This window comes from Sciurus vulgaris (genome assembly GCF_902686455.1).
Source record: "Sciurus vulgaris genome assembly, chromosome: 4".
NCBI classification, from domain to species: Eukaryota; Metazoa; Chordata; class Mammalia; order Rodentia; family Sciuridae; genus Sciurus; species Sciurus vulgaris.
Genome location: NC_136464.1, coordinates 118,890,070 through 119,466,785, shown reverse-complemented (window position 1 = coordinate 119,466,785; position 576,716 = coordinate 118,890,070). Strand labels below are relative to the sequence as shown.

The window sequence follows — 576,716 nt, the reverse complement described above, 5'->3', positions numbered from 1 at the left end:
TGTATAACAGTTCAGAAAAGTGTTATCAACCTGCTTTTGCAGTGATAAAACTAAGATTCAGAGAGGATAGGAAACATTCTCAAGTTCAGACAGCCATTGAGTAGTGGAGCTGTACTTTCAACTTGGGTCTAGATAAGTTTCCAACATCATTCTACGAGTCCTCCTTTACCCACTGAAAGGTAATTAAAGCTTCCTTGACTGTTTTGTAAAGCTAAGTCAACACTAGGGGTGCTTTTCTAAAAAGGAGCATAAAAAGGGACTCACAGATCATGTTCTCTTTCTTGTGAGTAAACCATGGCCAATGAAATATCAAGATCTGTTCCCTACAAATACAAGAATCTCTGCACACTCTGTGCTCCAGTCACTATGCCAAGACCCCACAATGGACAGCAAAGTTGGAATATATATATACCTTCTATATATAGAGAGAGAGAATATAGAGGTTATCCCTTAGAAACACATTCTCTAATACTCAACACACCAACCTGAGACACTAGACTTTGTCTGAAATTGCTTTAAAGAAGAGGAAGCAATGGAAGCTTGCTGAGGTGGTTTCCTGCAAGCCTTCCACTTAGCACCAGCTTAGCTTAGAATCACAGAGCTAGGTGACATGCTGGGAAGAGTACAGGCTGTGCTTCCACAGAACTGAGTTCAACCCCTGGCTCTGCCACTTCTGAGCTGTTTCATACTGGAAATGTCCTCAACCTCTGTGAGCTACTGTTTTCTCAGCTGTGAAATGGGCATAAGAACTAGAAAGTTGTCATAAAAATCAATCAAAATAATTTACATAAAGTACCTGGAAAACAGTAGGCATTTAATAAATAGTATTTTTCATCCTCCATAATAGAAATATTTTCAATAGAGATTATTTACTCAATAGAGAATATTTACTCTCGATGGTATATATAACAGGAACACATAAAATAGATACAGACATGAATTAGAATTCAAACAAAATCTGAAAAATATAATTTTGACTATTTTATAGACAAAAGGATTAGAACACATACAAATACGATAGATTATAAATTATCAAGAACTGCAAAGATAAAAATTCTTAATTTGATAGATATTGAAAGAAAAAATGCTTATTCCAACTTCTTTAATTCTTCAATTATTTGCTTTCATAGATTCACTATAGACACAACAGTTAAAAGACAAAGAAAATTATTTAAAGTCATAACTAGCCTTATTTTCCTCGCTTTTGTAATTTTTTCTGACTTTTTTCCTGATCTTAGGTACTAAAAACATCTATCAAAGATGGAAAGACCACTGAGACAAAAGGATAATTGTTTGCTGTTTTAACTTCAAAGAGCTATCACAGCACAGTAACATCTGTAATCAAACAACAGATGCCTGTTTTTTCACCAATGTCAAATCATCATAAAATACTGAGGAGAAGGGAGGAATCAAATCTTGCAGTCCTCGAAATCTGATATGAAGTCTATAACCAACCCTGAGCAAGATAGGTAGCTTTTACAAGGGGACAAACACACTGTAAGGGAATGAATCAAAGCAAAGGATTAGATAATTGAGGAGGTGACAACACATCAGATCGTGGGTGGCAGAGTGAGGTATGGAACAGGAGTTGCCTGCTCAGTAACACACAAGAAGAGTTACGACATTTATGCATTTTCATTTCTACAGGTGGGAACCTCAAATCATCCATGGGCTAGCCTCTGAGTACCTCTAATCCAAGCCTGCCAAGGATCAGTTGATATACTCCTGATCGTCAGAGATAGACCCAACATATTTTCAGCTATATTTCTTTGGTTCTAACAAGATACATTTTAAGTCTAAATAACCTGTAAATTCAAACCTTATTTTCTACGTTTAAGATATATATCCTTACAGGTTCTATTGTACACATCCATAGATCCAAGAAACAGTATTTGTTCACTTACTCTGTGCCAGGTTGGTGCAAGATAATTTTGTGGTTTCCTGTCTCCTAACAGCTGTGCTCTACTATATGGGCTATTATCTTCATGTAGTTGTTGAGAAATTAATAATCAGAGACAGCAAGTGACTTTCCCAAGGTGATGTATTTTAGAAAGATGTTTCTCCTCCAATTAGGTCTTGTTACACGTGACATGTTGAAGAACTGCAGGTCTAGAATATGCCTACCTTCCACCAGAGCGCAGAGACCCAGAACACAGTGCTTTCTCTCCCCTCCAGGGCTCTGCATAAAGAACTCACACCCAGGAAGTTCTGAACCAAGACTATCAGCTTTGGGTAATATTTTTTCCATTTTATTTCAGATAGTAGATTTGTCCTTTTAAAAGACACCATAAAACGTGATAATTTTCCAACTTTATCTTTTGCTATATTTTACAATGTTTCAAGGTTTTCTTTTCTTAATCTTTAGCAAATAAAATACTAACATATGACCAAAGGTCAAAGAGAACACTGGTACCCCCAAAAAGAACAATGAACCCCAAAATAGATTCTAACCCCTCCCAGCAGATCTCCATTTCAATCTTAAATTATCTTCTTGACCTTAAAGACAATGCTCAGTGGGAGTGAGACACCTACAATCACTGCTCCTCATAACTCGGTTGAGTTATGAATTTCAACTTTCCCGCAAAATAGCAATAAATCCAGACCCAAAGACAGTTTAGGAAAGCTATAGGAAAAGCATAGCGTTCTGATCCCAAAACTTCTCAGCCTTAAAGAATTTAATTGTGTAAAATCTAGGGTCTTGAATTCATAGGACTCTCTGAAATTCACCAAATGTCTCAAAAACTGTGTATTATAGTCTCAGAAGACATTCAGGGAAGCTCAGAATGAGGAGCCCCTCAGTGTGATCTTGTTGTTGCAGCTTTAATCTCAAAGTGGCTGATGAGATTCAGTGTAGGAAGTTGGTTGAGGGAGAACCGACCACTGAAGTGAGCAAGGCAGCACTAACACCCTCCCAGCTAGGAGGACGTAAAGGAAGACCTGGCACATAGACCTCTTCGGGCACTTTCTTGCCTCACCTGAAAAATGCAAGCTCTTCAACTATGTAGAAATCTCATCTTATTAAATTAGGCAGGAAGAAAAAACTGATTGATTTCAGAACAGATCTACCTAATATGAAAGCCTTCTCAAATCATTTCGTTCTGAAAGCCAAGTGGAAGTTGGCTGGAGTTGAGATAGTTCCTTCTGAGTTTGTAGGATGAAGTTGATCACCATTCCATCAGGAAAACAGATTTCAGAACTTCATTTAACAACCCTACAGCATCAGTGGAATTTGAAGATCCCTCTTGAGGGAAAAAAAGCACACTAATAATGATATGACAAGAAAAGTTCTGCTCTACCACTATGTACTGGATGGCCATGGATAAATAGATGAACTAATGAATCGATCTATTTCAACCTCTCCATTTTACTCATAAGATACACAGAAGCTAAGGAATTTGTCTTCATTTTTTTTTCCCCCAGCGGGGTAGGTAGCAGTGGGCAGTACCAGGGATTGAACTCAAGGGCACTCGACCACTGAGTCACATCCCTATCCCTATTTTGTATTTTATTTAGAGACAAGATCTCACTGAGTTGGCTAGCACCTCACTTTTGCTGAGGTTGGTTTTGAACTCTCTATCCTCCTGCCTCAGTCTTCCAAGCCGCTGGGATTACAGGCATGAGCCACCACACCTGGCTTGTCCTGGATTTTTGGCAAACAAAAACTAAAACTCACGATCTCTAGATTTTCCCTTACATCACATTTCAACCTTGTCTGGTTTTTGTTCGTTTGCTTGCTTTGTTTTTAATATTTAGAAAATTTAAGCCTATATCAACTTAACTCAAAGTGCCATAGCACAGAGATTTCCAAACGGGCCTAATTATAGGAATCCCCTGGAATATTTATGAAAAATAAATTTTCCTAAGCCTCTGCCTGGATGCTCTCATTCTGTATCCATCACCAGGACAAGCCTGGGAAGCAGTGGCCTAGCCTCGTCTCTGGAGAGGGTGAGGGTCTCCCTCCCGCACCACAAATAACCCTGGATCAAACCAGAAAGGAGAGGGCGAGGACAGGGGTGTGATGGGTTGGAGGCAGGAATACAGGCTGCTTTGTTTATTGCTGGTTAGTCAGAGGACACTGACGAGTGAGTGAAGGAGGTGATATCGAGGGCAGAAAACACCTGGCAGACACAGCTCTCACCTTTGATTCATTAATTAGATTTGTAGAAAGGCAGCTGCCCAAGAGGTCCTGCAGCTGCTCAGGCTTCACTCCACTTTTTTATGAGAAAGAAACAAATGACCTAAGGGCAGACCGATGTAGGCCTTTTCTTTTGCCAGAAACTCCATTTCAGCACCCTGATCAGTATCCAGCCATTTCTAAGTTCCATATCACTTATGTGGGCATTTTTGCCATATCTGCCATGAATTAGAAAAGATTCAAATATAAATATTTGCTGAATGAATGAATAAATGGAGAGTTCTTTCTTCAACCATTAGTGCTGGTATGAGAGCATTATTTTGACAGTCCTTTTTTGGAATCAATCTCTTTTCTTCCTCAAATATGTATATTATAAACGACATCATTATGGATATTAGGAGAGAAAATGGAACCAATGATGGAATAGGAAGAAATACAGAATTTTGCAAGCACAGATGCTAAAAGCCCTGAGAAAAATAAAACATCGTAAGAGGAAGTAAACTCAACCATTGTGACTGGTCTCTGTTTCAGTGAAGGAAGTAGATGTGAAGCCAGCAAAAGTGCTTAAGAGGGATTTGTCTTTGGTTTTATGTTTTTGTGAACTAAACTCATGTAATCCAGCACTGTAAATTCCATGGACACTGTACAGTTGCTGAATGCAAGTTTCTAAAGATGGAAGTCAACATCAGCCTTGCACACAATACACAGTACATACTGGAAGGATGAATGTGATCTTGAATATCTGATGGATGGGCAAAGACATGTATATAAATATCTTATCTCTATGAGACAGATCATTCTGTCTCTGAATCCTTTGAGAGATTCACAAGGAACCAACAAGGTAGAAGTAAGTCAGTAATCTTTGTTGGCAAGTATATGGGAGAAAAGATACACTGTACATTGCTGGTAGGACTGTAAATTGGTGCAACACTCTGGAAAGCAGTATGGAGATTCCTCAGAAAATTTGAAAGGGAACCACCATTTGACCCAGTTATCCAACTCCTGAGTATATACCCAAAAACACTTTATATCAGCGCACTACAGTGATGCAACCACACCAATGTTTACAGCAGTTCAATTCACAATAGCCAAGCTAGGGAACCAACCTAGGTAGGTCCCCTCCAACAAACAAATGGATAAAGAAAATGTGGTATACATACACAATGGAATATTACTCAGCCATAAAGAAAATGGAAAGTATGGCATTTGCAGGTAAATGAGTGGAACTGGAGACTATCATGCTAAGTGAAATAAACCAATCCCCCAAAACCAAAGGCCAAACGTTCTCTCTGATATGTGAATGGTAACACACAAGAGGGGAGAGGAGGAATAGAAGTTCATTGGTTTAGACAAAGGGGAATGAAGGAAAGGGAGAAGAGATGGGAATAGGGAAGATAATAGAATGAACTGGACATAACTTCCCTGTGTTCATATATGAATACAGGACCAATGTAACTCCACATCAAGTACAACCACAAGAATGGGATCCTAATTAGAATAAGTTATACTCCATATATGTATAGTATGTCAAAACATACTCTACCATCATGTTTATCTAAACAGAACAAAAGTAAAAGAAGTCAGTAATCTTTTCATAAAATTGGCAAGGCATTAAATGTTAATGGAAGACCAATGTGTGCATTCACCGAGGGCTCCAGGACAAAGTGCTACAAACTATAGTCTTAAAGTTCTGCACAATAGAAATCCAAGAGCAAGCTGTCAGCAGAATGAGTTTCTTCTCAGGAATGTGGGGAAGAATAAGTTATCTCTGGTCTTCTGGTGGTTTGCGGGCTGTCTGTGGTATTTCTTGGCTTGGAGTCATATCACCTGATGTCTGCCTTGTGTTCAGATAGTACTTGTGTGTGTGTGTGTGTGTGTGTGTCTCCATAGTTGCCCTTTTTCATAAGGATGCCAATCATATTTGACTAAAATTCACCCTCAGTAACCTCATTTTACCTTGATTATATCTGTAAAAACTCTATCTCAGTCACAGGGAGGTTACGATTCTGGTAAATGAGTGGGGGCAACAAGCTTTAACCCATAGCACCGGTTACCAAAGCCAAGTACCACCAACATGCATATTATCTGCAACAAAATTAAATTAGTATTTAATCTTTCATTGAAGGGGAGAGGATCCAGTAACAAGGAGATAGCAAATGAAAATTTGTATAAATTATCTATTATTACTTAATAGCTCTATAATGTTGCTGAAATTCTCAATAATTGCTATTAGTGAGTATATTTATTAAAAATTTAAGCCAAGTTTTATTGTAAAAATATTTAGAAGATACTTAGTAGCTTTACCTCCAATATTACTTCTCTCTCATTCTTTTTTATATTTAACAACTAAATCATTTCAACACAGTTTTTTTAAATGAGTGAGCCACCATGCTTAGGCTATAAATGCTACATAGAGTATGGCAGAGATTTTGGAAAGATGTCAATCTAAAGTAAATTTAAAGTTTTGACACATGAAAATATAAAATACTCAGAAAATTTACTTACCCAAATAATTAATTTCCTGATGGTGATAAATGAGATGATGTTGTTTATAAAAGTGAATTAACTGAACATATACAAATGATCAAGTTCAGCTCATTTTATGTGAGAACAAGTATTTGTATAAGGAAGGAAGAAAAAAAGACTAAAGTAATGTCCAAGAAAAACTTTTAAGAGCTTAGATATGCTGTATAAGTCACATCCACTGGGAGTCTGATAAACAAGAAGAGGAAAAGATCAAATTCACTGTTATAGTAACAATCATGGTATTTGGCATTTTAGCTCTAAGAAAAAGGCATCCAACATATCCTCTGAGTACGCTAGACTTGAAAAAGAAAATTAAGAGGGCTTAACGTTAAGGCCTACATTCAGAAATTTCAGGGGAAATGCAGTTATGATCACATAGGCTCAGATTCTGAGTGGAAAAATAGACCAGGTAAGAAGAAACCTAAAAATCAAAATTTATTTTGCTGCCCAACAACTATAATTCATCCTGAAGAGGAAGAAAAAAATGTAAATCAATAAGCCTTTGATATAAAACCAAGGACTCATATATTTGAACTAACAACAGAGTTCTATATATGGCCAGATAAAGGAATACAATACAGTATGTCCCCTAATTATCGACCATATTCAATTCAAATTATGTGATTTTTAAATCCCTCTCTCAATTGCATCAAAATATAAGATAAGCCTAGAAACAAATTTAAGCACAAAAAAATATAATCAGAAAGTAATACACAGAAAACTACAAAATGCTTCCCAGCAGTAAAGAAGTATACCAAGACAATGAAGTGATTCAGTGCTGCAACATTATCAATTCTTTCCCAATCTACAAATTTAAGATTTCCCAATTGAAAATGCCAATCAAGTTTCTTGACAAAAATGAATCTAAAGTTCATTTGGAAGAATAAGTTGCCAATATAACAAGGACATTTTCAGAAAGAAAAATTGTGTGGGCATTTGCCCTGGCAAATCTTAAGCATATTTTTGTAAACCCAGAATAATTCCATGAGCTTCACGGACTACAATTACACATCATGACACAATCTAACAAATGTCTGGCCAAATTAGACCACATTTTCAAAAGCATAGAGAGAAGACTAGAATTTATCTAAAGAAGGGGATGCTATCAGTTGGGCTGCTTTCATGTTAGAAATTTGGTCTAGGGGACTTCCAATGCTTCCCCCCCACTCCCGCCCGCCCCTTTAACCTTCCATGAAATCAAAGTGAAATGTAGGCAGATGAAGCTGCTCTTAAGTCTTTTTTTTTTTTTTTTTTTGCGGTGCTGGGGATTGAACCCAGGGCCTTGTGCTATCAAGGCAAGCACTCTACCAACTGAGCTATATCTCCAGCTCTTAAGTCTTTTTAAAATGTTTTTATCAGTGTCTTCGTATGGCCACAGAGGGCTTTAGGGGCGGCCTCAGCAGGGAGGTGGAAGGAGAAATGGGCACATCGTGTTGGCATATCATTAAGGTCATTGTCAGCAGTGCAATGGAGGTCAGGCTGCAGGACACCCACTGGATGGTGATTACCATAGTCCAAGCAAGATGGAGGACGGAGCACAGTAGCAGTGTAGATGGAGAGGACACAAAAAATCAAGGATTATTTAGAAGGTAAAGTTATCTTGACCATCAGTGTCCTATCAAGTAAGCATGAAAGAAAGTTCGAGATAATTCATGTGTATTCAGTTTTAAAAGAACTGGTGATGAAGAATAAAGGAGCGTGGGTTTAGACAGAAAGACAATCAGTTCAGGAGCTAAGACTTTATTTTTAAGGAAAAATCTACATCTGTATATATTTGGTACATCTGTTTTGTGGAATTTATGTCAATTTCTTCTGGTTCCAACTCTTTGATTACATAAGAAATTGAATCCCAGACATCTCTCCTGGCTCACACAATGAGAATAGTGACAAAACCTGGATCAGAACCCAAAAGAAAAAATCCTAGCCCAGCAAGTGACTCGCTGCCCCATCCTACCTTCACCACTGGATGCTAGATCAGTGGTAATAGTGATAGTATTTGATGACATTTTGAAAATAAATTGCATTTTCTCGTGACAAAAATAGGTTAACTTTCATCTTATTCCATCCTCACAACTCCATGAATTTTATTCCCTCCATACAGATGAGAAAACAAAATTTTATAGAAAAAAGCAACTTGTCCAAAGTCACGTAGCTAGTAAGAATTAAACTTGAATCAGACCTTGGAACTCCAAGATATTTTCCCTAATGCTACCCATTATAAGAAAAATGAAATTACACACACACACACACACACACACACACACACACACACACACATTCCATTGGTGCTATTTTTATGAATTTATGTTAAATGTAACAAGAGTCTGTTACAAGATGGTAAAAAATAAACAAAATATACAAGCTTTGTATATCTTTTTAAATCAGAATTTTAAAAACTGCTGACCTAATACACTTACCTTGACATCATAGATTACCTTTAATACTATCCTTGCCCTGATATATTTGACCTCTATCCATAGAAAATGAAACACAACTCTAAGGATTGATTTTTAGATCTCTTTATTCAAAGTAAAAGATGAGCCAAAATCAAATTCCGGTCTGTCCAATATTCATGCTTGCAAGGGCAAGTCTAGCAAGTGTCAACACGGGGGGTGGATTAGCATTATGGAAGATCAGCAGGTGTGGGGAGAAAGGCCATCATCAGTAAGAGGGTGCCACCTGACAATGCAGACAGCTTCAGAGACGCACGCTTCCTAAGGCATACCTAGTCCTCCTTCAGACTGCAGCTGTTTTTAGCAGTATTCCTAGAGTTCACTTCCTAAAATGTAGAAAATTATTTAACTCCAGATTCCAGACAATGTTCTTCCTATCCACAAACCAAAGTCATTTACCAATATGGTAGAAAGAAAAACTGTCTGGAAGCCAAGGAGCCCTGGCTTCTTGTTTCATGTAACAAGGCAAAATGCTTAAGAGCAAAGGTTGACCCAGTTGCCAAGTCTAGCTCCACCACTTACTGGTTATGTGACAGTGACCTTGCTACTGAACTTCTTTATGCCCCAGTTTTCTCATCTATTAAATAAAGATATTAATAGTTGGACCTACCTCATAGAATTATTATCAGGATTAAGTTAATATTTATAAAGCCAAAAAATGTTTGGCACAAAGTAAATGTTGGATAAATGCTTTTCACTGAAGCAAGCTGTGTGAGTTTAGACAAGTCACTTAACTTGTCTGGATCTAGATTACATTCTTTATCTTACCTAAACTCTGCCAAACAAAATCCTGATGAGTCAAATTTTCCGAACTGTCGAGTTACATTTTTTTCTGAATAGCTAGACAAATTTTGGTCCCAACATGTAGATTCCAAGTAACCTATTTGGGGAATGATTAGAAAAGGACTCTGTGATATAGTGAGAAAGGAGAAGTGAAGTAGAAAGAAAAATCAGGATAAAGTCCTTAGAAATAAATTTTTGGAAGACTGAATTATGGAATCATAAGGCTTTGAAGTTTGAACTTTGAAGATAGTTTGATCTTGTCAAATCCAGCTTCTCTCTAACCTGTGTGACCATTGACAGAGTCCTTAACTTCTCTGAACTTCACAATTTCTATCTCTATTATGCTATAGTATCAATGCCTACTTCATGAATACTTGGCAATGAGTTTATTCATGTAAAAGGTAAGACTTGGCACATGGCATCAGTGTAGTAACTAATGTCCTGGTAGTGATTAAAAAATAATGACCATGATGTTTATGAGGAAATTTAGCAATTTTATCACTAACTCTCCTATAGATTCACAAAATCATTATAAACACAAATATTATATTAAATGTAAAGTACGAGGCTTGCCTCAACTTAATCCCTCTTTTTAGTTGTCAGGTTCACATTTAAATTGAATACATATAACACAAAAGTTGAAAAAAATAATATGCCATCACAACTTATCTTTTTCATTTTTAAATACTTTATTAAAATACCCTAAATTTAAAGTTTTCAAATGAAATTTTTGAATAGCCAAAAAACATTAGGAAATTTTATTGTACATTAGAGAAAAGCAGAGCAATATTAATAACTCAATGATGTATGACTGCCCAGCATTAGAATCTAGAGTAAGTCCTATCCAGATGGGACACCATTTCTCCTGATGTCATTATCAGTGTGACGAGTGCAGTTTAAATAGAATTACTAACAATTTTGCAGACTGTGTTTTAGTAGACCAAGTAAATTTTTGAACTGTTTTCAAGGTCGCCTATAAACAGTATATCAAATCCATAAGCACAGTTTAGCAGGAAAAATTAAGATAAGGACTTACTTTGTGTATTTATTTAAGTTTATTAGAACTTCATGAAAGTTCTAATGTTATCTCCTCTTTGTATTTTGTTGCATTACAATTTTTGGCAAAATAAAATAAATACTATTTTTAAATTAAATAATGTACAAAGATAAAAATCATCCAAAAAATGGACACTTAGAAATAACCTATTAATCCTTTGGAAAATATCATAGTAGTTCTCTCTTCAGATACATATACCCAGTTGGGTATGGTGGCGCACAACTGTAAGCTCGGTCACTTGGGAGGCTGAGGCAGGAGGATCGAAAGTTCAAGGCCAGCCTGAACAATAGCAAGACCCTTCTCAAAATAAAAAATGGTCTGGGGATGTAACTCAGTGGTAAAGTGCCCTGGTTTCCATTCCCAGTACTGGAAAGAAAAAATAAATATAAATATAAATAAATATATGTATATCCATATGAATTATGTGCATATGATTTCACATTAATTATATCACACCACATGGAATTCCTTAACATGTTTTTCTCTCAAAAATACGTTGTAGTGCTCTTTTTTTATCTCAGTAAATGTGAACATAAATCATCATTTCCACTGCCATATTGTATTTGTTAGTACATGTTAGCAAAACTTACTTAATTCATCACTGATGAACAATTAAAACATCTTTTAATGCAATTACTTTTGGCAGAATATTATCTTCTCCTTCTAATTAAAAAGGAGGTAAAGAAAATATTTTTTTTTAAAAATCCCATTTACAGCAGTAAGTTTAAACATTTGATATGTTATATGCATAATATATATTTAAAATATTTTTTCATTCCCCAAAATATATAAAGAAATTGAGGATCCTATAATAAGAAAATTATAAATCCTCACTGGACAACAAAAAGAGGATTTGAATAAAATGGAAAGATGTAAAGTTCAATGCCATTAGAAAGTTAAATCTTCCTAAATTGACACTTCAATTTAGGATATGCCCTTTTACAATCCCAGGGGACTTCCTAATGATTTTAAATATGTTCCTAATAATAATAAGCATGCAAGAGTATTCCAGATGCTCCTAGAAAAAAGGAAGAGAAGAAAAGAAAGAGGAAGAGAAGTACAAAGAGGACAAGAGGAGGAAAAAATCAAGAATGAGCAGGAGGCAAATACATTGTGTGATGTTGACTGTGCTGTCCAGTTACTCACAACAGGGAGGTAGGAGCGCAAGAGTACTTGAGGAGATCAGTGAAACAGAGCACACATTCCAGGAAGTGCCTAAATAGTGTGTCACAGGATAGGGGTGTCATTTCAGGTCGAATCCATTCCATAGATAGCATGAGGGCAAACTGCCATTGTTTTCTTAAAATAATCAAAGCAGCTGGTGCATGCCTATAATCTCAGCTGCTCCAGAGACTGAGACAAGAGGATTGCAAGTTCAAAGTCAGCCTCAGCAACTTAGCTAGGACCTAAGCTAAAAAAATTAAAAAACATGTTGGGGATGTGGGCTTTCTGAAGAAACTTCATGCTTGACCATAACTGAGAGTCTCCCCCACCCCTTGCCATACCAACAAATGGTTAAGGGTCATCAACTGCTCTTTATGGTAGAGGGACTGGAAATTGATGGTAGAGTACACTGTATTTCCTTTAGTCTGTGTCCTATATTCAGTAAAAACAAATCAATAAATCCTATGATCTTTTTCAGAAATTCCTGAATTAGGGAACAAATACAGGTCAAACCTACAGTACCTTGAAAGGACAAAATCAAAAACAAGAATGTAAGTCAACAAACATATAGTGACCTGGGTATGCTAATATCAGATAAAGTTCTCTTAATGTAAGACATCTGGAACTCCTGATGACTTAAACAGAATGGTCTGGTTCTGGTCATACAACATTTGCTTCAAACTATTTCTCTATCCCACAAAGAGGAAGTTTCCAGCCACAATATTTAATTAGTACCTAATTAAGAGCATCAACACGACAAGTGATGCAGGTTCTGGCCCCAGTGTTTGTACCTGGATATGGATAAACAATTCTAGTGAGTCTTGGCCGTCTGACAGCTCTCAGCTGCCATTGGCACTATAGAGCCCAGGGAGGTGCTGATGCTGCTTGGCAAGTACACACGAGCAAACATTCAAAGCAGTCGGAGAAGTTCAACCACACCAAGGGAACCCCTGGAGAGAAAATATGGGAGTCGGGGTACAGCAGCAAACCCCCATGTATGTGCTTTCTATTGAACCTAGTCATTCTTCCAGACACCTGAAAGGGTTAAGAAACAACTTCCATACTTAGCTAAGGAATCAGCTCTTCCAAGAGTATCTTTAAGAATATTGTTTGCCCAGGTAGAGTTCATTCTACTGCCAAAAACCAAACACTCATTTAATGCAAGCAAAATCCTCTATGAATCCCAATTATCAAATTGACTTGCCCCTGGGGAGCAATCTGCCTTATGCCCAGCCACTGAGGGAATAAAATCTGTATGATACTTGGAAATAGATCTGAGATTGTTCATTTTTTATTAAATTTAACTGATACAGAAAAATCATTCATGTGCTATTTTAATACAGGTATACATTATGTAATGTTTAAATCAGGTTAAGCATATATCTCCTCAAAAGATTTCTTTCTTCTTTTCTTCCCCCCCCCCCCCCCCCCAGGGATTAAACTCTGGGGCATTCGAACACTGAGCCACATCCCCAACCCTATTTTTTATTTTATTTAGAGACAGGGTCTCAATGAGTTGCTTAACACCTCACTTTCGCTGAGGTTGGCTTTGAACTTGCAATCCTCCTGCCTCAGCCTCCTGAGTTACTGGAATACAGGCGTGTGCCACCACACGTGGCAAAGATTTCTCTTTTTTAAAAAAATTTTTAGTTGTAGATGGACACAATATCTTTATTTCATTTATTTTTTTATGTGGTGCTGAGAATACAACCATGCTAGATGAGCATTCTACCACTGAGCCACAATGCCAGCCCCAAAGGTTTATTTTTTGATGGTAAAAATATTCAAAATTCTTTCTTCTAACTTTTTAAATGTATGATTGTTAATTCTTTTACTAGGCAACTTTTTTTTTAAAAAAAGGAAAAACTCAGTGACTAACTTCTTGTACCTTCATAGGTCCTAACCAATTGTGTGACCTTGGACTAGCCATTGAACTTTTCTGGACTTCAGTGTCTTCACCTTTAAAAAGAGAATTTGCCCAAGTGTTTTCTATGGGCTCTTTCAGTTCTAAAATATGATTTGGTGCTGCGTATTTATATAGCATATTCCTTCTGTAGATTTAAAGATCTCTCAAGAGACTCTCATTAGTATTCTCAATATTGCTGTGAGGCTGGCATGTGGCAAGGTTTATTATCCCCATTTTTTAAAAAAAGACACAATGAGACACTTTGCTGATCCAGCACTCTTGACCAAGTAAGGACTAGAAGTTAGGTGTCCTGATACTAATCAAGAACTCTGTTAAACCACTTTGCTACTAAACTAAATGGAAAGTCTCTGATGAATAAAATATTTTGTGCTCATGGGGGCAAAAATATAGTTTGATCATCTTGTGGAGATGTAATGGTTTAAAACAATGATCTCCAAATTATAACTCATATACTATTCCAGGTGGTTTTCTCAGTTCTCATTGACATATCCCTATGCATATTTTCTTTTTTTGATACAAATATCTAAATGTGAATCTACTAAAGTGGGAGAGTGTTAATGAATGTGTATAGGAAAAGGAAGAAGACTGTCTGAGGTAGTAATCATTAAATTTGCAATGGAAAGTCTACAGAGAATAAAGTGTATGATTCAGATTAATATATAGATATTATAGCTAAAACAAAAGGTTCTATATCAATGTAATGAGATTATCATCCAGGAATTCAGTTTTCAGTAATAGTATGTATTCATCAAGACCATAAAGAGTCTAAGATTTTACCCTACTTATGGCAACCTAACCAGTTAGCCTGCCATAGTTTCATGAATGCTCACAGAAAATATGGTGCTCAGGTCAGAAATTAAGGATGTTATTTCTATTGGTAACAGCAATAGCCAAAGTGTCATTATTTTTGCTTTAGTTTCTTAAGCCCTAATTCCTACAGAGTGATGCTAAAAAAGGGCAGGTGACTATTGCATGTGTAGGATGTTGCATTAGAGAAGGGAGACACTGAGCTTAGAGATCTTGAATCATTTATTGTAATGGAAAGTAAGCATTCTGCTCTTTTCTCCTGAGGGAGACACTATCTCTATCTTCTAAGGCAGTTGACTATATCAACATGCCTAAAAAGATAGTCCAGGATAAAATTAGTCAATGCCTCAGCCTCCAAAAGTGGAGAAACACAAAAGACTCATGGAGAAAAATTCCCAACATTATTGTCCAATTTTTACTTGACTATCTGTGTATCTGATGTACTAAACATTCTTAAGTCCTTAGAGTAGACTATAACAAAATACCTGAGACAAACTAACTCTATAACATAAAGAAGTTTATTTAGCTCATAGTTTTGAAGTTTGACAATCCAAGATGGAGCAGCCTCATTGATTCGGTCCCTGATGGGGACCTCCTAGCATCATGGCAGGAGCATGTGTGGGAACAGAAGATCACATCACCAAGAGGAAACCAGAAAGAAACTAAGGGGTCAGGATCCAGCTCTTGCAAAAGTTCAGGGATCCCACAAGAGCTACCTTAATCTCTTCCAAGGACAGCACCATCGCTGATAATCTCCAATTCGTCTCCACCTCTTAACTCCTCACATCACCAAACTGGAGACCAACCCTCCAACACATGAAATCTTGAGGAACACACCACCTTCAAAGTATAGCACTAATCACAGTAAATCATGTAAAAATGTTGATTACGACCAGAACATTCTCCCCAGCCTGCACTCTTGCTGGATATCTCCTGGTTTCTGTCTCCATCCTAAAAGTTCAGTGAATTTAAAGCAGATAACTAATTTTTTGGTTCACACTTAGAAGCTTTTCTTTCACTTCCCTCCACTTGTTAAAATGGAAGCCATACACTTGCCAGGGGACACGTGCACTGCCTAGTCTCAAGGTAGCAGCTAGTCCTGGAATTGCTCCCCGCTCTCTGTGGGAGCTGGGCTTGCTCTGCTGATATTCCTTGTGTCTCAGCTTTCTTGTCTCTAAAATGAGGGTGTTAACACTATTGCAGAGTCGGGGGAGGATTAAAATAACGCATATATAGAAAGCACTTAAACCAGTGCCTGGCACATAGACATCTAATAAAGGAAATTTCTCCAGTTAATATGGGGAAGTTTTTTTTTTTTTTATCAGCAAACATATTACAGAACACCTTACTTAATTGTAACCCAAATTAACAGTGCTATTGCTAGAAAAGACAATATTAAGGGAAACAGGTAGATAATGAATAGCAACACTTTTTTTTGGAATCCAAATACCATTCCTTGTTTGCTTTCACCAATGGGCAGGGTGTGGGAGAGAGGGGGAGGGATTTACGCTAGCTCACACGTCAAAAAAGAAAACGATTTCAGAACTGTTTGATGTATTAGATGTATCTCATCAATTATTAAATAAGCATTTTCTCCCATGCTCAAGACTTAACGTAAAATCGCTAATTTTGTTTCTTAAAAGATTATGAGATTAAGATTGGTCAGCTGTGACCGTCCCTCTGTACTGAAAAAAGTTCGTTTTCACGGAAATATAAATTGTTATCTTAGTGGACATATGAAGATCTTCAAAGTGGTACAATGAAGAGATTCATACAAACAAATACAGAACAACAAGAAGTAAATAAATGGCAATGACATTTTTTAAATGACATTTTAAAATATTTAAAGGGACTGCAAGAACGATAAGTGCATCTCGTGTGCAACTGTCTTTGAAATTCTAATCTCAGTTCATGCCACTAAATCATCAAGGAAGATTATTTTTAACTTATTATGTAAAGGTTTTAGAAAAAAATCAAGGAGCTCTCTGAGTCTGAAACGTCAAACAGAAAGTTTTTGTACAGTCTGAGTGTACGAAGGTGATATGTGGATGGAACAGAGAGAAATAATTTATCCCACAATTTTCCAAAAGAGTATGAAAAGATTTACAGAATGGAAATGATGTATTTTCCTAAACATCTTTGAGATGCTTTGTAAGTGGAATCTTTTGTGTGGCTAACCACAGTGCAGATTTGACCAATTAACAAAACATCATTGCTGAAACTAGATGTGAACCTGATAACTAGCCCCTCAAGGAAGAACACCAGCATCCCTGTGGTTCCAGAGAGGAGTTTGAACACCAGCCAGAGGAAGGACTCCACCGGCCTGGTGAAAGCCCAGTCGACTCTTTTCCCTCTCTCTATTCCCTTCTTTCCACCTTTATTGCATTTTTCGCTTGTCTTTTCTCTCAAATACACATGTGAACCCCTATGTTTACCTCTCCTAATCTCTTTGTCTAAAATTTCAATTTCCATGGTGGCTTCCCTGCTTCTAAAATATATGTTAATACATATAATCTGAAAGTCCCCCTGAATTTTTTCAAGTCATTGGGCAACACTTTGATTATATAAACATTCCCCTCCTGAGGGGTCAGTGTGAGCTCCCGCTTTCTCGAAAGACAGTGAATTGTTCTTTCAGTAGTACACCGTCCACCTTCCTTTAATCATGTTTTCAAATTTTTATTTTTATAATAGGAAACACAAATGGTGCCATCTCTGCAGTTGGGGAGAAAACGGAAAGATCCAAATTTCTCTCACACTTTAATATGGGTAAGCCATGATCTACTTGTTAAAATTCTTGGATTGCTAATAAAAGTCATAATATACCAAATGGTGGTAATTTGGATGAAACAAGCATATCAATCATTGAGGAATAGGCTCATGGCTCTTTATCTGGGCAGAATCATTAAGTAGAATTTATGATATATAATGTATACTATTAAGCAGCTTCCATTAAACTTGCCTGCCAAACTCATTCTATTCAGAGGCACATTTCTAAGAACAAGACGTATGCAAGAGCGCCACCTATAGTAAAACTTCCACATTTATTTTACAATGCTAAAAAACCCAGGAAATTCTGGATTTTAAAGGACAAACTTAAAAGAAAAATATTCAAGAAATGAGATGCCTGGTTTAATTTATAAGCCCAAAACATCTAGAAAATTTATAAAATTTATTGTAATAAAATATAAATAATCTAAGACTTTTTCTGGGTAAGGGGGGGAAGTTCTCATTTTTGCAGACAATTTGAACACAGGAATAGCATTTCTCACTTAAATAAATGATAATTTCAGGCAAAATTGTTACAATGTTTGCCATTCTTGTAACATTCTCTGTTTTTCTGTATGTTAACTGTGCTTTTAGCAATCTTCTTTCTTTGAAACCTGAAAACAAGAGCCATTTAATATACAATTGCATAAACTTCTGTTTATTGTTTTTAGAAAATGCATCGCCGAAATAATTGACTTCAGCATAAATATAAGCTCAATGGAGAATGCCAAGGAAATGGTAACGAGTACTACTGCTGCGAAATGTCCTTTAGGAGTTGATATCCACAGAAATTTAGTCTTAAATACTTGGTACTTTGACCTAAAAGCTAATTAAGAGGGAGTTGAGCCAAAAAGTGAGATGAATAAAAAGAAAGTTCATTGGTATTGCAGAGATAGTTGCCAGAAACAGCTTACAAATCATGAGTCTATGCAGAGATGAAAAGTCGAGTTTAAATTATTATTCGACTGGGTCCTTAAATCAATGGAGAGCAAAAAAATGATTACAGTGGACCTTTAATTTTCAACTCTAAAAAGTCAACAATGGTAGCATGTTCAATAGTGTTTTACTGCTGGCCGTTAAGAGAGCCCTTGGCTTTTTCATTTCCAAAAACAGTACAGGATTTTCTTGGTATTTTGTTAACATCGGCAACAGTCCATGGATGCTGCAGATCACAGAGGAGGCTGCTCAAGCTCCCTGACCAAGCGGGGTTAGCAGGAAGCCGCCCTGTAGAGGAGGATGCCCTCAGGTAACCCTCATTATCTCACGCTCTGGGCCCTTTGGCTTTTAGTGGGCCCATTGTTCCTTTTGGTGAGTTGGATTTAAGTAGATTCAGTTGCCTATCAAGCAAGATGCCAAACACAGAGCGCTGCACACTGATGTCCTCTGCAGAGCACAAGTAGCCGGGGCGGCAGCCACTTTTCCCACGATGCACTGCGACGGTGCTTCATCTCTGCCCTGGGAGGCCCACTTCTCAGGATGAGAGGATAATTCACTCGCTATAGCCCATTCAATCTTCAGCCTCTCGGCTGACGCTGCCAACAGAAGTGCCAATTAATGCCAATTACAATGGTGACTTTTCTGATATGGGCACCTACTCATATAGGCCATCAAACAGCCATCATATATTAATGACTGTCAGTCATTACCAATATGGGCAAAGTTTGAACTAGTGACCTAGAGGAGAACTGCTCTTTATCCTACTTCCAACTCCCTGAACCGTCCAATTCCCCTCCCCCTTTCTTGGCCAATGTTCTTAATTATAGTTTTGTACCTGAATAATGAATGTGCTACATTTTGACAGTGACAATTGCTGAAACTCTGACAGCAGAAGTGCAGCTCCTGTCTGCCATTTAGCAGTCCCTGTCACAGCCTTCAGGCCAGTGAGGTCCAGTTCAGACCTTCAGGGGGCACTATTATTTCCTTTGTCATTTAATCGGGTGCATTTTTTATTTGTCTTTACTACTCCTAAGAAATAAGGAGAGCATTTTTATGCAGATAAATGTGTCATGGACGTCTATGTAGATGCTGCCAGTAGTCCTTTCTTATCTGCTGATTATCTCCCATAGCCTCATGAGCCAGAAACTCCCCATACAATTAAATCTGCAAATTAATCCAGAAGTTCACCTTTTAGTTTCAAAAAGGAGAGCAAGTTATACACAACCAACATTCCAAATGATGGAAAAGTGTCCAGTTCCTTTAGTAAAACATGTACCTTAAACCTTTCTTTCCTTGAAAATCATCTTAAGCCAATCTGGGATGCAAAGTCTGAAATGACTGGTCACTGCCTGCTGACATATTTTGGAAGTCCCTGAGACTCTTCTCATTTAATTCTCAGGATACACAGCAACCAGCAGTAGTCCATACCATTTGTTTCAAATTTGCATTATTCCTAATTTGAGGGTGGAAGGATTTAGGGGGAAAATGGACTAAACCCCTCACTATACCTTCCTAGAAGCTGGGGAAAAGATCCAGAAATTACCCCACATTTCTCACAAAATAAGTAACCAAATGGTAGATTATTTATGCTTTCTCAACGTAGCACCAAGACAATTTATGAAAAGCATTTTGGCATTTCTCTCATCTCCTCTAAATCCATGTGTTTCAAAAAGAGTAGAATTCCTTCTAAGGGATTTAATTCCAATACATCAATTAAGAGATAAAGTAAACTGCCCTGTTCTCCTAGTAGGTTATGACAAAATTAAGATTAAAACTTTAAAATACTTTTGGGGGGGGAGGTGGGTTCATGTATTGAACTCAGGGACACTAAACCACTGAGCCACATCCCCAGCCCTTTCTATTTTTTATTTTGAGACAGGGCCTTGCAAAGATGCTGACGGCATTTTTTATGTGTTGGGGGAGGGGAGTGGCGGTTTTGAGGCCATTTATGTTTGCAACTCCAGCAAACCTCCTATGTGGGTGCCACATACAAACAACTGTATACAATTGGCAAACTGAAAAGAAAGGATTAGCACATTCTGCCAATAAGAAAGGGGCAGCTGAGGAAGTAGGAGTAGTTTAAGGCAACTGCCCAAAGTAGCATTTTGGGCCTTTATTCAACAAAGGCCATGACTTTTGTGGACATTTAGAGAAGGCAGTTTGGGGTTCCTTACATCAACTCAAAACTGCTGTACAAAATCCTCAGGTAGTCCATAAATCTTTGAGATGTCAAGTCATTCCAAGTTACCATAGAATAAAATGGGACAGGCCACATCCAATACTAAATAAGGTGACAGGAAACACTCTGCTTTCTATTCTTGCTCAGAAATACTGATTCCATAAAGAAAGGAGACTGGGAGGTAACAAATAGAGGACACAGTTCTTCTTGCACATTCCTAGTACATGAATCCCTAAGGGCACCATCCAAGAATGGATGGTGAGATTATTAATACTCTCAATGACCATTCACTGAAGTCAACTGAGAGCTTTACTTACATTATATGCTATTTAGTGCTCATAATAGGTATTAGTATTCATTTACTGGATGAATAAACTGAGGCTTAACAAAATTTAGCAAGTTGCCCAAATATCCCAAGTTCCAGCTGGGATCTGGGCCAGGACTCTCAAACTCCAAATCCAGAAACCCTGCTCCTCAACAAGATCTTTGTTCCCATAGCTTTCTTTGTATATTTGTTTGGGGAGGGTGTTCCTAAATACATAAAGAAGTTCATCCTTGACTCAAGGGAATAACAGGTAGAAGAGAATATGGAAAGACATTTTTTAAAGCATCAATCTTAAGAGAAATTATCAAAAATATGCTAAGATGACTCTGCACCTCAACAGCCTATTTCAAGTGTCCTAAACCTTTCCAACATTAAAAGAAGATTGAGGGCGGAGGACACAGTAAACAGATGACACAAGTCTAGAAAAATAAATAAATAAAAGAAATCTCCCTCTATCCTTACCCTGCTTCTCAAAAGAGTTTCTCCATCAGCTACAGAAGAAATTCCCTCAAAGATACAACAGTTTCTAGGTTTTGAAAAACACATGTTGAACTGTCCCTCCTGTCCTACTAGACAAGCTTAGATATAGTGTTTCCTTTCCATGAAGCATTAAGACTCAAGAATCCATCCAAGTACTACATAAAATTTATCTGAACTATTAAAAAAATAATCCTGGGGATGAATTTATCCTAAAACTTAAAACTCTAACCTTGGATAAGGCAGATCTTCAAAGTTCACAGCACCTTCCCGGTATGAAGATATTCAGGATCAAACACAAGGAAATCACCCCCGGAAGATAAGCAATTCAAAGATCACAGTAAGGAATCTTCTAGAATAAGGGATAATAAAATTGTACAGGGATTGAATGTAAATTCACAAAGGATTGAGGAAATTTTTAAAGTTTGTGATTTCAGGAGATCTGACTTGGAAGAAACGTGCCACACTCAGAGGAATTCACTAATAGAAAATGCACCACTGAAAGGTAGGTATTATTTGTTGGTATGGCTGAAGTCGAACAGTCTGAGTCAGTGGAAGAATTACACAGGATGCAATTTCAAGAATTTCTGACAACTTCTCTGCAGAAATGACTGAGGATATCTTTAAAAAGGACAAAAATGTAAAAAGTCATTCTTAAAGTCAGACAGCAAAATATGTAAAAGAAAGAAAGAAAAAAAAGCATAAGGATGGGGATTTTGTTTTCAAAGAACAGTATGAACTGATGACAATACTGACAATGAGAAAGAACACTAAATTAAGATGTTAAATAAACTAAATTTAGGACAAAAATTAAAGTGTGAGGACTGAGTCGTGTACATGAATCATCTCTTTCCTGCTTCTCATAAGAAAGTTAGCAATTCATCTTCTTTTAAAAGGTTAAAACCCTTCCCCTACTTAACTAATCTTCTCTGAAAGCTTTTTTCTCCTGTGCTTACATTTTTCTTTCTAGATTTGACTATATTTTCCTTTCTCTGACTACATTTGGAATGCTACTATTTCAACTTTCAAACAGTTTGTATGCAAGATGTTGTTTTGTGTAAAGAAGGGGAAAGATTGACAAATCTAAACCAAACAGGGAAGAATTATAAATATTTTGCTTCACTATTGCAGCTTTCTCCATATGCCTCAAATAAAACATTTCCAGTCAAGCTCTACTTCTGCAAAAAGCTTACCAACAAAATCCATCTTTATTTGTATGTAACATGTGTAAATGCAATTAGCTTTTCTAAATGAAACAACTGAAATATGATGTTTATAGAAAGGAACTGGTTTATATATTATATATATATATATAGTGTGTGTGTGTGTGTGTATATATATACATATATATTTTTTTTTCTTTTTTTTTTTTTTTTTGCGAATGAAATCTGAAACTGCACAGGCTATTGACAGACTGATGGCTGGGTTGGTTGCCAGAAGCTGGTTAGGAAGTCAGTATGAAGGTCACTAATTTCATTCTGTTTTATTTCAACAGGACCTTGAAACAAAGAACACAGCCTTAAATAGATGGTGAGGAGGGATGGGTTATTAAACGACTATTTTACTATCCGTTCTGTGTGATTTTTAAGATGCTTTTCACCAGTATATATATTCTAAATTTTATCATGAAAGTAAAATGACTGGGAATAAGGAAAGGAAATAACATTTGTAGCAGTGACAGATTTTCATTTTGCCATGTTCTTTGCATTTTCCTTTCTGTTTCCCCAAATTATTAAAATCTGGAACAAATCTGCTACTGGTTTTGTTGTTGTTTTGTTTTGTTTTGTTTTGTTTTGTTTTTTAATGGATGTCTAGGCTATGGAGGAGGTTTTCTTTGGGGAATTTCTATGCTTTCTCTACTTATTTCAATTGTCTTTCTCAGATACTCTCTTTTGTTAACTTCATTTTTCTCATTAACAATGGAATTACACTAAAGCAACATATTTCCTTACAACAGTTACTTGTAAATTATTTTCAATAAAATTACCTTATTTGGAGAAAGGAAAGAATACTTATATGAAGAATATCATACCTGATATAAGTAAAGGTTAAAAATATTTGTTTCATTTTTGTCTTTTATTAAAGGAAATGACTGAATAAACTCATAAATGGTTTGAATGATGTAGCATGCATGAAATTACTATCCACTGTAGAATTATAGTTGAAAGAGCTTTCCTTTAAATCTAAATACAAAACCCTAGAATTTGTTCTTGTTCTTGTTATGGTTTAGATGTGATGTCCTTCCCTCAAAAGTTCATGTGTGAGACTATGCAAGAAGGTTTGGAGGAGAGAAGTTTTGGAGGCTTAAAGTTTATAGCCTTAACCTAATCAGTGAATTAATCCCTGATGGGATTAACTGAGTGGTAACTGGAGGCAGGTGGGATGTGGCTGGAGGAAGTAGTTTATTGTGGGCATGGCTATGGGGTATATATTATGAATCAGGAGAGTCAAGTCTCTCTCTAGTTTCTGATCACCATGTGAGCTGGTTCCCTCTGCCACACTCTTCCGCCATGTTGCTCCTGTCTCACCTTGAGCCCCAAGGAATGGAGCTAGCTGTCTACAGATTGCAACCTCTGAAACTGTGAGTCCTTAAATAAACTTTTGCTTCTCTGCAGTTGTTCTGGTCAGGTCTTTCAGTCACAGTAGTAAAAAAAAGCTGACTAAAACAGTTCTAAGAAAAATCGCATTTCCCTAACAATTTATTTTAAAATATACATTATATTGCAAACACACACACACTCAAACACACACAGACTTTGGATAAACCTACTAAATAGTACAAAGGGAAATGAACAGGAAAAGTAAATTAGAAAAACAAAGAAAAAGAAATAAAATCTAAAGTGCCCCAACAATAGGTGCAAATTCAAGAAAAAAAAAAATCAAGAATGAGGTATAAATACCAAACGGAACCCCAAAGTCCCATCAGTGTAAAGTTGCTATGCATTCCTTGTTACTTGAATTACCACCAGGCTTGTGTAGTGCTATGAGCCTTCCACCCACCCCCCAGTGGTATGAGGCCCAGGACCAACCTTTCAGAGGCAGTTCACCCACGTTAAGCTCTACAATTATGATCTTCTGTCCCAGGATGGGAAAGAGAGCACATATGTTTCTCCTTTGGCTACAGAAACTCTTCTGTTCCAAAACCACCAATCAGGACGATATTATCTGGAGTTGGGAATGGAATGTGTCCTCCCAAATTTATATGATGAAACCCTAATCCCAATGTGATGGTATTTGAGGTGGGGCCTTTGGAGATCATTAGATCTTGAAGGTAAAACCCTCATAATGGAATTAGTGCCCTTATATGAAGAAACAGAAGAGATCTTGTCTCATATTCTCCATTCGCTCTTAAGAGATCCCAGCAAGAAGACAGTTGTCCAGTTGTCTGCAAGACAGGAAGAGGAACCTCACCTGAACCAAATTCTGCTGGTACCCTTGTCTTAGTTCCAACCTCTAGAACTTCAGGAAATAAAGGCAAGTTGCTAAAGTCACCCAGTCTCTGGTATCTTTCCACCTCTACCCCCTTCCCCAGTACTAGGGATTGAACCCAGGGGTGCTCTACCACTGAGGTGCATCCCCAGTTATATTTGTTTTATGAGACAAAGTCTCACTAAGTTGCTTAGATCCTCACTAAGTTGCTGAGGCTGGCCTCAAACTTGTGATCTCTGTGCCTCAACCTCCAAAATTACTTGGATTACAGGTATGTGCCACCATGCCTAGCCTGATAGTATTCTTGATCTAGTAACCCAAACTAAGACACGTGGTTTGACAAACCAATGATGAGCTAATTTTTCACATACCTACAGTATCCCCCTCTACCAACACTTCTTCAAACACTAGCTGAAACTTCCCTTCTTACAGCAGCAAGACCTATATATACTATGTTTTTTCCCACTAAATGACTAACAGGAAGGTAGTATATACAACATGGATACACTGACAAAGAGATGATTCATGTCCTAGAGGGGACCACATGAGATTTTATCATGCTACTCAGAATAGTGCTCAATAGAAAACATACAGATTGTATATTTTTGAGATTTTCCATTTAATAATTTTAGACTACAGATAACTGATACTATAGAAAATAAAATTGTGAATGAGAGACTACTACACCTTATAGCAATTCCTCTGACATACTCTGCCTCTCTGCTACATAGCAGGCAGACCTAAAGGGCTCTTGGCATCACCCTTGCCATGTAAGAGTATGAGTATATTTCAGTGCCCTTGCCTTTTTTATGCTGATCCCAGTGTAATCTCATACTTTCTCTGCTTCCTCTCTGTCTCCTGTTGTCCTGACTCACCTCTCAAAGCCAAACTACATACCAGCCCAGTCAAGGGGGCTCATGCCTTAGAGGCAGTAGCAGGAAAACAGCTCAGTCAGACCTGTGTGTACAATTTTGACCATCTTACTTCTTCTGGTTCTTATACTCCTAAGACATTTGTGAACCACTTAAAGTAAGGAGAAGCCCTTCTCCATGCCATCTATGGAGTACCAGATCTCTTAGGCTCTCCCCTCCTTCACCCTAAACTTTGTTTGCTTCTAAAATACATTTTCATATGATCATAAGGACACTCCATGATCAGCTTCCCTCATCATCTAATCCTCAAAGGTAGGCACACGTTGTAGCCTTCTATAGGTCTGGGGTACACAAAGTTATTCTTCCTTTTATTTCCTTCCACTAATAAGCTATTAGAGTGCATGCTTTTACAAAGGAATTTCAATCAACTAGTCATACAAATACTCTTTCTTAGAAAAAAAAATGTCCCTATTGTGGGGGGGGGGAGAAATATTATTAAAAAATTTAAAGGATTCCAGTATTAAACAGTTTCTGCCTTCTTTGGAAATTTACACACACACAGGGAACAGTAACAGTGGTAGTGACTGGAATTTATAATCAGGGCTGATAATCTCTTAAACTCTTCATTTGTTGTACATTAACTTCACAAAAGAACATTACAGTGAAACTGCATCTTCATGATTTTAACATATGAGGCATTAGCTTACATATCTTGCTTTTCAGAATTTCTGATTAAATGTTTTAATTTAAATGGAAAATAATATTTAATGTAATATCTAGCCTAAAGTGTCCCTGAAGCTTCAATTGCAAACAATCATAATAAAGAATGTTCTTGTTTAATCTACAAAATAAGTACATTTGATTTTAATTACTTGGATAATGACCAAGCAAGTACATCAGGCACATCCCTTCCAAGAGATAATGAAAGACACAGAGGAGCAAACAATATTCCTGTGAGCAGACCGAACAGACCATCACATTCTCACTCTAAGGATGACTCCACTAATGAAAATCTGTCTTTGCAAATGACTCATCTTCTGAAGACTGTTCTGAAGATGTTGGAAATCAGAAGGATGCATGTGAAAATGAAATTAATCAATATGAAGATGGGGAACAGCAGTCTATCACAGAAGGGCTGTTTGATAATAATGAAATTGAGGAAACAGTCAGTGGTAGAGAAACAAATGAAAGCACAGGAAATGTCAATGATAATAATGAATAAGTAACTAATTCTAGAAATTCAACAGGAAGAGTTAGCAAACAAAGACAAAATATCACACATATAAAAGACAAAGGCATGAAACCAGGATTAGTTTTCCGTTTTCTCCAAATTTTTAAAAATATGAAAACACTGATATGGTAGGAAATTTAGGAGAAATAGGGCTCCAAAATTTCCAGAACTTCACATCAGTAGTGAAGCTACAAATGTGTCCAGATAGCTGAAGCAACAGCACATGGGAGGGCAGCAATGGAAGGTAACTCTAGAAAGTTCTACTGGTTTCCACAAGGCATTTGGAAGTGTCTGTTTGAATCCTCTTGTTTAACATAACTTGACCTTGCCTTTTTATTTTTTTTTTTTTAATCACATTGCTCTAACACCACAGTCCTCTTGAGGTCCCCTTTAGTCTATCACAACTGTATGATGGTTCTGTCTGTCTTCAGCTGCTCTAAGTTCGTTTTTTAAAGTGTAGATGTTTTTTGTCTCCCTTGTGTGTTGCTTATCAACTTCAATTCCTTCACAAATGCCATTATCTATAGTACCATTATCTGTGTGGTGAATTCACACAACCATGTTATGGTACCTGGAAGAATTATGGTTCCCCTGAGTATTTGAAGGGCAAATGCCTTTGGCTTTCCTGTGCACGCTGTCTAGAAGATTCCTTGTTACTGTGCAAATAATCCATTCTCTATACCATAAATATTCCCTTTATTCACTACAGAATTCCATACTCCAAAAGCATTGTTTGAAATCAAGTCGCTTAGCCTGATAAGCGATTATTTGACTCAGTATTATTTAACTCAGTATTGGTGTACCTAATATTTACCTAAATATTTACCTAAATATTAGGTACACCAAACAACAATTCATATTTGCTCATCTTTTCTACTTATTCATAGATGGACTAGGTTTTTGTTTATTTGGTTTGCGTTTTATCTACAAAACTCAACACACTGTGTTTGGATGTTATTTCCTTTTGTCCTATAACTTGTCAGCAAGGTTTTCTCAGACTGGACCATACCCAACCAGCATTTAATAAGTACTGAGTGTTAAAAAGTTCAAGGAAATTACATTGAACTCAATCGATGAAAGAATTGGGTTGGAGAGGAGAGGAATAGGGTAGATAACTATATTACCATGTGCAAATATTACTTTAATTTGATTATTTTAATTCGATTTTTAAAAATACATCAGAGGGGTTATTGAAAATGAGAACTGAAGCATTATAATTGGATTTGGCATTTAGATCATTTGCTAGATTTTCCAGGTCATTTCTGTGAAGTTGTACAAGCATAAAGCAGGAAGCAGTATGTCCAAGTTGAGTGAGAAGTAAAAGGGACAGCATTAGTGGACACTTCTTCCAAGGCATTTGGATCAAGGTAGAGAAGAAAGTTACAACTGATTCGGTCAGCTGGGCACTTCCTGCAGAATGGGAAAGCATTGAGTACATACAAAACCTAAGGGGAAGAGGTGAAACAATATAGTAATATCAAAGAGAGTGCTGGGTCAGTTGATGGAACACCTCCTTTGCACCCTGGGAAGGGTATTGTCTATCTACAAGGAATGAGGCTCTAGCTGTCTTTGAAGAACATAGGGACCAAGAGTGAAGACAAGCTACACAAGTCTGTGTGAGGTGTTCCAGCAACAGAGAAGGCATTAGGACTATAAAGAAAAATCTAACAATCTTCACAAAATAAGTTTGACCAGTAGAGAAACAGTGAATGAAAATTTCAAGCAAAGAAAATAGCAAGCGAAGGGCCCAGTGATATGAAAAAGTACAGGATTTGGGCAATGTATTTAAAAGAAAATAATCTATATGGGAAAATGCTAAAATATGAACCAAAAGATAAACTAAGACCTGAGAATAAAAATCTTGCCTGTTCTTCTAAAGAGTTTGAAATTGATCTTCTATTCATTTATTCTTCAAACATTTTAAGAAGGGGTACTTTCATGTTCCATTTTATTTGACTTTGTATTAGTTTAATGATTACCTTGATCATGCACTAGTACCTAATAAAGTAGTTAAAAGAAAAATAAAAATTAAAGGGTCTATCAAATGCCTATCATTTGTCAAGCATTGGGGGGAAACATACGCAAAACAAAATCTCTGCTTTCCAGAAATAAAAACATGAAAGAAAGATGCTTCTACAAATGACTTGCTTTTGGCCAATCAAATGCAAGTGGAAGTCACATGGGCGTTTAACTCTGGGTGTCCGGTGGTCTGACCTACATTTTCCCTGCAATAGAAATCACAGGAGAACATTTAAACATGGAAGAGTCATAATATCATAGCAGCCTGGCATTTTAGACCATATAAAGTCGTTGCACTTGTATGAGAAAGAACTGATCATGGATTAAGCCACAGAGATGGAGGGTTTGTTAGTGCAACCTAACATCCCACAGATATCCTGACTGATACTCTGGACAACAGCCAAGTCACAGAAGTGACTTGCCCAGTACTAGTGGCATTAAAGTTGTTAAATGCTGCATGGCTTTTCACCAGTTCTGTGGTACACTGGGTTTTTGGCAAACAAAAATTAGAAACTAGGGCTGGGGTTGTGGCTCAGGGGTAGAGCGCTTGCCTAGCACGTATGAAGCACTGAGTTCAATTCTCAGCACCACATATAAATAAATGAATAAAATAAAGGTCTGTTAACATCCAAAAATATTTTTTTAAAAAATTAGAAACTCATATTTTTTCAATTCACAAACCCTCGTTTAATTCATATAGAGGCTTACTTGTTTTCAGTGGTGTAAGCTTCCAAATATGGACAGAACTAACACTATGAGACATCCAGAGAATATACTCAGCCACTATCACATTCCCTCTGGACTTGTTCCTCACAGGTCCCACTGCAAACCACATGCTTTGGAAACTATAGCATGGCTTCTCTTTCATGCAATCCCTACCTCTAATTGATAATATATACTATTTTGTTTCCCTGGAATGTCTTTGACCGGTCATTTTCATATTCAAACCCAGCAGATCACTTTTTATATGTACTCCTTAATATGCATACACACACATTGCACACCTATAAAACACACAAAGCAACCCTTCCCATGAGTAAAAGAATGGGAAAGAAAATAAATGTTATTGGATATCTCACTAGTTGCTTTGATGAGTACTTCATCTGCTTCTCTCTCATGGTATTTAAAACTCTATGCCTCATATACATATATACATCTTCATCAGCTTTGAGTACAGAATCAATGACATTCACAGGGTCCCCAGCCTCAGATCTGGCATGTATCAATAACTTTTTAAATGAGTGAATGCCTGCCTTCAAGTATCTCTTTCATGTCTTCAATGTTTGTTTATATGTAAAACAGTTCTGAAGGGGAAAAAATCTAATTAGAAATTAATACAATTTTTTGCCTCTACTATTATGACTGATTTCTAGTTTACAAACTTATTCCTATACCAGGTTGCAGGATATATTCAAAAAATCTCATCCTGTCCCAAAAGAGGCACAGAGAGCCAGGATCCTACTGCAGAAGGGGCCTTCTTTATGAAGGCATTTAGGGATTTCATCTGTTATACATATCTCATGAGCATGGTTACCTAACTATCATAAAGTAAGACTCACTGTAACCACTGACCAATCAGAAGACACCGGTAAAGTTGTGGGAGGAAGCCCAGAGAAACAGTAAAACAGCTTTAGGCTTCACAGGACACTAATTAATCATTTTGGCTAGAAAGTCCCTCTCCCCATGGAGTATAATGGCTTCCAAGGAAGGTTTGGATGAAATATTTCACCAGATGGATGCAGTACCTACATTAAGACTCCACCACCCACACCCTTATGTATTCATTTATTTCTCCATAAAATATTTGATAGTGTGTTGAGGTGGTAGAGTCTGTATTAACAATGGGCTGAAGAACATGTGGTGGGACAATTCACCTCCAATTTTTCATAGCTGATTATCAGCAAAAATGGATGGCTCATCATTAAATTAAGTCATTAAATAAATATCAAGCAATGCAGAGCAATTCAAACTTAAGATTTCAGTTGTATTCTTTCTGACTAAATGCTGCAGGGTAGCACAAGGACAGTGGCACACTAATTCTGCAAAAATTCAGGGACTATTTTGTACTGCTTTGTTTCCACTTAGAGAAACAACCTATCTGCTTAACCTCAAAACCATATGGGAAAAAAAATCTTTGTAGTACATAGTTCCCATTGGTCTCTGTATTTAAATTACAAATTTCATAGTAAGTGTTGCCATTTATTATGGGACAACACAGGCACCATTACCCCATTGCAGAGATGAGAAAAGTGAGGCTTAGAGAAGTTACCCAAAGTTGACTTGCAATGGACAGAACCAATATTCAAATCTAGCTCTTCTACAACCAAAGCTGAGGCTACTTCTAAAATTATACTTCATTTCATAGCACAGTCCTTCATCAGAGTTTTTGTTTAAGGGTTGTATACATAAGCCAGGTGTGGTGGTACATGCCTGTAATCCCAGTGGCTCGGAAGGCTGATGCAGGAGGATCACAAGTTCAAAGACAGCCTCAGAAAACGCAAGGTGCTAAGAAACTCAGTGAGACCCTGTCTCTAAATAAAATACAAAAAGGGGCTGGGGATGTGGCTCAGTGGTCAAGTGCTGAGTTCAATCCCCAGTACAAAAAAAGTGTTCTATCCATGTATGTAACAAAGACATTGGACTTGGAAAGAAGGCACACAGGGGAAAAACAGATTTCAAGAACTAAATCTTCTGCTAAGAACAGACTATGGTTTTAAAAACTTAGGTCTAAAGTATTAGTTTTGTTTTTACCTAAAAATTAATAATGATCAGCTTTATTTGCAAGGCTTTATAGCAAAGGTTAAAATAAATGTTGATAAATTAAGACTATTAACACCGACCGATAATAGTCTAAACAGCAATTTAGTGGCACTGCCATCGTACACTTTAATGAAATGAAAATTTGAATTGATTGTATAAGGAAAGAATCTCTTGTTTATTTTAATCTTAATATTATGGTTGATAATTTCACCAGCAGTCCTGATGAAAATGTACCTGATATAACAACGCCACAGGAAACTAATGATTATAATGAATCTACTTGTCGCTGAAGTACAAAGACACAGACTCATAAATCTTTTAAAAATTACTAAAAGCAAACAAGTGATCAGGACAAGCAGATCATTATTTTATCATTGTTTGTATGTCTTCTACTTTATATTTATTATCTATTTCCTGGAGAAAATGAGCAAAATACCTTTTAAGTATTTGCATTTAATTTCAGCCTTTACTGTCTAGACTCACACAGCTCTTGAAGACTGAATTTCAGCAGCCTTTGTTTAATTGTCCTTGTGAGATGGCCATTTAACCTTTTCTTTTCCTCTTCTTTAGAATACAATCAGCCGTCCGCTGACAAATATATTAGTACTCCCCTATCAGTACAATGCTTTGCCTACTTTTCGGACTTAACAGCTGGATTATAAATTATTTTTCAAATGAAAAATATACGTAGATTCCCCATGCTCTTAAAAAATATCTTCTGTTCCAAAAATATGTCTAAAAATCAAGATGAGTTTTATTATTTATTTTATTACTTTACTTGGTATTCTATAAATGAAAGGAAATAGTTCAACAAATTACCCAGAGAATTCCATTGTTCTCAACAACTCTGAAGAAAACAAAATGAAACAAAAGCACATGCCAGCGCTCAGGAGGCTGAGGCAGGAGGATCTCAAGTTCAAAGCCAGCCTCAGTAACTTAGAAAGGCCCTAAGCAACTTAGGGAAAACTGTCAAAATAAAAAATAAAAATTTTTAAAAGCACGTTACTCTTAGATAGTTGTAGCCATTTAGACAGTTGCCCCTATTTTAAACCTTCCTTTTTAATTAATGCATAGTCCACTTTTCATGAGCAAAAACTAAATCCATGTATCTGGAGTTCACCTGACTAGAAAGATGAGGTAATTCATCTACTTTTAAATAAAAATCTGAATTTTTTTCTTTGTACCAGGGATTGAACCCAGAGTGCTTAACCACTGAGCCATATCCCCAACCCTTATTTATTTTTCATTTAGAGACAGGGTCTTGCAAAGTTGTTCAGGGCCCCACTAAATTGCTGAGGCTGGCTTTGAACTTTTGATTCTCCTACTTCAGACTTCCAAGCCATTGTGATTACAGGTGTGTACCACGGCACCTGGCTTAAATACAGAATATTTTTAGTATTTGATTATAATATTTACTCTTGTTTTTATAGAATTTAACATTTCCATAATCTTAGACACTATCATATTTTCTATAATATTTATAGGATAAAAAAACGTTAAAATAAACACAGAAGCTTCTCTAGTTAGTTCAACTTTGATCACACTGGAACTAATGAGACTTATTAAGTTGTATTTGTAACACTGCTTAACATGATATGGCATTGTAAAGTTTGAGTTCTGCTCTCAGAAAATTTAGGTTTGAATTCTAGTCACGCCCGTTGTTAGCTGTGTGCATTGATTGAGTCACTTAAACTTTTCGTGCCTCAGTTTTTTAGTCTATACACTGGGAACAGCAGAAGCAATAGTCTTCATAGTTGTGTTGAGAATATTAAAGGAAATAAGATGTGTAAGTGATTCAGCCAGGAATTGAACTTATGAAAAATTCAATACCTATCAATATTGTCATTATTCCTAAAAATGCAGCCCTGTATACACACTGAGGATTCTAAACCAGAGTTAGAGACTACAAAAATTTTCCGAATCTTAGTGGAACAATATAAATGAGGCAGTTAAAATTCTAGTTAATTGGAAAACCCACAGGAAAAAATTCTGAATTAGTGGTTTTCGCAGGATGTTACTTAAGAATTTGAGCCAAAACTTCCATATTCTTATGCAGATCCACAGTTGGATCCTGACCTGATCCCATTATCGGTTGCTATTCATTCTTCCCCTCTCTCCTGTCCCCCAGTACTGGGAATTGAACCCAGGGCCACAGTCATACTAGGCAAAAACTACCCCTGAGCAACACCCAAGCCTATCTATCAATTTATTTATATATTTATTTTTGAAACAGGGTCTCATTCAGTTGCCCAGGCTGGCCCAGAACTTGCAATTCTCCTGCCTCAATCTCCAGAGTCAGTGGGATTACAAGTGTGCACCATCATGCTGGCTGTTCTTTTAATTTTAAAATTTGTTGTTTTAAAAAAAGTTGTTCTGCCTAGATCAACTGTGTCATGGTTTGGATCTGGAATGTTCCTCCAAAAGCTCATGTGTTTAAAGCACAGTACTCAATGTAGCAAGGTGCTAAGGTGGGGCTTTTAATCACTGATTGGATCATGATGATAGTGGGACCTAACTGTAAAAAGCAAGTCACTGGGAACACGTCCTGGAAGGGCTGATCTTTTTCCTGCCTACCCACGGACCTCCCTTCCCAGCTGCCATGAACTGAGCAGCTTTCCTCTACCATGCCCTTCTACCGTGATGCTTCGGCAATGGAGTCAGTCAACCGTGAACTGGGACCTCTGAAACTGTGAGCCAAAATAAGACTTTCCTCCTCTAACTTGTTCTTGTCTGGTAGTTTGCTCACAGCAACAAAAAAACTGACTAATACAAACCAAATGTTCATTTGTGGTATGTGAAAGTTCTTAATACCTGATTCACTGGTTCTCGTTCTCAGGGCTGTGAGTCCTTGGCATGGTATTTAGATGTAACAAGACAGCTGTAATTTCACACTTAAGAATTTATATGTGATAAATACCACCTTATGATATTATTCTTTGGCTAAATAAATATTAACTCCATATAAATGTACTATTTTTGAATATGTACAAATTGTTTTGATGGATAAAATATGCTAATCTTTCTCTTTACAACAGATTGGTCAACAACTTCTATGAATTTAGTAATGTCTCTAGAATCCTTACTTGACTTTCAGCTCCCACTAGGACTAACCCCAATATGGCTCCACTCTGGTCTCTTCCCCATTGTCATTTGTTTCACAATCTGGAGGTTCAGTTTACTCCTCTCAAAAATAGATTATAAATCTAGTCACTCTCAAAATCACTGGGAAGAAAGAATGAGTTGATTATGAAAGTACCTTATAAAAAAAGGAAAATTTACTGAAAGCAGAGATTACTGTTGCAAGGAATTCTGACTTGAAGCAGGAGCAGTTTACATATTCAACAAAAACATATCAAGTCTTATTAGGTCTGTGAAAAATGCTAAGTGGCAAAAATATCAATGAAACATGGTCTCTAGTCTTGAAGGAGCACAAAATCTGTAAACCGGAAATCCTCTGTGGTATGGGCCCAGCCTACATACAAATACTCCCTGTCCTGAGAGCTGTTTCCCATTCACCAAGAGGGCCTGTGCAGACTGGCAATGATGGTGTGACCCTGTTCCCCTTGGACAAAGTGGATTGGACAGGGATAAACATCTGAAGTCAGATGGACTCACCAGACGTGCTTTCACCAGAGATATTGAACCTGAGATTCAGAGACAGCCAGTTAGTCTCTGTCGATGGTTAGAACTGCAACTCATGTAAATTTTGAGTTATCATGTGTCTCAGTAGGAATAGGGAAGCCAGGAAGCTGAGCTGCAGAATAAGAGGAATGAATCTGTCAGGGGAAAAAAGAGGACTGGATTTCTGGTGATTATTACTTATTTTAAGTCTCTGTCTGAGTTTGGATACATTTCCAATTCCCTTTTCTCTCCACCTCAGTAGACTTAAAATAGCATCTTTTTTCCCTAACTGCATCCACCATGGTTTTTGTTACCTCTAAGCAAAACAATAAAAAAATTTTAAATACAATATTCATACAATTGGTACCAATATGACAAAATGACTATTTTAATTTATTCTCTTGAAATATACATGACAGTAGAATGTATTTTGGCGTATTGTACATAAATGGAATACAACTTATTCTAACTAGGATCCCATTCTTGTGGTAGTACTTGATGTGAAGTTACACTGGTCAAATATTCATATATGAACATAGGAAACTTATGTCTGATTCATTCTACTGTGTGTCCTATTCCCATTCCCCCTCCCTGCCCTTCATTCCCCTTTGTCTAATCCACTGAACTCCTATTCTTCCCTCCCTCCACCTTACTATGTGTTAGTGTTCACATATAATAAAGTTATAAAGAACACATTTTGGAAGCTCAGGTGTGACTGCAAAACACTGAGATTGTGACTGCTTAACAGAAGAGATAGGATTTGGGTTGCAATCATTTACGATATTGTTTTAGTCTGTTTTTTGCACCACTGAGACCAAAATACCCTACAAGCACAACTTAGAAGAGGGTAAGTTTATTTAAGGCTCCCTGATTCACAGGTCTCAGTCCATAGACAGTCAACTCCATTGCTCTGGGCCCAAGGTGAGGAAAGCTGCTCTGCTCACGGTGGAGTCAGGAAGCAGAGTGAGGAAGGGAGAGAGAGACAGAGAGAGAGAGAGAGAGAGAGAGAGAGAGAGAGAGAGAGAGAGAGAGAGAGAGAGAGAGAGAAAGGCACCATTGGGAAGATGCATCCTCCCAGGGCACACCCCTAGTGACCCATCTCCTCCAGCCACATTCCACCTTCTTAGTTACCACCTATCAATAGACTGATTTTGAATCAGTTCATTCAAAATAGGATGGATGAATTAGGTTACAGCTCTTATAATGCAGTCATTTTACCTTTGAATATTCCTGCATTAACAGGAACTTTGGGGTTCTTAGATGTGGTGGGGGGGTACATTTTTTGAATGTAGGGGGACATCTACATCCAAACCATAACAATTATCTTCTAGATCCCTTCACCTGCCTGCCAAAGGAGACTTCTCCAGCACTTGTGTTCCACTTCTCCAAGCTACCCTGATACAAAGGAGCAGCTGCCAGCCCCAGTCCTACATGTTCTGTGTCTCATCTACAGCCCAGTTACACCAGGGCAATGGGATAGGTCGCTGAGAGGCTAAAGACAGAGCCCAGAGACAGCATGCGAGACATATGATTTATTGGGGAAAGCTTACAAAAGATCAGTAACTGCTCCCAGAAGAGTTCAGCGACAATAGGTTGTACAGACAGTGCCTCTGTCCTTCAAGATGCTTGGCCAATCACCTCTCCCTCATGGAATTTGTCTGATGACAGCTGCCTAAATGAGTGACACACATTATTTCCACCCACAGCAAGTCCCACTCAAGAGTTTTCCGATATCTGGCTGCAGAAGCAGGGGCACCTTTGGTATTAGCTTTCTTAGTTTGCGTGTATGAACAACATCTCAAGGAGCAACTGTCCTGGTGTACATGCAAGAAAATAGCTATCTGCAGATAACACTGACTTTCCCTGGTTCCCAGTGATCCAGGACTGGTGACTTCAAGGAAACTGATGCAGCACAAAGGCCCCCTTTAAGCCCTGATTCTTGGAATCAAGTTGGAAAGACTTCAGACATGTCTCTCAGAGTAACAGGCATGAGTTTATGAGACGGGATAGAAAAGGGGAAAGGGGAACACTCGGGAGAAATCGGGTCCTTTCAGAGAGAAGAGGACAACGTGCCTCTCCTGCCCTCCAATTTTATTGAGGTTCCAGGGGAGTATCCAGAGAATCCCTCCCAGGTACACCTCGTGACTTTCGAATGACAGCAGTATGACATCAGACTCTCAAGTCCCCACTGCCATGACTACTCTAGGTTATTTTGGCCTATGCCAACTGGTTCTAATGGGAACAGATTTTATGTTTAGGGAAAACTATCCTTATCTGGGAGTGGATCTGTGAAAGAGTCACTAATGTCCTCCATTTCAGAGTAACTTGTGTTCCTTCATCATCTGCATTTTTGACATTTCAGGCCTGCAGATAACAGGTAGTTTGCTGAGGAATGTAACATATTCTGTCCAATTAAGCTAGGCAGGTCTGCAGCTAAATTGCTTCTTGGAAAAGAAAGCATGTGGGGGTCAGCACTGTGGGCCCATTTCATAGAATTATTCCCTTAACCTCATGTTTCCACCACTCATGTCTGTCTGTCCCCTATCGCCAGGACGCACAAAAGAAAGTCAGCAACCTTTAAGATATTATAGATCTGGCCTTTTCAGCCCGGATTTGCTTCCATTGTTCTCTTACTTAGCTAGGCTTTTAGGATCAGAAAGGGGACATTCAGGAGCCTAGGGTATTTTTTTTTTTTTTTTTACCATCCTCTTTTTCTTTAAGGATGAAACACCTGTCAAAATTATTAAGTGAGGGATGCAAGGTTGGTTCAACATCCGGAAATCAATAAATGTCATTCACCATATCAATAGACTTAAAGTCAAGAATCACATGATTATTTCAATAGATGCGGAAAAAGCATTTGATAAAATACAGCACCCCTTCATGCTCAAAACACTAGAAAAAATAGGGATAGTGGGAACATTCCTTAACATTGTAAAGGCCATTTATGCTAAGCCCATGGCTAATATCATTCTAAATGGAGAAAAACTGAAAGCATTCTCCCTAAAAACTGGAACAAGGCAGGGATGCCCTCTTTCACCACTTCTATTCAACATCGTTCTTGAGACTCTAGCCAGAGCAATTAGACAAACCAAAGAAATTAAAGGGATACGAATTGGAAAAGAAGAACTCAAACTATCCCTGTTCGCTGATGACATGATTATATATTTAGAGGAACCTGGAAATTCCACCAGAAAACTCTTAGAACTCATAAGTGAATTCAGTAAAATAGCAGGTTACAAGATCAATGCTCATAAATCCAACGCATTTTTATACATAAGTGATGAATCTTCAGAAAGAGAAATTAGGAAAACTATCCCATTCACAATAGCCTCGAAAAAAATAAAATACTTGGGAATCAATCTCACAAAAGAGGTTAAAGACCTCTACAATGAGAACTACAGAACACTAAAGAAAGAAATTAAAGAAAACCTTAGAAGATGGAAAGATCTTCCATGTTCTTGGATAGGAAGAATTAATATTGTCAAAATGGCCATACTACCTAAAGTGCTATACAAATTCAATGCAATTCCAATTAAAATCCCAATGACGTACCTTACAGAAATAGAGCAAGCAATTATGAAATTCATCTGGAAGAATAAGAAACCAAGAATAGCTAAAGCAATCCTTAGCAGGAAGAGTGAAACAGGGGGTGTTGCAATACCAGATCTTCAGCTCTACTACAAAGCAGTAGTAACCAAAATGGCATGGTATTGGTACCAAAATAGAAAGGTAGATCAATGGTACAGAATAGAGGACACGGACACAAACCCAAATAAATACAATTTTCTCATACTAGACAAAGGAGCCAAAAATATGCAATGGAGAAAAGATAGCCTCTTCAACAAATGGTGCTGGGAGAATTGGAAATCCATATGCAACAGAATGAAACTAAACCCATATCTCTCACCATGCACCAAACTAAACTCAAAATGGATTAAGGACCTCGGAATCAGACCAGAGACCCTGCAGATTATAGAAGAAAAAGTAGGTCCAGATCTTCAACATGTCGGCTTAGGACCAGACTTCCTTAACAGGACTCCCATAGCGCAAGAAATAAAAGCAAGAATCAATAACTGGGATAGATTCAAACTAAAAAGCTTTCTCTCAGCAATGGAAACTATCAGCAATGCAAAGAAAGAGCCTACGGAGTGGGAGAATATCTTTGCCAATCATACTTCAGATAGAGCACTAATTTCCAGAATCTATAAAGAACTCAAAAAACTCTACTCTAAGAATACAAATAATCCAGTCGACAAATGGGCCAAAGAAATGAATAGACACTTCACAGAAGAAGATCTACAAGCAATCAACAAACATATGGAAAAATGCTCAACATCTCTAGTAATAAGAGAAATGCAAATCAAAACCACCCTAAGATTCCATCTCACCCCAATTAGAATGGCGATTATCAAGAATACAAGCAACAACAGGTGTTAGTGAGGATGTGGGGAGAAAGGTACACTCACACATTGCTGGTGGGGCTGCAAATTAGTGCAGCCACTCTGGAAAGCAATGTGGAGATTCCTTAGAAAACTTGGAATGGAACCACCATTTGACCCAGCTATCCCACTCCTTGGCCTATACCCAAAGGACTTAAAATCAGCATACTACAGAGATACAGCCACATCAATGTTCATTGCTGCTCAATTCACAATAGCCAGACTGTGGAACCAACCTAGATGTCCTTCAATTGATGAATGGATAAAGAAACTGGTATATATATACAATGGAATATTACTCAGCCATAAAGAATGATAAAATTATGGCATTTGCAGGCAAATAGATGAAATTGGAGAATATCATGCTAAGTGAGATAAGCCAATCTCAAAAAGCCAAAGGACGAATGATATCGCTAATAAGTGGATGATGACATATAATGGGGGGAGGGTAGGGTTAGTGTTAGGGTTAGAGTTAGGGTTAGGGAGGGGGGCAAGTATGGCGAAAGGAAGGATTGTATAGAGGGAAAAGAGGGGTGGGAGGGGTGGGGGGAAGGGAAAAAATAACAGAATGAATCAAACAACATTACTCTATGTAAATTTATGATTACACAAATGGTATGCCTTTACGCCATGTACAAACAGAGAAACAATATGTATCCCATTTGTTTACAATAAAAAAAATACATTATTAAAAAAAAATTATTAAGTGGACCATACCATCTTGAACTCCAGTACGAATGACATCAAAGCTTTTCAAGCAAGAGAACTTAGGTGTCTAGTTCTGAGTTTCAGTTGCTTGCTCAAAATCACACAGTTTTTAAGAGGTTTGGAACACAAGTATTCTGATTCTTAATACTATGCTTTCTCAATCACTCTGGAGTCATGCAGAGCATGCACCTGAGGAGGTCTGGTGGCCATGGCAACACAGTGGAGGATCTTGCAGGACCTCCTGCCTAAAGCCTGAGTCCAGACTCTTTGGAATGTTGTTCAAAACCCTCCACAGTCTTGTTTCAGTAAAACCCACTACATCAGACTCTGATAGTCCCCAACTTCGCCACCATGTTTGTGCTTCCCATCGCTCTCTCAGGAGTATGGCCTTCAATACACTTGCATCCAACAGGCCTTCTCCAAGTCTCCACAGGCAGATTTCGTCACTCCCTCCTTTGCTTGTCTCTGCTCTTCAGTCATCCCTGTAAGCTAGTAACTAACCATAAGTGGCTACCCACTGGTTAGCTACTAGTTTATAGGGGATTCCTCATAAGATTGTGAGCAAGTGCCAAAGTACCATGTCTGCAGCATCACATCTACCCAGAAAGCAGGTTAGAGCAGAGACAGGCCTAGAGAGAAAGAAATTGGATATAACTTAAGGTGGGGCTTCTCCCATCCAAGTAGCCTGGTGCTTGAAATCACACTCTTAAGGATGTATTGTTTGATTTCTAGCATTCCTTGGTCTTCTATGTATATGAAAATGTTTAAGTAACCTAAGTGGAAACTCATGTGAAATACAGTTCCTCTATGAGAAAAGGAACTAAGCCATGCAAGAAGCAGGTGCAAAAATATGAAGTATAGAAAAGAGAGGAAAGGGCAGAGGAAGGGGCAGCCACAGAGCAAATAGACACTTGGCAGGGCTGAGGAATCATGCATTTAATTGATTAGAAAACCAACAATAGACATCACTATCACTGGTATCACCAGGAGTCCATTTCATTCTCTCAGTTTGCTGAAACTAAAGGTTGAAATGTTATTTCAATTGATTTTTAATACATGACAACTTACATTTCCTTTTGCCGTGTTGCTAATGCCATTGAGAAGGCCCTGGCTATAGAATTAATAAACAAAGTTCAACATAGCTATTTTAGAAAAATGATTTGATAATGTAGTAGAAGTCAGTTCTGTCTCTGGTCAGTTAGCACAAGAGATGCTAAATGCACATCACTTAGTTCTTCAGGGTGAAAAATGCCAAATGTTCTTTTTCACAGTGTCAACATGGAAGGAATGAGGCCTGCAAGATCAAGGAGAAAAGGCAGCTCAATCCTGGTTTTTTGGTTTTTTGGTTTTTTTTTTAATATAATCTGGCTGGGTGCAGTGTTGAATGCCTCTAATCCCAAGTGGCTCAGGAGGTTGAGACAAGAGGATCAAAAGTTGGAGACCAGATTACGCAATTTATCAAGACACTGTCTCAAAATAAAAAATAAAAAGGGCTGGGGATATAGTTCAGTGGTGAAGCACCCCTGGCTTAAATCCTTAGTACCCAAATAGAATAAAATAAAATAAAAAATATATAACCTGGTACATAATTTCAATCACACTGTTTAATCTGCAAGTAGGTGTTTTATCTGCAAAAAAATAGGAAAAATAATCCTGCTCCCCATCAAATAGCAGAAAATATGAAATAACTAGTTCAGTGCATTAAAAAAATAAAAATTGACCAATTCTATGAGAAGAAAGATGAATAAGATAGATCCTTAGTCATAAAATGGACTCATGATGAAAATTATTTTATAAAAAAAGTATAATCATTTTTAATGTCCAATAGAAGACATTTCAAAAACCTTTTTAAAAGCAAATATATTCATGACATATTCATGATTCATAAAATCAAGGTTGGTTTTCATTTTGCCCTTTCTTCTGGAATTCATGCTGTAATTTGTGGTTTTAACAGTTTCAATTAACAGTCTACCAGAATAAATTTCTTTTTATGAATGTAAAAATCTGGTCTCATTACAATAACAACAACAACAATAGTAATAGTGTCAGGAAACAAAATCTGTTCTTTGCTTACATGATCTCATTTAATTCACACAATTAATTTTACAGGGAGGAAACGTGGAGAATTGAAGAATTCAAATATATAACTTGATCAGAGTCACACAATCAAGAGAATCACAAAACTCAAACCCACATCTAACACCTGGGAATGTTCAGCTTTGCCATAGTGTCTCTGGCACTGATGGGCTTTCCTTTGGATCTAGGGTTGTTAGGAAACGCACATCTTAACAGAACGTCTTGGAGCAACATCTAAGAAGCAGGCAGCAGGTGTGTAAGACCACATCAGCTTTCAGTGCACGCCATATTTTTGTGTGTTTGGTTCCTGGGCTGATCACTGAAGCACTTCATGAGCACTGGTACCTATTTCAGGTCTGTGCATTATAAAAGGAGAACTGTTAGTCATGTGCAAATGGAACTTAAAAAGACAAAGTTACAGGTATGCATATCAAACGTTAAAGGGGAAATACACACATATTAATCATCTGTAGAGAATTACAGTCTTCTTCTCTTTTATTATGTTGGCTATCATAATTGATCAGCTATATTGCAATAGTATTTAAATACTGTAACATTCCAGGAATAAGTCCATTTTCTTATTAGGTCCCTCTAATTTCTTATTTCTGCTAGCACACTCCATGTCAGTTCACAACTATACTCTTTACATAACTCTCAAATATTGAGCTGTATGCTAAATAAGTAAAATATTTTAAGATAATGTCCTAAGGGAATAGTATTTCATATTATAACTCAATATGCCCTAAGGTAATTATTCAGATATCAATATGCAAAATAGCAGTATGTTGTAGTACTCTATATTTCTTGCTATTTTGCTTCTTTGTAGCAAGCAATAAATTTAAAGGTGCAAAGAAAAAAAATGAAGGCAAAGTTTGCAGTTGATTTTCTTAACAAGATTGTTTGCCTAGGGAGAGAGAAATTTCACTTGGTCCTTTCCTAATTATTCATGTAAATTAAATTCTACAAGTGAAGAAAATTCATAAAAGTCATACTTACTCATCTGAGAGGGAGATATGGCATATGAATGGGGCCCATAACCTCGGAAGGTGAAATGTAGAAAATATCACAAGCAACTCCCACATTAAGTTAAGTGAACCAAAAAAAAAGGGAGATTCTTGGTGTGAAGGAGACTTCAAGGATATCCTCCCTAATCGCCTCTTAATAGTCTCCAATCTCTGACACAGGAAACAAATCAAGAATTCAGAGAACATGGAATTATTAATCACTTATATTTGATACCAAATGTAAGCACTACTAGACACATTTTACATTTTAAAAACCTCTTAAATATAATGTTGAAAAAGGAAGCAGAGAATGTAATTTAATTCTCTGAGACATCAGTATATGGCACATCCTAGAGAAAGTTAATTGCACATCCTCATGTATTTTTTTAATCCAGTTTTCTCCTCTTAAGCCTAAAATACGCTAGGATTCAATTAAGCAATAAACTACTACAGATTTGGATGATAACATCAATATTCAAAACAAATTTAGATCATTCGGCAAATATTTATTGAATGCTTCTTTGTGCAAGGTGTTGTACTAAACACCACAATAGTTTTTCTTGTTAAGACACAAACAGTAGAATTGCTTCTTTCACAGAAGACTCAAACATTAAATGCAAAATATGCCCACCAATCATGAGACTGTCTTTGTTTGCATCTATTTGGGTTAAAGTTAAAAACTGTGGAGAAAGATAGTGGAATGAGACCGACATCATTACCCTATGTACACGTATGATCACACCAATGGTGTGAATCTACATCGTCCACAACCATAGGAATGAAAAGTCGTACCCATTTGTGTAATCAAAATGCAGTCTGTAAAAATAAGATTTAAAAAAATAAAATACAAACTCTGGAGGAATGATAAACCAGAACTGGTGCCTATTTGAATGTGGAGGATGAAGATGGAAAAAACAAAACTAAGTTAAAGGTAAAAAGCAAGACAGCGGTGGGAATTGGAAGAGTTGTGAGGCCAGAATGAAAATTTAAGCATCACCATGGCGAGCTTGAAGCAAAAGCCAGATGCCAAGGACCAATATATTACAGGCAGCTGAGGGTACACGACCAAAATGAAGGCTTGTTGTTTTCTGTTGTTTTAAAAAATGTGTGCATGCATATAAAATAGCCATCCTAGTGGCCCTAATGGGTATGAAGTAGCATCTCAGTGTGATTTTAATTTATGTTTTCCTGTAAGATATTGTCTTAAAATACACAGTGAGAAAGAAAGTATTCATATTATAACTCAGCGAAGACACAAGTGCTGAATCTAATTGGAAGGACAGTGCCAGTAGTTTCAGGAATGCATTATCCAGTATGATAGGCAAATGTACAGTATGCACATGAAAAGATGCCTAACATCAGTAATCATAGGGAAATGTAAATTAAAACCACCCTGAGATACCACTTCATACCCATTCGGATGGCTATCGTGTGTGTGTGTGTGTGTGTGTGTGTGTGTGTGTGTGTGTGTTTTAAAACAACAGAAAATAACAAATTTGGGAAGGATGGTGCAGTAGCTGTGAGAAACGCTGTGGGGGTCCTCAAAAATGTAAATGTACATATATAATATGATGCAACAATTCTACTACCAGGTATGTTATATACCCAAAAGAACTGAAAGGAGGGACCCAAAAGGTTCTCATAAGCCAATGGTCCTAGCAGCAGCATTCACAAGAGCCACGAGGTCAGAACAACACAAACGTCCACTGATAAATGAATGGATAACCACAATGTGGTGCCTACATATACCCATCAAAAAAAGAATGACATTCTGACATATGCTGATACATGGATAAACCTTGAGGATGTTATACTAAGTGAAATAAACCAGACTCAAAAGGAGAAATAGTACAAAAGTCCACCTAGGAGAAGTACCTAGAATAAGCAAATTCATAGAGACAGAAAGCAGAATAGAGGTTACGGGGGTTAGAGGAGGGGAGAAGGAAGCGACTTTTTAATGAGTAGAGTTTCTGTCTGGGATAAGGAAAATTCTAGAAACCATGGTGGTGGCAGCACAACACTGTGAATGTGCTTAATGCCAAGGGAGTCGTGGGGGTGTGGAAGAAGCACAGACAGCAAAGCTGTGAAATGAGAACTCAGACTACAGGGATGTTGAAGGAGAGTAGAGGGAAAATCTGCACATCGCATGTGAGAGACAGGTAGATTCACCAGCAGGGAAAGTACAAACCGTGCCCTCCAGGCAAGCAAACTATAAATAAAGAGCTTTGTAAACAGTCCATGAGCTTGTCTCCATGGTCTTCTCCAGACAGAATTAATAATTTGTGAGGTCTGCATTTGAGAACCTACAGTTTTTTGGAGAATTTCAATCCTCAGGCCAATTTTATTTATGCATCCATTCAGTTGTCATTTCTTGAAGACTATCTGTATACCAAGTCCAGAGATAGTCATTATATATAAAGCAGATAGCTATCAACAAGGCAAGAGCTTACCAGCATGGCAAGATTCCCTCCTCTTCACACAAATACTGTGGTCTGAATGTGTCCCCTCAAAATCATGTGCTGAAACTGAAATGCCAACACGAGAATGTTAAGAGGTGGACCTTTACGAGGTGATTGAGTCATGAGGACAGAATCCTCATTAGAATAAGATTAGCAAGTCAGGTGGGGTGGCACATGCCTATAATCTCAGCAGCTTGGTTCAGGAGGCTGAGGCAGGAAGATCGCGAGTTCAAAGCCAGCCTCAACCACTTAGCGAGGCCCTAAGAAACTCATCTCAAAATAAAAAACAAAAAAGGGCTGGGGATGTGGCTCAGTGGTTAACTACCCCTGGGTTCAATCCCTAGTACAAAAAAATAGAATTAGTTACTTCATAAAGGAGATGACTAATGGAAGGATGACTAAGTCTGACAACAATTATATTTCAAAACAGCTGAAAGAGAGGATTTTGAAAGTTCCAAACAGAAAAAAAATTATGCCTCAGGTAATGGATATACCAATTATCCTGATCTGAGCATTACACTGTATAAAAGAATCAAAATGTCACCCTGTACCCCATAAATATGTACAATTAGTTTATGTCAATTAAAAATAAAAAGTGTGTGTGTATTATATATATATACTATATATAAAGTATATATATGTATTATATATATACTATGTATAAAGTATATATATATACACTTTATACTATATAAAATATATATATATATATATGTATATGTATATACACTTTTTTAAAGGAAGTGTGAGGCAGCTGTTCATCCCTTCCACCATGTAAGGATACAGAAACAGGGCACATCTGTGAAGCAGAGAGTAGCCCTTGCCAGACACTAGTACCTTGATCTTGGACTTCCAGCCTCTAGAAGTGGGAGCAATAAATTTTTGTTGTTTATAAATTACCCAGCCTAAGGTATTTTGTTATACCAGCCCAAATGGACTGACACAGTCTTTCCCCAAAATACTTAACATGGCCCCTAAACTTCTAAACCTTTTATATTACAATCATGATAAAAGTTCAAAATTCACATGCAACTCAAAGAAACAGCACACTCACTCAAATTTCTCCTGTGTTACAAGTGTCAGGTATCAAGATTCCTGAAGAGAAAAATCATGATTTTACTTTTCACTTTTATCCAAGGATGACAAAACGATTCAATAATGTTTAAAGTATCCAAAATTTAAATTTCTGTGAAATTAACTATGCTCAATATTTTCTATATTGTAACTCCTTTGATCCCTACAACAATCCTATGAGGTAGATATCACAAGTTTTCTAAACATAAAACTCGACACAATAATAAATGGCAGGCAGCTGCTAAAACACGTTTTTTTAAAGAGGCTTCAACAATTTCGTGGACCAGAAAGGGATCATAATCTGAGCTCTGTGGTTTTTGTGAACCACCCATGTTTCCAAAAATCAATTAATTGATTTTTCTTGAAATTTTTCCTTTCGGGGAAAAAAAAAAAAGCAAGGGAATTACACTTTTTTCTTACTTGTCTCCCATATTTGTACCTTTCCTTGAGGTTTTAGTAGTAAACACTGCCTTTAAAATTTGCTTATTTATTAAGTAAACTGTTTCTGAGTACTTCTTACGTATTCGATGAACATCATTTCTTGAGCATCTACTATGTGCCAAGCACTGTATTTGATTATTTGTTAAGAGGGAGTTGAGGGGAGGGGAATGTAATGGAAACAAAAAGAAAAGAAAAAAGCCCAGGGTCCATTCCCCTTCAAGGAATACCCAGTCTAGTATGAGAGATGGTGCATATTTCTGGTTATAATGCAACACAATTTGAGCTGCAATATAGATGGGTACAGGATTATGGGAGTCCAGGGGTAAAATAATTAACATTTCTATGAGCAAGGAATAGTACCAGATACCAGGAGTTTCAAGGATATAAAAGAATATGTTCCTGCCTTCCAAAACTTATAACTCTGAAATTGAATAAAAGATGTACACAAATAATGAAAATATTTCCAGGTGGTAGTGATAAGCACCATAAGTATGGAATAAAAATACAGATTCCTAAGTTTGCCCTCACATCTGGCTAGGAGGGATAAGAATACTGTCCTTTACAAAATACATTCCAAAAGTCAGCACTTGCTGAAGTTTTTATATGCATACTTTTCAAATTTGTGGGATGAGAATTGTCGCAAATTCCAGTGTGACCTCCAACACATTCTAGTGTGATTCTCTTCCTTTAAGTGTGGGAAGTATCTGAAACTTTCATCTAGTCAAAAGAAAAAGGTGGAGATAAGACAACATTTCACTGATGGTGATACACAAGATGGTATTGTCCATCTTGCAAGGAGAGGCTTTCCACCTGGCTGGCTTAGAACAAACCAGAAGCCAGAAGATGTTGCAGGGTGCCTTCAACCTCAGGCCAGTCAGAAATGGAGGCCCTTCCTCCAATAGGCAGGAAGACACTGAATTCTGCCAACAGTCAGGTAAACTTAGAAACTGGAGCCAGGACTGCAGCCTAACCTGATTGCAGCTTTCAGAAGAGATCCTGAAACAGAATTCTGCCAAACCATGTCTGGTCCACAGACACTGAGAGATTAGTTAGTTGTTTTAAGCCAAGAAGTTGGTAGTCACATTGTCATAACAGACAACGAACAGAGATATTATCATTCCCTTTCTTCAAATGGAGAAGTTGAAGTTTTAAGAACATAAAATCCTTAAAGTAAAAATCCAACTTATATCTAGACTCGAACTCATCATAGTGCCTTAGAGACAGCTTCATGGAAAAGCAGACATGTGCACTGAGTTACAAGGTAGGTGGAGACAGAGGAAGGCTATTTCTGTCTGGTGGACTCTGGTAAGTGAAGGTCAGAGGCAAGGGCGTGTTTGACACATTTGATGAGGAGTCGCTCAATTTTACCAGAAGTGAACACACATACGTAACCATAGGTTTTCCAGATTTCCCTGGCCTGGGGAAAAAGGGATGTTATTTATCTTCTGGATGTTAAGCTTGCAGTTCACAAAAAAAGTGTTTCTAAAACAACCCAAAAATGTCTCATGTGTTTTCTATGTGTTCTTTTCTGAGCTGCTGTTTGTAGTCCATACTAAACAGTAATTAAATGAAGAATGGAAGTAAGAAACATCTCAAAGAAAATGTAAAATGAATGCCAACAGACTGAATATAAGAAAACATGAAGAGGGATAAGACAAAGATCACCCAAAATTTCAGCACCAGTGATGAAGAAGGTCAAGAAGAGAATCTGGATTGGAAGAAAGGTTAATGAGATTGAGCTTCCAGCAGGAAATGCATGTAAAACCATACAAGTTAGTGGAATCTCAAACTTGAGCTCACAAAAAGAGGCAAGGGACCCTCCAAAGAAAGGAATAGTCTTCTAAGTAGATAGAGTCATCAAGGAAATAGCTTTTAAGAAAGAAGACTATGAATAATATGAATCTAGATATACATAGAATATACACACATGCATATGCATATGAAGAAGGCAGAGAGAGACAAAGAGAGAGAGAGAGAGTAAGTACCCTATGAAGACATAAGAGAAAGAGATGCAAGATCATGGTAGCTCTAATGGACCAGGCTGTTGTGGCAGATTCAACATCCTGTCCATCCCAGATGATGAGTGTAGAGTTAGACTAATGAATTCCCCTGGAAAAAATATTGATCTAGGGGACACACATTTCCTATATTGACCTGATCATATTGAAGGGAAGAATCTGCATTTCTGAATAAGCAGATTTTCTGGGTATGTCCAAAGCAACATGTAGCAACAATTACTATCAGAAGCCATCTTGCAACTATGAGAGAAAAAAATATGAGAAAAAAGCCAACTAACTCAAAATGGGGGGGGGAGGCCAGAGTTCATGAGAAAGCAATCACAGCTCTGACATGCTGCTGAGCTCCAACCCTCCTCTGGGGGGCTTCATTTGTTTTTTTAATAAAAAGTTATTTTAGATGTTGGTGGACACCTTTATTCATTTGTTTTATACGCAATGCTGAGAATGGATCCCAGTGCCTCACACATGCTAGAAAAGTGCTCCACCGCTGAGCCACAACCCCAGCCCCTGAGTTCCTTATATAATGTGATATGTAGTCTTGTTGTTAAAAATAATTTCCTGAAGAAAGAAAGCTCCCTGCATTATAATTGTTCAACTAAAAGAATTCAAATATTGCAAGAAAGGCAATTTGAGAAAAGAAAATTAAGAGAACTGTATTTAATGTATCCACTATTTACTCTCACTAGCCGACATCTGAAAGAGGATTAATCTGCCTGCCCTCGGCAGGTGACTTGCCTGGGCCTCCTGTGACAAGAGTATACATCCTGCCTTGGACGTGAGTGGACAGTGGGATGTGCGTGGGTGGGGCCTGTGTTATACCTCAGCATTACTTAAACAGCCATGGCAGATTTTCACCAGATTCCTCTTCCTCTCCACCTGGCGAACCTCAGACTGCAGTTACCCTTCACCTGGATTCTGAGTGAGAAGACAGAGAGCCGGCCAGATCTGAGGAGAGAGAGCCACAGATCCTCTGGGAATTGGATGGAGGTGGAGAACACCATGTTAAGTAAAAAAACCTGCCTCAGAAAACCAAGGGTCAAATGTTTTCTCTCACATGTGGAAGCTGGAGTAAAATAAAGGAAAGAAGGCAGGGAGGATTGGCTATATAAAGATATAGGGAAGACCAATGGAGAAGAAGAAGGAGATCAAGAGGAAGAAAGGATGAAAATGTGGAATGAATTTTTTTAAATCATGATATATATATACACACACACACACACACATACCACAGGGAGTCTCACCTTTATAATTAGAAAGAACCAATCAAAAATAAATAAATGAAAGACAGTAGAATGAATCAGACATAACCTATGTTCATATATGAATACACAACCAGTATAACTCCACATCATGTACAACCACAAGAATGGGAAGTTAGATCCCATGTATGTATTAGATGTCAAAATACACTCTACTGTCATGTATATCTGAAAAAATAAACAAAAATATTACAATAAGTAAATAAATAGATGGGAGAAAGGAAGATCAATGGAGTAGAGGAAGGAGAATGGGAGGAGGGAGAAGGGGAAGAAAAAGAGGGAGAACATGAACTGAAATCGAATTCCATGCATGTATGGTTTTGCTGTGATGAACCCAACTACTAGGTATAATTATAATGCTCTAATTTTTAAAAATCATCAAAAAAAAAAAAAAAGAGTGTCAGGGCTAGGGATGTGGTTCAGTGGTAGAGCACTTACCTAGCACATGTGAGGCACTGGGTTTGATCCTCAGCACTGCATAAAAATCAATTAATTAAATAAAGGTATTTTGTCCATCTACAACTAAAAATTATTTTTTAAAAAAACAGTGCCATAAAAGTAGTGGTAAACACAATTGACAGTATGTTATATGAGCAAAAATACAAAAATAACAAAAATGTTGTTTTAAATGACTGATATTTCAGGGTTGTTATTAGCAAAGTTGACTAATGCACCAGTAAAAGATCCATGAAGCTGGGGAGATAGCTCAGTCAGTAGAGTGCTTGCCTTATAAGCACAAGGCCCTGGGTTTGATCCCCAGCACCCAAAAAAAAAAAAAAAGTTCCATGAAAATCTTCAAGGAAACAGTTTTTCTAGATTAGTTAGGCCAAAAAGGCAAATTCCAAGGAATTAAGAAATGAGAGGAGAGGGAGGAGGGGGGAAAGTTCCTCTTCCATGTAAAATGTAGAAAAAATCAGAGCATGTCACTCACCCTAACAATGAGAATGTCTCCACTGGCATTCAAAAGTTGTAACTTTTCTTGATTCCATTAGAGGGGCACAGGGCAAGATAGTCAACTAAACATCATGGTTGACAGGTCCCCTCCATTGAGAGACATGACCCACAAATTGCTTTACATTCAGCAGGTCATGGGAGGAAGGGACAGAAGCCACAGAAGTGGTTGAGAATTAGTAACAAGTCAGTACCACCCCCCCACACCCCCCCACACCCCCACCCCCCGGGACTCCAGTAACAGTGGAAAGAGAAAAGCAAAGCTCAAGAGTCAGGCAAATGCAGAGAATATCTCACGGCTCCACCAAGTTCAGGTCTACACAAATCACACCCTGGGATAATGAGGACACTTGAGAATGGGATTTCCCAGCCATTGATGGTAACTTTTGAATAAGCAGAGAGAATGGGAAAGAAAATGTTCATCAAAGAACAGAAATTGAGGGGAAAAATAAATAAAATGATCAAAAAAGAGTCAAATGCTACAGACTCAAGGATCAGCTTAGGCAAGAACCCACAGCAGGCGACTAAAGGGTCCCTCAAAGATTTAAACCTCATTTCTTTCTTGAGTAAGATATACCAGTAAGGCAGCAAAATCCATTGGCCTGGTACACTTGAACTTTAGCAAGACTTATGACAAAGACTTTCACGATACTCATATATACAGAATCAGCCATGGGAACTGGAATAAGTGGAGAACCAGACCTTCAAGAAATAGAGACTACTGGAGTTTGAAAGAAAGAGTGGTTCCTACTCTAGACTCCAAGGAAGTGACCTTGTACAAGAAAAGGCTACTCAATTAGGGTAAGGAATAGTGTAATCCCTACTGGAATAAGTTTAATAACATTATGAATGCCACTAAATACTTACTAAAGGCCAATTGTGGTGCTAAGCAGCATACATTAGCAATTTAAATCTAATCTGAATAGGAAGGATCCTAGAGAAAAAAGCAGAAGTAGAAAGTTGGGTGTATATTAGAAAGAAGGCCGGATGGCAGGACTAAGTGAGCAACAGGCCAGACTTTATAGGGACTTTCTGTTTGCAGAGATGGGGACAGAAGAGCAATGTGGCTTGAATTGTGATTAATGAAACTGCTTAAAAGATGGTGCAACAACTTTCTTCTACCTAACACATTAAAAATTACACCTCCTTGAAATGTCAGGCTCACTCTAGTTGGCACCCTGGTGAAAATAGATTTATTGGTAGAGACTCTTATAGGGCTTATATAATAGATATTTCTGCAACCCTGTCCTTTAATTACTCTTAATAACATTATTTCTCTTAATAATTTAATTTCTTAGTTAAAATATTTGGTTTTCCTCATACTTCTCAAATTTTCTTTGCTGATCAAACAAGGCAAAATGTCATACAAAGCTAACATTTTCTTATACCTTCTGTTAATCTTATTTCTTTCATTTATACCAATACCACATTTAAACAACAATTTATGTAAACTTTTAAACAGTAAGTGAAGTTGCTGTTACTTGTTGTTTTCAAACATTACAGTAACATAAGCATAGTAATTTTTCCAAAGTCAATGTACAGCAATATGTGCTATTTAAATAACAAATCTGGAATTTGAGGAAGCAATTAAAATTTATAAGAGTAAACAAGCAAGGTTCAAAAGCAACAGAGCCTTTTAAGTTTCTGTGGTTAATACACCCAGATATCAATATAGCCAAATAATCCAAAGTAGCCATATAAATGGAGAACTAACATTATCATGCTAATATACACTGTAACGTGTGTGCATTTTACAAATTTTAGGTTCAAACAGTGTAAAAGCAATGCTGTTTTTATCTCAGCCTATGGAAACAGTTGGTCACCTGGTGAGTCCAAGGAGAGTCTAAAGTTTTCCGTCATTTATAAGCAGTCTCCTGCCTTAAATGTAAAATCATTGGCTTACACAGTGAATCATTATAAATCTCTCACAAGCTTTTAAACCAATCAGTCAAGCTTAGAATGCAGTGATTTGGAGAATCATAGCTCTGAGGCTCTGGGGCCTCACTGTGCAAGGGTAATAAATGTAAATGATTTTGTAACTTGTAGAAACACAGGTTAGTTCGCTCTTTACCTCCCAAAGAGCAACTGGGTTTGACTAAGGAGGTTTACTGTGATCCTAGGGAGAAAAAAAAATCTATTATGTCATTTTCTTTCCTGAATCCTGGGGAAAAGAATAACATAAAAAGCAGTTAATCTGTTAAGCACACAAAGCCTACTTTATAGAAAACTGCCACTCAAAAAGCCTCCACTCTGCCTGTAATTTGTAGCCTACCCAGTGAGAAATGAGCCTTTCTAAAGCAACGTTCTGTAAATGGTGCTATTTACCCAATTTTCCCTGCTTTGGGCAAAGAATCTTCACTACAACAGAGAATGTTCACCTAATGTCATTGCTATTCTCAAAAAAAAAAAAAGAAAAAAGAAAAATCCTCTTGGTACTCTTCAAGAAATAATGTTCCAAATTTGAAAATAAATCTTATGTAGAGTTTGAACGCCTTTTTTTTTTAATTTGAGACCTAATTTCATGAAACAGAAAAAGGATTTACTGAAATGCTAGTGACATTTAAAATGAGAATTACATACAAATGATCATACAGTTAATTTAACTTTAATATATTCAACAAAGGCATAAATGATATAAGGTAAGGTTCTAATTAGACTTATAGTTTATCCCCACTAGAGAACTGGAGGAAACCTCTTAACTCAAAATAGATGATAAAATATACCTCTTTCAGGTCTGGTCTGAATTTGTCATCTTGTGTTATTTTATTTCTCTTGATGGTCTCCTGCCCAAGGTCATTTGTCCATGATCCCTCATGCTGCCAGCAAGGTCATAGTGTCACTGTCAGAACACTTGCTATGTAGTCTTTTCTTCTTTCCTCGATGTTCAAGTTTTGAATAAAAGATCCCTCAACCAGACTTTGTTAAATCCCTTCTGCTCACCACCTCTGCTTTCCTGGGACTCTCTGGGTCCTCCTTTCCCATCCATACTTTTTCTGCATTCTTTGCTTCATGCACAAGAATTAATTTTAATATCCTTTTAGCAGGGTTCAGAAGTGAAGTCCAAACAGCAAGGGGGAAAGAAAAAAAAAAAAAAAAAAAAACAATCTGGGTACCCACAATGGGGAAAAATACAGACAGTGAGAACATGCTACTATAAAGCACTTCCCAACCCACACTCTCTCCTGGCCTCTGCTGTGCTCATCTGGGGTACGCTCCTATTTTACCTTTTTGTACCCAATATCACGTAAGCTAAGCTTACAAACGCCAAATGCTAAAAAATTGAATCTTGTTTTGTTTAAGCAATGATTTCTATTTTACCTGGGAGAGGAACTTCAAAAGAAGGTAGGTCCTGAGTCAGCTGAAAATATACACCATTCTTTCCAATTTATACACTTTCTTTCTTTTTCTTTTCTCTTATTGATTTATTGATTTATTGATTGTTGTTATTTTGGTGGTGGTGGTGCTAGGGATGGAATCCAGGGCCTACAAACACGCTGGGCAAGCACTCTTACCAACTGAGCTACATCCCCAGCCTGATTGATTTGCTTTTAAAACTATAACAGAACTTAACACATTCAAGGTATAGGAAGCTAGCTTGGCATACAGTAAATATTCCTTTCTGTAGAAGAATCAATATCATCTATATCAAAACAAATTTTTTTTGAAAAATTGATGACTGATTAAAAGTGATTATTAATAGAAAACCAACAAAAATAGCAGATATTAACTAAAAATTTGGTTCAAAAATATCTTACTTTAGAAGCAAGGAAATTTCAGAATAAAACACTCTGAGTATAACTTTATATTTTGAACTCATTTTCCTTTTTTCCTCTCTAACATGAACACACATATACCTAAAAATAAAAAATAAATCAGAAACCTTTGAATATTGGTGGAAACCATTTATAGGTATATAAATAGTTGTCAATTCCATTGTTTATTGAAGCCTTTATACCATGAGATGTTTTCTTAAATTATATAAAATAATGACAACATTAAAATTAATAGCATCAATTAACAAAAAATCTATCAACTCTGCTTTCCCAGTGTATTTCAAGAGAAAATGAGCTTAAATAAGAGTTTATGAAGCCGGGCATGGTGGCACACTCCTGTAATCCCAGGAGCTCAGGAGGCTGAGGCAGAAGGATCACAAGTTCAAAACCAGCCTCAGTAATTTACCAAGTTGCTGTCTCAAAATAAAAAGGGCTGGAATGTAGCTCAGTGGTTAAACGCCCTAGAGATTAATCCCTGGTATCAAAAAAAAAAAAAAAAAAAAAAAAGAGCTAATGAAATTCCTGTTGAATATAAGCAATAAAAGGTTGGTTCTATGTTTAAATAATGGGATGAGCTTATCAAAGGCTATCAAATGCCTTTTCCTGGCAATCTTCCCCCAAAATCATTTTTTATTCATTTTTTGGAAATAGAATAATCAATTTTCTGAAAGTAAAAGGCCTGACCAAATGTCCAGCCTCCAAGATCCCTCAGAAGTAGTTCAAATACTGCATTCTTTTTTGTTTTTGTTTTGTATGTGTAGACAAATGAACTTTAGCATTTTTCTCTACAGTCATGTGTCATGTACCACACAGCCACATTTCAGTCAAAAGCAGACCACATTTACAACAGAGTCCCAGAAGAATATAATGGAGCTGAAAAGGTCCAATGGCCTAGTGACAGTGTAGCCAATAAAACAATAGTGCAATGTATGACTCAGGTATTTGTGTTGATGCTGGTATAAACAAACCCACTGCATTACCAGTGGTATGAAAGTACAGCACATAAACTTATGTCCAATACATAATACTTGATGATGATAATAAATGACCATGTTACTGGGTTATGTATTCACTATATGATTCTTTTTATCCTTATTTTAGAGTGTACTCCTTCTACTTACAAAATAATAGTTTGGCCAGGTATGGTGGCTGTAATCCCAGATATTTGTGATGCTGAGACACAAGAATCAAAAGTTTAATGACAACATCAGCAACTTAGTGAAACCCTGATCCCAAAACAAAAGATAAAAAGGACTGGAGGGGATGTGACTCAGTGGTAGGGTACCCCTGGGTTCCATCTCCAATAAGGATCCCCACCTCACCAAATTAGTGTACTGAAAAGTTGCTGTGCTATGCCGGCAGCAGCCACCAACATCTGGTGACTTGACTTCCATGTCTCTTGATTGTATGGTTTTCTCTTGTGCTTGATTTAATCTCATGTTGTTTATCCCATAGTGGCCCTAGGAGCAATAGGCTATTTTATATGCATGCATCAGACACTACCATACATAGGTAGCCTAGGTGCATAGTCAGCTATACCATCCACCTAAGTTTGTCTAAGTATACTCTGAGATGTTCAATCAATGACTTAATTGCTTCAGTTTTCTTTTTCTTTTCTCAGAATGCATCCTCATATCCTCATCATTAAGCAACATGTGACTGTGCTTATATTATTACTAACAGATATATATATATATATATATATATATATGTACTAAACATCTCACTAAGGTTTATATCTATGAATTGAGCTTTACATTTCTTGGTCAAGTTTCCATTATTACATATACTGATTCAGTTACATACTTACAGAGTCAATCTATTAACATTAATTATTATTCATATAAAACTAGAAAATGTGATCTTGAAAAAACTAAGTTTAAATATAATATCACAGAGCCAATATTTCAACAGTAACTTGCAGCAGGTAATAAATAGCTCCCTTTGATCATTGTTTTTAAAGTCTCTTGAACCATGCTTTGATTAGTTCTATTTAATATTTAACATCTGGTTAGTCAATTTCAATCTGCAGGAAATACTGCTGGAAAAATTCTATGCTGACTAAATACATTTATAATACTACAAAGCTGACATGTAATTGATTTTAGTTCCCATAAAAAGATTATGTTAACTTTCCTTAATCTATATATTTGTATTTTGTGCAGTCTTGTGAATTCACACCAGGGATGCTAAATTTTTATTTCCTATCAATATTTTATGTAAAATTGATAGGATTATATTTTAGTCTAAGTACCACTTTCCAATTTCTCCCTTGAAAAGGAAATAACATACTGAAAAATATTACTGCACAGCTATAGCACTAATATGATAGAGTTTTCCCGTCCAGCTATAGGACTTCTAGTCACTGAAAGGTGTACTGCATATGCATAGGCCATCAGAACCCAGACAGGATTTTTTGACTTAAAAAAAATGTAAAAGTCTTTATTTCTCACAACTCTAACATTTTTGTTGTTGTTGTTAGTATCATCTAATTAGGAAATGAAGGATTATAATTAAATAAAGAAATTATAATTTCTCTATAATTAAATAAATTTTTACAAAGATTTATTTAAGTCAGTACTTTGATAATTAGTCATTTAACATTATTTCATCTTATAGCCTATTAAAAATATGTAAGTATGCCAAATTTCACATAAACGACTCTTTCTAAGTAGGCTATGAATTTTATAAGACAAAAATTTTGGTTTTATCTTCATAACATTGACTCAACTGACAGACTTTTCTTTGAATAAGTAAAACATAATTTTAGTCTATTTGGTTTCCTATAACCAGCATGTCAAAATTGGTACGTTTTCCTTTAATTCAGGATTCAAATTCTATTTTCTCTGTGGGAAAGGTGGCTGAAATTAAAATGTGATTTAAAAGTAATAAAGACAGAGGCCAAATCTAGACCCTTTCTCTAGTCTTCTCCATTACCTACCATTAAAATTGTAGCAAGTTGAAAGTCACTAATTATGTAAAGAAAGAATATTTAAAGCAGTATTAAGAGAATAATAAAATTTTCCTTTCCAGATATCACACCAAAGATTGCGAAATCTGGGTGTAATTACAGTAAAGGATATAAAGATCTATGAATTCACTGTGGTTGGCTTCCCAGGTTTCCACAGGTAACTCCACATTTTCTACAGCTTCTGGTATACTCAGGGTTTGATCCGGCACTGAACATGTGCTTGATAACTAAGAAATAAATATTGTACTTAATAAGTGAATATTGATGGATAAAGGGCTATGAAATTTTTTATGTAGCAAGAAATTGTTTTTTAAATACACATAGTAAAAGCTCATTTAAAGGGGGTTAACAAATAATAGTTGCCTACATTCAGCATTTCCTTTCTTCCAATACTCTGTTAATTAAAAACAAAACTAGTTGTTTGCTAAAATAAAATTGCCTTTTTTCAGAAACGACTTCGGCTTCCATTCTGAGTGAAATGGAGGGTTTTGAGTCAAGTGACGACATAACTTGGTAAATGTTTTTTACTGTGGCCACTGTTGAGAATAAACAGAAGGCAAACCTGAAAGTAGAAAGACCAGGTAAATTAAGCCAATCCCAAAAAACCAAAGGCCCAATGTTTTCTCTGATATGTGGATGCTAATTCACAATGCGGGGGAGGGGACAGCTAGGGAAGGATAGAGGTTCTTTGGATTAGGCAGAGGGATGTGAAGAGACCAGAGGGGTCTGGGTGTAGAAAGGACGGTAGAATGAATCAGACATTATTACCCTATTGCATATATGGTTACATGACTGATGTAACTCTACATCATATACAACCAGAAGAATGAGAAGTTATACTCCATTTATGTATGATGTGTCAAAATGCATTCTACTGTTATGTATAACTAATTAGAACAAATTTAAAAATTTTTAAAAAAGACAGGTAAGTGACTGTTGTAATAATATGGAAAAAAGATGGTGGTGACTTGGACCAAGGATAGGTAGAAGGAATTAAAGAGTGGTTTGATCAAGAGTGAATCTTAGCAGGGTGTGGTGGTGCACACCTGTAATTCCAGCTACTCAAAAGCTGAGGCTGGAGAATTCCAAGTTCAAGGCCAGTCTCAGCAATTTAGTAAGACCCTGACCAACTTAGTGAGACCCTGTCTCAAGATTAAAATTAATAAAATAAAAAGGGCTGGGGATGTGACTCAGTGGTTCAGCACCCCTGGGTTCAATATTCAGTACCAAAAAAAGAGTGAACAATAAAATAAATGAAGTTTGGCTGATAAAGACATGTCAATGTAGATTTGTTAAAATTTAACAAATGCCCCACTCTCTTAGGCAATGTTGATAATGGGGAGACTATGGATGTATAGAAGCAGAAGGTATATGGAAAATCCCTGTACCTTCTACCTTCCATTCAGCAGTGCTGTGAACTTAAAACTGTTCTAAAAATTAAAGTCTCTATTTTAAAAAGTCGATTCTGCACATATCCATTGAAGGTAGCACTAAAATATTTGATCAGGGAGAATGACTCCAAGAATTTTGAACAAATGGGAAGGTTGAAACTGAGATTTTCTTAGTTATCAAATAAACTGAGAAGGCACTTGGACAAATGGGTGTGGAGTCCAGGAAACCACCAGTGACTATGAGAACTGGTGAATAGATCTATGAAATATCTCCATCCTCATAATTTTACCAACATGCCAAGGGCAAAGGTCATTCAATACATCCAGGAGACTTACAATTGATTAAAACTTGGAAATTTAAAAGGTTCCTATATTTACCTAAATTATAATGACTCTGTCAATTCAAGTCATAGTTCACAACTGTCACCTAATGTATTTGTGCTCAGGAAACTCATGTGAGCAAATACTTATTTATTTATTTATAAGTGACAAATTTTAAAATTTATGTTTTATTGGGTACATGTTGCCTTAAATATGTATATAGTGTTATATGGTTAAATCAAGCTAACTAACATATGCATTACCTGATACCTTTATCATTTTCTGCAGTAAGAAACACTTAAAATTCTTCACTTTAGAAACAATATAAGAACACAATGAGAGCGGTTACATGGTTATAGTCTTTCTAACATCTTGTGGGATTTTTCTGGAAGTATATAAAATGGCAAATATATTTGTAGTAATTCCTTTCTGTTTGAACAATACTTCTTGAGCATTTGTGATAGGATGATTTCCAGGGGACCTATATATTAAGTAGAAATCTCATAAATTTTGCAAAAATATAAAATACTATGGCTCTCAAGATACCTATAGTCTAAAGGGGAAATACACACAAAATAGGAGATTTTGTTTCAATGGCAGTAGTTTTTAAACTTGAAGGTACTTTAAAAATCTCTGCATCCAAACCCAGAGTTTTTTTTGTTTTGTTTTGTTTTGTTTTTGTAGATCTGGAATGAGGCCTAATATTTTAATGAAATTTCTTATGATTCTAATGAAGATGACCTGTGGCTTTAAACGGTGGGATTAACTTTCAAATGGACTAATGCAAATTTAACCTAATAATTTAAAGCTTTATATGTCTAACCCAGATATCTGGTGGAGGCACCCAATCCCTTGAGATCTGGGTAAAACTGGGTCAAATTCCAAAATCTGGCCCTATGGAATTCTAAAACCCTCTTAAAGATTTCTGTGAATTCTAGGGTGGTAAATTTCCAGTCTTAATACACAATTCTGCCCCTCAGATACCTGCTTTCCATGAAAACTGTTTCTTTTCTGCACAGGTTTTAAAAAGATATGTCTCCTTTACCACTCTGTCCTACACACCCACACACACATGCACGCACACACACATACACACATAGTGATAATAAATAGAATAGATTTTACTGAAGTTCCAGGGAGAAGAATTCAAACAAAGAAAAGCAGACACTATAAAAATAGTATTAACTTTAAATACAGCATTAGGTATTGCATGCCCTACTCTCACCCACAAATCAAAAATTTCACTGACTCTAAGCTTTGCTAGAATTATGTAATATAATATATATAAAACAGAAATGAATAATATTCAAAATCAGCATTTTATGGAAATGTTGAAATATCAGTTCATTCTCTAAAATTATCCTGTATTAAGTTAATAGAAATAAGGGCTACTGTGATTTCTTGGTCTTGAAGAATAAATGACATTTTAGGACCTTTCTATCCTTCTGATTTCATGATTATATGGGTAGTTATTACTGTTTGCTTAGAACTTTTCTCTAAGGCTCCCTAAAACAATGTATTTACATATGATATGAGCTCAGCTCAAAACTTGCAGTAGTAAGCAGTTCATTTAAAATTTTGGTACCTAAGAGACTAAACAGGAAGTCAGAGGAGCCGTATGCTATGGAACTGCTAAATCAACAAAGGATAATTTCAGAAGCTTGTCAGAGAGCTCAGTACATGCAATGCCCATTTCACTCTAATTTACAGTACCCAGAGCATGGGAGAAAAGGTCTCCAGACTCCAATCTGTGATGTGGAAAATACTTCACTCTGATTCAAAAAGCAATATAAAGTTATTCTGTACATAAAAATATAAACACATCAACTACATAATCAAATTCAGTTATACATCAGTGATCTATACCGTGCACTGATGTGTTATTATTCTCCAAGTGATTAGACAGATCAGAAGAAAGAGAGAATCCTTACAAAGAGTTGCTCAGAGGAGCGGAGATTTGAAGCAAGGATGGGCACATATTTTTAAAAAGAAAAAGAGATTAAGAGTGGAAGGGGATGATGCTTTGGTGAAGAATGATAGGGACATTAACCTTATTGAAGCAGCATGCCCACCGGTGTTGTTGACAATGAAGTCGATAGTTTGAATAGATACAAGTGGCTCAGAAGGAACATTATGGGTGTAATTTTAAGCACATGATTGGGAGATGAATGATGATTGTTTTGGAGTTTGGGAAAAATTCAATTCAAATTTGAAAAGAGGAAATTTTAATTTAACAAAGAAAGTTGAATTGTGTTGTAAGACTATGTTGTAAGACTATGGGAAAAGGCAACTCCTCATATAAGTCTGAAGAATGATAAATGAACACAAGATTATTATAGTTGTTCATATAAAAGTAATAGCAAGCATTTACTGAAAGCATAATATATGCCAGGCACAGATATGAGTAGCTTATATGTATGAACTTATCTCCCTTTACAACCTGCTTATGTAGATACCATTATCATACCCATTTTATAGAAAAGGAAGTTGAGGCATGTGGTGGTTAAATTGCACACCACAGTTTACTAGTATGTAAGGGAACTGAGATTTGAACCCAAGCACTCTGACTTTTCAGTTTGGTCTTTTAACTATTGTAACTCATTGGGAGTTCCTAAGGATATAAAGAGAAAGAAAAGAGAGCTAATATACATTCCCAAGCAGAACTATAAGGATTGAAAGGTCAAATAAGAGAAAGGAACTGAAGATGATGCCATAGTTTCCAGTGTAAAGAACAGGAAAGATTGATGGTATGTTTGGTAACTATATAAGTTTTAAAAATGTATTAGTGACACAATAATAGAGAGAGGTGATGATGTATTTGCCAATCAATATATGAACATCATTTCTTTTAATGTAAGAAATTTTCCACATTGAGAAAAAAAATAGATTAGGAGTTGATTATGCTTCTTAGTCGCTATATTTAAAGTATTGGAGCTATTTTTCATGTGGGATAATACTCTGTATTTATGTAACACCTTTCTTCTAAGGAGCTCAAAGCATTTTACCACAACCCATTCCCTTATTCATCCTCATGACATCCCCTTTTAGGAAAGGAAGTGTCAGATCTAATGACCACAATTTTACAGATGGGAACACTAAGACAAATGGATCCAATGACTTGCCAAGATCACAGAAAACCCTGTAACCAGACTCAGTACAGAACTGGTGCCTTTGAAATTCAAAATCATCTCTTCCAATCTCTTCTTGATAATAAATTCAAAGTTGCCTTACCTTGTTGACATTGCTTTATCTATACGTTAGCAAGTTTAGAATCAAGTTATAATCTGTTATTACCTGAGAAGCGTGCATCATGAATTTTGTAATTCCTAAGTCTATAAAATAGTAAAAATCAATGCTTCTTTCTTTCAAAAAATCAAAACTTGCCTTCTCAATTAGGCATTTACTATGCCTGGTTTTAACCATCCAGAAATTTTGCTATGTACATAGCTCTGAAAGTCTTGGCAAAATGCTGTATTTTATTTATAAAGACTTTTCTATTTAGAAGCCCCAAATTATCAATAAATGATGAAAAAAAGTTAGATGATATATACACGGAGAGAAATAACACAACAAGAAACCAAGAGGTCTCTTCGAAGAAAATTAAGTATTATCTCTTCTTAACAAGATGACCAACAAAAACACACTTAAATCTAAGGTCTTCTTTTTTTCCTTAAAAATAATGATACTGTTCTAGGTTCACTAAGATTTCTATTTCATTGTTGATTGACCTCAGTACAAATGCAAAGTAATATTAGTTGATAATCACATACTTAGATGTTCAGATTCTAAAAAGAGAAAGAAAACACGTCAACTTAATTTTTTTTAAAAAAGCTAATAAGTGTATTGACTTTCAGAGTCCTTTCACAGAACCTTACACTGGGTGGCAAGCACAGTACATGGTCCCCAGTGAACTATATCAGCAGGGCAGTCTAAGATCAAAGGCCCAACCACTGGCTCATACAACATAAAGCACCTATGCATGTGATTTTTCCTCTTTAAGTTGCAACAGCTCAGCACTTAAAATGTGTAAAGCCTTTTAGAAGTTTGGCCACGGCCTGGCAGGATATTGCAGTTCCAAAATGAAATGGAAGAGCTCTCTCAACAACAATGTATGAAAAGAACAAAGATGATGAAAAGCAAATGGTGTACAACAATGTAGCTAAAACTATATCAAATCAGATTCATCATTAACCCCAAGTCAAAGGATTATTTAGGGAGCTAAGTCATTTTTCATCTTTATATTGTTTTCTATAACAAGGATAAGACCCTCAAGATAAAAGCCTTATGTTTGCCTATACCGTAGGGCTGCCAATAATATCTATAGGCAATATTCAGGGACAATGGTCAACCATTTTCTCATTAAAATAAAAATGTGCTGGGTGCAGTGGTGCATGCCTGTAATCCCACTGGCTCAGGAGGCTGAGGCAGGAGAATTGCAAGTTCAAAGACAGCCTCAGCAATTTAGCAAGGCCCTAAAGCACCTCAGTGAGACCCCATCTCTAAATAAATTATGAAAAATGGATGGGGATGTGGTTCCGTGGTTAAGCACCTCTGAATTCAATCCCTGGTGGAAAGAGAGAGAGAGAGAGAGAGAGAGAGAGGAAGAGGAAGGAAGGAAGGAAGGAAATATGTGAGTTTTCTGAATGACTCAAATTATTATTATACACTTTGAGTTTTCTAAAATACCAAACTCAATAGTTTTAAAGTTAATGCCAACAAAGAAGAGGTAGTTCTTTGAATAACACAAATTGTCATTTGAACTCACTCGTTTTTTTCCTACAAATACTTGTAAAATACTTGATATATATCAAGCATTGTTGAGAGCTATAGCAATGAACAAAAACAGTCACCACTTTCTTGGTGCTCACACTCCAGAGGCAGAAGATAGAAAATAATTAAAAATGAATTAAATAATTACAATATGTAATATATATATATATGGTGGAGATAATGGCTAAGAAAAATTGCTAAGAAATTAGCATATAATAGAGGATATACACAGGTAATGAACAGGTTGCTTAAATTAGGTCAAATCTTGAAACAACCTAAGGAAAATTTTTTTTAAAAATTGTATTATATCTGGCCCTACTAGAGACTTCGGGAAAATGCAATACAGTTGAAAAAAACACATCTTTCCTGCCACATTGTCAGTTTCTGAGATTTATTTCATATGCAAATGATGAGTATGTATCTTTTCCTTCATTCTATATAAGTGTACCAAGGACTTAATATGTACAAGGCCACACGTTCAGGAGAAAATTCAGATTTCATCTCCAGGGAACTTGTACATACAGGAGAATTACACAAAACAAATTTGAGCTATATAGGTGACTAATGCTACAAGAAAAAAAAAATGTAAAGAATTAAGTACTTGATCTCATCTAAAGGTTCAAGAGAAGCTTCATTGAAAAGTGGAATCTGAAAAAAAAAAAGAAAAGTGGAATCTGGTGGAACCATGGAGGATGAGAGAGATTTAGGCCCAAAGAACATCATGAGCAATGGTGGCTCTGAGAACACCCATGATCCTCAGTGGAACCAGAAGCACAGGAAGTAGCTGCAGATGAGGCTGAAAATAAGTTGAGAACAGATCCTGGATGGAACTAGAATGAACAGATTTGAACTTCATTATGTTGGTAACTGTGATCCACTGAATATTTTTCAAGCCAACAAAAGACAGTAATTCACTTGGATCAGAAAAAAAAATCTCTGACAAGCAAGAAAGAAGGACAATTAAAAAAGGAAAACAGGGAAGTAAAAAGAGTGCCAGTTCTTAGCATTAGTCTCATGGGAAAAGAAAAGGGTTCAAAAGGAGAAAATGGAAATGGGAATTGAAAGCATGGAATAACTTAGATTCACTTTTTTTAACCTGGAAACCAACTGATGAGGAGCATGGAGCAATGGAGGTCTTTTTATACAAGTTTCTTTTCTTTTTAATCTTTCAAAACAGAAGTAGGACAGGTAAACACCCCAAATATTTTCTGGGACCAATTCAAATGAAAAGAACCTGCTTGTAAAGTAAATATAACTTTCTACTTAATAAAGTATATATTGAGATGATAATGGCTTCCCAATATTGGTAGGCTCTGTTTGGGGTTCCCTATATTGGTAGGCTCTGTTGGGATGAAAATATAAAGACTCAAGCCAATTATTCCCCCCCAGAAAAAGATAAGAAACTGCTGAAATCAGTATATGATACAGAGCTTACCTATATAGTAGAAAATGTTATTGGGGGACAAACAATTAATATGAGCTCTTCAGTAATTGGTAGACACCATATTAACCAATCTTAGATTTAATATCTTTGATTTTTTGTTCATGGAAAAGAATGAAGAGTCAAATAACTTGATCAATCTTTCCACCTGCCAGAAAATAACTACTCACAATCAAGAATCATTTTATTTCTAGTTTCAATCTTCAGAAAGAATCAGTACTTCTAACTTCCTATAAGAAGAGTTTTGAAAAAACTAATGATTCTCAATGTCAAAGAGTTCTTCTGCTTAAATTACTCCTGGTGACTTACTGTTTTATATCATTTTAAATAATTCCTCTATCACCTTATTAACTTTCAAATATTTGTAGAATCTTATAATATAGTCCATAGTCATTACTTCCCTAGCTATATATTTATCTACTTAAATCTTTACTTATAAATTAATCCTTTTCTTCTCTTAATCATTGCAATTGCTTTCTTCTGGCCTAATTCCAATTTTTCCTCAAATTATTGGTTCTGAGGTACCTAAAGTCTAATATAGTAGTCTAGGCTTAAATTGTACCTGGTATTTCCTTTTTACTTATTTAATGTACTGTCCATGTGTGTGATTTACTGTATAGCATTGCCCCTATAGACACTTGGCCAGGGACAAATATTCTTCATGTTTTAAAGATCATCATAAAGCTGCCAGGTTTGATAAAGAAAAGACATCCATTTTCATATAATACTTGTCAACTCTTATAATGAGTCTAAAATAATCAACCACATTAATAAAGTAAATTACTTGAATTTTTGTTTTGTTTCACTTCAATCTTCATTTTGGCATCATATTTTTCTTCTTGGCCTTTGTAAAAATTGATTGAACTGGAATATTATATTTCCCAAAGTGTATATCACCTGGTAGAAATGCATATATTCTCAAAATTATTTCATATATTTCTCCTTTCATATTTTATTCTACTATAATTAATATATTCTTCAACTGTTATGTTACTTATTGTCATGGGATAAATAATAATATTGACCCAAGTTTCAAAAAAGTAAATCTGAATCTAATACCAGTGCTGAGATTCTCTGCAAAGATGAAGACAATATTTTCAGAAGGCATGTTTAAAAAAAAAAAGTGGCCTTTATTCAAGGAAAAAAACTACAACATTCTTTTATTATTTTTCTTTTCTATTTTCTCTTACCCCTAGGATTCTCATGTATTTTAATGTACATTTCTAAAATTGCTGACCATTTGATAATAGTGAATTTCAGGCATCAGTAAAGCAATTGGTGAAAGTTCTATAAGGTCTACAAACTAAATAATGGTACTATCTTGACTATATACAATATACTGTATCTAATATCAAGCTGTTCCTGATGGCAGTAGTATACGGTGATTATGCAGTAAAATGTCCTTGTTTTCAAGAAATGCGTCATGAAGTATTTAAAAAGAAAGAGGTATTATGCATACAACTTACTCTCTAATAGTTCTAAATACAATACACAGAGAGACTAAGAGATGGAGAAAGGCAGGGAAAAGGGAATGATTAAGCAAATGTAGTAAAATGTTAACATTTAGGGAATATGGGGGAGGCCATATGAGAAATTTCATACTAGTTTATGCAACTTTTCTGCGACTGTGAGACTATTACTGTTTCAAAATAAAGTTTTAAAAATAGTTTTCATTTCATTTTTAATTTATCATTTATAAAAAGTTTTCATGATTTCTTACCATCTTCTCTATTTGGGCGACTTTATTTTCAAGATTAAATATTTTGTCTTCATTGTCTGAGGTTCTGTCTTCCAAGTGGTCTAGTCTGTTGGTGATGCTTTCCATTGAGTTTTTTATTTGGTTTTTTGTCTCCTTCATTTCAAGGATTTCAGTTTGGTTTTTTGTTTGTTTGTTTGTTTTCTTTTTTGAGAATCTCTATCTCTTTGTTGAAATGATCTTTTGCTTCCTGCAGGTGATCTTTCAGCTTATTGGTATTATCATTCATTGCCTGCATTTGCTCTCTTATCTCATCCTTTGCTTTGCGAATCATCTTAATCATGTATAATCTGAAGTCCTTTTCTGACATTTCTTCTAACATACTGTTATTGGATTCTATTACTGTAGAATCTATATTTGTTTGGATCATTTTCTTCCCTTGTTTTTTCATGTTGTTCATGTATCTTTCCCTCTAGCAGTGCAGATCTGGGGTATTGCAGATTTCCCCCTATAGGCTTAAAGTGGCCCTATAAGTTTCCAAAACCCTTTCTTTAAGGGGAGATCAATATTAGCAGTGCCCAAATCAGACACTATGCAATCCTAGACCAAATAGCCCCTATGGGGACAATAACAAAATTGTCATAATAAACAAAATGAGTTCAAATGTTATCTTCGGGAAAACAAACAGGTTTGCAATAAGGTCTGCAGTTTCTAATGTAGGACAAAGAGGATGCAGAGGGATGTAGAATGTGGCTGTTAATGGGATAAGAAAAGAATATACAGAAGTTCTAAAAAATAGAAAGGGTGAGAGTGTAATCAAAAGAAATCGGATGTTAGCATGCAAAAAAGGGAGAAAGAGACTCTGAGGGAACAGGTAAACAAAAGGAAAAGAAAGCAAGAAAAGTAAAGAAATAAAAACTTAAATTTTTTTTTAAAAAAGGAGAAAGAAGAAAATCTACTGTATAACAGTCATATACTAGTGAAACTTCCCAGCATTCAGTAGCCTGATGCATGACAGGTACCTGACAATGAGCTTCAAGCCTCCAGCAGGCATCTCAGGATGGGATTTGCCCCACCCAAAGATCGGAGCTACAGCTTCCAGGATTATCCAAGATGGCCTCTCTGGCTTCGAAATGTGTTGGCAAATGGGGAGCTGCAGCTCAGGGGTGGATGTGGTCAGCTGGAGGTCCTGGAGGCAGGATGCAGTTGGTTCGGCAGGGGTCCTGGAGGTCCGGTGTGTTTGGTGTAGTTGTGGGATCCTGGAGGCTGGGTGCAATCAGTTGGTCTGGGTTCTCAGTGATAGGGCACAGTCAGAACAGAATCTCCAAGAACTATGGGACATCATGAAAAGACCAAATTTAAGAATTATTGGGATTGAGGAAGGCACAGAGATACAAATCAAAGGAATGAACAACCTATTCAATGAAATAATATCAGAAAATTTCCCAAACCTGAAGAATGAAATGGAAAATCAAATACAAGAGGCTTACAGAACACCAAATGCACAGAATCACAACAAATCCACACCAAGGCACATTATAATGGACATGCCTAACATCCAAAATAAAGATAGGATTTTGAAGGCCAGGAGAGAAAAGCATCAGATTACATATAGGGGGAGACCAATATGGATAGCAGCCGACTTCTCAACCCAGACTTTAAAAGCTAGAAGGGCCTGGACCAACATATTTCAAGCTCTGAAAGAACATGGTTGCCAAACAAGAATCCTATACCCAGCAAAACTAACCTTCAGATTTGAAGATGAAATAAAATCCTTCCACGATAAACAAAAGTTAAAAGAATTTACAAGTAGAAAGCCTGCACTACAGAATGTTCTCAACAAAATATTCCATGAGGAGGAAATGAAAAACAACAATGGAGGTCAGCAAAGGGAGGAACTACTTTAGAGAAAAATCATTCAAAGGAGAAACCAAGCCAACTTAAAAACCAAAATAAGCCAAATGACTGGGAATACAAATCATTTCTCAATAATAACCCTGAACGTTAATGGCCTAAACTCAATCAAAAGACATAGACTGGCAGAATGGATTAAAAAGAAAGACCCAACAATATGCTGCCTGCAAGAGACTCATCTCATAGAAAAAGACATCCACAGACTAAAGGTGAAAGGATGGGAAAAAACCTACCACGCACATGGACCCAGTAAAAAAGCGGGGGTTTCCATCCTTTTATCAGATAAAGTGGACTTCAAGCCAAAGTTAGTCAGAAAGGATAAAGAAGGACATTTCATACTGCTTAAGGGAACCATAAATCAGGAAGACATAATGATAGTAAATATTTATGCCTCAAACAATGGTGCATCCCTGTACATCAAACAAATCCTTCTCAATTTCAAGAATCACACAGACCACAACACAATAATTCTGGGCGACTTTAACACACTGCTGTCACCACTAGAAAGATCTTCCAAACAAAATCCAACCAAAGAAACGATAGAACTCAATAACACAATCAATATCCTAGACTTAATAGACATATATAGAATATTCCGTCCATCAATGAGCGGATACACATTCTTCTCAGCAGCACATGGAAACTTCTCGAAAATAGACCATGTGTAATGCCACAAAGCAGCCCTTAGGAAATGCAAAAAAATAGAGATACTGCCTTGTGTTCTATCAGATCATAATGGACTGAGAGTAGAAATCAATGACAAAATAGAAAAAAGGAAATTACTCCAACACTTGGAGACTAAATAATATGCTATTGAATGAAACATGGATCACAAAAAACATCAGGGAGGAGATTAAAAAAATCTTAGAGTTCAATGAGAATGATGATACAACATATCAAAATCTCTGGGACACTATGAAAGCGGTACTAAGAGGAAAATTCATTGCATGGAGTGCATTCCAGAAAAGAATGGAAAGTCAACAATTGAATGACCTAACATTACAGCTCAAAGCCCTAGAAAAAGAAGAACAGAATAACAGCAAAAGTAGTAGAAGAGAGGAAATAATTAAAATCAGAGCTGAAATCAATGAAATTGACAAAAGAAACTATTCAAAAACTTGACAAAACAAAAAGTTGGTTCTTTGAGAAAGTAAACAAAATAGATAAACCCTTAGCCACACCAACAAAGAGAAGGAGAGAGAAGACTCAAATTACTAAAATACATGATGCAAAAGGAAATATCACAACAGACACCACTGAGATACAGAACATAATGAGAAGCTACTTTGAAAATCTGTATTCCAACAAAATAGAAACTACCAAAGACATTGACAAATTTCTAGAGACATATGCTCCTCCCAGACTGAACCAGGAAGACATACACAATTTAAACAGATCGATATCAAGCAATGAAATAGAAGAAGCCATTAAAAATCTACCATCCAAGAAAAGCCCAGGACCAGATGGATTCTCAGCCGAGGTCTACAAGACCTTCAAAGAAGAACTCATTCCAATACTTCTCAAAGTATTCCAGGAAATAGAAAAGGAAGGTACCCTACCAAACTCATTCTATGAAGCTAATATCACCCTCATACCCAAACCAGGAAAAGACACATCAAGGAAAGAAAATTTTAGACTAATATCCTTGATGAATATAGATGCAAAGATCCTTAACAAAATATTGGCAAACCATATCCAAAAACATATTAAGAAAATTGTGCACCACGATCAAGTGGGGTTCATTCCAGGAATGCAAGGATGGTTCAACATTCGTAAATCAATAAACGTAATCCATCATGTCAATAGACTTAAGAATAAGAATCATATGATTATTTCAATTAACGCAGAAAAAGTGTTTGACAAAATACAACACCCTTCATGTTCAAAACACTAGAAAAAATAGGGATAGTAGGAACATACCTGAATATTGTAAAGGCTATTTATGCTAAGCCCATGGCCAATATCATTCTTAATGGAGAAAAACTGAAACCATTCCCTTTAAAAACGGGAACAAGACAGGGATGTCCTCTTTCACCACTTCTATTCAACATTGTCCTCGAAACTCTAGCCAGAGCAATTAGGCAGACTAAAGAAATTAAAGGGATACGAATAGGAAAAGAGGAACTTAAGCTGTCACTATTTGCAGATGACATGATTCTATATTTAGAGGATCCAAAAACCTCCTCCAGAAAACTTCTAGACCTCATCAATGGATTCAGCAAAATAGCAGGCTATAAAATCAACACACATAAATCTACAGCATTTTTATACGCAAGCAACGAAACAGCTGAAAGGGAAGTGAGGAAAACAACTCCATTTGCAATAGCCTCAAAAAAAATAAAATACTTGGGCATCAATCTAACCAAAGAGGTAAAAGATCTCTACAATGAAAACTACAAAACATTGAAGAAAGAAATTAAGGAAGACCTTAGAAAATGGAAAGATCTCCCATGTTCTTGGATAGGCAGAATTAATATTGTCAAAATGGCCACACTACCAAAAGTGCTATACAGATTCAATGCAATTCCAGTTAAAATCCCAATGACGTACCTCACAGAAATAGAGCAAGCAATCATGAAATTCATCTGGAAGAATAAGAAACCCAGAATAGCTAAAGCAATCCTTAGCAGGAAGAATGAAACAGGGGATATCGCAATACCAGAACTTCAACTATACTACAAAGCAATAGTAACAAAAAACAGCATGGTATTGGCACCAAAATAGACAGGTAGATCAATGGTACAGAATAGAGGACACGGACATGAACCCAAATAAATACAATTTTCTAATACTAGACAAAGGGGCCAAAAATATGCAATGGAGAAAAGATAGCCTCTTCAACAAATGGTACTGGGAAAACTGGAAATTCATATGCAACAGAATGAAACTAAACCCATATCTCTCACCCTGCAAAAACTCAACTCACAATGGATCAAGGACCTTGAAATCAGACCAGAGACTCTGCATCTTATAGAAGAAAAAGTAGGTCCAAATCTTCAACATGTTGGCTTAGGATCAGACTTCCTTAACAGGACTCCCATAGCGCAAGAAATAAAAGCAAGAATCAACAACTGGGATAGATTCAAACTAAAAAGTTTTCTCTCAGCAAAGGAAACTATCAGTAATGCGAAGACAGCCTACAGAGTGGGAGAATATCTTTGCCACTCATACTTCAGATAGAGCGCTAATTTCCAGAATCTATAAAGAACTCAAAAAACTCTACACCAAGAATACAAATAACCCAATCAACAAATGGGCTAAGGAAATGAACAGACACTTCACAGAAGATGTACAAGCAATCAACAGATATATGAAAAAATGTTCCACATCTCTAATAATAAGAGAAATGCAAATCAAAACTACCCTAAGATTTCATCTCACCCCAATTAGAATGGCAATTATCAAGAACATAAGCAACAATAGGTGTTGGCGAGGATGTGGGGGAAAAGGTACACTCATACATTGCTCTTGGGGTTGCAAATTAGTGCAGCCACTCTGGAAAGCAGTATGGAGATTCCTCAGAAAGCTTGGAATGGAACCACCATTTGACCCAGCTATCCCACTCCTTGGCCTATACCCAAAGGACTTAAAATCAGCATACTACAGAGATACAGCCACATCAATGTTCATAGCTGCTCAATTCACCATAGCCAGAGTGTAGAACCAACCTAGATGCCCTTCAGTTGATGAATGGATAAAGAAACTGTGGCATATATATACAATGAAATATTACTCCACCATGAAGAATGATAAAATTATGGTATTTTCAGGCAAATGGATGAAATTGGAGGATATCATGCTAAGTGAGATAAGCCAGTCTCAAAAAACTAAAGGACGAATGATCTCGCTGATAAGCGGATGAGGACATATAAGGGGGGGTAGGAGGGTTAGCGTTAGGGCTAGGGTTAGGTTTAGGGTTAGGGATAAGGAGGGTGGTAAGAATGGAGGAAGGAAGGACTGTATAGAGGGAAAAGAGGGGTGGGAGGGGGAGGGGGAAGGGAAAAAATAACAGAATGAATCAAACAACATTGCCCTATGTAAATTTATGATTTTTTAATACAAAAATGGAAAAAATAATAATAATGTCAAAAAAAAAAAAAGAATGGTGATTATCAAGAATACAAACAACAATAGGTGTTGGAGAGGATGTGGGGATAAAGGTACACCCATACATTGCTGGTGGGGTTGCAAATTAGTGCAGCCACTCTGGAAAGCAGTGTGGAGATTCCTTAGAAAACTTGGAATGGACCCTCCATTTGACCCAGCTATCCCACTCCTTGGCCTATACCCAAAGGACTTAAAATCAGCATACTACAGAGATACAGCCACATCAATGTTCATAGCAGCTCAATTCACAATAGCCAGACTATGGAACCAACCTAGATGTCCTTCAATTGATGAATGGATAAAGAAACTGTGATATATATATATATATATATATATATATATATATATATACACACACACACACACACACACACAATGGAATATTACTCAGCTATAAAGAATAATAAAATTATGGTATTTGCAGGCAAATGGATGAAATTGGAGAATATCATGTTAAGTGAGATAAGCCAATCTCAAAAATCCAAAAGAGGAATGATCTCACTGATAAGTGGATGATGACACTTAATGGAGGGTGGGAGGAAGGCAAGAATGGAGGAAGGAGGGACTGTATAGAGGGAAAAGAGAGGTGGGAGGGGTGGGGGGAAGGAAAAAAATAACAGAATGAATCAAACATCATTACTCTGTGAAAAAAAAACAAGTTTTCATGTACTGTAACACCTTATCAAGTACTTACAGATAACTTTTTTTCTTTTTTCCTAAAAATGGAAACAAACTCAGATAGTGTCCAAACTGGGAATCAAAGGCTTCTAACTTGAGGTACATGATTCTATATACCATTCTAGAGTTCTATAGTTAAAAAATAATTCAAATCTACTGCCTTAAAACATTTTAAGTGTTTTGAGTCATTAAGGAATATTTTCAGAAACAATTGCTCAAATAAATAAACCTAGCCTTATTTCTCTATATCCAAAAGCATTAAAAATTAAACTGTATCAAAAGATTCAGATAACTGTTTACCAGAGTCCTAGTCTAAAGGCCCAACTCTGGGGGTTCCAAATATCAGGTCTGGCCATTCAGTCTAAAAACTAAATAGAAAAGGTAATGGTGGGACGGAAGGGGGCGGAGCTTTGTTGTGGCGGTGAGGAACAGGAAGCCCTGAAGGGTCAAAAGGAATACAAAAGCAAAGACTATTTTCTTTATTTCTTCTTTTTATTTTTCTTCTTCTTTTTTTTTTTAAGAGCAAGCGACCTTTGAGGTGGCGGTTTGGGGTGGGCGCCACCGAGGGGAGGGAGTGTCGCCTCCCGCGCGCTGGTAGGTGAGTGCGGCCTGGGTCCTGGCCAGGCGGCGAAACCTGGACTTCTGCGCTGAGGAGATGGTCCAGGTAGAAGTAGTAGATAGATTGGAGATTGGGAATCTTCTGCATCAGGACATGCATAAGATGGTCAAGATAAGAGAAGGATTGAAGGTAGTATCCTAAGTGGTGCAGACAGAGTGTTTAAAGAGAACAAGGGCCTATCACTTTCCTGCTGTACAGACTGGACTCCATCACTAAAGCTCTTTGAGTACCTGATATTCTCCGTCTGAATTTCTTGGAAGCAAGAGCAGACTGATCGTTTCATTATGGATGGAGGGGATGATGGTAACCTTGTCATCAAAAAGCGGTTTGTGTCTCAGGCAGAACTAGATGAACGGCGCAAAAGGAGGCAAGAAGAATGGGAGAAAGTTGGAAAACCTGAAGATCCAGAAGAGTGTCCAGAGGAGGTTTATGACCCTCGATCTCTGTAGGAAAGGCTACAGGAGCAGAAAGACAGGAAGCAGCAGGAGTATGAGGAGCAGTTCAAATTCAAAAACATGGTAAGAGGCTTAGATGAAGATGAGACTAACTTCCTTGATGAGGTTTCTCGGCAGCAGGAACTAATAGAAAAGCAGAGAAGAGAAGAAGAACTGAAAGAACTAAAGGAATACAGAAGTAATCTCAACAAGGTTGGAATTTCTGCAGAAAACAAGAAGGAAGTGGAGAAGAAACTGACAAATATATAGAAACCAAGAACAAGTTCTCCCAGGCAAAACTGTTGGCAGGCGCTGTGAAGCATAAGAGCTCAGAGAGTAGCAACAGTGTGAAAAGACTGAAACCAGACCCTGACCCAGGTGACAAGAATCAAGAGGCCCCATCCTGCGTGTCTCTTGGAAGCACCTCCCTGAGCGGCCCCTCCATCCACTGCCCTTCCGCCGCCGTCTGCATTGGCATCCTCCCAGGCTTGGGTGCCTACTCCGAGTCCAGCTCAGACAGCGAAGGCACCATCAATGCTACTGGGAAGATCGTCTCCTCCATCTTCCGAACCAACACTTTCCTTGAGGCGCCCTAGCTCCTATCCCTCACCACAGGGAGCTCCTCCCCAGTGTGGTCAGTCCATCCGTTCTGCCTCCAGGCATTACCTCCCTCAAAAAACTCCTTTGTCTCTTTCCTGTGCACACCGTGACAATTTTAACCTAATCTGAAAATGTGCCAGAATCCACTTGTGACCCAAACTGTTTGGTTTCTCCTTCCACTCCAGTGCAGGTGACTTACCTGTCCTGCTGCCTCTTTCTTCTGAAGTAGTGGGGCAGGGGCAGTCCCAGCAGAGGTTCCACTGACAGTGACCTGGGAGGATAGGCACCAGCTGGCTTACAGAGGTCTTGTTACTTTCTCAGTTTTTCTTTTTCCTTTCCCAGTAGCACAAGGAAGCGAGAGCAGTTATTGGACAGGTGTTATTTAAAGCTTTCTGTAGATGAATGTGTTGTTCGGTTCTGCTACATTGTGGAGCATGCTGGGGAAGAGAGCTGACCGGGATGAAACGGAGCACTTCCCTGGAACTAACCCATCCTTGATGTTGTGTGATGAAGTAAAGATTATAAACCATGTCTGCAGGGATATCAGTTCACACCCAGCCTTCACCGTGAAGTTCTTCCTTACTCTTGGCCGTTCCTCTCTGCTCCATCCCATCCAAGTCCTGTAGGAAGGGGCTGGTGATAAGAAAGCTTCCATCTTCTACTCAGACCTTTTCTCTGCCTGGCAAATTATTTTGTGTTTGTTTTTGAAATAAAGGATTTAGTTTAAGATTCTAAACTTTAGAGAAACATGTATAGGCCTTATTTAGTCATGGCCAGAAACCAGGCTGCTCGTAGGTTATGTTAATGAGATGACTTATTTCTAGCAGCTTCTGGCGTCATAAGGTTGCAAAGTAGTGGGACCCACCTGCATATTATGACTGCACTCTACTCCACTGGGGCCCTTCTCTGATGCATTTATCATAGTTATGGCTTTTCACTGTGGAAGCTATTTCTAGCCTAAAGGTGCTGCTCTAGAACTTTCCCTTTATTCTTTGCCCTGCTGCTCTTTTTGTTTCCAAACGGAGCAGCTCCGAGACCACAGCAGCCAAGAACAGAGGGACTGTCCCCCTCTTCATCTCATGGCAGGAGAGGGGCTCGTCTCTTCGGGAGGAAGGGAGAAGAGAGGGCAGGGAAGCCTTAAAAACATGCCGTGGGCTCCTCCGCTTCAGGATTGTGAACCTGTACGGTTCTTCTTTCCCTTCCTTCCCTTGGCTCCTGCCTTGGTTGTTTCAACGTCCCCGGGTGTGAGACAATGAGACACGCAGAACATGTTGACACAGGGATGCCAGCAGGCAGAGGAGCTACTCAGTTTTAACGTGGGCAGAGGCCTCTGGGTCTCGCCCAACCCACTCCCTTTCCCCTTCCAGGGAAGCAGCACTCTGGCACCCATTGGCAGATGGTGGCTTCCCTCCGCCCATAACTGACGCCTTGTGAATTCTGCCTCCTTTTCAGGACCTCTTGGTGCTAATTGTTCCTGACTGTCAGAACGGGCGCGTTAGCTCCTTACTAACAAACAAGACACTTAGGTAAAACTGTGTAGGCAACTTCTGCCTCGGCTTCATTGTTCCTGCGATCGTGCTGCTGTTATTACTGTGTGTACCTGACGCATCCTCACATCGTTTCCAGGAGGCAGGCCAAGGAATCACAGTCACTATCTTTATGTGGTTTGACTTCAGAGGCCATTGCTATACCTCATGGCCTCTGTTGACGTTGGGAGAAGTCGTCAAAGGGTTGCGGAGATTGAAATTGTTCGTTAACTTCAAAGCCAGTAAACCTGTCAGAGAAAAAAAAAAAAAGAAAAGGTAATGGTGAACACCTGGAAAGGCACTTTAATCAATATGGCCATATTGGGAAGGCAAAGGAAGATCAAATGTCTTAATCCTGTCTTCTGAGCCCTGTCAGGATCTTTAGATTTCAATGGAGGAATAATTGGAACCAGGCAAGAGGTATGTATAATGAAGCAATCTCGGTCAAACTGTGGTCTGGATGTGCGTTATCTCACTTTTGGTTCTTCCAGGTGGCTCTGGATAAGTCCTTATACCTTGTGATGGGCGAGGGGGTCTGTCAATCTCCATTTGTTGCTCAGGGTGTTTGTTTATCCAACCTGTGATCCTGGAAGTGGGTAATTTGGATCCCTGTGAGATGATTGCTCCTGCCCAGGGGGCAGTGTCATTATGGGGTCATCTCCACTGTTCCTGGTGTAAGCCAATGATAGAAGACCTCCAACCACCACTCCAGGGGTCAGGAACAGGATGTTGCAAATACTGGCAGTTCAATATCCCTGCAAATCTTGAAAACATCTTAGTTACTCTTATCTCAGTCTTAAAGAGAGGCGCAGCATTAGTGTGAGTAAATTTAGCAATTATAAGCCTTATATTACACTCCTTGAAAGATTAACATGTGATGTGCATATAGCTCAGTTGGTAGAGTGCTTGCCTTGCAAGCACAAGGCTCTGGGTTCTAATCCACTAGCACCACAAAAAAAAAAAAAAAAAAAAAAAAAAAAAAAATATGCGGTGTGCAGAGTTAGCAAAAGTCTGACCCAAGGTTTATGGTAATAAAGGGGACAGATACAAAATGATGGCAGAAATGTTAAGCTTTATTTTGTTTTCATTTACCCATTGGGCATTTTCAGGTTCAAATGCAGTCAGCGCATTTAGCAAGAGCAACTCTTAAATCTCTATTCTGTTACTGCTAGTGTTGAGAACAAGGTGACATCTGTGCAGCCATGTTGTATGAACAAGCCATTTTGGGAACTGGCCCGTAAAACCTCCCCCCAGGAAAGGGCGCACAGGTGCTACCCTCAAGAGCCAATACAGGACAAACAGGACGTACTGGGCCCCCGGGGTTTATCAGGGGCTGTTAAGAGATATCTGTCCAAGAAATGGGCAGCTGCCCAGAAAACTTATCTATCAAGGACAGGGGAGGGGGCCTAGCCCCGACTCATCTCCTGCACAGTTCACCCCCTCCCTCCTCCCTTCTTCCTCCAGGACCATTCAGTTTTGGCGGGACCCAATGAGATTCAAATAAATTGGCAGGACCCAACCAAAAGAGAACAAATGTTTAGCTGTTCCAATGTTAACCAATAACGTACAGGTCTTTGTATGTGAATGATTGGAAATTTCTTAAGTAGAGTGCTTTCTCACCCCTCGGGGCCGCTCCCCACTCCGCCATGGTAGTGGTCTGAGAGGCTGGTTGCGGTCCAGGCTCGAGCTTGCAATAAAACCTTGGCATGTGATTTGCATTGCCGTGTGTGCACTTTGACTCTCTGGGGATCAGTCGATATTGAACCCCGATAATATAAATGTGCTCAGAGCCAGGATACAGTGCCCAGATTCTCCATGAAATGTAATCAAAAAGAAACTTAAGGGAAAAGTGAAATATATCAAATTAAGGGTGTGGAACTTTTCTGATTTCTTTCTGATCCTGAACACAGCTGAATGACACTCTGGTTCCTTGGAAGATCCGGAATTTTCCCTAGAGTGATCTCATCTACTACACACTCTTTAGTTAACTATGAACTCTAGTGGTCTGGAAACATAACCACAGCTGCATACATGTCTCTCTGGGATTCTTTCACATGCTAGAAGAAAATGTATGAATAGGTCTTTTACCCAGACTTATTGATTTCCATATGCCATGCCTTTGTCTCAATAATTCTTTTCATCTTTTTGATTCAGTTTTTTTCTTGAACAATTAACACTTCCTAAACATTCCAAATATTTTTTTTCTTTGTGCTCAGTACACACTGATTTCAATAAAGTCAACCACGTTGGTATTTTACACCCTGTGGGAGCAGAATAAATGATTAGTCTCAATGGAAAATATTTTATTACAAAAAAAATATTTTTCCTCTGTTTAGGAACTTTTACCAGCTAAATAGCTAAAGCTCTTTCCTTTTCCTCTCTGGAAAGATTGACCCTGAACTGACAACAAAACCCTAGGTGGGATATTTAAATCTTAAGTGAGTGGTCAGTTAAGCGCCTGTAGAGGTAAAAGGACAGATAGCATATTTGGTATGCTAATGGAACCTATTTACTTCAAGGAAAGTGACAAAAACATCAATCAAATCAGAAGAGGCTATTAAGGATTGTTAACTCCCTTTCAGATGAGCAATGATTTCCATTGGGATTTAAATAAATATTCATGAAAAGGACCAATGACAGAAATTCCACCAATAATCACACCATAGTAAGGATTCTACAGTTTAAGGAAAGATTTGGCTTTTGATTTCACAGGAGTTTGGGATATTTTTGTTGTGCTCCCACTTTTAAGACACCAAGGAAGAGTGACAAGATTTTTTTAATTCCAAGCCCAAAATACCTTTTTATTTAAATTATGCCCTTGAGTATCTTTGATGCTCAAATAATTGTTATAATATCTTCCACAACTATAAAAACCACACCATTGTTAATGCATTAGTGATTTTCAGAATGAAGTTCAACTAAAAAAAGAAAAAGAAAGAAAATAAAAAGCCCTTAACAGAATGAAACTGACATAACTGTCCTATATTCATATGTATGAATATATGACCAGTGTAACTCCACATCATATACACCACAAAAATGAGAAGTTATATTTCATGTATGTTTGATATGTCAAAATACATTCTACTGTAATGTATAACTAAAAAGAACAAATAAAAAAAATTTAAGGGCTGGGGTTGTGGCTCAATTGTAGAGCACTTGCCTCACATGCATGAGGTACTGGGTTCAACTCTTAACGCTGCATATAAATAAATGAATAAAATAAAGGTACATCAACAACTAAAAAAATAATTTAAAAAATATTTTTAAAGAAAATAAAAAGTCCTGCGAAAGTGTTAAAAAAATTAAGAAAGGAATATAAAGTCATAATTTAAATTAGATGCAAATTATGTGAAGAGCAATTTTTTTATTAAACAGGTCAAGCATTAGGTGACTTTTCTATGGTTGCCACCACCTGATGACAGCTTTATGAAAATACACCCTAAATAAATACCCCTAAATAAAATTCTATTAGAAAAGTCTATTTCAATTTAGTTCGATAAATACCTATTCACCTACTACTTTATCTTTAGGACTAGTTTAGATAATCACAAAAATACAGGACAGAAACTCTATCATAGCACAGGAAGGAGCAAAAGGGAAAAAAATTATATGAAAGGAACCGAAGTTCCGTTTTGGAGATGCTGATTTTGAGGAGATAGTGAAAAAGGAAAATAGAGATTTCAAACTGAAATCCTGAGGCTTGCTTTCCTGAAGTTGGTTATTAACTCATGATAGAATTATATGGTACTTCTCCATTTTGGGTTCTCTACCAAAAAGTAATGTTTCACCCCAAAGAAATCCTCATGAAATTAGTCTTGATAAGATTCATATTCAACTAATTGAGTCCCTTCTAACTGCCAGTCACTGTGGTAGATACTTCCACATACATTATCACATTTAATTCTCACAGCAACTGCGTGAAGTTGTTTATCTAGAAATTCTAATTAATTATATTGTAATGAAAATGCAACTGCCAAATATTAATCAAGTATTCATTGAATTAATTAGACATATATTGTTTGATTTCTAATCCTATACTGCTCCACTGCCCAGATTCCAATTTTCCCTTTAATAGACATTAATAGCACAAAGCAACAAAAAGAGTACTTCAATGTCAAATAATGCACAAGAATAAAATGCCTTAGTGGAAACTGAAATATATTGGGGGATGGAAGACCCAAGTCACAGATTAAGCTCTCATCCTTAGGCAAATCGCTAGATTTTTCTGGAGGCTAAAACTTCCATCTGTCACATGGAATTAATGATTCTTCCCCTCTCTGCCTTTTGGGTTGTTGTATGAGTCAAAGGAGGTATTGGCAAAAAAGTTGTTTTACTTCTGTATAATAACAGAATGCAATTCAAAGAAGAGAGGAAAAGAGGATCTCTTTCCCTGAGTCCTACTTTTCTCATATTCAAAACCTTTCTTCAAGAAGACTTAAAGAATAAAGAGGGATGGGAGGAAAAGGGAACTTTTCAGTTTCCATTACCTTAGAAGATCCTCTGGTCCCCATCAATGTCTAAAACATGTTTCCCTCTTGTGTCCCATGGGTCTATATCCAGATGCATCCCTGCAACTAAAACTATCAGCTTGCTATTCATATGGTGTAGCTCAATCATTGTTAGAACTCTTGACTTTGAATCATGGAAACTCATCAATCATTGAAACTCACCAATGAATTGAAAAGTCCTTTAAAGAAGCAGAAGAGTGTAGATTGAGCATACAAGAGGAGAGTAACAGTAAATGTGAATTGAGGTTACCTGTTGAATCCACTTACTTCAAAACAGAACCCTAACAGAAAATCTATGAAGTCATTTGAAACAAAGCCCGCAAAGAGCTTACCTACCAGTTAATTTTAAATGTCTATATTACTTCAAGTTAACTCAAACCATGGGTTTGAAGTCAATGACCCACCTTCCATTCCTGGAAACTTGTGAAGCACTAGCCAGCAGAAGCTTAGGTTCTATCTTGTTCCTTGGACCTGGTTCCCTTTTTCTGAGCCCTGCTCTTATTTCTTATCTGGAACAATGCCCTTCTGTATATCAGTTCAGTTCGCCTTTATCTTGATGCTGACAAGATAACCTTGGAGAAGACTCAGGCTTTCTATCTGCAATTGCATAACATTGAAGCACAATTATTCTCTCTGAACCATACAGTTACTAATTGTGATTCACTGCTACTTCTCTTCCAATTCAATCAATGAATCTGTGCAGTGTAAGAACTGTAAGTTTTCACCTCACCCTGTGACTCCTTCAGTATAAATGCACATACACAGTTCCTAAAATACCATTGATCTTGGTGTTGCCCAGGCAAGAAAGGTTTGGAGAACTCTACAGCTCTAGGTATGGTAAGGATCATAGGCTCTTGTCTACCACTCAAGTTTTCCATCTGACACTAAGTGCATCCTCTCTTTATATGATCCCTCTGTCTCTTCCTACACTCTCAGAGATGCTTACCCCCAAATGTTGCTTCAGCCTGACCTAGAATCAAGATGAACTATTCCGCCTAATGTGGATTGAACCATATAGACACTCTGTGTACTGGAATTGTGAAGGAGACCTCTTACTTTCCTCAACTGTACATGACCCCTCTTATTGTCACTATATCAAATACTCTTTACGGAGCCACCACCTATGGTGTTATGCACAGATTTTATAAATATTAGATTAAACCACATGAAATTACCATCTGTATCAGTCAAATACAGGCAATTCCCTACAATCATTCTAATATTTTTCATTCGAAATTCTCAACAACCTTAAAAAGTAGACACAATCATTCCCATTTCAGATCTGAGAAGACTAAAACTCAGATCAACAAGCAACCAGGCCACAGTCAGACATCTGGCCAAATGATGGAGTCCAGTTTAAAAAAATTACCAAAGTGCCTTCATCATTTCCACATTCAAAAGGATTTTTGAGTGTAGATGAGGATGAAGAAGAATGTGTGAGAGTAACTATGGATAAAGGATACTAACTAAGAGCCAGGCATGCAGCACATATCTTTAATACCAGGGTTGAGGCAAGAGGATCTTCCAAGTTAGCCTCAGCAACTTAATGAGGCTCTAATTAACTTAGCAAGACCCTGTCTCAAATTAAAATATAAAAAGAGCTGAGGATGTGGCTCAGTGGTTAAGCATCCCTGGGTTCGATCCCTGGTACAAAAAAATATATATATTGACTAAGATTCAATATGAAGATAAAAATAGGTAATATCAGGAGCTCTAAATAACAAGAAGTAACCAAATTTATCCTAAAGAACTAAGTCAGCATACCATAACAACACATGTATACCCATGTTTATAGTAGCACAATTCACAATAGCCAAACTACAGAACCAGACTAGGTACCCATCGAAGGATGAATGGATAAATAAAATGTAGTAATATACTCAAAAGAATTTTATTCAACCATAAAAAAGAATTAAAGTATGTCATTTGCAGGAAAATGGATGTTAAGTGAAATAAGACAAACTCAGAAAGTCAAGGTTATATGTTTTCTCATATGTGAGAGCCAGAAAGGAAAAAGGAAAAGAAAATTGGTGGAATCTCATGAAAATCAAAGGGAGATCAGAAGAGTAGAGGATAGGGATCAGAGGGAGGGAGGAGGGAAGAGAAAGGGGAAATACTGGCAGATGATATTGCTCAAATTATATTGTTATATTGTGTGCCCACATGAATGCACAACAATGAATCCCACCATTATGTACAACTGTAATGCACAATAAAAATATGGTAAAATGAATAAACAATTTTTAAAAGCATAATAACCAATGATCAAAATTATCTTAACAGATTGGCTTTCCAGCACAATTGGTAAGTTAAGATAGCAGAAATGGACAAACATAGAGAGCCTGGGAATGAGACGCGGTGCTGAAGTACCGTTCTGATCCTGAGTTACCATCCCTGACCACCCCTGACCACCCCTAATACAGGACTCGTAAGTGAGCAGTGCACCTTTGGAGCAGGCAGAGAAGGAAAGGATTGGGTAACTTAATTCCATGCTATGGGAGAAAACAGAATTTAAAAGAGGAGTATCAAAGTTAGATAATAGGAAGGACAAATTTCTAATAAAATTTAATAGAAGTGTAATATCTTAGGGATGTCTAAAGTCAGTGAAATGTGGGGCCAGTCTTCCGCTTAAGAGAAAGTGGGACGTTTGACCCAGGCGCTATGCAATGAGGGACACAGGAATCTCTCTCACACACATATCCCATCTAATGATGTCAACCTTCATTCACAGAACTTCATTCATGAGCTTTCTCTTTTCTTCTTCTTCTTTTTTTCTTTCCAACCATATAAGTTAGAGATGTTTTTAAATTGGAAAAGTATCCATAAACTCTAATCTGAACGAAAATAACTATTTTCATATTTTTTCAGATCTCATCTCTGTAATTATGACCATGTGAACATAAAATTCTTATTCAACATTTTACAACTTATCCTTATGCCATTAACCTGTTCTCTTGTTTATAATTATCACTTTAAATGCTATCACTACTTTCAAGCTAGAAATTAGGATTTATTCTAAATACGCACTGAATAGTAGAAAGCACTTTTTGTGGGTTTTTTGTTTTGTTTTGTTTTGTTTTGTTTTGTTTTGTTTTGTTTTTTAAGCTCTGAATTCTAGTAAAGAGAACTGTGGTGGGGTGGACATGAGTGGATTTTGCCTTCCTGGTGTTATTCCCTCTTGTGCAGATCACTGGGGTCAAATAACCCTCTTTCCTTTTGGAATACCAACCAACCCTTACTTTAAGCCATTTGATTCAGGTAGGATGGACCCCAGTGCAGGAGTTGGGTAATGATCAGATTACATGAACTGACCGGAGAGTTACCCCTACTCAGTTTCATGAGTCACAAGCTTGGTTTTGGATTTTTGTTTTGTTTTGTTTTGTTTTTGGTACTGGGGATTGAACCCAGGGGCACTTACCTACTGGGTCATGTCCCCAGCCCGTTTTTCTTTTATTTTGAGACAGGGTCTCTCTAAGTTGCTTAGGACCTCGCTAAGTTGCTGAGGCTGGTTTTGAACTTGCGATCCTCCTGCCTCAGCCTCCAAGTCACTGAGATTACAAGCACAATTTTTAAAGAAAGGTTTTACATACCCTAGATGTGAGGGAGGATGTAGGCCTGAATTACAGAGGGCCACCAAGGCAAGAGCTTCTCTGGACTTTTAATCAACAGAGAAGAGCAAGGGGTACGGGAAAGGAAAAAAGAAAAAGGTCAAGCCATAATAACTGGCCTTTCCTTTTCTTTCTTTCTTTTCTTTTCTTTTTTTTTTTGAGTTCCTGGATGCAGTGGTGCCTGACCAAATATTTGAGCCAATAAATTCCCTTTGAGGTTGAGCCAATTTGAGTTAGACTTCTATTACTTGGAACCAAAAGAGTCTTGAATGATACTGTATCTGTGAAACCAGTCATGATAACACTAGGAAAGAAGGTATCCACATTTTGCAGCCATCTATTTGGGAATATATAATGACTTTCTCTGTAATGTACATATTAACAGAAATAAACTAAACAAAATGGCGTCTAAAACTTGCAACTTTTAAGATACAAAGTTATGTTTTTATGAAGTTAATCTAGTGACTGGAGTGAGCCCGCACAGCCAGCTGAGTCCAAGGTTTAACTACATAATCAAAATCTCACCTTGTTCCAACTCCGGTTTGCTGTGGCCTGGTGGGAGCAGTTCACTCTGCCTTACATCCTGGTGAGGATTATTCTAGTTACTGTAGCTAATTGCAACTCCCAGGACAGGTGGCAGTGGTTGAAGACTCCGCTACTCAGTTGGAAACTTTTATTCATCTGATCCAACACAATTGAGCTAGAAGAATACTAGGTTTCTGGGACCTACCCTCTCAGAAACTTTCCTGAGAACACTTTTCCCAACCAGTCCTTCTCATTCTCTCCCATAGAAGAAAATTATTTTATTTTAGTATTTTGCAATGCTGGGGATCAAACCTAGGACCTCATGCATGCTAAGTAAGCACTCTATCAATGAGCTCATGAAAGAATTTTATTTGAGAAAAAGTAATGGAGAGTGACTCTACCACAGAGTTTTGTTTTGACTGTGTTCCCTTACTCCATAAGAAGCACCATGTTAAACACATACACACACACACACACACTCACACACACAAACACATACACACACACACACATGTATATGTGTGTGTATGTATATATATATAGAATTTGATTTAGTTTAAAACCTATGTTCTACAAGACAGGCCCTATTAATATAGTCATTATTTTAGATGAGGCAATTATGCAATATTCATGGAAATGACCCCAGATGCTTCATTTTGAGTCCCTTGTTTCACACATGAGGACCATGAGCCCTAAGTGGTCAGGAATGACCATATCAGCAAACCAGTAGCACCATCAGGGCTTGAACTCAGCTCCCTGGGCTCTGTTCTCTTTTCTCACCCTTCCACTCACTTTGGCCTTTGGCTTTCTGTCCCACGCACTCAAGTATCTATATAGAATTGGGAAAAAACACTTTTTGATGATCAGAAATAGAAATAAGAATGCCAAGCTTCAATCAATAGGAAGGAAATGGACAAATATGGGGGAACAATTCATGCTGGAGTCAGAAGAGGGAAGATGGAGATAGTGCCTCCTCAGAGGAAGAAAAGAAGAAACTAAACCCTGTCCTTGTTTTCAAAGATCATATTTACAATTTCCCCTTACTGGTATTAAAAAAAAAAAAAAAAGGGGGGGGGGAGAATTCAAGAAATGGTAAGAAATAAAATTCCTACCATTTATTCTCATCATTGAAAGCAGAGATGAAAGTAATGTCAAAGAAATTCACTTTTTCCTGTTTTTTAAGTAACATCCAGTAAGATAGAAAAGAAATTGGTAACCATAAGCAATAGACAAAGAGTAGGTAGGACTGGGTGGAATGCCTAGGCATTGTGGGATGAGGGAGATTCAGAATCATAATAAGAGAAAATGTGGATAATTTACTCACCTAGTGAGGACCAGTGAAGCTTGTCAGTGAAGATGGTACCTGAGGTTCTGTCTGCAGTGACTGACTGGGCTTTCTCTCTGCTCCCCTTCTCCAGTTCATCCTAAGGAAACTCATCAAAAGAAAGCAAATGACCAGGTTCTCCTCTCTCTTGATGTATCACACGAATCAAATCCAAGCACAAATCTCTCTTAAAGAGCTTGGATAAGCACCACGGGGTGCCGAGATATGAAGAACCCCAAGGTGGCTTATTTAACTAGCTAATTGGTAACTGGTAGGAGGTGGGTGATGGCGGGAGTAGGAATGGGCCTGCCTTCTGCATGAATGAATTCAGCACATGGAATTCATGTTCATATTTACATTTATAACTTACAGAATTTCTATGTCATTGACCCCAAGCTGATAAACAAAATTACAAAGTTCATTTTAATTTCACAGACTTGGCCCATCTCATCAGTCTCCCCATTAGGTTTTCATATTAAAAGAAAGAGGAAAAAAATGTGAAAGCATATGTTTATAGCCAAGAATAAATATAAAAATAATAAAGGAAATAAAAAGGGAAAACTAACCTTGGCACAGTTACTTAAATTTTTCCACCTTTCTCATATGGATAGTTTCCAAGTTCCACCATTTCAAAGAAAACACCTCATCGAAGAACACGTAATTGCATGCTGTTTCCATTCTTGAAATGTGGGAAATGAAGCCTTTTCACATTCACATCATCAGCTGTGCCCCAGGAAACCTTTCATTCTTTCCAAATTAGTTTTTGTATCATTAAACCAATCAGCATTAGGTGCTTAGGATTATTTTCTGGAATAAACCCTGAATCATTACCTACATCATATATGTAATAAAAATCAAATAATGACATCATTACATAGCATATGAGCACTGACCCTAAATGACCAGGACCTAACGGAAATCAGGACAATCCTAATAAGAATCAGGCAGAATGCCTAATGAAAATCAAACATCAAGCTTAATAAGAAACAATGTATTTCGCCTCTCTTCAAATTCACTTTTGATTTGCTTTTCATGAGAATCCTGTTTGAAGTAGAACTCCCGCAGGCTAGAAATCTCAGAGTTAACTCCAAGATGAGTAACTCCCAGGTGGTTCTCTGGGCCATTTGATCTGGGACAAGAACCACTCACTCATGCAGTATTTGCCAGGCATTTACCATCACCATAGGTGATGGCTGCTTTTTAGTTCAACATTTACTGAGCACCTAATACAAGCAGGTTGTGGTGCTAGGCTCAGAAACTGAAAGAATAAATAAGAATTGTCCACAGGTTCATTCACTATGTGCCAGGCAATAATAAATAAATGCATTATTTATGAATAATATAATATTTCCAACTGTCCTATGGGGATGTGTATGTTTTACCCCATTTTATAAACACAGTGAATAATCATACAGATTGAGAGACTTACCCTAGGTCATACTGCTAGAGATGGGGGAAGATGGTGAAAAAAAACCAATGTCTCCATCTCAAGTAGAATATTATAGTCAATTGGAGCCGCTTGCAATTGCTTATATTCAATCATATTTTGACTCACAAGTTGACAACTATATCCCTGTGCCCCACCCCCAGAAGAACTTGGATATATTAGAGAAGACATAAACACATAACGGGCAAGTGGCAATCAGTGATGCTCCCTATCACCGTGTGAGTATTCCCAGCTCCCTCCCAACACTCCCAGTCACAATTCTGTGGCCTTATCTCTAAGCCCAAATGTCTTCATCTTCCAACTCCACCTAAAATCCAGCCACAGATACAATAACAAGCAAGCAGATAACATGCTCAATTGTGTCCTCTTTCTTATTCTAAGACTCCAGCTATCCTTGTAGGCATGGTATGGAAAACGAAAAAGATTTGGCAGTCTTTGCTTTGCCACAGGAGATATGAAGAGCCTGGATAAGAGAAGACATGGTATGTATCAAAGGAGACCAAGGCTGAGGACATGGAAGATGACCAATAGAATTTCTGCAGTGTTCTTATACACAAATCACATACAAGCATGAACATAAGACTCATATTTTGTATAACACTTTACAAATCATAAAGAATGAATATAATTTGAACATACATATGCTTTGAAAATACACAAATTATTTTTTTAATGACAAACTTTCTATCTTCTATTGGACATATGATAAGGTTCAAGTTCTCAGAGCACTTCACCTCTACTCTCTGTGTCCCTTGTGCCCTGCTAGTAACCCAACATGTGTGAGCCTGGAGGAAAGATCAAAAACAGTTTCATCTGCAGGACTCTGTACATACATTAAGCATGTAAAAATTGATAAAATCTGTTGAACATAATTAACACAGATAACTAATCTTTTACTTCCAAGATCATCAGCTGGTTTTTGATCCTGAATTTTCCACACATTAATGGCACACAGTAAAAATGTGGTTGCTTGGTTGGTTTATTTAGGTCACTAATAGTATTTGTAACTATAAGAGAGATAACCCCAGTAAGAAATTGTGTCTGTAGCCTTGATGTTTGTAATCAAAAAAGGGCTGAGTTGCAGGAAACAATGTTTTGTCAGTCAACCATTAAAAATATTCCACATCGTATTAGTCCTAGGCAGGGCCCAAACTGACCAACATGAAATACTTCATCTCCTTGGACAACATATCCCGTAAATTATGAAAAGAAAATGGTATTTTATGAGAGCCAGGCAACCTCATTTTCTAGGCAGCACATTTCATTCATATTGCAGTTATTAATAGGTCACTTACAGGATTCATAACTGGTGCCACTGTGTGAAGGTACCCACACATGGACAATCACCGTAGCGAAAAGTAGTATATCTCAGTTCTTTCCAGAGCAGTAACTTTATCAAAACTATTACAAGTGTCCTTTGAACTCCACTCTAATATTTTCTAATTGAATTTTACGTTGTGTTCACCAGAGTTCCTCTAAGACTTTTTTTTTTTTTTTTTTTTTTGAAACTTCCAAAAATCTCCTTTTCACTAGCAGATTTTGCCTACTAAAGTTAGCATTTTCTCTATGGACTACTGCATGAAAAAGTAACTGTACCTTTGCACTCACATCAGCTAGTCTCTTGCATGAGCAAACATATTCAATATTTTTAAAATTAGAATTTGAAGAATACACAGGATGAGATGTCACTATAAAGTGAGCAGGGGCATATAATTAAGGATTAAAATCTAAATCATTACCTCTCAAGCCAGGTAGAACAAGAAGTATGGATGGCTTCCCATCTCCTTAGAGAAATACAGATACAATGTACCAGATAAGGCATTCTGTAGTTTTCATTATAAAGTTAATATTTATCTTACAGCATTGAGTTTATCTTACCAACATATCTCATTCAGAAAAAGAAGAATTTCTTGATTTACTACATTAAAGTAAATATTGCCGTGAGATACGTGTTAAATTTTTAATAAAAACCACCCTATCTCAGTTGGATCAAAGAGAGCAGCTTCAGCTGAGATACAAACAAAACCAAATAAAAACACATAATTCCAAATACTGAGCATCAACACACAGGTTGACCAGCCTGTTCTCGACAATTGCAGTTTTCTATGGCTGTGCATTTCAGAACCTCAACTATATTCATTATGAGCCATAATCTTAGAGCTGAAACGTGCAATTACTGGAGTGTAACACTGACCCACTTGGTAGCATTTCAGAACTGCATACCCCTCACGTCTGAACTATGTCCCCCAAAAGTCACAAAAGTGAAATTCAGTTCAATTGTATTTAAAACATCACCCTTTGCCTTAGATAGATGGTTTTGTTTTGTTTTGTTTTGTTTTGTTTTGTTTTGTGTTGTGTTGTGTTGTGGATTGAACCCAGGGATGCTCTACCACTGAGCGACATCCCCAGCCCTTTTTATATTTTATTTAGAGACAGGGTCTTGCTAAGTTGCTTAGGACCTCCCTAAATTGCTGAGGCTGGCCTCAAACTTGCAATCCTCCTGCCTCATCTTCCCAAGTTGCTGGTATTACAGGTATGTGCCACTCCACCTGTCTTGGGTAGATGTATTTTGAGTGTGGAAGATCTGCTAGCTGATTCGCACCATCTTTATGAACTAATTCCCCAGCGTCCTGCAGGTTAAGTCTCCTGGAATCTCCCCATTCTAGAATAAGCTGAATGAAGAGAGGGCAGAACACAAGACCAAATGGGTACAGTAAAGAAGATTGCTTCAAGCCTTCAGGTTCAAAAGGAATCCTCAAAATTATAGTGTATGAATCCAAGGAACTGCATTAAGACAGTACATCTCCATGGCCTCATGGTCTTTGTGCTACTCTCTATAATGATAGAAAAGCCCAGTGACTGAGGACCAACTACATCCTGACTCCTGTGCATTTTAATCCCAGCTCTGCCACTTAGGAGCTGGGGACCTAGAGGAAGTTTCATAACCTTGCTGTGCCTGGTGGATCCTCTCGTCTATAGAACGGAACTGATGGTCATATCTACTTCCTAGGATTGAGTTGAGGATTAAATTAGTCAGCACTGGCTAAATTCTTGGACAGTCTTAACACATGGTAAGTGGCACTGTGTAGGTATTTGTTAAATAAAGTAAAATGTCATTTTGCCAGCTTCCTTGATTTACATGATCAGAGAAATGGACATAAATTCAAAACTAATTCTTTCACCAACTCTGATTTTTTTCCTCCCTGTTTTAGTCAGCTTTTTCACTGCTGTGGCTGAATGACCCAACCAGCTCAATTATAAAGGAGGAAGAATTTATTTGAGGGCTTGAAATTTCAGAGGTCCTAGTCCATAGAAGGCTGGCTCCATACCTTGGGGCTCGAGGTGAGGCTGAACATCATGGCAGAATAATGTGGCAGAGGGAAGCAGCTCACATTATCAGGAAGCAGAGAGAGAGAGATTTCACTCTCCTGATACAAATATATATACCCCAAAGTCACGCCCCAATTCCCACCTCCTCAAGCCACACCCTATCTGTCTCCAGTTATCACTCAGTTAATCCCATCAGAGACTAATTCACTGACTAGGTTGACTCTCAAAACCCAATCATTTCTCCTCTGAACCTTCTTACATTGTCTCCCATGTGAGCCTTTGGGGAACAACTCACATCCAAACCATAACGCTCCCCCTCCTACCAACACATTAGCCTTCTAATCACAAACAGAGGTATTTTTTTCTTAATAAAAAAGAAAAACTAACATTTAGTAAACACTCTGTATGTGCCAAGCAATTATCTGTTAATTATCTCATTCCATGCTCATAAAATCCAGTGAACTGAGTGCTATTATTATCCCCATTTGATAGATGAAGAAATGGAGGCATTGAAAGATTAAGTAAATTGTCCAAGTTAACATCATGATTATGGAGCAGAACCAAGATTTGAACCCAGTGTTGAGATTTGTTTCATAGAGAAAAAATATATACTACAAAAATACCTAATGAACTCATCTTTTCTAAAAATCGCATTCGAAAATCGCTCCTACAGCAGACAAGCACACTGTATACAAGCTAATGACCAGACAAACTACTCATCCATGTGAATAAACGATTATTGTTTTAAACCACTGAGTTTGGGTGTGACTTCTTTTATAGCAAGCTTATAGCAAAAAAGCTCACTAGCAAATGCTTTTTATATGCTTTTGATCAATGAAACCAAAACCAAATTTGAAAATACTTTTAAATTATGAAACAAAGAATCGTTACAAACCTGAAATATTTTCTTCGAATACACATATACACACACACACACAGTAATTTAGGTCACTTTTTCAAATTCATTGTAAATACATTTTCTTCTAAAAAGTCCTTTTCCCCTTAATACTTGATATCTATTCCCATATTTCAGGTTAATATGTTTTATAATCCATAACAAAATGAAGTTGCAAACTGTACCAAATATCCAGAGTTCCATGAAGTCAAAGAAAGTATTGTTGTAAGACTGCATTGCATGCAAAAGCAGTAATCAAAACAATTAGTTAAACTGGCCAGTAATTTGAGCAGTAGCAACAAGTGTGGTGACACAAGTATCTCCAAAGATACCTCTCTAAAATTTGATGAAGTCCACGAAAAACTTTACCTAAATGATTTCTTTTAGGGATGGTACCATGCAAATAAGCCAAGAAAACAACTTCTCCTCCAGGGGGCAGAGCTGAGCTACCAGAGCACCAGCTGGATTCTACCCAAAGGGAGGGAAAATTTGATTCATTTCTTGGTACATACTTGAAAATAAACTTTCAATTTGGCTAAATATAAGCGCAATCAGAAATATTTTCATAATTCTGTTTTTCCAGATAAAGCCCCACTCAAGCCATTCTATTTTTTCCTTTTCACATTTTGGCCAGCCTTTTTAAATGGATTCACCTTACAAAGACTTTTTGTTTTTTCCTCCAGAACCAATTATGCTCAGATAACAAGGGTAAAGAGGACTTCCTCTTCCACATTTCTGTATCTAAGAGCTTCCAATAAGTGAGCCCATCTAAGTCATAAAAATATTATATCAAGAGTAATCCTGCTATCTGGTGGCAACTCACATAAACAACAGGAGCAGAGGATGGGGTTGAGAGTCAGAGAAGGGGTCTAAATTTGTATTCCATTTCTTGAAAATGTCTGCCTTTCTAATATGATCTAAAAACAAATATACTTTGTTTAAAAACTTATTAACATTAAGGGTAAAGAAAGACACTGAAGCTGGGTGCAGCGGCACATGCCTATAATCCCAGCGGCTTGGGAGGCTGAGGCAGGAGGATCGCAAATTCTAAGCCAGACTCAGCAAAAGCGAGGCCCTAAGCAACTCAGTAAGACCCTGTCTCTAAATAAAATATATATATATATAAATATATATATATAAATATATATATACTTATATATATATTTATATATATAAAAGGACTGGGGATGTAGCTCAGTGGTATGCTCCCCTCGGTTCAATTCCAGTACCAAAAAAAAGAAAAAAAGAAACTGAAAGGATGGGCTACTGCTGAACACTGTGTGCTAGGTACTACCGGGGACTTCGAATTCAATTTAAGAGAAAATTTAGATCACCAAGACTTTCCATCACCAATAAAGAGCAACTCTCTAAAGCAATCCAATTGTCACAAAGATAAACTGGTCAATTTGCCATTGTGAGATAAATTCCTTCTCTGACTTAGAATCATACAAAATGAATTTTAGAGCAGGAAAAGATCTTAAACATCATCTAGGTTGACATTCTCATTTTACAGATGAAAAGACAGAATCCAGGATTAAGTGACTTGTCTAAGACCATGAGACTTGTTAGAATCAGGGAAGGGTCTAGAATCTAAGTTTCTTAACTTGAAGGTGAACAATATTTTTCCCTTTCTCTTCCCTGAAAAATAATGGCAGAATTACTTAAAAGAAATTTCCTGAAAGCCTCACATCTTCACCACAGGGAGTCATTTCTCCAGTTGGAAAAACAGTAGAATGGATATATCAACTGTAAATTTCATCTGTTTCCAAACAAACACAAGAGATTCTTCAACCCAAAAAGCAGACTGCAGCCTGTAATCCCAGCAGTTAGGGAGGCTGAAGCAGGAGAATGGCAAGTTCAAAGTCAGCCTCAGCAACTTAATGAGGCCCTAAACAACTTGGCAAGACCCTGTCTCAAAATAAAATATTTTAAAGAGGGCTAGGGATGTGGCTTAGTGATTAAATGTCCCTAGGTTCAGTTCCTAGTACCCTCCCACACACCAAAAAAAAAAAAAAAAAAAAAAAAAAAAAAAAAAAAAAATCAGGCTGCAGAGCAGAGCTCTAGGGAAAACAACCTATGGATGTCAGTCCCTTCTCTCCCATAGCCAGACACCCTAGTGCAGAACACAGACTCACAAAGAGGGTCTCAAATTGTGGTCCCAAGACCGGCAACATCAGCATCATCTGAGACACTGTTAGAAATGCACGTCTTGGGTCCTTCCCCAGACACACCGAGTGAGAAATTCTGAGTGGAACCCCAAAGACTATGGTTTAACAAGCCCTTCAAGTGATTCTGATGCACACTAAAGTTTAAAAACCATTGATCTAAACAATCAATACACCTGCTGCCTTAATAGATTCCAAGAGGGTCCCAAGTCGGAGTGATTTTATTACATAGAGAAATTCTAGGGGCTTGGCAATCTGACCTAAATTTTGAGCACTAGTACAAAAAAATTCTTGACAGCATTTGTTTCAGTTTGTTAGTGGAAGCCAATACCTACCTTTATTCAAGATCTATAGTGTTTTGTTTTGTTTTGTTTTGTTTTATTCCCCAAAGATAGTGAGTCTTCCTATCAATGAAAGAATAAATAATCCAAGAGGAAGAACGTCCCAAGGGCACCCAGGGCATGGATACCAGTACAAGAGGCATTCCATTTCCTTCTCTTCCTCTCTTTTCTTCCTTCACTGCCTGTAGTTACAACCATCTCTTCAACCACTATTGACTCTTTTGCCTCCACTAAATGCTTATATGGCACCTGTCCCTTCTGTTCCCATAAATGCCACCAGTGCCCTTTTTCTCTTCACTTTTAACTGCCATGACTTCTACTTTTTGACAGCCAATTTGACTATACAGTCACTTAGCTTCAGAGAATCTAGTAATCTCATTACCTAATCAGGTCCATCTAATACAAAAGAGAAAAAACTCAGGCCTTGGAAAATTAAATCAGTTATCCACTGCTCTATAGCTCTTCCAACTATATAAATACAATTATATTTTTCTAAATGTAGATTTCTTGCTTGAATCCATCATTTGAGCCCCTCAAAATCATGTCAAAACTTTTTTTTTTTTTTTCACTGAATAACTCTTCTGCCTAGCTTAGATTTACCGAAAAAAAATTTCTGAGAGTGACTTTTAAATTGCTGAGAGTAACTTTGTAGACAATAGTAAGGACCCTAAAGAAATTCATCCACTTAAGGCCTTCCTTGCGGTCATTATCAAGATATTGGTTGGTTCTAAAGGTCAGATCCAAAAAACAGTTGTTATCATTAAGTCTGTATTTCAATATCTTCACAGAGATATTTCTTCCTTCAGCCTCTAGTATGTGCCATGCACTGAGGATACAGCAGTTAAGAGAAGAGGGTGAACAAGAGAGAGTCAACACAAAACAAATTATAACATGGCATATTACCATAGATACTGAGGGAAAAATGAAGCAGGGGTGGAGAATACAGAGCTCAGGGAAAGACAATTTTAAATAGGTTGGTCAGGAAAGATCATTAAGAAAGGAACATTTTAGCAGGGCGCAGTGGTGCACACCTGTAATTACAGTAGCTCCGGAGGCTGAGGCAGGAAGATCTTGAGTTCAAAGTCAGCCTCAGCAACTTAGCTGAAGCCCTCAGCAACTCAGTGAGACCCTGTCTCTAAATAAAAAATACTAAAAAAGGGCTGGTGATATGGCTCAGTGCCCCTGGTTTCAATCCCCCATACCAAAAAAAAAGGTACATTTTTTCCATCTTTGAAGACTCTTAAGTATTTTGCTGAAATATCAGACATTTGATTCCCAACACTAACTTCTTAGTCTTTGTTGATTTCTAAGGATCACTGAAAACATTTGCTTTTAGGTTGCTGAAAGAAAAAAAAAAAGTTTGTCCATACATTCCAGGATTTTCTAGAAGATAACACCAAACTTATAAGTTTGTCCTTTCCTAAATCTGCCTTTTATAGTCTCAGAATTAGTAATTTCAAATTTCAGAGATAGCAACAAGAAAACACAACTATATACATAACAAAGTAGTTATACACAAAGCTAGGAAGAAATTGTAGTGTCACATCTGCAGAACTATTTGTTTCCCAACACGGAAAAAATACCATGGAAATTACTATTTAGAAAATTTGTTTTGCCCTTCTGTGCCCTTATCTACTTGAAAGAAAAATATCAGTGTTTATTATTATTATTATAGCCAGCTTCACAATCTACTAAGAACTCAGCAATAAAATATGAAATGGCCACATGGATAGAAAAGAAAAATCATGGGAGAAAAACCAGGATGAACGTTTAAAACATCTTTTGCAGAGAACTGTATTCACCTTTTCATCCCAGCCTGAACTAGTAAAGACATAATTTATTTATCCAGAGCACCTCAAGTCAGAAATAGTGTCTGCATTGTCTGGGGGATATCTTTTTATGCTGTTTTATGGCTTGGTTCACACAGGAACAATGAGTTCAAGTAATTTGGCCAAGGTCACATGCTAGGAGTTTCTGGTTTTGTCTCTTTTAAAACTAGAGAATGTAATGGTTTCTCCTTCTTATTATACTCACCAGAATCTTTATATCTTTGCCCAATTTTGTTGGGGGAAAAAAATGAAAATTTTTAATTGCTTTAACTATTTTGGTCATTTTCCTTCTACAGATTTGGCAGTTGCACAAATTGCTTGACATCCAATACAATTAGGCAAAGTAAAATGTCCAGAAAAATAAGACACCGTTGCGTTGTCTCAGGGGAAAAGGAATGTCATGAAAATACTAGTTAAAACAAACTTTTCCTGACATGGTGGTACACACCTATAATTCCAGAAACTCGGAAGACTGAGGCAGATGGATCGCTGAGTTCAAAGCCAGTCAGCAATTTAGCAAGGTCCTGAGCAACTTAGTGCGACCCTGTTTCAAAATAAAAAGTAAAAAAGAGCTGGGGATGTGGCTCAGTGACCAAGTGTCCCTGGGGGTTCAATCCTGGGAGAGAGAGAGAGAGAGAGAGAGAGAGAGAGAGAGAGAGAGAGAGAGAGAGAGAACAAAAAAGCAAACAGGATGTTTGGATGTTTGAATCAGACTTCCCAGGGTTATACACAGAATCAATGACTTACATAGCCTTGTTTAAAGAAGACTTCTAAAAGTTGAGTTACCATCTCTTCTAAATAAGCTACATTAGAGAATGCATAGGCTACTGAGCATGCCTGTGCTATGCAGGCCTTCCTGCAATAGAAAGTTTTATGTTTTATTTTCTTTCTGTTTGGCAATTTTTCAAAATGCTTGCCTCTGATTTTTAATTGTCTCATTACATCAAATTAGGACATTTCTTCTAGTATTAGTTCTCCATCCATGAATTCTCTTCTTTATTTTTCCTCACCACAAACTTTCTTTTTTGCTCAAAATAATATTCCTAGTATAAAAGTTTTGCAGAATAGTTGACAAAAATCTAGAAAATAAAGATAAGTAAAATGAAGAAAGTTTTAATTATATATTATAATAACCATATATAGTCAAGGTAACAGCTTTTGTGTATCTTTCCAATCTTATCCAGGCACATATAGTACTTAGCTATTTTTTAAATCTTATCACTAATTTACTTTTGTATATGTTACATTATTAAAATATAACATACATATGAAACAAAACTGTATAAATCAGTGAATTTTCACAAAGTGAACACACACTGTATCACTTTTGATATGCTTTGGGGCTTCACAATGCATGGGGACCAGATCAGTATGACTGAGTTGAGGCCAGACTTTGCAACAGACTGCTCTGTAGTTTTCTAGTGTTGTGACTTGGAACCAGTTTAACCTTTCTCAGTCTAAGTTAACTCAATCTGATAAGCAGTAATAGCTACCACCATTATGAAGATTCGGTGAGTTCACATAAATAATTTACTTAGAATAATGTGAGACATATACTACACATCCAATAAGGTAAATATTGTCCAGTATTGCACGACATCTGGAGAATCTTTTCTTTCATAATAATTAAACTTTTTCTATATGCATGGAAGTCATATTCTTCCTTTAGGCATTTGGTTAGGTCCCCTAAAATCTTCTCTGATTTCCTCGTAGCAGTTAGCTAAAAGGTAAGCAAGCAAACATTTTCATTTGAAATCAGACTCCCTCACCTGGTACCAAAACTGCAAAACACCCCCCCTCTCTATCTTTACCCTGTCTGTCCAGCATAAATCCCTTTGCTGCCTTCTGTAAACACTCCTGAATCAAGCTATTCACTCTCCTTTAAATACACTTTTTTTTCTACCTCTGGCTTTGTCTTACATCTATCTTCTTGTCTCCTTGAAATGCCCTTTTCTATCTTGCTTTCAGAATTTCCCAAATCCTGAGTAGTTCCTCTCCCCTCTGAACTCATTATCGCCCTCCTGTGAGCAATCATATGTACTACCTTATTAATAATGAAGGAGATACATACATACATACATACATACATACATACATACATAAAGACATACAGACATACACACATACAGACATACACACATACACACATACATATAGAGAGATGGCATTTCACAGCTGACAAGGCACTTTCACGTGCAGGGTCTCTTTTGAGCTGCACAATTATCTGGTGAGATAAATAAAGCTGTGAGTTCTATCTTCATTTTACCATAGGGAAAATAAATTTGTCATGAAAATATATCCTGGCCCCGCCTAAAATGAAAGCCCTCTAGACCAAAAACATTATGCTTCTTTTCCTTTTCTTAATCACAGGAAGAATTTGTTCAACTGGAAACTATGGTGCATGCCTGTAATCCCAGCAACTTGGGAGGCTGAGGCAGGAGGATCACAAATTCAAAGCCAGCCTCAGCAATTTAGCAAAGCCCTAAGTAACTTACAGAGACCTTCTCTCTAAATAAAAAAAAGTAAAAAGGGCTGGGTATTGATTATTATTCAAATCACTGTTCTGAATAAAAATAGCAAACTTTTGAGTAGAGTCTACATATCTCTGTGCTGAACATGTGACTGTCATTTATTTATTTAACAATATACGAGGGTCTGAGGTTGTAACTCAGTGACAGAGCAATTGCCTAGAACATGTGAGGCACTGGGTTTGATCCTCAGCACCACATAAAAAAATTAATAAATAAAATAAAGGTATTATGCCCATGTACAACTAAAAAAGAAAATTAAAAAAAAAAATACATTGAATATTTGCTCTGTCCAGGCATTGTGCTCCTTCTGAAATGCTAAGGCTACCTCTTCTTTTTTTATACCTAAATGTGGGTTCTGTGAAAGAGCACTGGATTACACATCAGAAGACCAATATGTAAGTACTGCCTCTGATAACACATGTGTAGAGTCATATGTTTCTGGACCTCAGTTTTCTTATCTATTATATGAAATTATAATCTCTAATCTGACCGTCTCACAGGATTACTTTTGAAGACCAAATATGAGCTGGGTGTGGTGACACAAGCCTGTAATCTCAGAGACTCCAGAGGCTGAGACAGGAGGATTGCAAGTTTGAGGCCAGCATCAGCAACATAGTGAGACTGTGTCTCAAAATAAAACAGGGCTGGGAAAGTAGCTCAATGATAGGGTATCCCTGGATTCAATGCCCAGTCTCAAAAAAAAAAAAAAAAAAAAAAAAAGTGAGATATGCAAGTACTCCATATGCTTTATGAAAATATAAGCATTGATGTTGTACAATTATTTAGACATGGTTCCTGCCCTTGTCCTACAATCCAGTTAGGAGAAGAAGAAGAAAGGTAAAGAGCAAAACAATTTAATTTATAATATAAAATGGTATGTACTGGCCTGGGGTTGTAGCTCAGTGATAAAGCTCTTGCCTTGCACGTGTGAGGCACTGGGTTCGATCCTCAGCACCACATGAAAAAATTAATGAATAAATAAAGATATTGTGTCCATCTACTACTAAAAAAATTTTTAAATGATATGTGCTAAGTGGCAGAAGGTGCATATATAGAGAAAACAAAAAGTAACAACGTATTTTTAAATTCAGAAGATTAAGACTTTATTCCAAATCTTAGTTTGTTACCTATTTCCTAAATGTTTAAATTGTGAAAATACGAACTCTTCTTGTAGGAATTAATTTTCAACCAGAAATTGGATTACCTAATTTGAGTTAAAAAATATTTCTAATGGTCTGTATTACCATGACAGTACTTCACCCCTTTCATTTCATTCTCCTACACCTGTTCCAATGCAATTGCAAGAGTTATTGCCCCGACTTCTGAGGTAGAAAGAATAGGAGAAAATGTAAGGAAGCTGCTCTTTGATCTCCGTGTGCATCAATTACAGGTAAGAAATCCCCCCACGGTTAGAGCTAAGACAGAATCTCAAAAGCACATGGACTTTTCCTATTAGAAAATATAAACCAAATAGTGACGATTTGTTGTTTAGATTTATTTTCTGAGTAATGTAACTGAAAAAACAACCTAGCATTGAAGGATGTATCATTTTTAATCTCAGCACTTTTAGCTACTGCCAACACCAGATAGAGTATCTTATTGCAATAATTCAAGGATTTCTCTATTAGTTTCTCTAAGCCCTTAAAGCAAATGAAGCTCTTATGATATAAAACACCTCTTTCTCTATTTTTTTTCCCCAGTTCTCAAGCCTAAATGCATTTCAGGGTAGAATTTTAAATGAACTAGATAAATGAAATTCTATCTAACTGTATTAATTTTCGACACTCTTTTTATGATTCTTTATAAAAGAACATAGAAACGAATTGCGGCCCTGGCTGCCACGCAGTAGTGATGAATAGCATGCTACAAATAATATTTTTTTCAAACTTTCGAGAGAACAATTTAGATTTTTAATCTCTTAGGTGGGTTTACAAATATCCTAAGTTGATAATTGGCCAAGGAGAAATGAATGAGGTTTCTTAAAACAAAAGAAAGCTTTCCAATATTAAAGGAAGCATTCTCATACTTTTTCTCCTTACTGTATAACCTTTTGTTCCCATCACAAATATCTACGCATAGTTTTATCTCTGACCTTGAGGGACTGTGTAGCTTTATCGAGGCTTCCTTTTAGATCACAGATGACCTTCAGCTGATATCATTGAGCTCTGACCTGCCTCAGTGATCTGCTCACACAGAATACATATGCTGAGCAGTGCTGGTGTGTGCAGTAGGGGTAAGTGAATTATTTACAAAAATTTGAGTTGACACCTTTTATCAAATGTGGAAAGATGAAGACAAAACAGCTGCTATTGCTGTCGTAAGCAATCTGCTGGTGATTGAATAAAAGTGTCAAGAAAATGGCTGCTTGATGGCCTTTTGTTCTCCCTCATCCAGCTTGATGTTAGTTTGAGCTGTCAGTTAGGAATCACGGCAGTGTGATTTATCAATAGACTGAGTGACCTTCTATTTTAGCTTGTGAGAGAACTAGAAGACAGCACCCTCTACTGCGAACACACAGCACTTCCTCCTAGTGTGCCATTAGCCCGAGCGATTGGTTTGCATTTGCCAAAAGCAACTCACCCTTATGATAATTATGGCTTTTTAAATTTTGTTCTGTTTCAATTGCCGCCACACACTTATTAAAAATTAGTAAAAATCCAAAAAAGAAACTTCAAGCATATTTCCATACCTTCCGGCAAACTAATTTAGCAAATCGGTATTCGAGATAAAATGCTTCCTCCTTGTTAATTAAACTGCAGAATAAGGAAACAATATCTTATATAGCAAACTGAATCTTTAAACAGTGTTTGGATTATATTGCTATGAATAACCCATCTGCATTAACACATTATTTTATAGTCTCTATAGAAAAAAGGATTTGGACCTATTTTTCTGCCATAATGCTGTGGCCTCCTCAGGGAAAAATGTTACTATCAATCAAGGCTTTGTGGATCCTTGAGAGATATGAAGCCACAGTGGACCAGGACCTTAGAGATGACGTTCCTACTACTGTCCTATAGAATATCATGTATGCATTCTTTAAGTAGGGTTTTCTCACTTAATAGACACTTTTTTTGACCCAAAACATAAATAAGATGAATGCAAATTATGAGAAAAATTATATTCTACCTGTTATTGAAAAGGAAATTTTAAGTATATTTAAAAGAATTAAATTTCTTAATTATCTAATTTCCAGCAGCACATATTTTTAGCATTCAGATCAAATTTGTTCAAATTTAAGGCAAATTTTTGTTCTTTTAAAAGTTGTCATATTTGTGCTTTTACAAATTCTTTTTTTTCTAAGATGTTTAATAGTAAGTCTATTAATTGTAACTTCTCATCATGTATTTTTAAATCAGACATGAAAAATCATCCTATAAGTATAATTTTGTTGGCAGTATCCAGGTTTAATTACTTAAAGATATTTTTATGGTTCTCATCTTCCTTTAGTCTCTCTTGAATGTGGTTTTTATAGCACATGTATTAGGGCACAACAGATCAAGACTACACAAAAGATGTGCTTCACTAATTCCCAAAATTTCTACCATACTAAATGCCTTCTCCTCCCCAGATTTCACTTAGGCAATTAAATAGCTCTGTTACTCTCCTATGAATGCTCAGAAGCTCCACAGGCAGATCCACACCTGGGGTTCAGACCTCAGTTCCTTGTCTGAGCTTTGGCTTTTTCTTCTTCACCCTGATATACATACATCCTGTGACTTGTTCATAAAAGCTCTGCAGCAAAGTTGAATAATATGTAAATTTTATGTTGTAATGAATTAGGTCCTAAGATCTTTAAAGGTCAGACACCTGGTATAATACATCACATTTTTTAATATCAACTACAAAATAACTGTAATAAATTTTTCCAACACCACATCCTCACACACTGTTACCCACAAGGAAGCACCAAAGGAAATGTGTCATTTGTCAAAACATGCAGAAAAACTGGCATGTGTACAAGTCACTTTAAAAGTAATGCTCAGATTAGAAATAGCTTTCCAAATGATATTTTGTGGTTAAACAAAGAAAAACACATTAGTGCTTAACTGAAATCATCTCCTGATGTGTTAAAAATAAAAGAGTAGAAACAGCTAATATTCTAGGATATATCATAAAATGGTTTTTAATTAGTTACAGGACAATGTATAATTTAGCAAGGAGTTTTATTTGATTTTCTTTAGAAAAAATCCAAGGGGCATGAAAATTCAACTGCAAATGAATGAGTGAGTGGGATATTATAAAAATGTATAGCTACCTGAGTTACAGAAATTTGATAGCTGCTGTTAAAATAAAGATATTTATTTCTTTTATAATGCTGTTTATAAGCTTCAATTGCAAGTCGCTATTGAACGAGCATGCCTATTAGCAAAAGGAAAAGAGATTTACCTACAAATAAAGCAGATATTTAAAAAATGCAAACCCATCAATATGAGCTCTTACCATCTACTACCCTATTCTCTAATAATATATTTGGTTAACTGAAATCACATGTGAAATAGGCGTATAAGCAGAAATGCCCATTTTTAGAATTTCTAGTGTGGATTCATATGGGTCTCCTATTATTTTTCAAGCTATCAAAGATTTGCCCTTAAAGTACACTTTGTAAGTGGTTATTTTATATGCAGCTTTTGGTTTGGCAGTGAATTTTCAGGTAGGAATTATAACTGCTTTTAAGAAATAACTGAATTGTGTTTATGAGTTTAAATTATTTGTGTTTTAAATTTGAAAATGTTTAGGGAAGGACTGTGACGACTTGAACACCAATTTCATTTTTTTCCAACCTATGCAATAATGGTTTTGTTAGCACATAACATGTGGCATCAGTCAGTAGCCACAAAATGAAGTGGGATTATTGTCCAGATCATTAGGAGTTTCCCCAGGAGTACAGCGATTGAAGCCAGTATAGGTTTAGTATTTGAAAGTTCTAGAAAATCACCATGATCCCACCCTCTTTAGTACCATATAGGTAAAGTTAAACCAAATTATTCATAACCTTTATAGTCAGACCTAAAGACCTTCTAAGACAGGCCGTGGTATGAAATCCTGCTGCAACAAGCAGTTGAAGCCCTGTGCTTTTGCATCCAACAAGTCCACTGTGAAGCTCATTAGACAAAGTGAAGAAAGAAAAGATGGAGAAAGAACTTGCCAGTATTTTAATTAACTTGTTCAAAATGGCCAAAGGACAAAGAAACAACTTAAAGAAAGAAAATATGTAGTAGTCGGAAGAAAGAAATGTAATGTAAATTGACCCAAAAACTATTTTAGACCGTAACACATAAAGGCGTGAAGGTGTAATAAGAACATACTCATATACCACTGGTGCAAGTGTAAATTTCTTTGCCTGGGAAACAGTTTGGTGCAAGGAATCTGGCAAGTGATCTGGTAGTATAGTCCATTCATTCTTTCATGCAACACAGGGTTTTTTGCTTTGTTTGTTTGGTTGGTCGTTTGTTTTTAAGTGTTGAATTTGTGCCTTTCTCTGAGTAGAGGGAGCTCAGTGCAAAAAAAGAAGACCATGGCCTGCCTTTCCCCTTCCTATTCCAGCTCTGAGCATTCTCTGAGAGAACTCACATTAGTCAATTAATCAAGCAAAAATCAAAACAAAATAAATATTAAAAGTTATTCATAGCCTGATGCAGTGGCCCACGCCTGTAATCTCAACCAATCAGGGTGCTGAGGCAGGAGAAATGCATGTTCAAGGCCAGCCTCAACAACTTAGCCAGACCTTGTCTCAAAAATTAAAAATAAATAAAAATGAGCTCAGTGGCGCATGTCTGTAATCCCAGTGGCTCAGGAGGCTGAGGTAGAAGAATCTCGAGTTCAAAGCCAGCCTCAAAAGAGCGAGGAACTAAGCAACTCAGTGAGACCCTGTGTCTAAATAAAATACAAAATAGAGTTGGGGATGTGGTTCAGTGATCAAGTGCCCATGAGTTCAATCCCCGGTACCCCGCCCCATTAATTAATTAATATGTCTTGGGATGTAGCTCAGTGGTAAAGAACCACTGGGTTCAATCCCTGGTATCTAAGAAAAAAGGCTACCTATGAATTATGATAAAGCATACATATGGCCCACAGATATATGGGGGGAAATTGTGCAATATCTCTAATCACTAACCAGGAGAGAACTGCAAATCAAAACCACAATAAGCTATCAATTCTTTCCATTTTAATGGTTATTACCAAAAAGACAAATGATAGTAAGTGCTGGCAAGGATTTGGAGAAAAGAGAAGCTTTGTACACTTTGGTGGAAATGTAAACTAGTACAGACATTACAGAAAACAGTATGGTGGTTCCGTAAGTAATTAAAAATGAATTCCCACATGATCCAGCAATCCCACTATTGAGTATATATCAAAAGGAAATGAAGTCAGCAAGTCAAAGAGATGTTCATTGCAACACTATTCATAATAGATATGAAATAGCTATGAATAGAAGAATGGATAAAGAAAATGTGATGCATGTACACAATGGAATACTATTCAATCATAAAAAGGATGATATTCTGTCATTTGTGACACAAGGGAAGAACCTGGGGGTCATTATGTAAAATAAAATGAGCCTAGTCAGACATGCTGGTGAATGCCTGTAATCCCAGCAACTCAGGAGGCTGAGGCAGGAGGACCATGTATTCAAAGCCCAGCCTCAGCAATTTAGCAAGACCCTAAGCAACTTAGCAAGACCTTGTCTCAAAATAAAATATAAAAAGGGCTGGGGTATGTGATTCAGTGTCTAAGTGCTCTTGGGTTCAATCCCCAGTACAAAAAAAATTAATAAAGAAAAGAAAAGAAAGAAAGAAGCCAGGCAGAGAGAGACAAATTCAGCATGATCTCACCAATTTGTGGAATCTAAAGAAGCTGATATGATAGAAGTTGAGATCCAACTGGTATTCACTAAAGGCTGGAAAGTGTAAGAGGCAGGAGAGGATGAGGGAGACTAGTCAACAGATACAAAACTACAGTTAAGACAAGAGGAGTAAGATCTGGTGTTCTGTTGCCCAGAGGGTGACTATAGTTAACAATATTAAATCATATATTTCGAAGTAACTAGAAGAGAGGATTTTGATTGTCCTCCTCACACACAACACAAAATAATTGAGGTGGTAGATACCCTGATTTGATCATTATATAATGTATACATGTGTCAAAACATCACATTGTACTCCAGAAATGTGTATAATTAGGGTGTGTAAATGAAAAACAGTAAAACTAAAATATACATATTAATAAAATAAGTTTATTAATCAGTTAGTTATACTACCAATATTCAGCAAAAAAGCAGGATTGCAATTTGTATTTACAATTTTGACACGTATGTATATATGTATATAGAAAAAAGAACAGAATTACACGAACATGTCGGCAATAGTTATGGAGCAGGGATCAGTCAACTATAGCCCAAGGATCCAAATCTGACCCAAGATCTATTTTTGTACATACAGTTTTATTGGAAGACAGCCACATCCTTTCACGTAGCTGTTTTTACATTACAATAGAGCTAGGTAGTTGCAACAGTGATTGCCTGGTCTTCAAGTCCAAAATAGTAACTTTTGGTCCTTGACAGAAAAAGTTGTCATGTTGCTAGTCTATAGGTTACAAATGTTTTGTGGGGTGGGGTGTTTGCTTGTTTGTTGCAGTGCTGGTGGTCAAGCACAAAGTCCTCACACACGGTAGGTAAATGCACTACTACTGAGCTACATCCTAGCTCCTGGATTACAGAAATTTTAATTTCCTCCCTATATCTCTGCATTTTCCATCTTCTCAGCAGATTAAAAAAATAAGATCGTTATAGTCGTAAAAATGTAAATAAATTTGTTCTTTTCCATTGTTCTGGGAATGTACTATAGGATGATGAATAACGACAGTAATCAAATCCAATTCCGTCCTCAGCTATGGTTGACTATCTTATAATAGAGATAGGCATGGTGGTACACACCTGTAATTCCAGTGACTTGGGAGCCTGAGGCAGGGGGATTGTGAGTTCAAAACCAGCCTCAGCAATTTAGTGAGACCCTGTCTCCAAATAAAATATAAAAGGCAGCGGGTGCTGGGGTTGTGGCTCAGAGTTTAAGCGCCCCTCGGTTCAATCCCCAGTGCCAAAAAACAAATAAATAAAGTTTATAATAGGGCTTATAAAATTACTTCTCTGTCACAAATATTCGTTGTTACTACTTTTCAGGCAGTGCTCTAAGTACCATAATTTAATTATAAATCCATCCAATCCTCATAATAGTTCTATGAGACAAGAAATACTATCTCCTTCCACAGATGAGGAAACTGAAAAATAAAGGAGTTAAGGAATTTGCCCCAGATCACATGCTCATGCATAGAAGCCAGAATTCAAAATCCAAGCAAGGTATTTGGACACATCTAAGCACAGGGGATCCATGGGTAGACAGCCAGCCAGGGGAGGAACGGCCTTAAGGATTGAGCTTGGAGGCAAGGGGAGGTTTGGTCAAGGGTGGATGAGGAAGAGTTAGAAAAGATAACAAGGAGCCTAATATCTAATTTCTGATCCTGTGCTACAGGCAAAAAGCATTCCCAGACCCTCAGCAGCAATACTCAGGTTGCTTTGTTGAACAGAAGGCACATGATGCAGGATTGGGGTGGAGGTAGCTGATCTCAACTTCCTTGGTGAGAATTCCAAGATGTACTGCATGGTTTCTTCTTCTGGTAGGTCCAGGAAAACTGAAAGTATTCTTGCAGTGGTGGCAGTAGGGCCCCAGATGAGGGTCAAATAAGCAGTGAGACCAGAGGGAAGTAATTGGACAAAAGGAGATATCAGACAAACCTAGAGAATCTTCAGAATAACTGGTGAGTTCTTACTTGACTTTTTTAGGAATCCAGGATTGTATTAATGCTGCTAGCACCCCATTAGCACACTGGAAACTTAGTGACATAACACTCAGGGAGGCCTGTTTTGATGGGCAGAAGTATAGTGTGGAGTAAGGACAGAGTACCCTGGGAGACCGTTGGCATTTGGGCATCTGCATGCAGTTCTGTGCAATTTGAACATGGAATATATGTGGGATGTAGATCAAGTGGGAATCATCAACCTTTTTAGACTGAATCTTTTTCAGGTTGACTCAACAAACTCCATTTCACCTCTCTCTATCTGCTGTCTCCTGTTCCTTCTTTTTATTTTATTTTTATTTACTTTTGGTACCAGAGATTGAACTCAGGGGTGCTTAACTACTGAGCCACATCCTTAGCCCTTTTTAAATTTTTTTTTTTTAATCTTGAGACAAGGTCTCACTAAGTTGCTTAGAGCCTTGCTAAATTGCTGAGACTGGCTTTGAACTTGCGATTCACCTGCCATAGCCTCCCAAGCCACTGGGATTACTGGTGTGAGCCACGGAACCTGTTCCAACTTTCTTTGAGGGGAAAAAAAGTAGAATGTAAGTTCCCTCAGGGCAAGATTTTGGTTTCTGCTAGTCACTATTTTATCCCTGGTTCTTGGCAGATTGTAGGCAGACAAGATACATTGCCAAGAAAAATGAAAATGAAAGGCAACTCAGAGGCTGGGGTTCTAGTTCAGTGGTAGAGCATTTACCTCATGTGTGAGGCACTGGGTTCCATCCTCAGCACCACATAAAAATAAATAAGCAAATAAAGATATTGTGTCCATCTACAACTAAAAAATATTTTAAAACAAAAAAAGTAAAGTCAACTCAGTCTCCTTTTCTTTTGAAAATGAATATCTACTTGCTTGTAAGACTATAGGGAAGCCCAGGAAGATATAAAATTGCTTAGCCTGGCACATGGTCAACAAATGCCAGTTGTTATTATTTATACATAGAAAAAATAAAAGGAACTAGAATTATTTTTTTAGAATACAAAATATTAAGTAGCTAAGCATTTAGGGGTCAGATTACAAAGGGCCTCTGTGTCATACTGAGACGTTTAAATTTTATCTGAAGGCAAGGGGAAACTAAGGAATCTGGCTTCCCCCACCACCTGTCAATCTGCATTTGCCCGCCTCTCCGGTTACAGGAATTTCCGGCCTCCCCATCACCTGTCAGTCTGCGTTCTTCCCACCTCTCACTTTACAGGAATTTCTGGCTTATGCTGCCCCCGTGATCTTCCTGCCTCCCACGTTATGTTCTAAAATGTCATTGGTCCATCAGTCAGTCTGTAAGAATTCTCCTCTGCCATTGGTTCCTCTCAGCCCCGAAATTCCTAAGAGAAACCTTGCACCATGTTCTCTTTCTTTCTTCCCTTTTCCCCGAGCGGATGTGAATCGTCTGCATAAAATAAAAGTTCCTTGTGTGAGACCTGTGTCTGCAGAGCATTTTCTGGGATCTAACGAACCATAACTGCCCCTAACAGAAACTTTAAGAGAGTTTTAAGCAAAGAAGTAAATGACTTAAGTTACACTTTCAGGAGACTTCCTGTAACAATGTGAAGAACAGATTGGAGTGGAATTTTGACAAGTCAGAATGATAGAAAGGTGGTAGCAGATTGGAAAGATATTTGGGAGGTAAAATTGGCAGAAGAAGTTAATTCAAGAAAAAAGCTGAATAAAAGAAAATACAGCATAAGTACTTGAGCTTACTTGAAAAATTCTTGCCAAATTTTTAAATGGTTTACCAAGCAAGCTCCTCCAATCTCCTTTTTTGGGTGTCTTTAAGAATGAGTAGGAGCCATCTTTGTTTGTTAGCCGAAAGCCTGGGCTCAATCCAAAGTTAATCCACACTTTTGATGCCATGATTTCCATATACAATCAAAAAGTAGACACAACAGTATATATAAATAGTGTATTTATAAGGTTTTAATCATATACACATTTTGTTTTTTATATTTTTCCTATATCGTTTTTGTTTACTTAAAGGATTTTTCCTGTTCACTTTTAAATATACTATCATTCTCTGCCTGTGATTTTTTTCCAATCATATTCTCATTATGTACCATCACTTTATGACAATGACACTGCTACATAGTGACTTCATTACTGTAAGGAAACAATATGAGTTTACAGCTGAAAAAAGGTATAATTAAAAGCATAAATTGTGAATGCTGTCAAGACAACAGACATTAACACTGAAACTTAGAACAAAATGTAGGCACAGGTTAGGTTTCTGCTACCTGAAATCATTGTGAACCTTGAGTGTTTTCTCTACAAATAATCCACCCGAAATTTATTTTATCTTTTTAAGCAAAGAAACTAGATAAATCACCCTACATTGCCTCTTTTCGGGGTCTTTTCTTCTCCTGATACATGCCACACTGATATTAAAAGGTGTTATAAGAATGTATTAAAGGCCACTGAAAGTGATTCAGTATACAACAAATGGCTTTTAAAAAATGTTATGAACATATGCACTAACAGAAATCTTTAATCCTATACAGAGTCCAAGGAAGCTTACCTGATATCTAAAAAAGATGATGATGCAACTACCATATTCTAGGTAAAATCACAGCCATATCGGTTCCTTTACTGGGTATAATTTTAGTCCTAGAAATCTTTACCAGTTATGTTTCTGCCTGAACTGATGAGTCCCATAAATAGATTCACAGCAGAGGGTTGTGCTTGGCCACTACATTGGAATATAGTAATGGAAAGCCAAGATTAATTCCAAGGGCTAGAAGAGTTGAGCTCTAAGACTACCTATCACTGAGTGGTTGTCAAATCTATGAAAAGCACACACACATACACCCTGAAAACACGGATATTCCAAAATAACATCCCTCCAAAACACTTCAGTTTGTTCCTGTGTATGTATGTATTTCTGTCTCCATGCCTACATCTACATGAATGTAGACACATGTATAGACAAATATATCTATTTTCTTTAGATTCTTGTATCTCTATCTACAAATATCTATATATAGGTGCATAGATACATAAATATATAAAATAAAACTATGAACTTTGATTCACCAATGCTCCAGGGACTTTCACATATATGATTTTAAAAATGGCATGAAGAGAAAGTACACAAGAGCATGAATTCCAAAATGTATTAGAGTCTTCTCTGCTCTCTGGATTCTAAGAACTGCAATAGGACAATTGTTCTAATATAAAAAAACTTTGGGTCATAAATTTTTTCAAAACTATTTTCCATTATTTTCTTTTTATGTGTATACAGTAAACTCTACTACATATTTCATAACAACAGAAGATTTTTGCAAACAAGAAACTAAGAGGATTAGTTCTACCAAATATAAAGAAATATTTCTCTAACATTGAATAGCAGATTATTTATTCCCACATTCCATTATTTCACCACTAAAGAATCTGCATATGTGATAAACAAGTAGACTCTTTGAAGAGTGATTTGTCATGTTTACCAAAACGGGAGGTCTAATTTCTGTTAAAATATTTTTCAATATTTTTAATGAATTTTAATAAAGGTTTATCAGGAGCTTGTTATGGTGCAGAACTTTTATTAAATTCCGTGATCCATAAAACGTTTTTTTGAATGACACATAGTTTAGTTTTTCATTTAGAGGCTATAAAAGTGTTCACAAAAGTTATGTTGAAAAAAAAAAGTGATTGAAAGTGCTAAAACACTGTACAGAATATAAAATCCTTTCATAGACTTTTTATGACACATGAAACATGAGTCTTAAAGGTTTAATGTTACTGACTTTTATACAAGGCTTTTTAATTCTTGATTCCAGTTATGGTTCTGCAAATGAACTGTGACATTAAAAGGAATCAGGCTGGAACTGCCTGGGCTCACTTTCTAGATGAGCTCCGACTGGCCATGAGAGGTTTGCCCCAGGACCCACCCCGCCCACAACTGATTAACACTCACTTGCTTTCGGGAAACAGAGGAGTGAGCCTGCCTGACAGATTCCCTCCTCCTTAAACTCAGTATTAATGCTGGGGATGGCAATAGATTACTATTAGCAAATATGAACTGTGAAGGATTACTATACCTTCTTCCTTGTTCCTTTCATACTGTACACCACTTACTGCTATAATTGCAATGTCTTGATGAACTACAGAACCAGTATTGCTGTCTGTCCCATTAAAATAATGAATATAAATTCACGTTGGCTCCATCTTTGGGAATTTTGAGTTAACATGTTGACCTGAATTCAATACAGAAGACAATTTCATCATTTTTTGTTCATTTAAAGTATTGGATTAAGCCAAATAAAGTTGACTTTTTTGTAAGACAAAGCAGTTGAAATCTTCACTTTCTTATGACTCACTTTGATTTTTCCAAGATTTGTCTAAAAATTAATGTTTCAAAGCCTCAGTGGTTTGTGGTAAGAGGAAAATAGAGTCATATGTGATGAATCAGATCAATATAAGAAGTCAATTGGGTAATTTAGATTAGACTTCAGAATTATATACTCAGCTTAAGTTATGTTGAGTAGTGCCTCAACACTATACATCATTTTCCAGGTATAGCCACTGTCCTTGCTGGTTATTTTCCTAAGGAATCACACAAAACCTAATTTCCATCTGTTGATATTATGCTATGAAAATCACTTTGAAAAGAGCTTGAGTTTATAGAACAAAAAGAAAAAAAAAAGTATGATATTGAAATTGTATCTACTACACCAACTCTAGACAGAAATATTGGTTCTACAGTTCACCAAGACAACACTGCAATTATAGCAATACATTAAAGAAACAGGATTAAGGGCCAGTAATCTTTCATATTCCACATATACTGGTAGCAATTCATGTGCCCTCCCCCACATTAATCATCAGTGGTACACCCCAAAAGGCTGAAATAAAATATCTGTGCCATATGTAATATTCAAAGCTATCTGTTTGTTTTAATAAAGAATCCCATTCTTATTTCAAAATTATTTTAATATGAAAAAGGCTAGCCACTGAATATCTCAGAATGAGTCATAATATATATCATGCACACAATCAGAAAAAGGATCAAATATAGTAAAAATTTTTACTTCCTTGAATATAGTAAAAATTTCTACTTCCTTTTAATCTTTCAGTTTCTAATACAAAGCATGTGATTCTAATTTAGTAAAGTTATAATATAATTCCTCTGTACACCTTAGTCCTAGATATTTTAAACTAAAAGCTCGCAAATTTTACAATACCTTCAGTGTACTTCAAAAATTATTGGAAGACATATTTTTGATACATTACCATATAGTACATTAAAGACTTATATTTTCATTAACTTACATGATTTTATGTATTATCCATTTGTACCTTAGTTTATTATATGCACTGTCTGTAAGACATTAAAACTGCACTTCAGCTAGAATATTCTGTGTTAAGACTTCATTAAGACAGATTTGCTGTTCTCTTATGTATTCTAAATTAATAAACTTTTACTAAATTGTGGAATGATTTCTACACTATATGATCTTTGAGTATTACTTCCCTGTTACCCGAGAGATGAACAATACAAAATGCAAAATACTTAGTCCACTAAAGCCAGGAGCTAACAAGCAAAAATCCTTCCTGACACTCCAGAAGCCATGAGAAAGTTATCCAGAGGGAGAGAAGATTCTAAAGTCTGTGGGTAGAAATCTAAGCAATCCAGTGGGGGTGGAGGAGCGCCATTCCAAGTTATAAAAATATTAAATATATTTCCATAACCTTCAAACATTGTTAATTCTGAAAGGAAAAAGAATAGGGTAAGGAATTGAAAACATCTAATTCTGGAAAACAAACTTTTTAAATAGGGGATATTTTCTGAAAATTGTATTATAATTTTCTCTTCTTTCAGGATATATGTCTACTGTTTGCTCTGTCACTGAGTAGGATACTAGGAGTAGCACAGTCCTAAGAAGACTAGGGTTACCTCCAGTTGGAGGCAGTAGGGAGATGTGAGCTCTCCATTCCCCATCAGCAGCCAGAGGTGAGACAGTAGAGCCACAAAATGGAAGGACCTGTTTTCCTTGGTCCCTACATGGGGAAGAGCTGCTCAGAAGAATTGCCTATACTGCTGTGGAATTTGCATGAGAAAAAAAATTAATCTTGTGGTGTTAAAATGCTGATATTTCAGATTCGTTCATGTGAAAAGTTAGCTTGACAGTGCTCTGTTGCATAAACTCTTAGTGCCATCCTCATCTTCTCCCTCTTCTTCACTCACCACATAAAATCAGTCCAGATCGGTTATATTTTTAGCCCTCTGTAATTACTATTCTAAGTTCATCTACTAACGTGCTATTATAATACTAAGAACTATGGTAATCACTTCCAAATTTGTGTCCCTGACTTTCAGACTTCTCCTGTCCTCCACTATCCTACACATCAGTCCCCCTCCCCGCCCGCCCCCCCAAATGCCAATTAGGTTGTCCTTCTAAAGCTCAAAACAAACTGGGTCATTCACCTACTCAAAAGCATTCCACAGCTTCCCTTTCGCTCTCACTTTTCCCAACACCTCCTTGGGTACTTACCTAAAAAAACTCATCATCATTTCTTGAACACCCCAAATATTTCATCTCTTCAATTAGTTGTCTACTGTTGCCTCTGACTTAATGGCCCATCTCTCCTTCTCTTTCTTGATTTGGCAAACTCCTATGATAAAGCACTTCCTGGCACACACCTGGTGGCATGAATCACATCTTCTGCTCATGCTCCACAAATCTCTCTGCTACAATAATAGTAATAACTAAGATTTATTGAGAACTTACTTTTTGTAAGGCACTTAAGTACTTTCTACATAGATTGTTCCACTTAATTCTCACAAAAATTCTACGAAATGCCTACTATTATGATGCCCATTCTATAACTGAGGAAAACTAAGGCTCAGGCTGAATAAGCAGACCAGGTTTCTACCCAGCCAGTACATAACAGAGCCAGCATAAAAACTTATTAAAGTTGGCTGGGCACAGTGTCTCCATGTCAGTAATCCCAGCAGCTTGGGAGGCTGAGGCAGGGAGATCACAAGTACAAAACCAGCCTCATCGACTTAGCAAGGCCCTAAGCAACTTAGTGAGATCCTGTTTCAAAATAAAAAATAAAAAGGCTGGGGATGTGGCTCAGTGTTTAAGTGCTCCTGGATTAAATCCCCAATACCAAAAAATAAAAACAATAAATTATTAAAGTTGAACAGTTGAATTCCAGATTTGTTCATTTAACCACTGTGCTTCTTAACCCCCATTCAGATTAAAAATTCCTTGGTCCAACCCACTTCCTTGCATTCTGGCCTCTTCCCCTATCTTTCCTCCTCTGAACCCCTAGTCTTATTAGACAAACACATACTTTGCTTGTTATTCCCTAATCTTGGAAGATTCTTCCTCATTTTATTTGTCCAGGTCACTTTCTCTTGTGCTTCATATGTCGGCCCTAACAACCCCTCTTCTCCATCCCCCATATTGAATGAAGTCCTCCCTCTCAGTTTCCTACATGCATTTCCATTATAACACAGGCTACCCTGTGCCCTAACCACTGGCGAATTTTTCTCTTTCTTTCTCATCACTCACTAAAGAGTTATTTGAGAGCCAACATAACTCTAAATGTCTCTCCATATCACCTATCTAAGTGTCTGGCTTTGTAGCAAGTGGCCAACAAATGTGTTTGAGTGAATGAATGAATAAATGAATGAAGTAGATTTTGTTATTCACATTTTATCATTATTAAAAAGTTGGTCTTCCAAATTGTTAATTTCTTACTTTTGGATGAAGGACATTCTTGTCCCTTCTTAACAACTTCCTAATGAAAGATTCAATTTGTGAGTTATACGATCCCATTCAATATTATATTTCTTAGTTCATTATTTATTTCACTCACATATGAATGAGCTGATATATATTACAGAAAATTAAAGCCCCAAAGTAAGAATTAAAATGACATTTTCTCCTAACCTTTCTATTTCAAAACTTAATCTTAAAATATAATATTTCCAACCTACCATTTCTCCTATAGTTTCACAAAGTGTTTAATAGTCACCCAAGAAAACAATAATAATGATTAAAAAGTATTGAGTTCACTATATGTGACAATATCTGTCTTCATGTCTTACATTAAGTAGTTCACCTGTTCCTCATAACACTTCCATGAAATTGATATTATTATTATCCCCATTTCACAGATAGGAAACTGAGGTACTTTGAGATTAAACAATTTATTTTCACACAGTGAAAATAGGATGCGAAGACTGCTTTCAAGCTCAAAGTCATCTCACATAAGAGTATTTTAAAGGAAGACAATATTTATAGGTTGGTATGTATACTTCCAAACAAACTAATAAGATGAGATCAATGGAAGCAGCCCATATTTTGATGATGACAGAACTATGCGGAGATAAGAGGTTCTCAGATGTTGCCTTCAATCTTAACTGCACATCTTTATGATGGCTTGCTGAACTACCCACTCCTCCAGCATGTGTGTAAAAATGTGAATTTGTAACATGATTCCTATTTTACTCCTTTAATGCCCTTGAGTTCTCATATAGAGGTTCAAAAGGACAAAGAATTAAAATTATTTTTGTTATTTTATTGATCATTTAAAATTATGGTGATTAGTTGATCACACATTACAAACAAATACCACTTCTAATCCCGCCTTTAAAGACCTTATAATCTAGGAGAGGAAAGAACTACAATGTAAGACAGAATAAGGCACAGGCCACAAGAAAGGTACAGATGATAAGAGGAACCAGAAGAGAAAGACAGTATTTCTACTGTCTACTTATAGGTTAAGGCTATAACCCAATCATTTCTCCTCCAGACCTTCTTGCATTGTCTCACACGTGAGCGGTTGGGGACACCTCACATTCAAACCAAAACAGCCTTGCTGGAACTATGCATTTCTAAGTCACTCAGAAAGAGGGAGCCAGTTGAAACCACAAGAGTTAAAGAGATGACCAGTAGAGAAAAGGAGGACAGTGAAATGTGGACATTAAGAGAAAGAAAGCTTTGAAGAAAAGAGCAGGCAAGGAGGATAAGACCACACTGAAAAGTGTAGGGTTATAGAAAACAAAGAGATTGAAAGTTTACACAAGAGTGTCAAATTTTACAAAAACATCTGGGAAAATTATAATGAAAATCAGAGGGAAATGAGGTACTGGCCAGATGATGAGACAGAGGACTGGGCATAATCTGGGATCACTCTGCCAAAACCAGGCCATGTGGTCAACTTTCATACAAAGGAGCAAATAATGAGTGAGTTACAAGAGATTTGCAACTGAACAAAATCAAGGTGAGTGTGACCTTGTATGGCTCAGTCAGTCATCCATACTCCTTTACAGTCCTTGTCCCCAATTCATATCCTTGAAAGGAGATGGAGATCTGGCAACAGGAAAAAATAACATAAAGACCAGAAAGTTGATATGAACTATTAAAAACAGAAAGTTTTAAATTATTTTTATTTCAGCAGGAATTTAACAAGTGATTATTATACATAAAACTGGATGATACTTACAGAATAAAAAGTGGCCTCTGTCATTGGAGGACTCAATATCTAATTACATAATTAGGATGTGTTTTGTAGGACATGGGATGCAGCTCAATGTCAGACATGTATGGCTTAGCATACATGAGACCCTAGGTTCAATCCCTAGTACCCTCAAAAAAATAAGTGTTTATGGTTAGAATAGAAGTTTTAAAATAAATTTCAGCAACTAAATTAATAGAGAAAATGAATCAGATATTTTTTTATCCAAGCAGAATTAAAGCATACACATGAAGGGAAGTTGACCGTATGTCCCTTTAAATGAATAAAGGGTAACTAGCCAGAGAGATGAGATGCAAAGGAATTTTAAAGAATGCATATGCTAGGTTTGCTTGAGGTAGCATGTTCCTGTATTTTCATCAGCAGCAGCAAAAACGGTATGAACATCTACTATCATGAGAGCACTTGATATCTGTGACTTAGGAAGGAATTAATTAATTGAACATTAGATTGCATAGAACCATAAAACAAAGAGAAAGATTTGGGAGTGTCCAGACTTCCATACTTAAATACAATCCTCTATAATGTATTTAAATAGTCTATAAGGCTAGCGGTGACTGTTCATATCACACATTGACTAGGTTTTAGAATGTATCAATGAGTCTCACATCTCCACTGGAAGTTGGAAATAATAACCCCTAAATTAATAGGGCTACCTAATGGGGAAAAAAAATCAGTGATATTAAAATAAACGGAGTCAGCAAAAATGCTTCAAACTTTCCAGACTTATTTTGGCAAAGGGTGAACAAGTAAATTAAATGGTCAGTAAATACATCTGGGATGCAAAGCAGCAATGCAAATAACAATCCATTTTTTATAATTAAAGCTTAGCTAAACTATCATTTGCTCACAATGATAATTTTTTATAGAACGATAAATACCAACAGGGGATTTGTAGAGAAAAAATGCCTTGCAGCATTTTTGAAAAAAATTAATGCATATTCAATATTGATCTTGATTTGTGCATGTTAAACCATGCCTCCTCAAGTAAAATATTCTTGAAGAAGTCAATAACGTGCCATAATTTCATATGACACTAATAAAATAACACAAATGACTATTCATTTTTGTTTACTCGTCTATGACTTAATGGGTGGATAAATTTTGTTAAAAGAAGAAGCAAAAACTTGGTGCATAGTAGGCATATTTATAAAACAATTGTGATTGATTTTTTTTGGTCACTTTCCTAAGAGAGAAAGTGAAACAATCAATCTCTTGGAATTCTTTCCAGAAAAGTGTTTTTATAGCTGTTGATATATGTTATGAATTTCAGAGGACCGTAGCCACATCTATCAGGCACTTTGTTTTGTTCCCTAAGATATAATAGAGTAATGGTGTTGCAAATAAAGTCCAAGGAAGCTAAAAATATGTAAAACAGAGCCATTATAATGACTTTATTTGTAACAGGACTAATTCTATTTGCTCAAAATTGCTGAAATTAGTAACACTAAAGCTGTTTTCATGTACTCAAGGGATGCTAATAAGGGGGAAATAACTGAACAGTGAGATAGCCCAGAAAAGTCTTAGAGTCAAGGAAAAATACAGAGCAAATAAGAGCTATTTTCCATCTAATCCAATTTTGCTGTTCATTCATTATGAGAATGCAATGAATTAAGAATTTAAATTGGCTCAGTACACCAATGAGATTTGCAGGAACTGGTTTGCAGGAGAAAATACACCCATGTATCTTAAGAAAATAAATCTGAACCTGATTCTCTATGGTACCTTTTATTTCCTAATCATCGTTCAAATTCTTAGACACATTAACTCTTCCAAGACACTAGTAATTCCATTTAAGTAAAAACATTAGAGTAACAGTTAAGGTGTCCCATAAGCCCCAAAACTCACAGCCCAAGGGTAGGTCTTGAACAGTGAATTCCTCTGAGGTACACATTCTCTGGAGAAAATATGATTTGACCACTCTGTTAGTTTGACCATGATGTACACAGAACTGAAGTGTTCAACACAGTGTGGTAACTTGGGAAAGGTTGGTAGTCAAAACATAGAAGCAGAATTGGTTTATCTTGTGTAACAATGGGACTTAAAAGCAAAGAGAAGATCAAATCCCTTCTTGCTTCACTGGTATCTCCCAGAGGCAAAGGTATATTATCCAGGTCAGTAAATTAGTTATCCAAACCAGTAAATCTTTCATCACCATAGTAAAAAATTAATTCACAGTGGACCATAGACCTAAATGTGAAATAGTTTTAGTAAACTGTAAGACTTGCAAAAAGAAATTTAGGGAAAAAAAATCTTTGTGACTTCAGATCAGGCAAAGATTTCCTGGATTTAACACCAAAGAAAGTATCATGAGTAAAAGAAAAAAAGTGATAAATTTGGATTTCATCTAAATTATAATTTTTCACTTTTTGAAAGACACTCATAAGAGAAGCTCAAGACAAACCACAGATCTGAAAAAAATATTTGCAAAGCATATATCTGATATTAGTCTCTCTCTATATATATATCTTTATATATCTTAAAATGATAATATGCTCTTAAAATAAAGAGAACAACCAAATTTTTTAAATGAGCAAAAGATTTGAACAGATTCACCAGAAAATATATATCTATCACGAATAAGCACATGAAAATGAGCTAACATTATTAGTAATCAGGGAGACGCAAACTAAAGCCACAGTGACATACCACTACATATTTATTAAAATGACCAGAATTTAAAAGACTGATTGTACCATGTGTTGACAGGCATATGGAGTAACTGGAACTATCAAACCCTGTGGTGAGCATTTTCAGAAAACAGTTTCTGAAAATGTTAAATGACACCTGCCACATGATCCAGTATTTCTAGATATTTGTCCATTTGAAATGAAAGCATGTGTCCATACAAACACTTGTACATGGGCATCCATAGTAGCACTACTTGTAATAACCAAAACTCAAACCAAATGTCCTTTAAGAAATAGCAGTAAATCCATACAATAGAATACTAATCAGTAACAAAAGGATATACTTCTGGTAAACAGTACAACACAGATAAATCTCAAACTAAATATGCTTACTCAGAGAAGCCAGAACTTCCCCTCCAAAAAGTGCCTGCTTGGTTCCATTTATGTAACTCCAGAAAATGCAAACAAATTAATCTGAAGAGATAGAAAATAGAACAGTGATTGCCTGATGGAGTGGGGTGATGTATGGGGGGTACACAACAGGAAGAATTTGAGAATGGATAAGAAGAAATTATAAAAGGAAATGTTTAGGCATAATTAACATGTTCAGTCATTTTGGTGATGGCCTCACAGGTCAAACTTTCTAAATAGTATACTTCAAATATATGTAGCTTATTATATGTCAAGATATCAGGCATACTTCAATAAATCAGTGTTTTAAAAATGAAGGCTTGGGGCTGGGGTTGTAGCTCAGGTTAGAGCACTTGCCTAGTGTGTGTGAGGCAATGGGTTCAATACTCGGCACCACATATAAAATAAAATAAAAATAAAGGTCCATCAACTAAAAAAAAAAATCTAAAAAAAAAAATTAAGGCTTAACCCTTTTTGTCATACTGGAATCTTCTAGATAAAGGAAAATGCAAATAATCAAGTCCAGTCTGTTAGCAGAATCTGAATTTATAATTATAATTCGTATTACTTTTGGGTATCTTTGTGGGTGTGGCATTCCCATCTCTGATCTCACACTTCCAAGAGAATGTTACAGGTCATGTTTGTGCATCTAGGAATCTTAACACTCTCTTCAAAACTAATCTTTATTGTATCTGAACTATCTACCAAGACACTCTAAAGCATGATATACGCTGTTTCATTTAATTGTCAGGATAATGCCATGAGACAGGCATCCCTATTATGCCCACCTTACAATAGAGGAAACTGGGACTCATGGGAATTGTGGGTCAAGGTCACACAGCATGGAATTCCTAGTGTTAGGATTTGAACTCAGAGACTAAAGTGCATGTACCTTGACACTATGCCCCACTGCTTCAATGTGTTACAAAAAGGTGTGGGGATGTAATCACTTATTTTCACTGGGTAAAGGTGGAGAAGAGGAATAATAGTTCCTAAGGCTGCCATAGCATCGTGTCGAAAACTGGGTCAATACAATTGAAATTTATTGCATCATAGATCTGGAGGTTGGAAGTCCCAAACGAAGGTGTGGCAGAGCCACGCTGCTCTGCGCACCGATGGGAGTAGCCTTCCTTGTTCTACCTATTTACTTGTTCTGTTATTCACTGGCAGTCCTTGGCATCCCGCTACTGGTAGGTCTATCGTTCGATCCACACAGTCATCTTCTCCTTGTGTTTCTTCTCATCACCTTGCTTTTATGCAACATCTCTGCCTTTCCAAATTTCCCTTTTTTATAAAGACGCTGGATATAATGGGCTTACCCTAATGATGACCTCATTTTAACTTGATTATCTCAGCAAACACCATATTTCAAAAAAGGTCACACTCTAAGCTACTGGGCATTAAGATTTCAACATTTCTATTTGGAGGATCATAACCCAACTGATAACCAGAAATAACAGCAGAGTTAAGGGATATGGGGAAACTCTAAAATTTGCTTCTAGAACATGAATAAATTCCTGATCTTCATTGCTGGTAAAAATTTATTATGAATTCGTAAAACCATAAGAATGAGTGTGCAATCAACCAGCTATCTGAGAATTCTTAGGAAAAGAATGTATCCTATGCACATTTTTTCACTTCGGTCAAAACCCTAGTTTTCTGGACAATTTTTAAATTTTTACATATTATAAGATTACTAATTGGACATATGGTGACATCACTCTTTTATTCATTCTATAAATACTAATCGAGCCACTTATTATACACCAGGAAAGGTGCTGGCTATTGGGGGTAGATTTGAATTTTCACGGTTCAGAGAAAGGCAAAGTCCAGCAGGTGCGATAACGTGAAGGGCCTCAGCAGAGGTTTGCACAGAATGCTCCTGGCTCCATGTTATGGTTTGGAAGTAAGGTGTCCCCTTAAACTCCTGCATTAGTGCAGAAATATTCAGTGGTAAAAACAATTTGATTTTAAGAGCTGTAACCTAATCAGTCCACGCTCATTTGAATGGACTAACTGGTAGTAACTGTAAGCAGTGCAGTATGACTGGAAGAGGTGGGTCCCTGGAGGTGTGCCCTCAAAGGGTGCATCTTCCCTGCTGTCCCATCCCCCTTCTCTCTCTCTGCTTCCTTGCTACCATGAATGGAGCAGCTTTCCTCCATCACACCCTTCCACCACCTCCTGGCCCAGAGCAATGGTCTGGGCCAACCATGGGCTGAACCTCTGGAACTATGAGCCAAAGTAAACTCTTCCTCCTCTAAGTTGTTCTTGTTGGATATTTTGGTCACAGCAAGGAAAAGCTAACACACTCCAGAAAGAAGCAAAGTACTAAGGAAAGGGAGTGATCATCAAGGAATCATTCTTAAAAGACCAAGAGAAGCTTGCCAGACAACAAATTTGAAAGCAGATTTCCAAATATACAAAGTCAACATGCCCCAAACTGAATGTCTATTCTCTCCCCCAAGCCATCTCCACCTGCATTCTTGCCCAGTGGACAGCATCTCCTGTTTTGTTTTTGTTTGTTTGTTTGTAATTTTTTTGTTGTTTTGTTTTTCGGGGGGGGGGGTTGGTTTGGTAACTAGGAATTGAACTCAAAGGCACTTAAGCATGAGACACGTCCCCAGTCCTTTTTTATATTTTATTTAGAGACAGAGTCTCACTGAGTTGCTTAGGACCTCACTAAGTTGCCAAGGCTGGCTTTCAACTCATGATCCTCCTGCCTCAGCCTCCCAAGCCGCTGGGATTACAGGCATGCACCACCACGTCGGGCAGCAACTCCATCTTTTGCTCAAAGAAGAAAACTTAAGTCATTCTTGACTCCTCACTTTCTCTCATATCTGGCAACTTTTCCTCACCACTGGGTCTAAGCCTCCATCCTCTGTCACCTGCAACTGACTCCTACCTGGTCTAGCCACTTCTGATTTTGCCACTCTCTGCAATCCATTCTCAACACAGCATTCCTCAGTGTCTCTGTGATGGCTCTCCATTTCCCTCAGACTAAAAGCCAAAGTCCTGACGAGATCTAAGGGGCTGTAGAAATCCAGGCCTTCTATCTTCCACACTCCCTCCTGAGGCGAAACATGCTTAGATCACTGCCAATCACTCAGGTCTCCTTGCTGTTCCTAGAACAGGACAGAAATATGCCCATAATAGGGTCTTGGCACTGGCTATTCCTTCAGCTAAAAATTTTTCCTCCAAATATGTACATGGCTAATTTCCTCAAGTTCTCTAAGTCACCTACTCTAAAGACTCTCTATGGAATTGCATCCCACCTTCCCCACCTCACATTCTCAATTCTCTTTTCCCTTCTCTAGCCTTTCGCTCACAACACTCTCCATCTCCTAACTATTCTAAATTATTTATCAGTGATGCTCATTGCTAGTCAGTCTTCCTCTAGTAAAATGTAAGCTCCAGAGGGTAGAGATCTTCACTGATCTATCCCGAGGTGCAGTGACTATTACATAATAAATGTTCACTTTTTTTTTTCCTTTAATGAATGAAAAGCTCATTGAAGTGATAGAAAATGAATTCCATAGGTTGCAAATAGTTGCCACTGGAACATTAGAGGTACGTGGGATAAATTCAGAAGGTAAAATTAGGTTTGTGAATGGTAGTTCCATGTTCTGCAAATGAGTGCCAGCAAATGAACCTACTGTTATGGTTTGTTATGAGGTGTCCCCCCAAAAGTTCATGGGTTATCCAACGCAGGGCTGTTTGGAGATAAGATAATATGAAAGCCACACTCAAATCAATGGATAGATTAATAATTTGAATAGATTACTAGATGGTAACTGTAGACAGGTGGGGCAAGGTTAGAAGAAGTAAGAACCAGAGGTATGCCCTTGTGGATTCTATTTTGTCCCTGGCTTCTTATTCCCTCTCTTTCTGCTTCCTGGTTTCTATGAGCTCAGAAGCGTTCCTCAGCCATATTCTTCTACCATGATGTTCTGCCTCATCTCAGGTCCAAAGCAGTGGAGCCAGCCTACCTTGGACTGAACTTCTAAAACTGTGAGCCCAAAATAAACCTTCCTTCCTCTAAGTTGTTTGTGTCGTGTATTTTGGTCACAATGACTTGACTTAAAAAAAAAAAAAAGAAAAAAAGAAAGAAAGAGAAAGAAAGATGACTAATATACCATCAGTAAAATTTAAACACGAGCATGGTTGTATTTGCACATTAAATCACTCCAATGATGGTGTGAATCAGTTATCCCAACTTTCAGTGTTCATCAAAATAAAATTTTAAAAGATAGTTTTTATGTTTTGATAAACTCATGCCTTCCTGAGTGTAATAGTAATGTATCTGGAAAAGACTAGCTGAGTTTAAATCCGTTTCTACCAATAACTGAAGGCCAGCAAATTACTGCCTCTATTTGCCTTATCTGTAGTTAAATGGGTTGTTTTGAGGATTAAAGAATCTAAATGAATTAAACTACTAGAAAATGCCTGGACATGGTAAGTACTACATAAATTTTTTATACTGCTACTTCTTGTGTGGTGATCATGAGCAAAGTTTTCACTTTCTCAATAGTTTTTTCAAAAGTAACATTAAGTTGATCGGGTCTACAATCCTCTCATAGATTATAGATATTCTAATAGTTTTTAAAAAAGAAAAATTTCAAAGATATTTTATTAAATGGTAAAACTACAATTTCATCCATCCTCCAGTACTTTTGAATTTTCTAAATTGACCAAGCCTTTTACACTTAAATATTTGTGACATTTTCTTATATTTTAAATGAGCAAAACTTAAGACATTATCACTGAAATGAACGAACACTTCAAATAACATGTTCTGTTGTATTTTGCATTTAAACTACTTCTGTCTCATATTTCCACAAATTCCAATCTAGATGAGCAATATTCATTAAAGCACCCACTGCTTGTTTTATTATTTATAGTTTAGATGTCTTTCCATTTGAACAAAGAGGCAGATTGTCTTCTTGTTGAGACACCTGGAAAGTGCGGGAAGTACAAAGGCCATGATTCAAAACTCTGAAATTCAGTCAACAAGCAATTACTTTCGCATGTGATAGGAGACTGTCAGCTTCAAACACAGGACATTCTTTGGGAAGATTAGTCCAAATTACATTTTATTACCTTGGCCCACTTGAATGGCCTAAACTTCATCTACTTCTTATTCTAATGGAATTCCAACTGGGGCATTAATATATTGTTTATGACATGTTTGGAGTTCTTGTGTTATCAGCTCGCATTCATGAGAGAAGCTTCAAACAGTATCAGATAACAGTGAGCTGGATGTTGGATGTTGTACAGCATAGAGGATTTTATCATCTTGTTGAACCAGTGGCAGTGATTAAATTAAACTGTCTGAACAAAGCTTTTGCATGTCAGACTGTTGAATGGCAAAATGAAAGAGTGACACACTTCAAAGATCAGAGAGAGGGAGAGAGGGCTAAAAAAGCACAGGTTTCTAACTTCTTATTTACAACATTCAGAAACAAATCGGAAGTGAAGAACAGTTTTCATTTTACCTCACCTTTAAACTTTGTCAGTGTTATTTCTTCCATTTTTCAATACTCCACGTTCTTTTTCATGTTACATATTTAATTCTACTTGGAACTCTGATGTAATGATGAGACAATTTTAATGGTTTTTACTTCAGTGTTTTCTTTGGGCAAGGAGGTTTTAATTCAAATTTTCTTTTTTTTTTTTCTTCTTTCTTATTGGTACCAGGGATTGAACTCAGGGTTGCTTAACTGCTCAGCCATACTCCCCAACCTGTTATTTATTTTTTTGTTTTGAGACAGGATCTCACTAAGTTGCTGAGGCCAGCTTTGAACTTGCGATTCTCCTGCTTCAGACTCCCAAGCTACTGGGATTACAGACATGTCCCACCACACTTGGCACTATTTTCAATATTTACTCTAATTCTAAACAAGGTATTTTAGAAAGAAAATCCAGAAAGATTAAAACAGTCCCATAATTTGTAATTTGTATTTGAAGAGAAAAACCCAAAGGTCTTTTTCCCCCACTTCAGGAATAAAATGAAAAAGAAATTTGAAATAAACATCTAACATAACTGAACAAAATTAAAATTATTTTTAAAAACTGATATATTGTGGTATTTGAACTCTCTCAGAAGTCTACTAATAGAAAAGTTATCTAAAAAGTATCCAAATCTATCTGGGATATAAACTAATATTTATAGGAATCCACATGTTTCCCATTCATGATATTTTTAAATCAACAAACTGTTCCAACAGTTATTTATTATCTTTGTTAGCAAAAAAAAAAAAAAAAATGGTTCTGTTAGTATTAAGAAAAATGCTATTTCCTCTCAAACAAAATAAAACTGGGAAAAAATCCAGCAAAAGCAAATTGAGTTTTAATGCTGTTTCCATTACAAGGTCTACATAGCTCCAGTTCTAAATTATTAGCTAGATTGGTGGTTTCCTTTTCATTTAAAGACTGTAAGTCAACTATTCAGAAACATTTTAAAAAAGTTAGTCTGTCATAATAATTATAAAAAGGTTTTCAGATGCTATTACCCCTTGTAAATTTATCAACTTTGATTTTTACTTCAATTTCAATTGATATAATTTTGAGAACTATTAAATAATGCCCATTTTTAAATAAAAACTGGTTCTTAACAATGTATCTTCAAAATTTGGTTTTCCATTTTAATTTATCATGAAAGGTGATAGCCTTTTATAGATTCACTGCTCAGTGACATCCACTAACATCCATTTTAAATTACAAAATGTTTTTAATCCAATTCCATTTGAGATATTTAGTGGCAGAAAGAAAATCATAGAAAAAAATTAGGAGGACCATGTCAACCCAAGTTCTTAGAACACTCCTCTACAAAAAAGCACATCAGTGCATATACTTTACAAGTTTACTTAGTTCTTTCTTTAACCAGTAAGTATCCAGAATGAGCTGGGTATAATGTATGAAATAGCAGATAAACAACAGGCAACCATCAGGACTGTACACAAATATAACAAAAGATAAACTTTGAATTAGTAAGGTTAAATATTCCCATTTAGAAATTGGGAAACAGATCACAAAAATTCTTAAATCTACATAATGTAAGTTTGTTTAGAGTTTGTTTATAAACCATATTTTCAAAATGTATGTTTTATTACATAATAAAAGTAATTTTTGGTATTTTCTATTATAGAGAATATTAGTGATTATGTTTACTTACAGTGTTCTCTTATTTTCTATGCATATGAAATCTTTAAAGTTAAAAATGAGAAATATATAATTTAAATAATATAAGTAATAAGTTATATAAACAGTATTCATACTGTAAACATAAAAAATAAACATTTCTATTTCTCCCTGTATTTTTCAAAAGTTATTAATGAATTAGACAAGGAAGTATATATTACCTGGTAAAATAATAATGAGGTTAGAAACCAAATAACAAATTTACACAATCAATCTATTAGCAAAAAATTCTCAAATGATCCCTCAGTAGATCTTATTTCAAATAAGAAAAGCATGATCTGTGCAAACACATGAGCTATCTCCAAAGGAGAGCTTTCTAAACAAAGTTGTAGTCCTAGGTGTATCCATGTACTCCAAAAAAAGGAAATAAAGAAGAGAAAAAAGATATACATTAAATAAGCACCCAGCTGAAGAAGTCAAAGAAAAACAAAAATATCAAAGACTTAATGAACAGACTTTCAGAAATTAATAAAAATAACCAAAAAAAAGAAAACTTTAAAACAATTTGACCCTTAAACTGCTACTTGGAAAAAGTCAACAAAATACATAACCCTTGACAGATTTATTTGAGAAAAAGAGAGGGGGAAATAAAATATGATGCTAAAAATCAGAAAAATTCTATGGGTGAGATTAAATTTTCAAATTGCAAGAAAATACTATAAATACAAAATCCAGAAGCCAAAAAGAAAGAATTATTTATTTAACTATATTAAAATATAAAACTTTTGCTGGCAAAGGTATTCTCAACAAATTTAAAAGATAAATTATAATCTGGGAAAAATACTTACAATGCAAATGAAATACAAAATAAGTAAAACAAAAATAAATCTCAAAATAAATAAATATGCTTACACAGCTTTAAAATAATGCTCTCTCAAGACCCCATTTCAAAATTAAAAATGAAAAGATCTGGGGATATAACTCAGTGGTAAAACTACCCTGGCTTCAATCTCCAATACTGCCCGCCCCCCCAAAAAAAATTATGGCTTTGACCTTACAATTCTGTCTTTAGTAATTCATCTTATAAATTTTTTTGAAAAGATACCATCAGATGGACATTGTAGTTAATTTGTAATATAAAAAAATGAGAAGTTCACTAGTGAAAAATAATCACAGTACAAACGTGATAATACACAGTAATTACAGGAGTTGTAAACAAAGACTATTGTTCAATGAGAAGTTAAGGGGGAAGCAGTTATAGAATAGTATGTAGATCATGATGAAAATTAGGGTTTTGCATACATGAGGTGAGGGAAAGTCACATGGAAAGAAATGGCCACCATTCTGGGTACAATGGTCTCTGGGAATTGGGGTCATGATCACACAGCTTCTGTTTCCCTCCAGAGCAACTTCCTTCTTTCCTTCCTCCCTCCCCTCTTCCTTCCCACCTACCCACCCTCTCTCTTTTCTATTCCTTCCTTCCTTTCTTTTTCTTTTTCTTTCTTTCTTTCTTTCTTTCTTTCTTTTTTCTGATGACACTGGCTGAGGAAATTCTTGCTACTTGTCTGTAGAATGTCCCACTTTTGGATCATTTAACTAGTAGTGTTGTTTAACTAATTTCTCTATTCCCATGCTTTTTATAACTGCAAATAGAGTTTAAAATCTTGATTAGATATTCAGCTGAGACACTTTTCGTAAGATATAAGCAATTTTATCTAAGGAAAAAGATTAATGTTAGGGTATCATGATATTTACTTTCCATGATACATATTCAATATTATTTGGATGTTTGTTATAAACAAGTTTATGTGCAATCTTTTAAAAACTAGACATTTGTACTGATACAGAAGAAATTTAGTGGTATGACAATCACATATTTAAGGAAAATATCAATTGCAAAATACAAAAAAAAATCTTTTTATTAAAGGGTTTTCCATAAATATATGTATGCACATGTGCAAACATATATCCATATAGACATTTATCAAGAAAGAAGAAAAACTGTTAACAAAAGTTCTTTTGAGGGTGGGATTTCTACTTTTCCATACTGTCTCATTTTTATGTCAGTTTGATTTCTAAGTTTTTCTCATGAACATGTGATGTGTTTGTTTAAAAAAGGGGTGAAATTTGTGGTTATGTCATGACACTAATTAATAGATGTTGAAATGGTAACTTCTAACACTGAGGAGAAAGAAAGAACAGCAGAAAAATATGTACAAAAACTCAAAAGCAGCAATGTAAGAAGTAGTAGTCTGGGCTGGGGTTGTGGCTCAGTGGTAGAGCGTTTGCCTGGTATGTGTGAGCCCTGGGTTCAATCCTCAGCACTGCATATAAATGAATAAAATAAAGGTCCATTGACAACTTAAAAAAATATTTAAAGAAAAAGAAGTAGTAGCCTGCTTCTCCAAGTACATACCAAACTATGTTCAATACAAATGATGCTGATTTTTCATAATCATGTATCCTAGAAAATATGTCCTCATTAAGTAGGCAATATTTTGCCGTTTTCATTATAATTGAGTTTGAGGGCAGCAGACAGGGAAATATGTTTGTTCTACAGAACTGTGCTAAACAAATCATAACTATGACCAAATTTCATTAAAATCATAGCAACAACCATGACCTGCTATAATAATTTAAGATACAAAATTATGTGCTAAGTAGTAAAAAACGAGCATGAATATGGTGCTTATTAGTATAATGGGCCCTGGAAGTATGTAAATCAATACATAAAAGTATGTCAAGTTGTAAATTTGACCCTTTTATCCTTAACTTTGTAGTTTTTGTTAAGAAATTCTTGATAAACATCTATGTCAAGCAGAGGTATTCCTATCATTCTAATCAACTGAAGCAGTTCTTGGCCCCTAGACCATTTCATGTAAGCAATCAGTCCTTGAAAGTCAATCCTCAAGTATTTTCATTTTAATCTGGAGTTGTGAGGTCTTGGAAAGAATACATAAATCTGTTTTCTTTCTTTTTTTTTTTTTTTTTCTTTTCTCTCATTGATGTATCTTTCCTTTTTAACAGTGGTGCAAGTATAACTGGGAAAAGAAATCTTCAAAATGAATTCTAAATGATAAGGGAAAAAATCATAAAATTTTGCCTAATTAAAAATGGTCTAGGTTAAAGTAGGGTTGATGACATCAACTAATCATGTGAACATAAGCTTCAGAGACTTCGATAGCTTTCTCTGTCTTCCTGCAGCTTCTTTAGACTCCCTCAACTGAGTGATACTATGTGAATTGAAGTATGAGAATTTTTTAAGTAATCAGAGGAGAAATTCTGTTTTTGTTTTTCATCTGGGGAGCAAACCCAGAGGTCTCACACATGCTAGGCACCACTGAATCCACCACTGAGTTATACCCCCAGCCCCAGAGAAGATATTCTTAATAGTAGAAGTCAATTTTAACACTATACTTAAAGAAAACTTTACATACTCAGCGGGTAAAATTTATTCCACTAAATGCCAAGAAGTCAAAAATATAATCTCTACTTTTGAGGATATCTTTTCTCTCCTAAATGCAGTAATGAAGTAAGCCAATCATTTATTGCTGGCCTTGTTTTGCCACCATTTTGCCCAGGGATTAAATTATAAAAGGGTATAAAAACTCCTACTGTGAAGCTTTCACTATATACAGAAAGTCCTCTGTTGGTTTCTCTTTCCCTTGTACTTCCTATGCAACAAGAAGTTGCATACCAAAGTGACTTTCAATGACTTTGTGCAACTGATACTTAACTTTGGAGTAAAAATGCCTGAACATGAAAAGGAATGAAGTTTTGTTACAATGTGGATGAACCTTGAAAACCTTAAGCCAAGCAAAATAAGCCAGAAACAAAGAACAAGTTATTGTTTGGTTCTACATATGTGAAATATCTACAATAGGCTGATTCAGAGAGACAAAAATAGATTAGAAGTTATGAGGGAGCAGGATCAGGAAAGAATGGAAAGTTACTATGTAAATTCAGTTTGGGATGATGGAGAAGTTTCGGAAATAGTGGGAAGATTATACAATATTGTGATTGTAACTAATGCCGCTAAGTAGTTAAAATGAGATGGGTTCAGTGGCTCATCCCTGTAATCCCAGCAACTCAGGAGTCTGAGATGGGAGGATCCTACTTCAAGGTCAAATTTGCCAATTTAGCAAGACTTTGTCTCAAAAAAATAAAGAGGGCTGGGGATAGTGGTCTACAACTACCCCAGCAACTTGGGTTCAATCCCCAGTACTGCAAAAACAAACAAAGAGAACAACAACAACAACAACAAAATACAAAATCTTGTCATTTCCTGGTTTCAATATTGTACCATGGCTATATAAGATGTAAATATTGGAGAAAAGTGGATAAAACATACCTGGGAACACTTTTGTATTAGTTCATATTCAAATTGCTGCCACAAAATACCACATATTGAGCAGCTAACGAACAACCACTGTTTTTTTCCTCTTCATTCTAGATTTTGGTAGATTTGATGTCTAGGGAGAGCCTATTTTCCGGTTGGTAAATGGTAAATTTTCTCTGTGTCCTCACATGGTGAAAGGGCATGAGGGTCTGTCCCAGGTGTCTTTCATCAAGGCACTATTAGTCCTGCCCTGAGACGGAATTCCTAGAAGTCCCACCTTTTAATTCTTAATCTTAGGAATTAAGATCTCAACTTGAACTTTGAAGGGACACAACCATTCAGACTACAGCAACTCTACATTACTTTGCAACTTCAGGTGACTCTGTAGTTATTTCAAAATAAAAAATTAAGAAAGAAAATCCAGGGAGGCAAGGTCTTCACTGTCTCAGAGTAATTGCCTTTGTTTTCTCCTCCAAGGAATCCAAAGGGAAGATGCAAAGAAGCAGAAATATGAATAAATCGTGGCCCAGGGGGTCCCAGCAAACATTTAGGGTCTTTTAAAATAAGACCTATTTTACCATCCACCATTTGTATCCCATTTTTAGACTGCGGGTGAAATATAGATTAATGCTCTGGGTGAACTTGATTGGCCTAAAGGGGTCTCAAACTCTGCAGCACAAAGACTTCCTGTGACAAAACAAACCATATTGAGACAACTTGCTGCCATGATTTAAGCCTTAGCTTCATGTTCCATGTGCACACTGTCTGAAGAATGTGTAGACCAAGACTTACAAATTTTTATTTATTTGCATAGGTACCAAGCTCTACATTAAACCTTTTGTTCCTCTGAAAAACCACTTTCCTATTAAAAGATATTTGATTTTCCTTTGATCACATTGATCATACCCAAACCTTGTATACCATCCATTTAGTAATATTTACTTTCTTTGAAGTTATAATTTTGTGTGCGGGAGGGAAGTACTGGGGGTTTAACCCAGGGGCATTATACCACTGATCTATACCGCCAGCCTTTTTTTTTTTTTTTTTTTTTTTTTTGCTATGTTGTGATAGGATATTGCTAAGTTGCTGAGGCTGTCCTTGAACTTGAGATCCTCCTGACTCAGTTCTCCAGCCTCTGGAATTTCTGCACATGCTCCACCCATGCCTGGCTTAAAGTTATATAGTTTTATAAGAACTTTAACAATATTTTAATATTGAGGCTGGGGTTGAGTGCTTGCCTCACATGTGTGAGGCACTGGTTTGATTCTCAGCACCACATATAAATAAATGAATAAAGTCCATCAATAACTTAAAAAAAAGTTTTAAAAAATATTTTAATATTAAAAACAAGAAGGAAAAATCTGAGATAACATGAAGAAAGAGGAAGCAGTCACACAGTGAAAAAGAATGAAACTCCAGAAGGGTTCTAAGATGATTTATAAATATGGAAGACTGACAGATTCATCTAGTGATTTCCTAGACTCCATGTGATAGTGCCTTATAAGACCAGAATCTACAGTTAAGAGAATTGCTCCAAACTTATCCAGGCAACAGAGTCACAGATACCAGTATCAGCGTCAGTGAATTAAATAAGCAGTACAATGCAGTCTAACTTCTTTATTCGTTACACTTAGTTTTTGGTTTGTATTTTCTTCAGGAAAAAAAGAAATAAACGGAGGACTAACAATCAGTTTACATAAAAGGAAAAGCAAGGTCCAATATTGTACAAACGAGAACCAGAAAGTGCACAGAGATGGCATTTACCACAATATTTAATGCAGCATTGTTTACAATATAGAAAAATTGGAAGCCACCTCAATGTCCATTAAAGTGTACACAATGGTGTTTGGCAGCTGAGGAATAAGTTAGATATATACTTAATGACATGGAGAGGCTTTTTCCACAGGGCGATCCAAGATGGCAGACTAGAGAGTGAATGCATCTCCAGTCGCTCCAGAACCCAGGATTCAAGAAGGGAAGGCATTGAGAGACTTGGACTAAAATAGAACCACGGGGTAAGTCTCCCCCACCTAGTGAAGCTCAGCTGGGTGGCAGGCCCGGATTCGAGTGGCTTATTAGAGTAGGACAGGGCAGATAGAGTCTCCCCCAGGCAGCTCTGAGCACCCTCGTGGTGGGCTCCTCCCACAGGGCCAGATTCTCCAGCCTTGCGGAGCAGGCCCCCCAGTGAGAATCTTTCTGCACAGAAGCAGCGCAGCCAGCTCCGGCCGCCCCACTGCCAGCTCCGGCCCGGCCCGCCCGCAGGTTGCTTCAGAGACCAGCACTGGGCGCCAGGGACTTCCCCAAGCAGCTCAGCCCCCTCCAGCGGGAAGCGCCTCTCTAGGCTAGCTTCTCAGGGCAGACCGCCCAGTGAGAGCCTGTCTACACAGAGCCAGCTACAAGTCTCCAAGCCAGTGGAGACCTCCGACCTGCAACCAGCCTCTAGGACCAGGGCTGGGCAGCAAGAGACCTCTCCAGGTCTCTCTCCCTGGAACCAGTAGCAGGCTAGGGGCAGTGTTCTTCGGAAGCACTACATTATCAAGTTAATCCAAGACTTCAGGCTACAGAAGGCTGGTAGGTGATACACTGGAAATCTACAGGGACACTATAAGCCAATAGAGGAAATCTACAATATCACAGAGTCCCACTGACATCTGACCAACATGAGAAAACAAGGGAAGAAACTGTCCGAAACAAACCTAGATACTATATCAATAAAACCCAATGATAGCACAGCAGAAGAAATGTCAGAAAGGGAGTTCAGAATGTACATAATTAAAACAATCAGGGAAGCAAACGAGGAGATGAAAGAACAAATGCAGGCATTAAATGAACGCACCAATCAACAGTTAAAAGAGCAAATACGGGAAGCAAAAGAGCATTTCAATAAAGAGTTAGAGATACTGAAAAAAAAAACAAACAGAAATCCTTGAAAAGAAGGAAACAATAAACCAAGTTAAAAACTCCATAGAAAGCATAACCAATAGGATAGATCACCTGGAAGACAGAACCTCAGATATTGAAGACAAAATATTTAATCTTGAAAACAAAGTTGACCAAACAGAAAAGATGGTAAGAAATCATGAACAGAATCTACAAGAATTATGGGATATCATGAAGAGGCCAAATTTAAGAATTACTGGGATTGAGGAAGGCTTAGAGAAACAAACCAAAGGAATAAACAATCTATTCAATGAAATAATATCAGAAAATTTCCCAAATCTGAAGAATGAAAAGGAAATCCAAGTACAAGAGGCTTAAAGGACTCCAAATATACAAAATTACAACAGACCCACACCAAGGCACATTATTATGAAAATACTTAACATACAAAATAAAGACAGAATTTTAAAGGCCATGAGAGAAAACAATCAGATTACATTCAGGAGGAAACCAATAAGAATATCAGCAGATTTTTCAACCTAGACCCTAAAAGCTAGAAGGGCCTGTAACAACATTTACCAAGCCCTGAAAGAAAATGGATGCCAACCAAGAATTTTATATCCAGCAAAACTCACTTTCAGATTTGACGATGAGATAAGATCCTTCCATGATAAACAAAAGCTAAAGGAATTTACAAAAAGAAAGCCAGCATTACAGAACATTTTCAGCAAAATATTCCATGAGGAAGAGATGAAAAACAATGATGTAAATGAGCAATGGGAGGAACTAGCCTAAAGGAATAGCCAAATAAAGGAGAAACCAAATCATGTCAAAAAACAAAAATGAGTCCAATGACTAGGAATACAAATCATATCACAATAATAACCGTGAATGTTAATGGCCTGAACTCATCAATCAAAAGACATAGACTGGCAGATTGGATTAAAAAGAAAAATCCAACAATATGCTGCCTGCAAGAGACTCATCTCATAGAAAGAGATACCCATAGACTAAAGGTGAAAGAATGGGAAAAAACATACCATGCACACGGACACAGCAAAAAAGCTGGAGTATCCATCCTCATTTCAGATAATGTGGACTTCAAGCCAAAACTAGTCAGAAGGGATAAAGAAGGACATTACATACTGCTTAAGGGAAGCATAAATCAGCAAGACATAACAATCATGAATATCTATGCCCCGAAGATTGGCTCATCCATGTACGTCAAACAAATCCTTCTCAATTCCAGAAATCAAATAGATCACAACACAATAATACTAGGTGATTTTAACACACCTCTCTCACCGCTGGATAGATGATCTAAACAAAAATTGAATAAAGAAACCATAGATCTCAATAACACAACAATTTAGACTTAACCGACTTATATAGAATATACCATCCAACAAAGAACGAATACACTTTCTTCTCAGTAGCACATGGATCCTGCTCTAAAATAGACCATGTTTTATGCCACAAAGCTACTGTTAGCAAATACAAGAAGATAGAGATACTACCTTGTACTCTATCAGATCATAATGGACTGAAATTAGAAATAAATGACAGAATAAAAAACAGAAACTTCTCCAATACTTGGAGATTAAATAATACACTATTATACGATGAATGGATAACAGAAGACATCAGGAGGGAAATTAAAAAATTCTTAGAAGTAAACGAGAACAAAGACACATCATATCAAAATCTCTGGGACACTATGAAAGTAGTACTTAGAGGAAGATTTATTTCATGGGGCGCATTCAACAAAAGAAGTAGAAATCAACAAATAAACGACTTAACACTACAGCTCAAAGCCCTAGAAAAAGAAGACCAGACCAACACCAAAAGTAGTAGAAGACAGGAAATAATTAAAATCAGAGCCGAAATCAACGAAATTGAAACAAAAGAAACAATCGGAAAAATTAACAAAATAAATAGTTGGTTCTTTGAAAAAATAAACAAAATTGATAAACCCTTAGCAACACTAACAAAGAGAAAACGAGAGAAAACCCAAATCACTAAAATTCAGAATGAACAAGGAAATATCACAACAGACACGAGTGAAATACAAAACATAATTAGAAGCTATTTTGAAAATCTATATTCCAACAAAACAGAAAACCTCGAAGACATCAACAGGTTTCTAGAGACATATGAATTACATAAACTGAACCAGGAGGACATACACAACTTAAATAAATCAATTTCAAGCAATGCAATAGAAGAGGTCATCAAAAGCCTACCAACAAAGAAAAGTCCGGGACCAGATGGGTTTTCAGCCGAGTTCTACAAAACCTTTAAAGAAGAGCTCATTCCAATACTTCTCAAAGTATTCCATAAAATAGAAGAGGAGAGAACCCTCCCAAACTCATTCTATGAAGCCAATATCACCCTGATACCTAAACCAGACAGAGACACATGGAGGAAAGAAAATTTCAGACCAATATCCTTAATGAACATCGACGCAAAAATTCTCAACAAAATTTTAGCAAATCGCATACAAAAATATATTAAAAAGATAGTGCACCACGATCAAGTGGGTTTTATCCCAGGGATGCAAGGTTGGTTCAACATCCAGAAATCAATAAATGTCATTCACCATATCAACAGACTAAAAGTTAATAATCACATGATTATTTCAATAGATGCAGAAAAAGCATTCGATAAAATACAGCACCCCTTCATGCTCAAAACACTAGAAAAAATTGGGGTAGTGGGATCATTCCTTAACATTGTGAAGGCCATCTACGCTAAGCCCATGGCCAATATCATTCTAAATGGTGAAAAACTGAAAGCATTCCCCCTAAAAACTGGAACAAGGCAGGGATGCCCTCTTTTCACCACTTCTATTCAACATTGTTCTTGAGACTCTGGCCAGAGCAATTAGACAAAACAAAGAAATTAAAGGGATATGAATTGGAAAAGAGGAACTCAAACTATCCCTGTTTGCTGATGACATGATTATATATTTAGAGGAACCTGGAAATTCCACCAGAAAACTCTTAGAACTCATAAGTGAATTCAGTAAAGTAGCAGGTTACAAGATCAATGCTCATAAATCCAATGCATTCTTATTCGTAAGTGATGAATCTTCAGAAAGAGAAATTAGGAAAACTACCCCATTCACAATAGCATCGAAAAAAATAAAATACTTGGGAATCAATCTCACAAAAGAGGTGAAAGACCTCTACAATGAGAACTACAGAACACTAAAGAAAGAAATTAAAGAAAACCTTAGAAGATGGAAAGATCTCCCAAGTTCTTGGATAGGAAGAATTAATATTGTCAAAATGGCCATTCTACCAAAAGTGCTATATAGATTCAATGCAATTCCAATTAAAATCCCAATTATGTACCTTACAGAAATAGAGCAAGCAATCATGAAATTCATCTGGAAGAATAAGCAACCCAGAATAGCTAAAACAATCCTCAGTAGAAAGAGCGAAGCACGGGGTATCCCAATACCAGATCTTCAACTCTACTACAAAGCAATAGTAACAAAAACGGCATGGTATTGGTACCAAAATAGAAAGGTAGATCAATGGTACAGAATAGAGGACACGGACACAAATCCAAATAAATACAATTTTTTCATCCTAGACAAAGGTGCTAAAAATATGCAATGGAGAAAAGATAGCCTCTTCAACAAATGGTGCTGGGAAAACTGGAAAACCATATGCAAGAGAATGAAATTAAACCCCTATCTCACCCTGCACAAAACTCAACTCAATATGGATCAAGGACCTCCGAATCAGACCAGAGACCCTGCATCTTATAGAAGAAAAAGTAGGTCCAAACCTTCAACTTGTTGGCTTAGGAGCAGACTTCCTTAACAGGACTCCCATAGCACAAGAAATAAAAGCAAGAATCAATAACTGGGATAGATTCAAACTAAAAAGCTTTCTCTCAGCAAAGGAAACTATCAGTAATGTGAAGAGAGAGCCTACAGAGTGGGAGAATATCTTTGTCACTCATACTTCAGATAGAGCACTAATTTCCAGAATCTATAAAGAACTCAAAAAACTCTGCAACAAGAATACAAATAATCCAATCAACAAATGGCTAAGGAAATGAACAGACACTTCACAGAAGAAGATCTACAAGCAATCAACAGATATATGAAAAATGTTCAACATCTCTAGTAATAAGAGACATGCAAATCAAAACTACCCTAAGATTCCATCTCACTCCAATTAGAATGGCGATTATCAAGAACACAAGCAACAATAGGTGTTGGCGGGGATGTGGGGAAAAAGATACACTCATACATTGCTGGTGGGGTTGCAAATTAGTGCAGCCACTCTGGAAAGCAGTGTGGAGATTCCTCAGAAAGCTTGGAATGGAACCACCATTTGATCCAGCTATCCCACTCCTTGGCCTATACCCAAAGGACTTAAAATCAGCATACTACAGAGATACAGCCACCTCAATGTTCATAGCTGCTCAATTCACCATAGCCAGAGTGTGGAACCAACCTAGATGCCCTTCAGTCGATGAATGGATAAAGAAACTGGCATATATATACAATGGAATATTACTCCGCCATGAAGAATGATAAAATTATGGCATTTGCAGGCAAATGGATGAAATTGGAGGATATCATGCTAAGTGAGATAAGCCAATCTCAAAAAACTAAAGGACAAATGATCTCGCTGATAAGCAGATGAGGACATATAATGGGGGGTAGGAGGGGTTAGCGTTAGGGCTAGGGTTAGGCTTAGGGTTAGGGATAAGGAGGGTGGTAAGAATGGAGGAAGGAAGGACTGTATAAAGGGAAAAGAGGGGGGGGAGGGGGAAGGGAAAAAATAACAGAATGAATCAAACAACATTGCCCTATGTAAATTTATGATTTTTAATAAAAAAATGACATGGAGAGATTCCCATGGCTTAGTACATAACTAAACACAACTTCCTTAATGATATATGTGATATGGTCCTATTTTTGTAAGAAAAAAAATTGTATGTGCCTGTGTATTCATATAGATATATTTAATTATGATATTAAATAGATACAAGGGTAGAACAATAAGTACCTAGTTAGTTGTTCACATTGATTATCTCTGGGGATTGAAATTAGGGAGTATATTAGCCATCTACCGCTATAAACAAATTACTCCAAACACCAAGACTGGGAAAAGTAAACATTTATTATCTCACAGTTTCTGTGAATCAGAATCCAGGGCACAGCCTAGCTGGATGACTCTACTCAATTTCTCACAGAGAACAACCGAGGGGGTGGCTAGGTCACCTCAAAGCTAAGATGGGGAAGAACCAGCTTTATAAGATCAACTTCCCTATTTGTTTTATTTTCTTTTTAATTGAATATTTATTATACACATTAATGGGGAATCGGGTGATGTTACTATACACTTATACATTGTGTAATGATCAAGTCGGGTCATTCGCGTATCCATCACCTCTCAAGTTCATGCATTCCATAAGGCTGCCTCAGTTCTTTTCCACACGTTCTTCCAACTTCCAGGACATCTCTTCTCCATGTGGACTCTCCATAAGAATAGTGTCAGGGCTTCTTTATAAAAAAAAAAAAAAATTAACTAAAACCTTCATCCTTTTGGAGCAGTTTTAGGTTAACAGCAAAATTTAGAGGAAGAAACAGAAATTTTTTTATATGCCACCACACATGGATATCCCCATTATAAAACATCCCACCAGAGTGGTACATGAGTTACAATAGATGAACCTACATTGACACATCATTATCACCGAAAGTCCATAGTTTATTCATTAGTCCACTCTTGGGTTTGTACATTTTGTGACTTTGAGCAAGTGCATGGCATGTATCTATCAAGACAATATCAGACGGAGTACTTTTACTACCCTAAAAATGCCCAGTGTTCTGCCTATTCACTCCTTCCTCTCCCCTAACTCCTAAAACCACTGATCTCTTTATTGTCACCAGTGTTGTCTTTTTTTTAGAAAGTCACATAGGTGGAAGGATACATTAGGAAGTCTTTCCATATCAGCTTTTTTCCCTCCATAATACAAGTTTTTTTCTACATCTTTTTATGGCTTGATAGCTCATTTCCTTTTAGTGCTAAACAATGTTTCACCACCTCTTTATGCATTCACCCACTGAAGGACATTTTGGTTGCTTCCAAGTTTGGATGATTATGACTAAAGCTGCTATATAAACATCCATGTCCAGGTTTTTGTGTAGACATATGTTTTTAGCTCCTTTGGGTAGATACAAAGGAGTGAGACTGCTGGATTATATGTATAAGTGTGTTTACTTTTGCAAAAAACTGCCAGACTGCATTCCAAATGGTTTGTACACTTTGCATTTATGTGGTCATCTAGTCTTATATACTTACAAGGGAATTTAAAAATATTCGACACTAATTGAAATGTATCTTATGCAAATATTTTGCATAATTCCCAAACAGAATGATAATATCTTTAGTAAGCAGTTTGAGTTACTCCAGGGCAAGTAGCGATGAATGAACATGTAGGAAGCAATGAGTGATATATATGCATAAATCAATTCAGGAGAAGCTTTATAATCATTTAAACTACTATAAGAACATTACAATATTATTAGTGACTATTATTAAGGATACAACAACACACTAAGAAATTTTTGTCTTTCTAAGAATTTAGAAATATTACTGTCTAATCCTCCCTGTGTCTTATCACAAAGTGTGGTAAGAATAATGGTGTCACCAGCTGGACTAGGGAACACTGGAGGTTACTCTTTTTGGGGGGGGGGTTTAATCAATGTAATATTTTATGAAGATACCATTCTTTCAAATTTTCCACAATATTGTTTGCTGAGAGACTAGTCAGTGTGGTGGTTAAGAGCATAAGCTATTCCAGAGACAGATTGCCTGGGTTCAAATTCCAGTCCAGTCATTTACCTTAGGTAAGTTACTTCTCCTTCCGCGTCAGTTTTTTTCTTTCATAACATGGGAATTGTTTGAATAATAGTATATGCCCTCATAAGATTTTCATAAGAATTAAATGATTTAACAACCCCTAAAACTCTTAGAATAATACCTTGCACCTAATAATCACTCAACTGTTGTCAGACATTATTACTTATTTTTTAAGTAATTTCCTTTAACTTATGAGGAAGATTAGCATAAACAGGTTTAACCTGAGAGTAGATTGTTTGCAAATTAGAATGCATCATCCCAAAAGAAAGTATTGCCAGTGGTGGGTAGGAATCCAGAGAAACCCACAAATGTCTCTTTTGCCCATTACGTGGTTGAGATAATGCTGATTACAATTCCAACCCCAGTAGCTCTCTGGGTTTCTCTAAGTTCTGAGGAGTACATCACAAAGTATGGTAAGAATAATGGTGTCACCAGCTGCACTGGGGAACACTAAGGAGATACAGAAAAAATATAGGGGGAAACTATGGAGGTGACAAAGAGGAGGCTGTTGCTTAATGATGGTTTAAGGTCCAAGATTCCAAGGATGTCAACTGCAAGTAAAGATTCCAGATGACAATTATTTTAGCATATTTAATGACTTTTAGATATACTGTACTAAACTGTGTGTCAGCATTATAGTTTTCAAGATAAGCAAAGTAAGTACCAAACGACCCACTGAAAATTATTTTCTTATGGATATGGATAGATAGATCTGCATAAATAAAGGTAGAAATAGTGCATTTTGTCTAAAGGCAACAAAAAAAATCTCGAAACAGTGTTATGAACTGCTTACACAGTTTCCTCTGCCTTTTTCTAACCAAACTTCTTCGAATACAGCCAACTTGATCTCCAGGTCTTATTAAGAAATCACTGGCTACAAAAAAACAACTTTCTAGGTCCCTCCAAGTTAGGAATGTATCCACCTCCATTAAGGCAGTTACATGTGGAATTGGAATGACTTGTTTGTTAGACCTTACTAGTTTTGAGGTCCCCAAGGAGATCAAAACATCCTACTCATCTTGGTATTTGCAGTGCCACATGCCATGCTTTGGGTATAGGAGTTGCTCAATAAACACTGATTAAATGAATGAATGAACTAAAGCAGGGACTTCAGGTAGGTGGAAAGATGATTCTTCAGTCCTTTCTTTTCCTTCTTGTTTTACTTAGCCTTGAAACTGAGTGCCACTCAGATCCTTTGCCCTTTTGGAATAAATTGGAGCAGGGGTCAGGGATGTAGCTCAGTGGTACAGTGATTGCCTAGCATGCATGAGGCCCTGGGTTTGATCTCCTGTACTATCAAATGAGAAAAAAGACAAAGAGGTTCTAATATGAAGTCCAGAGAAAAAGCATACAAGAACCTGACTACTGAAAGCCAGTTCTGATCCAGGCTTTTAAAAAATGCTTGAGCTTTCTAGTTACACAGGCCAGTTGACAGAACCAGGAAATCAAAAGGAGCAAAGCAAAAATCCTGAACTGGGAAAGAGTTGGTGGCCAGTTAAAGTAACCTCTGCATTTTGAGCTAGACAGATGTTATTGACTGAATGTTTGCGTTCCTTAATTTATATATTGAAACCCTAACCCCAATGTGACAGCATTAGGAGGTGGGTCCCTTGGAATATGATTAGGTCATAGGAGTGAAGCCTTCATGAACAGGATTAGCACCTTCATAAAAGACCCCAAACAGCTCTTTCACCTTCAAATATGTGAGGATAAAATTAAGCTAGTGGTCTGCAAGCCCAAAGAAGATACTTACCAGAACTTAGCCACATTGAAACCCTGATCTCAGACCTTGAACAGTGAGAAATAAATTTGTTGTTTATAAGCGACTTGGTCTCTGGTATTCCATTACAGCAGCATGAGCAGACTGACAGCAGATCAAATAAAGGAATGAAAACCCCAACAGCGGACACTCAATTAAAGCTTGCTTTGACAGAGGTGGCAGATATGTCCTCTCCTCCCCTCCTGCCAAACTGACTAGGTGTAAATTGGGAATAGGAAGGAAAGAACTTAACAGCAGAAAGAAAGCCGGGCACTTTGGGTTGAGTCCTCTCCTCGCCTGCTAAGCTGGCCATCTGTGAGACCCGTCTGTGGAAACATGCATGCGAAATGACAGAAAAGCTGTCCACCCCTCGTTGTCATTGTTATTGCTGTTAAAAATAGCTTTAGGTCATCCAGCATATTTATGGAAAGAGTTGGTCTCAGATTAGAGATAAGTAAATACCACTATGTTCCATTTATGGAAATCAGAGCTCAGCAGTTAAATGCCACTGAAAGAGATGATTTTCTAGCTAAATAGAACTAAAGAATTCTTAGCTTTGAAACTTGGATTTTATCAGATGGGAGGAAGTAATGTTGGAGAATGGGGAGATTGAATGTCAAGACTAAGGCCATGTCTACAAAGAGCAAGCGAACAGGTAAAGCAGAGCTGGGTGTATTTTTTGGCCACCATGATGAAGCCGGGCAGAGATCACCCACGTCAACTGGGAGTGCTCTAACTCAGTCTCCCAGAAACAATCCCAAGAGCTCTGCGGCATTCCAGTAACTTTTGTTTTTATCTTAAATGGAGTGTTTTTGGTCTTGCTTTAAAACTTAATAAGGAAAATGACAATTCATTTTAAGAGTTCAGTTAAAATGGCCATATCTTCTCTGGAGGGTTAAAGATTATTTAAATATAGGATTTCTGCATACTGCAGATGCTTTCAAGTAATGACTCCTCACTTAAAATATTCATTATGGTATACACTTTTGCTTTAATTACTGACATTTTCCCCATGTTATGGTATTTTTCTTCAAGTATATAGTTTTATCATCTTTGCCAATTGCCTGATAAGCGAGATTTTGGATTTTGGCTACATTTTGTCTGTCTTTTTTATAGCACAATGTGCATATGGTTCTCACACATAGCATAACAGTAGGAGCAAATGTCCAAAAAATAATAACATGTGCCACCATAATTATGAATTGACCACTTAAACACAAACTATCCCTCCTTCTGGATCCTTCACACATTTGGAATGCAAATTAATCCTCCCACCTTTGATGTCAATCCTTAATTTCTTCCCCAGTCCTCATCATCTTGTTTAGCCTATTTTCTCACTTCCATACATGAGTGCAAAGGAAATTTATACTAAAAGCAAGCATTTATCAACGGTTTCTTGCACTCCCAGGACTGTGCCATTTCTTTTATAGACCATATCTTTTTTCCAGTAACCCTTAAGGTAGCTACTATTACAATCATCTCCATGGAAGACATGAGAACACTGAAGCTCACTGACATTCAGATACCCATTCAAGTTCACACAGGTAAGAGTACTTAGATGATTGTTCAGCAAATACTTTCTTCCTTTCCCACTGTATACAGAGTAGACTTCCCTGAGTTCTTGATATTGAAGTTGACCATATGATCTGCTTGGGTTCACAGAATGTCAACGAAAACGAGAGCAGGGACTTCGAAAGTGCCTCGCAAATTTGATTTGTCTCTTGCATTCTGGTGATTTGGGTATATTGTTGCTGTGGACTGAGTATTTTTATTCCCCCTGCCTGCCAAATTCATATACTGGTTTCTTTAATCCCCAGTGTGATGGGATTTGGAAATGAGGCTTTTGGGAGGTAAATAGGTCATGAGGGTGGAGCCCTTGTGAATGTGATCAGTGCACTTACAAGAGACCCAAGAAAGGTTATCTCTCTCTCCACCATATGAGGATACAGCAAGAAGGTATCCATCTGCCAACTAGGAAGAGGGCCCCTAACAAGAAACAAACTGGCTTGCACCTTGATTTTCAGAATTTCAAACCTTCGGAATTGTGAGAAATAAAATTCTGTTTAAGCCATCCAGTCTATGGTGTTTTGTTTCAGCAGCCCAAGTTGACTTAAGCATTTGTTATGCAGAGTTATTAAGGCAATATAGGTAGTAAGCTATAGAAGTGGGATTCAAACCTCTATCAGATGCCAGGAGAAAACAGTGCTCACTGCTTAGTACTGCCTGTCTGTGAAATGAGCACAACAGGCAATTCAATAAGGAATTGAGCACAAGATGATGTCTCTAAAATTGAGGATTACAGTCTGATTTTAAAAGGCAGAGGGAAGGAAAGTCAAGCCAACAAATGGGGATGCTTTGGGCCTTAGAAGTGCTAAGGGAAAGACCACTTGGAGACTGAAGTCCTCTTCTTCCTCATGCTTTACCCACACCCACAACTCCCTTTCCAACCCCTCTGACCCACCTTTTACCTCTGGGAATTGCAGAGAAGATAGAAAGAATCAGTACATGTGCTGGTCCAAGGAAAGCAAACTGCTCTAGAAAAATCCTGAATTACCTGTTTTACTTATATTTTTCTCATCTTTCATTTAAAGATTATAGAATACTTCTGCATATATTTCCACTGGTTGCAAGCATCCAAAAAAAAAAAAAAAAAAAAAAAAAAACCACTTAAGAGACAGTATTTAAGTGCACTGAGTGCTCAAATATAAGTGGGTTCTTCTGATAGCAATAGCACTTTCTGATGGGCTAAGGATTCAGGAATTCACCATAGTGGTTTTCATTAAAGAGCATTCTTGGATTTTTTTATGGCAAAAGTTATTAGCACTTGTCCTTTGGCAAAATTCCAAGCCAAGCAATTATATCATACCTGTTCATGTTCCTCCCATGATTTCAAATGTCATTCTTCTTGCTTTCTTCCTTGAAACAATGCAATGTTACTGTGAATGCCAAATTCAATTCCAGAAGTCAGTGAGCCATGGTTTCGCTTTTCTTAATACCAGAGCTTTTAGAGATTTAATTAACTAATCATTATAAAGTAATTGTATGAAAGGAAATATGGCATTTGTAACATTGATATTAACTGACTTATAATACTTAAAGTCAGTCCCATCCCTAAGAGAGATAAATTCCAAAACTTCATAGCTCTTTTGCAATCACAATATATATGATTTTATGTAGTTTTTGCTGGAATTGAGGTCCCTCTCTCTAAGCAACACTTATTGCTAAATCCATATTTCAGGTTTACTTGATAAAAGGTAGAACCACTTCAGAGCAAGAATGAGTGAGCTCAGATTTTATTTTACTTTGGCATTCTAAATTTACTAACATCACCCTTTAAACTATGATTTATTTGAACACCTCAAATCGTGCCTTCCTTCAGGTTGAAAATGATTCTCTAATTCATTGTATTAACCAGGATTCTTCAGATAAACAGTGCCAAAAAGGTATGTGGCGGGAGGTGGGGGGGCGGGTTTAGGCAGAGTAAGTGTGTAGAGGAGAGATTTTAAGAAATTGACTCAAGCAGTTATAGGAGTTGGGAGTCTGAGATACTCAAGGCAGACTGGCAGGCTGGAAATTCTGGCAAGAGTTGGTTTTGGAGTCTTCAGTTTGATGACAGTCTGGAGATAGAATTCTTTTCTTTTGGTAGGATCTCAGTCTTTTCTCTTAAATCCTTCAACTGATTGAATGAGGCCTACCTATATTGTGGAGGGTAATCTGCTTTACTCAAAGTCTACTGGTTTAAATATTAATCATTATTTATAAAAACAAAAACCTTCACAGCAACATCTAGATTTGTGTTTAACAAAATAACTGAATACTATAGCCTAGGCAAGTTCTATCATAAAATTAACCATCACTCTCATTAGTCATCAAAACAAGATGAGTATGTTCCAGACATGCACTAGGTAATCAAATGGCACTTCAAAAGAAAAAAATAAAGCTTTTTTTAAATGTATTTTTATCCAAAAATTACCTTCATCAATAGTTAATGCACAGAATGATACCAATACTCTACACAGTCCTCACGAGATGTCACGTGCTATGACCAGTATTTAAGGTGTCCTAAAAGAAGAAGAGGAGGTCCCAGTGAATCAGGAGGTGGAAGCAGGAGGATCACAAGTTCAAGACCAGACTCGGCAACTTAGCAAGGTCCTTATCAACTTAGCAAGTACATGTCTCAAAATACAAAATGGAAATTATAGAGATGTAACTCAATGGTAAAGCTGGGTTTAATCCTCAGTTCCAAAAAAGAATAATAAGGGAGAGAGGAGGAGGAGTTGTTGTGTTTCAGGGTACAGGGGATCCCTCCCAGTAGAGGTTACATTCTCAAGTTTACTTGGGCTACTGAGGTGATACATTGAATAATCACCACAAAGATACCCATGTCTTGATTCCTAGAATCTCTGAATGCATAACTTTACATGGTGCATTATTTATAGCTCTCCAGAGAAACAGAACCAGAGGTTATAGATGTAGATAGATACAGATATAGATATGGGTATGGATATTGATAGATTTACTATGAGGAATCAGCTCATATCATTAACCATCATACAGGGGAAAAAAAATTACAGATGTGATCAAGTTAAGGATCTTGAGATAGGAAGAGATTATCCTGGATTATCTGGATGGACCAAATGAAGCAGAATTGGACTTAAGTTCTTTGAAGATGGAGGAGGCCAAAAGCCACAGAATATAGGTGGCCTCAAGCAACTGGAAAAGATATGAAAACATTCTCTTCCAGGAGTTCCAAAAGTACGCAGCTCACCAGCACCTTGATTTTAGCCCAGTGAGACCCATGTTTGTGAAAACAATGCATTAACAACAGAAAAGGTAGGAAATTTATACTAAATTTCAATGACATCTCTGCATTCTTTTTGAATGGGATTTAGAAATGTATATCATGATTTTAAAGGAGCACTGTATGTCTGCAATTACAAACTAATGTCTTCATGAATTATGTCACTTATGACAGCCATTTAGAAAACCACACACCTAAAAACACCCTTAAAATCATATCTTCAAATTATTTAGTTGCAAAAGGATAAGTTACTATTTCAAAAAATAATGTTACTTATTCATTCACATGGAGAGCCCAAGACACCACAAAAGTACAGGTGATAAAACTGGTTTGATGCTGCCCCAGCTGGCAGCTCCTTTGGTCAGAGAAGCTTTGAGGGAAGGCAGTTTCATCAGAGAGTTGACAGACTTGAAAATGAGAAGCAGAAATAATGAGGAGTGAATGCCCAAGGGCAACTGGACAGTCTGTACCTTATATCAATTTAACCTGTACTGATGCTTGGCTGCAGTGGTCCAGTCTATGGTTGTGGATATCTGTGAAGAATGGGCAGATTATGATTATACCAAGGCAATCTGAAAAACAGAAAAGAGAAGAAAGTAGACCAACATTCTTAGTCTCCCCAACTATATATGTATCTGTAATTATCGTCTTCTCTCTGATTAAGGGCTTCTGTTACTTGATACTGTGGTCTGAATGTTTGTGTCCAACCCCAACCCCAGTTTCATGCATTAAATTCTAAGCCACCAGGTTTTAAAAGATAGTGTCTTTGGGGAGATTAGGTCATGCGGGCTCCACCCTTATAAAGGATATCCTTTGCCTTATAAAATAGACCTGAAGCAACTCTTTCACCGTGGCCACCACCACATGAAAACACAGCAAGAAGTCAGCTCTCAACAGACACTAAGACCTGCCAGTACCTTGATCTTGAAATTTCTGCCTCTGGAACTGTAAGAAATAAATTTCCATTGTTTATAAACCAGCCAATTTGTGGTATTTTGTCACAGCAGCTCGAATGGATGACAGAAAAGCAAGCTTCTTTTTTCTCATGTCCACATCAAAAACCTTTTCTCATTTCCTCCCTGATCCAATGACAGACTGGATATCACGCTCATTCCTCAGAGTTTTCTTCTTTCTTACAACTCCCAGCCTTACCTGCTACCTTTAACCAGTTGATCATCCTCAGCATCCTTCATATCCTGAATCCTTGTTTGAGTCAGCTTTTTCACTACCGTAACAAAAAAGACCTGACAAGAACAAATTGAGGAGGAAAATTTCATTGGGGGCTCACCATTTCAGAGGTCTTAGTTCATAGATGGTCAACTCCATTCTTCAGGGCTTGAGCGTGTGGCAGAGGAACGCAGCTCAGGGCATAATGATCAGGAAGCAGAGAGAGAGAGAGCTTTCCTCACCAGGACAATATATATACCCCAAAGGCATGCCCCCAACGACTCACCTCCTCTAAACCACGCCTACCTGACTACCAGTCAGTTAATCCCTATCAGGGGTTAATTCACTGATCGGGTTAAGGCTTTCATAACCCAATCATTTCACCTGTAAACCTTCTTGCACTGTCTCACACATGAGCTTTGGGGGCAGAGTTATGAGCTAATAACAGGCAGACAGTCTCTAATTCTAATAATTGTTAGAAAAACATTGACAGCTTGTTGAAAATGCAAAGTCCTTATTTATACCCTAAAATTCTGATTTAAGTAGGTATGAACAGGGTTCAGGAAACTGTTTTCAACAAACCCTCTCCTCATCTATCCTCAGGCCCAGACTTCCACCCAGTAAAGAGAGGACTGTGATTTTTTTATGTATGTTCCCAGCCTCAGCTTCTACTGTATGCATCCAAGTTCTATGTCTCTTGGTTTACCTTATATTAAAGCTCTAGATCTACATTTTTTTCATTCTTTTTAGTTGTAGATGGACCAATACCTTTATTTTATTTATTTTTATGTGCTGCTGAGGGTGGAACCCAGTGCCTCACACGCACTAGGTAAACATTCTACCACTGAGCCACAAACCCAGGCCTCAGTCCTACATTCTCAATCAATTATTAACCTCTCCTGTTCCAATTTTTAGAGGTAACTTGGCACAATTATGTGGTTTCAGAGACAAATCCATTGGCTTTCCCCAAAACCAGTTTCCACTCCTGCCTGCCTTAACTTTGTTAATCACCATTTTTCCCAATTGTGTGGGATTAAAAACTTTAGAAAACCTCAGACACTGAGTGTTTATTGATCCAAGTAAATGTTCGTGACTGTTCTCTTTTGCATCCATTACTGGTGGGCTGGGGGAGGGGCTGAATATATTCACCTGATCTTACCAGCTTCCTAACTAGTTTTTACTAGGTATTACTCTCCTGTCAACCCAATGCACGCTGCCAGATTAATCTTCCTTAGAAGCAGTTGAGTTTAGAAAACTTTGATGACTCTTTTTCATCAAATTTCATTCAAACACCTCAGCTGACAATCAGCATCCTCTTCCAAGACCCAAGTTTCTCTCCTACTTGTAACAGCTACATAGCCTCTTCCCAAATGCCCCAAAGGCATAATACCAACACTTTCTCTCTACCATGGGGGTTGAAAATGTGTTTTTCTCTGTTTTGATGCATACAAAAATTTTAATATATATTTTTAATTGTCAATGGACCTTTATTTTATTTATATGCAGTACTGAGGATCAAACTCAGGACCTCATACATGCCAGGCAAGCACTCTACCACTGAGCCACAACCCCAGTCCCAATGCCATTTTAGATTTTTAGAGTATTTATGTGTGTGTCCAAAAGTTGGAAACTATTGTCAAATTTGTCAACCTTTAGTTTTTCTCTCCTTCCTTCTTCCTTCCCTCCCTCCCTCTCTCTTTTCTTTCTTTCTTCCTTCCTATCATCCTTCCTTCCTTCTTTCATTAAACTTTTTTTTTTGTTGGATTGCTTAAGGCTTCTGTGGATCACTCTGAGGTACCCTATCTTGTTTTATGTTATACCTGTACCTTGTCTTTTCTTAGACTTTAGACTTTAAATTCTTTAAAGATGCTATCTTCTTCATGGATGTAATGAATAATGAACACAATAATGAACACCTACTGTTTAAACTATTATTATTGGGTATGCCTTACAAATATTAATTCATTTAATCCTAATTTCATCCCTATGAGGTAGGTACTAATATTAGACCCCTTAAAAGATATGAAGACTAACTTGTCCCAGGTCACACAACTGGTCATACAACTAATAGAACTGGTGGAGCTGGGATTAAAATCTACTCAGTTGGACTCTAGAAAACTAGCTTTAAAACACTGCCCCAAGCTGCTCCCTCTTGTGATATTCAAAGTAATATGCAAGGAAACCAAATTGTTATTTCTGAGCTACACACACTTTCTTAGGTGAACACGTGAGAGTTTAAGAATTTAAGTGGAATGCAAGAGTACTCAAACTGCGACTCAAAGTTATTAGACTCCTAGAAGGTACCAGTCCTCAACACACCTGGTGGCCTGAGAGGGAAATCTCAGGTGATCAATGGGAGAGAGCACAAAATAAGTGGAATCCAAAGCAATGGGCAGTTTTCCACATCATTATAGCAGTATTTTGTAACAATTTCTTTGGCAACTGACAGCAGGCATTTAAATCAGCTATTTCCTCCTCAGAATTCCTCTCCAAAGAATAATAATGGCCTCTGCAACTCTGAAGAAAATGTAGCTCCTACTCGGATACAATCTTATCTGGGAAATTGCCATGGTATTCGTCACAGCTGTCATTGCGCTGAGCCCATTAAAGGTGTGCTGAGTGTGGATCCGCAGGGTTGTGTGCTCTGAGGAGCCCCGCCACACATTCTGGGTGTAAGCAGAAAGACAGACACCATTCAACATGCTGGGAGTAGTCTCCTCAGAGCTGGAGCAGCAAGAGAGCAGCTTTAAAGCAGTTACTTGGGTCATAGTTATATTTATACTGACACTTGCAGTGTGACCAATAGGAAAAGCTGAACACAAGAAAGAGTTGATGCAGGAAGCCCAGACTTTTCTTAATTGAAGAACAAAAGGAGAGTGAAGACCTAGAGTTGGGTGGGACTCTGGACCAGCTATTTCAGTCAAACAGATGCTATAGGCTCTGTACTGCTTACGCAGAGAATATCAGTGGTAGAAATCTAACTCCCTGGTGATGCATGGTTTCAGAAACTAGGGCATAGAGATGGAAAGTGACTGACCAGGGCCCCACCTTTTGCAGACTGCAGGTTTTGAGGTAGCTGCTGTAGGGTCACAAGGACTTTAAAAAACGTGGCTCTGTAAGAGAATGCTCCTGCAAATCCAATGTAATGTTTCTTGATACAAGTACCCCAGATCGGATTCCCTTTTATTTTAAAATTTATTTTGTTTTTAACCCAGTTGCCTTTGCAAAGAAGGAGACATAAAATAGTCTTCTGTCAATATATCAGGGAAGAGAATTTACCCAGAAATTACATGTCCAGGAAACTAATTTACTGCACCATGTGAGTGGATTATTCCTCACAAGTTGATGACTCACCCTGACTTCAAACAAGATCAGATATCTTTGTCATACACAATGCAGAGCTTTCTAAGCCAGAGACCCTGGGATTGGTTATAACTTCATAGAGACAGCAAACTACCTGGAGGTCACTACAAATGTCATTTCCATCTCCACCACTCTCATTCCACCAAAGACCCTCCCTCTGTTCCTTGTGGGCATTACAGCAAGCTCCAGAATTTTGCTTTTGTTTTTGTTTTGTTGGGGAGGAGGTAGTCTGCCAAGGCTAGGAGGAGGGAGGGCTCAGGTAACAACGTCTCCATGACAACGTTATGCAATTTCATCAATTCTTTTACTTCTTTCCATTTGTTCACCTAAATCTTCCTAGTCTATTATGTGCTTATTTTGAGAAAAAAGTCATGTGTCCATTCCTACCACCATCAACTGACTTAGAGCAAAACCTCAAAAACTCAACAAATTTTCATGAATTGCATGAATGAGTAGATTTTACTCCAGCTCATTGCCTCATTTTCTATCCTTTCTTTTTTCTTCTCTTTCACAAATCGCTCATTCTTCAACTTTTTGAAAGTCAGTTCTATCTAAGATAACAAATGCAAATACAATGGCTGAAATAAGAACATTTGAATGTTTTTTTTTATCACTTAATGTCATATTATCAAATTTTACAGGAGTTCCCTAACACATTTTTTTTTTATTAACTCACTTATTAGCCATTTTGTTCTTTGTAGGTCTAGAAAATAATTTTCTCTTTGGTTCTAAATAAACCAGAACAATGGTAAAATTGTCTATGCAACTCAAGTGCCTAGTCAAAAGTTCTAATTACAGATGTTCCTAAAGATTTATTGTTGATAAATAATGCCATAATACAAAAACACAGGGTTAGGCAAATTAGAATTATTAGCATGATAAGAAAAGATATATACATTATTTAACTTTTGTGTTATGTTTACCTAGTGTACATGGTTTTTATTCTCTTTTTTAAAAGTTCATTTTGACTTTTTTCCCATTTTTTCTTTTTAAAAAGTTCAACCAGTGTTGTATCATCATTCTTTTAACTTATATACTATCCTTACCTATAACATACCATAAATAAGAATATCTCAATTGTACACCTGATTTTATCATGTGTAACATGTTTCTGTGTTAATATAAAAGCATATTTAAGTACTACCTCCTATTTAAAGATGTACATTAAAAGAGAACATGGCAGTTTTCTAAAGCCAATGAAATTCCACCCTTTATATCTTAATTGAGATGTGTGGACATATATGTGCTTATATAAACACAAACTAATTTAAAATTTTTCTCTTTAATTTTTAGACTTAATGTGATTAAATTGGTTGTAGAATAATCGGTTGTCTTATAATCATATTCTACTGTTCAAACTGAAATGAAATATACCTCCTTTTATTAAAAAAGTCTGCAGAATTGATTAAATAGATGACAATGTAATTTCCATTCCAAGTGCTTTTTCTGCCATCTAGTGGAAAAATGAAATCTAGGAGGATTCATAATTTACTTTTAAAATTCTATTGTCTCTTAAAATATTTCCCAAAGGCTTACTTGAAATCCTGAGAAACCAAAATAATGTATTCTCCCCTGGATTCTAATTTTATCTGCAGGTGGACCAGATATGGGTTGTCCTATGCATGATCATGCTGCCAAAGGGATTGATTTCATAGGGAAAAATGTAGAGGGTGTTTCTGATATTCTACAAAAATCACCAAAGACATCGACTCCAAGATATTAGTACCCATTCTTTTACATAATCAAATATTTATTCACTGTCAAAGAGAGTAAAATGCTTCAGTCCCCTGCATTCTTTTTGTTCATGTCAATATCCTGGAGGATGAAGGGTTAGACAAGATGAACGATAGAAAAGGTGGGTTCTTGGATTATGTCCAGATCTGTGACCTTCAAACTTTTAAATCTTTAGTTCATACTAAGGCATGCATTGAAGTTGTGACCCAGTGCACACACGTATGCACGTGTTTGTGTGTCCACACACAAAGTTCCAGAAAGCAACAATCTTCATATGAGCAATCACTGTGATATTTTATCTATCTATCTATCTATCTATCTATCTATCTATCTATCTATCTAGGTATACTAGAAATTGAACCCAGGGTTCTTTACCACTGGACTACATCCTCAACACTTTTATTTTTTAATTTGAGTACAGGGTCTTACTAAGTTGTTGAGGCTAGCCTCAAAGTTGGGATCCTCCTGCCTCAGCCTTCAGAGCTGCTGGGTATACAAATATGTAGCACTGTGCCTGGCTCTATCATTATAATATTTTATATCCTATTCTTCTTCATTCTGTTTTATTTCTTTGGTATTTATACTTTAAAATGACTTCAAGTTTTGAAAAACACTAGTAAGAGTCTCCTGAGAAGGCCTAAGTGCTTACTTTTCTACTTAAAAAATATATGATAGTGCCAGGGGTGGTGGTGTGCATCTGTAATTTCAGCTACTCAGCAGGCTGAAGCAGGAGAGCCACAGGTTCAAGGGCAACCTCAGCGACTCAGACTGTCTCAAAACAAAATTTTAAAAGGGATTGGGGATGCAGTTCAGTGATAGGAGTACTTGCCTAACATGAATTGGGTCCTGGATTCAATCACCAGTAACACACACACACTCACACACATACACACACACACACACACACAAATTGATGATCACTCTTTCCATTAGACTGTGAGCAAGGACTATGTCTTTATATCTTTTTATTTGTACTATATTTTCCCCAACAGGTGCCTAATATTTGTGTAAGACACTGATCATAACTTCCTTTCTGACCTTCAGCCTTCTCTCCAGTGCTATGTGTCTTACATTCTGGTTGCTGTTTTATTAACCATTCCCTGGACTCTCCTTTATTTATTAACTTTTTTATCTTTAAAGAATATTCATATCTGTTATGGTGGCACACACCTGTAATCCCAGGGGCTCCGGAGGATAAGGCAGGTGGATTGCGAGTTCAAATCCAGCTTCAGCAACGTAGCAAGGCACTAAGAAACTCAGCAAGATCCTGTCTCTTAAGAAAAAAATATAAAAATAGGTTGGGGATGTGATTCAGTGGTTGAGTAGTTGAGTGGTTGAGTGGTTCAATTCCTGGTACAACAACAACAGCAACAAAAACTCATTTATTTAGTGTTTTTTTCTGGACTGTTTTACTTTTTCTCATCCTTTGAATACAAGCTTCCAATGCAATTCTCTTCCAAGAAACCCCCTTGATCCCCAGTGGCATGAACTTCTACAGCTTGTTGTCCAGTTCTATTCAATGCTAGGCCATCTGTCTCGTATAAGAATATATTTCAGTGTACCTACCAACAATCATTTCTAATATAGACCAGTCAAGTCTTGGATGGCTGTTTTGGAGTATATGCATAAATTTGAGAACTGGGATTCAACGAAACTTTCTAATTTGGATTATCAGTCCACCCCATTAACACTCTTTCTCAGGATCTACTGAGCACTACACACTGCTATAAAAATACCAGAAAGGGTAAAAGCTGATGCACTGAAGGTCTCCTTGGTGGCCCTTCTCCATGTTCACATAATGGTCTGTACTTTCTTCTATTACTATACTTCCTCTTTCCACTGCATACATCTATCTCATGAGCCCCTCAAGGGAAAGAGTCTTATTCATTTGTATACTCAGCAATTAACATACTGTCTACACATAGCAGATGCTCAATAAAAGTGTATTAAATTTAAATACTCATGAAAGATACAAAGGATTGTAAAGTATAAGAAAGGAGTACTAGATGTTATGACCATCTTCAAAGAGTTTATGTGCTATTTAGGGAAAAATTACCTAAATATTCTGACTATAATAACTCATTCTTAATAGACAATACATTTTTGAAGTGTTAATTAAATAAGAACCAATTTCTACTTCCAGAAAAAATGCTAAACATGTAAAGAAATACAAGTAACTGTCTCTATCCACTAGGGAAGTATAATCAAGTGTGAAGCAATAAAAATGTTCACAAATACATTACTCAGTGGGTTCTGTTTCCTGCCAAATGTCTTAGACATACCACTGTAAGGTGGTGTGGTCAGAAAAGGCTTCCCAAAGGAGGAAGATCTTTGTCAAGTACTGTGAAAAGTCTGCGATTTTACCCTATTTGTAAACTGAAAAGTTAATGGCCACATTTTCATAGATGCTGTCAGAGAAAGCCAAGACTCCTGGCTCAGAGAATCTTGACAGCAAGCACCAGGAGCTTCTTGTTAACATTTTTTTCTCTTTGTCTTTGAAGTCTCACAGAAGTGATTAAAAGCAGCCCCTGAGATTTTGCACAGGCCATGGGAACCCCAAGATAAGAAACCCCAATTCTCTAAAGGAAGCTGCTAGGAAAACTGTCCAGTCTTTGTCCTGGGGGAGACACTTTCCTTATTATCCTGGTCAGAAAACAAACCTACCCTACGCTCTGGTATGAAACTCACTCTATTTCAAGGTGGCTTGCTACATAAACATCATTAGAATGATAGCCCAGAACAGAAGTTGACATTGCCCTTTGTTTTGGTCATCTTTTTTGCTGCTGTGACTAAAAGATCTGATAGGAACAACTGTAGAGAAGGAGAGTTTTTGGGGGGCTCACAGTTTCAGAGGTCTTAGTCCATAGAAGACCAGCTCCATTCCTCAGGGCTCAAATTGAGGCAGAACATCATGGCGGAAGAGTGCGGCAGAGGGAAACAGCTCACAGGATGATCAGGAAGCAGAGAGACTCCACTCTCCAGATACATGTACCCCATAGCCATGCCCCCAGTGAACCACTTTCTCTAGCCACACCCCACCTGCCTCCAGTTACTCGTTGATCCCACTAGGGCTTAATTCACTGATTAGATTAAGGATATAACGCAATCATTTCTCCTCCAAACCTTCTTGCTTTGTCTCACGTGTGAGCTTTTGAGGGACACCCTATCTAAATCATAACACCTTTCCTCAGATGGACAGAAATATGAGAGATCCATAGAGAACTTTTCCCCAACAGTCCAAATACAGTTCTTGAAGGTTGAGTATGATTTGGTCAAATAACAGGAAGAGAAAGGATATTCCAAAAAGAAAGAACTTTACATGCTCATGTTTATTTCACATGCTATCTCCCTGGGTCTCAGTTTTTATCTGTAAAATTGAAATACTAATAACTTCTTCACAAGGTTGCTACAAAAATCACGAGGCAACCAACCTGGCGCTTGACATGCAGCAGGTGCTGTTAGCTTTTGTTCCAGTTCCTCTTGCATGTATAGAATGTGACTTTATAGACACAACCTTATCTTTAAAAAAAAGGGGGAATGTGATAGTCACTTAGTTCATTTACAGACTTTTTAAATAAACATCTACTAGATGCCAAGAATCAGGCTATTACTCTGGTTCATGGGGAAATAGAAGAGAAAATTTATCTTGCATCCACCATGTAAATTTATAGAGGATATTCCTTTAAAGTTTTATGGCAATTTCATGTGAGTAGGAAGCTATGGAATTACAGAGATATAAAGAGACTTAAACCTAAAAAGAAAAGAAAAATATATGCCAGTCAACAACTTGTTTTTCAGATCATAGTGAAGAAAAGATACCAATCGCAGCAAGATTTCTTGTGAATGTTATTGCCACCTATTTATGACTGTTTAACCAATCACTTGATAAATATTTATTGCGAATTCAAATCATGTTATGCATATGATAAGTGCTAGAATTTTGAAGATCAAGAGCAGAAATTCTCTTGAGGGCACATTAACCCTAAGAGACAAGGAATTGATTTCTCACAAGTTGGTGGTCAGTGTTCATCCACACACAGTTGGAGAGAAGTGAGAGAGTGGATGTTTGATTTAAAGATGATTTGGATATTGACTTGGGAGACAATCCTAAATTAGGCCTTAAAAATTTTAACTTGTTCTTTAATATGTGAAAGAGGTATAAAATTATTTGCTTTAACATAGGGCTATGTTTATGCCTGAAATATTTTGCAGTAATAAAATAGTAAGTTTTCTGAGAAAAGAGTTATAAAAACCATCTCAACTTTGGTGGTGGGACTTGACAATTTAACCACTGTGCTAAGTCAGATGCACTAGTATAGATACAAAAAGGCAACGCCAGTTAGTTTCTCTGCAAGAATTCTGATAGCAGCATTTTTTCCTATTTTGTTTCCTACAGAGTATTCATCCAGAACCTACCCACTAGGCTGATTTGTGAGGAATGGCACAGCTGGTAGAGCTGCAAGGGGGCTAACCAGGACTGAAAGTGAATTACATTTGAAATGGGAAGAGGACAAGAATGCAAGTCAAACCCAAGAGAGAAGAGCCCCATCTAGTTTCTAATATCCATGGATCACCAGGTGGGCTTTAACTGATGCTAAAAGCTGACCTTATCTTAGAGGGCTTAAGAAAGGGTTGGGTTCAGCAGTCAAGTGATATGAGGGACCTAAAAAGGCTTTCTGTTAACCACTCTCTTCCCCACCCCCATCAGCCTTGGCTGCTTAGCTCGCTGGTTACATTCTTTCAAGTCAAAAGGTATCTCTAGGACTTGCTTTTCCCCAGAGAAGGGCAACGCATCAAGTAGAAACATCCTAGTATAGATTCCTTCATCTGATCTACTTTTGTGAAAGAAAAGAAGAAAGCTTGGCTCCAAAATGCTGGAAGTGAGCCCAGCACGATGGTGCATGCCTGTAGCTCCAGAGACTGAGGCAGGAGGATCACGAGTTCAAAGGCAGCCTCAGCAATTCAGTGAGGCACTTAGCAACTCAGTGAGACCCTGTCTATAAATAAAATATGAAAAAAGGGTCTGGGAATGTGGTTCAGTGGTTAAGCACCCCTGGATTCAATCCTCAGTACCAAAAAAAAAAAAAAAAAAATATATATATATATATATATATATATATATATATATATATATATATATATATATTTAAAGTGAAAGAAGACAAGGCTTAAAATATCCAGGTGAGACGGTATCGTCTCTCTTCTATTTGCCTCCCCAGGAGCTCTCTGATTAACTAGACTAAGTGCTAAAACTCTACACAGATTCCTAAACCTTTCTAAACTGATGAAAATGACAGGGCAGGGATCATAATAAGCCAATACCACCGTCTTTATATCAGTCATTCTAGTGGCTGCTGCCTCAATGGGTCAGTTTCCCATCACCTTTCCCAAAGGCCCCCAAGGTCCTTGCATGACAGCACTTCTATGTATGGGCAGCTCATTAGAGTGTCATTTTTCTGAAGTCAAACACTTTTATCTTTATTCTATACAAAATCTCTCTTTCTGAACTTTGCCTTGATTGATGAAAATCCTTCCCACTTCGATTAGGCAAAGTTGGTGAAAGCAGGAATGGTGTTTATCCTGGGCTTAAATTAAACCTACGGAGTTCTCTCTCCCTGGCTACCCCCTCCCCGCCCACCCCACAACTTTCTATCAGTAGACTTCCAAAGGAAGCTTTCCTTTAGCCAGCTGTTTGCTCCTATTTTACATTATGGTTCTCAGTGTTCAGCAGGAACAAAGATCACTGATATTCCCACTGGGTTTATCAGAAGCAATGAGAACAATGAGCTCTTTTTATGTTGAAACTAGAGATTTAAAATTTATTCATAATCTTTACTTTTTCTCCCAACACATTCTCATTCCCATGGGCTCCTTTCTCTAATTAGCTATGCAAGTCTTGACATTAAAATTTAGCTACATAATAGTCTTCCATTTTCATAAGTGTGGTGTCTTGCTCTTCCTCCTTATACAAACAGTATGTTTATATTTAAACACATCCTTTTTTTCCAAATAAAGAAAAAAAAGCATACAAAATAAGAGCTTCCGAAAACAGATCTGATTTCCACTCGTGAGAAAAAAACTGCATTTTGAATGTCACTTCATAATCATTCAGCCACTGCTGAAATTAAGTTGCTAGGTAAGTCCAGTTCACACAAAATATGAACTTTCCTGAGAAGCAACAGCATTTTGTGCCAACTCTTCCTGTTTCTCTCACAAAAGCGTATAAGACTAACACATTCCTCCTCTCTGATGAAAAGCAAGTCTATTTGATCTTCACAACACTGTTATCTTGATCCTACTGATATGGAATAGACTTGGAGAGAGCAAAAAGAATCCAAGTTTGTGTGACCTCAAAGTCAGAGTCATCTATAAATAATGGGATTAGGGCCAAAAGGAACCCTGGGAATTATTTTCTAACTATAGGATGGGTACCAAAAAAGGCAGTAAATGGGATATTGTAAATAAATGCCATATCGAAGAAATTAATTTCAATGCTTTTATAATCCTTTTGTCAATTTCAACAGGAAAGTTGACTGTTAAATGTCTCTAACCCTTGCTCATCTGCTTTTCTATTAAAAAAATGCACATCTCAATGTTTTTAAAGGTAATATCTAGCAAAAACATTTTATATTTTTCATTGATTATTTTTATAGCTATGGCAAATGATGCTGTTTTCCATTTTAATAGTCAAGTAAATCTTAATTTTCAAAATAAATGTATTTAGATTTTTTTTTAAAAATGTGAGCCTATTTAAAGAAAAATGTTGGGGCTGGGGTTGTGGCTCAGTGATAGAACATTTGCCTAGCACATGTGAGGCACTGGGTTTAATCTCAGCACTACATAAAAATAAATAACATAAAGGTATTGTGTCCATCTACAACTAAAAACAATTTTTTAAAAAAGAGAAATGTTTATAAATAGGGGCTTAACAGATGTGGCAAAACAAAAACAAAAACAAAAAAACCCCTCAACATGAAGATGATGAAGGAAATGTGAATGTTGGGGGTACATGGAGATTCCAGGTGAATACTCACATGACACAGAAGAAATTGGAATCTGAAGAGGCAATTAAATGTCCATGTACAAGTCAAACCCCACTGTTGTCTTTGTTTTTCCTGGAGGTTCGTCAGACATTTTTTTTAACTAACAAACACGAATTAAAAAAACTAGAAATTGTGTTTCCTTCTAGAGCAGTCATGGTTCATTTTCTTCTTGCTGAATAGTGTGTCATTGAGGTGGATGGTATTTTAGGCTAGTTTGACAAACTGAGTATTTAGATTAAGTCAGAGGTAAATGTTATTTTTATAAAACTAGTTTGAGATATTTCAATGGTTAGCAGTCAGCAAATTCAAGTATAAGCCATAACTGTTACAATAAAAAGGCCATTTGCTGGTAGAAGAGCAGGTAGATGTGCCTATAAAACATTTAACAGGTGCAAGTTTTCCAGCATTACCTCTTGAAAGTGTAATTATCAGAACCTCTTTAAAGATTTTTGATGTAACTCCTCAAATATATATATCTGGCAATTTATTACTTTCAGTAGGTAAAGATGATAATGCGGGCCACTTCTGATATAACACGCATGCATTTCCACTCAGCTACTGGGACCCACAAGGTATCTCAAAATTCTGTTCTATTCTAATGGACATAGTCATTTATTAACAGACTTCCTGAGGCTGAGGCTGCTGTTCAGGGCTACAAGATGCACCAACTTTTTTTTTTTTTTTAACGAATACTCCAAGGCTGAATTCCATAAAAAGCGAGACTTGTTAGAACTGGGTTCCCCAAGTATAACACATCTGGAAAATGAATGACCTGTTATTTTCTTATATTGTCCTAGTTAAAAAGGCAATGACATGGATCTGCTAAGATGCTACAAAAATTCACTAGCCCACCATTACCAGCAATAGCATACTCATCAGGAAGAGGGACAACCCTGGAAAAGATGTCCTCAGCCCGTCATTCGGCTTCTTACTCTCAACATCTACTTCCAGAGCTTGAACTACCACTTTGGGCATCTGATTTCCAATATCCTTCCTCTTGTTTTCTTATTTCACTTCTTCATCACATGAGATGGTGATATGTGGTGAGAGCACTTGGGTGTGCAGACTAATCAGCTTACCTGGGTTCCAATGCGGGAGTTACCACATTCCTTAATTAAGGTAGCTGTTTACCACTTTGGGCCTCAGTTTCATTTTTTGCCATGGGCTGATGCTACACTCCTGTAGTTGCTGCAAGTCTAAGGATTCAACAATCAGGTATATTTGTAGCATCAAAACCAGTGCATTGCACGTAGCAAGTTCTCAATGTTAGTCACAATTTTTCAATCACATAGATGCCCTGTCATTCGTTTAGCCAACATGCATTTAATAAACATCATGTGCTTATCTCTGTTCAAGACACTTGAGATACATTAATGAACCAAATCAACAGGCCCCTACCTTTGTGGGGCATTTTTGGGTAGACGGAAAATAATAATCGCTAAGGAAGTTGTACAGTGTTACCAGTACACGCTGTAGGATGAAAAACAGGGAGGTCTTTGGAATGTTGGCCAATATGAGATTTAATGTGTGTGTTAAAATAAAAATCTTTCCAGGAAAATTAATGTCCATTTTCTGTTAAAATCATTCTTTGTTATAGAAAGATTAAAAATGCAGCCACCTTAGTTTCTTTTTGCCCCTATAGACCACTATTAAATCCTGTGGTGTTTGGTAACATCTCTGGGATCTACCCTAATTTAAGCAGTCCGGCCTGGGTTATTGTCATGGCTTCCTAACTAGTCTGTTTTTACTCTCTTCCTGCTCCAACTCATCTTTCCACTTCTGGGTATATGCCCCAAAGAACTGAAAACAGGGAACTGAACAAGTATTTGCACACTAATGTTCATACAGTTTCACTTGCAATATCCTACAGGTAAAAAAACCTAAATGTCCACTGAAGGATAAATAAGCAAAACATGCCACATATATACAATGGGTATATTATATAGACTTAAAAGAAAATTCTGATATATGGCAGAACACGGATGAATCTTGAAATTATGTTGTGTAAAACACAACACAACAAAGGGCAGATATGATTCAACTTACATAAGGTGATTAGAAGAGTAAAAAATTCAGACAGAAAGCAGAAAAATGTTTGCCAGAGGCTAGAGGTAGAAAGGAATGGAGAATTACTGCAAAACAGATAAAAAAAGTTTCAGTTTGGAATGATGACAAAATTTTAGAGATGTTGAGTTGCAAAACAATGTGAACATTCTTAAAGTAACTTAACTGCACAACTTAAAAATAAAGATGGCAAATTTTGTTATTGTTTAGTACAATAAAGTGATTGAGACTGAGAAACTGATTTTTAATTTTAATTAAATGTTTAAAAACTGGTATTTGATTCCATTATTGGAAAATTTAAGCATATTTGAAACATGTATATACATTTCACAACAGTAATGTTCCACTTTGTAAAAAATAGCTTATTTGAGTATAAAAAAATATCATTTCTCACTTATTTGAATTGCCAAATTTGTTTTAAAGCCTGAGGCAATGTTAATATAGGTATCTCCTCTCACTACCAGGGGAAAAAGTATTCCATTTTATACCTCAAGTCTAATTTAAACTGTAAATTACATATCCTGTCTTTAAGTAGTCTTCAATCACACATAATAAGCATCTTAACATTTACAGACTACCTAAAGAAATACAATTGAATTCACAGAAGGCTGTATTAAATCAAAAGCATATGCCAATACCACCAAAATGGTTTTATTTTTGTCATTGTCAACATGTACAGCATTGGAATTGTATCATTTTTGTTTTATTTCTTAAATATTACTTAAGTATGCATTAAAAATATACATTTAAAGCCAGGAGCAGTGACACACACCTAATCCCAACTATCTGGGAGGCTGAGCAAGAGAATCACAAGTTCAAGGTCAGCCAGGGCAATATCACCAGACCCAGTCTCAAATATATAAATAAATAAATAAAGGGTTGGGGATGTGATTTAGTAGAACACACGGGGGTTCAATCCCCATTATCACCAAAAGACATTTAAGAAACATGACACATTAAGAAGGCCTCTGTAAACATAATCCTTTCTCAATATATTTTTCCATTTTGCTTCATATGTAAATAATTTAATCTATAAAATCACAAATAAAACTATAGGAGCTCTTATGGCCTAGAAGTACTTACATGTTTTGGAGTTTGAGAATAAATGTTCTCTTTGATTTATAAATCAGTATTTTCAGTGTTTAGTATCATTCAAATGCTTACCACAGATTCTTATTGTCTCCTAACTTGTTCTGCTAATCGACATTTTCAATTTACTGGTAAAGATTCCATGAATTAAAAGTCATAATGGTCAAGCCAAGATTAATTAAAAAAAAAAAAAAAAAAAAAAAAAAGGCTGGGGAGATAGCTCAGTTGGTAGAGTGCTTGCCTTGCAAGCACAAGGCCCTGAGTTCAACCCCCAGCACTGCAAAAGATAAAAAAAAAAAAAAAAAAAAAAAGGACAGAGAAAGTGCCTATCTAAATTCACTACATCTTATTAAAACCATTCCCGCTTGTATGAACAACAAATAACATTAGTGAAGAATGAATACCATTCATTTAAAAGGTATCTAACAAAATCTAAAATTTAATCAACAGTGAGATTAAATCCATATTAGCCTTGCAAAAAAAATTCCACTAAACTCTGTTACAGGAACAGAACCAATAATACCCTAAATTTTCTAAAATTTATTTTTGAATCATCATTTTGATGAGTTAGAACTTTAAAAGGAAAAATGACACAAATGATTTTAGAAAGGCATACATATAATTCCTGATACATTTCATTAGTTTTTGTTTAATTACTAGAAATCTTTATTCAGAAAATATTATACACTCATTAAAACACACCACCTATCTACTGATTTATTATATATCCACATCATATTTATTGGGTAAGAATTCCAATTACTTTTATGTAATAAAAGTAAAAAGGAATTTTGCATGTTGCCCATCATGTTCACTTTACACATTATTTTTAGGCCTTTATTTATAGAATATAAAACTTAGAAAAACATTCTAAATTAATATTCTTATTAGATGTAAATGACTCAAAGTACAAACGAAACTAAGCTAAGCACTGTTATTACTTTTAAAATCTAAGTTTCTAGAAATTTTATTTTTTAGTCAATACAAAATTATCTAGTTCACACTATTAACTGTCCAGAAACTGTTTAAAAAACTAAACATACTCTGTTAAAGAGCAGATTACAAGAAATGTTTTCTATGCTCCTATTTTAAAAAACAAGATTCTGGTATACATAGGGAATTTAAATACAAATTCATACATGGTGGCTAAAATCCTGTCAACTTTCAGCCTGATACAACATAAATCAACAGTTATTATGCATAAACAATTCAAAATTAAAGTTTATAATGGAAATGTCAACAAGTCATAACTACAACACATCAATACTGATGAGTTCCCACTGTACTTCAACCAGGCACAGCAGATGTGCACATCTGATAGACAGACTGCTTAGAAAATTAAAGCTATCAGAGCTATAAATAAGGAATACATAAATATAAACAGCAATGCCAAAACATTAGGGCCATTAAAAAAAAAAGTGAATAAGATGCGATGCAGACACATTTGATAGTTCTCTCTGTAAGCCACTTTCCACTGATTTATAAAGCTATGGTTTTATAATTCTTTTTAAAAAGAAAATTTTTCTACACTGCTGCATGCAGTAATTTCACTGTACATTCTTGACTACAATGCAATCTTCAAATCCTCTTGAAGAATTTGACATATCTCATCAGGATCTCTCCAGAGAGTCAGCTTGTCATATTTTCAGGAGCCTAGAACAAGAAAGTAACATTCATTATTTAAAAACCATGGAAAAGAGACACCATGGAGATAAATAAATTTGTTAATAGTACACTACACTTTATTTAAGAAACTATTTTCCCATGTAATCAAACCATTTTCATCAGAATAACAGTGTTTTCATTTTTTTTGCTCTATATCAGGACCACTTTTTGAATTCATTGCTAGATTAAGAGAAAACAGTTACATTATCTTAAAGAAAAATTAAGAATGTGAAAAAATAACAGAATGAATCAAACAACATTACTCTATGTAAATTTATGGTTACACAAATGGTATGCCTTTACGCCATGTACAAACGGAGAAACAACATGTATCCCATTTGTTTACAATAAAAAAAAAATGTGTATAAAAATGTACGCTACTTGAAAAATTAACCTATGACATACCTTAGTCTTCATTAATCTCGTTTGTGTTTTATTGTAATGCAAAAAGGAATAATGAACATTTGGATAATCTTGTTTCATCTACACACCCAAAACTATATTTTCCTTCTTGACTCTAAAGAAACCACTAGGTACTCTACCATTCATCAATAAATGGTCTGATATGTATAAAAACAAAGAAACAAACAAAAACATGTACTATTAACAGATCTAAACAAATAATTTCTTTTTTTGTGGTACCAGGGATTCAACCCACAGGTGCTTAACCACTGAGCCACATCCCCAGCCCTTTTTATATTTCACTGTGATATGGGGTCTAAGTTGCTAAGGCTGGCTTTCAACTTGAGATCCTCCTGCTTTAGCCTCCCAAGCTGCTAGGCTCACAGGCATGGCCACCATGCCTGGCTAAAAAAGTAATTTCTGAATGCCAATATGAAAATGTAAAATTTGATTTTAGGAATGTTAGACTTTTAATACATTTCTATTTCTATTTCCTAATTAAAACTGGCTTTAGTTTAGTCTAAGTTCAGAATTCTTTTATGAAAATCCTTTAAAACACTTATTGACTTATGAATAGTAAATAATGCAATGTGAATAAGGCTGAAACCTTTTTGCAAACTATAGTTTAGGCAGCTCTCAGACCTACACTATAATGGCATTTCCCTCCTCTGTATTTACTACTCAAGAGAATTAGAATCTAGTTTAAAATAATTCCATTGTTTTAAAACTCTATTCTTACAGGTTTCTATAATAGCTTTAGCTACATACCTTTAGGCACTGTGTTATCTCCCTAGCCCCATTCTCAGTATCACCTATATTCAGCATTTCCTATTAACAAAGACTTGAAATTATCTATAGAATTCTGGTTTTAATTCAAATATAATTTGTCTTGCCCTATTCCTTTTTTACATTAATTTACTTCCACTATACAGACATCAAAACAATTATTTTTACTGTAAGAAAGCATTGCTGTAGCTTTTATGTTATATAAATGCAGAGCTTTCTATCTGAAAGAACAGCACCCTAGAGATCCATAGTTACCAGACTGAAATTAAATACTCCCCAAATTTACCAAGGATCGGTCCTGGGAAAAGTCAAAATTCAGTAGTCTTCTCTTCTAAACATCCCTTTCTGTGTAAGGGCTTACTCCCTCCCTACCTTGGGGGCATGGGATTTATTTAATCTTTAATTTCTCTCCACTCCAAATTCTACAATGCCAATATCTTCATGAGGCAGACCTTCCCACACAGTGAAAAGACAATACAGATGTACCCTGAGGTATAAAAGTACATACAGGACATCTACAAGAGAAAGGGCAAGGCAGTCAGGTGTAGTAGCCCATGCCTATAAACTGCTGAGGCAGGAGGATCCAAAGTTCCAGGTCTGCCTCAGCAACTAAGCAAGACTATGTTTCAAAATAAAAAATAAAAAGGGCTTTGGGGATGCAGCACAATGGTAGAATGCCCCTGAGTTCAATCCCCAGTATCATGGAGGGAGGGACCAAAAGATGGACAGAGATGGGGACAGAGAAAGGGAATGAGGGAGAGGCAGCAGCAGGAAGGAAGGGAGAGAGAGGAAAGGAGAAGGAGAGAGAAGAGGAAGGGGGTATACGGAGACAGAGTGTCTACAGGAATGTGTCAATAATGGTATAATTCGAAGAATGACTGCACTAAAATAGATGATGCTGCAAAGTGGGTTTTGCCCAGAATTTCTCAAATCACAGTATGTAGATGATTGCTCACACATCAATACTAGTACTGGGAAGATAATATGAAGATTCAGTACCAATAAAGAATCACTCATGAAATAGTTAATTAGCAGTACTATTTTGCTGTTTTGCCTTATTTTACACATATGGTAGTATATATATTGCTATTAAAGAATTTATATAATTGGAGACAGGAGCAAGCTACCTTTAGATGCTATCAATATACAATCTGTAAAAGGCAAAAAAAATCTATAAAATCTATAAAAGACAAAAAAAATCATAAAAATCGTAATATTTTCTATTAGTCCGATCCAGAGAGAAGCAAATGAACAATATACTCTTTTATAATTCAGTGAAATTAAATATATATATATATATATATATATATTTTAAAAGAGCATTATACTTTCTGGAATGATATCAAATACCAATGCTAGTTATTTCTTAGTTGATCTATTTTTGTGTCATTCTTTCGATTTTTCCAATTTAAGTATTTTTTAATTATGACCATGGATGAAGAAAGGAAAATTTTAATTACCATTTCTTTCTAGCTAGAAACGTTTCAGGATCTTAACCTTCTTAGTTTTAATGCTGGTCTACTAGCTTTAGATCATGGGAAAATGCATTTTAGAAGATTGTGTGTAAGGCAGATCAATCTTCTATTCAAATGGTCAACAGTTTTTGATTTTGTAAGTCTTATCTCTTGATTCTGCCTCCCACATCTCACTACAATCTATATGAGAATGCTCAGAGTTGAAAAACCTATGTCAAACAAGTATTCCTGAATCTCCTATACAATGGGTTGTATATTGCCTAAGAAAATACTATGCCAAACACTAATGTGTGTCGCCTGTCTTAGCTGGGTTTATTTGTCATGGGTTCCCTTAAATTTTGGTACAATACAAAAATTACTTCCTATTCTGCTTATTCTCTTTCAAACTGGAGCATAATACAACAAAAATTCATCTTTCAATCCTGGAAGCTCTTTATCAAATAAATATTCCATTAAAATTTCAGAAACATTTTGATGAAAGACTATTAATACTTTTAATTTTTATCAACAGAATTACGAGCAAATACTGAATGAGGAAATGTTCCCACATCACATTCTAATGATTATTTAGCTTCCACGAACCACTTCACCTTTCCTAAATAGCTGGCTCACATACTCATTAGATACCATTGTAGGGAGAAACTTAGTAGTCAAGTAAACAGCTCTGAGGTCAGCCTAACTTAAAATCCTAGCTCAATTACTTAACTCTTAAGTACTTGAGTTAAGTCAATCACTATAGCTTCAGTTTCCTTAGCAGCAAATTACCAATGGCAGTAGTACATATCACTATATGACTAAGAGGAAATAATGCCAAAATAGCCTTGGGTCTAGCATAAGGAAAATACTCATATAAACACTAGCTATTCTTATTATACTATTCAGTTATTTTTCTTTCTGTTATGAAAGCCATAGATATGAGTTAAAAAGATAACCCAGAAAGATGGGTAAGTGACTTGGAAAAATATCTACCCAAAAAAAAAAAAAAAACTGGCCAAAAAACCATTAAAATTGCACTCAACCTCCCTGATACTCAGAAATGCAAATCAAACACCAGAATGAAAAAATCATATATACACCAAAATGACAATAAGCCATGGAAAGATATGAGGCAAGGAAAAGTCATACAGCTAGCGGAAATATAAAGTATTTTTGAAAACTTTGGCATTATAACTATTTATTCAAGTAGAAGAGAGACATAGAATCTAAGACCCAGCAATTTTACTTCAAGATACACTTACAGAAATGTACATATACATGCATCAAGAGACGTGGACTCTTCATGTATAACCACAAGAATGGGATCCTAACAGAATAAGTTATATTCCATGTATGTATAATATGTCAAAATGTACTTTATTGTAATGCATACCTAAAAAGAAAAAATAAAAAAGAGAGAGACATGGACTACAAATACTCAAAGCAGCTTTGAGTGAGAAGAGTCCCACACTAGGAACAACTTAATATCTATTAACAGTAGAAAGAATAAACTGGTGTATTTGTCAAATGAAACATATTTCAAAGAAAAAAGATGTGTTATAGCTACATGCAATATAGATGAACTTCACAATGTTAAATGAAATTACCCAGTAAAAAGATTTTGGTAAGATTCCATTTATTATGGAGCTCAAAAATTTTATTAAAATAAACTAGTGTTTAGAGATCCAAGTTTAGTGAATTAACTTGAATAAAAGTCCTATAAAAGTCAGGATAGCAGTTACTGGAGGGAGAGCATAGAGAGAGAGGTTAGCAATTAAGGGGCACAAGGTGATTTCCAGAGCGCTGAAAGTGACAGTTTTGTGGACATTTTATGATAAATTTTTGCTTTGTATAAATGAGTTTTAGTCACTTTCCATTAGATTTAATAGTCAAAAGGTATTAAAAAGTACAAATATCCAAAAGTTTGGAACTCTTTGGAACATAACAATCTGAAAGATGGGCAAGTTATATGTTCATAGTTCCATTTTCTCAGAGATATATCACTTTGTTGGTGGACCAGTTTTAATGGAGTAACTAAGTTTCACTGTATGTGTTAGTGCTATATGAACATGAAAATAAAATCACCAGAGATTTTAAAGCAGAGACTGTGCAAGCAAGAGGGAACATGATAGTTTTCATGTTCCCAATCTTACCAATAAAAGGTGTTTAGTTTGAATTTGGAAAAAATACAGCTCTGTACGTTCATGGTGGCAACAGTAGCCCTGGTCTCTGAGCTACTCATAACCCTTTCTTGAAGGATAACACATGCTCAAAGTTGAGTCCATGCCCCTCTTTTCTTGAAAAATAACACATCTTCACAGCTAAGAAGCTCTATTGGCCAGTTTCCAGCCTATAGCATTCCAGTAATCACACAGCCTTCCTTCACTTCATTCTTTCCCTTTCACTCCAAACCAACACTGTCTGGGCTGTGGTGGCTCACTGGGTATATATCATATACCTAATCTCTTCACAAAAAGGTTTGCTAGCCATAAAATTGGCCCTGCCTCAGAACATGCTATCCAGACAGGCTAAGAATTTTCCAAATCAAGTGCTGGGTTCTTTTAGCAGTTCTTTCCTCCATTTCTCATTCCTCTCATATTTCATGACAAGCAGCAGAGAGAAATCAGGCTGCACATTTCACACTTTTGCTTGGAAATTTCCTCAGCTAAATGTCCAAGTTCAACACTTGCATATTCTATTCTTCTAATACAGAACATAATTCAGTCAAGTTCTGTCACTTTATAAAAAGGGTCACCTGTCCCTTAGTGTCCAATAAATGTTCCTCTTTGTGTCTGAGACTGCACCAGAAGTGTTTTTAATATTCATACTTTCAGTAACATTCTGTTCCTAATAATTGATGTATTCTCTGGAACTAATGAAGCCTTCTCTATAGTCTCCTCTCTTCTTTCTGAGCATTCACCAGAAGCATCTTCAGTGTTTACAGTTCCACAAAGTTTCTTCAAGGCAATATAAGCTTTTTCTATTAAGTACCTTAAACTTCTGTCTCTATCCATTACTCAATTCCAAAGCCACTTAAACATTTTGAAGTATTTCTTCCAGTAAGTATCCTACGTCCCAGTCTTAAAACCTGTATTAGACTTCTAGGGCTGCAAAACAAAGCACCATGAACTAGTGGCTTAAAACTACAGAAATATACATATATTTACATTTGTTTGTATGTATACATATACATAAATACACACATATATATTACAATTTTGGAGGGTCAGAAGTCCAAAATCAACATGTCAATTGGGTTATGTTCTCTCCAAAAAGGCTCTTTCTAGCTTCTAGTAGCTGTTGATAATCTGTGGCTTTTTTTGACTTATAAATGCATCACTCTGTAATACCTGCCTCCATCAAGAGATGGCCTTCTCCCCACTGTGTCTTCACCATTATATTATCTGTGTCCTCATTTCCCTTAGCAAGTAATGATATTCACTGAAGTTAGGAGCTACCCTAATCATGAACTCATCTTAATTCAGTTATACCTATACGAGAGGATTATTTCCAAATAAGGTCATATTCATCAGTACCCCAGGTTAGGATTTGGACATATCTTTTTGGAGACAGATTTAACTCAAAACATAGAAAAACTCTAAAGAAGAGACTTCTGGGAAAATATGAGAGTAATTTTGTGAACTGAACATATGCTGTAAAGTCCCTGGTCTTCAGAATTTCTCCTGTTGGTGTTGGAAGTTAGTCTAACGTGTATAACTAGGATTTTTCACGTAACAGCATCGTTAATCATTTTCCAAACAAAAGCATCTTCATTTAGAATGAACAAATACATGACTCTCTGACCTTTAGTGCTTCAGTAGCCTTGCGAAGTTCCTTAATAACAGATGATAAAGCTTCTGGGTTAATTCCTTGTTCACAAAGCCGTACACAAATAGACAATGTTTCCATATCTAAGCCAGTATTCAAAATTCTTGAAATCTCAAGCAGAACTACAAAAAGACATAAAGAAAACAAAAAAAAAAAGTTCACAATATTTAAAAATATGCACATAATACTTTTAATTCATATATTCCTATATAATATCAAGGAATTAGCAAAGAATTCCAGAATTTGGAAATCAATATTGATTAAAGATACCTTCCTAGTTTTTAATACTCTTTGATAATGGGACTTAATTAGTCAAATAACATTTCATTCAAGTCATTCATATTAGTCAAATAACCATACTTCATCATTCTATTTTAAGAGATGACTCATGTTTCCCCTATTAAAATAGTATCTGGGGTTGGGGACACGGCTCAGTTGGTAGAGTGCTTGCCTCAGACCTGGGTTCAATTCCTAGCACTGCAAAAAAACAACAACAACAACAACAAAAAAAAAAAAAACAACTGTACACACTGACTTTATTTCATTACAATAAGAATTGCTCAGTCACTAATATACATATTTAAGGATTTCAGAGTACTTAGAAAGTTTTGTAACAATTTGACAGTGTAATCCTAACTGTTGACTCTAACGATAAAAATAAAAGCCTGGTTTTTTTTATTTTTAGCTTTATTCTTCCAGTACTATGTTTTATTGCAGTTTACAAAAGCATCTCTCTTTCATGAGAAGCACTACCACAAAGAACCTAGGCTACCAAAATGATTTTCCAGGAATTTCCTTCCATTACACAATGTATATATAACAATTTCATTAAACTCTAATGTTGGTTATTTTCCAGTGTGTTTAGAATTGTTTAAAGTCAACTGTTAACATGTTATCTATTGTTTCTTTTATCATTTCCCCTTGCATTATGCTTAGAAAGTTACTGCCCATGAAACAATTACATTTACCAGTAGTTTCTTCCATTTCATAAACACTTAAAGATTTAATTCCCTGGCGTTTGGGTAGAAGATAGGACCTAACTTTTCCTTCCAGAAATTAGTCAACTGCTATAATACCATTTATTAAATGATCTATCATTTTATCATTCAACTGAGATGCCACCTTTTATCACACAGTAAATTTCCATACAGATCTGATGCATGTTTGGCTAGTCCCAGAGTCACAAACTTGTTACTAATTTGATATTGCATGTAGGTTTAAGATTCCTGTCACCTTTCAGGTATGTAAGCCCTCTTATTCTCTAGGTGGATTTACAAATTTTTTTTATCAATTGTCAAAACAAATTCCATTTAAATAGTTATTTGAATTCCACGAAAAGTACTTATTACAAGTTTACAGTACTTGTTCACCTACTAATTTAAGTCTAAGTACTGAAAATGTTTATTCATAATGTTCATGATAATGGACCCTGCCCACTTTTTCATATCAGACATTCATTTTCATCTCTAGAAGTTGGAGTCTTTTAAAAATATTGTTAGCAGAGTGAGGTGGTGCACATCTGAAATCCCAGCTTCTCAAAATCAGAGGTAGAAGGATTACAAATTCAAGCCTACCCTGGGAAATTCAGCGAAACCCTGTCTCAAAATGAAATTTTAAGCCAGGTACAGTGGCACATGTCTATAATCCCAATGACTCAGGAGGCTGAAGTAGGATGATCGCAAGTTCAAGGCCAGTTTCAGAAACTTAGCAAGACCCTGTCTCAAACTAAAAAGGACTGGGAATGTACTTCAGTGGTATACCACTCACAGTTCAATCTCCAGTAACAACAGTTTTTAACAAGGACTAGGAAGTAGCTTCAGGGGTAAAGCCTGCTTGCCTAGCATGTACAAGGTCCTGAGTTCAATCCCCACTATTGCAAAATATCTGTCTATCTATATGTCTTCCATGTCTCTATTAATCTTTTGCAACATGGAGGACAGTTCTAATGCTCTTGTTTAATTTTAATATGTTTCATTTCTGTGTTAACTGCATTTTTTCCCCTAGTGAGTCATACTGCCTTGCATATCTGGTAATCTTCAATTAGATGCTGCAAGTTGTAAATTTTCTTGGGTGCTGGATATTTTTCTATTTTCATAAATATCCTTGAGCTTTGTAATCAAAATTATCTGGAAACTATCTGATGCTTTCAGACCCCACTCTTCAGATATGTTAGGCAGAACCAGAGCCCTGGTTAGTGTACAGCAAATTATTCCCCACTACGGAGACAAGACTCTTCCAAGTACTCTTTTCAGTGTCTCAAAAACTGCTTTTATTCTGGCTGATAGAATGGCACTATTCTTACATTCTGTGTGAGCATGGTGTAATGTTTCCTCAAGCTTTCTGGATGGTTCTTTCCCCAACTTTCTGGTGCCTCCCGCCCCACAAAGTACCAAACAAAGTTCTGTTGAATATAAAAGGGGAATTCTTTTCCAGATCTCTGAAATTCCTTTGGGCAGTTCTCTCCTTTCAGGTACTCTGTTCTGCAGTATGGGAAATCCCGGCAAACCCCAGTGGATGCCTGTGTTAGGCTTGAGGCCAGGAATATAAGATGGGTACCACGCTGCAATAGAGGCCTGGAAAACTCTCTGAAAACAATCTGCAATGGACAGCTTACTTCATTTATTTCCCTCAGGGACTACCGTCCTTTGATGCCTAAAGTAGTGTCTTGAAAACCTTTGTTCTCTATGTTTTACCTGAGTTTTGTTCCAGAAAAGTAAATTGTTACTCTGTGGGGGAAAGCTGATGGTCATTCTCATTTTCATTTCTTTAGCTTTGATAGTCCTATTACTAATAGTTTAACCATCTGTTATTTAGTTGCTGTTGTTCTTGTCTTTACTTAAGGCTATATTCTTAATCTGTTTTTGAGACTGAGCCATAATCTCTGTTTCTTAAAGTATAAGCAAGCTGCAAGAATGGTTAGAAATGTGATCTCTAGAGCTAGACTACCTGGGTTCAAATTCTAGCTTTATTACTAGGCAAGTGCATTGATTTTGCCACTGTAGTAAGACTTTATACAATTAGTTAGGATTAAAGGATACATTTAGGATGCAGCTAGGCATACAGTAAAAGTCTAGCTATTACTAGCACTTTTTCATTTTCCATGTTAGTTGTTTTTCATCTCTTAGATCCTTTTTTTAAAAAAACATTTTTAAAGATATTTAAAGACATTTCTTTTTATTTATTTATTTCTATGTGGTACTGAGAATCGAACCCAATGCCTCATACATGCTAGGCAAGTGCTCCACCAGTGAGCCACAACTCCAGCCCCAGGTTCTGTGATTCTTGATTGAAAACTCATCTTTTTTTTTTTATAGGAATTTTTTCTTGTATGTCCTGGGTTGCTGTCATGTTCTCAGATAGTCTCACCCTGCCTCAGCCCTATGGATCAGGCCTTGTAGAAGCATCTTGGCCCTAGATCCAGAAAACAAGTGGGTGGTGCTTCTCAGTCCCTGGCAGAGGCAGATGGTACATTTCTGATTCCAGGTTTACTCAGGCAAGGCAGCATGCTTTCTCAGGTTCTAGTCCCAATCCCCTGCTGTGGTTCCCATCTGCTCCTTTCTTTTGGGGAAAACCTCTCTCATCAATGGAGACTTCCGTTTCTTGTTTTTGAACATGCTTACACTGATAATTATATTATTTATTATTTCCTACCATTTTCATATGCTCGAAGTAGAAAATTTCAGCAAGTGTTTAACTGACATACTGAATCTTCACTTTCTGTGAGTTTTATTTTTGACTGTTTTCACAAATGGATTCTACTTCATCCTTGTATATTCTAAGTGGTTACTTTGGATATATTGGGATTATTACAATTTTTATTTTATAGCCAGTTACTTAACAAAGTCTACTGAAGCTTCAAACAAATTTTCAATTCTCTTACATTTCTGAGTCGGATCATTTCACCTACAAATAATAATTTTACTTCCTTTTTAGTAATAATTTTTCTTTTATCATATGCTATTCTTAAAATTAGTATTTTTTAAAAAATGAAAGCAGGTGTTTCCAATTTTATTAAGAATGCACATAACAACAGCATTAAGGATGGTGCTGGTTTTTTATAGTTATCTGTAATTAACCATGTTAAAAATGTAACATTTTCTTTTGTTAGGATTTTTTTGTATTAAGCAAGCCTGAATTTTATCTGGAGGTACATGTTGCCCCATTTCTCATTTGTTGTTTGCTATAAACATCGTTGAGAAGTAGCCAAGGGAAAAAGTATTGCATTTAGGGCCTTGCATTCTTGACTTACAGATCAAGAATGTGCAGATAGGCTGAGGGCCCCCGGTGAACTGTATCTTCCAAAAGTGACACTGGATTGACTTTCAACGCGAAGTTAAAAAAGGCAATTTAGCTTCCTCCTGGCTCTTTCAAGTCACTTTCCCTTGAAACATGAGGGAACCTCATGTTCAGACAAAGGCCCCTGCTGAGGGCCAACCTGATAGTCAGCATCACCTAAAATGTATGCAAATGAGGAGTTTTTGGGATGACTGTAGACTCAGTCACTGTCTAAATGAAATCTGTGAGACCCTCAGTAAGAACTATCAAGATTAACCTGGTCAACACCTAGAACTGTGAGAGAGAATTTTTGTTTCAAGGGGTGGTTTGTTTTGCACTAACAGATAACCAAAACAGATACTCAGATCCTGTTCCAATTCTACCATTATCATCACCATCATCAACTGTGCCTGAAAATTCTCTTTTTTCCAGTTTGTTTTCTTCACGGTAGACTCCCTACCTATAAATGCTATACTTATTCTTGACTTCATAACATTGTTGATGTTTACCTCTTGTGCCTTTACTCATCCTTTCATATAACTCCATATTGTCTTTTGAATCCACCTCAGTTTTTGTATTTTTTCTTTAAGCTTTGGTTTGTTTTTAAATTGACATTGATCTTTACTTCCTATTGTCACAAGCTGTTTGTAATCATTTACTATTTCCTTAAGGTCTACTGTGTAATATAGTACTGAACGCACATCACACTTTATTCTACAGCTGGAAAGATAATTGTGAAGACAGTTGTGATTCTAGTCCTCACTGACATCATGGTCTAGGAGAGACAGGTATTAAAATAATTGATTTCTAGAGTTTGAATGTGTTTCCCAAAGTCCATGTGTAAGGCACTTGATTTCCAATGCAATAGCATTCAGAGGTAGGACATTTAGGAAGTGATTAAGCCATAAGAGCTCTGCCCTCATGGATTAATGTCATTACTCTAGGAGTGGTTTTGTTATCCCTGGGGAGTGGGTTCCTGATGAAAGGATGAACTTGCCACCGTCCCCCACCCCCTTACCGTCCCCTACCCCCTTGCCCGTACAGTGTGCTCTTGACCTTTCACCTTCCACACAGATGATGCAGCAAGATGGCCCTTGTCAGATGCAGGCCCCTCAACTTTGGACTTTTCAGCCTCTGAAACTACAAGAAATAGATCTCTGCTGTTTACAAATTACCCAGTTTCAGGTATTGTGTTATAACAGCACAAGGCAGGCTAAGACTGATTCCAGTTCTAAGTAAATAATGGAAAATAGCAAAATCCTGTAATGAATTACAAGGGCATCTTGCCAAGTTTGGAAGGACACTGTTTCAGAAAGACCTGTCTAAAGAAGTAATAATCGTAAGACTCCAGGAATGAACAGAAATCAACCAGAGGCAAGCAGAAGAATAAAAAAATGATAGCAAAGAATGCAGCTTATAAATTCACATACCTGAATAGCTTGTGTGAAGGCAATGTTATTAAGGGAGTAAATGGGCTTAAAACAGGAGATAAGGAAGATATGCAAATCCACTAAGAACCCATTAAAGATTTTAGAACTCTGGGAAGTTATTGGAAGACATAAAATGGAAGAGTAACAAGATTAGGTTTGCAATTTCAAGAGATTGGCTGAATATGGAATGACTCCTGAAAAGGACTAGAACATGCGTGATTCAGTCTAGTTATGTTACTGCAATTTTGGTGAAAGACAGGAAAGATTAAGACAAAGTGATTAAAGCTGAGATGAGTGAAGAACTGAAAGGGCTCAGTGAATAGGCGAGGGAGGTGCAAGAAAACCAGATTGACTCCTAGGTTTTTCCCTCAAATGAGCAACTGCATTGATGGTTGTGGGATGGATAATCCATTTATTCCACTGGTACTGCCTTACAGTGCCACTCAAATGACTGTCCTAACTCTTTTCTCTATAATGTATTCTGTAAGCTTACTACCTGATATATAAAACAATACCACACCGAAACCTCAGTGAGGATTAATTGTCAAAAATATAATTACTGGTAGCCAGGCACAGGGGCGCACACCTGTATCTCAGCAGCTCAGGAGTCTGAGGCAAGAGGAACCTAAGTACAAAGACAGCCTCAGCAAATTATCAAGGCACTATCTTAAAAAAAAAAAAAAAAAAAAGGGCTGGGAATGTGACTCAGTGGTTAAGCACTACAGGTTTAATGTTCAGTATCAAAAAAAAGTACATATATATAAACATATACACAATTACTGGTAGTAAAATTAGAGGAACTATTAAATTTAGAGGAACTGAATTGTAAGAAAATTTTTAGAATAAGATTTTTTAAAGTATAAAGCTACCAAGAGAGATTAAAATTTCAAAATGTTCAAAAGTAAAAGAGGCAACTAGGTACACTGAAAACGGGTGGGGGATAGCTGAAAAGGCCAATTTTAAGAGGAAAGTGGAAGACAATGTTAAGGATCTAAGGATGAATAAAGGATCTTTACAACAGATCTTTAATTAAATCGGGGCTGGTATAAACTAGGTTTCTTTCAGAGGAGCTAAGGGAGATATTCAAATACACAAAGAACCTATGAAAAGATTGTAGAACTCCTGGAAGCTATTGGAAGATATAAAATGTGCAGATAAATTATAAGGACTACCTGCTTCCTCCCACTTTTGAAGTATCTTTAATAAAATCATTTCTTTTTACGATTAACATGAAAATTTTTACTGCTGGATTCTGCAACCCTTGCCAATCACTGATATCCATTAATAGTTCAAATTGCTGTAAACTGATTAATATATGAAAAGAAGGAAGAGGGTGGAGAGAAATGCACTAGATCTCGAAGGAAGACACAGTAACTGCTATTGAGGGGAGAAACAGGACTCAAAAAAAAAATCTATCTATCTATCTATGCTGGGGATTGAACCCAGGGATTTGTGCACTCAAGGCAAGCACTCTACCAACTGAGCTACACCCCCAGCCCTGGTCTTTGCTTCTTGATGTTCTTCCTCTCTATATTACATTGATTCTCTTAGCAAAGATCTTGATGATGCAAACTATTCTCTTTTGTGCATAAGCAGTTCCACCAGACATAAAATATCAGTTGCCCATTCAAATGGGATCCAACAGCCATATAAATAAGGACCCTAAGCAGGCAATGTGAGAAAATTAGCTGGAAGGGAGGCCTCACACTCCTGTCCTATTTCAAAGATTCACTGGTTTCCAAGGAAAGATACAAGATTATGTATATACACCAACCCCTTATGTACATAAATTCACTTACAAAACTAATAATCTTTAAGGCACCAACTGCATTGATAGGATGTTAAGAATGAGTCTCATTAAAATAGCAAAGGAGTGGTTAGGAAAAAAAATTAGATGCAAAAGCTCTAATAGTATAAACAATTATTTGAAAAGGAAAGCAGCAGTCAATGCAGACAAATTCAGAAGCCTTTATCAGAAGCTGCCATTTGGAAGGGCTATCTTAGAATTGGAGTCTTCAAAGAAGGAGAAATAGGCAGAATGGCTGACAAACCGAGTGAATATTCTACAGGGTTATCTTCTAACAGAGTTGGAGGCTGACATGGGTAACCCCTGGAAAATGTCAAGACGAACTGTAATTGGCAATATTTACCATTCCTCAAACACATTTAGATGGTTATGAATAAAAAGAGATAGAAAGGATGGCATCTGATTTTTTTTTTTTAAAAGCTGATCGCCTTTGATATGCCTTTACCTGGTTGTATAATAAGTAATATTCACAATCATCCTGGGAGATAGGGTTTTATTTTACAGGGGGAAAACAAAACAGGGTCTAAGATATTTGAGTAGCCTAACCAAGCTCACTCCAGACGTTAATAGTGGCAGAGCAGACATTAAAGGGGAGACAGGGGTTAATTCGAAGACGCTTTTTTTCGTTTATACATGCGTGCAGACTCTATGCCCACATACAACGGGGCGCGAAAACCCGCAACCACACCCACAGCACCTGGGCACCGTCGTCACTTGTCCCCAAAATAACTGGGGCAATTATGATGTTCATTTGCCGAATACTTAAGCAGCACCTACTGAAGTGCCAGGACAAGAAACAGCGGTGACTGAACACCCCTACTCATATCCTAGGGGTTTCCAGTTCTACGGGCTTCCCGGGCGCTCTGCCCAGCTGCGCGCTGGGGCGCCGGCGGGCGCGGGAGGACAGGCGGGTCGCGCGAGACGTGGGATGCAGGGGTGCGGTTCTCGGGGTCGCGGGCGAGCAACCGGCAGACGCGAGGGCCAGAACGTCGAGCGCGCGACAAACTACACAGGAGCTCGGAGGCAACTCTCAAGGGATGGGCCACCAGCTATACGGTTCTGGCGGGTCCCTTCGAGGATCTTCAAAGATGCCGTTCGGAGCTGGAAGAAGATCGCAAGCCCTCCCCGGGCTCCCCAATCCTGGAGGCCTTGGTTCCGGAAAGTGGAAGCAAGGTAAAGGGAAAGCAACTGGCACTCACCGTCCATGGTCTCCCTCACCGCATTCAAATTGGCGGCCGCCGACGCCGACGCCCCGGCGCCGCTGCCACTAGCCATAGCGAAGGCCGAGGGAGGCGGGAGAAGGGCCTGACCCGGAACTGTAGCGCCTTCCTTTCTCCTGGGCAATCACAGCGCGCGTCGGGGCTCACGCCGGGCAGGCTCCGCCCCTCGCGCTCGTCGCCAACGTGAGGCTGCGTTGATTTGAATTTGGAGCCTCGTTACTCAGCGCGGAATGGAGAGCGAGGAGTTGCCTTTCGAATTTACTCCGCCGCCTCGATGCGATTGGCCGGTTCGCGGACAACGGTGCGACGCCATTGGCCAGTCCGTCCCCAACCCCGTGCTCTGGTTGGCCTAAGACAGCGCGGAAGCGGGGAGTTAAAGAGTCTCTGTCGTGGGAGCTGGCCGAGCCCCCTGGGAGCGCCCTGGAGTGGATATCGGGGGGGCCTCCTTTTTGTACACACTTATAGGTACGTTCTTTGTGGCTCCCAGCCTTTCCTCCTGTCTCGAATTGGAGAGCTCATTTCCCAGGCTCCAGACCTGCCTGTCCACGCATCTCTTGGATGAATGGGAGCAGCGAGGGAGTGTGTCGAAGAGAGGGACGCCCAGAGTAATCTACCTTGGGGTTGTGATGACATCCCACTGCTGTTCACCCAAGGAAGCCAGCGGTGTATCAGTCTTTCAGAAGTAGAGTCTTGTTTTCTCTGGTCGTTGCCCGCTTTGACTAGAAGTAATACAGTCGAGCTCACTCTCTAGAGGTGGGGAGTGGGGGGTGGTGAAAGGAAGACGATTGCATAGAGGCCACTAGAGGCAGTTAATTCCCTAGACCCTATCCGTCATACTTCTCTTGCAAGGGCTAATGTGCAAGAAGGGCGCAGATTCCTCGTTTCTTATTTACTTGCTACAAGAAATTGCTTAATAATAACTGCAGTTTGATAAGGGATTGCTGGGGTGTCCGAAGCATGTTCATGCTGTTTAGAGCCATGAGATAATTAATGAAAAACTACAGAAAGAAGTCCTTCAGTCAAAAAAGGATTTGTGCCTATTGTAATATTTAGTTGCCTCAAAGTTGGTCCTGGACTCATTTGGTGTACCATACTACAGAATGATAGAACTAATACCTTACCTCTAAAGATTATTTCAAGGGTTACTTAAGAAAATGTGATTTTTTTTTTTAACCCTAAAATAGCCCAAGAGTGTTAGGTTTGGGGCTAATTTTTTTTGTGAAATATGTGTGTGCTGACCACATTTTAATTGTCAGAATTAATATGTATGATACTTTGTGATTTTAATATGTATACTACTGATTTTTTTTTTTTTTAGTTTGTTTTCTGTGCTATGGGAGATGTCAAAGAATTAAAAATGCAAATAACACCGGAAACTCCAGGAAGGATCCCTGTTTTAAATCCTTTTGAAAGTCCTAGTGATTATTCTAATCTCCATGAACAAACTCTTGCCAGTCCTTCTGTTTTTAAATCCACAAAATTACCAGTAAGTTATTCTTGACTAGTGTTTACAATTATATTTAAATGTAAATAATTACAAATCATGTGTAAATAACTTCTACATGGTAAGAGGAAAATACATTCTGGAACATATAGAGCTGCATTGTGTTTTTTAAATTGTAGTGTTCATTATAATCTAGTGATTAGTCTAATAAGTTAGCTAGACAAATTTTTACTTAGCCTTTGCTTTTTTAAAAAATTTAAAGCAATATTATATATATATCTATACATATACAATGAAGTTTTATTCAGCATAAAGAAGCAAGGGATTTTGTCATTTGCAGGAAAATGAATAGACCTTGAGAACATTTTTGTTAAGTGAAATGAGCCAAACTCACAAAGTCAGGGGTCCTATGTTTTCTCTCATGTAGAAGCTAGAGAGGAGAAAGGAAAAGAAAGGTGATGGGGTTCTTATAAAAATTGAAGGGAGATCAGTAGAGTAGAGGCAAGGGACCAAGGGGAAAGGGGAGGAGAGAGAAAGAGGAAATACTAGGGAATGATATTGGCCAAATTATACTGTTATATTGTGTACACGTGCAGATATGGACAGTGAATCCTACTATTATGTATTGTACCAATAAAAATATGGAAAAAAGTAAAAACTTAAATTAGTTTTTTTTTTTTTTTTTGGTATCCAGGATTGAACCCAGGGGTGCTTAACCATTGAGCCACTCCCTGGCCCTTTAAATTTTTTTTTTTTTTTTTTTTGAGACAGGGCCTAGCTACTTGCTTAGCCTCACTAAGTAACTGAGGCTGGCTTTGAATTTATGATCCTTCTGCCTCAGCCTCCTAAGTCACTGGGATTACAGGCATGTGCCACCGTGCCTGTTTAAATTTGTTTTTAATTGATAACTAAAAATTGTACACATGAAATTTAGATACATGTATAGATTGTGTAATGTTTCAATCAGAATAAACATCCATCTCCTGAAGCATTTACCATGTCTTTATGGCAAAAACAAAGTCTTAGCTTTTTGAAATATAGTACATTATTGTTGTCTATAGTCACCTTACTGTGCAATAGCATATCAGAATTTATTATTCCTATCTTACTAGCATTTGCTTTTTTGCAATTCAAGATATAACATATTAGCATTTTTATTGCATGTGTAGCTAGATACTGTGGTTGATGATATATCAATATCATCAACTAATATTGTTTTAGAGAGTAAACTCTGTCTTCTAATTACCTATTCTAAATTGTTCAGCAAATAAGATTTGAGTGCTGCTTTGTATCAGATACACTGCTTAGCACAGGTGTTACACAGTGTATAAATTAAAATCATTAGGTACAAACCTCCTTCCTCCAGTGCAGAGAACAGCAAACTTTCCTATCAAGGGCTGGACAGGAAATATTTAGGCTTTGCAGGTCATCTACTGTCAAACTACTCTCCTCTACCTTGTATCAAAAAAGCAGCCATAGGCAATGTACAAACAAATAAATACTGTGTTCCAATAAAGCTTTATTATGGGCAGAAAGTTGAATTTCATTTAATTTTTATGTTGTGATGTTTAATATTGTTTTGAGTTTAACCATTTTAACATGTTATTAGCTTCTAGGCTGTGATTAAAAGAAACCAACTCCTATGCTAATGAATAGATTCAATCCAATGAGCAGTTTCAAAGCAGTAAGATATGTGCCATGATTAGTGGTTAGCAACAGGGCAAGGTGAAAGGGAAAATGCTCCTTAGGAGATTAGAGAAGACTTCATTTCTTTAGTTTATTTTTACTGTTATTTGATACCCTGGAAAAGTCGTTTTGCAGTCTGTTAACCTAGTTAGTTACCTAGAAAAACTGCAGACCAAGTGACTGTTTTTGCTACACTTTCATATCAACTTGGGCAGTGAGCATTTGTGTGCTTGAGGAAAGTTACAGTTCAGATGGAGTCATCTCATTAATTTGACCTGTGATTTTTAATTGAATCATTAAAATTTAGTACTCTTGGTCTTAATAAAGTATTGGAATGACTAATTTAATCCTCAAAGTCAAAACAAGACTGTATAGCATCTTGAGTTTTTAGGACTGAGTTTATCTAGAATTATTAGTTCCAAATTAGGATTTGGATAAACTTTTGAATCAGTTGGATAGCTGAATATAGAGAAGTGCTAGTTGGAACTCATAATTTTGAGAATCAACTATTTTGTGAGCTTTTGTATCTGCTTCCATAGTTAGGACTTTACATTTCAGTTCATTCTTAGTGAAAGTAAAGATCTTTGATAACTTTTATTTTTACATGGGCAATGGGGTACTGTTGAGTATTAATTGTGGAGTTTCTATACCTTTGTTACACTACTCTGATTTTTATAGTATTATGTAATTTTTAAAATCACTCACATGGAAGATTTTGATTTAATATGAGTTGATTATCATTTGCTATTTAGTGGTAAAGTCAAATTTTAAATAGAAGCTTTAAAATATTTTTATATTATAGCATTCAGATTAATTTTGAAGGTGACATTCGTTACCATTTTGATGAACCATTTTAGTTTTCTACTACTCATAATCTCACTTTCTTCTGTTAAGACTCCAGGGAAATTTAGGTGGTCTATTGATCAACTAGCTGTAATAAATCCTGTAGAAATAGACCCAGAAGAGATTCATCGTCAAGCTTCATACTTAAGTCATTCTCGGTAAGATTTCCTTTCTTGCACTTAATGTATAACATAATGTTAAGTGAAGAGAGAGAAAAAATTCTAGAGGTTGAATATCTTTGTATATAAAAATATCTGGGAAAAAACATATTGATGTGGATTTTCTTACTATTTAAAATGAGTGAGTTCAAAGAACTGTATCTAGAAAAGAGTCCCAGAATAGGAATCTTTTTACAGATAACCTTCTGTCTCTGCTACGTAGGGTACAGTTCTGCCTCCTCAGCACTAGGTAGAGGGAATGGAATTTTTAAAATTTGCAATTTTCTCCATGATTTTGACTTCTGACTTCTTTTTTAATGTTGGGATAAAGCAGAATTCTGTTTAGTCGTGATATATGTTTGGGGAAACCTAAAATCCCCTTAACAAGTTCAGACCCTTTGAATGGAAAAGTATGCATTAGTAACAGAGATCTTTCTAGAATTAACAATTCACTACAGGGATCTAAATTATATTTTCTTGAGTTTTCATAATACTGGAGCAGTCTTCGTGGATGTGTTGTGAAGGTTTCAAGGCTTCAGACTTGTGCTGCTGAATGATGCCCAAAGTATCGAGAACTTGTGCTTCTTTTGGGGAACAGCTAGTTTTTATTTCAAATAGGTAGTATTATTTATAGTGTGAAGAATTCTTTTATTTTGTAGTCTTTTTTGTTTTTTTGTATATGGGACAAGCCAAATACATGGTATGACCACCTTCTAATCACCTTCTGTCATAAGGTAGTTGTGTTTTTAATCCAAAACAATGGGATCCTTTTTTTTTTTTTTTTTACTCTAATATTCACTCACACAGATATTCACACATGTTGAGATGTTCTTGCAAATGCTTTTTTGGCCTTTTCTACTCAATGCTCTCTGCTTGAATTGATGACTGTTTACTCAAAAATTAATGTGCAACTTACTTTTATAGGAAGTCTATATAGAATGGAGATAAATTTAAAAAGAATTTTAAGTTAAATTTAATACTTTTGAAAGAGGTGAAAAGAATGTCTAAAAGCAAATAAATCACCATTATTAATGAATAATTTCTTGTCTCACATGAATGTACTTTATTATTTGCCTCATCTCTTGAATATAATGAATCATCAACAACTTTACATCTGTCCATCAAGAGAATTTATTGAGCATTCTGAGGCCCTGTAAGAAACACTGAAAAAGCATATTAGGATATTATAAAATATTATTCCTACCCCTAAGAACTAACAATACAATTTAACCAAGGGTGCAGCACATTTCTACATTTATTTATAAATTATGTATTGTTTGGGTAGGTTTATAAAAAGAATCTTGTTGTATTTCAGTAGATAATTTTGTGATATAGGTGGGGGGAAATGTTCCATTTTTAATTTAATTTACTAATGTAATTCAGTGAATACTTATGACTTTTACCAAGGATAGTGAAAATTCTCTAAACACAGCAAGCCAGTTCATTATTAGAAACAAGTAATGACTTCTGGTACCTTTCTTAACTAAAATCAAAATAACTTTTTCAGTTCTTCCCTTCCTGTTCATGATATAGCATGTACAGAAAATGATATTATAAGGCTTATTATTACAATCAAATGAGACTTGTCCACATAGGAAGTGACCAATCCTGAAGGTCTCCTTTCTTTCCCCACTGCAAAGATCAACATTCAGAGCACACATGCTATCTTCATACATCATACCAGTGTTCATACCAGTTGTTTGCTGGTCAGGATACTCTGCCCTATATGACTTCTTAGGACCTTTGATCACCTGGCACTACAGTATTTGGCCACACTCATTTTTATTGCTTTCAGCAATTAGCTGAATATTTTAGGTTCTTGAAGTACCTCTGATGAAGCAGCAAAAAGTTTCTGAATGAGGTAAAGCTAGATTAGAGCTTACTATATACTAAGATTATTATGAACTGTCATTTTGACTTAGTTGTCACCATGATCAGATTAAGAAAACTTGAGTCGTCATCCTCAAAATGGCTGTTATTCAAGCTGGGATATGTAGATTATTGCCATAGTTTATTTTCTCAGAATTCTTGTACTTGATTTAAATTTCTGAAATGTGTGTATTCTTGTAAAGATTTGTTAAACTCAGACTAATGTATACATAAATAATTTCTGAGAGAAAATAATTTAAAACTGTTGTAAAAATGCTTTACCAATTTATGGATGGAGTGCAAGCATTCTTTCCTGGAACCTATTAAAGAAGTGGTCCCACGCGCTAACTGCCAAATCCTTGGCAAGTATATGCCCTGTGCTTGAGACCCAACATTTTATATTAAATCATTTGGCTGAGAAGTTTGTGTTACTGTAATTCCATATTGTATCAAAGTAAAACAAAAGAATTGATTTGAACACAATTTTACATTGTTATTTTATTTCCAAATTCATATTTTTGCCTGTTTATTTAGAATTGTAAGAATGGTAGTTTCTTTTCTTCTATTTCAGAGTAGAAGTTGATCTAAAATAGACCACTATGATAAACTGACTAGAAAAGGAATTTAAACAATTTTTGGATTTCTGTTAAATGAAATACTTAATTGATTTGTGCTGATTAAAGGGCAAACCTTATTCAAATTACTTTGTTGTTGATAGTGACTGAAATTTATTAATGTAAGTCCTTTAAAAGACTTATTATTATTATTATTATTCCATTTGAACTTTGAATGGAAAAGAGGAAGGTAAGGCTAATAACTAAATGCTGAATTTCAGAATATTTCCATTAACTAAATGTTGTAAGATACCAGTTTTTCTTTTAAAATGAGCCTAACATTTATTTGCCCGTTTTCAATGGAGGGAAATTATTTCTTTGAAAGGTTATTGTTTTAAATGTTCAGTAAGCTTAAGTAATGGCCTGGTTATTTTTCTTCTTTATCTCTGTATAGAATAGATAAAGATGTGGAAGACAAAAGACAAAAAGCCATTGAAGAGGTAACTTACAACTGCTACTGATTAAGCCAGTTAAGGATTGATTCTGCATGTGTGTCACCTTTTTTAGAAAGACTTTCTTCAAATCCTTCACTGTCCCATCTTGCTCCCTACCAAGCCTCCCATTCCCTTACCCCAACCATGTTAAGCATCCTTCTGTGCTCTTGTAAGACCAGTGGTTTTCAGCTATCTCCATAACTCTTAGGACTCAAATATAATTGCAATGACAGCTTAGTGCTTCTCTCCCTACATTTTTTGGCAAATGTGCTTCATCATCTTTTCATTTTCAGGACCTAGCACGATTTGTCTTCCTTGTGCCTTCAGAATATTGATTAGCACAAAATTCAGTTTCAAGTTGAAGTTTATTTAAAGAAAATTGAATATTTTCAGGCCGTCAAAGTCTAGATTGGATTGTCTTTTGTTCTTGTTAATGCTTGGTACTTTTAAGACAGAATATATTCCATGAAATAAAGTGACTACTAAATATAAATGAAAGCATTTTAGTTTTTTTATTTTGGGGGGTTTTTTTTCAGTAAAAGTGTTGAAATAAGTTTTTCACCTTTTGCTTTTTTGTTTGCTGAATTCCTTCTCTTAAGGTGTAAGAGTTATCTATTTAGTTCTTTCCTTAGAAAGTCTTTGTATTGTGGCAATATTTCTGATTTTTTTTCTTTTTTCTCTCTATAGCCTCCTTCCCCCGCCTCTATTCCTTAGCTATATTTGCTCTTCTGCACCCCAGGAGACTGGCTATGGCATGTTCACAGGTCAGGTGGTGAACTGGCCCCTTCTCCACTAATTTTTTCTAGTAGAGGTACTGTCCCCTTGTATTTTAGATTATAGACTATTTTTTAGAAAATAATGTTTACTCCTGCAAAACATTCCTTACCTATAACTCCAAAATTTTCAGTGTGAAAATCACTTAATTCCTCCCTGGCTTAATATTTTTAGACTATTCCTAGTTTTCCAATATTTTGGAAAATATGCTTTTTTTAGAAACCTTGAAGTTCTTTTAAAGAGAAACTCAGATGAAACTTAAGGAAATGTATTTAGAGTGAAAATTAGGGTTAGTATATCAGGCACAAATTAATTTCTTTTTAACATACTTTTGAAAATTGAGTAATTATATGTCCATGGTAAAAACAAAAATTTCAAAAACAATGAAAAATATAGAAAGAAAATTAAAAACTCTTGTTCCCCCATCACACTCTGAAGGCAACGGCTATTAACATTTTTTGTGTATAATGTGAGATTACTTTTATATATATAATAACATATATTGTTTAAATGTTTTAGAGGTTCATCCTTTGCATACTATTTTGCATCTTTCTTTTTTGCTTAGTAATTTTTCTTAAATATTTTTGATAATTAGCTCATATAGATTTTTATGTTCTTTTAATAACAACTTAACAGCCTAGATATTATTGATAGATATTTAAGTTGTGTTCATTGCCTTTGTATTGCAGTGTTGTGCAATATAATTCACAAGCATGATTTATCCCTGTATTTTGTTTACTTGAAATGGATTTGCTAACAAGAGGCTTTGTAAATTTTCATTTTTGGTAAATTTTGCCATATTGCCCTTCTAAAAGGTTGTACCAATTTATACACCTGGCACATTATGATATTGCTTACTTTCTTCTTATCTGCAATACTGATAAAACTTTTTAAAAAATTATACTATGAGAATTTTCTTTAAAATGACATCTTGTTATTTGGATTTGGATTTCTTTAGTTTTTAGCAAACTTATGTATCACTTCATAAGTTTGTAGGTCCTTTATATTTCTTTTTTTCTGTGAATTGTCTATGTTATATTCTCTTTTCCCATTCCCTTTGTTTTTACATATTTTTCTCATAGACTCATAGTTTGTTAAGAAAATCAACTCTTTTCATATGTGTAGTGAAATAAAAACAAAATGTTTCTCCCTAAAATATAGGGAAGGGGAAAATGTTGCATTAGAAATGAAAGAAGAAAGCAGTATATACAAATGTTCTTTCTCAATTTGAGTATACTACCTTGTTGGGAAATGTTTAACAACTGGCCTTCTGGTTGTGGAAGGAGTACAATTTATAGTGATTGCTGCTATTTGTAGTGTAAAAACTCTATGACCAAAGCTAACATGAAGCTACAGATGTAATATCACTGAGTGGGAAAAGTGCAGAGGCATAACATTGCATGTAGGAATTCCACCTTATAGATACAAAGTTGTAATTAACCTCAGGAGCATAGATACTGCAAAATGAAGTAAAACAAATTAGCAAGTGATGACATTTGAATATTTTTAATATAACTTACTTATTTAATTGTAAATTTACATGGTTTTGTTCTTTAATATTGACTTTAATGATAGTTATACAAAATTCCTGAAAATTTAATAATCAGATCTTGAGAACCAGTACTAGCTAGCTCCAGTGTTCATACTGGCTTACTTGTGTACCTTTATCTCCATTGATGTCTTCCCTTTTAATTCTCCCTGTTGTAAACTCCACCCCCCAAAAATATTAGAGTAGAAATTTAAAATATTTTCTCTTGACTAATTTCCTTAGCTTAATTTTCATTTTTCAAATTTAATGGTTGATTTGAAATGTTAAGATTTCTCTTTATGTATACTAAATTTCTTCCATTTCACTTTTGATCATTTGTGTTTTTAAATATTAAAAATTTTAAATTACTGTATATTCAGTATATAACATGATTGATGATTATTTGAAAATGACACAGGTACCTTTTCACATTTTAGGGAGAATTTATGCCTAATTGTTTGACTTTAATTTTCCTAGTTTTTCACTAAAGATGTCATCGTACCCTCTCCTTGGACTGATCATGAAGGGAAACAGCTTTCAGAGTATCATTCCAATAAATGTGAGTGTACTAAAAATCATAAAAATTATAAGATTAAAAAAAAATATTGGGGCTGGGATTGTGGCTCAGTGGTAGAGCACTGGGTTCAATTTTCAGCACCACATATAAATAAATGAATAAAATAAAGGTCTATCAACATCTAAAAATTTTTTTTAAAAAATCTTAAACATCATTAAATATAAAGCAACAAAGTACAGTATTAATATATCTGCTTTGGTAAGGAACTTGCTTAAAGTTAAATTTCCAGATAATAGTATTTAAATCCTTTGAGGATAAGGGTCAAAATTTGATGGACATTTACTAGATCCTTTTTTTGGTTTTAGCTCTACTATTCTGAATTTAATTTTTTTCTCCATGACCATTGTGAATATGTTGTAGAGGATACATACATAGAGATAGTTGATTTGGAACATAGAGTTGAATTGTTAATGACTTTAGCAGTGATATTAAAGATTAATATTTTAAAAAAATTTAAAATTGCTTTGTATTTTGCTAATTTGCTGATTTATTATAAATGAAGAGGAAGGATAGAGTCTGAAATAACCTCTAAGACAGTATATTATAGCTAATTATCTGCAAAATTACAATGGAAATTAAAGGACAAACCAGTGATTGTTCAGATATCTCTTTCTCCTGACTGTGGTTGTCTTATATTTGCCCTCACTACCCTTTGGTGACCAAAGTTCAGCTATCACAGGTGTATATGCATACCTCATTGCCTTGAATTTACCCACTCCCCTATATAGGGTATCTTATTTATGATCTCAGTATAACAGAATATGTTACATTCTTTATCAAAAACATAACAGTGATAAGTAAAATGGATTGAGCACTTTCTCTGGCCAGTGAAAGTGCTTTCAGTATTTCCTTACAATTCATATGACGTAGGTACAATTGTTGGCTCCACTTTATAGGTGAGAGAGCCTCATTTTAGAAAGGTTGGAGCACTTGTCCTTGGTTACAGAGATGATAAAAGTGACAGAATCTGGATTCAAAGCCAGGCATTTCAGATCAGATACTGTATTAGCTACTACAAACTAAAGGTAGTGTGCAGTACTGATGGAGACCTGATTATAAACCTATTACTAAAAACCAGAGGGGTCAAATTATTAATTTCTTTGGACTTTAGTTTTATATTTATAAAGTGAAAAGTTTGGATTAGAGTGTTGTCTAATATCATCCCTCCCAATCCTGACATTCTATGTGCAAGGTGATATTTTAAAAGATACTAATTTTTTCCCCCAAATGTAATGTTGGATTATTTTTAATAGATGAATCAGCCTTCTTATGTGATCTTTTTTGTAATATTTCATATTCTGAGAATTGTATTTTAAAGTGATCTTTGATCATGATTGCATAGTGCAGTGGTTAGCAGAATGGGCTCCTGAGTTAGTGTTATGAGACAATTCTCTATGGATCTCACATTTCTACACATCTTGCAAGGAGTGGTATGGGCAGTTATTGTTCCAAAGTATCTTTTCAAGGATGTTTGTATTTTGATTAACTTTTGAAGACAGAGATAATATGTCCCTCCATAGTAGAGGGTAGGTTTATTTTGCTGTCTAGTATAATATTGAGGATGTTTCTCTCTGGAATAGATTTGCTTATAGCCCATTATAAAAGAATGGGATTTCTTAAACTCAAGGTTCCTCAGCTGTAATGAAAACTTACTGTTAACCTTTCGTTTCTGTAACAAAATATCTGAGATAATCAGCTTATAAAAAGGAAAGATTTCCTTTTGTTCACAGTTTTGGAGATTTAAATCCTTGATTGATTGGCCCTATTGTTTTGGGCCTATTGTGTCACAGTGTATGTCATGGTGGGGCACATGATAAAGGAGATCTGTTCCCCTCATGGCCAGGTATGAAAGAGAGGAAAAAGAGGTCCTACTGTCCCCTTCAAAGGCATACTTCCACTGACTGGAAGACCTTTCATTAGGTCCCAACTCTTAAAAAGTTCCTACTGCCTCCTAACATGTCAAGTTTGGGGACCTAGTCTTTAACACATGGGGACTTTGGACAACATCCCAGATCCAAACTTCAGCATTCATTATATGTGCATCATCCATCTAGACTATTCCATATCATCTCCTTGGGTCAAGGGAAACAGATGTGAATATTAAGCTCATGCTGCCTGCTTTGCTGAGAATAAAGTCCTTTGTCTTTGACTCAGAAGCCTTATATCTTCAGCCAGCATCCATGGAACTTTGATATATTAACTTGTTAGCTTGCAAGTATGGTAGAATCTTAGATCCTGTATAGTTGTTGACATAAAGGTAGTCAGTGGCCACTTGTGAGTGTTTACATTTCATTAAATTTCCCAACCAACACTATTTACATTTTAAGTGCTCAGTAGCTGCACTTGGCTATTGGTGACTATTGGACAGTGCAAATATGAAATATTCCTATGATCACAAAAATATTAGAACTTTTATCTGTTAGAACCTCTATCTGTTAAGGACTCACCATTATATATTTTAGGCTTTGCAAAGCACACATTCTCTGTTACAAGCCCTCACATCTAGTGCTCTACTGTTTGTCATACATAAATGAGTGTTAATGTGTTCCAGTGAGTATGTATTTGTAAAAATAGATGACAGGCCAGATTTGTGCCATAGGTCATAATTTGTTGACCCTTCCTCTAGACTTACATTGTGTGGGTTTTAATTGTCTCCACACTAGCTGTGTGACTTTAGACAAGTTACATAGCTTTTCTCTACTTCAGTTTCTTTTATCTATAAAATAATGATACCTCTAAGCTTATGTGCTTAGCACATGATAAATGCTCACTATTAGTAATCTAATGATGGATAAAGAAAAGGGTGAATGGAGGGAACGTGGTCTTGTTGATAACTGTTAAGCTTATTCTGTTATCTTTTACTGTTACCAATATTTTTATATCAAGGTGCTTTGATGTTTTTACTAAAGGACTTGTGAGAATTATATACACGGGCAGGGAATTTCTGAGTTACAGGATATATAGTTATCCAGTTTTGACTGCACAATGCTTGATTGCTCTCATAGTGTCTACAAGATCTGCAAGATCTGCATGGTCAGTACTGCCTAGGTTTCCTATGTACTGACTTCTCTGCCAATATTTGGCATTACCCAGCTTTTGAATTTTGCCTTATATGTTAAGATGGTCTAAATGATTGTTTTAATTTTCATATATTAGTAATTTTTTTTTTTTTTTTTTTTGTGCTGGGTATCGAACTCAGGGCCTTGTGCTTGCGAGGCAAGCACTCTACCAGCTGAGCTATCTCCCCAGCCCTAATTTTTATATGTTAAATGGCCTATTTTATTTTTTCTCCTGAAAAATGTCTTTTTGTAATTATTTGGTCATATTCCTATTAGAGTTGCTATTCTTTTTCCCCCATTAATTTCTAAGATACCTTGTATTTTATAGTTATATTGGTTTTAAACATTTCAAATATCTTCTCCCATTCTCTTCTAGGTATGTATTTTCTTGATTGCTTGGTTGCATTGAAATTTTTATTTTACTATGATCAAATATATCATTTTTTTTCCCCGCATTTGATTGCGGTCTTAAACTGGTTTAAGCCCTTCTGAGGGAAACACTGAGAGAATACTTGCAGTAGAGTGAAAAGTGTTGTGATAATGTTGCTGTGGGTATCTGGCTTCAGAAGGGCAGAGGAGGCTTGTTGGTAAAAGACAGAATTCAAGTTGACACCATAGTTAGGGATGGTGGAAAAAATGTAGAAAGGAAAGAATATGAGGCAGCACCTAAAGATAAGAGAGATACTTTTTTTTTTTTTTTAAGGTACTCAAGTAAATAATGTTTCATTGGTTTACAGACATGTTAGATAAATAAAGTTTTGAAGTGCTTTGCAAACCATTCATATGTTTGGACTTCATCCTAAAACAATTAAAAAGTTTTAGACAGAGGAAAGTCTTTTTTTTCTTTTTTCTTGAGCACACTAGGCAAATATTCTAACACTGAACTACATCCTACCCCCAGAGGAGAGCCTTGTTTACTTAGAGAAGGTCACACTGCTTAATGAAGAAGGCATCAGGATTCATAATTTTATTTTTTAATTTTATCTTTTTACTCATTGTGATAGTATTTAACAGAGGACTTTAAGTCATTGGCCCGCTCACCTACTCCTCATGTATTTAGAATTGTTAAAACCTAATAATCTTAAACTAGAATCTACTGTGGCCTTTTATTTTAAGCTTTCTGGTTTTTTTTTTAAAGTACTGTTTGTTTTACTTTTATTAGTCATTTTTGACATTGCTGATTTTATCTGGTGATTTTAAAGTTATAAAACTTCAGATTTAAAAATATTTTCACACTAATACTTTTTACTCTTATTGTGAAAGAAACTGAGCATAGTATGTGTGTGTGTGTGTATACACACATACAATGGAATACTATTTATTTACCCCTAAAAAATGAAGGAAATTATGTCATCTGCAACAAAATGAAATCATTCTACAGGACATTTTACTAAGTTAAATAAGTCTGGCATAGAAAAACAAATTCCACTTATAGGTAGAATCTATAAACATAAAACTCTCTGGAAAAAGAATGGTGTGTGGGAGAGTGAGGATATTGGGAAGATAGTGATCAAAGAGCATAAACTTTCAGTTAGCTAGAAGGGCTGAGTTATAGTAAGCTATTGCACAGCAGTGTGACTATAGTTAATAATAATGTGTGCTTCAAAAAGCTAAAAGTGGATTTTTAAATATTATCACCACAATGGAAGAAGTAGGTAAGGTGATAGATATGCAACATAGCCTAATATACTCATTCCATAATGTATGCACACATCAAATAGCATACTGTGCACTGTAAAATATATGATTGTTATTTGTCATTTTTTTAAAAATGAAAAAAGTACTACTTGGTTCCCCTTTAGTTGCTATGGTAATCCTTTTATTTTATCCTTCTATCTCCTCAATGTTAAAGAAGTAACCTAACAGAAACATGCCAAAATATATACTTTTAAATACAGATATTTTATTCTTAAAACATTATAAAAACTCCCCAATATGTAATTTTTTTACTCTGGAAAAGTAACTTAAAGTAAATGAATATAAATGTATAGTTTTCCATTTAAAATGTTTTACAGGCATTAACATAAATAGCGACTCTCCAGTTGGAAGAAAGCTGAGTATTCATTCTGAGAAAAGCAATGGTAAGTATGAACACAATCTGAAAAGAAATATTTTCCATAGTAAGCTACATTTGATTTAAACCCAGTTCATGTAGTTACTCTAGAATTTAGATTATTTGGTTTTTGGAAAAGAGCTATAAAGTCTAAAAAGCTAACTTTTAAAGATAAATGTATTCTAACAGTTGCATCCAGCCATGTTTTGGAAATAGTAATATTGTATTTTTTGTTGTTGTTGTTGTTCAAAGCATGTGATTTGATCCATGCTTTTGGAAAGCATTCCTTTGAAAATTTGTTATGGGAAATCTCCCCAAGTATAGACTGGCTTCCTTTTGAATTCAGTGTGCCAACACCATAGCCAGGAGTTCACTTTTACTCTTAACACATTTTCATCACTGGTAGAAAGTGTGGGGAATCTCTCAAAGTAAGGTTGCATGGTATGTAATAGAATGTGCAAATGGAGAAATTCAGTTTGGCTAGAACATCATGGGGAGATGGTTTATTGGGAAGCACATGCTAAATTGTGTGTCATATACTTTCATTGATTTATCCATGTGTGCACTTATTTATTTATCTGCTTGCTTCCAGCTGCTTGTCAGACATTGCTGTCTCTTCCCGTGGATTTTAATTTAGAAAATATATTAGGTAAATACTGTATTGTTTAAACCTTTAATAAATTAAAACGAAGGTTTTGTTTAGTTGTTGTTTAGTAAATGGGAATACACGCCAAAGCTTCTTTCTAAAGAAGTGGGGAAACTATTCTAAATTTCTTTTTCTTGAACGTAGCGTGCATTAACTTTTATATCATAACAAACTTTACTCTAGGCTAAACTATAAACACCTTGTAGATATTAGTATAATATTAATAGTGAAGCACTCCAAAAAGAAGGAATAATGTAAGATTTTAAGTGTCACATATACAATTAAACTTTGCCCTCTTTTAGAAAAAAAAAATTCAAACCTGCTTCTTGCTGCTTTAAAAAAATCAGGTAACGGAAGTACAATTACTCTTCAAAATGACTAGTTTTATCTTTCATTCTGCTATTGTTAAATATAGGTGACTATTTTAGAGCTGATGAATTTGCAGATCAGTCTCCTGGAAACCTCAGTTCTTCGTCTCTCAGAAGAAAGCTTTTTTTAGATGGGAATGGAAGTATCTCTGACTCCTTACCTTCGGCTTCTCCTGGAAGTCCTCATAGCAGTGCTCAAGCCTCACTTGAGGTGTTTTATTCAATAGATTTATCTCCTGAACAGCATAAGAGCCCTGTGCAGACACCAAGTTCGGTAAGAAGTATACTAATAAGTGGATTGTTGACTTGCAGATATACTTGGATCTAGATGCTCAGATTGCACTCAAAAGGCAAATTTGTCTTCTGGGTATTATGCTTCATGAATTTATAAACCCAATTCATATGTTGTCATTATCTTAGCAATGTTTTTAGTCTGACTTTCCAATTTTGTATTTAGAGGTGTATGGGATGACCAAATTTATCATGAGTTTCAAGGAAGCTCAACATAGGTTATTTACAGAATTATGAAAGATTTTACAATGTAACACAACTGGATTGGCATTAATGGAATAAATTTAAAAATTTTTTCATACTTGCTTGGTGCGAAAGGTGATGGTTTGCTTAAACACAATGCATTTAATTGTTTTGACTAACATTCTATTTCAGAATTTTTCTAGTAGTCTTCTTATCTTTGTTACCAAGAGCCTTTTGTTGGTTCTTGTGAATGATTCCTAGTTTACAAATGTTTTCTGACGATGAAGACAAATAGGATGCAGTATGAGTTGAAAAAAAGAACCTTATAAACATACTCATTTATTATTTATATATTTTTTACATAGGAGCAGTTTTCTTCTAGTCCTATTCAGGCTAATGCAAAAAAATACAGTTTGGGAAGCATAACCAGCCCTTCACCTATTTCTTCACCCACTTTCTCACCAATTGCACTTCAGATAGGAAAGACACCACTCTCAGGTATGTCTCAAAATATGTTAAAATTTTTGTACTCTGAATATTTTTTATTGAAGAGGCTCTTTTATCAGAGCTATAAGTGATCATTCTAATGTGTAGAAACTTTGTTTACAAAAGGAACAATTTATTTTCAAAGATTGGAATTCTCAAAGTTCTACTCTACTATTAAATATAGTTACCTGATTAGCAATATTTATATCACTATAAAAGAAAGGTGGCAATTTGAGAGACAAGTTGTTCTCTATATACCTTCTGATCTGTAGTTTTAGATTTTGGTAACCACATTCATATTTTGTAAAGAGGTATATTTGGATAAGGTTTTTAAACTAAATATAATATATAGAAATTTATGTACTTCTCTGAAAAAAAATGATACCACTTTTTAAAAATTTTACATTTTTAGAAAATCTTTTTATAGTAAATAAAATTGGAAAATTGAAAACTTTTGTTAGTAATTTCTTAATGTAAGAACATGGGTATATATATGAATAAACATGAGTATGTTTATATATGTTGTATATTATTTTTTCACAAAGCATTTTATTATTTCACAAAGCTTTTTATTGTTGCAGATATTATTTTATTTTCTTTTTTCTTGCCTTTTGCCTTTTGCCTCTTGCCTTTTGCCTTTCTTAGGCCAGGCAAGTCATTTATTTTTCTTTCAAAAGCATTGTTTTGAAACATTTTATGCATATATCATTTATTGTTGCTTTTCTTTTGCTTTTTGTTTTGTGGTGCTGGGGATTGAACTCACTGCCTCATTCATGTTAGGCAAACACTTTGCCACTGAATTACACCGCAGTCCCATGTGTCATTTGTTCTTAACCATTGGTAACCATTTAAATTGTTTCTAATTTTTCTTTTTTATAGAACTAATGATTATCCTTGTGTATATATTATGTTGGATATATTTATATTGTTAGCTTAAATTCTCAAGTGAAATTATTTGGTCAAACAGGGGTGAATATTTTAAAACTCTTGATGAATTTTGTTCATTTTCTTTATAAAAGGTTGTACCAGTTGAAATTTCCATCAAAAAATGTCTAGGAAAGTTGTTTTTTTCCATCCAGAAATATTGATATTATTCTTTTTGATGTTCATTATTTGAATACATTTCAAAAAGATATCTTACTGCTTTAATTTTTGTATCTTTGTTCATTAAGAATGTTGAACTTTTCCCAAATGTTTCTTGGCCGTTTGTGTTTTGGGAAAGTATTAGTTCAGTCTCTAGTTATTGATGAATAGTTTTTAATTGTCTAAGCATCTATACTTCTTATTATTTGTTTGGTTGAACACTTTTTATATGTAATTTACCATTGGGAAGATTATTTATGTACTTTCGTCTATTTTTTAATCTTTGATTTTTATTAAGCTAATGAGTTATAAAACATTGAGTTTTAAAGCATTTTTACTATTTTGATTGTCATTAGGCTTTTTATTGTTGCAAATATTATTTTCTTTTTTTGCCTTTTGATATTGGTTATGGTATTTTGTATAAAAGCAAATACATTTTTATATATTTAATTTACTAGGTGTGTGTGTTACATTGTTTCTCTCAATGGATTTACTAGGGATCTACTTGAGATGTGTAGGGGTGGTATTATGAATAATTTTGGTATAATAGTGATATGTTCATGGAGAATAATTTTCAGGAAGTAAAATATTGTAAAATAGGGAAAAAGGCAGAGAAACTATTTTTGAGTCTTATCCTGCTTATTGAGACACATTTACGTGTGTTATTAGTTTTAACACTAAAATTTCGCCTTAGTACAACAGAACTCATACAGTAATCCAATTTTTCTGGCACGAAACATGATTAACATTTAGTAATGTTTTTCCAAAAGTTTTCATGTTTTTCTGATGTGATTTTCTTTTAATCTTTTAGATCAAAAGAAGTTTACTTTTCATTCTCCTGATGCTTCATCTGGAACAAATTCTAATGGAATTACTAATCCATGCATCAGAAGTCCTTATATAGATGGCTGCTCACCAATTAAAAATTGGTCTCCTATGAGACTTGAGATGTGTAGAGGTGGTTCTCAGTATCGGACCTCACTGATTAGGATACCTTTTACTCTTGAGACTCACAGTGAAGATGAAGAAGATAATGATAATGTTCCTTCCACAGAAGTCTCATCTCCCATCATTGATGCTGCAGAAATACACCTTCAGCAATTGAATAGTGACAGTTCTACACGTGGCACACATTTAGTTGTGACTGCCATGTCCATTACACAAAATCAGTCCAGTGTTTCTGAGAAGGAATTAGCACTGTTGCAGGACGTTGGAAGTGAGGAGAATGACACTGTGGATATGGTTGATCCTGTAGAGACAGTAGATGAGAACACTTGGATTAAGGAGCCAGTTGATAATGGGAGTTTGCCTATGACTGATTTTGTGAGTGGAATTGCCTTTAGTATTGAACACTCTCAAATGTGTATGTCACCTCTTGCAGAAAGCAGTGTTCTCCCTTGTGAAAACAGTAACATTCAGGTAAGATATTTTAATATTCTATTGTCCTTCATTTACTCCCTTGGTGGTCTTTATCCTTTTTTCCCAAGTTTATAGTGTGAGAAAGCTAATGGGTTAAATGTGAGGACTGTAGCATTTTATACTTAGAAAAAAAATCAGTGCCAAGTGATATCAGGAGGATTAGTTTCTTTTTATTAGAGCTAATTATGCATATCATAGTACATAATTCAGTATGCATTATTATGTGTGTTTCCTATTGGAGTAAGAAAAGATGAGAGCAGAAAAGGAATCAAGCTGCTTTGTGTTTGTAGACTACTAGAGTAAGGCAACCTCTCAGGATTCATCTTTCATGTGAATTTAATGCCAAATTAATGCAATTTCTGGTATAATATTCATGTTCTAAAAATACATAGTGTTTTTTTCTTTAAGTGATTATAGGAGCAAACAGTTTAGAGCATTTTTATGTATAACTTTTTGTAGTTTTTTAAAATGTGATTTATAGCCCACATTTTTCATATAATTGTACACCTCCAATTTTCCAGTATCTGGCAATAGGTAATCCTCATTTATTTGACAGATGTATATATTTCATCCAAAGTATACTTATTTTTGAAAGACATTTGTTCCATTAATTGCATTACTCTGTAATTTTGCAGAGAATATTAAACGATCTTCAAAATAGTCACAAGGACAAATCTTGTCTACCATTTCTTTGTAACCACATCTAACACTTACATAGTCCTTGGTATGTGCCCAACACTACTTTGAATCCATTATGTGTGTTAATGCAGTTAATCTGCACTATAATCTTGTGAAGTAGATGTATTAATACCCCCATTTTACAGATGAGAAAACTGAAAGTAAGAGAGGTTAAGTAAATTTCCTAAAATTTTATAATTAGTAAGTGGTAGAACCAAGATTTGATCCTAACAGCCTGGATTTAGAGTCCATGTTCTTTAATCCAAGTTTATACTGATTCACAATGGTAGATAGTTTTATGTCATATTTCAATGTGCAAGCACTCTTCTAACTTCTTTATATGTATTAATTCATGTAGTTGACACAATAACTCCATAATGCTTTAGTGTTGTCAGTTTTGGCATGCTGAAGTTGAAAACATATGGACAAATTCTAAATGATTTAAAAATAAATATAATCTTTTGCTCATATTTTTATGCCTATGTTGCCTCTCCTGACCTCTAGGTTCCTTACTCAAAAAAGATTACACTAGAATCACTTTTACATATTTTAGATTCTAAAGTTGGTTTCATAAGTAGAAAAAGATATAAACTTAGCCTTAAAGGTATTATTAACTTTTAGTTCCCTCTTCCATTTTTCCCCCTTTCTTTGTTGGCAGAGCATTTATAGAGGAGTTACAAAATGCCCATGTTGAAATGTACCTTAATAAGCATCTAATTCAATTACCCAGTGGCAGCTTATATTCTTCTCTAATTGTAGTCACTACCAAATTGTTGCCTAATTTATGCTTGAGTACCTACAGGGATATTCTATATCATTTCCAAACTTTTCTCACCCTATAGACCACTTCTTATGTTGAACTAAAATGTTCTGTCTGTGATATCAACCAAGTAGTCTCAATTTTATCCTTTGGGTCCTATCATAATGCCTACCTTTTGCGGAGATTTTTGCAATTAAAACAGTTTTCATCTATTGTTGTTTTTCTACCACAGAGGTAGTTTTCAAGCAAAAACAAAACATGTTTTTCCAGAGCCTTTTGACCTACTTCCCTGTGGATTGACTGACTTATGTGCATATGTCAGCTGTCATTCTGGGAATTCCCTTAACTTCCCCCCGTGTTCTGTAGCTTCCTGTTTTGTGCAGCCCATTCTTCTTTTTTCTGATTTACTTCTCATTTTGTTGGAATACATTTTCTGGTAGCTGTCTAAGGAAGAGGACATTTTTTAAGACATTGCCTATCTACTGATGTGTTCATTCTTCCCTTACATTTAAGTTTAGAAATAATTGCCCTTTAGAGTTTGAAAGCACTGTGCTAGTGAGAGATCTATTCAATGCTTAATATTCTGCAGATATCTTTTTCCCCCTGTCTGGACCTGTGTAGGTAAAGCAGTGTTCTGAAATTTCAGTGATTTTGTTTAGTGCGGGTTTCTTTTCATCTACTCTGCTATCACTCAGAATGCCCTTATGGACTGTGAACTTATGATCTTTTCTTGAGAAATAGCTTAGCTTTTTCTCTCATTTTCACTATTCTCTCTGGAACTCCTTTTGATTTTCCAGTTTAAAAAAAAACTTTTGACTATATTTTTATCACTTTTTATTCTTATTTGTACATCTTTAATTTATAAATTTTTTTCTTATTTTCTTTTAGAATCTATGATATGGCAACCAAGGCATTGCATAGTTTGGCATTTGTCTTATTTTCTACCTTTGTTTCCCCTTGTTTTCTTTGTTTCAGTCCCACTGGCTTTTCAGAATTATGAATAACCATGTTCCTTTCTTTGAAAGGGCCTTTATGCATCCCATGAAGAATTTCTTTCTATCTCATTTACCTTTACCTAGTTAACTTTTTATTTTTCGGTTGACGACTTCTTGGTCACTTCCTCAGAAAAAACTTCCTTAATCACAGTGACCACACTAGTCCTCATTATATGTTTTTATAATATCATGTCCAATTTTTCATTCTTCCCATTTATACCATTAATTTAATAATTGTATATATTTTTATCCCTAGTGCTTATACCAAAACTTGGCACATAATAGCCACACATTAAATATTTGTGTAATGAAAACAGGATGAATGTGTAGACAAGTTCAGCCAGAGGGGCTGTATAATGAGAACAGCAGTGAACTAAGATTTGGAGCCTGAGGAAAAATTGAGCAGTTGGATAAAGGAAACAAATCCCCTGAAGTAGTCCAAGAATGAACCAGCGTAAGAGAAGAAAGGGACACAATTAAAGTATAGTGTAATGGAGCATCTTGAACAGGAAAGAATGTCAAAACAAGAGCCTTGGATAGTGGTTGCTAGAATAATAACAAAAGAACTAATAATTGAACAGCCTTAAGGTGGGAAGGTGAAAAGTGAATAGAAGGAATGTTTAAGAAGGTGAAGAAATGAAATCATGTGTGTAGATAACTCTTTGAAAAGACTTACTTTTTAATGGAAAGAAATGATAGAGGCAATCATCAAAGTTCACGATTTTGGCTCTGGGCACAGTGCATACCTGTAATCCCAGCTATTGGGGTGGCTGAGACCAAAGGATCACAAGCTTGGAGGCCATCCAGGGCAACGTAGTGAGACTCTGTCTCATAATAAAATTGAAATGGGGCAGAGGCTGCTGGTAAAGTTCCCCTGAGTTCAATCCCCTGTACTGCCAAAAAAAAAAAGAAGAAGTCCAACATCTTTTTGTAGTTTGGTTTTTCACTTTGTTTTTACTTTAGAGGGGAGAAGCAGAATATTTAAATATAAGAAAAAGAGATGTTTTAAAACTAGGAATTTGGCAGGAATTATTAATAATAGGTATCAGTTATGTGCCCCCTTTTCAAGTACCAGAGACCCTGCCCAGTGTTTTACAGTCAGAATTCAAACCTCATGATACTTTACCGATGCAATATCCTAATATGTAGAATGGTAATCCATTTTATAGATGAGGGAACTGGGGCATGCAAGATGGGATAGAATCTAGAACCCTGGTAGGTTTGGCAGAGGTAATCCTACTTTTATCAGACGGCAGAGATTGGGATGGGCATGGGTGAGAGTGTTTGTAGTTTGGGGGCTAGCATAGCATTAAAGAATATGGGCTTGGAAAAACATGGCAGATTTCAGTTATAGTGCCCTGCTCTGTTAGCTTTATGAATTTCAGAAAGTGACAACTTTTTAAAATTTACTACCTCTTCTTTAAATTGAGGAATAGGATTATAGGATAATAGCATGATTTGTGGTTACATAATGTGACTGAATAGTGCCTGATAGGAGGTAACGGGAGACAAGATCCTCTGAATGGTCACAAGCAAGGAGAGCCCATAGTGATGAACTGCTGAGCCACATTTCAAGAAATGTGATTGTAAAGCACAACTGTTGGCAACTGTGAAGTATTATGTAAAGGTTTTTAATGCTTATGATTTATGTAATAGAAAAACAGATTTTAGGAGCAAGTGAAAGTAGGATGATTGACAACAGATAGAAATTTAAAAGTACCCTAAGAATATGCACTTTTCACACATAGCTAAATTTGAATTAGTGTTTTCTTATTTCCAGGCTTTGGGATCTTAAGGCAGGATCCATTTGACAGTGCATATACCATAACTTTTTCACATTTTTAGTACTTCATTCTTCTCAGCTATAAAGTGGTACTAATGCCCATCTTGATGCCTATGGAAATAACAAGATGACCTGTGTAGTCTGGTTAGTAGTACACAGTAGGCATTGACATTGGTAGTGGTTCTATATGAGAGTTCTGAGGTCAGCCACCATTTGAGTGGGACTCTCATTGATCCTGCTCTTCCTATAGAATGTGACACACTCCCCTTGTGCCTTATTTCCTCATACACTATCGAGTAACTTTTCCCTTGACCAATTCATTTATGTATTAGTATTGAGTTATGAGCCAGTTATTTGGAAGTGATGAATATTAGAACAAAGAGTTATTGGCAGATTCTCTGGAAGCAATCTGATATTTACATTTTTTATCAAATATCTATTGAATGTTAGCAGAACCAGGTGTTTCCCTTGAGATATAATGTTAGATTCTGTTTTACAGACTTGTTGTAATGAAACATGACTCCCAGTAGTGAGCAAATATGCATCCATCCCTGAAAACTAGAACATTTTTCTTAGGATTATAAGTGGTAGAAGGTTACTTTCTAGGCTATTGTAAATGTTCAGAAGGATAACAAAAGTACATTGTCATCCTTCTGCCCCTAATTTGCAAAGCAGGGTTAAGTACTATATGAATTCCTTTTTGGGGTTATTTTGTGTGTTGTTTGGTGCTCAGCATTATGCAAGTAAATGGAGTGTTGTGAATAGAACCTGAGCTTTGGAGCCTCAGATCTTACTACTTCATTACTTCTAATATTGTGAAAATTAAACTAGGATCTTTAACTTTCTCATCTGTAAAGGGATGTTGAAAAGAAATAAAAATAGTATTACATAAGAGTACCATGTTAGACCTGGAATCTTTCTTCAGTAAATGTGTTTCATAAACAGTAGTCCCTCTTATCAGCAGTTTTCCTTTCCATGGTTTCGCTTACCCATAGTCCAGAAATATTAAATGGAAAATTAAAGAAATAAACAATTCATGTTTTAAATTGCATGGCATTCTGAATAGCATGATGACACAAACTTCACATTGTCCCTCATCACCCTGCCCAGGATGTCAGTCATCCTTTTCTCTGGCATGTCCACACTATAAAATACCATTAGTCACTTAGTAGTCATCTCAGGTATCAGATTGATCCTCATGATATTGAAGTGTGTCCTATTCTTATTTTAGTTAATAATGACCCCAAAGTGTGAATAGTGATGATGGCAATTTAGATATGCAAAAGAAAAGCCATAAAGTACTTCCTTGAAGTGAAAAGGAGATAGTACAGTAAGATTTTTGTTATGTACAAGATCTTTTGAGATCATATTCACTTAACTTTTAATGTTGTAATTATTCTATTAATTTCTTATTGTGCCTAACAAACTAAACCTTAGTTATGTACTTGTAGTACCAAAAACATTATATACATGGGATTTGGTACTATCCAGTTTTAGGCATTCACTGAGGATCTTGGATATCCCCCAGATAAAAGGGGATTACTGTATGTACCAAATTAGAGTTTGCTAGAATCTTTATCTTTTGCTCTTCTGGGCCAGAACAGTGTATCTCATAATACAACATTTTTTATTAACATGAAAAATTGAACATGTAGAGCCATTACATGTGATATGATGAACAGTTGCATGAGTATAATGTAAACCACTTTTTAAAAGAAATGTGTATTATTTTGAATACCCTTAAAAGTGACATTCCTTTTAGGTATTCCTTTTAGGCACCTAAACCATTTAAAGACAAGCTTGGAAAGCAATGTTGATTGTAATTCTCATTTTCATTTACTGGATATGATCACAAAGTAACAGTAAAGCATGTTTTTGGTGGCTTATTCACTGATTCTAAAGGAAATTACAAGGTAGATTTCACTGGAAATAAAGTACTACTCTGAAAAACAGTTCTGTGTAGACTACATTTGATGTTTATGTATTTTAAAAGTTTTGTTCTTTGGTCAACAGTAAATATTGTTCACATGTAGTGAATTACAATATATAGTAACTCACTTAGCTTTTAAGTTCTTCAAAGTAAGTTTTATGTAAATTAGATAAGTGAATTAAGAGTTTGCATATTTATTCTTAGGTGTATTCTTTTTCTCTCATTCCTGTCAGATGGATAGTGGTTATAATACACAGACTTGTGGAAGCAACATTATGGATACCATTGGAACAGAAAGTTACTGCAAAGAAAGTGATGCTCAAACCTTTGAAGTCGAGAATAAATCTCAAGTTTTTAATACAAAGGTATGGAGAAAATACATATGGTTGTAAGCTTATTATGGCTATAGGCTGGAAATATTAGCTGTGACTTTTCAACCTCTTTTCCTCCATTCTGTTTAAAGTTAATTACCATCTATGTCCCCATCCTGTCCATTCATTTAATAACAGTGGCAGAAAGTGGTTTTTAAATCTAAATGTTTCAATTTAACTTTCCCCATTATGAAGAGTGTAAGAGAAGAGTATGTAGAAGAGGCAGAACTAGCTCTACTTTAGAACAAGTGAAGTCAGCTCCTTAAAATTAAAGTAGAAGAGGCATAAGATTTTGCCTCCAATGTTGATTTTGCTATCTTTGAAAGACTCTCAAACTAAACAATAGAATTTATCAGAGGGGGAGATAGGACAATTGAGAGATTGCATATCAGGTTACAAACACCTAAGGGCTATTTTCTTAAAAGAAATGTTAAAGATTTGTTTGTTCTGATTATTTTTTTTTATTTTAGATGCGATAAAGTGTTTGTATGAAGGTGGTATACTTTGTTTTTTTTTTTTTTTTTTTTTTTAAAACCCAGGGTTACTTAACCACTGAGGCACATCCCCAGCCCTTTTAAAAATATTTTATTAGAGATAGGGCCTCGCTAAGTTACTGAGACCAGCTTTGAACTTGTGATCCTCCTGCCTCAGCCAGAGCCACTGGGATTACAGGTGTGCACTACCACACCCGGCTAACTGGGCTTTCTTGATATGGTAGTTTTAATTATATATTCATACTTGAAACCAATCATAATTGGCTGACAGGACAATCTATTTTTATATGCCAGTTTATTACAATGCAGTATTAGCATTAGCAATGAACAACTACCCCAACTCTTCAAATGGAATTTAACAGAAAGGCCACCTTACTTTTCTTTTTGTTATTCTGTTATAGTGTCAGAGTAAGTTTCTTCTAAGATTTCAGTTGAACAAAGTTGATTATGATAAATCCATCCAATTTAGGAGCTATAATTGTAGTTATTCACCTCAACGCAAGCAGGCATAAAGATACAGAAGGGGTTAATTTTGATACAGAATGTTGATTTGTCAAAGCACATGTTTACTGTCCCTTTCTGCTAAGGAAATTTGCATTTGGCTTTTAAGAACAGTTCACTTAATAGTTGCATCCTTGAATGATCCTATTTAAACTGAAAACAGGTATTTTCTTTCACAGGAAGACCACACAACACAGAGGTGTTGGATGAAAGCAGCAACTCCGTCTCAGTACAGCAGTATATAAAACACCTCTGTCAGAACCAAAGATTGTTGCTGAATAGCTCCTTGTGTATTTTTATGCACAGGATCAATAATGTGATGGTGATTGGGGAAAAACTGCTTCAAGTAACATTGCTTTTTTTCCTTTCCCTCCATAATGTGAAAAATCAAGGGCTTAATTTAGTGACATAGGAACAACAGAAAAACGCCTAGAACTTCAAGTTGCTGAATTACAAGTTTATTTTTTGTCAATAAATATTTTTGTACTCATCCTGAGTGATGTGTTTAACAATAAAAAATTGTGACAGAGCTGATGACTTGTTCCTATCCTACAGGGTCAACAAACTACTTAAGCCTTATTGACAGCACTAAATTTAGCAGTCATTCAAGATCATGGGACAAATGTTTAAATTGAAGGCACTCTATATTTTTATATAAAAACTTGTGAACACAAATGAGTTTCAGTTACCATCTAGCTGTATAAAATCTTTAGATATAAAGCTTATTGAAGAAGTAAAAGGAAGTTAAATATTGAGTTTTCCTAAATTTTTTATTCTTGAACTGTTTGTTCATTTCTGTGGGGAAGATTCTTAAATCCAATGGCAGCCATTCTAAAACCTTTAAAAAAAAATGTAACTATTGGGAAGGTAGTACTAACAGCATCACAACGTATGTATTGCACTGTCGGGGGCGGGGGGTAAATATACCACCATTCTTAGGGCAAGAACACCCTCTCCAGTTCAAGCTTGGCTAAGGAAAGGATTAGAGCATGGGAGAATCAGAGAAACACTACAATTGGGGGACAGTGGAATTGTTTCACTTAGAATTATGAAGTTTAAAGTTAGCTAAGTATGTCAGTTAATTATAGCTATTTTTAAAAAAATATTCATTTTGGGAACAGATGGGCTTATGTTTATTAATCTTTTGAGAATGTATATTTGTATTTACTAATCATCATTAAAAAACTATCTCATTCAAAAGAGAATAATTATTCATAAGTGGCCCTAAGAAATACGTATATTATTATTGCATCATTTTCTTCCTTATTCTACAAGAGTACTCCATAAAGTGTCAGCATATTGCTAACCTGTAAAGAAAAATTTCCTTCTTATGTCCTGGTTCATAGTCTTCAACATACTAACTGTGAATGCCCATCAAAGCATGAGGCCCACAGTTACAAGATATTGCATTGGGAAGTTGAGTCTAATCACACAGGCTTTAGATTCAATATAAATTTATCTAACAACAACTGCTATACATAAAGAGTTCTGGGCCTTCAGTAGGAGCCTCCCTGGCTACTGTTTTTTAATAGTACAAATCAAGAAACAAAGAGCAAAATAGTGATTATAACCTAGATCAAATCCCTGTCATTACTTGATATAGGTAGACCATGAAGCTCAACTTTTTCATTTGTTAAATGGGGACAGTAGTCCTGTCTCAGAGCTTTTTGAATTTTAAGTGAAATACTGTCATTGCCTCAGATATCAGTGCAACACTGGTCCAGAACCCTCTGTGGATATGAAAATCCATGTATGCTCATGTCTCATAAAATGGCAGTCCACATATAACCCATATACATTGTCCCACATATTTCAGATCATATCTAGATTACTTATAATATCTAATACTGTGTAAATAGTTGTTTTATTGTTATTCTATGGGGAATAATGACAAGAAAAAAGTCTCTAGTGTTCAATACAGATAGTTTATTTTCCCTAAATATTCAACCTGCAGACGTGGAACCCAGATGAAGGCTAACTCTATTCCTTAAAAGCGCCTTAGCATATGTGCCACTAGAGAGACCTTACGAAAAAATAAGCTTTCTGATTATCTTTTGAGCCTAATGCATGAATTAGGCATAAGAAAACAAACTTGAAAAGATAACATATATGTCAGTTATAGCCCTATTCAAAGAAGGCCCCCTTTTGCTCCACTGAAGGTAAACTGTGGCCTGCAGGCAATTTTAAATGGTTGGAGGATGGAAATTAATGAATATGCTTTGTGACACATAAAATTCTATGAAACTAAAGTTTCTGTGTCCATAAGCAAGGCTTTGTTGTAAAACGGTTGTGCTTATTTGTTCACCTATTGTCTATAGCTGCATATGTACTTTAATAGCAGCCAAGTTGAGTGCCACAGTTGTAGTTATAAACCAACAAAGTCTAAAATGTTCTGCCCTAAGTGACCCATTTACTTAAAACACTTCAAGGCTGACTTCCTTCAACTAACTGAAACAAATTCTACCCCAGTGAATTGAAAATTTCCTCAGTAACAGGAAACTGAAAAGATCATTCCACAGTTACCGAGTGCATACATGATTGTAAATATTGTATTATACCCAATTGATTGACCTGATTTATTTGCCAGTCTTTTCAATGAAATGCAGATTCCTTGAAGGCAGAGTTTACATGACTGGTGATGAACCTGGTACACCATTAGTGCTTAAGAAATGGCATAAGCAAAGTAAACTGCTTTAAGGCAACCCTTTCCCAAAATATTCTTAAAAACACCAGTTTAGTCATTAACGGTCTGTGGTTAACAAGGGAAGTAATTAATGTGGCACACCAAATAATACAATCTATTTTATTCCTTTTAATGTTCTTAATACAAGCTCCCTCCTATATAATCTGATACAGATGCAATTTAAAAGCCATTGTTCTTTATAAGCAGATGTAGACATCTGAAGTATCACTTCTGACCTCAAATGACTTATTCTGGGGAGACACTGGAGCTGAAGGTCAAGGATAATGAGCACATATTACCTGGCAACAGAAAACTATTTTCCTAATCAGGTTAAAATGTCCTGTTTCTTGTCTTCCTACCAATTCCCAAACATTCATAGCTGTTCAAGGACCATGAAAATAAAATGCAGGAGGCTTTTTAACACAGTAAGGGAACACTTAAGGTAAATTAGGTAAATTAAAATGGCAAAAGAGATTCCATATCAAACACTGACAGCTTTCAAGACTTAGTAAGGATTGGTCTTTGCTTCTAAAACCAATATTAAATAATCAAAGTACTTATGCAAAATTAATCTGCTCTTCAATGAGCAGATGACTGCTCAATTTAAATGATCTTTACAGATCCCTGAAGTTGCTATCCTGTCACTATTTAAGTGATGGATATGCAATTGAATTTTTCTGCATAAATAGTTCTGTTCAATCTAGAAATGAAGAAGTATAAGACAGACACAGTCAACAGTTCAATAAAAATGCAAATTTCTAAAATTATTAAAATGTACGTAAAGGTAACAAACTATCACACACTTAGGTTTAGAAGTAGTCTTTTTTTTTTTTTGAGGAAACCCGTTTTTGATGGGCTTTTTTTGTTGAATGAATGTAGCTATTTTTCAAATTTCCTCTTCTTTCTCCCTGGTTCATTAAGGTCTGCATTTGAAGGCTCAATAGGAATGCTTATTCCAGGTATCTAAAATAATTCAAAGAAAAAAGGTGATTAGAAGCATAAAATAAGAAATCTCACCATTATCTGACCCCTTTCCCATTGCCACTTAGAATTTTAAAATGCTATGGGGGTGGGAAGAAGGAGCTATAAAGATTTTTATACTCCAAGTATACATACTTTACACACAAAATAAAGTGGTTTAGAAATGAAAATGGTTAATATTGTCTCATTAGCTAAAAAGATTGTCATTTGGACAGTGTTTTGAACTAATGCATGGCTTCCTCATGTCCAATCCATCCTAGCTCCTGTCATCAGTAGAGAGCATCAGAGGCCTCAGGTGTGCTGGAGCAAGAAGAAAGAATAATCCTAAGAATATCTTAAGAAACATTAAGAAAGAATATCAAGTGAAACATTTGATCTTCAAAAATACAGTTTCTAAGACCGCTGCAGAAAAGGATTAGGCAGGAGAACTGAAAAGATCTTTGATTTTGGCACCAAGGACCTCAGGAGAAACTCAGATACCAATGGAAATTAGTGAAACTAGGATTTGCTATGCAAATATTTATACTCCACACTACTTACAGGATTCTCTTTAAATAGAAAAAACTATTTCCCTCTCTGTTACAAACTGTGTACTATTGTTTCATCATAATGCAGAAATTAGCAAGTCTGGGTTCACCTGTGGTTCTACCAGGGCCATTCGGATTTTCTGATGCTGAAGATTAGATGAGTCTAACATGATCTTCACTTTAACTTTATCAAACACGTGGAACACTATGCCTTCTATTTGAAGTGATGGTATCTTTAAAAAAAGAAAAATTTTATCATACTTTATTGTTTCTTATACTTGAGGCTCTTTAATTCTTTATAGTTTATCTTTCATAATAATTTGAAAGTTTAAAAATGACTTCAATATTAATAAACATCTAGGTGTTCAATATGATAAAAGTTACTAATTTAATAATCTCAAATAAATATGACCTACTTATGTGCATACTTCTTCCTTTCACTAAGGTGGTCCCAATGTATATTTATTATAATCTCAGGATTCTTACTCCACTACTTACCAAATTGTTGTTCTAGTAAGGAAACTAAAGTTCTTGGGCACAAATTATTGTTTAAATTTTCTCTCAAGAGCTGTAGTTCTATTAAGTTTAGGGTAACAAAGTATGTGAGATAAGAGACACTAAAAGAAATTAAAAACAATTTTCCCTCTAGGCATAGTGGTTCTTGCCTGTGGGAGATTAAGGCAGGCAGGGGGAATAGCAGGTTCAAGGTCAACTTTAACGACTTAGTGAGATGCTGTCTCCATATAAAAATTAAAAAGGACTAGAAACATAATTCAGTGGTAAACAGCCCTGGGGTTCAATCCCCAATCTCCAGTATCAAAAAAAAAAAAAAAAAACCCTTTCCCTGAGTTATAAGTAGCCATTGCCGTTTATTTATTTACCTGTACACAAAGGGTAAATAAAACTGTACATGCTATAGAATAAAGTCAAGGAAAACATTTCTATGTGAGAAGAGTTGAAAAATATTGGGAGTAATATATTAGTAAGTATATTAAATGTGGATTTTCTGGCACATATTTAGATACAGAATAAATTCTATATTAGAGTACAGAAAATAGTTTCATGCTTTACAGCCACCAATTGTGAACTGCCAAAGAAAGAGGGCCTCCCTCCCCAAGAAAAGAAAACATTAAAATTACTGTACCTCATCATCATAAATAAGATGTGGCTTTGGTTTGTCCTTTTCTTCAAAAAAAACTGTACCTTCTAAACCATACTTTGGAATTAATACCACAATAGCATTCTTTCTTACAAATAGAATATAGGCTTCTTCACTTACTATTCCTTTGCTTTTGAAAAATAACTGTAAGATAACATACAATCTTATTAGAAATTATCTTAAAATATTTTGAAATTCACAAAAATAATTTTGAAATTAAGTACAAAAATGAGCAAAATCTTCTCCTAGCATCACTGACAGAAGGCAAATACCTGGGTATGGAAAGCCACTGACGCGCGTTGAGCATACTGAGCCATTTTGTGCCGGAAATTAAGATTTTTACATATATCGGCAAGTTTGTGTTTATCTGTCAACTCTGGATAAGTACAATCAGCCCCAATAGCCACAGCCAGCAGTCGATGAACAATAATATCTGCATACCTACATATATAAAAAAGTAATAGCCATGGCAAATTAACATTAAAATGTATTTTTTAAATTCAAAATTAACTATATACTACATATTCAACATATATTCATTAATTTCAGGATTCTTATGCTAATTAGCAAAGTACTGTTCTAATAAAGGAAAACAATGTAGGCACAGATTTATTGTCTGTGCTCTCAGAGTTGCAATTATATTAAGTTTAGAGTAGTAGGGAGTGTGTCACATAAGACATACTAGAAGAAACTAAAAGAAAATTTCCTTCCCTGAGCTATATAAGCAAGTCATTTATGTCTTCACCTAGGGTAAAACTTTACATGCTAAGGACAATATAATTTTTTTTTTTTTTTTTGGTACCAGGGATTGCACTTGACCACTGAGCCACACCCCAGCCCTATTTTGTATTTTATTTAGAGGCTCACTGAGTTGCTTAGTGCCTTGATTTTTCTGAGGCTGGTTTTGAACTCACGATCCTCCTGCCTCAGCCTCCCCAGCTGCTGGGATCACAGGTGTTTACCACCACACCTGAGGTGGACAACATAATTCTATAAGAAAAAAATACCTTCTGATGGGAGAAGTAAAATGTGTGTATATTGGGGATGCTAAACCATAGTGATGAAAATCATTATCCATTCCAGAACAGAAGTATACAGCTTGCATCATACAGCGAGTGGCTAATATTCTCAACAGAGTGTTTAGATATGGGAAAGCAGGAGATTCGGCCCGGTCCAAAGATTCAGCCAAAGACTTGGCTGTATCAGTCTTAATATCCAAATTCTGTGAATAGAAGGGGAAAAGCCCAATATGAAACATTTCTTAATTACTAGTACCATGTCTTTAAAATATAAATAGAACAGTTTTTTTTTTTAACAAGATAATCCAGGTTTTAGAAGAACTAAAACTAGCTTTAGTTCTTCTTAGAAGAACTAAAAATAGCTTTATAAGTGGTAATTGTTTTGTGCAACACCAAAGCTTAAAATTTCCTGAATGATATTAAAGATACTAAAGTATCAACACTGAAGAAATTACAAGGGGAAAAAAGATGATGGTAAGAGTATTCTATTATCTCTCAAAGACCAATTTGTTTTTGAATCTCTGGGGGAGTGAAGAAAAAGCAGATCTGGATATATTATGGTATGTTTGGATTTTTCTCTCAGATACTTTCCTTCCATTCAGAGTAGAAATAAAGGTCAAAAACACTGAACTTGTCATTAAACCCAGTTAGCACAATGTTGTGATCTGATGCATTTAGCTGCTTCATTCTACCTTGCGGAGATGAAAAAAAATATTAAAATCTTCCTCTACACAGGTCTTAGGAAGAAATAAAACAGAGAGGAAATCTCTAATTTATGCAATAATTCCTTTGAGCAGAAAAGTTCATTTGTTGGACATGGTGAGGATAAGTACATTCTAAAGGTCTGAAACAAAATGAGAATCCTCCACTATTAAAATAATGTCTGTTATTAAAGCTGTTCCTTCCAATTCTCTTCTACACAGGAACAACAATAATGATCCAAGGAAAACCAATGTAAGCTAGAGTTACCCCAAGGGTAAAGGAAAGCCTACTAACTAGAAGCAGGGTGTATGCAGGCCTGAAAAAGTGGTGCCCCTTTCTATATTTTCCTCTTTTCCATGTATGAAATGAGTAGCCTTTTACTTTAGGAACATGATAAAAAGAGGGCTTAACTTGTTGAAGGGAAAACAAATTACCTGTAAATCTCTAAAGTTAGGCAATTCATAGAGAGACATGGAAGAGCTCTCTCTATATGTCCAGGATACTGCAAATAACTTAGGCTAGAACTTCTAGCATTGGGTTAAGGAGCATTGGGTACTCCTTAAGACACTAGAAGACGTTTATTAATCAGATGTGGAAGTCAATACAGGAAAAAATGAGCAAATCTAAGAGCCCCCCCCCCCATCAAAAGAACTACTGGGGAGATGCAAGATGTCGGACTAGAGGATGACTGCATCTCCAATCGCTCCAGAACTCAGGATTCAAGAAGGGGAGGTACTGAGAGACTCGGACCAACATAGAGCCGTGGGATGAGTCTCCCACCGGGTGAAGCTTTGCCCGGGAGGCAGGCCCGGACAGTGGGCAGCTTCTCGGAGCAGGGCAGGGCAGCGTAAGTCTTCCCCAAGCAGCCCTGCTCCCTCCCACGGTAGGCCCTGTCCACAGCCAGGTTCTCAGAGCAGGCCCGCCCAGTGAGAGCTCTTCCACACAAAGCCAACTCCGAGCCCCAGACCCAGAGGCAGGCCCAGCCCGCAGGGGGCTTCTGAGACGGCGGCAGGACAGGGAGAGGCTTTCCCCTAGCAGCATGGCTCCCTCAGGCAGGGGCAGGCCATGTCTATAGCCAGCTTCTAGGAGCAGGCCCACCCAGTGAGAGAATTGCCACACAGAACCAGCCCCCAGCCCTGGACCCAGTAGCGGGCTAGGGGCAGCTTTCTTCGGAAGCACTGCATTATCAAGTTCCTCCAAGACTTCAGGCTACTGAAGGCTGGGAGGTGATATACTGGAAATCTACAGGGACACTATAAGCCAAAGAGGAAATCTGCGATATCTCAGAGTCCCACTGACATCTAACCAATATGAGAAAACAAGGGAAGAAAATGTCCCAAACAAACCTAGATACTATATCAATAAAACCCAATGACAGCACAGCAGAAGAAATGTCAGAAAGGGAGTTCAGAATGTACATAATTAAACAATCAGGGAAGCAAATGAGGAGATGAAAGAGCAAATGCAGGCATTGAAGGAAGAGATGAAAGAGCAAATGCAGGCATTGAAGGAAGAGATGAAAGAGCAAGTGCAGGCATTAGATGATCACACCAATCAACAGTTAAAAGAGCAAACACGGGAAGCAAAATATCATTTCAATAAAGAGATACTGAAAAACAAACAGAAATCCTTGAAATGAAGGAAACAATAAACCAAGTTAAAAACTCCATAGAAAGCATAACCAATAGAATAGAACACCTGGAAGACAGAACCTCAGACATTGAAGAAAAAAATATTTGATCTTTAAAACAAAGTTGACCAAACAGAGAGGATGGTAAGAAATGAACAAAATCTACAAGAATTATGGGATATCATGAAAAGGCCAAATTTAAGAATTATTGGGATTGAGGAAGGCTTAGAGAAACAAACCAAAGGAATAAACAATCTATTCAATGAAATAATATCAGAAAATTTCCCAAATCTGAAGAATGAAATGGAAAACCAGGTACAAGAGGCTTATAAGACTCCAAATATACAAAATTACAACATACCCACACCAAGGCACATTATTATGAAAATGCCTAACATACAAAATAAAGACAGAATTTTAAAGGCTGCGAGAGAAAAGAATCAAATTACATTCAGGGGGAAACCAGTAAGATTTTTCAATCCATACTCTAAAAGCTAGAAGGGCCTGGAACAACATTTACCAAGCCCTGAGAGAAAACAGATGCCAACCAAGAATCTTATACACAGCAAAACTTACTTTCAGATTTGACGACAAAATAAAATCCTTCCATGCTAAACAAAAGCTAAAAGAATTTACAAAAAGAAAGCCGGCATTACAGAACATTCTCAGCAAAACATTCCATAGGAAGAGATGAAAAACAATGTTGCAAATCAGCAATGGAAAGCACTAGCCTAAAGGAATAGCCAAATAAAGGAGAAACCAAATCATGTCAAAAACAAAAAATGAGTAAAATGACTGGGAATACAAATCATATCACAATAATAACCCTGAATGTTAATGACCCAAACTCATCAATCAAAAGACATAGACTGGCAGATTGGATTAAACACAAAAGTCCAACAATATGCTGCCTGCAAGAGACTCATCTCATAGAAAGAGATACCCACAGACTAAAGGTGAAAGGATGGGAAAAAATATACCATGCACATGGACACAGCAAAAAAGCTGGCGTATCCATCCTCATTTCAGATAATGTGGACCTCAAGCCAAAACTAGTCAGAAGGGATAAAGAAGGACATTACATACTGCTTAAGGGAAGCATAAATCAGCAAGACATAACAATCATGAATATCTATGCCCCGAAGATTGGCTCATCCATGTACGTCAAACAAATCCTTCTCAATTCCAGAAATCAAATAGACCACAACACAATAATACTAGGCGATTTTAACACACCTCTCTCACCACTGGATAGATCTTCCAAACAAAAATTGAATAAAGAAACCATAGATCTCAAAAACACAATCAACAATTTAGACTTAACGGACATATAAAGAATATACCATCCAACAAAGAACGAATGCACTTTCTTCTCAGCAGCACATGGATCCTTCTCTAAAACAGACCATATTTTATGCCACAAAGCTACTGTTAGCAAATACAAGAAGATAGAGATACTACCTTGTATTCTATCAGATCATAATGGATTGAAATTAGAAATAAATGACAGAATAAAAAACAGAAACTTCTCCAATACCTGGAGATTAAATAATATGCTATTATATGATGAATGGATAACAGAAGACATCAGGAGGGAAATTAAAAAATTCTTAGAAGTAAACAAGAACAAAGACACATCATATCAAAATCTCTGGGACACTATGAAAGCAGTACTTAGAGGGAAATTTATTTCATGGAGTGCATTTATAAAAGAAGTAAAACTCAACAAATAAACAACCTAACACTACAGTTCAAAGCCCTAGAAAAAGAAGAGCAAACCAACACCAAAAGTAGTAGAAGACAGGAAATAGTTAAAATCAGAGCTGAAATCAACGAAACTGAAACAAAAGAAACAATCAGAAAAATTAACAAAATAAATAGTTGGTTCTTAGAAAAAAATAAACAAAATTGATAAACCCTTTTAGCCACACTAACAAAGAGAAAGAGAGAGAAAACTCAAATTACTAAAATTTGGAATGAACAAGGAAATATCCCAACAGACACGAGTGAAATACAAAACATAATTAGAAGCTATTTTGAAAATCTATACTCCAAAAAAACAGAAAACCTTGAAGACATCAACAAGTTTCTAGAGACATATGAATTACCTAAATTGGACATACACAACTTAAATAAATCAATTTCAAGCAGTGAAATAGAAGAGGTCATCAAAAGCCTACCAACAAAGAAAAGTCCGGGACCAGATGCGTTCTCAGCTGAGTTCTACAAAACCTTTAAAGAAGAGCTCATTCCAATACTTCTCAAAGTATTCCATGAAATAGAAGAGGAGGAAACCCTCCCAAACTCATTCTATGAAGCCAATATCACACTGATACCTAAACCAGACAAGGACACATCGAGGAAAGAAAATTTCAGACCAATATCCTTAATGAACATTGACACGAAAATTCTCAAAAAAATTTTAGCAAATCACATACAAAAATATATTAAAAAGATAGTGCACCAAGATCAAGTGGGTTTTATCCCAGGGATGCAAGCTTGGTTCAACATCCGGAAATCAATAAATGTCATTCACCATATCAATAGACTTAAAGTTAAAAATCACATGATTATTTCGATAGATGCAGAAAAAGCATTCAATAAGACACAGCATCCCTTCATGCTCAAAACACTAGAAAAAATAGGGATAGTGGGAACATTCCTTAAGATTGTAAAGGCCATCTACGCTAAGCCCATGGCCAATATCATTCTAAATGGTAAAAAACTGAAAGCATTCAGTTCCATTGCCTGGAGCAAGGCAGGGATGCCCTCTTTCACCACTTCTATTCAACATCGTCCTTGAAACTCTAGCCAGAGCAATTAGACAAACCAAAGAAATTAAAGGGATACGAATAGGAAAAGAAGAACTCAAACTATCCCTGTTCGCTGATGACATGATTATATATTTAGAGGAACCCGGAAAGTCCACCAGAAAACTTTTAGAACTCATAAGTGAATTCAGTAAAGTAGCAGATTACAAGATCAATGCTCATAAATCCAATGCATTTTTATACACAAGTGATGAATCTTCAGAAAGAGAAATTAGGAAAACTACCCCATTCACAACAGCCTTGAAAAAAAATAAAATACTTGAGAATCAATCTAACTAAAGAGGTGAAAGACCTTTACAATGAGAACTACAGAACACTAAAGAAAGAAATTAAAGAAAATCTTAGAAGATGGAAAGATCTCCCATGTTCTTGGATAGGCAGAACTAATACTGTCAAAATGGCCATACTACCAAAAGTGCTATACAGATTCAATGCAATTCCAATTAAAATCCCAATGATGTATCTTACAGAAATAGAGCAAGCAATCATGAAATTCATCTGGAAGAATAAGAAACCCAGAATAGCTAAAGCAATCCTCAGCAGAAAGAGCGAAGCAAGGGGTATCGTAATACCAGATCTTCAACTCTACTACAAAGCAATAGGAACAAAAACGGCATTGTATTGGCACCAAAATAGACAGGTAGATCAATGGTACAGAATAGAGGACATGGATACAAACCCAAATAAATACAATTTTCTCATACTAGACAAAGGGGCCAAAAATATGCAATGGAGAAAAGATAGTATCTTCACCAAATGGTGCTGGGAAAACTGGAAATAAATATGCAACAGAATGAAATTAAATCCCTATCTCTCACCCTGCACAAAACTCAACTCAAAATGGATCAAGGACCTCGGAATCAGACTGGAGACCCTGCATCTTACAGAAGAAAAAGTAGGTCCAAATCTTCAACATGTTGGCTTAGGATCAGACTTCATTAACAGGACTCCCTTAGCACAAGAAATAAAAGCAAGAATCAACAACTGGGATAGATTCAAACTAAAAAGCTTTCGCTCAGGCAAGGAAACTATTAGCAATGCGAAGAGAGAGTCTACAGAGTGGGAGAAAATCTTTGCCACTCATACTTCAGATAGAGCACTAATTTCCAGAATATATAAACAACTCAAAAAACTCTACACCAAGAATACAAATAATCCAATCAACAAATGGTCTAAGGAAATGAACAGACACTTCACAGAAGACCTACAAGCACTCAACAGATATATGAAAAAATGTTCAACATCCCCAGTAATAAGAGAAATGCAAATCAAAACTACCCGAAGATTCCATCTCACCCCAGTTAGAATGGCAATTATCAAGAACACAAGCAACAATAGGTGTTGGTGAGGAAGTGGGGAAAAAGGTACACTCATATATTGCTGGAAAGCAGTATGGAGAATCACAGAAAGCTTGGAATGGAACCACCATTTGATCGAGCTATCCCACTCCTTGGCCTATACCCAAAGGACTTAAAATCAGCATACTACAGAGATACAGCCACATCAATGTTCATAGCTGCTCAGTTCACAATAGCCAGATTGTAGAACCAACCTAGATGTTCTTCAATTGATGAATGGATAAAGAAACCGTGGTATATATATATACAATGGAATATTACTCAGTCATAAAGAATGATAAAATTATGGCATTTGCAGGCAAATGGATCAAATTGGAAAATATCATGCTAAGTGAGATGAGCTAATCTCAAAAAACCATAGGACGAATGAGCTTGCTGATAAGCGGATGACGACACATAATGGGGGGTGGTAGGGGTTAGGGTTAGGGTTAGGTTTAGGGTGAGGGTTAGGGAGGGGGGCAAGAATGGAGGAAGGAAGGACTGTATAGAGAGAAAAGAGCAGTGGGAGGGGGTGGGGGGGAAGTAATAGCAGAATGAATCAAACAAATTACCCTATGTAAATGTATGATTACACAAATGGTATGCCTTTATTCCATGTATAGACAGAGAAACAACATGTATCCCATTTGTTTACAATAAAAATTTTAAAAAAGAAAAAAAAATTCTTAAAAAAAAAAGAACTACTGGCATATTTTCACATCAAGAAACAACAAAACTTTTACAGAAATGTGAATTTATACTTTTTCTTTTGCAATGCAGGGATTAAACCCAGGGTCTTGTGCATGCTAGTTAAGTGCTCTCCATCTGAGCTATATTTCCATCCAAAATATAAATTTTTTTGTGCAATGGATAGATGACAACCCAAATACAAATAATTTTTCAAACTATAGAACCTTACCTTGGATTTAGCTGCCTTAACAAGAATTTCATAATTTGATGGAGGTGGAGCAGGATGTTTTCGAAGTAGAGCATGTTCAGAAAATTCTTCATGAATTTTTTTTGCAACAGAGATATTAGCAAGTAACATAAATTCTTCCACCATGGAATTTGTTTCTCTGCCAATGGAAAAAGCATTAAGCAAGGAAAGAGAATCTGACATTTCTATATATCATACTTATTCACAAGTTACCTTTTCTACTAGTAAGATAAAGGAAGCACTTCCTATGTAAACATTCATACATATGCACACGTATAGTTTTATTACCTTATGGCTCTTTCATTTTTCAATTACTATGGTAATATTCTCTTATTATGCATCTACAGAGTGAGTAAATCTAACTTGCCAGAGGAGATTTTACAGATGGCACCAAAGAAAATTGGAACATTACTGACTTTATTAATATATAAACTCTAAAATTTACCTCCTTTTACTGGGTCCAAAGAACCTACCAATAAATCATGAAAATGAAAAGAACGGTTTATGATAGCAAATTTGGGTCCCTATTATGGATTAGACATTGTAGTTCATATATGTATAAATACATGCACACACATATACACCTGCTCTCAGGTTAGAAAATAGAGAATTATAAAACAGTGTTCTTTTGTTAAAGGTCAGTGTTATCAGTATGAAAATCTGAATCTACACAATCTGACTTCAAAACTCTTGACTGAGTTGATATTGCTTTCATTCTATAGTTTTTCTGTTCTTAGCTTGCTTTAATAAATGATCTGCATTGTTTTATATGCAAGTCACTGAACATACATTATTCTTTCATTCATGTTTCCACTATTACATCTAATTTCCTGATAAAATGTCTAAATTATATTAATTTTTTAAATTCAGGAAGATCTCCACTCATAAGGGGACAATCTCTTAGAAATGAGATTTTCCTTCTTGGTAGGAAGAAATGGGTGATATTTTACTTTGGTTCTACTTTTGGCAACCTTTTCCTCAAGAAAGTTTTAGTATTAGACTAATTGTTAGTACTAACATTAGACATATTTCTACAGACATTTTCCCCTAGGGACTTTTAAATTTTAGCTCTATAGCTCTATAGCACATTCAGGTCCTAAGTAAAAAATCTGAGTAATATCAATGTTTACCCCTTCGTCACACTTAGAAAAGCATGTGTGTGTATGTTTAATTTCTGAATTACCTCACGTAAGAGGCATGGAAAGAAGCCTGAATTCTGACTTACCCAAATATATTATTGCTTCCTAAATCTTAACTAAATATGTAACACAACATCAATAACTAATGTCATATGAGGAAGGTACCATTATTAATCATATATTATAGAAAGAAATTAAAGCAATAGAGAGAGGACAAATCACTTGTTGGAAGATGCATGGATAGTAGAAGCAGAAAGTGGGATCCAAACCTAGATGATTAGGCTTCAAAGCCCCTGGTCTTGATCACTATCCTGTCATACCTCAGTATATTTTACATTAAATACTTAAGTAATTAATCATGGCAGATCTTCTTTTATTTACTGTAACTATTACTAGTCAAGTTCTATAATATCATACGTCAAAAACAAACTGAATCAAATTAGAAATATTTCTATTCCATTAATCAAATTAGAAATATTTCTATTCTATTATTTCAGTTTTATGTAAGAAAAACTAAAAAGTGAGGTCACACTTTTCTAAATATTCTGTAAACCAAGAAAAATGTAATTCTAAGTGAAATACATATTTTGAATGTTTTAGTTATTAAAATATATTTTAGACTTAACATTTAAGATCAAAATATTTTATACTGCCCATCAAATACCACTTACCTAAGTTCCTTGGTTTGCAGGTCTATAGGATCATGAGTTTCACTGTCCATGTGGAATCGAACTTCTGGGGAAGAAAGAGTCAAAGCCCTAAATGAAAATTAAAGAGGTAAATTAGTCAAATGAGCCAATAATGGAAACAAAATTCAGAAAGTGACTCCTTTAAAATAGAAAATGACTTTTATCATGTGTGGAAGAGTTGTTTTTCTAAGGGCTTTACAACCATTCTCTAAGTTTTATGTTCTATTTTCATAAATTTTATAGATCTAAAATGAATTTAACAAGAGAACAGCAAAAAAGCAAAATCTGAGTCTCTGTGCTTCTGAGAGTTTGTTTGCTTTGTAGCACTGGGGACTGAACCACCGAGCTACATCCCCAGCTTTTCTGAAATAGGGTCTTGCTAAGTTGCCCAGGCTGGTCTCAAACTTGTGATCTTCCTGCCTCAGCTTCCTGGAGTAGCTGAGATTATGTGTATGTGACACCAGGCCCAGTTGAAGGATCTGAATATCTTCTGTATCCAAACTGTAAGTTTTTACTGGGCTACATAAATTTGCAATCACTTTTACAAATATAGAAAGTGACTAGCAGTATTTTTATTTACTAGAGAAAACAATGTATTAAAGTGGACGATAATGAAGAGGGGGAAAAAAGGACACTGCCATCATAGGTTAGTAATATCAGAAGATGCACCTAGATTAACAAAGGGAGAGGTTGTGATAAACCACAACCACTGATGTTACAAGGAATGATAGCTATTAACATGAGTGTCAGGTGTCAGATAATGTACTATCTTAGGCGCTTTATATGCAAGATTCATTTAATGACTTGGCAAGTTCTCTTTTGAGAAGTAAATTCGCAAGACTACACGAGTCTGATGTTTCTTTACAACTGAAACTATTTCCATCAAGTCAGTTCCAAATCAACCTAAAACTAAAAATTTTAATAAGGCCAGGCAATCTTGGATGGCCAAGGAAAAGGAAAAAAAAAAAAAACATAAGATGAGATGGGGTAAGTTAAGTAGGATTCTTTAGTCCTTCTCTTTTTGACTCCCCTCACCTTTATTAGGAGCACAGAAGAAATATCAGAAAAATATTCTTTTCCATTTTCTTTTTTGCCATACAATACTTAATGAGGTTCTACTTCAGATCTAGTATGTTTAATTAATACATCTTGACCTAAAAAGCAAGGAATACTAATCACATTTTGAATTTTTTCTTCATAGAACACTTGAAATGTTAATTTCTACCCAAGAGTATTAATATTTGAGAGCAGCAAAAGGTGTCTATTTTTTTTTTTCTGTTGTATTTTCAATTCTCCCTAAGAGTGATAAGATTCAACATTAACTTTAACCAGTAGAAAAAAAATGAAAGCTGTTTTTGGAGTTAAAAAATATCATTCCTGAGCCAGGCATAAGAATACAGGTGGGTCTCTAGGCCCAGCTACTTGAGGTAGAAGCTGGAGGATGACTGGAGCTCATGAGTTCAAGACCAGATTGAGCAACACAAAAAGACACTATCTGGTAGGGGAGGGAGAAATTACTCTGATTCTTGAAAAACTGGATTACAAATGCAAATTTATTACATTTCTTACTTTAAAACTGCCAGAACTAATATGACTTCAAATTATGTTTTATTTATTTTGCTTTTATTTACTATTTTTTGTGGTGGTGGGGATGGAATCCAAGGTCTCATTCATGTTAAGCATGAGCTTTACTGTTAACTTACATACCCAGCTCTACTTTGCTTTCAAGATAAACTTCCTAAAAATTATCTTTATACAAACTTCTTTCTGATGACTAGCATACTGGAAGCCTACAGTAAAAACACACACACACACACACACACACACACATATATTTACTGAATAAAATCCAATTATATACCCTTTATTTATCTAAGTGATTGGGTTGAGGAATAGCTTTGCTCTGGAGTTTGATAACTTTCTTTGGGTTTTAGTACATATACAGAATCCTTTAGATTTCCTATTTAAAATGATATGAACACCTGTAATGGCTCTGGAGGCTGAGGCAGGATGATCACAAGTTCAAAGCCAGCCTCAGCAACTTAAGCAAGGCCCTGAGCAACTCAGTAAGATCCTGCCTCAAAAAAAAAAAAAAAAAAAAAAAAAGAAAAGGAAAGAAAAGAAACTAAAAAAAAGGGCTGAGGATATAGCTCAATGGTTAAGCACCCTGGGTTCAATCCCTAGTACAAAAAGAAAAAAAAAGATCATATGTGAAACTCCCAGAAAACTGAGATATGAAGATAAACAGGAATGGCTCAACATAACCCTCTAGAACAAAACTACCCAGTGGAACTTTCTTCACTGATAAAGATGTTCTTTATCCACACTGTTCAAAAATGGTAGTCAGATGTGGCAACTGAACACTGGAAATGTGGATGGTGAGACTAAGAAACTTATAAAATCTACTTAATTTTAATGAACTTAAAAAAAAATTGGGAGGGTGGGGGTACTGGGGATTGAAACTAGGGACAATTTACCATTGAGTTACATCCTCAACCCTAATTTTTACTTTTTATTTTGAGACAGGGCCTCATTAAATTGTTGAGGTTGGCTTTGAATTTGTTATCCTCCTTCCTCAGCCTTCCAAGTTGATGGATTACAGGTGTGCACCACTGTGCTTGGCTGAGCTTAAATAGGCATATTTTTATAAAACTGTACAGATGGAGATTTGCATCATCAACGAAAACATTTGTAGTAATTGCCTTTGACATTATCTTTGATGGGTATGAGAGATCAATATCTGCAAATCTCATGTTCTGGGTTTCCACTGACAGCTATCCTTCAAGAATCAAACTTCTTTTAACTGTTTTCTTCAACAAGCTTGAGTTGATACTTCTTACCTTATACCTTTTGTAGTCAAGCAAATGTCATGATATAATGGCTAAAAGACCCTACTATGCCACTAGCTATCAGATCTTTGGAAAGACTGTAACCATGTAACTTTTAATCATTTTTAAAAAGGGATTTAATTAATCTCTATAATCTCTTCCAACTCTAAAGCACAATGAGGACTTTAGCTATGGTATTTAAACATCTGAAAATCAATGTTCGATCTGAAAATTATTTCTAATTAATATTGAAACAATCCATAGAAGTCTTAAGAAGTTCTTGTTTTCACAGAATTTCTTCAAGATCTTAAACTCAAAGACAATATTTTTGAGCACAACTTCCAAACAAACATCAGTTCAAAAATCAAGCTAAGGGGTTTTCAAGATGGCGGCCTAGAGGGTGGCTGCATTTCGTGTTGCTCCAGGACTCAGGATTCAAGAGAGGAGATATTGGGACGCTTGGGACCAACTCAAAGTAGCCGGGTGACTCTCACCCCCTGGGGGTGCATTCCGGATGGGACGGGGGGTCCCGGAACGCAGGAAACTTTGTGAAGTAGAACTGCCGGCAAGACGCCCCTCCCCCCGCTGGAGCAGTGAACTCGGATAGCTGGGAGCGCCGTAGAAGAGGCCGCTCGGCACAGCGCTGGGACTCGGAGCAGCCACTGGGGCTCCGGCGGCTGCCCGGGGGAGGAGTGGCGGGGAGAACCGTGTGGACTCAGGACACCGGGGCCTGCCCTGAGGAGGAGGAGAGAGGCGTGGCCACTTGGATTCGGAGAGACTGCACCAGAGCTGCAGGCGGTTGCCAGAGGAGAAGCTGCGCAGCGAGCTGCTGTTTGGAATCAGAACGAGGCTTCTGAACCCCGGGGCCTGCCCTGAGGACGAGGAGGAAGAGGAGCGGCCGCTTGGATTCGGGTGACTACACGGGAGCTACAGGCGGTTGCCAGAGAAGGGGCTGCGTGGCGAGCTGTTTGGACTCTGACCACTTCTGAACCCTGGGGCCTGCCCAGAGGAGTAGGAGAAGGAGGAGAAGGAGCGCGGCGGGTCCTTTGGACTCGCAGTGACTGCATTAGCGCTCCAGGCGGCTGCTCAGAGGAGAAGGCGAGTGGTGAGTTGTTTGGTCTTAAAGTGACAGCTCCTGAACACAGGGGGGCTGCCTGGAGGAGAAGCGTGGTGGGACGCTTGGTCTTGAGTGGCCGCACCAGAGCTCCGGGCAGTGCCCAGAGGACCCGTGCAGCGGGTCACGTGGATTCAGAGCCACTCAGAGGGACTGCTCCTGAACACCCGGGGGGTTATCTGGAGAAGGAGGAGGAACGGGGAGGGTCACTTCGACTCGGAGTGATTGATTGCCCCGGGCTACGGGTGGTTGGTGGGAGGAGGAGGCACGAAGTGAGTTTCTTGGACTCCTAGTGACCGCACCGGCGTACTGGGCGGCTGTCTGGAGGAAGAGGCCTGTGGCGGGTCTCTGGGACTCAGAGCGATTGTTCGGGGCCACAGGTGGCTGCTCAGAGGAGGGGCCACGCAGCCAGGCGATTAGGTGCAGAACAGGGTCCCAGGATCTAGGAGGCTTCTGGGTGGAAGAGCCGCACAGAGACAGGCTTAGGGCGGAGCGAAGGTTCCAGGCCTATGGGCAAATTCTCTGAGGAGGGGCAGCCTAAGGAGATTCATCTGCGAAGGGTGAGGCTCCCAGGCCCAGGAGGTAGGGCCGGGCCCCTGGAAACTTTGCAGAGGAAGGCAGCCCAGCCCAGGCAGTAGCTGTAAATTGAGGGGAACCTCTAGGAGGAAACTGACCAGCGAGACCTCCCCACTGGGTGAGTCTTCCCTTCCTGGTGAGGTTTCCCCACAAGGACGGTAAAACCAGAGACACAGGCCCAAACAGGCCTTGCCTCAGCCCACAGCCTAGGTCCCCTTTGGATGACCATTGGTCAACAAGTGGAGGCACCTCTGCCCACTAGCAGGGAATATACCCCACCTGAAGGCCACCACTCCGAGAGAGGCAGCTTCCGTGTGGAGCACCGCATTATCAACTTCCTCCAAGACTTCAGCCTACTGAAGGCTAAGAGGGGATATATATAGAAATCTTCAGGGACATTGTAAATCAACAGAGGAAATCTGCAATATCTCAGCGGTCCACTGATATCTGAACAATATGAGAAAACAAGGAAAGAAAATGCTGCAAACAAATCTAGATGTTACATCAATAAAACCCAATGACAGCATGGCAGAAGAAATGACAGAAAAGGAGTTCAGAATGTACATAATTAATATGATCAGAGAAGCAAACGATGAGATGAAAGAGCAAATGCAAGCATTGAATGATCGCACCAATCGACAGTTAAAAGAGCAAATACAGAAAGCAAAAGATCATTTCAATAAAGAGTTAGAGATATTGAAAAAAAAACAAACAGAAATCCTTGACATGAAGGAAACAATAAACCAAATTAAGAACTCCATAGAAAGCATATCCAATAGGATAGAACACCTGGAAGACAGAACCTCAGACATTGAAGACAAAATATTTAACCTTGAAAACAAAGTTGAACAAACAGAGAAGATGGTAAGAAATCATGAACAGAATCTACAAGAACTATGGGATATCATGAAAAGGCCAAATTTAAGAATTATTGGGATTGAGGAAGGCCTAGAGAAACAAGCCAAAGGAATGAACAACCTATTCAATGAAATAATATCAGAAAATTTCCCAAATCTGAAGAATGAAATGGAAAATCAAGTTCAAGAGGCTTACAGGACTCCAAATACACAGAATTACAACAGACCCACACCAAGGCACATTATAATGAAAATACCTAACATACAAAATAAAGACAGAATTTTAAAGGCTGTGAGAGAAAAGAACCAAATTACATTCAGGGGGAAACCAATACACATATCAGCAGACTTTTCAATCCAGACCCTAAAAGCTAGAAGGTCCTGGAACAACATTTTTCAAGCCCTGAAAGAAAATGGATGCCAACCAAGAATCTTATACCCAGCAAAACTTACCTTCAAATTTGACGATGAAATAAAATCCTTCCATGATAAACAAAAGCTAAAAGAATTTACAAAAAGAAAGCCAGCATTACAGAACATTCTCAACAAAATATTCCATGAGGAAGAGATGAAAAACAAAGAAGCAAATCAGCAAAGGGAGGAATTATCCTAAAGGAATTGTCAAATAAAGGAGGAAACAAGTTGTGTCAAACAAATAAATAAACAAAATTTTAAAAATGAACCAAATGACCGGGAAACCAAATCATTTCTCTATAATAACCCTGAATGTTAATGGCCTGAATTCATCAATCAAAAGACATAGACTGGCAGACTGGATTAAAAAGAAAGATCCAACAATATGTTGCCTGCAAGAGACTCACCTCATAGAAAAAGATACCCATAGATTAAAGGTGAAAGGATGGGGAAAAACATACCATGCACATAGACTCAGCAAAAAAGCTGGAGTATCCATCCTCATTGCCGATAATGTGGACTTCAAGCCAAAGTTAGTCAGAAGGGATAAAGAAGGTCATTTCATACTGCTTAAGGGAAGCATAAATCAGCAAGATATAACAATCATAAACATCTATGCCCCAAACAGTGGCTCATCTATGTATGTCAAACAAATCCTTCTCAATTTCAGAAACCAAATAGACCACAACACAATAATACTAGGTGATTTTAACACGCCGCTCTCACCACTGGACAGATCTTCCAGACAAAAATTGAACAAAGAAACCATAGATCTCAACAACACAATCAATAATTTAGACTTAACGGACATTTATAGAATATTCCATCCAACCAAGAGTGAATACACTTTCTTCTCAGCAGCACATGGATCCTTCTCTAAAATAGACCATATATTATGCCACAAAGCTAATGTTAGCAAATACAAGAAGATACAGACACTAGCATGTATTCTATCAGATCATAATGGATTGAAGTTAGAAATAAATGAAAGAGTAAAACACAGAAACTATTCCAACATCTGGAGATTAAACAATATGCTATTATATGATGAATGGATAACAGAAGATATTAGCAAGGAAATTAAAAAATTCTTAGAGGTAAATGAGAACAAAGAAACATCATATCAAAATGTCTGGGACACTATGAAAGCAGTACTTAGAGGGAAATTTATTTCATGGAGCGCATTTAATAAAAGAAGTAAAACTCAACAAATAAACAACCTAACACTACAGCTCAAAGCCTTAGAAAAAGAAGAACAGAACAGCACCAAAAGTAGTAGAAGACAGGAAATAGTTAAACTCAGAGCTGAAATCAATGAAATTGAAACAAAAGAAACAATACAAAAAATTGACAAAATAAATAGTTGGTTCTTCGAAAAAATAAACAAAATTGATAAACCTTTAGCCACACTAACAAAGAGAAGACGAGAGAAAACCCAAATCACTAAAATTCGGAATGAACAAGGAAATATCACAACAGACAGGATGGAAATACAAAACATAATTAGAAGCTATTTTCAAAATCTATACTCCAACAAAATAGAAAATTTCGAAGACATCAACAGGTTTCTAGAGACATATGAATTGCCTAAACTGAATGAGGAGGACATAAACAATTTAAATAGACCAATTTCAAGTACTGAAATAGAAGAAGTCATCAAAAGCCTACCAACAAAGAAAAGTCCGGGACCAGATGGGTTCTCAGCCGAGTTCTACAAAACCTTTAAAGAAGAGCTCATTCCAATACTAATCAAAGTATTCCATAAAATAGAAGAGGAGGGAACCCTCCCAAACTCATTCTATGAAGCCAATATCACACTGATACCTAAACCAGACAGAGACTCATCAAGGAAAGAAAATTTCAGACCAATATCCTTAATGAACATCGACGCAAAAATTCTCAACAAAATTTTAGCAAATCGCATACAAAAACATATTAAAAAGATAGTGCACCATGATCAAGTGGGTTTCATCCCAGGGATGCAAGGTTGGTTCAACATCAGGAAATCAATAAACGTAATTCACCATATTAATAGACTTAAAGTCAAGAATCACATGATTAGTTCAATAGATGCAGAAAAAGCATTTGATAAAATACAGCACCCCTTCATGCTCAAAACACTAGAAAAAATAGGGATAGTGGGAACATTCTTTAACATTGTAAAGGCCATTTATGCTAAGCCCATGGCTAATATCATTCTAAATGGTGAAAAACTGAAAGCATTCCCCCTAAAAACTGGAACAAGGCAGGGATGCCCTCTTTCACCACTTCTATTCAACATCGTTCTTGAGACTCTGGCCAGAGCAATTAGACAAACCAAAGAAATTAAAGGGATACGAATTGGAAAAGAAGAACTCAAACTATCCCTGTTCGCTGATGACATGATTATATATTTAGAGGAACCTGGAAATTCCACCAGAAAACTCTTAGAACTCATAAGTGATTTCAGTAAAGTAGCAGGTTACAAGATCAATGCCCATAAATCCAACGCATTTTTATACATAAGTGATGAATCTTCAGAAAGAGAAATTAGGAAAACTACCCCATTCACAATAGCCTCGAAAAAAATAAAATACTTGGGAATCAATCTCACAAAAGAGGTGAAAGACCTCTACAATGAGAACTATACAACACTAAAGAAAGAAATTAAAGAACACCTTAGAAGATGGAAAGATCTTCCATGTTCTTGGATAGGAAGAATTAATATTGTCAAAATGGCCATACTACCTAAAGTGCTATACAAATTCAATGCAATTCCAATTAAAATCCCAATTGTGTATCTTACAGAAATAGAGCAAGCAATTATGAAATTCATCTGGAAGAATAAGAAACCCAGAATAGCTAAAGCAATCCTTAGCAGGAAGAGTGAAACAGGGGGTATTGCAATACCAGATCTTCAACTCTACTACAAAGCAATAGTAACAAAAACGGCATGGTATTGGTACCAAAATAGAAAGGTAGATCAATGGTACAGAATAGAGGACACGGACACAAACCCAAATAAATACAATTTTCTCATACTAGACAAAGGGGCCAAAAATATGCAATGGAGAAAAGATAGCCTCTTCAACAAATGGTGCTGGGAGAATTGGAAATCCATATGCAACAGAATGAAACTAAACCCATATCTCTCACCATGCACCAAACTAAACTCAAAATGGATTAAGGACCTCGGAATCAGACCAGACACCCTGCAGATTATAGAAGAAAAAGTAGGTCCAGATCTTCACCTTGGTGGTCTAGGACCAGACTTCCTTAACAGGACTCCCATAGCACAAGAAATAAAAGCTAGAATCAACCACTGGGATAGATTCAAACTAAAAAGCTTTCTCTCAGCAAAGGAAACTATCAGCAATGCGAAGAAAGAGCCTACAGAGTGGGAGAATATCTTTGCCAATCATACTTCAGATAGAGCACTAATCTCCAGAATCTATAAAGAACTCAAAAAACTCTACTCCAAGAATTCAAATAGTCCAGTCAACAAATGGGCTAAGGAAATGAATAGACACTTCACAGAAGAAGATCTACAAGCAATCAACAAACATATGGAAAAATGCTCAACATCTCTAGTAATAAGAGAAATGCAAATCAAAACCACCCTAAGATTTCATCTCACCCCAATTAGAATGGCGATTATCAAGAATACGAGCAACAACAGGTGTTGGAGAGGATGTGGGGAGAAAGGTACACTCATACACTGCTGGTGGGGCTGCAAATTAGTGCAGCCACTATGGAAAGCAGTGTGGAGATTCCTTAGAAAACTTGGAATGGAACCACCATTTGACCCAGCTATCCCACTCCTTGGCCTATACCCAAAGGACTTAAAATCTGCATACTACAGAAATACAGCCACATCAATGTTCATAGCTGCTCAATTCACAATAGCCAGACTGTGGAACCAACCTAGATGCCCTTCAATTGATGAGTGGATAAAGAAACTGTGGTATATATATACTATGGAATATTACTCAGCCATAAAGAATGATAAAATTATGACATTTGCAGGCAAATGGATGAAATTGGAGAATATCATGCTAAGTGAGATAAGCCAATCTCAAAAAGCCAAAGGACGAATGATATCGCTAATAAGTGGAGGATGACACATAATGGGGGGGAGGGAAGGGTTAGAGTTAGGGTTAGGGAGGGGGGCAAGTATGGAGGAAGGAACTACTGTATAGAGGGTAAAGAGGGGTGGGAGGGGTGGGGGGAAGGGAAAAAATAACAATGAATCAAACAACATTGCTCTATGTAAATTTATGATTACACAAATGGTATGCCTTTACGCCATGTACAAACAGAGAAACAACATGTATCCCATTTGTTTACAATAAAAAAAAAAAAAAAAAAATCAAGCTAACACTTAAAAGGTAACTAGAAGAAATGGAATGACTCTACCAAATCTCTATTCAGTCTATTAAATAGTTCATCACTGAGCATCATAAAAATCTTTAGAGACCAAATGTTATCTTAATACCATTAAGAATGAATTAAGAAACAGTTTGATATTTTTGAAACATACCCGTTTTCAATTCTTCTTTTTTTCAGAATTTTAGCTAATTTATTTAGTCCACGGAGACTAATGGTAATATCATCATTCATGGTTGCTGAATCAATTCTCATCTGAGCTTCAGCATATGTAAGAGAAGCCTAAAAAAGAAACCTCATTTAATACAATTCTTAAAAATGATAAAAACTGGTTTACTATTTAAATCATATTATTTTGTCTCATATTTAAACTAACAGGAAAAAATAAATCACAGTTAATATTTATGCTTTATATCTATGATTTCTGGTTAACTCTTATTTGAGGCATTACACAGCATAAGCAAGGTTTTATTAAAACAAAGTAAAATGGTAGCATTGTTAATAAATTGTTTAAACTTTACTTCATACTTCAATTGGTACATATTTAGGTAATGCTACAATAAAACAAAAACAGGTTAGATTATTCACTGTAATCCTTTCCAGATGTTCATTACCCACTGACTGGCAAATAATTAACAAGGCTGTAAGAGTCTAGACATCATATTTTATAAGAAATGTAAAATACTAAAATTAAGTACCTGAAAATGGAACAAATCATAGTAGGAAAAATTTTAATGATAGATAATCCAAATGTACAAATGGCTACTCTTGTTTTATTTCCTTCCTGATGAAATGCTAATCTTTCTTTAGCTTATTAAAAAAAAATTGCTTCATAAGTAAAAATTAGAAACTACATAAGAAGGTCAAAAACCAATTTATCTTGTAAGGGCTGAGTTCCCCTTCTAAAAAATGTTTTGTATATTTTCTAAATTTATAGTATAATTTTGTTACATTGATCAAGTCTAGGAGAATTATTAATTTTTTGTAATTTAAAAATAAAAATCTAGGAAAGCTTAAATAATTTACACGTCTCTATTTTTCAGTCTAACACTGTCTTTTTTCCAACCACTAATTTTTAGAACCAAAAAGAATGATATTAAATGGAAAGAAAAAAGGTAAGTTTGGAAAACAGATCATTAGAAGGAAATGAGTTTGGCAAACATTGGGGGTCTATCTGGGACAAAATGAGGAAGAATAGAATAGAATCTGGGGGAAGTACAAAAAGAAAAAAAACGTAAAGAATGAGGATAATCTGGCTCCATCTGTCTGAACATGATCTCAGGCCAGTTGTATCAGAATACAAGTATAATATATAACATCACTTCTATGAGAAAATGTGTATACGATGATGATGTCCATGCTATTTTTCAAAACGCTAACCATTTTTAAATAGGGACAACTTTAATTCCTAGGGCCCCTGATTAAGGACATAAAATCATGTATATAGTGTTCTCAAGTATGGCTTTATGTTTCTGGTATAAGACAACTTCTGCAAAAACTAATTTTTGAATAACATCAATAATTAAGCAAATAAATGGAAAAAAAAACTAGATTTTGCAACAACACTGAAAAAATTTTAACTTTTTAAGTCTTTTCCAAAACAATCTAGGAAACCTGTAAAAGTATCAAAGATTTGAAACATTAGAGGGGAGCAGTTAAACTAACCTTTGAATTAATTACACTTTTGGTAAATCTTGTTTTTAAGATTTCAGCATTGTGATTCATTTCCCAAATACATGAAAATGCCAGCCTATGGAAGCAGATAGACAGTATTTGTTAATGGGAGTCAATTAAAATAGTATATAAATTTTTATGAAAAAAAATTCATAAATACCTGTCAACATTACACCTTAAGGAACATAAGTTAGAGCTAAGCAACTCTGGAACCATGTCAATCCTCTGTAAAAGATATAAATAGATTCTCACATTACACAGTTTTTTATTTTGGGCTCTATTATCAATCAACATTAAGAGAACAAGAGAAAAAAGGAGGGCTCTGGTCTTTTCTCCTAGAATTGAGAAAATGTCAAATGAAAAGGCTATTTGTAGAAAAGGACCTGTACAAAATTGTTTCAGTAGGCAAGTAATGAAAAAAAACTGGACCTCAAGTCTGTAGATCTAAGTTTAAGTCCTGTACACTAGCCATATAGCTGACCTGTGAAAGTTTGAAGTCTTTGGTCTTTATAAATTGGAACTTATACAGAGTAGACACAAGCCCTACCAGCTCTGTGACTGACAATGCTTAACAACAAACTACACAGTGTTTTACAAACACTCACAGAGAGAGAGAGAGAGAGAGAGAGAGAGAGAGAGAGAGAGAGAGAGAGAGAGAGAGAGAGAGAGAGAGAGGAGGAGGGGGAGGGAGGGAGATATTAAATTTTTATGGAAAAAAGCTATGCAGAGGACTTCAACCATGAATGTAGACTATGTTTAATCTTGCCCTCACTTTCACAATTGTTCTTTAAGTTTACCAGAACCATACTTGATGAATAAATGCTACACAACAATTTATATCAACTACATCTGCTTGTTATTTGGACCACTGAATAGCAAAACATTGCAATGTTTTCAGTAATTTAGGCCTCCTTATTCCATGTATTTCCTATAGCTAAGTCACATACTATTTCAAACTGATTTTTCAGGAATCTGAAAGTGCCTATGAGTATTACCTTTTCACAAAGATACACAGTTGTTCCTCTTCTGGCTGATTCTTGATCTAAGGCATTTCCTGGCCTAATAAAATGGCTAACATCAGCAATATGAACACCAACCTTCAAAAGATAAAAATAAAAAGATGCCAATATGTATTATTAATAGAGGAGAGTTTGAATGAGAAGAAACTTAGCAAAAGGGAAAAAGAACTCAGTCATATCTACCATTTCAACTTCTGACACATGCCCATTAATTTCTGCAGCTATAACTTCATAAGAGTAATTCACAAATTCTGAGTCCAAAGAATTATATTTAGTTAAGAATGTTACTACTATTACAATATGAATACCTCCAAGTTTCCATTTTTGAGTTCTCTGCAATGTAGAGCATCATCTATATCAGTACATCCTGGTGGGTCCACACTACACACACACAGATGCCTCAGGTCTTCTCGGTTTTTCATATCCTAGAATATACCACATTATAAATTAAATAAATAAATAAATAAATAAATAATTCCATAGTATAAATGCAATACAACCCTTGTAAAATCAGTATTAAAGTATTAACAATAACTTAGCTTTAATTTCTTGATGACAATCATGCATGATTTCTAACCAAGGATTTCTCTGCTTCTAAAAAATATGACATATACTACTGTCTGCCTCCTAGAAATAGGTTACCTTTTAGTCAAAAAAACCCAAATGATTTGTGCTGCAACTAAATATGGTAGAGGAGGGACCATGGTTTTTAAAATACATGTAGAAATATTTTAAAATATTTAAAAATACATGTAGAAATTAAAAATAGTGAGGATAATATGTAACGTCACAATGAATTCTTTCAACTTACTTTTTCAGTAATGCTCCAGGGCATCTTTGGCAGAAAGCTAAGAACAGCCTGTGAAAAGGGCTGATGAGGAACATCATGCTCAAGTAACAAAACTTCTGTTTCCGTCTCCTTCTCTCCAACATCACCTAAGTTTTTTACAAAGTGTCCCTAAAACCAAAAGATGTTATTAGAAAGGCCTATTTTACTGCTATTTTGCATTTTTTATCATATTAAATTCTTCAGTACTTTACATATCATCTCAGTATCTAATGTTCCTGTAGTAACCTCTTAAAAATGAAATTTTGGCAAATTAAAGTTGAAAATGACAAGGCTTTTCCATTGATTTATAGAGACTTCATGAGGGCCCAGTTTTTATATCAGAGAATGTGTTTCCTATTTATTTACAAGTTTAAAATATGCTTCAAAAACAAGTTTCTAAATTTCATTAGAATCTATTTAGGACCCAAACACTTTTTTTTATATATTCCAATCACTAAAAGTTGTTTGGCAATTTGAATAAAAGTAACTACATGATTTATACTGGAATTTCATAAAATTAATCTTGATATCAGAAATGCTTACCAGGTTAACATATTAAAATATTCCTAAATTTCTATCCTATATAAAAATAGATTCTATTTTCATGACAAGCAACAATATTATTCACAAATTGTTGATTATATATCCTACGATAAAATTACAACTTTGAGCTTACATTTGGATATCTGGAATTTCTGGGCCAGCCATCAATAGCAACAATAATTCTCCGTCCTTCTAATGTAGAAGCCTGTCTTGTTTCTATCCGAATTCGAGGGATTCTCCTATCAGCAGGTGTGAAGAGATGTCTTCTAGACTAGAGAAAATTATGGAAAATGTTTTTTTTGTTTGCAGTGCTAGGAATCAACCCCAGAAATGTTGTGTATGATAAGCAAGCACTCTCTCCACTGAGATACACCCCAAGCCCCAGAAAAAAGATTTTATATCAACACCCACACTCTGGGAATAGGGACAAAGGGAAGTCTTTAAGTCCTACTAAATGTTTATAATATTTTAGCAGTTAACATTTTTTTAACAGTTACTTACCTCCTTGATATCAGACTTGGAAAGCATGCCACAATATGGTCTCCAATTCCTTTTTATTATTCCTACAACTCTACCTGTAGGCTTTAACATTTTTTCATTTACAGCAGTCTTAAGCTGAGATATAAAAATGAAAATCTTCAGTTATTTTTCCTCTAGATATAATGAGATAATTTTTCTTCAAAATTAGCATAGGTACATGGATGCTAATACATTCAGGTAGTAAGTAAATTATGTCATAAAACTGCAGAATCTTTATGCTTCAAAATTCTAGATGGAGCATGTATGCCAAACCAAACTACAAAAACTGTTCTGTGATAATAAAGCTCTACAGAAATGGACAATATAAAAAAACTGAATAATTATATCAAAACTTAACTTTTCAGTTTTTAATATGAGAATTTACTGACCAAAACAAGTCTAGGAGATATACACTAGGATTTTAGAACTCGTTCATACTAATTAGCTAGGTTATATGGCTATGAAGAACAGTTTGTGTTGAACTCATTAATTCACTAAAAATGATGCGTCATTAAAGGTTCTTTCACATCCAAAATAAAAACTCAAATAAGTAATGTCTACAATTTTGAATAGGTATTCTTCTGGTATTTCACCTCTAACACACTCCAAAGGCCTGAATTCAGCAACAACAATATTATAGTGAGACTCCAAAGAACTTACTATAATTGATAAAAAAAGAACTACAAATGTTATGTTTTTCCAATTGTATTATTCTTATAAATTATAAAATGGAAAATAAATAGGTCATATCAAGTAGATATAGCTCCTAAGAAATAGCTGAACATATTCTACTCCTAATAAATATGGTAGGGTACTAGAGATAGAATAATTAAATAGGCATGAACACAAAAGGCTCAGAAGTACATTATGCTGATGGAATTTGAACATTACATACGGCATTCAGAAAATTTTAAATTTTTATTTACTTAAACCTCACTACTTAAACCTTTAGATCACATACTTGAATGTCAAGGATTCCTAGTTTTATACTAATTCAACAGTCTTGGTATTTAAGTCCATCTGAGTAAATTAAGACATTAAAATGAATTATATGCTTCAAAACACAAAAATTAACAATATTATATATGACATTTATTAAACTTACACAACTATAATTTCATTCAATAATTCTGAAAACAATGAAACTTGTTTAACTTCCTCCAAAGCTGATATGTTAAATAATAGTACAAACTTATACAAAAAAACTAAAATCTTCTTTGTTTCATACCATGCATTCTCTCTCCTCTTCTTTCTCCACATCATCTTCATTTTGCCCTTCATCTTGTAAAACAACAGAAGATGGTGCCACCCACTGACTCTTAGGAAAAAGCTCAACAGCTACAATATCTTCGTGAACAGCTCGATTTAAATGTTTAAGTCCTTGTAAGATTATCTGGTTTAAGACAACAAATGGCAAATGCTCAGATATCCTTAATGGCAAAAATGGAAAGGTATTTAATATGTTCTAAATATCTCTATGCAAATATTTTTTATAATGTTCCTTTATTCCATACCTTTAATTTTTACATATTAAGTAGAAAAAACACAGCTCAGAAAATAAGGGCTGTGTTCATGACTCCAACATAACTTATAACAGTATCAAAAGATTTAGGGCTATTTCTTAAACTCTCTAAATCTCAGGGTCCTTACTGGTAAAATTAAAAAAGAATACTTTTCAACAGTTTTGTTGAAGATTAAATGAAATGTTACATGCAAAGAGAAGAGTATCTGACAGTGAACACTCTAATAAATGGCTGACATTTGCTATAAGTGTGTGAAGCACTCTATATGTTTATACAAATAGAATTTATCATAACTGGTCATAATAAATAATATAGAAGTATCACATTTTTATTATTTGATGGACTAGCTTATTATTCTCTTAAAAGTAGATTGTTTTCTTCAATAATTAATTTCCTAAAGAAATGACTAATTGTATTAGTATTTATGACTTTCTTCAGCTGATGAACTGGGAAGGCAAATTTGAATTCTCATACAAAATTTCAAATACTATACAATAAGACAATGAACAAAAAAGTATTTCAATATATAAGGAATTTACACTTGCCTCTTTATTTTCTTCAGTGTCTCCATGAATCCATACAGTAGCTTCTAAGTAATTTTCTCTGCTAGCTCTAAATGTTCCTTGAAGGTATATACCAGATTTTATGCCTTGTTGAAGCTTACTTAGGGGAAGATGCTCTGAAAATATAATTTTCCCACTTTCTATTTCTTTCTGTGAAATAAGCAAATCAAAAATTGAACTTAAGTTTTCTGCTTGTTTAATATACAACTGTCATTAATATCAGTAACTAAAGGAAAATCCACACTGTGGTATATACAACTTATGGTTTAGATGAGACGTCCCCAAAACTCCTGTGTTAATGCAGGAATGTTCAGAGGTAAAGTAATTGAGTTGTCAGAGCTATAATGTAATCAGTCCCACCTCCTTTGAATAGACTGATAGACTGGTGGTACCTGTGGGCAGGTGGCCATGGCTAGAGAGGTGGGTCAGTGAGGGTGTGCCCTAACAGGGCTGTCTGCCTTGCAGCCTGTCTCCCCTTTTGTCTTTACCCTTCTTTGCTTCCTGGCTGTTACAAAGTGAGCAGTTTTCTTACAATGTGCCCTCTGGCTGTGACATCCTGCTTCACCTTGGGCCCACAGCAGTGGAGCTGGCAGTATATGAACTGAGACTTCTGAAACTATGAACCCCAAATAAACTTTTCCTCCTCTACGTTGTTCTTACTGTGTATTTTGGTCACAGTGACAAAAAGCTGACTAACACATAATTCTATGAATTTGAGAACATAATACAGTGTTTTAGACCACTGCTATCCAAAACAACTTTTTGTGATAAAGGGAATATTCCTTTTGTGATGTTTAATATAGTAGCCACTAGGCACTATTTCTCTTGAGCAGCTGAAAGATGGACAGTACCACTTAGAAACTAAATTTTTAAAGCTGAATTAAATTTAAGCACCCACATGCAACTAGTAGCTATATATTAAGGCAATCCTAAACCTATATTCCAACAATCAAGTCTAGGTTTTATCTTTTCACTTCCTTTTATTTTCATAAAGTAGCTGATTAAAGACAAGCAGGAATGAGAGGACTGTTGTAAAGACTGGATGTATGAGCCAGGCACAGTGACAGACCCATGTAATTCCCATAAAAGACACCTTAAAAATTACTGACGTTCAGAATAATTTGTAGGTCCTCATTATTTGGTCATTCCCCTTCTGTTTCACTTCTTCTTATGACATTCCTCCCTCTTCTTTTGAGATTTTTGCTATCTGCATTGTCTACCACTTCTATATAAATAACCACTACATATACAATCATCTATGGGCACCATTCATTTGTTCATTAAAAAAAAAAATTAAAGCCCCCATGTACAGGCCCATTTTATTGTCAATTAATTTAGGAACTGCATTTCAATGAGCCTATTACAATCACTCTTATTATTTATACCCCAATAAACAATTTTATTCAAATTCCAGCTTATGAATTTTTAAATTTGGTAACTATAAGCCTCATATCTCAAGGAGACTATTTTAATATTTTCACTATTCAAAACAGAACAAACTGGCCAGGCACGGTGGCGCATACTTATAATACCAGAGGCTTGGGGGGCTGAGGCAGGAGGATCACAAGTTCAAAGCCAGCCTCAGCAAAAGTGAGGTGCTAACCAACTCAGTGAGACCTTGTCTTTAAATAAAATATAAAATAGGGCTGGGGATGTGCCCAGTGGTTGAGTGCCCCGGAATTCAATTGCCGGTACCCCCGCTCCCCTCAAAAAACAAACAAACAAACAAACAAACAAAAAAAAAAAAACCCACAACAAACTGAAACATACCCCTTCTTCAGACAAACAAGCAAGACGATCTATGAGTTCAGGATTAGCAGTGAGGCTCTTTACATATTCTTCACCTGAAAATTAAGTTGACATCGTTCTTAATAGATGCAAGTCTTTTTTTCCTTAGATATGAAAGACCATGAAAAATCTTATTTGTGAAAGTAACAGTCAATTTGAAAATAAAAATGAATCTTCTGATGTGGTCCTGTCTCAGATGCATGAGTAGACCCAGCATATCTGTAACTTTTTATTGCCAAGTCAAATGCAAACGGTAAGGGAAAAATTAACAGCCAATGAGCACTACAACCGGCTTAGCTTAAAAAACTGTGAGAAATTTAAAAATGCAAAAAAAAAATCACATGAAATTATATAGGATCATGAAAATATTAAACAGTCAAGTGAACATCTGACCATAGGCCTGATCATAACTATTACATGCACTTACAAGCATGCAGTAATAGCTTCTATATTTAGACTTACATGTGAAAGCTGGTATTCCTTCTTCAACAGCTTTCTCTTTGTTTTTCCTGTCATTGGTTATAAAGATAACTTGTAGTTGATTTTCTGCTGACATTTTCTTCAAATGTTCATTGTACCATTTTGCTGCTACTCGAATGGCTCTGTCATTTCTATCATTAGCATTTTCTCCCTGTTCTTGTTCTACATAGGTTTCTCTAAATGTAAAGAAAAGGGAAAATGAAATAAAGAAAATAAACAGGAACAAAGATATAAAAACCCTGAGGACATAAATGTTCAACAACCACTAAAGTGAAAAGTCAATAGTATATCTATTTCACCTGAATATAGACTTATGCTTCAGAGAGTAAATAGGATCCTTAAAGGTATGATTTTAAGACAACAATTTGCTTGGAGTAGAAGAAAATCATACAATTAAAAAGGCTCATTTCAGGGCCGGAGGCGGCGCCTGAGAGCCAGTGGCTGCGGTGGTCTGGAAGTTGCGCACCATCCTCCCAGTCTCCTTGGGTACCGCTGGACGCGGGCCTCAGGGCAGTGCAAGGTAGGATGGACCGTAGCTGACAGGACAGCGTCCCGAGGCAGCGCGTTCCCTCCAGGCCGCCGTAGGCGCGGAGCCTGTGGTCACGTGGCCCAGGGCTTCGCCATGGCTGCCCCAAGGCCACTGTCCCGCTTCTGGGAGTGGGGGAAGAACATCGTCTGCGTAGGGAGATACTATGCGGACCACGTCCAGGAGATGCGCAGCGCGCTGCCCAGCGAGCCCGTGCTCTTCCTGAAGCCGTCCACCGCGTACGTGCCTGCCTACTGCCGCAAGCTGCACCACGAGGTGGAACTGGGTGTGCTCCTGGGCCGCCGCAGCCGCGCAGTCCCTAAGGCCGCCGCCATGGACTACGTGGCCGGCTATGCCCTGTGCCTGGACATGACCGCCAGGGCTGTGCAGGACGAGTGCAAAAAGAAGGGGCTGCCCTGGACTCTGGCCAAGGGCTTCACAGCCTCCTGCCCGGTCAGCGCCTTCGTGCCCAAAGAGAAGATCCCTGATCCTCACGCCCTGAAGCTGTGGCTCAAGGTCAACGGGGAGCTCAGGCAGGAAGGCCAGATGTCCTCCATGATCTTTTCCATCCCGTACATCATCAGCTACGTTACTAAGATAATGACCTTGGAAGAAGGAGATCTTATCTTGACCGGGACACCCAAGGGAGTTGGGCCAGTTAAAGAAAATGATGAGATCGAGGCTGGCATAGATGGGATGGTCAGTATGAGGGTTAAGGTGGAAAGGTCAGAATATTAAGTATACAGAGCGCCTTAACTTCGTGTCAGGAGAGAACGGAGCAAGACGGAAACAAGTAAAGGTACTTCTAAAGAATGAATTGGGTTGCTAAGCCTCAATCAAGAAAGATGGACTCTTAGGTGAAAAACATGATCTGGATAAACTGGGACAGAATTACAAACAACCAAAATAAAGTGATGCTTTCCAAGGGGAGAATGTATTGAACCAAACCTTCAGAGGTCTGTTTCCTAAAACTGAACTGAATTAAGACTTTTCAGTGAGTCTTTCTGGGATCAGTAGTTCAAGACTTAAAATCTGCAAAGGACACCGAAGTCATGTTCCAAGTGTTTCTCAAACTTTCTTGAACTTGATAGTCATCTGGAGGCATGACTGGCCCATTCCAGACTAGCTGAATCAATTAATGGAATTAATCTCCAGGGAAGCGGTTTATAGACCACTCTGATTCTTAACAGGGAAACATGAAAAATCCTACTTCACGTAATCAGTTAACTTAGTTTTATTAGTTAATGACCAGTCGATGAAGACTGCTCCTGTTTTCTTTGGGTATCTATTACTGGCCTGTAGATTCTGAGTTTGGGAGATAGTTTTAAAATTAATGTTTTCCAAATAAATGTGCTGTATTTTGTGTGGCCTAAAAAAAAAAAAAAAAAAAAGGCTCATTTCAATTTTATTTTACAAAATGAAAAATTCAAGACCAGAATTAATAGTTTCAAGTTGGGATACTGAATAAACTAATAAAACTTTGCAGATCTGATGAGACTTTATTCAAAGTCTCAAGGATTAACAGCAATTCTGAACACAACAAATAGTATGACGATGATTTATGGTCATGTAATTCCATGGGTATTAAATATAAAATCCATGTAAATTATCCACAGTAAACACTCAATAAATGTTCAAGACTACCTAAAGACTAAAAGAGCAGACAGAGATATTATTGCATTTTTTAAGTCTATCCACTCTGAACTCCCACGTATGTGAACACACTTATCTAATTCTTTAAATCTGTTCTACAAAGCCAGATTGAAGCATAACAACAAAATTCAGTACAACAGTCTTTAGTGTTTAAAGATAATAGATTCAGGGTTGGGATATAGCTCAGTTTGTAGAGTACTTGCCTGTCAAGCACAAGGCCCTGGGTTCAGTCCCCAGTACCCCCAAAAAACAATAAATAGATTCAACTTTAGAACTTTAGACTTATTTATATTGGTAATTAATAGAATTATTTTATTCCCACCATGTACATGCATGCTAGTGCTTTAATCTTACCAATGAGAGATATGGTCATAAATCTGAATTTCATTTTAATCAGACTTGAGTAATAAAATCTCAGATATAATTTGCCTAGTGTCCTAAGAGTCTCACCATCAACCTCAGCAATGTCAAGGTCTATTCATAGCACTTGAGCTAACAAAATTGCTGACTTTTGGTTAGAAACCTGATGCATATGCTCCACAAATACTTGTTTTTTTGGTATTGAAAAACAAATGATGTTTCTGTTTCGGGATTTCGAGGAAGTGCAAGGAACACGAAGTCTGTAAGTGCTTTAGTGATATCCTTTATGAGAGCAATATTTAATTTGGAGATATAAGAGAAATTAGATTTTTCAAAGTTTTGCATAATCTGATGGATTCTGTTACTACAATCTATATTCTAATGCAGTGGTTCTCTATCAGGGGTTGCATTTGTCTCCCCAGGGGACATTTGGCAATGTTTGAAGACATTATGAGTTGTTACAACTTGTTGGTGGTAGGGGGACTGCTATTAGCAACTAGTGAGTAGAAGCAAAGGAGCTGCACCTTACAATGTATAAGACAGCTGTATCACAATAAAATATTATTCAGTCCAAAATGTTAGTAGTATCAAGGCTAAGAAACTGTGATGAACCTATTAAAGTATTTCCTTAACAAACTCATATTTTATCATCCTATGTTGGTTATTCACACAATATGGTATTCCAGGAACCTATGCAAATCTCATCTTCCAAGAGTCTACTGTTCAACTCAGGCTAAAACCAAATTGAAATGAACACACTGGAAGTAAAAGTAACTATTACTGCCTAAGAGTCAGTATATTCTAGTTCTAGGCTTGAACTCACCAATGCTCATGTGATCTCAGTGAGATCCATTTAGCATTATCTTCCACGCAGCTGTGTAAGACCCAAACAGCACATAAAACCATCATTAACCTTTGACAATGTCAAAAATTACTAACAGGAATATTCTATCACATTTAGCTAATCATACGGGTTTTGTGATATTTAATATATTTTTCTCTTACCTATGATGCTCATTAGTGAATGTATAAAAATGCTTCTCCTGGTTATTGGTCACATCCCGGATTCTTTTATATACTGGAGCACTTCGATTTCTCACTTCTTGGAGAACCGTTTGTAGTACAATTACATTCCTGATGGCAGGGTCCTCGAGAACATCAATCTTTAAAAAATAAAAGTGTTAATTCTTCCTATATTCATTTATAAATTGTTTCAGTCAAAATATAAACTCCTGTCAGTTTAAAAACACTAACTATACATTAAGCCAAGGAATTCTTTTGCTTTAAAAAATGTGACAAGTCACTCAACCCTTCAGGACTATTTGAGAAGAGCGCACGAGAACAGACCATTCACAAAACTTCGTAGAAGTAAGGCTATCAATAAAGAAATACGTCGGCCCACACAGTTTTTGTTCGTAGGCACTTACAAGCTGCCTGGGGGTCGCAAGCTGGAGGCCTCAGAAGCCCAGGTCCCCGGCTTCCGGGCACTTATAATCTAAGGTAGAAGAGACACCAGGAGTTAGAAAATTAACGTGTCTAAAATGACTCCAAAACCGAAAAAAAGGAAAATAAATAAATAAAAATAAGGAAAAGAATCACGGCCTGGGAAAAAAGAAGCGTGGGTCCCGAAGGGGCTTGCCTTTCCTAAGTATGAGATACTGCCAAAGACCCACCTCCCTGAGCCTCAGTTTCCCTATTGCCACGCCCCCTTGTTCTGGGAAGGCGAGTGATACACGTTTTGCGCGCCAGTCGACGCACCTGATGCAGTAACACGTTGGTGTCAGGCAGCAAATAGTGCGGCCGCGGCCAGAGGCTGCTTGCTGGGTCCTGGGGCCGTGGCTCCAAAGCCGGCCCCCCGTGAGCCCCACCGCAAGCCGTGCACCCCGGCGCTCCGCAGCCTATGTCATCCCGCAGGTAGTGCTCGCGAACAATCTTCATAACGCCGCCCGCTCGGGTCTTTTTCAAGAACGTCTTGGATTTAAGCATCTTGCCTCGCGACGTAGAATCCCGACCCGCGCAGAATCCCGGCCTCAGTAGTACTCTTCCGGCGAAAAAAGCTTCGAGCCTGGAGCCCTGTCGCACAACTATACCGCACCCAGAGTTCGCCGCTTCCCGCTGCGGCATATTAGTGCGCACCTCGCGCGGGAAAACTCCGAGACTGACGTTAGTCGGCTCTCTGACGCCTGCGAGGATTGGACGAGAACTGGCAGCTGCAGAGGCCGCTTCCGCCCGTTGCCTGGGCGGGGCTTGCTGCGGGACTCCAGCTCCCAACCTGCCTCGCTTCCCGCGCCCAGTGTACCCGACTGCTGGGCTTCCGGTGGCGTGGGCTAGATCACGCAGCCACTTCTTCCGTCCTCCTCGGCGCGCGGAGGTGGTTGTCTTGGTTACGGCGCCTAACGGTCTCGGGTCCTGGGATTCCGTGTTGAGGGGTTGCGTCTTGAGCTGCTGACTGAGAACGCTTTCGGTTCCTTGAAGAGTGGGGGGTGGTGGCGGGTCCACCAATGGATGTGGAGTAATTGAAGCTTTTGAGGTAACTTGCAGTTATCCGTTTTCCTTTCTTTCCCATGCGGGTAAGGAATTCTCCGAGACTGCTAAGCTTGGGGTTTACTCTTCACGCCAAATATCAGGGCAGTCTCAGGCTCTGAGCCTTTGTAGTGCAGGAGAGGATTTGCCTTTGATTTCACCTTTCTTTATCCTCTTCCCTTTAAAGAGGAGGAGGGAGGCCGACCTTACTGTAGTTATTACTGTTTCCCCTCCACATACCTCGTTTCTAATCATACGACTTAGAAAAACTGAAATATACGACATTATAAGTAATTTATTATATCGTGTAGTATTTACACAGGAAGTTGCTGAAAATTCTTGCGAAAAGATAAGACGTTCTACTTAGATTCCAGTTCTACGATATATATATATTTTTTTCTCTTCTACGCTTGTTTTCATTCTGGGATCTAACTCGTGTATTTAAAATATTTTTTTTTCTCATTGTTTACCCATTTGAAATTCTTTAGTCTTGCCTAGTTACCTGTAGAGTAAAATCTGAACGCATTTAAGGCAGCAGTCTTGATGTTTTAAGTGTGTGGCGGGTAGGGGCGAGGCACTGTTCAAATTTTACCACTGTCTTCTTATGCTGTTTTACACTTCTTCCACCTCTATACCCACCTAAATGCCTGCATGATTTCCCTTTTATACGACCCCTGTCCAAACTCTTGGAGATCTTAAGTCCTGTCTCTGTATAACCTTACCCTGACCTACTCAGAAGTGATTCTATTAGGGGACAGTTCCTCTTACATTTGAGCTTGTGTTGCATTTATTGGGTGCATTCTTGGGTGTTAATGGACTTCATTTTGTACATTTCTTTGTTTCCTCAAAATAGGATTCCTGCCACGGGATTTTTTTTTTTTTTAATTCATCAAAGGGCTGAATTCACAGTTGGATTTAATGAATATGTATTTGATTTTAGCAGTAATTTACTGTAGTAACCAGTCTTAAATTTGGGGTCCTCCAAATTGCCTATTTATTTGGGGGGAATTCTTAGTATTTCATTAATGCGCTCTACTTTCTATTAATGTTTTGGTATATTTAAATTCTTACTTGTTTTTAATCTTCAGAAGATTGAATTAGAAAAGAAAACTGGCCCATAATAAAAGATGTCTCGAAAAATTCCAAAGGAGCTCAAAAAAATGAATATCTCCAGTTCTCTAGAATCTGAAGATATTAGTTTAGAAACAACAATTCCTACAGATGATATTTCCTCATCAGAAGAGCGAGAGGGTAAAGTCAAAATCACCAGGCAGCTAATTGAACGCAAAGAACTACTTCATAATATTCAGTTACTGAAAATAGAACTATCCCAGAAAAATATGATGATTGACAATTTGAAAGTGGATTATCTTACAAAGGTAAGACCAGGTGTAAATTTTGTTATTTACATGCTTTGTTTTCTTTAAACTGCATATAAATAAGAAAATTTATTTATGTTTTATGAACTTAAAATGATACACTTACAATCCTCGTCCAGGACAGCCGTTTAATACTTTGAGTATTGAATGATGGGATGATTTAAATGTGAGCATAGATGAATTACTTCTGTAGGCTACATTTTTTAAATTAGCATGTGTAAGTTTTCTTAGGTATAATTTCTACCCAAGTTTTCTTCTTCGCTCACCCTGATGTGAATAGTTGGATAGGGAGAATCAAAATCATGATTATAATATTGAATCTGTATTGTCTTTGTCCTAGAAATTTGAATTCTTTGTTCTCTTTCTTTTGCTAGTTACTGAGTCATTCTAGGAGTCATAAACTCAGGTACCATAGTCTTTAGTAAGTGTTGTTTGAGATGCAAATATGAATGTTCTAGTCCTTGGTTTTTGGCCCTTTGTGCTTATTTACAGATACAAACTTGTTTATGTAAGACCTTGTAAAGTTTTCACTAGCTCTAGGAAGTGTACATTGATTCCAGAAAGACAGGAGACAGTTCTTTACTGTTACTACTTCTAAGAAAATCTTTTCTTTACAATGGTAGACCCTCCACCTTTGCTCTGATCCCAGCTCTTTCCACTCTCCCATTTTGTTGTTTCATATATACCTTCCCTTATTAAGTCAGTCTTCCGTTTTAGTTCATATCTTTCTATACTAACATATTTTAGTGTCCTGTCAGTAGAAATACTTGTTGACCATACCTCTAGTAAACCAAGGTGTACAAAACCTTAAAATCTTGAAAAAGTAGAGAAGTAATTTAGGAAAGTTTTTTTTAATTAATATTTTAAATTTAATATTGAACATTTACTAAGTGTTTATTTTGTACACAAACACTTTATAAGAGCTTTTCATGTGTTGTTTCATTTAAGCCTCACAAAAACCCTTTGAGATATAGATCCTTTTGAGGGGAGAGGAGTCTTCCTTGACCCATCTTATTAATGAGTCAACAAAGTAAGTTAGATTACTACTGTTACTTAGTGTCTTATAACTTTTGAGATACTATAATAAAATACCAAAGGTGTGGTAGTTTACAAACAATAGGAATTTGTTTTGCACAATTTGGGAAACTGAAAAGTTCAAATTTAGGGTGTCCAGTATGATTAGGTTCTGTCCCTTTTCTGGGTTGCATACTTGCTGTGTCCTCACATGGCAGAAGGGTGAGCTAGTTTTCTGAGGTATCTTATAAGGGCACTAATCCCTCATGGAACTCCATCCATATAACCTAATCACCCTTCCCCCAAAGACTATACATACTATCACAGTAGAGGTTAGGTTTGAATATATGAATTTGGGGATCAGACACTAATACCTACTAAGCACACAATAAGTATTAGCTGTTGTTATCAACTAAAATAGTATTCTCATTTTTTTGCCCCTTCTATGTAATATATATATTTAAATATATATGACTGAACCTCATTTTCTCTTGATGAAACAAAGCCACACAGAGTGGTTAATACATACCTAAGGCCATTCAGATGGAAGTGGTGGAGCTAGGTAAGATTTAAATCCTAGGAAGTCTAAAGCCAATGCTCCACTAAAGTCAATCTCCAAACACTTTATTTTAGATACCCTATGCAGTTGCCTATCCTACACTAGGTTCCTTAGTACATTATCAGTGCAGCCGGTGGTTTCCTATCCTTATTAGTTTACTCCTTTTTCTTTTACTTCAGATAGATTCCTACAATGCTATTGGCTATATATCCCTCTCAAGATTTCCTTTAATGCAACTCATTGAAAAATCCTAAGTTAATATTCCATTTATTAATCCATGCAGTCAACAAACATTTCATTAAGTAACAATTATACACCAAATCCACAACTACATTTTGTTTGGTCAGCTTTTTTATTTGTTTTCAATTTATATTGTACTTGGATGTAAATAGCTTCTCTTGTTTTTTGTTTTTTTGATTTTTTTGTTGGTTTGTTTTTCTTTGTGTTTTGGGGGAGTTTTTTGTTTGTTTTTTGATATTGGGGATTGAACCCAGGGGCACTCAACCCCTGAGCCACATCCCCATCTCTTTTTTATGTTTTATTTTGAGACAGGGTCTCGCTAAGTTACTGAGGCTGTCTTAGAACTTGTGATCATCCTGCCTCAGCCTCCCGAGCCACTAGGATTACAAGCATGGGCCACTGTGCCCAACTACTGCTCTTGTTTTTTTACATATTACATTCTAGAAATAGTGACTAATTCATGAAAGACTGTCTGGTTAACAGCCAAAATTTTAGGTATGTATAATTTGGGATTCAGTCCCATCCTTATCAGTTTCCTCAGGCAAATTCTTTAACTTTTTCATTCCTTGATGTCCTGTAAAATTACAATGGTATTTACGTCATGGAATTTTCTTGAGGAGTAAATCAATCAATGTATGTAAGCTGTTAGACATCTTGGTATATGATAAAAACATATTTATATATTATAAGTGCAAATAATATACTTATCTGTAGCTTCAGTTATTGGGCACTATATTAATATTCTTGTGCCCCATAGTACATAGTATAGTTTTTTGTGGTAGTTTTCTAGTTGGACTACAAATGTAGGAAACTAAGTCATATTACTAAATGTATGACACATAATAGTCACTAATCATAACAAGGCCATTATTTTTAGAATATATTTATTTTTATTTCAGTAGCCCACCCCATGTAACCATTTTAATCTTTATCCTTTTGTTTACATGTATTCTTGAGAACAGGTTTTTTTATTGTTATTTTATTTTGTTTTATATCTCATTTCTTTTTTCTATCCAGCTAATTTATTTATTTAGTTTACTTTGCAAATCAAACCCAGAGCCTTGTGCATTCTAGATAAGCACTTTACCTCTGAGCCACACCCCATCTGAATTACTGTATGTTCATCTACTTCCTTGCTTCCAACTCTTAACAGAATTCTTTGTGTGTATCCACCAGTCCATTCATCCACTTCCACAGTGTGAGACACACAGATTGCCTCCAACTTTTTGCTACCTCAGTCCAGGATTATCGTTCTTTAGATATTTCTCTGTATCTTTAACATTCCTTTGACAAAATGTGAATATACTTAGTTTAATGAGATATACTGGCATATTCTATATTCTGTACTCTCAGTTTTTTGCCTGTTGTTTGAATACTAGGATTGTTCTGCTTGGAGACCCCTTAGTAAAATAATTGCTGCCAAATATATCAAGAAATATCATATTTTAGAAAAATTTATTGTATTTCAAATCTAAGCCACCTCAATTGTAAGATAGACCATCACATGTGTCACTAAGGTTAAAAACTGCCAGTTGAACTTCTGTGCCATAAATTATATATAAGATGCATTCTAATTTCAGAGATGTTAAAATGTGAGAAAGTGAAAGTCTAGAATCTAGGAAAAATGATATTTTTAGCCAGTCATTCAAAAACATTTTTTCCTTTACTAGATATTGCTACATAATAATGATTCAAGGGAGGGTAGATTTCTGCTGAGTATAATTTAATATTGCTGTTAACATTTAAATGGCCTGGTTTTAAGTTACAGAGTGTCCTTTCATTAGAAGCATTCAAGTAGTCAGGAATAGTTAAGTGTCATGAATGTTATAGCTATTTCTGCTGTGGAAAAAGATGGAACCAGCTATTCCAGGATTTGAGGTATTATGTTCAACAGTTACTACCAGAGAATTGGAAAATAGTGGCTGGTAGTAAAAGCACAGAAACTGTGGCCTAAGCAAGATAAGGATTTGTTTCTTGTCATTACAGGATCTGAAAATAAGTAATTTAGACCTGATATGATTACTCTTTGACATCATTAGGAACCCAAGTCCTTTTAATCTTCTGCTCAGCTATTTTTAGCATGTGATATTGTACCACAAAATCTTAAGATGGTTTATCTGCCTCTAGTGTTGTGTGCATGTTACAGGTAGTAATGAGGAAAGTAGTGATGGGGAAAGAGGGCATGTGCCAAATGGATCAGTCTTCTCTAAAGAGCATTCCCAGAAGTTCAAGCCAGTTACCTCTGTTGACTAGAACTATATAGCATTGACCACCCCTACCTGCAAGGGATGGGAAGCTAGCAAGTGTAAGTTTCTAATTGGACATTGTGTTAACTAATAAAAATCCAGAACTAGTGACAAAGAAATTGGTTGACAAGGATCAGATCAAGAAGGACTACTATATTAACCACAGAATTTGGAATTTTTTATAAAGGCAGGATCCTCTGAAGGATTTAAAAATATGAAAGTAATTTTTTAACTTTTTTATTAGAGCATTATATTAATACTTGATGTTTGGGTTCCTGTGATATAATTTACATACAAGTAATATGATTTCAGTTCCCATTCCTTCTCCCCTCCTTTCTCCCCCTTTTTCTATTCTATTGATCTTCCTTTCACACTTTTTATATATTGTATTTATTTAATATTTGGGGGGAGGTGGGGTGTGTACTGGGATTTAACTCAGGGACACTCAACCACTGAGCCACATCCCCAGCCCTGTTTTATATTTTGTTTAGAGACAGGGTCTCACTGAATTGCTTAGCACCTCACTTTTTCTGAGCCTGGCTTTGAACTTGTGATCCTCATACCTCAGCCTCCTGCAATTTAGGGAAAGTAAAATTTTGACATCATTTTAAAAAGGTAATATAAAGGAAGATAGATGGAAAAGTTGGTAAAACCATAGGCAGGGAAACCAGCGAAGAATTACAATAACCCAGGCAAGCATATCAAACAGAATGCATATTATTTATTTATTTATTTTTACTTTGGAGGCTAGGGAGATTCAGCAAGTAAAGAATTAGATAAGGTCAGCCATTCATTTTGTTTTGAATGTTTATTGCATCACCCTTTTCCTAGTTAATTGAAGATGTGTAATAGTCAGATAAATTGATCTGGAATACAAATGCTGGATCTGGCCTGGAAAAAAGTATATGGGAAAGGCACCAGAATGAATTCCCGGTTGTCAAAGAGCTAGCTACTCAGCGAGCTTGGGTTAAGGGGGAAAAGATAGTCTTATGATAGTCTAACAGAAAGCCATGTGTGAGTCTACAGTTTCAAACCATAGTATGAGCAGACTTTGCAGTTTGTAGACACAAACCATTACAAAGAAATCCTCTATCCATTTTTATTGTGTTCCTTTAAATGCTTTCTAAAATAATTTTTTTTTCAAACTGAAGGTTTTTCTGTATGATAAATTTGAAAATTGAACGCCTTATTCTCTTTTTTAAGATTGAAGAATTGGAGGAGAAACTTAATGATGCACTTCACCAGAAGCAGCTACTAAGTTTGAGATTAGACAACCAGTTGACTTTTCAACAGAAGGATGCCAGGTAAAAAAAAGTTTTAAAAGAAACAATATCTATTTAGTAACTAAAAGTAATCTTATTTCTTGTTTGCACATGTTATCATAAGCCAAAACAGAAATTTTAAATAAGAAATATTAGTAATTTTCACATCAACAACAAAATATATGTTATTTGACACAACAATACAAAAAACTAGAAAAAGTCAAAATTCAACATTTCATTCAGTTAACATTGATCAATTGTAAGTGAAACATAAAAGAAAAAGGCGGCTAGCTAAAGAATCACCCCTTAACTAACTGTCTAGATTAAATTTTCTTCATTTACTCTATAAAACATGTTGATTGATTGTCATGGCCTATTAGACTCCTGGCTTAAAGAAGTTTCTTATTTCTGCATACTTTCTCCAGTTCACATGTGTGTTTATCAAGTTTTCATTGTTGCTCTAAAATATACCTGTGCCAATTATGCTCATATAATTTAATTCAAAGTTATATAAACAATTAAATATGGATACAAAAAGATGTTATCTTTGTAAAAACTATAATAAATTCATTGGAAATAGTCAATAAAAGTAACAAAAATCAAATTAAGTAAAAGTAAGACAGGTTAAAGATTGGGGGCAAAAAAAAATCAAATCTATGAAAAGTTTCTCAGATTTCTCTAAATATCTTAAGGTTTCCTACTTTTGTAAAGAAATTGAACTTGGAAATCATACACAATGATTTATGTAGGAATGAAAGCATACATTTGTATTCAAAACATCTGGACCCTTTGTAAAAATTGTGACAAATGAATATTTTAATTAGAAGTGTGTAAAGTAGGTATCTTTCTTTTTTAAAAAATTCACTATTTAACTGATTTCCTAAAAAGCATTGTGACCAGTTATTAGCTGCTATCACATTAGATCAGGGAACTCAGACCTCAGCATACATCAGAAATACCTGGAGGGTTTGGTTAAAAAAGATTACTGGGTTTAGCCCTCAGAGATTCTGATTTGGGTTGGGTCTGAGAATTTGCATTTCAGAGAGATTCCCAGGTGATGATGGTGCTATTGGGACAATACATTGTTAGACTTTTTTCAGATTGAGTGATGCTGAAAGGGCATCGGTTGCAATGGTGTTTAATAAGTAGTTGGATTCTGAATACATTTTGAAGGTAGAACTGACAGAATGTCCAAAAGAGTCAAGAATTGCACCAATATTTTTAGCCTGTATAAATGAAAAGATGAAGTTGCTGTGAGTTCTGATGGAAGAAGCCATAGTGGAATGGGTTTGTGAGTAGAGTCAGAGTTCAATTAGGTGCATGTTAAGTTAAAGTTGTCTTGTTAGAAATTCATGTGGAGGTATATGAAAAGTCTGGTCTGCAAGGACAAATGTAGGAGTCATTAGGATATAACCTGCATTTGAGTCATGAGGCTAAATGAATTCCCAGAGGGAGTGACTATAGACAGAGGTCTAAGTGCTCCAATAGTAAGACAAAGGAGACTGAGAAGATGCCATAGTAAAATGGGAGAAACATGAAGAGGGTGTTGTGTTTTGGGGGCCAGGGAAAGAAAGTATATCAAGGAAGATCACATGTGTCAACTGCTATTGTTAGATCATGGATGAAAAGAACTAAGAATTGATCATTGCCAGTCTGTCATTGAGATTTAAGTAAAGGGTAAAAACCAAATTGGCATGGGTTTAAGAGGTAAAGAATTGGACAACTTAGACAATATCGATAACTTTTGAGTAAGTTTGCTCCCAAGAGGGAGCAAATAAAGGGAAAAGTGAAATGGGGTCAAGTTTTGTTTTTGTTTATTTGTTTTAAGATTAGAAAAATAATAACATGTTTGTTAATAGGAGCAATATAATAGGGAGGAGGAAAATCAGATTGTTTTTTCTTGCTTTAAAATCTTTGGGTAGACAAAAATAAGAACAACTTCTCTGCATGTTCTTTGAGAATGGAGGGTATGTACAGATTAATCTCATTGGTTGAATGAATACTTTATGGTTGTTCATTGTTGCCGTCTTAAAAGAGATATTCCTGAAGTTCCAGGATACAAGATAAGTAAAAATTATTTTAATAAGGAAAATCCAAAGCCGATGTAAAAGACTTAAAATTTAAGCAGAGGAAATGTATAATTTTATAATTTGCATTTTTAGAATTATTCTTTAACAATATCAGTTCTCTAATAGTTTATGTGGCTAGACATTTACTAATTAGTATGAAATTGTCATTTCATGTGTAACTCATTAAGTAAATACACTTTTAGCTGGAAACGAGAACACTGTTGGTCATCAGGGCTCAATGTGGCATGCCTGTAATCCTGGCAACTTGGGAGACTGAGCCAGGAAGGCCCTAAGCTACTTAGCAAGACCCTGTTTCAAAATAAAAGACAAAAAGGGGTAAGAATGGCAATGTAGCTCAGTGGTAAAGAGCCACTGCATCAATCCTCAGTACCAAAAAAAAAAAAAAAGGAGAGAGAGAGAGAATACTGTTGGGTTTCTCATTTCCTAATTTTATGTTATAATAGAGAACTTTGAGAAAGTCAAACTTCAAAGATTCTTTAAAGCTTGCTATAAATTCTCTCTTAATGTAGAAAATATCAAGAACTAATGAAACAAGAAATGGAAACCATTTTATTGAGGCAGAAGCAACTAGAAGAGACAAATCTTCAGCTAAGAGAGAAAGCTGGAGATATTCGTCGAAACCTACGTGACTTTGAGTTGACAGAAGAGCAATACATGAAACTAAAAGCTTTTCCTGAAGATCAGCTTTCCATTCCTGAATATGTATCTGTAAGTGTCTTGTGTCACTCGAGTTTGCTGTGTATGTAGTATTCATTACTTTTGAAGCACCCAACTGATTAATTATATTAGGGTCCTGATCTGAAAATGGTGATTGGTGTTCAGATCATCAAATTTTAAAGGTTCTTGACCATTGAACTCCAAAGGCAAGCAATAAATAGGGTTCTGAAGTTATGGGCTATTTAGTCCACAGAAATGAATTATTTTATCATAAGTGATGGTTTATAATGTTCTCAAAATGAAAAATTATGGAGGTGAGCCACAGATTAGTTGTTGCCCAGAGTTCGTTAGGGATAGTGGGAGAGAGTGGAGTTGGCGTGGTTATAAAGGTGAAGAATAAGGAAGAACTTTGTGGTGACAGAGTAATTCACACTCTTCGTTGCAGTGTGGGTCATATAACCCTATGATTAGAATTAGTCTATGATAGTGATCTCAAATTGTTTGGTGTCAACATCCCTTTATCAATATTTGCCATATTAAAAATCAAACCTGAGAAATATTTTTATACACAAGAATATAGAACCAGGTAGCACATGCCTATAGTCCCACCTACCTGGAAGACTAAGGCAGGAAGATTGCTTAAGTCCAGGAATTCAAGGCCATCCTGGGCAACATAATGCGGTCCTTGTCCCAAAAAAAAGTGTGTGTGTTCCTGTGTGTGTGTGTGTGTATATGCACACAACACATTCCATCCGGCTGTATAAGCCGTGTTTTCATATATTGAGGTGTTTCAGATTATATACCTGTATAACAAATCCTCACTACTCTCTCCCAACTTGCTAAGTGGATTCTTAGATAGAACCTTTTAGATAGAACACTTTGCTGAGTTAGGGCAGACAGATTCTTCTGAGAAAGTTAGGAGTGGAAGTAATGGTATCAAAAATACCTCCAGATTCATCCTAATTATCCCTTGCACAGTAGTGGAGGCAGTAAACAGAACTTTGCCAAGGACCTGGAATAGGAGCAAAGGATACCCCTGGGCATGTGGTTTAGTGGTAAAGTGCTTTCTAGCATGTGTGAGGCCTTAGGTTCAATCCCCAGCACCACTAAAAAATAATAATAATAAACTTTTATCTTTTCATCAAATATTTATTGTTTATCATATATTTATATTTAGGCATTGCGTTAGAGGTAGAGTAATATACAAACAAGACAAAAATTCCTACTTTCTTGGAGCTTATGTTCTAGTGCAATGATGCAAACAGTAACTTAAAAATTAAATCTGTGGAATTACCATAAGCACTATGGAGAGAAAAAAGGAACAGGAGTGAAGAACAGGGAGTGCTGCCATGTCAGGGTGCTATTTTAAATTATGGTAAGAGAACCAGGAAAGGCTTTACTGATAAGGTAATATCAAGACCTGAAAAGAGACAAGGCATGAACCATGCATTTATGTTTAGGAAGAACTGTTTTAGCAGAGGAAACTTCAAGAGCAAGGCCGTTTTGAACACTTGATGTGTTTAGAAAATTTATAAGCAGAAAGAGTGGAGTGAGCAGTAGGAAGAGTAAGTAGTAAATAGAGAACAAATAGAAGAAAGAGCTGTCAGTGGTGGGGAGTTACAGATACCTGTTTTTTCAAGTAAGTGAACATTAGACTTAAAAGTTTAATAAATACAATTAATGACTGTCTTTCAATTTTGTAGGTGTTTCCTTTTATTACTGATAATTTGATTTGCTACTGAACCTTACCCCTGGAGAATAACATTCCAAGACCCCCACTGAGTGTCTGAAACCTTGAATAGTACTGATCTCTTTACCAAGTATACAGTTTTTTTCTTTTAAATACATACCTATAGTAAAATTTAATTTTACTATAAAGATGTAAGAGATTGATAACAATAACTAATAATAAAATTGGATAAAGATGTAAGAGATTGATAACAATAACTAATAATAAAATTGAATAATTATGGTAGTATATTTTATAGAATTATTTAAATTTATGATTATTTCTGTAATTTTTCATGTAATATTTTCAGAACAGTTGATGGTAGTAAATGGTAGCTAAATGAAACTACAGTGAAATTATAGATGAGGGTAAACTACTGTATTGTAAACAAGCAGATTTTAATTGTAATTTGAAAAAACTGCTAATTAATTTAAAGTTTTATTTTGTTTTTTAAGATTCGCTTCTATGAACTAGTAAATCCATTAAGAAAAGAAATTTGTGAGCTACAGGTGAAAAAGAATGACCTATCAGAGGAATTAAGTACAAATAAAGGCCAACTGAAGCAACTGACAGAGGTTTGTATGGTTTTGATTATGTGTGAAAGAAGTGTGAGAACTTTTTCTATAAGGAGCTTGTCAAGATTTGTGGTAATGTAAAAGTTGGTCATAGAAAAAATAAAACTAGGGAATACTGACTTCTCTGGTTCTTCATAAGTAGTAAGAACTAGGTTAAACTGGAAGCAGTCAACTTAGAAATTGAGAAATATATGATATTGATAGGTAATCCATAGTTTAGCATTTTGTTGTCACTCATTTTCATAATCAAGTACCTTTAAAATCCTAATTATGGAGCATATCTGAAAATTGCTGTGTAATTACTCAAATGAGGTGTATGCACACAAGAGTTTATTTAATAATTTAAGTTTTCTATTTTTGATGTTAACTATGTCTGAAAATGTTGGCAAGAAACAAGAAAGGTAGATAGGATATGTGGGGAATCTTTTCTTGGTGCTATAAGTAAGAAACAAAAGAGGATGTTTAGCTGTTTACTAGGGTGACTTGTAAGTTCTGATTTTCCTAGTACAGTCCTCATTAGACTTGATGTATAAGTATTAATAGCAACCAATTCATTTTCAGTAGTCTCCCAATCTAGTTGATAAATTATATGGTCATCATACTTAGCTGTTTATTTATAGGAGAGTGAACTAATCATTAACTTGATTATAACTTTGATCAAATGTCCCAAAATACCATCATGTTAATATAGTTTGCTGAGAAAAAGAAAATTTGCAACTGTAGACTTATGATTAATATGTGATATATTTTTATTCCGTAGTAAAACAAGTTTCTATACTTTTCAGACTCAAAGGTCAGTAATGGGTTTATATCTCAGATTTTAGTTTGGCTTACCCTTGGCTTGCACCTTTAGTATGTTATTGATAAGAAAGCATAGATAATCAGTGTGGTTTGACTCATAAGGTTCTTAGGTGTTTTGATGCATTAATAACTTTTGAACATAGAAATTTTTTTTTTTAATGTTGTGCTGGGGATTGAACAAAGTGAAGTCTGTTTTTGCAGACAGTCATGCAGAAGTATGGCTAGAAGACAAAAAGGTATGATATGATGATAATAACTAGGCAGGAACATAGCAAGGTTTGTTTGTTCAGATTCTTCTTGACTTTCTATGTGACATTCCTTCTCTTTATAGGGAGGAACACTTATCACATGAGGATCTTCAAGGGAAGAGCAAGAGAGGTGGTCAGAGAATGACCTTCCTAGGTTTAATGGCCTGCTTCAGGGGAAAAGGAATGAGGGGACTTTCAGTTTCTATGGCCTACTTTGGAAGAGAGGGCAGTGGAGGGTCAAAGAAACCTTCTTGCTTCTGAGTTTTTCTCAATTTCCTTCAGTTTAGACTACTCAGTAGCACATTTGGGGATATCAAGTTCTGAGCTTTGACAGGGGAATAAATACTTTATTTTGTAGTGAGCAAATTGAAATGTACTCTAGTAAAAGAGAGCACTCATTGATTCTAAGCTCTTTTGAATTGGACAAGAAAAAGGAAAAGGAAGTATTACTTTGTTCAGCAGACAGTAAGATACATTTCCATGCAGTTAGTGACTGTATTCTCTATAAAGTTACTGACTTTTAGTAAGACTTTAACCAAAATTTTCACATTACGTTATTTGTGATCTCTTCATACAGTAATTAAGCAAATATTTTAGTCTTCAACTTACATTTATTTACGTTTTTTAATTTTTAAAGGAAATGATGTGAGTCCTACAAATGACTTTATATGACTTTAAGGTTCAATAAAATGAAAATTTTGATAAAAAATACTATTTGGTATTCACACAATAATTTTAAGGGGCTTCAAGGGTGAACCTGAAACCGCAGCACATGTATAATTGTTATCGGATCAAGTACTTAGAATAGGTCTACCTGCTTGAGAACTGATAAATTGCCTGCTGACCATAGAAACGAAGGACCCTAAGAACTACAAACTGAACCAATCCTCTCTTTACTGAACTTACATAATGTGTGAGGATTAGGATCAGTGAATACTTAGGCAAGTATAAACCCATGGGAGAATGTCAATAAAGAATTCTGTAAATGAACATGTTGTAATATGTCACTTGAGTGAGAACTATACATGTGAACAGAAAAGAAATAAGGAATGAAATAATGTAAACAAAAAGCCTCGACAAGGTTTAAATTTTAGCGTAAAAAATGGACAGACTCCTTTATTATGGTAAGACACAACATAAACTTAACCATTTTAGCTATTTTGAAATGTACAGTTCAGTAATGTTAGGTGAGATTCACATTTTTAGGCAACAGATCTCTAGAACTTTTTCATCTTGCAACACTGAAATTTCATACCCATTAGACACTATTTCTTCTCCCCTCCCCACTAGCCCTTGGTAACCACTTCTGCTTTCTGGTTCTATGATTTCTACTACTTCAGATACTTAATGTAGGTGAAATATCATGTAAATGGAATTCTGCTTATAAGTAGGATCATACAAGATTGATAACGTATGTTGTGACTGGCTTGTTTCACTTAGCATTCTGCTTTTTTAAGGTGCATAATATTACACTATGTATATACCGCATTATCTTTTTATCTGTCAAATCTGGGTTTATTATACGTCTTAGAAAAAATTGACAGTCTTTTTAAGAATTGTTATCCTGAGTTCTCAGGGAATTGCTTTCTCTTTAGTGACTGAAGGATGAGAGTCAAAAGTAAAAATAGAAAGAAACTCAATGAAGATGGCTATATTCTTTAGAGATAATTGGTGAGTCCAATCTTAGTCAGTATTTAACATTTTAGACATTATGTTGAGGAAGAACAAAGTAAAATCTCATTTGCAGATGGTATATTTTCTGAGCAGTGGAATATCAAACCCACAAGGAAGATTGCAGAAGTAGACAGATTATGACTTATGTGTCTTGTTTTCCATAATTTCTCAAATTGCCATGTTCAAAAAAATGAATCACCTGTCCCAGAGTGTGTACTTTTTTTTCAATAGATTTTGGCTAAATACTTAAGCATGGAATTTTTTGCTTCTTGACTTTCCACTTGGTTGTTTTTATAGTTTTTATTTCTTGGCCATTTATTTATTGTAAATGTAATTTCCTTTATACCATTGAGAATAATTCAAGTTGCTGCTTTAAAATCCTGCCTCCTAATTCCAACATCTGGTTGCCTCTGTTGTTTGTCTTTTCTTTTAAAAGTGTATCACATGTTCCTGTTTCTTCACATGCCAAGTAACTTTAAACTTTTTATTTATGTCATAGAATAAATTTAAATGATAACATTGTGACTATTATACTATGGAGACTGAATTTTGTGTTCCTCTAGACAGTTCTGATGTTTTTGTTGTAGAAACAAATTAGTTTGTACTCAAACAGCACACTTTGTTTCCTGGGGAGCAATGCAAATTTAAGTTCAAATTTTCCAGCTTTAATAGGGCTGTGTGGAGTCTGTATATACATGTGTTCTTCAGAGGGCAGCCAGAGATTTAGGCAGAAATTATCCACAGAATTCAGTTTCCTTTCTCTGGTTGTCTGTAGAATTCCTTCCTCACTTCAGAGCAGCTGCTGTTGCCCCAGACTGTCTTCTGGTTCTCCATTTTAAAAAGACTAAGGATATTCCATTGCACCTTTATCTATCCAGCAGGGCATAGAATAGGCTTCCCCACACAGAATAAACACCATTAAAAAACTAACAGAACAACTAGGAAACTCACCAGGTATTGTTCTTTTCCACTTTTATAGGGACTCTCACAGTCTGGCTAATTTTGATCAGGGCGATTGAGCCCTTGGGTGTTTGATAGTTTGTCCAGAATTTATAGATGATTTTGTGGCCGGATTGGTCAGATGGGAGCTTATGTAACCATTACCTAAAGCAGAATCACCACTTACTTGCAAGTGGAGAAAGAAAATGCAGTCTATGCATGTAGAATATTTGACATTTCCTTAAAAAGAATCTTAGCTTCTTTGAAGACTATCTTTCTTAACATGTTAGGTTTTTATTGACATGAATGAGAGCATGTTAGATAATATAAAAGAAAATAATTAGAAACAAATTAAAAACATTATCAGACCTTGGACAAAATTTGCAGTTTTTAAAGTACTGTTTGTAACTTTGGTTGGTTGTACTTTTCAGCAATCACTAATTATTAATTTTTGATAAAATTATAAATTTCAAAGTGTAGAAACTAAAATCTGATAATTGGGGAGTTGAGTTTACTATCTGAGGATACATAAAAATTAGGGCGTGTCAAATGAATACCAACAGCTAAGAAAAATGTGATTGAAGATCATAAAATTACAGTACAGTAAGGTATTTACTCAAAAGAGGACAAATTAAGGACAAGTATATGAAGGTACCACTATTTATAGATCAGGTAGTAAACAAATGGAAACTTAGAAAGCAGCAACCAGCAAATGTAGATGTCTCAAACATTACAATAATAATGACAACTCCACAGTGATTTACTAAAAGAAACTGTTTTGAGAATGGCAGTTAGGAAAACTTTCTTATCCAAACTTAAAACTTACCTTATCCAAAATGTTCTTAAGTTTTTACCACTTGGTGGCAGTATACATCCATCTACTTTTTAAAAAAGCATTTTTGGGGATTCCTGGGAAATCCTGTTTTTAACCTGTAAGTCAAAGCATTATATTAACCTTATTTTCATTTGTGTTTGTTTCATATCAGCTTCCTACAACTAATCAACCACTATTTTTTCCTTAGTAAACTTAAGTAGATCTACTGAGGAAAAGAATTATAATTATAAAAGCAAAAGCTTTTTTTCCATAATATATATTCAGATCAAAGGTACCTCAATCGATTGATTTCAAAATTATGTCTACCAAAAGCACTCAGAGATGTTAAAGTCACACAGTTGCACAGTTAATTTGACTGTGATTTTAAATCATAAAATCTGCCACTTCATGGCAAGCATGAGGTGAAAACTGTTGTAGAAATTTAATAGAATATAATTCTTGACCTTTAAAAAAGAAATAACTTGTGCTAATTTTAGCAGATTTCTGGAATTTTCTTTTGTATTTTTTCTAGATCTTTAGTTATTTGGAAATAATATCTGATACACCAGAAAATAGGGCTTACCTTTTACTTAAGTATGGAATTTATAAGTGTCAATGATATGTAACTGTAGCACATTTTGAGCTGTATTATACATATGAACTTGTGTATAATACTTAAGGTGTGTGCGCTTATAGACATTTTTTATTTTTTATTGCTTTTCTTTATAGTAGGTTGAAATTTTTGTCCATCCCATGCATCTAAGCTCTGGGGTGCTGCTTTGTTATCAAAGAGTTAATTCAGTGTGCTTCTTTTGTTACAAAGAAAGCAGTGTTAATAATATTATGTGAGATATTGAGTCTTAATAAAGCTATTAAGTTTCATGAGGAAATGGTGAAATATTTCTCTCTTTTGAGAACTTTGGTAACTAGGAAGCAAAAAGTGTTTTGGTCAACATAACTTCCTTGTTTAGAAACATAGTTATATTTCTTGAGAAAAATTCTGCAAGATTATCTGGAGGCTCAGCGTAAGTATTCATATGTAAATAATCCAGTTAGTTTTATTTGTATGAAAATAAGGTTTTTCATTAATGATAAATACTTGTTATTCTGGTTCTTGTGTTTCAGGATGTATGAATTGTTTTCTGAAATTTCTTTTTATTCTGCCAAACCAACGATTTATAAGTACAAGTTTATAATGTTACCCTTCAATTATAATTATCCTAGAATGTTGAACAAATTTATTAGAAAACAATAATTTGCTTGCCTCTTATAGTAAATAAGCATGCTTAAAATTTAAACTCAGACACCTTGTATTAGTCAGCTTTTCATCACAGTAACCAAAATACCCAACAGAAACAACCTAAAGGATAAAAAGTTTATTGTGGGCTCACAGTTTTGGAGGTCTTAGAGCGTGGGCAGCCAACTTTATTGTGCTGGATCTGAGGTGAGGCGGGAGCATCATGGCAGAAAGGCCTGGGGGAGGAAAGCTGTTTAGCTCATGGTAGCCAGGAAGCAGAGAGAGAAAAAAGACAGGAGAGAGAGAGAAAGAAGCTAGGAAGACAACATCTAATCAGTTCTCAACAGTATGTCCCTAGTGACCCACCTCCAATCACATCCTATCTGCTTATACTAGTTCTTTTAAATTTTCAATCTATGAAATGGGTCAGTCCACTTATCCAGTTATTTCACCTCAATATTTCTGCATGAACACAGGGGCTTTTGGGTGACATCTCATATCCAAACCACAACATACCTCATGGTTTTTGATTTGGGGCTTAGATGGAACTAAGAATATCTAGCTTTTGATAAACAATTCAGAATTCTAATGTGGCAGATACATGGACCATGAACACACTTTTAAAATGAAAAAGTTTATTTTTTATTTACCTATTAATTATGGTTAAAAAATAATCTTTGAATTCTGAATTAAACTTCATGGTTTTAACCTTGTGTTTTAATACTGCTCCTTGACTTCAGCATAAAAGTAATATATTTTAATGTATTGAGCATATCCAAGAATATATTCAATCAAATGTTACATTTCTTGCTTACACCTCTAAATCCTACCTGTTGCTCTGTACAATCTAGTGGATTTTTATAGTAATGTAAATGACTTGTAGATAAAAAGTGCACGAGGGAAAAAAAAGTTCATGGAAAAGTTTTGAAAACAATTTTAAATATGGCATCGGGAAGAAGCTTCATTTAGCTGATTGTTTTATATATGTTAGATGAGGAAAGAACATTTCAAAGAATATGACTTCATTTTCTACTGCATTTATTATCTTAAGTAATTTAAAAGATTTTTAATTTCATGGACAGGTTTCGAGGGATTTATTAAATCTTGAGATGAAATTTTGAATCAAGTAACCAAGAGGGTGCATCATATTATGGAAGGAGAAACCAACTCATAAGGGACCTTTCCAATACCTTGGCTTAAATCCAGAGATATAATAACCACTTCATTCTCTTGATCTACATAGTATGTCTCAATTCAAAATCTGCATATTTTTGAGTGTCTAAGATTTCTTTTGGGTATTTTTAGTTTTATGATTTAATTTCTTTTGTGATTTACTTTGTAAAGTGACATAATGTATGAATGTTAAGATTAATAAATGTATATGCTATGTGTTTGGGGTTAATCATTTTAATAGATTACTGTCACTATGATGTCACTTTCCGTATTTACATTTAATTTTTTAATGGTATCACACCATAAATAATAATTTAAAAAATAGGAATTTATATGTAAAATAGACATTTCAGCCGAATTAGGGCTTATTGCTATACTGCATCACTGTATGTATGTATAGAGGTTTCATAGTTTAAATAGAGAGAAAAATGGGCCCATATTGAGTACTAATACTACTGGGTATGGCCATGCCAAACTTAGGCTCAAAATGAAATAAACTCAACTTGTTTTAACATTTTTAACTCTAATTATATACCCCATATAGACTGCATAGAATAACATTTCTAAGGTTGAATAGAATAACATTTCTAAGGTTGGACTATACAGTCAGTTTAGACCACTGAATAAGAATAATTCTTGCTGTTTTAGTTGAAAGAAGGAAAAAAAGGGATTCTAGATGATGACAATATTAATGAATTTCTTTTTTCCTTTTTTTCCTCCTGATTCCAGTTATCTGATTTCTGGCAGGCATCTGGGTCTGAATAAAGTCTTGGCTTTGGAAAAGGTAGTGTTCAAATGATATATTGCTACATAACAAATCACCTTTAGTATCTTAAAATAATTTATTATTTATCACAGCTCTGAAGGTTGATAGGTTTAGCTGAGTGTTTCTCACCTGACTGATGCTTGGGTCATGTGTCATCCGAAGTCTTTAGTTTGGAGAGAAGGTAGAATGACTGCCAAATCACTCCCTTCCCGTTTGGGTCTGTAAGGGACGATTTAACTGGCCTCCTCCATAGCATGCTTTCAAGAAACTCAGACTAAACTCAAGGCTGTTTGAGACCTAACTTCAAAATACCAGTACATTATATCTGTCACATTTTGTTTGCCAAGCAAATCATTAAGTGAAATATTTTCTACTTCTCAGTCAGGGAATAGCTTGCATACAAAAGGAAGAAATTCTTGGAGGCCATGTGAGGGATAGAAAATCCCAGCATTTGGAATTTTCTTCCCAGGCCTGAGTGAGAGAACCTGGAGACATTGTGAGAGAATGCTGTGCAGAAGCGCAACAGATTGTTGGCAGAGCTTGGCCTGTGAAATATATGACTCTCTCTCCCATTCATTCTTCATGCTTAATAAGATGGATTAAGTTTTCTTTGCCTCCAGAAAGCTGAGGAACATACCAAAGTGTTCCATTTAAAGAAAGAGTTTTTCTTATTGACCTTCAAGCAAACTCACCTCTTTCTGTAAGAAATATGCTTACGGCAAATTTATAAGGATATATTGAAAAAAGGATAGACTAAGAATTATAGGAAAAAAGAGCAGGAAGGTATTATTAAGACCAGATAAGGTAGATCTGACATAAAAAACCCAAGCAGGTTAATAAAGCACATTAATAATAAAAGATGATTTTGTAGTCAAACTTCTACATAGCAAATGACAGTAATTGTAAAATAAAAATTTTGGAAAAACAAGGGAATGTGACGAAATGCAATAATGTTTAGGAAACTCAATATGCTTTTTTGAGAATTGGATAGATATAATGGACAAAAAAATACATAAATAATAGAAGAACTAGTTTTATCAGTAATACGGATGCAGCTGCTATATATAGAGCCTAACTTCCTTGACTAGAGAAGTTTTTTAAATGTCAATAAAGAATTTTCAAAACAGTCATGCATGTTCTCAGTTATATGGTAATGTGATAAATTTTTTAAGTACAGGTTTTATAGTTTGTTTTTGTTATAATTTAGTAAAACCAGAGGAAAAAAATAAAAGGTGAAGGGAATTAAACTTGGTAGTTAAGGAGCACATATTTTGGATCAAAGAGGAAATAAAAAGTGAAACAAAAAAGCAATGAAAATATTTTATATCAAAATTCTGAAAGCTGTGTCAGGAAAATCTTTAAAATGCCTTTATTATTAAATAGAGAGGCAAAGTAAATTAATGTATTACTCATCTTAAAAAAGTAGAAAAAAATAGAAGTAAGCTGTTTGGAATGAATGGACATTAATGAAGAGAATATGCATCTCTGTAATAAGCAGCTTGAAAACCAAAAGTGAAGTGAGGCAACAAAATGTAACTTACTAAATTGACAAAAGTGAAGAATTTGAATAGAAGTATTATTAAGGTGGACAAAGATGTACAATGATAAAGTTCCCACCAGATTCATTGATAGATTTGCCTAGAAAGACAGGTGATTCCAGTGTATTATACTCCACCAGACTAATGAAAAAAGATGAAGTTCTAAGAAAGACAAAAGGAAAGCAAAAAAACCAAAAAATAACTATAGGCCAGTTTTACTTATTACTATTGATGCAAATAATCAAATTATTTACAAATACTATTGTATCAAAAGACTAATACTTAGATGATACAAAGTATATTTCAGGACAGAAAGAATAATTCATTAGATCAGCAAGTTACAGAATAGCCTTGTGAACATGTCAGTAGATGCAACAGTATTCTACGCTAAGCTCTTATATATTTTTTCATATGAGCCCATTATCTTCCTTGTGAAAGAAATATTTTTTCCATGGCCATTTCGATTAAGGAAGGTAATAGACTTATATGAAAACTATAAACTCTTAGTGTTGAACATGAAAATATTTTGTATTAGAGTCAAGGCTATATAAAACAGCATATTTCCATTAGTAATATACTAATCAAATGCAGTTAAATTTTATTCTAGTATTTTTCTTGTTAATTTGGGGAGGGAAAGTTGGAGGGAAGAAATATAGTTCAGGTTTGGATGTTTTAATATATATGAAAAAATAAATGCCCCAGAATGCCACAAAAAAGAAGATGCAGGTGGAGTAAGGAGAGAAGTGCTAGATCAACCAAGAACTCACTATAAACTTCAAAATTTATATAGTCAGTTAAAAGTGGTGTTGGCATAAATCAGACAAACAGCAATGGAACAAGATATAGAAATAGATCTATACCGCAATAGTGGTAGTTCAGTTTAGTTGAAAAGAATTATGGGTCTTAGCACAAGTAGATCTTAATCTGTTAGTTTATCCTCACAGTTTATATGACACATAAATTTATTCCTTGTGGGTTTAAAATTTAGAAGAAAATTATGCAATTACTTGAACAATCCCAGAGGTTTTTAACTTATGCTTCACAGATCTTCAGGGAGTAGCCGAAGGAAATTATTGTCACTTCTAACTAAAATTTAGCATTTCCTTCATTTATAAAATATAGACATAAAACAGTAAGATTACCAGTTCCTGTGAATGGCAACATTTGAATTCTGATATCTTAATATCACAGTGTAGTTATTGCAGATATCTTCAGAGATTATGCTTCTGCTACTTCAATATTATTGCTGTTATTAGACTTTAGACCCTTCCCTAAGTCTTGACTTTAACGCATTTGTAAAGAAGGGCATACATTTTCAAAATATTTTGATAGTTTTAATTCAGTATAACTTGTTTCCTTTTTAATTTTACATATTTTAACTTAATTTTTAGAAATAATCTCAAAAGGGTTTCACCAGCATCATCAGATTGCCAGTGGGCCCATGGCATAAAAGAATTTTTTTTAAAAATTCTCAATTTAGGTGATTATAATAGTGCTTCTCAAACTGTAGTATGAATCAATGAATCATCTTGGGATCTTGTTAAACTGAAGTCTGATGCATTTTTCTGGGGTGGCAATCTAAGATCATTTATCTTTAATAATGCTGCCAGGTAGGATAGTGCTCCCCCAACCTAGTCTAGTCCATGAACCACAGTGAGTAGCGAAGTTCTAGAACTGAGCTGTCCATTAGAGAAGACACAACTAAATGTTATTATTTGAATTTAAATTAATTAAGATATAGTGTTTCAGTCTCACTAGGTGGTTAATACAGATAATATTAGATGATTCAGATATAGAACATTTTCATCATTATGAAAAATTTTATAGGATAGCACTGTTATGGGTAAAGACTATAAATAGACATTTCATAAGAAGTACAAATTCAAATGACCAGATGTTCAAACTTGCCAACATTTGGGGAAATAAAATTTTAGTAACCATGAGAGCTGAGGTTGCAAAAAGAAAAAACTCTTAATATGTATGCAGATATAATTTAAAAGATACATATTACTGGAGGAAATATGAATAATTGCAGCCTTTTGGACAGATGCCTAGCAACATTGATCGAAATGAAAAATAAGCATTCTTCAACACAGATTCCCCATAATTGTGACTATGTTCCATAGAGTAAAGTACCACTATGAGGCTATTTATACTAGGAGGTTTACTATAGCATTATTTCTGGCAGCCAATTATGGAAAGTCAGGTAGCAGAAGGGAGAGGGAGGGACTGGAAACAAATACCCATCATACAACAAGTAAATGGTTGCATAAACCATGGTACAGTCCTCACCATAGAATATTGTGCAGCCATCAACCTGAATAAATTAGAAAATATCTATTTGTTTAGGTTTCCCATAAGATATTGTTGAATGAGAAAGCCTGGATGCAAAAACCCAAGTATTCCATTTTGTTGTTGAGGGGTGGAAATGACCCTCTGCCTGTATGTGTGAGTGTGTATGTGTGTGAGAATATGGACATGAAGAAGAATAGGGAAAGATGTGTTACTTGATATGAGCTGCCTTGGGATGAGGGTAAAAGGAAGAGCGAGAGAAAGGAGATTCTTAGAAAGTTCTACTCTGAATCTCAGTGTGTATTATAATTCCAGTATGTGTGTATATATATTCATTTGTTCATATAATTATCCATATTTTTTGAAATATAAAGTTACGGCAATTTACAAGTAAAATATAACTTTCTTGCTATAGATGAGTCCTCTTTTATTGCACCATACATCCCCTTTTGCTTCAAGAACAAAAGCAAATTTATTTTCACTTGACTCTAATTGGTGAATCAACTTAATTCTTTTATCCTTTTTATGCTTGTTAATATTTCAGCAATTATCTCAACCACTCAAGAGGCATGGAAGGCCATACTTTTCTTACATTGATACATTTAAAGTTTTTGGTTAAAAGGTAATATTTTAAAGATAATTTGTTAACTTGGTCTCTCAAACATTGGGACTTAAATTTGTTCAATCATATTTGAGTCAGTATCTATTGAAAAATCAATTCTTCAAATTTGTTTCAGTAGTTTCTAAAAATAAAATATTGACTATATAAATTGTCTCTTATTACATCATCATAATGTTTTGTAATGGTAGAATCTGCTAGATCCATGAGCTAGGGGTTATGTCTTAACACCAACAGTGGGTTAGCAGAATAACAGACTCATAATAATAAATGAGCCATTGTATTAGTCAATTTACTCACTTTGCAGAGACAGCAGTTAAATCCAGAAAAAATGACTTGCTACAGTAGGAAGTAGCAGATACAGAAGTAGAAGTTATATCTCTCATTCCAATCTAGTGTCTGCCACACTTGATGAAAGTTCCCCTTTCCATCTAAATTATGATTTTTTTCCTTTAAAAGACAAACTCTTAAATTCACAGTTATTCAGACATAATTGAAAAATTACCATGTAATATATCAAAGTTTTCTTTTTTCTTTTTAACTTATGGCAGGCTTTTAATACTTGTTTTGTCTATCTTCAGAAGACACAATTTTAAAAAATAGTAATGCATTTCTTGAGGAGTTTAACAAAGAGTAGGCTCTGGCAGCAAAACAGATTTTGTTGTTATGTAAATGGACAGTCTGTAACAATTAAAGTTTAATTAGGTTTCTTGTTCAGTGTTGGTTGCTTGGATTAGATTATTGATAATGTGAAACAACTAACTAAGCCATTCACCGAATGGCTCTCCAAATAGGCTGCTTCTGATTTGAATCACTGATATTAAGGTGAATGTCATAATATCATGTTTCCATTTCTTTAGTTGCCCTGTCTCCTTGTAGTCAGATTACTCCATTTATCAAAGTTTTATTTTGACTAGTAAGTTAACACTTTCTTAGTCTACAAGGTATAAGACAAAAGATTTAAATGATGCTTAGAAATTCATCATATCCAAAGTAATTGCTTTTTGTTTACACAGCAGCTGATTGTTTAAAATGTGCCTATTTAATTCCATATTTGAACACTTAACTACTTCTTGTAGAAACATTTATATTCCTTGTTAACTTTTTAGAATATGTATTTAAGGAATAATATTTGTTTTAAAGGAGGAGCTCAAAACTTTGACTTAGGTACATGTCATATTTGAACACATAAAATTTATAATTAGAGTTCTTTTAATATCCTGAATTTGAGAGAGAGAATATTAACATCTGATCAACAGTTTTACAATTTCCACAGAACAGATTTAATTAAAAAAAAAAAAAAGAAAAAATAGAAACTTGAAATAAAAGAATGAACAAGATATTATTTCAAAAACCTAAATTGTAGCTCTACCTCTTGGCTGGCTCTGGAATCTTGGGCAAATCAATCAACCCTTCTAGGCCTTAATGTTGTTATCTTAAAAATAGGAAGATTGTAGTAAATTATCTTCAGTGTATCTTTCATCTCTGAAAGTCCATGTATCTAAAATGGTTAGCTACTACTGTTCGGAAACAAGAGAAATGGGGAAAAAATTGCCTCACGTTATAAAATGAAAGGTCTTATAGTTGGTAACTTAGCCAAAATACTTTATAAGCTGAGATTTTCAGTTCTCTTACGTCAATGGTTAAATAGTAGACACAAGTACAGAGTACAAAGGAATTTCTTCACCATCCCCTGCCTGTCCCCCTTTCCATTCCTGCCTGTCCCCCTTTCCATTCCTTACACATGCGTCCCTGTAGTTTCTGACCAGTTAACATTTTCCCCATTGAAGCCTCTTGGTTTTGTTTTTTAATATGTTTAAATGTAAGATACATAAGTAAATTGCAGTTGCTTGATGGATTTTTACAAAGCACACCCATCTAATTAACAACCACTCAGGTCAAGAAATAGAAGCCCCCTCATTCTGTCTTTCTTAACATCTTTAGAAAAATTCTACATGTATGTTGCATAGAATGCTATTTCAGCTGTGGTATTTTATTTGCAAATATAGGATCATCTTTATTTTCAATTGGAAAATAATTTGTTAAGTATAAACATTTCCTATACCTTGAGTATAGTTATTATTTTTTTTTTTGAATGTTAAAAGTGAAATTTTATTCTACCAAGTTGGTGGGCTGTACCATACATGTACATTTGATTCTACATAGGTAAACGTGGTTTTCCTCATTTTGTTTTTGGTGGGAAAATCCTTTTGGAAGTTAGTCTCTGCCAGCTGCACACAGTGTGTTCCTCCATCAACAGGCTATCTCTTGCAGTAATAGATTTTCTAAGACCATTGCTGGTAGATTAAGAACTAGGCAGTGGTGCACACCTGTAATCCCAGCAACATGGAAGCTGAAGCAGAAAGATTCCAAGTTCAAGGCCAACCTCAGTAACTTTTTTTTTTTTTTTCTACTTAACTGGTTTTTTTTTTATTAATTTTTTAAATTTTATTTTATTGTAAACAAATGGGATACATGTTGTTTCTCTGTTTGTACATGGCATAAAGGCATACCATTTGTGTAATCATAAATTTACATAGAGTAATGTTGTTTGATTCATTCTGTTATTTTTTCCCTTCCCCCCACCCCTCCCACCCCTCTTTTCCTTCTATACAGAGCTTCCTTCCTTCATACTTGCCCCCCTCCCTAACCCTAACTCTAACCCTAACACTAACCCTTCCCTCCCCCCATTATGTGTCATCATCCACTTATTAGCGGTATCATTCTTCCTTTGGCTTTTTGAGATTGGCTTATCTCACTTAGCATGATACTCTCCAAATTCATCCATTTCCCTGCAAATGCCATAATTTTATCATTCTTTATGGCTGAGTAATATTCCATTGTATATATATACCACAGCTTCTTTATCCACTCATCAATTGAAGGGCATCTAGGTTGGTTCCACAGTCTGGCTATTGTGAATTGAGCAGCTATGAACATTGATGTGGCTGTATCTCTGTAGTATGCTGATTTTAAGTCCTTTCGGTATAGGCCAAGGAGTGGGATAGCTGGGTCAAATGGAGGGTCCATTCCAAGTTTTCTAAGGAATCTCCACACTGCTTTCCAGAGTGGCTGCACTAATTTGCAGTCCCACCAGCAATGTATGGGTGTACCTTTCTCCCCACATCCTCGCCAACACCTGTTGTTGCTCGTATTCTTGATAATCGCCATTCTAATTGGGGTGAGATGGAATCTTAGGGTGGTTTTGATTTGCATTTCTCTTATTACTAGAGATGTTGAGCATTTTTCCATATGTTTGTTGATTGCTTGTAGATCTTCTTCTGTGAAGTGTCTATTCATTTCCTTAGCCCATTTGTCGACTGGATTATTTGAATTCTTGGAGTAGAGTTTTTTGAGTTCTTTATAGATTCTGGAGATTAGTGCTCTATCTGAAGTATGATTGGCAAAGATATTCTCCCACTCTGTAGGCTCTTTCTTCGCATTGCTGATAGTTTCCTTTGCTGAGAGAAAGCTTTTTAGTTTGAATCTATCCCAGTTATTGATTCTTCCTTTTATTTCTTGTGCTATGGGAGTCCTGTTAAGGAAGTCTGGTCCTAAGCCAACATGTTGAAGATCTGGACCTACTTTTTCTTCTATAATCTGCAGGGTCTCTGGTCTGATTCCGAGGTCCTTAATCCATTTTGAGTTGAGTTTGGTGCATGGTGAGAGATATGGGTTTAGTTTCATTCTGTTGCATATGGATTTCCAATTCTCCCAGCACCATTTGTTGAAGAGGCTATCTTTTCTCCATTGCATATTTTTGGCCCCTTTGTCTAGTATGAGAAAATTGTATTTATTTGGGTTTGTGTCCGTGTGCTCTATTCTGTACCATTGATCTACCTTTCTATTTTGGTACCAATACCATGCTGTTTTTGTTACTATTGCTTTGTAGTAGAGTTGAAGATTTGGTATTGCAATACCCCCTGTTTCACTCTTCCTGCTAAGGATTGCTTTAGCTATTCTGGATTTCTTATTCTTCCAGATGAATTTCATAATTGCTTGCTCTATTTCCGTAAGGTACGTCATTAGGATTTTAATTGGAATTGCATTGAATTTGTATAGCACTTTAGGTAGTATGGCCATTTTGACAATATTAATTCTTCCTATCCAAGAACATGGAAGATCTTTCCATCTTCTAAGGTGTTCTTTAATTTCTTTCTTTAGTATTGTATAGTTCTCATTGTAGAGGTCTTTCACCTCTTTAGTTAGATTGATTCCCAAGTATTTTATTTTTTTCGATGCTATCATGAATGGGATAGTTTTCCTAATTTCTCTTTCTGAAGATTCATCACTTGTGTATAAAAATGCGTTGGATTTATGAGCATTGATCTTGTAACCTGCTACTTTACTGAATTCACTTAAGAGTTCTAAGAGTTTTCTGGTGGACTTTCCGGGTTCCTCTAAATATATAATCATGTCATCAGCGAACAGGGATAGTTTGAGTTCTTCTTTTCCAATTCGTATCCCTTTAATTTCTTTGGTTTGTCTAATTGCTCTGGCTAGAGTCTCAAGAACGATGTTGAATAGAAGTGGTGAAAGAGGGCATCCCTGCCTTGTTCCAGTTTTTAGGGGGAATACTTTCAGTTTTTCATCATTTAGAATGATATTGGCCATGGTAGCGTAAATGGCCTTTACAATGTTAAGGGATGTTCCCACTATCCCCTATTTTTTCTAGTGTTTTGAGCATGAAGGGGTGCTGTATTTTATCAAAGTCTTTTTCTGCATCTATTAAAATAATCATGTGATTCTTGACTTTAAGTCTATTGATATGGTGAATGACATTTATTGATTTCCTGATGTTGAACCAAGCTTGCATCCCTGGGATGAAACCCACTTGATCATGATGCACTATCTTTTTAATGTTTTTGTATGCGATTTGCTAAAATTTTGTTGAGAATTTTTGTGTCGATGTTCATTAAGGATATTGGTCTGAAATTTTCTTTCCCTGATGAGTCTCTGTCTGGTTTAGGTATCAGTGTGATATTGGCTTCATAGAATGAGTTTGGGAGGGTTCCCTCCTCTTCTATTTTATGGAATACTTTGAGAACTATTGGAATGAGCTCTTCTTTAAAGGTTTTGTAGAACTCGGCTGAGAACCCATCTGGTCCCGGACTTTTCTTTGTTGGTAGGCTTTTGATGACTTCTTCTATTTCAGTACTTGAAATTGGTCTATTTAAATTGTGTATGTCCTCCTCGTTCAGTTTAGGCAATTCATATGTCTCTAGAAACTTGTTGATGTCTTCAAGGTTTTCTGTTTTGTTGGAGTATAGATTTTCAAAATAGCTTCTAATTATGTTTTGTATTTCAATCCTGTCTGTTGTGATATTTCCTTGTTCATTCCGAATTTTAGTGATTTGGGTTTTCTCTCGTCTTCTCTTTGTTAGTGTGGCTAAAGGTTTATCAATTTTGTTTATTTTTTCAAAGAACCAGCTATTTATTTTGTCAATTTTTTGTATTGTTTCTTTTGTTTCAATTTCATTGATTTCAGCTCTGAGTTTAACTATTTCCTGTCTTCTACTACTTTTGGTGTTTGTCTGTTCTTCTTTTTCTAGGGCTTTGAGCTGTAGTGTTAGGTCGTTTATTTTTTGAGTTTTACTTCTTTTATTAAATGCGCCCCATGAAATAAATTTCCCTCTAAGTACTGCTTTCATAGTGTCCCAGACATTTTGATATGATGTTTCTTTGTTCTCATTTACCTCTAAGAATTTTTTAATTTCCTTGCTAATATCTTCTGTTATCCATTCATCATATAATAGCATATTGTTTAATCTCCAGATGTTGGAATAGTTTCTGTGTTTTACTCTTTCATTTATTTCTAACTTCAATCCATTATGATCTGATAGAATACATGCTAGTGTCTCTATCTTCTTCTATTTGCTAACATTAGCTTTGTGGCATAATATATGGTCTATTTTAGAGAAGGATCCATGTGCTCCTGAGAAGAAAGTGTATTCACTCTTGGTTGGATGGTATATTCTATAAATGTCTGTTAAGTCTAAATTATTGATTGTGTTATTGAGATCTATGGTTTCTTTGTTCAATTTTTGTCTGGAAGATCTGTCCAGTGGTGAGAGCGGCGTGTTAAAATCACCTAGTATTATTGTGTTGTGGTCTATTTGGTTTCTGAAATTGAGAAGGATTTGTTTGACATACATGGATGAGCCACTGTTTGGGGCATAGATGTTTATGATTGTTATATCTTGCTGATTTATGCTTCCTTTAAGCAGTATGAAATGACCTTCTTTATCCCTTCTGACTAACTTTGGCTTGAAGTCCACATTATCTGAAATGAGGATATATACTCCAGCTTTTTTGCTGAGTCCATGTGCATGGTATGTTTTTCCCCATCCTTTCACCTTTAGTCTATGGGTATCTTTTTCTATGAGGTGAGTCTCTTGCAGGCCACATATTGTTGGATCTTTCTTTTGAATCCAATCTGCCAGTCTATGTCTTTTGATTGATGAATTCAGGCCATTAACATTCAGGGTTATTATTGAGATATGATTTGGTTTCCCGGTCATTTGGTTCATTTTTAAAATTTTATTTATTTGTTTGTTTGACACAACTTGGTTCGTCCTTTATTTGACAATTCCTTTAGGATAATTCCTCCCTTTGCTGATTTGCTTCTTTGTTTTTCATCTCTTCCTCATGGAATATTTTGCTGAGAATGTTCTGTAATGCTGGCTTCCTTTTTGTAAATTCTTTTAGCTTTTGTTTATCATGGAAGGATTTTATTTCATCGTCAGATTTGAAGGTAAGTTTTGCTGGGTATAAGATTCTTGGTTGGCATCCATTTTCTTTCAGGGCTTGAAAAATGTTGTTCCAGGCCCTTCTAGCTTTTAGGGTCTGGATTGAAAAATCTGCTGAAATCCGTATTGGTTTCCCCCTGAATGTAATTTGGTTCTTTTCTCTCACAGCCTTTAAAATTCTGTCTTTATTTTGTATGTTAGGCATTTTCATTATATTGTGCCTTAGTGTGGGTCTGTGGTAATTTTGTGTATTTGGAGTCCTATAAGGCTCTTGAACTTGATTTTCCATTTCATTCAGATTTGGGAAATTTTCTGATATTATTTCATTGAATAGATTGTTCATTCCTTTGGTTTGTTTCTCTAAGCCTTCCTCAATCCCACTAATTCTTAAATTTGGCCTTTTCATTATATCCCATAGTTCTTGTAGATTCTGTTCATGATTTCTTACCATCTTCTCTGTTTGTTCGACTTTGTTTTCAAGGTTAAATATTTTGTCTTCAATGTCTTCCAAGTGTTCTATCCTACTGGATATGCTTTCTATGGAGTTCTTAATTTGGTTTATTGTTTCCTTCATGTCAAGGATTTCTGTTTGGTTTTTTTTCAATACCTCTAACTCTTTATCGAAATGATCTTTTGCTTCCTGTATTTGCTCTTTTAACTGTCGATTGGTACGATCATTCAATGCCTGCATTTGCTCTTTCATCTCATCATTTGCTTCTCTGATCATTTTAATTATGTACAATCTGCACTCCTTTTCTGTCATTTCTTCTGCCATGCTGTCATTGGGTTTTATTGATGTAACATCTAGATTTGTTTGCAGCATTTTCTTTCCTTGTTTTCTCATATTGTTCAGGTATCAGTGGACCGCTGAGATATTGCAGATGTCCTTTATTGACTTACAATGTCCCTGAAGATTTCTATATATATCCCCTCTTAGCCTTCAGTAGGCTGAAGTCTTGGAGGAAGTTGATAATGCGGTGCTCCACAAGGAATCTGCCTCTCTCGGAGTGGTGGCCTTCAGGTGGGGTATATTCCCTGCTAGTGGGCAGAGGTGCCTCCACTTGTTGACCAATGGTCATCCAAAGGGGAACTAGGCTGCGGGCTGAGGCAAGGCCTGTTTGGGCCTGTGTCTCTGGTTTTACCGTCCTTATGGGGAAACCTCACCCGGCAAGGAAGACTCACCCGGTGGGGAGGTCTCGCTGGTCAGTTCCCTCCTAGAGGTTCCCCTCAATTTACAGCTACCGCCTGGGCTGGGCTGCCTTCCTCTGCAAAGTTCCCAGGGGCCCGGCCCTACCTCCTGGGCCTGGGAGCCTCACCCTTCGCAGATGAATCTCCTTAGGCTGCCCCTCCTCAGAGAATCTACCTGCAGGCCTGGAACCTTCGCTCTGCCCCTAAGCCTGTCTCTGTGCGGCTCTTCCACCAAGAAGCCTCCTAGATCCTGGGACCCTGCTCTTCACCTAATCACCTGGCTATGCAGCCCCTCCTCTGAGCAGCCACCTGGGGCCCCGTACAATCGCTCTGAGTCCCAGAGACCTGCCACATGCCTCTTCCTCCAGACAGCCGCCCAGTATTCTGGTGCGGTCACTAGGAGTCCAAGCAACTCACTGCGTGCCTTATCCTCCCACCAACCACCCGTAGCCCGGGGCAATCAATCACTCCGAGTCAAAATGACCCTCCCTGTTCCTCCTCCTCCTCCAGGTAACCCTCCGGGTGTTCAGGAGCGGTCACTCTGAGTGGCTCTGAATCCACGTGACCCGCTGCATGCGTCCTCTGGGCAGCCGCCCGGAGCTCTGGTGTGGCCACTGGAGACCAAGCGACCCACCGCGCTTCTCCAGGCAGCCCCCCTGTGTTCAGGAGCGGTCGCTTTAAGTCCAAACAACTCACCACTCGCCTTCTCTGAGCAGCCGCCTGGAGCTCCAGTGCAGTCACTGCGAGTCCAAATGCCCCGCCGCGCTCCTCCTCCTCCTCCTCCTACTCCTCCAGGCAGCCCCGGTGTTCAGAAGTGGTCAGAGTCCAAACAGCTCGCCACGCAGCCCCTCCTCTGGCAACCGCCTGTAGCTCTGGTGCAGTCACTCCGAATCCAAGCAGCTCCACTCCTCCTCCTCCTCCTCCTTGTCCTCAGGGCAGGCCCCGGTGTTCAGAAGCGTCGCTCTAAGTCCAAACAGCTCGCCGCGCAGCTTCTCCTCTGGCAACTGCCTGTAGCTCTGGTAGTCACTCCGAATCCAAGCGGCCACGCTCCTCCTCCTCCTCCTCAGGGCAGGCCCCGGTGTTCTGAGAGAGTATAGTTATTTTAAATGTTAATGCTTTTAACATTAATTTATTCTGCAAACATTTCCAGTGTAATGACTGTTCAGGTTATTAGGTATATGGAGATAAGAGAGGTCTTTAAGGAGTTCAGAATCATATGTGGATATATTAGGGAAGGGGAAGGTTATAGGCAAAACAATGCCAATATAGTAGTAGATTTACTATTTTCAGGCTAGATGTAGCCTGCCTTATTTCATTTAGAAGACAGTAAAGGTGACAATATGCCTAGCACTTCAAAATCATTTCCATTTATTACATGTAGAAAGCTGACAATTGAAATCTTCTCAATGACTTGGACTATTTTTTTCCCCGTGTAATATTTTTCCTTTTAACAAAAGGAAATTGAGGCTTACCTGCTAACCCACTTACTTTTATGCAGAAATTTTTGGTTAGAAGGATTTGGTGAATGAAAATTTTATGTGTCTGATTCTTTATGTTTGAAAAGATTACATTTGTTGCCTCTCTTGTTTTAGTCTATATAATGTCCTATTTTTGCTTCCCCTTTTCCACAGACATTAATCACAGATCTTATATTTAATAGGCAGGGTGCTAGATTATAGAAAACTTTCTAAAAAACTGTGTGTTGTCGGAGGCAAGTAATATCAGCTCCTCTTACATGCAATACATTTTCTGACAGAGGTGAAAACCAGGTGCTATAAGAAAGATAAGTTGGACATCTAACTCAGAATTGAGACTTACTCTTCCAACAGAAGTTGATGCTGAGCTCAGGTCAGGGAAGAATACTGATGGTAATCCAAAACAGTCTTTTCTCTTGTTTTTAGTGTTATCCACAAAGTTCTACACAGTCATGTGGTTTTGTCTCTATTTAAGGGAAAATGCTATTTTTTCCTGTTTTCCATTGCTATGCCTTATTCTATTTTAGTTTGTAATAGTAAATGAAGCAGATTTTATTTTTTTCAAAACAGAATAGTAATCATTTTTATTTTCAGTTGAAAAGTCCTGAAGAAACTATTGGTAGAAAATATATATTCCTATACTGAACTTCTGCTTATATTTTTTATATGGTGTTTAAAGAAAGTTTTTATGTGCGTGTGTATATAGTACATGATGTATGTACAGACATATGCAGACATTTATTTTATATGTTGACAGACACCACATATTTCCCATGGAACTGCTGTCTGCACCAGTTCATATTCCATATATTTCAAGGTCAGATGCTAATATTCTCTTTAGATATTTTCACTTTTAGATCTTTGTACTTCCACCCTCACAAAATCTCTGCTTCTTTGGGCATTCATGTCATCTGGATGCTCTACCTTATACCCTTCCTCTTTGTAGACCACTGGGACATTCTCTTAATGTAATGGAAGTCTTGCTCTAAGTTTAGTCCTCCTTTTCACTTCAGCTGCTGCCCGTGTTCCTTCTGTGATTCATCTACAACCCTGAAATTGTATTTTCTCATCTCTGGCTATTACCTCTTCTGTACTTTAACATTGTCTTATTGCAGACATTCTATTCCTTGTTACCAGAGCTGATTTACTTCTTTGAAGTTATTAATTCATTTTGGTCCACTGAACATACTGCTTTCTGTATTTCCATGTTTCTCAATCATCTGCTTCCACCTCATCTTTAATGAAATTTCTGATCCATATGATTTATCAGTCTCTCTTTTTACAATATTTTTCTAGTTGTTGAGGGAACCTTTATTTGATTCATTTCTTTATATGCAGTGCTGAGAATCGAATCTAGGGCCTCACATGTGGGGCAAGTGCTCTACCACTGAGCCACAACCTCAGCCCCTATCAGTCTATTTCTAAATCTGTCTTCCTCCCTCTCCATTGTGTTAGCACTCTTAAGCCTTTGTTTTACCATCATCTTTTAATTCCTCCCAACTTCCTTTTTATCACACCAACCTGAGAAAAACTCAACTCTCCCTTTTTTAACAGAACACTCCTGGGGAAAAAACCACATAAGGATAAGCGCTAGAAGTTGTTACCATCTTCAGATGGGCTTACACAATTATACTGTAACTCTTCTCTAGTTCTCTTGTTTTCTTCAGAAATTAATGTAGGCATTCACCACCCTGCTCACATTTCCTGCTTTTTATTTCCTTCTCACTATCAGCAGATAACTTGGTCTTTCATTTCACAGAGAAAATAGAAGTCCTCAGATGAGAAATGCCACAATTTCCTACCACCAAACCTACAAACTTACTTCCATGAATACTTATTCCAGTTTGTTTGTTCTTGCTGCTTGTGATGCCTCTTGTCCTCAAAAAGTAAAAAAGAAAAAAATCATGTGCCTTTGGAAACTAGGTGGATAACATAAATAAGCATTAGGGGAAGGAATATACTGTGACCTACAGCAAATTGATTAAAACTACTAAAAAAAAATTCAGGTTTTTAATATTCTATATGAGGTGGGAAAATGTCTCCTATGACAAGGGTAGCTGCTGATCCCATCCCCTGAAGCCAGTTTGGGCCTTTACGCTCCAGAATATGCCTCTTTTCTCCAAAAATAAGCACTTCTTTTGCTGTTAGTTCTTTGCCATCAATATTTGAAGACCCTCAATATTTAAAAATCTTCATTAGCCCTATTTTCTTTACTGTACTTTCTCCACTTTTACTGTTAAACTGTAGAAAGTTGCTTACAGTTTGGGTGTTTGACAAGCTTAGAGTCTTCACTCCACTATTTATCTGATGTTTGACTCTCCAAGCCTCAGTTTCCTTACGTATAGAAATGAAGATAGGGCTTGAATTGTGGCTCAATAGCAGAGAACTTGCCTAGCATGTGTTAGGCACTGGGTTTGATTCTCGGTACCACTTGTAAATCAATAAAATAAAGGTCCATTGACAAATAAAATTTTTTTAAATTAAAAAATGAGGATAATATGTATATACAGTCATAAAGTATTGAGGTAATGCACATAATATAACACAAAATAAAAAGATACTGAGTATTCAGATTGATTTGTTTTAGTCTCTGGCACTCGACGTTCTACCCTTGATACTTAAAGGTTTTTTGTCTGTTTTCTCAGTGGTTTCTCAGTGGTACTCAATACTGTTGACTGTGTTATCTCCTCAGAACACTTCTACTATTGTTCCTGATATACTTCAGGCTTACCCTTTGCTTTTATGAATGCCCCTGTAGGTTCCCTGGGTTCTTTGTTTTTTGCCCATCCTTTAAGTGTTTAATATTCCTCATGTTTATATTCTCTTGGATTCTGTAATGATCTTTGTGCACTTATTAAAAAGTTGAACTATCAATTGGGTTGTCATCTCTCTGGAAGCCAAAACAAGGAAAAAGCATTTTAACCATATAACTTATAGTTATGAACATTTACTACGTATTTTGCATTTTTATGAGCACTTTACATGTATTACATTATATAATCTTTAGAAGAACTCTGTGAGGTAAATACTGAAACAGATAGGTAAACTAACCTGTCCAAAGTCATCCTTCAGGTAATTCAGTTCTAAACAATTTCATTATTGAGCTTGTTTTCCTAGCCATAACACTATACTGTCTTCCACCATGATTGGTAGTGTTTAGAATTGTAGAGTATCCTTTAGAACTAAAGCTTCTCTAGGACTTAGATCTGAGACGAGGTATGTGATGATCCCTTGGGAAGTGGTATAGTATCCTTAGCTGTATTCCTATAATAAATACAATAGTTGCCTTCTATTCTCATAGAAAATTCACTGTAGGAGAATATAATACTAAATCAGAACAAAACACACTATATACAGTTATTCCATAATTATATCTCTCAAACAGCACTTTGATAGAAATTCAGAATTAAATTTTTTAAAAATATTTTTTAGTTGTAGTTGGACACAATACCTTTATTTTATTTACCTATTTTTATGTGGTGTTGAGGATCAAATCCAGTGCTTCGTGAGTGCTAGGCAAGCACTCTACCACTGAGCCACAACTCCCGCCCCAAGAAGTTAAAATTTTAAAGTTATGTTTAATAGTTTCAAGAGAGAGAAAAAAAAAACCTGTTACTTATCTTTGAATTTATAGTACCTAGCCCAGAACCAGTCATATACCAATAATTCAGCTAGTATTTGTGGAGTGAATATGATCATACTTAGCTGGTCAGCTATTAAGAAGGAATGGCTTAGGTCAGGATGTATTTAACATGCCAGGTTCTGAGGGTGGAGATGATTGATTGCAAGATCTGATTCAGTCTCTGTGTCCTGCTTTCCCTCCAAGTTTCCAAATTCATTTATTCCTCAAACTACTCCAAAGGAATTACTTTATTCGTTTTTTTTTTTATTGTAAACAGATGGGATACATGTTGTTTCTCTGTTTGTACATGGAGTAAGGCATACCATTTGTGTAATCAAATTTACATAGGGTAATGTTGTTTGAATCATTCTGTTATTTTTCCTTTCCCCCCACCCCTCCCACCCCTCTTTTGCATCTATACAGTCCTTCTTTCCATTCTTGCCACCCTCCCTAACCCTCATCCTAAGTCTAACCCTAACCCTAACACTAACCCCTCCCACCCCCCATTATGTGTCATCATCCGCTTATCAGTGAGCTCATTCGTCCTTTGGTTTTTTGAGATTGGCTTATCTCACTTAGCATGATATTCTCCAATTTGATCCATTGCCTGCAAATGCCATAATTTTATCATTCTTTATGGCTGAGTAATATTCCATTGTATATATATATATATGCCACAGTTTCTTTATCCATTCATCAATTGAAGGACATCTAGGTTGGTTCCACAATCTGGCTATTGTGAATTGAGCAGCTGTGAACATTGATGTGGCTGTATCTCTGTAGTATGCTGATTTTAAGTCCTTTGGGTATAGGCCAAGGAGTGGGATAGCTGGGTCAAATGGTGGTTCTAGTCCAAGCTTTCTGAGGAATCTCCACACTGCTTTCCAGAGTGGCTGCACTAATTTGCAACCCCACCAGCAACGTATGAGTGTACCTTTTTCCCCACATCCTCGCCAACACCTATTGTTGCTTGTGTTCTTGATAATTGCCATTCTAACTGGGGTGAGATGGAATCTTAGGGTAGTTTTGATTTGCATTTCTCTTATTACTAGGGATGTTGAACATTTTTTCATATATCTATTTATTGCTTGTAGATCTTCTGTGAAGTGTCTGTTCATTTTCTTAGCCCATTTGTTGATTGGATTATTTGTATTCTTGGTGTAGAGTTTTTGTGAGTTCTTTATATATTCTGGAAATTAGTGCTGTATCTGAAATATGAGTGGCAAAGGTATTCTTCCACTCTGTAGGCTCTCTCTTCACATTACTGATAGTTTCCTTCGCTGACAGAAAGCTTTTTAGTTTGAATCTATCCCAGTTGTTGATTCTTGCTTTTATTTCTTGTGCTATGGGAGTACTGTTAAGGAAGTCTGATCCTAAGCCGACATGTTGAAGATTTGGACCTACTTTTTCTTCTACAAGATACAGTGTCTCTGGTCTGATTCTGAGGTCCTTGATCCATTTTGAGTTGAGTTTTGTGCAGGGTGAGAGATAGGGGTTTAGTTTCATTTTGCTTCATTATGGATTTCCAGTTTTCCCAGCCCCATTTGTTGAAGAGGCTATCTTTTCTCCATTACATATTTTTGGCACCTTTGTCTAGTATGAGAAAATTGTATTTATTTGGGTTTGTGTCCATGTCCTCTATTCTGTACTATTGATTTACCTGTCTATTTTGGTACCAATACCATGCCGTTTTTGTTCCTATTCCTTTGTAGTATAGTTGAAGTTATGGTATTGCGATACCCACTGCTTCACTCTTCCTGCTAAGGATTGCTTTAGCTATTCTGGGTTTCTTATTCTTCCAGATGAATTTCATAATTTCTTGCTCTATTTCTGTAAGATACATCATTGGGATTTTAATTGGAATTGCATTGAATCTGTATAGCACTTTTGGTAGTATGGCCATTTTGACAGTATTAATTCTGCCTATCCAAGAATATGGGAGGTCTTTCCATCTTCTAAGATTTTCTTTAATTTCTTTCTTTAGTGTTCTGTAGTTCTCATTGTAAAGGTCTTTCACCTCTTTAGTTAGATTGATTCCCAAGTATTTTATTTTTTTTCGAGGCTGTTGTGAATGGGGTAGTTTTCCTAACTTCTCTTTCTGAAGATTCATCACTTATGTATAAAAATGCATTGGATTTATGAGCATTGATCTTGTAACCTGCTACTTTACTGAATTCACTTATGAGTTCTAAAAGTTTTCTGGTGGACTTTCCGGGTTCCTCTAAATATATAATCATGTCATCAGCGAACAGGGATAGTTTGAGTTCTTCTTTTCCTATTCGTATCCCTTTAATTTCTTTGGTCTGTCTAATTGCTCTGGCTAGAGTTTCAAGGACGATGTTGAATAGAAGTGGTGAAAGAGGGCATCCCTGCCTTGTTCCAGTTTTTAGGGGGAATGCTTTCAGTTTTTCATCATTTAGAATGATATTGGCCATGGGCTTAGCGTAGATGGCCTTCACAATGTTAAGGAATGTTCGCACTACCCCGATTTTTTCTATGGTTTTGAGCATGAAGGGATGCTATATTTTTTCGAATGCTTTTTCTGCATCTATCGAAATAATCATGTGATTCTTAACTTTAAGTCTGTTGATATGGTGAATGACATTTATTGATCTCCGGATGTTGAACCAACCTTGTATCCCTGGGATAAAACCCACTTGATCTTGGTGCACTATCTTTTTAATATATTTTTGTATGCAATTTGCTAAAAATTTTTTTGAGGATTTTTGTGTCAATGTTCATTAAGAATATTGGTCTGAAATTTTCTTTCCTCGATGTGTCCCTGTCTGGTTTAGGTATCAGGGTGATATTGGCTTCATAGAATGAGTTTGGGAGGGTTCCCTCCTCTTCTATTTCATGGAATACTTTGAGGAGTATTGGAATGAGCTCTTCTTTAAAGGTTTTGTAGAACTCGGCTGAAAACCCATCTGGTCCCGGACTTTTCTTTGTTGGTAGGCTTTTGATGACCTCTTCTATTTCACTGCTTGAAATTGATTTATTTAAATTGTGTATGTCCTCCTGGTTCAGTTTAGGTAATTCATATGTCTCTAGAAACTTGTTGATGTCTTCAAGGTTTTCTGTTTTGTTGGAGTATAGATTTTCAAAATAGCTTCTAATTATGTTTTCTATTTCACTGGTGTCTGTGGTGATATTTCCTTGTTCGTTCCGAATTTTAGTAATTTGAGTTTTCTCCCTCTTTCTCTTTGTTAGTGTGGCTAAGGGTTTAATCAATTTTGTTTTTTCAAAGAACCAACTCTTTATTTTGTTAATTTTTTTGATTGTTTCTTTTGTTTCAATTCCGTTGATTTCAGCTCTGATTTTAACTATTTTCTGTCTTCTACTACTTTTGGTGTTGGTCTGCTCTTCTTTTTCTAGGGCTTTGAGCTGTAGTGTTAAGTCGTTTATTTGTTGATTTCTACTTCTTTTGTTGAAATAAATCTTCCTCTAAGTACTACTTTCATAGTGTCCCAGAGATTTTGATATGATGTGTCTTTCTTCTCGTTTACTTCTAAGAATTTTTTAATTTCCCTCCTGATGTCTTCTGTTATCCATTCATCATATAATAGCGTATTATTTAATCTCCAGGTATTGGAGAAGTTTCTGTTTTTTATTCTGTCATTTATTTCTAATTTCAATCCATTATGATCTGATAGAATACAAGATAGTATCTCTGTCTTCTTGTATTTGCTAACAGTAGCTTTGTGGCATAAAATATGGTCTGTTTTGGAGAAGGATCCATGTGCTGCTGAGAAGAAAGTGTAGTTGTTCTTTGTTGGATGGTATATTCTATATATGTCCGTTAATTCTAAATTGTTGATTGTGTTATTGAGATCTATGGTTTCTTTATTCAATTTTTGTTTGGAAAATCTATCCAGTGGTGAGAGAGGTGTGTTAAAATCACCTAGTATTATTGTGTTGTGGTCTATTTGATTTCTGGAATTGAGAATGATTTGTTTGACGTACATGGATGAGCCAGTGTTCGGGGCATAGATATTTATGATTGTTATGTCTTGTTGATTTATGCTTCCCCTAAGCAGTATGTAATGTCCTTCTTTATCCCTTCTGACTAGTTTTGGCTTGAGGTCCACATTATCTGAAATGAGGATGGATACTCCAGCTTTTTTGCTGTGTCCATGTGCGTGGTATGTTTTTCGTCATCCTTTCACCTTTAGTCTGTGGGTATCTCTTTCTATGAGATGGGTCTCTTGCAGGCAGCATATTGTTGGACTTTTGTGTTTAATCCAATCTGCCAGTCTATGTCTTTTGATTGATGAGTTTGGGTCATTAACATTCAGGGTTATTATTGTGATATGATTTGTATTCCCAGTCATTGGACTCATTTTTGTTTTTTGACATGATTTGGTTTCTCCTTTATTTGGCTATTCCTTTAGGCTAGTTCTTCCCGTTGCTGATTTGCATCATTGTTTTTCATCTCTTCCTCATGGAATATTTTGCTGAGAATGTTCTTTAATGCCAGCTTTCTTTTTGTAAATTCTTTTAGCTTTTGTTTATCATGGAAGGATTTTATTTTGTTGTCAAATTTGAAAGTAAGTTTTACTGGGTATAAGATTCTTGGTTGGCAACCTTTTTCCTTCAGGGCTTGGTAAATGTTGCTCCAGACCCTTCTAGCTTTTAGAGTATGGATTGAAAAATCTGCTGATAATCTTATTGGTTTCCCCCTGAATGTAATTTGATTCTTTTCTCGCAGCCTTTAAAATTCTGTCTCTATTTTCTATGTTAGGCATTTTCATAATAATGTGCCTTGGTGTGGGTCTGTTGTAATTTTGTATATTTGGAGTCCTCTAAGCTTCTTGTACCTGGTTTTCCATTTCATTCTTCAGATTTGGGATATTTTCTGATATTATTTCATTGAATAGATTGTTCATTCCTTTGGTTTGTTTCTCTAAGCCTTCCTCAATCCCAATAATTCTTAAATTTGGCCTCTTCATGATATCCCATAATTCTTGTAGATTCTGTTCATGATTTCTTACCATCCTCTCTGTTTGGTCAACTTTGTTTTCAAGATTAAATATTTTTTCTTCAATGTCTGAGGTTCTGTCTTCCAGGTGTTCTATCCTATTGGTTATGCTTTCTATGGAATTTTTAACTTGGTTTATTGTTTCCTTCATTTCAAGAATTTCTGTTTGTTTTTCAGTATCTCTACCTCTTTATTGAAATGATATTTTGCTTCCCATATTTGCTCTTTTAACTGTTGATTGGTGTGATCGTTTAATGCCTGCATTTGCTCTTTCATCTCCTTGTTTGCTTCCCTGATTGTTTTAATTGTGTACATTCTGAACTCCCTTTCTGACATTTCTTCTGCTGTGCTGTCATTGGGTTTTATTGATATAGTATCTAGGTTTGTTTGGGACATTTTCTTCCCTTGTTTTCTCATATTGGTCAGATATCAGTGGGACTCTGAGATATTGCAGATTTCCTCTTTGGCTTATAGTGTCCCTGTAGATTTCCAGTATATCACCTCCCAGCCTTCAGTAGCCTGAAGTCTTGGAGGAACTTGATAATGCAGTGCTTCCGAAGAAAGCTGCCCCCAGCCCGCTACTGAGTCTAGGGCTGGGGGCTGGTTCTGTGTGACAATTCTCTCACTGGGCGGGCCTGCTCCTAGAAGCTGGCTATAGACAGGGCCTGCCCTGGCCTGAGGGAGCCAGGCTGCTAGGGGAAAGCCTCTCCCTGTCCTGCCTTGGTCCCAGATGCCGCCTGTAGGCTGGGGCCCGCCGCTGGTTCCAGGGCTTGGGGTTGGCTCTGTGCGGAAAAGGTCTCACTGGGCGGCCTGCTACTAGAAGCTGGCTGTGAGTCGAGCCTGCCACCAGAGGGAGCAGGGCTGCTTGGGGAAGTCTCTGGTTGCCCTGCCCTGCTCCGAGAAGCCACGTATGGGCCGGGGCCCACTGCTGGGTTCAGGGCTTGGGGTTGGTTCTGTGTGGAAAAGCTCTCACTGGGCGGGCCTCTTCCTAGAAGCTGGCTGTGGATCGAGCCTGCCACTGGCGAAAGCAGGGCTGCTTTGGGAAGACTCTAGCTGCCCTGCCCTGCTCCGAGAAGTTGCCCCTGTCCGGGCTGCCGCCCGGGCCGAGCCTCACCTGGTGGGAGACACTCACCCAATGGCTCTATGTTGGTCTGAGTCTCTCAATACCTCCCCTTCTTGAATCCTGGGTTTTGGAGCAACAGGAGATGCAGTCACCCTCTAGTCTGCCATCTTGGATCCTCCTCACTTTATTCTTTATATATCAGGTACTGTGTAAAATGATGGAGACCCACTGGTGAGCTTGACAGTCCTTGTCCTTATGATGTTTTAATTCTAGTGAGATACAAAGAAAACTAATCTGATGGTACAGTAAGAACAGTAAGAATGGTTCTTTTAAGGAAGCAAAGATAGTGGCAACAAATTAGAGGAAGCATAGTACACTCAAAGAAGTTGAATTGGAGAATGAAGTGTGACTGTGGGGAATGGTGAGCAGGTCAGATTGTCCAGGACTTGTGATGTACTTTAAGATTTTCACTTCTACCTCTCTCCTCATATCTCAGTGAATATGTGCTACTGGTATAGTGATAGTACAGGGAACGTGAATATAAAGATGCTTTCCAAGGTCACACAATTTTTTTTCCTGTATATCACAATTTAATATCATGATTAATCTCTTCATTAACTTTTTTATTGTAGATATTTACAGTCATATGACTCTCTCTAAATTGTGTACTCCTGGAGAACAAGGATCGTGTCTTATTCATTTCTTTATCACTGGCATTTAATAGTAACTCAATAAATGTTGAAAAGAGTTATTTGACATTAGTAAAGTAACAACATAGTTGTCATATTATTTGAAAAACAATTTAGGTTTTAAACAAACGAGCTTACAAACAACTGTGAATTTAATATTACCTGTCTTTGGGGGAAAATTACTAAGTGGTGTAGAAAAATTCGGGATATTTTAGTTTATTATGAGAATATTCACAGCTTAACAGAAGGATTCAATACAGAATTTGTCAACTATGTTTAGTTGGAAATGTTTCTTTAATTTATAGGCACATGAAGAAGATCGAAGAAACTACTCTGAACTTCAAATTCGATGTCAACGTTTGGCCTTAGAATTAGCAGACACGAAGAAGTTAATTCAGCAAGGTGACTACCGTCAAGAGAATTATGATAAAGTCAAGAGGTAAATAATTAAGATGGCTTCAATAGTTGTTCTCAATTTTGACACAAATCACAGTCACTTGAATTCTCACTATCAGCATTGGTAATTGTATTTTGTTTGTCATACAAAAGCATGTTCTATTTTTATTTGTTCTTTTTATTTTGTTTAGAAGTTCCTGCTGTCTTTTAAAATGAAAAATAAGATGGGAACCCCACAAAATCCCACATGTATAAAGATTTTTTAAATGTTATTTAATAACCATTTTTATGTAATAAAATTAAATTCTTCAGTTTCCTCCCACCTACCTATTTGGAAGTGTTTTTGAGCTGTTCCTTTGTAACAAAAAACACTCACTCTTTAAAAAAAAATATTCTGAGAACATGTTTCCCAAATACTTTGCTACTAAGTAAATATGGCAAATATCTTCCTTTAACTGCAATATACTTTTCTATTGTTTGTACAGTAATAAACCACTCTTTATCTGTATGTTCCTAGGTAAATCTCTCTTCATTCTGAGTCTTAAGTTTTGTCATCTGTGAGGTGGTGCTAATATATATAACTGTATTATGTAAATTAAACTCAAAGGTGTAAAGTTTTAAAATATATATATCATGTACATGTATTTGGAGTGACTTTGTCCTAATTGTTCACTGTTATATCTATTGGCACCTTAAATAATTCTTGAATTATAATGGTCACTTACTATTTTGTTAAATGAATGGATGGATGCTTGAAGCTGTATAATTTAAGTTATAAATTATTTAATATCACAAGTGACTTTGCAAAGATTTAGCTCTTTAACATTGGCATTTCTAGTCCCACTGTGACTGACTTATGGTATTTATTATTGTTATTGTTATTATTATTAGTCTTGCTATGCCAAAATATGGTAATTTTTGGAGCTTCAAATCTATGAGATCTACACTTGGTGACCTTCTGAATAAAGCTGGATTTCAAAAGAAGCATTATATTTTATTTTTTACTAGGTTTTTTTTTAATTGGTGCATCATAGATATAAATAGTATAAGAGATGCATTTTTAAAATGAAGTAGATTGCAATGGTCAGATAATACTTTGGGTTGGTATTTTGATGCCCTGTCTTCCACTATAAATCTGTAGCAATCATAGATAAAATATAAAAAGACAAAACTAACAAGTATAGTTATCAGAATAATCCAGAGGGACCATGAATGAAGGATAAATGAAACAAGATGAGTCATGAGTTGATCCTTATTGGATGATGGGAGTGTGGATGTTCATTATATCATGTCTATTTTTATATATGTTTTCATTTTCTATAATAAAAACCTAGGAAAGAAAAATATAGCCTTGATCAAAAAGCATGATAAGCATTTTCATGTGCTAGAAATGGAACAGAAAAAGAAACGAGGGATTCAAACTGAACTTTTTGGTTCACTCAGTAAAGTGGTTAAAAGAAAATGGACAGAGGGATATGCCCTTGATAATTCCATGTGGCAGTTAAAAATCATTAAATTACACCTGAATGTATCTTTTTATTATTCTTTTAGCAGTTCCTCTCCTTCTGGCATAGCATACTGTTCCCAGTTTTATGTTGTCATTGCTTCAGCCCTTTCTCTAAGGCGTCCTCATTTCTTTCAGTGGGTGATGCTATTTAGAGATTAAGATTTGGGTGCTGTGGTCATTACCACATGGGTCATAGTTTCTTGAACCTTTTAGTAGGCTAAGGCAGTAGAGGGAGGAAGCTTAATAGGCATGGGTAAGATTATATTGATGCTTCTAGTTTCAATTCAATACCTCTTTAAACAGTAACTGGTTTAAAGAGATTCCAGTTGGCTAAGTATAATACAGTACAACCTGAATATAAAAGTGAATATAGACAATAATGAATTATAATCCATTAATAGAACAGGAATCCATGAGGGTATGCCAATAATAAATAAATAAGGAAAGAGAATATGCAGAGTAGAATGCCAACTAGTAAGTGTGTATGCCTATTAGGATGACCATTTTGTAGCCTTATTAATATTTGATTGATAATCATCAATGGAATCTAAAACCTTTGGATAAATTTATGTTAGGGAACAGGATCTGTATACAATCTAAATGAGTTATTAAAGAGCTGGTGAAAAAAAAAAAATTCTTTTAATGGCTCTCTCCATGCAGTGCCTGGAGGTCAGTGAAGTGCACGGCACTACTTCTGACTGCAGAGGAGTAGTTGCATTAGCAAATCAATTTTTCTGCTCATTTTTAAAGATGCCTGTTGTAGATTTTGATCCAATTCTTAGATTTAGTGTTCTGAGGAGAGAGCTAGCCTGAAAATAGTAGTTAGAATATCTGCATAATTATAAGCAGTTTGTAAATGAAATGGTTATAGGAGTGTCTGCTTACATATGTGCTGTGCAATCTGAGTGATAAATTATGAGGAACTTTTTGACCCTAATTGAACTGAAAGCCTAGGAGCTATACAAGTTCTTTAAAAGTTTTGGCTTCAAGTTAAGATTCAAGATGATTAATGAAAAAAATACCAAAGTATACCTTAAGAAAATTTTATTATTTTCTTGATGGTGTAGGTTTCATATTTATTTTAAGTTTAATAAATTGATATTTATCTGAACAAGTTTTTGAACAGAGGCTCTTCTAAATTGAAAATATTGTACATAGTTCATAAAGTAGCACCAGCCTGAATGTGTCTGTTCAGTTTCCTGAAGATGCTCACTCTAGGGGGTGATTGGGGATATTGCTCAGTAGAGCAGTTGCCTAGTGTGCCCAGGACCCTGGGTTTGATACTCAGCAGCACTGTAAACAATAATAATAATAATAATGATGATGATGATGATGATAATTATATGTGTATTTGCATTTTATTTTAATAGTGAACGTGATATGCTGGAACAGGAAGTATTTGAGTTCAGGAGAAAACATGAAATACTTGAAGCCTCTCACATAACTCAAGCTAAAGAAAGAAGTGAATTATCAAAAGAGGTAAACTTATAAATAGAATCACTTATATTTTATTGTATAATATTAGTGGAAAATAGCCTGGGGTAAAATTATAAGAGAGACAGTTTTCCTTTTTGATGTAGTTGCCAGAAAAAATAGACTTTTAATAGCTCTTTTTGGATAGACAATTGCAAGGTAAGAATTAGCCCTTTTTGAAAGAAGAGTTTTTATGTGGTGAGAGAAAGCATGATGAAAGAAATGAATAGAATCAACCTGGAAGAGTAAGGCTGCATTTCTCTGGACATTGTCTCTATATACCCATAGGTGGCCACCTTACAGCAGACAGTTACTTTACTACAAAAGGATAAAGAGTATCTCAATCGCCAAAACATGGAGTTGAGTGTGCGCTGTGCCCATGAAGAGGATCGCCTTGAAAGACTTCAGTGTCAACTTGAAGAAACCAAAAAGGCTAGAGAAGAGATGTATGAAAAATATGTAACATCCAGGCAAGAATTACATTATTTTCCACAACAAATAGATATAAATTAGCACCATCTTTTGTGGGAGAACTCCCAGTTTTGAGGAAGATGTATACTTTTTAAAAAAATCTATAGAACAATATTAAGATAATGTTCTATTTTGTTTCCTTATATTCTTTCCTAGTTGATTTTTTTAAAAACATTGTGACTTTCCCCATAACACCAAAAAATTATTTCTTTTAGATAAAGAGATAAATACTAAAACTGTCTTATGACATAATCTTTTAAATTCCCTGTAACTAAGATTTCTTATAAGTATATTTTGAATGAAAGTGTATCTCTTCCTGTACCATTTTGAAGAAAATCCAAGTATGCTGATGATTTCCTGACTGTGAAACATAAAAGAATGAGGGGGCACTGTTGCATGTTATTTTATGTACCAAGACCTGGAATCACACTCCCTGCATTTCATTCCTGCTTCCTCTCTTCCTATAGATGTATATAAGCTACTAGAGATTCTTTAAACTAATAGCCCTTATAATTCTTGAGCTATTTATTTTTATCAGTGCATCAAATAAAGTTAAAATTTTAATTTTTAACAGTCACATGTTCATAATTTCTTCCTAGGATTAGTACTTTTTTCCATCAGTTTCTGCTGGACGTTACCCTATGTAATATTTTGACATTCCTGAAAAATCATCTTGTGTATGGTTGTTATGTATAAAAAGAAACAATTTATAAAGTCAGAGTTATTTTGGTTTTGTATTTTTGTTAACATTATTTTTGCCTTCATATGTACCACACCAGATTATTATTTTTAAATGAAGGCTCATTCTGTATGCCTTCAGTTTTCAAACTTCATCCATATGCATTAAAAACTATTAGTAAAATATTTTTGAAGATGAGTAAGTATCCAACAGGACTTACTCACGTAGTAAGTATACCTCTGAAGCAGTATGTTTGACAGGTTGTGTTCTTACGTGCAACTGATTTGGAATAGCATTTTGGAGAATTATAAAACTTTATATCTAAAATTAATACATTTTCCAATCATGGTATATAGAGCATATATGTATCTTGGTGTATCAAGAGATTTAAATCTTATTGGACAAAAGCCTATTTATTTCATGAAAGAAATTCATAGATACTACTTTTGATTCCTTGCAGAGACCATTATAAAATGGAATATGAAAATAAACTACAGGATGAGCTAGAACAAATCAGACTGAAAACTAATCAAGAAATTGAACAGCTTCGAAGTGCTTCTAGGGAAATGTATGAACGAGAAAACAGGTAAAAGAAAACAAAACTGGTGTAATATTTTATTTGTCTATGGAGGTTATAGAAGTTTTATCAAAATTAAATACCATTTCTGTAAGACATGTCTTTTTTTAATGCCTAAAGAAAACTTGTCATAAATTAAAATATAAATAAAATTGGAATATTAAAATTCTAAAAATCTTTGATAACTAGCTTAGTATAGGGTTACCAGACTTTAGACCTTTTTACTCTGATATTCCTATTATCTCAATTTTTTACCCAAGGTTGGGTTTATTTCAAAATTGTAAAGACATATATGTTATTTTTTCTTATACATAAGCAATTTTAGGCTTACAGTAAAACGTTTCTCCTTTTTAAAGTTAAAAAAAATGCCTTAAAAGCAGACATTTTGCCAGGTGCGGTGGCACATGCCTATAATCCCAGCAATTCAGGATGCTGAGATAGGAGGATTATGAGTTCAAAGCTAGCCTCAGCAATGGTGAGGTACTAAGCAATTCAGTGAGACCCCTGTCTAAATAAAACACAAAATAGGACTGGGGATGTGGCTCAGTGGTAAAGTTCCCCTGAGTTCAATCCCCAGTACCAAAAACAAACAAACAAAAAGGCAGACATTTTTAAAAAGCCAGATAAGCTGAATATATCTCACAGCACAGATTTCTTCTTTAAATATTCACATTTCGGGCTGGGGAGATAGCTCAGCTGGTAGAGTGCTTGCCTCGCAAGCACAAGGCCTTGAGTTTGATCCCCAGTACTGCAAAATAGATAGATAGATAGATAGATAGATAGATAGATAGATAAATAGATAAATAAAATTCACATTTCAAAAACTGGTTTGAAAACATTAAAAAACTGGCTAAACTTATTTATAATTGGCAATGACTAAAATCACCTTATCTTTGAAAGAGCATGTAAATGACACGGTAAATTTAAAGCTACGTGCATTTAACAATCAAGTGTATGGTTTTAGCAGTCCCCTAAAGGGTCTTAAGTTGTTGCGGCAGTTGTCACTGAAATGATCACTGTACCAGGAACAGCTTACTTCACTAATAGTGGACTATTGACATCCCAATGTTCTTTTCCACAGGTAGTTCCTGATTTTCAGATTAAGAGAGAAGAGCAGCATAGCAGCATTTAAACATCCCTTGCATATGGGGTGTACCACAGACTATACAGGTCATTGACAAGAACCACAATATGCAGAATAGTAAGGCCAGTTCCTTCTTATGCCACCAAAGATAGCACACAGAGTGAATACAAAGTACAGAAGCATAGTGACTGTTGCAAATAGTCTTGTTGTTTCAAACATTTTCTTCAGCTGCTTCATGGATCCCATTAAAAAGAATGTATTGGCTAATGCAGCAAGATTTCCAAGTGTAAAACATTGTAAAAAAGCTTTATGCCACTAGGAAGCCACCAGTCCAGTTCCCAGGATAGGGGGAAAAAAAAAAAAATGCCAGCTACAAAGCATATGATAAATCATTTTATTTTAGTGTTGAACCTAAGAGAGGAGGCATCCAGGACCTGCATGGTCAGGCCCTATTCCTTATAGTTTTGGCCACTCAGGACCTGCCACAGCTTCTCCACAAACTGCATCACTAGCCACTCCATAATCTCTTTGTACTAGGGTAACTTGTGTTTTGCCTTTCCCTCAGTTCAGATTAAGGACAGGGATCAAAAGGAAATTAGAGCCGGAAATAGTGGCACACACCTATAATCCTAGTGGCTGGAGAAGATAAGGCAGGAGGATCATGAGTTCAAAGCCAACCTCAGCAATTTAGTGAGGCCCAGTCTCAAAATAAAATATAAAAAAGGGCTGGGGATGTGGCTCAGTGATAAGGGAACCCTGGGCTCAATCCCTGATACCAAAAAAGAAAGAAATTAGAGGGTACTAAGTCATACCAGTACTTCTTATAGCATACCAATAATTTCTCCTAAAAACGTAATTTAACTGCTGGTCCTAAAAAATGTTGTTAGATAATCTTGAAGAAATATTTTTATTCACGCAGTTATTTTGGGACCAGTGCATATGTACTGGTTCTCCTAGTTAGTGATTATCAACTTTAGGGAAAAATTAATGCTACTTATTTCAGTGGCAGGGTTTTTTATTTTTTTAGTTGCACAGAGTTTATTTTGACATATTTATACAAACATGGAGTATATCAAATTCTAATTAGGATCCAATTGTGGTTGTACATTATGTGGAGATTCAGTATGGTATATTTATTTACTATTTAGTCTTTTTTTAATGCATGACAGTAGAATGTTTTTCATATGGCATATTTATATCTGTACATAAGAAAGTTAAGTCAGATTCATTCCACTGTCTTTCCTATTCCTATCCTTCCTCTCTTCCCTTCATTCCCTTGTCTAACCCAATGAACTTTTATTCTTCCCCTCCCAACCCCTTGTTGTGTGTTAGCATTGACATATCAGAGAGAACATTTGATCTTTGGCTTTTGGGATTGACTTATTTCACCTCATATAATAGTCTCCAGATCTGTTCTTGTATTAGCAAATGTCATGAAGTCATTCTTTTTTGTGGCTGAATAACATTCCATTGTGTGTGTGTGTGTGTGTATACATTTTCTTTATTCATTTGTTGAAGAGCACCTAGGTTCCACAATCTAGCAATTGTGAATTGAGCTACTATAAACATTGATGTGACTGTGTCATTATAGTGTGCTGATTTTAAGTTACCAAGGAGTGGGATAACTGAAGCAAATAGTGGTTCCATTCCAAGTTTTCTGAGGACTGTCCATACTTTCTGCTTTCCAGAATGATTGCATCAGTTTGCAGTCCCATCAGCAATGTATGTGTGTACTCTTTTCCCCACATCCTCACCAACATTGATTGTTGCCATTCCGACTGGAAATCTCAGTGTAGTTCTAATTTGCATTTCTCTTAATTGCTATATATTTGTTGACGGTATTTATTTTTCATGTATTTGTTGACCATATTTTTTCTGTGAAGTGTCTCTTTAGTTCCTTTGCCCATTTATTGATTGCGTTATTTGTTTTTAGTGTTAAGTTTTTTGAATTCTTTATATATCCAATGCAGTTGATTTTATATACCAACTTTACAGTTAATGTGGCTTTTGAAAGTTTATATTTTAATGGGAAAAATTTTTTGGAGTGTCCTTCATTGTCATTCTAGTTTATTGGCACTTCTTTGTGGGATATTTTGATTGTTGTCAGGAATACTTTAAATCAGACTTAAATAATCTTTAATTAGCATGTACATTCCATTTTCACTAGGAATATAGTAGTAGGACATTTGGGGTTTCGGTCTCTTCATTCCAGAGGGAAAAGCTACCCTATGCTATAATATTTATAAGATGACCTGTACTATAAAAACTACATACATAGAATTATCCTTTTGGGTGTTAAGTGGCAAAGATTTTTTTTTTTTTCATTACTGTTAAATTGTTATTTTAATATAGCTTTGGGGGAGAATTATTTAAGATAATGCTGAAATCTTTTTAAGTAGTATGATTTCACTCTTGGGTTTCTTTTGTGAAAATGATTATGGTGATAAGGGACTAAATATACAATTTATAATAGAACTTTTTAAAGATATTTACTTGGTACTTATGAGTTAAATGAAAAATCAAATCATTATTTTCCTCATAAATTTAGTATGCATAGATTATTATCTACCTGTTAGATCTTTTTCTACAGGTTTATATAGAATTATATGCCCAAGGAAATTAATACAGACTTTAACTACTGAAGACAAAAGTAATCATGCCCTTGCTGCCTGCAACAGATATTTAGTGCCTAGTCTCTTTTGCCCCTTCTCTCTAGTTCTTTCTCTCATTTGGTTAAGAGTTATGATATAGTCATAATTTAGGATTTTATTTACAATGAAAATAGCAAAGAATGTTTTATTATAAAAATTCTGAATGATCATTGATTGCCATATTACCAATAATCACATTAAGTATATGCTTTGACCACCAGCAAAGCAAGGATAAGGAAATATATATATATCTATATAAGGAAATATATATATTTTATATATAAAATATATCACATTAAATTTTTTAAAAGTAATGTTTTTATTTTTGTAAAAATAGAAATACTTCTGGGTGTCCTTACACTTAGTTTATATTTTAGTGTTTGAATTTTTAATTACTAGGCAGAGCTCCATAATCCTTTGTGAGTAAGCCATCTGAAGTTCTAAGCTAACCTTCATGTTTTTAATCCTAAGAATATATTTTTCAAAGTAGTTCAAAGAAATTTTAGACCACTGTGTAAATAACATTATTTTTTTTGTTTAGTTACTATGTCATGATTGTTTTCTTTTTTGATCTTGCATGTATATATAAAATATAATAGATGTTCAGAAAAAATTTTAAATATACACTTAATAATAACTATAATTAAATCACTTTACCTACCATCCAAATCAGGAGGTAGAAAATGCAGTACAACAGGAATGTTCTTGAGTTCCTTCCTGCTTCACTCCTACCTTCCATAAGGACAAATACTTTTCTGACTTTTTTGTTATGTTTTGGTATTGTGGTGATTGAACCCAGAGGTGCTTAACCACTGAGCCATATCCCCTACCCTTTTTATATTTCATTTTGAGGCAGGGTCTCACTAAGTTGCTTAGTTTCACTAGGTTGCTGAGACTGGCCTTGAACTTGCGATCCTCTTACCTCAGCCTCTCAAGTTGTTGGTGTTACAGGCGTGTTCCCCCATGCCTGGCTCTGACTTTTATGCTAATGATTTCCTCGATTTTCTTTAGAATTTTTTCATTTGTGTTATCAGTAAATAAGCATTTAAACATTTCTGTACAATATCATTTAGTTTTTCACATTATGTTAGTATCATATAAATGGAAACATGCTGTCTATATATATTTTTTTGACTTATTCACATACCCTTATAATTTTAAGATTCATTTGCTTTTGTACTTAATTGTCTCTTTATGTTCAAAACAATGCTATGACATTTTAATGAGTGTCCTTGCTTAGGGCAGAAGGGTCATCAGGAGATTGGAGAGAAATGCATACAGATCAATTTAATAATTTCAAGGCAATTCTTAATATTTTGCAAAAATTTGCTTGGTCCCAGCCATATATTAGGAAAGAAGCATCCTATACCTTGTGCCCACACTCTCTTAGTGTTCAAAATGCAGACCCAATGCTTAGTTTTTATGCTAAGCTTTAAAATGTTAGAAAGCATTATGTTTACTCTCTCATGTAATTCACAAAGCAACAAAATTTTCTTATATAGCAAACATTGATTGAGGCCTCTATATGCAGTTATGTACGAAGTGCCATAGATAAAAGTGATGACGCTTACCTTTACAAAGCTGGTGGTCTCATGGAGGATAAATGCAGAGAATAAATTATTATAGGTATGATTGATAATGGAGAGTATGACTGGATAAAGATTGGTATCCCTTGTGCATCTAACGAAGCCTTGGTAGGAAACACAAAAGACTTCCTGGAGGACGCCTGTGTAATGACCAAGAGTAAGACTAGAAATTAAGGAAAGGAGAGGGAATGCAAGACCAGCATATATCAAAACCTTGGGGCAAAACAAAATGAAAATTTTTTAACAAACTGAAAATAATATATTATGGTTGAAGCATAAATTGAAAGGCAGGAAGTTATAAGAGATGAAACAGAAGGGGGAAATAGAGATCCAAATGATGCATGTGTAAGACCTGTGACAAACAATGGGAAGATTTTAAGAAAAGGCATGATATGTTCTTGTTTTTTATCAAAAGATTACTGCTATATGGAGAATTAGATAGGAAGGACATAAGATGTAGGTAAAGAGGCTACTTTTAGAAGTTGTTTCTATTATCAAGATGAGAGGTGATGATGGAACTGAATAATTAGTAGCAGAGATGGGCCATATTAGAAAAATGTTTAGGAAATAGACCCAGTAAGACTCAGTGACTAGATTGGATTGGGCAGATAAGAAGTTGCTAAGGATGCCATGTTTCTGGATTGGGTAGCTGCATGGATGGTGAATATAGTTTTTAAAATATTAAAAAATACAAGGTTTTAGTAGGAAAGCATAATTTAGTTTCTTTGGAGTGCCTGTAGGATATGGTGATGAAAGATATGATTCATGTTCAACATATTTTAATAATTAGGGAAATGCAAATCAAAGCTGCACTGAAATTTTATCTTACTCCAGCCATCAAGAATGCAACCAATAATAAGGACTGGAGAGGTGTGGAGAAAAAGGAACACTTTTACATTGTTGGTAGGATTGCAAATTAGTACAACCACTATGTAAATCATAGAGGCGTGTGTGTGTGTGTGTGTGTGTGTGTGTGTGTGTGTGTGTGTGTGTGTGTGTGTTTATAGCAGCACAATTCATAATAGCCAAACTATGGAACCAACCTAGGTGTCCATCAAGGGATGAATGGATAAAGAAAATGTGGTATACATACACAATGGAGTTTTATTCATCCATAAAGAAGAACAAAATTTGCAGGAAGATGGATGAAACTTGAGAACATTATGTTAAACAAAATAAGTTAAAGTTAAAGGTCATATGTTTTCTCTCATATGTGGAAGCTAGAGAGTAAAAAGGAAAAGAAAGGTAGGGAGAGTCCAGAGGAAAAGGATGGGAATGAGAAAAGGATTAGGGAAAATACCGGAGAATTATGTTGGCCAAATTGTTGTATTGTGCATATGTATGAATGTTTAACAACAAATCCCATTATTATGTACAATTATAATGAATCAATAAAAAATATTGAAAAAATGATTCTGAATTCATTAGGTGAAAGATCTGGATATAAGAGACACCAAGGAGATTGTGAGTTCAAAGCCAGCTTCAGCAAAAGCAAGACGCTAAGCAACTCAGTGAGACCCTGTCTCTAAATAGAATACAAAATAGAGCTGGGGATGTGGCTCAGTGGTCAAGTGCCCCTGAGTTCAATCCCCAGTACTGCCCCCTAAAGAGAGAGAAAGAGAGAGAGAGACTGACCAGTAGTATAGGTAATATTATTTCTCTTTTACAATAAGTACTGTTAGTTCTGTGGTTCAGTTCTCTTGTGGATTTTATGGACTTTTGTTGGCTGATCTAACCTTAAAGTTCAGAGGATCATTTCTATGCTAAAATGCATGGTTATTCCTAATTATTTAGCCACATAAACTTTGCTGTGCAATCATTTTGAGAATTTCTTAATTTTTTAGTCATTGTTCTTTAAAAAAAAGTTTTTAAAAATATATGGTGGGCTGGGGAGATAGCTCAGCTGGTAGAACACTTGCCTCGCAAGCACAAGGCCCTGAGTTCGATCCCCAGTACCGCAAAAAAAAAAAAAAAAAAAAGTATGGTATCAGAACATACATCTACATATATTAGCCCCTTTTCTACAAGACGGTTAGTAGAGGTAGCTTGGTAAAGCTGTGATAGAATAGCCAACAGAGCCATTTCTGGAAGCAGATTTTCTTGTCTCCATGGTTGTTCTGTTCCCCAATATACAACAGAATACCATTTAACTAGCCGATCCCTAAGTTTGGGGCTGCCCTGGATTCCCCAGCCAGCCACAGGACATAGAATGAATCCCACAGATGTTGATTCTCACAAGGACAGTTGCCACCAGGTGGTGCCAAACTGCAATCTGAGCCTTTGCCAACAGTTAGTTGTACAAGCTTGCCTTTATAATTTTAAACTTAGTAATCTAACTTGATATTTTATGTAGCAGAATCTTTATGGATCATAATTTCTTCATTATGGCAGATTTGAACTGTAGTAGAATTTGCATCCCACTAGTCCTTCCATGTGGTAGATATAAATTTTAATTATTTATTCTGATATCTTAGAGCTTAAAATGTTAAGGAAAGGTTTTTAGTATTCATTGTTACAAAACAATTCAGAACAAGTTTACATGTTTAGTTCGTGTGCATATCTAGGTAAATTAATCTCTTGCTTTGAACTTAGATATATAATTGTATCAATTATTTGTATTGCTGTTTCAATATGAATTAGAATAGAGAAAGTACTTACACTTCAGTATTTGTATTTAGTTCCTCACCTCTGCCTCATTAAATATTTTTAGAAGAAAGTAAAAAGATTAGAAAATATGCTTTACCTTAGTTTGTTTTCTATGCCTTTTATTTTGTATTCATGAATGTGAAAAAAATAGATGGAACTCACGTCATCTAATTTTGGTATCTGATCTTGTAGTCATTCCAATAGTTTTTGAAACTAAGTGGTTGAAAGAAGAGGAAGTGTGTAGAAGATAGACTTTAAGAGATACGCAAGGAGAAACTTGGGTATTGGATATATCAAAAACACCATAGGTGGAATTATAATGTATATGTCTACTGTCGCTCAATCTGTAAGTTTGGTTTCTTATCTTTTTCTGTACTTTCTAGTTATTTTTAAATGCTAGTGTGAGGCTGAAGATTAGCTTAGAGGGTAGAGTACTTGCCTAGCATGCTTAAGGACCTGGGTTTGATCACCAGTACTACCAAAAAAGTAAAAGTAAATAAATAAAGTGCCAGTTTGGAGCTATGGGAAATAATGAGTAAAACTCACTCTGATGATGAGATTTGTTATATAAATAACTTCTTGCTTAGTAGGTATTTCGTGACAGAAATGTTATATACCCTCTTCACATTTGGAAATAAGACATTATTCCCTGAGTGGCAGCATAATATGAAAGAGATTTGAAACAAAGGACTAAACTTAAATACTGGCTCTACTACTTATTAACTGAGTGGATAAGTCATTTAATGTTCCCAAAGTTTAATTTCCTCTTTTGAAAATTAATATTAATAATTCACATGGTGAAGGTGAATATTATTAATACTTCACAAGGTGGCCTTGAGATCTAAATTAGATATACATGTGAAAACTGCATTATCAATTATGAAATGATATATAAATATAGGTATTTTGATTTTTTTGCCTGTGTGTGATAAAGTAAAATATTTTATCTATTGTGTCAATAATTTAAATACGAAGATGATTATGTAAAAGTTGACTGATAACATGGAATTATTACCATAATGAGGGTCTGCTTGTCATTTTTGTCAAAATTTCTGCATAAATGGCTAATTTATTTGTTCCCTAATTAGTACTATGAGACGATAATATAACAAGGAATAAATTCATCTGATTTTAAGTTTTTCCAGGAAGTAAAACTATCTTTATCAAAGGTATTCTCATTATTATAAACACAGAAATATTCTGAGTTATACTGTAAAAAGGATATGGATGAAAGCCAGGCGTAGGCACATGCCTGTAGTCCGAACGACTGGGAAGCCTGAGGCAGAAAGACAGCAAGTTCGAGGTTAGCCTCAGCAATTCAGAGAGACCCTGTCTCAATATGAAAAGGATTTGTCTGGGGGTTTGTCTCAGTGGTTAAAGCACCCCTGGATTTAATCCCTATTACAAAAAAAGATAAGGATGAATTTGTTAGAGGTATTCATTATGCTTTGATGCTATACTAAATCTAGAAATTCAAATCGCTTTACAATTGTTTGAAAGAGAGGAGGCAGTAGAGAAAAGGAGATTGAAAAGATGCTTTTAAGTGTAACAGTTAGTACTGTATTGCTTCAATGATTATATTTCCCACCCTATCAGTAAAAACCATCTTGACCTCAATTTATTATCTCCCCAAAGTACTCAACAAGTAATTTTTATGACATGAACTTGAATTTTCTGTAGAATCTTGGAGTAATGGTAAATAACTTTGTATCTTGAATCTAGGTTTATTTAGAAGGATTAAATATATGTAATGCTTAGAGTAGGTGAACTGGAACTAGTTTACAGAGGTTCCATTCACCATTCTAAAACAAACAAAGTTCTTTGTTTTATCTTACCAAATAGCTGTATAATTTTTTAATTCTCTATGAAAACACTCAAAAATATTCTGCTTTATCTTTTCAGTTTTATTTTTCTTTTACAGATAATTCTTTTAGTATCATCTCAAATAATTGCAAATGGATTTTTATTGTTGGCCATCTTTTATTAACTATATTCTTTATGCCAATAGGTGATTACTACATGGGTTCACTATTTAATAACATTTAAGTATTCCAAGGTGTATGGGGTGTTCCAGATATGAAGCCAAGTAAGTTCAGGTTGTGCAAGAGTTTAGATTCACTTCATTGTGTAGTTCACTGGGCAGTGAGAGAGTCTGAGAAAGTAAGATTGTGCCACATTTTTAAAGGCCCAGTTGTCATTAGGGAATTCCCAGAGACTTACAGGAGCGTGACAATTTGCTCCTGTTTTAGATTGAGTGAATTATTGTTGAAGAGGGCCTCATGGAGGGAGGTTGCTTAGGAGCTGTTGCAGAGTTTAGGTGAAGATGAGAAGTGGAAAGAGAATAAAAGTTGAGTTTAAAGAATATTTGAATGGTAGAATTGATTGGACTCAGTGAGTCCTAAAAGCAAACCATCAGCAGAGTCCAGCTTTGTTACTTTGGTAGTCTCAGAGTGACAATGGGTGATAAGTCACTGCCATTAGCTTCAGGTTGCAGACAAGATTTAGAAAGGAGGATAATGATTCATTCCTAATCATTTACTGATGGGGCAACTCTGACCAAGTTTATTACTAGAGTTATTTATCCGATGTGCCCCATATAGAATTCCCTACAGTCCTTAGGGTGCCTGAAAGGACCATGAGCCCTTTTAGCAGTCTTCTCTATTTCCCCAGGGTGCTATTAAATAGATTGTCATTTTCCTTTTATACAGAAAGTCTTAGGAAACATTGCTATAATTATTGTTCTCTAAATGAATACCTTTATATCTCTAATTAGATTTTCATATTTAGATAACATACTAACAGTAGCTCCTATTGAGTACTTAATGTTCATCAAGCATTGTCCTCAACACTTTTTATATGCATTATAAAGAGAATTTAACAAAACAAATTTTATAGGATATAGGGATTAGTATCCCCATTTTACAAATGAGGAAAGTGAGACACAGAGGAAGTGTAATTTACCTATGTAAGTGTTTTGTTGATAAAAGTAGATAATGCCTGACTCTACAGTTCAGTGAAGACTGCTATTTAACTGGTCAGGATTATGAAAATTGACCAAAGTTTTTTTTTTTTTTTTTTTTTTTTTTTTTTTTTTTTTTTTTAAGTCAAAACTAAATTTTGCTGGGGTTGTAGCTCAGTGGTAGAGTAATTTGCATGAATCACTAGAAGTTCTTTTTCCTTTTAAACATTTTAAATTGATACAATTATATGATAGTGGGATTCATTGTGATATAGTTGTACCTGCTTATAACATAGTTTTTGTTTTCAGATATACATGACTTAGTGTGTATTTTGACATATTATGCATACATAGGGTGCAATCCATTACAATTTTGATCCCATTCTTATGGATGAACATGACGTGGAGTTACACTGGTCATTATTCATATATGAGCATGGGAAAGTTATGTCCAAGTCATTCTACTGTCTCTCCTATTCCCATCCTCCCTCCCTTCCCTTCATTCGCCTTTCTTTAATTCAGTGAACTTCTCTACTTTTTCTCTTTTCCCTCCCTTGTTAGGGGTTGGCATCTACATATCAGAGAGAACATTTGACCTTTGGTTTTTTTAGGACTAGTTTATTTCACTTAGCTTGATATCCTCCCATTTCATCCATTTACTGGCAAATGTTATAATTTCATTTCTTCTTTATAACTGAGTGATATGTCACTGTGCTCAGTTTCATTCCTTAGTATTTCGCCTTTACTTCTCTTCCTCCCCTCCCCCTGGCCCTCTTCCTTAACTCTGCTGGTCTCATTTCTAATTTTTCTCTCTAGCTTCCACAAATGAGAGAAAACATATATCCCTTGACTTTCTGAAGCTGACTTATTTCACTTTACATAATGGTCTAGATCATTAGACTTTAGAAAGCATTTACAATTGTAGAAATTAGTAAAGAAGACTTTTTAAATGTAAAATGGTATGATTGTTTTAATAGGGTCTACCTCCTTGACATTCTTTTGACTAGACCTCATCCCTCCTCTTCTGCTCAAATACTTAACTCCGGAAATCCTCCCCTTTGTCTCCTATATTGTCAGTTTTCTTCCTCCCAGCTAGTTCACAGCTATGTACAAACCTATGTTTTTTCCCATCTTTAAAAGCATTTCTTATCTCCAGTTCCTCTTTGAGATACTGTCCTATTTTCTGGCCTATTTTTTATAACCAATTTCCTACAGTTTCATATATTCATTCTTTCTTGCCATTTAAAAAAGATCATCTACCAATCTTTTGCCACCTTCATCACTCCAGCAAAGCTATCGAAATCTTTCTTATCAAAGACCGTAAGACCTTCATTGCCAAAACCCAGTTGTCATATTCTCATTTCTCATCACCTTTAACCTAGTAGCATCAGTGAACACAGTTGACTATTTTTTGCTCCTAGGAACACATTCATTCTCTCTTGCCCCCTGCTGCCAATATTGGGAATTGAACCTTTGAACTATTTCCCCAGCCCATTTTATTTTACTTTATTTTGAAACAAGTTGCTAAGTTGCCAAGGTTGGCCTCAAACTTAGAATTGTCTGCCTCCATCTTCTTGAGTAGCTAGGTTTACAGGCATGTGCCACGAAACGTGGCTCACATTCTTTTCTTTAATTGCCTTCCAGGATATTACACCATTGTTTTTTCCCCCTTCTCGATCCCTTTGCTCATTCTTCCTCATCTCCATCACATATTTTGCTGCTACTTCCATGTCATTTCCACTTGATTATCTAATAGGCATCATAAATTTAATGTCTAGAAGAAAACTTCCTGTTCTACTTTCTTTCCTCCTTCACCTTTAGTCTTACCCAGATCAGTTAAAGATAACTTCACTTGTTCACACCAAAAACACAAAGCCATCTTCAGCTCCCTCATTTTTATATTCCATATTCTATTAAGTAGCAAATTATTTTGATGTATCTTCAAAATTTATGATCTCTTACCATCTCACAGACAGTATTATGTTGGTCCAAGCCACCATTATCTTATCTCTTGCCTAAATTACTGCAGTAGTCTCAAGTGGTCCCCAGCTTCCTTCCTTACCCACTTCAGTCTATTCTCAGCACTTTTTTACTTAAATCACTCCTCTACTCAAATAAAAAAAGCTCCCATCTCAGTAAATTTCAATTATAATTGCCCTTGATACTGTCTGATATGTGCTGTTATCCCTTCCTCATTTTATTACTCTGTTCTTGTCACTTTCTCAGTCACACTGGCTTCCTTTTCCTTTACCTGCAGACATGTTCCTACCTCAGTTTCTTTATTCACAATTCCACTGCTTACCCATCCAACTCATAGATGATAACCCTAAAGCCCTGTTCCCTAACATTCAAATGTCAACCACTCTATATGGTCCTTTTCTTACCACCCTATTAAAAATTGGGGATTCCCTCTTCCCCCTCTAGTCCCTTCTTTGCTATATTTTTTCCCAGAGAAATTATTACCAACTAACATACTATATATTTATTTACTTTTGCTTTCTTTCCTACTAGAATGTAACTTCTATGAGAGTAGGCATTTTCATCTATTGTTCAGTGTTAAATTTCCATGTACTAGTGCCTAGTACATAGTATGTGCTCAATATATATTTATCAAATAAAAGAATGAATCAATACATTTTTTTTTATTTAGAAATCAGTTGGGTATTATTCTATCAGCTACTTTGTTTTTTAATTTTTTTTAGTTGGTGGACCTTTATTTTATTCATTTATTTTTATGTGGTGCTGAGAATTGAACCCAGTGCCTCACACATGCTAGGCAAGCACTCTACCACTGAGCCACAACCCCAGCCCACCTATTAGGTACTTTTAAACCTCAACACATTAATGGATTTTTAAATAAGTGTTTTATATTTTGTTATGTGAATTTTTCACACAGACACATACACATATTCCTTTAACCATAATGTGGATTATGTAATGATCTATTTTAAAGCAAATTTTCACCTGTGTAAAATGAAAGGCTTTGCTCAAATATCAACTGTCTCAGTGCATTTGTGCTGCTTTACAGAAAATCTGAGATGGGTAATTTATAATGAAACAAGAATTTATTGGCTTACTATACTGGAGGCTAGGAAATGCACAGCTTCTTTCAAATTTATTAAATGAAGTTTACACTTTGTTCAAGTTGTTTTATGTGCTGTTCACATCACTTTTTCAATCACCTATGTTAATTACTTGACAGTGATAAAATTGTCCATTTGCAGTTTTGTTTTATGCCATCTTTTTTGTTTGGTTTGTTTTTGTACTGGAGATTGAACAGGATGGAGTGGGGAGAGCTGAGTTACATCCCAGCCCTTTATATTCACTTTATTAACCAAAAATATTCTACATGAAGGCAGAAAGAGAATAATAGATTGCTTAGTTGTACCTGCTGAGCTCTTCTGACAACTATGTTTTCCTTACTGTTTTATTCTTGGTAAAGTTCAAGTTCTAAGGCATACATTAGTGATTTTATTTAGACTAAAGCATGCACATGGCATTGCCAAACTCTGATTTGTTCCTCTTAGAATTTCAGAAGTTGTTTAATTTTTGATTATTCTTCTAACATTTTTCTTACCACTTTTCAGATGTAAATTTAGATTTGGCTTATTAGTACTATAAAATTTATCTTATGTAATAATGAGAAAATAGGTTATCCCATACATTAGTCTTTTATTTATATTTTGTACCAAGGTTTTATTTTAAGAAGTGACACTTTTTATATAAACATATGTATATTAAATTACCTGTACAAATTTCAGATATTTCATATGAAATATGTCTATTTGTTATGATGTTAAATAGTAAATATTATATAATGTATTACATAATAAATAGTAAATGTTCTTAAGAAAGGCACACAGTAGCATTCAGCATACACTGGAGCCATAGTTTACTTCACTGTGTGACCTGAGACAGATATTATATATGAAATATGCCTACCTATTATAATATTAAAACCTTTTATTTAGAGTAATGATTAAGATTTAAATTTCTGATTCAAATGTTCTTATTTAACCATATCTCCTAGTTTGTCCAGGAACCTTGTGGTTTATGCTTGTTTCTTTGTCATAATTAACAGCCCCCACTTTTGCTTTAAAAAACTACCCCATGTTAAAAAATACATAATTTGGACACTAATTGTAGTACTAAGATGCTCACATTCCTTTTGCATTTTACATATGATTAAAATTTTGTTTCCCTTTTCTTCCATCTTTCCTTGCAATATACCTTGCACATAGAAACATACAGCAAAAGGATATGTAAGTGTTATAAGAGATGGAGTTAGTAAGAAACAACATGAAAGAATTATGTCACATATAGTTTGGGGAATCAGGTATTAACCTCATAAAAGTATTTTTAGGGATGACATATAGCCAGACCTCTGTATCTGCATCCACATCTACTGGTTCAACCAACTCCAGAAATATTTTTGAAACACATGTGCAGACTTTTTCTTGTTATCATTATTTCCTAATCAATACAGTATAACAATTATTTATATAGCATTACATCTTATTAAGCATTCTAAGTAATTTACAAATAATTTTAAGTATATGGAAAGATATGCATAGGTTGTATGTAAATACTATACCATTTTATATAAGCATTATATTATATTGAGCATCCTTGGATTTTGGTATCCACAGGGTCAGGAACCAATCTCCTGCAAATACTGAAGGACTTGGTATTTTTGTATTTTTAGACATTTGTCATATGCCCAGTTGGTCAGCTCCCCAACATCTTTGTCTGTTGTTTATAATTATATTTGGTTGTACACTCAGATTGGACTTTTAAAAAATATTTCAGATTTCTCTTTTAAGGAATATTTGAATTCCTGCTATTTCTCTGTAAGTATATTTCCTTTACATTTTCTAATCCTTTTATCATTTAGAATGGATTATTTATTAGTTATATGGAAGTTAGTGTTTTATCTATGGCAGGCATACAGTCCATCTAGTGTTTTTATTGTTTTATCAAACCAGTGTAATTTTGAAAAAGCATATTATATACCATGGGCCATGAAAGCATATGTATAATATATTCATAATTCTTTTAAGGCCAATTTTAATTTGACATCTATGCTATGAGGTAGTCATGTGATAATAAATCTCATAATGTCAGAATTTCCTAAGGAGAAAGTATTTCTGATACAGAGGAATTCTTAACAGAGGCACACAGTAGGATTCAGAGCACAGACTCTTGAGCCAGACTCTTTAGGTTCGCCTTTGGGTTCCATAGCTTACCTCACTGTGTCACCTTAAGCCAGTGCTTAACCGCTTGGTGTTTTAGTCTTCTCATTTGTATAACAGAAGTAATAGTATAACTTACAGTTTGTGAGAATGTTATGACAATTAAGCAAGTCATGTGTGAAGTGCCTAAAACAGTTTCTGACATATGGTAAACAGTCTGTGTTTACTATTACTGTTATTGTTAGAATAAGAAAGCATTCAATTTATCTCCCTCAGACTTAATTCGAAATATGTCAGTTGATAATAAAAGAAAAATAAAAGTATGCAGGTTGTGGAGTAGATATGGATTTACACAGAAGTCTTACCCATAAACACCTATTAGAGGACCTTTGTTAGAGTGTTAGAGAACCTCTTGTAGAAGCCTTTGCTTCTAAAACTCCTCTTTTTTTTTTTTTTTTTTTTTTTTTTGGTTTTCTCTTTCTTATTGCCTTACCTATTTATCCTCTAAGGTTTAATTGTACTTGCCACTTTTTTGAAATGTTTCTCTTATTCCCTTATCTTTCTTATTCCAGTTTAAAAAAATCTACTCCTCTCTGTGACCTTAGATTTTGCTTATGCCTTAACATAGCATTATAGTTAGTTGAATGATAAGGATTGTGGCATGGTGAATGTATTAGTATCCTTAATATCTCTTCCTATAAACCCTAATGGTAGCTTCTGTATTTTTTTTCTTTCCCTGTGACTCAGTGCTATTTCTAATGATCATGGTTAATTGCTTAGTTGTCATAACACTCTCACAAACTGTAAGTTATACTATTACTTCTGTTTTATACAAATGAGAAGACTAAAACACCAAGCGGTTAAGCACTGGCTTAAGGTGACACAGTGAGGTAAGCTATGGAACCCAAATGATCCTTCTTTTACAAGATAGGAAATATATATAGTTAGGAACTGAAGCATCTCCATCTACCAAGTAAGCTTTTATGTTTAATTAGTACTATAAATGTGACCTACTTGGGATTCTACTGCTGAAATAACTTAGAATAATGAAGCTTGTTTGAAAAATGAAAATTGAAACCAATTTGTGGTAATTTGCTGACTAAAATATTTAGATCATCTAGGAAGGAAAAATACATAAATGTTTTGTATACTTTGAGAATTTCAGTCTCTCTAAAATTAATTTTTCATGTTTCATTTGGTTTGATAATAGAATATTTTCAAAGGTTGCTGCAATCAGAATGACATCAGAAAATAATGATATGCCATTTCCATGCCATTTTATAATAGCTGCTTTTTAAAATTTTTATTTTTTAATCTTTTTTTTTTCCCCTCTTTTGGTACTAGGGATTGATCCCCAGGGTACTTTACCACTGAGCTACATCCCTAGTCCTTTTTATTTTTTATTTTGAGACGGGTCTTGCTAAATTGCTAAGGGTCTTCTTGAGTTGGCGAGGCTGAGTTGGCGAGGCTGGCCTGTCTCAACTTGAGATCTTCCTTACCTCACCCTCCTGAGTCACTGAGATTGTAGTCATGCAACGTCACACCTGGCTATAATAGCTACTTTAGATTGTATTTCCACTTATATAATAGCATACAAAAGTAAGTTTTTCTTTTTAATGAGTTGCCTGTACTATAGTTTTTAAGCTATTCGTTTCTTACTCATAAACTGTTTTATTGATGAATTTGTAATGATTGACGTGTTTTTTTAAAATATTTTTTAGTTGTAGATGGACACAATACCTTTATTTTATTTGTATGTGATGCTGAGGATCGAACCCAGTGCCTCACACATGCTAGGCAAGAACTCTACCACTGAGCACAACCCCAGTCCACGATTGACATGTTTTAAATTTGTTGTTAACATCACAAAGCAAAAGACTACTGGCTTAGCCAGTATGACCACTAAGCATTTCTGTCCAATATTTATCAGATAGGTTTATTCAGACATGGGCTTTCGTTCTCTACCAAAATTCTCTGTGAAGAGTAAAAAAATAAAATCTAGTTATCTAATCCAGTTCTTCATGGGAGATAGATAGGGTGGGTGTGGTGTAAAAAGCATGGACTTTGGAGTAATAAAGCCAAGGTCAGACTATGGCCCTGTAACATTTAGGCTGTGTGATTCAAGGCTAGGCATATAAGCTTTCTAATCTTCGGTTTACTAAACCATATAAAATAGGTTAGAAAAGAGATTTGTAGGTATTAAGTGAACAAAATCATTTGTGTTACTTTACATATTATAACTCTGTTAGGAAAGGAGTTTTTTTTTGTTGTTTTTGGTTTTTTTTTTCTTTGAAGTACATGACCTGAAAGGAGCTTACTGTTGGAATTTTTTCTTGATCCAAAATTTCATCTGAATTAAAACACAAATAGAATTTGATCTTTGAAGGCTCATACCTGACTGTATATCTCCAAATTACTCACTTTTGTTACCTTTTGGATACTCCTTAACTGTCACTAAATGTAATCTTGCTGTCAATTTCAGTTCCTATTCTCATCACCACTAGAAGGAGATGACTTATCTAATACCCTGGCCTCCTATTCCTTGATTCTTATGTGAACATTGACCCTCATCGCAGCTCTGCTTCATTTAACCACTCCAGTGGTCATACCCTTTCTTGTCATCAACTGAAGCTCTGCCATAGAAAGTACCATTCTGTCTCTAAATCATCATTCTCCAACAGCAAACCTCTAATCTTCCAACTTGCATGTACAACTGCTTCCACTTAATCTGTCATCTTATCACCAGTCCTTGTTCCTTCTACTTTTTTCTAATTTCTCAGCCTTTCTGTGTTCCCTTCTCCTTCCTTCCTAACTGAGATTTCAAGGTCCATTGTTTCAGCCGTTCTCTTCCCTGTGTAACAAAACTTCATTCCCATTTTAATTCTTGTGATCTCCATGACTGTATTTTTCACTAAAAATGATTTATAGAACGTTAATTAACTTCACAAAACCTCAGTTTTCTTGTGGATAATTTATTAGTAATTACACCTACCTTGTTAGATTATATTAAGGATTAAGTGAGTTACAGTATGTACAAACTGTTCAGGCTACACTCAACCCATGTGAATGAAGAACAGTAGTGGAGAAACTTTTCAAATTGTGTGGACTTTCATGGCTTCTCACTGATACTCTCTATGAATAATTAAAAACTGAATTTTAATAATCTAGTTCTGACAATGTATTTATACCTCATGGTTTAATACTTCTAGAAATTCACCAAGCAGATTCATGTAGTATACACTTGGGGTCACTAGCCTCTAATGGTCCTTATGATTGTGAACTAGTCCAACTCTGAGCAGACAACTTTATGACTATTTAAAAGAAGATATTTATTCATTTGAAATAACCAAAATGTATTTTTAAATTTTAGACATCTTCGAGAAGCAAGGGATAATGCTATGGCTGAAAAGGACCGAGCAGTGATGGCTGAAAAGGATGCATTAGAAAAGCATGATCAGCTCTTAGACAGGTAAGCATCGTGAAAATGGAGATGTTAAAGCTCTTCAATATTTGTTCCTCTTACTTTTTCTTTTTGAAAATATATTTTTCAAATATATATATAGAAGTATAATTTTCAATTGAAGTATAATTTACATGCGTTTTTACAATATGTAATTATTACATTAATCTAAAACTTGATAATAGAACAGTTCATCACTCCAGAGAGTTCCTTTGTACTCTTTTCAGCCCACTTTATCCATTACCCCTCAAGACGCAACCACTTTGTAATTTCTTTCGTTTTTGATACCGGGGATTGAACTCAAGAGCACTTGACCACATCCCCAGCCCTATTTTGTATTTTATTTAGAGACAGGGTCTCACTGAGCTGTTTAGCACCTCACTTTTTCTGAGGCTGGCTTCTAACCTGAGTTCCTCCTGTAGAAATCACTTTATAATTTCTTTCACCACAATTCAGTTTTGTTCTTGGACTAAAAGTAAATAGAATCTTGCAGTATATACTCTTTTGTGTCTGGCTTCTTTGATTTAATGTTATATGTTTTCATTCTTTTTGTTATTGTATCATTGGTTCAGTCCTTATTGCAAATTGTGAACATACCAGTTTTATTTTTACCTGTAAGTGGATATTGCAGTTGTTCCTAGTTTGTAGCTACCATAAAAAAGCTGCTGTGAATGTTCTCATACAACATATTTTTGTGAGTATATTTTTCTTTCTCTTGGATAAATACCTAGAATTGGAATTGCTACTCACAGGTGAAGTAAATGTTTTACTTTAAAAGAACCTATGAAACTTAACTCTGAAGTGGTGGGACCATTATGCACTTTTAGTTCATTTTTCAAATTTCGTATGTAAAATATATGTGTGTCATAGAGAGGGCAAGAGAGAATTATATGGTTTTAATTTAGCAACATAACATTTTTTTTTCAGAAATGAATGTATTTGTGAAAATGTAGGTCACTTTTTTCTATTTGATGGGAGAATTTTGGATCCTAGAGAATATTTATTTACTGTTTTTTTTTTTTCCCTTTCTACTTATTTTTATTGGTACATTATAGTTGTATATATGATGATGGGATTTGTTGTTACATATTTATACATGGACACAGTCTTAACAATAATTTGGCCAATATCATTTGGCAGCACTTCCCCTCCCTCCCAGCATATTTATTTTTAATAGGTTTATTAAAAGAAAAATAGCCTGCTGGATGCCATAGCACATGCCTATAATCCCAGCATCTCTGGTGGCTGAGACAGAATGATCTCAAGTTGGAAGCCAGCCTCACCAACTTAGCAAAACACCTATCTCAACAAACAAAATGACTGGAGAGTGATGTAGTGATGTAGCAATAAAGCACCTCTGGGTTCAATCCCTAGTACAAAACAAAAAAAAAAAAAGGAAAATCACTGATTCGCATTAAGCTAAATATTATTACCTCAAACTACATGTAGCCAACAAAGTGGCTTACTTTCTTTTTTTTTTCTGACTTTTTGGGTGGGGAGGGGAACAGGTCCTGGGAATATAACCCAGGGTCAATTTACCATGGAGCTATATCCCCAGTCCTTTTTATTTTTTATTTTGAGACAGAGCCTGGCTAAGTTGTTGAGGCTGGCTTTAAACTTGCAATCTTCCTATCTCAGCCTCCTGAGCCACTGGGATTATAGGTGTGCACTTTTTCTAACCTTTTTATTTTGAAATAATTTCAAACATAAAAATTGCTAAAATAATACAGGATGTTTCTATATGCCTTTCACATACTGATAAACTTCTGAAATGAAGCTCAATGTTTCTTTTAATTGTCTTTTTGAGATATAATCTCACTATGTTGCCCAGTTAAAAACTCCTGTGTTTAAGCAGTCTTCCTCATTCTCCCAAGTAGCAGGGACTGAAGGCAGGTACCACTGTGTCTGGTGATTTAAACAATATATAAAGCTAAAATTTGAGCTGGGGTATAGCTCAGTGATGGAACACTTGCCTAACATGCATGAGGCCCTGAGTTTGATTCCCAGCCCACAAAAAGAATAACCAAAAAATAGCACATATTTAACAAATTTGGTATAAAACAGAGAAGATTAACAAATAAATTGAATAACAGAATGAGGATCTTTTCAGGCAGAATTAGTGAGCTGAATGACTTTTAATACAAATAAATGTAAGAATATACACTTGGGTCTAAAAACCTACAGTGGTTTTATAGAATTAGCAGTGAAATGTGAAAATGACTTGGAAAGTTTCAATAGGGAAATATTATCCTGGAGTAATAGACATTAAATGTAGAATGTGGTCAGCAATTTCCTTATCTACAGCATTATGCTGAAATCTGGGCACCCAATTTTTAAACTAGAAAATCTTGAGAGGAAATTGACCAAAACTGTGGAAAGATTTAAAGATGTCCTCTTAGTGCTGGATTATAACTCTAGAAGATTCATATTCAGAAGAGCTGCTTTTCTTACTTGGCAACACCTAAAGTAGTAGAACAGAGAGTGAAGAAAAACTTTCCAGTAGGATTTTTCAAAATGTCTAGCATCTAATATATTCTCTATCAGTAGAAGTGTTCAGGTATAAACTGGCCAGGCATTCAGTGGGAACATGCTTGGAATGAAGCATCAAATGGGAGCTGAAGGAATTTGAAGGCCCTTTTGTTCGGATACCATCTGCTATAGCAGCTTAGAAGAGCTAATACACTGGTTAAATTACCATGCATCAGGAATGATGAACCTAGCTAATTTTGGTATTCTTTAAAAGATACAACTTTTCCTGTCTTTTTTTCAGAACACCTAGAAGTTAGGGTTATTATTTGAAAAGGACACTATATATGGGCAGAGGATGTAGCTCAGTGGTAGAGTCAGCTTAGCATGTGCAAGACCCTAGGTTCAATCCCCAGCATAGCAAAATAAATAATAAATGTGTATGTATATAGTATGTGACTATGTATATATATATATGTATGTATTTAGTTCATTGAAATTCTTTTGAGTGAGGAGTGCCTATAAGTAATAAAGAGAAGTGTAAGGAAGCAGTGTACCATTTTCAAACATAAATGAAATGGCTTTTTACTCAAGGATTTTTAATTTTCTACAAGGTAAAGGACTTTTCTTAGGTCTATAAAAGACCTGTGTATGCCCCAATACCTAAATCAACAATTTCTCTAATGTTAAGAACAAATACCAAGCTTTCCTGAACATGAACTGAACATTACTAGCTACTAGCTTTTGTTCTGTTGAGTTGAATCCCTGGGTATGGTATGAGAATTCTTTTCTACCAAAAAAGAGTAAATTTTAAAATTCAGTCAATGTGAACAGTAGAATAAGTTGAGTACACTGTTACATCTGGGAACCTACATGAGAGCCCTGTATTTGAATCTACAGTATAAGCTTGCAATTCAAAATTAATTTTAATAGTAAATTTTTTTAGTTATACATTTTAAAATCTGTATCCTGAATTTTGGCCTGTGTTTTGAAATAATTTTTAGTCTATAATTCTTTTAATGAATATTGCTTAAAGTTATATTTTCAGTGCCCCCAATTTCTCTGGTAATGGTAGGATTTTTGTCCTGATTTTTTTGCTGGTAGAAGATAGAAGTGAAAGGAGAGTGAGTGAAGTGACTTTTATGTCATACTAAGCTAGTGTAAAAGTTGGCATAGAAAACAACTGTCCTGTATTTCCATTTAGTGCTTTACCCCCAAGAAAACAATTTCAATGTGCTATTATTCTGCCATTTTCATATTTCTGTATACATTTATCTTATCTTTTAATCTGCTGCTGCCATCTTTAGCAAGCAAGGACATGTCTGATTTGCAAGATAAATTTAATGATGAAGGATATTGAGATTTTAAATAAAAGCTATATAGCATCATATCCAAACTTTGTTTTACTTAATAAAAAAATTCTGATAATTTATCCATAATATGCTAGTTTTCATGGTTATGTAAAATGATTCACATCATATTTGTTTTGAATACAGAAATTCCTAAGTCTTAATCATGTATGTTACTTTTTTTAAGTTTATGAAAGAATAAACAGTACATTGATACTTTTTAAATGAAATTTTTTAATATCTGAAATTTTTTGTTTGATATTTTCATTAATGGGTCACTCTAATGAGTTTATAAAATTTGTCTTGGTTACTTGCTTTCTCTTATTCCTGTTCTCACATAGATTTGCTTTGTTTATATTGAAGTAGTCTAGACTCATTTTTCTGAAGTTTTCTCTTGGCTTCTAAACTGCTACTCCATTTGACACATATCACTTGGATAGGTTTATATCTTAAGCTGGGATTCATTTAACTTCCTAAGTTACCACAAGTGATTGTTTCTTTCCCAATAAGACTTAAGAATTAGTAGTAATATAGTGAACGTGAAAGCATTAAGAAATTTGGTGCTGAGATGAAAAATATCTGTTCCTTTTCAGTCTGGACATAGACTGGAAGGAACTGATAAGAAACTCCCTTATTCAGATCATGGTGTAGGGGGTTTATTATTTATTTTTTATTTTTATGCCACCTCTCCTTTTTCTTCATTAAACATTTGAAATCCCTTGTGCCAGAAATGTTGGCCCCAGAAACCCTTTACCCATCCACGAATGACTTATGTATAACTGGGCATAAGTGGCACTAGTTTGAAAGTGATATACCTCTTCTCCTCCAACTCTAAGAATATATTTTGAAAAATCAAAATACACACACACACACACACACACACAAAGGAGTTTGATATTATTTACCTTCTGTCAGTCTTTTTTTTCTTAAAGAATTGAAAGGAATCTGCATCAGGAAATATTTACTCTGTATCAGGGGAATTAATGATGGATGTCAGTGTTGCTTTGAATGTCTTGAATTCTAAAAGTATAATGCAGGGGAATTAATGATGGATGTCAGTGTTGCTTTGAATGTCTTGAATTCTAAAGTATAATGCAGAGAATATGGACTACAGTTATCTTCATATTTTGTTTTATACATAGAATAATTGGTGTAGAAAAATGCTGTTTCTATACTATTTGATGTAAAACTTCTCAGTCCTGAGTAACTGTATTACTCACTCTCAATAGATGAATTTACTCTTTACTCTTATAAAATGAAGCCTGTACCCCAACATTTTATCTTGAGCTCTCTCTATATCTTTAACTTATTTCAAATAATTTCATAGTACACAAAAGTTATAAAAATGCTACAAACAACTCCTGTATCTTTTATCTAGATTCAGTTCTTTTCAACATTTTGTTACATTTGTTTTATCATTGTTACACTCTCCTCCCTTCACCACATCCTTTTTCTCTTCCTTTCTGCAAACACATGCAAAAATGTGCACACATGTTCACTCATACACAATTTTTTCCAAATAATTTAAGAATAGGTTGCATGCATCCTGTACCCTTACCTTTTCAGAATATTTGTCTTTTATATAACTGCATTATACTTTTTGAATTCAACACAAACCAATAATATCTTTCATTTTTGTCAGATTTCCCAATAGTATTTTTTCTTTTTTCCTTTGAGATATGAGGATTGAACCCAGGGCCTCACACTTGTCAGGCAAGGGCTCTACCACTGAGCTACATCCCAACCCAATAATATCCTTTTTATAATAATTTTTTTCTGGCACAGAATCCAGTTTAGAATCATGCATTTCTTTAGTCTTCACGTCTCTTTAGTCTTCTTTAACATGACACATGCCTTTACTTTTTCTTTTCTTGTTTGTTTCCATGACATTTGGTTCTTTTTCTTTTAATTTTATATGTATTATCTTTCTGGGATTTTACCTGCTACTCAACTTCAATGGTTACTGAAAAATCTAAACCAAAAAATGTTTTAAAACGCAAACTATACCTTTCCTTGTGTCTTGTAAACTCAGATTTATTGCTGCATGGCAAATAGTTTTGTCTGAATATTTTTCTGAAACTGTAAATTCAGAATTTCCAAAGCATTCTCCCATAACAATTGATTTAATTTGACTTTATTTGTTTAAATTCCTCTGCCATTTTAAAACCATTTCCACTTGAATTTTCAGAATAATACTTTTTCCTTTTATATATAATCATTTGTCAAATTTCATGCATTCTACCCCTATGATATCTCCAAAATTCTGTTTACTCCTTCTGTCATCATCCTGGATCAGCCTCTCATTGCTTCTTGACTGGTGTGGTGTAATTGTGTACAGTATCCTCTTAATTGTTCCATCTGTCTCTCTCAGTTTTAATCATCTTGCTCGTACCTGTTCTTTTTTTCAGTTTTATATTCTAGCATCATCATTTGCTGAGGAATTTGACCATGACAACTGGTGATTCACAACTGCTTTTTTCCCCTCACCTTCCTTATTTATTCAGCCAACAAATATTTTTTGATACCTACCATGTTTCAGGTGTATTGCTAAGGTAATGAATACTAAAGGATATATTAGTAAATAAACTGCAGGTCACCCCTGCTGAGGGTTGTGGGAGACTGAAAGTGAACAATTAAACTTTTAATTATATATTTTGATGATTGCTTTAAACTAGGTTGTGTACAAACAAATAATGGCTGGGGCAGGATAGGCTAGTCAAGAAATTTGCCTCTGACACTTAAGATAAACTCATGCCATGTTAATTTTAATTTCCAAGTATATATAATCATTTCTCTTCTTAATCCCAGGTGCCACAGCTTTAGTCAAGCCTTTATTTTCTGTTGCTTGAATTATTATAATAGTCTCTAAACTTCTCCTTGATTTTAGTGTAGTTCCTGTATTTTCATCATCATTCTGTAGAAATAACTGAGAACTCCGATCATGTCACTCAACTGAGTGGGAAATAGACTGCACAGCTTAGCATTTAAAGTCATTTACAGTGCTTTCCATCTTTCAAGACTTTTTTTTTTTTTTTTTTGTCTGTTTCCCATATAGTCTACACAAGTTGCTCTCTTACCATTCTGTGTCTGGTGCTTTCCGTTCACACCCTTAATTGTGTTTTTTTTGCTAGGAAAAATCTTTTCTTTTGCTCGCATATCTGACCATTGATCTGCTAGATAGGTGCCCATTCTTTTATTAAGACTGAACTTGGTGATCACATACATCTTCCTTGACCTTAGCATTCCTTTGGAAATACTTAAAGGTCCTCTCTGTTTTCTAGCATTATATTATAATTATGTGCTTATTTACAAGTCTCTCCCTCTGATGTATTAGTTCTTTGAAGTCAGAGACTTCCCCAGCTTTGCTTCTCTAAGCCCTCTAGTCATTGTCTTTTGGTATAGGACATTCTCAATAAATATTTATCAGTTTTATTTCACTGAAATTTTCTACTTTGATTGTGACTTAGAATTTTCCATTGTGAAGACAATTTGACGGCTAAAAAGAATACTCAAGAATGTTAGACTCTTTCTCATTTTTTCACACAAATGATTCTAAATCTAGATGAATTTTGGTCACCTGGAGATTTTGTTTTGTTTCAGAAGACATATTCCACTCCCACACTACCTCACCACTCCTAGTAAAGGATATCTGCAGAGGGTGCCCTGGAATTTGTACTTCTGCAAAGCTCTCCCAATTTTCCCTTGTGTGTCCTTTCCTCAATTATGCATTTAGGAATTAGTGTATAACAACAGTTTCGAAAAACACTTTGTAAACTGTAAGTAATGCTGGTTATTATTATCTATCTTTTGTCTCCTTGGATCCCTACCAGCAATCCTCAGCAAAGAAGTAAGCTGTTTCTCAAAGGCTTTAATGCCTTAGTACCCTAAAGTTAGAAAGAACTTTAGGAAGTGATAGCAGAAAAATGTCAGTTGTCTTGTTCAAACATTGTTTATCAGAAAAAGGGCCAGAAATCTGGAAATATAAACGATGTCCTTATTCTCTGAAATGTTGACAAAGAAATGATTCCAGAAACTAAATATCAGAAAACTTAAATGCAACCTACCAAGAACCTTCTAAAATATATTATTAAATAGATAAGCACTTATTTTTAAAAAAAGGTTAAAAAAAGGCATATTAGTTAACTATAAAACTTAACCAACTACATTTACTTCTCTTTTTGAGATATTTACTAGAACCTCTAGAGGAAAATGCCAATTATGGAAGGAATCCCAATTGAAGAAAAACATTGATTGGAAAAAAAAAAACATATTTTCCATAATTTGGCTACTGTGAATTGCACTGCTATAAACATTGGTATGCGTGCTTTTAGTTCTTTATTTTGCTGATTATAGTTCTTTTGGATGAATACCACCAAAGAGTGGGATAGCTAGGTCATATGGTGGTTCCATCCTAGTCTTTTGAGGAAACCTCCATGCTGCTTTCCAAAGTGGTTGTGTCAATTTGCAGTCTCACAAGTAATGTGTACGTATACTTTTATCCTCACATCCTTGCCAATATTTATTTGTATTCTTGATGATTGCCATTGTAAATGAAGTGAAGTGAAATCTCACTGTAGTATTGATTTGCATTTCCCCAGTTGCTAAGAATGTTGAAACATTTTCTCATGTTTGTTGGCCATTTGCATTTCTTCTTTTGAGGAATGTCTTAAGTTTAGTTATTTGCCCATTTATTGAGTGTTTGGTTTTTTTTTTTATATATATTAAGTTTTCTTAGTTCTTTATATATTCTGGCTATTAAAACTCCTGGTGGAAGAGTACCTTGCAAAAATTTCTCCTATTCTGCATACTCTCTTATATTCTTAATTGTTTCCTTGCTGTGCGACTCTTTTTAATTTGATGACATCCCACTTACTGATTCTTGATTTATTTCTTGAATTTTAAGAGTTTTATTAAAGAAGTGGTACCTATGTCAATATGTTGGAGTGTTAATTCCATGTTTTCTTCTAGTTGTACAGTATTTCTAGTCTAATTCCTAGGTCTTTGATCCACTTAGAATTGATTTTGTCAGGGTGAGAGAGATCCAGTTTCATTCTTCTAAATAGGTATTCCAGTTTTCCCAGCACCATTTGTTAAAGACTGTCTTTTGTCCAGCATATGTTTTTGGCATCTTTGTCACCATTATCAAATGACTGTACCTGCATGGATTTCCCACTGTGTCTTCTAGTCTTTTCCATTGGTCTTCATGTCTGTTTTTTTTACCAGTACCATGCCGTTTTTGTTACTGTAGCTCTGTAGTGTAATTTGATATCAGATATTGTGATGCCTCTGGAATCACTCTTTTTTTTTTTATTAAAAATCATAAATTTACATAGGGCAATGTTTCTTTGATTCATTCTGTTATTTTTTCCCTTCCCCCCCACCCCTCCCACCCCTCTTTTCCCTCTATACAGTCCCTCCTTCCTCCATTCTTACCACCCTCCTTATCCCTAACCCCAAACCTAACCCTAAACCTAACCCTAACCCTAACGCTAACCCCTTCTACACTCCATTATATGTCCTCATCCGCTTCTCAGCGAGATCATTCGTCCTTTAGTTTTTTGACATTGGCTTATCTCACTTAGCATGATATCCTCCAATTTCATCCATTTGCCTGCAAATGCCATATTTATCATTCTTCATGGCAGAGTAATATTCCATTGTATATATATGCCACAGTTTATCCATTCATCAACTGAAGGGCATCTAGGTTGGTTCCACAATCTGGCTATGGTGAATTGAGCAGCTGTGAACATTGATGTGGCTGTATCTCTGTAGAATGCTGATTTTAAGTCCTTTGGTATAGGCCAAGGAGTGGGATAGCTGGGTCAAATGGTGGTTCCATTTCAAGCTTCTGAGGAATCTCCATACTGCTTTCCAGAGTGGCTGCACTAATTTGCAACCCCACCAGCAATGTATGAGTGTACCTTTTTCCCCACATCCTCGCAACACCTATTGTTGCTTGTGTTGTTGATAATCGCCATTCTAATTGGGGGTGAGATGAAAATCTTAGGGTAGTTTTGATTTGCATTTCTCTTATTACTAGGGATGTTGAATATTTTTTCATATATCTGTTGATTGCTTGTAGATCTTCTGTGAAGTGTCTGTTCATTTCATTAGCCCATTTGTGATTGGATTATTTGTATTCTGGTGTACAGTTTTTTGAGTTCTTTATAGATTCGGGATATTAGCGCTCTATCTGAAGTATGAGTGGCAAAGATATTCTCCCACTCTGTAGGCTCTCTCTTCACATTGCTGATAGTTTCCTTTGCTGACAGAAAGCTTTTTAGTTTGAATCTATCCCAGTTGTTGATTCTTGCTTTTATTTCTTGTGCTATGGGAGTACTGTTAAGGAAGTCTGATCCTAAGCCAACAAGTTGAAGGTTTGGACCTAATTTTTCTTCTATAAGATACAGTGTCTCTGGTCTGATTCTGAGGTCCTTGATCCATTTTGAGTTGAGTTTTGTGCAGGGTGAGAGATAGGGTTATTTTCATTTTGCTTCATTATGGATTTCCAGTTTCTCCCAGCCCCATTTGTTGAGAGGCTATCTTTTCTCCATTGCATATTTTTTCACTTTTGTCTAGTATGAGAAAATTGTATTTATTTGGGTTTGTGTCCATGTCCTCTATTCTGTACGATTGATTTACCTGTCTATTTTGGTACCAATACCATGCCGTTTTTGTTCCTATTCCTTTGTAGTATAATTGAAGTTATGGTATTGCGATACCCACTGCTTCACTCTTCCTGCTAAGGATTGCTTTAGCTATTCTGGGTTTTTATTCTTCCAGATGAATTTCATAATGCTTGCTGTATTTCTGTAAGGTACATCATTGGGATTTTAATTGGAATTGCATTGAATCTGTATAGCACTTTTGGTAGTATGGCCATTTTGACAGTATTAATTCTGCCTATCCAAGAACATGGGAGATCTTTCCATCTTCTAAGGTTTCTTTAATTTCGTTCTTTAGTGTTCTGTAGTTCTCATTGTAGAGGTCTTTCACCTCTTTAGTTAGGTTGATTCCAAGTATTTTATTTTTTTCGAGGGCTATTGTGAATGGGGTAGTTTTCCTAATTTCTCTTTCTGAAGATTCATCACTTATGTATAAAAATGAGTTGGATTTATGAGCATTGATCTTATAACCTGCTACTTTACTGAATTCACTTATGAGTTCTAAGAGTTTTCTGGTGGAATTTCCATGTTCCTCTAAATATATAATCATGTCATCAGTGAACAGGAATAGTTTGAGTTCTTCTTTTCCTAATTCATATCCCTTTAATTTCTTTGGTCTGTCTAATTGCTCTGGCTAGAGTTTCAAGGACGATGTTGAATAGAAGTGGTGAAAGAGGGCATCCCTGCCTTGTTCCAGTTTTTGGGGGGGAATGCTTTCAGTTTTTCACCATTTAGAATGATATTGGCCATGGGCTTTAGCGTAGATGGCCTTCACAATGTTAAGGAATGTTCGCACTACCCCGATTTTTTCTATGGTTTTGAGCATGAAGGGGTGCTATATTTTTTCGAATGCTTTTTCTGCATCTATTGAAATAATCATGTGATTCTTAACTTTTAAGTCTGTTGATATGGTGGAATGACATTTATGATTTCCGGATGTTGAACCAACCTTGTATCCCTGGGATAAAACCCACTTGATCTTGGTGCACTATCTTTTTAATATATTTTTTGTATGTGATTTGCTAAAATTTTGTTGAGAATTTTTGTGTCAATGTTCATTAAGGATATTGGTCTGAAATTTTCTTTCCTCAAAGTGTCTTTGTCTGCTTTAGTATCAGGGTGATATTGGCTTCATAGAATGAGTTTGGGGGGGTTCCCTCCTCTTCTATTTCATGGAATACTTTGAGAAGTATTGGAATGAGCTCTTCTTTAAAGGTTTTGTAGAACTCAGCTGAGAACCCATCTGGTCCCGGACTTTTCTTTGTTGGTAGGCTTTTGATGACCTCTTCTGTTTCATTGCTTGAAATTGATTTATTTAAGTTGCGTATGTCCTCCTGGTTCAGTTTAGGTAATTCATATGTCTCTAGAAACTTGTTGATGTCTTCAAGGTTTTCTGTTTTGTTGGAGTATAGATTTTCAAACTAGCTTCTAATTATGTTTTCTATTTCACTGGTGTCTGTGGTGATATTTCCTTGTTCGTTCTGAATTTTAGTAATTTGAGTTTTCTCCCTCTTTCTCTTTGTTAGTGTGGCTAAGGGTTTATCAATTTTGTTTACTTTTTCAAAGAACCAACTCTTTATTTTGTTAATTTTCTGATTGTTTCTTTTGTTTCAATTTCGTTGATTTCAGCTCTGATTTTAACTATTTCCTGTCTTCTTCTACTTTTGGTGTTGGTCTGCTCTTCTTTTTCTAGGGCTTTGAGCTGTAGTGTTAAGTTGTTTATTTGTTGATTTCTACTTCTTTTGTTGAATGTGCCCATGAAATAAATCTTCCTCTAAGTACTGCTTTCATAGTGTCCCAGAGATTTTGATATGATGTGTCTTTGTTCTCATTTACTTCTAAGAATTTTTTAATTTCCCTCCTGATGTCTTCTGTTATCCATTCATTGTATAATAGTGTATTATTTAATCTCCAAGTATTGGAGAAGTTTCTGTTTTTTATTCTGTCATTTATTTCTAATTTCAATCCATTATGATCTGATAGAATACAAGGTAGTATCTCTATCTTCTTGTATTTGCTAACTGTAGCTTTGTGGCATAAAACATGGTCTATTTTAGAGAAGGATCCATGTGCTGCTGAGAAGAAAGTGTAGTTGTTTTTTGTTGGATAGTATATTCTATATAAGTCGGTTAAGTCTAAATTGTTGATTGTGTTATTGAGATCTATGGTTTCTTTATTCAATTTTTGTTTGGACGATCTATCCAGCGGTGAGAGAGATGTGTTAAAATCGCCTAGTATTATTGTGTTGTGATCTATTTGATTTCTGGAATTGAGAATAATTTGTTTGACGTACATACGTACATGGGTGAGCCAATGTTCGGGGCATAGGTATTCATGATTGTTATGTCTTGCTGATTTATGCTTCCCTTAAGCAATATGTAATGTCCTTCTTTATCCCTTCTGACTAGTTTTGGCTTGAGGTCCACATTATCTGAAATGAGGATGGATACTCCAGCTTTTTCGCTGTGTCCGTGTGCATGGTATTTTTTTTCCCATATTTTCACCTTTAGTCTGTGGGTGTCTCTTTCTATGAGATGAGTCTCTTGCAGGCAGCACATTGTTGGATTTTTCTTTTTAATCCAAACTGCCAGTCTATGTCTTTTGATTGATGAGTTCAGGCCATAAACATTCAGCGTTATTATTGTGATATGATTTGTATTCCCAGTCATTTGACTCATTTTTGTTTTTTGACATGATTTGGTTTCTCCTTTATTTGACTATTCCTTTAGGCTAGTTCCTCCCGTTGCTGATTTGCATCATTGTTTTTCATCTCTTCCTCATGGAATACTTTGCTGAGAATGTTCTTTAATGCTGGCTTTCTTTTTGTAAATTCCTTTAGCTTTTGTTTATCATGGAAGGTTCTTATTTCATCGTCAACTGAAAGTAAGTTTTGCTGGGTATAAGATTCTTGGTTGGCATCCATTTTCTTTCAGGGCTTGGTAAATGTTGTTCCAGGCCCTTCTAGCTTTTATAGTATGGATTGAAAAATCTGCTGATATCTGTATTGGTTTCCCCCTGAATGTAATTTGATTCTTTTCTCTTGCAGCCTTTAAAATTCTGTCTTTATTTTGCATGTTAGGTATTTTCATAATAATGTGCCTTGATGTGGGTCTGTTGTAATTTTGTATATTTGGAGTCCTATAAGCCTCTTGTACTTGGTTTTCCATTTCATTCTTCAGATTTGGGAAATTTTCTGATATTATTTCATTGAATAGATTGTTCATTCCTTTGGTTTGTTTCTCTAAGCCTTCCTCAATCCCAATAATTCTTAAATTTGGCCTTTGCATGATATCCTATAATTCTTGTAGATTCTGTTCATGATTTCTTACCATCCTCTCTGTTTGGTCAACTTTGTTTTCAAGATTAAATATTTTGTCTTCAGTATCTGAGGTTCTGTCTTCCAGGTGTTCTATCCTATTGGTTATGCTTTCTATGGAATTTTTTAACTTGGTTTATTGTTTCCTTCATTTCAAGATTTCTGTTTGGTTTTTTTTCAGTATCTCTAACTCTTTATTGAATGATCTCTTGCTTCCCATATTTGCTCTTTTAAACTGTTGATTGGGGCGATCATTTAATGCCTGCATTTGCTCTTTCATGTCCTCCTTCAATGCCTGCATTTGCTCTTTCATCTCCTCATTTGCTTCCCTGATTGTTTTAATTATGTACATTCTGATTTCCCTTTCTGGCATTTCATCTGCTGTGCTGTCATTGAGTTTTATTGATATAGTATCTAGGTTTGTTTGGGACATTTTCTTCCATTGTTTTTTCATATTGGTCAGATGTCAGTGGGACTCTGTGATATTGCAGATTTCCTCTATTTGCTTATTGTGTCCCTGTAGATTTCTAGTGTATCACCTCCCAGCCTACAGTAGCCTGAAATCTTGGAGTAACTTGATAATGCAGTACTTCCGAAGAAAGCTTTCCTTAGCCCGCTACTGGTTCCAGGGCTTGGAGCTGGCTCTGTGTGGAAAGGCTCTCACTGGGGGGCCTGCTCCGAGAAGCTGGCCTTGTGGGAGGAGCCCACCGCTGGAGTGCCCAGGGCTGCCTGGAGAAGAGTCTAGCTGCCCTGCCCTACTCTAATAAGCCGCCCGAATCCGGGCCTGCCGCCCGGGCCAAGCTTCACCAGGTGGGGGAGACTCACCCCGTGATTCTATTTTAGTCCGAGTCTCTCAATGCCTCCCCTTCTTGAATCCTGGGTTCTGGAGCAACTGGAGATGCAGTCACCCTCTATTCCGCCATCTTGGATCGCCCTGTGGAAAAAGCCTGCGGCCAGAGGGGGGCAGGGCTGCCTGGAGAGGTCTCTGGCTGCCCTGCCCTGGTCCCAGAGGCTGCTTGCGGGTTGGAGGTCTCTGCTGGCTTGGGGACGTGTGGCTGGCTCTGTGTTGAAAGGCTCTCACTGGGCGGTCTGCTCCGAGAAGCTATCCTGGAAAGGCACTTCCCGCCGGAGGGAGCCAGACTGCTTGGGGAAGTCCCTGGCTGCCCTTGGAATCACTCTTATTGTACAGTATTTCTTTGGCTATCCTTGGTCTTTTATTATTCCAAATGAATTTTAGTACTGTTTTTTTTCCAAGTTGTATGAGGAATGTCATTGGTATTTCGATGGGGATCATATTGAATCTGTAGATTACTTTTAGTATTATGGTCATTGATTGACAGTATTAATTCTGCTTATCCCAGAGCATAGTAAGTCTTTCCATCTTCTAAGGTCTTCTTTGTTTCTTCAGTGTTTTATAATTTTCATTGTAAAGGTCTTTTACCTTCTTAGATTTATTCCCAAGTTTATTTGTTGGTTGGTTGGTTTGGTTTGGTTTTTTTAAGGTATTGTGAATGAAATTGTTTTCCTGATTTTTTTTTCTCAGATTCATTACTGGAATATAGGAAAGCCATTGACTTTTGTATGTTGATCTAGAATCCTGTTACTTTGCCGAACTTGTTTATCAGCTGAGTCTTCTTGTGGGGTTTATCAGCTAAGTCTTCTAGTGGGGTTTTTTGGGTCTTCTAAGTATAGGGTCATGTCATCAACAACAGATAATTTAACTTTTTAGTATGCCTTTAATATCCTTCTCTTACCTTATTTCGCTGTCTAGAATTTAAAGAACTGTAATGAAAGAAAAATATAGTATATATCAACAGTGGAGTTTTACTAAGTTTTACTAAGCCATAAAGAAGAATGAAATTATGTCATTTGCTGGCAAATGGATGGAGCTGTAGAACATCCTGCTAAGTGAAATAAGCCAACTCAGAAAGTCAGAGGTTGAAAGTTTTCTCTCATATACAGAAGAAAGAGAGATAGGAAGGAATTTTTAAAAAGAGATGGAAGGAATCTTACAAAAATAGAAGAGATAATAACATTAGAGTAGAAGGGGATAGGGAGGGAAGAGAGGAGGGCATGAGGAAATACTGGGGAACAACATTACCAAATTATGATATGTCTGTGTGAATATACCACAATAAATTATATATACATATATATGATATAATATACTGATTGAAATTTAAAATAATCATCATAGAAAATAAATCAGTAGAGTAGAACAAGCAGATCCAGGGGAGAGCACAGGGGTAAGAAAGGTAAGGTACTGAGTAATGAAATTGATCAAATTATGTTATATGCATATATGAATAGGGCATAATTAATCCCGCTATAATATATATATATATATATTATATATAATTACACTGGTGTATAATTATAACACACCAGTAAAATTTTTTAAAGATTAAAAATATCTTTGTTGACACATGGGAAAATGTGAAATAACACTATAATTAAATGAAAAATTTAAATCAAATTAAATATCAATTTCCAAAGAACTTTGAACAGTAGATGAACTTGAAAGATACTACTAGTTAAATGTTTTCAGGCTTTTTACTTGATTTTTTAAAATCACTCATTAGTTAAATCAAATTTGTTAAATCTCAATTTCACAGTGATCTCATTGCATAATGAGAGTAGTTCTTTTCAAATTTTTACACTTTTAGTAAACTTCCATTAAATAAACCAAGCACCTTAAACCTTTTATATACCTCATTTTGAGAGTCTCTCCTCCCATTGTCAGTAATTAACAAAAGAATAACTATAAGTTAGCTGGTTTTTGCATAACATCGTAAGCTAGGAAACTCTGATCTGTGGTTTGTGAAAGAATTTTTCTTTTGCAAATACTGAAATGCTAAGTTTAGTTAATGGGAGACTTCTAGAACTGAAGATTTTGTAAAAACATGTTTATGACATTCTCCATGCCCATGTAATATGGACAAAAGTAATAAAATGTGGAAGAAATTCTTATCTCCATTGTACACTCAGGAAAGCCCCAATATAACATCATAAATTTCAAGGAAATTGGTCATGATACAATGTAGTCAATATCAAAATGAAGAAAATAGAGAACGTGAGGTCTGCAATTCAAGTGAGTAGTGTGGTAGGGTAATTAGCGTGTAGAAGTAATTCTTAAGAGCTCTACCTGTATACTCTAAGATAGTACTCTCAGATAGAACTTTCTGCAATGAAAGATATTCTGCTTGTGGCCTGTCCCATACCTTAGCCACATCTTACCCCTCAGGTATTTTGGGTGCAAAATGAAAGCTTAACTAGAGCTGCCACCTTCAAAGATTAGTAAATGGCACAGGGGATATAGCTCAGTGGTATAGCATCTGCCTAACGTGTGAGGCTGGGATTTAATCCCCAGCACTGCAAATAAATAAATAAATAAATAATCATAATAATAAAGATTAGTAAATAATTGATGGGGGAGGAGAGATATCAGAGAAAAGTCTTGAGAAATAATCGTAATAATAAAGATTAGTAAATAATTGGTGGAAGAGGAGAGTTATCAGAAAAGTCTGAGAGCTAAGTAAACTTTTTTTTTTAAATCAAAGGAGACAGCAGAAAAGCTGCAAAAGATGAGAGCATTTTGAAAATTTTTCTAGGAATCCAAAAAATTTTAGGTTTTAACCTATTTATGACAAAGAAAATTTAAGCACACCATCTGTGAAACCAGTGGTATGACAATAGAACAAGATGGGGAAAACTGATAATGTTCAAAGAAATTACCTTTAGAAGTGATAGTATAACTTAAAAGGGAATGAAAGAGTAGTAGTGGGACCAGTGTAGGAGTATTACAGAAAACTAAAAGGATAACTGTAGGGGAGGCGTGTCAGTTTATAAAGCAGAAAAAAAGATTTTTTTTAAAAAGACAAAATGATGAAAACAATTACAGGTCATAAACATGGAGGCTAGATAACAGTCACATGCAGAAAATTGCTGTGCTAAGGGAAGAAAATAATAAAATGAAATAAGAAAAGTATATCTAGAGATACAGTAGAAGAAAACTTTTTCTAAAATATGAAACCTGCAATTTAGAAGTTCCATATTCTGGATGGTAGGGAGAGGATGGAATATAGCAATTTTGTAAATCCAAGTGAAATACAACATGAATAAAGTCTGAGCATTAGAAGCATCTGAGCTATATAAGTTATTTACTGAGAAATAAATAAATCTATTTGAGCTCAAGTTTTTCCTCCGTAATTATACTTTATTCATTCAGCAATTTTTATTAACCATCTGCTTTGTGCCAACCACTGTTTCTAGATTTAGAATTTAGGGTTTAGCAAAATGAAAGGATCTTTGTCTTAATAGAACTCAGGTTCTAATGGTATAAATAAAAATATATATAAATAAAAGTTGAATAAGCTATTTTTAGCTTACAAATATTTTAATTACATATATTTGAAGATATAAAACAGCGTGATTCAGAAAGTTTGCCATCTAAGTGATGAGAAGAGATCAGTCATGTGAGAACCCCTGAAGCTTTTAACCCATGTGACCTTCCTGAAAAACCTACTTGAAATTGTAACTTCACCAACCAAAGGAAAAAAAAATCAAAGAACTTATAAATAGAAACATCAAGGTATAAAAGAATTGGCAGTGAACAGTTAGTATGAAAATAAATCTTTATTGTTTCATTTTGATCATAAAATATTATAATCATTATAATCATAATTCTTAAAGGGCAAATTGCAACATAAAATAACAGAAGTAGAAGCAAAAGAACAACAATTTGTAACTAAAATTAGGGAATTGATGGTATGAGGAAATAGTTTTAATATATAATTACAATATATAATTTCAAATTTCATGAGAGAATCAATAGTTTTATCTAGAAATACATGTTTAAGCATACCACTTAAAGTCATTAATGGAAATATTAAAAAAGAAAAAAGCAGGCACTGACATAACAAAAGATAGATTACAAAGCAATACCAAAGAAACAAAAAACGAAGATGGATGAAGAGTGAACATATATTTTCAGATGTTGAAAATGTGATGTACTCATTATGAATATAGGAAAAGAAGTAAAATTTAAGTAATAAATGAAACTATATTCATTCCACATCAATAAGCAACTCATGATATTTAAAACCAAAAAAGTTGAAAAGGCAAAAATAGCGCAGGATATAAAACTATTCTACAATTGTTTGTTAAAGATTGTTTTAAAGTTATAATTTAGAACTGGTGTGGTAGTACACACCTATAATTCCAACTACTCTGAAGGCACAACAGCAGGACACTGAGTTCAAGACCAGGCTAGGCAGGCATCATTAGGGAGACCCTGTCTCAAATAAGAGGAATAATTCAAAACCTTGCGAATTCCTTTTTTTTTTTTTTTTTTTTTTTATAATGGAGATTGAACCCAGATGTTCTTTACCAGTAAGCTATATCCCAGCCCCTTTTATTTTTTTATTTTTGTAAACAGGGTCTCAGTAAGTTGTTTAGGGCTTCCCTAAATTGCTGAGGCTGGTCTTGAACATATGATCCTTCTGCCTCAGCCTTGCGAGTTGCCTCTGGGATTACAAGGTGTGCAGCACTACATCCAGCAAGAATCTTTCTCTAGTGACAGTGTATACAAAATAAAGATATAATCAAGAGGCATTATGTGCGAGCTGTAGCTACCAGTTGTAGAGTGCTTGCAACAGGTATAAGGCCTTGGGTTTGATCCCTAGCACTGTCCATCATCCCCACCAAAAAATGATGGCATTGTGTCAAATTCCAAGAAGAAAAGTGCTTATTGTCCCACTTTGGAATACAGAGCCACACAACTCTGTTGATGCCAAAGGTGCTGATGGTTGCATATTAAAAACATGGTTTGGGGGTAGAGATAGTATTTAGATAACATCCTAGACAGAAGGAGCGCTGAAGAGACTTCAGTGAACTGTTTACTCTCAGTACACAGTTAATGAAGCAAGAAAACAAAACTCAGAAAATGTCAACAACCTGTTTACAGGTTGTTAATTCATAAGTACTTACTAATTAAATTCAGGTTAAAGCCAAATTAAACTTGTGATTACAGATCATATTTAAGTGTGTGGGTTATTAGCATAAGAAGAATGTGTTGATAGTAAGACCATGGTTTCTGGGTTGTTCCCCTTGTAAGGGGATGGGGGCATTTCCCAATCTTTTCTAAATCTAACCAGCTGCCTTAAAAATGTGTAATTTTGAGTCATAAGTCGGGAAGGGTAGGTTGAATCAACATAAATATGAAAGTACTACAAAAAAAACTCAAGTACGTGCTCTTCTGATCGCTTATCAGTAACATCATGTTTGTAAAATGAAGGAAAACACGTGATTATATGTGCATGCTTTTATGGATGTTTCTTAGAAATATAGAATCATAGTTGTTTATTATGCATGTGAACTGGACGAGAGAGAGAGAGAGAGAGAAATATGTGTTTGTGTGTGTGTGTGTGTGTGTGTGTGCATATGTTTATATAGCTTTCTTTATAGGCTCCTGTTCTACTGCTTTGGGGGGGATTGTAGATTTACATTTGGTAAATATACTCATATCCCAAAAAAGATGTATAAAAATTTGGAATGCCAACTAACTAAATCAACTCATAAAAAACTAAAGTTAAAAGTAAGATATTTTCCACGATTATTTTAAAATATGATATTTACTGGAAGGAAAGTCCAGAGAATTACCACAGATGAAGTGTGAGTGTATTTCTCCCACTTGTAAATGAGCTCTTATTTCCTACAGTGTATATTCTGGTCCACAATGAGTCATTTTCAACATGTTTCAATTTAACTCCTAATACATTTTTAAACTTGGCAGGCATATTTAGATGAACATTACTTCCAGTTTTAGAGACTGCTTCTAAATTATACCTCAGTCTTGTAGTCATCATGAAAAGTTCTTTCAGTAAAAAGGAAACAGGATTGATTGGAAGTATATGCTTTAGAGAAGAAAAAAGTTACCATTTTTAAATTTTGTTACTACATAAATCCTGTTAACATTATCTAAAAAAATCATAGTTGTCCTGGGAATGTAATTCAGAGGTAGAACACTTGCCTGGCATACCTAAGCCCTGGATTCCATTCTTAGCCCTGCAAAAAAAGTTTTTTAAAAAGAGAACAAAACATTTAAAAAACAAACAAAAAAAAAATGTTGTAATTGTGAGGTCCTTTCTAATAAAAGAAGAAAAGATAGAATGTATCATGTATAATAAATAAATTAAACTCTTATCATACCTAACACCATTTAAGTGTTCTATGTGTATTAATTTTTGTAACCCTGGCATAGTAGGTAGTAGTTTATTTTCCATAAACCATTCAGGCTTCATTTCAGTTACAAAGCATAGAGCCTGACAGTTCTGGACATAGAGCAAAAAGCTAATGGCCATATAGAGAATTTTTATATATTTCCAATACTCAACATATAATTCAATAATTACCATTCATAAATTTGTGCAATCTTATGAATCTTCTGACACGTTTCATTTGGCCCACCTACTTACTTGTACTTTTTAAGCAGTTTTTATTTTTGTTACTGTTGACTTTTGCACTATGCCTTATTATTTTTAACACTTCAAAAGTTCACAAAATTTTACAGTTGGACAAAAACTAAAAGATCATTGAAAACATTCCACTCATTTTGCAAATGAGGAAACAAGTCTAAATAGGTTTACTTGTCTTCAGTTATACTGTTATTAGAAGCAGAACTGGAATTAAACATCTGTTCTTTTTGTTTCCGTCCTAGTTGCTGATTCTGCCACACCATTATGTCATACTTGTGTAAACAGTTTATGAAGCATAATATGCATGTTGAACAATATAATAGGTACATATTTTGCTCCGAAACACACATTGAAAACAAGAAAATTCAAAATGATGTTGTATTAATCTGTATGGTTGCCATAATAAATTACCATGAACTTTGTAGTTTAAAACAACAAAGATGTATTCTCTCACAGTTCTGGAGGCCAGATGTCCAAAACCAAGGTGTTGGCATGGACCTATCCCTCCAGAGACTCTAAGGGCAATCCTTTCTTAACTCCTCCAGCTTCTGGGGGCTCCAAATCTTCCTTGACTTCCTTGGTTTGTGGTTATATTTTCGTTCTAGTCTCTGCCTTTGTCTTCACATTGACTTCTCCTGTGTCCTCAAAAAAAGGATATATGTTTAAAAAAAAAAAAAAAAAAGGTATGTTACATTTATATCCACTCAAATAATCTTTTCACAAGATGCTTTACTTAATCAAATCTGCAAAAACTTTTTTTCCTAATAAAGACAGTGTTCATATGTTCTGGGAATTAGGACATGGACAGATCCCTTGGGGTCCACTATTCACCTCACTGCATGTACTTTTTAAGTCACATGACGTATTTATTTGGGTCCTTCAATAGGAGTAACATTTTATTTTTAAATTGTTATTCTGTACCATATGATTTATGGCATATATTTATTATGAATTACAAATCATTCTGCATGACAATAGCATTCTTTGAGAGCATCATGACAGTGACATTAGAGTTAAAGAAACAGAATTGGGTATTTATTTTACAGATACATTATAAAAATCTAGCTTTGAGGTAAGCTATACTAACTTAATTTAGACTAATTGTGGTTCAATTACATTTTGCTGTACTATGTTTGGGATCCATTCGATAAGATTTTGAATGCTTTAATAAGCTCTTTCATGTTTTATTTTTGCTATACTTATTCATTTCGTTGAACAAAATCATCTGATTAGGTGAGATTTAAAGTAAGATATGTCTTGTTTGTGTTCTCTTTTCAGTACCATAAAGGTACAGCAGTCTCTGATTGATAAAACTATTTCATGCAGATGAATATAACCTTTACTGTTACAAAACTTTCTGAAGAAAGAGGTGTCTTTCCTCAATCTACTATATATTCTTATTGTTAGCAATTAATACAATTGGACTTTTCCTTGTACCTTTGTGTTTTAAGAAAACACATCCATGTGTTTTTAAGTTGATATGTTTTTTTAAAACTTCAAGGCAATGTGTTTTCATTTTACAAATGAAAAGTCTGTCTATATTATTTACAAAAAGTAGAAAATGAGTTCATGCATCCTTGGACATTAAAGTTTTCATGACATTGACATACTTATTATTAGAACTCAAATGTTTTTCTTTTAATTCATTTGGTCCCAAATGTGAGTTTCTGTTAGCTAAATGTAGATTTTCCATTAGATAAATCATAGATTTTTCTGAATATAATGACATCAATCATGTCTAAAATTCTTTTTGTCCAAAATCATGGAGTCAACTAGTTGACTCCAGGCAAGTGTGCACTCAGATCATTTGAGTCAGATAGACTGTTCGTATGTAAACCCATAAAGGAATTCATCATATACTTGTAAATCACAATGAAATGTTAGCTTTGAAATAGTTTATTGAAGTAATTTGTAGGGAAGTGAAGATATGATAAATAGCCTCTTATTATTTATCAGAATAGAATGTTCTGTACCTTGGTGCCACAAAACCTGTTTATTCTTATTCATCATCTTTTACCATTGGTTAAAGTATGTACTTGATACTAGAAGTAAGTAAACAGATTTTGTTGGAATGAAAAATGTATGTTGTGAAATTCATTTGTATATTGTAAACAGAATTTTTGAGCCCAAAGAAATAGCATTTACAAAACATCAATTGGATTGTTTAACGAAAGCACTAATCTCTAATTTCTGTAAAACTATGAACTGAATGCTTTTAATGGAAATCAATTTGTCAGCCAGTGTTCTATATTGCTAGCTACCATGTAATTCAACTTGGTCAATTATATCAAATAATTCCTGTTTTTATAATAGAAACTATTTCTTTACCATCACTATAGCCCACTTAAATATTCAGCATTCCACTTATAAGAAATTCGTTAGTTTTGATTGCCTTTCTACATTCTTAAATACTAGTTTTATTTTCACAAATCTTAAGCAATACTACTTTACAAAGTATAAGTATACTTATAACTTGTAACTTAAAAGTAGTATACTACCTTTACAAAGTATAAGTTATACCAAATCATATGCATCTTTAGTGACAAAGAGCATTACAGCAGTGTTGAATGAAATGGCTCAAATGTTTCATAAGCTTTCAATGAAAGAATGGCTATATACTATTCTTGCATAGTATTATGAAAAGCTGAATTATGAAAAATTTTCTTTTTATGAATATTGTTTTTAAAAATTATAATTTATAAATTTTTTTTGTACTGGGGATAAAACCTGAGGGCACTTTACCATTGAGCTACATTCCCACTTCTTTTTATTTTTAGTTTGAGATGGGGTTTAATTAGATTGCTGAGAGTCCAAGTTGCTTGGGGCCTCACTAAGTTGCTAAGGCTGACCTTGAACTTGCAGTCCTTTTGCCTCAGCCTCCCAAGTTGCTGCAATTACCACTGTGTGACCGTAAATTAATGAATGAATTTTTAATTGCAGATACCACTTATCATGTCTAAAATCTTTAATAATATTAAAATCTTATCTAATAAATGTTACAAATTTTTTCTACCTAGATTTCCATATAGAAAAATTCATTTTCTATTACCATTTTATAACAGAACCTAATGGAAATTAATCACCATGACTGCCTTTCCTTTGTGAGAACTGAGTAGTCATACCGTATAGCCCAATTCCCTTAATGCATTAATGTGTAATGAACCTAAGGTTTCTTTCCTGTCAATTCTAAATGTTTAACATTGCTTGCCTTGTTTTCTTTTATTTTAAATGAGAGCCAACATTATGAACTCTGTACTTTACTGAGTACATCAAAAGGCAAAAGAGAAACATATTTCTCCCCATGATTTCAGAGGAGAATGTGGAGAAAAATATGTTTGTTATGCTCAGATTTCTCTTCCTTGGAGTATGGGCTATGGAAAGAGCAATAGAGAGCTAAAACCTCTCTCTAAACTTTTCCAAGCTGTGAATCTGAAGGAACCTATAGTGATCTATGACTGTCCCTATCTATTTTAAAGGATTATTTAAGGACAATCTTTTAGGGAAGTTAGTATATGAAACAAGCATTTGAAGTGTGAATTTTGACCTGTAGATATCAGAAAAGGGCATTTGCAAAACTTCATAAGTCCAAACAGAAGGAACAAAATTAAAGGATCATCACAAAATAACAGATAAGTCATGGGATTTTTTTGTACCTTGATATCAGATAAGGATAGACAGTTTCATTTTGTGATAGTCCTGAATATCTGAATAAATAGTTTATATTCCTTCAGTGAGCAGTGAAAGGTATGACCTGAGGAAAACCACATTCTAGAAAATTAACTGGTCAGTAGTTGCATGTATGTATATTCAGGGTAATTCATGATGACCTAAATAGAAGTGCTGAGAGTCCAGGTGATTGGTAACAATGGACTGAATTGGATGATGTCATAGGGAATAGAAATTAAAAGACTCATTTTAGAAATACAGCTGGGGGTATTGGTCAATAATACAGATTTTTTCATTCTTCTATCAACACCTGCCTTCCCCAAAGAAAAGAAATTTCTAATATATTTGATCATATTCCAATATGTGTGATCATATTCGAAATAGTGTCTGGGCCACATTTCTGGTTAAAAGACCAAATCATGAGTACATCTTCCCCTTCCCTTCCCCTTTTCCTAGGACTGGTAGAAACAGAATTGGAGCTCACATACATGTCTTTTCAGTTCCTTTTTTCTTTTTTTTTTTTTTTTTTTTTAGTTTATACAGTTAATGTAGTCTCCAACAACCAACCAGTGTTAAGATAGGATAGGGCCTTAAAACAGCCTTTCTTAAACCTGTTATATTCTTCAACCATTCTACCAGAAAACTGAGAATTGGAATTTCCTACAAGACCAGCTGATAACAGTCATAATTTTATTTTTGCTGCTATTTCCATTTGTTTGTTGGTTTGTTTGTTTGTTTTTAAGAACCTATGGTGTGGGCTCAGTTGGTACAGTGCTCACCTCGCAAGCACAAAGCCCTGGGTTCAATCCCCAGTACCACAAAGGAAAAAAAAAAAAAAAAAACCAGTGGTGAGGGATGCTTATTTTGATAGAGCATTTATTGGATTCCTCCAAGTATCATCAGCACTCAAACCCACTATCATGATTTACAGGTGGATTCTACAACCTGCATACATTAGAGGCAATATAATTTTGTGGTTAAAAATACTGCCTGGGTTATAACTAGCTCTGTTGTTCTAGGTACACAACTCCCAGTTAACCTTTATGGCTTAATTTTTTTGTTTGTAAAGTGTAATAATAGTCACTCAGAATTGTGAGGGTTAGATGGGTGATTTAGATAGTTTGTTACATAACTGTTAACTGTTAGCTCTTATGGTTATTTATTATAGGATGTAATAACTGACTAGACATGAAACTAGCTTATAGAGTTATCAGTGATTCCCACAAAATTGTCTAGGTAGTTGAGATGACAGTGATTTTATTATTAGAAATAGGTCTTTGAGAGGGCTGGGGAGATAGCTCAGTCAGCAGAGTGCTTGCGTTACAAGCACAAGTCCCTGGGTTCTATCCCCAGCACCACAAAAAAAAAAAAAAAAAAAAAAAAGAAATAGGTCTTTGAGAAAAATGGAAGTGATTTGTAGGCAAATTAAAGTTATAGTTTCAATTTAGGACTTTTTCTTGAATGCAGAATCTCTGTTCTTCTGTAGAAATATAGTAGACAAATGGGAATAGGGATTTCATGCCTCCGAAAAGGCCCAGACCTAGAGATAAAGATTTGGGACAATGCTGAAACCTGTAGTAGGAACTCTAAAATTTGAGAAGGGATTTAATAAGTTCTGAAAATTTATAATGGTTCAGTACTCTGCTAATTTGTGGGGGGTGCATGTGCAGGGATTGAACCCAGGGGCACTTAACCACTGAGCCACATTCCCAACCCTTTTGGAGTTTTATTTCGAGACAGGATCTTACTAAGTTGCTTAGGGCCTCAGTAAGTTTCTGAGGCTGGCTTCGAACTGCCTCAACCTCCCAAGCTGCTGGTGTTACAGGTGTGCACCATCATGCCTGATTGTGCTAAAGGTCTGAGGAGGGGTTTTTTTTTTTTTTTATTTTCCTTGTTTAATTTTAGTCTTCATCTTTGTTTTTCATCTTCTGCTTTTTTTATGTGAGGAAATTAAGATTCTCAGGGAGGTTGTTTTCTTAAAGTGCTGTGGCAGTAATCTACAAATAAGCTACTGAAACAAATAAGTGACTTTAGCAAGATTGCAGATACAAAGTAATTATGAAAAAGTAATTGTATTTTTGTATATTAGCACTACAGAGTTTCAAATTGGATATTAGGTTGGGGATGTAACTCTGGTAGAGCATTTGCCTAACGTGAATAAGGCCCTGAATAAGGCCTTAATCTCCAGCACCACACACAAAAGAAGAAAATTAAATTTTTAAAAATACTGTTCCTAATAGTATAAAACATTAAATATTAGGATATAAAATTTAAAATATAAAGTAAGTATAAGACCTGTATAGTGAAAGCTAGTAAATATTTCTAAGGAAATGTAAGACTTAAATAAATGGAGAGATACATCATGTTCATATATTTAAACATTTACTATTGCTAAAGTGTCCCTTGTCCTCAAAATGATTTATACATTCAAGGCAATCCTGATTGAGACTCAAAGGCTTTTTTGGTAGAAATTGACAAGCTAACTTAAATTTACATAGAAATTCACAGGACAAGAATATTCAAAACAATTTTGAAAAGAAGGATGGAGGTACCAGCATAATTCAGTGAGAAAATGATAGTTTTTTTCAACAAACCACGCTGTAGGATTTTGATATCCATCGGCAAGAAATTTTAACTCAGCCTTTATCTCACACATGCAAGAGTTAATTTGTAATCAGCCATACGTCTGAATGTGAGAACTAAAACTAGGTATTAAAAAAAGCTATAAGATTAACCTTGCATTAATCAGAGATTATATAATTAGAACATAAAGAACATTCAGTTCTTTGATAGGCAGAATTAGTATTGTCAACATGGCCATACTACCAAAAGTGCTGTACAAATTCAATGCAATTCCAATTAAAATCCCAATGAAATAGAGAAAGAAATCATGAAATTCATCTGGAAGAATGGAGACCCAGAGTAGCCAAAGTAATCCTGAGCAGGAAGAGTGAAGCAGGTGATGTCACAATACCAGACCTTCAGCTATACTACCGAGCAATAGTATCAAGAACAGCATGGTATTGGCATCAAAATAGGCTGGTAGACCAGTGGTACAGAATAGAGGACACAGAGACAAACCCACATACAGTTTCTCATACTAGACAAAGGTGCCAAAAACTCACAATGGAGAAAAGATAGTCTCTTCAACAAATGGTGCTGGGAAAACTGGAAACCCATAATGAAGCAAAATGAAACTAAACCCCTATCTCTCACCCTGCACAAAACTCAACTCAAAATGGATCAAGAACCTAGGAATTAAATCAGAGACCCTGCACCTAATAGAAGAAAAAGTAGGTCCAAGTCTTCATCATATTGACTCAGGGCCACACTTCCTTAATAAGACTCCCAAAGCACAAGAAATAAAAGGCAGAATTCAATAATTGGGATAGATTCAAACTCAAAAGCTTTTTCTCAGCAAAGGAAACAATCAACAATGTGAAGAGAGAACCTACAGAGTGGGAGAAAATCTTTGCCACACACACTTCAGATAGAGAGCACTAATCTCCAGAATCTATTAAGAACTCAAAAAACTTTACACCAAGAATACAAATAACCCAATCAACAAATGAGCTAAGGAAATGAACAGACACGTCACAGAAGAAGATGTACAAGCAATCAACAGATATATGAAAAAATGTTCCACATCTCTAGTAATAAGAGAAATGCAAATCAAAACTACCCTAAGATTTCATCTCACCCCAATTAGAATGTCTATTATCAAGAATACAAGCAGCAATAGGTGTTGGTGAGGATGTGGGGAAAAAGGTACACTCATATGTTGCTGGTGGGGTTGCAAATTAGTGCAGCCACTCTGGAAAGCAATATGGAGATTGCTTAAAAAAACTTAGAATGGAACCACCATTTGATCCAGCTGTTCCACTCCTTGTCCTATACCCAAAGGACTTAAAATCGGCATACTACAGTGACACAGCCACATCAGTGTTTATAGCAGCTCAATTCACAATAGCTAGATTGTGGAACCAACCTAGATGCCCTTCAAGAGATGAATGGATAAAGAAACTGTGGTGTATATATACACAATGGAATATTATTCAGCCATAAAAAAGAATAAAATTATGACATTTTCAGGTAAATGGATGGAGTTGGAGAATATCATGCTAAGTGAAATAAGCCAGTCCCCCAAAACCAAAGGCCAAATGATTTCTCTAATAAATGGTTAATAATACATAACGGGGGTGGGAAGAGGTAAGGGAAGAATGGAAGAAGGATGTTGTGTAGATGGAAATGAGGGTGGGGAGGGGGCAGGGGAAGGAAAGATAATAGAATGAGACAAACATCATTACCCTATGTACGTGTATGTAGATACAAATGGTATGACTCTACTTCTTATACAACCAGGGAAACGATAGTTTTCTCCACTTGTGTACAAAGAATCAAAATAAAAATTGAAAAAGAAGAACATTCACTACTAAGAAAAACTTGTTAAACTGTACATCATCAAAATAAGAAATTTTTGCCCTTTGATGAGAAAAGAAAAAGAAAAGCCACAGATTTGGAAAAAATATTTGCAAAAACATGTATCTAGAACTCTTGCAATTTAAGAAGGTCAGCTTCTTTATTTCAAATGTTTAAGCTGGGTGTGGTGGCATATGCCGGCAATCCCAGTGACTCAGGAGGTTGAGACAGAAGGATCTCAAGTTCAAGACCAGCCTCAGCAATTTAGCAAGACCCTGTCTCAAAGTGAAAAATAAAAAGGGCTGGGGAGGTAGTTCAGTGGTGAAGCTCCCCTTAGTTCAGTTCCCAGTACTGCAAAACTAACATGAAATGTTTATAAATGGCCAAAAGATTTGAATAGACACCTCACTAAAAAAGAAATACAAAAGATCAATAAGCATAAGAAAAGATACTTGGCATCATTAATCATAAAGAAAATGAAAATTATAACTGCAATTAAATACCACTACAGCCTACTCGAATGGCTAGATTTTAAGTGATAGTACGAACTGTGGTAAGGTTGTTGATTAATTGGAACAGGATAAAGTAAATGTAGAACTATAGTTTTTTTGGAAAAGAATTTAGTAAGAGGAGGTAATTGACTGCAAAGCAGCAACAGAGTTTTAAGGGTGGAAATGTTGTATATTGTGATGTGTAGTCATGATCACATGACTGTAAACATCTGTCAAAACTCATGTAGAAGCTGGGTGTGATTGTGACAGCTGTAATCACTGCTACTCAGGAGGCTAAGGAAGGAGGATCACAAGTTCGACAAGACCAGGCAATTTAGTGATACCCGGTCTCAAAATAAAATGAAAAAGGGCTGGGGATATAATTCAGTAGTAGAGCACTTACCTAGCATGTTCAATCCCTAGTACAAGAAGAAAAAAAAAATAACCTAATATAGACTTGCACACTTAAAAGTTTGTGAATTTGTGTGTAAATTGTATCTCAATAAAGCTAGATTTTTAAGTCTTTATTTTTTAGAACAGTCTTTGTTTTTGAAAGGAAGGTACAGAGACTTCCCGCACAATCTCTACCTCCACACATACAGCATTGTCAGCATCCATCACCAAAGTGGTGTGTTTGTTATAGTCTATGAACTTTGCTGACATAGCATTATTACTCAAAGTTCATAGTTTACATTAGGGTTCACTGTTGGTCCAATCACTTTTTAATTTCTTCACTTCATCCTTGGTCTGCGATTGCTCGTGGGGTTGCACATTCTCTACTTGGGCATGTCCATGAGGACATGTATCCACCATTATAGTATCATAAAATTTTTTTGCAGGACATAATTTCATTTTTCTTGAAGGCTGAATAAAATTCCATCATGTATATATATCACATTTTCTCTATCCATTCATCCACTGATGGACACCTAGACAGGTTCCATAGTTTGGCTATTTTGAATTGTGCTGCTATAAATACTGATATTCATGTATCACTGTATGTAGTATGATGACTTTAATTCTTCAGGATAAATTCCAAGAAGTGGTATCGAACCACCAGAACCTCCATATCGATTTCCATAGTGGTTATACTAATTTACAGTCCCACCACCATTGTAAAAGAGTTCCTTTTTCTCCATGCCCTCTCCAGCAATTATTATTATTTGTATTCTTGATGACTGCCATTCTGATTGGTGTGAAATGAATTCTCAGTATAGTTTTTGTTTTGCAGTTCCCTAATTGCTAATGATGTTGAACATTTTTTCACATTTGTTGACCATTTGTACTTCTTTAGAGAAGTGTCTGTTTAATTCATTTGCCCATTTATTAATTGGGTTATTTAATTTTTTGGTGTAGTTTTTTGAGCTCTTTATATATTCTGGCTATTAATCCTCTGTCAGAAGAGTAGCTAGCAAAGATTTTTCTCCCATTCCGTAAGTCCTCTCTTCACATTCCTGTTTCCTTTGCTGTGCAAAAGTTTCTTTTAATTTAATGCTGTCCCATTTATTAACCGTTGGCATTATTTTCTGAACTTTAGGGGTCCTCTTGAGAAAGTCATTGCCTGTGCCTAAAAGCTGAAGTGTTAACCATAAGTTTTCTTCTAGGAGTTGCATGGTTTCTGGTCTAATTTCTAGGTATTTGATCCATTTGAGTTCATTTTTTGTGCAGGGTGAGAAATAAGAGTCTAGTTTCTTATTTTTTATTTTGAAACAGGGTCTTGATAAGTTGGTTAGGGACTTGGTAAGTTTCTAAAGCTGGCCTTGAACTTGAGATCCTCCTGCCTCAGCTTCTTGAGATCACTGGGATTACAGGTATGCACCACTGTGCCTGACTACTTTCCTCTTTTTTTAACTGCGCTGATTTCTCTTCTGATTTGTAGTGTGTCTTTTCTAGTGCTCACATTGAATTTACTTTACTATTTTGGTTGTTTTTTTTAGTTTTTGAAGTTAGACTCTTAGATGATTGGTTTCAGAGCTTTCTTTTTTTCTAATATATGACTTCAGTACTATAAACTTTCCTATAAGCATTATTTTGGCTACATCCCACAGATTTTCATAAGTTTTATTTTTCTTTAATTTAAAATATTTATTTTGTTTAATAATTTATTTTGTTTTTTTCTTTGGTTAATATATAGAAGTGCATTCTTTAAACTCCATGTATTTTGGAATTTTCTGTTTTGTTTTTGTTTCTTTTATTGATTCCTATTTTAATTCTAGTGTGGCTTGAGAGCAGGCAATATGTGATTTTTATTCTTTTAAATTTGTTGTGTCTATGGCCCCAACAGAAAATGTATATTCTAGTAATGTTGGATAGATGACATTTATATCTAGTTGATTGGCAGTGGTGGTGGTGAATTCAGCTATGTCCTTAATGATTTTCTGCTTGTTGGATATGGCCATTTCTGATACAGGGGCACTGAATTCTCTATGTGTTGGATTCATCTCTTCCTTACAGCTTTATTAGTATTTCCTCATAAATTTCAATGATCCATTGGTGGGAATATGAATGTTAAGGACTTTTGTATCTTCTTAGAGAATTGATTATTATATAATTCCCCTCTTTATTTAATAACTTTTTTGTGATTTAACATATGTTCTGCTTGAAAGTATACTATAGCTATTCTCACTTAAATTAATGTTATCATGCTATATTTTCCTCCATCTATTTACTTTTAATCTGTATGTGTCTTGGGCTGATGGGATGTAGCTCAGTGGTACTCTTTGCTTAGCACTTATAAGACCCTAGGTTAATTCCAGCACCACAAAAAGACCAAAAAAAATTTTTTTAATGGATTTATATATGTCTTTATGTTTAAAGTGATTTTCTTGTGGACAACATATACTTGGGTCTTGGTTTTCCAGTCCTCTTGACAATCTGTCTTTTTTGTGTGTGTGTGTGGTGCTGGGATGGAACCCAGGGCCTTGTGCATTCGAGGCAAGCACTCTACCAACTGAGCTACATCCCCAGCCCAACAATCTGTCTTTTAAGTGTTATATTTAGAACATTAATTTTCAAAGTGATTATTGATATAGTTATGTTAATATCTACCATAATTGTTAATTTTCCTTTTGTCCTTATTTTTAGTTATTTTTGTTTTTCATTCCTTTTTGGCTGGAACTTTGTAGGAACTTTTTTTTTTTTTTTTGGCTGGACATTAAACCTAGAGCCTCATGTATGTTAAGCATGATCTCTACCACTGAGTTATATCCCCAACTTCTCTTTTGTGGTTTTCTTTTTTCTTTTTTAAAATTTTTTTTAGTTGTCAGAGGACCTTTATTTTAATTATTTATATGTGGTGCTGAGAATCAAATCCAGTGTTTCATACATGTTAGGCAAGCACTCTACCGCTAAGCTACAGCTCCAGCCCCATCTTTTGTGGTTTTAATTGGCACTTTATATAATATCATTTTCTCTCCTTTCTTAGTATACCAGTCATATTTCTTTAATTTTTTTACTTAGTTTTTTATTTTTTATTTCTTTAATTTTTTTATTTAGTTTTTTTAGTGATTGCCTTAGAGTTTGTAATAGACATTTACAGCTAATCCTAATTCATTTTCAAATAATGTTTTACCACTTCACTGGTAGTGCAAACACCTTACAAAAACAAACCTACTTTCTCCCTCCAGTTCCTTATATCATCGCTATCATTCATTTTACTTATACATAAGCATACATAATTGTTTTAGTCAGCTTTTTCACTGCTGTGATAGAAGACATGACAAGAAAAATTTTATGAGGAAACATTTATTTTGGGGCTCATGGTTTCAAAGTTCTTAGCTCCATTCCTTGGGGCTCCAGGTGAGGCAGAACATCATGGTGGAATAATGTGACAGAGGAAAGCTGTTCAGGACATGACTACCAAGAAGCAGAGCAAGAGCTCTCCCCACCACAACAAAATATAAAACCCAAATGCACACCCCCAATGATCCACCTTCACTAGCCACACCTACTGTCTTTCAGTTACCATTCAGTTAACCCTATCAGGGGACTGTCACTGTTTGGGTTAAGGCTCTCATAATCCAATAATTTCACCTGTAAACCTTCTTGCATTGTCTCAAACATGAGCATTTGGGGGACACTTTACATCTAAACCATGACAATAATCAAGTATGTTGTTGCGGTTATTATTTTGAACAAATTGTTATCTGTTAGATCTGGTAAGAATAAGAAAATCAAAGGTTTTCCTTTTACCTTCATTCATTTCTTTTGCACAGGTTTTTTTTAATTTGATCTGAGTTTTTTACCCTTATCATCTTTTTCCTCTAAAGAACTTATTTTATCATTTCTTGTAAGATAAGTCTACAGACAACAAATTATCGATTTTTATTTGCCTAAGAAAATGTGTTTCACTTTTGAAGGATGATTTCACAGGGTGTAGAATTCTAGGTTGTAGAGGGATTTTTCTCAACAGTTTATAAATATTTTATTGCAGAGTTGTCTTCTTTGCATGGTTTCTGGGTAGTCAACTATAATTCTTATCTTTACCCCTTTCTAGGTAATTTTTTTTCCTCAGGCTTATTTTGATTTTTTTTTTTTTTCATTTTCTGTTTGTACTTTTGAGTTTCTATAGTTTGTAAATATCATGCCCTAGGTTTAGGGTTAGTATGTGAGTATGTGCGTGTGTGTGTGTGTGTGTGTGTGTGTATGTGTGTGTGTGTTTGGTATTTCTTGCCTTCTTTCTTTCTTTTCTCCTTTTGATAGTTCGATTGCATGAATTTTTTGTAGTTGTCCCATAGCCATAGTTATTGGATATTCTCTTCTGTTTGATTGCTTGTTTGTTTTTCCAGTCTTTTTTTTTTTTTTTTTTTTTTTTTTTTTGCATTGCTGGTGATTGAACCCAGGGCCTTGTGCTTGAAAGGCAAGCACTCTACCAACTGAGCTATATCTCCAGCCCTCCAGTCTTTTTTCTTTGCTTTTCAGCTATGGACATTTATATTAAAATATCCTCAGAGATTCTTTCCTCATCTGTGTCCAGTGTGCTGATAACTCCATCAAAGATATTATTTATTTTATGCTATATTTTGTCCCTAGCATTTTTTTTCAGTTCTTAGGATTTCTGTCTTTCTGCTTTTATTGCCCATCTATTCTTGTATACTGTATACTACATCTTGTATACTGTATAGTTTATAAATTAGAGCCCTCAGAATATTAACCATAGTTATTTTTAAATCTCAATTTGACAGTTCTTGCCTTTGTGCCATATCTGAATCTGGTTCTGATGCTTGCTCTGTCTCTTTAAACTGTGTTTTTTTGGCATTCAGTATGTCTTAGAAGTTTTTCTTGAAACCCAGATGATGTAGGTAGGTAAAAGGAACTGCTATAAATGGGCCTTTGATAATATGGTAGTAAGGTGGTTGGGGAGGGAAATTATTCTATAGACACATGATTAGGCCTCAGTCTTTTAGTGACCTAGAATTTGAATTTCACACATACATCTCAGTCTCTTCCCCCTTAGGTTTGATAGGATGGCTAGAGTGGGCTTTGGTATGTCCTTTCTCTCAGGTCAGTTGAGCTCTGACTAAGTCCTAAATAAGGTTAGTCTTTGGTAAGCTTAACACACCCTGTTAAGAAAAACAGAATTACACTAGTGTATTTCAAAAATGCCTCCCCCTCCACCCCACATCCACTTGCTGAACTGTGTACTGTGAGAACCTGATAAAGTTCCAGGAAGTAACACACACAAAAGTGAATGGGGGACATGCAGCAGGATACTGGGTGTCTCTGCATTTTTTATCTTTCATATGTGTTGTTTTGGTCAGTTTTTTTGCTGTGACCAAAATAACTGACAAGAGCAGTTTTAAGGAGGAAACGTTTATTTGGGAGTTCTTGGTTTCAGAAGTCTTAGTCCATAGATGGCCAACTTCATTCCTTGGGAACTGAGGCAAGCTGAACATCATAGCAGAGGAGTGTAGTGGAGGAAAAGTGGCTCAAGACGTCACCAGGAAGGAGAGAGAAAGAGCTAAACTCAACTCAAAAAATATATACCCCAAAGTCATGTCCCCCAGTGATCTACCTCCTTTAGCCCTGCCTATGGTTACCACCAAGTTAATGCCTGTCCAAGGACTAATGTGCTGATTAGTTTAAACCTTATAACCCAATCATTTCATCTCTAAACTTTCTTTCATTATCTCACACATGAGCTTTTGGGGGACATCTAATTTAAACCATAACATCTGTCTACCCTGAGCTTCTAGCAATTTATCAGTTATAGTTAGATTTCTTTATCTCAGCACTGATTCCCCAGTGGAGCTTTCTCCATGTTGTTTTCTGCCCTGGCATATTTGAGATTTTTCTGTGTATGCCCATCTGTCCAAATTTGGGAGCAGTTTGCCCTGTGTCCTAACTTCTCCTATGAATCTAAGAGTTGTGGATTTTTCAGTTTATTCAGCTTTTTACTTGTTAGGCTGGAGTGGTGAGTTCCAAACTTCTTACAAGGCATACCAGACACTGGAAGTCACTATTGGACTTTTATTAAGTGAAGGAAAAAAATGTATTGACAATCGATGAGTAATCATACCAATATTCAAATGTTTCTATGCTTTTATGGCAGGCAGAAGAGTCCGTCAAGAAATCGAAACATAATGTCTCTATTTTGAGATTATTTGTGGGAATAAAAACAAGCTTATAAGATTGATTTGTGAAGATGCAGATATAGCAACTAAACAAATGAGAAAGGGAGAAAGCATTAGCTTTAGGTTGAGTTTCTTTTTTCTTCATTTTTCTTGTTTTCTCTCTCTTCTTTCTGAGAGAGCACAAAATAGTAAATGTGTGAACAGAGAAGGGATGCTTTGAAAGCGAAAGTTTGAAAATGTAATCAAGAAGTGATAATTGAGGGAGTTAAAGCATTTGAGTATCAAGAGATAAAGCAGAGAACTTCAAACTCTTTCAAACTCTCAGTTAGGAATGTAGGAAGAGATAAAATTAGTATAAAGAGGTTTTGAGATGGAGAGGCAGGAATTGAAAGAAATCTTGTTGGCTAGATCCTTAGTAAAAAAGAAGCCATCAAATGATATAGGTTCCTTAGATGAAGAGTGATCTGAGTGACATGAGAATCTTAATAAAAGAAGGCAGTTTTTAGAATGACCATGTGGAGAATAGTAGTGTAATAGATTTGAATAAAATTATTCCAAGTACCAGTAAGAACCAGTTCATACGCTTGGTCTTCATGTTGTTATTAATTCAAATCAGAGGTTGACAAACTATGCCTTGCAGACCATATCCAGCCTACCATTTGTTTGATAGGCTGAAAGCTAACAATGGCTTCTCTATTTTTTATTACTGGAAAAAAAAAAGAAATATTTCATGACACATGAAAATTATGTGAAAATGCAAATGTTAATGCATATAAAGTTTTACTGAAACAGTTACACCGATTTACTTATGTATCGTCTATCTTTCCTGCTGCATCTGCTTAGTTTAGTTATGTCACAGCTGAGACTTTGTAGCCCTTAAAGCCTAAAAAGAAGTTTGCAATCTTTGATCTAAAGCACCCAAGCCAGTTTTTCAGCAGCAGTGGCAGTGATCATTGTCCATCTCCTCCTCTAAGACCATTTGCCAGTCTGTTGGATGGTTACAAATGGTGGATTACCGTTTGTAATGCTTCCTGAATGTGAGCACTTCTTTCTCTTGCATCTTTTTAGCTAAGTAATAGAAAATTACAACTTTGAACTTGTCGTTCTGTTTCTTGGTAAGGCTAAGATGTTATATTCCACTAACTAGAAGAAAAATCAAGCTCTGTGCTTCCACAGTGTCTGTATTTTAAATAATTAAAACACCTCACAGCCCATTAGGAAGAAAAAGATAGAAAATGATGAGACTTCTTGGCCAAACTGAACTTTGGAATTGTGTGGTCAGGAAAACATATAAATTCCATGGAGGATTTTTTGTTTTGTTTTTTATAAAAGGCTTTGACAAACTTGAATATTTGATTTTATTTAATAGACCTCTACATAGTGCTTACTATGTCAGCATAGTATTAAGAATTTTTCCAGTATTAACTCATTTAATTTTTTCAATAACCTAATAAGCTTATCAGTATTATCACTCATATGTTATAAAGATAGAGACATACAGGTAGAAAAAAGGCAGATGTGGGATTTGAACTCAACACAATATGACTTCAGAATCCTTGCTTAATATAGTTACATGTAGCTATTTTAAACCACCAGACGTAGAATACTTCAATCTCATGAACCTTCAAAATTACTTGAGGCACTTTTTGAATCATCTCTTGTTTTCCGAAACATAATCATCCTCACTGCTTTTTTATTTATTTATTTTTTTTACTATTTGAATCCATTGGTGATAGTGTTACTGAATTTTCATCTTTAGCCACTTAACCATTCAAATAAAATATTTCCTATTGGTATGTTTGTGATCTCTAAAATATGTCTACTTATGTTTCCTTACAAAATGATCTTTAAAACCTATTTTCACTATAGTTGTGAGGTTTTCTCCCAGAATAATTACTTTATCTTTGTTAGGTATCTTTGCTTTCATTTTTACAGATTGCTTTAAATCAATAATATCAGCCAAAAAAAAAAAAAATCAGTAAAGTTTGCATTGTTTATAGTCTTTGCAACAAATGTGTCTTGTCTACACAGAGACCTTTTGAAATAGAGTGAATTCTCAATGGGAGAGAATTTATAAGGACTCGAATAGAGTGACATACCCTTTTTTTCTTAAAGATAATTTGGGGGAAAGGCCTTTTGTGTATGTACTTGTATATTTATGTATTTACTGTAAGCATTGGTAAAGCATGGAGCCATCTTTGTCCAAAACAAGAACTGTTCTCTGTTCTCTAGTCTAGCCTTCCATACCACTCTATAGTGTCCTGAACCTTTGACCTCTTACCCAGATCAAAGGTTTTCCTCATCTCATGGAAAGCCTTTGTGTGATTTGTTTTTGTGGAGTTCCTGTGCCTGTTTTCTTCTTTGTTCACCTTTCAGTCAAGTACATGTCACTACTGTCTTCCTACTTTTATTGTCTCTGTCTACACTCCGTCTTGCTGGAGATTGGGTGTATTTAAAGTTTTCTTTCTAGAATACAAGCTTTTATACAACAGGAGCTCAGAAATTTTGAGGTAGACCTGAGTGCAAATTCCAACTTCTATACTTATTTGGACAAGTTATTGATTTTTCTGAGTTTCAGTATCTTTATCTCTAAAAAAGAGAATAACCCTAATTTTTTTGTGTTAGAGGTTGGAGAGGAATGTGTGTGTGTAAAATTGAAACAGGCACTCAGATGTTAGCTCTTTTCCTTTGTATTAGTTCTCTACACATGCTGACAGGCGTCATGCAATTCAAGTTTCCCTAGTAAATGCCTTTAGGGTTCAACTGTTTTTTTCCCCCAAGCCTTTCACAACCCACTTGGGTCATGATTATAATAGCAAGTGAGAACAGGAATAGAAGGCAGAGCAATAGTTAATATACCAAATTTCTACCATCCTAAAGAGGAGGAGCAGGCTGGGGAGATAGCTCAGTTGGTAGAGAGCACAAGGCTCTGAGTTCAATCCCCAGCACCGCAAAAAAAAAAAAAAAAAAAAAAAAACCAGTAGGAGCAACCCTTTCTGGGCAGTAGAACATAGGAAAAGTGTAGGAGAAAAAGTGAAGCCCAAGCAGATATTTAAGAAAAGGCATTTCTTCAAAATAATGAAGTGTAGAATGTTAAAATATGTAATTTTTCCAGTCAATTAATGTTTTTTAGCTTCTCTGATTATATCAGGTGTTTTATTGTAGCTTCTCTGATTATATCAAGTGTTTTATTATTTCTTTTTTATTCTTAAGTGTTTATAGCCACCAGTAGATGGTTAAATAGACACCTAGGGATACAGAAATTTTCTAAAACCTTATAAGCTTTCTCATTTGTTGAATAACTGTAAAATATAATGTGGTCATAATTTAATGTGTTTACTGAATGCTAACTGGCATAATATCATATTTAATATCTACTTGTTTGAAAATCAAGGTGGTAGTTTACAGAAAAACTAAGTAGTTATTAGTTAGCCTATTAAGTCTACCAATAAGTCTAATGAGAAAAATTAAGAGATGGGCAAGTAGACCTAACAAAGTGATTTTGTTTTTCTCATTACATAATATCATCATGTTATATTTTTCTTCTTCACTTCTGTTTCATGTGTCCTCATGATAGACTTCATTACATTCTTGCGGATAGGCTAGTGAGTCATACTTAGATTCCTCAACTGTGTGTAAATTTTGCAATAATTTTAACTCATTGTAGAACTTATGCCCTGTCATATCATACTAACCTTGATCTGTCTTTTGCATTTGTTTTTAAAATGGTTTTAGAATGTTGTCATGTCTCCTTCTACCACCTTAATCATTATCCAAACTGCACATTTTTAGAAACTTTAATCTTTCTTGTAGCTCAGTCATACCTAACCTATAATCATTTTGGTTTCTCCTTTCTTCTTTCCCTGTAATTTGTTTTCATCTTATACTGGCACCTAAACCTGGAAATAATAATCTTAACTCACTGTTTTTGTCATACTTCAGAAGAGATTGCCCCTTATCAGATTAGTTTTTGATAGTTTAATGTTTTCTATCCTGACTTGAACTTTTTTTAGCAATTTAAATTTAATAATGCCTGACAGTCTCATGGTTAATATGCACTCGTTCATTTAGTAATAATCTATTAAGAATGTCTAAATGTACCAGCTAATATACCAGCTAATATATTAGATGTGAGGAATTCAAAGATGGATTAGACAAGAGTTCCATAGTCAAGTAACTTATATTTTAATTGTACAATAATACACTGTTGTGAGCATTTTACTTGCCTTAGCTTATTTAGTCCCCCAAAACTCTCAGTATGATTTTTTTTTAACCTGGAGATTTTGATTTATTAGGTCTAATACAGATAGCCATAGCCATCTTGGATTCTTAGAAATCCACAACTGGTTCTGCTGGGTCTCCCTGGTAGTACTAAATAAAATCAAGCTCAGGAGTCATTCTTACCCTTATAAAAGGAAAAACGTCTTGCTAATAATGCATCTCTACTACCAAACCATCTGGGTTTGAAGACTCAGAACTTCCTAGATCCTCATTCAGAAGTTTCCTAGAGTTCTCATGGGATTCTTTAGCCCATTTCCAGAACACTGATTTGTACAAATTAAGATTTATAGGGCTTGCCTGATATCAGAAAGTTACTTAGATCAATGACTTTTAAATTCCATTTTCTTTTTACAGTACTTTGTATGTTAACTGTAGTAATTGGTATCCTTTCTTTGAGCTATATATTATGGAGAAATAGGAAAACCCATGATTTTCCTCCATCTTAATGCTGTTAATACTTTAGCTTATTCTTCATAAAAGCATCCTCCAAAAAAGTGTTTTTTCTAATGACTGTTTAGATTGTGAAATATTCTGAGATTTTTTTGTTAAATGTAGCTCAACACTCAGATATACATTGAAAGCAGCATGAAATAGCTTTTTTGTTCTTAAGCACTGATGTAATAAATACTCTTGGTTCAAAGGATGATTCAAGCTGAATTTTAAGTGTTTGTTGTCATGTTGCCACAAAAGGAAAAACACTATTACAAAATGTTTTTACTCTAATTTTATCTCATGCATGCTTTGATTTAAGGCAACATTCTTTTCATTGTATTTGTTTCACTTAAGTACTTTTATCTCCACATACCTGTAGAACCTATTTTTCCCCTTCATAAGATGGCAAAATATTACTCATGTTGTTTATCTTATTAATGTCCTTACTTGTTTTATTTGATCATGATAGGATAGATGCATTGAATTACTCTAAATGCATGCTTGAAATTCTTATAAATCCATGGTACAGTTGTTAAACATACTCAGCGTATTTAACTCAGCAAAAAAAGATCTCTCACATTCATTTAAGAATTAGTTTGTAAGCCAAAAATGACAGATGTAGTATTACAGCTGAAAAGTGAACTGGTTGAAGAAATCATCTAAATGGCAGAAACATTTGGACAAATACCCAAATGCCTTTTAAATTCCTTCCTCATGTCCTACAGTAATCATTGTTGCAACACTGATGGTGGTTTTATAAGTTTTCCGGTGCTTGCTTTTCAGTTTGGAAAATTTTATAACTGAAAATGGACGATCAGGATTATTAGAATTCTGTTTCTCTCTAAATTTGTATGCATATTTTTGAACTTCTATAACTAATCTCCTAATTTTCATTGAAAATTATTTTTATTCAACATCTAGATATGTATTTTAAAATGCTTAATTGATATAAGTAAAAAGTGAACAAAAACTTGGTGGAATAATAGATAGCATTAATGCACAAAAGTAAACTGTGAGATAACATTTTCTATTTTTAATAGCAATATCAAAAGCAACTTCAGATATATTCTCTAATAAATGATAATTATTTTTAGCATGTTTTCTATTTTGAAAACTTTCATATTTGCAACATGCTTCTGTGAGTAATTTCTCTCATTGCACAAAGTCATTGTTGCTTAAAGAACACAAATATCCCATTAGGAAGGCATATAATAATACATGTAGAGGGCTAGAGGTATTGCACTCTGGTAGAGCTTACCTAGCATGGGTAGGTATCCTGGGTGCCATCCCGAGCACTGGGGGAAAAATTTCCCTTTGGAGTACAGAATGTAGTTCAGTGGTAAGAGTGTGTGCTTAGTGTGCAGGAAGCCCTGCGTTCAATTTCCAGCACCAAAAAAAAAAAAAAAAAATTTAAATCATATATATGTATGTATATATATATATAACAACTCCAAGTTGGTATGTAATCTGAATAACAGGAGATTCTAATCTATTCTTGCCAAGTGGTATATTAATTGATATAATTAAAGAAAAAACTGTCTTATTTTAAATAGTAAAGACATGGTGATACAAGTGTTATTTTCAAATATCTAGATTTTCACAAATCTGCCTTTCAAAATTGTTGTAAGTTGCAGCATTCATTTATATAAATATGTGTATAAAATTTATATATGTTAAAATGCAGAAAACTAAATATACTTGTGTATATTTTGCTTTTTTAAAAGTTTAGAAACTGCAGTTGAGATGTTGCAGAGCAGGGGTACTTATTTCCAGATTATGAAACCTTTGAAATGTTTTTAGGATATTTTAAAAATTAACCAGCCAAAGACTTATATTAGATATTGATAATGTAATGTTAAATACTTCATAGTGTATTTGGCTAATAACACTTGATTTGAGAACTAAGTTGCATCTCAACCAAAATAATTTAAATGGAAATTACTTAATTTTCATTTTTTAAAATCTATATCAAAATATTTTGAGTCGCTTTAATAGAATTAATGTAAGTTAAACCAAGTGATGTAAAAACAACTAAATTTTCCTCTCACCTCCCTTTTCCTAGGTGTATTTACCTATAAAATATATTATTTCTTCAACATGTATACTTCTTTTCATTTTACATTACCATAAATACCTTTAAGCAGTTATAGCTGTATCCATGATTCATATCTAAATATGTATGTAAATAATGAATTAGTTTTCTATTTTGAAAAAAAAAAATCAGTATATTTAGAAAAAAAAGCTGGGGCACAGTAGCATACTTCTGTAGTCAAAACTATTTGGGACACAATAGCCTCGAAAAAAATAAAATACTTGGGAATCAATCTCACAAAAGAGGTGAAAGACCTCTACAATGAGAACTATACAACACTAAAGAAAGAAATTAAAGAACACCTTAGAAGATGGAAAGATCTTCCATGTTCTTGGATAGGAAGAATTAATATTGTCAAAATGGCCATACTACCTAAAGTGCTATACAAATTCAATGCAATTCCAATTAAAATCCCAATTGTGTACCTTACAGAAATAGAGCAAGCAATTATGAAATTCATCTGGAAGAATAAGAAACCCAGAATAGCTAAAGCAATCCTTAGCAGGAAGAGTGAAACAGGGGGTATTGCAATACCAGATCTTCAACTCTACTACAAAGCAATAGTAACAAAAACGGCATGGTATTGGTACCAAAATAGAAAGGTAGATCAATGGTACAGAATAGAGGACACGGACACAAACCCAAATAAATACAATTTTCTCATACTAGACAAAGGGGCCAAAAATATGCAATGGAGAAAAGATAGCCTCTTCAACAAATGGTGCTGGGAGAATTGGAAATCCATATGCAACAGAATGAAACTAAACCCATATCTCTCACCATGCACCAAACTAAACTCAAAATGGATTAAGGACCTCGGAATCAGACCAGAGACCCTGCAGATTATAGAAGAAAAAGTAGGTCCAAATCTTCACCTTGTTGGTCTAGGACCAGACTTCCTTAACAGGACTCCCATAGCACAAGAAATAAAAGCTAGAATCAACCACTGGGATAGATTCAAACTAAAAAGCTTTCTCTCAGCAAAGGAAACTATCAGCAATGCGAAGAAAGAGCCTACAGAGTGGGAGAATATCTTTGCCAATCATACTTCAGATAGAGCACTAATCTCCAGAATCTATAAAGAACTCAAAAAACTCTACTCCAAGAATTCAAATAATCCAGTCGACAAATGGGCTAAGGAAATGAATAGACACTTCACAGAAGAAGATCTACAAGCAATCAACAAACATATGGAAAAATGCTCAACATCTCTAGTAATAAGAGAAATGCAAATCAAAACCACCCTAAGATTCCATCTCACCCCAATTAGAATGGCGATTATCAAGAATACGAGCAACAACAGGTGTTGGCGAGGATGTGGGGAGAAAGGTACACTCATACACTGCTGGTGGGGCTGCAAATTAGTGCAGCCACTCTGGAAAGCAGTGTGGAGATTCCTTAGAAAACTTGGAATGGAACCACCATTTGACCCAGCTATCCCACTCCTTGGCCTATACCCAAAGGACTTAAAATCTGCATACTACAGAGATACAGCCACATCAATGTTCATAGCTGCTCAATTCACAATAGCCAGACTGTGGAACCAACCTAGATGCCCTTCAATTGATGAGTGGATAAAGAAACTGTGGTATATATATACAATGGAATATTACTCAGCCATAAAGAATGATAAAATTATGACATTTGCAGGCAAATGGATGAAATTGGAGAATATCATGCTAAGTGAGATAGGCCGATCTCAAAAAGCCAAAGGACGAATGATATCGCTGATAAGTGGAGGATGACACATAATGGGGGGGAGGGAAGGGTTAGAGTTAGGGTTAGGGAGGGGGGCAAGTATGGAGGAAGGAACTACTGTATAGAGGGTAAAGAGGGGTGGGAGGGGTGGGGGGAAGGGAAAAATAACAGAATGAATCAAACAACATTGCTCTATGTAAATTTATGATTACACAAATGGTATGCCTTTACGCCATGTACAAACAGAGAAACAACATGTATCCCATTTGTTTACAATAAAAAAAAAAAAAAAAAAACTATTTGAGAGACTGAGGTGAGAGGATCACTTGAGCCCACATGATTGAGGCCAGACTGGGACAATGTAGTGAGATCCCATCATTTAAAAAAAAAAAAAAAATATATATATATATATATATATATATGGAAAGAAGTGAGAATATTCTCCACCAGCAGCAGCACTTTAGGGGCCCATAAACTTTTTCCAGCAGTGCTAGTATTGCTCAATACAGTTACTTTACAGCCCAGTCCTTGGAGCAACTTTTCATTATAACACCCTTCTTCCTTCACAGATGTATTTTGTTTTTGGAAATTCAAACTTTGTTCAGAGTAAACCCCAGTGTACTGAATGGGTGAATAAACTAGGTGTTACTACTTTATGAAATAAGAAATTGGGGAGAGGCTAAATATCTAACAATAGAAGAATTATTAAGAATAGAAAATTATGAAGCAAAAAAATAGTATTTATGAAGAAATGTTAGTAACGAGAAAATTTTTAATTATATCAGAAGGAAAAGAGGGTAGAAAATTCCTTATGATGGTATTATTCATATATATAATGTTCTTAGAGTAAACATTTTTATCGGTTGTAATTTTAAATATTGGTGAGGATATTGAGAAACGCTTCTAGTAACATTTACATTGATGTAGCCATTCGGCAGTAAAACTGGGTAGTATGAATCTTTAAACTCTTCTGACCCAGCAATTCTGCTCCATGATGAAAACATTTGTTTGTGCACAGGAGGCAATTATCAGAATGATCTCTGAAGCACTGTATGTAATCGAAGCATTTTGAGACTCTAAATGTTTATCACTTTAGAATTAGACGAATTGGAATTAATCTGGTGACTGTGTTCATAGTTACAGACTATAGTCAGAAAAATGTAAAAAAATGAGAAGAGTGAGGCATGAAATTATTCCAAAACATTGAGTGGAAAAAGGAAGTTACAGAAAAAAAAATAAAGTATATGTGATATGATGCTATCTGCTTAAAAAAGAAAAAGGAGACTGATATATCATGTCTGATACAAATTCATGTTATTTTGGTGGGGGGATTAAAAGATACATAAAAAACTGCTAACAATAGTAATCTCTGAAAGGAGAAATGGAGTTGAAAGGGATGTTAAAGAGGTCTGTATTCTTTATTTGTATTGTTCAAAGGTTTTGCATAAGAATGGATTCAATAAGTTAGAGAATTGAAAATAAATTTGGAAATATTTATTGTGCGGAGAAATAGGAGAAGGAAACAAATGAAAATATAAACAGATATTGTCTTTAAGAGCAAGATTGAATTCTCAGTTTAGGGATGTCAGTTTCTGCTCTTGTCAACTCCACTTTCCTGTAGCTAAAGCCACCAATGTCTTCCTGCCTGGAAATTTGAGCCTATCTATTTCAGTGTACTCCTTTCAAGTGTATAAAGTTTATCAGCATCCTCTTGGTTGGGAAATTTAGAATTAAATATCCTGCTTACACAAAGGATTTATTGGTCCACCCATGGGTACTTGCTCCCGTGTATTCTTCTAAGCCACACTATTCTATTGACTGATCTCTGTGTTTCAATGAAGTATTGAAAGTATCTTTCAAAACTTTCTGTCCAGTTAGTCTACCTAATATCTGACTATTAAAAACGCTTCTCTGAACCCTTACCAGTGTGAGAGATCCAGTCACTTTGTTTAGCTTCTTTTACCAATCCACCTTGTGGTGAGATCGTATTCCTGTACTCTTTATCTACACAGTTATCCTTGCCTCAACTGCTTCAAGGTTTTACTTCCAAACCAAAGAAGATCTTAAATTTCTTAATAGAAGGACTACTAGTCCTGGTTCTGGGGCTAACATGAACCTCATCACTGAACACAATACTCTTTTGGGTATTTTGTCTTATACTGTGTGTCTACAAAATGAGATTAGATAACTGGGTTCAGAATAAATGTCCAGTTTAACATGGCGAAAGCCATGAATATTTTGTGGACGAAATTCAAAGATCAGTTGTTTCTCACTGGAAGTAAAACTGAGATTAAATAAAAAGTTAATATTGGGCAAAATGTGGATTGTTCCTTATTACTCAGTGTTAACCTTATTGAAAGAATGGGGAATAAACCGTGTACTTATGTGGTTTAATATAAGAGCGTAATGAGTAAAAACTTCCTTGTGGTCTATAAGTAAAGACTGCCCATATAAATATTCTTGTGAAAACTTGTTATTTGATGTTTTATCCAATGCTTTTATTCTCATAAATTCTCCCATTTCTGAGAATCCAGTGTTATGTTCATGTTTCTCCTGTGGTTGTTTCTCCACATCACAGGACATGCCATATCATTTGTAGTTCAATTCTTTAAGCCTAAGGGCATTTCTTATGGGTTAACTTCTTTGTAGGTTCTTGTACAATTGCCAATATCCCCCTTTTTTTCTCCTTGTACTTCCAGCCCCCAAATTTCATTTGCAGTGAATATTTATTTAGAGCAAACAGTTCATTCTAGGATGTTCTGTTTTTTAATGTAGTGTATGATATACAGGTGCATCTTATGAAAACTAAAAACCTATTTGCAAATACAACATAAAGACAACTGTAGCCAGAATTCAGGCTCTGGATGAGATAATTGTGAGAATAAGTGATTCTGACTGTACTTCAACCTCATGAGAAATTTGACCTCTTAAGGTTACTATGCTGAATTAGAATGTCTAACATAAAGTTGTTAATGTGTGAATAATATTGACTTAGTTCAAATAAGGTTCAAATTGAGAGGATGAGTTGAGAAGTCTGAGTCAACAAAGTAAAATGTGACAAGTTAACTTAGCAAAACAAGTTAGGTGGGAGTTACCTGAAACTGTCAGGCTGAGCTATTTGCATCAATCAGTTCCTCACTGCTGGAGCTACTTTTGTAGCTCTAGTGTTTGTTCAACGTTTTCACAGTTCAGTTTATCAAATTAAAATAATTAAAATTATTTCAAAGTCATACTAATTTCAGGCAGATTCCTTCACTTTATAAGCAACATGAGAATAGATTAATCCCATTAAAATTATTTGTTCTTATGGAAGCTTTGAATATATTACACTTAGTATACTCAAATTTCTAGGAGAAAATTATTGTCATCTTCTAGAAAAGTTGACTAACTTTTGTTAATATTGTCTGCTGTTTATGTAATGAAGGATATTAGTGCTAAAACCTGTCTTTACCTTTTTGGAGTTGGCATTGATATCAAAAGTACCTACTGTGTTCTAAATCCACTAAAAGGTAAAATTTGTTGTTAATCTTTTCAACACAAATTATTTTAAAGGTCAACATCACATTCCAAATGACTTACCCAGAATTTATTAATGTGATGTTTGTGTGTCCCATAGTTTAGCATATAGGAAGATATTGATTTTACATGTTTTTTTGCACTTATCTTTATAATTTTCCCTGAGGAGTTCAGGGACATTTTCAGGTCAGTAAAATTTCAAATTAATAATTTTTTTAGTAAAACATTCTTTTAACCACTTCACATCCTTAGAATGGTTATAATTTAAAAAGCAGACATGGTAAGTATTGATAAGGATGTAGAGAAATTAGCACCTTCATTGTTTCTGGTGAAAATGTAAAATAGTGCAACAAAGGAATGTAAAATGGTACAACAACATTGGAAAACAGTTTGGTAGTTCCTCAAAAAGTTAACAGATTTGAGAAAAATGACAGATTAAAGAAACTCACAATATGATAGCAGCTTTCCAGGACTGTTAGAACAAGGCTGAGAGAAAATGCCATTAGGCAATTCGGAGAGCCAATAGCTAGGTGAAAACCAAAAATATCAGTTTCTAGAATGGAAAGAGAATTAATAAAAGGAATAAATAGATGGTGGTAGTGCTTGGCATGCTTTGGCTCAGTGAGTCGGGGGAAGCTCCCCTCCAACAAGCCAGAAGAAATTCTCCCACTGAGTTTAAGATAAACAGGCACTGCTGTCCAATAAATTCACAATCTGAGCAGAAAATGAGATACTGGAGAGTCTCAGAACTCTTATCTCAGAGATAGAAAAAGTCTAGAAAAAGTATTCTGAGTGGGAGACTAGAAAACCCTGAAGTTTACATTTGCTTTTTCGTTCATTCTGGTTCTCTTTCCCTCCCTCCCTCCTACCCTCCCTCCCTCATCTTTTTCTTCCCCTGCTCTGTCTTGCTTTTTGTATATCCAAGACCAAAGAGCTACTTAGGCTTTACTTTTCATTGGATTGGTGGGTGTCCATGCCATGAGTCAGTCCAGGCACAGGAGATGGATCCAGGGCCAGTTGGAAAGTGATGTGGGTCTCCATGAAGGGTTGAAGGATAGACATGCATCCCACCCCGCCTGCCTTAGCATACAGACTGAAGCTCCCAGAAGGAAATGTGCAGTGCAGTCCATATCAGTCTATAGGTAGCATGGATGAATCAGAAAATGTCCCCCCTAGTAGTCTGCCAGGGAAGGAGAGAGCAGAGCTTAGCATATAGACTCCCTTAGCAAGTTTGGCCAGTTTGGATAGCTGAGACCTAACAAAGAACACAGTATTGGTGTCACACAAATGTCCTCATAGCTGGAAAAAGAAAGGTCTCCATTTTTTAAAACTCAGCAAGACCATTATTGCATTAACTGCTTGACTCATGTAAACTGATTCCAGTGTCTCTCCACTTTTTTTTATTGTTCTAATTTTACGTATTTTGTCAATTAATTGAATACTCTTACCGTCTCTCTCATCTCCATTCCCTTTTCTTCGCTCACCCTTTTTTCTCTCCTCATTTTATCTTATCTCCCCTCTTCTACCTTTTTCTTTCTTTTTTCTTATATCTTCTACTTCATTTTTTATCCCTGCTTCCAATTTAATTTAGTACACTATCGTGCAGGTTTAATCTTTTTAACCTATTCTGTATTATTTCTCACCTACTTTTCTCTTTAGTTAATATAGTTGTGGAGATCATTACTAATAATTTTTATAGCACATGTTGATATATGGTTTGTTCTTTTATATTTTTTATTTTTAGTTGTAGATGGACATAACACCTTTATTTCATTTATTTTTATGTGGTGCTGAGGATTGAACCAAGTGCCTTGCAAGTACTCTACCACTGAGCTACTGTGCTAGCCCGTGTGGTTTGTTCTTAAACTACTGCTGTTAATGGTAGTAACTCTCTCCTCTCAGAGTGGTATTGGTGATTGAACTTAACCCTTTGATCATGTTTATCATATTTCAACACATAAGATAGAGCTCTAATGCAGGTACTTATTATGGAGAGAAAACTACTCACTAAAGGATTTCCACAATGAAAAGTAAGAAGAACCCATCTCATCAAATAGACAACTGGTTATCCATATGTAGAAGAACAAAACTAGACCCTTATCTCTCACCCTGCACAAAAATCAATTCAAAAATGAATCAAAAATCTAGGAATTAAACCAGAAACTACGCAACTCCTAGAAGAAAATGTAGGTTCAATAGTCCAACATATAGGCATAGGCAACAACTTTCTCAATAGGAATCTTAAAGCTCAGGAGATAATACCATGAACTGATAAATGGGATGGCATCAAATTGAAAAGCTTCTGTATAGCAAAGACAATTAAGAATGTGAAGAGAGAGCCTATGGAATGAGAGAAAATCTTTGCTAGCTACTCTTCTGACAGGATTAATTGCCGGAATATATAAAGAACTCAAAAAACTTAACACCAAAAAACCTTTTAACAAGTGGCCAACAAATATGTGAAAAAATGTTCAAAATTGTTAGCAATTAGGAATTTGCTAATCAAACCTACCCTGAGATTTCATCTCATTTCAGTTAGAATACCAGCAATCAAGACTATAAATAATAAATGTTGGAGAGGATGTGGAGAAAAAGGAACACTTGTTTACAGTATTGGTGGGATTGTAAATTAGTACAACCACTGTGGAAATTAATATGGAGGTTCCTCAAAAGATGAGGAGTGGAACCACCACAGGACCCAGCTATGCCACTCCTTGGTGTATATCCTAAAGAATTAAACTCAGCATACTCTAGGGACATGCATATCCAGATTTATAGCAGCAAAATACACAATAGCCAAACTATAGAACTAATCTAGATGTCCATTAGTGGATGAATGGATAAAGAAAATGTGGTATATATACACAAATATACAATAGAGTTTTATTCAGCCATAAAGATGAATGAAATTATGTCATCTGCAGGAAAACGGATGGAACTTAAAACCACATGTTAAGTGAAATAAGCCAAACTCAGAAGGTTGGCATTCATATATTTTCTCTCATTGGAAGCTGAAGAGGAAAAAGGAAAAGAAAGGTGTTGTGGGGGTTGGAGGCAGGTCTCGTGAAAATTGAAGGAACATTAGTAAAGGAAGGGGGACCAGGGAGAAGGAAGATGGGAGGGAAAGGGGAAATACTGGGGAATGATACTGGTCAAATTATTTTGTTATGTTGTGTGCATGTATGAATATGTAAGAACAAATTTCACCATTATGTACAACTATACTACAGGAATTTAAAAATATGGAAAAATACATAGGACCTCAGAAAAACAAGGCAACAGACCTAGAAGATGCCTCCAAGTTTATAACTGTCCACCACCCCCAAATAATTGAATCCACAAAATTTAAAGTGGATGAAATTTGGACAAAGAGTTTTAAAAGCTGATTGTTAAAATGATCAATGAACTAAGAGAAAATACAGGAGGTAAAAGAGCATTTCAATAAAGAGAGATTCTGAAAAAGAACCAAACAGGAATCCCGGAAATGAAAAACTCAATGGATCAAAAAAAATTTTTCTATTAAAAACCTTGCCAATTTGACCCAGCTATTCCACTCCTTGGACTGTACCCAAAGGACTTAAAATCAGCATACTACAGAGATGCAGCCACAACAATGTTCATAACTGCTCAATTCATAATAGTCAGATTGTGGAACCAACCTCGATGCCCTTCAATTGATGAATGGATAAAGAAACTGTGATATATATATATCACAGTTATATATATATATATAACAGTTATATATATATATATATATACACACACACACACACACAATGGAATATTGCTCAGCCATAAAGAATAATAAAATTATGGCATTTGCAGGCAAATGGATGAAATTAGAGAATATCATGCTAAGTGAGTTAAGTCAATCTCAAAAAACCAAAGGACGAATGATCTCGCTGATAAGCGGATGATAACACATAATGGGGGGTGGGAGGGGGACAAGAATGGAGGAAGGAGGAACTATACAGAGGGAAAAGAGGGGTGGGAGAGGTGGGGGGGGGAGAAAAAAAGAACAATGAATCAAAAACTATTACCCTATGTAAACGTATGATTACACAAATGGTATGCCTCTACTTCATGTACAACCAGAGAAACAAAATGTATCCCATTTGTTTACAATAAAAATAAATTTTAAAAAATTAAAGGGAACAGCTATTTTTCATAAATAAATTGATTCAATTAGTAAAAAAAAAAAATCCTTGCCAATAGATAACATCACATGAACAACAGAATTACAAACCTTCCTTGAAGAGAAGGTATATAAATCTGAACATTCAGTTAGCAATAAATAAAAAATAAGAAACAATGATCAGAATATATAACAACTCTGGGACAATAAGAGACCAAACTTAAGAATAGTTGGCATTGTGGGAGGAATAGAAATAATAGAAAATATTTCCAAACCTTGGGAACAAGACCAGCATCTAGATACAGGAGGCATTTAGAACCCCAAATCAATAAAATCAAAAAAGAACCTCTTCATGACACATTATAATTAAAATTTCAATTATACAGTACTAAGAAAGAATTTGGAAAGCCCTCAAGAGAATATCAGGACACATTTAGATATAAGTCAGGAAAGCCCTCAAGAGAATAATATCAGGACACAATTAGATGTAAATCAATGAGAGTAGCATCTGATTTCTTAAGAGAGAGCCTAAAGTCCAGGAGGGCTTTGAACAATGTTTCAAGCCCTAAAAGAAAAAAACTGCTAACAAAGATTGCTATGTACAGCAAAACTATTGCTCAGAAACAAAGAGGAAAGAAAATCCTTCCAATATAAGCATAAACTAAAGAACAAAGAAGTTAAAAAACAGAAAACACCAGAGCTCAGGAAAGGATGAATCCAATTAGAAGAGTAGTTCTGCAAATGACAATTAGGACTAAATTAAATAGAAGTAGATCAAAATGCAGGTAATAACATTTCTTTACAATAACAATATAAATGTTATCAGTTCTTCAATTAAAAGACTTGGCCTGGCAGATTGGATTAAAAATTGGACCAAACTAACTAACTGTATGTTGTTTGCAAGAGACACACCACTTAGGCATAGATATCCACAGTCTGAAAGTAAAAGGATGAAAAATGATATTCCATGCAGATGGAGCCTGAAAGAAGCAGGAGTAGCTACCCTTATATCTGACAAAGTAGACTTCAAGCCAAAATTAATCCCAAAAGACAAAGAAGGTCATTTCAAACTGGTAAAGAGAGCAATCCAATAACAAGATTTAATGATAGTAAATATTTTTCCCCAAACTTCATCGTACCTAATTACTTAAAACAAACACTACTCAACACAAAGGCTCAAGTAGACCTTCAATACTGTAATACTGGGTGATTGCAACATCCTCTCTCACGATGTAGAGGTGATCCAGACATAAAATCAAAGACACTTCAGATGTAAAAAGCACTCAAATGGACCTAATGGACATTCATAGAATATTTCATCCAACAGCATCCGAATTCATTTTCTTCTCAGCTACTCATGGGACTTTCTCCAAAATAGAACATATTTTAGGTCACAAAACAAGTCTTAGCAAATACATATATTTGCTAAAATTTATATATGACTATATAATTTTATATGAATGTATTTACTTGCATATCAGATTATAATGAAACTAGAAATCAACAGCAACAAAACTACATAAACACATAGATTGAACATTACTTTTGAATGACAAATCAGTCATAGAATAAATCAGGAGAGAAATTTTAAAGTTCTTAAGAGTCAAATGAGAATAGAAGTACAACATAGCAGAATCTGGGAACTTATCTCAACATCATAAAATTGATAGCTTTGAGTACCTACACTAAAAATTTTTTTAAATAAAAGAAAGATCCCAAATAAACCTAATGATTCATCTCAGGGACATAGAAAAACAAGAACAAACCAACAACAAAATGAATAGAAAGAAGGGAATAATTAAGATGAGAGATGAAATTAATAGAGAATAAAAAATTACAGAGGATCATTGTAACAAAGTTGATTCTTTGAAAAGATAAAAAAGATTGATAAATCCTGAGCCAAACTAACCAAAAGAAAGACCCAAACTAATAAAACAGAGATAAACCAAACTAACCAAAAGAAAGACCTACACTAATGAAATTAGAGATGAAAGACGAGATATCACCACAGATATCAGTGAAATCCAGAAGACCATTAGGAACTTTTGAAAATTTACATTCCAATAAACTGGAAATATAGAAGAAATGGGCAAATTTCTAGACATGTATAACCTACCAAAATTGAACCAAGGTATATAGAAAACCTAAACAGACCAATAACAAGCAGTGAGATTGAAGCAGTCATAATAAATTCTTCAACAAAGAAAAGCCCAGGACCAGATGTATTCTCAGCTAAATTCTGCCAGACATTTAAGGGAGAGGTAATACCAATACTTCTCAAATTATTTCTTGAAATAGGAAAGGGGAAGCACTTCCAAATTCATTTGATGAAGACAGTATTACACTGATAGCAAAAAACAGATAAGGATACATTAAGAAAAATGTACACTATATCCCTAATGGACATAGATGTAAAAGTACTTAATAAAAGGTTAGCAAATCATATCCAAAAACTTATTAAGAAAATTATGACCAAGTTGGTTTCATTCCAGGGTTGCAAGAATGATTCAGTATATGCAAATAAATAAATGTAATTCACCATGTAAATAGAACTAGGGTCAGAAAGCACATGGTCATCTTAATAGATGCAAAAAATCCTTCTACAATTTAACACCCATTTATGATAAAAACACTGGGATAGAAGGAACTTATCTCAACATCATAAATGCTATATATGATAAACTCAAAGCCAACATCATTTGAATGTGGAAAACCATTCATCTAAATCAGGAAAAAGATACTTCATCTCAATCCAGTTAGAGTGGTAATCATCAAGAATAATAATAAAAGCTGGTGAGAATGTAGGGTAAAAGGAACACTTACACATTCTTGGTAGGATTGTAAATTAATACAACCACTATGGAAAGCCATATGGAGATTCCTCAAAATACTAGGAATGGACCCAGCGATACCTCTCAGTATGTATTCAGAAGAACTAAAGTCAGCATCCTGTAGCAATACATGCATATCCATGTTTATAACAGCACAATTCATAGTAGCCAAGTCATGGAACAACCTATAGGGGTCCCTGTCAATGGATGAATGAAAAAAGAAAATGTAGATATATACACAATGTAATTTTACTTGGCCATGAAGAATGAAATTATGTCATTTGCAGGAAAATGGATGGAACTGGAGAATCACGTTAAGTGAAATAAGACTCAGCCAAGGATCATGTTTTCTCTCATATGTGAAAGCTAGAAAGAAAAAAGGCAGATCTCATGAAATGGAAGGGAGATAAGAGCATGGGAATCATGGGGACAGGAGGGAAGAGAGAAGGCAAGTACTGGAGAATTAAATTGACCAAAATTATGCTAGCTACATGTCCAAATATATCATTATGAATTCCACAATTATATATCATAATGAATCAACAAATACCTTAAGGCTAATAGTTCTAATTTAAGATTCATATAATATAGCAATCCTGTACCTGGGTATATAACCAAGAGAATGAAAGCGCATTTACACAAAAATCTGTACAAAAAAATGTTCATAGTAGCATTATTTATTCCTAATAGCTTGAAAAGTAGAAACAAGTCAGATGTCCATCACACAGTTGAGTGGACAAACAAAATGAGTATATCCATGCAATGGCATATTATTTAGTCACAAAAAGGAATGATTGGTATTGCAACATGAACAGACCTTGAAAACATCATAAGGACACATATGATTTCATTTATATGAAATATCTATAGTAAGCAAATCTGGAGATAGCACAGCTGGTAGAGTGCTTGCCTTGCAAGCACAAGGCCCTGGGTTTGATCCCCAGCACCGCAAAAAAAAAAAAAAAGTAAGCAAATCTGTATAAACAGGTAGTAAATTAGTGGTTGCCAGGCCTAGGAGCAAAGGAGAATAGGGAGTGACTGCTAATAGATATGAAGTTGTTTTTAGGTGATAAAAATGTTTTTTAGATACTTGGGATGTATAACTTTATGAATATACTAAAAACTACTGAACTGTACATTTTGAAAGGGGAATTTTATAGTATATGAATTATTACAAAAAAATTTTAAATCAGTTTTTGATTTTCCAAAGTAAAAGATATTTTAATGAAATTGTAGGAAGTTCTTTTTTTATAGTTAATGCCAGAACTTTCCAGAAAAATTAAACACCAAAGCTGACATTCTCCTTAAAGCCTTGCTATCTGTTAATTAATGTGTAATATGCATTGTATGCGACTTACTCAATCTGAATGTGAGTTACTTTTACCAATGGTAAGAGTGCCAAGAATGAAGTGGCTGATAGCAGATATCTGGCACTTATATTCTACAGTTACACGTTGTTGCTGTCACTGTAGTAAAATGACCCATGAAAAGCATTTTAAGATTTATCTTAGAAATATCAGTTACAAAAACCTTTTAATAGTGGAGTCAAATATAAAACTGGATTTCAAAAACAATCTAAAACTTACTAGCAGCTTGCTCCTTTTAAAGAAATTACTTGACATCTGTGAGCCTCAGGTTCCTCATGTACAAAATCCATATAGGACTAGTGTGGATTAAATGAGATACCATGAATAAAATGGATTATGTTCTTTGGTTCCCTGTCCTGTACGTATTCTCTTTTTTTCTACAAGAGTATACCTCCTCTGCCTTACACACACACACACACACACACAATTGGATCTCTTTCTATATGTTCCCATTGAACCTGGAGATCGCCCTAATGAAACACTTGATGTACTCTATTGAATGTTTATTTGCTTGCCTTCCCCAGGAAACTGTTAGTTATTTAAGATAAAAACATTTTTAGCTAATGTATTCCCATTACCTCACATAGAACTAGCTCAATAAATATCCAAATAAATGAGTGTCAGTAACATATACACCATTATACTGGGTTCATAATAGCTCCCTAAAAAGATATAATGTATCTTGTGTTTTACTTTCTGTTAGAACACAGTCAACCTGAAGTATTTTCAAATTTACTCTATGTGGTGATTTATATGTTAAGTGGAATATTTTTGTTACAAGTTACACCAATGAAATGAAGAGAATGTTCCTTATCTGTTTTGCAGTATATTATTAGTAGTTCTATATTTACCTTCACAATTTGTACATTATGCTGTCTTATAATATCTAAATAGGCATATTTAAAATTTTATTTTACAAGTGTTTCAAAAATTTTACTTTAAGTGCTTGTTTATGCCATTTTTCTTCATCTGACATTATTGAGACTTAAGAGTGAAATAGAAAGCTTGAAAACAAAGCTGTGGATTTAAGAAGGCCTATGAAAAGCATAGAAAATAAATCATTTTAAGCATCATAACTGAAACTTGCTCTATTTTTATCTTAATGTCTTATAAAATAATAATGATAAACTAATTTTTTGTATGAAAGGAACAAAAAGAGTAGAATGAGGAAGTTAATCCTTATGTTCTCTGAACTTATGTATTTCCATACATATACCTATCTAAATTTAAAAGCCTTGCTGAATAAATATAAATTATTCACTGCATAATATGAGGGTATGGACAAAGTAGAAGTAAGGTTTATGTTTGTATGAATCATCAGGAATGCTTATTTTAGAGACTTATAACCACTCTACTTCTTTCAGGTACAGAGAACTACAACTTAGTACAGAAAGCAAAGTAACAGAATTTCTCCATCAAAGTAAATTGAAGTCTTTTGAAAGTGAGCGTGTTCAACTTCTACATGAGGAAACTGCAAGAAATCTCACACAGTGTCAGATGGAATGTGAAAAATATCAGAAAAAATTGGAGGTACTTGTATACAATTTTCTTTCAACATTAAATTGTATCCAAGCTCCCTAAGTACAGAGTTTATATAGAGCTTTATGTTTCCTGGAGGACCTCCTATGTCCTTAAAAAAAAAAAAAAAAAAAAAAAAAAGTGTGTGTACGTATAAATGTGTATACACACACATTTCAGAACAATGTACATCAAAAAAGTACTGGAAGTATTAGAAAACAAATTAGGGAAATATCTCATTCACAACAGTGACCCAAAACATACAACTACTTTTAATAAGAAAAATGAAATCTGTATCAAGAAAACTATAGAGCTTCACTGACATTTATAAGAAGAAATACTATTTTTATATAAAGGAATATTTAGTATTATATATTTTCCAGTTTTCATCAAATGATATTATGTATTTATTTCTAATCAGATACTAGCATTTTTTTTAACCCAACAAAGTTAGTTGCACGGTACAACTGAAAGGAAAATAAAATAGTGTTTTTAAAGATTTTTTTCAAATCATAAGGAAACATACTTTACATTTAAAATACATTCTGAAGAAAGAATGATCTATGAATGATATAAAATACAAAACCCCAAAAATATATTTATATAAGTTTAATTTTTTTTTATAGTAATAGTCAAATCAGTGGGGGAAATATGTATTGGATAATAAATGGTGCTTTGGTAATCATTTGAGTACCAAATGTTGGTATTGTTGGGTCTGTACTTCATACCATAAACCAAAATAAAAGTCAGATAAATTACTGAGCTGAATGTAAATATGGAATTACAAACTGTTAGAAGTAATTATAGATAAAATTTTGCCTTCTATCAGTTTGGGAATTAATCTCATATTCTGTTGATTAAAGGAAAGAAAAAATATTGGAAAAATAGAACTTGTATGTTAAAGAAACAATAGCATTATAGGCAAAGTGGAAACTGAAAAATACTACTTGTAGTATTATGATAAAGGACCTATTCCATTTTAAAAGATCTCTTATGAAGTGAATATGTCTTCCTATTCTAGATATATAGGTGGAAAAAAGAAATGCACCTTTTCCAACCTAAATTCTTACTGTTAATAAATAGATGAAAATGTATGTATTCTCACTGAAAATTCAAGAAATATAAATTTAATTTATTTTTACCTTTTTATAGATGTATGTGTTGTTTTTAATATGCTGGCAAAAGTGCCCACAAGTGGGAAATCTCATGTAGTAACAAAATGGAATAGCCCTTCTAGAGGACAATATGGTAATCTGTGTATATGGTCTTAAAATATTGATTCAGTAATTTCAGTTAAAGGAATTTTACTAAGGAAATAATGAGATGCTTATAAAGATTTATATTAATGATATACATCACTATGTTATTATAGTAAAAAATGTAAATAACAAATATTCAACAGTAGATAATCAGTTTAAAGTACTACATTTTGAATTATGTATTTTGTCTATTATATGATTATATGCAGTCATGTTCTTGACTGTTTTAGATTTGAGGAAAAATTTAAAAAGTTGAATAAGAGATGCAATTAGGTCATTAGCATGATCTTGACTGTGGGTGCATGTTTAGTAACAACCCTAAATGTACATATAAAAAAGATTTGAACGAAAATATATTTTCTTAATTTGCCCCACTAGACAATAAATTCCATGATGACAGACTGAACCTTTTTTAAAATGATCAGTATTCCCAGGTCTGGCACATAGTTAATTGGATTGATAGTACTTAGTACTTTCTAACTGGGTGTCTGTTGGGCAGTAGGCACTGTATTAGGCATTGTTGTACACACAGCTTTTAATGAGAAATTATTTGCATAAAATGAATGGTTTCAAACAGGGTTTTGTTTGGGGGGGAGGGTTGTTTGTTATGATGTTGGGGTTGAACCCAGAAACACTACCTCTGAGCTATATCCCAACCCTTTTTATTTTTTATTTTAAGCCAGGATCTCACTAAATAACCAAGGCTGGCCTCAAATTTGTGATCCTCCTTCCTCAACCTCCAGAGTAGCTAGGATTACAGTTACATCACTGCACCTAGTCTTGAACAGGACTTTGAATAGAACTTTCTATAATGATGGAAATGTTCTCTGTGCTATTCAGTTCAGTAGCTACTGGTCACCTGAGGGCATTTAGCACTTGAAATGTGTCTAGTGCAACTGACAACCTAAATTTATTTTTAGCTTAATTAAATTAAATCTAAATTTGATTATCCACAAATGACTAGTGACTATAGTTTTGGAGCGCATGCTCTAGAAAACTAACATGATCACTTATGCCCTTATTGTTGGGCAGTGTTGAGGTTTTTTAACTACTTTTCTCTTGAGTTTTATACTAAAGAAAAATGGAAACTCTTTTCTGTCCTGATAAAATTTCCTTTAGCAGTATTGGGTAGTAGTTAGACCTGTCAACTTTCAGGTCAACAGAGCTAAGAACTAAGATTTGAATCCAAATTAGTGACTGCTTTTTAGATAAATTATTCATTTCATTTGAGCCTCAGTTTTTTCATTAACCAAATGGGTCTTTTGAGCACAAATAAATCACCCATTTATTCTTAACATGTATTAGAAGTTCTCAAAATATTCTCCTTTGATGCTATAGAATTTTTACTTTGGTCGTGTTAGGAAATGTTAAGTAAATGAAAAGTATCCCTTCCCAAAAGATGAATATTTATAAAATGATAAAGGAACTTTTTATTTTTTTACTTTTCAGATCTTTCAGTCATGTGCTATCTAAACCCAATTATAACCTAATTATCTAAAACTAAATTATAATGTAAAGCATTGCATAGTAGGATAAATATCATAAAATAAAACCATTTGAAAAATCTGCAAATATGTGTCATATGTACATATTACACTTACATATACATATATATTCAAATATCAAAATTACTCCTTTTTAACTTTTTATTTATCCTCACAAAACTACTTTAAAAGATCTAAAATGAGTATATTGTTTTTGAACAACAATATGGCATTGCTCATTTATAAAAATATGTCTTAAGTATGTAAAAAGTATCTATCATCACAGATATTCATTGTGGTATTATTTATAATAGCAAAGAACTAAAAACTCTATAATCCCATTATTGAAGAATGGTTACTTAAAAAATGTGTGTGATTAACATTTTAAGATCAGTTGATATTTTAAGACCACAGAGTAACATGTAAAATACGCTTTTACATGTTCCTTTACACAACTATGTATATTAGATTTTTAAAAAACGTCTGGGGGTATTTTGAAGAAATGTACCATAAACTTAATAGTAGTTGTAATTGATTAATAAATAGACCATGCTGGGTGGAATGGGGCATGCCTGTAATCCCAGCAGCTCAGGAGGCTGAGGCAGGAGGATCACAAGTTCAAAGCCAGCCTCAGCAACTTAGTGAGGCCCTAAAGCAGCTTAGGGAGACCCTATCTCAAAATAAAAAATAGAAAACTTTGGAGATATAGCTTAGTGACTGAGCACCCCTGGGTTCAATCCTCTGTACCAAAAAATAACAGTAATAAAATAATAAATTAAATAGACCATTGGTAGGTTTTGTTTTATTTCTGCTTTTTTGTTCATAGGAAAGTTAAATTATTTAAGGACTGCACAACTAATTGGAGCTTACATTTGATCAGACTGACTTTCATATCTCACACTTTTAACCACTACACTATTAAAATAAAAGAAAAAAATGTTTATTACAATAATCCCTGAATGATTACACTTTTGAATAGTGTTTTGATTAGTAAAACTAAATTTAACAAGGTAAAGGTTCTCAGCACTGGGCATGGCTGGGCATGGAGGTTCACACCTATAATCCCAGCTACTGGGGAGGCTGAGGCAGGAAAATCAAAAGCTGGAGGCCAGCTCAACAACTTAATGAGACCCTGTCTCAAAATAATAAACAAAAAGGGCTAGCTCAGTGGTAGAGTACCCTGGGTTCAATCCCCAGTACTATAGGGTGGGGATGGAGGTGGTGGATGAAAGGTCTCAGAAAATAAAACCTTATTGGAAAACACAAAAATGGTCATTGAATATGTGTGTGTGTGTGTGTGTGTGTGTGTGTGTGTATTTGAAAAATAATAAGCAAAAGTTATAGATGGTATCTTCTAAAGCAAATCGGTGTTCAGCTTTAACTTTTTCATATACCCTTCTCAGGAAATTCCTGCCATCATTAATCTTTCGCAGCTGATTCTCCCACTCATTTTCAGTTAGTCTCTCAATTTAGCTCTTATTTGTATATTTGTCTTTTGCAAGTTTCATTTTCCATGGTTTAATTTTCATGATTCCTAGCAAAATTACCTTTTCTTTTCCATTTCACACTGAATCACTATGTTTAAGAAAGTTTCTTGGAACTGGAGTGGGGAGGATGGATGAAAACAATTGAAAAGTACAGAAGCACTACTCTTTTGGTACTTCTGGAAATAAAAATGTTTCACAAAACAATAATTTATCACACCAATAATACTCAGGATACACAGTGCTGATGTTTTCCAAACAATTGTCTTATGTTGTCTTTAACTGGTTGCAAACCAAACCTCCTAAAGGTTCCCACTTATAGTTTGAAGACCAATGTCCACTTAGTCTGTGGATACAGGTAACTAGTAATTTTTATATTCATTTGTTTAAAAGTCTTATATGGAAAAGCATCTTCATAAAAAATGTTACTATTATAAAAATTCTGGTTTGGGGGTAGTTACTTTACATTTTCTGCCTCTGTTAAACTGAGGTCTTGAAATGACAGGGACTCTTCATTTATCATTGTGTCACCAGTGCCCAACACAGTGCTTCCCCGCTTGTTAAGTATTTAACAAATGAAAGAATGGTTTAACTAAGGCTAATATAGTACCATATTTTAAATCTTTTTAATTCTGGAAAGTATTTGTTTCTGATACAATTCTTATTTATAATGAAGTTTGATATAATTTTATGAAAGTTAAAAATTAAGGACTTTTCTATGACTTTTACTCAATATTCTCATTGATTTGTAACTTGGGGATGATTTATTTTATTTTTGCTTTAGTCATTAATTGGCAATAGCTCCCAAAATACCAGTCTCTTTTTGAAGCAGTTTTTGACACATTATATATTATCATTCAGTTAATACATCTATTATTTAAAGGAAGGAAACTTTCACTGTGTGAACTTGATACTTAATGGTGTCCTAAAAGTAATTTACCTATTTTATATCTCCATGTTTAAAACGCATGTTTTTTCTCTAAAGGATCTTTATATAATACCCTTCCATGGATCCAATAATCAGGTTTTTCTTTTGCTTTTCAGAAGCAATAACAAATTTATTCCTAGGAGTCACTCAGATAAGTTCATAGTAAAAGGGAATTCTTTACCATGGAGTACTAGAGATGCTAGGAGTTTCCCCTTAATCAGACACCTCTGAGGTTCTCTCCTCCATGCTAGGAAAAGAAGATTGTAGGTTATGTTTCTCAGTTTATTGCTTTTTAAATCTCTTCTTCAAATAATACTTTGTGGAATAGCCCATCTTTGATTATCTCTTTAGATAGTCTAGTTGTGCAATTTCTCCCTGTGTGATTTTCATTTTGTTTTTTTGTTTTTTGGTTTTTTTTTGGAGTGAGAGGAGTGGAGTACAGATGAAAAAATATCAGTTAGGTTAGGAATAGTCATTTATTCACCCTCTCTTTTAACAGTAGAATTAATAAGGTTATCAACCACTAGATTATTTATAAATTATACTCTAATGAATTCCATGAAAGCCCAAGTTGTTCTACTAAGCAATGCTTTTTTATAATAAATTACAAAGTTTCTAGAAATCACAGTTCCAGCCAGGAAGAATAAAGAAAAAATAATGCTAAAACAGTGAATTTTTGTTTTTCTGACCCAAACACACTAAAAATGATCCTAATAATATTATTCCCATATTATTTCTTATTCACCCTCCAAAGGAATGTATTTGGAAGATGGGGGATAAAGGGTTTTTTTGCTTTTGAGGGAAGTTTTGATGAAAATTGAAGGAGATGACATGGAATGAGTTAAGGAACATTAAACTCTAGTTTTTGCTTATTAAGAAATGTAAATAGATTTTCTTTATCTTCTGTATCTTGTCCTTTTTCCACATCACAGAAAGCATATATTCATATACAGTTGTTAAGGTGAACTTCATGTCATTAGAGAAGGTAGGTTGTGTTCAGAAGGGTTAATTATAGAAAATTCAGGGTAATTAAATCAGTGGAGCTCTATTTCCATAAGCTGTTTAATACGAAGTTCTCATAATTATATTTCTTATGGTAATAGCAGTATTTTTCAACATTTACATGTTCTAGGCACTCTGCTAAGCAGAGTAAATTTATCATCTCATTTAATCCTTCAAAAAGTGTTATGTGGTAAAGAGAGAGTAACTAATTGCCTAAGATCACAGTATTAAAACGATACTGAAATCCAAGTCTTTCTGGCTCCAAACTATACTCTTAACCATAAGGTTCTTTTGCCTCCAATGCAATAGCATGTTACTCATGCTGTGTTAGAAAGCAGGTATAGTAACACTCCATAATTTAGTCAGTTACTAGTAAGTAAACGTTCTAGATAATGGGAATTTAAGCATTAAAACTGTGCGTTGTCACTGGAAGCATCGTCTTTTTTTCAGCTAATTCACTGTTATGATCATAGTGATTCCTTCAGTGAGTAAATATTGAAGAATGTAGATTCTTTTGACCGTATACAAAACTACCAATTTCCATGCCTTTTGCATCTCTTTTTTATACTTTTTTTAATTCTTTCTTTCTTTACAAAGGCATTTTATGATACTGCTCCAAGCAGTACTTCACATTTCCCTTTTTGATTTGTTGCTTTGAATTTCTGACTGTTCAGGAAACCCAAAATGTTATTAAAACCATGGAAAGGGTAGATTAAATAAGCTCTGATGGAAAACTGTAAGACTCATTATGAGTATATTATTTTTACACACAGTTTTGTAAGCTTTCTTCAAGTGCCTGTAATTGCTGATAAATGACTTCTAGGTAAGTTTGATATTGTTGTAGTTTTTTAATTCTAAGAAAGCAAATGCTAATCTTACTCCTGTAACCATTTGTAAGTTTTAAATTCATTTTTTATTCAGCTTATATAAGTATTAAGTATGTCATAATTTTCAGTTTAAAACAACTGATTTACTTTAGAAATAAATATATTTTATTTCCTCATTAGGCATCTCAATTGAGGTACTTTCTGTTAATATTTAGATAATTAAAAAGAGAAAATATTTTTGTGTCATATTTCTATGAACCTATTTCTTAATTCTGTGAACCTTTGTAATTTTTTTCTTCTACTATTAGGTTTTAACTAAAGAATTTTATAGTCTCCAAGCCTCTTCTGAAAAACGCATTACTGAACTTCAAGCACAGAATTCTGAGCATCAGGCAAGGCTAGACATTTATGAGAAATTGGAAAAAGAGCTTGATGAAATAATAATGCAAACAGCAGAAAGTAAGTCTCCCTGCATCTCCCCCCATCACACAGTCTTTTTTCTGGCAACAGAATACCTGACGTCATTTCTAGAATACTTTGGTATATATTTCCTTAAAATATAATTGGTGACCATATTTTAAAGAATACTTCAGATTTTAAATATTAGTTCATGTTAATTTTCAATAGTTGAAATTAAAAATAGGTTAAATATGATAGATTCAGTCAACAATTAAATATTTCCATTTAACAAGAAGTAGGGATATACGAGAATTAATAAATGAGATTGTATCAAACTAAAAAGCTTCTTCTCAGCAAAGGAAACAATCAAGAACATGAAGAGCCTACAGAATGGGAAAAAGTCTTTGCCAACTGCACCTCAGAAAGAACATTAATCTCCAGGATATATAAAGAACTTAAAAAAATTAACACCAAAGAAGCAATTAACCTGATCAATAAATGGGCATAGGAACTGAACAGACACTTCACAGAAGTAGTACAGTCAACCAACAAAATTATGAAAAAATGTTCAACATCTCTAGCAATTAGAGAAATGCAAATCAAAACTACACTGAGATTCCATCTTACTCCAACCAGAATGGCAATTATCAAGAATACAAGCAACAATAAACTTTGGCAAAAATGTGGGGAGAAAGGTACACTCATCCTTTGCTGGTGGGAATGCAAATTGAAGCAGTGTGGAGATTTCTCAGAAAACTAGGAATGGAACCACCATTTGACCCAGTTATCCTACTCTTCAGCATATACCTAAAGGACTTAAAATCAGCATTCTACAGTGATGCAGCCACATCAATGTTCATAGCAGCTCAATTCACAATAGCTAAGCTATGGAACCAACCTAGGTGCCCGTCAATAGATGAATGGATAAAGAAAAAGTGGTACATAGACATAATGGAATATTACTCAGCCTTAAAGAAGAATGAAATGATGGTATTTGCTGGTAAGTGGGTGGAACTGGAGGCTATCATGCTAAGTGAAATAAGCCAGTCTCAAAAAACAAAGGCTGGAATATTTTCTGATATGTGGATGCTGACTCACAATAGGCAGAGTCAGGGAGGGGAGTGGAGTTTCACTGGATTGGAAGGGGGAGGAATGGAAATGGGAAAGAGTAGAATGAATTGGACATAACTTTTCTATGTTCATATATGAATACACGACCAGTCATAAGAATGGGAAGTTATACTCCGTATATTTAAGATATGTCAAAATAATTCTACTGTCATATATAATTAAAAAGAACAAATTTTTAAAAAGAAAAAAAAGTAGGGATATAGAATTCATGTAAAAAATTCTTGCCTCATAAGGGTTCCTAGTCTAGTCTACTGGGAAAAACAAACATATTAATAAATAATCAAAGTGGCAAAATAGTTGCTATGTACAAGTGATATTCAGTTCTTTATAGAAAAACACAAGAGATCATGAGTTAATTTCTCTGGAGGTAAGGAATATTTAAGAGGGGAGGTGATACCTGAATGAATCTTGAAGGACAAATGGAAATTTGTTGGATACGCTGTGTTATTTCACATTTAATTTCTATTTTTCCTTTTTACCCCCTCCAATAATATTGCTTCCTGCTTATCCCTAATTTTAAAGAATATTTTAAATTAATATTTAAGTACTTCCTGTGATGTTTGCTACTGTGTTTTATTTGTGTTTAAAAGTCAGAAATAACTGGGAATCTTATGAAGGTGGATTTAAATGTCAATTGGACTTGAAATTGCAGTAAGGTAATATTGTAATTACTTGGAGCACATTTTCATTTAAGGATTGTATTATATTTCAGAAAAAGTTTAATTCTTATCGTTGCCTTTTTTTCCATTTCCATGGTCAGTATCTGATTACCGCAATAGATTCCAAATTTGTCTTCCATTTCTACACTTGAACCAAAGTCATCTTTAAAAATACAGATTTGATCATGTAATATACTTGCTTTAATGCATCTCTGTGTCTTTATTAAAACAGCATAAATTTCTTAGTATATGACTTTTTATGATTTTACTCTTGATTAATTTGTAGTTTTCATGTTTTCCCATTCACTTCCATGTCATATTACTATTTTAAAAGTTCCATATTTTTCCTTAACTCTATTACTTTGCATATATTCCTTTGTCTAAAGAAATTAGTAACAGAAGGGAACTTCTTCAACATAATAAAGCCCAGCTCCAAAACACCTATAGCTAGCCAGCTGTGGTGGTGCACACCTTTAATCTCAGCAACTCAGAAAGCTGCGGCAACAGGATCACAAATTTGAGTCTAGCCTGGCCAATTTAGCAAGACCCAGTCTCAGATTTTTTTAAGGGTTAAGGGATATGGCTCAGTGGTAGAGTATCCTGGGTATTTAATACTTTCCCATTAAAGGACCGAACAAAGCAAGGGATTCTGTTTTCATGAAAAGTTAAATGCTGTATGTGATTTCCTGTGTAATAAGGTAAGAAATATCAGGTCTGTAGATGTAGGTCAGCAGTAGAGCACTTGCCTAGTATGTGCAAGGAAGGCAAAAAATAAATTAAAAAAACAAAATACATACAAACATATATATGTGTGTATATATAAACCTGTGTTTCTGTGTATATATACACGTATATTCTAATTTTTATGTATAAAGATTATATAAAGATTAGGGATATTTATAATTTTACACATGGAAGAGATAGGAAAAGACTACTTTCAGATTACAAAACAATTAAAACTGATAAATTTAGCAAAATATAAGTTACACGAAACTTATAAGCAAACAATTGGAAAAGTTTGTTTTATATAGAAAGCAATTCCATTTATAGTAGTGTCAAAATACACAAAATACTTCAGAATAAATTTGACCAGAAAAACAACTACATGAAATATTGCTAAGAGGGATTAAATACCTTCACAATCAAGACATGCTATAAATTTGATTTTGTTCCCATAATAATGGCAGCAGTCTCTGGTATTCTTTAATTTTTAATTTTTAACTTTAAAATTAAAAATTTTGCTAAGTTATTTAGAGCCTAAGTTGCTGAGACTGGCCTCAAACTAGCAATCCTTCTGCCTAAACCTCTTGAGTCACTGGGATTACAGGCATGTGCCACTGCACTCAGCCCTTGGGTATTCATTTCTTCATTGTCTTTTGAAAAGAAATTCTTTGTTTTGATTTGTTCTGTTATGTTTTGGGTACTAGGAATTGAACCCAGGGTTAACCAGTGAGCCACATCCCCAGCCCTTGTTTGTATTTTATTTAGAGAGAGTGTTTCTCACTAAGTTGCTTAGGGCCTGACTTCGAACTCAAGATCCTCCTGTCTCAACCTCCTGAATAGCTAGATTGTAGGCATGTGCCACTGCTCCCAGCTAAGAGCAGTTCTTAATTTTGATGTGTACTATATCACGTTTCTTTTATGGCAATTGCTTTCAGGGCTTTGTCTAAAAAATCTTTACCTGGGCTGGGGATATAACTCAGTTGGTAGAGTGCTTGCCTCGCAAGCACAAGGCCCTGGGTTCAAATCCCCAGCACCGAGAAAAAAAAAATCTTTACCTGCCCCAAATTTATAATTTTAAATATTATATTTAGGCTTCCTTTCAAAGTAATAACATTGGTGCCCTAAGGTTCATTTCCATAACATGACCAAATTTTTAGCGACCTTTATTGAAACTTTCCTTTCTTCAGTTCACTGCTTTGTTGCCTTTGTTAAAAAAAACAAATAATCATTTACATATGAATCTGTTTTGACTTCTGTAGTCTGCTTCATTGTTGTATTTGTCTTTATGCCAATACTGTATACTACTAGCTTGAGGCTGAGGTGTGATATTAAGTACTGAAGTCAGGCAGTGTAAGTCTTCCAACTTCATCTTTTTTCCAAGTTTGCTTTGGCTATCCTTGGTCCTTTATATTTCCATATAAATAAAATACCAAAGATGTCTATGCCCCCATCTCTAGAAACTGTAAATATTTTACCTTATATGGCAAAAGTCTTTGTTGTTGTGATTAATGACCCTGACACGAGATTATCCTAGAAACAATAGCCGGATGAGCCCAGTGTAATCACAAGGGTCTTTATAAAAGTAAAGGTGGATAAGGGGAGGTTTGGGGGTAGAAAAATTGATCTAATTATGTTATACACATGTATGAATATGAAACAATGAAAACCTATTGTGAAGGTAATGTGCACCAGTTTTTTTAAAAAGTAAAAAAAAAAAAAGCATGGGGATGATATGGTGACGAAAGCACAATTCAGAGAGAGTCGAAAGATGCCACACTGTTGGCCTTGAAAGTGGAGAAAAAACTGCTAAAAAGGCATCAAAGCAATCTCTAGAAACTGGAAAAGACAAGGAATGGGTTCTCCCTGAGACCCTCCACCCAGAACCAGCTCTATCAACACTTGTCTTTCAGCTCACTGAGATAGGCTTCTGACCTCTAGATTTGTAAGATAATCAATTTGTATGGCTTTAAGCTACAAAGTCTGCTAATGTTATAGCAGCAATAGGAAAGTAATATACCAGAACTCATGCAAATCAATGATTAAAAATAAATAGCCCAATTTAAAACGTGGGCAAAAGGTTTTAACAAACACTGCATAAAGAATTATATGACTGGCCAAGTAGCACAATAAGATATTTAACAATTTTATTCATGAGGGAAATTCAATTTAAAATCTGATGAGATATCATTAGAAATTTACCAGAATGGCTAAAATTAGAAAGATTGGCTACGTAAAATATTGGTGGGAATTTGGAGCAGTTGGCAGGTTTTATAGAAATAACCAATCTATACAATGATCCATCAATTCTATCCTAATTATTTACCCAAAAGAAAGCCTATATTTATAAAAAGATTTCTAGTAGAATATTCATAGGAGCTTTATTCATAATAATCAAACACTGGCAACAACCCAGGTGTTTATCACAGAAAAATGTTTAAACAAACCATCATGTATTCATACAATAGAACTATTCTATGAAAAGAAATCAACAGTTGATTCACTCAACAACATGGCTGAACCCAAAAAACTTTTATACTTAATCTAAGGCTTTGCCATAAATTTCATACTATCCGATTCAATTTATGTGAAGTTCTAGAAGAGGTAAGATCAATCTGTGGTGAAAAATTCAGAATAGTATCGTCTCTAGGGATGGTTGTCACCAAGAATTAACTGGGGATTTAGACATGAGGGAATATTCCAGCTTTTCTAATGTTCTGAATATATTAACAGGATTTGTGTTACTCACGTGTATATATTTCAAAACTTTTTTACGTTTTAAAATCCATTGAATAGTAGATTTAAGATTTGTACCTTTTACCATATATAATTTTATTTTTTAAAGACTATAAATAAATATTGAACCATTAATGATGAGTTGCATGTTGAATTGTTGAGGGATGAAGTATGCAGACATCTGCAACTTTGAAATGCATTCAAAAAAATTCAGTAAATTCATGGATAGATACAGAGATGGATGGATATATGATAAACAAATGTAGTACAAATGTATAATTTACAGTCTACATGTTATGGTTATATGCTACAATTCTTTTAATTTTTCCATATGTCTAAATGTTTCCTAAAATCTTTAGAAAAATGTTAAAATAAATCTTTTGCTATGATAATTAGGTTATTCTTTTATCAGTTTACATTAGAAATCAGAATATCCTAACATTCTAAAGAATACTTGTTAATTAAACAAAATATAAAATGTGTTGACCAGGCATGGTTTCACACAGCTGTAATCCCAGCAATTTAAGGGACTAAGGCAGGAAGATCACAAGTTTAAGACCAACCTGGGCAATTTAGCAAGGCCCTGTCTCAAAATTAAAATAAAAAGGACTGGAGATGTAGTTTAGTGGTAAAGCATCTTCAATACCAATAAATAAATAAATAATAAAATATGCAAGCATATTCTTTTTTAGTACTAAAATGTGTACAGTTTTCTAAGATTTACCATCTAAATCAGCTAATTTCAGCAAACATGAGGTCTTTATTAGGATGTAATCATAAAAATTATAGTATCCTATTTACACTTTTTAGTTGTTGATGAATCGTTTTACTTATTTGTATAAGATGCTGAGAATTGAACCCAGTGCTTCACACATGATAGGCAAGTGCTTTACCACTGAGCTACAATTCCAGCCCCCCTAATTGCACTTTTATTACTTTCTGTAATCAGATATTTATTATTTGGATATTTGAGGAGCTTGGTTTTCAAAAATCTTTATCAAATTGTTGAAAGTATAAATATTGCCTGAAAGCTAAATAAATTCAATTTTTTTTAATAAATAACCAGATTTTTCATTGTCAGATTCAGGGACCTGCTACCCATCCTCATCCTGCTTGTAACCTTTTTCTGCATGTGTTAAACTTTTTTTTTAAATTTGTTCTTTTTAGTTATACATGACAGTAGAGTCTATTTTGACATATTTGTACAAACATGGAGCATATCTTATTCTAATTAGGATCCCAGTCTTGTGGATGCTGAGATTCACTGTGGTGTATTCATATATGTACATACGAAAGGTATGTCAAATTCATTCCACTGTCTTACCTATTCCTATCAAATACAAGTAACAATCAATGTTGACAAGGATGTAGGGGAAAAGGTACACTTGTATATTTGCTGGTCAGGCTGCAAATTGGTACAACCACTATGGAAAGCAGTATGGAGATTCCTCAAAAAACTAGAAATAGAACAACCATTTGACCCAGTTATCACACTCCTCAGTATATACCCCAAATCAGCATACTACAGTGACACAGCCTCATCAGTGTTTATAGCAGCACAATTCACAGTAGCTAAGCCATGGAATCAACCTAGGTGCCCTTCAATAGATGAATAAAGAAAATGCGGCATATATACATAATGGAATATTACTCAGCCATAAAAAAGAATGACTAGCATTTGCTGGTAAAATGGAAGGATCTGGAGACTGTCATGCTAAGTGAAATAAATAAGCCAATCCCTTAAAACCAAATGGTGGATGGTCTCTTTGATATATGGATGCTGACACACAACAAGCGGGGGAGGAGAAGAATAAAAGTTCCTGCTTTGAACCTTGCAAGACATTTGTTAAATTTCTCAGAACTCTCCTCTTTGCTTCTTGAATCACTATCACTTTTGTTGTCCCTTCTCCCTAACTCGGCCAGTACTTAACTGTACATGATTCTCCAGGGTTTTTCTCTTATCCTCTTCAGTTCTTACTTTACGTACCTATTTCCTTAACTTTAACTGCTGTTTATAAGCTAGTGATTCCCACTGGTTTCTGTGAAGTTCCTATAGTCATTGAAAATACACTATTTATTTGCATTTCTTCTTCCCTTCCTGAAACTTACTTTGTTTGTATTCTTGATCTTTTAATAAGGTTCAATTTTTCTCTAATCACCCAAAACTAGCTCTCAACAACCTTGATTTTTTTCCCTTGTTCTGTCTAGAGTGCCTCATCTTACCTTCACACCGACTCAAGTTGTCTAGAATGGAAATTCCTTTCTTCATTGCTATTATGGACTGTCTCCACTGGAGTGTTACTATAATTTGTTATGAATTCTCTGTCACCGATCTAAGCAATCCTCTCCCCTATCATTGGATTTTTAAATTTTTGTATTTATTTTCATACAGTACTGGGGATTGAACCCAGGACCTTGAGCATGCTAGGTGGAATTTTTTTTTTTTTCTGTAGTATCAGCATCAGTAACAAAAATCCATTGTTCATGTCATCTTCCTATATTGATTATTGACTATAAAATAAAATTCAGTCTCCTTAACCTAGCAAATAATATTGTAGTTTTCTGTTCACTGTTGGAACTAAGCATTTTTCTACTATCAGTGCTTTTCAGATTAACTCCAGCCATTTTTCTCATGATTTCTAAAACAACATACTTCACAAGTCCAGGCCTTTGCAAATACAATTCCTTCCTGTGCCTTGGCAAATATGTCTTCCCATACCTTCCTAATGACTTCTAGTATGGGAAACAGTGGTACTCAGAAAGAGTTCTGTGCTTCTAAGACATGCTGTTCAGATCTCTTTAGTAGTGTTCCTCACGTTGTTTAGTGCATTGTTTTTATAATTAAATTCCTGCTATAGTAGTTACCCTGTGAATAATTAATCCATTAATTATAAAACTCAAATTTAGAATGTCCATACATATCTAATGTGGATTTTTAAGTTATTAACTAAATCTCTCCCCTCTGAATTTGCAGCCATTTAAGAGAGGGAAGTCAGATATGTATCTGAATGCTAGTCTAGTTCTGATGTAGTTGAATTGGAGCTCATCCTGGATCTCGAGCTATCTGATAGCTGGTAACAATGTTATGGATAGCATATATCATCTCTTCCACGTGTTCTTCCCAACTAATAATCCTATCTCTGAAAGCTGATCCTGATTTGCCATGAAAAGAACAAAATTAAAGGAAAACATTTATGAATACTTCTAAAATCTTTACAGTGCTACAGAAGGTCCAGTCAGCAATTATGTGCACAACATATTGTGAATGATGCAAATAGTCAAGCTTCACTTATGATATGATATTTGGTTTCGTTTAAAATCTGAAATATTCCTGAATTTAGAGTCCTCATTTTAAACAGTAAATTGATCATTGTTGATAATTTTAAACATTTTTCTAATTCTTTGCTTTAATTCAAGCTAGTGAAACCTCAGTTTTTGTAATCATCAATGAAATTTTTTAAACCTTAACTTGCAGTAAAATTCATCGAACTGAATTTTTTTTGCCCATAAAATGTTAACCTGTTAGTTGAAAAAAAGTTTTTTTAGGATGTGGTGTGACAGTGGCAGAATTTACATATAAATTATTTTCTCTGAACTTCTTTGAGTTACAAATTTCAGTCCATTAGTACATGCTTAGGAATACACATTTTATTCAAAGTATCCTACCTAAGTGTATAATTTTGCTATTGTAAGTTAAGATTAAGCTGTTATTTTGAGAAAATAATCTTTCCTAATTAATCGTCTTTTATCAAGAGAATTAACAAATTGATATCATTGTTATATTTTATAGCATATATTTCTGTAAAAAGCCTTTGAATTCTTCAGAGTAATACATTTGTGTTGTGCTTTATAACAAGCTTAACATGTCATATGAGACAATTCCTGAATGCCTTCTAAAAAGTAAGTCAAACAAATCCAAACAGGGTATTCTTTAAGAAATATGCTTCTACTTGCAAATGGGCTGTTTGAGATACACATTAGCCCCTTTTAATGTTCTTTTGCTCCCTAGTTCATTAATCCTCTTTTATTTTCACTTCTGCCATGGTTTTTAAGGGGAAAAAATATTTCACATCACAAACTTCAATATTTTTCAGTTGAAAATGAAGATGAGGCTGAAAGGATTCTTTTTTCCTATGGCTATGGTGCTAATGTTCCTACAACAGCCAAAAGACGACTAAAGCAAAGGTAAAATCAATATATATTTATCTTACTTATCTACTCAAGCTAAATGTAATTACATTGTGCATTTTGATAATGTGCTCAGTTGAATGACAAAGTAACTTTGTTCTTAGTATACATAAATATTAAATTGCTCATGAAAAACAGTAATTATCATGCATTTCATGTATATTTAAGTGAGTTTAATGGTTGGTATAATAGAGGTATACATTAGGATTTTCAGAATTAAATTCAGTGATAAGAATGTCATTTTTATCTTATTTTTAAATGAATTTCAGATAATACAAATGCAATAATATTCAGGTTTGAACTAATTATACTTTCCCTTTTTCCTTTCTTTTTTTTTTTTATTCACATGCCTACATTCCTTGACATATATTTTAGAGAAATAGAGTGATATAGTGGTAGCATATATACTGTGACTAGAACTATAAAATAAAAGACTTCTTGAAAACCAAGAAAATTTTTAGAAGATCCACTAGTTATCTGGTGAGATAACTTCAAAGGACACTTCAAAGGACACTAACAGAAAATTGTTACCTTCATTAAACAGTTTTCTAGTTGACCTACCTGATTTTTTTTTTCCTAACTCCACTTTCTCTAAATTCATACTGCTTTCCAAAAACATCTCACAGTTCCATTTGCTGCCACATCAAATCTGAATATTTCAGTGAGACTTCCAAGCCCCTCCATAATGTGGCCCCACCTCACCATCTTTATTTACCTCTCTACACAAAATGAGAGTAGGTACATCTCTCTGCCTTGTAAACATCAATTCTCTCTATACTACAGGAAAGCATTTCATTTATCTCATTAGCTATCATTTTCCATGGAATTTTCCCCGCTAGGTGGAAAGTTCTTCAAGGTCAGCAACTGCATCTTTTTCTTGTTCTCAGTCTCTGTCTAGCTCAGTGCAGGTACCTAGTAAGGGACTAGTTTCTTCATCTGCATATTTGGGAATTCAAAGCTTCTTGTTTATCTCTTATTTTTATATAAATTTATTTAGACATTTAGAGACATTACAAAAAAAGAAAAACAATCCATATTACTTCTGATACTTCTGTAGGAAGTTTGAAGTGATAACACAAAGAATGAAATGTCTTCATGGTTGTCTAAAGTGACATAGGGTATAGAACATTATAGGAAGTAACAAAAGGATGCTTAGAACTTTTGTCTTATACTGGTTAAACTGAATATTTACCAAATTTATTTCAGGGGTAGGCGAATAATTTGTAGCTAGAATGGTTGATTTTTTCTGGTGAAGATTCAGGTATTTGTAAATTATGTATAATTTGAAATTGGTAGTAGTCCTGTTCCTTTCTGATCCCTCCAGTGGCCACTATGAATGAACTAAGATATTTTTAAATTTTAAGTATGATTCTGCCTTTCAGTCCATTGTTGCCTAATGAAGAATAGAAGTATAGTTTCATGGTAAGAGAGTTCTTGATAATCAGGAAATCATAGGTAAAATACTGAAAATTGGGAGTTTAATGGAAAAATTCCATTTTCTGCTCTATTTTAACATACGAATCCTTCAAAAGAATGTTTATTACAAGAAAAAAAGAATTTTGCTTTTGTAAGCCTGCTTTCCTTAGCCCCAAATACTTAGTCCCTCTGAAACTGAAATCAATTATTGCTGCGATAGCTTACTGTATTTTAAAGAATTTCCAAAAACAGTAGTTGATTTCTTAATATTAAAAGATTTAAAGAACCACAACTGATTCATATTCCAAATAATCTTAACTGTCCAAATATTTCCAAAGATTTTATCACCGAGCTATCTATGTGCCTTGAACAAGTGCCTAATGGGTGTGCTATTAATATATCCTGCCAGCTGGTGCCAGGCATTCTTCTCATGGTGAGCCAGAGGGTTATTTTGAGGAAGTGTTTCTCAGGTCATCTAAACTGAGGGAAGGGAAAGTAAAGATATCCAGAGGGCATTTATACATTCCTATATCCATTATTGAGTGACTACTGTATGCACAAAATTGACTAGTGGCACAAAAGATCCCACTTTAGGGTCTGATACATTTCCAAAGTTCAAAAGGCACATATGTGATTTTGTAAGGGATATCTGCAAAGAAGGCAGTGACTTTGTGCTCACTCTAAGTTTGTTAAAGACTAAAGCAAGACAGCCTTTGAGTGAATCCATACTTCATATTTGAAATTAAAGCAATGAACACTTAAGGTGAATTATATAGGATGACTCAGAACAGTAACTGAAGTATTTGCATAATAAAGTTTTCATTGTATATCAGCCTAGACCAAAATATATCAAAATTTCAATGGAACTTAACTTCCTAACTACTACACAATATGTTCATCCATACTAAATTTGATTTTAAAGTTTCATATTCATCATACAGAATTACGTAGTTTAGGGCAACACTTAATAGGAAGGAGGTTTCTGATTCTAAATATGTTTATTTTTAAAATTAGGAGAATTGTTAGTAATCCCACCACCCAAAAATACCACTTACAAGTTAGAAATTTATACATACACTTTCTTACATGTTTAGGATAGTGTGTATAATTTTCTAGTTTAACCTTTTTTTTTTTTTTTTTTTTTTTTTTTTTTGATATTAGGGATTGAATCCAGGGGCAAACTAACACTGAGTGATGTTCCCCAGCCCTTTTTATTTTTTTATTTTTCTGAAACAGGGTCTTGCTAAGTTGCCTAGCTGACCGCCAACTTGCAATCCTTTGCTTTACTTTCTTGAGAAGCTAGGATTATAGGTATGCACCACTATGCCCAGCTAATTCTAGCATTTTATCCTGAACATGTATTTGTCAATGAATTTTTTTTTTTTTTTTTTGGCACCAGGGATTGAACCCAGGGGTGCTTTTCCCCAGGTATTTTTGTTTATTTCTTTCTTTCTTTTTTTTTTTTTTGAAACAGTCTTGCTAAGTTGCTTAGGGCCTGATGTTCCTCCTGCCTCATCCTCCCAAGTCATTAGGATTAGAGGTATATGCTACCACACCCTTGTTAATAAATATTCTTCAAGAAAGATCACTTTTAATGATTATTCAAAACTTTAAATTTTAGAACTTCTGTTTTTAAGTAGAATTCTGGTTAAGTGCCATATTACTATTAATAAATTAGACAGCCAGTGAACATTTTCATAAGTTTCCTCTTGCTACCCAAAGAATAATATGAAATTAAAATGAGAAAATGGATGTGAAGTTCACTACATAATTCCTGACAAAGTAGATGTTCAGTAAATGTTAATTGGTTATATCACGTAATATGTTCTTAAAGTACATGGTTTATTTCAGAGGAAAAGTTAGGGTTCAAAAACCTTTCACTGGGCACAATTTGAGCATTCATTTAAAATGATTTTCTTTTAAAATTTTAATGAGGGTTCTTGAAATATATGAAACATGAATGCAAAACTAATTTTAAGATTCACTTTCTTTAATATCAATTTTTAAGATATAATGCCAACTTTCTATAAAGTGGTAGTATAATCAGTTTTTCTAAATTTGAAAAAGTAACTCCCAGGCATTGTGGCACACACCTGTAATCCCTGATTCTCTGGAGGCTGAGGCAGAATCACAAATTCAAAACCAGTTTGGACAATGTATAGAGACCTTGTCTCAAAACACACACACACACACACAGAAAACAATAAACAAATTCCCCCAAATTTCTCTTAAACACATTATCATGACTCAATAGTAAAACTCATGTTTTAAAGTTTATAGGGATACAAACAAAAAAAAAATTGTGTTAAATTCCTTCTGGAACATAGTTGTGAAAAATTAAAAGGGCTTATACAATTACAGTAGATTAAAATAAAATGGGCTCTTCTTGACTAAACTTGGAAATCTGAAGTAATGTTTTTGTTTCAATAGTGACTATTTTGAAAATAGCAAACAAAATTTTCTGGTTGTGTGTTTTGATTGTGCTGCCACACTAAATGGGTGACTTCCAGGCACTAATGTGATCTTACTGTGTGCCTCTGTGTTGTGGCTGATCTAAATGTTTAGGGACTTTTCTCAAAGTTTTTAAACCATTCAGATTATAAGATACACTGCATACTATGGATCTTTCATTTTAGTTTCTACCTAGTTCTATAAAGAACTTTGTGTTGAAACTCTCACAGCATACTGATCTTCACAATAAAGGAAAAAAGTGCCGGAGAAACTGACGTTTTTAGGCATACTGGAAGTTTGTTTTCCTCGTCTTAATTGAGTTCTACTATCCACATTGCTCTATGATATTGTTATAAACTTACATGTAGTAATGGGAAGTACTGGCTGCCATTGACAGGTCTCAGAAATAATCTATTTGGAATTCAAGAAGTGTTGAAAAAGCTTAAAAGATAACCCTTAAGGGAATAATTTTACAAGTAACCAATAAAAATTTTGGTTTAATATTTAGACATGAAACTATACACTTGTGATGTTAATTTCTAGTTGATGTCCAACTTAATCTTGGCATAGGTAAAAATCACACAGCATTTAATACTATTACAAAGAAGTATTATGTTATACCTACTTTAATGTCCCAGTAAATAGTCTGGTGGAAGTATTGCTTTCTTGAGAAGTTCATTGCATTCTAAATCAAAAAATAACCTTTAGCAATAGTCATTTTCCCTATTTGTGGTTACTCTTTATATAGAACTTGTAAAGGACTTACTCTTGTTTTCATTGTGTATACATTGTGTTTTGGAGACATAAACTCAATTGTAGTTGAACAATTCTTCATTTGTCTCACTTTGAATTTCACTTCCCACTGTTAATATCCCAGATTTCTGTACAGGATCCACCTATATCAAATCACTCACTAAAGCAGTATGCCACATTTAAAGATTAACAGGTTGAAGAGGTCAGTTGGTATGTGTCATTTGTCTTCTTCCCTTATTAACTTTATGTACTTCATTTATTGCTAATTCGATGCCTCAATGTACTTTAATGTTAAGGTTCTGCAACCTTGGAATATGGTTTCTAGCACTATATTCACTAGGACAAAATTCCACCTACAGCAGAGTCCATCAGGGAGTGTTGAAGTGTCCACTCTGTTCAGCTCTGTTGTTAGGCACTTCAAGGAATAAGACCCCTGCCATAATATGAGTTCTGTTAATGGAAAAAAGATTAACACACATGAAAAAATATCAAGAAATACTTCAATATATGTAAGTTGGCTGTACCATGTGCCAAACTATGTCAATCAGAGGAATAGAGATGATGTTAGAAGTGGAGGAAATGGAACTTGAAGGAAACCTTTCAGGAAAAGTTGGGCTCATAAATAGTGGAAGACCTGATCTTCAGATTGGAGTACCTACAGCAGAGGGAACATACAGAACATTTATGGGAGATTAAATAGAGTGGACATTAAATGGAAAATAAAATTGGTTCTGGTGATATGATAGAGAACCTTGACATTTTTAAGTAATTTATATGTAGATTAGAATTTACCATGTGAGTATGAAAGTGGGTAGGAAAAGGATATAAATATCAATTAATTGAGTAAAAAATACAAATGACTGACAAACATTTCCATGTAAGGAAAATTAATTTAAAACAGTATTCTACTGTTTATTTAAAAGGTTAGCAAAACTTTTTAAGATTAATGAATACCCAGTATTGGTTAGAGTATAAAGAAACAGAAAATCTCATAAAGTTAATTCGCTCAATAATTAATTACTGCCAGATGCAGTGGCACATACCTATAATCCCAGTTATGCAGGAGGATCACAAGTTCAAGGCCAGCCTGGGCAATGTAAGTGAGACCTTCTCTCAAAATTTAAAAAAAAAAAAAAAAAAAGGGACCGGAGATATAATTCAGTGGTAGAGCACCCCCCCACCGGTTCAATCCCCAGTACTACAAAAATATATAGGTACGTAATATACATACACTATACATCTTAGCTTTTCATAGTTCAGAGTTAATATTGTACTATTTCATGTAAAATGTGGAAACCTTGCAAACATACAACTTCTTTTACCATCTCCCTGCCTCTTTTTCTTTTTTTTTTTTTTTTTGGTAGTGCTGGGGATCAAACCTAGGGCCTCATGCTTGCTACTGACTGAGCTATCTCCCCAGCCCTCCCTGCTTTTATTTTTAATGGTTGTCAAATGTATAACATCAATGTTAGAAACCCACAAGATGTTGTTATCATTTTTTATTTCACAAAGAAGGCTTAAAGAAATTAGCAGGAAAAAATAACATTAGTTATACTTAAATTGGTTGCGCTTAATTATATTTTAGTTATATCTTAATGAAATTTTTTTTTTATTGTAAACAAATGGGATACATGTTGTTTCTCTGCACATGGCATAAAGGCATACCATTTGTGTAATCATAAATTTACATAGGGTAATGTTGTTTGATTCATTCTGTTATTTTTTCCCTTCCCCCCATATATTTTAATGAAATTTAATACAGTTATATTCTTAATAATCTAAGTATAATAATTTCTAACCTTTTAATGAAAGATCTTGCTATTTTTATTCTTGTCCTTTTCTCTTTTTCTTCCTTTTGGGGGCATGCCACATTAATAGGCTAAATGGGGCTTTTAGGGAAACCTGAGAATTTGAATACCAATTTTGATATATCCATAAGAAAATATATTCTATTATTCTTACTAGTGACTTAGATGTGAATTTTTTAAACATAGTCCCTTTATATTGGATACTAATGGTACCTTCCACATGCTCACCATGATGCATCATAAATGACATCAATATTAAAATAATAGTCACAGTTCTTCCTGTCAGCATCAGTTCCTAGAAATTTTTCTCATTGAAATTGTACTATAAGCTACTTAAAAAAAAAAAAAAAAAAAAACAGAACTGTAGAGCACATTTATAAGCAACTTCAAGACATCACAAGATACCTTTCTTCCTTTGAATTGATTTCCTCACTTAGAATCCCCTAACCAAAATCAGGAAAAATCTTATTAGAAGAAGGTACTCCTAGTGTTAGGGCTTACACTCTACCATACAAAGAATTTCCTAAGTCAGTAGTTTATGTCATGTATTTTTCATTAGTAAGTAATATCACCATATTTTCATAAGAACATTATTTAATTGCAAGATTAAACAAAAAGCACCCAAACCAAATGAGCAATTTTGTATTACTAAATTTGAGGTCTTCAAGCCATTATCTTCTTCAGAATATTTGTAATAGGTGACCTTTGCATCTCATTATTTCTTTTATCTCTTTGTATAAAATACAAATTTTTATTTGCATAAAATCCCATCTTATCCATAACTGTATTTCTATATAATTGTATTTGATTGGGTTCATTACTCTATACTGAATGTTAAACAGATTTGGCCTGTGCCTTTAACATGTTTGTTAGAAATTACTACGTACAAAAGACCCTGATGCTAGGCTCTGTGGAAGACAGAACTTATACCTAACATATATGAAGGATGAGAAGGATAGAGACAATGAAAATGTGAATTAAGATAACTCCAAGGTTTTTAAATTAGCCCAACAAAAAACTGCTAGTGATATCAAATACTGATGCTTGCAAACATGTACTAGAATCAACAGATTTAAAATGTAAATATAATGCAAAATTAGCATTGACTTATTTGTAGAGATCTTATTTTATAGTCAAATTAGAACTTGTCTGGTACATTTACTTTGGGTTATGAAAAACAGGATACCTACCCATAAACTATAATGTCTTTAAAAATCTATTTTAAAATAGAAAGAAACAGCAGTTTAATGGCTCCCCAAGCTGGTGGGGGTTGAGGGCAGGAAGCACTTAATGGGGAAAAAGGGGGATTAACTGTTAATGGGTACAAAGTTTCTTTGGGGGGTAATGCAGATGTTCTAAAATTAGGTTATAGTGATAGTTGCACAACTCTATGCTAAAAACTATTGATTTATACATTTTAAATAAGTATGCTTTATTGTATATTAGTCTCATTTTTAAAAAGCCAAAAATGAGAACTATATGTCTTTTCCATCTCTAACTTCAGCTGATGGTTAAGGCACAATGTGCCAGTTGAACAGATAGATAGTACCTTAGGTCTAAACAAAGTAAACAATTCACTATATAAACTTCTGTCAGAACTCATCATTTTTATTTGTTTTTAGAAATATATCAGAGTGATATTTAGTGTGGTTTGCAGAGGTTTGTCTGCTTTCCTTTGTCTGATGTTAGGAAATGTCAAATATATGATAGAATTGTTTCTATCCTGTAATTTTACTTAGAGAAAAGATACCTTGACATTGTAAAATATCTTGTCTTCTTGTATTCCATGGATTCTACAATTCATAGAGTAATAAATTAACTAACATAGAACTTGAAAATGTAATAAATATAGAAACTTTAAGTTATTGGAAATACAGAGAGGTCTTTGGGATCGACATGTCTTAACATCAGTAGTAGTACTTTAAAGAATTATGTATTTTCCCCCATAGTTAAAAGGAATGAAGCATTCTTTTCTTTTCTTTTTTTAAAATAACTTTATTTTTTATTTTTTTTTCTTAAGATTGTTTCTTAATAGTGGATTTGGAACATTTTACATTTAATTTTAAATACAGAAAGAATAATAAGTTGTGATAATGCAGATCATCAGAGGGATGATTTCTTTACCTTTACCATAGACATTTTTTAAGCTTTATACATCTTTTTCTTCTGTACTTTGAATAGAAAACCTATTCGATTGTAAAATACATTATGTTATCTGAGGTAAACACTGATGCTTTTCAAAGTGCCAGCTCATTATTATTCATAATATTTCAACTAATTTCCTGATCTGTTTGTAATTGGGAAATTTTTATAAAAATGGGGAAAAGCTATCTTGTGGTCTTTTCAAGCAAGTGTCTTCATTTTATAGCAAGAGCTAGAAACCATTACTGCAGTAATCAATATATCACAGTTAGATTATGGAGATTTTGATCGACTTTCAGAATTCTGAGTTGTTGGGGTCTTGTTCTTCCATTGGTTTAATATTTGATCCCATATTTTTTCTCTTAATAATTAAGTATTATAAGGAAACAATAAGTTTTCTAGCACACAAAAACATTTTGAATATTTTAGATACCATTCCACTTTACAAAGCATTAATTTTCTCATTTCATTCACCTAGTGTCCACTTGGCAAGAAGAGTTCTTCAGTTAGAAAAACAAAACTCGTTGATTTTAAAAGACCTTGGACATCAAAAGGACCAAGTAACAAAGCTTTCACAAGAGGTAAATAACTTAAACAAAAGAAACATGTATAAAGAAACCCAGTATTCATTTTAATTCTTTATAACTCCTTTGTTTATCTTCTGAGCAGTTTTAAAATAAACTGCTAATACAAAAAGATTTCACAATTTATGAAACTAACTGAAAGTTAAGGCCCTATAAAATAACTTATGATGTATGGCAAAACTAAGAACAAAAAGGAGATTAAAGTGCCCAGACTAAGTATAAATGTAGACTAGACAGGCAAAGCTTTGATTTCTGAAAAGTCAACTGGCAAAACAAGTTTAGCAAATTTTGGTGACATTTTAAGTTTTCCACTCAGTTTTTAAGAAGATTTGCTCTTTATTTCTGTGTTAAAAAAAAAAAAAAAAAAAAAAAAATTTTTTATCTATTATTAAACACACTGAACTTTGTTTACACTTTAAAAACCAGGTTCATGTCTGCCATTTGCTTTAGCATTGTATTGTTATTTAAAGAATATTTAGACAGGTCACATATCATTTTAATAGCTATTTTATTATTTTTAGTTAACATCTAATTAGTTTTTTCTGTGCTTTTGAAATTCAAGTCATAAAACAAAACCAAAGTTGCCACCTCACTAATGTTCCTTTTATTTTCTGATCTTCAACATAACCAGTTTTTTAGGCTAATATTTTAAAACTTAAAGAGCTTTATTTACTCGTATTAGGGGAATTTTAAAGATAGATTAAATGCTATTGATATATACTAAGTAATCTTTGGTTGGTTTTTTTCTTGTTATTGTTGTTGGTTTTTGTACTGGGAATTGAACTCAGGGACTTTTACCCACTGAGCCATATCCTTAGCCCTTTTTTATATTTTGTTTAGAGACAGGGTCTTGCTGAGTTGCTTAGGATCTCTTTAAGTTGCTGAGGCTGACTTTGAATTCCCAATCCTCCTGCCTCAGCCTCTTGAGCCCCTGGAATTACAGGCATGTGCTACCATGCCCACCCTAGCCCCTTTTTTTCTTTTTTTAAATTCTTTATTTTGATTCATGGTCTCACTGAGTTACTAAGGGCCTCATTAAGTTACAGAGACTGGCTTTGAACTTGCCATAATCCTGCCTCAGCCTCCCAAATTGCTGGAATTACAGGCATATTCTTTGTTTTCATAAGGGTGTGTTCATCTTTACCCTTTATAGCATCTTCTATTAAAGTACACTTAATACAACAACATTAAGAGAATCTCTGTCCTAAAATTTCAAAAGCAATATATAAATATTTCATATTGCTCCAATGCCTGGCAAAGAATTAATGATCAGAGTAGATGCAGTAGTGTGCTGATAAATGCTAACAACCAGCTTTCCAAGAGGGGTGTGAGGGAGGACTGTTATTTGTAGCATTTACTCATATTTGTGATATGACTTACTATAAGCTCCCAACATGTTACCGAACAGAGATGAGAACAGAAATGCTCAGCAGCACCCTTTTATATAACGTTTGTACCACATAGATAAAACATATATATATATATAAACTCAAAAATAGATGATATTAAAATAATTTAAAATGTAGCCAGGAGTAGTGGCATACAACTCTAATCCCAGCAACACATGGGAGGTGAGGTAGGAAATCACAAATTTGAGGCTAGCCTCAGCAACTTAGCAAGGCCCTGTCTCAAAGTGAAAAGAATTAGGCTGGGGATATAGCTTCAGTTGGTAGAGTGCTTGCCTCATAAGTACAAGGTCCTGGGTTCAATCCCCAGCACTGAAAAAAAAAAAAAAAAAGTAAAAAGAATTGATATAGCTTAGTGGTAAAGCACCCCCTGTGGTCAATCCCCAGTATGAGGAAAAGAAAAACGAAAAATTGATGAATTTTGAGTACTTGTTCCCTTTGTTTTTAATAAAATTGATTCTATTATAAATATAAACTGCTTAATTTTTAATTATGGTTGAATTTAACAACCAGCTCACCAAAGTCCTAAAAATTTACCAGTTATCTTTTATAAGATGCTACAGCCCAACTTCAGCACATCAGTGGGTAAAAGCAGAAAAGGATAGATAAATAAATGAATAAACAAAGAAACAGATGAAACCTGGTACTGTGGCACACACAGGCAATCCTGGCTACTCAGAGGCTGAGGCAGGAGGATCACAAGTTTAAGGCAATTTAGTGAGACTTTGTCTTAAAAAATAAAGACTGTGAATTTAGCTCTGTGGTAGATGTTCCTGGGTATCCCCAGTACTGGAAAAAAAAAAAAAAAAAAAGATGAAAAAGACACAGAGGATACCTTTGTTTACTAATATAGATAATTTATCAAAATACTTTTTTAAAAAAGTATTATTATATATTATAATAACTTATATCACCTACTTTTATAAAATAAAATATTAAAATACTTCAGCTAATTAAAATGAGAATTTCTTACATCATTACCCTGTGTACATGTATGACTACATGAATGGTGTGGATCTACATCATGTACAACCATAGAAATGAAAAGTTGTACCCCATTTGTATACAATGAATCAAAATGCAGTCTGTAAAAATAAAAAAAAAAATTTTAAATAAAATGAGAATTTCTAAATATGCATATGCTCATATATAAATTGTTGGGGAAAAATATAAGAAATTAAGTGCTCTCATAATTTAGTACAAAGCAGCTCTTGTTTGTCCAGAATGGGGATTGAACCCAAGGCACTGTACCACTGAGCCAAGTCACCACCCCTTTTTTAATTTTGAGACAGTGTCTTACTAAATTGTCCAGACTGATCGCAAACTTGTGATTCTCCTGCCTCAGCCTCAGAGTAGCTGGGATTGCAGGCATGCACCACCAGGCCCAGTTTATATGAAGCAATTTCAAAATCTGTGCCTTTTTGAGGAAAAGGCTTTAATACTGAAATATTTATGATGTGGGATGGTATGATGTCTTAAAATATTCCATGAGAATAAGAGGATAAAATAAAAATCACAAAATGTTGCTAATGTTTAAAGCTGGCTGACTTTTACATATAGCTTCATTATTTATTTCTGTGTTTTTGTGTAATTTTGAATTTTTTTTTCATTACATATTTAGAGAATCAGTAACTGCATATCAAAGGATTTTTACACTGACGGAAGTATGTAATTTTTCCCTTAACATTGAAAACAAAAATGTTTGGAATATTCCATGGATTTTAATTCTTTTTTTTTCCTGGCTCACAAAAATATCGTATTGTTTAAATTAAAAGTATTTATATAAACTAACTGAAAGAGGATAATATCTGGATCACTTACTATCATAAAATTTTCATGGTGGATGGTTAAAAAATAGAGAAGGAAATTCTCAGGATCTGTGTGCTTTGGTTAAATATTTAAGGTTAAATATTTAAACCAGCTTAGAGTTTTTGAGACTAATACAAGGATGAAACTCATAACTAATGCTAGAATTACCACTGATTTATTTACTGTTAGAATTTCTGAGATTATACATGAATGAATTGCCAAAATGACAATGCTAAGTAATAATCAAAATGAGGAATAAAAAGAAAACATTCTTTTTTAGTAGCCTTTATTGAAGTATAATTAACATACACTAAATTGCACATATATGAAGTACACAAGATAACTGTGACATATACTTGGATATATATCCCTGTGAAATTGTCGCCAAAGTGAACATAACAAATACATAGATTTCTAACAAAACTGTCCCTCAGAATCCTTCCCTCCCAACTTTCTTCATCCTAGTCCCCAAGCAACCACTGATTAGTTTTCCTGTAGATTATTTATTTCCTAGACTGTTACGTAAAAGGAATCATATGGTATGCATGTACTTTTTTTTAACCTGTCTTCTTTCACTGTAGGTAATTATTTTAAGATTCATCCATAGTTCATTGCTTTCCATTGCTGAATAACATTCTGTTGTGTGGATATACCAGTTTGTTTATTTATTTATTTAAATTTTTTTTTAGTTGTTGATGGACCTTTATTTTATTTATTTATATGTGGTCTTGAGAATTGAACCCATGCTAGGCTAGCACTCTACCACTGAGCCACAACACCAGCCCCTATTTATTTTTTATTATCAGCATTTGGGTCGTTTCCAGCCTATAAACCTGATATAAGCATTCATGGTCAAGTCTTTGAATGAAGGTATGCTTTAGTTTTTCATGGGTAAATAACTAAGAGAGGAATAGCTGGATCATATGATCAATGTTAAGAAGCTACCAAGCCAGGCATAATGATGCATACCTGTAATCCCAGAAACTCAGGAGCCTGAGGCAGGAGGATCAGAAGTTCAAAGCCAGCCTCAGCAACTTAGCAAGGCCCTGGGTAACTTAGTGAAACCCTTTCTCAAAATAAAAAGGGTTAGGTAGTCCTAGTACCAAAAAAAGAAAGAAGGAAGGAACAAACTGCCAAATTGCCTTTTTCCAAAATATTAGTACCATTTTACATTTCCACTACTAGTATGGTGTATAGTGGTATCTTGTTGTGAGGTTTTTGTTTTTTGTGGTTGGTTGTTTGTTGTTGGTGGTGGTGTTTTGGTGTTTTTGTTGTTTTTTTTTTGTTTTGTTTTGTTTTGTTTTTGATGGTTGTTGCTTGGTTTGGGGCTGAGGATCAAATTCAGGGCTTAGGCACATCTTACCAAGTGCTTTTCCACTGAGCTATTCTCCCAGTCCCCTGTACTTTTTAATTTGCATTGTCCCAGTGACTAATGATATTGAGCATCTTTTCATTTGAGGTTCTTTCCACTTCATTTATGTTCTCAGGAGAAGTATCTGTTCACATTTTTTGTCCACTTTTTTATGTCGCTCTTTTATTGAGTTTTGACCATTTTTTATATATTCTAGATGCAAGTTCTTTGTCATATACACAATTTACACTCTGTAGCTTTGTCTTTGAATCTCTTCAGAATGTCTTTCAGCTGCCCCTGCAAGGTGGCACACACCAGTAATTTCAGCAACTTGAGAAGCTGAGGCAAGTGGAGCACAAATTCAAAGCCAAACTTAGCAACTTGGTGAGAACCTTTCTCAAAATAACAAATAAAAAGGGCTGGGGATGTGACTTAGTGGTTAAGCACCCCCAAGTTCAATCCCTGGTACAAAAAATTTTTTTAAAAAATATCTTTTGGCTAGGCATGGTGATACATGTCTATAATCCAGTGACTTAAGAGGCTGAAGCCGGAAGATGACAAACCAAAAAAAAAAAAAAAAAAAGTATTTTCTGGGCTAAGGCTCAGTGGGAAAGAGCTTACCAGGCATGCATGAGGCCCTGGGATAGACACACACACACACACACACACACACACACAAGTCACATCACCAAAATGTCTTTTGAAGAGATGTTTTTTTTATCAAGTTCAGTCTGTCACTTCATTCCTTTATGAATTGTGTTTTTGGTGTTGGATATAAAATATCTTTTCCTAATCCAGGGTCACAAGCATTTTTTTGTGTGTGTGTTTTTCTTCTAGATTATTTTTTATAGTTTTAGGTCTGTGATTCATTTTAAGTTAATTTTTATGTAGAGTAGAAGGTGTACCTTGAAATTCACATATTTATATATTGAAACCAAGCTGTTCTGCTTGTTGAACCTCGGTCATTTATATGTGAGTCTATTTCTACACTGTTTTCTTCCAGTTATCTAGTTGTCTGTCTTACTGTCAATACTGCACCATCTTGATTACTAACTTTATACTATGTTAAAATCAAATGTATTGGTTCTCCAACTCTATTCATTTTCAAAGATTTTTGGCTGTACTATGTTCTTTGTATTTTTATATAAATTATTTAATTGTTGATTTCTACCAAAAAATAGCTGATTGTGATTTTTGTGATGGCATTGAATTTATAGATGAAATGAGAAAAATTGACATCCTAATATTGAACATTCTGACCTATGAACACAGTATCTCTATACTTAATTAGGTCTTTCATTTCCATTAATACTGTTGCTTTTCAGTTTTCAATGTAAATGGTTCATATCTTTTGATTAGTGGTAGTAGGGTGTATGTTTTTCTATACTATTTGTTATTAGTCTAACTAAATATGACTTTTTTTTGATACCAAGGATTGAACCCAGGGACACTTAACCACTGAGCCACATACCCAGCCCATTTTGTATTTTATTTAGAGACAGGGTCTTGCTGGGTTGCTCAGGACCTCACTGAGTTGCTGAGGCTGGCTTTAAGCTCGAGATCCTCCTGCCTCAGCCTCCCAAGCCACTGGGATTACAGGCATGCACCACCACACCTGGCTTAAACGTGATTTTTAATTGGAGTTTCTATAGAACATTTACACTTAATATGTTTATTGTTGTGGTTATATTTGAGTCTGTCATCTTACTTATTTTCATTTATTCCATCCTTCATTACCTTTTTTCCCCCTGCCGCCTTTTGTATTAATTGAATATTCTTTATGCATCCCATTTCTTTATCTTCCCATTTTTTTTTCTTATTGCCTGTGACCCTTTGTTTTGTCATTACAGTGGTTGCTTTAGATAACCTATATATAGCTTCATGGACTTTGTGCTTTCATTGTCATGTATTTTGCTTATACATTTGTAAAACCCATAGTACCTGGCAATTATTCTCAAATAATTGATAATCCTATAAAGAGATATTAGTATGAAGAAAGGTATTACATTTAATAAAAGTTACCATATCTGGCATTTTATTCCTTTGTGTAAATCCTTATTTCAATCTGAGATCATATTCCTTCTGGTTGATGCATTTGTTTCAACAATTCTTATAGAAGCAGGTGTGCTGGTGTTGAATTCTTTCTGCTTCTGTACATTGCAAAAAGTCATTTTTTTCTGGGGGTGGAGACTTTGGTTTTACCTCTTATTGTTCTTGACAAAAGTCAAGAATCTAATATGCTATCTTTCTCTGTGGATTATTCTGAATCTTTCATGTAAAAGAAATCATGCATTATATAGCCTTTCATGTGTAGCATGTTTCCCTTAACAATGTTTTCAGTATGCATTTATGTTGTACATCATTTTATATTCCCACCAGTCATATCAAGGTTTTCATATTCTTGCCAATGCTTATTAGTTTTTTTTTCAATGTATCAAATGTAAAATGGTATTTCATTGTGATTTTGTTATACATTCTCTAATGACTAATGATATTCAACATCCCTTGAGTACTTCTTGGATGTTTGGGTATATTCTTTAGAAAAATATTTGTCTTAGTCTGTTTTCTCCTGCTATAATGGAGTACCATAGGATAGGTAAATTATAAACAATAGAAGTTTTTTTTGCTAATGGTTCTGGAGGTTAGGAAGACCAAAATCAAGTGACCATTTCTGGTGACAATCTTCTTGCTGCACAATGATGTGACAGAAGGCATCACCTGGTAAGAGAGCTTTCAAGGAAAACAGAGAAGAAAAGGGGGCCAAACTTAGCCCTCTGATATCTATCTGCAACATAATTATTATCACTTTTGTGATAATGGCCTTTATCCACTCACGAGGGTAGTGCCTCCATGACCTAATCATCTCTTAAAGGCTCTGCCTGTAATGAGGTAACAGTGACAGTTAAATGTCAACATGGGTTTTAGAGACATTTAACCATAACAGTATCTCTTCAAGTCTTTGACCACTATTTAATTGCATTGTTTTGTTTTTGTTGTTGCTGTTGAGTGAGTTCTTTATATATTCTGGTTCTAGACCTTTTTCAGATATGTGATTTACAAATACTTTCTATCAGCCCATTTGTTATCTTTCACTTTCTTTTTAATATCCTTCGATGTACACATTTTTAAAATTTTGATGATGTCAATTTATCTTTTTTTTTTTTTTTCCTATGTGTCTTATGCTTTACCTTTGTTTTTAAATTTATTTTCCGTAGTGCTACATGCCTATAACCTCAGCTACTCAGGAGACTGGAGGCAGGAGGATTGCAAGTTCAAGGCTAGCCTCAACAGCTTAGCAAGATCCTTTCTTATGTTAAAAAATAAGAAGGGGTGTGGTAGAACACCCCTGGATTCAATCCCCAGAACTACAAAAAATAAAATACATTTCTTTTCTGAGGCAATGTTCACATAGCATAACACTAACATTTTAGTGAATCATTTAGAATTTATTCACCATGTTGTACAACAACCACCTCATCTAGTTCCAAAACACTTTTGTCACCTCACAATAAAAGTTTCTACCCATGAATAGTAGTTATTCCCTACTCACATATGCCTCCAGCCTCTGACAATCACCAAATCTACTTTGTTTCTATGGATTTACCAATTCTGAATATTTCATGTAAGTGGAATCATACAATATATGACATTCGAGTCTCATTTCTTTCACTGAGCATACTATTTTCAAGATTCATCCACATTGTAGTGTGTATACAGCACTTCATTCATTTTTATGGCTGTAAGTAATATTTGATTGCATTTTATTATAAGTTGTTTATTCATTCATTGATGAACATTTTGATTGTTTTAACTTTTTCACTATTATGAATAGTGCTGCTATGAACACGTAAATGCAAACATGTTTGAGTACTTATTTTCAGTTCTTTTAAATGTATTCTTAGGAATGGAGTTTCTAGGTTCACCTATGTTTATGGAAAGGTATTTCCTCTGGGTAAACAATTTAAGATTGGGGGTGAGTACAGTCATTTACCTAGTATGTGAGACCCTAGGTTTGATCCTCACCACCCCCCATTTGAGGGCAAATTTGAGGTTGATTTATCTATTTCAAAGATGTTTCTTATTCTCTTCTAATTTGTGTTATCTCTCCCAATATATTGTACACTGCTAACAGCCTTACCTTTCTTCCTCTCTGGTAATGTGTATTATGTCTTTAGCTACTGTTAAGATTTTCCTTTTAAGCCAAGTGCCGTAACACATTCCTATAATCCCAACAACTCAGGAGGTTGAGGCAGGAAGATCACAAGTTCAAGGCCAGCCTCAACAACTTAATAAGACCCTGTATCAAAATTTAAAAGGAACTGGTGATGCTGCTCAGTGGTAAAGCATCCCTGGGTTCAATCCCCACTACAGAAATAAGTAATTTTCCTTTTGTCATTAGTTTTAGGCAATTATATTGTTGCTTTCTATAAGTTTCCTTCATGTTTCATGTACTTGTTTTGCTAAATGTTAATCAAATTTATTCCTTCATTTATTTTTGTCTTCTTTCTTTCCTTTGGAGACTCCAATGAGACATAATAGGCTGCTTAAAGTTTTCTGTCCCACAACAGAGTTAAGTGATTTTCATTTTTTTTCCTGCCCTTCCTTTTGCATAATTTCTCTTACTATGTCATGTCCACTAGTGTTTTCCAATAAATAATCTGCAGTTAATCCAATCTGGCATGTTCTAAATCTCAGATATTATGATTTCCATTTCTGGAAGTTCAATTTGAATCTTTTATGTATTTTCTAGATTTCTACTTATTCTCAAACATTATTTTCTTGAATATAAGAAATACAGTTCCAATAATTTTGATATTCTTGTTTACTAATTCTGTTATTGTGTCACTTCTTGGTTGGTTTCAACTAAGTTGATATATCTCATTATGATCGTATTGCCCTGCTTCTTTGCATGCCTAGTAATATTTTTACTGGATGCCAGAAATTGCAAATTTTACCTTGGTGCTAAATATTTTAGTATTCCTATAAGTTTTTAATTGACTTTTATGAAAGATGGTTGTTTCTTGGAAATAATTTGGTTCTTTGAGGTCTTGCTTTTAAATTTCTATAGACAAAGAGAGGTCATCTTCAGGCTAATTTTTCTTCTATTAATATGACAAAACCCTGAACCAGGAGGACATACACAGTTTAAATAGATCAATTTCAAGTAATGAAATAGAAGAAGTCATCAAAAGCCTACAAACAAAGAAAAGTCTGGGATCAGATGGGTTCTCAGCCAAGTTCTACAAAACTTTTAAAGAAGAGCTCATTCCAATCCTTCTCAAAGTATTCTATGAAATAGAAGAGGAGGAAACCCTCCCAAACTTCTTCTATGAAGCCAATATCACCCTGATACCTAAAGCAGACAAAGACACTTTGAGGAAAGAAAATGTCAGGCCAATATCCTTAATGAACATCGATGCAAAAATTCTCAACAAAATTTTAGCAAATCACATACAAAAATATATTAAAAAGATAGTGCACCATGATCAAGTGGGTTTTATCCCAGGGATGCAAGATTGGTTCAACATCCAGAAATCAATAAATGTCATTCACCGTATCAACAGACTTAAAGTCAAGAATCAAATGATTATTTAGATAGATGCAGAAGAAGCATTTGATAAAATACAACATCCCTTCACGCTCAAAACACTAGAAAAAATAGGGATAGTGGGAACATTCCTTAACATTATAAAGGCCATCTATGCTAAGCCCATGATCAATATCATTCTAAATGGTGAAAAACTGAAAGCATTCCCCCTAAAAACTGGAACAAGGCAGGGATGCCCTCTTTCACCACTTCTATTCAACATCGTCCTTGAAACTCTAGCCAGAGCAATTAGACAGACCAAAGAAATTAAAGGGATACGAATAGGAAAAGAAGAACTCAAACTATCCCTATTTGCTGATGACTTGATTATATATTTAGAGGAACCAGGAAATTCCACCAGAAAGCTTTTAGAACTCATAAGTGAATTCAGTAAAGTAGCAAGTTATAAGATCAATGCTCATAAATCCAATGCATTTTTATACATAAGTGATGAATCTTCAGAAAGAGAAGTTAGGAAAACGACCCCATTCACAATAGCCTCGAAAAAAATAAAATACTTGGGAATCAACCTAATTAAAGAGGTGAAAGACCTCTACAATGAGAACTACAGAACACTGAAGAAAGAAATTAAAGAAAACCTTAGAAGATGGAAAGATCTCCCATGTTCTTGGATAGGCAGAATTAATATTGTCAAAATGGCCATACTACCAAAAGTGCTATACAGATTCAATGCAATTCCAATTAAAATCCCAATGATGTACCTTACAGAAATAGAGCCTGCAATCATGAAATTCATCTGGAAGAATAAGAAACCCAGAATAGCTAAAGCAATCCTTAGCAGGAAGAGTGAAGCAGTGGGTATCGCAATACCATAACTTCAACTATACTACAAAGGAATAGTAACGAAAACGGCATGGTATTGGTACCAAAATAGACAGGTAAATCAATGGTACAGAATAGAGGACATGGACACAAACCCAAATAAATACAATTTTCTCATATTAGACAAAGGTGCCAAAAATATGCAATGGAGAAAAGATAGCCTCTTCAACAAATGGGGCTGGGAAAACTGGAAATCCATAATGAAGCAAAATGAAACTAAACCCCTATCTCTCACCCTGCACAAAACTCAACTCAAAATGGATCAAGGACCTCAGAATCAGACCAGAGACACTGTATCTTGTAGAAGAAAAAGTAGGTCCAAATCTTCAACATGTCGGCTTAGGATCAGACTTCCTTAACAGTACTCCCATAGCACAAGAAATAAAAGCAAGAATCAACAACTGGGATAGATTCAAACTAAAAAGCTTTCTGTCAGCGAAGGAAACTATCAGTAATGTGAAGAGAGAGCCTACAGAGTGGGAGAATATCTTTGCCACTCATACTTCAGATAGAGCGCTAATTTCCAGACTATAAAGAACTCAAAAAACTCTACACCAAGATACAAATAATCCAATCAACAAATGGGCTAAGGAAATGAACAGATACTTCACAGATCTATAAGCAATCAACAGATATATGAAAAAATATTCAACATCTCTAGTAATAAGAGAAATACAAATCAAAACTACCCTAAGATTCCATCTCACCCCAATTAGAATGGCAATTATCAAGAATACAAGCAACAATAGGTGTTGGAGAGGATGTGGGGAAACAGGTACACTCATACATTGCTGGTGGGGTTGCACATTAGTGCAGCCACTCTGGAAAGCAGTATGGAGATTCCTCAGAAAGCTTGGAATGGAACCACCATTTGACCCAGCTGTCCCACTCCTTGGCCTATACCTAAAGGACTTAAAATCAGCATACTACAGAGATGCAGCCACATCAATGTTCATAACTGCTCAATTCACAGTAGCCAGATTGTGGAACCAACCTAGATGTCCTTCAGTTGATGAATGGATAAAGGAACTGTGGTGTATATGTGTATATATATATATATATATATATACACACATACATAACATACACACACACAATGGAATATTACTCAGTCATAAAGAATGATAAAATTATGGCATTTGCAGGCAAATGGATGAAATTGGAGAATATCGTGCTAAGTGAGATAAGCCAATCTCAAAAAACCAAAGGACAAATGATCGCACTGATAAGCGGATGATGACACATAATGGGAGGTGGGAGGGGGGCAAGAATGGAGGAAGGAAGGACTGTATAGAGGGAAAAAGGTGGGGGGAAAGGAAAAAATAACAGAATGAATCAAACACCATTACCCTATATAGATGTATGATTACACAAATGGTATGCCTTTACTTCATGTACAGAGAAACAACATATATCCCATTTGTTTACAATAAAAATAAATTCTAAAAAATTTTTAAAAATATGATAAAACCCTCATGAGTATTCCATGTCCTATAAATTATGAGGGTTTCTTCTTTGGCTGGTGAGACTAGACATTATTCCTGGCTGATGTTAGCTGCAGAGACAGTTCTTGCTGATCTTGTCAGTGGTTCTGTCTCTGGTCTCTTGGTAGTTTCTTCATATCCATGCACTGTTCACTGCCAAATAAATACTTAGAGGGATTGTCTGCAGGTTCTCAGAGCTCTTTTTCTATACAGCCTTCTTGTTTTAAATACTCTGCCACATGAATTGTAGCTGCTTTGGATTTTGCTTCTAGCAATAGCTGCTTAACTCAGGAAATTTGGCATACTCCGTCTTAAATTCCCCTTTCCTATGCCACACCATAGAAACTTTCTAGGAAATAAACTGGGGTAATCATAGAGTTCACCTGGTTTATTTCTTGTGTCCCAGGAATCAGTATCCTTTATTGATTGATGTCCAGTAATTTTACACCATTGTTTCATTAGTTGGTAGAGCCTTAAGGAGAAAAAAGTAAATGAGAGAGAGAGAGAGCACGAGAGACAGAGCACGTACACACACGTGTTGTATAAATCTCCACACTAATCTCAGGAATCCACTACATTAGTAAAGAATGGAGTGTAAATGGGTGATGTGCTAAACAGAGTAAAACCCAGAATTCTACAACATGCCACATTACCACCAACAAGAATTGGCCTTCCTTAGCTTCCTTGACCCTTGATGCTTGTTCTTTTCCTTTCTAGTTATACAATAAATATTTATCAAACTCACAGTATATTCAACCATTAATGACAAAATAGGCTTAGTCTTGTGCTAACATGTACAACCTGTTCTAAAGGCCTTATCTCCTACTATTTGCTTAGATAATTATCTATCATAGCTAATTTAATTTTGGAAAGTGTATCTAGAAAATGGGATTTGTACAATCCTCATTGACCACATGGCACTATCTAATTGCCTGGAATCTTGTACCTGGAAGGCATTTAGTAGGATTCAGGTAATAATTTGCTATAAAACTTTGCATTGCTAGATTTGAAATTATTTTAAAGAGATTCGAAGATATATAGAATATGTTGATCTACATGTACTAACTGTGTTAGTCAGCTTTTCATCACAATGATGAAAAACCTGAGAAGAACTAGTTAAAGGAGGAAAGATTTATTTTTGGCTCATGGTTTCAGTCCATGGTCACCTAACTCCATTGCTTTAGGCCTGCAGCATGGCAAGAGGAAACTGCTCACCTCGTGACAGCCAGAAAGCAGAAAGAACATGGCCAGGGACAAAAAATATCCTTCAAGTCATGTCTCCAGTGACCTACCTCCTCCATCTGGGCCCTACCACTCATTCAGCCCATTCAGCTGTACTCATCAGTGGGTCAGTTCATTGATGAAGTCAGAGCCTTAATGATCCAGTCCCCTCCCCAAAAACCCCATCTCTGAATACCGAACCTTCAACCCGTGAAACTTTGGGAACATTACAGATCCAAACCACATATTGACTAAAACTCAGTTATACTATATTGATAAATTTTCACAGGAAAAAAACATTGCAGAATAATATGTATTATTTCTCTATTTCAGTTTTAATATATTTGTGTGTTTGTATGAGTGTGCATGTTTGTACATGTGTATGTACAGGGATGGGATTGTGTTCCTTTTTAAACACAGAAAAAATTTGAATTGCTTGTCAGTCTTTTTGTGAAGAGCAAGTGGAGGAAAAATTCTGAAAATATGTCATGGCAAAAGGACACAAATAGTACTAGTTATGTCCTGTAAATATAAAACAAACTTTATTGGGATAAACTTACAGACCAAGAAGAGCATATGCCATCCTCCCAAATTCTCTTCTTATAGAAAAGTAGACAAGTTTGATATAGATGGTCTGGATGCACCCCTGCAAGGACTCTAAAAGAGGGGCTCTATCCCATAACATTCCACATATTTAAAAAGGAAGAGGACAGGGAGCATTGGGGGAACTGTGTAACAATGAAAGAGAGAGCCTCAGGAGCTTAGTAGTTCAGATTAGCCTGTCTAGAGGAATAGAAAATAGTCTCCAGGACCATCCATATTTGTCTTAACAGCAAACAGTGGTTACCGCTAGGATCATGGGTGGGGTAGAAAGGAACAACTGATTTTTACCTGAGGCATTTTTTAATTGCCTTAATTTATTTCAGCTCTTATGTATTACTTAGTAACATATAAAAATCTATAAAGATTTTTTTAAAGGTATAGATTTGGTGATCAACACACTATTTAAGTCATAGTAAGTATAAACTAAGTGTTGATTCTTCAGATGTGGATCGAAACCAACCATCAAACTTAGGCAGCAATATAAAGATTATGAAAATAAGTAGGAGAAAACTATTTTAAAGTATACCTATAAACAAATTTACATTGTAGCAATGTTCTTTATTGCCCAGAATTTCATTGCCAATGAAGTATATGTATGCATATACATGGGTACCCACGCATACCTACATAAGTATGCTCATGATACATGCATGGAGTATTTAGATGTTGATTACCCACTGTGGAGGAAGCACTGAAATTCAAGGATGATTATGAGATGAACTTCCGTTCACATTCCCTCTATGCTGTTTGAATTACTTACTTGGTACAAGAAGCTTTCACTCCGTCCCTCCCTTCCTGACTCATCTCCTTCTGTGCATTTCATTATCCAGACAAAGCATATTAAAAGAATGTAGAAGTGTTCCAGAATGTCAGAAAAGGAATTTCCTATAGGAAAATTCAGAAGCATCTAAAATCAAAATATGCGCTTGAAAGCTATTTAACTGAGAAGTAAACAGAAGGGTGTCTAATGTATGCAGAAGAGCATTTCTGCTTGGTAAGAGTCTTTGCAATACTTGCCAACAAGTTTTAGTAAATACCAGTAACATTGGGATACATTTCTACATACAAAGTAATATAAGTACCTGGAGGAATAAAACATTTGCCTCTCTGTCCTTTGGGTTATCTAACTCACTCCTCTGCCTCTAAAAACTTCTAAGAGTATTCTGCAGCATCCCCTAGAAAGCAAGCTCTCGTGAAAGGGTTCCTGGGTACTTGTACAACCCTGTCTCAGCTTGCTTGCTTCCTTGCTTGCTTGCTCATTTATTTATTCAGTCTAGGCCTTGCTATGTTGTGTAAGCTGGACTACCTCCCATGTCCCTGGGGTTACTGGAATGGACCACCACGCTTTCCTCACCTCAGCATTTTGGGAGGCAGGGTATAGTCAGGTTACTAGAGATTGAACCCAAGGTTGTTTAATCATTGAGCTACAGCCTCAGTCCTTATTTTTGAGAGAAGGTCTTGCTAAGTTGCTGAGGCTGGCCTCAAACTTGTGATCCTCCTGTCCTAGCCTCCTGAGTTGCTAAAATTTCAGACATGCACCATTACACTGGTTCACCTTGGCATTTTAAAGGGGGAGATTGATGAATCTACCAAATAGCCCTAAAAGAATGAAATCTCATTAAACATCAAAGTCAACCTTCCCACAGTGTTTTCAAAACTCCATTGATATGGGGGAGGATCATTATTTTATATACCCAGTGAAAAATCATAGGATGCTATAATTAAACTATGATATAATGCTTTATTATCTCTTTTAAACATTTTATACAGATCTTCTGTTTGGACTATAGGTGATGATTTTTATCATATATTGCACAGCTGTTTTTCTGTATTTTTTTTTCCTAACACAAACTTTCTCTTTCCAAATCACATTGTAATTTTTTTAGACATTTTAAAGGACAAGTAGACTTAAGCTATGAAGGACTCACCATATTCAAAACTCATTTGAAATAACTGAATAATTGAGACCAAAATTGTTCATGGCATAGAAGAGAGGAAAATAGTATTGTTTATGGTGTCTTTTGCCCCCCAAATATGCTTATAATAGAAAGAACTTAATAAATAACAATGGCTTTTATTTTACCAATAAAATACAAGAGTTTTAAAAAATATTTAGGTGAAGAGCTTCATTGCCTGAATTTTTTTTAATTTAGCAAATGAAGGTTACTTCATCAGTCCAAAAAAAGTCTTTTTCCTAACCAACTCTCCTCTGTGCTGTCATTCGTGACTTATTTTAAATGTCTATTACCTACCAGATGGTGTCCACAGTATTTGCATAGCATAGAAAGCTAGGTGGATGCTCACCTACTTCTCATCCTCATCTTCTGTCATATTCCCTTCCTCTAAGTCTTCACTTATAGTCTCCTAGGCCCCAAATAATATGTCCTTTGCTTCTGCTGCACCACTTAGTTATCCTGCTACTTATCGGTCTCCTTTGTTCACTTATTTTTGTTTATTTCTTCCCCTCCCACACACACACCCAGGGTACTATGCATTGAACCCAGGGATGTTTTACTACTGAGCTACGTCCCTGGCCTTTTTAGTATTTTATTTCGAGACAGGGTCTCGTTAAGCTACTGAGGCTAGTCTCAAACTTGCAATCCTCCTGCTTCAGCCTCCCAAGTTGCTGGGATTATAGATGTGCACCACCACGTCCAGCTTCACTTCTTTTTCTTTAATTGTTCAGTACATGTCAACTTGCCCCAGGATTCAATCTTGTTAGTGTTCTCTTCTTACTGTTGTGTTATTTCATCTTCTTCCATGGCCTCAGCTGTCATCTACAAAATACCTTGTTGTAGCCTTTTTTTTTTTTTTTTTTTGGTAAGATTTGTATGTGGTAAGTTCATGTGTAATCAAAGAATATAAAAGAAGTATTTAGCAAAGATCGAGTCCTTCATACAGTCTTCTGAAAATGTTGTAATCTGTCTCCTCTATTTATACTGATTTTGTACAGTCTCCTGTCATCTTTCACTAGATCATTTTATAATCACTTGATGGGCATTACTCTATTTTTTTCAACTGTATTTTACTTTTTGTTGCTGTTGTTCTAATTGGTTATACATGACAGTAGAATGCATTTTGACACATCCATTTACCATGACAAATTCCATTCTTCTTTAAGGCTGAGTAATATTCCATTATGTATATGTACCACATTTTCTTTATCCATTCTTCTCTTGAAGAGCACCTAGGTTGGTTTCATAGTTTAGGTATTGTGAATTGGGTTGCTATAAACATTGATGCGGCTGCATCACTGTAATATGCTGATTTTTAAGTCCTTTGGGTCTAGGCCAAGGAGTGGGATAGCTGGGTCAAATGGTGGTTCCATTCCAACTTTTCTGAGGAATCTCCATACTGCTTTCCTTAGTGGTTGCACCAATTTGCAGTCTCACCAGCAATTTTCCCCACATTCTTGTCAACACTTACTATTAAATATATATATGTATTTGGTACTGGAGATTGAACCCAAGGGCACTTTACTACTGAGTTACATACCCAGCCCATTATTTATCCTCTTTAAGACTCAATTTTATAACCTGAAAAGTAGAATTAATAATACTGTGTTACATGTTTGTACTAAGAATTAGGGATATTCCAATCTAAGATAAGCATTTAGCACACTAACTGGCATATATTAATTACTCAGTAAATGTAGACTGTTCCTTACTTCTGTCCAATATTTCATTATTTTTCTGTTGATAGCCATTGTATTGATAAAATAAATATAGTATTTTCTTAATAAACCTGGCAGTTTTTTAATAAAATAGTATTTCCACAACTGGAAAAAATAATGTTTATTGGTTAGTACCATTTACAAATTGAATAATCTTTATACTCTGATCGTCTAAATTAGCATGTGTGTGTGACTAAGACTCAGAGAATCCCACTATTTTTATTCTTTGTCTGAAGAAATGTTTAGCTCTCATCTTCACAAAAAGGTACCCCTCTAATTCCATACCAATTGCTTTTTAAAAATAAATCTTGTTTTAAACTTCATCATGTTTTTTAAAGGTCTCATATCCATTTAACATTTTTATTACCCAGTAATGTAGACATATTCTTTTCTTTATGTTTATGTCTGTGTGTGTATGGATGTGTTTGTATGTGCTGCGTGAGATTGAACCCAGGGCCTCATGCATGCTAGAAAAGCGCTCTACCACAGAACCAGACGTATTCTTAAGGAATGCTAATACAAAGAATACATACTTATAACATGGAATTATGACTGTGAAGCATAATTTGTCACATTTCTTCATTATATTCATGCATACACACATAGATGTGCCCTTAATCCATATTGTTAATTTGGGGCAGTAGGGCAGAGGGATTCCTATCTCTTTACATTTTGTACTTTCTTAATACTGCTTTCTTTTCTGTCTTTGAGAAGCAGTAACAAATATTGACTAATAAGAACACAATTCTGCAGCTAGACTCACTAGGTTTAAATCTTGGTTCTAACAGTTACCAGATAGCTAGTAATACTTGGATAAGTTGCCTCAGTGTTCTTTGTAAAGTGCTTACTAAATTCCAAATAAAACAAGTTTCACCAAGATATTTTCTGATCACATAAATAAAGTAATTTTTATTTTTTAAGATAGATTGATTTGTTACTTCTAAGTAGGGAAAAAATAGAAAAGCAAAACAGACAAGGAAAAAAAAACAGTTTTAAAACAGGCAAAGATAATCTGAAAAGCTATTTACTATTTGATCTCAATTATGTGATGTTATGGAAAAGGTAAAACTATGGAGATGGTGCCAACTTGCCAAAAGTTAGGGGGAAAGTAATGGTAAATATGTAGAGCACAGGGCATTTTTAAGGCACTGACACTATTCTGTATGTTGTAATAAAGGTGATATGTGCCATTATGTATTTGTCTAACCCCATAGAATATACACCATCAAGAATGAACCCCAACTTTGAGTACAATTTAGGTGATAATGATGTGTCAATTTACAAAGGCTTACTTTTTGCTCAGTTTTGCTATGAACCTTAAACTGTTCCATAAAGCAAAATCTTATCTGGGCACAGTGTGTGCACCTATAGTTCTAGGTACTCAAGAGGCTGAAGCAGGAGGATCACTTGAGCCTAGGAGTTCAAGGTCAGCCTGAGGGCAACACAGCAAGATTCTTCAGAAAATCCATTTTTAAAAAGAGGCTAAGAAGGATGAGGTGGCAAGTGGAATCTGAGGACCAAGGATTGAAAACAAAAGAAAGAAAAGGAAAGGCCTAAGTGATTCATTTTCAGTTTAGGCATTCATAACTACCTTTTGTCACTTGTGTAGTTCGACAGTTCTGCAGCTAGTTTTCTCCAATACCCTCTAGAAAGTACCTTTTCTAGAGAAAAATTATAACTTTATGTCTTACCAGAGTTTACCTAAGTTACTTTGTACTTTTAAGGAATTTGGAGACTTAGTTTCTCTGTATGTCTGCACATTTAATGTAGTACTTCATCTCTCAAAAGCTTAGCATTCTCAAATATTCTGTAGATGTACAAGACATAACTAGATATAAGTGGCTGATTAAATTGGTGATATATGGTAAGATTTCATGAAGAAGACTTAAAGTGAAGAGGTCATTGAAACAAACAAGATTCATGCAGATTGTATAACATAATCAGAACACAGTACCAGAAATGCCTTTTAACAAATACAAATTATTAGTGGGCATGATGGTATGTGCCTGTAATCCCAGTGACTTGGGAGGCTAAGACAGGATCACAAGTTCAAGGTAGCCTGGGCAACCTAGGGGACCCTGTCTTAATATTTAAAAATGTAAAGTGCTAAGGATGTACCTCAGAACCCTAAAAAATAAAACAGTTCAAATTATTATTAACTATTATCACTGTCTCTTATTTTTTGAGGCTATTCTGATATGGATTATATAAAAAGTAACTTTCATTTTAATAATAATGAACATGTATTTATCTACCACATGAGTGGCTACCTTGTTACATAGATAAAACATTCACTGTCCTTGTTGTAACCACTCTGTGTCTAACCTTACCAAATGCTAAAATCAATAATTCTTTGCTATGATTAATTCTGGAAAAAATTCAATTACCATGAATCCAGAACTATAAGTTAGAATTTGTTCTTTCAACCTTGCTTTTATAAAAAGGTTCAAATACTAGGTCGTGTGTGTGTGTGTGTGTGTGTGTGTGTAAAAGAGAGAGAGAGAAATATCAAATACCAACCACCATTGAAGTGGAGAAAACAGTGACATTTAAAATTATTTTCTGTTCATATATCAAATAAGGCAATTGTTTAATCTTTTTACCTAACTGGTTGTGCCTTGATAACTCATAAGTGATTATAAATTTTTTCATTAAGAGCTATTTGCAATTATTCAAATTCTTCACACCCATACCCCAAAATCAGTATTGCTATACAGTTGAATAACTTTAAAATGATTTTCTCACCAGGTAGAATGGTATTTGCCTATAATCCCAGTGATTTGGGAGACTGAGGCAGGAGAATCCCAAGTTCAAAGCCAACCTCAGCAACTTAACAAGATCCTAAGCAATTTTTAGCAAGATCCTGTCTCAAAATAAAAAATAAAAAGGGCTAGGGATGCAACTCATTGTTAAAGTGCCCCGGGTTCAATCTCCAGTACCATAAAGTAAAATAAAAAATAAATAAAATTAATTTCTCATGGTAGCTTTATAAGAGCAAAACTTCTAAAACTTGAACTCAGAAATTCTGTTCTCACAATCTCCTGTCTTTCCAGCCCTCCCAGGCCTTTCATTCCCATTAAATCTGTATTTTGTTTGGACTCATTATGAGTCACAGACTCATAAACTCTTTGTGTTTTTCCAATCTATCAAGCCTGCCCTTGTTCCGCTTTTCTTCCTATCTCTCTTAGACCTTATCAGCCATCTGAATACTACAGTTTGCAAGCACTCTAGATTGCTTTGTTGCCAGTGCATCCATCAGGCATTTCTTGACAATCCCTACCTTTCGCATAGTATCTCACAATCTGGTAGATACCCTATAAATATTTAATGAAAGGAAGGAAAGAGAAAAAAAAACGAGAATCTTTTGGTTTTACTGTAACATCCTGAAAAAATCTTGTGGAAATCTGTTACTTTTGCTGCTTGGAAGCATTACAAAACCATGGTGCTGAACATCAACCAGGCCCTCGCTACTGTTGCCCAGTGTTTTTATTTTTCTGTTTCTATGCTGTCTCCCATCATTTGCATTGTAGATCTCATCCACTCCCCAAAACCATCAATTTTGTCATCTCCTTACTTTCCTTATCACAGCTGTGTTATCTAAACTGATCTTCCTGGAACCCTTCTTACAAAGGATTTTTTCAGTATCTTTACTTATTATTTTCCCCTCTTTATCCCCTAATCAAGTATTATGTGTGTGTGTGTGTGTGTGTGTGTGTGTGTGTGTGTGTGTGTGTGTGTGTTTTCAAATATCTCTTCTGCAGTCATCCATGCTTTTCCTTGTGGTCACTAATAACTTCCTAATTGCCAGTGTTCTCGATGTCCATCCAGTTTGAGCTACCTGTGACATGCACATTATATGTATTCTGGAAATCTTATCCCTTTTTGTTTTACAACACTATTCTCCTGGCTCTTGTGTAACCCAGATGGCTCTTAAGTCTACTTAACTGTCTTCATGTTCATTTAACCCTTAAATATAGGTGTCCTCACACATCTATACTTTGCTCTATTCTTGCACCTCAGCAGTGATTCTAAAATGTTTATGAGTGTAAAAATCAACCAAAGTTCTTGTTTAAAATGTAGGTTTCTAGCCAAGCACAGTGGAAATCCCAGGTACTCAGGAGACTGACAGGAGGATCACAAGATTGAGGCCAGCCTCAGCCACATGGCAGAATCCTGTCTCAAAATTAGAAGTAAACAGGTCTGGGGATGCAACTTGGTGATAGAGTACCCTGGGTCAATCCATCCCTACTATTGCCAAAAAAAAAAAAAAAAAGGTAGGTTTCTAGATGCTGCCCTCAGATTGTGATTAGTAGATATAGAAAGAAGCACAGGAATTTGTTTCCTTTTTTGTGGCAGGGGGCAGCAGGATTGAACCCAGGGGCCTCACACTTGCTAGGCAAGCACTGTAAAGCACTGTACTACTGAGCTACATCCCTACCCCAGGAATCTGCATCTGTAAACTCTACATAAAAGTGATGCTCAGTACATTTTGAAATAATTATACTCTGTATTACCCTCTATTTCAGTGACTTCTTATCTCTTCCATGCTGGTTACTCTTAAATATTTTAGCATCCTCCTCTTATGAGTTTCTCTTCTTACCTAATTCATACTTTGAGAATCCCAGGACCAGAAGTAGGGGTGATAATCAACTAGCATGCACTTGCCTTTTGTTTTTAAAATAATAAAAGACTTGCAGAAACATAAACAGCTGCTGTCCTAAGTGCCAGAGTATCATTCTACCACCACAATTCTGTCTATACTGGCCCCTTTTCCTGTTTCCTGAGATCACAGTCCAGCAACCAAGAGGTTACACCTAGCACAGTGGAGTTTCTCCAGGATTTATTTATTTATTTACTTATGTATTGGTGCTGGGGATTGAACCCAGGGCACTCTACACTGAGCCATATCTCCAAGCCCTTTTTATTTTTTGAGACGGGTGTCACTAAGTTGTCCTGTCTGGCCTCAAATTTGTGATCCTAGTGTCTCAGCCTCCTGAGTTGCTGGGATTACAGGGGTGCACCAGTTTGAACTGTATGAGCTACATCTTACCCTCATTAAAGATGATGATATCAGGTTGGGTATGGTGGTGCACACCTGTAATCACAGCAGCTCTGGAGGCTGAGGCAGGAGGTTTGCAAATTCAAAGCCAGCCTTAGCAATTTAGCAAGGCCCTAACACATTAGCAAGACCTTGACTCAAAATTTTATTTGTTTGTGTTTTTTTTGGGTTTTGGTTTTTTTTTTTTTTTTTTTTTTTTTTTTTTTGGTACTGGGGATCGAACTCAAGGGCTTTGTACTTGCAAGGCAAGCACTCTACCAGCTGAGCTATCTCCCCAGCCCTCAAAATTTTAAAAATATAAAAAGGCTGGGGATGTTGCTCAGTGCTTAAGCGCCTCTGGGTTCAATCCCCTGGTACCAAAAGAAAAGGTGATAGTGTCATTAGCCATATTGGAACATGAAAGAAACTGCTTTTAATAGTTTAGATGGTAATATCAGAATGTAAAATGGTGTACCTACAAAAATAGTTGGGTGGAATGGCCTAGAACAAGATCACTAGAGCTGTGTTCTCAAAATTTGGCTGATTATCAGAATAGAGATCCAGTCCTGAGAAACTCTTGACTTAGTTAGGACTAGGGTGGAGACTCAGAAATCATTGTTTTTCAACATTTTCCCAACTGATGGAGAACACAGAGTAGTAGTATCAAAGTGTTGCCTCATATTGAACACTCAGCAAGCATTTCACATTCATAGTGTGCTCACCACGATTAAGCAAGGGTGTGTAGGTGGATTAGTATGATCTACCTCTACTACTAGAATATATTACTTATGTATATGTTTTATACACAGAAATCAACTCAGTGTTAAATTCCTTCAACAGGAATGCATTTTATCCCCAGCAAGAAAGACCCACATTTCCAAGGGTTTCTGTGAAAGTAAACTCCAGGTTTAAGAAATATGTAAAACAAAATGTAGTCACCTTTAGATATTTTTTAAATTATAAGAGAAAAATCATTTGATTATTATCTAAGCATAATTTAAATTAGTATTTGCATCAAAATATATAATTATGTTTTAATCAGGTGCTGCTTTCCTCTGAATCATATATATGTGATTAAAACAAAGGAGGAATAACAATTCTATAAAATGTTGTGTTGTGGGTTTAATCCTGAGTCATTTATTACCTACGTGATTCCTGAGTCATTAATTACTAATGCTTTCCTATAAGGAACAGATTACTAACAATAGGCAAAGTGAGTGATTGCAAAACTTTTTGAATACTAATTATTGTATTTACAGAAAAACTTTATTTTTAGTTTGGAGGGTTTTGTTTGGTTTTTGTTTTTTGTTTTTTGGTACTGGAAATTGAACCCCCGGTGCTTTATACCAGACCACATTTCATTTTATTTTTTACTTTGAAACAGGGTTAAATATACTAAGTTGCTGAGGCTGGCCTTGAACTTGGAATCCTACCTCAGTCTCCTGATTGCTGGGTTTATAGGCATATGCCACCATACCTGGCTTGTTATAGAAAAGACTTTGTAAGATTATGTTGGAGGAATTGAATGAAATTCTGTTAAGTTCTGTTTATTTCAAAAATAGAAATTATCACTTTTCATTGAGAGACATGTTCTCTTTTCCTGAGTATGAAAAACCATGGAGGACAGAAGGAGAAAGGGAGACATGGAGGATTTTAAAAGCCTACAAACAGGTTTATAAAGAAATACACCCTTAAGACTGACAACACTTTTGTTTTTGTTATCCAGAGAGCAAGGAAGTCCTAGCTTGTATATTAGATACCTTCAAAGTAAGGCTTTAAGCCCTTAATTTTGTTTATAATATTTAAGCCAAATATATGTAATTGCTATCATGAAAAAGTGAATTAAAATATATAAGACAGACTGCTTTTATGAGATGTTGTTTGTGTAACTGAAATTGGATGTTTTAAACAGCTCATTCTAAACTAAAGTTAACTACAGTCTGTAAATGCTCTTAGTCCTTCCTGCCACCCTTACCCCCCACTCCACCCCACATGCACACATGGACTATTCTGTACTTTGAAACACAAAGCAACTTGTCAGTTCAGTTTATTCAGTTAGGGTCAGTTCTGTGAAAACAGAGTCAAGGCAATTGTTTGATTTAATTGACTAGAGAAACTGGTTATACAGGTTAGTAGAACTTAGTCCAACTGCATATTTGAAGTTCATAAAGTAACTTAATAGAATAATAAGATTCCAGGGACATTGTAGTAGATTTTAAAGAATGATTACCAAAGCAAAGAAAAATACACTAAAATCCAAGTTATAGAAAATGTTTTGTGGACTTTTTTTTTTCTTTATGGGTCTGCTTTGACTCTAATGAATAGTGTCCAAAAAATAGAAATCCTTCTGTATGTTTTTCATCTCCTTTTCTTTGAGGAATTCTTTTCTGGACTATAGTTAACATAACCACAAGAAAATTATCTAATAATTTTCTAATATAATTTAGATAAATAATTTAAATCCTTTGATGAAATAGTTCGCTAACTCTAAGCAGACATTCTTTAGTCAGTCTTCTCTTGGCCTCACCTCCCTCTTTTCCCTCCTAGGCCTCATGGTTTTCAGTGTAAAGATGTTCTAACTTCTGTCATTGATTCTTTCCACCTCCCTCTGTCTCTTCCATAACCCATCTCCCTATTTCCTGTTTTATCTCCTGGGCTAATCACTTACTGTTTTATTAAAATGAGTAGAGAACCAAAAAATTGAAATGCTAAAATAAATTAAATCTTTAAGACTTAATTTTTTAGACATATATAGATTTCATAAGTATAGTTGATTTGAGGAGGAAAAACACACATTATTTCTTGTTCCAGAAGAACAGCAAATCTTCAACCTCAGTTTAACTTGTTGATAATTAGAAAGGAAAGGGGGAATTTTAAACATACATAAAAGTCTACAAATTTATTATCAAAGATCATCTCAAAGTTAGAATAGTTAGGAATGTTATAATATTGTTCTCATTAATAAAATATGCCCCTCCCTCTCCCCTCATCTTACAGTAAATGTACACAAATTTTGTCATGATTGTTCAGTTTTTCATATTCAACTTTAGAATACCTTTTTCAAGGGGCTAGACATGGAGATACATGCTTGTAATCCCAGCTACTTGAGAGACTGAGGCAGAAGGATCACTTTAGCCTAGGAATCTGAAATCAGCCTGGGCAACATAGGAAGATCCTGTCTCGGGGTGGGGTGGGGGCTCACTGTGTACCGAAATAGGAGCCTGGTGACATTGAGACACCATGTTAATGGGATTTTGGGTTTTGGGTGCTTTTGTGTTTTTTTTTTTCATGGTGCTAGGGATTAAACCCAGGGCCTCAAGCATCCTAGGCAAGTGCTCTACCACTGAGCTACAACAACCCCAACCCAATGTTCTTTAGTTCTTTTAGTGACATATATTTTACATTCGCTTAAGGAAAAAGGAAAAACAAAAAATGAGCAAAACCAAAACAAAACAACAACAATAATAACAAAAAAAAAAAAAAACACTAAGTTGAATAGTATGTAAGCTAATAAAATTCTTTAGGGAAGAACCTTGTAGTTATATGTTAAGAGGGTTAAGTAGTCATACCCTTTATCATAATATATATTCTGTTCAAAAAAAATTGAACAAAAGAAAATATTAATTTAAGGAAAAAAATTCTATAATAGGGGAAAGAGTTGTTATAGCATTATCTATACCAGTCAGACAGTGATAATATGTTATATATGTGTTACTGTAAGCAACATAATTAAACTGCGATACATGGGCTTGCTAGATAGTTTTATAACCATTAAAAATTTATTAAATTCAAGTTTTTTCACCAACCTGGAAAAATTACCTGATAAAGGTTATATGATTCTGGGGAATGAAATTGACCAAATTATGTACTGTGCATGCTTCACAGTATATTCTACTATTATGTATAGCTATAAAGTACCAATTAAATTAAGTTGGGTAGGGTGGCACACGCCTGTAATCCCAGTGGCTCAGAAGGCTGAGGCAAGAGGATCAAAAGTTAGAAGCTGGGCTGGGGAGATAGCTCAGTTGGTAGAGTGCTTGCCTTGCAAGCACAAGGCCCTGGGTTCAATCCCCAGCACCGCAAAAAAAAAAAAAAAAAAAGTTAGAAGCCAGCCTCAGCAACCTAGTGAGACCCTAACCAACTTAGTGAGACCCTATCTCAGAGTAAAGAGGATTGGGGATGTGGCTCACTGGTTAAGCACCCTTGGGCCAATTAAAAATATGAAAAAAACAACAAAAAAAAAAGGTCAGCAGTTCAGGAGACTGAAACAGGAAGATCACAAGTTCAAGGTCAGCCTCAGCAATTTAGCAAGGCCCTAAGCAGCTTGGGAGACCCTGTCTCAAAATAAAATATTAAAAGAGCTGTGGATGTAGCTCAGTGGTTAAGTACCCCTGAGTTCAATCCCCAGTACCATTTTTTTTTTTTTAATTTTAAAAAGACAAAAAGGGCAGGGGATGTAACTCAATAGTAAAGTGCACCTGGACTCAATCCCCAGCATCCCCCAGCAATTACTTTTTAAAAAGTAATTTTTTAGTTATGTGATTTTGATTTTTAAAAAATCACATAATTAAAAAAGGTTATATGAGAAAACATAATATGAGATTGTACATAGTATACTAGAAATGAATTGGAAAAGTGAACTAAGAAAACAATTTAATTTACAGATAACATCAGTAAGAATTAAATACTTAGGAATAAATTTAACCAAATAGGCAAAAGATTCTCATGTTTATGGATTGGAGACTTCTTATTGTTGAAAGGAAAATACCACCCAAAATAATCTACAAATTAAGCATAAACTATCAAAATCCCAATGGAGTTTTTGTACAAAAATATGAAAACCCAGCTGGACATTGTGGTGCATACCTGTAATCCCATCAATTTAGGAAGCTGAGGTAGGAAGAACACAAGTTTAAGGTCAGACTCAGCAACTTAGTGAGACCGTCTCAATAAAATGAAAGGGGCTAGGGATGTAATTCAGTGGTAATGCCCCTCTGAGTTCAATCCCCAGTACTGCCAAAAAAAGAAAAAAAATTATTTGGAATTTTAAGGGACTTCCAATAGCCAAAACAGTCTTGAAAAGGAAAATAAAATAAAATAAAAAGTTGGAGAGCTCATTTCCAAATATCAAAACTCACTGCAAAGTTATAGTAATCAAATTGGGTGCTGCCGTTAGGAGGATAGACACATAAACCAATGGAACAGAAAAGAGAACCAGAAGTAAATACATATGCATTTGTCAGTGACTTTTTACAAAGTTCCCAAGACCCTTTAGTACAGAAAGGACAGTTTTCTCAACAAATGGAGCAGGTAAAACTAAGTATCTACATTAAAAAGAATGAAGCTGGACCCTGATCTTATGCCATACACAAAAACTAAAAATAAATCAAAGACCTAAATTTGAAAGCAAAGCTATAAAACTTTCATAGAAGAAAACATCAGAAAAAATCTTTATCATCTTATATTTGGTGATCACTTCATCAAAAAGACAGACAAAAGAAACAGAAACAGATAAATTTGACTTGCATTAAATCTTAATGCTTAGAAGGACAGAATCAGGAAAGTGTAAAGACAGTGCACAAAATGGGAGAAAATATTTGCAAATTTTGTATCTGATAAGTTTATTATTCAGAATACTCCTATAAGTAGCTGGGCGTGTTGGCAAATGCCTATAATCCCAGCAGCTCAGGAGGCTGAGGCAGTAGGATCGCAAATTCAAAGTCAACCTCAGCAACTTGGCCAGGTCCTAAGAATTTGGCAAGACCCTATCTCAAAATAAAAAATAAAACAGGCAGGGGATGTGGCTCAGTGGTTAAGCACCCTTGGGTTCAATCCCTAGTACAAAAAAAAAAAAAGGTTTAGTGTACTACATTTGTGCAAGGACACTGTGAATTAATTTAGCTTATCTGATTTCTAAAGTTTAATGAAACTTGTGTTTCTTTAGCTTGACAGAGCCAATTCGCTATTAAACCAGACTCAACAACCTTACAGATACCTCATTGAATCAGTACGTCAGAGAGATTCCAAGATTGATTCACTGATGAAGTGTATAGCACAACTTGAGAAAGATGTCAGGTAAACCATCTACAAATTTTTTCTTTGAATAATAAGGACATTTGTAAACATAATGGTGCTATAGATGATTTTGGATTATAAATTATAAAAACAAATTCAAAAGATGAAGGCAGTCTTAAATGAAAATTCAGCTTGTCTTGGGAAAACTTGGTCACATCACATCAGGTATTCATATTCCACCTGATGAAATTTTAGCAAGGAAATAACAGTGCTGTGCTTACTAACAAAACACTCCACCCTTTCTAGGGACACAACAGCTGTCCTGTGCTTGTTTTCCTATAGTTGTCTGATGGGATATGGGTTGACCAAAATGACTGTAACTAGATGCCATTTATGGAGTTAAAATGGCTTTTTAAATGGATAATGTGTACACATTTACTTATATTCATGTTGACTTTGCCAAGGAATTTTTAGGCTTTTCTTCCCCTGACCCTTTACATGGAGTAACCTATGAATTACATCCATGTAAATAAATGAATTCCTTTCACTTCCCTAGTGTGAAATTTGTTTGCTTATTGAGACCTTATCTGAAAGATTTGCTCCATTTATTAGTCATTCAAATTCTTTGCCTTCATCTATATGATAATTTTAAAATACCTTCATCTATATGATAATTTTAAAAACAGAAATAAAAGAATAATGCTGTGCATTAAGAAAATGGCACATGCCTGTAATCCCAGCAGTTCAAGAGACTGAGGCAAGAGGATGGAGAGTTCAAAGCCAACCTCAGCAAATTAGCAAGTCCTTAAGCAACTCAGCAAGACCCTGTCTCTAAATAAAATATGAAAAAGGGTTGGGGATGTGACTCAGTGGTAAAGTGCCCCGGGTTCAATCCCCAGTACCAAAAAAAAAAAAAGATTTTTAACTCAGGAATGTTTAGCTAGTTGTCTTGGTCATTAAATTTTAAGGTTAGCACAATAATTCAAGTTCTTCTGGATAAATTATTAACCCATCATAAGTGTGGAAGCAAATCATTAAATAGGAATTGATATTGTTGAATTAAAAAATTGGAAAACAGTAAGGAGAAAATAGTTATTAAATCCATGTTTCCTAAGGCATACAACCAAAAAAATTTAACTATTCATAATTAACTCCAAAGTGTGGGTGTTCTTTTTGATAAATCAGAATGATTATTATCTCTGATTTTTACCCCACCAAAATATTCAGTCCAGAAATATACTCCTGTTCTTAATTTGTGATACTGTGGTAAAATAATTTAAAGTCACTTTTATGCTTTAAACCTCAAAATATCCCAGGTACTCGAGAGGCTGAGGCAGGAGGACTTCAAGTTTGAGACCAGATTGGGCAACTTAGAGATCCTCTTTCGAAATAAAAAAAAAAAAAAAAAAAGCAATGGAGATGTAGCTCAGCGGTAGAGTGACCCTGGTTCAATCCCCAGTATAATAATAATAATAATAAATGACAATAATTAATTAATTATGCTATAAGCACCTATTGGGGACAATGGAAATTTCTTTCATCATCTACTCAGCAATGTGGTTTTCTTAGGGAAACTGAGGAAGAAACCCCAAATAGAATTTCTTCTTATGTTGTATATTTATTATATTTGAAACTATTTGTAATATTCTTATTTTACCTTTATAATCATTGAGAGGATATATGTAAAGAGCTGGAAAAATTGCCTCTTGTACAGATACCTTCATATAAATTTATTTGAATACTTATTAAGAATGAAGATGGCTAAAAATGTTTAATATACAGAAAAATAACTATAAGAGAAAATTAGAAAGAGGAACATTGTCAACCCTAGAGAAATTAAGCAACTTGCCCTCTCAGAATATATAGCTCTGCGGTAGAGCCAAAATTTAAATCTGTGTCTGTCTGATTTCTAATTCTGTATTCTGAACCATTCTGTTACACTGCCTCCCAATGCTCTATTCTGAATAATGGATGTTTTTCATTAACTAATATAATTAAGAAAGAAAAGCAAAAAAAATAGTATAAAATAGGGTTTTGAAAAAAAGTAGGACTTTGTGCTGGTAATTATAGAAGGTAGACAGATATGTGGGGGATTATTATATTTTCTCTTTTCAAATACTCTATAATAAATGTCTTTTTTAAAAAAAGAAAAGATTTTAGCAAGTATGAGGCTTGCCTCTGCAATTTAGTGAGGCCCTCAGCAACTTAGCAAGCCCCGTCTCAAAAAAATATGAAAAGGGACTGGGAATGTAGCTCAGTGGTAGCCCCTGGGTTAAATCCAAAAGAAAAAATTTCAAAAGGGAAGGCAGGCTTTATAGACTGGTTGCATGAATTCAAATCTTGCCCAATACTTAGTTTTGGATTGAGATAAGTAAATAAAACTTTCTAAACTTCCATTGTCGTATGGGACTTTCTGCAGTAATAAAAAATACTCTGAATCTGCACTGTCCACTATCGATACCACTGTCCACTAGACATTTGCCACATGTGCCTGGTGTTCATTTGAAATGAAGGTAGTATTACTGAGGGACTAAATTTTTTTTAATCAAATTAATTTTAATTTTAGTTGCCTCTGTGGCTAATGGCTGTGGTATTGAACAGCACAGCCAGCCAGTTTCCACATCTATGAATGAAAAAGTACCTAATTCATATTGTTAAAAGTACCTAATTCATATTGCTGTGTTCTGAGAATTATAGTATGTGATTTTTATAATAGATGTAGTATAATGCCTAAATATTATAAATATTCAGTAAACATTTGCTTTTATTAGTATTTATCTTACCTTTAAAAATTGTGTATATTGAGCCAAGTGCAGGGGTGCACCTCTATAATCGCAGCTTTTCCAGAGGCTGAGACAGGAGGGTCCCAAATTTGAGGCCAATCTGGGCAACTTAGAGAGACCCTGTCTCAAAAGAAAAAAAGGGCTGGGGATGTAGAGGTCAGTGGTAAAGCACTTCTAGCATGTGCAAGGCACTGGATCCAGTCCCTAGCACCATAAAAGAGAGAGAAATAATATTTCTCAAAATATATTGAATTTGGTCAAAAATCAAGACTTCCTTATTAATAGCAACTGTAATCATTAAAGTTATGCCAGTTACAGAATTAACTATCAAATGTTTTTGGCTAAACATCTGAGTCTTTTAACACTGTTTTATAAATTTATCATATCATAATGTCTTAGATCTTGAACAGATTTTCACAGGTTATGAAATCTTGCTCTCAATTGAAGAACTATCTTCTTATTTGAAAAAGTAAAGTGCTTCCAATCATATAATTGTGGCATTTGAGAGGCAACTATAGTTGTACCCTGGTTACATGAATGAAGTGATGTGATATGATGCTGGCATAAAGTTTCAGCTTAATCAACAAGTTGAATCTAGTAAGATGGATCACTATACCCACAATTCTATAAACCCTCAGTTCTTCACCCTACTTTGAGCCAATGGCATTTCAAGTCCTATAATAGAATTATCCTGGGTTTTGAATACATATCAACCTGGCTTCTTCTCTCCTAGTAAATGTATCTATAAAGTATAGATTCTAATGTGAACATCAAAGGATAGTTGTGAAAATTAAACACACTAACACATGTAAAGCTTCTAACCAGGGCCTACCAGGTGGCACACCTGTAATCTCAGCAACTTAGGAGGCTGAAGCAGGAAGGTTGCCAGTCTCAGCAACTTAGCAAGGCCCTGTCTCAACATAAAAAACACAAAGGCCTGGGGATATATCTCAGTGATAAAGCATCCCTGGATTTTCCCAGTTAAAAAAAAAAAAAAGCTTCTTGCACATGGGAGACATTCAGTAAATGTAACTTCCATTCCCCTTTTCCTTTACTAAATCAAAAATTTAAACATTAGATGGTTCATCCAGAAATATTACTAAATTATTATGTTCCTTGGAAATGGCTGTTCTTTTTTTGTTGGGTATTGATTTTAATTTTAAAGAATATTTATATCAATCAATTATTAAAAATGTTTTTCTAGCTTATAAATAAGAATTGTTTTAAAGAACAAAATAATTTTGTTTTACTTGGAAAATTAAATGATACCACTATACCACACTCACCCCTTCCAAATCTAGCTATTTATACAATATATTCAATTTCTAGAAAAGTTAGAGCAAATATTACAGTGAAATAAAATCACTACAAATGTGTTAAAAGTTTATATTTGAGATGTCACTGCTAACTGCTTAAAATCCTCTATCACTAAGGTAAATTATTACCAACCTATTAACTCTCCTCTACCAAGTTGCAAAAGAAAGCCTGGGCAATATAGTTTTTTCTCTACTAAAGAACCAAAGGGCCACGCATGGTGGCACATGCCTATAATCCCAATGGCTTGGGAGCATGAGGCAGGAGAGTGGCAAGTTCAAAGCCAGCCTTAGCAGCCGAAGGCACTAAGCAATCAGTGAGACCCTGTCTCTAAATAAAATACAAAATAGGGTTGGGGATGTGGCTCAGTGGTCTCTGAGTTCAATCCCCAGTACAAAAACAAGAACCAAAGGAAGCATTGAAAGAGAATAATTAGCATAAATTTTCTTTCCCTGGTATCAGACTCAGTTTATTCTTAACTAGTAATTAAAGAAGAAAAAGAATACATTGTCAACTTCTCTTACGTGGCTAAACCAGAGTATATTGATCCAGGAAGTTAAGGAACAGTGTATCAGGAATATGTTTTCATATAGCAGGTGAAACAGAGCCATAAACATGAACTTCTAAGTAATAATTAACAGTGAATTTAACAATTATGGCTGTAATATACCGTTCAAGATAGATGTGCTTGTAAGGAGATTTGTTTTGTAGTTGCTTTATGAGTCACGCATACAAGCTTTGTATTTTTAAAGTAAGTTTCCATGGTTATGAAATATGTCTTACAACGACTAAGCTTTCTTTTGAGTATTTATATACATACTAGCAGAACAGCGAATATGATAATGTTAAGTTTTAAAGACCCACATGTTGAAGGTAGTCTCTTATGCCTCAAGTATAATGAAGAATAGACTGAAAATATACATCCAGATATTCTAATCACAGAAAAGTTGTTCATGGAGTTTGTGATATGTTTTTGTGTCTTTCAGATGTAACACAGTTGCTCTGTAAAACAGTTTATCTGCCTGCCTTTTATTTCATGTTGTGTGGTTTGCTATTTAATTATAGAATATTTACTTTATTCTTGAAAAAGTTAAACACAACATATAAAACATTTCTAAAGAATTATCCAGCAAAATCCTTTAATTACTTCAACTGTTCATTCCCTTTACACTACTTTTTATTTAATGGGCATGTTGGCATTTGAGACTATGTTATGTATGCACTGCACATAATAGGCTATGTTTATATATTGTGTATTTGTATGTGCTTATATATGAACACACACACTTTTCTGTCCCTTGAAAATTCCTAGTCCTATTTACTGAATTTTACTTTAATTTTGAAGGATATTTCATATTCAAAGTGATTCCAGCTAGAGAAAGATTAGAATTTTAGAGTTTAAGAAACATTTGATCCTTACCCTGCTTTGGGGACTGTGGCAGTTTCCTTTGTACCATTTTATTCTTTCAACTCCTCAAGCCCAGTAGGATCTCTGGCGCCTAACTCCGAAAGTCAGTTTGTTTTTCTGCTCAGCTACTTACCTTTATTGGCATTTAATTACTGTTTTCCTCTGATGCCTGTTTTTCATCTAAATTAGTAATACTGTATAGCATTTATGTTGAATTTTATGAGTTCAACACTTTATATAATCATACATTAGATAATTCACATATCCTTCTGGCACATCTGAATATATCTACTACTACAGATGTGAAAGCTGAGGTTCAGTGGAGCAGCGTGTGTTGTGCTTTCTACCACACAGTTGAGTCAAAAGGCCCAGTTGGAAACACAAGTCAGAATTGCATCTAGTCTTTTCTTCTAAAGGATACTCCAAGATGCTTCCTGGGAAAGTTCTCAGTTACTAGGAAGGAGGAATTTGTATGCTTTTCCTTCTTAAATCCTTGAAATTACCAGTTCTTTCTAGAATGTGTGCTACTCTTCCTTGTATTAAAAAAACTTTGGGGGCTGAGAATGTAGCTCAGTGGTAGAGTGCTTGCCTAGCATGCATGAGGCCCTGAGTTCAATCCTCAGTACCACTTTTAAAAAAAAGAAAACAACTTCTGCTTGATACTTTAAAAACTGGCAGCTTTCCATTTTCTTAAAGTATAACATAAAGATGTCTTACCTATTTAGCAAAATAATTCTCATTAATTTTACCCTGGTAAATTTTGTCTGAACATTTGAGGAGTTATGTTACTATACTTTATTATTGCTTTTCTTAATTCTTGTGGTAGTACTGATTGAGTAAATTTATTCTGGTAACATTAGAAGAATATTTAATTGTTCTAATTTCTGTATGTTGAATAGTAAGACTACCAACAATAGAAAGCAGGTCCCACATAATTCTCTTTTAAAATATTAATACGTCCTTATAATTAGGCTCATAGATAGCTTCTTACCCTCTTCTGTCAGAAAAGTGGTCATGTCAAGGGAAAATTCACGATGCAGCCTTAGAAATTAAAGATTAAACTAAGAATTTAGAGACAAAAATTATTTTCCAAAGTGTATCACAGACTAATTCATTTACCTAACTCAGTGGTAATTTAGTGTATGGTAAATTATCAAATACTACTTTTAGTTTTAAGTATAAATATTTTAATTTGACTTCTAATATTTTGTATGTTAATGTTTTGCCCTTGTGTATTCTCTTTTTACCTTTTTTTAAGTCCTGCTTTCTCTTTTTACATTTCAGGAATAAGTAGTCAACTTTTAAACACTGATTTTATGCTCATGGTAGGCAAGAAAGTATTCTTAGAAAGCACCTCATTTTCATTGTTTGAGTCTTCTGCCTGGTACCATGGCACTCACCTAAAACCCTACCAACTTGGGAGGCCAAGGCAGAAGGATCACAAGTTCAAAACCAGCCTTAGCAACTCAGTAATGCCCTAAGTAACTGAGCAAGACCCTGTCTCAAAATAAAAACAAGGGCTGGGGATATAGCTCAGTTGGTAGAGTGCTTGCCTTGCAAGCACAAGGCCCTGGGTTCAATCCCCAGTACCGCAAAAAAAAATTAAAAAAATAAAAATAAAAACAATGCCGGGCACCTGTAATCCCAGTGAAGTGGGAGGTTGAGGCAGGAGGATCTTGAGTTCAAAGCCAGCCTCAGCAAAAGCAAGGTACAAAGCAACTCAATGAGACCCTGTCTCTAAATAAAATGCAAAATATGGCTGAGGATGTGGCTCAGTGGTCAAGTGCTCCTGATTTCAATCCCTGGTACCAAAAATAAAATAAAAATAAATAGGAGCTAGGCAATCCTGATACCAAAAAAAAAAACAGTCTTTGGACTTAGTTATTTTCTAAATTAATCATTAAATTAAACATTAAAATGACAGGTTTGATTTTTTATTGACTACAAATTGAATTTATATTTTAAGTCAAACCATCCTGAAGTCAAATTTAGTTTATCTATAAGATTCGTAAAAAAAAAATAAAAAAAAACAAAAAAAAACCAAAAAAAAAGATTCGTGTTTACTATTTTTGCTGTTTACTATTTGCTAACTAAATTTACACCGACATGATCACTTTTTAAAACTTTGGGTTGTTTCTTTTTTCCAGCAACTTAAATAAAGAAAAGTCAGCTTTACTACAGATGAAGAATCAAATGGCATTAGATTTAGAACAACTTCTGAATCATCGTGAGGTACTTTTTCCATTTTGTAATAATTTTTACCATTTTAAGCATTTTCAGAATCCATATTGGGTTAGGATTATTGACTCGCATTTGACTCTGCTCATTAATAACTTCTCACGTTTGCATCTCACTGTGACCTGGCCCTTTTCATTCAACTTATGATATCCTTTATTCTTAGTGTCGATTCTTATTTCTGGAATTCCCTTTCTCTTGTTGACCAGTATTGATTTGTTCATATCTCTATCACTGAATTTCCACATTATTTATTCATTATCTGTTTTATCTCTTTTTGCCATGAGACAATAGATTTCTTTAGTGTGCTTCTGTCTTATATAGCAGTGTACACCCAGTACCTAATATACAATATTTGTATTGAGTTTTAAAGTTCATGTACTTCTTTTATTTTTTTTTCATTTGTTCCTTGCCAGAAATATTTTTAAAGTAATTATAATTCCCATTTTATAGGAGGAAAAATGCCTTTAAGTGGCTTGCCAAAAGCTAGTTAGTACTCAAGACAGGAGTCCAGTTTTTTTTTTTTTTTTAAAGTCTTGTTTATTAAGGTGTAATATACAAATGTAAGATTCACCCGTTTTAGCAGACATTTCTGGGTTTTGTTGACAAGTGTATAGTCCGTAACTGCTACCACAGTCAATATATGGAATAATTCCACCATCCCAGAAAGTCCCTCAGGCACTTTGTAGTTGATCCCTTTCCTTAATCCCTTGCCTCAACAGCCACTAACTAATCTATTTCCTACAGTTTTACCTTTCATAGGACATCATAAAAATGAAAATTATCAATATGTAGCCTTTTGAGTCTGACTTTTTTCAATTACTGAATGATAGTTCATTTTATAGATTTATCACAGTTTGTTAATCTGTTCACCAGTTGATATTTATGTCATTTCCATTTTCAGACATCTACAAGTAAAATAATATATAGTATATTAATAGTATAATTATTTATTATATTAATATTTCAGTGTAATATGTTATGAAATTATAAATAAAGTAGCTTTAATTTAATTTATAAATAAACAGTTGTATGTAGATTTTTGTGTAAATCTTAAGTTTCCATTTCTCTGGGTACACAACGTAAAACACAAACTGGATAAATGGTAATTGAAGTGCATATTTATAATGAACTGCCAGACTTTTCCAAAATGAGTGTATTTTTGTTTGGCTTTGTAATAGGTGATTGAAACCAGAGGTTCTTAACCACAGAGCCACATCTTCCACCCTTTTAATTTTTTAAATAGAGACAGGATCTCACTAAGTTGCTTAGGACCTTGCTAAGTGGCTGAGGCTGACCTTGAACTTGTTATCTTCCTCCTGCCTCAACCTCCCAGGTTGCTGGCATTATAGGAATGTGCCACCATACCCTGCAAAATGAGTATACTTTTGCATTTCCACTTGAAATGAATGAGAGTTCTAGTAACTAAGATCCTAGCCAACATTTGGTATTGTTAAACCTAATTTTTTAGTCCAAAGCACTTTTTTCCACCAGACTATCCAATCACTGCCTCATTTTAGCCATCTTTTATTATTTTGGTATCCTAAAAGAGAAAGATATGTTCAAGGCAGATCACTGACTCCTGAGTATCCTAAAAACATTATTTCCTAGTCTGGAAAAGCTATAGCAGCCATTTGGGAAGAAGTTACTAGAAAAATATTATTGAGAAAGATGCACTAGGGACTAATATTACTGGAAGCAGTATCTTAGAAATGGTGTCAGAGGAATTGAAGGATTTTCTCAGTCTTAGAAACGACTTCTCTAGTAAGTTCTTGTTTGTTTGTTTGTTTGTTTTGTACTGGGGATTGAACCCAGGGGTGCTTTGCCACTGAACTATATCCCCAGTCTTTTTTGTTTTTTTTTTTTCTTTTCACTTATTCCTAGAATTCTGCCTTGAAATAATTGTTTTTCTGCTGTGAAAGTCTGATGCATTCATTATGTGGAATTTTCACGTTTTTGAAGTTGAATATTTACAGAGTGTAATAACTACTGATGTCTAGTCAGTCATATCAACAACATTTTTTTCCATAAAGCTGCATAACAAGTATTTTTTTTCACAGTGGAAGTTCTCATTTGATTTTAAAGAAATGTGCTAGACACAGCATATAAGCAATTTTAGTTCATATATTTTATATGTCATACTTGAAATCACTTGGAATAAGTCCAAATAACAACTGAATAACAACTGAAAAGTTTCACTTGGTGAGTTGAGATGAAAATATCTTAAAGCATGAAGATTAAATACTAGCAAAACAAAACTACTCATATGCATTTCATGCTACTGCAAGGCATCAATGAAATTTGTATGGGTACATACATAATTAAATAATTATCAGGTAATTTCTATGTATTTGACAGTGCATCTTCACTTGGGAATTATAGTTTAATAATCTAATGTTGGGCTTTCATAATACCAACTATCTAAAGCAAAGCAATGTTTTTTTTTTTTTCTTTTCAAAGCAAAGTAAAAATTAAAGCTTAGTAAAGAAAATCAGACCCAAGTTTGTTATCTTTTTCTAAGAACCATTAAATACCAACATGCATAGTATGTTAAGATGCAAAGATCTATGCAGGCTGGTCATATGGAAAGATCACTGCTGGTGACCCCAGGAAATGCTTGTTCATTCACTTGAGCATTTACCCCATGAAACAAAGGGTCTACACAGGATTGGTTTATTCATTTCATGAATAGTGATTTATTCACTTATGAATATTTATCATTTTGGAGTTCATGTGCTCAGAATAGCTAATAGATAAGGGTCAGATAAGAATAACTGAGGACCCAGTGGCATATACCTGTAATTCCAGTGACTCTGGAAGCTGAGGAAGGAGGATTGCTAGTTCAAGGCCAGCCTCAGCAACTTAGTAGAACCCTGTCTCAGAATAAAATTTAAAAGAATTGGGAATGTGGCTCAGTGGTAGAGCACCCCTGGGTTTAATCCCCAGTATCACAAATAAATAAATAAATGATTTTTTTTACATATGCACTAGGGATAAAACCTGGGTCTCAAGCATGCTGGGCAAATATTCTACTACTGAACTATACCCCTAACCCCTCTTACCCTTGATAAATGTTTTTTTGTAAGTGAAAATCATTACTAGGGTGAAGTAAGCAAGGCATCAAAGGGCACAAGATGTTAAGGAGGTGCCATTCTCAGAGTGATGCCCAGTGCAGGGTCAGCACCCGAGAGCCACTCCCTCCTGACAGTTTGCACCCAAGGCTTCTGGTTTGCATCACACTAATCAGGGGCCTGAAAAAATTATCTAATATAAGTCATAGTTTTAATCACTAAAATGTCCACAATTTAAATTAGCAATTTAAAGTTTCTCATTTCATTAGAGAGCTCTAGTTTAATTTTCAACAGTTACTTAGTTATGATGAGGCCATACATGTTTGTGTAATGTGAATGAGATCACTTACACAGTTAAATGAAAAAAGATAACAAATAAGACAACTTTTTTCCTTTTTTTTTTTTTTTTTTTTTTTTTAAACCCAGGGGCATTCACCGCTGAGCCACATCCCAGCCCTTTTTTATATTTTATTTAGAGACAGAGCTTTCCTAAGTTGCTTAGAGCCTCACTAAGTTTCTGGGGCTGGCTTTCAACCTTCAGTCTCCTGCCTTAGCCTCCCAAGCCCCTGGGATTACAGGCATATGCCATGTGCCCGACCAAGTAAGACAATTCTAAGTGGACAAGTCTAAAACATTTGGAACCTGTCCACAAAAAGTTTTTATTTCTATATTAGCATTAGCTCAAAAATATTGACTTAAAAGATCTCTTCTCATGCTAAGAGTGCAGTTGTATTCTAAAGATTTCCAAAAATGTGTATTGGCTTCCAGTGCTCTTTAAGTTTTTAGTGTTTTTACATTCAGGAAGTAGTTGTGTATATTTGTAATTATGAGTTACGTGTTAGGTGATTTTTGTCTCAACTTTTCTTTAGAGAAAATGTCTAATATTATATTGTGTTTTCTAATAATTTTAATGACATAAAAATAGAAAGAGTATGTATGAAAAATAACATATTTTAGGTTGTCTTTTGGAGTACGAAGTTCAGCTGGTTTCAACATGGTAGGTTAAAGGATTTGCACAACAAGCCAGGTGGTGGTGCACACCTGTAATCCCAGCAGTTTGGGAGGCTAAGGCAGGAGGATCATGAGTTCAAAGCCTGCCTCAGCAATTCAGCAAGGCCCTGAGCAACTCAGCCATAAAATAAAATATAAAAAATGGCTGGGGATGTGGTTCAGTGGTTAAGGGTCTTGGTTTCAATCCCTGGACTCGCCCCCCCCACCCCAAAAAGAAGGATTTGTTCTACTAAATACTAATTTAAAATTTCTATCATAAATTGAATTGAGCTCTCTATTCTAAATTCAAAGGGTTTTGGAGGGAATGTTGGGGGTTTTGTTGTTTGGTTTGGGTTTTGTTTTGAGATCTATATTGCCCAGGCTGATCTCAAACTCATGAGCTCAAGTGATCCTTCCACCTCAGCCACTGTGTAATTGGGACTACAGATGTTAAGCCACTGTGCCCAGGTTAAATTCTCCAGGTGTTGTCCCCTTATTCAGTGAAACCACAAATCAGAGTGGGAAAAGCTGGGTGGTGACTCCATGTAGAGCACCTGCCTAGCATGCAAGAGGTTCCATCCTGAGCACCACCAATAAAAAAAGAAATTCTCTGTCTCAGATATTCTGCCTGGGGATAAAAGACAAGATCTCTCTCTTCATAAAATTCCTTCCATTAATGCACAATTTATCATCATGCCTTCAATTTTTACAGAAAGAAGATCAAAACCAAGTCTGGTGTGATTTTTCTGTTTTGTAAAAGTAATTAAGGCAGTCTACTAAATACTTCCACATATATTATCTAATTTAATCTTTACTGCAGTCCACTGGTAAATACCACTATCCCCACGGTTATAGATGAAACTGATGCTGATAAGAGTTAAATGATTCAACTGTCATGATTACATACTGTCAAAATTAGAAGTAAATCCTTTTTTTTTTTTTTTTTTCTGGGAGGGGGAGAGTCTTTCTCCTTAGTCCTGTTTAGACATCAGATTTCAGGATAAATTATTGCTTGCATGAGTTCCAGGAAAGCTTTTGCCTCTGTAGATGAAGTTATATCTTCATTTTTGTCAGAAAATGAAAACTTTATAATTTAATGTGCTTCCTTTTTGTCTTATTTGCCAGAAAATGCAGAACTGAGTGTCTTATCCAGGTGTTATCACCTGTTTTTTCCCATTTTACTTTTGATTCCTTAGAATAACTTTTTCTGTTTCCTTCAGGTAGTCATATCTATTTTATATTTAAACATCTTCACTTGTACTGAGTAAAACCTTGTGTAAATAAATAGATGTAAATAAACTATTGGCCTTAAATAATCAGGTTAAAAAAAAAAAGAGGTAAACGGAAAAACATCAACTCATGATCTCTTAGTAAATAGTGAGGATTGAAAAATGACTTAAAAGGTTTTGAGTATAAGAAATGTATTCTCTTAGAGTGGAATCTTTCTTGAGTTTATTTCTCAGGAGTCTTCATTAATTACCTTTAGTTTCATCCACTTATCTTTGCCTTAAATTACATAAGATTTCCTGATCCCCTGTGGAAATTCTAATTCTGCTTTTTTTGGGAGGGGCAGTTGTTTGTGGTGCTGGGGATGGAATTCAGGCCTCACCCATACTTCCATGCTTCCCAAGTGCTCTACCACTGAGCTATACTGAGCTATACTCCTAATCCTTAACACTGCTTTTCTTTGTATTTTTGGCCATATTTTCTCAGAAATAAGTTTTTGTTGTTGTTGAACCCAGGAGCACTTAACCACTGAGCCATATCTGTACCCCTTTTCATTTTTTACTTTGAGATAAGGTCTCACTAAGTTGCTTAGGGCCTTACTAAGTTGCTGATGCTGGTCTCAAACTTGCAATCCTCCTGCCTCAGCTACCTGAGTTGCTGGGATTATAGGCATGTGCTGCCACCATGCCCTGCTCTTAATAGAGTTCTAAAAGCCAAAAGAAAAGGAAGAGATCCACAGCAAATGGATGGGTTTTAGCTTTAGACCAAAGTATCACCTTTCTCCATGTGGAAGAGTAGAAGAATTGTGTGAGGATAAGAGTAAATTTGTAGGTTTGTTAGTATGTTAGTCAGCTTTCCAACACTATAACAAATATCTGAAATAATCAAGTAATAAAGAGAAAAGGTTTATTTTGACCTGTGGTTTTAGAAGTTTCAGAACATGATTGACCCTCTTGCTTCTGGGCATATCAAAAGGCATCATATCATGGTGAGAGCACATGGCAAAGCAAAACTTCCCACCTCATAGCTGGAAAGAGAAAGAGGCTGGGATCCCACTATCCTCTTTAAGGACATGCCCCCAGTGACCTGAAGACCTGGCCTAAGCCCTACCTGAATTGTGTCTACCATCTCTCAGTAGTGCCAAGCTGCACACCAAGCCTTTAACACATGGACTTTTGGAAAACACTTATCCAGATTCTAGCAGGTGGTAATAATTTAAGGAGTTTCCATTTAATGGATGTTTTCTAATGGAAAGAGGCATGAACAGGTCAGAATTTTGTTTTTTGGGTTTTTTTTTTTGTTGTTGTTGTTGTTTTTTTTAATAGAGAACAGAACAAGAGTATTTGTTACTGTTATTTGCTATGTGGTGGTGGTAGTGATGGTGGTTTTTTTGTTCTATGGGGTTTTTTTTTCCCTTACAGTGCTGGGGATTGAACTCAGGGTCTCATGCATGCTAGTCAGGTACTCTGCCACTGAGCTGCATCCCCAGCAGGGTCAGAGTTTTTGAGGAACCAAGAATTTTGAAAGAGTTATCTAATGAATGAGTGAAAGAATTCCCACATTGAGAAGTCATATATTTATAGTGGTACCATTCTGTCATTTTTCTTTAGCACCACTGAGCAGCCATGGAGAAGATGGACAAATGGATTGATTCCATTCTACCTTCTACTCTGTGTCCTTAAATTGTAAGGCTAGGGTTACCTTTATATTTCTTGTATCACCCACATTTTTTAAATACTGTGGAAAAAGCTAGCAATCAGACAGACAAGACTTGGTTCATATCCCATCTCTGCTGCTTGATAGCTATGGATTCTTGGAGTAATAATTTCATCTCTTTAAAAACTATTTTGCTGGGAGCTATGGCATACACCTATAATCCCAACAGTTCAGGAGGCTGAGACAGGAGGATTGCAAGTTCAAAGCCAGCCTTAGTAAAAGCCAGGTGCTAAGCAACTCAGTGAGACCCTGTCTCTAAATAAAATACAAAACAGTGCTGAGGATGTGGCTCAGTGGTTGAGTGCTGCTGAGTTCAATCCCTGGTAAAACATACCCCCCCCCCCAAAAAAAAAACCTGTTTCCACATCTGTAAATAAAGACAATATCTACTTTGAAGAGTTGTGTGAGGATTAAATAATGTAATTAAGCTTCTGGTATGTAACAGTAACTCAACAAATGGATCCCCTTTCATCTTTTCCTTCCATTCAAAGATTAGTTATCAATTCTTCAAAGCCCTCCCTAACTCAAAATTAAGAAAGCCTGGCATGGTGGCACATGCCTATAATCCCAACAACTTGGGAAGCTGAGGCAGGAGGATTGCAAGTTCACGTCCACTCTCAGCAATTTAGCAGGGCCTAAACTTAGCAAGACCCTGTCTCCAAATAAAAAATACTAAGGGTTGGGGATCCATATCACTGGTAAAGCATCCTTGAGTTCAGTCCCCAGTATCAAAAAGGTGGGGGGAGCATTTTATACCTCATACCTAATGCCTATTAATATTTCTGTTAATGTGCATATCAGTGTACATCACAATTATGCATCTGTTTTCCCAATAGAGTGACAAATTTCTCCTTGTATCTTAGCCTTTAGTACAATATTTAGCACACAAGAACTCATTTGAATGTTAAATTATGGTCCTTTCCAGTGATCAGTAATAATTGCAGACTGTCAAATTGAAAGCTTTAAAACCTGCCATTTACTATGTCCTCATTCCCTTCCCTTAAAAAAATGTTTCACTCTGATAACTAATACCATTTTTGCTGGACAAAGCACAAAGCTGTCCTACACCCAAGAACAATTTCAAAGAACTGTCTGAAAGTAGCCAATAGGAAGTCATGTTTGGAATGTTTGTCTAGAATAGAACTGCCCCTAAACCTCAGGACATGATAATTGTAGCCACAGCAACCCATAGCTTATTTAGCCTCCAGGGAATAATATATATTCGTGGAATAGAAGACAGTTGTTTCAGGCTGAGGGTAGCTCAGTGGTAGAGAGCTTGCCTTCCATGCATGAGGCCCTGAGTTCAATCCCAGGACCACAAAAAAGAAAAAGAAAAAAAAAAAGACATTTGTTTCTAAGACTTCAGATATCTGCAGTTCCCTTATTCAGTATTTTTGCCAATAACATCTGCCAGGGCTCATGTCATTTCAGTTAGTATTTAACCAGAATTAGTCAACCACTTCTTACTAAGTTCCTAGAATGTACAGGACCCCGTGCTTGCCTGACTGTTGGACTGACTCCCATTATCCTAGATAACTTGCTTCTACAGCAGTCTATGACACTTAACGAAAGAAAACAAACCCTGCAGTCAGCCAGGTTTCTTAAAAATGAAGTCACAGTATAATTATCATTCTTTTATGGTATGTTTATGTTCCCGGATACTAACTCATATGTTCTTTGTGATTTCTCGGAAGATTTCAGGGACATTTCAGCATCTCAAGTGCCCCTTAGGCAATCTACTTCATAAAGAGTTCCAACAAATTGCATATTTCTATATGTGTGTCACTCTTTTGGGTTCATACTTAACTGTTTTGAAATTTTCTTAAGAATACCTTTTTAATGTTTTTCTTTTATACCTATGTAGTTAAATTTTACAGTCCACCTGACTTTAAAAGAAAAACCACAGAAAGGATAAGTTAATTTTTTTCCTTAAAATAAAATTTTTTTAATATTCATAAATTTCTCATCAATAGTGGTACTCTTTAATGTTTAATGTTTTTAATGTTTTTCTTGTTTACCTATGTAGTTAAATTTTACAGTCCACCTGACTTTAAAAGAAAAACCACAGAAAGGATAAGTTAATTTTTTTCCTTAAAATAAAATTTTTTTAATATTCATAAATTTCTCATCAATAGTGGTACTCTTTAATGTTTAATGTTTTTAATGTTTTTCTTGTTTACCTATGTAGTTAAATTTTACAGTCCACCTGACTTTAAAAGAAAAACCACAGAAAGGATAAGTTAATTTTTTTCCTTAAAATAAAATTTTTTTAATATTCATAAATTTCTCATCAATAGTGGTACTCTTTAAGTTAAATCTTTTTCTTTTTTTTTTTTTTTTTTTTAGCTGGGGGGGTGTAACTTAGTCGAAGAGCACATTCCTAGCATGTGTGAGGCTCTGGGTTTAATCCCATGTACCAAAAAAATTTCAAATAAATAATATTTTTTCAACTTCCTGGATATAAGTTCATATTTTATTTTTATTTATTTGTGGTACTGAAGATTGAACCCAGGGTCACTCCACCACTAAGCAACATTACCCACCCCTTTTTATTTTTTTATTTTGAGACAGGGTCTCACTAAATTGCCAAGGCTGTCATTGAACTAGTGATCCTCCTGTTTCAGGCTCTGGAGTTGCTAGGATTACAATCTTAAATCACCACACCTAGTATGAGTATTTTAAAGAAACCTAAAGCACACATACATAGTGTAAGTCGTATTTTCCCTATGAAGTTTTAGAAAGCTTAGTTTTTCCATATAAGAATATGTGAATTCAAGTCTGAGAAAATTCAGGGAATAAAAAGATCTTAAATTTGTATAACTTCTTTCTACCAAATGGTCTAAAATGCTTTCAAATCAATTATGTTATACCACCCTACTCAGGGAACAGTTACACATTGCTTTCACCCAAATGTACTTGGGAATAAGGAATCGGAGGAAGTAAAGGGTTTATATTATCCCTTCACACTAAGCAAAGTGACTTTTTGCTAATATTTAAGAGGATTTGGCTTTTCTCAAAAAATAGGTACTTCACAGTAAATTGCAAATAACGACACTTCATATTTTTTATCTTTATAATCCTGTTTGTATTTATTTATTTCACTTATTGTTCACAAGAATCCTATGATGGCCAAGTGCGTTGGTATATTTCTGTAATCCCAGCTACTTGGTAGACTAAGGCAGGAGGATCAAAAGTTCAAGGCCAGCCTGGGAAATCTGTTTGTTTGTCTGTTTAAAGAGCACAACTTGTATATTTTAAATGGACAAAAAATTAGTATCATTTGCAGTATCTTAAGATTAAATTGCCTCTGAATGGGAGCTTCCTTTGCAGTTACTTTGAGGTCTACAAGACATATCTAGAAAACTTCCTACTATGGAGTGCTGGGTACAGTGGCTCACACCTATTATCCCTGTAACTCAGGAGGCTGAGACAGGAGGATTGCAAGTTTGAGGCCAGCCTCAGCATTTTAGCAAGATCCTAAGCAACTTGGTGAGACCCTCTCAAAATAAAAAATTAAAAGAACTGGGGATATGGCTCAGAGGTTAAACATCTATGGATTCATTCAATCCCCAGCACCAGAAAAGAGAAAATTTACTACTGTGGAAAATGAAATCAAATGGGGGTGGAGGAAAGGGCCTGTGGTTGATTAATTGCTGTAATACTGTCCTTCTGGTGGCTGAAGAAGTTTCATATTTTCTTTAGACATCATTAAGCACTGCAACTCTTGCTATATAAATTCTTTCATTTTGCTAGCACTGATATGGCTCTTGGGTCCACTACTTCATGAGAACTATTAACTCCATTCATATTAATTTTTGTTACAAATCTTACAAAGGGAATGCTTCTGGGTGTTTAGGTCCACATTCTATTTTAAGGCTATATATTCGGTTTTTATAAATTGTCCAAGCCCGTGGTTGCCGCCATCTTGCATCACTGTCACTCAAAGGCTGGCCCCTTCTTTCCAGCCTGAGCAAAAAAAGAGTCCTGTGATGGTCTTGTACCCATTTCACAGAAGTAGCAACCCACTCTCAGTTGTCCATTATGTGATATGTTAATCTCCTCAGATTTTAATTGCACAGAAGACACTTGAATTTCTCTCACATTGTATTCCATAGATCATGGAATTTATACAGATTTGTGCAGAACATAGTAGAGTTAGGTCAGAATTGTTTTGGTTTCTGTAAGTATTTTGGCTTCTTCTTTAATTTTTTCGCCATTTTAAAAATTACAAATATCCTTGCTGTATCCTGCAAGTAAAGGTCTGTGTTATATGAAGTAATATAATATCTCATCATAAAAATATTTTATCTCTGCATATGTACCCTTTTAATTTTTTATATCATATTTTCACATCTAGTATGTGTCATAAAGACCTGTCATTTCTAGTTGTTGTTTTTTAAGAATGAAATGTGTATTTTTACCACTTCATTTTAGAAGTTTGTAGTACATTTTCTTTTAATAGAAATATACTTCTCTGGAGCAAGGCATGTTATAATCCCAGCAACTTGGGGACTGAGTCAGGAGGATCGCAAGTTTGAGGCCAGCCTCAGCAACTTAAGCAAGGCCCTAAGCAAATTAGTGAGACCCTGTCTCAAAAAATTTTTGTAAAAAGGACTGGAATGTAGTTTAGTGGTAAAATACCCCTTGATTCAATTCCCAGTACAAAAAAAAAATGGTATACTTCTGTTTTTTATCAGTAAGGAACAAGTAAACAACCTCTTGCTATCATTTCTAACCCGTCTTATGACTCTTAGAATAGTAGCAGCTTATAACTAACCAAACAATTCTAGGGCATAAGGACACACAAACACATGCACATGCACACAGACCTTCAAAACTATGAGATAAGTGTCTGGAAATGTGTAGTGGTCAGGAACAAAAACATGAGCAACCTGAGATAATTATGGTCATAATTGTTAGGGACCATATTGGCAGTATTTTGATATAAACTTACCAGCTGGTTGATCCTGTATCAGGAAGCTAAGACCAAGAGGAAAATGCCAAGAATACAACATGGAGAGAGCATAGGCCAGCCACACTCTGCAGATTAGCTCTCAAAGTGGAGGGTAGGAATTAGAGACCAAAGTTGACACTAAAATCTGAACAAAATATGCATCAAAACCTATCAGATTATATTAAAACTATATAGCATGAATAACAGATGAATACTATTGTAGAAGGAAAAGCAGTAACCTTGGTCAAAAAGCCAGGCATTATGGGACATGAGTGCCAGAAGGCAAAGAGGGGCATATAGTCAGAAATCCCTTTTGGTAATGAGATGAGGTTAAGGGTCTAGGCAAAAAAACAGAACAGAATCTAATTCCAACACTTCTGTTCTAAGTCAACAATGGCAGTAGATCTCAACTCAGGAGTCTACGTCAGTGTATTAATACCAGCTTCCTCTACCTGCCTCCCTGTTGAGGTTGACCCTAAGATCATATCCAGACTCAGGAAAGAATGTTTCACGTGGTTTATTATGTCCCCGAGGCTACGACAGCACAGTTGTCTCTGTTTGCTATCATTCTTGTAAACTCTGGAGCTCTCACTAAGCTTTCCATCAGAAGGGTATAGCTCCAAAAGTGTTTGTCATCTCATCTCAGATACATTAGAATAGGAGTAGGTAGACCTTGTCCTGTTCTACCTTAGCCAGGACCTCTTTCTTTATTCTGTTCTAGACCCAAAACTTTCAGTGCTCGGAAACAATCTAGGACAACGATCAGGATAATGAAAGAATTCTTTTCAGTCATAAGAGAGATGAATGAACTGGAGATGTTTAGAGAAGATAAGGCTTAAAAACAGATAAGAAATTCAAAAGAAGCAATAAGAGCACTTGTTACACCTGTCTTCAAACACTGGGATTAAAACTGTAGGAGACACCTTCCATTTTGTTTTGTTTCGTTTTCAGTTTGGGTCTCCCTTTGTTTTTGTTGTTTGGTAAGGGAAAGCTGCGTTGGTAGCTAATTTATTTTTCAAACCTGAGTTCTGTGGCTGTATGGTCTGAAGAGATGTGTAGTTTTTTTACATTGACACGTAGGGTACATATTTATGGGTACAATATGGTAATTCAATACTGTGTGCTCAGAGAGGATTTTTAAGTTGTGTGTACAAGTTAGGTTAAATGACTTGAAGATCCCTTCCAGACCTGAATTAGGTGCAGCAAAGACCTTGATAGAAGGCAGCTGCATTGTTGTGTAGATGACAGCTTCGAACCCAGAAAGACCTGCATTTGAATGCTAGTTTCACTTCTTAGAACATGAACTTAGTAAATGAACTTGGCTAAATTTTCTGAGCTTTCTAAGCCTGCTTCCTCATCTACAAAATTGAAATAATATCCATCTCTTGGTATTTGAGTGAAAATTAAGTTATTTCATAAAATATTTAGCATAAACTCTAGCACACTGTAAATACTCAGTGAGTGTTAGTTCCTGTCCCCTGTCTTCCTCCCTCAGACCTAAATCTTTATACACTTCCCCTGAAGCTAAGAGACAATGGTAGGTGAGGTTAGCCCATAAATGAGATCAAGCACTTAGATGAGGAGCTGTGGAAACAGCAGTTTGCAGTTGCACATGTTGATACCATTCTCTTGAGTTATTAATACAAAAATGTTGTTTGCATTAATAACTGGAAAAAAAACTTGAGTACTTAGACTATGGAATGGATGGCTCTGAATAAAATACATATTTTACAGTGGCGCACACCTATGAGAGACTGAGGCAGTAGGATCCCCAAATTCAAGGACAGCCTGGACAATTTAGCAAGACCCTGTCTCAAAAATGGGCAGGGAATGTGTCTCAGTAGTACTGGGATTCAGTCCCAGTACTGGAAAAATAAAAATAAAAGTAAATAAATGGATAAGCGCTTTTTTTTTTTCCTGTGCTAGGGATTGAACCCAGGGTCTCACCCATGCTAGGCAAGAGCTCTATCACTGAGCTACATTCCCATATTTTTAAAATTGGGGGGATTTTTATTCCTGTTGTTTTGTTTTTGGTACTGGAGATTGAATCCAGGGACGCTTTATAACAACTATATCCCCAGTCCTTTTTGTTTTGAGATAGCTAATTTACTGAGGGCCTTGCTAAATTGCTGAGGCTGGCCTCAAACTTGGGATCATCCTGTCTCAGCCTTCCCTGTTGCTAAGATTATAAGCATGCACCACCACACCTGGCTACCTTTTTTTTTTTTTTTAATGTGTACCTGTTCAAAATCCCTCCTGAGCCCTGCTCAGTGGTTCATGCCTGTAATCCCAGCAACTCAGGAGAATGAGGCAAGAGATTCTCAAGTTTAAGGCCAGATTCTGCAATGTAGCAAAACCCTCAGCAATGTAGCAAGAAGCTGTGTCAAAATAAAAAGGACAGGGATGTAGCTCAAAGGTAAAGCACTTCTGGGTTCAATCCCTAGTACACCCTCAAACGCCCTAAAAAATTCCTGTTGCCATTATTTACAAGTATAATGTTCTGAGGTCTGAAATATACTTTTAACTATTTCATGGGAGCAGGACACACAGGTACATACTTGTAATCCTAGCAATTTCCAGAGGCTAAGGCAGGAGAATCACAAGTTCAAGACTATAAACAATTTAGCAAGGCCCTGTCTCAAAATGAAAAGGTCTGGGGATGTAGCTCAGGGGTAAAGTGGCCCTGAGTTCAGACCCCAGGTCAAAAATAAATGTATTTCATGGGGGGGGGGGGGGGGGGATCTGATAAGGAAACAAATAAAGCAGTTTGGCAAAACAATCCTGGCAGTTCCTCAAACAATTAAACATAGAAGTATGTATGTTTTACTCTTAGTTACATGCCCAAGAGAAATTAAAACATGTCCACAAAAAAATCCATACATGAATATCTACAGCAGCATTATTCCTAATAGTCAAAGGTAGAAACAACCCACCAACTGATGAACAGATAAAAGGTAATATTTCAGTTCAACTGAATATTAGGGAGTGATATACCGCTACATGCTACAACATACACACACATGACGTGTGCACATGCGCACCTTGGAAACATGCCAAGTGAAAGAAGCCAGTCACAAGAGACCACATATTATATAATTACATTCATATGAAATATCTAAAACAGGGAAACCTGTTTAGAGGCAGAATAGATTAGCAGTTGTACAAAATAGAGGGTTAGGAACATGGCAGGATAGAGAGTAATCGCTAAAGCAATCAGGGTTTCTTTTTAAGATAATGAAAATATTTTAAAATTGGCCATACTGTTGGTTGTACATGTCTGTGAATGCAGATGCTCCTTGACTTACAGTAGAAAATCCATTTAAGCTGAACGGTGGTGCGTGCCTGTAATCCCAGCAACTTAGTGAGACCCTGTCTCAAAATAAAAAATAAAAAGTGATATGACTCAGTGGTTAAGCACCCCGGTTCAATCCCCTGTACCAAAAAAGAAAGAAAGAAAGAAAGAAAAAAATCCATTTAATAAACCTAACTTACCAAAAATTATAACTTAGCTTAACCTACCTTAAATGTGCTCAGAACACTTATATCAGCCTATGCTTTGAGCAAAATTATCTAACATATTGTATATTAAAGTGTCAAATATCGGTTATAATTTATTTAATATTGTACTGAAAGTAAGAAACAGAATGGTTGTATGGGTACTCACCTGACACATTTTTTAATACATTGGGCCTGAAGAATTTATTGTCATGGCAATTGTATGGCTGACTGGAACTTAGGCCCAGTATTACAAAAGAGTATTGGACCACATATCACTAGCCTAAGAAAAGGTCAAAATTCAGAATTTGAAAATACAAAGTCCAGTTTCTACTGAATTCCATTACCATTAAGTGAGAAAATCCTGTTGTAAATTGGGGACTGTCTAAAAGATCACTGGATATTTTAAATGGGTGAACTATCTGGTATGTGAGTTCTAGCTCAATAAAGCTTTTTTTTTTTTTTTTGTACTGGGAATTAAAGATTGAACCCAGGGGCACTTTACCAGTGAGCTACATCCTCAGCCCTTTTTATTTTTTATTTTGATACAAGGTCTCACTAAGTAGCTGAGGGCCTCACCAAGTTGTTGAAGCTAGCCTAGTACCTGCAATCCTGGCTCAGCCTCCTGAGTTACTGGGATTACAGGCCTGCATCACCATGCCCAGCTTAATAAAGCTTTTTTAAAAATTGTATTGACAAAATGATGATAATTGTTGAAGTTAGAGGGTGATAGTAACTGGGCATTCAATATGCTATTCCGTCCACATTCTGTGTCTTTGAAATTATCCATAATAAACTAGGTGTGGTGGCACACACCTGTAATCACAGTCTCTGAGGGCTGAAATAGGAGGACTATAAGTTCACAACCCACCTTGGCAATTTAGCAAAGCCCTGACTCAAAATAAAAAATTTTAAAAATACCGGAGATGTAGTTCAGTGGTAGGGCACCCTGGGTTCAATTCCTAGTACCAAAAGGGACAAGAAAAAAAATTTCCATAATGAAATGCTTTTTTAAGGTAACCTTTTAGATGAAGTTTATCCAAAATGTGTGTGTGTGTGTATACTTGGCTTAAAACAAGATTGGTTTTTACCTTGTGTTATTGTAAACAAGAGATGTTTAGAATTTTCCAATTTATTTGTCATGATTCGTTGTTATCCCTACATAAAAGCACTTCCATTTAACCTCCAGTGGAGCACATAGTTCGCATTATACTTGTCAGAGCTATTTTCATCAAGAAATGCTATCTATGTGTCCTCTTGCCAACATCTTTGCAGAGTTTACAACTTTGAGCAATTTATTGGCATCAACTATGCAATAGTGTTAAGCAGCTGCTCTGCAGTTGAGCTGTTTTAATATGCCACCACTTTCTTCAAATAGTTAATATTAAATGACCAAGATATGTGCTTTGGAATTCAAGGAAGCACTTTCTCTCTCTCATAGAGATTGTACAGTAACCATCATCATTATCATTGTCATCATCATCAAGAAATGTCATAAGAATGTCCTTTCCTTTAACTCTTCCATTTGATAATGAGTTATTTCTGCAATATCATGTCTCTACTTGGTTTTAATTTTATCCTGGGTTTCCCATTGTATGATCAGACACAGTTCTTCATTGTTAATTTTAATGCATGGTTCATTCATTCATGTAGTTAGGATCTTTTTCTTGTGTATGTGATATACTAGAAAAACAGCACATACTATTAACATTTTTTTTGGTTTTTTTTTTGTTTTGTTTTGTTTTTTTGGTACTAGGGATTAAACCCAAAACCTTGCACGAATGAGGAAAGTGCTAAACCACTGAGCTATATCCCCAGCCCTATTATCTTTTAAAATTAGTATAGATTGGTAGAATATTTTCCTAGCATGTGCAAGGAATTGGGTTCAGTCCTCAGCACTACCAATAAAATTAATATAAATAATATAAAGTCATAACAGATTATGATAAATTAGGCTGTGTTATAGAATAATATCTAAGTGGTAAAGGAAAAAAGATGGGGGCAAGGCAGTTTTCCAATATTTGAATTTTTACACTGACCAATTAGTGTTTCTATAATTTTAAAATATAGGAGTTCTTAAAAATATTTTGGAAATGACTTTCTAAACTGATGTGGCATCTGTCAGAAATAGGCTAGAATGGGACAGAATTAAGGGACCCCAGGTAGGAGTTTTTAACCTAATGTGAACTAGAACCCTCCACATTCTCTCATTTGGGAGAGTGAGTCTGCTTTCTGCCTGAAGTGCCTAGAGTAAAGCCCATTAGACAGAGTGTCTTGTCAACTATATTTAGAGGAATTGTACTTAACCGTGTCATTTAGAGGAATGGCCTGTGGCAGCAGAAAGAAAACATGTTATCTGTTTCTTCATTCATAAACTAGAACACAACAAAATTGATAGCACAAAAGAAAAAAATCAGAATAAACAGAATTCCCCACAGGGGAAAAGTGTCTGGAGCAGAAGAGATCTTACAAAGTATTTTAATTTATTCAAAAAGATATGAGAAAGTAATATTTCCATAAGAATCAGTGAACAACATTTATGATATTTTCTAAAAATCGCTAAAATCAATGACACAGTTATTATAAGTAAAAATGCCATTAGAGCCAGGCTTGGTGGTGCACACCTGCAAACCCAGCAACTGGGGAATCTGAGGCAGAAGGATCACAAGTTCAAAGTCAGCCTCAGTATCTTAGGGAGGCCCTAAGCAAATTAGCATGACCCCATCTTAAAATAAATTAAGAGGGCTGGGGATATAGCTTAGTAGTAAAGTTCTGCCAGGTTCAATCCCCAGTTCAAAAAAAAAAAAAAAAAATGCCATTAGAAAGATATAAAATTCAAGGAATCCATACCAACTCAGTCTCACACACCTAAAGTTCCTCCCAGTGACTTGGGAGGCTGAGACAGGAGGATCAGAAGTTTGAGGGCAACCTCTGCAAATAAGCAAGGCCTTCAGCAAGAGCCTGTCTCAAAAAAATTTTTAAAAAGGGATGGGAGTGACTGAGGATAGAGCACAGTAGTAAAGCACCTCTGGGTTCAATCCTCATTACAAAAAAAAAAAAAAGAAGAAAGAAAGAAAAAGAAATAGTAGTCAAGGAACCCTCCTAAACTTAGAAGAAGGTAAAAAGATGGAAATAAACATGAAAAAAAGTAAATGAAAAAGAAGATTGCTGAGCAAAAAAAACAAGGAAATAAAATTCAGATGCATCATAGTTCTCAGAAATTTATTTTAGAAAACCAAGAGGTAATACTGTCAACACACAATAATCTCCATAATACTTTCATAAAATTAATCAAGTGTATGCTATCAAATAATAAAGTGAGAGGGAGAAAGGTTGTAAGAAATTATAGAACTTGCCAAGATGTACAATAAAAACTTTTTTCAGAATAATGACTGCACATTAATTTTAAAAACAGTCAGTAGAAAATTGATCCCATTAAACAGTATGATTAAGAAACTAGGCAAGCTGGGGTTGTGGCTCAGTGGTAGAGCAATTGCCTGGCATGCGTGAGGTTCTGGATTTGATCCTCAGCACTACATAAAAATAAAGAAAGAAAGAAGCTAGGCAGGTATAAAGGGGAAAAAGGAAAAGAAGCAGCTAAATAATCTTAGGTAATTAGAAAATATTGATTGTTTTCATCTGTGGAAAAAGAAAAAGGCAGAAACTCCAAGCAGAAGTCTGTAACAAAGTCAAGGTATAAACAGAAACTTCAATAAATGGCATGATTTTAAGTAAATGATGAGTACAAGAAAAAGAATCCAGTTGAACTTGACATTCTTATTTGAACATCATAGTTCCTTTTCTTCATCTAATCACATACTACTCTGCAGTAAACGGTATTTACAAATCATTGGACACTTCTACAAATAAATGTATAGACTAATCAGCAAACAACAGTTATAGAAGGGAAAAAGCAGAATCAAAGGGAAATGAGGGGCTGGGGTTGTGGCCCAGTGATGGAGCACTTGCCTCATACATGTACGTGTGAGGCAATGGGTTCGAACCTCAGCACCACATAGGATGAATAGGTAAAATAAAAGTATTGTGTCCATCTACAACTAAAAAAATATTTTTTAAAAAAAGGGAAATGAAAAGGTAGGAAGATGAGACCAGGCACGCTAGCTCACTCCTGTAATCCTAGTGACTTGGAAGGCTGGGGTAGGAGAATCCCAAGTTCAAAGCCAGCCTCAGCAACATAGTAAGGCCTTAAGCAACTTAGCAAGACCCTGTCTCAAAAAATAAGAAGGGCAGGGAATGTGAGTCAATTCCCAGTACCAAATAAAACAAACAAAAAAATAATAATAATAAATAAATAAAACAAAGAAAAAGAAGAAAAGGCAGGGAAATGAAATACAAAACTCAACTTGAAGCAGAGCAGAATGGTAAATAGAAGAGGGAGCCAGCAACCAGTAGACAGACCAAAGGATAAAACCTAGCAGGTTAGGAACAATCCAGAAAAATGTCAAGATGACTTCATCTAATCAAAAGTTTCTGTTTTGTATGACAAATACATTTTCTAATTCTTGCATGTTGTGTTGGTTTACTTACTGTGTTTTGTCAGTTTATGATTGACCAATCTCATGAATAGTGATTTTCTTGTAATAGTAACATTAATTAGGAAAGGATAATTTGTGGCCAAAACATTCATAAAAGATACATTAAAATACTCCCATGGCTAAGAAGACTAAACATTATGAAGAAGTCAGTTCTTCCTAATTTTTTTTTAATTTGGCATAATCTAATTCCTATTTCCAGGAATATATCTAGAAAAATGCCTGTCATTAAACACTAAAACAGTGTGACATGGGTGCATAGATAAACCATTGAAACAGAGTTTAAAGTCTAGAAATAAATCGTATACTTATGGAAGTTTAGCACATGATAAAGATAGCATCAGTGGAGGAAAAAAATGATCTCCAGTATACTATGTTGTTATAGGATAGTCATCATGGGAGGAAATGTGTTGGATCCATACATAAAAATAAGGAAAACATGGAGAATGTCATAAAAGAATATTGACATGTTGAGCTACATTATAATCAAAAGTTTTGCATAGTGAAAAAAAAAAGAACACATGAACTAAAACAATTGCCACTCAACCATACAGGGCTAATTTCCCTTTAATATAACAACAGCTCCTTGAAATGTGTAAAAAAATGACCATTCACCCAGTAGAAAAATGGGCCATGGAGATCAACAGAAAAGGAAATATCCTTAAATATGTGGAAAGCTGCTGAACTTCACAATAGAAGAAATGCAAAATAAACATACCTAAATACTTGTCATTTCTGGCAAAAATCCAAAAAGGTAACACAAGCATACATTTTATCAATTAACAAACTGAAGCTCATTGAACCAGAGAAGACTGCCTAAGTTTAGCAGTGAATAATAGCATCAAGAATAGATGTGGGGCTGGGGATATAGCTCAGTCGGTAGAGTGCTTGCCTGTCAAGTACAAGGCCCTGGGTTCAATCCCCAGCACCACAAAAAAAAAAAAAAAAAAAAAAAAAAAAAAAAAAGAATAGATGTGTCTTTGACTTCTAGACTAATACTAAAATATTTCCACTATATGTGCTTGACTCTCTGTGTGCTCAGTGTATGATGGTATTAATAGGTACTATTTAATGTTAAAGTGGCATTTTCTTTGTTCAAATTTACCATTGATATAAAAGGGATCATCATATAAGCCAAACACAGTAAAACTTAGAATGGTTCTAAATGTTATTTTGGTATCCACTCTAGCTATATGATCCTAATAGGAATTTTACAGAATCTTCTTATTTTTAAAGTGTTTTTTACCTGAATTTCAGAAACCATAATACTATTAATACTATCAGATGAACAAAAATACTGCTGTGATCCTAAAACTCCAAATTGGGGATATCCTATTCTCAATAAGGCAAAAATATGAATCTCCCTTCTAATCTCCTGACTGGCATCAGGGGTGATCTGTGGTGGCACACACCTGTAATCTTAGTGACTTGGGAGGCTCAGGCAGTAGGATCACAAGTTTGAGACCATCCTCAGCAACTTGGTGGTAACAAGACCCTGTCTCAAAAATTTAAAAGGACTGGGGATGTGGCTCAGTGGTTAAGTACCCCTGAGTTCAATCTCTGGTATCAAAAAATAGGTGATCTGCATCCTACACCTGCTCTTTTGCCAGCCACAGAAGAAAGCCTAGGACACTTGAGGGCAAAGCCCTCTGCCTCCCACACTCTCAACTCCTTCCCTCTCTCTTATCTCCATCCCTCCTCCCCTCCCCTAGCCAATATAATAGACTAACCTCTTCTTTACTGTATTTATCTCTAAAATGCTGGTACATTGTACTGAAGGTAATTTTTTTTTCCAGTTATTTTATTTCATGTTAAGACAAAAAAGTTATGGCTAGTAGAAAGATGTTGTTTCAGATAGAAAGTTCATTTGCAAGGTGGTGATGGGGGTTTCATGAAAATAAAAGGGAGACCAATAGAGAAAGGGAACCAAAGGGACAGATGAAGGGGAGAGAAAGAGGTGGGGAAAAAAATGAAAGTTCCTCATTTCGTAGGCTGGGAGACCTCATCTGCCCCTTCCCTTCTGATTATCTTGGTGAATAGAACAGGAGCTAAAATGTACAAAAACACTAGATGTGATTAACACCAACTCAGTATATAACTTCACTATAGAGGAGAACATAAATAATATAATCTTGGAAGAAAAAAAAAGACCCATAAGGCCCAAACAATAATATATGAGTTTGGTGATTTCTGAAGCTGTACATATTCTCATGTGTTTTGAACAAGCCAGCCCAGGCTGCTGAAAGGAGAAAGGATTCTGGCACCATTTCTTCCAGCTCCTCTCCTGGCCCTAAAATCTATTAAGGTTATGTGGCTTAAACTCAGCAGCTCTGTTTTAAAATACCCACTCAAGCTAGATGGTTCTAAATAGAACTAATGACAGCCAGAAAAGAAAGGCCTGTAGGAACTTGCTCTGACACAGAGCTGATGTCTATAAACAGATTAGTAGTAGAGAACAGAGTATCTTTCTGTTGCCGTAAGTTTTGTGTCTTGGCATGAAGATGAAATAAAATAATAGGAAAAAATTACCTAGTATACAGCCTACTCTGCAGATAAATAAGGTAAAGAAGAGTTTAGTCTGTCATCTCTCCATATATTTGTGTTTGATCAATCAGTTTAGTAATTAAATAAATATTGTGCTACTGTTTATTAAGAGGGGAAATAAAGCATAGAATAGACTTGCAATAAGGAATGAGTAAAAATTCTGATCTGAGTTCTTCAAGAAGTTTAACATAATTAACCTTTCCCTCAGTGGAGGATTGAAGGGCCTGGGGGATGGCTCAGTAGTATAGTCCTTGCCCAGCATATGTGAAGATCTGGGTTCATTCCCCAGCACCACAAAAAAGAAACAGAAACCATTTATCATTTGTAAAAGGATAAGGGGATAAAATGGCTGAACAAATCCTGAAGTACTTTATTAAACTTACTGTTTGAACTGGAGATTAATAGCCAAGGGAAAAAAAACTATTTGGGTTCTTTTTTTCCTACCATCTTCATATAAGACTTCATAAGGACTGGTATAGTTTAAAGGGAGAAAAAAAATATTAAGCATCTAAATAAACTAACAACAAATGTGTAAAAAACTATGCCACACCAATTACCTCACAATCTCTGGGTGTGAGACATAGGCATCAAGGGGAGTTGCTGACGCTCCACAGGTGATTCCAATATGCAAAGTAATTTGAGAACCATTAGAGTATAGTTGTCATACTAAAAGTAATGTCAAATTTATGATGGTAAGATTCATGTGTGTGATTATTGTACATTAATATTTTGTTGTTTTTACAACTTTCCTCATTTATGTAGTATAATTGCTTCAAATATTTCTTCTACTTCAAGAAAAGTAAGTAAATATTTTAACATCAATCATTATTTGTCCCTCTGCCAAAATCATACTTGTCATTTTCTTGTTTTCATATATCAACAGGAATTAGCAGCAATGAAACAGATTCTCATTAATATGCGTAGTAAACATTCTGAAAACAACTTACTTCTTACTAAAACAGAATCAAAAAATCTGACAGAAAATCAGACATCAAAGACTTTGAATTTGCCTAAAGAACATGAAGACAATATATTTATACCCAAGCCAACACTCTTTGTAAGTACAATTAAAAGTACTTCTAATTTCATCTCTGATTTTCACTAAATATATTTTAAATTTTTTCCTCTCATTCATATTGTTTTTAAACTAACTTTAATAGTTTTATGGAAGGGCCTTGAAAGATCTGAATTTGTTCCTTTTTTTCAGTGTGTATCTTATCTCTCTTACTGATGATAGTTGGATTTTGTTTCTAGTTAACATATTGAACTTGCCCAGAAATTATCCTAAATGTGGCACTGTCTTTCCCCCGCCTCCAGGGACTAATTATAGGGGAATCAGAAATGCATTGTCTATAATGTTGTAATTTACATAAGAATAAAAGGGGGGAAGAATAAAAGGAATGAAAAATAGCACCTGTTCCCTCCCTCTTATTTATAAAATAAATAATGTTTTGTTCTGAGTCCCCATGAAGTATAAAACCAATCATATTAACATAAACTGAAATGCATTGTTAGGTAGAAATGTATGTGCACAGAAACTAGTCAAAGAAAAGTAAATAAGGAAATTTTGTATTAAAAAATTAGATTAAGAAATATTAAATTATATACTTTAACAAATAATAAAAATAGAGATTAAAAGGCAACAGAATCAAAATAGTAACATTATTAAAATATTTTACTTCTTTGTGGCTTCTCAATCATGGCTTCATTTCTCAGAAGAAAAGTGATTTTTTTACCTTCTGTACATAAAGAATCAAAGCCAGAAAGATTTTCTCTGATACTCTGATCCAGTGAGTCTCCAGAATCTTAATTTTTTAAAAATTCCCTGGATGATTATAATAAGAAGTCAAATATGGGAACTTCTGATCTAATGCATTTCATTATATGTGCAGATAATGCTCCTCAAGATCATGATTGTATAATTCAACCTCCCTTTTTATTTTTTTAACAAATGATAGAAAGTTGCAATCTCAATCAAATAAAGAACAGTTGTAAGGATACATATGGCAATAAAGGAGACTGAGCTGACAGGTAAGAGAAAGCAGGAAGCCTCCACTGCCTGGATACAAGGCAGCTCCTGGGATTTCAGCAGCCCTGTCCCTGAATCTTTGCTTCTGCAGTACATTAGCTTCTCTTTGTTTCTTTCCTGGTTTCTGTTTACTCATAGTTTCCACTTCCTCATTGACTTGCTCATGGCCTTTGTCTTGAGACATCTTTCTGTGCATCCTTTCCATCTCTGCTGTCTTAGAACCTAGATTTCACTGCATTTTCCAAGACACAGCTCACCCTCATGGATGGTACCCTCTTTTTTGGCAAGACTTCCTAAAATCATTAGTCTATAGAATGACTGCTCTTACTGGTGAACAGAGGTCACACTGTACCAAATTTAACTGCTTAGTGCCATTTTTTTAGGGGGACTATGGCTGAGTTTTCCTCAGAAGTGGGCTGAGTATGGTGAGACTGTGCCATCTGTTATATCTACAGGAAGAAGGCAGAGTGAATGCATGAACAATGGGAAAATAAGCTCTGATGAAAACCACAAGATAGTCAAATATTTAAGACCTATCAGAATTCTCTCAGCCAGGTGTGATGTGCATACCTGCAATCAGTCCCTACAACTCTGGAGGTTGAGACAGGACAGTTCCAAGTTTGAGGCCAGCCTGGGCAACTTAGGGAGACTCAATATCAAAATAAAAGTTAGAGGACTGGGGAGGCAATTCAGTGGTAAAGCACCCCTGGGTTCAATCCCTAGTACCAGGGGGGAAAAAATCTCTCATCTGCTTTTCTGACCCTCCTCTATTCCAAGCAATAACCACATCTTCTGAACCTGCTTTTCTACATTTCTGACTTTAACTTAACTTGGTAACCTGTTTGTGATTTCCTAAAATCCTGAGTGCAGCCAGTACATAAATAAGATTAAGTTTTCCCAGTACCTCAAAATCAGGTTATGCAGTGAGGATAAAACCAAGAGTCACTATATAAAGTATGAATTGGGTTGTTTTCATTTCTTTTTTTTTGCTTATCTACATTTTCTATTTTGTTTTCTGATAAAGTTTATTATTGTTAAATAAGGGAACATGTTCAAAGAGGTTACAAGTTTAGCTGCCCTCATGAAAACTGAGAGGTGATATTGTAGACCTATCAAATAAAGATCATGTGCTAATGCAAAATTAGTAAGGAGACCAAGTGGTGGCACACACCTATAATCCCAGCACCTAAGGAGGCTGACGCAGGAGGATCATGAGTTCAAGGCCAGCCTCAGCAACTAGTGAGGCCCTAAGCAGCTTAGTGAGACCCTATCCCAATATTTTTTTTAAAAGGTGGGGGGAGTGGGGGATAAGGATGTGAATCAGTGGTAAAGTGCCCCTGGGTTCTATCTCCAGGGCCCAAAAAAAATTAGTAATGAGATTTATATAATTTATACACTCTTAGCCTGTTTTTATCTATAAATTAGAAGAAAATTACTTGAAATTCATTCTGGAATTTATATTCTAGTATTCTATAATTCACTTTAGGCAAAAATATTTTTTTTTTCAGTCAGTGTTGGGGATTTAACCCAGGACCTCACATATGCTTAGGCAAACCCTCTACCACTGAGCTATACCACCAGCCATGTTTTTTATTTTGAGAGTCATTAAGTTGCCTAGGCTGGTCTTGAACTGCCTATCCCCTGGCCTCAGCCTCCTGAGTAGCTGTGATTATTGGCATGCCCCACTACACCTATCTTTTCAATATTTTCAGTTTTACCTGACAATACTTATATTTTATGAACTTGTTAATCAGGAATTTATTGTGCAAGTACTTGAAATAAGATCTAATAATTTCATAATCTTATGGTTTTGTAACTAAAATGGAAACATTTCTAATTTACTTCCAGATTCTTTGGCTAATATTTGTTGTTGGTATTTTTTTCAATTTGTTATTTTTAGTTACACATGACAGTAGAGTCTATTTTGACATATTTTTACAGACATGAAATATATCTTTTTCTAATTAGGATCCTAATCTTGTGGATGTACGTGATGTTGAGATTCACTGTGAATTATTCATATACATACATAGGAAAGTTATGTCAAATTCATTCCACTATCTTGTTGGTATTTTAACTGATATTAAATTCAAGGATGAATGAATGAACCAGGCACAGTGGCACATACCTGTAATCCCAGCAGCTCCAGGAGGCTGAGGCAGGACAATGTTGAGTTCAAAGCCAGCCTCAGCAATTTAGCAAGGCCCTAAGCAACTCAGTGAGACCCTGTTTCTAAATAAAATATTTAAAAGGTCTGTGGATGTAACTCAGTGGTTAAGTGTCCCTGGGCAGTACCCCCCCCCACCCCTGCCAAAATCAGATGAATGCATGTATGCATTTTTTTGGGGGGAAGGGGGTGTACCAGGGATTGAACCCAGGGGCGCTTAACCACTGACCTACATCCCCAGCCCTTTTTATGCTTTATTTTTTGAGACAGGGTATTGCTGAATTCCTCAGGGTCTTGCTAAGTTGCTGAGGCTGGTTTTGAACTTGCAAACCTCCTGCCTCAGCCTCCCAAATCACTGGGATTACAGGCATGCACCAGGGCACCCAGCAAATGCATGCATATTTATCCATTGAAAATACGAGGGAATCTCACACAAAACTACCGTTAACTGGGCAGTGGCATTGGAGCAGAGTTATCATAAAGGAGAGCGAAATAAGGGCTTGACATTTTTATTTCTTTTTATATTCTTATGAATATTTTGCAGAATACATGTGATATTTATTTATATATGAAGACAAGTCCAAAAGGTGCATTTTATAGAAAAACTATGATCATTGAAATCACATGTGACAGAGTTGTTGTTTAGGCATTTAGTGCACCAACATAGACTAGATTGAACTACATAATATAAGTACCTTCAGGACGGAAGTTCTGATCCATTTGTGTTCTACAGCACATGAACAAGGCAGGTACTCAATAAATATTTGCTGAGGATTTAAAAAAAAAAAAAAAAAAAAGCAGTTACTTATCTCTCTCATTTGACTATCTTCTTAGCTTTAAACTTTTTGCTGGGTGGGGATGTTAAACTCAGCTATAGGGAAGTAAAAGTAGCAACTTCCAAGACAATAGTGAAGACTACTTCTGCCACCAGCAAAACCACTTCAGTCGCTCTCATTCACAAACACCCAGTTCATTCCCACCTAATCATCTGCTTTCTCTCTCAAGATAGCTCTTAGCTATGCTAGGCTTTTTGTGTAGCCTTTCCTTCCTGGAAAAACCTGGAGCTGTTCTAATCCCCTTTAGAGTGACTTTCCCTTTTCCTTCCCAAACACAGTGTAAACATTCCTAAACATCTTTCACTAGTTTTCTGCTGCCATCTTATTCCAAAATGTCATTTATACTTAGGATTTGCATTATTGTCACTGTTTTCTTAATACCTCAGCCATCCTTCCCTAACAACCATCCTTAGTCTTTTCTCCAAGTGAAGTAGGGAAGAATAGTTACTTTAGATTAGGCAGAGGGGAGTGAAGGGAGGAGAGGGGGCCTGGGGGTAGGAAGGATAGTAGAATGAATCAGACATTATTACCCTGTGTACATATATAACTGTATGACTGGTGGGATTCAAAATCATGTATAACCAGAAGAATGAGAAATTATACTCCATTATATATGATGTTAAAGTACATTCTACTGTCATGTATAACTAAAACATAAAAAAAAAGCCTTGGACTCCAAGTAGGATAGGGAACAGCTGACAGTGCAGCCCCAGTATACAGTGTATGAAAGTGAATTACAGTGAGTTGGTAATGGAGTACAGGTCTCGGCTTGGTCTCATATAAATTTATGTGATTTATATGAACCACACGTTTCTCTAGAAGGCTGCATGTAGTCATCTGGAAGGAAGAAAATATTCAGGTAAGTACAATTCAGTTCAACAGGTGTGTACTGACTGATATAAGAATCTATACTAGGTATGATAGAATATTTGATCATTAGATAGGGTCTGCTTTAAAGATGCTGCTGCTTGCTGGGCAGGGTGGTGCATGCTTGTAACCCCAGTGACTCAGGAGGCTGAGGCCTGAGGGGGACCCCATCTCAAAATAGAATAAAAATGCTAGGGAGGCTGGGCTCGGTGGCACATGCCTGTAATCCCAGCAGCTTGGGAGGCTGAGGCAGCCACAGCAACTTAGTGAGGCCCTAAGCAACTTAGCAAGACCCTGTCTCTAAATAAAATATAAAAAGGGGTGGGGATGTGGCTCAGTGGTTAAGAGCCCCTGGACTCAATCACTGGTACAAAAAAAAAAAAGTTTAAAAAAAGGTTAGGGATGTAGCTCATGGGTAGAGTGCCCCTGGGTTCAATCCCCACTACTGCAACAACAACAAAAATTAAAATAAATTTTAAAAATGCTGTTCCTCTGCAGTCAAGGATAGGAAACATGTAACAATAGTAGTAAATGAAATTGGATAGCCTACTTTATAGGAAATATAAATTGTTTATGAAAATTGAAAGAAACAATAGATAATATGATGTTGGTGGACTCAGACTGTCTTATCAGAAAGAAAGAATTTGAGCTAGGCTTTGAAGAATGTATAGTATTTTGTCAGATGAAGATAAGAATTGGAAATTCCAAAGGCAAAGATAATACAACTTTTACAAAATATTTTCTGACTTGTGATCCTGTTATTTAGGAACAGGATGTCTAGTGTGTCTCTTCTATATCTAGACTTTTTTCATTTCTTACTTCATTACATCTGTCTGATTTTAGTCATTTCACCACTCATTAACACTTTCCCTTAGGACAAAAGGAAAATAAAAATAGATATGTTATAAATAGAGTAGTCAAATTAATAGAGACATAAGGTAAAATGGTGGTTGCCAAGGACTGAAGGCAATGGGGATACTGTTTAATGGAAATAGCTTCAGTTATGCAAGATGAAAAAGTTCTATGGATGGTTAATAACTGTAAATGTACTCATTGCCTCTAATCTATACATTTAAAAATGGTTAAGATGGGGCTGGGGCTCAGTAATAAGAGTGTTTGCCTGGTGTGGGAAAGATTCAGATTCAATCCCTAGATTGGGAGGTGGAAGAGGTACAGTTAAGATGGTGTATTTTATGTGATGTTTATTTTAAATCACATTTTTTTTTTTATTTTAGGTATTGTAGAGTGGTTATAAAAACAGTTTTGTTTTGGTTTTCTTGATACTGAAGATTGAACCCAAGGGTACTTAACCACTGAGCCACATCCCCAGCCCTGTTTATTTTGAGACAGGGTTGCACTAAGTTGCTTAGGGCCTCACTAAGTTGCTGAGCCTGGCTTTGAACTTGTGATCCTCCTGCCTCAACTTCTCAAGCCACTGGGATTACAGGCATGTGCCACCATGCCTAGCTCATTATTTGTTTGTTATTTCCGCATTCGCACTGTGCTGGGGACTCAAACCCAGGCCTCCAGCATGGGAGGCAGGCATTCTACGTGATGGGCTATATCGCCAGCACTCATTATTTGTTAATAAAGAAAAGTTTATGCTGGCTGTGGTGGTGGACACCTGTAATTCCAGCAACTGAGGAGGCTGAGGCAAGAGGATTACAAGTTCAAAGCCAGTCAGGGCAACTTAAGACCCTGCCTCAAAATAAAAAATAAAAAGGGCTGGTGATGCAGCTCAGTGGTAGAGTGCTCCTGAGTTCAATCCCCAGTACTGCAAAAAGAAAAAGTTGATAATTTCATCAAAAATAGAATTTAGTAGTTACTTATAACATACTAATATAATGAGTACAATTGGATGTATTAAGTGACACAGGGGCTGCCTGGAGTGGTATTGTTTCTTACTTCAGAATAAATGACCTTTGCTGATAGATTAAAGGTGCTCTAGCCACCCCAGGCACTGGGGACTGAGGGAACCAATAGCTCAATGTAACTATAACACTTTCTTTTCACATTTGTGTTAGGAACCTATGGAATCTAGACTATTTGTTTGGAACCTAGACTCATCTGACCAAAATTATGACCAGACCTCAAGATACCTCTGTGCACATTGACATTTTTAAAATATTGTTTTCATTTTTTAGTATCAGGAATACTAATTGTAACCTCTTCCTAATGTAATTTAGCTGGCAAACTGTTACAAATAAGGGGCTTCTTTTTAATTTTTATTTTATTTCTTTTTGGTACCAGGGATTGAACCCAGGGGCACTCAACCGCTAAGCCACATCCTCAGCCCTTTTTATTTTTTATTTTGAGACAGGGTCTTGCCAAGTTGCTTAGGGCCTCACTGTTTCTGAGGCTGGTCTTGAACTTTTGATCCTCCTGCCTCAGCCTCCAGAGCCCCTGGGATTACAGGCATTCACCACTGTGCCTGGCCCACTAGGCTTATTTCATCTCCTTTTATCAATGATCATTCTTTCTAATTTTAACAAATTTTCTCAATATGTTATAACCCCAAGTTATATATTAATGTTTTAGTTGACTACTTCTGCATGATGCAAAGGTACCTATCTTATCAGTTAATTGTCTCCAAAAATCACTTTGTAACAGTGAATTACTCCTGGTAGGTTTCTGGTTAATGCTGTCATTTGTTTCTACAACAGTTTTCTGAACACTTTGCTAAATCTGGAATATAATTTACTTTGGGACCTGTTAACACACCATAACAATTCAAGGTTGTTATTAATTCTGTTTCTCTATAAAATTATAAACATAATTAACTTAAACCAGCACATCAAAATAAAAGCAACATTCTCATTATAAAAGATTATCTTTAAATAATTTATATGCCTAATATAAAATATTAAAATATGTATATGAAAACAGCTTAATCTAAAAGAGTATATGAGAGTCATATTTAAAATAAGAACCCTTCTCACTTAAAATTAGTTTGTTAATAACTGAGGGGCATATTGAATTTTGTTACTTATAAAACACCATTCATGGTTATGAAGGGTAAGTAACTTTATTAAAGTGGAAGAATAAAAGAAATACTACTGTTCAAATGGTTAAAGGAATGGAATTAACCATGTATAATGGCATATACCTGTAATCCCAAAGATTTGAGAGGCTGACGTAGGAAGATTACAGATTTGAGACCAGGGGTTCTCAGCAATTTAGTAAGGCCTTAGGCAACCTAGTGAGACCCTGTCTCAAAATGAAAAAATAAAAAGGTCTGGGGATGAACTCAGTTATAAAAGAACCAATGGGTTCAATCCGTAGTACCAAAAAAACCAAAAAAGTAGAATTATCAAAAAAAAAAAGCAATTAATTTTATATCCAAATTATTTTATCAAATAATAATAACATACAGGAAAACATGACAAATTGTAGGAAGAAAAATAAAACAGGAAGGGGGATGGAGAAGGGAGGTGGGTATAGCCTCCCTGAGAAGGCGATTCTTAAGTAAAAACCTGAAGGAATAAGAGCACAGCTCAAGGTTTTTGAGCAGCTACATTTTTTTAGATCCTATCATCATCTTATAATATTGAGGAAGCTTTAAAATAGCAGTATAATAGGTAGAAATAGATTCTGATGAAAATCTGTTTTGTTATTAATAAATTAACTGGGGACAGTGGCACACACCTATAATCCCAACTACTGTGAAGGCTGAGACAGGAGGATCATAAATTCCAGACCAGTCTAGGTAATTTATCATAACCCTGTCTCAAAATTAAAAATAAAAAGGGCTGGAGATATAGCTCAGAGGTAGACTATTTAACAGCTTTAGCAAATTATTCAGTCTCTTGGATAAAGACCTGGAGATAAGCATTTCAGGACTAGTTTCTGGCCCTATAAGTCAGAGACCTAGGTTTCTGTTTTTCTCTTCAGAATCCTTGGAGTGTGGCTTCTACTTTTTAAATCACAGTATAGATGTTGTAGGCTCAGCCATCACATCTGAATTCTAAGCAGGAAGCAAGAAAAGAGATTGACCACCCCATCTCCCTTTCTAAAGAAGTTTTTCCATAAATCCTGCCCAACATCTCAACTTATATTCCATTGGCCAGAACTTGGTCATATGACCCATCCTAGCAGCAAGGAGAATAATATGTCATTTTTAACTAGATGGGCCCATTTCTCTCCTAAAAAACATCTGTTTTTAGATTCTGTTATTAAGAAGAGAGAAATAAGCCAGGTTCAGTGGCACATGCCTATAATCCCAGCTGCTTGGGAGGATCACAAGTTCAAAGCCAGCCTCAGCAACTTTGTGAGATCCTAAGCAACTCAGCAAGACCCTGTCTCTAAATAAAAATATAAAGAGCTGGGGATGTGGCTCAATGGTTAAGCATCCCTGGGTTCAAACCCTGGTACCCACCCCATAAAAAATAAAGAAGGGGGTATAGGACTAGGATGCATTTCAGAGATGAGGCCTTGAGTTTGATCCCCAACACCACAAAAAATAAAATGAAAACAGTAAAGGTTTGGGATGTAGCTCTGTGATGGAGCACTTGCCTACCATATGCAAGTCTCTGGATTCATTCCCTAGCATTATACAAAAAAAGTTACAACCAGCTCCTAATAGTGCCAAATTGGGGACTAAACTCTAATACATGGGCCTCTGAGGGACATTCCAAATTCAAACTATAGCACAAGCTAACTAAGAAAAGGAGGACAAAAATCACCCTCAGAAATGAAAAGGGAGCATTACTAAACTATCCCATAGACATTTTCAAAGACAATAAAGGAATAATTTGAACAACTCTATAACCACAATTTTTTTAATACTAGGAATTAAACCAGAGATTCTCTACCACTGAACTATATCCCCAGCCCTTTTTATTTTTTATTTTGAAACAGGGTCTCACTGTGTTGCTCAGGCTGGCCTTGAACTTGGAATTCTCCTGCCTCAGCCTCCCAAGTCACTGGGATTATAGGCATGTGCCAGCACACCAAGTTTGTGACCACAAATTTGATGAACCAACTCCTTGAAAGACACAGTCTGCTACAAGTCACACAGGAAGAAATAGACAAACTGAATGATCCCATTTCTATTAAAGAAGTTGTATGGATTTATAACCTTTCAAAGTAATGCCAGACCCAAATGGGTTCCCTGTTGAATTCATTTAAGGAAGAAATTATACCAAATGATGGAAACAAAGGGAATATGTTTCCCACCGCATTTTACCAGGCCAGCAAGAGCTTTATAACTATAACAAGATAAAGATATTACAGCAGAAGGGAAACTACAGACCAGGGCCAGGATGTAGCTCAGTGGTAGAGCTACTTGGTAGACCTAGTATCTATAAGGCCCTGGGCTCAATTCCCAGCACCACAAAAGGGAAAAAAACAAAAGAAAACTAAAGAAACTACAGACCAGTGGGTGTAGTAAGGCCTTGAGTTTGATCCCCAGAACCATAAATTAATTAATTAAAGTAAAAATTTTTGCCTAGAAAACCACAGACCAATACCTCTCATGAACATAAAGCTAAAAATTCTTTGTGGATTTTTAAGGGCAGTGAAATTATTTTGTGTGATACTTAAGGCACGTATACCTTTGTTAGTTGTGACCAAAACGCCTGATAAGAACAGCGGAAAAGTTTATTTCAGGCTTGCAGTTTCATAGGTTCAGTCCGTGGTTAGCGAACTCCATTACTCTGGACCTGAGGTGAGGTAGAACATCCTCCTGGAACGACCTGGTGGGTGAAAACTGCTAAGCTCATGGCAGCACTGAAACAAAGAGAGAGGAGCCAGGCTCCAAATATAATCCCCAAGTAAACACCCCCAGTGACCTACCTGCCTGTAGTTACCACCCGATAATCCATTCAGTTAATCCATCAAATAGATTAATTCACTGATTAGGTTATAGCTCTCAGTCTAATTTCTCCACATCTGAACATTTCTGAATTGCCTAATGTGAGCTTTTGGGAAGATATTTCATATGTGAACCATAACAGTGTCTTAAGACATTTGTCCAAACCCATAGAATGCCCAACACCAAAAGTGAACCCTAATGTAAACTATGGACTTTGAATGATAATGATGTATCAGTGTAGGTTCCTCACTTGTAAGGATGTACTACTATGATGAAGGATGTTAATAATGAGGAGGCTAAGCATGTTTGGGGCATGGAATATATAGCAGATCTCTTTAACTTCCCCTCAATTTTGCTGTGCACCAAAAACTGTTCTAAACAATTGCCTTTAAAAAAAAATGCTCAGGCTGGAGATGTAGCTCAGTTGGTAGAGTGCTTGCCTCATAAAGCCCTGGGTTCAATCCCCATCATTGCAAAAAAAAAAAAAAAAATATATATATATATTATATATTTACTTCAGAAGAACATATACTAAAATTGGAATGATACAGAGAAAATTAGCATTGCCCCTATGATCATGCACAAATTTGTGAAACATTCCATATTTCTAAAAGAAATAAAACACTGGTGAACTAACAGACATTTCTGGCCAAATGGTAGTTTTTAATCACCAGTTAATAAACTAGACTTCTGGGGCTCAGTTTAGCTCCATGGAAAGAAGAGAGAAAAGGAGAAAGGAAACAAACGAGCATTCTACCTCATACTTTTGTGTCCTTTAGATTTGGTTAGGGTGGGTCACCTATGAATTCTCTTGTAAGATAGGCCTTTCCCAAGTGATTTTCTTATTTTTGCCAGGGAAGTTTCTCTGACGTTTGATGCCAAAGCCATTGAACTTTCTTTTAAAGAAAGAACTGCTGAAATGTCTTGATTGCATTTTACAAAGATAAGCTTGAAAGAATTATGAACAGTGAATTGAACAAGTTAGAGTCTCAATCAGAATAGGAAGCTCTTGCAGGAATCAAGCCAGAAATGATAGAAGCCCAACATAAGCCAGTGAGATCAAGAGAGAAGAGATCAAGATCAAGATCAAGAGTAAAGATACTTTAATTACAGGACTAGTTAGAATAGATATAGAAGAGGGATCTGATATTTCTGATTTAGATTAATGTATTTGTGACTTTAATTGGAGATCTGAGGAGAGAAGAAGGTGGCTTATATTGGTGGTAATCCACACTAGCTAATACTACGAATAAGGTCAGGCGGGGCTGATCACTGATGTCACTTTCAACATTTTGTGCATTCTCTATGACATCCTAAACAATATTTTTAAAATATGAACAAAGGAAGGTGTGGTAGCACACACCTGTAACCCCACCGGCACAGGAGGCTGAGGTAGGAGGACTGCAAGTTCAACGCCAGCCTCAGCAACTTAGTGAGACCCTAAGCAACTTGGTGTGATCCTGTCTCAAAATTTAAAGGGCTGAGGATGTGGCTTAGTGGTACAGCACCTCTGGGGTCAATCCCCAGTACCAAAAAAAAAAAAAAGTATGAAAAGAATATGAGTTGCCATACTATATGTCTATTTGAGAATATGGTTCTTTGTACTTTTAAGCAGATATAAGTGATAAAGAAGTAAACTGCATATTTAATAAAGCAAATTATATGAAATAGGATATTTTAATTGGAATCACTGCCTTAAAGGAATTCTGAATGCTTTATTCCTTAACAGCTCACTACTTTTTTCTCCCCCCCCCCCTTTTTTTTTTTTGTCATTGTTATTGTTGGTTTTTTGTGGTTTTTTTTGTTTTGTTTTTTGTTTTTTTGTTTTTTGTTTTTTGTTACCAGGGATTGAACCCAGATGCACTTAATGCCTCAGCTATATCCCTTGTCCGTTTTTGATTTTTAATATTTTATTTTGAGACAGGGTCTTTCCAAGTTGCTTAGGGCCTCGGCTAAGTTGTTGAGGCTGGCTTTGAACTTGGGATCCTCCTGCCTCTGCCCCCTGAGCCACTGCAATTACTAGCATGTGCCACCATGCCTGGCCTGCTTTTTTCTTACTTCTGTACAGCCTGTACAGCCTGTTTGTTTTTATACTGAAATGATTAAGCAATAAACCCAAGAAGTACTTTAGTAAGTACTTAATAATTCAAGATTTAAAACATGATAGTTGGAGTATAGTAATTCTTCAGTAAATATCAATTGACTGAATGAATACTCATGTCTATATAAAGGAGACAACTAGAAAGTTGTGTCCTTACTAGATTTTTTTTTTTTTTCAGTGCTAGAGATTGAACCCAAGGCCTCATGCATGGTGGGCAAGAATTCTACCAACTGAGCCACATCCCCAACCCTGTAGAATATATTGTTTGAACCAAAAAACTTCTATTTGTAGGTTTTTTTTTTTTTTTTCTTTTTGCTAACCAGGAATGATTGAACCCAGTGGTGCCTAACCACTGAACCCCAGTCCTTTTTAATTTTTTTTATTTTGAGACAGGGTCTTGCTAAGTTGCTTAGGGCCTCGCTGAGTTGCTGTGGCTGGCTTTGAACTTGGGATCCTCCTGCCTCAGTCTCTGATGTTTAGCTTTCTTACAGATCTACCAGGTAGGGTTATTTCTGACAAAGGACAAAACTTTTGTCCTTAAGTGTCTTTCTGAACCAAGAAAAGCAGTTCTGTAGTTGACATAAAAAGGCCCCAATGTGTATAGGTAATTAGTTCTCTAAATCGCCTTTCTTGTCCTCCTTGTAAGCATTTTGTTTCATTTTCTTTTTCTTCTTTTTAGACTAAAAAGGAAGCACCTGAATGGTCTAAGAAACAGAAGATGAAGACCTAGTGTTTTCCACTGCTGGGGACCAAACCCAAGCCTTCATGCTAGGCAAGTGCTCTACCACTGAGCCAAATCTGCCTCCAAAACCTGAGGATGTTTTGGATTGGATATGCTGGATATATCATTATTTACTCCTGAAGTTCTTTTTATGATGAGAAAGAAGTTCATCTTAATAATATACTTAGCATTTTTTAAATAAGTAATTTAATGTTTACTCAAACTAATGTTATATTAACAAATTTCAGCATAATCAAAATATATAAAGTGAAAACAATAATATGCTTTATATTTGATTTTATCTATTTTGTTACAAAATAAACATATCCTATGATTTAGATTTTGGAACTTTCATAAATGTTCAGTGTGTGACTTATAAATATTTTGGTGATTAAATTTTCCAGACTACATAAATTTTTTAAAAATATTTTTTAGTTGATGAGTCTTTTATCTGATTTATTTATTTATATGTGGTGCTGATAATTGAACCCAGTGCCTCACACATGCTAGGCAAGCACTCTACCACTGAGCCACAACCCCAGCCCAGACTCCATAAATTTATCATAACCCAAATACAAAGACACCTTGTGTTTTTTAAAGCTAAGAATCATTTGCAAAGTCTACTTCACAAGCACTTCAAATTCTTATAATGGTGTTCAAAAACCATGTAGGTGGATATGAACTGCTGCTTCTCCTTTGGGCTTAGTATTTTTTTTTTCATGTATCTTATTATCATCAACCAATCAAATGTGACAGAAAGTCTGCTATTCTGTTGGTGAGGTAAAAGTGTGCTGAAAATCTATTGTAACATCAGTCGTAACATTGCTGCTCCAGATGTGATATTGACCAATTTGATGTCTGTTCAGTGAGAAAAGAAATCAATATGATTTTTTGTCTTGTCATAAAATGTTTCATTTCTCATTGATATAATTTAAAAGAAGGGGGGGTACCACAAAAAATAAACCAATAAATAAAAGGAGGGAGGCAAAAGGGAAAAAAAAGAAAAACATAATTATTTTCTTTGTGGTGCTAAAGATTGAACCAAGGCTTTAAGCATGTTAGGCAAGTATGTTCTACTACTGAGCTATATGCCCACCATATAATTTTATATAAATAGTTCTGTTAAAAGACAAAATGATAACACATTTAAAGATCTTGTATTTTTTGTTGTTGTTGTTTTTCTTTTTTTTTCTTTTTGCACTATATATTAAACCCAAGACCTTATGCATACTAGGTAAGGACTCTACCATTGAGCTACATCCCCAACCCTAGTTTAAATATCTTAATTGCCTTTATTTGTTATGTGGAACACTTCATTCCATATAAATATTCCAAAAAGCAGAGCAGAAGATATTGCTTTTTTTTTTTTTTTTTTTTTTATTGTAAACAAATGGGATACATGTTGTTTCTCTGTTTGTACATGGCGTAAAGGCATACCATTTGTGTAATCATAAATTTACATAGAGTAATGTTGTTTGATTCATTCTGTTATTTTTTCCCTTCCCCCCAAGATATTGCTTTTAAGCTAAAAAAGGACTAAAGAAAGCAGAAACAAAGAACAAAAACTGGATTTGCCTTTTGTTTCAGTTACTTTCTGCCCTGGGAGTGTAGCTCAGTGGTGGAGTACCTATTTAGCAAGCACAAGGCCCTGGGTTTAATCCACAGTGCCTAATAATAACAACAAAACAACAAATAACTGGTTGATTAACATCAAGTCACTCTTTTTCCTGTAAGGATTAACACAGAGGCAAGTTTATTATCATGGACATTGAAACTGACCCCTTAGGGAAATTTTGTTTTTATCTCTCCTGATTTCTTGGAATGGTAGATAACAACTTGGTTTCAGTTGATGACCTGAAACTTTTGTATGTGTGACTGTATTTTGTTTTTTAGTCTGGTCTTTAGGGCCTTAGCTTAGTCCAAAACCATGACCTCCTGTACTTTTTATTCAACATACATATCCAATTTTCTCAAGTACTGTTAGCATTTTAGGCTGGATAATTCTCTCTCAGGTGGGAGTAGGAGGCTTTCCCTCAAATTTGTGTTATGTTTAACATCTCCCTGGCCTTCTCCACAGAAGCCAGTAGTACTCTAACCGCAATCACAGTTTTGATAGATCAAAAAATGTCCTCAGGGGCTGGGAATGTAGCTCAGTTGGCCCTGGGTTCAATCACAAGCACCTCAAAAAAAAAAAAAAAAAAAAAAGGAAAAAAAAAAAAAAAATGTCCTTGAACCGGACTTGGGGGTGTGTGCTTGCAATACCAGCAACTTGGGAGGCTGAACCTGGAGGATCTCTAGTTTAAAGCCAGCCTCAGAAAGTTAGTGAGGCCCTGTCTCTAAATAAAATACAAAAAAGGGCTGGGGATTTGTGTAATAATAATTAAGTGCCCCTGAGTTTAATCCCTGGTACCAAAAAAAAAAAAAGTTCTTTACTGACATTTGTATTGCTTCACCCTCAGCTATTATGCATCTCCTCACTCCTTAATCCTTACCTTATCCTCTCCTGGCCACATTTTTTGGGGGAGGGGGTGGGACTGGGGATTGAACCCAGGGGCACTCAACCACCAAGCCACTGACCCAGCCCTTTTTTGTAGTTTATTTAGAGATAGGTTCTCACTAAGTTATTTAAGGCCTCGCTAAGTTGCTGAGGCTGGCTTTGAATTCACAATCCTCCTGCCTTAGCCTCCCCCAGCTGCTGGGATTACAGGTGTGAGCTATCACGCCAGCCTATGTCATTTTTTCTTATTTTAAAAATAAGTCAAAACTACTGAGGAGGCTGATCACAAGTTTGAGGCCAGCCTGAGGGCCTTAGCAAGACCCCATCTCAAAATTTTAAAAATGGGCTGGGGTGCTAGGGAGTAGCTCAATGGTAGAATGTCCCAGGGTTCAATCCTCTGTAGCACAAAAAAGCAAAAGAAAAAAATTGTAAAAACAAAATTAACACTGAGTGCGGTGGCACAAACCTGTAATCCCAGTGATTGGAAGACTGAGGCAGGAGGCTCGCAAGTTGCGGGACAGCCTCAATAATTTAGTGAGAGCCTGTCACAAAAAATAAAAAGGGCTAGAGATGTAGCTCATTTGTAAAGTGCCCCTAGATTCAATCCCTAATACCAAAAAAATGGTTTTTTTCTTGGTGTTTTATGAAATACTGCCTAAATGAAAGAACAATAGCTACCATCATAAAGCCCATTCCACCTAGTTGTTGTTTCATGTTTCCTACTACTTTATTTGTCATAGTACTTCTGCCAAATAAGCATTATCTTCATTTTTTACATAAAAAAAAAAGATACTCAAGTAGTTTATTATCCCAAGATCAGACACATAATAAATAGAAGTGGATTTGAGCTGAGTGTTCCTAATTCCAATGGCCGTGCTCTTTCCAGTGCAGGACCCCTCATGCTCCGTTACCTATCCCTGCCACTACCTGCAGTGGGATGGAAAGAATGGGGTGAGGGTATCCTAATCTGTCGGCTCTTCTTGGGTGCAGGGTGACCTAATGGGGCTCCAGCATAGTTGCATTTTTGTTAGAAAAGTTCATGGATATCAAATCTATTCCTAAAGATTTAATGTTGCAAACACTTTCTAAGAGTTTTTCTAGATTAATAGGATAGAGTTGAGTCTTCAAAATCAACTAAATAGCAGATATTAATTTTATTGATTCATCCATTCTTTTAACATGAAAAAACTAAAATTTGTATGACATTGAGACTGAATTGTCTTCTTCCCTTCCTTAAAGCTCTCTTAAAAATAACTCTATAAAATCTCAAACCCCAAAGGAAGGAGTTTATTCTCAATATTAAAATTTCTAAAAAGAACTATCATCTAGTGACCCAGAGTACTCCAAATTCACTTTTTATATTGAACAAGCAGTTTTTGGATGATCATCCATCAGGAGTTTTATAGCAAGATTTCCACATAAACTTTGTATTTATTTTTCAGGGCTGGGGGTGGGACCCAGGGCCTCCTAGGCATGCACTTATCCACTGAGCTCCACCCCCAGCCCGTCCAATGTCAAGTGTTTAAGGAACCAGGTTTCTTTTTATGCTAACATTCTAAGATGGACAGAAAGGTTACTATATAGTCCTTGTTTACAGCTTTATGGGAAGCTTCTGTGGGTATCTTTAAGAAAACCCACTTAATTCTTTGAAAAAGATTTTCTTTTTTTTTTTCCTTTTCTTGTAATAAAGACTGAACCCAAGACACTTTACCATTGAAGGACATCCCTAGCCCCTTTTATGTTTTATTTTGAGACAGCATCTTGCTACGTGGCTGAGTGTCTTGCTAACTTGCCCAGGCTGGCCTCAAACTTGTGATCCTCCTGCCTCAGCTTCCCAAGCCACTGGAATTTCCTTTCTTTTTTTTTTTTTTTTTTTTTTGTGGTGCTAGGGATTTGAACCAAGGGCCTTGTGGTTACAAGGCAAGCACTCTACCAACTGAGCTATATACCCAGCCCTTATGCCACTAGGATTAACAGGTATACATCACTATTCCTGGCTTCACATTTGTTTAAAAAAAAAAAAAAAAAATTAGTAAAACTTTTTTTGTTAAGTTTTTTGTAAAAAGTTTTGTTAAGAAAAAAAAAAAAAAAATACTACTGAGCAGGTAGCAGTGCACTCCATCCAGCCACTTGAAAGGCTGAGGCAAGAAGACCACGTGAGCCCAGGAGTACAAGGCCAGCCCAGGCAGCATAGTAAGACCTGTTCAGAAAAAAAAAAAAAAAAAAAAAAAATTTAAGAAAAGGAGGAAAAAAATGCTGCTTCTATCTGACATGACTTCATGTGAAGATGAATTCCTTGCCTAATAAAGGATAAAAAATTGGGTTATTCTAACTTTTCACTGATATTGAAAAGCCTAATGATATACACAAAAGAAAGTTTATTTTAATATTACTCATTTTTAATAAATAATGTAAGTGCTTTGAAGAAAGACTTCCTCAGGAATAGAAGTCAGGCAACACTAGCCAACTAGCTACTAGAGTTCTCATGTAATACCATTTATTTTGGTTGTCCAGTTCTCAGCTTTCACAGGTTCAGAGGTTTTGGGTTTTGTTTTGTTTTTCTTTTTTAAGTACCAAGGATTGAACTTAGGGGCACTCAACCACTGAGTCACATTCCCAGCCCTATTCTGTATTTTATTTAGAGACAGGGTCTCACTGAGTTGCTTAGCACCTCACTATTGCTGAGGCTGGCTTTGAACTTGCCACCCTCCTGCCTTAGGCTCCCAAGCCGCTGGGATTATAGGCATGCGCCACCACACCCAGCCAGAGGTTTAATTTTATTAATGCAATAAACGTGACATCTTTTGGGATTATGCCCACATTTACTGGTATATCACATCATGATATTAACATATTACTTTTTTTTTTTTTTTTTTTTTAATTTTGGGGATGGAACCCAGGATCTTGAACATGCTGGGCTGCTGCTCTCCTCTGAGCCATACTCCCAGCATAAGACTTTTAAGAAAAATGGAAAACTACTCTGCAGAAAATGACTTCACAGGATCAGCACACCTGGCCCCTTCTCTCCCTGTTTCTGTCCACATTCATCATTTTCCACTGCTTCCTCTTCTACCTGACCATAAAAATAATAATTTTTCAGAATTTTTCCCCCTTTAGCCCTTTCCTCTTTCTATTCTGCACGTATTCTGTAGTTAATTTCTACTCTGTGGTTTCAACTACTACTTGCCAATAGTCACAAATATATATCTCTGGTCTACATGGTTCCTTTTAACACCTTTCTACTTGGCATTTCTACATGCATGTCCCATTGTGACCTCACACGTAACATTTACAAAGCAGAACTTGCCAAGTTTCTCCTCCAGTGTTTCCATTTTCAGTAAATGGTATCACCTACCTGGGTCATTCCAAATCTTTCCCTCATTAACCGCCAGCATTCAATCACCAAGCCCTCTTGATCTGCTTCATAAAGATTTCCATTTATTTATGTTACTTTTGATAATGAATACCTCCAAATATACAGTACGGTAGAGAAGACATCTTGGAATGACAGATACATGCACTTTGTGGTGATGGCTTCATAGGTGTGTACGTCAATATTAATTAAATTGTACCTTGTATGTGTATGTATGTGTGTATGCGCATGTGTGAGATGCAGTTTGGATGTGAGGCGTCCCCCAAAAGCTCACATGTGAGACAATGCAAGAAGGTTCAGAGGAGAAATTATTAGGTTTCGAGAGCCTTGAAATAATCCATGGTTTAATCCCTGATGAGATTAACTGAGTGGTAACTGGAGGCAGGTGGGGTGTGGCTGGAGGAGTCAGGTCTTGAGAGCAGGGCTTTGGGGTATATATTGGGCCAGGGGAGTCTGTCTGTCTCTCTCTCTCTCTCTCTCTCTCTCTCTCTCTCTCTCTCTCTCTCTCTCTCTCTCTCTCTCTCTTTCTCTCTCTCTCTGCTTTCTGATCATCATGTGAGCTGCTTCCCTCTGCCACACTCTTCTACCATGATGTTCAGACTTCCTTGAGCCCTGAGGAATGGAGCTGGCTGTATATGGACTGAGAACTCTGAAACCGTGAGCCCTTAAATAAACTTTTCCTCCCCTACAATTGTTCTGGTTGTGTTGTTTAGTCACAGCAGTGAAAAAGTTGACTAAAACTGTGTGTGTGTTGCTGGGGGTCAAACGCAGGGCCTTGTGTGCTAGGCAAGCGCTCTACAACACAACTGCATTCCCAGCCTCCAAACTGCCTTTTTGAAATGAGCAGTTAATTGTACATCAGTTGTATCTCAATGGTGTTTTGAAAAGAAGAAAGAAATTGAGTTAGGACAGGGCAATCTAGCAAATCCTGACAAAATAAATAATTTGGGCAGCAAACTCCAATGAATGCTAAAGTAATTAGATAAAAGGATAATAGGAAAATTTATTTATTTATTTATTTATTTATTTATCTTTATGGTACTGGGGATTGAACCCAGGGGTGCTCCACCACTGAGCTACATCTCCATCCCCTTTTTTGCTTTGAACTTGAGATCTTACTGCCTCAGCCTCCTGTGTCACCAGGATTCAAGTGTGCACTATCATGCCTGGCATTTATAAGGAATTTTGTGTCAGTCCATAATGACCTATCTTTGCTAATAAACATTAGCATCACTAAAATGGGAAATGATGTGCCTCCCGATGTGATACAACATTTTGTTTTTTTGCGGTGCTGGGGATTGAACCCAGGGTCTCATGCTTGTGGGGCAAGCACTTTACCAACTGAGCTATATCCCCAGCCTGACGTGATATAATGTTAAGTATAAAGCACCACCTATGAACTATCCTTGCCAAAAAAGAAAAAAAAAATCATATCAAAATTTCAGATCTAGCTTCCAATATTCAGGCTAAACAAGAAATGAAAATCAAATTAAGCTAAAGGAAACCCTAGGGCACTATAATCCCAGGGACTCGGGAGGCTGAGGCAGGAGCATCTCAAGTTAGAGGCCAGCCTGGGCAATAGTGAGACCGGGTTTCAAAATAAAATGAAAAGAGATAAGAACTGTAGCTCAGTGGTAGAGTGCCCCAGGGTTCAATCCCCAGTACTGCAAAATAAATAAATAAATAGATACATACACCCTGAAGAAGCAATTAACTAAATCCAGAACCTGGAACATTCAGGACCCAGAATGTTGATTACTTCTTTGATTTTATTTTTTATGTATTTATTTACTTATTTTGGTACCAGGGATTGAACCCTGAGGCACTTAATCACTGAACCACATCTCCAGCCTGTTTGTATATTTTTATTTTTGAGAAAGGAAGGGGCTGGAACCCCAATATCCCCTTCAAGGGCAAACTGCCTCCCCACATAGTGAATTAACTTCCTTCCACTAGGTCCATCTCTTAAAGCTTCCACAGTCTCCTAACTGTGCCACAGTCTAGCAACCAGGCCTTTAACACATGCCTGTGGGGGACACTTAAAATCGTGCCATAACAATCTTCTAACTGATCTCCATAATCGCAACATGCCTCCCTTCAAATCATTCTCTAAGACCATGATAGTTTTTCTATACTGATTTTATATTTAGAATTTAAGCTACAGTTGTACAAGATATTCAGATGACAAAAACTTAAAAAATAGAACAAAATGCAGTTGAGGTCCAGTTATAAGCAAAGAGCGTAATATGTTTAAATAAATATAATTTTTAAAAATTTTGTTTGTACTGGGGATTGAACCCAGGGTCACTCTACCACTGAGTTATACCATCAGCCCTGTTTATTTTTTTATTTAGAGACAGGGTCTAATTAAGTTGCTCAGGCTGGCCTGCCTCAGCCTCCCAAGTAGCTGGGATTACAGGCATGTGCCACCTTACCCAGATCCTCTTTGGCACTTTTTTGTCTATTTTTGGCTTTTTTGAATTGAACCCAAGGCCTCATTCATGCTAAGCAAGCACTCTAACACTGAGTTACCCCAACCCTTCCTTAGCACTTTTTTTTTTAACATATAGGAATAAATGTTAAAATGAAATGAAATACATCTCCTCCTCATGCCCTCCATTCCATTTCTTATGGTCTAAAGAAATAAAAATCTGAACATTTTTTTTTTTTTTTTTTTTTTTTTAGGCAGATCTCACTGTGTTGCCCAGGTTGGTATCCAGCTCCTGGGTTCAAGGATTCAAAGATCCTTCTGCCTCAGCTTCCTGTGTGCTAGAATGACAGAGGTGTACCACTATACCCAGCCTAAATATTTTAAAATTCTAAAATGTTTGCATGGCACAGTGGCACAAACCTGTCATCCCAGCAACTTAGGACACAGAGGCATGAGGCCTGCAAGTTCAAAGCCAGCCTGGCCAGCTTAATGAGACCATGGTTCAAAATAAAAACTCAAAGATGGGCTGCAGATATAAGTCCGTGGTAGAGTGCCCCAAATTCAATCCCCAGCAACACACACACACACACAGTCAAAATGCTTGAATGCTAAAAAATTATTCTAATATGAATTCAGAATTGGAATGAAAACTAACTTTTCTAGTCCTTCCCAATAAAAGTATCACTGTACAGTCTTCATTTTATAGAAGATATATTAGATCCAAGAGAAGTGGCACAAATCTGTAATCCCCCACTACTCTGAGAGGCTGAGGCAGGAGGATCACAAATTTGAGGCCAGCCTTAACACTGTCTCTAAATAATTGTTTTAAATAAGAGGGATGTAGCTCAATGACTGAGCATTTGCCTACTGTGCAAGAGGTCCTGGCTTCCAGAAAGAGAAAAAGAGAGAAAACTGGGACACTCTCAGAAGAAAGGACGTAGTATTCATTCTTCCCATGATACTTATTTTGTGTTGACATTTCTTATCTGCTGAACATTAGAGGAAAACGCATTGAATACAAAAAGCAGTAGAGTAAGCCCAGCACGTGTTCCAAAATGTTTAACAACCAGCTCCCAAAAGATCCTTATTTTCATAGTGAGACCCAGATTTTCATGGGGAGTCAGAAGAAATATTCCTAAGGTGGCCAGCAGCAAGCCGCCAAAGTGGAGCTGGGAGCACACGCACACCCAACTCCACCGTGCTACACTCCAGTCTTCCAGGCTCCCACTGCTGCCCGCGTTTCAAACCCAAACTCCTTTTGAGCCACTGGACATTCCTCAGGGCCGCGGATGGGGCTCAGTGGTGAAGCCCTGCACGAAGCCCTGGATTTGATCTTCTAGTTCTTTCTTTGCTCCCATTTCTATTTTTTTAAATTTTTACAGACTGCATTTGGATCCATTGCACACAAATGGGGTACATCCTTTCATTTCTGTGGTTGTGCACCATGTAGATTCACACCGTGGGTGCGATCACACATGTACATAGGGTAGCGATGTCTGTCATCCCACCATTTTTCCTACCCCCGCCCTCTCATTTCCCTCCCGTGAGAGAAGAATGGAGGAGCTTCCAGTTCTTCAGGCCCTTCCACAGGTTGCCTTCTGTGCCCAGAGGACTGCCGGCATCCTCCCTCCCGCTTCCTCGCCTGCTGCAGGTCTCAGGTTGCCGGTCTACACACAAAGCAAGAACCCAGACAGCGACAGAAGATTATTTCTTTTTTTAAATTGATTTTTAGTTGCAGATGGACACAATACCTTTATTTTATTTATTTATTTGTATGGGCGCTGAGGATGGAGCCCAGTGCCTCATGCGTGCTAGGCGAGTGCTCTGCCACTGAGCTACAACCCCAGACCTATTTCCTATTATAGTTCATGGTCAAAAACAAGCTTTTAAAACTACTACATTAGACAATACTAGGATATGCACTGCCATGCCAACTTTGATTTTATAGGGTTCAGGCTGACAGTACCCCCCACCCTGCAATCACCACATTGTCTTGCCTGGGTTTCTTTCTGTTATCATGTTACATTGTAGCCCTAGCCTGGGAGCCTGGGAGACTTCCTTCCAGGTCACTTGGCATATCTGTTCTCATCCAGGAAATGATGATTGTACAGTGTCACTCACAGTCCCCTCCAATTCACACACAAACAGTATCTTCAAGCCTCATACCAGTTACACAAATTATATTGACATTTATAATTTGTAATGTATTTGTAATGTGATTTTGAAGTCACTGTTCAGATTTCTAATGCTTTGACATCTCTTTAAAAAGAAAGTACTTGAGCCAGGTGTGGTGGCACATGCCTGTTAATCCCAGCAGCTCAGGAGGCTGAGGCAGGAGGATTGTGAGTTCAAAGCCAGCCTCAGCAGTCTAGTGACCCTGTCTCTAAATAAATATAAAGGGGCTGGGGATGTGGCTCAGTGGTTAAGTGTCCCTGGGTTCAATCCTTGGTACTGAAAAAAATTAATTAATTAAATACATTTGTGATGCAAAGTCATTTTAATCACCTTATTGGCATTATCTTTAAGTAATATGATTTATTGATATCACCGATATTTATTTTCATTGACATAATTTTCAGGAAAGCACTATGAAATTCTCCAAGGCCAGTACTCATGGTCTTCTCTCTTCTCTCCTGTATCCCTCTATCATCTCTATGTCTTTTTCCCCTCCCTCTCTTTGCCTTTCTTATTTTTCAAAATCTTTTTTATTTTCCTTAACTCATAGATACTTTAATCAGAATGAATAATGAATCTGTTTTGCTTCTTAATGGGATAATGTCTGATATTTTGTATCAGGTTATTTATTGGATACATATTATCTATATTTAATCATGCTTTATTCTTTTTTTGACCAAGAGGATACTGGAGTTAAATTAACCCAGGCGTGCTTAACCACTGAGCCATAGCCTCCCAGACCTTTCTCTTTTTCATCTTGAGACAGGATCTCACTAAGTTGCTGAGGCTGGCCTTGAACTTGTTATCATCCTGCCTGGAGTTACTGGGATTACAAGCATGCACACCACAGAGCCCAGTGCTTTATCCACTCTTTAACAACTCTAGAACAATTAAAATATTGACTGACAATCTGAAATTAACTCCTATCGCCTTACCTTTCTAAGTTCAAAGTATATGTAATTTCCTGAATACCATCTGTTTGTGTTTTATTAAGCAAGTTGTTAATGTGATGTGGCAAACATGTTGCAAACATATCACTAAACATTTGAAATTATGCTAAGGCTGGGACTGGAGTTGTAGGTACAGCACATACTTCACACACAGAAGCTATGGGTTTGATCACACACACACACACACGCACAGGCACAGGCACACACACACCAAAAACATGCACTCTAAAATACACGTAGACATTCTGAACTATTGAAGACTTATATTGCCATTTAAGACTTCAATCAGAGCTGGGCACAGTCTGTGTTCCCAGCTACTCAGGAGGCTGAGGCAAGAGAATTAAAAGTTTGAGGCCACCTGGGCAATTTAGTAAGACACTGTCTCAAAATAAAAAATAAAAGGAGCTGAAGATGTAGCTCAGTGTTAGAGCATACAGGGTTCCATTCCCAGTACAAAGAAAAACCAAAAACCAAACCAAACAAAACAAAAAAACCCTGTAATTGTGAATCTTCTGCCTCTTTTACTTTCAGTTCCTTTTATTTAATTCTGGTATGATCATCTTGCTTTACAATTACTAGTATGATTGGATCATTATCATTGCCAATTACTAGAACAATTCCAGGAATGTACTATTACTCTATAAAATGTTGCCTTACCTGTTCCTTTCTTACGTCTAACATTTTCTAAAAATCTGTCTTTGTAGGGCTGGGGATGTATCTCAGTGGTAGAGTGATTACCTAAGTATATCCAAGGCCCTGGGTTCGACCCTCAGAACTCAAAAGTGAATAGATAGTAATAATAATATATTTATGTATACCTAAACAGATATTCTTCTTCCTCTCCTTTTGTGCATGTGTGGGGCAGTGGTAATAAGGATTGAGCTCAAAGGTGCTCTACTGTTGAACTATATTTCCAGCCCCTTTTTAAAAACATTTTTCAGGGTGAGGGGGGTGGGGTGGAAAGATAGTAGAATGAAACAGACAGTATTACCCTATGTATATGTATGTATGATTACATGAATGGTGTGAATCTACATTGTGTACAATCATAGAAATGAAAAGTTGTACCCCATTTGTGTACAATGAATCAAAATGCAGTCTGTAAAAATAAAAAAGATTTTAATAAAATTTTTTTTTTCAATTTCGATAATCTCCTCAGGTTGCCCAGGCTGGCCTTGAACTTGGGATCCTTCTATGTCAGGTTCCAGAGTCACTGGGATTATGGGTATGCACTACTGTGCCCAGCTAGATGTATACATTAAAAAAGTTTATATATACTGGCTATCACAGTGTCACACGTCTGTGATCCCAGTAGTTCCAGAGGCTGAAGCAGGAGGATGGCAAGTTCAAAGCCAGCCTTAGCAATTTATCGAGGCCTGCCTCAAAAAAATAAAAAAGTGCTGGGGATGTGCCTCAGTGATTGAGCACTGCTGAGCTCACTCCCAGGTACCAAAAAAAGTTTACATATACAGACATAGTCAAACTGCTTTCACCAGAAGCTAGAACAAAGCTCTGATCCTAGGGACCCAGAATAAATGATGAAAACATTTATTTAATTCCCATTACCTTTAGTGTCAGAAAGACAAAAGACTATGTCCATTAAATCAAATTCTAAGAGCGCAAAGAACACGTCTGTTGTAGTCACTGTTGGTATCCTTGGCACGTAGAACAACAAATATTCAATGTAGGATGAATCATTGAATGGGTATAAGCAGGAACTGCAGTCAGATCTGCTCACAGCGTAGCATGCCAGCAAGTCCTTGGTTCCATCCCCAGTGTGCCAAAAAAAGAGAAAGAAAGAAAAATGGAGCAATGAATTGGTGTGTCCACCCACTTAGCCAAAATCAGTTAGATGACAAAATACACCAGAAAATACTTTTCATATGGGACCTTTAGTCACAGGTACTTTATATACCTGTTGTTTCAAAAAAAGTGAAATAAAATGTGGTATGTGATTATTTTAGCAAATATTCATGCAGATTGAACTTTTTTAAAAATTGGTTTTACTTTTGGTCTTAGAGGATTGAGGTAAATGGTTTTGGCAGAAGTATACAGAATGTTGGTATAATTTTCTTTGATATCATAGATCAGTTTTTGTTGTTATTTTTATTTTTAAAAAATTTATTATTATTTTTAATTATTTTTACAGACTGCATTTTGATTCATTGTACACAAATGGGGTACATCATTTCGTTTCTATGGTTGTACACGATGTAGATTCATGCCATTTGTGTAATCATACATGTACATAGGGTAATGATGTCTGTCTCATTCCACCATTTTTCATACCCCCCCCCCTCATTTCCTTCTACCTGTTATTATTATTTTGGTACTGTGGCTTGAACCCAGGGACACTTTGCCACTGAGCTACATCCCCATCTCTTTTTATTTATTTATTTATTTATTTTTATTTTGAGATGGGGTCTCACTATGCTGCTTAGGGCTTCACTAAATTGGTGAGGCTGGCCTTGAACTTCAGACCGCCCCCCCCCCATTCCCCTACCTCAGCTTCCTGAGTAGCTGGTATTACAAGCGTGCACTCCTGCCTACCAGGTAATTTATTCAATCTGTAGATGTGTAATTGCTTAGATTTATGAAATTTATGCCTCAGCCCCTCCCATCACTCTGTATTTCATTTGTTTGTATTTACTTTCCAGCAACATCTAAAATCCTCCTATGTTAATTTTTTTTATTTGCCCATTGCCTGTCTCTCCTAAATGGAATATTTGTTTCACAACTGCAGACAATCTTATCTATGGCACTGCTATAACACCAGCACCCAGTGCAGTGCCTGGCACAGACCAGTTAGCTCCCCCTGCCAAAAAAAAAAAAAAATCTTTTTTTTGTTCAATGATATGAAGAAAGAAAAAAAAAACATATAGGAAAGTGACATTTGCTTTCTGATATTTTTCATATTAAATCTTTATTGAAAACGAATTTTTATATCTAATGAGAAAAACTTTTCTCTTACATTACCCAGAAAAAGCAAGATCACTTTCCATATCCTGGTTGCTAGACACCTAAATATATTTGTGTTTTAAAATCATATTTTCTCTGATTTCAAAAAAAGAAGCATGTTGAACGGGGTGCAATGGCACACACCTGTAATCTCAGCAACTCTGAGGCAGGAGGATTGCAAGTTCAAAGCCAGCCTCAACAACTTGTTGAGGTCCTAAGCAATTCAGCAAGACCCTGTTTCTAAAGAAAATATATAAAAGGGCTGGGGATGTGGCTCAGTGGTTAAGCCCCTCTGGGTTCGATCCTCAGTACCAAAAAAAAAAAAAAAAAAAAAATTAAAAAAGGCTTGCTTTCTATCCAAAATTTAGTCTGACTGTACTTACACATTTGACCTTACATTATAGAGATCCACGCGCGGGCGCCAGAGAATCAAGGGAGAATATGGACAGAGAAATGCAGAGCGCCCAAACGACATGCAAGCTTACTACGTTTGAGGAAGGGAAGGAGGGCACAGTGCAAAGAGAGGAACTTCCTTTATTCTCACTGATCCCTAACAATATACCTCCTGCCCCAAACATCCCAAGGGTGCCCCCTCCACCTCTCATTGAACCTCAAGCCCTTGTCTCTCACCCTTCCTGGTTAAGTGCTCCTCTCCCTTCAGCCCCTTAGAGAAAGTCATTCCTCAAGGTCCAATCTTGAGTCCCATGTTTTCTTTCTCCATTTCTCTACTCTTCCTTGAGCATACGCCTCCATTCTCAGCATTCATCTTCCTGTTTTCCACGAGGGCAAAAGTTTTCCAAATAGTCCTACCCTTCCCACCTCCTGATTATCTGACTTCTTGTAAGGAACCGTGCTTGGATTGTTCTTTCTCCCCGCCCTACCCGCACTGACCCACCAGGTACTGGGGATGGGGCGCTCCACAACTGAGCCACGTCCCCAGCCTTTTTAATTTTATTTTGATCTATGTGCTCGCTAAGTCGCTGAGACTGACCTGGAACGTGTGATCCCCCTGCCTCTGCCTCCCCAGCTGCTGGGATTACAGACAGGTGCTGCAAGCCCAAGACTTACTGAAAGTCTTAACCATCACCTTCTGACTGGGTGGGTGAGTCTAGGACATGTGGGGGAGGGGCTCATCAAGGTCCCTTTGACCTTCACACTCAACTGTGTGTTTGCCTACCACTTTTGTTTTCCTTATCCACGTGTTCAGGCCCTGCCTGGAAAGGGATGGTATTTATTGAGTCTCTCATCTCCACAACACTAAGCACCATCCTTATTTTTTCTTTTTTTTTGGTAGGGGGGATGGAACCCGGGGTGCTTAACCACTGAGTCACATCCCCACCCCCCTTTACTTTTTTATTTTGAGACAGGATCTCACTAAATTTCTTAGAGCCTCACTAAGTTGCAGAGGCTGGATTTGACTTGGGATCCTCCTGCCTCAGCCTTCCAAGTGTGCACTACCAGTCTGCTTTTTTTTTTTTTTTTTAATGGGATCGGTGTACTCATTCCTGGATATACCTTTTCACCTTTCCTCTTCCTAAGGTATTTTTCTGATCCTTGTTTAAACATACAGAAATTGTTCCTCCCATGAGTCAGTGAAGACTAATTTATTTAACCAGAAAGTTCTCTCATCACTTTGGGGAAAAAAAGGTATCAGTAAGTTCTAACAGTGAAACCATTTGTTTTCAATTTTGTTCTTTAATTTACAAGTAATAGCTGGGTGAGGTGGCACATGTCTATAATTCCAGCTATTTAGGAGGCTGGGACAGGAGGATTGAAAGGTGGAGGCTAACCTCAGTCACTTACAGAGACCCTGTCAAAAAAATAAATAAGGGTTAGGAATGTAGCTCATGGTAGAGCGGCTCTGTGTTCAATTCCCTGTACCAGAAAAGGAAAAGGAAAAAAAAAAAAAAAAAAGTGCCAAATGATGAGAAGTATTTTCCAGAGGAGAGGATGAAAGAAACAAATCCATTGATTGTTCTCATCCACTCTCATGCATGACTTTCAAATCTTCCTCTGCTGCCCTGGCAATCACTGAAGTCTTTTTTCTGTCTCCAATTCCATGTTACCAATTGTCTACGGAATGTTTCCTCTTAATATTTTTTCATTGCCCTACATATTTTTTAATTCTTTAAATGTTTATGTTGACATAATTTCAGGTTAACAGAAAAGTTGCAAGAATAATACAAAATATTCTCGGTTACCTTTCACCCAGATTCTCCAAATGTCGGTGTCTTATCTCATTTGCTTTATCCTTTTCCCTGTCTCCTGTTTGCTTGTTTTTCCTGAACCTTTTGAGAATAATCTGCAGATATGACTTCCCTTTATTGCTAAATGTTTTGATGAGCATTTCCTAAGACTAAGGATACTCATTTACATAAGCACAGTACAATGATCAAAATCAGGAAAATTAACATTGGTACAATACTATTATCTAATCAAGAGGTTATTTAGATTTTACCAATTGTTCCAATAATGCCCTCTACTGCAGAAGAAAGTCCCAGATCATTCATTGCATCCAATTGTCATGGCTCTTAAATCTTTAATCTACAATAGTTCTTCAATCTTTCTTTGTCTTTTATGACATTGGTATTTTCAGAATACATGTCAGTTATTTTGTGGACCCTCAGTTACATATTCCTTTGATCCTTTATTGGTATTCATTTGTCTTTTGGGGTGATGACGAATAACAGCACATAAGTAATACATTTTTTGTTTTCATCTTCCAGTTTCATATTCCAGCACCATCTCTTGGTAGACTTGGTCACTTAACTTCTCTGAGCCTTCATTTTTCATCTTTAAAACTAGGATAATTACCCCTACCTAACAGGTTATGAAAAGGATGAAAGGAAGTGACATATTTAAAAGGAATTTACCTACTGCGTGGCACAAAGTCATTTGCTTTTCATGTGCTTTGGTTTCTCAACTCTTCACCACAGGGTCACCCTTACATAAATGCATTCTACTTAGCCCAAGAGTCTCTGAAAATGGGATTCTAGAACTGCATGAGACTCATCTAAATAATTGACAGCCTCATCAGATTATTCACTGCTATTGAATCTGTAGTCAATTAAGATTTCTAAAGCTTTTTCTGCATGACCTTTTTGCTATTATTATTAATATTGCCATCATTATTATTACTATGCTACTAGTACTTGTTGATCTGACCACTATTATGTATGGGGCACAGGATGAAGTACCTCCCAGACTGACCTCTTTATAATTCCCCCTAGTCTGTAGGACAATTATCTGCATTTTCAAAATGAGAATACTGATTCAGAGCAGTTAAGTCACAGGGCTTATATAAATAAGAGATTTGGAATACAATTTCAACTTGACTTTTTAGAACATAGAAAGTAAATATACTTTTTTATCTCTTAAGTATCATTTTTCATTTCTGCTCACCATTCTAGCCTATCGGAAATGTTATGATTCCTGATTTTGCCCTCCTGGCATTAGCTTATCCTCTCAGTTTGAATTTTGTGTGTCTCCTATGTCTTCTTCAAAATCATTGATAAAATATGGATCGAGCCAGGCATAGTGGCAAACACCTGTAATTTCAGCTATTTGAGAGGCTGAGGTAAGAGGATCACAAGTCATGGTCAGCCTGGGCAATTTTGGAAGACTCCCATCTCAAAATTAAAAAAAAAAATGAGAAAGGGCTGGGATACAATTCAGTGGTGGTGTGCCCCTGGGTTTAATCCCCACTACAAAACAAAGGCAATAAGTAAATAAGTAAATAAATAAATAAATAAAGCCCTATGCAATTTAGCAAGACCCTGACTCAAAACATAAAGCATTTAAAAGGCTGGGGAATGTGGCTCAGTGGTTAAGTGCCCCTGAATTCAATCTCTCAGTACCCCCCCCCCCAAAAAAAAAAAAAAATCAGTAATCAGTTTTGAAAAGATTCTGGGATCTTTTTATTTTTTTTTTTTTTGCAGTACTGGGGATTGAACTCAGGGCCTTGTGCTTGGCAAGCACTCTACCAGCTGAGCTATCTCCCCAGCCCTTTAAGATCTTTATAGAGGTGAATTCAGACAGACAATAGTGAGTGGCTTCCAAAATTCTGGTCTTTTCTTTTCCTTCCTTTCTTTCTCTTTTCTTTTCTTTTTCTTTTTTTTTTTTTTTTTAACCAGGGATTGAATCCAGGGGTACTTTACCAGTGAGCTACACTCCCAGCCCTTTTTAAAAAAAATTTAAAAATTTTTTGTAGTTGTAGATGGACAGAATGCCTTTATTTTCTTCTTTATTGTTAGAATGCCTTTATTTTCTTTATTGTTATGTGGTGCTAAGGATCAAATCCAGTGCCTCACTCATGCTAGGCAAGTGCTCTGCCACTGAGCTACAGCCCCAGCCCCAAGCCCTTTTTATTTTATTTTTTTTATTTTGAGACAGGGTCTCACTGCTAAGTTTCTAAGGGCCTCACTAAATTGCTGGGGCTGGTCTCAAACTTGGCCATCTTCCTGCTTCAGCCTCCCGAGTTGCTGGGATTTACAGGCACTGCCCCCTCCCCTTACTTTTTTTCTTTTGGCACTGGGGGGTTGAATCCCAGAGCTGCCTCCCACTGAGCTACAGCCCCTAGTTGTTTTTGTGTTGAAAGAAGGTCTTGCTGAATTGCCCAGACTGGCCTCAAATTTGCTATATCCTCTTTGCCTCAGCTTCCGGCATTGTTGGGAATACAGGCTCTCTTCACTGTGCCCAACCCATCTACCATTGATTAAGCTCACTGTGCTAACTACATTATTTGACTTTTGCCAGAATCCGTGCAGTAGATATTCTGTTTTACAGATGAGAATACTGAGGCACAGAGAGATTTAAAGTCTTAGGGTTACGAAAACACTTAGATTCTAAGTGGTGGAGCTACTAGATATATAAACTCAAAGTGGCAATTTTTTGTAAACTCCCTATGCTCGCATTTATTTTAGGATACTCTGCTGTCATTAACTGTTCAATTATACCAAATGGTATAGACTAAAAAGTAGATTTACTTAGTTATCTTGGGTTCCCTCTACTCAACCAGAATACAGCAATTCCCAAAGTGTTTTCAAAGGAACACTAATTCCCCCACTAGCCTGGGGACAAAGCAGTTCCACCATCAAATGTTTGACATACATTACATACTCCTGGATTCTCTCGAAGATTCAAAGAGATCTGAGAAGCCCTTTAGGAAAGAAACTTGTTTAACTTTCTTCAACCACAGAGCCAGTTTCATGAAGGTGTAAAAAGGTGTTAAAGTTTTTTTTTTTTTTTCTTTTTACTCTTTAGCACTCCAGGATGTTTATCCAGAGATACCATGAGGTTTAAAAACATATTCTAATTTAAATACACACACCTTATAATTGGATAGTACTTTAGTATTTACAACAAAACACAACTTCCTCTTTTTCCAAGTTGTCATTTGGATGTGCTGGTATTCTTATTCCACATTTGCAAAGGTCTAGAGTTGTTAGGAATTTTCTCAATGCCTTGCAGCTACAGAAGTTCAAACTGAAACTCAAATTCAGATTTTTCTCAAACCAGTCAGTTTTTTTTGTTGTTGTTGTTGTTTTATGTTGATAGACCTTTATTTATTTATTATTTATTTATTTATCTATTCATTTATTTATATGCGGTGCTAGGGATGGAACCCAGTGCCTCACACATGCTAGGCAAGCTCTCTACCACTAAGCACAACCCCAGCCCCCAGTCAGTTCTTTTTACTTACCTAATGTCTTTGTTTTTCTGCCTTTGATCATTTTTTAAAAAGCCTGCTGATGTTTTCAGAGCAAGCAACTTTGAGAAATGGATGAGAGTATATGAAAAATATAACATGACCTTTATATTACAACAGTTTGGATCCAAGAAGCCACAGTTAGAACTTTTTCCCTTTTAAAAATTGTTCCTTGACATCAGCAGTTTGGGGTTTGCAGCGGAAAACAGGGTACACCCTCTGAGGGTTGAGCCCTGTGGGAAACTGATCTGATCCTGAAAACAGCAAATTAGCCCACAGCTATACCTGTTTACACAGTCAATGTGTGTTTGTACTGTTTGAAGATACTTCAAAAATAACAATTGTAAAAGAGATTACTGCTTTGATCAGAGAATCTGAATCTCCTTTGTTTGACCATGAATAATTGGTCTTTGTAATGTTAATGCTTCTTTTAAGGAATATCAGATCTGCAAATGCACCTTAATTACAGGCAGGCAGTTTGGAGGGAATTTGTGACAGCATTTTACGGAAGGTCTTTTTTAGTTCCCCTTTAAATCTAATTGTAGTAGAAAGATTATTTTAGGCCAAGCAGGAAAAAGCTATAATTATTAGTGTTTTCAATAATGTTCACATAAGATCAGAAAAGTTATCTTATTGAAAAATAGAATTTAAAGCTTAAAAATGGTTTATTTTTCCCATTAGGCACAGAACCAAAGGTAAAGTCCTCACTGAGATGGTCTTACTAACCTGTCAACTATAACTATGCGAGCAGCTCAAAAATCTGTTTCCAGAAATCTGGGGCTTCATGAATGGAATCCACTATTTAAACAGTCATCCAGTTCCAAATCTTCCCCTTTTTTGTAGGGGTGGGGTGCTGTGAATAGAACCCATAGTCAAATTTATGTTAGGTATACACTGTGCCACTGAACTATATGGCCAGCCCCTGATTCCCAAAACTTGTTTTTAAATTTGAAATCATCCAATCAGAGTATATGGGTACAGTAGTCCCTCTTATTGTCATTTTGTGGTATTAGCCTGTTTTTTTTGGTTGTTGCCGTAGGAAGATACATGTTAGCATAGAATGTTAGATGTTGCTGAAGATGTGAGGAAACGGGATTGCTAAACAGCAGCTAGGGTGATTTAGGTTAGATATGAGGAAGAATTTCTCAACAGGAGAGTGAAATCTCCTCTGTGAGCTGCTTTGAAAGTTGCATATTTTATGAAATGGTGTGTGGCAAAGCCCGGGTGCAGAGCCAGGCCTCTTTTGTTGTTGTTTTGTTTTTCTTGTACCAGGGATGGAACCCAAAGGTGCTCTACCACTGAGCTCCATCCCCAGCTATTTTTATTTTTTAATTTAGAGACAGGATCTCACTAAACAGCTGAGGCTGGCCTCTAATTTGTGATCCTCCTGTCTCAGCCTCTCCTGTTGCTGGGATTACTGGCATGTGCCACCAACCCCAAGCTCTGTAGCCAGGCCTCTTCTGGAAGGGGAAGGGGGAAAGTTTCAAATGATTGCATCTGTTACTGTACATGGTCGGAAGTCTCTGAATGGGATCTTCGCCTTCCCTGATGCCAATGACTACTATTCAGCATTTAGACCTGTTACTACTACCTTCTACACCTGAGAGGATTCTTTCCAATGTCACATTAGCATTTAAACTCATCATTCAAAAGCTATGAAGAGAGCCAAGCAGCCCGCATATGAGGGAAAATCTGTCTCTGAGGTTTAAGCCATCTGAGTTTGCACATTCCAAGTCACTTCGTATTTTAGTTTTTTTGTTTCCTAATTATGGCAGCAATTAGCTCTGCAGCATTGCATTCATTCCAAACAGCAGGGATGGAGAACAATGATCTTATTTACCCTAAACTGGAGAGAGTGTACCTAGCTTTGTTCCCTCCACAGCTTAATCTCAATGCTCTGCGAGGTGTCCCTCCCACACAATAGAGTGTGACTGAACTTCTCCCAAAGGCTCTCCCTCACCTAGTTGATTCAGTTGTCATCAAAAACCTCGGCAAGGTCAAGAAAAAACAGGTAATTGGCCTTTACAAACTTAATAAGGTGGTACATTTTACTTACATTCATTTAAAAGATAGAACTCTTGGATATGTGAATACTTTGTAAAAGAAGTTAGTTTAATCTGTTAAAATGATCACAGGGAAAATAATAAAACTCCTTTGGATTATTCTCAACAATTAATGGAATAGAAAGGTGCTGTTGTAAATAGCTCAGTAATGGGGAAAAAGCAAATTATCAAATGGACAAGTTATTTACGTTTGAAATAAACTGCATCTCAACACTGGGAAAATTGGGTTACAGGCAATTTTGCATTACAACATGAACATGTCATTAGTTTTAATTTTCCACAACAAAGATTTTAGGGTAATTTGCTTTCATTAGAAGAGTTTCTCTTCTACAACATTATCATTCAACACCTCTCTCATCACCATTAAAAGTCACTTTTTTTCCTTTTTTTTTCCCCCCTTAATTTGTAAGAATAACCTTGGTATTTTTTTTAAGGATGTAAATATTTGGCAAAAGTTTTTATTGCACGCAGCAAGAACCAAGACAGTACTGCAAACGTATCAAAACTGTAGAGCAGCACCAAACACCTCAATACCGTGAAGGTATCCTACCCTCATTGGACATGCCTTAGTGTTTTAGGGTGCTAAGTGTACACAGTATACTTCTCTACTGTAAAAATGTAGGTTACTATAGAGGAAGAACAATAATCAGTTATATATTAACCATAAAAGGTCATTTCTTGTAGCAAATGCAAGGTCTATTGATCAAGTAATGTTTGTCAGTAGAACGAGATCCATTACTAAATGAAACTTGTGAAGGGGATCATTGTCTAGCAGGGTATCAAGACATGTGCCAATCATCCACGTGTTTAGGATGATTTCAGTATCATCCATCTTTATTCTTAATGTAATCTCCTGACTTTTCAGCTAATCAATCCCTGAAGTTACATTCCTTAGTTAACTTAGTATGCTGCACATCTGAACAATGATTAATCAATCACCTAATGTTAACTACGAGATAAGAAAAATATTAAAAGAAAATGAATGACGTATTCACTTGTATTACAAAATTGTCTGTGAACTCGTTTCCCAGCATGAGCTGTGGTTTATTTTCAAACTTAAATAAGTTTCCTATGTTAACCTTATCTTCCGGGTACTTCCTGCAAACTTCATATATTATGCAATCGAGTCCATAAATATAGGTAGAAGTTAACCTGAATGACTGAAACGGAGTTAACCACACACATGTAGTTAAAGCTTTATCACCATTTCTGTCATAAACCTCTCCCTTTTCTTTAAGAGATTGACCAAGCCGTCATAAAAATGTATTATTGCCTGTATCTTTGCGAAACACAAGTTCCTAAGAGGTGACTTGCCTTCTTAAACCTACTGGATTTGGGCTTAGAGTCCCTGAACAAGACAACATGGATGCTGCTAGATGTCAGGATGTCAGTGTGTTTGTGTACTGAGTGTCACAGTGTTGAGGAGACACTAGTATTAGTGACTCCCTCCTCATTTTTCAAAATTCTGAAACATTAACACAGTATAACTCCAGGGATGGCATATCATTAGAGGCATACACTTCAACACAGTTAGCTACTTCACCAAATAAGTAAGGGAAAGTGCAAAATAGTGCTGTCTGAGGGGAAATGATTATTGTTCATCAAATATTTGTAATAGGAGGGAGAGAGATTTTCTATAGACATAATCAGCCAAATACAATTGGACAGGAAAATTAAAAGGGTCAGATCCCCTAACTTGACCTTATAAAAACTTCTGCTGCAGGCATCACGCTGACAATTCTGATGGCTTATGTTTAGAAGTTACTGGTAGCAGCATTACATCTTGTGGTACGTATGCAGTGTATTAAGAAACTAAGCCAGGTACAGTGGCCAGAAGACTGAGGCAGGGGTATCTCAAGTTTGAGGTCAGTCTCAGCAATTTAGCCAGACAATTTAGTAAGACCCTGTCCCAATTGCTCAGTGGTAAAGCAACCCTGGGCTCAATCCCCAGAATAGAAAAAGAACAGAAAAGAAACTTAAGTCATTGTGAGTTTCTAACATTTCTTCAATGAGTAGACCCAAGGACTATCTTTCAAGGATGATCTCCCTCCAGAAATATATATTTTTTTATTTTTTGCAGGATTGGGGATTGAACTCAAAGGGGTACTGTACCATTGAGCTACACCCCTAGTCCTTTAAAAAATTTTAAATTTATTTTGAGACAGGATCCTGCTGCACTGACCAGGCTGGCCTTGAATGTATGGTCTTCCTGCCTCAGCCTCCCCAGTTGCTGAGGTTATGGGTATTTCCCACCACTCCTGAGATTATCTTCTATTACCTCTCACTTTCTACATTCCTATTTGTGGAAGTCTGAGGGTTGTGCAGTAGAAGATTACCAAGTTAAACAAACAAACAACAAAACCAAAACCAAAATATCCCATGAGTCCCAATTCTCTGGTGCCCTTCTTAGAGATTTCTTCCATCACGAAGTCCTCCAGGACTACCCTGCCTAGATAATGCTCTGCTTTCTGGGTTTCCTAGTATTTTATACCTAAACTTTTAACAATTCAGTTCCTTTCAAATTCACAGTACTCTTTTAACGGTTTATATCACTTAGTAGGTACTCTGTAAATGTTTATTGAATAGTGGGTTTCTTTTTCTTCTAAAATCTAAAGGGTTCTGTCAAAATGAATGAATCCTCTGGTTCTTTCCAATTCTATGAATCCCAGTTTATCTCCCTAGTACAGGCAGCAAATTGTGAAGCTAGGCTAATTTGTGTATGAAATTGCCAGTGGGTAATAATACGACTTAGATCCTGGCTGGGGTGTAGCTCAGCGATAGAGTGCCACTTAGCATAGGCAATGCCCTAAGTTTGAGCCCTACCAGAAACCTCTCCCCACCAAAAAAAAAAAAAAAAAAAAGGAGAAAAATAACATCTTAGTTACTGAGTTACTGTCTTGGGACATAGGTAGCAACCCCTTTCTCTGTCTGCCATTCTCTCCAATCTCTCTCCTGCCCCAGAGGTGAAGTGCTAATGACTGTGCTTGCCATTCTGTTTGCCAGGTATGTCACCTACAACATTTACATAGATGGCCCCATGAAATGTGCTTTACTGACTGACATTTTTTTTTTAACTTATTGGGCATTGAGAGATTTTCTCATATTAGTTAAGGTATAGCTACTTCATTTTGTTAAAATTGCTGGTTAGTGTTCCATGATGTGGATATACTAAAATTACTGTTGTCAGATATTGATATGGTTGCAGATTTTTCATTATCATAAATAGTGCTGCAATGAACATCCTGGTAACTCCATCTTTGTGCACCTTTAAGTAATTCTAAAAAATTACTTCCTAAGAGTAGAATTTCAAAGTGGGTGAAAATTTTACATATTGATAGATTCTTTAGGTTGCCCTCTGTACAGATATGTATTTTATAAGGTCCACACAAGGTTTTATTTTTATTAACATGAGACATCTAGTTTCCCCACAGTCTCACTGAATCTCTTATTTTTGCATATCAGTTGAAGGTATAAGCATTTTAATTTGCATTTCCCTGATACTAGGGAGGATGGGAATGTTTTCATATGTTTATTGGTCACTTGTTTTTCTTCTTTCATAAATTATTTATTTACCACCATTGTCTAATTTTTTATTGTGTTTTCTTCTTTTTTTTGAGATGGGGATTTATTATTTTAATTGTCACATAACAATTGTCTATATTAACTGAGACATTCTCTCTTTCTTCTCTCTCTGATATTGGGAATTGAACCCAGGAGCATCTTACCACTGAGCTATATCCCCAGTCCTTTTTAATTTTTTATTTTGAGACAAGATCTCACTAACTTTTTGATCATCTCATTAGCTGCTGAGGCTGGCCTTGAATTTGTGGTCCTTCTGCCCCAGCGCCTCAAGTTGCTGGGATTGCAGTTGGCACTGGCACAATATTTGATATTGGGATATAACCCAGGGACTATGGCTTTAACACAGCAATTCATTGGTCCAGTTCTTAATATTACACCTGCTTTTACATATTTGCCTTTTGAAAAGGTGTATTTTACAAAGATATAAAAATAGATTGAACCCTCAGGTATTGATCGCCCAGCTTCAGCCACTATTAATCCTTGTCCAGTCTTGTTTCATTCATATCTTCATTCTGTGCTGGTGTCTCTGGGTTATTTTGAAGCAAATCTCAAACGTCACACTACTTTACACTTAAATATTTCCTAATGCTTTCAAAAGACGTCATTGCAATAAGGTCCTTACTGATGTTTTAGCTTAAAGCTCTGGGGACTTGTGTGTGCACAGAGATTCAGACCTGAATTCTCCATACTTACCATTCTTCATGGAGGAGACTGAACTGGGGAAGCAAAGAGGAAAGCTACATGGAAGTATAACAAAAATAAATGGGTAAGTGTGGAGATGACAGTGGCGATACCCAAGCCATCAGGGTCCACATGACAGAGAAATAATGGGAACATGAAGGTAGAGGAAAGGGGTGTGTTTTAACTGAGATGTACTTGCCTTTGTGGGTTAGCGATGGCTTCTCTTTGGCTGAACTCTCCAGTCCTCTACAAATACAAATCTGTGAGGAGGAGTCCTACACAGCAGGACCTCATTTTCTGAAGTAAATCAAACAGTTCCTCAACTTTTATTTTTCTTATTTTTTTCCCTTCGTCACTTATTTGTTTATACATACTAGGGTTTGAACCCAGAGGTGCTTTACCACTGACCCACATCCCTGACTCCCTCCCTTTTTTATTTAAATTTTTTATTCTGAGACAGGGTCTTGCTGAATTGCTTAGGGCCTCGCCAAATTGCTGACGCTGGCCTCAAACCTGTGATCCCCCTGTCTCAGCCTCTCAAGTTGCTGGAATTGCAAGTGCAAGCCACCGAACTAAAGTCCTTTATAAAGAAAAAGTTCCCTTGAATCTACTTTGTGCACAACTATAGAAATGAAACGTTGTACCCTGTTTGTGTACAATGAATCAAAATGCAGTCTGTAAAAAGAAAAAAAAATTTTTTAAAAAAGGAAAAATGGAAAAAGAAAAGTTCCTGAGCAATTCTTAATCCTTTATAAATTTACATATTGGAAAACTGCAGGTCAGTTTTTTGCAGAATGTTCATCAATTTGGGTTTCTCTAATCTTTTCCCATGATTAGATTCAGGTTATGCATTTTTGGTATAAATACAATACAAATGATGTTATGTCCTTCTTGGTTCATATCAGGAAACACATCATGTCCATTCTTCTTATTAATGGGTGATGTTGATCTTCATCATTTAAGTAAGGGAGTTTCTGTCAGGATTTTCCTTTGATAAGTTACCTTTTCCCATTATAATAAATAACCTCATTTGTAGGGAAAGACATTGAATCTGTGTAAATAGCCTATTCCTCTTCAGATGTCACTCAGTTGTTTCTAGTGATTTACTGAATCCATTAACACTATGATGGTTGCAAAATGGTGATTTTTCTAACTCTAGTATTTCATTTGCACTTTAAAAGATGTATTAGTTCATTTTCTGCTGATATAACAAAATACCTAAGCTGGGTACTTCATTAAGAAAAGAAGGAACTGCAGTCATGTACTTGTTAGGCCCTAGGTTCAGTCTCCAGCATCGCAACAAGCAAAAAAAGATTTAGCCCACAGTTCTAGAGGCCCAAGAATATGGCACCAATGTCTCCTTGGCTCTGGTGAGGACCTACTGGCTACATCACAACATGGCTGAGAGAAAAAGGAAGACAGGTGGCAGAACATAGACACAGGAAACTAGAGAGATTCAGGGGCCTGACTCTCTTTTTAAAAAACAACCAACTCTTTTGGAAATTAACTAGGGTCCCTAAAGAATTAAATTAACCCCTTCTCAGAGTAGTACCTCCAATGACCTAACTACTTTTCATTAGGCTCCACCTCTTAAAGTTGCACCACCTTCCAACACTAAAGGACCAAGCTACCAGCACATGAGTCCTTGGGGGATACAATGAAACTGTATCCAAGCCATAGTAGATGGTATTCTATCGTGTGTGTGTGTGTGTGTGTGTGTGTGTGTGTGTGTGTGTGTGATGATGATGATGCAGGGGAGTGAACCCTGTGTCCTTGTTCATGCTAGGCAAGTGCTCTACCACTAAGCTGCACCACCGGCCCAAACTTTTTTGGGGGGAGGAGGGTACCCAGGATTGAACTCAGATGTACTTGACCACTGAACCACATCCCCATCCCCAGTTTGCATTTTTTATTTAGAGACAGGGTCTCACTGAGTTGCTTAGTGCCTCACTTTTGCTGAGGCTGGCTTTGAACTCAAGATCCTCCTGTCTCAGCTTCCTGAGCCACTGGGACCAAACTTTATTTTTAGTCTTATTATTTACATCTATTTTTAATAAAATTGAGTTCATGGAACACTGATTGCTTATTTTGTGTGGAAGAGTGTGCTAGGAAGCATCATGAGAGACACAAAGACCATTTGTTCCCTACAGAGACCTGATTTGTTGGTGAGATGACATAAGTCACATTGTAGAAAGTGCTTCATTGGGGTTACAAGCTAATGCAAAGGATAGCACAGTCATTCTCACTAGAGAATATATAGTGAACTTGGGAGAAAGGTGAGATTTTAGCTTGTCCTTGTGTCTTGTTGAGTAATCCCCCTCTTATCTGTGGGGGATACATTCCAATACTCCCAGTGGCTGCCTGATAATACCACAAGTGAGATATGCTATGTTTTTCCCTATGCACAAATACCTCTGATATAGTTTAATTTATAACTTAGGTTCACTAAGATCAATAATTTTTTAAAAAATTTTTTAGTTGTTGATGGACCTTTATTTGATTGATTGATTGATTTATATGTGGTGCTGAGACTTGAACCCAGTGCCTCATGTGTGCTAGGCAAGTGCTCTACCCAGCCCAATAATAATAATTTGTAATAAAATAGATCAATTATAACAATACACTGTAATGAAAATGATGTGAAGGTGGTCTTTCGATCTTGAACTATTTTTAAATTGTGCTTTTAATGGAAATGCTTGACAAGGCTTTATATTGTCATATCCAAATTGCCTGCACTTTGGAACTACTATTAAGTAAAATAAAGATTACCTGAACACAAACAATGTGATACTGAGACAGTAGATCTTATACCAAGACAGCTACTTAGTGACTAATGGGTGGGTAAGGTATCCAGCATGAATACCCTGGAAAAAGAAATGATTTGCATCCCAGGAAGGACTGGGCTGGATTATGCAAGATTTCCTCATGCTACTGAGAATAGAGTGTAAAATTTATAAGTTTTTTTTTTTTTTTTTTTTTTTTAATTTTCCACTTAATATCTTTGAGTCATAATTAACCATAGGTAACAAACAGCAGAAAAGTGAATAAGGGGGTCTATAAGTGGTCAATGAAAGGCTTTATAGTTGGAGAAAACAGCAAGAGTTTCTGGAAAATACACTCTATGGATAGAGCCTGAGGTTCCTGGGGAAAGAGGAGGAGAGGGATGATGAGATGTAACTTGGAAGGGTCAGCACAAGGTCTCAAGCTGAGACGTTTGGTCTTAATTCCACTCATTGACAGAAGCAATGAAACATATTTGATAAAGGGGGTTACACTTCTCAGGTAATGCTGAGGGCAGGGTTGTACCTTATTTGTCTTTGTATTCTTTCTTTCCTCTGTTGTCTCTCTCTTTCTTCCTTTCTTTTTGGTACTGGGGATTGGACTCAGGGGTGCTTAATCACTGAGTGTCATTCCCAGCCCTTTTTATATTTTATCTAGAGACTTGTTGAGGCTGGCTTTGAACTTGCGATCCTCCTGCCTCAGCCTCCTGAGCTGCTGGGATTACAGATGCAGACCCACAGGGCCAGGCTCATCTTTGTATTTTCAAGACCTGTGCTATATTTTGGATTTTTTTTTTTTTTAATTTTTAGTTGTAGTTGGAAACAATATCTTTATTTTATTTATTTATTTTTATGTGGTGCTGAGAATCAAACCCAGTGCCTCACACATGCAAGCACTCCACCACTGAGCTACAACCCCAGCCCCTATATTTTGGATCTTGAATGTTCCCCCAAAGTCCACGTGTGTTGAAGTTTTGGTCCCCAGCCTGGGCACAGTTAGGAGGTGGTGGAACCTCCAGGAGGCAGGGCCTAGTAGAGGGAAGTTAGATAATGGGGGGCATGCCATCGAAGGGGATCCTGGGACCTCAGTCCCTCCTCTTCCTCTCTCTTAGCTCCCTAGCCCCCAGGAGGTAAGCAGTCCTCCTCTACCTCATGCTACTGCCACAGTGTACTGTGCCACCACAGGCCCAAAGCAACAGGGACTGAAACCACTGAAACCATGAGCCACAATAAACAAAAGAAACCTTTTCTCCTTTATTTTTCATATTTATTTTTTCAGTATGGGGATTCAACACAGGGTCTCCAAGGCCCCTCTTTTCCTGTTTCTAGAATTTTATTTTGAGATAGGGTCTCACTAATTGACAGGCCTCAATCTTTTTATTCTCCTGCTTCAGTCTCCTGAGAAGCTGGGATTATAGGTGAGGACCACCATGCCAGGCTTTTGCCTCCACTTAAGTTGATCGTCTTCAGGTGTTTTGTTACAGTAAAGGAAAGCTGGCTGACACAGCCTATAACAGTGCTTAGCACATATAGAGGGTATTCGATAAATGTTTCCAGGCACCAATGTGTCAGATCATTTAGAATAAAGACTGGAAAATGTGTGTTTTGAATTAAGGTCAGGATGGTGACAATGGGTCCTCGAAAACTTGTTCTCTATTGAATTTTTTATAGAAAATGTTTTAAATATCAAGATATTAGACCACTACCACCACCACCATCACCCCCATTTGAATTTTTTAATTCTCAATAACTAAGTATAGGAATTATCTTTGAACAACTTTGGGTGCTGGGAAGGAGAAGGCGGCTCTTAGAAGATTATATGGACATTCCATTAGAAAATATTTCATACCACATTTTTGTGAATATTTTAGAATTTAACATAAGCAACTCCTTAAAGATGCATATAGACTTTAACTAGCTTTAGCATCAATTCATTTTGTCAGAACACTGTATTTAACATGAGCAACAAAGCAAGAAAACAAAATGAGATGCTCAAAATAACTCAGTAAAAATCACTGTAGAGGAAGTCTTGCTGACCACTGAGGAAATGAATGAAAACATATTTATATGTATATTTTGAATATTCCCTAGGTTGTTCCTTTCTAACTTCAAACTCCCTTTGTAATATCTCTTCAACTTCTATATTCTGCAATAAATCCTAAAAATCTAGCAGCTTTGTTATAAAGTTTACATGTTTTCCCAGCATAGGATGCTGGCAAGTTGTGGCTATCCTTGCTGGTTCCAAGTGGAAAATCGTTTGATCATCATCAACAATTCCAACGGACTCTTAACTGTAAAAAGGTAATACTCATTTTTCATTAAAAATATTTATTCTGATTATAAATGTAATACCTAGCAATTGTATAAAATTTAGCAATACTGAAAAGTACAAAGGAACAAACAACTACTCATAATTTAACAATCCAGTGATAGCCACCAAAATATGTTCGTTTTGTGTTTTCTTTATCTTTGTGGGTGCATGTTTGTAAAACCTCTTTCACTTCATATATCATGTATTTTTTTCTCATGTCATTAAATATCTCTTAATAATACAATTTTTGGCAGCAGAACAGTAGCCATAGTCTGTATTAACTACTCCCCTATTGTTGGATACCTAGATTATTTCCAATTTTATATATTAAAATATATTTATACATTTCCTAGAAGGAGAATTATTTCTCATTTTGAAGATAATTTTTATCTTTAGCCTTCTTTATACTCGTTGGTTGTCTTCCATGAAAGTTGTACAAGTTGACAGAACCAACAATAATGTATAGAATTAAGGCGTAAAGAACTGGCATTGGAGGTAGCACTGCTTTCACACATTTCATTTATAAATCAGTGCTTGAAAGGATATTTCCTTGTGACCCAGGCACAGTTCATTTGGGTATTCACTGCCTTCACCTACTGCCTACTGCCATTACTGTTAGTCATAACAGGAACAGCGATTGGTTCAAGACATTGCTCATTATGATGCTGATGATGTGTCCTCCCCAACGTTCTAAAAGATTGTCTGATGTAACTGCTCAGTACAGGATTTTTCCTTGAACCTTTCCGATCATGTTGAGAGTCAGAATTCAAATTCTGTACAGTTTAAGCTACGGTATGCCTGGCCTATAACTTGGCTCAGGGCATCTGAATTTATGTCAATTTTGTCTGCTTATTTTACTAACGAGGTGGAAAAAGCAATCCCAGTGCCCCCAAAAGGTAAAACTACTGGTTTTGTATATTACTAGAGTTTTAAAATTGGGTTAGATAAATTATGGTACCTTTAGGAATAAGTGTACAGTGAGAGCTTTATAAAATATTTCACATTGGAATACAAAGTTAAATATAAAACTTACTTCTTAAGAACTAAGGGTAGCAGACAGTACAAAAGTAGTATATAAAGTTGTTTTCTTATTTAGATCTCATTTTAGTTTATTCAACATTGAAGTGTATTAAACATTTAAATTACATGTTACATTTTGATCACAAAATAAATGAAAAGAGCAGCTTTTCTCCCATCTTCATCTTCTGAATCAAAATGGTTTGAATTCTGACTAATCTCAATTGAAGCTCCTATTTATTGTGTTATTTTCTCAATGACTTGTTTGATTGTGGCTTCTAGTGGTTTGTTTTGTTTTGGTACCTGGGATTGAACCCAGAGGCACTTAACCACTAAGCCACTTTCCCAGTTCTTTTTATTTTTTTATTTTGAGATTGAGTTTCGCTCAGTGCTTAGGGCCTCGCTAATTTGCTGAGGCTGGCTTTGAACTTGCCATCCTCCTGCCTCGGCCTCCTGAGTTTCTGGGATTACCAGCATGTGCCACCATAACTGGTCTTGAGTGTTTGTTATTGATGAAAAAATAAAAAAGATTAAAGGTGTAAAATGTTTTAGAGGGCAATAATTATCTTCTACGTTTCCCCTGATTCAGATTCTTACAAGGAATGACAGTCAAGGAATATAATATTCACTTTTAGTTTCTGAGAAGAGTGTACTTCCTTATCAAAAATTGCTTTGGTTTGTTTCTGTGGCCCTGTATCACTGAATAATTTGATTCTACGTACAGAAATGGAATTTTCTGTGCATATTCTCCCCCAGTGAATGAAATTTAGTAGGTTGTCATATTCTTGATCTCTTAACTTCAAGCTCTCTCTGATGTTTTTGACAAACAACTCACTATAGAAAATTCTTTTGCGGTGTCTTTGTGTGAACATTGTCCTGGTGCTAGTTTCAAGCTTGCCTCATCTCATCATTCAGAAGCTACTTATCTATTTTTTTCCACTGCCTCCTTCAAGTCCCCCCCCCACCCCGCCCCCATGGCTGGATGCCTGTCCAGCCCCCACACATTCAGGCACATTTATTCCCGTAAAGATAGTGACACTTATGGTTTATTCTAAGACTAAATCTGTGTTGCCCAGTGAGTGACTAAGGACTTAAGCATGCACACTGCTTCTTCGCTTACCCTCCTACCTAACTTAACTACTCAACGTTTTTATTTCTTTCCCTCAGAATCCCCTCTTTTGGCACAGTTCAGTTAACACACTACTGCCAGGCCACTAATTGATTTCTGAAACCTGACATTTGTTTTTTGTTTTCTCCCATCTTCTCTAATGGTACAGCACTACTAAGCAGGAAGGAATGCAAAGAACTAGAAAGTTCAAAGTAATTGAGGATCTGTCCATTCACACTGTCTGGCTTTACGCCAATGGAGAACCTGGAACATTTGAAAAATATTTATCAAGTTTTAACCCTTTTTGCTAAGTTGGTGAAAAGGGTTTGCAGCTGTAGCATTTAGAAGCTTGGTTGAACATGTTCTTTATATGTCCAGAACCGCATGGCAAATGTCTTAGAAAAGGATTACTTTCCAATTTCCGTACTATTGTACAGGGCTAAGCTGGTCATTTTCTGTGAGATTGCAGAACTGGGTATTTCAGAGAAACCATTACTTAAAAGGAGCAACTCTATTTCATGAATCTTTATGCCAGAAATGAAATTTAAATGAATGCTACTGTATTTGAGCAAAAAAAAACACATTTCAATTTTTAAAACTTTTAAATGCATTAGCTTTGCAAACCCAACCACAACCAGGTTCATACGTATATTCATTAAGAAAAGTGGAAATGTGAAAAAATTAACAAGACTATAAAATATGGTTATTAAAAGCTTATCAAAGAGTCAAGTGGGTTTTTTGTTTTGTAATTGAAAGCTTTTGTGAATGAGAGTGTGCTAAAAAATGGCATGAAATTTAGAATTATTCCTAGTAAAATAGTGGATCTTATTGTAGTAAAAACTTGAGTGGAAATAACAGGCCACTAAAGTACTGGTAAAAAGAAACACAAGGGGAAAAGTCTAGGTAGATTTAAAATTAAAATATAGATAGATATCTAGTTGAAGTAACTCTTAGATTTAGCTTCAAGTTAAAAGAGCACCAAATTCTATTAAGAATTGTCTATGTCACATGATCAGATTTGATCATACTATCATCATAACTGATATACTATCAGTATTAACTAAAATTTTTCAAAGATCAATTTTTAAAGTTACATTAAGTTCCTTATCAATTCTATAACCTGTTTTAAACAATTTAATTACATGACTGGGTTTAATATTAGAGGAAAATAGGGCAGCTTTTTAAAGATGAAGGTAGACAACATGAGATTGCTTAGAAAAAAATTTGCAAAAACACTTACCAAATAATACTTTGGTAGCACGAAAGTAATCATCAGCCATTCTCTGAAAGCAGCGATCACTGTTATAAAGATGAATCATGTGCAAACAGGAAGGGAAGGAAAAGAAGAGAAAAAAATTTAGTTTACAGATAATTTTATCTTTTCCAAAATAAGTACACCTAATACCAATATGCTTATTAATTTATCTGCATATTGAAAATGGATCCATATCTTTGATAGAGACACTCTGAAGTGAACTTTTTCCTAAGAACTTTTGAAAAAGCTGTTTTTACTGTGAAGTGGTGAGTAGGCTGTTGTATTTGTACAATTCTCTAATGGTATAGTGTGCTGTCAACATATGTACATATGTACTAATATTACAGGCATTTTTATTGCAGTTTATTGTTCCGGCTTCCCAATAAGCCAGATAAAATCATGTACTAGAACATTAAGGATTAAGGGAAGTGGTTTCCTTTGGTGAATGCTGGCAAAAATTCACCCTCCTGTTATAACAACGTAGTAAATGGACGGGGTAGTATATTTGACTATTACTTTCCTACAAATTTGGATTCGCAGTTTTCAGGGCTGCTGCGTGTCTAACGTTTGAGGCTTCTTTGGTTGTCTTTTCGTAGGAAAAGGTGCCACGGTATTAGGTAAATTTACTGTTTCAGTTCTGTAAATATTAAATTCCATTCCCCCCCCCCCGACATACAGTGCTAGCAAAAATAAGCCAAAGATGTAATGTCTATTTAAACACACATTTGAGCTAGTTGTTAGCGCTTAAATTAGAGTCCAGGCTTTGGCTAGAATCAACATAGTTTAAATATTAAAAACCTCAAAATTCATATGGCCCACCCCCGCTTGCTCTCCACACAGGAATACGAGGAGGTAGAAATGTGTGTGAAAACTACTTCCAGCTATTTAAATACTGAAGTGGGAGCGGGTGGGGGGGGGGAGCATTGTATGCAAGGTCTTTAAAAAATGCTTGCCACTAAACCTTTTATTCAGGACATACCGAATTTGCTTTGCTAAATAGATACCTTCACGAGTAAAGATACATAGAGACAAGAGCTGTTTAAAAATTTATCATACCGCCCCTAGTTTTCTGTTAAAGAAAAGTACATTTTGTATATTTAAAAATACACGCTCGTTAAATAAGTCACTGAAAAGCTTAGCGCCCCCACCTAGCTGCTTTCTGGATTTCAGCTTTTGAGTTTCAGGTCCTTGCACAACACCTAAGACGTGCAATACTCTTTTTCTCCCTAATCCTGGCAGAGAACAGTCCGTAGAGATCTCCCTCCGCGTCTCCACCCTAATTCCCCCTCTTCCTAGATTCCACCCGCTCCTCTCCTTCCCTCCGCCCCCAGCTCCGCCAGCTCAATCTGTCAGAGAAGTTGTGTACAAACTGCGCGGCCGCCCTGCGCGCGAAGCTCGTGGCCGGAGGGGTGCGGTCGGTTCGGTGGAGGCGGGGCCCTGGGTGAATTTCTCTCTTTTCATAGGCTGGTCGCTCCGGCCCGGTTGGCGACGCGGCCTCAGGATTCGCGGCAGCGCTGTCAGTCAGGTCGAAGGGCCCCGCCTACCCAGAGTTGGGTGAAATAGAGGCGGGCGTCAAGTGTCAGTAGTCGCGGGGCAGGTACGCGCGCTCGCAGCTCGCTCGTGGAGATCGGCGGTGGCGGGAGCCGGCTCCAGCGAGTGAGAGAGCGCGGTGGGGCGGGGCGGGAGAAAGTGGCTGCCTGGAGGACATTGGCGTTTACGCGTGGCAGAGCGGAAGAGTTTTGCTTTTCGTGTGCGCCTTCGAAAACTGCGCCTGCTGTTGACGGAGGGGTCTGCCCGGAACCTCCCCTCCTCCGCCCGCGGCCCCGCGCCGAGCTCGCCGGCCTGAGCCAACGTGGGCAAGGTGGGAAACGCGCCTAACCCGCGTACCGCATCCGGAGCCGCCCCCCGAGTGCCCATGGCTACGCGGGTGCTGACCATGAGCGCCCGCCTGGGACCTGTGCCCCAACCGCCGGCTCCGCAGGACGAGCCCGTGTTCGCGCAGCTCAAGCCGGTGCTGGGCGCCGCGAACCCAGCCCGCGATACGGCGCTCTTTCCGGGCGAGGAGCTGAAGCACCCGCACCACCACCCACAGGCGCAGCCAGCGCCCGCGCAGCCCCCGCAGCCGGCGCCGCCTCCTGCCGCCGGTCCGCGGCTGCCCCCCGAGGAGCTGGTCCAGGTAGGAAGAGCCGCTCCCCTCCCTCCGCCTCCTTCCCGGGGCTCGGGCGTGTCCCGCCGCTGCGACGCGCGGGCGACAGGGGCCGCTCCAGGCTGGGGCGTGCGTCGGGGCGCACCAGAGGCTAGTGCTGGGGTGGGCAGCCCCTTCCTGCCCTTGTAGCCTGGGCACAGCATTTCGTAGAGTGCATGGGGGACCTGTGAGAGGGGAGTCCGAGATGAATCTCCCCCGGCGGGTCAGCTTGGAAGAGGTTAAAGAGGGAATTGGGTGCTCACGCGCAGTGTTGTTTTTCTTACGTGTGGAGGATGAAACCTTGTACCTCACGCTCCACTTTACTTAAATTACTCCTTCACCTTTACCCCTCCCTCCCGATGCCGTGGCCTTGGAGGTCCACCTCCCCTCCTTGTCTGGGGTTAAGTGGAAACGCAGTTTGGGGTGCTGGGGAAAGATTCCTCGGGGTTTCAAACCTTGGGGCTCACTCCTCTTGCTTTAGGAGCGGTTGTGGAGTGGCTAAGTTTGGAAAATAAGAGGACAACTAAGGTTGTATTGGAGCGCGTATTTTTCCCGAAAAAGAAAGAAAAAAAGCCGGGGGTGTTGTTTTCTCCTTGTGCGCGTAAATTTCCTCCCGGAGCCGCGTTGAAAGCTGGCAGTTGGCTTTTACACTTGCCCAGCAGCCGAATTAGAGCAACCGCCTGTTTCTTTCGCCCACGCACGGAGTCATATAGCCCAGAAAAAACTTCCCGGGACTTTTAGCTTGTCCCAAGGAAAAAAAAATTGGAAACATACCCACATGCAAACAGCTGGAAGAGCTAAAATCAGAAACCACTAACCGCCACGGGAGCGCAGTGCACGAAAGGGGTTAGTTCGGTTTATTTCAAGACACTTCGTTTAATAGCCCCTTGGTATAGTGTGTATTTGCTACCCAGCGCCTTGTCTACTGGGGGGGGGGGGCGGTGGTCAGTGTCGCCGTGATTCGAGAGGACAGTGGCATTTGTTAAAGATGTGATTCACATGACCACGCGTTAATTTTTATTTTTAAATCGGGTCTATCCGGGAAATCCCGTTCTCATCCACACCGTATGATCCGAATGATCTGAGGTTCAACATGAAATACTTTTGAAATTTAGTAGCAAAATATGACTGGGTTATTTATCCCTTAAGGTGCCGTGGTTAATAGCTATATGAGCCATTCCACCTAATTGGGTTTTGTTTTTCTTTCGAAATTTCCTTTTCAGTGTTAAAAATTAAAAAAAAAATTAAGCTTATGTTAAACTAGGGGAGAAGATATTGAGGCGATTTGTCTTTGGGGGGAGAAATCATCGATTGAGAACTCTTTGGTTATTGGTTATTTCAATTTGGCTTTTTTTTTTTTTTTTTTTCCCTTGGGAGACACCGAGGGGATAAGGGATGACTGAGCTTTTTTTACAGAGTAGGGGGGAATGTAGCATTGGCCCACTGAGAAGGACATGATAAATGTTTTGCTGATGACTGTGCTACGACACAGCAGCTTCTCTCCACCCACGGGCTTCTTAGCACTAGTCTACCAAGGGAGTGATTTTCCCTTAGGTAATTAAAGATCTGTTTTAGATAGGGATATGAATAGGAACATTTCATTATCATATTAACCAATTACCGAATCTGCTGATTAAAATCAACGTTTAGATCAAATGTTGAAGGTGAAATCGTTTTGTGTCAGTGGATACTACGTTTTGCTTAAAAGATTGTATTTTAAGTTTCCCTTGAACAATACACACAAAAGGCACTGAAATAGCCAACGAATGTTTTATATTAGATATTTTGGAAATGTCTAGTCAAGCAAAAAAGTTTTTTGCAGTGTTGTTTTAAGGGCTTGCATAGTTTTTTGTTGTTTAAATAAAACATGTTAAATTTAACTAGAATGGACAGAATTGAGGTAGCTTGACAGTGCTTTGATACAGTACTTTAATTGTAAACTGATGGGCAGGGAATCACAGGGGTGATACTATTGCATCTGAAAGGAATGTATTTTGTTTTCTTTTTTTCCTTTTTTACTTGATTTGCCTCTTTCACTTTTTTGTCTTTTTTTTTTTTTCTGAGCGATTTTACTAAAGACATACAGATTTGTAAGCTTTGGTGTAAGCCAATAATTACACAATTGGCAAAATAAACCTGATATATTTATAAGCGATACTTATACTTGTATACTTAAACTAGTAGTAGGAGTTTGCCCTATTGCCTTATAGAGGAATCTTTGTGTGTGGGGGGGGTTTGGGGGACAGTAGTAAGCACCATTTTGGCCCTTCCTGAGGCGAATCAGGTAGATTACGCATGTTTGTTTCTTTTCTTTTTTAGACAAGATGTGAAATGGAGAAGTATCTGACACCTCAGCTTCCTCCCGTTCCAATTATTCCAGAACATAAAAAGTATAGACGAGACAGTGCCTCAGTCGTAGACCAGTTCTTCACTGACAGTGAAGGGTTACCTTACAGCATCAACATGAACGTCTTCCTCCCTGACATCACTCACCTGAGAACTGGCCTCTACAAATCTCAGAGACCGTGTGTAACACACATCAAGACAGAACCTGTTACCATTTTCAGCCACCAGAGTGAAACGACTGCCCCTCCTCCTCCGGCCCCGACCCAGGCCCTCCCTGAGTTCACCAGTATATTCAGCTCCCACCAGACCTCAGCTCCAGAGGTGAACAATATTTTCATCAAACAAGAACTTACTACACCAGATCTTCATCTTTCTGTCCCTCCCCAGCAGGGCCACCTGTACCAGCTACTGAATACACCGGATCTAGACATGCCCAGTTCTACAAACCAGACAGCAGTAATGGACACCCTTAATGTTTCTATGTCAGCCGCCATGGCAGGCCTTAACACACACACCTCTGCTGTTCCGCAGACTGCAATGAAACAATTCCAGGGCATGCCCCCTTGCACATACACAATGCCAAGTCAGTTTCTTCCACAACAGGCCACTTACTTTCCCCCGTCACCACCAAGCTCAGAGCCTGGAAGTCCCGATAGACAAGCAGAGATGCTCCAGAATTTAACCCCACCTCCATCCTATGCTGCTACAATTGCTTCCAAACTGGCAATTCACAATCCAAATTTACCTGCCACTCTACCAGTTAATACGCAAAATATCCAACCTGTCAGATACAATAGAAGGAGTAACCCCGATTTGGAGAAACGCCGCATCCACTACTGCGATTATCCTGGTATGTGGTCTTACCTGGCTGAAGCATTGAGAGTGTGTGTGTGTGTGTATGCGTGTGCGCTTTTGGGCTTTAAATTTATGTGGGAAAGTTTTACTTGACAGTTAAGAAAAAGATCATTTACATTTGTTCTTTTCATATTCTGTTTCTGTGCTTTACCCTGGTATGTAGCCAGGTAGTTGTCTATTACATATTTTATTTTATTATTTATTCACTTAGTTTTGCAGTACTAAGGATTGAACCCAGGGGCGCTCTACCACTGAGTCACATCCCCAGCCCTTTTTATTTTTTTATTTTGAGACAGGGTTTTGCTAAGTTACCAAGGCTGACCTCAAACTTGGGATCCTCCTGCCTCAGCCTCCCAAATTGCGGGGATTACAAGCATGTTTCACTGTGCCCAGCTTTTATTTTCTGTATTAAAAAAAAAAAATTGGCTACAACAGCCTGGTAAAAAAAGTTACCTTGTACTTTTTTATATTCGATTTTAAATAAAATTTGAATTTTATTTAGGGTTACTTTAAGATAATAAATTATAGTATTAGATTCTAAATTAACTTCCCTGTAAAGTGAAGGGTAGGGGAAAATAACATGTGGGCTTATAGGTGCCTAACCTGCTACTGGTACAAGACTGTACACGGGATACCTTTAAGGATGGTTCTGATAGCATGTGTTCATTCTTGAATGAGGTGCATGGCCCAAAGTATAAATTGATGAATGTATCTCCCAAGTTGCTGGTGTAAGCTAGTTTATGATTAATAATGGGGCATAATTTATTGACTGTGGTACATGATATGGCATGACATGCTAAATGAAAAAAAAAAAAAAAAAAAAAAAGAAATGTAGGAGTACAGAAAATTACAGTCATCTTGGATAATGGTTTAGCATTGTCAGCTCCACATCCATTAAAATTTTTTTAAAAACATACTATAGTAGCTATTAAATCACTAAAATATGTATTGCTAGTAAAAAGTACCTACTGGAATATAAACACAAATTTTCCATTTGTCACTTGGCTCATTTGCCTGTGTTCTTTCCTGCTAAAGTGATACCAAAAAAAAAAAATCACTTTGTTCCTTTAATGAGGTAGTTGGGGGTGCTTTTTGAGATTTAAAACTGAAGCTTCAAATATTTCATCTAGCACAAGAGATTTCTTCTTTCAAGGCAGATTTTAAATACTGAATCATCAAATGTAACGATTTCAAAAGGTCTCCAGAATGACAAGCTATTCTTCCTCTGCTCCTTTATTTTAGGTTGCACAAAAGTTTATACAAAGTCTTCTCATTTAAAAGCTCACCTGAGGACTCATACTGGTATGTAATTTTCTTGTTAATTCTTTAAGTTGTGTAAATAGTGTAAGTGGTATTCATCCTTTTAAAAGCCAACACGTGTTTGATCTCTTCTTTCTTCTGTCAACTTTTATTTTTTAATGGCCTACCTTTTCAGCACTAACTTGGCTCAAAATTCAGTTCCATGAGAATGTCTGGTTCCAGGAAAGCTGATGCTCCCTCACAGAGGCCTTGCCCTGTCACCTCACATAGAATTAATTACCCAAAAACGTAAACAACAATGTTTACTAATGGATTTTAAAATGTTTAATGGCAGTGCTATTCTTGTCTTGAAAGAAAGAAATTTCTCCCGTGGCAAATTAGTTTGCTTTAAATAAAGCCCTTTTAAACATTAAAAACTTTGCCGTTTAGCATGTATAGCATTGCTGCTTAATACATTACCTTTAGTTTCTCTGTTAACTTAAAATATTTGTGTTTAGCATGTTTGCTGTGCTTGATGAAAGATAGGCCTGAAGTTGCAGAGTTTTAAATATGGTTGGTCAGAAGTAGAGTTATGGTTTAAAGTTATTCTATACCCTACCCACCATCCTGACATTTGATATGTTTGAGAGACATCATCTTTATTCTAGCTTACACTTCATCCTCATTTAAAACATGCTTTTAAGGTTGGCCCCTTTAGTTTTCTAAGTTTTTGTTTTGTTAAATCTATAGCAATAACTTTAAGGAGCTTTTTAATTAAAAAATTTTATATCAGGACACAATTTAAGATGAAGCTAGGTGGCATACTTTATTAAAGGGCTTCATGTACCCATAATATTTTCAAATATATGGATGGTTACTATTTGTAATTTTCTTTAAAGAATAGCCCTAAAGGAAAGAACTCTTATATAAAGTGATTATACTTTTTTCCTCAATAAATACAGCCTTACCTAAAAGTTCAAAGAATAAGTTTTGCTAATAAAAGCAGTGACCTAGCAAAATGTATTATTCCATCATTGCTATGGAAACCAAAGTATTCAACAGTTCCTTTGAATGGGTTGTTGGATTAGTGTGAGGACTTGAATCTCCCCAGGCTAGATGTTACTATGGAAATTGAGTTTTGATAAATGAAGTAGTTATCTCTAACTGCTGCATTAAAAAGTAAAAGCCTTTGAACAAAGGTCAATGCTGAGATACAGCCCTGAGAGAAATATGTTGCAAACAGTTTGTATGCATGTTATGGAAGTATTGCTTGATATCTCAGTGATAAAAAACTAGTTATTAAAATCCAAATAGTATTGGTGACAATGTAGTAGATACCAGGACTTTTTGAGAAATTGCTTTTAAAAAAAGAAATGACATCTGCATTTATCTATGAAATAAATGAGTTGTTTTGGCCCAAGGTTTTAAAATGTAGACAAATTGATTATATAAAAGGAAAACTCCTTCGTAAGCAACCCAAGGTGAAAATTATGTTTACAGTTAAGCACCCACAGAAGAATTAAGCACATAAAAAGATGTCAACCTAAATTCTTCAAAATACAGATGACAAGTGCCAGAAAAATATTCAGTACAGAATAAAATATCCTTTTACAGACTAGATGCTCTGTTAAGGAAACATTTAACGTAGAGTTTACCTGACGTTTTGATTAAGAGGTGGTGGAAATAACTTAGAAACATTTGAACTGTTGCTTTTTTTCTCTTGGAAGTCCTTGAAGCTGGAGATAGGAAGGAGGGAATACATTTTCATGAGGTTAAAGTCTCCTAATAAAAGTAGAATATAATCGCATATAACAATGTAATCAACTGCTTATTGCAGGGATGTAGTCAGACCATATCTAAATAGCCTTTCAACCCCTGTCAGGGTTTAGTGCTCTGAATGCTTGTACCTGGGATTCTGGAACTTGACCTGCTGGCAAAGAAATTTAATAGTGGGTTGTCTTAACAATGCTTGTCCTAATAAAAACAAACTAAAAAGAGGACCTAGGCCTAGTTTGGGTCCCATGCATCAACTTTTTCACCTGATCATAAACATTGTGGCCTTCAGCATCTAATGAGTAAGACCCTGTAATCCAGTTTAATAAAGTTTTGTTTGATAGTCTTTCAAATGCCTTGGGGAGGGTTTTACCAGACTAGTTCATCTGGCTAAACCCGTTCTTGGGTAATCATAGAGCATTGAGGTTGTTTTCTCCTCATTTCTGTTTCTAGACAATGCCTTTTAAAATTACCTGTGCTCTCTCATTGCATCCTCCCCACCCAACCAGTTGTTTTTCAGTGAATATATCTGGAGCCAGCCGAGGCTTGTGTTTTTTCTTTTCTTTTTCTTTTGCCTTTAAGGCCCCCAGGTACAAGAAACAGGTTTTTGTTTTTTGTTTTTGTTTTTCCCCTAAATAACTTCCCTCATTTAATAGTTTCGTAGTTTTTCTTTCTATGCCCCTCACTTCTGCTTGGGCAATTTATTAGGGAACTTTAAAAAACCGTATGGTAATGTTAGTCTGTATTTGACATAATAGAAATGACTGTTTAAATAGTTGCTGTTTTGCAGGCAGAATGCAAAGTACCCTAGCATTTCTTTGGAAAAATAATGGTAATGGCTTTAAAATGTCAAGTTACTGTATGTTTTTTAAATGATTTAAGCAATTAAAACAATCGGCATCTGAATTCTGTTTAGTTACTTATTTTGGAGTTTTAGATTATAAATGATTCTTTAACTTGGGTTGCAAATTGAACCTGAGCAAAGAGTCTTTCCAAAACAGATTTTTTTTTTCCCCTAATTTGGGCTGAAAGAGTAAAAGATAAACCTGTTTCTTGAATAACAAATATTGTAACTTTCAAGTCTTCTAAAGTTCATGCACTTTGATTTCTTTATTAGGAAAGCATACTTAAATAATACAAAGTTCCATCTTATTTGTATGGTCAAACAAAATACCTGAAATATAAATTGCCTTTATTCTATGGAACCATTACATTTCGTTCGTTTCCATACATACATAAGACAGCATACTAACAGGCTTATAGAGGCATTCTTTGTGTGAGTAAGTAGGTGTTTGTGTATGTATACATGGTTATCATGCTTCTGGTTAGAAATAGTTATGACTGCTTCTAGGCAACAATGTCAACAAGTAGTATGTGTCCCAATCTAAATATTTGTACTTTTAACAGCATTTAAATGAACATTCTGCAGAAATTTGTATGCCTTGTGATATATACAAGGGGCTATTGCCGTCATTCCAAATTTGCTCACAAGCACCTTAAAAAAAAGATTGACCTATCAGTCAGCCCTATTAAATCACTATGGCTGATAAACTGTCTCATGCAAACAACTTGTAGTTTGGGGTGTTTTTTTGTTGTTGTTTTGTTTTGGTGCTAGAGATTGAACCAGGGACCTTACGCATGCTATGGAAGCCCCCTAGCCACTGAGCTGCCCCAGTCCCTTTTCTTTAATTTCATAATGAAATTTAAGATTCCTTTCAGCCTCAGCTTTCTGGTATAGGGAAAAAGATTAGCAATTGTACAGAGAAAAGTCTTTCAGATACACATACACCCTTAGCTGAAGCATCTCATAGACCAGGTTCCACAGGTTGACAGAGGAAAATGACCATTTAACACACTCTCAAAAAAGAAAATGGAAACATATAAATAGCATAGGAACACGAAATGGACTTTAAGCAAAGTCCTGTATTCAAGATTCTCTGTTTAAGAAAAAATTTCCACATTAGGTCTTGAAAGGATCTTTAGCCCAAACCTCCTTGTAAAGGTGGTCGATTCCTATGTTCTCCCTTGCTTTACTTTTCTTTCTTCCTTCCTTTCGCTCTCCCTCTCTTGTACTGGGGATTGAATCCAGGGGTGCTTTACCACTGAGCCACATCCCCAGCCCTTTTTGTTTTTTTTTCTTTTGAGACAGGGTTTCACTGAGTTGCTTAAGACTGGGTCAGTTCTCCTTTCTCAGCCTCCTGGGTTACTGGGATTACATTCACCACTGTGCCCAGCTATTTCTTAATGGTATTTATAAGTAAGACATTATTGTATATGTTTTCAATAATCTAGACTTGAAGTTTAGTTTTTGTTTCTTGTGGAGTAGTAAGTCTTTAGATATAAATTTCTGGAATAGTACTTGGCATCGTATGACTATATTGGGTATACGTTTGATTTTAAAACATAGGTAATGTTGACAACAGGTGTTTTCAATACAAGCACTACTCCATTGAAAGGACCATTATATTCTGAACATAAATTACTTTTTTTTGGTGGAAAAGGAGTGAAAAGTTAAAAAAAAAAAAAAGTAGAAAGGGTTTCATTTCAGATCTTAATGGGTGGAGAACACACAATTTGGATCCAAAATAGATCAGTATGAGATGCTTAATCTCTTTCATTGGGAAAAATAGTTTACAGGATGAGATTAGTGGCCAGTGATTTTTTTTTTTTTTTTTTTTTTAAAGTCTAATAGCTCTGCAAGAAAAAGCATCATCACATTTTTAGCCTTTAGTGTTAGGTATTACTAGTCCAATATTCCTTAAATTATTTTTAAGATTTTATTTTCATTTGCAACTTTGAAATTTATTTTTCTGTATTGACAATTTCTGCTTATGTTAAAGGAAAAAAAAAAAAAGTTGTGCCTTAAGAGACTTGCTGGTTCAGACCCTGAAGAGGTATTTATGAGCTTGAAAGCTTAGAAACAATTTCTTTTCAGTGACTCACTGGGAAGATTAAACTTTGCTTCTAGGACTTGTTCTTTCATCTGAAAAACATTTACATAGGAAGTTGATTAAACATTGTTTCGAGATGATAAAGCTTATCAAAGGTTAAGAAGAATAATTTGATTCAGCAAACATTTGACCGATTTTTGTAGAGAATCCAAAGACGACTAATCTCTTCTTTTACCCTTTTGTTTTTAAAGGAGTGAGAGAAGATAGTTCATAAGTAGATTAAATAGAATTCTGAAATGGAGATAGAAACAACCAGCTGTGGTGGTGAAAGAATGTAGAGCTGTGTTTTTGTTGTTAGTGGTGGGATTTCTGTTTCTGTTTTTTAGTAATAATTTGATCACCCAAGAATTTTGCTTTGGCAGGTATTTTTAGTTCTATAGAATGTAGTAGCTGTTTACTTGATGACCTACATCTTTTCTGGTTGTAGAAACAAAGTAATGTCCTACTTGAGTAGAAGTATCTCTGGCAGCATTCCTGTTAGGACAGCCTGTATTATTTACTTTAAAGGATCTCTAACAACTCCAATTAGTTACTATTTTAAAAGTACATAGTAGGTAACTTTTCTTAAAAACATCTATGTAGAAGAATACATTAACTTGGCTACTTTTTATTATAAAAAGGCACACTTTTAAAAGCAGGGAGGAATCCACTGGTCAGGGATAACTGTTAACTGCAAATATAGGAAAAATGAAAGTACAGGTTTATTTTCTATTCAGGTTGAAAAAAAGAAAAAAGGTAAAAATATTTCATAGACACTTTTTTTAAGTTAATTTAGGCTCTTATTACAAAGACTGTGAATCTGAATATTGTGGGTTTTTTTTTCTGTTTCTGGTTTTTTTTTTTTTTTTTTTTTTTTTTTTAAAAAAAAGTTTTATTGCTTTACTAGCAAAGGAGAAACATAAGGGTCTCCTGTCCCAAAGGCTGAGATCTGCCCATCAGCAAGGAATAGGGGACTTTTAAAGAGGTGATTGAAAGGCTGCATTCCACCTGTTCTCTGTTGGAGTTGCAATTCACTTGTTAATTTGGGATATAGTCATTTTTGAGATCTTCTGGTACCATCCTCAAGGTCCTATTTCCCTTGAGATGGGGGCAGGTGTGAGTGTTGTCTTTTTGTCAGGAGGCTCAAGAATTGGTATTTCATTTCAGTAAACCTATATAAATGTCAAGAGGTGTTCTTCCTTGTATTTGTTGAGGACCTGGAGAAGTAGCAGTAGTTTAGGAGCCGGGAGACTGATCCTGCTTGACAAGGTCTATGGATGGCAGGAGAGAGTGGTCCGTACAATTCCTTTTGCTCTGCTGCCCAGGCTGGCCTCAGCCTCCTGAGTAGCTAGGGGTCCCTGTGTATACCATCTCATTCACTGTCTGGCCATATCCCTTCTCCCTGCCCCTATAAGAGGACACCCCCTTGCTTTCCTTGACCAGCACTAGGGACCTCGGAACTTATTAATTTCCCTCAGGTCTAGTTCAATTCCGTAAAAGAAAATTTTACATAGACTTTACCCTGTATAGCTTCAGGATGGGTAAATGTTTTCTCCTGAAGAGACTCAAGCACAATTCTCACCTAAATATACATTTAGTCAGATTACCCTTGGTCCCAGGCCAGGGCAAAGCCCAGCTTTCTCTAATTTTGTTAAAAAAATAAAATAAAATTAGAGAAAAACTAACAGCCTCACCCTATGGTCTCCTATACCTTCCCCCTTTTTCATTATGAAAATAACTTCTGGCCAGAGTTTGGCCAAACACAGGATTGTTTTAGAGATGCATTAGGAAAACTGTGGCGTCACAGCAGAAGTAGGTCTCTGCCTCTGCAGAGTTTAAAAAGCTTGCTGAGAAGGCAGAACACAGCTATTCGAAGCCTTCGTGAAGCAATATAAGAGCAAGTGCAAATCAGTGATTCAAGAAAGAAAAAAAAAATTTTGATGCTGGGGATTAAACCCAGGGCTCTGTGTGTGTTAAGCACACACTACCACTGGGCTACATTCACAGCCAAGTTCAAAATAAATTTAATTGACTGAGATACATACAAGTGGAATGATTTCTCATGAGCTGTCAGATGTCTTCTAGAAGGGGTAAGATGAATTGGATTTTAAAGTGATAAACTCTGATTAAAAAAAGGGAATTTTTTGATATCCTGTTTGTTTCCTTGAAGTGGGCCCATTGCTGAAGGGCACTAAATCAATTAGATGCATCTAAAACGAACCTTTCTGTGTTTCAAGTGTAGATCTGCAGTGAGGTCTAATAAAATTTTTAAGTAGAAAATTACATATAGATATATAAAAATATGAGTTAGTGAACTAAAACCATCCTAATTAATCAGTTTTCTCAGCTATCAAAATGTATTTTCCCATGAATTTTTTTTCACTGTTTTCTGTTTTTTCCCTTTTGATTATTAAAAGCGAATCCTATACAGAGCCTGTTTCAGAGTCTCAATTCCCTAAGTCTGTGATGATGGGCAAAAAAATCTATTAAGTTTTTTGAGGCCAGAGATCATGTCCTATTTGTGTGTGTGTGTGTGTGTGTGTGTGTGTGTGTGTGTGTGTGTTTTACAAGGCATTTAGTATAGGCCATACTTTCTTTAATAAATATCGTCTTTTATTCTAATGGTTTTTAGCTTTTATCTTTATCAACTTATTGATTAAATTTTTAATCATCAGGAAGGAAACATGTTCAAATTAGCTATAGCAAACTTTTAAAAGTTACCTATCGAAACTGTTCTAAGAGAAATTATTTCCTTCCGTGATTTTTTTTTTCTTTTGTTAAAGGAACCTATGTAGAACAGTCTAGAGAAAGGCCTTAGTATGGGTCTATTGAATATGTTCAGCAGAGCAGAGAAACCTCCCATTCCATTGTGGTAGGTTCAAAAGTCATTTTTTTTTTTTTTTTTAATCTGTTCATCAGAGGAAAAAAAAATAGATACTGTTTTAGTTTCTTGCTGAAGACTTTTTGAATACTTCACAAACATTCTGCTAAACCACTGAAATTCACCTAGTCAGGGAAAGAGGAATACTCATTAGTAATGTTTGGGCATTGCCGATACCATGCTGGAACAGTTTTTAGGACCCGAAAGGCACAGAAAGGTGGGTCTTCACAGAGGTCTGGCCCTGTCAGGGTGTGCCTGGGCTTCAGATCATTTGAGTTTAAGGGCTGGTGGAAGTCCATTAAGCTATTCCTTACTCTTCATGAGTGGTTTCGGAATCTAAATAAATTTGAACAATATGTATATATTTCTTACATCATTCAAAGAGAGCATATTAGTGTTTGCTAATGGAAGATTTAAGTGGGACATTAAGGAAAAGTGGCAGGCCAGAATTCTTAATGTGGAGTTCTTCAGCTTGCTTCTAACTCCTGGGATTATTGTGAGGATTAAGTGAGGCGGTGAGAACCTACCTGTGGAGGATGTGCTCAGTGGACGGTTGTATCTTCTCCCTCCTCCTTTTGCCGGTAAAGATTCTGCTTAACATTTTAGTAAAATACCTCTATGACTTTATCAGTATGGATAGTCTGCATGTTTAACTTGGACATTTTTTTCAAAGATGAGCGATTCTTAGCAAACTGTTCCTATAATTTTAAAGTAGAATAAGAAAATGCATACTTTGAGATAAAGTTGAAGATTGTTTTCCATGTTGTACAAATTTGTCACTTTTTTTCTTTGCCTTTGGAAAGTTTCACATTAACAGCAGGAGAACTTAAAAATACAGTTGATGTTGAAAGAGCTTAACTAAATATTTTAAATTGGTGGTATTGGAAAGAGATTCTGTAAAAATCCAATTAAACTTTTGAAAGCTCTATCCTGTTGAAATATAACTTGAAGGAAGTCAGTTTGGTTTCCCAGAAGTACTGTGCATAGTGTTTCTGGCTGAGGAAGAAAGACTTGAGTCTGCTGTTTGGCCAGAAATTGGGTACCAGCTTCCTCTACGATGTTTTGCTTGAACAGTGTTGACACTTGAACAAATCCCATAGAAACTGCCCCAAGTGGGGAATAGTTATCCTTGCTTTTATAGTAAGCCTTGGCCCCAGTAACTACTGTTCCAGACACTGGTAGTATTCTTGGCTGGATAACCTATAGATGTGCATAAATTGAGAGCAAAACCCCAAATGTTTTAGGAACTTTAAGGGCTACTGTATTTTGACCAATCAGTAAGGTAAACTTTAAAAAATGTTGGTGCAGTTTATTGCTTTGTAGCCAATAAAAATAGTGAACAAAAAGAGTCTAGTGTCCCTTGTTTCTTAAGTAAACTAAATTCAGTTCTCCTGCTATTTAGTTATTAAATTCAAAAGACTAGAATGATTTCTTTTAAAATTAGAACTCTGTAGGAAGTTTTTCCCTTGCATTAGACATCAGAAATATTTTTGTTTAACTAGTATGTTTATTTCTGTGATTTGTTTCATGAGGAACAAAACCAAACACTTCTGTGCAAAGTTGTTTCTTCTGTTTGATTTATATCCACAAACAAGATAGTGCATGTACCACTGGTACTAAAATGCTTCTACATATCAAACAGCTTATATGTGAATGTCAGTGAAAGAAGAGCAAATATGTTGCTTAAAAGTTTTGAATGTATTTGCTTAAATTTCCAGTTGGAATTTGCTGTGAGATACTGGGGAATGATATTGGCCAAATTATATTTTTATACTGTATACAAGTATGAATATGTGTAATATAACACACCAATTTAAAAGGGGGGGGGGGTGAAAGAATTTACTATGAGAAACGGCATCCAGAATTGAGATGGTGTATTTTTTAAATGGGATGATAGGAACCAAGAAGGGAATTAAATATAAATAAGTGTACATTAGGTCAGAGCCAGAAGAGAGGGGAGAGGAAAAGCAACTGCAGATGCATACTACAGGAAGCCAAGGAGAAATCTCATGGGAAATAATTGGGACCCATTTCATGTGGCCAATTCTGGTCCTTCTTCATCCTGTAGAATTTTATTTAATAATCAGTGGTCATTAGAACAGTTAAAATACATTAACCTCACAAGCTGTAGAGAAACCTCAACAGATGTGACAATTTTCTTCTTTTTTTGGTACTAGGAATTGAACCCAGAGGTATTTTACCTCTGAGTAACATCCCCATTCCTTCTTTTAATTTTTTTTTTTTTTTTTTTTTTTTAATTTTTGAGATAGGGTCTCCCTACGTTGCTTAGGGGCTCACTAAGCTGCTGAGGCTGGCCTTGAACTTTTAATCCTTCCACCTCAGCCTCCCTAGTTGCTGGGATTATAGGCGTTGGCTGGACAATGTCTTAAAATTTAGATTTAAGATTAAAATTTAGATTCAGTTGGGTAATCCTACAAACTTCCTGAATATGATACTGCTAAATTAGGCAGGAAGGTTGCTGAGTGTTCAAAGCAACTTTTAGATTTTTTCCTTTTCAGAAGCAAACATTTTTTTTAAAGGGAAAAGGTGCCCAAATAAAGTATGCCAGCAGTACTTTAATATGCACATTGTCTCATTAACACTCATAGGAAATTTTAACATCCCAAAGCATAAATTAGGAATCTCTAGTTAATGCTTAGTCAAAGAGTAAACTTTGAGATTTATATGTATACATCAATTTAAATAAGATTAATTCTAAGATAGTGAATTAAGATTGCCTTATAAGCTGGGTGTGGTGGAGCACACTTGTAATCCCAGTGATTTAGGAGACTGAAGCAAGAGGGTCTCAAGTTCAAAGTCAGCCTCAGCAATTTAGGGAAGATGCTGTTTCAAATAAAAAATAAAACTGATTGAGGATGTAGCTCAGTGGTAAAGCTCCCCTGAAATCAATCCCCAGTATCAAAAGCAAAGAAAATATGGCATTATACATAGTTTTGAAAGGTAAGCAACTAGCAAACTTGGGAGAACATTTTGAATATACAAGTTGCAGGTGGGGGGCGGGGCTGAGGCATCAATTCACTATTCCAGTGGAGAGCTGTGAAAACAGAAGATTGGATCAGGGACTTGAATCACTTATGGAAGCTCCCATGAGGCCATGCATTTTTGTTTTGCATATTGTTGTATCCCTAGCATCAGGACAGTGACCGGAATATAAGACACTTGGCATGTTGTTTATGGAATGGATTTTGGTAACTTTCTTGGTGCAAAGAAAAATTAACAAATTTTTTCTTAATGAAGAGTTAAATGCACATCAGCAAATGTTAGGATTGTTATGGTTATTTCATGGCTGGAGCCTTTATCAGTGTGAACTTATCAGTACCTGACTTGGGGGGGTCTGGATAAATTTATTAAATATCAGTTGCATGAAGACTTAAAATCATTCAACTTTAAAAATGTTTTAACTTTGTTACCCTTAAGTATGGAAAAAGTGGGGGGGGGGGGGCTGTGAATGTGTGTGCTAGTGGGAATCTAAGGAGATTTTGGTTAGGATGCCTCAATAGTCCATTATGGAGGCCATGGGCTATGTGCTGAAAGCTTCCATCAGCCTAATTCAGACATTAAAGACCGGTTTCAAGCAAAGGAATTGTGGTACAAGAAATTAATCTTGAAGGTGATTTGAATGGCTTCCTCTTGAGTTGCTCTAAAATTCCTCTTCCCTCACCATTTTGTGGCCAGTAATTTAATTTGGGTTAGTTTGCATAGAAACCATGTTTGCACAGTGATAAGACCTTTCAGGCTCAATCTAATCACTTCATGGATTTTTATGTGCAAGAGTTCATAGAAATATGGACACTGATGCATTTTGCATGTGGCTAAATTTGGCCTCCTTTAGTTTTCCAAGAGCAGGCAAAATACTTCTTTCTGCATATAATCACAGGTTAAGTTTCATTCTGGGAGTTGACTTTGCTGGACTGCTTTGAGGGACTGTAATATTTATTTAGTTCATAATGGAATTCATGAACCTTTCTTCCTGTGCTTGGTCCATGGTTTAAAAAAAGAAAAATCCTTCTCAGGTGTCATCCACGATTGTCCTCCGAGCAGGCCACCTCACCCTCTTTGTTGGTTGTCACAGGTGAAAAGCCGTACAAGTGCACCTGGGAGGGCTGCGACTGGAGGTTCGCGAGGTCGGACGAGCTGACCCGCCACTACCGGAAGCACACGGGCGCCAAGCCGTTCCAGTGTGGGGTGTGCAACCGCAGCTTCTCACGCTCGGACCACCTGGCCCTGCACATGAAGAGGCACCAGAACTGAGCCGCCGTGCGACGCTCTCCGCCGCCGCAGTCCGTTTGGCAACCTTTTAAAACTACAAACTTTACTATTCATATAAAAAAAAAAGGAAAGAAAAGAAAAGAAAAAAGAAAGAAAAGAAAAAAAAAAAACTGGAAATGTATATTTTGTATATTTGAGAAAACAGGGAATACATTGTATTAATACCAAAGTGTTTGGTCATTTTAAGAATCTGGAATGCTTGCTGTAATGTACGGGGCTTTACTCAAGCAGAGCTCATCTCATGACAGGCAGCCACATTTCGACGTGGGCGGGGGCGGGGGTGGAGCGGGTGTGCGGGTGTTTTTACCTGGGCACCGGGGTTTGACGTGACAGTGGTTAGAGAACAAATCACTTGGCAGGTACCGGGAAGAAGGATGGCTTGTATGTCAAGATTTTACTTGACGGACATCGTTTTTGTCATTATTAGGTAATCCCTTAGAGGTACACGCTGGACCTGGCAATTCACAAATAGCCATTGAACAAATGTGTGTTTTTTTTTTTTTTTTTTTTTTTTTTTTTAAATGAGTTGCCTATATTTGCTATTCAAAATTTTGTAAATATGCAAATCAGCTTTATAGGTTTATTACAAGTTTTTTAGGATTCTTTTGGGGAAAAATCATACTTCTTTTGAAAATAACCATAAATACATTTACAGTTAGAATTTGTGATAAGATACCTCTCAAAACATTACCAAATTCATTTCTTAGGGGGAAGGAATAATCATTAAAATGAACTTTTAGAAAAAGCAAATTTCATGCACTGATTAAAATAGGATTGTTTATTTTAAATATGAAAGATGTTTTTTATGAATTGTAAACTGAAGAGCTTAAAGATAGTTACAATATACAAAAGTTAAATCTCTTACAATAAGCTAAACAGTATCATTTTTTAAAGGAAGGACTTAATGCAGTTTTCACATGACGGTGTTGAATTTATGATGCAGTTTTCACGTATGGAAACGTTGAATTTCATGACGATGTTGAATTTATGATGCAGTTTTCACATATGGAAACGTTGACTTTATGATGCAGTTTTCATATACCAAGGTGTTTGCTTGTGCAGTTCTGTTGGTTAAATGACAGTTTATGTGGATTTTGCATGTAATATACAGTGAGACACAGTAATTTTATCTAAATTACAGTGCAGTTTAGTTAATCTGTTGTTAATACTGACTCAGTGTCTGCCTTTAAATATCAATGATATGTTGAAAACTTAAGGAAGCAAGTGCTACATATATGCAATATAAAATAGTAATGTGATGCTGATGCTGTTAACCAAAGGGCAGAATAATAAGCAAAATGCCAAAAGGGGTCTTAATTGAAATGAAAATTTAATTTTGTTTTTAAAATATTGTTTATCTTTATTTATTTTGTGGTAATATAGTAAGTTTTTTTAGAAGACAATTTTCATAACTTGATAAGTTATAGTTTTGTTTGTTAGAAAAGTTGCTCTTAACGTGTAAATAGATGACAAACGTTGTAAATAATTTTGTAAGAGGCTTCAAAATGTTTATACGTGGAGACATACGTGAAAAGCATAAATCAGTTGCTGTTTTGCTTCTTTTTCCCTCTTATTTTTGTATTGTGGTCATTTCCTATGCAAATAATGGAGCAAACAGCTGTATAGTTGTAGAATTTTTTGAGAGAATGAAATGTTTATATATTAACGACAATTTTTTTTGGAAAATAAAAAGTGCCTAAAAGATTCATTTTGTGCTTTTTTTCTTTACCTGCTGTAGGAAGGATAATTAGTAAATTCCATTCCTAATACTCATTATTTGAAAGGGTCTGATCAGGGCAGTTAATGAAATACCAATTCTGAGGTATTTTTAGAAAAACCCCATCGAGGCCTGGAGTAGTGTTGCACACCTATGATCCTAGCAACTCGGGCTGTGGCAGTAGGATCCCAAGTTCAAGGCCAGTCTAAGCAACTTGGCAAGTGAGGCCCTATGCAACTTAGCAAGACTCTGTCTTAAAAAATAAAAAAGGCTTGGCAGTGGAACTCAGTGGTAAAGCATCCCTGGGTTCAATCCCCCATACCAAAAAAATGAAAAACTACACTGAACCAATATCTACCTTGATGTAGAGAGGGATTTATTTTAAAATATAATTAGAAATCCAAAGGGAGTCAAGTTTCATGAATACTTATCTGACCACCTCACATAATGCACTAACCCTTGCAACATCATTAGTTGAAAACCCCATAGGGTAAGCTTGCATGTGTTAGTTTGGAGATTTTATGATTGGGAGCAAACAAAAGTTGTTTTAGCTTTATCCTTTTTAAAAAACAGGTTGTTAAAAATGATTTTTTCCCCCTTTATCCCTTCCCTTTTCCTTTCTTTGGTGCTGGAGATCAAACCCAGGGCCTCCTGCATGCTAAGCAGGCACTCTACCTCCACCCCAGTCCAGTGGCAATGAAAGGAACTGGGCCACCTTAGAGAAATGGCTGATTGTATATGCGGTGGGAAATAGACAAGACATCCTAGAACATCTTACAATGCGAGAAAGTAAGGAATTGATTAAAAAGAACAACCTAAAATGGTAGGACTACATCAGAGCAATAAAAGACTGAATTATAACTCAAGGTATAAAATATCCCTGTGTCTATACTGATACAAGTGATTGAACAGGAAACAAGTCTGCAGAATAACTGCAAATCCCTTTTGTTCCATCCTCCAGGAGTGCAGCCTAGCTCCTTACTTAGTCTGTAAGTGTCATGTGCACGTACTGATTTCCTTCCATAGAGTGCTGTTTGGAAAGGAGGGAAGGAGGAATAACTTTACAGTGGAGAAATCTGCCAACACTGCCTCAGCCAGGTGATCAAGGTCCACATCAACAGTGATAAGTCACTGATAATATGTACCCTTGATATGATGTGGTGAAAATAGAACTTTGCCTCTATGGTCTTCCTCTTCAGAACACATAAGCTCAGTGTAATCATGAGAGGCATTCTACAAAATGCCTGATTGTTACTCAGAACTGTCAGGGTCATGAAAAATAAAAACCTGAAGCTATTACTGTCAAGGGAAGCTTAAGGAGACACAATGACTAAATGTAATACAGCAGTAAAGAAAAACAGGAAACCTGAATACAGTATAGGATTTAGTTATGTATCAATACTGATTCAATCATTGTGACAAATATATCACACTAATGCACACTGTTAATGGGGAAGCTGAGGGTGGAGTTAGAGGAATTTTTCTTTGCAATAATTCTGCAATCAAACATATATTTGATAATGGGAATTGAAACCAAGGGTGCTTAACCATTGAGCTACAAACCCAGTTTTTTATTTTTTATTTTTATTTTGAAACAGTCTTAAAGTTGGTGAGGCTGGCCTCAAACTTTAGATCCTCTTACCTCAGCCTCCTGAGTTGCTGGGATTACAGGTGTTCATTATAGCATCTGACATAATTCTGTAAATCTTAGGTTTCTCAAACAACTTTTTTTTTTTTTTTTAAGTAATTTAGCAGTCTCAATAAATGACGGGGAGGGATCCTTTATCTCAGAGCTATAGTGAAAATTGCAGTTATGTATACTTATTATTTGACTCCCTTTTCAAGTAATAATCTAACTGAAGACTAGTGCTGTTTGTTCCCTATGAACTTGTCATTCTTTCATGGGAGAAAAATATTATAATTCATTTGGCTTAAATTTACTTCCTGAAACAAATTTAAAGGTGAGGCTTAGGCCTCTTTTGTGGGGATATTGGGTACTGAACCCCAGATCTTGCATATTGTATGCCAGCGCTCTACCACTGAGCTATGTACATATTCCCTGCCCTTTTTCTTTTTATTATGAGAATCTTGGTAAGTTGTCCATGCTGACCTTGAACTTGTGATCCTCCTGCCTCAGCCTTCTGAGTAACTGGAATTACAGGTATGCACTATCTGGTGTGAACCAGAACTTCAAGTGTTTTTTCTTTTTTGGTACTGGGTATTAAGGGCACTTAACCACTGAGCCCACATCCCCAGCCCTTTTTATTTTTTTATCTAGAGACGGGGTCTCCTTGAGTTGCTTAGGGCCTTGCTAAGTTGCTGAGGCTAGCTTTGAACTTGAGATCATCCTGCCTCAGCCTTCCAAGCCTTTGGGTTACAGGTGTGTGCCACCATGCCCGGCCTCAAGTTTCTTCAAGTAAGGATAACTTCATATGTTCAGAAAGATGAATCATGGATAGTTCGGTATTGATTATAACTGACAACTGTGTGAATCAATATTTCTTGTGAGTACAAACCTTCCCTCTTGACTTGGTTCCCAGTATTTTATTGGATTCAGTTAGTTCCAATTTACCCCAAATACCAGTTTACCCCAAATTTCAAAGCACAGCTGTTTTCAGGTATCTTTTCTGGACTATTTTCCCCCAACCCAACCCCTCTGTATGCTGCCCTTTTTTCTCCTCTCTTGCCAGCTACCTGTTCGAATTCTTGTCTACTAAAAACTCAGTTCAGAGAGAACTTCGGTCTTCATTGGCCACGCTCATCGGAACATTTTTGCTTTTGGAGACATATGACACTTTAGTATTTAAAATATTTTTACAATTTTTGTTGGAAATCCTATGTTTTTCTTCCTCAGATTGTCAATATCTTGGAAGAAGCCATTACCATTTCCTAGGTAGAATCTCCCCTTCTTGGGTCGCGTTTGTATTGCTGCTTTTACTGGTTAATAAAGGACATGTCAGAATTACATTCTGCTGCTGTGTGAATTGGCTTAAGTAAGGCACTGCAGCAATTGAATAAATCTGTTTGCTAAATTCCCCTCTTTGCCTTTCACAGCTGATACAGCCTTGGCATTGGAGTTTTGATAAGGTGTGTGAATGTGGAACTGGGATTATAATACAAGCAAACAGGTAATGAATGCCCTGTGTATTTTTAAGGGATGTTAGTTTGAAAGACAACTGTGCTTAGCAGACATTTCAAAGCTGTAAGTAACTTAATTGCTGATCATTGTTATGTCCACTAAATGATTATCTGGGTTCAAACATATTCTGACTGTTTCCTTGTAAACAAGCCACAGCAATTAAACAAAACTTGAGCAATACACCAGGTTCCAATTGGCCAGAAAGCAATAATGAGACTTGACTTCAAATAAGTCATGTTTTGAATGTTAACTATCTTCAGTTCATTTTTAGTTTCCCCACCAGCAGGTTGTCTTGTTTTGCTTCATGTTGTCATTTCATTCTATATCACAGCTTACTTTAGTGCATTGCTTCATGACATCCAATTAGAGAATCCTTAGAGAAGCAAGAACTGACCTGCCTACATAAATATGTTCTTCAAAATCTAGCTAGATTCCTTTTCCTATCCACTGTGAAGCTCACCAGATCTTTTTGGCTTAACTCATGGACTGTAACATAACAAAGAAGGGCTTTCTTCTCCATTACTAAATCTAGCCTCTACTTTGAAGGTAAACAGATTGCATCTTTGTTAGATTCTTTGCTGCAGTATGAAACTAATCAATAGGAGACTTATTTTTAAATTACTCATACCAGAGTTATAGGTGACCAACTCTATTAATTCAACTAGTGTTTGAACAGTGACTATTTTTAAAAAGGCATAATAATTATGTGACAGCTAAGTATTATTGAAGAGTTTATTACATGAAACTCAAGAGTTTTCATTTTTCTTTGTAAACCAGCAATATTTATTTTATCTATCCCTCTCAGCACTTGTCTCACTCCAAGAAAGTATTTGGGTTGTAGAAATGGTGATCCCCGCCCCCGCCCCGTACTGGGGATTGAACCCAGGGGTGCTTTAACTCTGAGCTATATCCCCAATTCTTTTTATTTTTTATTTTGAGACAGGGTCTTACTAAGTTGCTTAGGACCTTGCAAAATTGCCGAGGTTGTCCTCAAACTTGCAATCCTCCTGCTTTGGCTTCCCAAATTGCAGGGATTATAGGAGTATGCTACCACACCAAGTGAAGTGGTCAGGTTCTTGAATAGGAAGGTAAAAGCTTAATGCTATTTGGGAGCTAATGACATTAGCTTTCTCTGTATATATATGCATATGATATGTATATTTTTTATATGGTCGCATAATTGCATTCTGCTTGTTGGATCCTGGTGGATAGCTCAATTTTTGTGTAATGGTCTATAAAGAAACAACATATACGCATGATATATAAATGTAGGTAGACAGTATACACATGTATGTTGAATGGTAAATTGAGAAGCTCATATAGACTTTTTTTAAGTAAAGATGCTAGATTTTACATATGTAATTTTGTAGCCTCCTAAAATCCTACTGAAATGGAGGGCTCATAGTGAGACAATGTGACAAAGCATAGATGTGAAATGATTGGGATAGGAGAGTCTTGACCTAATCATTAATCCCGTATAGGGATTAAATGGAAGGTAGCTAGTAGGCAGGTAGGTGTGGCTGGAGGAGGTAGGTTACGGGGGGTGTGCCTTTTGGGTATATATTTTGTCCTTGTTGAGCAGAGTTCTCTTTATGCTTCCTGGTGCCATGTTGCCAGCTCCTTTCCCCCTCCACATCCTCTCACCATGATGTTCTGCCTTACCTGGAGCCCTGAGCAATGCAACCGGCTATTTATGGACTGAGACCTCTTTAACAGTGAACACCCAAATAAACTTTTCCTCTTCTCATTATTCTCATCAGGTCTTTTGGTTACAGCAGTGAAAAGGCTTTCTTTTTTTTTTTTTTTTTTGAAGGGCATGATAGTTTATTTTAAAAAATTGTACCACACTGATCATGATGACCAGCATACACATGATAATGGCTTTTCTCTTGGGTATCAACATTGCAGTATTTTGGTATACCGAAATGTTTCAATAGGACCAAGAACGTTAAGAGAATAAAGATCTTAGATGAAAATGGACACTAATAACTCTGGTATTCTAACTCACAGAATTAATTTAAACCCCCTATGAATCAGTGACATAATGTTATCTAGTTATGAGGAACAAAAGTTCTCTTAGAAGTAGGCAGCATGAACTTATACTTTTTTTGTACTTTAATCTTCAGTTTTTATAATTTAAGCTATGTCCACCCTGGCTAAAGTACAATCATACAAAGATACCTCAGATAACTTCCATGCTAACATTGCACAAGTTTAGTGATTTTTACTTAAAAATAAAAAAAATCAAACCACCATCAAAATAAAGAGGCAAATATATGTGACTTTCAAATCATTTGAAAAGCATAGTAGCTTATTTGTCCAATACAGACTTAAATGCTATAACTTCCAAACTTCTGCAATAAAATTAATTTATATATATATATATTTATATATGGGTTTTGTTTATAAGAACTGTATTTTTCAATCAACAAGAGAAAGTTACTTTTTAGAGAACAACGTATTTGTTGGCATTTCCACATATCTGTAGTAGACAAAGCCACATGATGTTAAATCTGGCTCTAAGTATTCTAAAGTACAAAATTTTGACCAAAGATCAAAATTATGATAATCTGATCTTAAAAATCCAACCCATATGAGACTACTTCTGAGACAGTAAATGTGCTGTTGAGTAACTATTCCATTAACCTTTTCTTCTTATGCCTTTCTGCAAACCGACTTTTTTAAAAATCATGTGACTCACCACTATTTCATACTGATTTCTTTACTTCCATGTTATCCTTTCAGTACCGGGATTTCTGAGGCAGCATTAAGTTTGATTTCATAAAAACAGTAGATACTTTAACCTTTCAGTGACAGTTTTAAAATGTGTAAACTCAAGAATCACATTATTTAGCTCAGCAACTATAAAAACATTTGAGATTCTGGCATTTCCAACCAGAATCTCTTTGTGCTTTTTAAATTAAGCTGCTTTTGAATCTTTTTGGTATTTATCAGCCATTTGTATTTCCCTTATAATAAAATACATTTAAAATAGTTTTTAAGGTTAAATGTCTGGGGGTGGGAGTTTTAATCAATACTTTTTTTTTTTTTTTAGCACAGTATACATCAGTAATTTTTTTCCTTCAGTATTGGAATAGTAGAAATTATTTCTGGTCCCTCTTTAGATCAACCAACACCACTTTTATCACGTATAACACTGAAATTTACAGACATCCCTGAAAAGTTTTTGATTAAGTAAACGAGTGAATCACAGTGGAGTCTCAATCAGTTAACAGTGTAGATCCATTTAAAAACAAACGAACAAACAAAAAACAAAAAAACTGAATATTAAAGAAAACCTTCAAGATAAAAAAAACAAAACAAAACAACAACAACAAAAAAAGAAAACCCTCCCAGGAACTGAAACCAAGTGGAAAAGGCTTTCTTTAGGCAGCTTCTTCATCCACGGTCTGGACCTCTGGAAAAAGCAGAGGAGAAATACCAATGAACTTATGGAAGCTGGAAAAAACTAGGTTTAAGCGGCAACAATTTGAGTTGAACTGAAAACAACTAACTTCTAAATTAGTAGTAGAGAAAGACAAGAATTAACCTAATTCTAACCCCTCAAATCCTGAAAGATCTCAGGAAGTTTTCACATCAAACACTTCTGGAATTGGAACTAAATTGAGATTGTTCCCTTTTCCATCATGTGAGGACACAGTGAAGTTAGCATTTTACAAATTGAGGAAAGGTCCTAACCAGATACCAAATCTGCCGAGCCTTCATCTTAGATTTCCACTCTCCAGTATTGTGAAAAATGAATTTCTGTTGTTAAAAAGCCACCCAGTCTATTGAACAGTATTTTTTGTTATGTAGCTGAAAATGGATTAAAGTCTCCCATCCCTCCATTACAGCAAAATGGTTTCTTAACTCTCTCAACACATTGCTGATATCTCTACCATTGCAATTAATTTACTCAACCTAGTACTTAGTGATTTACATGACTTGCCAACTTCCTTAAATGAAGGTTCAACAATGTATTAATTGTAGCCAGGCACAGTGGCACATGCCTATAGTCCCAGTGACTCAGGAGGCTGAGGCAGGAGGATCACAAGTTTGAGGACAGCCTCAGCAACTCAGTGAGGCCCTAAGCAACTTAGTGAGACATTGTCTCAAAATAAAAAATAAAAAGAACTGGGGATGTAACTCAGTGGCAAGGCATCCCTGGGTTCAATCCCCAGTTACCGTTACCCCTGCCGCAATTGTGTTCCTTCACTGCCCAATGACTCATAGGGCACAATTTAAAAAAAATAGATTGTACCCTCCACCAATCGAGGACACAGTTAGAAGGCGTCATCTGTGAACTAGTATGTGAGCCCTCAGATGTCAAATCTGCCAGTGTCTTAATCTTGAACTTTCTAGTCTCCAGAATTATTCAACAGCTTCTTTGATAAAACAACCGATTTCCAAGTCACTATGTGCTCGCTGGCAAGGATAGAATTGGACTCCCTTTTGACAGATGGTAATGATGGCAATGTCCAGCTCCTCATCACTGTGAAACGTCCAAAGACATGCCACAGAGCCAAGTGATGACTCCTCTTCCTGTGTGAAGCTCTAGAAGACCTTCAACATTTTCAAGCTTCAATATAATATTTCCTCCAAGTGAATTCCTTAAATGTTTTTCCCATGAGACACCTGCAGAAAAAGGGCCCATGGTTGAATGAGGGTCTGCCAAATTAGCAGAAAAGAACCAAAATTAATTTCAGAAAATTCCTTAAAACTAAAGGATATGGATTTCAAGATTGAAAGGCTCTCAGTACTCTCTACACCAGAGTAAAATAGATCCATATCAGCAGGAAATTTCAAATCCTGGGCCCACTAAAAATTTCCTACACTCACCAGAAAAGCAGTCACACAGAAAAGGAGGTGAATTGCTTCAGACTTTTCATCAGTAACACTGGAATATAAAAGACAGTGGAGAAATGCTTTTAGTATTCTGAAGAAAAATGATTTTTAAATCTAGGATTTTGTACCCAACCACACAGTCAGTTGAGTGTGAAAAAGAGAATAAGATTTCTTTTGGACAAAAAAAAAAAAAAAAATGTTTACCTTTTTAAAAGGGCAGGCGTGGTGGCAAATGTCTCTAATACCAGTAGCTCAGGAGGCTGAGGCAGGAGGATTTCGAGTGCAAAGCCAGCCTCAGCAATTTAATGAGGCCCTAAGCAACTCAGCAAGACCCTACTCTGTGGAATAGTGGAGGTACCAGGGTCAGTCTACAAAATAGCATTCAAGGTCACCTATGAAATCTTTAAGATTTCTAAAGAACTCAACCTATAACTCACTAAGAACTCAACCTAGGCCTAATGTGTACAAGGACAGGGTTTCACCACAGAGCTACATCCCCAGCCCTTAATTTTTTATTTTTGTTTTTTGAGACAGGGTTTCACTAAGTTTCCCAGGCTACTCTTACCTTGCTATCCTCCAGAGAAGCTGGGATTATAGGCCTGCACCACCAGGTCCTCACAACTTTGAAATCTTTTGGTTAAATTAATATACCTTTCTGAGTATATTCATTTCTTATGAGTTTGAAAGGAACAAGATTTTTTTAAATTATAGTGTTTTTTTTTTTTTTCTTCTTCAATCCTAACATGAGCAAAGAGAATAATATATTTTGTGGTTACACAGGAAATTTTATCTAAGAAATCAGAAATATCTTTACAAATATTACATGGTAAAATAGTACCACATGGTGAATTAGATTAGCATTTTATACCCATAGCCACCTGGGGAAACATCTGCATGAAGGCCCTAAACCCAGAGCCACTTTCTGTGTGGCTGAAGGAATGTGGAAATTTTATTTCCTCTTATTTTTTCATACTGGGGATTGAATCTAGGGGCACTTATACCACCGAACTATATCTCCAACTTTTTTAATTTTTTATTTTGAGAGAGGGTTCCCCTCAGTTGCCCAGGCCAGCCTTGAATTTGCCATCTTATTGCCTTAGACTCCGGAGTCACTGGAATTACTGTCATGGGACACCAGGATCCTGCTGAGACCCTGCTCAATTGTATTGAAGCAAAAAAGCATGCTCAATTGTATTGAAAAAAAAAAAAAAAGTCCTTTTGATTAAAAAGCTTGTTTTGAAAGTTAAGGTTTAAAATAAAGATTATGGCTTTCACAAAAATAAAACTATCATCTGGGAATGTTGCTCAGTGGTAGAACATTTGCCTACCCAGCACCACAAAAAAAAAAAAAAAAAAGGAACCTAAGGTAATTAAAATTTCATATTCTTGGGGGAATGTACTTCATTTGTCTGTTTTATAAGGTGTTAGGGTGTGAAGTAGCATGCCACGTCGGCCATTTTGTCCAAGTCTTAGATACCTGTTTAAAGATGGCAAAGCCCTGGTACGGTGGTATACACCAGTAACCCCAGCAACTAAAGGAGCCTGAGACAGGAGGATTGCTAGTTTGGGGCCAGTCTCAGTAATTTAGGAGCCCCTAGGCAGCTTAGTGAGACCATCTCAAAATAAAATAAATAAATAAATAAATAAGACCTGGGATGTAGCTCAGTGGTAAAGTACCCTGGGTTTAATCCCCAGCACCAAAAATAAAGAATAAAAATGTATGGATGCCAATGGTGCAGATCCATACACATGTCTGCGAGATTAGAAGTTCTTTATTTCTCCAGAGACGTTTTTCCTTCCCTCCCTCTCTCAAAAATAATGCAAAAAAAAAAAAAAAAAAAAAAACCAAAACCCAACAAAAAACCAAAAACCAAAAATAAGAAACAAAAACCTACAACTATCTCAAATAACTTTCTCTCAAATGTAGAAGGCTTTGTAAATGTAAGTGAGCTGAAAATATTACTGATTTGTGTTTGAATTTCAATTGCTTCTGGGTTCTAGAATCACTTGTACTTACACGACTGGCAAATCTTTGAACTATAAAAACAAGCGATTTAGACAGAGTAAGTGATGAAAATCCTTTTCTTTCTCACCTCCTACAGGGCTCATAAGAGGTGCTGGAAAATCAAAGATGTGATAGAATTACAGTACCAAATTACACTTATTATTATTGTAATAGGAGTTGGAAGATACTTTTCCAATTTCATAAATTTTGCACAAAAAATGGAAGTTTTATAATTGCCTGGATGTGGTGGTACCACACCTGTAATCCCCGCAACTCAGGAAGTTGAGGCAGGAGAATTGCAAGTTCAAAGCCAGCCTCAGTGACATAGTGAAACCCTATTTCAAAATAAAAAATTAAAAGGGCTGGGGATGTGGCGCAGTGGTTAAGCACTCCTGGGTTCAATCCCCAGTGCCAAAGAAACAAGAAGAAAGAGGAGGAGGAGAGGAACAGGGGGAGGAGATGAGGAGGGGGGAAGAGAGGAAAAAAGAAGGAGAAGGAGGAGGAGGAGGAGAAGAAGAAGAGGAGGAGGAGGAGGAGGAGGAGGAAATAGTAGTTGTTTTATAATTGTACCATTCTTGACATACACGCAGGATCAAGATGTCTTGGATGCTGTCTTGGTTGTTGTAAAAACATCCACCAAGTGAGCTTAGTATTATAAAATTGAAAGGGTGAATGGAACTTCACAGACTAGGCTCCTTAAGGTTTACTTATCAGAACATGAAATATTTCTTTGTTGAAGATGTGTTAGGTTTCCTGCCTTGACAATGTGATTGCTATGAAATTACTGGCAGTGCTAATGTTTTGACCCAAAGTGAAACAAATGGAGTTTGTTTCATGTTTTGTTTTGTGCTTTTTTTTTTTTTTTTTTAAACTGCTTATAATCCTGGAATGGCATCAAATAAGCCAGTTCTAAAGGACTAAAAATTAAAGATAATAAAAAGTTAAGCCAGTTACTTGAGGGTAAGAAGAAGGAACTGAATCTTGTAATTTGTTAGATATAAAGGCTCAGATCTTCTAGGCATTTTACTAAGAATATTTTCCTTCAAGAAAATTAGAGATATTTTACCAATGCTATTTTTCTTGCTAATTTCTTTAAATTTTCTGAGCGTGTATGGCAAAGATGGTAACATTATCTTGTGGGATTTCTTACATAGGTGTAGTACATTTGACAACCATAACCCAAAGCAGGGAGTTGGTGGAAGGACGCGAATGGTCACATTTTATATGAAGTAGTACAATAATAACTCTAGACTGAAAAGTTAAAGATATAGTTTGTTTATTTATTTAGAACTGGGGATTGAACCCAGGGCACTCTATCACTGAGCTACAGTTCTAATCCTTTTAATTATTTTTTTGAGACAATCTTCTAGTCTTGGAGGATGACCTTGAACATAGGATTCTCTTACCTCAGCCTCCTGAATCACTGGGATTACAGGCGTATGCCACCATGCCAGCTTGGAGGTAAATTTTGGATGTAGCTATTATTAATAATCTGACCTTGACTCAGTGACAATTGTACCTTACAAGGGTCTTATTCCCTGGTCCATGTGGGTCAGTGAATAGGAAGAGCTGAGCCAAAAAGAGCAGAACACTTGAGAAACTGGCATCTTCATGTCAGATCTTTTTGGACTGGAGGTTAATGAAGAGCCGGGGCTAGTGTCTTTTTGAAAAAAATCCACAGCCTGTGTTCCATAATTATATCTCTATAAGTACTTTATGAGGCATAGTCAACATACCATGACTACATGCAACAATGTAATCAAAGATAACTGAATGTCAGGCCTTCTCTCAGTTACTTGGCCAGTTCAAGGCCAGCTTTGGCAATTTTAGGGAGACCCTATCTCAAAATTTAAAAATGTGCTAAGGGCTGGGGATGTAGCTCAGTGGTAGAGCACTTGCCTAGCATGAGTAAGGACCTGGATTCTATTCCTAGTACCATAACAAACAAACAAAAACAACATAATACATAGTGGCCAATAAGAGTTGTTGAAATTAACACGAAGAGACCATTTTTGGAAAAACAGTAGTCAAAATGAATATGGGTCAAAATGAAAAATACTGACCAAAATGAAGTGAGGTGATTAGATACAATCTTGTAAGTTTAGGGGTCACAACCAAGGTGTTTGAAATTCAGGGAATTTTTCAGACATAACTAACACCTACTGTGCTACTAGTTCCTATTGTAGGTCCTTTAACATATATCACTTGCCTTCCAATAAATCTATATTATGCTTATTATTATACCAATTTTATAAATGAGGAAACGAACGCTCAGGAAGGTGAAGAAGGTTGTTTTTCCTCAGAAATGTAGCTAGTAAGAGAGAAAGTCAGGTGTTCTGATTTCAACTCTGACTCTTTCTACAACAGCACACCTGTTTCTAGGGTCAGGGGACTCCAAGACCTAGACAACCCATCAGAGTCGAGGAATTGAGGAGACTGAACGTGAAGGCGGCTTTCAGCTCATCTGAAGGCTCTGGGCTCTCTTTGGGGTGGAATCAGTTGCAGGTGAGGCCCCGCTGGACTCACTAGCATAGCAGGGGAGCCCTGATAAGAGAGTGGTAAGTGCAGTGATCTGTTTGGAGAGAGATATGCAGATTCCGACTGTCCCTTGAGGAATATGGAGGACCAGCTGCCCCAAGAGGAACGTGACCCCAGAACTTGGTAAGGCCTCAAGGAAGTATTTTGTCCTCTTGAAAAAGCAAAAGAGGAACAGAGTGACAAGGACATTCCTGATGTTTAAACTTAGAGAAAAGGCGAGAATAAAGGGACAGCAGGTAATTTTCCTCGCCTTTCATCTTGATACCTGCCACAGGCCTCTCCTCCATGAGACTTCCTGGGGCAGGAAATGGTGACATCACCCTGTGTTTGTCCGCATGCCCTTGTTCTGAGTCATCAGGATTGCTGGCAGATTTATCCCAAGATTTCCAAGTAGATGATTTACTCCCCTTTTGGGGGCTTGAAATTGTGCTGAGTAACTCACACTCAATGAAGACTAACTGCCAGACTTCATTCAGTTTGAAATTCCCTCTTGGAATGTCATTCAGGGTCCTTGTAGTCGTGTCTTCTGATTTTGATTAACATTATCCTATATTTACTAATTCTTCATTGGGGTGGGGAGGTTATAAGAATAGTGGAATGAATTACAATTAATTTTAACCATTTCCTCGTTGTTGGACATGAACACCATCTCCAGTTACTTGCTATTACAGTGTCATAGGAAATGTCTTTATGTATAAATGCATAAGTGTGGGTTCGAGTGTGTTTGTATAATGGATCACTAGATGTAAATCTGATGGGTCAAGGGATATAAACATTTTTGGGTCTTTTTATTTTTTTCCCTTCATTATTATTATTTTGGTTTGGTGCATCCCTCTCATGAGGAATATTGGTTTCCTCATATATCTGTGTATATATATATATATATATTTTTTTTTTTGTTGTTGTTGTTGTTGTTGTTGTTTTGTTTTGTTTTTGTTTTGGGTACTAGGGAGTGAACCCAGGGGCTCTTAACCACTGAGGCACATCCCCAGCCCTTTTTCTGTTTTATTTAGAGACAGGGCTCCTTGAGTTGCTTAAGGCCCTGCTAAGTTGCTGAGACTACCTTTGAACTTGTGATCCTCCTGTCTGAGCGTGCCGAACTGCTGGGTTTGTGGGCACATGCCACTGCCTTTGGTGAGGATTTTAGTTGTATAGATTTAAAACGTTTTAGGGCAAATTCTCAAACAAATATAAAAGTAGAACACTATCATGAACACTCACACACTCTATTCAGTTTTAACAATGATCCACTCACTTTCAACTTCACCCGCTCCTGGCTTTTACTTCCACCCTCTCTCTTCTCTGCCCTTGATTATTTGAAAGCAAATCTCAGACCTCCTATTCTCTCATTTGTACCTATTTTAGTAGGTATCACCTAAAGAATTATTAAATATAATCACAACACAATATCATTTTTGTGCTTCAAAATGACGAACTTAATTCCATCCAGATATACTATTAAAGTTGAACAAGTTTTCCAAAATTGTTCTTAAGCCTGGCACGGTGGCACACACCTGTAATTCCAGCAGCTTGGGAGGCTGAGGCAGGAGGATCCCAGGTTCAAAGCCAGCCATAGCAACATAGCCAGGCCCTAGGTAATCCAGTGAGGCCCTCTTTAAATTCCCAATACCAAAAAGAAAGGTACTTATTTATTTAATCTTCCACCAACAGTGCTGCTCTTGGAAGAAGAATTCTGGAGAGAAAGGCAAAGTAGAAGGAAGGAACCTATTCTGCCGATGTTGAAACGTAAAGACCAAGAAATGGCAGTGAGGCAATAGAGGACACTGACCCCACCAGTCGGCTACGAGCGTGCCTACATTTAAACCCCCAAGTACAGTCTTGAATAACAGACAACATCAAAAGGCAGCTGTGCTTTTCTCAGAATAAAACAGCTGAGCTAAACAACCAAAACCAAACAGCCGCACTGCCTTTGGACTTAGTGTCACATTAAAATTAGATGTTTTTTCTTTGCCCAGACTTACTTTCTATTTTTTTTTTTTTTTTTGGCAGAGAAAGAATTGAAAAGTTTCATTTCATCTATAAATATTATGTTCAAATCATATTTACACACAGCCCGAAGTAAAATGTTAGTTATTATGGAAATCTCATGGAAAGCATTTTCACTTATAAGCAGAGACCCTCTATTCTTGACATTATTCAATGCTGCTTAATTATTTAGAATTTGCCTATGTACAGTGAACATCACTTATGATCCAGAAGTGGAAGTTTAGTTGCAAATTTTCAGGTATCAAATTGTTAAATAATGTGAATGTTTTTCATTGAATTATAGCAACTTAAGATTTTTTTTTTTTTTTTTTTTTGTACTGGGGATTGTACCCAGGGGTGCTCTACCACTGAGCTATAGCCCCAGTACTTTTTATTTTATTCTAGACAGGATTTCACTAAATTGCCAAGGCTAGCCTCAATACTTGCAGTCCTCCTGCCTCAGCCTCCTGATTACAGGTGTGTGCCACAACTTTCAGCTTAAAATTGATAATCGGTATTTATTTATTTTTGGTACCAGGGATTGAACCCAGGGGTGCTTAACCACTGAGCTACATCCCCAGTTTATTTTGAGAAGGGTCTCACTAAGTCGCTTAGTGCTTCGCTAATTTGCTGAGGCTGGCTTTGAATTTGCGATCCTCTTACCTCAGCTGTTGGGGTTATAGGCATGGACCATGTGCCCGGTTTAAAATAGATTTTTAAACAGATATTATTGCTTTGTTTTTTAATAGAAAAGCTAATAACTTTTTGGGAGGGGGGCTTAGGGGATTGAACCCAGGGGCAGTTTATCACTGAACTACATCCCTAGTCCTTTGTATTTTTGATTGAGACAGCGTCTCATTAAGTTGTCTCACAAAGTTGCTGAAGCTGGCCTCCAACTTGAGATCCTTCTGCCTCAGGCTTGTGAGTTGCTGGGATTATAGTGCATGCACCTGGTTAGAAAAGTTAGTAAGTATTTTATAATCTAAACCAAATTAAACAATACAGGCAAAGAACAAAATAATGCCTAGTCTTATTTCTTCCTTACAATAAACCTTCCTATGATTTCACCACTTACTTTTCAGATAGTAGCCCAGTACTCTGTGCTAGGTGCCACTCAGAGGAAAGCACCATTCTTGTTCTGCCACACATGAATCCATTGTGCAAACTCAGGATTACTCTCTAATCTGCTTTGCTTCCTACAAATGTCATGATAATTTCCCCATGTCATTAAATATCTTTAACAATATAATTAACATACTTTCATAAATGGGTTTTAACCTTTCCCCCACTCTATATGGGTACGTTTGGGCTTGTGAGAACATACATTGAGAGCAGATAAGAGAACAATTTGAAACCAAAGCTTCTCACATTCTCTGGGATGAAGGACCATTTCTTAAAATTTCCAACTTCTTATGAACTAATAATTTTTTAAAAAATATAAGAAAAACGTTATGCTTGAAACATTTAAAATAAAATATTAAATATTTCACAAAAAAAATGAAATAAAGCCATGCAAAGTACCAATCCAATCCTTTTATTTTTATTATTAGAGTGAATGCATATAAAATCATCCTGTGAAATTCTGCATAAGTTTTGAAGTGCTTATTATTATTAAATGTTATTAATGTTCTAATTTAATTTTATTATTATAATTTTTTGTGGTATAGGGGATTGAACCCAGGGACACTTAACCACTGAATCACATCCCCAATTCTTTTTAATAATTTATTTAGACACAGGGTCTTGCTAAGTTGCTTAGGGCCTCACTAAGTTTCTGAGGCTGGCCTTGAACTTGTGATCCTCCTGCCTCAGCCTCCGGAGCCCCTGGGATTACAGGCAGACGCCACTGAGTCTGACTGTTATTAATATTTTTATTGATATTGTCCCAAGTCAGTGACAGTCACATGGACCACACTTGATCATATCATTTCAGACTTAACTGAGATATTAGATATGTTTTTCTCTTCGTAAGCAGAGAAAGGTTATAAAATTAGCTTAATTTTCTATTTTGAGATTGAAGCCAACTCTCAGCTTCCTTACCCAAGAAGGCCCAGAAGAGCTTCTGGAACGAGTCTCAGGGATGGTCACAAGTGTGTTGCTCCTCGAAGTCCTCTCATCAATGACCTTGATTGCACATTCATGAAACAGTGTGTACAGGAAAACAGTCTTTCCACCTCTCCTCCACCACAGGCTCCTTCAAGAGTGGTTCATAGATCCTGTTTTCACTGAGATTAATTCTTTCAAGCATCTTATTACTGTATAATTGACATATGATAAACTACATATATATATATATATATATATATACAGCCTGCAATTTGATGGGCTTATATATAAGTATATAGATATACGTGTGTGTGTATATATATATGTATGTATGTATATATATCCATGAAACCATCTCCACATTCAGGATAGTGAACATACCCATCACTCCAAATTGTCCTTATAATTCCATCCTCAGCTGCTCCTATCCCCTCCCCTCTCCTAGGCAACCACTGAGCTGTTTTCTATCAGTATACTTTACTTTTCTTCTTTTTAAGAATGTTTTTTTGCAACCGGGCATGGTGGTGCACACCTGTAATCCCAGTGACTTGGGAGACTGAGGCAGGACCATCACAAGTTCAAGGCCAGCCTCAGCAATTCAGTGAGACCCTGTCTCAAAAAAAAAAAAAAAAACAAAAAAAACAAAAAAACCCCAAAGGGCTGGGGATGTGGCTCAGTGGTAAAATGCCCCTGGGTTCAATCCTCAGTACAAAAAAAGAAAAAACTTAAAAAACTAATCACCAAATAGATACAGTGATGCATACCTGTAATCACAGCTACTATTCAGGAGACTAAAGCAGGAGGATCACAAGTTGCAGAGGTCAGTCTCCATAACTTAACAAAAAAGTCTGTCGCCAAATCAAAAGGGCTGGAGACGTAGCTGAGTGGTTGAGCACGCCTGGGTTCAGTCCAACCTTTCGATCCTCCTGTCTTAGCCTCCTGAGTTCCTGGATTACAGGCATGTGCCACTATGCAAGACTGATGATTGGATTTTAAAAGTTGTAACAGACCTCAAGTGGCTTAACCACTTCTGGTGAGAAGCCCAGTTCCAGAAATAAAAAAACAAAAAAATTCAGTAGATGGTGGAATAAAGTCTTCCCTCCCCTCATTAATCACAGATGAGGGAACCGCCAGGGCAGCTTTTTTTTTTTTAACTGAAGAGGGACATATCTAATCAGTTTCAAGGACAGGGACTACAACCCCAACCCTCATCAGCTATCTCATATTATTGGTTTTAACCTTGGGAGATAAGAGAACATAGAAAATTTACCTGCTTAAAGCAGCAGTTTAGAAGTCAGAGCTCCTATAAGTACTGTGTGCATTTAGTTGATATGATTGAGAATGAGTGTAGAATAAGCCACCGTATTCGTCTGCTAGGGTTCCTTAACAAAGTCCTGCTGCTGGCTTAAACGACAGAAATTGCTTGCCTCGTGGTTCTAGAGGGTTAAGGTTTTGGCAGAGTTTGTCTCTTCTGAGGTCTCTCTCCTCGGCTTGTCGAGGGCCATCTTCACATTCCCGTGGTCTTCCCGAGGTCAGTCTGCCCTTGTCTTTATTTGTTTTGGAGCCCAGGATCTTGCACAGGCTATGCAAGTTCTCTACCTCTGAGGGACAACCTCTAGCCCTCTCCTCTTCTAAGAACATTGGTCACAGTGGATTGGGACTCACCCCAATGATCTCATTTGACCTTAATTATCCCTTTAAAGATCCTATCTCCAGTGCAATCCTGTGATCCCAGCTATCTGAGAGGCTGAGGCAGGAGGATGGCAAGTTTGAGGCCAGCCTCAGCAACTTAGTGAAACCCCTTCTCAAAAAAATAAAAAGGGCTGGAGAAGGAGCTCAGTGGTAGAGCACCCCTGGGTTCAATTCTCCACTCACATTCTGAAGGACTGGGAGTCAGGGCTTCAATACAAGAATATTGGGAACAGCTCAGCCCATAACAGCCACCTGTTAAATACTAGGAGGAATCCAGTCAGCACCAGTATAAAGTCAAAGTCAGGAAGCTTCCTGAAACACCCCCAAAATAAGCAACCCAGGTGACATTAGTGAGCAAGTAATCTGTACAACAATGAAGAACATTCTTTTGGTAAGGTGTTCTTTTGTACTTGTCCTTGAAAGGCCCCTGCTCTTCCCTGGCACCTGGAACAGCAGAGTATGTGAGCTCCTTTCTGGAATTAACAAATCACCTTTGTCTGGATTAGGGTTTCTACTGACCTACTGGACAGGACAGTTCTTCGTTGAGGGCCTGTTCTGTGCATTGTAGGATGTTTAGTGACATTCCTGGCCTCTGCTCGCTGGGGGCTAGTATCACCTCTCGAGTTTTTGCAATCAAAACGTCTATAGATATTGTCAAGTGTTCCCTGGAGGGAAAATTGACCCCGATTGAGAACTCTTGTTCTACATATTATTTTCCTAGTTTCCAAAAGTGTGTAACAGCCTATGGACAATAATAGGGGTTGGGAGGTGGGGAAGACTGATGATATTAAATGTGAAGTAGGAATTTCTATTTTGGGTTTGACATATGCCATTTTAGAGGCTTTTTTATGTCCCTTCTGGTCTTTCACTGTTGGTGCCTTCACTATTTATTGGACTCTCCCCAAATCTTGGGTATATGAAGATTATCCAGATTCACTTTCTATCCTGGACATTTCTTATTGTGTGATGTCCTCCTTAGGACCTATCCCTCTGGGTCAGTTTCTAAAACCACTAAAGTCAGAAATAATTATTGATGCTAATGTATTAAAAGCTGTTAAGAATTGCTCAAATTTTCAGATCATATTTGCCCTTTAAAAATGGGTAGTTCGACTGGGCATGGTAGTACATACCTATAAATCCCAGCAACTCAGGAGGTTGACGTAGAAGGATGTCAAGTTCAAAACCAGCCTCTGCAAATTAGCAGGTTCCTAAGCAATTTAGCGAGACCTTGTGTCAAAATAAAAAGGGAATGTGGCTTGATGGTTAAGCAACCCTGGGTTCAATCCCTGGTACCACCCCCCCCCAAAAAAAAGGCGGGGTACAGTTCTTTGGTAACTCTTGAAAGAATGGGCATTTAACCACTGAGTCACATCCCCAGCTCTTTTTTATTTTTCATTTTGAGACAGGGCCTATGGCTAAATTGCCAAGGTAGGCCTTGAACTTGTGATCCTCCTGCCTCAGCCTTCTGAGCCACTGGGGTTATAGGATGTGCTACTGTGTCTGGCCACTCAGAGTTTCTTTAAGAGAATTCAAGTAGAGATGAGATGTTAAATTCTTGTAGCATGTGGATTCTTCTCTCTAGTGGTTCACATTCCATGGCATTGGCCATAGGCTACCTCACCAATGTGTAAACTGGCCTAGAAAGAACCTGTTTGTGAATTATAAGCCCTTCCTCCTTTTGTTGGTGATGAGCATTGAAGAAGATCAGCAGCACCTTGCCACATGTAGAATGGAGATGATAATAGGACCTGTCTTCTAGGATTATTGTGTGGATTCAGAGATGATCCATAGAACACCCTTAGAACAGCACGTGGCACTGAGGAAAGACTCAATAATGTTAGCTGTCACTATTTTTTCATCAAATATATACTTAATTCTGGCTTTGAACACGCACCGCGTAGAGGGATTTGCAGAGTCAAAGGTAGATCAATTATGGATATCATATCAGAGAAACAAACTCAGTAGTAATATTAATAGCTACCATTTGTGGAACACCTCCTGTGTATGCTTCTGAGCTCTTTTTGTCAGCTTCTATGCTAGGTGCCTTATATTTCTCCTTTTAACTGTCCCTCATAAACACCTTGCAGCAGAGCGTGGTGGTATATGCCTATAATCCCACTGACTCAGGAGGCTGAGGCAAGAGGATTGTGAGTTCAAAGTCAGCCTCAGCAAAAGTGAGGCCCTAATAAACTTAGTGAGACCCTGTCTCTAAATAAAATATAAAAAAGAACTGGGGATGTGACTCAGTGGTTAAACACCCCTGGGTTCAATCCGCGCTACCAAAAAAGAAAAATCCCACCTTGCAAATAGGTCTTATAAGTCTTACTCATTCCATTTTATAGATGAGGAAATTGACACTCACTGCGGTAACTAGCATAAATCTTCTCTTAAGTCATGGGTGTGAGATTGACCCCAGACCTTCTCCCTTCTCTGTGAGTTTATGGTAGTGGGTACATGCATCAAGAAGTGTCCTGTCCCTCCCCTCACCCAAAAAAAAGGAAATAGAAAAAAATATATATACTGCTATGGAGACAATGCCATGTGCCTTAGGAGAGAAGCTGACACATTACAGGGATTAGAGTAGGAAGAGACTTTTCCCTTGGGGGTTTTAGGGAAAACCCGTAGGATAGGTTTCATTTGGGCTAAATTTGCATGTGTGGAATGGGTGGAGGTTGGGGTGGGTGGGAACATTCCTGGATATAAGAACATGAGCAAAACCACACAATAGGAAATTGTGGCTTTTAAATGAGGAACATGAGGGAGTTTAGTGTGAGTAGGTTTTGCTTGAACGATTGCCCCTTGTTCTCCCTCTAACTTGCCTCTGTCTCATCCTCCTGCTGACTTGGTCCCCAGACCTTCCTGCATCTGTATGTTCCTCCCCATGCGCAAGAGTCTTCAGTGTCTCCTAATCACCAATACAGATTGGGTATCCCTGATTTGAAAATCCAAACTCTGCAACTTTTTGAATACTGACATGGAAAATTCTACACCTTGAAATGGTTTCCTGTGTCTCCTCTCAACTGCCCAGTCCCATCCCTTTGTATTTTCTCTCTCTTTCTTTTTTTTTTTTTTTTTGGTACCGGGGATTGAGCCCAGGGGCACTTAACCACTGAGCCACATCCCCAGCCCTTTTTAATATTTTATTTAGAGACAGATCTCATTAAGTTTCTTAGGGCCTCGCTAAATAGCTGAAGCTGGCCTTGAATTTGTGGTCCTCCTGCCTCAGCCTCCCAGCCGCTTGGATCACAAGCACGTGCCATCGGGTCTGGCTCCTTCTTCTGTGGTATGTGCCACAATACTGAACCTCCCAGGCTACGATTGGCAGGACCCTTCGTGTTCCCTCACACATGATATTTTTCCTTCTCTTTTCTCATCTACCTGGAAAACTCCAACTCATTCTTTGGTTTCAGCTCTAAAATTGATTTTCTCAAAGACTCCTCAGATATCCTGGCTCCACCGCACCCCATAACACTTGACTCTTTAATGGAGTATATGATCCTTAAGTGACTATTTCCTTTTAATGATTATATTCCTTACATGTTTTTCCATGTTTTACTGTTTTGAGGACAAAACTGTGCTTTATTTTCTCTATGTCCTTAAGGTTTAATATGTTGTAAGAATCTAATAAATCCTTGTTGTCCATCCTTTTCCTCCTTCACCCCTCCATACCAGGGACTGAACCCAGGGATGCTTAATTACTGAGCCACACCCCCAGCCCTTTTTAGTTTTTTATTTTGAGACAGGGTCTCACTAAGTTACTTAGGGCTTCACTGAGTTGTGGATGCTGGCCTTAAACTTGAGAGCCTCCTGCTTCAGCCTCCCAGACTCTCTGGGATTACAGGAATGCACCACCACACCCAGTTTGAATATCTCTCAAGTAACTGAATGAATGAAAGAATATGGAGATTATATTGGCAAGGGATATTGAAGCTAGATCTTTGGCAAATATAAGTAGTTTGATTCTTTTTATTTATTTTTAATTTTTTTGTGGTACTTGGGATAGAATTTAGGGGTGCTTTACCATGGAACTAAATCCCTAGCATTTTTTCCTTTCGATTTTGAGATAGGATCTTTCTAAACCCAGGCCAGCCTCAAATATGCTACCTTCCTGCCTCCATCCTCAGCCTCCCAAGTTACTGGGATTGCAGGTGTGCACCCTGGCGCCCAGCTCTTCTTTGTCGTGTATCCCTGTACTAGGGAGTCGGAGAACATTTTGCAGCAAGGCCAGTTAATCTTGGATTAGTTTGTAAAACTTGCAGGAAGGGTCAGAGTCAGGGAAACCAGGAGGCTAGAGTGAAAATATGGGAGAAAGGTAGGAAGACCTGAACTGGGAGTGTCAGAAGCCCCACTTCACTTACTCCTTTAACCAACAGAAATGCTATTGGACAACTATGCTTCTCACTTGTCAAAGTGTGTTTTTATTTTTTCCAAAATCCTGGAATTTAAATAGAAAATTCCTAAATGTTTCATTTGTCCCGTTCTTCTGTTAAACGAGATTGACCGTTGACCTGACAAATTTTAATTGCTTATGGCTGATATCAGGGGTTTTCACTGAGTGGTGTACCTTTGGGGCAGGGACTGTCATGGGGAGCTTTGGGCCTCAGCACCTTGAAGAGAACTTGGCAGATGGGTGCTCATCAAATGTGCCTTTGGATTTTGTCAGGTTTGATTTAATGGTTGTGCTGTAAGTGCTTCTGTGTTCCTAAGCCTTGTCTTGTTAGCCTCTCTACTTGATCAGATTAAACCTCTTTTCTGGTGCTTATGTTGCGATGGTGCTGTTTCTCCAGCCTGCACAGGCCTCTTTGTCTCACCAAAGCATATTGCATATTTTCTTTTTTCTTCCTCCTCCTCTTCTCTCTTCTCCTTCTCCTCCTCTTCCTACTTCTTCAAAGAGGAAATTTATTTTGGGTTCATGGTTGCAGAGGTTCAGTCCAAGGTCAGCTAACTCCATTGCTCTGGCCTGAGGTGAGGCAGAACATCATGGCAGAAGGGGAGGAAAGCTGCTCATCCATCCCTTGGCAGTCAGGAAGCGGGGAACCGGGGGAAGAGCCATATTATTTATTCCTTAAAATTTAGATTTTCCCAGCTGAGTTCAACTCTCTACCTTCTCATACTTGCTTCTGACCACCCTACCAAAAAACCACTTTAATTTAGTAGCCAAGAGTTAGAGCTGCATGGGTGGGTGCACTGGCACATGCCTGTAATCCCAGTGGCTCTGGCGGCTGAGGCAAGAGAATCCCAGCCTCAGCAATTAAGTGACACCCTCAGCAACTTAGTGAAAGCTTGTCTTGAAATAAAAATAAATTAAAAAAGTCTGGGGATATAGCTCAGTGGTAGAGTGCTCCTGGGTTCAATCCTCAGTACCCAAAATGCTAAACAAAACAAAACAAAAGAAAAACAAACAAAAAAACCCACCCACCCAACCAACCAACCAAAGAAAAAGCCCCCAAATCAAACAGTTAAAGTTCCGAAGTTCCCTAAAACCTGCTTACTGGCAGGTTGTAAGATCCTCGGAGGAAAAGTCTTGGCTTCTTAAATGAATCTTGCCCTAGGTTCCTGGTTCTGAAAGCTGGCAGGGTGTCATTATCAGGGCACTAGGTAAACATGGACACTCCTGCCATCGCCCCATCCTCACTGACTTGGAGTTTGGGGTGTGTGGGGGTCCAAGGCATCTGGGAGGAGATTTCGGAATTTGAATTTTAACAAGCATTCTTAGTGATTCTGAAACCCAGACAGGTAATCAGAACTCGTGGTGTAAATCCTTCAGACAGTAAGCAAAGGGACAGAGAAGGATCCGTGGAGCTGTGGTGGAGATTGGGTGGTGGGGGGAGGTCGTAGCCTCCGTGTGACTCCACCCTTTAGTGTTATCTATGCAGTTTTGGTCTTATATCTACAGCCTACCTTTGTCTTAATGCCTTTCATGATTAGCTCACAGATTGGTTCTAGAGGCCTGGGATTTGCTAGTTAGTTTGTATCAAAAGCAGGAATTTCCATGAAAATAAACACACCTGAATTATCTTACAATCCTGGAATTGTTGGGAATCTTAGTGGTCACTTAGCGGGGTGTGCACGATTTTGAGACTTAGATATCCAAAGGACAAGCAATGCCATCAAGATTAGCAATGCTCAGTCAGAAGGTTACAGGGGGACAGGTCTGGGGCTCTGCCTACAGGAGATCATAAGGGGATCATGTGGAATAGAGAGAGCACAGGAGGGAAGCAGGAATGTGGGGAAGAACACAGGGACTCTGGGACTCCCCAGACATTTGCAAATCATCTACTGGGAGGTTGATCTGTGCTAACCACAGTCCTGCCCTCAAAGGGCTCTCAATCTAGGCGAATGATAGTGTAACAATAGAGGCCGACTCCAGAGGAATGTCTGAAGATTGCTGAAATATTTCTACCCCCACCAATAGCCATCTCCAATGGTCCATTTTTTTTATAGCTTACGATATAACTACAAATTAAATAAGCTAATCAGAAACATTCATATTCACTTATATTTAGAATTTTTAAGCTTGAATGTTAATTAGAGTACTGCTAGTAAAACAGTTATTAGTTTCTGGGAATCTCTGGACCAGAATCAAGAAGTGACTGTCAAGAATATAATCAAGAAACAGAACTGGGCACAGTGGCACACACCTCTAATCTCAGCTAGTTGGGAGTCTGAGGCAGGAAGATGGGAAGTTTGAGGCCAGCCTGGGCAATTCGGTGAGACTCTCTAAAAAAAAAAAAAAAAGGCTGGGGATATAGTTCAGCATAGAGTGCTTGCCTAGCCTAGAATTTAGGAAGCTCTGGGTTCAATCCCCAATACCAAAAAAGAAAAGAAAACCTTTTATAATGTTTTAGGAAAAGAAATCTCATGTGAGCTGATTTGATCAGTACATATCATAGATAGGCAGTGAAATATCACATTACACTGAATACATTCATTCAATTACTACATGTTAATAAAGATTTTAAATTAAGAGGAGAGAAAAATATTATTCACCTTGATTTGACCTTCATGTGGTGCATACATGTGTCAAGTTATGATGCTGTGCCCCCCAAATTTGTACCACTGAAATAAAAAATTAGTTAAAATAGAATTGCTTACATGAGACACAGAAGAGGGATGTGTCTCCTCTTAAAAAAATCACCTAGAACTAAAATGAAAAATCAGATTTTTCTTTGCTATTCTATTTTGAATCACTGTCTTTAATTTTTAATTTTTTTTGGCACTGCAGATTTAACTCAGTGGTGCTTTACTACTGAGTTATATCCCCAGTTTTATTTATTTTTTAATTTTTTTTTTATCTTGAGACAGGATCTCACTAAGTTGTGGAGGCTGGCCTTGGACTTGCCATACTTCTGCCTCGGCCTCCCAAATTGCTGGGATTACAGGGGTGTGCTACCACGTCTGACACAAACTTTCTTTTGTGTTTCTTTAAAGATGTAAGTATTTCTTTTTGGGATGATGTGACAATTATGACACTGCTTTTATCTCCCTCTCCCAATTTCACCTCTGATCTTAAGGCTGTTGTTGGGTACTATGGGCCAAAAATGTTTTATTGCTGTGATATAAAATTCCAACTATGTGGTTGTAGGTTTTAAGATGTCTCGGGGTGAACTTGGTAGAACTAAAAAATTAAGAAACAGATTGAAGGTGCATCAGTTGGCATCAGGATAGGAAATGTGTGGAGAAAGGAAGAAGGAATTAGTGTGTGAGAAAGAAAAAAATTATTCTAAACACAGAAATAGTGCAATTACAATCTAGTAGGCAGTATGGCTTGGAAGAAAATAAGCAGGAAGTTATTTTACCCATTAGCAAGGGGACAAAGCATATTTTCACCTTTTAATAAAGAACCCCCGAATCAAGAGTGATATAGGAAATTTCAACGATACAGAGATATTATTATACTTTTATAATCCCCTCTTGTAGATTATCTTATAATGATCATTAGATTGAGAATAAGTCAACTTTGCATAGCTGATGATAAATTTCATTCTGATGACATCCAATCCTTAACATTACTGTATTTCAGTTAAATGAAATACCAAGTATATACTTTACTTCAAATAAAAATGTTAAAATGGTCCTTTTTTCCCCAAGAAAATGCAATGGAATCTTAAATTGTTTTACATAGCTTTTCATTTCGAGCAACGAAGTTGAATCTGTGCTACACAGATTTAGTTATTAATAGATATTTTATAATTCAGCTTTCTTCACTGAAATCAGTGCTTCCTTTTAATTGCTTTCTGCTCCTGATGCAAGCAAGACACACACTACACATTCAAAAAGAATGTCTACTGAAGAAATACTGTGTCTGGATATGTATAATCGAGTTCATAATTTTGATGTGTTACAGAAAAGAATTCAAAAATTGATCAAAAAATCCATAGTCATTACTAACCATAATTTTTTTCTAAGTATCAGGAGAATATTTTCTGGACAGATTTTCTCCAATAAAATCAAGATCTAAATTCAATCTACTTATTGAGAGTGCAGGCCCAACACTTAAATCGTAGGAGGATATGTTTATAATTCAGAATTCACTCCAAGTGGACTTTCAGCCCTGGGAGCTAAATAATAGCCTCGATTCTTCCACTCCTTTCCCTGCTGCCAGGATGAGTCACCTGGACTCGACAGTGTGGCTGGGTTGCCATGGGCGAACTTGTGAGCTTGGACTCTTTTGCATGCAAAAGATAGTACCCGTGACTGTACATATTGAAAATTCAATTGCAGGTGTATTTGCAAATTGGATTTTGAGGGGGAAGTTTAAGCAAATCCTTTTGAAAGTGAATCCCTCCAAGGAGTGAGTAATAAAGAAACAAGAAGAAAGGTGACAATCAAAAACCTATTAAAATCTAGTTTCCAGAGAAGAAACTGACTGTCTAATGACATTTATGCTTTCATAGCTAGGCATTTAACAGTCATTTTGTGTCAGTTGCTTCCTTTATAAATGCCACGTGGCAAATTGTTCAGTTCCTTGTATTTTTGAGACCTAATCTTGAACATCCTTAAATGCTTGAAATGAGCTGATGATGTAGGAAAAAGAAAAAGGTAATATTCTCTGTCCGTCTGAATTTCTCTGCAAGAACTTGCACCATGGCCTCAAGCACCAATGCATAAAGTCCATAGATGCCATTTATCTGATTTATTCATGACATTTATTTTTTATTTTTTGTAGTGGGGGGCACTCTCCTGCTGAACCACAACTCTAGCCCTTTTTATTTTGAAACAGCATCTTAATAATAAGTTGCTTAGGGCCTCATTAAGTTGCTGAGGCTGGCTTCGAATTCACAATCCTCCTGCCTCAGCCTCCTGAACCTCTGGGGTTACAGTTGTGTCCCATCGTGCCTGGTTTATGCCATTCATTCATTTATTCAGTTCTCAAAATGATGGCTAAGAAAAGGCCAAATTAACCAGCTGTTTAAAAACCTTAGGATTTGCAACAGCAATGGAGTTGAGTCTAACGAAAGACATTATTCTCACCTGATTCATCACGGATACTTTTAGTTCATGTTCCTATGTGCCTACCTAATTTTTTTTACTTTTGTTAAGCAAAAAAGTGGTTCCTCCCCCACCCAAATTTTTACCCTAACTGCTCAATTTTGTCCTGGGCTCTATATACAACTGCTGTCATCCTTAGGGATAAGCAAGAGAAGGTAGAGGAGGAGATGAGGCATCGGGTGCAGTAGAAACGGAGATCTTGCATTTTGGTCAGACTGTAAATGTTTTGTGTTAAGTTAATATATGATTAGGTTTCTGCTGATACCTGTCAGCTCTTCAGTTGACTGGTTATTTGAGGGACCTGAATGAATGCCAGCTCAGGATCCAAGTATCTTTCTTCCCTTCTATGGTAAATAATGTCATTCTAATTGGGAAAACATGAACTTATCAAGTTTTAGCATACCAGTTAATTTATCAAATAATTTTGGAGTGGTCTAGTATGAGTATATTTAAAAAGTAGAATAGGGATTATATTTGGTCTCTGTTGGCTTCTAGGAATATATTACCTAAGTCTGTTAAAAGTAAATGCTATATAGAGAAAACTTTTCTAAAAGCAAAACTTGATGTTTGCAAAACTTATGGGCTCATGGGTTTCTGATTGGGAGTGTACACACAGACCCTTCCTATGTAAATACATACATTCTAAATTTACCTGCACGCTTTAAGCAGCTCTTAACATCATATGACAAGGAGAACATTTGCTAATCAGAAAAATTACAACCTATTCATACTTATTGTTTGATTATTTCTTTGCTGACCTCTGAGGGCCCATTGTTGATTGAATTAGTTATAGTAACTTGTATTTATTTTAGCAACTAGCTATTATGAATGCAAACTCTTCTTATCGGCAGATGATTGATAGGCACATTAACAAGTTGTTCAACAGGTTGCTTGGTTTGAAGAAATGCTTAAATTCTGATAGATTACCTTTTTAATGTTTTTTTCTTTTTTAATCAGTAAAGAGTAGCCCAGATAAGCCCAGAATAACAAAAATGTAATTTTCAAAGTAGAATTTTTTCTTTTCTGTACTGGGAATTGAACTGAGGGGTAATTCACCAGTCTTTTTTAGTTTTTATTTTGAGACAGGGTATTGCTAAGTTGCTGAGGGGCTCCCTGAATTGCCGAGGCTGGCCTTGAATTTAGGATCCTCCTACCTCAACCTCCTGAGTTGCTGGGATTATAGGTGTGCTCCATTATACCTGGCTATGTTGTCATTTCTTTAAATTTGATTCTGCTAAAAGAAGTAGATTCTATCACTATTCCTTTATAGATTTAAATGTATTTGGATACACTGAAGAATGTTCTGAAAGAATTTGCTTTCCCAGTGCAGCCTGGAGAAGGTAGGCTATCAGGACTACTGTTAAGTATCTGAAGGAGAGGTGTCTATTGGTACTAATCATCTGGACTTCCTGCCCTTATTTTTGTTTTGTTTTGTTGCTCTATGAGGCCTTCATCTTGTCAAGGCTCTTGGGCACTTAATATAAGTGAGCCCCACAAATGCCTAATATCTTTTCCACTGGCATCAATATTGGTTTGATTCCTTTTTAAAAATGGAAACAGCACAACAGAGTAAGGTAAATTGCCCAAGCTCTCTGATAGGTGCGTGAAAGGGTTAAACTTGTCTTTTTTTTTTTTTTTTTTTTTTTTAATATTTTTTAGTTGTAGATGGATGCAATACCTTTATTTTATTTGTTTATTTTTATGTGGTGCTGAGGATCGAACCCAGTGCCTCACGTGCTAGGCAAGCGCTCTACAACTGAGCCACAACCCCAGCCCCTAAACTTGTCTTGAATCTTGCTTTCAGGATGCAGACTTAGCAGAGTTCCTCAATCAGATTGACTGTCATCTTGTTTCATTATAACATTTCTTCCTGAGTACACAGGCATTATGACAGGTACAGAGAAAGGTCTAAATATGGACAATGAGTAAGTCAGAAACACATGACTGAAATTTTCTTCTTGACGCTGAATAATGTTGCTAGAAAATTCTCTTGCATGATGTCTCAGCTTCTAAAAGGTGTCTAATGGTATATCAGAGCATTTAAAGGGATCTCAATTTCTGATGATAATTTTTTATTTAGAATTGTACCAATTTATACAAATTTTATGAAGGCAAATACCAAGAAATTACAATTAAATGTAGGATGATTTTGAAATAAAAATTACCAAAGGAGTACAGGGATTGATGACATCAAGCTTCTGAACTTAAAATCTACCTTAAGTCTCCTGGGTCCTGCTCTGGACACTAATGGGCCTTTTATCTGTTGGCATATTCATGGATGATGTGGACGGTGACAAAATGGCAGAGTGTCTAATTATTAATCAAGTCACAGGCTCCTATCTCTCTCCCCCTCCTCCCCCTGTTTCCTTGGAGACACAGTTCCTTGTCAATTTTTTTGAATTACATTAATATTAAACTATGACTTTGAATCAGGAAGAACGCAAAGTATCTGAAGAGTAATATTTATATCTTCCAGGTGACATTTGCATCACATGGATAAACGTTTAAAATGTTCTTGAGATCATGGAAAAATAAGGAAACAGAGTTCAAAAATAAAGTATAGAACTTGTTAGACTAGTTTCTGTTTAAAACTTGGTGGATTACACTTCTTTGTTTTAAACCATTAGAACAGCAACGATTCAATATCAAATTCCTTAAAGAGTCCCTAGTTCCTGCTGGAAAGTTTTGATGAAAGCTTTGTATTTATTGAATTGTTCTACCCACACATCTTTCCTTTTAAGATGTTGTTTTCCCCATGTCTGCTATTTTATTACATGACAGTTACTGAAAGGTTAGATGTCACTGACTTTCCCAAGGTATATTTTTATATATCATAAATCAAAAAAAAAATTTTTTTTTTAAACACATCACAAGGAGTGTGGTCTGTTCAAAGTGGGCGTCAGGAGACCTGAGTTCTATTTCCGACCCTGACATATGACTTTGGGTAAGTCAATGAATTCATGTGTGTCTCAGTCTCCCTAGCTACATAATGGGGGTAATAATATCTCTCTTCTACCTACTTCACAGGGTGTTTTTCTTACAGGATTAATTAGTTAATGTTTGCAAACCACTCTGAACTCCTTTGATAAAATACAAAGAACTATTATTTATGACAATAATAATAGTGTCTTGAACCTATAGGTTTCCTTTCATCCAAAGATCCTAAAGTACTTTACCACTGGGATTGTAAATTTATAGAAGATTACTGTGTGGTGGTTGGTTCTCCTTGAAGAAACAAATGGTAACAAGCAGTCTGGGTTTTCACTAGAGAGTAATTAAAACTCCTACCAAGATTTTGCATCATTTGCATAAGCTTCCCAAGACAGAAGAGCAGTTCCCAAAGGGAATTGGGAGGAGCTGAGTTGGGCTCCTTCCTTAATTCTCATTACTATAGATTTTGGAATAGCAATGTTTCAACCCCCAAATCTATTCGCTGAGAATTGGTTAAAGTTTGGGAAGATGCCAAGCACTGTGGTGTACACCTATAATCCCAGTGGCTTGGGAGGCTGAGGCAGGAAGATGGCAATTCAAAGCCAGCCTCTGCAACTTAGTGAGGCCCTAAGCAACTTAATGAGACCCTGCCTCATAATAAAAATAAATGAATAAAAAAAAAGGACTGGGGGTGTGGCTTAATGGTTAAGTGTCCCTGGGTTTAATCCCTGGCACCAAAAAAAGAAATAAAAAATTTAAAAAAAAAGAACTTGGGAAAATTTAGACAATAGGTAAAATAGGTTTAACTGAAATATACAAGTAACAAAGGCAGGTTACCTGCAGATCTTTCAGGTGTAGTGTGGATCATGTGTAAGTCCTGTGATCTCTCCTTGGAAGTCTGGTTAGACTAACTTTCAGTTAATTGGCAGGGATGAGTTAAGTGCCTACCTCATGTGCACGTCCACAGTCATTAAGAAGAAAAGTGTACGATGTGGTCCCTGCCCTCAAGTTGTTTACAACTTGTTTGAAGAGATGAAACTTGGGCTGGGTGCAGTGGTGTAGGCCTGTAATCCAGCAGCTTGTGAGGCTGAGACAGGAGGATGGAGAGGTCAAATCCAGTCTCAGCAACGAGACACTTAGCAACTCAGTGAGAACCTGTCTCTTAAGTAAATACAAAATGGGGCTGGGAATGTGGCTCAGTGGTCGAGTGCCCCTGAGTTCAATCCCCAGTATCAAAAAGAAAAAAAAAAAAAAAAAAAAAAAAAAAAAAAAAAAAAAAAAAGAAAAGAAAAAGAAACTTGAATACAGGAAACAATTAGTGAAGTAAGGAAGACAGCATATAATTAAAGGCTAACCTGTGTGGAACAGACCACAGGACATTGAAATAGGGGAGTGGTCATTATGGATCAGCAGAGATCAGGAAAGCACCAATGAGGTATATTTATGGGAGTGTGTTTTTTGCAGGACTAATGAGTGCAAGGGACAGTGTGCTTATGCTGGGAGATGGGGCAGAGAGGGAAACTCTTCCCAGGGGTTTGGTGGTCAGGCAGGGAGGAGAAAACTGCCATGGTATGGAGAACTTTCTAAAGTGGGCAGAGGAGTTTGGATTTGATTTAATTTTTTTTTTTTTTTTTTTTTTTTTTTTTAAGTCTTAAGAACCCAGGGACCTGATGAAAGCAGCATTTTTGAATCATTTTTTGGCAACAGAATGCAGGAATCACTGGAGCAGGGAAGAGACCTAAAGCCAGGAGGTTGGCTGGAACTGGGTACAGTAATCCAGAGGGGGTGGAACTCTATGGAGAAGAGTTATAATGGAAATGGAGATAAATGAGTTAAAATTGGGCTTTTTAATGAGTGTTTGCCACACGGTAGCCATGCATCTTATTCTCACAGCAACCCGGGTGCTACTAATATTAACACATGGGAGCACCGATTTCCTGCTGTGGAATCTGTGGCCAAGGCAGCTGAACAATGTAGCAAAAGTCACAGAGATGGTTTGCGTTAGAACCGAGGTCTAGGCCTGGTATGAATCCTGAACCACTATTTAGATTTGAGATTAATATGAGAAACATGGACATTTTGATCAAAGAATAGTCTTCCCGTCTAGTTAGGGAAATGCTGGGTTTCCCAGAGTTAAAGCATGTTATTTCCCCCCTTTTATTCTTGCAGGACGTCCCAGCGCCCCCATCCTCAAGCTGGGAACCAGTAGGAGAATTCAGTCTGAAGAGCATGTCTCCACATTGGCGGGGTGCAGAAAACCTATGGGAAATGCTGGCTTGGCATCTTCCTCATGGCCTTGGGAAGCTCCAGGGCTAGGAATGTTAGGGAACCATCCAGACTGGGAGTGGGGGTGTTCCAATTGCCACTAGAGACCCAGAAGTTAGGATTAGGGTTAAAACAAAAGCAGGCAATGAGAAAGGCAGACGGGGAAGCTACACTAGGTTTATGGATGTGGGAATTTAAAGCGGGAAGGCTTAGGTCACTGGCAAATTAGTTACAAAGAGAACCTAGCACCAGGATGTCCATTCCCCCTGGACCTGAGGCTGGATGCTCCCCTGCCTCGTCTGGTTGGACTCTGCCGGGTCAAGCTGGTCTCTATTTCAGTTTTCATGATGTTTTGGATGTGGGTTTCAAAGAGGTAAGTAGTTTTTCCAGGTTGACAAGGTGTTAAGGCCTAGTGCGCATGCCTGTAATCCCAGCTACTAGGGTGGGGGTTGTTGTGGGGCGTTGAGGCAGGAGGATCTTAAGTTCAGGGCCTCCCTGTCTGGGCAATTTAGCCAGACCCTGTCTGAAAAGAAAAAAAAAGAAAACCCACAAAATAGTTGGGGCCGGGATGGTGCTTCATGGTGGAATACTTGCTTACCATGTACAAGGTCCTGATCCCAGAAGAACAAAAACAAAGGTGTTAAAGTTAGGCCACAGGCTAGAAGAAATTTGGTTGAGATCCTGGAATCTCAGTACTGTAAAATTTAATATTGGCTCAAGATGTAATTGGGAATAGTTCTAAATAGAAAAGACGAAAGAGGAATCCTTGTTACCCATGTCTGAGTTTTTGAAAGGGAAAAGGTTAGAATAAACTGGAGCTGGGTTTAAAACCTAGGATACCTTAAACATTGGCTTACTCTAAAACTACTACACATGATCCGTGGTCCCAGTCATTTCTAAAGCTTGCAATTTGACTTATGAATCTACACACTGATTACGTTTTGGATACATTTGGCAGCCAAAGTAGAGCAGGAAATCATTATTGGATAAAAAGGGCCACACAGGAGGAAGTTTTTATTGGCAAATATCAACTTACGTATTCACAGAATCCTATCATCATAGTACTGGAAGGACTTACCCCCTGCCTCACCAAAGGCCCTGTCTAAAAGGTGTCCAAAGAGATAACAATCTCTTTTCTTTTAAAGACGTGCCCCTCTTCCAGCTCTTTCAAATGTATTCTAACCTCCAGCACTGCTATCTTATTAGTTTAAATCCATTTTTGGGTTATCTCCTCTGTGAACATGGAAAACAGTTATCATCTTTTCTACTAAAGCCCTTCTTATTCTAGAAGGCTGTAATTACATTTCCCTCAATTTTCTCAGCTTTAGATGGAATAATATACATGTGTGTATCTGACATTTGTTGACACCTTGGGATGTGCCAGGCACTGAGACTGTCACATAAATTATCTTATTTAGTTCCTACAAAGGCCTGTGACTCAAGCATTTTTAACCCCGTTAGAAAGGTAAGGGAATTGACACATGAGGTTCAAGGTTGATAATACCTCTTAAATACTTGGTAAATAAAAGTGCCAGAATTGAAAAACTGCTCCCTGCCTCTCCCCCTGGTCCTGTACTGGGGACAAGAACCCAGGTCCAGCCCTTTTTGATTTTTGATTTTTGAGATAGGGTCTCACTAATTTACTGAGGCTAGCCTCAAATATGTGATCCTCCTGCCTTAGACTCCTAAGTAGTTAGGGTTGAAAAACTGCCATTCTTAATGAGAATGTATGCATTGGATTTTTCAACCCTTTGAGTCAACTCCTTCAACTTTCCTTTTTTTCTCTGATCCTTTTGTTGTTCTAGGCCTAGATGTCCCCAAGCATCTCTTGTAAAAATCTAATTTTGACTCAAGATGAAACTGAGAATAGTTCTAATTAGAAAAGAAGGAAGAGGCCATACTTTCTTTGTCTCGTTGAGGTCTTGTTCTTTTTAGCAACTCATTTTAAAATATACATATGTTAATGTGTATGAATATTATAATATTTCCATGATCTAGTTTGTTTGTGATACTGGGGATGGAACCCAGGGCCTCATATCTAAGCAAGTACGTTACTACTGAGCTATGTCCCAAGCCCTTTTTATTTTAGTTTGAAACAAGGTCTTCCTAAATTGCTCAGGCTGTCCTTGAACTTCTGATCCTCCTGCCTCAGCCTAGTGAATAGCTGGGATTACAGGAGTGTATACCACACCCAATATATGATATAACTTTTCCTCACTTTCTCTCTATTGAAAATAGCTTTTTTTTTGTTTTGTTTTTGAGGTGCTGGGGATCAAACCCAGGGCCTTGTGCTTGCAAGGCAAGCACTCTACTGACTGAGCTATCTCCCTAGCCCCAAATAGAAGCTCTTGACAAGTTGGAATCATAACTGTTTAGTCAAAACACTGTGCTCTGAGCAGTGATTATTTTATGGTCTGAGCAAAAAATGTTCATTAAGAGGAAGATGGAGACTTCCGAGGTCAGAATCTCTTTCCTGTGTGTTCTGGAAGTCTTGTGTACAAACACAGTCAAGTGTTACACAGGAAAAGGTGGGGGAGTTGGGTTCAGAAGACTTGGGTTGAATTCCTGACTCTAAATTTTATTACCTGTTTAACCCAGGAAAGTTACTGTAATTTTCTGAGTACCTCCTCCTTCTTCATAAAATGGGAATGATATTACTAATCTTATAGGGTTTTTTTAGGAGGATTAGAAAATGCAATTAGGTGAGTACTTTGCCCTGAGCTGGGTACAAGGTAGCTGTTATAATTACAGTTTTTATAATTATGCTAATTCTATTCTTGCGTGTCTCTCAAGAAGTCACTCTCTTACCATATAAATTCTTCAGGAGCAGAGATTGTCCTTCATTTTAATTTTCATTTTCTTCCACTCCAAGCCTGCCACAGAGTAGCCTCTAGTAAGGTTTTTTTCCTTTTTTTTTTTTAAAGAGATGATCTCGCTGTATTGCCCAGATTGGCCTGGAACTTCTGAGCTCAAGTGATCCTCCTGCCTCAGACTCCCGAGTAACTGGAATTATAGGCATAAGCCACTGTGCCCAACTAATGATTTAAAAATATTTTAATGACTACGCAGGAAAGAACTCTATTGAGGGATCCATCTTGGAGGACTCTGTTAAAGATTCCCTAAAGCTGCCAGGTGTGGTGACACACACCTGTAATCCCAGTGGCTCGGGAGGCTGAGACAGGAGGATCCCGAGTTCCAAGCCAGTCTCAGCAAAAGCAAGGTGCTAAGCAATTCAGTGAGACCTGTCTCTAAATAAAATACAAAATAGGGCTGGGGAATGTGGCTCAGTGGTCGAGCGTCCCTGAGTTCAAGCTCCGGTACCCCCCCAAAAAAGACTCTTTAAAGCTGAACATGGGGCTGGTGGTATAGCTCTGTGGTAGAGTGCTTGCGTGGCATGGGTGAGGCCTTGGGTTCAATCCCCAGTACCACCAAACAAACAGAAAACCAAACTGAAGATGCAGGGTTTTATAAACTGTATTTTGTGCCAGGCCCTAACATCCCCTATTCATTATAAAATGCGCTCAAGTAAATATTCAATAAGTTACCTGAGAATCATGGTGATAGCATTTTCATTTCTAGTATTTTGCTCAGCTCATTTTCAAAAATATAGATTTCATTTTCTACAATGTCTTGTTCTTGCTTATGGATTCTCTTTTTTCTTTAGATCTTTACACATTTGAGACCAACATTATTATTATTATTTTTGTACTATATTTTTGTATTTGTAATTTTGTACTGTATTTTGTATTATTTTTGTACTGTATTTTGTATTTTGTGGCTCAACCCCTGAGCTACATCCCCAGCCCTTGCTGAATCTTGTTCAGTTGCTTAGGGCCTCACTAAGTTGCCGAGGCTGGCTTTGAACTTGCGATACTCCTGCCTCAGCCTCCTGAGCTGCTGGGATTATAGGCATGGGCCTCTGTGCCCAGTAAAACACATTTTAAAGCCCCTTTCAAATTGTTTGTCCCTAGGTCTTCTACTGTGAAACCTTCCTTTATTTGGATTTGGAGCATTTGTCTCATGAGGGATTTTGGTTTTCTCTTGTGTTTTATATATTATATATATGTATATTTGGCACCAGGGATTGAAACCAGGGGTGCTTAACCACTGAGTCACATCCCCAGCACTTTTATTTTTTATTTTAAGACAGAGTCTCACTAAGTTGCTTAGAGTCTTACTAAACTGAGGAGGCCAGTCTCAAACTTGCAATCCTCCTGCCTCAGCCTCCAGAGTTGCTGGGATTACAGGTATGGGCCACTGTGCCTGGTGAGGACTTGAGTTTTCTTAAGAGAGTACACTAAATGGATTGGGTGATGATATGTTCTCCCCCTCAAGAATACAAATGAAGTTCATCGGTAGATATATTTGTTGGGATTCATTTATAATTTGCAGAAGCTTTCATGGTGTTTGTAATACAGAAGAGATAAATGTATTTAGTGTTCCATTCAGACACAGAACACACTGTGCTGCATTTTCCAGCACTTAGGCACCTCCTCAGATTTTGTGGAATTCCTGGAAGGTGATGACAAGTGCTTTGATGTGCTAGCTGATTCTTATAATAGACTCGGATCCAAGGGATGGGAGATATTGGTGTTTCAGGACATCAAGGAATTTATGGTCTAGGAGAGACACCCAAGGCAATGACAAGAGTACAAGTCAACAAAGTACTGTCCTAGGGGTAAGTATAAAGAGCTATAGGAACCCAGGTGGTTGTATGTGCCTGTAATCCCAATGACTCAGGAGGCCGAGGCAGGAGGATCCCAATTTAAAAGCTGACCTCAGCAATTTAGCAAGGCCCTAAGCAACTTAGGGAGACTGTCTCAAAATAAAAAGTAAAGCTGACTGGGGATGTGGTTTGCTGATTAAGCACATGTGGGTTCAATTCCCAGTATCAAAAAACACCAAAAAAAAAAAAAAAAAAAAAAAAAAAGAAGAAGAATTGGGGATGTAGCTCAGCGGTAAAGCATTCCTAGGTTCAATCCCCAGTACCAAAAGAAAAAAAAAGAGAGAGAGAAAGAGAGAACCATGTGTACAAATACATACAAGAGGAATGAATTCCGTAAAGTGGAAGAAAATAAAAATAAGGGAAAAGTAGAGAGAAGGTGACCCAGCAAGGCTGTGTCTCAGGGCAGAGTGCTTCCCTAGCGTGCACACGCTCCCGGGTTCAATCCTCGGTACCACCAAGAAACAGACAACTGTTGCTGATAGCTCGGTCCTTGTCCCCATGTCAATCCAATATCGAGGGCACTTTTTTTTTTTTAATTTATTTTTATTGTAAACAAATGGGATACATGTTGTTTCTATTTGTACATGAAGTAGAGGCATACCATTTGTGTAATCATACATTTACACAGGGTAATGGTGTTTGATTCATTGTGTTATTTTTTCCCTTCCCCCGACCCCTCCCACCCCTCTCTTCCCTCTATACAGTTCCTCCTTCCTCCATTCTTGCCTCCCTCCCACCCCCCATTATGTGTCATCATCCACTTATCAGCGAGATCATTTGTCCTTTGGTTTTTTGAGATTGGCTTATCTCACTTAGCATGATATTCTCCAATTTCATCCATTTGCCTGCAAATTCCATAATTTTATTATTTTTTATGGCTGAGTAATATTCCATTGTATATATATGCCACAGTTTCTTTATCCATTCATCAATTGAAGGACATCCAGGTTGGTTCCACAATCTGGCTATTGTGAATTGAGCAGCTATGAACATTGAAGTGGCTGCATCACTGTAGTATGCTAATTTTAAGTCCTTTGTATAGGCTAAGGAGTGGGATAGCTGGGTCAAATGGTGGTGCCATTCCAAGCTTTCTGAGGAATCTCCACACTGCTTTCCAGAGTGGCTGCACTAATTTGCAACCCCACCAGCAATGTATGAGTGTACCTTTTTCCCCACATCCTCTCCAACACCTACTGAGAACATGGTTTTGAGAAAAAGGAGAAAGAAGGTTTATTGCTTTGCTAGCAAAGAACAGGGGACTCCTGTTCCAGAGGCTGTAAAGTCTGCCCATCAGCAGGAACAGGGGACTTTTAAAGAGGTGAATCAGAGAAAATGAGATTAGGGAGGAGAGATCAGGGAAAAGATGATCAGGAAGAAGGTCAGGGAAAAGGTTGGGATAAAGAAAAATACATGTGAGTTTCAAAGTGAGGAGGGATCTAGTCAAAGCACCAAGTGAACCCCATTACAACACCAGTTGACTTAATCGCTCTTGGGATGAATGTCAATAGGAAGATGAGGTTGGATGGCATTTGTAGTCGAAGGGACAGCTTAAACAGGAATAGATGTGACGGCCATAATTTTTGGATGCAAGACATAAAGCATTTCTTTATTCTAAACAAAATCATACCTGGATCAGGAACCTTATCTATCTCTCATCAGGAAATACAATGTGTCATTTCTTTTGGGTAGGGACACAAGTGGGTAACATATACAGCTAGCAAGTCTTGGGTATTAAGGTTATCACTGAGATGTTCCTTGTTAAAGCCCCTGGGGTTAACATCAAGGATTCTCTTCTAAGGGAGTAGAGGTTTTTATGGAGGTCGGCAGATTTCATGTAACTGGACTGGCATTGCGTGGTTCTGCATGCAAATTTTTATGTCATGCCCCTATTTTCCTTTTGGCACTTGATCTCCAACCTACATTGTGCCTAGGCATCTCAAACTTGGTTCAGCCTCTGGAGAACAAGCCTCTTGCCTCTCCTGATGTTGGAGAGGGGCAGCTTCCTGATTCAGAGGGTTTGGACAAGGTTTGGGATCAATTCTCTTTATGCAGACATAGCCAAGGTCTTTCTTTTCAGCAACTCTCCCACCCCTCACCATTTTGAGTGTCTGTGCTTCTAGCATGCACATACGAAAGTCAGCGTGCTGGTTTCTAGTTAATGTTCATCTCCCCCTCCAGCAGGCTCTGAGGTTTTACATTCTCCCAGGCCCCAGAGCAAACTAATTGCTGCTTCCCATAAGTTTTCTACATTCTACTGTTTGGGGCTATAGATATATATCAATTTCCACTGATGGGTAAGTTTTTATTGCTTCTTGTTATTCTTGTTGATTTTTGGATGGTATCTAAAGACAGGATTACTCCGCCATCTTTGAAATATGGTCTTCAAGTTAAAATGTTCTTTTTACTATTTGCTAATTTTCTGACATTTCCCAGTTTGTGATACTTTTCCCCCTCACATGAGACTTGCCTTTTCTTTGTACTAAAGATGAGAGTTCACCCTCATATGCTCTAATTTTGGTTATTAGAGCCACTGATCCTTATGGTTTAAAAAATTAAATATCCTGTAAGTCTTATTAGAAAAATTAGTTGTCACCAGTCTGCCATGTCTCTTTCCTCTGCATTTCCCAGTTCTCTAGAAACATCCTTTATCAATCCTTTTTTTTTTTTTTTCCTTATTTTTGGTACTGGGGATTGAATCCAAGTGCACTTAACCACTGAGCCACATCCCCAGCTCTTTTTTAATTTTTAATTTTGGGACAGAGTCTTGCTAAGTGCTTAGGGTCCTGCTAAGTTTCTGAGACTGGCTTTGAACTTGTCATCCTCCTGCCTCAACCTCCTAAGCAGCTAGGATTACAGGCATGTGCCACTAAGCCTGGCTTCTACCAAACTTTTAGTTGCTATTTTTGGTAATTATACCCATATCACTAAATAACTATTACTTAGTATACTTTATCTAGATTATATACTTTATCTAAGATTTTATCTACTCACTTCTCTGTGGATGATGAGAATTTAGATCTCTTTTGCCAATGATTCTCACACACACATGCTGTCCTCTCCTCTGTCCCATATAAATTTATGATAATTTGATTTAATCCTCAGCATTTAGTAGATTATGACTTATAGCTATGTGAATGTTATTTTCACCTGTGCTATTGTTTTCCCTTTCTTGAACCATTTTGAAAAATTTTGTGAAGTACCTAATTGTCTTGTTCTTTATTCTTTACTTTGCTTTTCTTTTCTGCTATTTTTTCTTTAATCATCCCTGAGCTTCCCTCTGAACGCATCCAAATCCATCCAGTGTTCTATCAGCTTCATCTTCAAGGGTAGTCTCTATTGAAACCTTTGGATTCTAGTCTGAAGTATTTTCTGTCCATGGTGCACAACTGCCAACCTGAGCTGCTTCCTGTTTCTGGAACTCCCTAGGCCCCTCCTAGTGCGTTGCACTAGGGTTTGGATGTTGTGTCTTCCTGTCTCTTGGTTTCCCCTGTGTTCCTGTGTAATACCCCTTCCAGAAGCTTCCTGCGTAGAGCTGTGTAGCAGATAAACTCCTAAGCAGTCTGCAAGACTTTAAGTGCGCTCATATTTCATTCACATTTCTCTGGGCTTTTAGTATAAGCTCTCTGCTCCCTACTGTGCCTGGTGCCCCCAGTCCACAGAGCCTGTACTTTTCCCATCAAGAGGAGAAACCATCATTCCTCTGCTAGGAAGTGCCGAGATAGAGGGAAGCATTTGCTTGGTTTAAGGGGTGTGGGGGAGAATGCAAGGGGGGTTTGGTTTCTTTTAAACAGACTTGCCACCAATTCTGTTTTGCCCTTATCGTCACAACTGCTTCCAGAGGCAGAAGGTCTGCCACCTTCTTAACCCTCCTTTACTTTTGCAGAGCTGGGATGAAACCCCGGGTTTCATGTGCCCATGCTAGATATGAGCTCTGCCTCTGAGCCACACCCTGGACCTGTGCCAATTTTGAAGATAGAAAGAAGTAGTCTGGCACTTGCCTAGCATATACAAGTTCTTGGGTTTGATCCTAGTAACACACACACATCGTGTGTGTGTGTGTATATATATATATATATATATATAGTGCATGGTTGAGAAAAGGGTTAATTGCCGGAGGATGATGTTGGCTATAAATCAATCAATTACCCGTAAATTTATCTAATCAATAAGCACACAAGAACCAATACTTTTTTCAAATGAGAGGGGAAATGACAGATGGGGCCATACCAGATCTGGCCTCTAACAACATGGAGTAGCCCGCATCTCCTTTATTTATAGTCACGCAGGTAAAGAGGCTGGGACTGGAGGGGGCTTCTTCTGTGATGAACAGGATGGGGTGGAGTTAGGGGAGCCAGTTTGCTCAGGGAAACTATCTTATAACCAGATGATGAACCACGCCCACACAGGGCCACATACCACCAGTGTTGTGGGACAGTCCTCCATGGCTGCCAGTTCCTGGGAGTCAGGTCTCAGTGTCCCATGGCTCAACCAAGTCTGATTCTGCTAAATAAGGATGATTTCATGTGCACACACACACATACATACACACACACACATACATATACATATATACATATTATACATATAATTTTTTTCCCTTTATGTAGAGTAAAACAAACTGGTTATTGCTAGATTCCCTCAACTCCTGATTGTAGCATTTGGCTTTTTTGGACTACTTTCTTTATTAGCATATGTCCTTTTTACTTTCCAATATTTATTTTACTTTATTTTGTGGTACTAGAGATTGAACCCAGGGGAGTTACATTCCCAGCCCTTTTTATTTTTAAATTTTGACACAGGGTCTCAATAAATTTCTGAGGTTCCCACCAAGTTGCTGAGGGTCCCGCTGAGGCTGATCTTAAACTTGTGATCCTCCTGCCTCAGCCCCTCAAATCACTGGGATTACAGATGTGTGCCACTGTACCTGGCTTCCAACATCAATTTTAGAATTATTATTATCATTATTGCTATTGTCTCTTCTCCCATTCTTTTTGCTTTTGGAAGTGATAGTCTGAATGAAAGTCTCTTTACTGTAATTTAGTGAGTTTCAGGAGAGGGGAATAAGCATATCTGTTTAGTCCACCATCTTTCACTACAAAGCCTCCTAAATTCATTCTCTAGTTTCTACTTCTGACTATTGTCCCTAGTGTCTTCGAAAATCTAATCCACAATACACAATGTGGGACTCAATTGAGGTTGACTTGCATGCCTTTCCAAGATTGAGTAGTCTGGGTTCATAAATTTTGATGAATAGGCTTAAAGTCTCTGTATGCAAATGAGAAAAACTGCATTACTTTATTGACCAATTTCCAATTTTTTTTTTATTTGAGGCTCATAAGCATTATTATTCTTTATGTTTGTGGAGCATGTGTAAAGTCACAATTTCATTAACATGAGCTACTTTCATAGCTGAAAAAGAGAGCAAAATTTATATAATGAGAGTCTGACAGTTATATTTTTTCTTCCCTTTACCAGGGGATTATTATAGATCAAGGGAATATCACACGTGTTCTATGATAATCCATACCCTTTTTCACTCTTCTCTTTTTCTTACCTACTAAGCTCCCTGACAGGAAACTGAGCCAGATAAATAATATCTGGGATGCTTGGGGAATTAAAATACAGTGTCAGGGTGACCTCTGTGAGATTCCACGATTCCGTGAAGAACCTGCACATCTGCGAGTGTCTCTGAGTGTGTTTTTCTTTGGCTGCACCTCATTTACAAGGAAGTGGAGAATGTGGCTCAGAACACACAGGTAGCCACAGAGACTTGAGTTCCATCCACTAGCTAAATGAGACTGACTTGCACAAGATACTTAATCTTTATAAGCTCCTGCTTCCTCACCTGTAGAGTAGGAAACTTAATACCTGCCCTGCAGGTTCTTGTAGAGATTGAATGTGATAATGTATTTAGAGCATTTGGAATAATGACTGGCCTTTGGAATGTCCTTACTGAGTTTGGTTGGGATTTACCATGCCTTTCTACATGAAGAATCTAGCATCATCTACAGTTCCAAAGTTCAAATATTTTCTAGCTATTTGTATTAGACAACAGAAGACCTTTGAACCACACCTGTAGTTTGCCAGCCCTTAAATGTAAGTTTATGATATAAGGCATTTAAAAATCTCCCAGAAGTACAGTTTTTTCCTCCCAAAATCAAATAGTTAAAAGATGTCTTGCAGTTCTTGTCCATGAAGCCCATTAAGGTAATGGACATGGTGGTACACACCTGTAATCCTAGTGTCTCAGAAGGCTGAGACAGGAGGATCCCAAGTTAGAGGCCAGCCTGAGCAATTTAGTGAGATTCTGCCTCAAAATAAAAAAAATGAATAAAAGAGGCTGGGGGTATGGTTCAGTGGTAGAGTACCCCTGGGTTTAATATCCAGTGCCCCTCCCACCCCTACCCCAAAATGACATAGAATTAGTTTTTTGTTTTTTTTTTTAAATAAAACATCTTAGCACAGTGTGTCAGACCAGTTCTGAAGGATGTTGGTTATGTTTTAGCTCTTCAGATGAATTAATTATTCAAATGGTTGTCTGATGTATTTATTTTTGTAAAATATCATATGATAAAACACTGAACAGGTGCTAGAATGGATATAAATATACAGATTTTTTTTCTTCTTCTTTAAGATTGAACAGTGATTTGTTTAATTCCATTACTTTGTTTCTCCTTTTCTTTTCTCTTCTCTCTCTTTTTTTTTTCCTGATGTGGGGACGTGGTGAAAGACCTTAACAGGCTAATTTAGATAAGGCGGAAATGTCATGTTGGCCTAGTTTTCTGCAACTTCCCTATGTGACTATGCTGTACAGGCAGAACCTAGAAATACCTGTCCTGTTGCTAACCTGTCATTTAAAACAGCCTAAAATGTTTCAGTGTGATTCAATCACTTGTTCAGTCTCCCTCCATGGCTTAATATGCGGTCACTATTGTGGCTTCTTATCAATATGAATCCTTTTGGGGACTCTTGGCCTTGTGTCCAGCTGCCTGAAGACTGAACGCTCTGTTTGCGTTCTTGTTACCCACTTCCTAGGGGCAGCCTCACAAGTGGTCTAGCTTGACTCAAACTCACTAGTGATGGTTTCTGCCATTCAGTTAGTGGTGCTGTGAACCTTAGCTCTAGCAGATCCTGTCACCAGGGCAGGGAGACAGGGATGCAGTGGACATGATGCAATCCTTAATGGCAGCTCTAGTCTTTGCCCCAAAGGCATAATTCAAGAATAAAAAAATCCCCTCTTCCTTTCCAAGTTCTCTCCTGGCTCCAGGAAGAACCACAGGAGGGAAAAACTAGTAGGCTTGAGATCTGGTCTTTGATTTCCAGCCTGCAATGTCAGGTTTGCTCTGTAACATTACTTTATGGATCAATCAGGGACAAATTGTACCATTTCCTAAATGCTTAAATTAGACGCAAAAGGCCAAGAGTATAAATTTCTCTTTGATTGACAGAGAAGAAAACACTAGTACTTTGTATTATGTATGTTTACCGCTAAAAATAAAACTGCTTCTGCAGCAACAAAAATTTTGTTTCGAAAGAGTTATTTTCCACTTTTTTCTAAAATT

The 576,716-nt window shown here is 36.0% G+C and overlaps 6 protein-coding genes and 3 pseudogenes across 13 annotated transcripts; 5 read left to right on the top strand and 4 right to left on the bottom strand.

The window, feature by feature from the left end:
- Positions 1-75,479: 75,479 nt before the first annotated feature.
- On the top strand, positions 75,480-77,353 carry LOC306659380 (PSME3-interacting protein-like; annotated as a pseudogene). The gene is made up of 2 exons (XR_013766641.1): positions 75,480-75,619; positions 75,850-77,353. The product of XR_013766641.1 is annotated as a PSME3-interacting protein-like (transcript).
- An 89,234-nt stretch (positions 77,354-166,587) lies between these two features.
- Positions 166,588-183,261, bottom strand: MZT1 (mitotic spindle organizing protein 1). Its single transcript, XM_079138950.1, has 3 exons — positions 183,137-183,261; positions 174,402-174,547; positions 166,588-167,946 (listed from the first exon to the last, which is right to left on the bottom strand). Exons 1-3 carry the CDS (start codon positions 183,210-183,212, stop codon positions 167,923-167,925), a joined length of 246 nt encoding a protein of 81 aa, XP_078995076.1. The 5' UTR covers positions 183,213-183,261; the 3' UTR covers positions 166,588-167,922.
- Positions 183,262-183,483: 222 nt separating this feature from the next.
- BORA (BORA aurora kinase A activator) lies at positions 183,484-210,674 on the top strand. Of its 3 annotated transcripts, XM_079138925.1 has the most exons (12): positions 183,484-183,622; positions 184,476-184,643; positions 187,182-187,288; positions 190,166-190,211; positions 192,985-193,066; positions 198,159-198,224; positions 198,789-198,845; positions 199,258-199,484; positions 200,050-200,182; positions 202,065-202,672; positions 209,052-209,183; positions 210,364-210,674. In XM_079138925.1, exons 2-12 carry the CDS (start codon positions 184,491-184,493, stop codon positions 210,427-210,429), a joined length of 1,677 nt encoding a protein of 558 aa, XP_078995051.1. In that variant the 5' UTR covers positions 183,484-183,622; positions 184,476-184,490; the 3' UTR covers positions 210,430-210,674. The 3 variants fall into 3 exon arrangements, with proteins under 3 accessions (XP_078995051.1, XP_078995052.1, XP_078995053.1); XM_079138926.1 differs by lacking the exon at positions 198,789-198,845; XM_079138927.1 differs by lacking the exons at positions 209,052-209,183; positions 210,364-210,674 and adding an exon at positions 204,009-209,035.
- Positions 209,807-249,581, bottom strand: DIS3 (DIS3 homolog, exosome endoribonuclease and 3'-5' exoribonuclease). 3 transcript variants are annotated; one of them, XR_013763669.1, is made up of 22 exons: positions 249,208-249,578; positions 248,455-248,612; positions 244,893-245,086; positions 244,413-244,486; positions 242,625-242,792; positions 241,785-241,949; positions 240,539-240,652; positions 240,171-240,308; positions 239,477-239,623; positions 238,974-239,090; positions 238,642-238,743; positions 237,807-237,871; positions 237,638-237,722; positions 236,127-236,254; positions 225,801-225,887; positions 223,973-224,129; positions 216,542-216,756; positions 215,807-215,975; positions 215,520-215,678; positions 214,486-214,608; positions 212,339-213,830; positions 209,817-212,275 (listed from the first exon to the last, which is right to left on the bottom strand). XR_013763669.1 is itself a non-coding variant. In XM_079138921.1 (21 exons), exons 1-21 carry the CDS (start codon positions 249,571-249,573, stop codon positions 213,747-213,749), a joined length of 2,925 nt encoding a protein of 974 aa, XP_078995047.1. In that variant the 5' UTR covers positions 249,574-249,581; the 3' UTR covers positions 209,807-213,746. The 3 variants fall into 3 exon arrangements, 2 of the variants coding, with proteins under 2 accessions (XP_078995047.1, XP_078995046.1); XM_079138921.1 differs by lacking the exon at positions 248,455-248,612 and adding an exon at positions 248,877-248,944 and having other exon boundaries at positions 209,807-213,830; positions 249,208-249,581; XM_079138920.1 differs by having other exon boundaries at positions 209,815-213,830.
- Positions 245,417-246,234, top strand: LOC306660571 (oxaloacetate tautomerase FAHD1, mitochondrial-like). The gene has a single exon (XM_079138945.1). The coding sequence runs from the start codon at positions 245,533-245,535 to the stop codon at positions 246,172-246,174; it is 642 nt and encodes a 213-aa protein (XP_078995071.1). The 5' UTR covers positions 245,417-245,532; the 3' UTR covers positions 246,175-246,234.
- Positions 249,582-249,742: 161 nt separating the features above from the next.
- PIBF1 (progesterone immunomodulatory binding factor 1) lies at positions 249,743-476,775 on the top strand. The gene is made up of 18 exons (XM_079138952.1): positions 249,743-249,979; positions 251,061-251,351; positions 256,614-256,714; positions 259,272-259,470; positions 261,604-261,723; positions 293,894-294,027; positions 296,862-296,970; positions 297,253-297,434; positions 298,575-298,700; positions 318,180-318,278; positions 376,408-376,573; positions 383,854-384,004; positions 393,285-393,375; positions 402,427-402,529; positions 431,492-431,622; positions 439,215-439,299; positions 462,736-462,909; positions 476,344-476,775. Exons 2-18 carry the CDS (start codon positions 251,100-251,102, stop codon positions 476,392-476,394), a joined length of 2,274 nt encoding a protein of 757 aa, XP_078995078.1. The 5' UTR covers positions 249,743-249,979; positions 251,061-251,099; the 3' UTR covers positions 476,395-476,775.
- Positions 298,708-302,656, bottom strand: LOC306660572 (vesicle transport protein SFT2A-like; annotated as a pseudogene). Its single transcript has one exon. The product of its transcript is annotated as a vesicle transport protein SFT2A-like (transcript).
- LOC306660284 (ubiquitin-conjugating enzyme E2 variant 1-like) lies at positions 448,557-455,898 on the bottom strand (annotated as a pseudogene). The gene is made up of 2 exons: positions 455,847-455,898; positions 448,557-450,333 (listed from the first exon to the last, which is right to left on the bottom strand). The product of its transcript is annotated as a ubiquitin-conjugating enzyme E2 variant 1-like (transcript).
- A 36,065-nt stretch (positions 476,776-512,840) lies between the features above and the next one.
- Positions 512,841-531,478, top strand: KLF5 (KLF transcription factor 5). The gene is made up of 4 exons (XM_079138928.1): positions 512,841-513,449; positions 515,778-516,654; positions 517,902-517,961; positions 529,576-531,478. The coding sequence occupies exons 1-4, from the start codon at positions 513,189-513,191 to the stop codon at positions 529,752-529,754; spliced, it is 1,377 nt and encodes a 458-aa protein (XP_078995054.1). The 5' UTR covers positions 512,841-513,188; the 3' UTR covers positions 529,755-531,478.
- Positions 531,479-576,716: the final 45,238 nt, after the last annotated feature.

Coding starts and splice junctions, on each gene's coding strand:
- MZT1 (XM_079138950.1), bottom strand. CDS start 183,212: ATGGCTAGTGGCAGCGGCGCCGGGGCGTCGGCGTCGGCGGCCGCCAAT. Junction 174,548..183,136: donor GGTGAGGGAGACCATGGACG/GTGAGTGCCAGT, acceptor GTCTTTTTGTAG/TTCTGCTTGAGATTTCAAGA. Junction 167,947..174,401: donor AGGCTACTGAAGCACTAAAG/GTCAGAGAGTCA, acceptor TTCTTGTTCTAG/GCTCCTGAAAATATGACAAG.
- BORA (XM_079138925.1), top strand. CDS start 184,491: ATGGGAGATGTCAAAGAATTAAAAATGCAAATAACACCGGAAACTCCA. Junction 193,067..198,158: donor AGAGTATCATTCCAATAAAT/GTGAGTGTACTA, acceptor AATGTTTTACAG/GCATTAACATAAATAGCGAC. Junction 199,485..200,049: donor CTGTGCAGACACCAAGTTCG/GTAAGAAGTATA, acceptor TTTTTTACATAG/GAGCAGTTTTCTTCTAGTCC.
- LOC306660571 (XM_079138945.1), top strand. CDS start 245,533: ATGGCTGCCCCAAGGCCACTGTCCCGCTTCTGGGAGTGGGGGAAGAAC.
- DIS3 (XM_079138920.1), bottom strand. CDS start 249,573: ATGCCGCAGCGGGAAGCGGCGAACTCTGGGTGCGGTATAGTTGTGCGA. Junction 244,487..244,892: donor AGGAATACCAGCTTTCACAT/GTAAGTCTAAAT, acceptor CTTAATTTTCAG/GTGAAGAATATGTAAAGAGC. Junction 241,950..242,624: donor ACACTGAAGAAAATAAAGAG/GCAAGTGTAAAT, acceptor GTCTTAAACCAG/ATAATCTTACAAGGACTTAA.
- PIBF1 (XM_079138952.1), top strand. CDS start 251,100: ATGTCTCGAAAAATTCCAAAGGAGCTCAAAAAAATGAATATCTCCAGT. Junction 251,352..256,613: donor AAGTGGATTATCTTACAAAG/GTAAGACCAGGT, acceptor CTCTTTTTTAAG/ATTGAAGAATTGGAGGAGAA. Junction 384,005..393,284: donor AATAATGCAAACAGCAGAAA/GTAAGTCTCCCT, acceptor AATATTTTTCAG/TTGAAAATGAAGATGAGGCT.
- KLF5 (XM_079138928.1), top strand. CDS start 513,189: ATGGCTACGCGGGTGCTGACCATGAGCGCCCGCCTGGGACCTGTGCCC. Junction 516,655..517,901: donor CCACTACTGCGATTATCCTG/GTATGTGGTCTT, acceptor CCTTTATTTTAG/GTTGCACAAAAGTTTATACA. Junction 517,962..529,575: donor TCACCTGAGGACTCATACTG/GTATGTAATTTT, acceptor TGGTTGTCACAG/GTGAAAAGCCGTACAAGTGC.